Genomic DNA, 576,716 nt, shown 5'->3' on the forward strand with positions numbered 1-576,716 from the left:
CATGATGGACGCTCGCTTACTTGCTCGCTACAGTTGTTTTTCGCTGTCCACGGAATTTGCGTTAATTATTCCATAAAAGTGCTTATTTTTGAGCAAAACGCGGGAGATTTTTCATTCTGCATAACTAACAATTAACGTCGTATACTCTGTTTATTTTTGTTTGGGATTCCGAACGTGATGCTTACTTTGGAATTATAAGTTTTTGCAGAAGAAAATATTTGTTTGAATCGCAGGGGGGAAGCCCTTAACATCTGGCAAGTAGAACGAGAGGCGCACGCAGGAAAATTCTTCCCCGAAACGTGATTTCTAATATACAGTGGCTATTTGCATACCTTTATCTCCTCTTCCCCATACTTATACAAAGAGTCGATTTCTCGGGCCTGAAACTCTCCACAAAAGTTTCATAGGCGTTGAAAAGCATCTAAGAAACGTGTGAAGTTTTTAAAGCAGAAAACCTTCTCGAACTGAATAGATTCTCTTTTCAGGAAAATAGCTACGCGCATTCATAGAGTGAGTAAAAAGTTGAAAGTCTCTGCATACTCAAGAAATTTTCTTCGGTTATTCAAAGTATCAGTTTCGCCCTCGAAGTTAGAATCTGTATAATCAAACTTTCAATCGGTAAAACTCTTTCTTTTCAGGAAACTTCACTCGCAGATTTCATTAAAAGTAACTTGAAAATATTTTTCCTCAGAAATTTTGATTCTTAACCTTAGTTGGTTCTCTTTTTTTCTAGTATTTAATTGGACGATACTTTCTCCTTTTGGGAATGTTTTGCTTATTTAATTCAAGTGAAAACCTATTGAATATGTAATATTTATGTATTACACAAAAATTTTGTATTAAATTATAGCATTTTTAAATAATTTAAACGTTGATTAAACGCGAAAAAAAATGCCATAAATTGTTACATTCATAGTATAAAAAAATCAATTAAGTGGCTGAAACTAATTGATTTTTCGGTAAATTTCTTTCTTTTCAGGAAACTTCACTCGCTAACTAATTGATTCAATCGGTAAAATTCTTTCTTTTCAGGAAACTTCACTCGCAGATTTCATTAAAAGTAACTTGAAAATATTTTTCCTCAGAAATTTTGATTCTTAACCTTAGTTGGTTCTCTTTTTTTCTAGTATTTAATTGGACGATACTTTCTCCTTTTGGGAATGTTTTGCTTATTTAATTCAAGTGAAATCCTATTGAATATGTAATATTTATGCATTACACAAAAATTTTGTATTAAATTATAGCATTTTTAAATAATTTAAACGTTGATTAAACGCGAAAAAAAATGCCATAAATTGTTACATTCATAGTATAAAAAAATCAATTAAGTGGCTGAAACTAGGGCGATTTCTGTAATATACAGTTTATCTTAGAAAATTTTCTATCAAAGATTTATTACTTTATACTTTGTTGAAAGAAATGAATTTAATTCTTAATCGGAATGAAATTTATAAAAAAAGAAGACATTCATTTAAAAAATTCTATAAGTCATAAATTTCAGAAATTTTATCAAGTTTGTATTAATCAGAAAAAAAAAATTCTTTATGGTTTGTTGATTTCGTTAGTTAAAATTCTATTTCAAAACCTCGGATGATTTTTATTTTATTCTGCACAAAACTGAGGAATGTTCTAATGCTTTATTTATATGAATTGGAATGAAATAATTCCAAAAACTTTTACAAAGAAACGAATATCCATGCAATTCTCTAAAGTCGCCAGATAAATTTTAGAACGGCAAAGACGCAATTTCTACATTCAAAAGATAGTTCAACTACGAAGGATAGCTTCATAAATAGTTGCTCCCGAATTAAAAAAGGAACGCATTTGTTACTTTTTTTAATACTTTTTACTTAATAAATATAATGAAATAAATCCCTTCTACTTATTCTCACTTATAATGGCGTAACATTATCCTGATTCAATTCAGATACATAGATGTTAAATATGAAAAATCAACTACTGCATTAACAATTATTTTATAGCAAATATTTTTAATTATATTTTTGATACTAATTTCATATATATCATTCATACACTGGTATGTCATAAACTAAATTATGAACAAATTATGAAATTATGAACAAACATAAATCATAATTATGAACAAATTCAAAATAAATTCTTCTAAAAAATTATTTTATATTTGTTTGAGGAATATTTGAAACTTCAGTACAATTTAAATAATCCTCGTTGCATAAAAGTAAAAGTTTCTCAACTAATTATCAAATAATATTAGTAAAGAAAGCTATGATATTTTACAGCAGATTATATTAAAAATTTAATCGCCTTATAGATGTTTAAAAATTTCACAATTCAATATTGAAAAAATGTCGTTTGCGAGAAAAATTCGTTTTGGAGGCTGCAGATTTCGAAAAAATGAAGATTTAGAAAGAAAATTACTTAAAGAAGAGAGAGAAAAGAATTACTCCTCAACAACAAACAATAATAATAGAAAAAAACTGAAAGTTTTAGATTGTTACTTATCAATAAAATTAAAGGTTTAAACTAAATATTTTATAAAATTTATCATACGAATAAAGTGTAACTACATCCTTTTGTTTTGTGATACAAAATTTGATTTTTCCCACATTCAGAAATAATTCAATAAATTAAAAGAATTAATATTTTTTTTCTTATCAGAACTGTAGAAATTTTTTTTATTAATTATTTATAAATTTTTAATTAAAAATTGCCTTTTTATTCCAGTTTTTTTTTAAGAATAGTAAATGTTCTATTATTCAATTCAGAAATAATATTTTTGTATATAGTTATTTATGTTATTCCTGAAAAATCCAAAAGGGCAATAGAAATTTTTGAAATTTTAAAATTTTAAATTCACCGTTAAAAAGCTCTACAAAGATTTCAGATCAAAACGACTCTCCATATTATGCGTAAAATGATCATACATAACGATTTGAAGAATGGTAAAAACTGAAAGCAACCTTCAGAGGCAATCTAGAAGTTTCTCTAACTAAATCAAGTTTTATCTTTAGCCAGCCAATCATCAGCTTTCAAACCTTTTTCGCCAATAATGATGGAAAATAAGCATTCCGGTTTGCCACAATCAAACAGTTCCTTTCTTTAGCCCACGCTAATTTTAAAAAGACAACTTAATTCTTTTATTTAAAATCCTTTCCTGTAGCTACAAAAATTAATCAAAACATTTTCAATTCACACTTAAATTTTATTCTAAGCAGCTTCTGTAAGAACACTTAAAAATCTTTTTTTTTTTTTTTTTTGCAAAATTTTTGTGGTTTTCAAGTGATTGTGTTTTATCCTCAGGCTGAGGCAAAATCATAGGCTTTGGTAATGAAGTGAAATCTAAGTCATTCAAATAAAATAATTATTTTGAATTCTGCCTGTTTCACAGCTAATTTAAATGCAAAGGAAGATTGGTTTTTTTTTTAATCAAAATGATTCGTCTAAGTTAAGAATAAGAGTTATTAGATGCATTTCGAAGAAAACTTTAAATTATTCTTCATTTCTTGTATGAAGCAGTTAATTACAGTTCATTAAAATTTCTGAAAGTTTTTGAGATTTATTTATTTATTATATCACTTGGAAGCCATCTCCATCTTTGTTTCAATAATTCAGATCTTCACATTAAATAATTTTTTAAAAAATGATACGAATTGCCATACTTAAATTTCTAAACCTGCGACTGCTGAAATTCCTGGAATCTTCTGAAATAATTCTGCTTTTACTTCAATGTAGTTATTTTTATTGGTTATTATTCATTTGTAAGCTAGTTATAGTCACTAATTATTTTCTTGGACTAGTTCCCAAATATAGCTTAATAATAATTATTTTTCTCTTTATTCACGTGTCATTAGCATAAATTTGAAATACTTAAAATATTTTCTTCCATTGAAAATGAAATGTTTCTATGAAAAACCAAAAGAAATAATTAACTCTTTCCTTTACATTAAATTAAATTTTCTGAGAATCATTCAACTATTCCACAAAAACTTTGCAGGATTTTAGATTTATGTAATGAACAACTTAAAAGTCATTCATTTGAAGAAATAACTTACAAAAACCATCCAAGAAAGTTTATTTTGTACAAAACTTTGCAACAATTTCCGAAACTTTTCTATTAAACTACATAAAAGCCTCTTTCTTCGCCATTTAACATCGCAGACGATTTTTAAAAAAAGAAAAAACTCTGCTGGCAACAGTCTCAATAATACAAGATGCAGAAAGCTGTTACCACTAAATGTGAACGCAATCAAAGATTAATTTATTCCTATTACGTAAATATTTTAGTGTAATGTAGCGAAAGCATTTGCGGAACAATTAAGGGCCTTTAAAAAGCCCGCCGCCGAACGAACGATTAATTAATGTTTCGTCTGCAAGGAAACCGGGGAGTTTACGTTTCCGGTTAATTGTCGAATTAATTAATTAAGCCTCAATCTTAGGAGCCGCCGCGGTCCCCCCACGATAATAAAACCTTTTACCTCCGGGGTGGGGAGGAATCGCCGAATAAACGAATTAAGAGAACGCGAGGAAAGCTTCCGTAATCTGGCAACACAAATGAAACGAACGCTTTTAACGATTCTACTTCGTTTTAATCGTAACCGCAATTTTTGTTCGCTCGCTCAGAACGTAAATGGGGCAAATCGTTCGAGCGATCGGCAGCTTTTCGTTGAGCGACGCAGCTGAAATTAAAACAGAAGAGTTTTCTTTAATAGTGCTTTTCGCTCTCTAATTGTAACGCAATGGGCCGGGATTATTTTTGGCAAGAAAATGCATTAAAGAATCGAGGATTTCAGAAGTAAATTTCTTCCGAATATAATTTTCGGAGATTTCATTTCACAGGAAAAGGGAATATGACACTAATTAAAAACACACATTTTCTCGCGATCGTTAAAATTAATCGCTGAACAAAGCGATGGATCAGAGAGCACCGGATTTGCTGTCTGCACGTAAGAACACATTTCACCTTATGAAATAATTGAATTTTTAAGACACAAATCATGTCCATTTGCCGTTTTCTCACGCTTAATTACCTAGGTATCAGCCACTATAAGACACACAAATAATCTGTGGGAATTTTTTTTTAAATATTCCGTTTCTCCTTTACGACTGTGCGAATTGCAATGAAAAATGATTATTTTATAAATAATTGAAACTTTCATTTTATTAAAATGATTTATTATAAATAAGTTTCAATCAATAGTTAATAAATCAGGTAAAAGTTAATAATTCAGAAGCTTTTGTTTAAACTGTTAACCGTTTTGTATTTTTATTATGTAGCTAATTGGTACCCGGCGCGTTGCTGCCACAGAAGAAAAAAATTTACAATAGTTATCTTGCTTCTTTAAAAATGATAGAAAGAATGATACTTATTTTCTTGTCGACAATAAATTCATTCAATAAAATTGAATGATATATAAAGGAGAAGTATAAATAATATTTATTCTTTTTTTATACATTATTATAAGTATACTTTAGAGTAGACAATATTTTTGGTTTTTCAGTCTTCAGCAAAAACAAATAAATTTCGTGGCTGCCCGACATGTGAGCATCCAAAAATTGGCCATGTAAAAAACATGGATTTTTTAAATTCAAAGTCATAAGTTGACAAAGTTTTATCGCAACCGGATGAACAGTCCGGCAGTGCATAAAATAAGAACAAACAAAAATTCATTTTTATATATTAGATTAGATGGCATCTTTCTTTTTGGAAGCAGTGTCATCTTATAGGTTAAATTAAGAATGCATTGAACTCTTGAGGTACTAAATGGCTATGCATGATTTTTTGTGGAATTTTAGTGTTTTAAAAATGTTTTTAATTCACTTTATAAGATTTGAGAAGCGATAATTCGATGAACAGGCATGACGACTAAGGGGTTAATACACATCCTAGCAACCTAATCAATTCATGGCTCGAGAGACTAAACTTCAAATTTTTACTTAGTAAATCCATCTATCAATCTTACTCTATGGCCTCTTATTTGAGGATCAATAGCCATCAAGACAAAATTTACAAAAGTTCCAAAATCAGCAATTATTTGAATCATAAATGTCTCATTTTGTGTCAAATGTAAGGGCTCGTGTAAAGTATTAAAATCAAACCTGTTATGAACCATATCAAAAATGCTTTCACCTCATATTTGTAATGGATTTTTACAAGATCTCCCTGCTTATAATCCTATTATCAAACTACCCTGAAAAGCGACCGTTTTGGAACATTTATTCCTTCTTTTACCATCCATTAAGAGAAGACAATTAAGTTGCAAAACTTCTTTTAATTTTCTAAATTATTTCCAACACACTCAAAACGAACTACGTTGTACATATCGCGGTCATTCATCCCTCCTCCCAGTTATTATCAATTAATTATCAAAAGAAAGCTTTCCTTTTGGTATCGTGGCTTTTGGATAATTTTCTTTCAGGGATTTAAATTTAAAGATGTCTCATTTTCTCAAAATTTCTTGACTTTAATCAAATTTATCTTTATAAGGCACTGTCTCTCAGACAAAACTTCCTTCGTTCTCTTCTTAAGTAAAACACTACGATATATTTCAATTCCTCTAATTCCAATACTGTGGGGGCCGCGGTGGCCTGGTGGTTAGGTCTCAGTTCGGAACCGGAGGGTTTCAGGTTCGAGACTCGATTCCATCGAAGAACCGTCGTGTAAGGGGGTCTGTTGCACGTTAAATCCGTCATGACCAAACGTCCTCCTCCCGCTGGTGTGATGTGGTGTGGAGAGGGGGTGCCAGCTCAGGTGTCATCCTCGTCATCTGACCGTGGTTCAAAATGACGAGGTCCGTCCCAAAATAGCCCTAGTGTTGCTTCAAACGGCACGTTAATATAACTAAACCTAAACCGATACTGTGGAGCAAAATTCTCATTGAATCAGACGGTAACTGTGATTCCATCTTTCGTTTCCCATATTTTTAAGATGCATCATCTTTTATCAATTGGAACCCTTCATCAAGTTCGATAATGTATTTATATTTCGTAGAATTTGGCGCTTCTTCTTCTGAATTTTTGAATTTAACCAGCTAGTGTGGTCATCCCAAATCTCTAGAGTATAGTCTTTGAAGCAAGTATTATTCTATTTCCCACACCAGTATAAACTCGTGAAATTTGGGAAGACCACGAATTGATTTTTGGTATGAATGTACCTATGATCTTTGGCGACTTTTTGGGGGGTGATCAATTCTTGACATGCTGTTAATATGCAAATGCACGGAAATCTAATATATAGTCTGGATTTTTTCTCCCGATGTATCATAACCAAAAGTTGATATAGAATTATAATTTTAGTCACAAGATTTCATACCAAATTTCATTTATTTAAACCATTAAACTTTTGAGTTTTTGCATTTGCATTCAGGCGAAAATCCAGACTGATAGACGGTCAACATTTTTATAGATTTGGTTCAAATTTTGATGATGATATACATAGGTAGTGTCAAATTTTGTCATTACATATGTACACCCATCAAACTATGTGACAAATTTTCTTTATATAGCTATCTTCACTTTGTAGTCATCGTGTTTGTTTTTATTGTGACAAATTTTGTTTATATAGCTATCTTCACTTTGTAGTCATCGTGTTTGTTTTTATTGTGACAAATTTTCTTTATATAGCTATCTTCACTTTGTAGTCATCGTGTTTGTTTTTATTGTGACAAATTTTCTTTATATAGCTATCTTCACTTTGTAGTCATCGTGTTTGTTTTTATTGTGACAAATTTTCTTTATATAGCTATCTTCACTTTGTAGTCATCGTGTTTGTTTTTAATGTGACAAATTTTCTTTATATAGCTATCTTCACTTTGTAGTCATCGTGTTTGTTTTTATTGTGACAAATTTTCTTTATATAGCTATCTTCACTTTGTAGTCATCGTGTTTGTTTTTATTGTGACAAATTTTCTTTATATAGCTATCTTCACTTTGTAGTCATCGTGTTTGTTTTTATTGTGACAAATTTTCTTTATATAGCTATCTTCACTTTGTAGTCATCGTGTTTGTTTTTATTGTGACAAATTTTCTTTATATAGCTATCTTCACTTTGTAGTCATCGTGTTTGTTTTTATTGTGACAAATTTTCTTTATATAGCTATCTTCACTTTGTAGTCATCGTGTTTGTTTTTATTGTGACAAATTTTGTTTATATAGCTATCTTCACTTTGTAGTCATCGTGTTTGTTTTTATTGTGACAAATTTTCTTTATATAGCTATCTTCACTTTGTAGTCATCGTGTTTGTTTTTATTGTGACAAATTTTCTTTATATAGCTATCTTCACTTTGTAGTCATCGTGTTTGTTTTTATTATGCAACAAAAGGGCAGACAGAATGAATTTCTTTCAAAATTTAAAACAAATATCGTAATTCGGTGTTAAGTTCATTGACCAAATTTCAACTGTCTAGCTCAAAAAGGTTTTGAGTTATCGTTTTCACAGAAATAAACTTAATTCCAAAAATGTGTTTTTCTAAGCCAAGGAAGCTTCGTGCTTACAAATTCGCCAAATTCGAGTTCGAAGTTTCTGACGATTGCAATACTTTCGTTTTGTATATCTTGTAAGAGATAGATGAAAGAACTTATCTGAACATAATCGTTCTGTTTTTCCTGATAATTTAAACCCCACTTACTCTAATACAAGTCTTTTAATGAAAAACTTATCACTAATGAGAAGTATAGCATCGTCTAATGGCCAAAACCGCTTTCAAGCAACTGATGGAATTTGAATTAGTTGTGATATATAGGATTAGAATGCATTCCTGGAGAACTTTTAGAAGAAACCAGACCGCATTTCTTTCGCTTGCAAAGAAATCGAGAAAACACTTTCGGCCAGTCTAACAGAAGAAAATAAACTCATTGCCAAAACTTATATATATATATATATATATATATATATATATATATATATATATATATATATATATATATATATATATATATATTGTAATTTGGAACTTAGTGACCATTCTGTATTGAAATTATCCAAAAAATTCAAACTCGAGATTTTGAACGAATTTCTACTTTTCTAATGACTTTAAATTCGGAAAACACATTTTTAGGAATGTACACATACAGCTGTCATATGTGTTCATTCCCACCCTTCCACTTTTATATATTCCAAATTCGATAGCTGTGGGGGAAATGATCTGACCTGCAAGGCCCTGGCACACAAACACACATACATACGTTCATCTTTATTATTAGCAAAAATAGAGGTCCCAATATATTGATATCTTTCTCAGTAGGACGCTATCTTTTTTTTTTTTTTTTTTCATCGCTTGTTCTTATTTTACATATTTTCTCACCACATACTGAGAGTTGCAGTTGCAGTTGGGAAATATGTATAAAATATAAAACAACTAGTCACACTTTATTTTCAAGACAAGCATTCTATTTAAAGCACCATCTTGTAATTAAAAACTTCCTGCAAAATTTTAAAAATGCGCAAAAAATATATAGATTTTTTTTTTCTTTCAGATTCCATACATTTTTGAGACTATTATTACTTCATTAAAGAGAATTCTTCTCTTAAAAGCTGACATTTTTTTTGCTAAAAAAATTTATAATTTTTAATTGCAGATTTTTCTTACGTGTATAAAATAAAGTGTTTCTTACATTTGAGTCAAGAATTTAATTCTTTTTCAATTTTTTTTTGTTTGTTTTTAAACTTTTTAAAAAATATTAAATTTTATTAGTAAATTTTATTACTTTTCATTATTCTTTTATTCTTTTCTTGATATCATTTCTTTCATTATTATTCATTTCTTTCTTAAAAAAAAGATAAAGTCAGAAATAATTTTCGATATTACTTGAATAAGATTATTTATTTATTACTTTTGATTGTTCTTTTATTTTAATTTTGATGTTCCTTTTTCTTAATAAAAAGAAAATTAAGGACGAATTTAATTTCCATATTAGAAAAATTTTTAGTGTGCTAAAGTACAATCTAATAAAGCAGTGAAATCATTCGTATAAAATAATTTTTCTGGAAAATGAATAAAAGAATTTTTTTTTGTTTTTGTCTAGTTGCATCAAAAAAAAAATTCTAGTTTCTCAATTAAAGTTCTTTATTAACATTATATTGTAATAATGATAGGAACTTAATTCCACTGTTGCATAAGTTGATAACATAGTATCAAATCAATGCTAAATATAATAATGATTAATTTTTGAGCGAAATCATCAGTAAAAGTTAATTATTATATTAACGAAATTGTCTAATACAATAAATTAATAGAATGGAATGATATCCTTTGGAATAATTTCATGAATTTAAAAGGTAAAGATAAATATTTTTCTAAATTTTCCATATAAATAGTTCTTTGAAAGAAAAAAAAAAGAGAATGTACATTTAAAAATCGCTTAATACGCACTTCTCTTAACGAGTGATGTTTTGAATAATTGTCAAGGAGATACTCCGCCCTCACATGCCAAATTAGCTTGTATTAATCTGTGTTGAACGTTTGTTTGAAGAGAGCTCTTACATCTACTTGGAGAAAGTTTCAACCGGATAGCGTTGTCAAACGCGACTCCTAGAATCTTGAGTAACTGTAGAGCCTTAATCAACGAAATTTTGACTCTCGCGACGATTATAGGGCTGAGGTAGATAGTAATGATGTCGATAAGCTGGTCGACGAACATAACCAAAACTACCGAAGATCGTATACAACTACATTCTGTGTCACAGCAAAAAGTTGCGGAGGAAATCTTGAAGAAACAACAGATTTAACAAAGCAACAACCTTCCAATGAAATAAAAATGAAGAAGGAAGATGGAAAAGTATTGCATCGTATATTGAGAAGCAGATAAATTACATTATTATAATTTTTTGTAATGGAATGCATTGTCTTATTTAACATGGATTCCTATTTATGTTTTGCTTAACAAGAGTGCTTCGCATTACAAGTTTGATTCGGAGATGAATTATGCTCTTTAAGTCCCGAAATACCTTTTATGGCTATCTATCTGGGAATACACTGTGTATTCAATAACTTAAATATAACAAGATTTGCGGTCTTTATATCAAAATAAAATATATGGTATCAAATTCTGAACCATATCCATTTTTCTGTCCGTTTATATGCCTGGAATACCTTTATGAAGAACGCCATAAGACATAACATAACGCCATCCTTTGCCCCGGTGTCTATCTATAACACTAAGTTATTTAACCAGTTGGATGAGCACAAGATGGAATGAAGAAAAAAAAATTTAAAGAAAGAAAGAGATGACAAACCATCCAGAGATCTCCAGAGAGAATTCCATCGTTGTCAAATCCTACACAACTGTATTCCCTTTTTGGTGAGGTAATAACTAAATATAGGGAACAAGAATACTTAAACAAATGGTGATTATGGGTTGAACTTACGGAAAAATTAGATTAGAAAGCAATAAGACAGATTGACGTATATTTGATCAATAGATCACTTTTGATTCCTCAGTGTCAATATACTATTTTAATACTTACAGGAATTAACAGTCAGTTAATCGATCAGATTAATTAAATTACGAGTCAGGTTAAATAAATACGAGTGCTATCACAAAATAGTGAATCTGAGGAGGGGGAACGATTTTTAGATCCAGCAATATTTATAATGAGGAATTATAAATTAAAAACTAAAAAAAATAGCAAAAAATTTTATTTTTAATATCGGTAAATCATCTGCAGCAAGTAATTAAGGACAAACATGCTCAAAATTTCTGTGGAGGAAAGAGCTATTTTAGACAGTAAAATTACAGTTTTAAGGCAGTTTTTCAATATTTAATTGGTATTGACTTAACTTTTTTTAAAAAAAGATAATTCCATTGCCAGTTTAAAAGGCACTCACTCGTAAGTTCTAAAAAAAAAAAAAAAAAAAGATTTATAAAAGTGAGTTAAAGAAAATTTTTTTAAAGAAGAATTGTTTCTTTTATAATAATGGTAAATCACCTGGAATAAGTAATCAATAACAAGAAACTTCAAAAACTCTCCGGAGGAAATAGTCAGTTTTGTAAAACAAAATTATAGCTTTATTGCAGTTTTTCTTTACTTAATTGGTATTAAGAAAACCCTATTTTCTCGTCATCAGTTTAAAACTCATCCGGCAATTAAAAAAAAAAATACATATATATAGCATTTTAAAAATCTAAAAATCTTCAAAAATAATAATAATGATGATGATAGAAATAAAAAGGAAAAAGAAAATCCCTCCCTTCGAACTCGCAATCCTGTATCACACAAAAAATCGTGCTATGTCTACCAGACGATTAAGTAATAACCACGCATTCCCATATTATCACGACTGAGATTCGAGCGTAAAATAAACATCGGCAAATAAAGTTCTCGAACTGCAAATGGCAGAAAAAAGCGCCGGCCAATAGTATAAGAAACAAATAAATGAAAGATAAATGGGTAAGAGATGGCATCGGGGTCAAGGGGTGATCTGCAGGCCCGATAAGGGGCTGCTCGAGCTGTGGCCCGCCCTTCCAATTGCCCTGCTGCCCGCAATTATATCATTAGCTTCCACCCCCTAACCGAAGAGAAGAAGAAGTAAACAAAAGAAATTCAATTCGGCTTGGCGAGAAAAACTGAGAGAAAATGGCGTAAGTCGGCGTGATATTTTAATATCTGTCATCATGTTAAATGTTCATAAAAATGATTGTTTTAAAGGAATTAATTGATGTGACGTCACAAAGCGCATTCGATAAATATTAAATTTTTAACCGCGCAAGACTGATAGAATATAACACACAGAAAACTTTTTACCTTTTAGAATATATACAAAGATTAATTGTATAACATTCTAAACAGAAATTTTGCCGAATCACCAAGTTTTGAGGGGGGAAAATACATTTTCGGAATTACGTTTGCTTGTGAGAGCGATCATTTAAAACGCTTGATAGATGAAATTTGGTTTGTAATCTTTACATTAAATTTGTGAATTGTAAGCAAATTTTCAATGAAATCCATGCAAAATAGCTTTACAGTCATTCTGCGAGTGAGTGAACACGAAAATTATAAAACACAAGGAGCCTGATAGATGAAATTTGGTATACTTTTTGAGGTCTAAGATGTAGACATGTATCAAATTTTGAGCCAAATCTATCAAAGTTTAGATCGCTTACTAGTTTGTAGAATTTGGGTGCTTGCAAAATGAATAATACAAGAGTAATGACTTTTATAAATGAAATTTGGTAAACAACTTTTAAATCCATTTTAAATGCTGCTTCTTGTCAATTTTTTAACAAAGTCTGTTAAAGGGCAGATCACCTGTTGATATTACGTTAGAATGAATATAAATGGAATTAGCTAAAAAAAAGGCTTAAATAAAAGAAATTTGATATGCGGTTTTAAAATTAAAATTTTAATATTTTAATAATTCCATTTTGACAGAAGAAGAAAAAAAATACCCAAATTGTATACTCGGCCTTCTTGATACACTACGAACCACAAAATTCACATATATGGCACTCTGAAAATAAAAATCTGAGCACTCATGATCTTGCTTAGGATTCACATTTTTTAAGTGGGTGGAAAGGGAATAAATACCGCTATTTGAAGAGTATGCGAAAAAACTGGGGAGACCATTACGTATGCTACACTGTATTTCTGTTGTGCCGAAATGACTTAAATAAGGTCTAATAGTACAGAACAGATAATATGCAAGGAATTTTGTTTACTGACACAGCTCCAAAGAAACGACACTCCTTGGGGAAGGGGGGGGAGGCTCTTCTAATGACAGATGTAAGCCAGATTCTTTGCTAAGAGCGATCTTGGAATTTCCGAAAACGCGAAACAAAAACGTCTTGAACAAAACTAGTTACATTGAAATTTCGAAAGAGAGATCAAATGCCGGTAAGACTGGTCCTTTCTATCTTCCTGGCAGAAGCTTTGGGATTTTTAAATGAATTGGATACCGCAATTCGCGAGAAAAAAAATGGGTATAGAAGTGGCATTACAATAAAAGCGCCACAGTTACTATGAAATGTAGTTCAGTGATTTAAAAGCTAATAATTAAAATTTCAAAATATTTTAAAATTTAAAATAATTATTTAATATATTAATAATGCTTGACATTATAAGTATAATAATATAAAAGATTATTATGAAATTGTATTTAAGTTAGAAATATACTATTTTATCACATAGTTATGGCAAGTATATTATCGTATTTTGATCGAATATTTTATAGTACATCTTTATTGTCAGTATGTTGTCTTTGAGTGGTTGGTTACACTATCGTTACGATTGAAATTTAACCACAAAGCGAGAAACAAAAGCAAGATGTATAACAGGATCGGCACATTTGATACATACCTCGTGACCGTAAACTGACTCCTATGGAAATGCAAATGTTTTAAGAAGTTAAAGAAAATATGCAGGAAAAAAAATCATTTCACTTGAACAAATTCATCATTAGTAAAAAGATTATACAAGTTTTGCAATTCAAAGAAGTCTATGAAATGTATTTTAAAAATATAAGCGAGTTGTATGCTTACGAGATTTACTATTTTTATATATATTACCACAGTATATTTTAAACACCATTTACTGCATCCTGTGTAATAAAATCCGCTTTCCCATCTGTGAAGTTCACAGCATTAAACCATGTAACATTTATCTAGAACAGATACTATTAGGTTGATTCATGAAAGTGAAAACTCTATATCTCCACAATATATTTTAAACACTAATGATTGGTAATTCTATGACGGAATCACTTCCCATATCTATAAAGATCATATCATTAAATATTTTTTCTGAATATATATATAACTGAGCATATTTATAAAATAGAAAAGTAACTACAAAAAAATTCGCATTGTGAGATAAAGTATTTTTGTAAAATATAACAAAAAATTCTAATATATATGTTTTATTATAAATTGCTGCATGCTTCATTGAACTGCTTATTGTGCAATAAGATGTTTGTTGTTCAATGCATTATAAATGGTTCAAAGTGGCTTAGCAAACAACATAAACTTAAATCAGTTTATAGACCTGAACCCTAGATCCTAAAATTCATAATTAGGTCCAAATTACATATCTATACCTCATCAGCAATTTTCTTTAAAAAAAATAGCATATCAAAAAGATTACATTTCTAATGAAATGTAATCTTTCACTTTGCCGGAAGTTGAAAAGCAAAAATTGTTAATTGTCTAAATTTAAAATCTAGAAAAAAGCAGCTATACCTAAAGTATATATATGTAGCTTTATAAACAACAATCTGTGTTATTCAGCTGAAAAATTTCTCCAAATTAACAAAGATTATTTTAATATTAAATATTTTTAGAAAAAATATTCTCACAAAAACACACCACCATCACAACATGCTCCTTAATTATGAGGTTTGTCTTTAATTCTACATTTAAATTATGACTGATTTGAAATTATGACTAAATTATGACTGTTGCAAGTAAAGGCACACATTTATGTTTCTTATTAAATTAGTTATCATTAATACACATATAGATTACAAAATTCAGTTCTTTTGAAATAGGACGAAATAGTCATAATAATGAAACAAGTTAACCTCCCATTTTAAACATTTACATGATAGTTAATGTAAACAAAATGTATATATATATATATATATATATTATTAGTACTTTATTTCTTAATTTGAATATTGAACATATTAAATATTTGCACATTTGTACCTTTAATGCATTAGTACAAATAAATTCAATAAAAATGTGAAAATATTAGTACATATCGAAAATTTTACTTTCTTGTACCCCAGGATAAGAAATAGATTTAAAAAAGGAGAAATTTCGAAGTGTCTCTATGTTTTGGGGGAAGAGAGAAGAGTGCAAAAAGGTTTGTAAGTGCAATTCGGAATATGATAAGTCATTAGTATATCTTTAGGGTATTCTCTCCATAAAATAGTCAAGCACAGCAACCAACCGATTCCGGGAAATAGCCCTTCAAACTTTTGGCATATTTTATATTGTCAAAATTGCTTAGCAGCCCGATAACAAGGCTGATAACTCGCTGAAATCAGGGAAGTTAAGATTCGATTACAGATGTGGTGAGGATTTTTTCGGTTCTATTTTTTTAATGCTTCTTTTGATTACTTTACATTAAATTAATGACATAAAAAGCTTTTAATTAATATGTTAGTCACTTTATACAAAAATAATATATATTCATATGATACTTAAATAATAATTAAATGCTCTCCCATTGTTACTTCTCTAATCCAAAAAATGCGCTACATTTTTTAATCATAGTTATCTAAATTGACTGTTCTGTCCATGTGCACATGATAATGTCATAAAAAAATAGACTGAGCAATTGTGATCTTTACATTAATACTATGGATCATGTATGAAATTTTGAACATGAAATCTATCATTGGTTCTTTATGTGATCTATGCGGGAAATCTGAATAAAATTTTATTAAGAGTTAATGATAGTAAAATGGAAACTAAGAAGTTTTATTAAGTTATTAAATTTAGCTTTAAGTAATGAAGTTTTAGTCTAATATGTAATTATATGTATTAGCTTAATAAACAAAATAATTCATACGGAGAAATTCTTTTTATATGCAACGAATAAACAAGTTATTTAAAAGAAATTCTTTACCATGAAAATATTAATTTGTTGTCTGGACAACTTAACACCACGTCCTGCTTTTATTAGTGACAATCCTACCTGTAACTCTATGCATCAAATACGTATAGATAATTTTTATATATATATTGTCAGTGGAAGAGCGAAGAAAAATATCTTCGAAATGTTTGTCGTCAACCAAGTATTGATCTGCGTATTTTAAATATATATAAATAAAAATAATGATAATAAAAACGGCATAATTTTCTGGCTTACTCTCAAACAAATGTACTTGCTTATTTTCAATCATATGACAATGGCGAGCAATAGTTATAATAAAGCCTATTAAGGTGCTATCGTCGGTAATGAATTGCTGGAACACGGTTAATACAAAAGTATCAAGAAACTGAATATGTATATCGAATGCTTTTTTTGACCCATTGAAGCCAACATTTGATATAAAACTACTATTGTAATCACAAAATCATGCACCAAATTTCATATATTTAAGTCATTGCGTTTTTGAGTTATCGTAGGGCCGCGGTGGCCTGGTGGTAAGGTCTCGACTTCGGAACCAGAGGGTTTCAGGTTCGTGACCCGATTCCACCGAAGAACCGTCGTGTAAGGGGGTTTGTTGCACGTTAAATCAGTCATGACCAAACGTCCTGCCACTGATGTGGTGTGGTGTGGAGAGGGGACTGCCAGCTCAGGTGTCGTCCTCGTCATCTGACCGCGGTTCAAAACGACGAGGTCCGTCCCAAATAGCCCTAGTGTTACTTCAAACGGGAAGTTAATATAACCAAAACCAAATTTTGAGTTATCGTATTTACATGTTTGTGAAAATAGAGACCAAGAAATAGTCAACCCATTGATGGATTTGACTCCAAATTTGATATCTATTTACATTTTATATGTCAAATCAGCATGCTGAGTTTTTTTTCCATCTAGTGGGGTTTTTTTTTTTTTTTTTGTACTTTTGTGTTAATTTACATTTGGATGGCTGGACAGACAGACATCCTTTAAATGGATATCACTCAAAATTTGGTAGAAATCCACAAATTTGGAATATCTCTACGGATTTCGTACAATAAGAAACGGAACTGCACAGAATAATCGCGACTATTCCCGCAAAATCTTGAAATTATTGAGTTTGTTGAATCGATAAAACATATGTTATAAACTAAATAAATATTGATTGTTAATATGATTAATCGTATTATCAATAACAGTCGGTCAAGGCGATGTATTGATTTATCTCATTTGCCGGTTGTTCTTAATGATTACAGGCTATTATCAATAATATATATATGTAATGATAATTTAATCCAAATTAATTTCCGAGATTTTATCTTGATTTGGTCCATTGTGGCTTCATTCTGGAGTGTTCTCTTATTTCGTTATTCAATTCCACTTTCGGTTTAATTAATTCCTCTGTAAAAATAACGCACCATCAAGAAAAAGTGATATCTTCGGTTGCCCTTGAAAAGGTATTAAAGGTCTCCACGTGTATTGAATTGGCGCCTGGCCAGAAATCCTATGTTATATAAGACTAGTGGTCATTTGTTCGCCCCTTTTCGCTCTTCTTTCTTACTTCTGGTTTTGTGCCGCACTGCGCCTTTTTGTGTAAAAAATCATGCTTGCCACTCGGAATAGAATAAAACGGAATTAAAACTACAAAGTCTTGTCATTGCTTCGAACCTGCATTCTGCTTCAACCAAAAATATGTGAGATATATATATATATATATATATATATATATATATATATATAACAGAAATAGTATTTTACTTCTACTATTGTTGTGCATACTAACAAATAAAATTAGTAGATGTAACGTCCCAGTAAACATCTGTCTCTATTCTTTTTAATAAAAAAAAGTTGTATATTATATGTGTTTAAAGAAATATATACACAATATATCGGGATTATATAGGGATCAATATATAGGGATATTGGGTTGTATTGTGTATATAGGATAAATGCATTGGATATTGGTTGTATAGGAATATTGTGTTATATACCAATATATAGGAATATTGGACTGTGTAGATACTAAAGTATATATACAACCCAATATCCCTGCATCCGCGCCTATGGACTGTTAGAGGCTGGTTAAAGAACTTTTTTTGAAGAAGTTTTGCTCCAGAAATTTGGTTACATCAGCAAAAGCTTTTCTAAAACACAAACCAAATGCGCTTGAAATATAACAGATCCAAATTAACACACAATTTGATGACAATACGTTCTGTAATTAGAACGCCCAGGAAGGACCATGGGAGCATTCCGGTCAAGTTTTTCCTCCATCAAGTTACGCCACTTTCGCACAGAACCGGATCCTACCAGAGAAATCGCTATTGGATATCTCACATTCGCGTCTAAATGGATGGGGAGGCGAACTGGCCAAGATTAAGAGTTAGCGAGGTAAAAACCTACTTCTAATATCAGTTAAAGTCACCGTTTCACTAGCCAAAAAAATGAATAAATAAAAATAATCCAAAATAATAAGGATAAACAAGCTGTTTTGGAAAGCGTGGAATTGCTTGATTTCATGCATGGGTTGTTGGTTTTCTGTCGGTGAATTATGCCTATAGGTCGGGTAAGATAATGCTGGACTTTCCATTTAAAAGGATGAATTATCAGATGATTTTGGGTATTTTGTGGGGAGTTTTCAAATACACTTATTATAGAAGAAGGAGATGTGGATTTCTTTTTTGTTCGGCCGGTATCGTATGTTGATCTCTCTATCATGCCCTCTTTCGAGCAACGTGACTTGTGTAATCTGCGTAGATTTTTGGAAAGGAGTCCGTAATTTGAAAATGGCTTTGGAGCGGATGTTAAAATATAAGCAAAACGATTCCAAGGTGCTGATGAGATTAAACAAACCCCTTGCTTTTACTTTTAAATGCATTATTTCGCTTTTTGTTCGTTTGCTGAATTTTTTCTCTCGGACAGAATAGCACTGTATAATATAAAGTTTGGGTTTTCGTGTTAAATTGTTCGTATCTTACTGTTAAAAGTTTCATATAAGTTCTAAGGTGATAATGCTGAAATTTCAATGTCAGATGTCTGATTAGATTAGACAAGATATCGCAACTGTGAAGCTTCTTTTGAATTACGTCATACTCTGGTGTTACTAATGTCAGTATGTGTATGCATAAAGAATCTCATATTACAAGTGTCACTGTATGTATGTATAAAGAATCTCGTATTACAAGTTTCATTGTATGTATGTATAAAGAATCTCGAATTACAAGTTTTACTGTGTGTATGTATATAAAGAATCTCGTATTACAAGTGTCGCTGTATGTATATATGAAGAATCTCATATTACAAGTGTTACTATTGTGCATGACAAAAAGAAGGAAGAAAATGCATCGACAGGGGGGGACGGGGGGAGTTTTCGACATTTATAAATTGGTGTGCTTTTTTTGGAAAGAGGATGTGTGTTTGTATATGTGTACCTAGATTAGGCAAATGCGACATCTGTGAGATCTTATATCGAAGACAACTCGCTTTCATGTGATACACGTACACAGAGCCACGTTATCGTGTGTGTGTGTGTGTGTGTGCGTGTATGTTTGCATTTGAAGCGTCGAAAAAGTGGCATCGAGGGGGGAAAAAAGTAGCATTAAGGGAAATGAGGCTTGCGCTCGTGTATTGGGGGAAAAAGAAATTGGAAAGGGGGAGATGTTGTGTAGAGGGAAGAAAGGTGTGTATGTTGGAAAATTGCTGTTGATTTTCTTGCACTTTTATTTGCGCGCTCATGTCAGTCAGGTGACATTGACCTTTATGTTAGCTTACAACATATACACTGTTAGAAGAAACTGTACGGCTATTTAAGCAAACAAAGCAAACCTTGTTATTCATCGCAAATCAAAAATAACCGTTGAAAGTTTAAATTCAGTATAGTTATAAGTGTTCAATATGAGCCTCTCCAAAAACGCGAAGGATATCGAGGCGGTACGATATCATTTTAAGCTTTTTTCTATTTATCTTATGCGAAACTTTGAAAGGAGAAAAAGGAATATTCTTTAACTCATTTATTTCAATATTTTTTTAAGGCAGACGTTTACTCTATCATTACCAAATTAAAATTTCCCTTGGGGGCACCTCGTAATTGAGGATGGTGAACCTGCCTCGTAATTCGGCATGGTGGTTGATTCTCGTCATCCCTGTGGGTACACGAAAAAATGGGGGTCTGGATCCTCCCATCGATGACGAGAAGTTTTTCCTCACGGAAGAGTTGTACCATGGCCGGTGAAGGCCCTTAGGACTCAACCACAGTTCCCGCCAGTGTTGCTGTCGTGGTGGTCCAGTCATTCAGGTTTATCCGTGTGCTTTCGGTGTGTTGGAGAGTCAATCTATGACTTACAAACTTAAGATGTTTTTATATGCAGCTTTTCATTACTTTATTTACTATACCGAATGATTGTTATTAAGGCTAAAAGTTATTTTTTTAATATTATTAATAATTTTTAAAGGAGAATACAAAATTTAATTAGGCTTTGCGAATGGCAACTGGGAGATGATTAAGGAGAATGATTTATTTAATTAATTACGTGTAATCCAATATTAAACTAATTTTTCAGTCACAAAGAAGTGATTAAAAACAAAAACAAGAACTAAATACACATTAACAGATTATAATGTTCTATTAAGATATCACACTGCCATTATCCACGCTTACAAACAACTGCTATCTCGATACAGAGCATAAATTACGAAGTGGTCTTGAGCTGGGGGGTTAAACAGACTACCATGTCTAACATCCCTTATATACATATCACTACAAGAAGTACAATTAAATTAGGCCATCGTCTGACGAGCTGCCATTAACATTCGCAAATTACAGAAACCTTCGCTGGGAGATTAAGATACGTTGGGTAACACAATTTGGAAGAGCGGATGAATGAGAATGCTGAAATTTTAAAAGCTATTTTCCAACAAGTTTTGCTGCGTTAACGTGAGTAACGTTACAGAAGGGACGGCCGTTTTAATCTAGTTAGAGCGTTTGTTTTCCTGCGTTTAGTTTTGAAGGGAGTAATTGTTCGTGGACCGATTTACCTCCCAAAAGTGATTCCCCTACCATGCTTAAAATCAACACCGCACGCTTTAACTAATTCAATTGCAGGCAACAAATTAATGTGCCTTGTCTGAGGTAAATACAAATTTGCCCCCCGATAATGCTATTCAGACTTTTAAAACGTTCTTGCTTGAGATTGATTGCAAAAGACTTCATAGAACAACAAAGGAATCAATCTATCTCTACTAATAATAAAGGAGCATGTGTGTTTCTAAATGTATGGATTGATGTTATATAGATAGATCGTTTCGCTCTAGAACTATGAAATTATTCGAAGATTTACTCTGGAGGATGGGAATTTGGGGATTTTGGTTAATTAAAAATGAAACGATATTTTGGCGTTATTTCACTATTACTTTCGAAAATACTATGGTTCAAAAATGAATTTGAATTCAAAATTTTCAAAAATTAACATTTTAACGATGCAAATTTAACACTTTTTTGCATGATGACGGAAATTTCCATCATAATATTTAGTGAATAAAAAAGTGTTCTCAAAACAGGTGTAAATTGATTGTTGCTGACAACATTTTTCACGACTATTGCGTAATAAAAAATGTAGCTGTAAGAAAAAGAAAAAAAATTAAATATCACAATTATTATAGCAGGTTTGAACTTGTCATTCCATTGTTTGCTGTGGTTGAAAAAAAAACGTGCGATTTTTTAATAGCAGTTTTGTTTTTAATAGCAGTAAGAAATCATGAGACAAATTATTTAAAAAGCTCATGCATAATGAAAAGAACATCGAAAAGACTATAAAAATGAGCCGTTTTTAATTTATATCACAAATTAATGCTTAACCCGTTTTGACTCCCGTCACAGACGGGGTCAATATGACTCGGCGCTGTTCATTACCTCTGATTATCACGTGGTATTTTGACCTTGAATACAATCAGCTTCTCAGTACCTTCAAGTTGTTCTTTCAAAAGTATGTTGGCAAAAGTCTAAGTGTGAAACAGTTATAAATATTATTGTAATTCCGTAATATCTAAATGAAATAAATACTCGTTGAAAGACCGGCGTCCTGGCCTAGGGGTAGCGCGTCTTCCCCGTGATCAAGTCGTTCCGGATTCGAGTCCGGGTTCGGGAATGGTTGTTGTCTTCCTTGTGTTCTCTCTGTGAGGTGCGTGAATGAGCCTTCCCCCCTGTAAAAAGGGGTTGTGGAAGCGAGTGTGTGTGTGCTATCTTCATTTGAGCTAGAAGTCAGACTTCTGCCCTCGGGTGCTCAGGGGTCTTTAAACTCAGAAGCTACTGCACGAAAATTTGGCTTAAAATAGTCACACGACAAAAAAAAAAAAAAAAAAAAAAACCCTCATTGGAAAAATTGTTTAGGTTTGTTTTATAACATCTTTCCAATATTTAATAATATAACATTTCCAATGTTTATATTTTTAATATTTTTGGTAACTACATGATTTCCAGAAGGTTTTGTGTTTCCAAAACAAATTCCAATGCTGTTTGCAAAAGACAAAAAAGAAAAATAGCGATGGAGTCATTTTGACTCCCTGTCTCTGACCACGTGACGAAATTTATGTCTCCAGTTAAGGATTAAAAATAGTTTATTCGCGTACTCAGTTATAAAGTTATGCATAAGAAATCTAATTGAAATCAAACACATATTCCTTACGAACTCTCTAGTCTCTAAAGGCAGCTAGTATCAAATAAAATAACACAAACATATTTTCAGATATCTTCTTTGTAAATACTTCGTTCATTTTCAGCAAACACAAGGTGAACATCTTTTCATTTTATTGAACATCATACAGAATAATGCGTTATTATTTCGTTCTTTTTTTTCATTGTTGCGTTACACACTTCGCTTCGAAGGAAATAAAATTATACGTAATTACAGATTCCGATGAAAATGAATTCAAAATGAATGCTGGAGCAATGATGAATGCTCGCAATTTAACAATGAATACGAGTTTTTTCTAAGAGTTTAATCGTTTTTATAAATACGCCTTTTTACATTTAATTCTCCAAGAGAGAAGACGCACAAAGAGTTAAATAATGTTCTGAAAATTAGCGTAATACACACCGAGGGAAAAAAAATCATTAACTCACTACGGCGTTTCTTTTCGTTTCTTATAAGAAACCCTCATTTTTTTGTTTCGTTTTTCTTTTTTGTTCGTTTTATTCAATGAAGAGTTTCTTTTAGAAATTGCAGTTAATAAAACATGCATGATGTTATAAATTGGAATTGAAATTTCTAATTACTAAAACATTTCAAAAACTCGCAGTTTCATATTCATATTTTTTTTTTATTTACTTTGTTTTTTTCCTTCATATATAAGCAAGTTTTTAAGCACTTGTATTTGCGAAGCTTAGTTGAATAATTCAAAAATAAGAAAATTCAGGCTTCAATATCTCTACAAAAAAAAAAAAAAAAACTCGACGAATAATTAATTTTCTTCTATTTGAATTAAGATATTAAAGAATTAGAATATTTATACATTAAAAGATAATTTAATTATATATTAACTTTCTTTAAAAATGTCTATCATAAAGCGAAATGAAATTATAAATAGTTTATTTCATTCATTTGCAATGCAATTTTTCCACTCAAATTATGAAAGTAGCTAACTATAAGAAAAAAATGAATCACTTTTATGCTAAAAGCTGATTAAAATAGGCTAATTTACTTCTAATTTAATTCCAAAAAAAAAGTTATCCTTTATAGAAAAATTTATCTTCATGTTTCGCGCCATCTAAAAGAAAACTTTGGACATAACTTGTTTTTTAGGAGTATTTTTATTTATATATATATATATATATATATATATATATATATATAACTATTATGGTAATTTTGTGAGCCTTTTTTCTTTACAAGAGTCTTAAACATTATTGTATGTGTATTGTATATTTTACTAAAAATTTTTAATAATTATTTTTAATTAAATTTTTTTCTTATTTAACGCTCTATTTCCTTATTCATTTCCCACCTTGAGTACTGTGGAAAAGTTTTTTTTAGCGGAAATGCAGTAAAAAAATTTTTACGCCCCAAAAAACGTTGCTAATTTAAAAGGAATTAAAAAGCTATATTTATTTCAAATTCATCCACTGAAAATGCATGCTAGTCTCACCGTAATGTTTAAATATACAGTAATCTATACTTATAATAAAGCTCAATGTGTGTGTGTGTGTGTGTGTGTGTGTGTGTGTGTGTGTGTGTGTGTGTGTGTGTGTGTGTGTGTGTGTGTGTGTGTGTGTGTTGGCGCTCTACAGGCAAGGTCATTTGACATACAGCTATCAAATTTGGTATATGTATACCTTAGAGGTCGGGAATGTGCACCTGGGGTCACTTTTTTTGAAATTTTAATTATTAATTAAAAATTAACTTTCCCGCCAAAAAAATCTTCCATTTTCCCCACCGCCAACTTTTCCGCCAAAAAAATCTTCCATTTTCCCCACCGCCAAATGAGTAAGGCTTCATCATTTTTTTTCTCCCAACAGTAATGAGGCTAGGGTTAAATGTTTTTCGGCGGATTATTTCAAACGATTCTGTTTATTTTCTTAATGTTTTATGCATTTAAAATTAAACATTGTTAATTAATCCATGTTTCAGATTCATTCTGAAGTACTTTTGAATTAAAATAACACAGAATAAAGGAAATTAAAAATGTCTAATCTGCATAGCGTTACCCCAACTGGCGTAGAAAAATTCACGCATTTGCGTTATCGTAACTGGCGAAGAAAATTCACGCTTGCGCATTCTGTTCTGATTGTTGCCATGACAACCATTATCAACGGATGATTTAAATTATTTTTAGGTTAGTTGCATGCTTTTGTAAGTAAATTGTATTTATGTTAATTATATATTTTTTGTATATGCTTATAGTTTTAAGTACATTGTTTTTTAAGTAGTTTTTTAAAACCTGTTTTCAATGATTTAAATTATTTTTAGGTTAGTTGCATGCTTTAGTAATTAAATTGCATTTATGTTAGTTATATATTTTTTGTATATGCTTATAGTTTTAAGTACATCGTTTTTTAAGTAGTTTTTTAAAACCTGTTTTCGACCGATTATTTTAAACGATTCATTTTATATTTTGAGTGTTTGATGCATTTAAAATTAAACATTGTTAATCTGTTCCTGATGAATCTGAGAAAATTTTGTTGACAAATTCTTGAGATATTACATAAATTAAGAAAGCTATTCTTATTATAGTGCCCAGAAAGTTTAAACGCTCAGTGACTCTGTTATCAGTAATCATATTATAAAAAAATGCTTTGTTTCAGTAAAAATATATTATTATATTAATTGTAGATTAATTCTTTCCACTTTAATTTAAAGCATAAATTCTACGGGAGCTAACAGAAAATTAGAGAGATACATATTACGTTATGATTGAAGGCCTTTATAATATTATGAGTGAATTATATGACTATCAAAATTTGAAGTTTTAAAATATTTTGATGAAGAATCTATTAAAGTAAGAATTACGTAAAATATTTAATTATTAAAATTTAAACGCACATTAAGATTGGCGAACCAGCTGGTCGCTAAAGGCGGCTAGTTATTTATAAAGGTGTACAAATCTGTTACCGTTTAGAAAAAAAAATTTCTGTTTTTCAAATATTAAAGAAAAATTCAAATTATCGTCTGCAATGTAATAAAAATTTATACATTATCCAGAAAATTATAACACACACTTATTCTGTAATCTTTTATTAAAGAATCAAAGAAAACAAACCTCAAAGTTGCGACTGGATTTCGTGATATGTTCTAGGAATTTACGATACCCAAATTACAATCAAGCACTTTTATTCAACTAATAAAAATATTTTATATATGCTTATTTATGCTTATTTTCATACATTAGTAATAAGCTGACTTACTAATACTAACTAAGCTGACTAACTAATTTATAATTCTATTAATTAAATTAAATTAATTTCTATTATTTAAATTAATTTTAATTATTTAATATTTTAAAATTCTGTTAATTACATAATATTTTTAAATTTTTAATACTTTTAAATTCTATTAATTAAATTAAAGTTTGTTACCTCAAATTCAAATTCAATTACGTCTTTAACTTATCAATTACTAATTTAGCTAAAAAGTAATTTAAAAGTAATGAATTATTCACATTAATGTTTTTTTCTTCATAAAAATAAATATAAATCTTTTTATTATTTTCTGATTTTTTTCTTTAACATCAACCAATTTAATGAAAGACGAATTATCATTTAATTAATTAATTCTCAGAAATCTTTAAAAAATCCTCTTTCGTGGGTATTTAAAAACGCGAGTAATTGACTTTAAAAGCCAAAAAAGATGATCCCCTTAAAATTTGTTACGTCAAATTCAAATTCAATTACGTCTTAAACCTAAGAACATAACACCAACAGAAAAAAAAAATCATGTGTAAAAAAAGTATTGAGGGGAGCCAAAGAACCGCAACTAATGCTCCGACTTCTGTCACAATGCAAACAGCTGCTTTGCCGAGACCCTCTTCGGCAATTAAACAGTACGACAGTTAAAAAATGGCAAAAATCGCAGCTGAAGTTGTATTTTTTTCTCTCTTTCTCCTTCCCTTGTCGGCAGACGTGGATTGAGTCGACTAGGGAAACGGAAGTGGATATTTTTAATTACGTATCGCCACTAATGTGCTACTTGAAGCAATGAGTCCCACTTCAGGCATAATGAGGTGGGTAAAAAGATCTGTAAAAGTACTGTAAAGATGGGGAGAATAATACATGAAAAAAAAAATGGAAATGTGGAAAAATTTCCAGCGAAATTTTGATTCGTGCAAATTGAAGCAACTTCTTTTAGGTGTACATGTATATTTTTATCAGCCTGTTGTAAAATTTACGATAAGATAAGTTTTTTTAGTTTTATTCGCTAATTTTTTAAGAGTAGTCAACTTTATAATACATTACAGATATATTGTGCTGTGCTATGCACTGATAAACTAATCATATTTCATGCACTTCGGTCCCAAAACCGCCCCCTCCAAAAAAATGTTATTAAATCTAAAAAGGAAGTAGCCATTAAAGCAACAAATAATTATGACACACACACATCAAGATAAAACATTTATTGCCGACATCCAGCTTATAGAAGCATGAATTTCTTCTGTCGTCAATATATATATAAAATTTCGATAGAAATTTTTCCACATTTTCATTTTTTTTTCATGTATTATTCTCGACATCTTTACAGTACTTTTACAGATCTTTTTATCCACCTCATTATGCCTGAAGTGGCACTCATTGCTTGTAGTACATTAGTGGCGATACGTAATTAAAAATATCCACTTCCGTTTCCCTATATATATATATATATATATATATATATATATATATATATATATATATATATATATATATATATATATATATATATATATATATATATATATATATATATATATATATATATATATATATATATATATATATATATATATGTAATAAGTCCATATTAGCTTCATTTAAAATATTTTCTCTCAATTCCCACTTTGTATTTCATTTTATTTGTATTTGCTTTAGAAAACTGATGACTTAAGCATTTTTCTCACACACTGAGCAAAAAAGAGATAAAAATCCCTAGTGCTTATAACATTCTTTTAAAGATACCTAATATTCTCTTTCATAAATCGACGCGTGACAAAGAAATCCCTATCAAAATCTCATAGTAAAATCAATGAAGGAAAAAATTTATGTGTCTTTTGTTCTTGCGTCGTGATTTGGACTGATGCATTTCTTGTCCCTTTTTCTCTGAAATCAAGAACACACACACATACTTTGGCATGGCACTATAGCATTAGATTTTCATTGGAACCCCGATTGCTAGAAATAAGCACGAGACAGCATGCAAAAAGAGCAAGATTACATTATTACAGATTAGCTGTCTTTGGCGACCAAAGGATTTACTGGGAAAAACATTGTGTTTGCTTTCAATTAAATCTCTTAATTATAACTTGGTTATGATTAACGGACATTTTTTTCTTGATTTCTTCAAGAAAAAAATTTTAAGCAGCATCTTAAAATTGGCGAAATTGTTATAGTTGTTATAATTGTGGCCTCTGCTAAGATTTTATTTTTTAATATCTTTCGAAAATAAAGGGCATATAGTGGCAAACTGCCGTAGATGATGTACTTAGAGATATGAGTTTAAATATAAAAAAGAAAAATATCGAAATTGAATTAGGGAGACTCTATCGTGGTATATTTCTCATAGGGAATTCAGAGTGAATTGAAAGCTTCTTTTGAAAATGGGTGGTGCAGAGATACCAATGACTATTTATAACTTATCTAAGGGCCATAAGCTTACATGTGAAATAAAAATGTGAATCTGGACATTGTGTGTTTGTTATTCTTAATTATTTTAAATATGTAAAGATTGTTTCATTTTCACATTTTTTTCCTATATTCTATTATTTTATAAAATACGTTTACACTTTTATTTTATATTATAATATTATATTGCCATTTGGCTTTCATGGCACAGACTAAAACAAAGACTAAAACTACCCCTCTTTGTAATAAACAAAGAGGGGGGATGGAAAAAGAATGAGGGATTAAACATTATTTCTTTTACATTGACCATTAAAATCTAGAAAATACAGCGGATATTTGCATTTGTCTTTTCCGAAAAACATTAATTTTTTATACACTAAACGAAAGATGCAGCTGTGAACTTTCAGTAAAGAGATAGAAAAAGGCAGTTATAAACATTTTTTCATTTCTGTATAAAAGAAATTTTTTTCTTTGTATTTCTTTTTTTTTTTGGGGGGGGGAGGGGGCGGGTTTTTTCACTGACCAGGTTATATTAAACCGCAGATTGTGATACCAAATTAACACAATCATTTCACATTTTTTGATAAAAAAAGTTTTGTGCCAAAAAAAAAAAAAATTAAACTTGTTTTGGAGGGTTTCAAAACAAATAACCTTGATGTGATTTGTTTTGAAACTCAAATTAAAACTGAGAGAAATTTTGGCATTTATTCGAGATATTTTTCAAAAATATTATTAGCACACAAAAAAGATTTTTACCCTGTTTTGAAAATAAAAAAAATTTCGTTTAAAAGATGCCAATTTATTTGTCGTAAAAAAGTTAAATTACAACATTTAAAAAATAAATAAAAATAGCAACCGGGATGCAGTAAATTAAAGCGAAAAAGTATCTACTATAATAAAATAATTGGATATGCTTAATTTTTAATTCAAGTGCTTGTACAGTTAACCCCTTAATCGTCATACTCATGTTTCATACGTGCATCGAACCATTGCTCCCGAAATTTATAAATTGAAATTAAATAACTCAGACACCATAATACGGTTTTAAAAATTACATTTAATTCACAAACACCCCAAGTATTCTACAGATTCATTCTATGTCATCTAATAATTTGAAAAAAAACTAAAGCTTTAATGGGTTTGGTTTCTTAATGTAAATTACTTTCCTGATGAAAAACAAAGTAAACAAAAAAAATCATACGAGAATTAACAGCTTTAAAAATTAAAAGAAATCCTTGATTTTAGCGTTTTTTTATAACTATATTCCATAAACTAGAATAACAGCAAAATTATCATAATAAAAACATTGGAATACTATTGAATTTCTTAGTAATATATATTTACTTATTTTACAAAAAAAAAAAAAAAAAAAATCTGATAAAAAAATCAACCTATGGATAATCTATATCATGAAGAAAAAAAGAATCAGGAATGCGCACTTTCTCAGCCACCATGAGCAGTTCTGAATTCTATTAAACAAACAAAGAGGGGAAAAAATTACCATATAGACTCGCTCATTCTTTTAACGGCGACCGCTTTGGCGCCCTCCACACACCGCCAAACCGCCTCTAAATCTGGCCAACCTGCATCCACTGCCTCCTTTCCCCCCTTTTCCCAAGGGGGGAAGCGGACAAGAGAGCGAAGAGTAGAGAAACGGGGGTGGATGGAAGCCGCGGAGGGGGTGAGGGCAGAGAAACGAAAGCGAGGGAGAAGACATAATTAGAGAGGCAGACGATCTCCGTCACACACGCGGAACACAGCATAAGTATCGTCTGCAGAAATTCTTAGGGAGAGAAGAGAACAGTGAACTTCTTTGCGCCTCTTTCAGCGACAACAGGTGAGAGAGAAAACTTTTTCCTCCTCTCTTCTTCCGATTATCGTTTAGTTTGAATAATGCCGCCAATCGGAAGTGTTCGAAGGGCGTGCGCCGATCACGTGGTGCTTCGGCGAAAGGCAATCGAAGCGCGCGCCGTTCAATCGGAAAGATTCGGTCATCCGAAGTAGAGCGCGCGAAACGCTAAAGGAAAACGAATTGAGCCGAGAGGAATCGCTCGGTTGGGAAGTTAATAGCCGAATAATCGTTTGCACTCTTTAAATGGATTTGGGATTTTTTGTTTGTCTTTTATCGGAAGCAATACGTGCGATTACAATTATTTGTATTGTATAATATTAAGAGTAAGCATAGAATGCGGAGTTCCTTGACTGATTCTTTTTCGCAGATTAAGTCTATCTTCCCTCGATTTCTTGATTATTATTATATGCATTTGTTGCATAATTGTTTTTCTTTTTGTTGTTTATTTATTTTTTAATTCAAATACGCTTATACAAGAACAATATTATTTCTTATTTTATATCTTTTTTTTTTGTTTGTTTGAATTCTTAAAGAAAACGTATATCTTGCGTTGTTTCGAAATTAATTAAACATAACAATTTCTTCTGTCTGGAAGATTCTGATCTTGAAAAAAAATGATTTTTTTAAAGCAAAACAAATAGAAAGTTATATAAAAATTTTACCTGTTCTGGCCTTTATGCTAAGAAACATCCTATTTGAAGTTTATACAATTTTAATTATAAAATGACATAAACCACATAAAAAAATTTTCTTGCTTCTTCATATTTGAAATATGTTTTGAGAAGATAAAAATTTAAATGTTCATAATGATACACAGCAAACAATGATATTTTTATAATATTTTTTTCTTATTTTGATTTGAAAAATGCTGAATTTTAGTATTACACAGCTTTAATTCTCAATAAAATAAATTGTTTAGTTTGTGAAAAGAATTGTGGCGTTTCTTTGTTTTCATAATATTATTTAAGTAACAACTTTAGAAAAAAAAGACCCGCATAAACATATTTTATTTGGTATGCATTTAAAACATTATTAATTTAATTTCTAAACGAAATAATTTTTTATTCCCCCTTTTCTTTTTATAATAAAATCACTAAAATAAAATTTTTTACTAATATTAAGAAATAATTTGTATTTACCAGTTCATCAAATAATCTTATGTTGATAAATCATTTGAATTTTCTTCAAAATTTTAACATAAACATTACTCGAAATAAAGGTTATGCAACTTCACTTATATCGGCAGATAAAATAATCTAGTATAAAAACAATTCACATTTTATCATGAATTTAAAGTAGCTTGAGTCGCCCGCTTTAATATATGCAAAAAATAATTGAAAAGTAATTTTTTTAATTATAAAAGAAAATATTTTTCTATTATTTTTAGCTTTTTCTCAAAATATATATATATATATATATATATATATATATATATATATATATATATATATATTTGCATAATGCTATATGTAAATACCGAAATAGAATTTATAAATTTAAAATTCAAAATAGAGAAGCAAATACAACTTTTTAGCGATATAAAGTATGTTGATTCGACACGCTATGACATAACTTCTCTAATATAGAAAAATTAATACAAATAATTAGCCGTTTAAAAAATCAAAAGCGAAAATATACAAAGTTCTTTCTATTTCTATTGAATAAATTCTATTGAATATTGAATTGTATTCTAATAATAAAGGTTTTAATTACCAATTTAAAATAGGGATAAAATTATGAAATAAATTTAACTGTTTTGAAAATCATAAATATGAAGCTGCAGCTACTTTCTAGTTTTGTGATATATTTAGTTTCGACAAGAAATATTTCTGAATTTTATCAGTGAAATTCTTTTATAGAAGAAGATACATTCTTTTTCTAGATAAAAACAATGTGTACAACATGTGTCTGAATAAAAATGTGTAAATTATAGAAAACTGATAGGGTTTCAATTATAAATTTTGATTTATTTATTTTAAATAGCTTAAATATAGGTTTCTATTCCAAAAAATATTCTCTGACGTCTTTGGAATGCCGATAACAAATTCTTTATTTTTTTTTATTATAATAAATCATGACATATGTTAAAAATTTCATTAATTATTACGAAAAACTGCTTCCATGAAATGCTTATTCGAAAACATGCAAAAAAAAAAAAAAAGTACTGACGAGGGGGAAAAAATGAATTTTCACATACTTGTTCTTTCTTGGCAATATTTTTTATTTAAATATAATAAATATAATCATTTTTATTCTATTCGGTATGTTCAAAGTACATGCATATTTCAGAAAAATGTTTTCAAAAAAATATTCAAACCTTTTTTTGCTCATATCAACTCTTCGAAAATTCCATAAACAGATTTTTTTTTCTTTCTGTTTCAGTAGGATTAAAGAAAATAACAGGTTTTAATCATAATTCGAGTAATTTTTTGTGCACATTATTTATTAAAACGTAATAATTGATTCCATTAATTTAATTTAATGTTAAAAAAATTATCGTTTTCAAATTTTTTCAAAAAAAAATTTTTGTAGCATTTTTGTGAAGATAGGAAATAATAAAGAATGCAATAATGAAACAATCAAATTTCAGCCTTTTTTTTCTATTATTTCTTTCCAGAATCCAAATTAATATAACGCAATTCAATCAAATTATTAAAAAAAATTAAACAAGTTAATTACGTTGTTTACTTTATCATTTTTTTAATTTTCAGTTTTCTTGAAGTAAAATAGCAATATTTAAAGGCCCTGCTTTGTTAAAAAATTATGTAAAATATTAATAAAGATTTAGCAGAATATATTAGAAATTTAGTCCATATTTATGTTTTTGTTAACACTTCTCTATAGGAAAATTATAGAACATTTTTTTGTTTTACTATGTTTCCATGTTAATAAATTTAATGAAAAACGTGATGAAATGAAATTAATTATTAAAGAAAAAAGATAAATTACCACTTTGAATCATTAAAATGAAAGAAAAATATTTTAACTATCAATAAATATGCTGATGTAGTTATTTTTATATAAAAATTTGTATTATAGTTTTTTTGGAATTACAAGTTTTCTGAAACAGCTGCTTATATGAAAACAGCAGACGATTTTAACAGTTTTCTAGTTTATCATTTAACTATTAAGTTAAATTTAAAGTTAAAACTTAAAAAGTTTATTTAAAGTTAAAAACTTTTCAGCTTATTGCAGATGATGTGTTTTATGTTGTGAGATTAACAGAGAAAACTTTTAAAGTATTTTTAACGAAGAAACCACTCAAAATATGTATTCTTTGAATATGCCTAAGGTATCTATGAATATTTTTAACTAGTTACTGTATTTTTTATATTTTTTATCTGTCGACAAAAATTGCAAAAACTTAAATAAGAGGAACAATTAATAACTTAAAATTGATTAAAATGCAGTACTTATTATATAAATAATATTTTCTATAAGCGTAATAACTTTTATGCTAAAAAAGTTTCCATTATTAAATTCGAAATTACGAAAAAATAAATTATTTTATTTACTAACTATTAAACAATTCAAAATTATTTGAAAAAAAGATGAAAATGATAATGATATAAATTTGGAACATTATTCAAAATAGAACATTCTTATTTACCAAGGGACATCGAAATGACTATCAGGAAAAATATAGCTAGAGTTTTGTGTCAGTTATCTAATTGAAAAAAATAGACAAATTTCAAATAATTTTCAAAAACATTCCGATTATGTTATTCGTATTTAAAAATGAATTTCATATTTAGCGAACAGCTTTCTGAACTACAAATTTGTAATAATAATAATAGAAGTAAAATAAAATAAAAACGGGTCATAAAATAGAGTTAGTCATATGTTAATTAAAATTAAGTGGAAATAGCAAATATGGAAGTAATAAAAAAAAATTGAATTCTATTCAATTTAGTGTTAATGATCTCAAAAATAATATACGTAAAGCTACGAATATCGTTTGGTTGTTCTGAACGAATAATGACTGTACGATTTTCAAATGATTTCCAAAATGAACCAATTACTTGATTCGTATTTGCAAACTAAATTCTTACTTAGCAAACAGCCTACTTTCTAGAGAAAAATACACCTTATACAATGGAAATGGAAGAAATAGCGAGCCGTCCCAACTATAGGAATAAGTGCATTTTCCGTAATGTCCGCCTTACACGTAAGCAATGTTATTGCAGAGCAAAACTATCCATATTCACATAACGTTATTTCCCCGAATGTATTAAGGATAAAAAGGCTATTTGTTTTATCTGCACATAAAAGGCGAAAGTGTGTCTTCATGTTCCTAGTCAGTGGCAAAATAACGAGCGGAAACCTGGTAAACAAACCTCTTTATTTACCAGAGAAATGCTAGGAATGTTATTTCTGTTATTGTTTCCTTTTTTCACCCTTAGATTATTGCTGTTTGGTGATATTAATACGAGTTGAAATTTAACTTTTTTCTAGGTACGAGGTTTATTTTTAATAGGAACATGTAGAAAATGATTTCTGAAATAGGCTTTATAAATTGTTATCATGCAAAATTTATTAGGATTTTATTTCAAGAGAATACGTTGATTACGGTTTACAATGCAATAATGTATAATGACATATCTTAAATTTATTTTCTAATCAGGTCTTTTCCATAGGAAAAAAAAATGTGAAACTATCTTCATTCGAAAATGCTTATTGCTCTGTTAAATTTGGAAAGTAAATGTTAATAAATAATAAATTGAAAGAAAGTTTAATAACTAATCAATCGAAAGAGATTCTAATAAATAATGAATTAAAAAATAACCAATTTTAAAATAATTATGTAGCAATTTTTTTAAAAAGCGGTTTAGTCATGATATTTTTTAACATGACATTGGGGTAGGTGACGATGTGTATCAGATCTCCCAATTTCTGAAAAGAGTAGTATGCTCATTTGCTTCCATATGATTAGTGTCAAAGAAATAGTGCTACATCAAACTGAATTTGACAGAATTCTGACCTCATAATAAATGCTGGATTAGAATAGGTTTTTAATTATAAATTTTTCTTAAGTATTCAATGAATTATTGGTGCTTAAAATACAAATTAATTAATGTTACTTAATTTTTTTCCTTTTTGTGTAATTAAAGTATTTTATAAATATAAAAATAATAAGTTTTTTATCAATTTAATTTGTATTCTTATGCATGATAATATGAAAATCATGTACTTCCAAAGGACATAATTTTTCTTAGCTAACGGGCACCAAGTCTCGGGGTCCTGCCTTGTTTATATTCTTAAAAGTGCATTTCCAAGACTTCGCATTTTTATGTTTCTTGGTCATGTTTAATTACTATGCTCTGAATAAAATTATTACTTTGATTTTAACCTCCCTCAGTGTTGATAAAAAATAAAATTTATAATTCGATAAAAATTTATTGATATAAATTTATAATTATTTGTTATCAGAAAAATATAAATCAATTCGCAATTTTCAATTTACTCCTCAAAAGACTTTCATAATTCGATAAAAATTCATTGATATAAATTTATAATCATTTGTTATCAGAAAAATATAAACTAATTCGCAACTTTCAATTTATTCCTCGAAAGACTTTCAATTAATGTAAGCTTGAAAAGCGCCATCGGCTTAGCATTACACCAAAATGTTTAAACAAAATGATAATTATTTATTAAGCTAAGCATTTTTATGGACTATAATTGTTTATATAGTTACAAATAAAATATAATGTATAGATATTAATAACACTTATTATTTTAATTATTGAGTATATTTATTGAGTATATTATAAGTATATTTATTCATATAAAACATTTTACATAAAATTGTTTTAATGAAGACAGTATATCATATTATATATGAAAAAAAAATCTCCTTTTGGCAATGAAGAATTTTAGTTTTGCACGAGAAACACATATCTAAATTTCTTCATCCAGTCAAAAATTATAGATTATTTGAAAATTGAAATAAAGCATTTTTAATTTTATTGATTTACATTACTCAGGTAAATAAAAATTGCTATTTTTTCGCCATGTATAATTGATGCTTTCTTTCCCTTGTTGTTTTGTTATTATTTATGCAAGTTAATAAAACTGACTAATATTTTCTGCAAAAACAAATAGTAAATTTATTCTATCCAAAAATTTTGATAATAATTATTAGGCAGACTTCAGTATGTTTAAAACAAATGATGATAAATCTAAATATAAAATATTTCACAAAATCATCTTTATTTTTTTAAAATAAATAATAATATAAATCATTTAGTACTTATATATGTTCTTTCTTATTCTTTTTATCCCCATTTATTCATTCTATACATAAATATTCTTTAATAGTTAATCAAATTATCCTTTTTTTACGTACTACAATTTGCTTATTCTTTCATTAAAATTCATTGGACACTTTAAATAGGAACATTTTTATTGCATTTTCCGTTTAAAATGTTTTTATTAACATATATCAAATAAAGTTTTAGAATAAGATAAGGATACATTATGAATGCTGTTGATATTATAAATAATCTATTTTACAACTACTTAACTTCGGATAAATTTCTTCAGTTTCGTCTTTTTGACGAAGTAAAATACTGTTTTTTGATATTTTCATTGGAATATATTTTGCCATTTTTTTCTTCTATTCGATGACTTCAGTGGACAATCGTCGAATATGTAATTTAAGATAAAATAACACCCTGCAAAAACTGCAGATGAAATTAAGAATAATCTAATGTACTCTTTTATTTTACACTGATTTATGCACCCGATGCTATTTGACATTAAATCCTTTTCAAGTATAATATTTTTCACATAAAACCTACTTTAGTAAAAAAATATTACAGTATATAAAATCCGCTTTTCGTCTGAAACCTTTATCATCTTTTATCGTCTGCCTTTAATTAAAATTAGAATATCACTTGAGCCAGACGATTTTTAAAACCATCTACTGCCAATTTTCTGCATAAGTTTCAATATTTGTTACATTAGAACTGCAAATTTAGTTCGCAGATGCAAATTCAGAACTGCAGATTTAGTTCGCAAAAAGAAGAATGTCTGTCCTCATTTAAGTTTTTCAAAAGTTTGTTCTTAGTGGCTAAAATCACTACTTTAAGACAAATAAAAACTATTGCCAAAAAACTTATTAAAATAAAATAAAAATTTAAAAAATTGTGAATAGCAATAATAATAATTCAAAGTGTAAAAAAGACATTTTTTAAAATTAATTTCTAATTAATAGAATAATTTCAGATTATTTTTTGTCTGTTTCTAGTTTTAGAACGAGCAAAAATCCGAAACTTAGGCGTTTTCATCGAAATATATTTTACTGGTCTTTCTTTTGATATAAAGAATTTGGTTAAACAACTAATTGATTACTTGAGATAAAAAACAAAAACATGAATACTGGAAATGAGTTTTAAAATTATATAATTTATTACTTTATATTAGTGCAAGACTTTTAATTGAAATGTTAACGATTTTAAAACATAGTTAACTTATTGCTTTCTTTTAAACTTCTATTTGCTACAAGTTACAGATGATTTTATTAATATTAAGTAATTAAATTAACAGTTTCATAACAAATTTCAGTTTATATTTAAAATTTCCTTTTCTTTTTTGCTTATAAGATTTATTTAATAATAATCAAATTCCCAATTTTATATTAAAATAAAAGCTTATAATAAAAACCATAGACGACATCCACAATTATTTAATTTGTTATTATACATCAATTTACTATTCTTAAGCTGAATATAAAAGACTTGAATAATTATCTATATTTTCGCTTTATTTAAAACTTTTTTCCTTAATATAATCCCATTAAATATCAATATATGTTTATATTTTGGCAATCTGATTATTATTTTTTCTAATAATAATAAAATTTGCTGCAGTATGTCATATTTCAGTTTTCAAGACGATTTTTTGAAAGCCGTTTAAAAACGATAATCTGACATAATTTTATCGATATTTATTTAAATTTTTTTTTTTGTCTTTTGTTTATGAATTTGGTTCAGAATTATCAAATTTATCAATTTAAGTAAAACAGCAATTTTACATAAAAACTGTATACAAATTTAACAGCTTGTTACTATCAATCAATGCATTTCAAGCGACGTGCAGACGATATTAATAATCAATTATATTACATTATTTATCGTTGAATATCATTCTAAGTTGTACAAATAAAATGAAAACGATTTTAACCTCGATCGAAATACCACTTTAATTTAGGTTTCAGTTTGCATATTTACACATTATTTTTATTAGATCTTTTCTTTACTTCTAAATTTAGCAACATTTAGTACTAAGTTCACATAGCTTTAAACAACTTTATTTATTACATGTATTTTCGTTTTCTTTAAAGATTTTACTAACAATTATCAAATCATCTGTTTTATATCAAGCTCAAATGTAGAAATAAACTCTAGGCGATTTTTTCTAACATTCTGACCGAATAAAAATGTTAATCTTGGACATTTTGATTAGGATATATTTTACAACTTTTTCTTTCCTCCTTGAGATGCAATATATGATTTTCACGATCATAATCCTGGTGCCGTCTTCCCAGCAGGTCACGACGAGATGGTAATCAAAAGTGTATCATTATTTTTGTGGGCTGTCATTCCTTATCTGGCATCAGAACAACATATCCAACGGTACCTCCTTATATTACGGCAGCCCCACTCGCCCACTTAGACCCGTTATCTATCTACGATATAGGCTATATTTTCTGGACTTTTAGAATTCTTTTCTATTTTTTTGTAGTCGAAATTTCACGGTAAGCTTAGTTGCTGGCCGTAAACCTGTCTTCATTCTCCTGCCGGATGATGGTATCAATTGGTATACTCGAGTTTTTATGTAAAGCCCCGAGTGAAGAGAACGTTTTTTGGTTTATTTAGTTGAAATTTGCATATGTATATATTTGATGGACTTTTGAGTGTGCTTTTACGATTTGAAACGTCCGTAATGGTTAAGTTCTCGCTTCGAATGCAAATGCTAATCATCAGATCTCTCGTGTGAATTATGTGAAATATTAAAGTGTGGGAAGTAATGAAAGCTGTAAAAGATTTATAGTGTTAAAGGTTGCCATCATATTCAAACATAAGTCATTCAAAAATTTTACATAAATATGTATTAGAATAATTAAGATTGAACTTCTTTTTTTCGAAGAGAAAAATTGCTGAACAATTTCTTGTAATTACTTTATTGCAAACTAGAATTGTTCAACATTACGGTATCAATATTGTTGCGAAAAAAAAATCGTACGAAGCCATTTCCATTTCTGACCAAACGAAACTTATAACGTCACATTATAAGCTTTATGGTGACGAATGTCTTCATTTTAGAGATATATTATATTCTATTTTTAAGTTGTGAATTGCTTTCCGTGAATTACATAAAAAAATAAGAAATAATCTATAAATATATTTAATTAAATAAAAATAATTAAATTTAAATATACAAAAATAAAGTCATTATTTTTTTCTAAAGCAATCTGTGTTAAAAAAATGTCTTAACAATCAAATAAATTAATTTTTATATTTCAAGCTAATTTTATACTTATTTTAAATTAAAAATATAATAATTTCATATAATCATGATTTCAATTTAAAAACAGAACAATTAAACACTCAAGAACAGATATTTTTAAGAATTATGTTCATTTTTTAATCTAATATTATTTTATAGCTTAGAAAACAATTTCGTTTTTGAAGTTGCCATGGATATTTTAATCAAATTTTATCTGAAGACAAGCTAAAAATCACGTTTAAATTGAATGAAAGGGTTTTAATTAAATTTGAATGAATTATCAATATTTTTTTTATCAATTATATATTTATAATCAATATTTTATTTATCAAGACATTTATCAATATTTTATTGTGATTTATTATTTTTTTTTATTTAGACCATTTATTAGAATAACATAGTAGAACAAAAAAAATCTATAGATTTATGATTAATATCAAATTAATATTGAATGAAGCAACATCCAAGAAATAAAAAAACTTAATTGTTGAAGTTAAGACATAATTTTTTTATTCATCTTCAGTGAACTCCTTGAATCTAAGAATTCAGTATATTCCTATAATTAAATCTTACATCCTTTATATATATATATATCATTCTATCAAATCATTCAAAAATGTAGAATATATCTGATATACTTACAAATTATTTTGTCTTTTAAATTAGTGAGTATTTAGGCTTAGTTATAGATTTAAATGAATATTAAAACTTTAATTCGATGCCAAATTCAGATATGCTTTAGTGTGCGAAGCATTTATCAATTCGGATTACATTGAAAGTTGGGATACAAATTTGTAACAATGTTCAAAAGTCAATAGCAAGGATACAAAGTGTACAATGTTTTTGCCTATGGAACCGTCTATGTTTTATTTCGGCAATAAAAACAATTTGTACAATAAAGATTTATAACAGAGTCCGCAATTAAACATTGGCTATAATAGCCGCCCAGCAAAAATTACTGCTCAATATTCGCCAAGGGAATAAAATAAAAGCCAACTCAACTGGAATCAGAACCCTTCTGTGCCAAGATAGAATTATTTTCGCTTTTATCTTCGAAACAGCGCCCTTCAAGTGAAACATTCAATACAGTATGGAAGGCAAACCAGTAAAGCGTACCACACAAAAGCAAATATTCATCAACATAACTGTTGTACGTGTGTTCGGCCGCCCTGGCATTAAAGCCCCTGCTCAACCGCTAGCCCCTGGCTGTGCGAGAGAATTTTGATTTAAAATATGGTGCTTCGGGCAATAATGCACACTGGCTAATTCGCGGTTCGTGAAGCATTTGATTTGTTGGCGTTAGCTTTTGTAAGTTACTGTCTGTTCCCGGTAATTAGCTCTGCCTGTGACTTTTAGAATTGGGGAGGGTAGGAAGGGAGGGGGATTAGCAGCCCGGAATGGCTCTTCGTGGATGAAATGTTTCTTCTGATTACAATTTATGGAGGTTTCGGAATCGGATGGATGGATAGTCGACTTCTTTGCTGGTGGCTATCACTTTGGTGGGAAAGGATTTATGTATCCGAATATCCGTTAGTTCGGAAGGAAATGAGCAGTTCGGAGACTTTTTTTTTTTCAAGAATTGGTATCTTTTAATGATTTTGATTTCAATCTTATTTTTTATTTAAGGGATTCAACATGATATTTTGACCTGTCAAAAGGAGTTCAGAAATATAAAATGCTGTGGAACTTGTTTAGTTCGAAGCTAATTGCGATATAATTGTAATTCTTTTCTAAAATCGGAATGTAGAAAAGCTAAGTTTTTAAAGAAGCAGAACAAGAAAAATAATATCAATACAAATTTATTTATCACAAGAATTATCAAGACAAATTAAAAATTTATTTCAACAATGCAATATATATATATATATATATCAGTATAAATTTATTACACTAATACAAAAAATAAAAATAATACAAATTTATTACATCAATACAAAAAATAAAAAATATCAATACAAATTTATTACATCAATGCAAAAAATAAAAATATCAATACAAATTTATTACATCAGTACAAAAAAATAAACAATATCAATACAAATTTATTACATCAATACAAAAAATAAAAATATCAATACAAATTTATTTTTAATATTTAAGGATTTTAATAAATAATACATAATTCATACAACTAAAATAATTTATAAAATGTTAATAAGAAGAAACGAGAAAAAAATTCAATGTACCAATGAAATCATATTACAAAATTCGAATCGCCAAATTTCAACACCAAGTAAGTATTGTAGTATCTGGCAATTCATAGGAATAATATCTATTGATTTAAAGTAGACGTCGAAACTTATTTAAAATTTAAAATCAGTCTTCTATAATTAGCTGGTCCTTATTAAATGGAATATGAAATATGAATTAAGGAATACTAAAGTTTTACAGAAGATGGTGATGTAAACAGTTTTGTCGTATTTATTTTTTTAATACGATAGTTTTTCATCATTACTTTTAATGGATTCACGAGTGATATTCAGGACTTTCAAAGGAATATAGAATCTATGGAATATAACTAGCAGTCGGTAATAATAATAATTAATTTTAAAACTATTATTCAAATTTTGTTTTAAACGCGGAATTGGCCGTCTATTGCAGCAGTGATCTTCAAGTCAATCCGATATATTTCATTTCTCAGCTCTTTGTAATCGGGAAATGCACAAAAGTGTTCTCTTCGAATAGTCCTATATTATATTTCAATTCAAGAATACGATTTCAATATCAGTTTAAAAAAAATGGGACATATTGTCAGCAGAATACGCTCAATTTTTTTCTTTTGTGGTACATAAGTTATGCAGTTGCTATTCATTTTTTATTCATTTTCGTATACTGTGTATATTTCGTGTTCTGTATGTACATATACGTACATCTAATTCGTATTTGTATTCCTACATTGTGTTAATATTCTTGAAATCATTTAATTAATATTCCAAAGTACATCTATATTTCTTAATTTTTTTTTCTCTGAAGCATGTTTTCATTGAATTTTTAGTAAATCCATGGTGACATTTTTTCTCCAATATTCCCCAATATATAAATAATGTTAGAAGTCTAAATAGTTTTTATTATTGTATACTTATATACTTTCTAAATGCCATTGTTATTTTATTCATTTGTCATACCGCTATTTAGTTGTGCAAGTTTGTAAAACAAGAACCGTATCAAATGTTGTCTTTTGTCATCTGAGGATGATTCAAAATTACAAAATCCATTTCAAAATTGTTCCAGTGTCCCCTTCAAAATAAGGTACTAATTTCACTAAATTAACTAAAATGGATGTAGTTATGTGGTCTGTTTTATTATTGATTATAAATGTATAAATCTAATGTATAAAAATATAAAGAAGAGAACTAAAGTCTAAGCTAAATTTTGTTATCTCGTAAATAGTTTTTGAATGACTGATTTTGCTTCTTTTTTTTTTATAAATCTATTTTAAGAATGATCAAGAATTATATATAAGAACTAAACAATTGATGAAACAAATAATTTTAAAGACATTGATAGGTATTTTCAAAATATGTCCTTCAGCATTTCTTTTCCTGTAATAATATTTACATTTTGATCAATTTGGACGGGATTATTTTTGTTTTGTTTTTTTTAATTTGAGAAAGATAAATGATATATAATTTATATTACTGTGAATTGATACGAAATAAGAATTCTTCTTGCACCACTTGTTTTAAATGCGTTTTGTTTCTAATTTTGTGTCTTTGGACCCCTTTTTTGGGTATGGCCCACGAATATTCAATGGCATTGATGTCGGGGTACTGTGGTGGTGTGTGTAACTGCTATTTACAATGAAAAAGACACCATATTTTGAAGTTACGTGTATTCTGTTTGGGGTCGTTGTCTTACTGGAAAATGAAATTTCCATCTAAACCCAAATTTTTAGTACTTTCCTTTAGATTGCTGCGAAGTATATCCAAGTAAACCGTATCATTTATAATGCCATCTATAAAAATTAAATTTCCTACCCCGAATGAAGCCATGTAACCTCAAATCATCACGGAGTCACCATCATGTTTAACTGTAGGACGTAAATTTTTTGGATACAAAGCAGTATTAGGCTTTCTCCATACAGTAAGATGGTTGTCACTGCGAAAAATGTTGAGGTTTCTTTCATTACTAAATATAGATTTCTTCCAAAGGTTATTGGTCTTCAATTGATGAGTTTTTGTAAACTTCAAATGCTTTTTCTGAATTTGCAAGCTGGTGAACGGTTTCTCTCTAACAATGCTACTTTTATATCCAGCTTGTTTAATGGCATTTAGCACAGTTACAGCACTTACACTTCTGCCTATGATTTGAAAAGTTTCTGCAACAAGTTGGATGAACCATATGGTAGAAACAATCTAAAGGAAAGTGTTAAAAATTTGGGTTTAGATGGAAATTCCATTTTCCAGCAAGACAACGACCCCAAACAGAATGCACGTAACGTCAAAATATGATGTCTTTTTCATTGTAAACAACAGTTACACACACCACCACTGTATCCTGACATTAATGCCATTGAATATTCGTGGGGGATACTCGAAAAAATGGTTCAAAAATACAAAATTAGAAACAAAACCCATTTAAAACAAGTGTTGCAAGAAGAATGGGGTAAAATATCTTCAGATACCACCAAAAATGGGTCGAATCGGTACCATGACGTTTAGAGACCATTATAAGAGCCAAAAGACATGCAATTTAATAGTGACACTTTGTTTCTATGCGTGATATTGCAAAAATTTCATTGGTGTATTCTCAATTTTTTGAGGCAAAATTCTGCGTAAGTTTATTTAAAATGCTTCTGAAAATTTTCAATTTAGAAATTTTTCGTTGATTTTTCTTTATTTTTACTCTAAATTAAACCATTTGTTATGTGTAAAAATAAAAACAAGTTTACACTTCCCGTTAATGTGTTATTTATATTGAAAGTCGCATTTATCAAGTAAACGCAAGGTGTACTCTCAATTTTTTGAGCCACAGTATATTTTAAAGTTTCAAATCATCCAAATTATAGTAAAATAAAATTTTTCAATAAGGGAACAACATGCTCTATAATAAGATTAAGTAAATAAATATCATATTCTCTCTTTTTTTTTTTTCATTCATTCTTGACGGCCAAACGATTTATTTAAACAAATTCTGTGGAAAAATTTTATGAAAAGTAACTGGACTATTGTTTGAAAAATTATTTATTCTGTTATTCTTCTGTGAATGAAAACAAGCCACAGTGATTGAAAAAATAAACAGACGAATTTACTGTTCTAGATAAGCAAAATAGATTTCAATGTGATGCAGAGGTCAGAATTATTTTTCGACATATATGAGAAATTGAATGCATTAAACTGCATTAGTTATTCAGTGTGTCTTTAACCGTAACAGTTAAAATCCTTGACTGCTTTGAAGTTCATATTATCATTAGTGGATTTCAAAATTTTCCAATTTGCTTCAAAATTTTAAGAGTATTTTCTTATAATTCTTAATTATTTGAATAATAACAGGTGAAGTTTCATCTAAACTTATGATTAAATTCAAAGTCATATTACCATCGCCTTTTTAATGTTTATGGAAGCTTTTATTTTTCAGATATTATTTTCATTTCTTAATAAATCCATCAACGGTTTATTTATTTATTTATTTTTTGCCGAAAATATTAAAATTGAATTAAACTGCACAGAATTATTTTAATCACTTTGAACAACATAAATGATGCATTTTAAAAGCTGAACGAGTGTAGGTTTGTTTCAAAAATGTTTCTCAAAATAAATGCAGGTTCTTGAATATATTTTGTTTCTAATAGTCGAATTGAACCTTAAGTTCTTCCTTTTTGTGCTCAATGTCAATTTTCTATGAATTTCTTATTGATTATTTAAAATTTTATTTGTCTGCCATAACTTTCATTCCGTACTATGTACATCAAAAGTTTAATTTTATTACTTTTGTATAAAAATGCTAAAATTAAATACAATTGCGCTGAAGTTTTTTATCGAATTTCACTATTAAAGATAGAATATAAGGCGCACATTGAAAATTGGTTTGGTTTCAGTAATTTTCCTCCAAGCATAATGCGTATCCTTCAATATATTTTAGTACCCATTTGACGAATTCAACAAAACCTTATCCAAATCTATCTTTCTCGTCACTTTTCTCTAATAATACAAATTTTCATACATATGTCACATCTTTCATGAGATATTTGTTCTTTAATAAGCTAACCAAATACTTGATTCCATCATTTCGTTAACGATATCAACTATTGAAAGAAATTGCTATAAAATTTTAAACCAATTTTCATCATTATAGACAACACATGTTTTACCCAGAAAGTTAATGAGATGTTTATTGTTGTTCAAACAATTTGCTTCAAAACAGATGCCTATTCTTCAATGGTTTAGTTTCTAATGGCATTACGTCATAACTGGAGCTGATTTTGACAGTCATTTTCTCATTATGTACACTTAGATTCATCTGCCAAAACCTTTCACAGTTATTTATTCATTCATAAAAATCGTTTGCCTGGAAATTGTGTTGAGAAAATGAACAAATTTTATTTTATTTTTTGGCAGCAAACAGTAAAATATGATTACCGTCAAAAATTTCCGATTTATAATATTTAACTAGAATATGGAATTGTTTTGTCTATTTCTATATCTTGACCTTTAGTTGTGTTTCATATTGTTATCACAAACTTTCCAATTTAAGATTTCTAAGAAAATAATTTATTTTTTCTAGTGAGATAATAAATTTTAGAAGAAGTAATTAATGCTTGCATCTGTCAAATCGACCATTAATCATTACAAACACTGAAAAATGATTTTTTTTTATTCTTTGTTTAAAACTGAATGGATAGATTTATTCGAGATATTTTTAAATATATGTAGGCTCATATGCATATTTAAGCTAGAATAATCCAGTTATAAAAACTATACTAGTATGATTTTTATTTTTCTTGCCTTAACCATCATAAATCGGGCATATTTAAATTTTATTAATTCATAAATATATTTGGGGTATGATCGTAATGGGAAAAAAATATTAGATAGAGCGTTTTAGTGTTTTTCAAATTTATTTTTAGTTTTCAAGTTTATTTTTTTAAAAATTCCTCTGGCAACTCTGCGAAGCTATTTATTTGATCGCTATTTTTCTTTTCTTTAATTATTATTGATTAAATTTTGAATATTAACGATGATCAATACTTTGAGGTCATCTTATTCCTTCAAAACATAGAACTCACGAATAGCTACTGGCATTTTGAGATCCTGATTAAAAGCTTAAAAGCAAAAAATGTCAAAAATGGATGTTTTTGTCTATATGACATTCTATTTTCGCGGTCTGAAAATGCACTGAAAAAATCATTAAAATTAAAGAAAATTAAAATGATATACCTCAGGTTAGCGCGTCTAGTCTTATCTCAAATAAAATAAAAAATAAAAAGAGAGAAAAGAAGAAGAAGAAAAAAATATGGTTATTAGTACTATGAATGATTTTTAGATTATTGTTTTCGCATTTGATTAATCGCTTTCAAATTTAAAATTTCCAGAATATCTTTTTTTTCAGACATTATATTATGTAATTACTATTTTTTTCAATAAATTCATATTTACTCAGTTAAAACTAAGCACGAGAAGTAAATATAAAAAGACCCAAACTCACAATTTTGTGAGAGATAATTAATTTATTTCCATTTAAAATAATTCAAATAAAAAAAAATAATGCAAAAAAAACTGATTTAAAAAATTTCTAAAGATTAAAAATGTTTAAAATCATTTCAAGACTCATGAGAAAAAGACGAATAAGAATTTAAATAAAAATATCTTTGAATTTTGAAAGAATAACAGCACGTACAACTGCCATTTTCAAAGATAAGTTTGTTTATAAGGGATTAGGAGCAATCATGCGATTAAAAATCAACTACTCTTTTAAGGATAATAAGTTCACTGTTATAAATTTGACTAATTGTGCCATTTACCTGATGAAATTTGGTCAACTCTAATTATTTGAAGAATAGGTCTATTAAATTTAAAAAATTAACATTGAAAGAAATATAGCATTAAACTTGTGCAATATTTTGCAAAAAAAAAAAAAAAACTCTATATCTCAAAATGTGTATTTCAGAGATTCTTTTCCATTATAAAACTGTCCCAAATGTATCAATAAATCATATAACTTATTATAACTTCATAGGATTGTTTTTAGTTTCATCTGTCTCTGATATTTGACACTATGAAACGTAAAATTTCCTCAATTTCAGTTATTTTTTACGTTTATTATTCTTTTGACAGTTACAAATGACTTTTTAAGGAAAGCTTCATTGTGAAAAAGAAAAAGAAATGTTTTTATTTTTCTTTCAGAGACTTTCAAGTGTAATAAAAAAAATGCCTCTATAGGAGCTTACAAGTATAAATACGGTTTTATCGGAATCAGAAAATTTTACCTTACACACACCCACACACAAAAATAAAAAAAAGATAAAAAGGAAAAAGAAAATAAATACAAATAAAAACTAAACATTTTTATTCGACGAGCTCGGTTTGTTTAATCTAGGGATATATATATATATATATATAAAGTAATGATCTTTTGATTATAACTTTCGTTTACTACATGAAAAAAAAATCTATTTACAGGGGAAGAAGCTTCAAACTATTTATCGGGAATCAGTTTTATTTGGTACGGAAACTCCGACGACTGCTTAGCCGGGAGGAAAGATATCTTTCCGCTAGTTTTATTCGCCCTGTTAGGGTTAAGTAACAGAACCGAATCAATTTTCTTTTGATTTCCCATAGCGAAATTTCACATGGCATTTGAAACAAAAACGGAAAATCTATTACTTATATTCAATTTGAAAATCAAAATTGCTTATCATTTAGCTTTTGCAATAATAAAAATTATCGTAAAATCAAAGGGAAATAAGGAAAAACTAGAAATTATAAAACCACAGAGATATTTTTTATAGAATCTTCTTTTTTAATGTTTCGACAATCTCATTTATATTTAATTGGGTGCTGTTTTCTATGGTTGTCTGCTAAGGAATGAAGGTGTTTATTATTATTATTATTTCGTTTTAATTGACAATTTTATGAATTTTTATTTTCTTTTATTTCATCAGTTTTTTTATTGTATCTATTCATAAAGTTTTTTGATATACTAGGCAATATTTTTGATAAATGATAGATTATATTAGCTACTTTTTAAATTTTCTTATAGGATGCATCAATCCACTTAACATGTTATTAAATGTGCTCATACAATGCAAGTAAGATAAAATTAAAAATATGAAAGTGAAATTTAGTGTTAGATGACGCGGTATAGTTATTTTTTCATGCAGATATGATTTCATTTGATTTGACTCTGATAAATAAAGTAAAAGTAGGTTAAAAAAAATCTTAAAAATATCAGAAATTTATGACCAATAAATTTCTATATTTAAAAATAGTTTACTGTGAGAACCACGGATATTAAGTTATATAAAAGAGATTTAACTAAAATTAAAAACAACCAAAATACCAGCAAACCAATTGGCCGTTAAAGGCAATTAGTTCAGTTGCATTAATACAAAGATGAAGGAAATAAGATAGTAAAAGCATTTCTACTATTTTTTTAATATATTATTTTAGTTTCTATGAAGCATTGAAATTTAATTATCGGTCGAATTTTGCTTACTCTTATAACATATATTACTGTTAACAATTTTTATATATATTATCCAATATTCCCCTGGAATATCCACTTTTCTCGCCGTTAAACTAACAATATGGAATTCATTTATTTACAGTTTCCTCTTTTTATCTGATAATACCGAAAAATAGTCTTTAGTTAATCAGTCTCTGCTACAAAGTATTGCGTACAGAAATTGAAAAGTGTATATATTATGAAATAAAAAATGGAATTCTATTTTGAAATACCTACTAAAGAAAGCAATATTTTAAATTTTAATTTTAACGCTTCCAAAAGCACGCAACTGAATAGTTTGATGGAACAAGCTAATTAAATTGAATTCCATCCAATAATAAGAATAAAAATATTGTATATCAAATACAATTTTTAAAAATATTAAAATTAAAGTAAAATTATAAGGAAGCGAAATGTGTATCTCTAAAAAGATAACATTTTAAGATTTAAGATAGAGAAAAAAATCGTTTTTGTGGTATAATATTTCGGAAATGTTGTCACAAAACTTTAAAAACTTTGCTAAGTTTTTAATTTCTTTATGAACTTTAAAAAGTTGGCAATGATTCAACAATGCACTTGTGCTGAATTTCGTCAAGATTGTAGAAAGTAGATTTTTATAAACGATGTGCAAACAAACATTAATTTTTATATATACAGATGCTATGCTATTGAATAAGCCTAAACATCTTTACAACTGCATGAATTATTATTTGTATTCAGTGTTGTAAAAGTTTGTTTCTAAATCGTTTGGAACAGCTGATACCCTGTTCAATTGTTAGCCCCTGAAAAAAGAAGGAAAATAAGGAAGCATGGAAAAAATTATGATACAACTCGTAGTATTTTAGAAACTTTCCATCGTTTTGTCCGTTGAGCTATGCATTTCCTTAATTTTTTTCGTCTGTCAATATCAATTATCTCGCTTATCATTCTTTAAAAAATGGATGCATTTCAAAATGTTTTCACAATTCCTTGATTCTGAAATTAAACCTTAATTATAAGTTGAACAAAACTTCGAAAATTGTGTTAAAAACTTTGTCTTATACATAAACCTTATCAACTTGGATAAATATGTCGAATTTTCCCATCTTGGTCATTAACAATGGAAAAATAAAACATTAGTAACAACAATGAAAACGAATTAGGCTTTCACTTCAACAATCAAAACAATAGTTTTAAAATATGCTAAAAATATCTTTTAAATTATTTTAAAGTAGCAAAAAATTATTATACAGCAAAAAATTGGTATTTTTGAAAAGATGATTTTTTAATGTTAAGATCATGTAAAAATAAATTTTGTGCTATAATATGGCATTTATTCTCTTAAATAAATTGAGATAACAATAAATATTCCAAACAGGTGATACAGGTGATATGTTCTAATGACAGGACTAAGCAAATTGATGCATTCCTGAATTAAAATGTGTTTTGAGACTTCTTTTGTAAATTTTCTTCCTTCTTGAAAATTTTTCATTTCATAGTTTTCAAACCTTTATAAGAGATGTAAGAAGGGTTTTTTTGATTAGAAAGTTAAACAAATCCACATGTCAAAGGGTTAAAATTTTCATGGACGTTGATTGCAAAATTACGGAATTAAAACTTTCGAAACTTGGACGACCTGCTCCTATTTTACATTTTTTACAAGCATTCTGTGTTATGACTTTATTACGACAGTAGTATTTTGCTTTCATTTTGAGGTCAAAATATTGCATAGAGGTTTATTACACGCCAACTTTCCACAAGTGCTTGCCAATCCATGAGTGTTTGCTTTCAACGTTAATATCCACCTGAAGAAGCGAAAGGATTGCTCCATCCCTTTACCAAACGATTCTTCTTTTCAAAGTTCCTGTTTCGTTCACTCTTCAGCAAACAGTTCCAACCTTAGGAAGCTCCTAAATCTGGGTTTTACTACTGTCATAAGAAACCATCAAACAAAAGGCGGCATCGGTGTTTGAACAATACCACTAAAAACTCGCCTACAAAACACAGCAATAAATCTGGCAGAAAATCCTTTTATTGAACAACTATGCGTGAAATCGGTATATAGGGCCATAAGGCACATACACCCTCTAACCTCTTACAGGTGCTCGCAACCAGAACTCTTTTTTAGCACCACGGACACCCCGCAGAGAGGTGGCCCTTAACCACCGAGGCGGTGCCCCAAAATGGGCAGACGTTCGGTAAATAGATTTCGTTAGCAAGGCGAGAATTTTGAGGCTTTTTTTTAAATCTTTTGTTCGGATGATGCATCATAAAATGAGGCATGAGGCTGTGAAAGCAATGAGGAAACTGGCTGCTATCGTTCATGGTTTTGTTTTCACGCACAGCAATGGGGGGAATTCGAAATGGCAGCTTATATGTTTGTTGACAGGTTAAAGGCTGTTGCCACCAGGCGCGAACATTCTTAGAACCAGACTATCGTTTGGTAATTTTAACTGTCTTATTTTCTCAGCCAGTTGTCTTGCTTTTGGTTAGTTGGATGGAATAATTTTTCCGTAGGTGGGAGTTTAAGAGTCTCTAGCCTGAATGAGGATTAAAGGTGAAATTTATGAGTTTTTTAAGGTTAGAAAAAAAGGATAAAGAGACGAAGACGAGTCTGGAGTGTTGTCTCATATTCTTTATTATTAAGCTTAAAAGGATCCGGTTAAAAATTTTAAAAGATTGTGAGAAATTATAATTGGTAGACCACCGTGAGAGACAGGTGCATTATGCTTATGAAGAATATAAATTAAAAAATTTAAGTTTTTACATCTGTAGCTAAAAAGATTTTCGTCTCTGCTAAATCTAATTTATTCCTGAAAAGATCAAAATAAAGTTGATGTAGGAGACAGGAATTATACTAGAAGCCTTATTTAAGCAGTTACAGACTTGGGAGCTTGTAAATTAGTAAGTATTTTATTGCGCTTTATTAGTATTTTTATTTGCTGTCTTTTTTTTTTTTTTTTTTAAATCCAACAAAATAACATGACAGTTCTTAGTTACTAAATCATTTTTGGCAATCGGCTGATTCGTCCTGATATTGATTATATTTAATTTCATTTAAATATTTTATATATAACAACATTATATTCGTGATTTTGTCAAACTATCAAACATTAAAGCCTAGTTATTTTAATTGTTTTTCATATACTGTGTTCATTGTGTTAAATGTGTACGGAATGGTATCTTTCTAATGGATACCATTCCCATGACATCATAGCACTATTAAAAACGTAAGTGTTTGGTTCTTTTGTTTTCTAAATTTTGCGGTATTGGAAACTTCATTTTTTTATTTATCTCGTAAACTACACAGAAATTAAACAGTTTAATTAATAATAACAGTTAATAATTTAAATTAGTTTGCAAAACTAAGAACTGAAATTTATGCTGAATCTGAGAAATTTTTGTTGAATATTACATAAATTATGTAATATTCAATATATATTTGAGATATTACATAAATTATGAAAAATATTTTGTAGTTCACATAAGACTTAAATACCGAGCGATTCTGTTTGTAATACTCATATTCGATAATAATAATAATAAATAAATAACAATAAAGATGATAAATAAAATAAAACGCTTGGTTTTATTAAAAAATATCTTTATATTAATTGCAATTTCATCATTTCCACTTTAAATTAAAGTTGAAGTTTTACCAGAAATGACAACAAATTAGCAAAATATATATAGTAAATTGAACGAAACGATCTAAACAACAGTATAAGTTTGGTATGACTATCAAAATTTGAAGATTAAAAATGTTTTGTTTGAGAATCTATTAAGAGACCAGTTACTTAAAATATTTAATTGAAAATTGTAGTGAGCGGTAATACTGGCGAACCGGCTAGTCGCCAAAGGCGGCTAGTATTCTATAAAACAATGAAAATAACTTCAATTTCAGGGCAACAGTAATGTAATGTTAAACATGAGGCAAACATATATTTTTAAAAAATTCCAAAATTTAGAAAAAATTAGCGGGTTTATTAATTGGGTGTTATTAAAAAACATTTTTTTTTAAATTTCAAAACGGTGCAAAATTCATTTTTGTGTCATACTATTTTTGGAAGTTATCGCGGTAAAATGCTAAAATTCTGTTAATTTATTAAAATTAAAAAAAAATGGCCCTAAAGTTCACATTTCTGTCCTCTAATGTATGTATGTGCTAAATTTGGTAGCTGTAAGTCAAACAGCCTGATCTGTGGAGCACCAACGCACACTCGCATGTATGCCTAGATACATACGTACAATCATCTTTATTATTAATAGAGAAAAATGGAAACCAATTTTAACTCCAGTGGCGATTCATCCATCTAAAACATCAGTTGCTTTTCAGATTAAATATTTGAATGTTAATAAATAATTCTGCAGGCATAGCATTTCGTATTATTTTCAAAAATTAATATTTCTTTATAAATTATTTTGATTTCTATTTTTAGATTACATTAAGTGATTAAAAAATTATATCATTATTTAATATAATCTAAAAGTAGTATAGTTTTGTGTCATATCAATACATGGTTTTAATCACAGAGGAATATATATATATGTAATATTATTTGTTGTGAAGCATGATGCAGTTTGAAGACAATGAAGATACTTTTAATTTCGTGACGTCGTTTTATTTCATTTTGAAGAAGCAAGCATATGTACAAGCGACGAGCACACAGAACGACACAGAAAGGAATGAGGGAAGAGCTCTTGGACATTTTATCCCTGGTCTTATATAACCTATGATTTTGATAGGGAAAATACTTCTTTACAGTGCTAATGTATTATGAGATTTCGATAGGGATTTTCGTTATACGGGTGGACAAGGTAGGGGAAACACAGGGAGATTTTAAAAAGAATTTGCTTGATCAGCGGTATGTTATCTCTTCACGCGTAGTGTGGGAAAGTTAGATTTTAGCTGATTCAACAATTTAGCAAAGCTTCTCTTGAATTAATTAAGTAGAGACAGTGGAATTGGATCACGAAATAAGAGAATATTTTAGAATGAAGTTACTATGGGCTAAATTAAAATGAAGTTATGAAAATTAATTACAACACAACTCATAAATTTTAGATAACGCGTGTAGTTATGTGAGTCAGGTGACAATGACATCACGTGACATGCCTCACTTGATGAATTTTGTTAAGAACTTCATTTTATTTTGATTACATTTTTTTATTCTGTTTATTTAAAATCATTCCGGAAGAAGAAGTTTTACCATAAACAAAAGAATTAAAAAAAAGCCATCTTCTTTTACAATTTATTATATTTTATTGTCCAATTCGAATTTCATCTCCGGAAAATATTCAATAAGTCACTTTACCTACCTTTATTAACATATTTATGTGTTATAATCCAAAAAAATAATGCGAGGTAAATATACGACTGTTTTAAGCTTTAAGCTTTGTCTGCTGAAAAAATTCCCAGACAGGCTTCCTGCTGTGATGTTTTTCACTGTCTGTATGCATTGTTGAGCAGAAATTTAAATAACATACTATACATCAGGTTAAGATGTTTTCCCGCCCTTTTTAGCATTTCTAAATAACACCTGGGAGTCATTTATATTACACTAAAGCTGCGAATTGCTTAAAATAAATATAATTCTTAATGCGGTTATAGGCAAGATGCTATATATATTTATAATTGCGTCAAATAACATGTAAGATACAAAAATCGTTCTGGAGTAATTGTTTGGAACATGGTTACTTCTTAAACGTTTTCTCAGAAAGGAATTCTAAATATTTTGATTTTAATTAAAAAAATTATTGAAAATCTCAACAACATGGAAGTATGTCATTGCTCAAAAGCTAATTTTGTCTCACTTAAGAATTCAAAAATGAGTATTTTCAATTTTTATTACTTTGCTTCCACAGAATCTTTTGTCTCTAATTTTAAAATACAATACACTCCCGAATATCTGTTTCACGACTGTCCGGCTTCCGTACTATCCAGCCTAGTTTTCTTTTATCGTAATTAAATGAGGAAGGCAAGGCGTCTATTAAATAGGATATTAAGGACTTTTTCAAAACCTAAAAACGTTAAGTTTTGACTAGTACCTTATCTAGGGCTACCTTTTGAATATTTGTGTAATCATTTATCAGTGAAAAATAAAACCAGTTTGAGTCAATTTTCTTAAGAATTAGGCCTACGATTTACGTTCACGCTTTCTTTATGTTTCTGCATTTAAGTTGGACATTATAGAATTTATGTTAAAATGTGAACAGTTCGTATCCTTTAACTTACTTTTGCTCTAATAAATTCTTGAAACGTACAGTACAGTATATAAGCATATATAAACTACCCATACAGAGCCTTCCAAGTCGACACATTACCGACAACGGCTTCCATGATTCACCGGGCCGCGGCTGCGTTCACGTTTAGATAAATAGAGGACTTAGTACTCAGTAAGAAGTGAGATAATAAGTACTACAACAATGAGTTTAGAATAAAAATTTTATCTTCTGATATTAGTGGGCAAAGAAATGAATTCATATAACTCCGGCCTATCCGGCTTTTTGGTTATCTGGTCTGCACTTCTGCTACATTAGGCCGGATACTCGGGAGTGTACTGTATTTCAAGTATAGTTAATAACTATGTTTCCACCTATAAATAATTAGCTTAAAAATGCAATTTGAAGGTGTTATGAAAACCAAAATATGCATTAATAAATAGACTTTAACTGAAATTAAAGCCAAAAATAAAATTAATTAGTCAATATTTTTAGCGAACCATTTAATTGCAGCGGCAGCTAGTTTGTGATAAAAGGGAAATGAGAAAGTTTTCAATTCCATATTGATACGAAATCTTGGAAAAAATGGTTCTGAGCTCCAAGGAAAATATTAATCGAATCCTAATGAAGCGATTTCTATAGAATTAGCCGAATATTCCAAAAATCACTATAATTAAAGATAAAAGTCAGTAGAACTCATTAAAAAGGAAAGCTCAATTAAAACTGATACAGAAAAACTTGAATCTCATTGCACTTAGAGGTCGTGAACCACTACCTTAAATCGACCTCAAAAAATGACACCATTGAACGATGCGGCTACATTTCTGTTAGTTCCAGAAGACGAATAAGACGCTCAACAAGTGTCCTCTAATTTATAAGACAGCCAGAGGATTTTATGGACATTGTCGTGGGCAGGAAAGATGGGGGGGGAGGGGTATATTTTTTCCTAGAAACCGAGAAACACTAATGTCATCTTTAAAAAAAGAGACGTTTCTCTCTCTTTATAGACATTTTTAAATCACTTCACTTCGGAGAGTCGTCTTTTATCGCTCGATCAGACCGCTTGCTACCTTGTCACCCCCACCGAATATATTTATTGGGAACGCAGAACTGTGACGACTATCGTCTGTCCTGATTGGAATGTTACACGGATGATAATTCCTCGAGATATTTAAAGATATTTTATCAGCATTAATAAAATATCATTGAAGTAATAAAGTATCTTGCTTATCAGAGAGAAAAATCTTAACGAAAATCTAGAGAGGATAGCGAAAAAAAAAAAAATGGTTCTGAACTTCAAGGAAAATATTAATCGAATCCTAATGAAGCGATTATGATTATTCATGCGTACCGTGATACGATTTATTCTGGAATTTCCTGAAAGAATGTAACAATTAATAACGTTTGATTTATCATTTCTGAAGAAACAAAACTGTATGAGAATTTTAATAATAACAGTAAGAGAAGATGACATAAATAACAAGCAATTATTGAATTATCTAGGATTCAAGTTGAAGATTATTTTGTTGTTGTTGTTGTTGCAGAAATTACGGTTTTTAAATTCAGAATAATTTAATGAGAAATGTATAAAATTTTGAATTTGTTTCGAACAGAATATTCATTATGCATCATTGGCTTTTATTTCTTAATTCAAAATTAAAATAAACCTTTCTCCCTGACATAATTATTAATAATTTTTAGCATCGCTTGTGGTCTTTCACTTGGTATTAGATTTATAAAGTTTTATTTCCTTCAAAATATTCTTAAATAATGCAAAATTTTCTAACAAAATATAATTCTCAAAAAGAAACAGAATTCTAAACTTCCATTCTTCTATTTCATGTTGGATCATTTTGCTTTCTTTAGACTTTGAGTTTCTATTAAATGTATTTTCCCAGCATCATTCAGAAATATTTCTAAATAAGTGATTATTTTTAAAATCATTTTAAAACTTTATTAGTTTTGATTTTATTACTTTCGAGTTTTATTAGTTTCCAGTTTAATTAGTTTTTCTATTTTCTCATGATGGTTAAAATTTTCTTGGACAATTTTGTTCTAGTTTATTATATTACAAAATTCTGCAAAATTTTAATAACTGTTAAACTTGAATTTATTAATTTTATGGCTGAATGAGCTTAAAAAAATTATTTATACAGAAAGTTTTGGGGAAAAGATGGGTATTCTTCTAATGAAAGAATAAAAGTTATTTCATATTTTCTTGATATTTTAATTAACATTTGTTGCCTTAACCTGAACGAATTACAAATTAAGAGATAAACGATTTTTTATCATGGTAGCCTTAAATTAATTGTTTTAGATAAATAATTTAGAATTATATAAAAATATTTTTGTATAGTTAAAAAAAATTGTAAAAATACTGTTGTACATGCGCCAAATTAATTAATTTATTAGACTCCATAAATTATTTGAATACTTAATAAATTTCTCAATAATAATTATGTTTCTCAAGCACATAGAAACGCTATTTCAACTTAGTTTCAGAAAATTATGTTATACGTTCAATTGCTATAATCCTCTCATCTTCATAAGAATAAATAAAATATTTTTTAAAAAAAAGAAATTTATAAATAAACCAACAAACTTTTAAGCACAGAAATCTACTATTTGTTAATTATTATGGTAAATAAAAATTACTCAACAGCATTCTGAGGTGGATTTCTGTCATTTTGTAGACTATCCTCAGAATTCAGTTATCTATGTCTGAAATCTTCAATAAATTCCACAAAAAATAGGGAAATTTTTTTTTCTAAATGTAATGTAGTAATGAACATTAGAATCGCATATTTCAGTCACATATTAATATTATTAATCATATATTAATATTACTTTTCAACAACAATCGACGCTTTATTCCACTCGGATACACCGTAGTAAAACACAACCGAAGCGTGAAATGCACTTGCAGTAAACAGTAGGATACAATCAACAAATTGCTTTTAAACAACCATAGCAGCACTAAGCAGAGAGTACTCAATTACTCTCTCTCTCTCTCTCTCTCTCTCTTCCTCTCGATTTGAGTACCATTCATCATTATAATATGTAGGGTTTTTACAGCCTTCGTGACAAGACATCGAATGTTTTAGAACAAATTTCCGAACTCTTAAATCTTAATGGTGCTATCGCCAAAATTCTCGAATATGCTGGATAATTCATTTTGTCGAATTCATCTCCAAGCCGCCAAACTCGCTTCAAAGCCGAAAATCACTGACTCTGAATCTATTCGGCAACCATTAACATGTCTGTAAATCTTTCATATCAAAAGACTTATTAAATATTCCTAAATGTAAGCACATTGTTGTTTTTGAATTTTAGCTATGCAAGAATTCATAAATTTATGCATAGCTAAACACAAACCGCCGTCAATACGGTTTGTGTTTGGCTTCGTCATATAGTGAAGTAAACAGGAGCCTCTTCTCTTAGATGTTCTGGGTTTCATTTTTTGATACATATGTTCAATCTTGGTAGCAGGGCTAAAATGTTGGATTTTAGTTCCAAAGGATAATTACAGGATGTTCAATTTGCTAATAAATTTCATTCATGTGGCTTTTATATTTCTGATTTATGGCAATCATTTCTAATCGAAGAAACAGACTTGACGGAAATAATATAAAATTTAATAGATATCTATAATTCTGAAGATAAAGATATGTACCAAATTTCATTGATATAGTTTGTTGTATTTTTTTAGTTATCCTGTTTTCTTGAAAAAGTTTTAGAAGAATTTCAGTAAAAAATTTGACAGAGATCATATATCACATTCCATTTATTTAGTTATTCCTTTTTAATTTCTTTTATTTGTCTTGATTTGTTTCATTTTTGGATACTATGGAATCTTGGGGGGAAATATGGAATTTTGTAATTACTTTTCAATACCTTCAGCAGTACAATTTTTGAAATTCTGTGCTCACTTCTGTTGCCGATAGCAATAAACAACCTAGCACTCGGTAACAATAATAATAATTTATGGATTAATGTAATTGTTTGACTCTTTTCTAGTTTCACCATCATTAGAATTGACCTGAACATTTCTTTAACCCTTTCTAGGACCGTGAGAAGTATGCTTCCCACCAAATTTATCAATCTTTGTATGAAATTATGTAGGTTGGCATCAGTTCTAACACACTTTTTTAGAAAGACAGAAACTTAGACGCTTCAGTTCTTTATCTCAGACAAAATGATGTGTTTTGATTTGTTTCTTAATTATTAATTAACCAAATTAATTAATTAATCAAATTAAATTTATCTAATAAGCTAAATGAATCCCTTTTCTTATTCTAATTTCAAGTCTAAAAATATTTAAACATAATATGACTAGAAAAAAATGGCCATTTAAAGGGTTAAACAACAGTTATTAAATTGATTTCAACATCTCTTAATATTGTTAATAATGAGTTATAGATCAAAAATGAAAAGAGGAAAGATAATTAAAATAAAGAAAAAATATTTTTTAACGCTGTTTTTCCAAAAAGCATTTTTTTTATCAGTAATTAGCACTCGTAGAGAGACAGATCAACACCATTTCAAAAATCATTTTTTTTAAGAATTAGAAAAATCCAAATTGTTAAAATATATAAAAATCTCAACGTAAAATTTTTTGTCACTACGTTTTTATTTTATATTTTTTCTATCAAAAAATAAAGCGAAATGATTAAATGCCTTTTACCTGCAAATACTAATAACTAAAGAACTGTTGTTCCAACTGGATTAACCCGCTCTAACAATAATACTATAATAACAGTTGCTAATCACGTCTGCAGGAGTGGCAACAGGGTAAACCGATCATATTTCAGCATTTTGTGACTTTATGATATTCATTTCTTATCAGATTATGGTAGGCAAAAATACTGCAATTGACGCTGTTGCGTCGTGAAGTTTTTTTTTTTTTTTTTTTTTTTTTTTTTCACTTCTCCTTCCCCCTACAAGATTTTGCCTTACGGCGAAACACTTTTTTTTTTTTTTTTTTTTTTTGTAATGCGACTATCTATGAAAGATATGTTAAAATAAGAGAAAGTTATGGGATGATGCAAATATAAAATGTTTTCATGGGTTTGAAAAGAATGATTTTTAATCTATACTCATTTATCGTGTAGTAAAGTAAAGGATGGATTATTACATGTTGTGGTTTTATTTTGCTATTAATATTTGATATTCTTGCTTTTTAACATGATATTTATAGAATGGATGCGACCAGCAGATAGTCTTTTATTTTATATGCATGATGTTCACATTCAAAACATGATTTATTGAACATGATTTTATTTTATATGCATGATGTTCACATTTAAAACATGATTTATTGAACATGATTTTATTTTATATGCATGATGTTCACATTCAAAACATGATTTATTGAATATGATTTTATTTTATATGCATGATGTTCACATTCAAAACATGATTTATTGAACATGATTTTATTTTATATGCATGATGTTCACATTCAAAACATGATTTATTGAACATGATTTTATTTTATATGCATGATGTTCACATTCAAAGTAGACTGACTGTTGGCCGGATCGGATTATTAAATAGGAAAATAAACCTAGGGGTCTTGTAACGATATTTTGATATATTTTTTGCTATATTCTCTAAATATGTTAGTTTTATACTTTATTATATATATCTCTCTCCAATTTGCATGATTGTGATGCAAGTTTAAAATTTTCATATTAGAAATATTTTTGTAAAAATATTTTTAAAATTATATTTAATAATTATTTTTATAGTGTTTTTCCCCCTTCATAAAAGTTCCTTTTTGGCCCATTTTTCGGTGCTGTTCTCAAAATCAGTGCACTGAAAACGAAATGGGTAGCAATAGAGTCGGTTTCTAAAAAACGGGTCGTAATGTTTAAAAATTAAAAAGTTTCAACAATCTCTAATCTATTGCAATCAGTGACCCAACATTCCAACAGTAAAATTTCAAAATTATTACTTGGTTACCGTTATTCTATGAAGAAATATGAATAAACCACACTACACTATGTGTATGTGTACTGATATTTTTTAAATACAACTTAAATCTTAATTGATTTCATAATTTTTATTTTAATTTAGCCCGTATTAACTTCATTCTAAAAAGTTCTCTCATTTCCTGATCCAATTCTCACTTTTTATTTAATTATTTTTAACATGCGCTCTAAAAAACTGATGATTTATGCATCAGTTTCAACAATCTCTAATCTATTGCAATCAGTAACCCAACATTCCAACAGTAAAATTTCAAAATTATTACTTGGTTACCGTTATTCTATGAAGAAATATGAATAAACCACACTACACTATGTGTATGTGTACTGATATTTTTAAATACAATTTAAATCTTAATTGATTTCATAATTTTTATTTTAATTTAGCCCGTATTAACTTCATTCTAAAAAGTTATCTCCTTTCCTGATCTAATTCTCACTTTTTATTTAATTATTTTTAACATGCGCTCTAAAAAACTGATGATTTATGCATTTTCTCACGCTCCGAGTGAAGAGATAGAAATTCCTAACACTTTCACATGCTTTCAAAGATGCTTAAGATTCCTTTACCTCAATCAACACATCAAAGAAATCCCTATCAGAATCTAAACACTAAAATTACTGAAGGGTCAAATTTCACTCAATTTGCTTTTATATTATGATGTAGATTGACGCATCTCTTATCACCTTTTCTCTGTACATAATAAGACTCCCGTGATAAAATAAATCGAAACTGAAATTTCAAAGTTTGTTCTTTTTGGCCAAACATTTAAAAAAATTATGTTCACACGCACACACATACACACGCACGCGCACAGACACACGCACGTACATGCACAGACACACACGCACACACATATACAGACACACACACATACACAAACATATGCAGACATACACACACAGATATATATAAATTGAGTTTAAGAAAACTCTTTATTAAATAGCATGCATTTTGGAATAAATTTCGTATGGAAACTGCTTTCTTTGAAGTAATAGAAATATAGAGCAATGTATTTTTCTTGCCATAAATCTCATTTTTTGTTTTCAGTTTCTTTTTCGATTATAAATGAGTTACAGAATTAATATTGAAATGAGCGTCCCTATCATATTCTTCGTTGTTACTAAACAAATATAAAATATCGTGAACAAATTTTATTTCCAAATTCTGTCAACAGGATAGAAGACGACTGTGTGACATACGCATAAACCAACCAATACCATTCTTTCAATTGAACGAACAAAAAAGAAAATAAGGGCATAATTTCGATTTAGAAACGAAAATTACTTCCGTTTTCTGTTGACGCCCGGTAACCACTGGGCAACCACAACACACCCCATCAAACTCGAAACGGAACGATCAGAACATGTCATTTGGACCGAATGCCACCACCTACTCAGTATGCAAGTCTCGATGCCTGCTTGCAGTGGGAACTTTAACAGTTGTCGCAGCATCTATTCCTAATAAATCCTATCAACTTTAATCAAGTTCCCACAAAGATTAAAAAGAAAAAGAAAAAAGCAGTTCATAGAAAAAAAATCCAAGCGTTGGCACTAAAATAAAGAATGTTCTGACAACCCCCCAGTTCTGTAGGAAGAGAGGGGAAAAAAGAATTGCAAGATCCGGACCACGCGATCACCTCTTGCACGCAGTCCACTAAATTATAGAAAAGCACACGTGTCTCTGGTATTCCGATTATTATTATTATTATTATTGCTAAGATAGCAAGCTAATTATTGGAATGCCACCAGGTGGCGGCAGTCAAGGAGAAGGGGTTTGTCGTGGGATGTATAAGTAAGTTTCTTACTATTCTCCCCCGGCCTTAAATCACGTACGCAATTCGAATAGGCATCGAGGAATTCACGTAAGGCCAGCCACTGGTCACGCCAATGTAAAGTTTCTGATTGGTTGGAAACGAAGTGTCACCTCCTCTCCGTAACTCCTCGGAACAAGTAGGCAAGAGGCATTAATATAGATTTGGGGCACGTAATGGACTTCTTGGACAATAAAGAGTAATTTACTGTGATTCAGTGCAGATTTTTAGAGTTGGGTCAAAGGTTTAGATTGATGGCGAAGTGGTGCCGCTGCTTTATTTCAGCAGAAAATGGCCTGCACAGATAAGAATTGATGGAACCCAATGGAACTGTAAAACAAAAACTTGAATTGTTACTATCTGATTAAGGAATTTGCGTAGAGATTGGAGAAGGAGGGATCTCGCATGGCATTGTTCCAGAACAATTCTAAAAAAGTTGGGGTGGTGGAGATTGGGTGATTAACTTTTATAGTTTCTTCAGACATGCGAATCCATTAAAAATCTTTCATTCTTTTCTGTGAATTAGGTTTATTAAATTAGAGTTGAAGAAATACTCTGTATACAATAATGCTGACTTTGTTTCAAAATATTTTGGAAGGAATTTTGATATTTATTTATTTTAGCCCAATCTTTTATTATTTTAGAGAAATTTTGGAGATAAAAGATTTTCCCTTTTTCTGTCTGTTGCCACGACTAAGGAAAAATATAAAATAATCTTCAGATAAAAATCTTTATTGAAAGCATAAAAATATCTTTATAAATTAATGACATTGGAATACATTGTATTATTTTTAATGCTTACTCTCTTTGATAATATTAAGCATTTATCCAAATTTATGAATATATCATTTGTAAGAAATAATCTTTTTGAAATATTCATCATTTATCAAATTACTAAATTTAAATGACTATTTTGAAGGAATGCTATTGATTCTTCTTACAATAGAACACATTGCTGTATAGATGGAGAGATATACACGTTTCTGTATAGATCTAACCGGAGCTGTATAGATGGACAGACAGACAAAAGTTGCCCAAATCTGATCAAGTGATTTCTAGTTTAATAATATCATTTAGTTTCTAAAATTCAATTTAATAGTTGAATCATCTATTCATTAATTTGACTTCTATGATAAAAAAAATTAACTGTCTCTATATGATGTTATGTGATTATTATGTGACTTTTTCTTAAATAAAAAGTTTACTTTATAATTAATTATTACAAAATTAGCATATAAATAATGTATAATTTATATTTGTTAATTAAATTTCTGATTGACTTATTAGAGCTCAATGATCGTTAATTTGATAAATGCCCAATATTATCAAAATGAGTAATTCTAAAAGTAAGTCAGAATGTTCCTATATAATTCCACAAAAAAAAAAAAAATTATCGTCTGTATGTTATGTGATCTGGTAGCCTTTTTCTTAGATGAAAATTCGCATATAATTAATTATTACAAAATTAGTATATAAATAATGTATAATTTATATTTGTAAATCAAATTTCAGATTGAGTTATTAATGCTCAATGCTCGTTAATTGGAAAAATGCCCAATATTATCAAAATGAGTAATTCTAAAAGTAAATCAGAATGTTCCTATATAATTCCACAAAAAAAAAAAAAAAAAAAAAAAAATTATCGTCTGTATGTTATGGGATCTGGTAGCCTTCTTCTTAGATGAAAATTCACATATAATTTATTATTACAAAATTAGTATATAAATAATGTATAATTTATATTTGTTAATCACATTTCAGATTGACTTATTAACGTTCAATGATCGTTAATTTGATAAATGCTGAATATTATCAAAATAAGCAATTCTAAAAGTAAGTCAGAATGTTCCTATTTAATTCCACAAAAAAAAAAAAAAAAAAAAAAAAAAAAAAAGATCATCGTTTGTATGTTATGTGATCTGGTAGCCTTTTTCTTAGATGAAAATTCACATATAATTTATTATTACAAAATTAGTATATAAATAATGTATAATTTATATTTGTTAATCACATTTCAGATTGACTTATTAACGTTCAATGATCGTTAATTTGATAAATGCTCAATATTATCAAAATGAGTAATTCTAAAAGTAAGTCAGAATGTTCCTATATAATTCCACAAAAAAATTCATCGTCTGTATGTGATCTGGTAGCCTTTTTCTTAGATAAAAAGTCACATATAATTAATTATTACAAAATTAGCATATGAATAATGTATAATTATATTTGTAAATCAAATTTCAGATTGTCTTATTAACGCTCATTGCTCGTTAATTTGATAAATGCTCAATATTATCAAAATGAGTAATTCTAAAAGTTGATCAGAATGTTCCTATATAATTCCACAAAAAATTCATCGTGATCTGGTAGCCTTTTTCTTAGATAAAAAGTCACATATAATTAATTATTACAAAATTAGCATATAAATAATGTATAATTATATTTGTAAATCAAATTTCAGATTGAGTTATTAATGCTCAATGCTCGTTAATTTGATAAATGCTGAATACTATCAAAATCAGTTAGGCCTAAAAGTAAATCAGCCTGTTCCTGTTTAATTCCAGAAAAAAATCATTGTAAATATGTAATATGACCTGGTAGCCTTTTACTTAGATGAAAAATCACATTCATTATTACAGGATTAGCATATAAATAATGTATAATTTATGTTTGTAAATTCAATTTTGGATAAAGAAATTTTCGCAGATCAAGAAGGGATTAATACAAAACGTGAAACTGTAGTAACTCTCTGTCTTTCTGTTCAACAAACTGCTTGTATATTTATAACACATAATATCTTTCCTAACAAACAAACAAGAACTTAACTACATAAGTAATGTATTTTAGTTTTGTAGAAAATTCAATTTACACTTTCAAAAAAAGCATCGGTTAGTTTCAAAATAGATTGCAATTCAAATTTTTTCATCCATATTTATGAAATAATTATATAAGTCTGTAAATTAACTTAATTAAAGTCATTTTGCCTTTATATACATATATGAAACAAGTAATATGTTAAAAAAAAATTTAAAATCAATTCCTACTTAGGCAAAAAAAAAAAAATTTATTTTAGTTATTTATATTAATTGTAATTATTTAATAAAAAGTATGTATATACATATGACAGAATTACAATATTAAGTGGCAAATTTTTTAAAATTGAATTCCTACTTATTTTCTTATATTATTTATATATATCTTATATTATTTATGATTGGGTGTCGCGTCAGTAATTTCAGAGCTTGGCGACCGTTTGGCGACATGGCGACGGATTTGGTGATCAGAAATTACTGGATAAATTTAATTAATTAATATTTGGGAAAAAAACTGTATTAACATCAAGTGTCATCCATTACAAGTTTTAAAAAAATGTATTATAGTACCATCAACATTATAGTACCATAGAAATAAAAACACTTTATCGGAACGTTGCTGAGTACTATATCAGTGTATATATTATTCTGAAAGTGAGATACTCAGTATTCTAACCTCTTCGATTTCTCTACCATTTGGTTTATTTCTAAATTAGCTTTGCAATATTAAATTTTTTGGATTTTGGAACAAAATCCTTTTAGTCAATCCCTTCATTAGCTCTTACTCTGCATAAGGTACAAAGTTCTAAGTATATTACAAATACTTCGTATTGTATATATGACCTAAATTTGGAGGTTTCTATTAAAAACGCGCAGAAAAGAAAATACAAATTCTACGGAATAAATTCCCACATATCATAACAAATGGCAACATGATATGTAAAAAATAATGTGCATAACGACTTGAAAAATGATAAATTTGGAGATAAAATCTGAAATTTGCCTGGGCAGTTCTTTAAGCAAATTAAAAGTCCAAACGCAGCCCAAATCTAGTGGCTTGCAGCATAAACACGTTTAAAAAAATATAAATTGTACAGAATAAAATTATTCATTTCATGATATATGCTCACTGGTATGTGAGAATTAATGACATACAAAATGAACTACAAATGAATCAAATGTCGCACAAATGAATGATGAAACTGAAGATAGCAGCTGGAACTTGTCTAGGCAGTTCTTTGAGCAAATTAAAAATCCAACCGCAGCCCAAATCTAGCAGTTTCCACCAAAAACATACTTTAAAAGATATAAATTGTACCGAATAAAATTATCTATTTCATGATATATGCTTCCTAGTATGTGAGAAATGTTGTCATACATAATGTCTGGAAAATTTATGAAATGACGGACTACATCCAGAAAGTGTCCGGGAACTTATTCAAATAAATCACGATACATCCTAACTCAATTATAACTGTCAAACATTCTTCACCCATATTGAAGGAGAACATGTCCGTATACCATACATATATTTTTTATATATCACCCATGTTCATATCCATACACTATTTGGGTGTGATATATACCCATATGTCACAATCAAATAGTCCTTCTCTTTAAACCACTCTAATTTTTAAAATAATCAACCGACTTTTTTTTATTTGAAATTTTTGACCGCAATGTCCGTATACCATACATATATTTTTTATATATCACCCATGTTCATATCCATACACTATTTGGGTGTGATATATACCCATATGTCACAATCAAATAGTCCTTCTCTTTAAACCACTCTAATTTTTAAAATAATCAACCGACTTTTTTTTTATTTGAAATTTTTGACCGCAATGTCCGTATACCATACATATATTTTTTATATATCACCCATGTTCATATCCATACACTATTTGGATGTGATATATACCCATATGTCACAATCAAATAGTCTTTCTCTTTAAACCACTCTAGTTTTTAAAATAATCAACCGACTTTTTTTTTATTTGAAATTTTTGACCGCAATGTCCGTATACCATACATATATTTTTTATATATCACCCATGTTCATATCCATACACTATTTGGGTGTGATATATACCCATATGTCACAATCAAATAGTCCTTCTCTTTAAACCACTCTAATTTTTAAAATAATCAACCGACTTTTTTTTTATTTGAAATTTTTGACCGCAATGTCCGTATACCATACATATATTTTTTATATATCACCCATGTTCATATCCATACACTATTTGGGTGTGATATATACCCATATGTCACAATCAAATAGTCTTTCTCTTTAAACCACTCTAGTTTTTAAAATAATCAACCGACTTTTTTTTTATTTGAAATTTTTGACCGCAACCACACAACTAGTCAAACTTTATATAACTCACACATCAACCCATTCTGAATAGTGAAATGTAGCTATGTTTCAATAATTTAATAAGGTCACGTTTTCAGCTCAAGTTGAGGAAAGTTCATAGCGCGTAAATAATGCCATGGTTAATAATGCCGAAAATAGCATCGCTTTATAGGACTTTTCCATCTATATCTAAACAAGTTAATAATATCTACAATGAATTCACTTCATTTTCAATCAAATTCAAACTGCAGCCACACAAACCACAGAAAAAAATTACTTCTATATCATTCTTCTCGATTTCTTTTTCCATTTATATTGAATTTTAGGATTGTGAATATTTTATTTGTACATCTAAAGATGGAAATTTTTCTGAGTTGAAATATATCCTCTAATGATGTACAACTGAAATGATTTAAATCGCAATCATTATCTTATATGATGCAATACACTACATCCAATAAGAAATATTCCCTATTGCTTTTTCATTATGAATGGTGAAAACAACGATGATGTCGTGTCCGCGTTACCACGGAAAGGGGGTGCAGTAGCTTCTGAGGGTAAATACCCCTGAGCACCCGAGGGCAGAAGTCTGACTTCTAGCTCATATGAAGATGAAGCTCACACATTCGCTTGCACAACCCCTTTTTACATTCACACACCTCATAGATAGAACACAGATGAAGAACAACCATGCCCGAACCGGGATTCGAACCCGAGACGCCCAGATCCCGAGGATGATGCGCTACGCCTATGCAAGGACGCCGGTGGTGAAAACAATACTTCTATTTTAGGCATTACAGCCACATCCTCATATTCAAAACGAAATTAACTTCATCTAGTAAATTAAACATAATTTATTTTCTTGAATCAATTAAAAAGTCCAAAACCCCATTAATATACCATTATAAAACTACCAAAAACACAACACATAACATTAAAACTGATATTTAGACATTTATTTTTCGTAGTATTTGAATCATAGCATTTCGAAATCTATCTTTCCGAAAAGTCCTAATGATCAATTAAAAAAAATAAGAAATAAAATTATTACCAAATTCAAAAAAGAGGCAAGATCCCTTTAATAATAAATTCATTTCATTTACATTACGTTTTCTTTTTTAATCAGTACTAATTCCAATGTCGATTAATGGTCATTATTAGAGGAAAAGAAGCATTTAAATCTCTAAACTTGCATTTCATGCATTTCCAAAGTATCCATAAGATTTCCTTTAAAAATTTAAGAATTAAATATATTATTAGGAATTAAAGTAGTTCTTTCCTTTGATAAATAAATGTAATCCATTTACAATAAATTTTATTTATTTAATCAGATCAAATTCCGAGAAACTATTAATTGGAAAAAAATTGCCATTTAAAAGATTCATTTTCTAATGATATTGTAGTGTTCATTTATTCATCTTGGTATTGTAAATTTCATATTCATCTTCCTGCAAGTATGTGGAATATTTATAAAGTAAGATCCTTTGCAGTATATAAAAAAAAGTTAGTTCCATTAAGAAAACATTTAATTAAATTTTCTTAATTTTTATTAATTAATCCGTATACCAGAAGTCTATTAATATCTCCCCTTAAAATGGTGTTCAACTAGATGCCTTTCCTTTATTTTTGAATTGTATTTCAAATTCAAAATCCTAATTAGGTCTCAAAAGTTCTTATAAAAATTTAAGAATTAATTTAATAATTAATTCTGAAAAATATAGCTCTATGAATTAATTCTATTGACAGCAAATGCAACAAAATCCTCTTTTCTTAATTAATCCTAATTCTAAAATTCCATTAATTGTCACCATTTAAAGGTTTACATATTTATTGAAACATGTTAATAATGGTATTTCAGATTTAAAATCACTTAATTCTCCAACACTTCTCCAAAAAAAAAAAATAATCCAATTTTATTTAACGCAAGAAAGAGATCAGTTCTAAAAAAATCTCCTTGCATGAAAGGTCATTGAATGTTTTGAAATTTGCATAAACGAAGACAAACGATCATGAGCATCGAAGATGAGTCTAAAAGCTTATTCAACTGTTCTTTCTTCAATCCGAACGAAAAAAAAAAAAAAAAAGATGAAGACATTTGACGATAGGTCAGAAGGTCATAAAGTAACTGACATTAAAGCCCTGAACCAAAACTTAGACCTTCAATGCAACCAAGATTTGAATATCCCACGTAGCTAGCTAACTTTAAGAACAGCCTCGGGGGGTGTACTTGCCGCCTGCATTTAATTTGCGAAATTTCCCCCAAAAATCCGTGGTTCGTAGTGCGTTATGAATTTAAAAAAAGAGGGAGAAAAAAATGGCGGAGAAAATAAACTTTAATGAACCATTGAAAAAACCGGAATTTATATAAAACTGCGGTTATGATTCCTGTAACCTTACCCAAGCCATCCCAAAATGCTGTTTGGCTGCGAGGGAAAAAATGTCTTAAATAGCTGTTTCTGAGCGTCAATAGATAGTGTTTGTGGAACCGCATAGAATTTTCTAGGCGTCTTTCTTTTCGAATTTTTTTTTCGTTAGCGCAGTCTGCTTTGTTCGATCATAGTCAGCGCTCTGTAATAATGAGCTATTTGCGCAGTTTCTGAACAATGCTTCTACAAGATGGGGAATAATGTGACGGAATAGGCAGCAACCCCTTGTCCGCGCTTTGGTGTTGCGAGAGGTTAATTTGTTCTTCATACGGCCGGTTTGGTAGCTTTATAAAGCTTAGAAAGTTAAAGGAATAATAATAAAAAAAGTATTGCGCTCAAATAGTGTTTTTTTTAATCATTAAAAAGCTTTAGAATTCTTATCAAAAAAGGTCTTTTTTTAGTCATTGAAGTTAATTGCATATTTATGGCATCTTCAAACAGTTCTTCTATCTAAAATTGTTATTATTTTGAAAACAAACGATTAAGTTCATTACAGCCAAATATTGCATTATGAAAAAACATACACAAGCAAGGACCGATTCTCAATATGTTAGAAGAAAAATTGTTGTTAAGTGCTTGTTTTTCCACTTAATAGTAAATGGTATCTGCCTCTTTTTATTTAAGTAAAATCAAATTTAAAAAAATCTTTGTAAATCTATAATTTTAACACCTTTATTTTTCTTTTTTTTTTTTTTCATTTGAGTAAATGAATTTTTATATTTGTATTTTTAATTTAAAAATGATCGACTTTAATTAAAGCTGCTAACTTTTAACTGATCATTAAATCTAGCTTTTAAATTTATGCTTAACTATGTCAGTTATCTAAAAATAGAGGTAACGTATTTTCACTGTCATCATTAGTATTATTTAAATGGTGTTCTTAAATGTATTTTAATAATTTATGTAAGATATTAATAGTAAGAACAAAAATCTAGCGCCGCTTTTAAATATTTCTTTATCATTAAAAAAATACATTTTTCCAAATTATTTTTTCTATTTACCTGTCAATTTTCTGTCACTACAATGAAACTGTGTATGCCTACAATTTAAAATAAAAGTTGCTTTAAAATCGTTTGCGTTTGGCAAAGAAATTTATCGTTTGCACCTGGTTTCAAATATGATAGTAATTATGGAATTATATTCGCATGTAAAGTTGTTCTTAGAATATTATTAAGAATTATTCATATTCGCTTTCTTCGAAAAATTTTCTTATTCCTTCTCATTTGCGTTCTTTTACTTTCTTTCCTTTTTTTTTTTGTTGTTGTTTTTGTTTATTTACTTGCTTGCTACTCGAATAAAAATTTATTACATTTATTGCATTATGGCAACTTTTTCTTTTTGGCCGATTTATTTTTTGCGCTTAGTTCTGCAATTACTTTTACAGCTATCAAATTACAACATTTTTCATGAAATCCAGAAGATGATTTAACTATATTTCAATGTGCTAATTGTCAATTAACAACATAATCGTTATCGGATGTTGCACATTTAGATCATAGATGCTGAACAATGCAAAAACGAGTGTGTATTGTCATCGGTAAATGCTTGCGAAGTCTAATGACTGAAACTATTATTTATAGCTCGTTATAGCTACCTCATCAACTACGATAACGAATGCAAAAGTTAAAATGTTCTAGAAGTTGCAAAAAAAAAGAGCATTTTAGATTATTTTTTTTTTATAAAACTCTATCACAATTTCAGAACTGACTGAATCTCATTATCGAAAACAAAATGGTAACTAATGCAGCCCGCCGCAGAAACAAATTCAAATCAGTACAGATATTCTTCGACTTACTTCTGTGGAACTAAAAGAGAAAAAAGTAAGAAATAAAAAAAAAGAAATGCTTGTTCTTTTTCGAAGTAACAAACATTCGCTTTCGACTCGTTAATATATGCGAACGAATCTTACTTTAGCGAAGAAGCACTTAGAGTATTCGAAGTTCGGCTTTCTTCTTTTTTAAATCTTTTTTTTTTTCCGCCACCTTGTCTTTCTTTCAGTTTATGTCCAAACAAGAAACACCCACTAGAATAAATCACCATTTTTTGCCCCCAGGATAGAGAATGTCTTTATAATCGGTATTTGTGTTTTTGCAATTGCTAAAAGAAAACGTAACCATGATGTCGTGGCATGGGGGAAAACAAATTTCCGATGTGTACGTTATCAATACTCTTGTTGTGACTTTTTTTTTTCTGTTACTCATCGCTTTAGACACACATGCCATCAAAGATCCAGGCAGGTGTTCTTTTAACTGAAAAAGAAAACATTTCGCAGCTTCTCCCATTACTTGACTACTTTTTTCCCCTTTCCTATTCCCCTTACTTTTCCCCCTCTCATCTTTCTTTAAATTGCTCTCCCCCAAGAACCCCCTAGTTCCACCAGAGACAACACACACACTCTTCAATCATTAGCTGGCTAAATAAATCGCAGTTACGGGTATATCTCATTCGCCACGTCGTATTTGTGGCACTTTGGCAGCCTTTTTCTTTGTTCTTTTTAGTTCGAAATGCGATCGTCTGGTTGAAAATCAAGCCATTAGCTGTTGCCAATAGACGGAGGGGAAATAAATAAGTAAAAAGGCAAGGAGGAGAGATAACCTTGCGGGGACTCGATGACATCTACTTCTCTCTCTGGAATGGGAAAAAAATAAATAAATAAGTAAATACAAAAAAAAAAAAATGAAAAAGAAAGTAAGAAACAAAAGGAATGATGCTCAAAATACGATTCGAAGATAAAAGGAAGTAAAAAAATGCCATTTTAGGCAATCTTCGCAGATCGGAATTCGGAATGTTTTTGTACCGCTGGAAATTGCAACATCAACATATAATGATACAAGTTTTTGGAAGACAGAAAATGTTTGATGTCGTATTCCATGGGTCGCCATTACGATCAAAATTGCTTTTTTGCTTTCACCTTTCCAACTGAATAATAATCACCTAGTAAGGTGGCAACGACTATTTTTCTTTGTTTTGTTTTCCTTTCATCTATCGCTTTTGAATCTTGTAGTGAAAGTTTTTGTGGATAAACTGATTTTATTCAAATTACCTAGGGGAAAAAAACTATATATATATATATAGATAGATATATAATTCTTCCTGAAAGAAAGTATTGCTAAACGATTATTTAAAAAAAAAAACATTTAGTATCGTGGAAACAAAGCAGTCAAGTGCATCACGATGTTATTACTTTACAAACAAAATACTTGTGGCCTGGAGTTCTATAGATAATTAATTTATACATAATATTTTATAAATAATGTAATATTATTTTAATTAAAATTTAAGCATCTTTACGTATGCAAAGTTGGATTTGAAATCATCCATATATTTATTTCTATTGAACTTTGAAATGCTAATTTTGATTTAATTTTTTTATTTGTTCATTTTTTTCCATTTTGTATGTTATTGTCTCTAATGTGTTAATCATTTTCAGAGCTCTTATTTATTATCAAAAATCTGTGGTTCACACTTTTAACACCTTAGATCCAATTTTTTATATCAATTTTTTTATTGCATCTCTCTTTTATGAATCTTATAAAAATTTCCCCCTAACAATAGTTATTGATATTTTAATGAATTAAAAACGAAAACACTTTTCTTGTTATTTGTATGAATCTCCCTATTTTTAAGGGCGAGATTTCATTTTCATGTTTACAAAATGGACGCTTTCTTGATTTAATCTCATTAATTAGCATTTTTTTCAAAAATTTAGTCCTGCCCCCCCCCCTTCATGTATGAATAACTACATGAATACTTTAATCGATATAATGCTTATCATATGTAAAATTTTGGCTAATTTTTTTTTGCTTTCATTTCTTAATTGTTAATTTTGAGATTTAATCATTACTACATATCAGAAAAAATCTTCAGGATTCAATTTAGATTATTTCAATTATTATTTATTCATTTATAACGAGAGGAGATTACAGAAAGACCTAGAGGAAATGGACTGACGTTAAATTTTCAGCAACCTGTTGTGCGTTTCATATATTAGACATAAAGGGAGCATTCCTTTTAAAGTTGCACTTGGATGCATTTGCAGAAGAATTAGATGTCTTCTCTATTCCCAAGTCTTGACAGTTTTGAATTGACGATTCAGATAAATAGGATTTACGAAATAGACAAACGCAGAGACAAAAATCCAATGAAAGAAAAAAAGTTGCTCTGAAGTTAGCTTGGAATTTCTTAAGAAAAGGCAAAACCGAGATTATAAACTAGCGCTACTATCAAATAGAACGATGTTCAGGACAAAAGTTCAATGTTACGCTCGGATCTATCTGTTTTGACATTAGAAAAATATAAATGTATTAAAATGAAGAATTTTCCATTGGTGAAAATTATATGATTTTATATACGCTAGATATTAAATAGAATAGTATATATATTGAGAAATATTAACGAGAGCATAAATTAGTGTTTACCATAAATCTTTAATATAACCAGCAAAAAGAATATCTATTTCTTAATAATATATTATAACGTATTATGCTGCTTTGAAATTAAACTGTTTCTAAAAATGATAATCAGCCATTGCATTTTTCGGTTGGTTTTCCAGCAGTTTCAGATTCGAAATTTAGACAATTTATAAACCTGTTTTAGAGTGTTAAATTTTTTTATTTAATTTTAAAGTTAGTGACAGTTTTTATTATTAATATTACTATTGTGTAATGGTGCATTTTTTTCTTTTGTCGTATTGGGAATTCGTTTTGTATTTTCTTGTTTTTGGCTATCTAATTTATTTTATTGATAAAAATTTATTTCAGTTTCATATTTAATTGCTCAACAAACGAAAGGTTTTTTTTTTTTTTTTTTTTTTTTTAAGGATAATTTTTCTGAGAACCTTTTCTCTATAACATTTGTTCTTGTCTTAATTTTGAGTCGTTAACGTTTCATTTGATAGATTAATATATCTTAAAGCAACAACTAGATTAGATTTAATATATATAAAGCAACAGATGATGCAACAATTACAGGTAAAAAAATTTTTTATTTTTATTCATTTGATGGCATCTACATTATGACAGTACAGTATTAGTTTGTATCTACCAATTCCACAGTACACCATTATTCGGTTCAAGCTTTCTCTTTCAATACCAAAGTTTGCAACAACCACATTATTAAATTCTTCCAATGGCATAATTCAAGATAGAGTCCTTTGTTCACCGATCAACAGCCAATTTCTCTCATGGAATTTACGGTTATAGATTTTCACACTACTAGAATGCTGAAGTTGCTATGTGAGATCGTGAACTAAACCCACAAACTGAGGGAATCTACGGTATGTTTAAAGACCTTTGAGATCTTTTTTGCTGATGATCATTGAATAAGATTCAGAATGGAATAAAGTTAAAGAACATTTGGTGATTAAAACGTTAAAAGATGCGGAACAAAACAAAGATAATGGCGGTGCATATTCGACAACTACCATTATAATGCGAATCTTAAATATTTGTAAATATCAATGTCATTCTGGAAAAAAAAATAAGTTGATATTTGTCATTTTTCGTTTCTCTTCGAATTCAGATTAAAAGGCAATTTAAATATAAAACCAACTATACTGTTTTCCACTGAAATGCCCCTAAATGTTTACACATTCTGAAGTATTTATTCACTTTCATCTCTGTGAATAATAAAAATGAGTGCGTGTGTGGTTTGTGCTACTACAAGCCAGACCGTTTAACTTATTGTTACAAAATTTGGTACATATATATCCTTGGAGGGTAGGAATATGCAATTCGGAACTTTTTTTTAAATTTTAATTAATTAAAAATTAAGATGAGTTTTGACATTTTTCTCTGCGAAGACTTCCAAAAATATTATTTTGAAAAATTAAATTTTACACCGTTTCAAAATCTGAAAAATCTCTTAAGCAGATGAATCTTTTTAATGATTCTATTTTGGTTATGTAAATTTTTTCTGGATTTCCTGTTAATTGGACCCATATCTGTAATCAAAATTATAAAATTACATAGTAGCTTTCTTTTATCCCTTTGGCATTTTTTTCATATATATTTTTCCTCCTATTTTCTAACAACTGATTATATGGTTGATCTGAAATTCCAACTCTTTTAATTGTTCTATCAAATATTGAATAGCTTGATTTGCTTCCGTTGCTGAAAGCTAAAAAAAAAGGATTCTGTTTAATATTTGTATAATTTGCAAAACAAAAATAATAAAGATAACAATAAAAAAAAAAACTCACAGTATCGCGAAATTTAGAAAGTATATGAATTGATCATTTACGTCTTTAATAGCATTATGATCCATCCGATTGAAGTCCATTAGAAAGGTTAGTATACACAATGAACAGAACATACATAAGGCAATTAAATTAACACAGCTTTATTATCTGCCAGTTTTGCGGAATCATATGTATGAAGTTATACCTAAACGATTTAACTGAAATTAAATTACCAGAATTGTCAATGCATTGTATGTTCATTAAAGATGACTGGTTATATAATAAAGAGTTATATAATCAGTTATGTCCAAAATGTGATACAGATTTACAAGCTTGGTGTCAAGGCGTAGCAAATTTCATTCATCAAAGTCATTGCGTTTTTTAACAATCACGTTCTGTTATTGAACAACTATATAGATTGATAGCCAAATAATCACCCATTCATGTATTAATTAGATCCATATCTGAAATCGTAATATTCATAATTATAAAATTCCATAGTAAATTTCTTTTTTCATTTTTTTAAGTTTTGAGTTTCCATATTCACATAAGTAAGCTGGATTTTTTTTTTTTTTTTTGTTATTACTTATTTTTATTTTTTAAATTATCATTTCCACAGAAAGGGAGATAATTACATAATTCTATGTATGGTGTCTTCGGATTTGGCGAGAATGAAAAAGCAAAGATTCATCAAAATGTCAAGTCCAATTTTTTCATGATTACAATGCTTTTTTTTATCTATATTGCATCTACGAAAGAGTGAATGATGTATTTAAGAAGGCGTTACTGTTATTTATAACTTCAATAAAAGCAAAAAAAAAAAAAAAAAAAGGAACCAGTAGACAAGTAGAAAAAGCTCACGTTTACATCACTCCCTCTCTTTCTCCTTTTTTTTTAAATAGTTTACATCCTCTGCAACGTCGAATCCTGCCTTCATCAGATTGATGCACCCTTACCTCTTGACATCCTTGTTTTCACACCACACCACTAATTGCTCATACACCCCTGAAGCATTATCTACCCAAAAAAGAGCATCCTACTCCCCCCCCCTTTAGATTTCTTCCTCCCCTAGAGTGCTACGAGAGAGAGTAAGGAATAAATGCAACATGTTATGCGCTCGGCTGGAGTCATCCTTTCGCTTCATTGATTTCCGTCTTTCTGTTTCGACGGGGTGGCATGGGGGATGTAATAATGCCCCTTGATCCCCAACTTGTCTTCTGGATTCGCTTCCCCCAGGGTCTAGCCCTATCCTTACTTTCGCTTTCCCGCTTTTGAGGGTGAGGGTTGCAAGGTTTGGCTCGCATTCCTCCCTCAAACAAAAGTAACATAAATCCATGCATCTTAGGAGGATTATATTGCGAATTCTTTTTATTCGAGTTTGAATTATTTCAGATTTCGTATATTTTGAATATTATGTCTGTTTTTTATTAGTATGATAAAAAAAAAATAGACCATTGATTTTCTATTATAAATTTAGAGATCAAAACAAAAATCTTAAAAGCATAAGACGCAATTAAATAATTACTCAGTCAGAAATACACATAAAAAACAATGAATTAAATATAATTTTAAGCACATTCATAGTCTATTTGAAATTTGAATAATTGTAGAGGAATTCTTTTATAACCTTTATTTCCTTAATTCTTTTTATTTTCAATATGTTGGGATTTTATGCTTTTGCTTAGACATCCAACTTTTAATTATAAAATATTTTCGGGTTTTAAATAGGTATTAATAAAAGAATATTTTTAAAAATCATAAATCTTTTTATTATTTTTTTACATTTTAATCTTTAATTGTATTATTTATTCTTTATAATAATTTGATGAGCTTGTAATCGTTTTTATTTTTTTTGAAATTCACTACCAATAGAGTTTTTCCTATGGTATCAAAATTTAATTAAATAAAATTATAAATTCTAAAAATTTTTGAAATATCATATTATTATCAGGAACAAACACCCGCACAAAATTTAATTTTTCGTCTTTTCGTCCAATTAGGCGTCTTTAGCGATGAGCTGATGATCGTGTTATGAAAACCCTCATATGCTACTGCTCATTTCTTATTTCCAATTAAAAAATTACCGCAGATGTGCTCTTGAAGATCAAATTTCATACGCAAATCATACCTCTTCAGCGACGATTATGCATATTTTCACATTCATTTGAACTTTCCGTTTCATACTTATTTCTTTCATCTTGATTTTTTTTTTTTTTTTTTTTTTTTTTTTACATTCTTTTTCTCTGTCGGAATGAAGGTTTAAGTGAGACGGCGAGCTCTCTTCCAAGCATTTCTAAAAATATGTTGCTGCTTCTTTAATTAGTTAAACGAAGTGTTAAATTAAGTGCACTCTTAAACACATTCATTGAAGAAACTTTAAGTGTTCGTAGAGCGATTTATTTATATTTATTGCCATTCAATAATAATAAGAACAATTCTAGTGTCATGCACATTGGCGTTTTATGTATATAGATATTCTGGTATCCGTTCCACTCTTGCGCTGTATTAGACCGGATTGTTGGGATTAATTAGCTGTTTCAATTTATAAATTTTCGAAAAGGGAAAAAAAGATTTTTTAAAAGGATTTGTAGTTGCAATTTGAAGTACAGAAAGTATTTATCTTTGCCAGAAAAGTTTTTAAATCCGGATATGAAAAGATCTTAAATAAGAATTCATTTATTAATTTTAGCTTAAAAATCATTGGAATTGTTAATTTAAAATTCCATTATTAATTCCATATAAATATAATTAAAATTCCATAAAGTGAAATATGGATATGCAATGCACGACCTCAATTATAAGTCAGTTTCCAGAAATTAGTCTATGTAGAAATCGTACTTATTCAGAATAGAAAACAGAATAAACGCAAATAGTAAACGTGATTGTAACGAATGAATATAATTGGATATTTAATAAACGCCAATAATAAATCAAAAGCGATAAAAATTTATGCATCGATTAATACATATATTTTTAATAATAAAATTTATGCATCGAATATACGGAATGCGCGAATATGCACGAGTATGATAGAAATGAATGTATTCAAAAGATAAAAGCGGACGCACTTTAATAAATATGAATAATAATGAAAATTTAATAAATGAAAATACATATACGCATAATAAATAGAAATGATAATGCAAATAAAATAAATACGAATAATAATATGAATATAAAAAACGAATATATGCGATGGGTATATGAATGTATTAATACACGAATGATTATGTGGTTATAATGAAAATGAATATATGCGATTAATAAATACGAATGCATGAATAATGCGAATGTGATAAATATGAATCCATATGGATGCAATAAGCATGAATAATGCGAATGTAATAAATATGAATCCATATGGATGTAATAAGTATGAATAATGCGAACGTAATAAATATGAATCCATATGGATGCAATAAGCATGAATAATGCGAATGTAATAAATATGAATCCACATGGATGCAATAAGCATGAATAATGCGAACGTAATAAATATGAATCCACATGGATGCAATAAGCATGAATAATGCGAACGTAATAAATATGAATCCATATGGATGCAATAAGCATGAATAATGCGAATGTAATAAATATGAATCCATATGGATGTAATAAGCATGAATAATGCGGCAGATATTATAAAAACGAATTTATATCTGATCATTCATAAGTACAAATATAATTAGCATGCAAATATGTGATTAGTAAAAAAACAAATATAAAAATAGTAATGCAAATATAAGAAGCACGAATGCATACAGATATAATGAATGTGAACAATACTCAATATATATATATATATATATATGCGATCAATGAATGCAAATATATATTTTCCAATGCGAATAAAATAGTTTTAAAAAAAATAAGAATAAACGCGAATACAGGCACGGATTAATGATGCAAGTACTAAATTTCTTAGAAATATTTCATTTGCACATTTCACCTCTTTGACTGTTAAGCTTTAAAACAGTATAATTTTGAATATGTTTAAACATTGTATCTACGTTATACAAATACTGTTTATTAATATTACATGTAAGTAAGTTATATTTGCAATTATATTTATTATTAATGCAATATTAATAAATATAATGCAATTACATTTATTATTATTGTATTAATTTTTATAATTACTTTAATTGATATTTAAGACATTTTTTTTGGTTTAGAATTCTAATTTTACATCATATATTGCACATATACTGTCAAAATTAGTTAAGAATTTATTACACGAAAGAAAATATAACTGGCTTTTTCTTACCATAACTAGTTTTTATATTACTATTCGAATAAATAATAATTATTTTCCAAACATCTGGTGGATCAGGAAACTAAAAGAAAAAAAAAAGATTAATTTAAACCTAAACATTAAAATATAACAAAATATGAATAATAAAAATAAAATAAGTAGTTTAAAAAAAAGAAATTCGCATTACTGGCATTCTGATTCTCGCCGAATATGTCTAGCATTTAATCCGCCCCGAGTAAATAATAAAATAAAATTAAATTTTTCTCTGCAATTTTAAATCAATATTTATTTTTTTATATCTAATTTTTGTAGTTAAGTATAAAGATGCTACCAATAAAGAAATTATATATTCCTACACTGCATCAATTTGCATTTTGCTCCTCATCATTCGTTTTGTTTAAATTGGGTTATTCTGCTACAAATTCGATATGCAAAAATTCCCTTTTTTTTACTTTCTTACTTTTGTCTTAAAACTGTATTTTAATTACTGCTTTTTCTTCTCAGATCAAAGAAATGATGTTTGATTACTCAAAATTAATGCTAATATGACTTTTTTTTCCAAAAAATTGCCATTGTTTCAAATTAAAATAAAACAATGAAGAAAAAAATTAAGAAGAATGCATAAGATCTTTTCAATGAGCGTTAGCTCTTGCCGCTGTACAGATAATTATACGAAATGAATGCAAGAGTATTTTTGTTCTAGCTCTTCCCGTTCTATTTATTTAATTTAAAAGTGTCCGAAATGAAAATTAAAATTGAAAAGTTTGTCCTTTGCAGAAAAATTCCGAATTAAAGCTTTCTAATGCATATTATATTGCTTATTACATACTTTTTTGCACTTTTCATCAGAAAACAAAGCATTTTTTTTTATAATCTTTCATTAACAAGAAAAATTAAACTGGAGAGTTCAACGCATTTTAATACATTTTTCGCAATTGTTTTAAAGCACTGCTGTAATGAGTAGGATTATTCAAATAATTCGCTATCCTAGGCTGAAATTCCAAAGCGATACAGCTCTGGAAGTTTTACAAACAATAATTAAATATCAAGACTCTGGAAACAATCAAAAAAAATTATAAAATACAAATGTTTCTGTAATTAAAATTTGAACTTTCATACCTGCAACGCATCTAACTTAATTACTTTTAGTTTTAAGTCCAAAAACTATCCGAAAACCAAAAGGTGAATCTTTCCAAGAATATAAACATTTTCTTTTATATCAAAAGAGTTCTATAAATATTTTTTTAATCAAAAATACCAGTCCCTTTTTTTTTCCATTCGAATTTTAAACAAGGAATTAATCTCAAATATTAACAACAATGGCATCTGACTGCAACCATTGTCAAAACCTGGAAAAACGATATCCACTTCAGAAATTATATGACAGCAATTTAAATTCATGTTCTTCCAAAACGTAAAGAGATCCTTTTTAGAAATACACATTTATTTATTTAACATATTTCATGTTTATAAAGATGAACTTTTTGCTAACGATTTTTTATCCATTTTCCATTCACTCATTAATGTTGTCCAGTTAGTCCTGTGAATACTGTTTCGTTCAGGGGTGGCGAGGTGGTCGGCTGTGCACAAGAAATGTTTGCAGTTTTTTTTCATTTGTGTGTTCTCGAGGGAAATACACTATTTTAGTATTTTTATAACTTGATTATTTGCTTACAAATTTTTATGTCATACCATGCCACCAGCTGACCTTGATTCTGAGAAAAAAATTATCTTCAGATTTTATACTGTTATTAATAATGAATTTTAAATTGGAGCTATAAGGCTGAAAGTAAATAAATAAATATATCGTTTTTTGGTAATACTATTTAGGTTTTTTTTTTTAAAAAAAAAGCGTTTTTATTAAATTTATTTTATTTGTCATACTAATTCAAATTAATTTAAAGAGACATCGATAGAATTTTTTAAAATTATAATTGTAACTAAATTTAAAAGAGTTTGTAATTCTTAATTAATGTTTAGAAATTTCCTCTACTTTGACATTCGTTGTGGTTTAACGTTATTATACTTCGATTTTCAACTCTTATGCTTTTGTGATTTTGTTTGATAATTGGATAAGATATTTGATTTAAAAAAAATTTTCTCTACATTTTAAAAATCCATAAAAGAAAATTTTTTTATGACAAATTATTTTTATTATTAATAAACCTTTAATCCTTAACATAATTCACAATTAATAGTTATAAATATTAAAGGAATCATCCAATCAATTTTTTTAATTAAATTGAGAATAATATTTCGCCTCCAATATGGAATAAACTTTTAACAAATATTAATTAATTCGATGATAATTAACTCCGAAAATATTTAAATCATGTATATATATTCATTATAGAGAATATTCATTTATAAGGAATATTAGAACTCTGGTTTATCAGGAAGAGAATACAAATAGGATTGCAAAATTCTATTTTACAAACATAAAAGAAACTACGTTAAATAAAAACTTACGGGGGGGGGAAGAATTCAACTATTGCATTTGGCTTGCATATAGTTAATCACGTGAAATAGACTAGATTTGTATAAAATGTATCTTTTTTTCAAAATTATTATCATATTCACAAATAATATATATCTATATATATATTTTTTTATAATTATAATATTACTATTGTTTTAATTATGCGACTTTTACGGAAAAATTCAGACTCCGTACATGGTTTGTGTGTTGAAAAAGTCCAGCAAGCTCAGTTACAAATAATGGCGCTATATTCTGCTAGAAAATGTGAATTCATAGTACCAAAACAAAACAGGGACGTACACGGGAACAACATTTGTACTCTATAGCAGTAAAAGCAGTAAATTGGTAAAAAAAAATCGTAATAGTACAAAGTGCCCAACAAGGAATTTGCTGGAGTGACTTCGCTCAACTACTTATTTGAACTCAACTCAACTTCTTCTTCTGAGTTACTGATTCATTTATCAGTTTTTTTTATAGCTTCAGTGACAGGGCATCGAATGTTCAGGAGCAGACGTTGGAACTTGACCAATAAAGTAGCTATCGTCAAGTATCTCGAAAAATCTGGGTCCTTTATTTTTGCCACCAACGCGAAAATCATTGGTCTAGCATTCATTATCCGTTAGAGCTATTTGTAAAACTCTCGTCCTTTCCAGGAACTAACTGTACTCGGAAACAATATTACAAATTCATAAGAATATCTTTTAAAAATTGATAAAATTCTACGCAAAAACTGAAAAAAAAAATCTGATTATTTTCCTGTACGATACTATTTATCGCTTTGCTGTTTTATCCGGCCCTTAAGCCTATATTTAAATAGTACTATAAACTAGATTTAGTTTCATTTTTCCCAACAACATTATCGTTTATTTTGGACGTGAATGTTATTCCAGTCAAAAAGAAAGTTTTAATTTTTCTGATATTCGAATTAAGGAAATTCTACTTAATTAAATGCTTAAATTGTCAATATTTTTTTTATTTTATCTTACATTATTTACTTTATTATTATTATTTCATAAAATCCACGCTAGTTTAAACTTCAAAACTACATTTTTTTTTCTATTGATGGACATTAAAAAACTCCAGAAATAGAAATTTTATCCTTCGTAATATTTGAAGACTGATTAAATAAAATGAGAGGCATTGCAGTTCAGACACAAACGATAAATAGCAACAAGCTTTAATATATTTAATCTGAGTTAAATATTTCTTTTCTTCAATATTTGAAAACAAAACTTAATTGAATACCCACTTTTCACAGAATATTCTTCCTTTAGTGGATATTATTATTTGGACTGCCAACCTTGAAAATTACGATAGAAAGTTTTCAAGACTTTAAAATGAAGGAGAATTGTCCAGACACTATTGTTCGAAATCATTAGTTTCTAAGAAATGTTTTTTTAAAACAATGATTGGTTGAAAATTTGAAAAAGCATTCTCCGATCTGTTATCTAACAAGTACAATATTTAAATAAATTTAAAAAAAAAACATTATAAAAGTTGAAGTTTTTTTAAGTAACTAAGAAAAAACTCTGAGAATTCAAAATATAATGATTGAAAAAATTATTTCTCTGTGATGTATTAAAAATTCAAATTATAAAAGATCCATTAGAAATAAATTAAGCGTTTTTTAAAACCGTTTTCTATCGTTTCTAATAGTATAATTAGCTTGAATTATTTCATATTCTAATAGACGGAAGTTTAGAAATCGAATTTTCTTTCACTTTTTGAAGTGCTAAAAGTTTTACACTCTAATGTATTTTCATTTATCGAACAGTATTTTAATATCTTTAGAATTCATTTAGCTATTTATCAATTAATTAAATAAAATTTAGCAATAATTTAGGTGGCTCCCTCTGGTGGTGCACTTGAAGAAAAAAAATCAGATTTCAAAATATTAAAATATTATCCATAATAGTGATGAATTATAAATTAAAGACTAGACATTTTAATAATACTCGTTTTAATAATTAAATTTTAATAGAGTTAATAAAGATGTATTTTTAAAACGAGTTTTTAATGGATTTATTGTTAATTTATTTGATTATCAATTATTATTTATATTATCAATTAATTAAGTAAAATTTAGCAATAATTTAGGTGCCTCCATCTGGTGGTGAATTTGAAGGAAAAAAAAACAGATTTCAAAATATTAAAATATTATCCATAATAGTGATGAATTATAAATTAAAGACTAGATATTTTAATAATACTCGTTTTAATGATACAATTTTAATTTAGTTAATAAAGTTGTATTTTTATAACCAGTTCTTAATGAATTTATTGTTATTTTATTGGATCTGGCGTCATTATCTCTACTTTCGTTGTTTAAATTGTGAGAAAAATTTTCATATGCTTTAGTTATTTAATGCGACTGAATTAAACCACTAGTATAATTCAAGTAACGAATAAAAATGTAATTAATCGAAATAGATATCCTACATCTTTTATTTACTTAAGTTTATAAAGAATATCAGTCTAAAATAATTTCCTAGAAAAAAATCCATTATTATATAATTTCAGTATTCTAACCCCCCCCCCAACCTCCTTTTTCCCATATATAAACAGAAAAAAGCAAGTAATTATAGGGGGGGGGATTATCTCTAGAGTTTGATGAATCTCCACCTTTTCCCTTTTTTTTAGTTAAAAAAAAACCAACCTATTTCTGAAATTAAGCTAAATGAATAAAAACTGACATATGTTATTTTTTCAAAATTGTAAATTCATGACAAAGTTTGGGTAAATTCGACTGGAATTCTATTGGATTTATCATATTTTTCCTATCCGTAGAGTGACTGTATTTAACTAGTACAGTAACTAGGCATAGAATAATTGTATTTTCTATAATTATTTGCTACACGCATACGAAAGGCTTTAGTAACTCAAGCTTCATTTTTTTTACCACCACCTTGGCGATCACCGTCTGCTAGTTGGCGAGATAATACTTAAAAGCAACCCTGCGCTCGCGTGAGTGTCCAGCCGGGCATCCCGGGTCCATCGGGTGATTTCCCCCGGGTGAAATGTCCACTGCGGCCGCAGACAAGGCTCCTAACGGCCGTCCTGGGAAAGCAGCACCGACCGCAGTCCGGTGCTCGCCACTTCATAAACATCCCTGCCTTCCTTGGACTTTGGATAAGGCCCTTAAGAGTTTTATGGGGGACTAGTTTTTTTCCCCAACAGGATGCGAATCTTTCATCCGGATTAAGTATGGAAAAATCCATCAGAAGGTTCAGATTTTAAATAACAGGACGCCAAAAATCAGAATTACCTGTTAATAATGATATAAATAAATACTCTTATGGGGGGGGGCTAGTTTTTTTTTTTCCAACAGGATGCGAATCTTTCATCCGGATTAAGTATGGAAAAATCCATCAGAAGGTTCAGATTTTAAATAACAGGACGCCAAAAATCAGAATTGCCTGTTAATAATAAAATTAATAAATATTTTCTTTGGGGGGGGGATCAATGAAACAAAATAATATATACTGGTGTTCAAAATTAAAGGCACCAGTATATTTTTTCGCAGTTGTTCAAAATAATCACCAGTAATAATTTAAAAACTGATCTTATATACTTGAACGTGATTCTCCCGTAGATTCATTGTTTTCCGCTTTTTTTTTTCTCTTCTTCTTCTTCTTTTTTATTTCTCATATTTTTCTGTCTTTTTAACTGAAAAAAAAATTCTGAAAATTATCAGATATTAGGAGTTTTTTTGCAGCGGAAAAGAAAATGTCCTTTCTTGTTGCACATCGTACCACATTTCTTTCATGAAAATATTCAATTGCTGTTTTTGCCAATATTTAAATTCAGATTTTAAAAGGATGCTTTCTTTGGTTCGAAGTAAGAGTTTTCACTGCCGCTTTTATTTCGGACATTTATATTTTCTAATTTGCGTAGGTTATAATTTGTTTTAACTCATTCAATTAAATTAATGTTTTGAGACTTTATTGAGTAACAAGATAAAAAAATTTTAAAAAATATGCATTCCTCAATAATATTATTAAAGATTTATCTAGGTGAACAAAACTGGTCGCCAAAAGCGACTAGTTTGAAAAATTATTGGATTCTAGATATCAAAAGTTTATTCCAGACGCTTTTGGAAAGAATTTACAGACATAGTCTAATAAATGATGGTGGGATAGCGCAACATTTACAAAAAGCACTAAACAGAAACATATGCGATTAATTCGAAAAGGACGGTTACAGTTATGATTTACGTACCTTGCTACCATTTTCAATACTTGCGATTATTATTTTCTTTGAATTTGCGAATCTTTTTTTTATTTTTCTCTCAATTTCAAGAAAAATATACTGCTCAGCAACGGATTCTAAAACCCTCCGTGCTTTTGCGTATGCGTTGGATGGGTTTAATTCGTCAAAATAGGGGTGAAAGGAAAGATGAAGATGTTTACATTTACTATATAGCATCTAATAGGGAATCCAAGGTCAAAGGGAATACCGGAAATGCACTCATCGTTCCGCGTCTCACCCCTTAATGAGATGGAGTCGTCGAAATGTGGTCGTTTCAGAATCCGTTGACGAACAGTACACGATTCTATATTTTCTTATAGTTTTTCTTTATAAACTATATCCTTTAATGCTGATTTTCTATCTTTAATCTTAATAAAACAAGAAATGAAGGACAGAGAAAACAATATATACGTACCAAAAAAAAAAAAAAAAAAAACTATATTGTTGCTACATTCGAAATTCAGATCGAGTTTGAAATGGTTATCAAATCCCAACTTTGCAAGATATTTTCTGAACAATGGAATAAAATAATCCAGTTACTGTTTTTATTGCACAAATAGCAAGAAAATATGTTTTTCAAAACCAAGCAAAATTAATGGATAAACTAGAACTACAATAAATATTCATGCAATAAATTCTTAATAAGAGGGTATGAACGCATTCCATTGTAACATGTTTATCATTTATTTATTATTTGACCTATTTCATTGACTTGCGTGAGCGGCAAATCAATCCAGAATATTCACTTTTGGAATGTTCTAGACAGATTCTGGAGCATTTATTGCTGATAATATTCTGCACAGCAAAAGCATTCGAATCTTTTTTTTTCAACCATCGTTACTGTGTTTATATAATACACATTTTTTATTAAATTTGAAAGCGAAACAAATAAATAAATAGATAAAAATAAAAAAGTGTAATGGCTGATATTTGGAAAGTTCTGTTCTTTCAAAGGACGTCTTTATTCAGATACAGCATTCTGTAAGGTGATCAAGAATTGAACCTCAGTCCCAAGATAATGAAATGAAACTTACCAAGTAGATCTACATTCTGCTATTTTAGCTATTTATTTATTTTATTCGCAAACTACATTCCTTCAAAAGAATTAGTAATCGCAGTCCTACGTGGAAATTACCGGGAGTAGTATATCTTGTAAACGTCAATGAAAATACCATAAATAAATTATATCAGCAAGAAATTTCTGAGGTATTGGAAACGATTTTTAAAATAGGGCATTTTTTTTCCAATCATAAATATTTTGCCATCACAATTTTGCATTTTAAAAGTTTCGCTCTATTGTTTTCTATTATTATTATTAATAATATAATTCTAGTCGCCTATGGCGACCAGTTGGTTCGCCAGGGATATTCTTTATATTTAATTTCTGTTAAATTATTTAGATGTAATTTATGTTCATGATTCTTTCAAATTGGCAGGCATTAAGGTTGAGTTTTTGTAATTGTCTTACATGTGCTCTGTTCATTGTGTATATGAATTAATACTCTGATGGGGACCACTTCTTTGACGTTATAGCGCTATTAAAGACATTAATGTGTAGTTCATCTCTTTTCTATTACAGTACTTTAAGTTCACTCTTTTCAATTGCTTTTGTAAACTACACAGATATTAAACAGAATCCTTCTTCTTTAGCTTTCAATAATGAAAGTAAATCTCTGATTAAATATTTGAAGAAACAACGAAAACGGTTTGAATTTCAGAGCAACAATATACTCTATAGGTGGAAATTAAGGAAAAATAATTTTTTAAAAAATTACCAAAATTCAGAAAAATTTTGCTTGAATTTTAAATTAATATTATATGTATATATTTTCAATATTGAAATGCTGTATTTTTTTGGGAGGGTGTGTGGGTGTGTGTTTTGAAATTTTCATGGGAAAACATTCAAATTATTTTAAGTTTTAATTAATAACAATTATAATTAAAATTTCGGAAATTCAATCCAAAGTTACAATTTCACAGCTGTCAGTCAAATGCACTGACCTATAGTGTGCCAACACATAAACGTATTCATTTTTGCTACCAGTAGAAATTCTGCAGCTACTTCCAACACTGCTATTTGCAAAGAGTCCAACGTCTTATTATATTTATTAGTGTTTTATTATATTTAACCTGTTTATATTTATGTAAGTGTGTCATTTTAATTAATTAACTTTTCAGACTATCCATTCTTACTGTAACTTAAATAAAAGTGCGAATATATTGATTGTAAGGTCTTCTTTTGCTGCTTTTTGCAGTGTCTTCGTCGCTGCACTTCTTCGGAACTTGAGAACCGTTGCCCGTTTCTTCATTGTTGCCCAATTATTCATCTGAGGTCGAATGAGTTGGTTAGAAGAATAAACTGGTTATGGAAGCATTGGAATGTGATATTTTAACTAGGATGAAATCCATATATTGAGACACATGACTGTGATGGAGAACCTATGACTTCCAAAAACCAAATCGCTTGTGTCTGTGAATCATAAAAGAGAAAGGGAAACGATGTAGGAAGTACATTGTGGACTTGGGAGAAAGACAATTTATATATCGGCTTTGAATCTACTCATGGCGCAAAAATCACAAGATCTGTCCAAAAATTTTCCAGATGTAGCTTTAAAAAGAAACGTTAATATTGCTAACTAAGCAATCGTTTAATTTTTATGATATTTAGTGAATTAAAGGAATAATCTACAAATTAAATAAAAATTTATTATATTATGTTTAAAAAATGACAAATATACTTAAATTCTTACTTCTGTGGTACTCTGCAACTTGCCTAGTACAGTTCACTCATCCAATTCCTATTCTAAATGAAATAATATTCTTGTCAAGGTATTCAGATCGGATGCACGACCCCGCTTTATTTAAGCATCCTGGTAATCTGAAAGACGGTCACACGACAGCGTGGAGACAGGAATTAAGGTTGAATCCTAATAACCCTCATGGGCATAACTCTTCCCGTAGGAAGTACGTCCCCTCATAGATGTGGGGTTGATTAAACCCCACAGCCTTATTGTACCCAGCAAGCAGGCAGTAATCAATCACCTTACCGGAACTTTGTCATATTTAATGTGTCCCCCTCCTCTGTAAGTTCTATCAATAGAAAATTGCATGCTTGAGATCAAGATTCATATTTTTAAGTAATAACATTTCATCATTTCTTCTCATTCGATAAATATATGTGTCAGAACAGTTATACCGATTACAAATGGCTCTAATTTTTTGTCAACAATCGGTGGAAAGAAAGAAAAAAATATTGAACAAACTACAGGTGGAAGTTTGAAGCGTTGGTTGAATATGCAAAGGAGGCGCGAAAATGGAATGCAGTTATATTTTCAAAGATATAACTAGTCATATGGAGAAATGAGGGTGGCTATCAAACATGCATCAGTGGATGCGAAATTGTCGCTTCGTTAGGCGTGAAATGGATTGATTACCACTTAGATGTTGCGCATGAGATAAGTTGCTAAGAATAATTACTATATAAGCAAACAGAACTTTCATCTTTACTGGTTTCAAAACATTCTTCCGTAATGTTTTCAAGTGTTTTTTTCTTCAGTTCTATGATTTCAAGCAAGTTATGGCCATTTCTAATCTGTGCAGTTGTTTTGAATAATCCTGTACATTTATTATCATCCTAATTTTAAAATGAACACTAGCTCCTTCCAGCGAAATAAAGTATGGAATAGTGACTGAGCTTTGAACTTTTTTCTTTGTTTGTTGTTTAAACTTTGTTGTGAATTTTTTCCCATGGGGAATGTATATTGAAGTAGTTTTTTTAGGATTTATCTGGAAAATGTGAGATGAGGGACAGGCGAACATTCATAGCCTATGTAGGGCTTTCATATGAAATAGAAATTTGCGAAATCGGACCGTATTATCTTTTTAAAGTTATAGATTGTTATTTAGAGAGAGTACTAAATCAAAGCGAATTAATATACTTTATAGCGATACATATTTGCATCTTTTACATTTCTGTCTTTCTTAAATTAATTTTAAAGAAATTATGGATTAATTAGTGAAATAATAATAACATTTTAGATTCAAAAGAGAGCATTTTTAACTAAGAAACTCTAATAAGTCTCTAATTTGTTAAAATCTTTTTATTAATATGCTTTATTAACTCGTTTTGGATATACAATTAAATTCAAATTTAAGTTTTAATCATTTTTCCATATTTCCGATACCAATTTATGTATGTTTACTAAACTGCAATTCAAATCCATAATTGCATGAAAATCAATAAATGCCCTGTTCGAAGGTAAATTATTATGAATTATTTTTTGAAGGGAGTAAAATAGACCTCGAAAGTTGGTCAAATGAAACTCTCCCTAACGTAAGAAAATTTCTTAAACGTAATAGATTTTTTACCACAGTCTTATAAGACATTTAACCTTATAATTATGATTAAGTCAGTGCAATAATTTTTATTAATTAAATATATGTGAGGGGAAAAAAACCCTGTTCCGTATAAATTGTCGAAGACAGAATTTGCTTGCGCACGAAGTTTTTCAGAAAATATACCTTATATTAATAGGTTTTCTACCAAAGGATATAATTTGATAATAATGCAAAGTGATAAATATTTTAATAAATTTATTGAAGTTATTTGACTTTTTTAGGTTGTTTAAACATGATAATGTTTTTTTAAAAAAATTTTAGCATATTATCAAGCACTGGAAAAGAAGTATACATAAGAATGCTTTGATTTTGCTTGATTTTCTTTATTATGTGTATATAAGCATACCTGGAAAATTTTATATTGATACGATCATATTGAAAACCATTTTTTTTTTAATTCTAGGCACAAGCTCTGCAAATGTAGCATTGAGAAAAATGATTGTAAAGTAAACGTTTCTGAGTAAGAAGTCAACAGTGACCTTCACGTTTTTGATTATATCTTTTAAACGCATTAACATACACCAGGGGTGGACATTAAGTCGATCGCGATCGACCGGTGGATCACTAAGACATTTTGGGGTGACCGTCTTTACAGAGACCTAAGACGCACATACTAAAAGAAACATATTTATGGAACATTGTATCCTCTTTATCTTTTGAGGAAAACTAGGTTAACATGAATGACATAATTTTAAAAGCATGTTGTTCAGAACTTAAGAATAACTTTTGGAATCCAATGGACGTGTCCTAATTTTAAAAAGTTTCATATCATTCAACATCGTTCTTTCGTACTATCTACCTGTGTGAATCTGTATCTTCAACAATGAATATAATTAAGATATCGTTCACGTCTCACAGACCACCACTTAGAATCCAGTATAAGATTAGCAGTTGTAATTATATACCGAGGTTTTGGAGGACACTTACCGAAATCTTCTACTAACTATAACTATGAGAATTAAGTTTAGACGAAAATAATTTATTTTTTTAATTATTTTTAATTTATTGATATTCAATGCATTATTTGTTATTATTATATTTGTAGCAATTATTATTGTGTGTGTAGTTATGTAGGTAAGTACATATTCCGTATTTATTATTAAGTTTTAATAAATATTGTAGACTGGGTGGACCGCAATACCTTGAAAAATATTAGAAGTAGCTTGTACCCTGGAAAAGTCTGCCCACCCCTGACGTTCACATATGAGCAATACCCCCCCCCCCCCAAAAAAAAATGCTCAGAAGGGTTTCGGCTATCAAATGAAATCATAAAAGGTTTAATGGTCCTATAGACAATTAACGGCTTCTCGGGTTCAAGTCCTGGTTTGGGCATGGTTGTTCTCTACCCTATGTTCTATCTGTAACCGTGTTCCAACGACCTGTCCGCCTGCAGACGAGACACGCTTTTCCTTGTTTTCCCTCTCTTGAGGTTTCCTGGGTGCTTTGATGCCTGTCTAGTTTACCGACAAATCGTCAATAAACTAAAACAAACATCAAAGCACCCCAGAAAAGTGCAAGAGAGGGTCAAAGGGAGAACGCTTCGAATGTGTGTGTCATCTTCATATGAGCTAAAAGTTAGACTTCTGCCTTCGAATGCTCAGGGGTCCTTGCCCTCAGAACTGCACACTCGTTTAAATCGCTGACAGTTCGTCAGCGGGCTTATAAGGTACCATAAGAAACAATAACAATATACAATTAAAAATTAATAATACTCTTTGATCTGATTAAATGAAATTCATAATTTTTCTTAAGAATTCAAGTCATCTTTAAACCATCTGATCGTACCTAGAATCGCGTCCTTTCGTACACCGAATTGAAACACACGTGATAAATATGCTTTTATTCGGAAATATCTATCTCTGCGCATTAGCGAAGCAAATTAGAAAGTGCGGAAGTATTAGTAATCTGCGCCCTCAGGGTGGGAGTGCGGTTTCGAGTGCCTCCCAACCATTCGTTTCGAAATGGGGTAATTTTTGAAGGAACTTTTCCAACGTGGGCTTTGTTCCAATTAATCACTTTCCGATAACCCCAAATGGAAATATTCATACTCTCATAACGAATGTAAAGGAGTTCGTTATTGTGGTTGAAACAAGCTTTTCCGCGTTTGGACTTTCACTTTTAATCACGGGACAAAATATTACTGGGATCCAGAATGTGTGAGCTAAATTTGATTTGCTTGTATCGCCTGTTTGTGTCTGAACTTCAGATTTAAAATTAAAATCACTTGAAATACAGGAGAAGTGATTGCTTGAAAGAATTTATATGAAAATTACTAAGAGGTATATTTTTAGAATTACTTAAAGTGACCAGAGGTAATCGTTTGTAACTCTGAGGTACAGGATGAAAATATAAGGTGGTCGTAAAGCCTTTCCTCAATTGCAAAAAATTATGAAAGAACCATTGAATGTAATACTGTAAAACTTTTATTATGAAATATTTGTACTTTTATTATTTTTTTAGTACGACAGATATCGAAAACAAAGCAGAAATAGTGATTTTATATTCAATAGTATCAAAATGGCATTATAGTCTGTGTATTTTCTGTAGGCAGTTCAAGGTCACATTTTCTACCTCGTTACTGGTTGTCTGCCTCGCAACGCTGAGGTAGGTAACAGTGTCACTCTTTTTTACTTTTTTTTTTTTTTTTTTTTTTTTACACAGCTCTTAAGGTACTGCCAGATTAACATCCTTACTGAAACGTACTGGCGTGGGGGGAAAAAAAAGCTTGTCGAAACCATGGCAACGGAGAAAGAAAAAGAGTGAAGAGTAGGAAAAACGAGTGTCCTTGAAACGCTTACAGAAATTACACAGACTATAACAAAGAAAAATGATTACATATTCTTCGATTACATGAATTCAAACTGGTTCATGTCAGTTTGGGATTACATAAAGATCAAAGTAATTGTAACAAGAACAGTTGAAGTTATAGATTCACTCAAAGTTTGGATCACAGATGCGGTGTCTAGTGTGAAAACAAAATGCTGGACAATACTTGGCAAAAAAAAATATTGCCCTTATATTCTTTGAGCTATCAAGGGTACAGTATGGAGATACGTCAAAATTTCGATTTCGAATTTTTTTTGACGATTACTTTATTTTCTCTATACTATGTATACAAAGTAAAAAATGCTTCTTTGGTCCGTAGTAGGATTTTCATTGCTGCTTTTATTTCGTTTAATATGTAGTTTAAAATTTGCACACGTTATGTTTTGACTTATTCAATTAAATTCATGTTTTTGGATCTTATCGAGTAACAAGATTAAAAATTTTAAAAAGCATGCATTCCACAATAATATTAATAAAAAGCCAATAGTCTGAGCAAACAAGCTAGTCCCCAAAGGCGGCTATTTTGAAAAATTATTTCAAGAGTTTTTGCAAAAATGTCAGTTGAAGGTTTTGATTCACTCAAAATTAGGATCATATATGCCTATTGTGAGAGCCGAATATTAGGCAATGCTTGGCAGAAAATATCGCCTTGACATTCTTCGAGCTATCAAGGGTGCTCACCCTAAAAAAGCTATTGACTCAAGTCTTCTTACTTAATCTTTATGAACGTCATCATTATCGAATAAACTATATACCAAATTATGAAAGTTTTTTTATAATGATACTTTGTAATCGGGGAATAATTTTTATAATAATTCTTTGTAATACTGACTAAGAAAATAAAATTCTTTGCCCGCAACTGTGCGCTTTCTGGACGAACGACACATTTCAATAACAAGAAACATTTGGAAATGCTGACGATTCACACTGTATATAATCGCAGTGCTGTCATAATTGAGGAAGAAAATAAATGACATTTTCTGAATTCCCGACATCCAAATATGACTACTCTGTGAATGCAGGATTAACACCCATTTTTGAGAAACTCCCCCAAGTTTGGCAATCAGCTGGCTGGCTAGAAATCTTGGTTCTTTTTTCATTCCAATTCAATCTTTTGTACATAATATGATGAACATTATTCCACCCACAAAATATTTTTAAGCATTAAATTAGAAATAGATAACAAACCGAGTTTTTTTAATAGCCTCACACCTATTCAGTTTATTGAGTACATTAACCTTCGTAATGGATCAAGTTCCATTCATTGCAGTGCCATTAAAGACATAACTGTCCGAATAATAAATATACAGGGTGTTCATTAATTATTGTCGAGGTTTACGTACCTCATAACTTTCGAATAAAAAATATTACGCAAAAACCGATTACGTATTCGTAAATTACAACTCAAAGAATTTTATTAATGATATTAAAGTGTAAAGCTTGCACAATTTGCACCTTGTAAGCATTCAGCTGAAGGCGATTATGTATTTAAATTACAATTCAAAGAATTCTACTTGGCAACAATGCGATCTTAGCGCATTTGCTTTACAAAAGCTTGCACAATTTGCACTTTGTAGGCATTCAGCTAAAGGCGATTCTTTGAGTTGTACTTTACGTATTCATAATTCTCTGAGTTGTAATTTACGAATACATAATTCTTTGAGTTGTAATTTACGAATACATAATTATTTGAGTTGTAATTTACGAATACATAAAGTACAACTCAAAGAATCGCCTTCAGCTGAATGCCTACAAAGTGCAAATTGTGCAAGCTTTACATTTTAATATCATTAATAAAATTCTTTGAGTTGTAATTCACGAATACGTAATCGGTTTTATCGTAATATTTTTTATTCGAAAGTTATGAGGTATGGAAACCCCGACTATAATTAACGAACACCCTGTATATTCTAATTGCACATCTCCTTTCTTGATTTTGTAACTTCACTTTCCTCTTGCTCTTTTAAATTATGTGTGCACGCATAAATAATAAACAGAATATTTCTTCTTTAATTGCGAGAGGGAAAGAAAATCAAACAATTAAGTAGTTGATGGAGAAAAAAATGGTTTGAATTTCATTGATACAATGGATATATTGTTGAAAATAAAGTTAAGAAATATTTTTTAAGAGATATCAAAATTCTGAAAAAATTCCTAGACCGTTCAATCTGCTTCCATAACTAGGTAATTTTTAAAAATTTTAATGCGGTAAAAAAATTAGTTTTGTATAGTAATAGTTTTGGTAATTTTTGTGGGTAAACATCAAAATTTTGCTTGATTTTTAATTAATTAACAGTCTAATTAATATTTCACACAAATCGCTCCTAGGTGCATACCTTTCAAAGTATATATGTGCCAAATTTGATAGTTCGAGGCCAAATGATTTATTATGTAAAGAACCAACAAATACATATTTTCCTTTATTATAAATAGACAAAAATATGTATTCTCGTATATGTATGCTGCTTATGCTATCATGCATATGATGTATCTGCATGATCTAACGTTATTCTTGAATATTTTCTCTTTTATTATATGTATTTGGTTGATTCCAAATCCGATTTCTTTCCTTTTTTAACCAACCAACCACATGGAGTAAAGAAAATGAAGTGTTAATAGATACAGATCAGGGTTTTAGACCACAGTTCCCCCTTCCGCTATCTCATTATCCCCAAGAGATTACAGCTAGGGTGGTCGTTAAAAGAACCCAATGCGCAAGTGTAAACATATCTCATATAATAAATATGGCTGTTGAATTAAATGTTGCACGCATGCGAATTTCAAATTTGATAAAATTCCACAATAACATTACAGATTTAGTCTACGTTTTTTCTTCTTTTTTTCTCAAGATTAATGACTTGTTTCTATGGTAACTTTTCCCGTTACGCTTTGAAGTTGGATTACTTGACTTTATACACAAGCATCATGAAGAAAAATAAATTTTTTCCATATAATCTTGTTCAATTAGAATTTAATAAGATTTCCTAGCTTGATTAGTTCATTGGTATCTGAAAGCATCTATAATCTCAACTAATAAAAATTTACATCCATATATGGATCCTTGATTTAATCATAAATTGGAAATTCAATATCAATTTTCAAAATAGAAATAAATCTTCGCTCTGTTTGCATAAAGTTTGCAAAACTTGAAGGTTCTGGTCTCTAAAAGTGTTTGTGTTGGCACTTTACAGAATAGATCGTTTGTCCAAACCAAATTTGACAGTTTATGGCACAGATCTTTTGTCCAACCAAATTTGACAGTTTACAGGAAAGATCATTTGTTCAAACCAAATTTGGCACTTTACAGGGCAGATCTTTTGTCCAACCAAATTTGTCAGTTTACAGGACAGATTGTTGGAGGTAACAAATTTAGCACTTATTTGATTTGGAAGGTAGGAATATGTATCTTGGAACAACTTTTATTTAATTTTTAGAAACAAAAGTAATTTAATTAAAATGTTGATTAATTAAAAATCTATTAATTAATTTTGCTTGCGTTTTTTCGCAATATCTTACGAAATAGTACAAGCTGATTCTTGTGTTATGTTAAAAATAAGAAAAAATGTCGTTTTAATTATATTAAATTAGTTGCGCAAATTTCTTCTGAATCATCGATTCAATCAATTCTGAGTCATCGATTCAATAACATTGAAATTATTTCATCGATTAATCATCCGACATTCAATTGCGTGACTTCTTTTTCCATTACTTAAAGCTAAGGAAGAAAGATTTTGCTTATTATTTGTAGCATGACAGTTTACATGGGAAATCGGCAAGTAAAATTTCATTACCATAAAATACAACTTGCAGTTTAATAAAGTTTACCCTGCCATTTAAATTTGTAATAGCACTATGATGTCATGGGAATCGATTCCATTAAGAATATTCATGTATCCGATAAACATAACGTGTATAAGATTAAGATTAAGAAGTTTATCACAATTTGACAGCGTAAGAAGTTTAATTGTAATTTGATACTTAAAAATATTTCATTGAATTAATCATGCATATCAAATTTTTCATAAAAGATTTTTATTGAAATTAAACGCAATTAATATTCCTAGCGAACCAGCTGGTCACCTGTGGCGGCTAGTATTTTATATATGTCTAATATTTGCATTTCCGATTCCAAAACCTAGAAAATAAAATCTGTAAAATTTTATTCACATTTATTTGAAAAAAATCGAGCTAATCGAATATTTCACCAAGCAATGCAAAGTCAAGAAACTTTTGTACTCTTATCATAAATACAATAACTAACTAATCTGTTGCCAAACTTCTTATGTTCACAATAAAGCGGAAATACTAAAAAAATAAGGCACTTGGTGGGCAGCTATCAATTGGGCACTTTCACTCAAACGTCCTAAAAAAGGCTTCTGTAGTTTACCCAAAATTAACCAACCAGAAGTAGTTGCGGCAATCTAAAGCTGACATCTGATCTGCTTTCAGCATTATATATTTAGGTAGACATTCAAGGCTTAAAAAACAGCATTCCGACTGAGTATAGTTACTGAAATATTAGCACTAACAAATGCAACCAATTCAAGGAAACAACATGAAGATTCTTATATATATATATATATATATATATATATATATAGCGCCATCTATATATATATGTGTGTGTGTGTGTGTGTGTGTGTGTGTGTGTGTGTGTGTGTGTGTGTGTGTGTGTGTGTGTGTGTGTGTGTGTGTGTGTGTGTGTGTGTGTGTGTGTGTGTGTGTGTGTAAAGTTATTTTGGTTGAAGCAGAACGTTCGAAGACGTCGAAGAGACATGTTATATTTTTATATTAATTTTAATATTTCATTAAGGAAACAAACGATCACTAGTTTTATATAACATAGGATTTACGGCCACGTGCCGACGGAATACATATGTTGACCTTTGACAAGGGCAAGGAAGTATCATTTACATTTGATACGTAGTACTGATGGCGCATAAGTTTTACAGAGGAATTACATATATATATATATATATATATATATATATATATATATATATATATATATATATATATATATATAAATATATATATATATATATATATATATATATATGTATATATGTAATGATATTTTAAACTCTTAATTTAATCCAAATTTATTTCCAGAACTTTATCTTAATTTATAGTCCATCGTAACTTCATTCTAAAATATTTTCTTATTTCTTGTTCCAATTCCACTTTCGGTCTAATTAATCCCTTTGTAAAAATAATACGAAATCAGTATTACGTATCAAATGAAAGTGATATTTTCTGTATCCTTTAAAAGGTGGCAAAGGTCACACGTGTATTGAATTGGCGCCTGGCCAGAAATCCTATGTTATATAAGACTAGTGATCATTTGTTCGTCCCTTTTTTTGCCTTCTGTTTTTGTGCTGCGTTGTGCCTTTTTTGTAAATAATCATGTTTGCCTCCCGAGAGAGAATGAAACGGAATTAAAAATACCAAGTCTCTACACTGCTTCGAACCTGCATTCTACTTAAACGAAAAATACGTTATATATATATATATATATATATATATATATATATATATATATATATATATATATATATATATATATATATATATATATATATATATATATATATATATATATATATATATATATATATATATATATATATATATATACACACAAGAATTGAAGAATTGCTCATTTAAAGTTATAAGATATTCTAAAGTAAGTGTATTCCTCATAAAAATTTCTTTGACTGATAATATGTAAAACTTCGAGCCCAATAATCGAAAACGATCATTGATTAAAAAGGTATAAATTACTCTACTTTACATATAATACTTCTTACTATAAAAAAGACATTCAAATTCTTCATACTTGTATAAAATTTAAAAGTTGTCCGAAGTTCCAACTGCGATGAAAATATTTATTTCTATTTGTGTCTTGGCGACACTATTATTTTTATTCTCCGACTCTTTTTTTCCAGGAAAAAAAAAACAGCTTGTTTATGCTTCACCCAATTGTGTGACCTCTCACGCATAAAACAAACACCGCTCCGTCCTTCACAATTCCAGCCAAAAGTCAAACCCAACTGCTACACATTTTTCTTCTCGCACCCATATCATAAACCCCAGTCAAGAACCAAAATAATAATACCAGGGGAGACGAAGAAGGACCATTGCAACTTTTCCTGCACAGAACCAGAGTTCTTTAACAGAGCAGACAGCCGAGCACCGTAAATAAATAAAAATGCTGGATCACATTTCAAAGATCTTCCACCTCCTACCACCGCCGTCCCTGCCCCCCTCCCCAAGGGACTCATCGAGTGCAGGCCGGAATGAAGAGCTACAGTTGCCCGGTGGCCAAACAATAGGGAGTAAGGGTGGACCCCCGTGACCTCGCTGTGACCCCCACGGGATCCATTGACGTCTGAAGCGTTCCTCAGACTTAATGTTTCTCTATTTTTTTTGTTTTTTATATCTTCTTTTTTTGCCACATATACATACACACCAAGCCGTATATCTATATATCTATAAGGACCCACACACCTACATATAGGAAGCGAAAGTTAATTGAAGCTTTTGGCTTTGGAACACACCTTTGTGTTGTTTGAAGCGGGCATTCTTGTGGGTGCACGTCAGAGGTACATCTATCCTCTCCCCTCCCCCAACTCTTCCAAGGTGGTTAGCAAAGAAAAAAAAGTTCATCCCCCCCCCCACCTCAAAGAGCACGTGCCTCGATCAATCGTTTTAAAGTAATTTACGGGGTGTTTTCGTGATTCCTCTTGGGTTGCCACGCGGCTTTGAGGTAATAATTCCCTTAATTTAAAAACGCATTACTTGCGTTAGAGGTCCATTAAGTCGTCCGAGCCTTCTGCGGGTTTATAAGACGTCGCACTTGTGGGAGGCTTTTAAGAAATTTTTAGGTAACGTTTAAAATTGACTTAGGTTTTGTGTGTGTTTTTTATAGGGTGTATGTATCGTAAGAAATAAAGAAGGGGGGGGGGAGGAGAAGATTGGTTTTCGCTTGCCTTCGTTATAAATTGTTCTGATCTTTTATAAGGAAACATGCAAATTTAAAGGATGATGGGGCTCAGTTTTCGTTGCAAAAATACAGTACATCAATTATGGTTCTTTTTACTTTCCTGTATGCAATGAGAAAGTATTGTGATTGAGAAAAAATTCAAAATTTTTTACCTCTCCGAGTCCGAAAAACACAATTTTGCTATATTGCTTGTATATCTATCGGCCCACCCGTCCATCCGTCTGTCAGTGAACTCGGTGATTCTTCAAATTATAAATGTTTCGATAACTCTTTAAATTGTAACTCTTAAAAGCGCTTTAAATTATAAAATTTGATATATGATATTGCGAGGTAGTCGACTCTGCATGGCCGAATAGCAGTGGTCTCTTAATCAAGAGATCGTAAGTTCGAATCCCGCTAGAGACAATATGATTCACAGTCTGTGTAAATATTTAATTCCTTGATTTTATGTTTTCCTTTATTTCATGTTCCAGAAGATTCTGGACCTTTCTTTCGATTACCAGACAAGTGTTCTGGACTTTTCTTACTGTCTCCAGAAAAGTATTCTGGAACTTTCCCTGCTAGTATAAAAGCAGATCTGTCAATCGCTACGTTTTCAGTTCAGAGTTCAGTTAATAAATTGTTTTAGCTCTACTTCTTGTGTGTGTCATCGAGTTCCACACTAAAGAATCCATGTGACAATATTTCAAATGGTATTTATACCAAATACGCAGATTTCTGTGCAATTTTGAATAAAATCGATTCAGAAGGATTCTCCGTTACCTGAATATAAGTTAGCACAATAACTACAAAGCAGAGGAAAAAAGCTGCAAAATCAGGCAAAGATTTCAAATATATATATATATATATATATATATATATATATATTATTGCGTTTTATCTTTATTTTATTTCCTTTCTACAATTTCCTTTAATCTACGATTGTTTTATTTGAATATATTAATATGATTACATTATGTACAATAAAAGCTAGAATTTAAAGTTTCTTAAAAGAATTGTTCAGAGAAATTTTTAAATTAAATTTCATTAAATTTTATTAATTTTCATTAATTTTTTAATTGTGCTTTTGCTGATAAGGTGAAGCAAAGAAATCTGATACATTTTATTCTAAATACGGATAATATACTTGTTAATCGGGGAAGTTTGACCATTTTATACTTATAAAAGTAAAGAAGGTGATTTCTTAAATTCTTAGATCTAATTACATTTAAATATTTTAATAAGAATTACTCGCACTTAAATAAAAATTAAAATACTTCAAGTATTTAACCAAATCTGAAATATTATTTCCAGGGTATAAAATAACGGCACTAAGATATTTAATTAAATCGGGGTAATTTAACTCAAAATCAAGTTTTATATTTTTAAAAGTACTAATTTTTAAAAATATGATCTAATCATATTAAGGAATTATTTAATAAATACGCTGTAGTTTTTCATGTACTGTTAGCTTGAGTTATTACTGATTATAAAAAAAAATTAAAGTTTAATGAAGTCACTAAATTATAGCCACCCTGGTAGAGTTATTAAACAGACAAAATAATCTATTTCCTAGCGTCTATATAACTTCTGGGGTGGGGTGGGGGGTCTTGTTCCGATCCCTCGGGATCTTCATTGTAGTATTTTAAATTTAATTAATTTTGTATTTTAGTTTAGTTATAAAGGAGTGCAAACGATTTTGTTCAAATTAAGTATTGTTTATTTTTCGAACCAGTAATATTATTAATTAATTACAGTTTGCAAATTTTATATTAGGGGAAACTGAAATAAATAAAGGAACAATTGTAAAAAAATTTAAAAATTTTTCATATTTCAAAAAAAAAAAAAAAAATGGTGTGTTTTATAGTTTTTTTTTTTTTTTTAGAAAATTTAATCCTATTATTAATTATTATTTAGATCAGGGTTGTTGTTGTTTTTTATTCTTGTGTAAATTTTACCAGTTCATTTTTTTATGCCTGATGAACTGAAATTAATATTTTGGGATGTCAACTGGAGTAAATTTTTTTGCTATTTCACTTTGTCAAAATTTACTACTAAAAACTACTTAAATATAGAATATAAAAATTAAAATCGGTTAAAAAAATATTTGAAAAAAGGGGACCCAAAGTTTTTATTGTTTAAAAATGCCAAATGCTTGATCTGACCCTGTAACCATTTACTAATCAGTTATTTCAATAAATGAATTTGATAGATTCTGACTTCTCAATAAATATCAGCTCTGTTCTATAATCTCCCACCCCACTTCAAATTACAAAAACCTCAAGCATCCCCTGAATCATTGCCCCTACAATCGGTTGAACATTCCCTTTTATCTTTATACCTCATTTGCATGCCTCTGAAAAATCGGTTCCAAATGGACCCCGGTCCCGCGCCCTAATTCGCAACCGTGATTCGAACCAGATTCCTCGCATACTTCAGTGGGGGGCATGAGGGGGAGCAAGTCGAAGTACTAAATGGTGACAGAGCATCGCGTCCAATCACAGATGGCGTCGTTTACGTCCATGACGTCATCAGTCGCAAATGACGGCGCGCCCCAAGGATTTATGAGCTCATCTTTTAACTATACCATTATCGTTAGAGACAGTGCGCCACCAAATGACTTTCGTTATGACAACGCAGTCACAAAGAGCCGGGCTCGTATTAATTAAACGCCTTTATTGCTCATTATGAACATTTCGAAGGGGGGAAGAGATGAGATCGCTTTAAAAAGGGTTGCCCAAGCACTCTTGGAATAATTAAATCTCGAAGTTTTCGCTCCCCTCCCCCACGCGTCTTTCCTTACCTTGCATTCATCGAGAATGGGAGACTGACTGAAAAGCCCAGCCGATTCTGCAATTTGGAAAGCCGAATGTCACGAGAGGCAACTCTTGTGTCGCCTCGTGTATTTTGCTTGCCTCGAAAAGCACTTGTCTTAATGTCGGTTGCTCAATGGCAGGCTATCAAAATATCCGATTGCTCCGCAAAAGGTTGGAGCTGAGGTTTCGTTTGTTTTTGATAAGGAGATCTCAATAATAGTCATAAATGATGCATTACGGCTCTTAAATATTTGCCTTTCCTATTAGTTTTATTTAAAAACTAAATGCTTGCCTTACTAAAGAATGCTTTTTAGAATGGGAATAATAATAAAATTTCGTTTTTATCTGGTATTTTCAAGGAAAATTTCAATGTCCTCCATGTCATATCGAGGTTCCAGTTCCTAATGTTGGAAGTACCCTTAAGGAACATAAATAGAAGCCATTGTGTTTAAAAATTGTTAAGCATCTTCTTTTAGAAAATGGAGCCAAATTCAAACAATTTTGCATACTTTTCATTTAATAAAAAGAAAGAATACTGTTAAAGAATATTATTCAATTAATTTTTGCTCAATTTCAAAGTGCAAAAATTAATTAAAATTCAATTAAATAGAAATTAACCAAAATTTTCTGTTTTTCCACAATAGCCAGGTTAACAAATTATACCACAAGAAGTATTTTTATATCACTTTAAGATTCAAAATTTCACCATTAAGTTTTATTATTTTTAAAAAAATTACTGCTGAAATAGATGCAAATGGTTTTAAAATCTGGAAATTTCTAGATACTCCGTTGCTGAACTCTAAATATTACTTATTCTACTTTCATTTTGTCATATTTCTATTTTTTTAAATTATTTTTGCAACGTTTTTTTTTTTTTTTTTTTTTATTAGTTTTAAAAGAATTCTAAAGTTAATTGATCAGGTTAAAAAAATAATTCTGTTCATTTCTCTTGTCATTTTTATCTGTAACTCTTCGTAATTTAATGCTAAATTCGTAACATTTTACTTGAGAAGAGAAGAGAACTTTTCAGTAATGAAAAATTCGGAGTAGCAATAAAAAATAAAATTTAAAAAAAGTAGATTTAAAAAGGAAAAAAAAAAGTCCTAAGCTCAAATTCAAATGTAAGCAAAGAAAAGTACAGCTTTTACAAGCAAATAAAATAATTTTCGTTGTTGAAGAATAAGAATATATAAATAAAAAACAATTTCCAGAATCGATTAATAGAATTCTGAAAGAATTTTAAAACAAAAGCTTAAAAAGCAAACGATTTACATTTTTAATGAAAAATAATTATTCATTTTTGTGTTTTTAATATTGGAAATTAATTGTTTAATTAATTTTTCCAAAATGTTCGTTAAATCTTTTTTATATTTCAACATTTGCCAGCAAAATTTAAGTACTTATATAACAAATATTAATAAGTATTGAAGAAAATCAGTTATCGGCGATTTTTAAAAATCGTTTGGTTCAAGTATATAATAATTTTGAATAAAAGTATTTCAGACAATAAAAAGACTGCAGAATACTAAAAATAAAAAAATAAAAAAATTGCTGAATTAATTTTAAAGCATTAATTTAATTGTCTTTGTGTTATACAACCTTTTAAAGAATTCATTTCAGCTTTTACGCTCATATATGAATGACTAGGTATTTAATTACTTTCTGGTTTGCAAAGTGCTCAAGACTTGATGCATTGAGTTGTCATCAGAAGTCCCATCAAATCAGAAATTAGAATCAAACTGTAAGAAAAAAATTTTAATTTCTCTCTTGCTCTTTAAATATTAAATGTGTTAATAATCTTATATTCTTAAACACTTTCAACGAATTTCTTTTGCATTCATTAACAAAAACAATATTTTTTTTCTCGGAAAAATCTTTTGAATCTGATATTTGAATTTAACAATGGCTTTGCGATGGAGGTATAGAGGCCTTGGGCATTAATGTATTATGGGTGCCTTGGAGATAAAACATTAACGCGTTTATGCTCATTTTAAAAAGCAAATATGATCAGAGCCAGAAAAAAAATCCATGCCCTTAGCCCCATTTAGCGTTGCTAAGCCACTGATTACTACTGAGGGTTCTGATCGCTACATTCCTCACTACGCCACTACTCATATTGATTCTCGTGGAAATTCAAACTGGAAAATAAATTTAACAAATAAAGTCTTAAACCAACTTTCAAGATTTATAAAGATGTAAAAGGGTTAGCTGAGTAAATGCTAGCTTACTGTTTTTCTTAGATGTAAAAAAATAGTTTTATTGCATTTGACATATATCTGTTTATTCACATGCCAATATAAGACAATATAGACATACTGCATTTTCTAATCAAAACGTTGTTTAAACAGAATACAAATATAAATTATTCTTGGAATGTACTTCAAAATTTAGAAAAGGAGCGACGGAAATATAGAGTCCGAGGTCATCAGTGTTAAAAGGAAAATCATGAAGTCAAAATATCTTATTTATGTTAATTTTTAAAGACACGTTTGATAAGGGGCAAAAAAAAAAATATGTCATTTTACCATTCACTGTTGCTGAGCCACTAGGGGTGGTAGAAGGTTCTGATCACTACTTATATTCGGTACGCCACTTCTCATAATGGTCATCGGTGAAGTTTAAACTAGGATAGATTTACCAAATGAAGTCTTAACCTTTTATATCCCAATGATACTTAAAAAGTACAGTTTAAATCATGCCGAAATATTCATAATAAGATTATTTTTTCTGACGGTATTCAAAAAACAGCAAGACGCAGCTCCGACAAAACAAGTAGATATCAATTAAAGGCAGAAATTAAAAATATTTATTTATTTCCTGATATTTATCTTTCCTTTGTATTTTCCCTCATTTCTTTCTTAGTATTATTTGGCACCAGAATCTTTCTAATGATGCAAAAATAAAATAAAAAATTGAAGGTAAAATAAGTTGATTTATAAAGAGTTAAAGCAATATTAGCAGATAACTTAAGATATAAAAATATATTAGAAAATTTGCCAATAATTTTCGTGTCATTTATAATTTTTCTTGACTGTGAAAGGACAAATATATGTCTTCCAGCCACTTTACTCTATAAAAGTTGTTTTAATCCAATATAAGAGGCTTGTTACCAGATACTGTTAGTTTAAAAATAACCCTTATCTTGGCTGATATTTTTACATTACGTTGTATCGTGTTTAAAATCTAATAATTATGCTGTGTACACCATTTCGTTCCAAATCGTTAACACAACACAGAGTTCTTTGCTTTCCCAGTTAAACGTGGACAAACACCTGCCATACATCTTTGGTACAGCATGCCAACAAACTGGCTCTCCATCAAAATTAGAACACCCCAAAAAGGCTTGAATATTTAAAACCATCCTTAACTAAATTCTCATCAAAGTAATGATATGGCAAATGTTTATGCCCAAGCGAAAGATGTCCCCTCGACTTAAAACGCCAGCTCACGTACTGTCACTCAGTATCTGTATGACACATGCATTCCAAAATCCATCATACGCCATCGTATGGGCTATAGGCTAATGAGGTTTATTTAAAATTAATATTGGGAGCGCCAATTTAGATGATCGGGGCTCTGAGATAAAAACGCCCAATTGACCGCTGGCGAGCGACTTGCGCACTCGGGTCACGTGTCAAAACGTTGAAATGTCGCAGTCCGGTGTCTGTTCTCATGCATAATGGATGAGTGACTCGTCCGGCTGATCGGAGTCCGGTTGATTTATCCCTGTCGCGTGGGGAAAAATGGTTGGCGGGGGGAAATTTGAGCTGCAGCACCTGTTGGGAAGTTTTTAATCGTTTTCCTGTCACACTATGTACAGGTTTTAACCAAAAGGCAAACGACAGTTAATATCCCTTTTTTTATGTTGAATCTTATTATTTTTTTTTTGTCTCCTCCTTCTTACATATGATATATAAAGATAAAGTATCATAATCGGCAGAAAAAAAAAACTCTGTCTCGAGATTTTGACAAATTTTTATGCTTCAGACTTCTCTTACTCAGAAAACTCAAATATGCTTTAAGTGAGTAATATATTTGAGTTATTGTGAGAAAGTTATTTGAGAATTTTTAGAAAATGAGAAGAACGAAGGGCAGGCGACCCTAGATGATGTATCTCAGAATTGCGAGCTTTCATATAAGATAAAAATTGTAGCAATCAGTTTGTAATTTGGGACTGAGAATGGGTTCATAACTATTGAAAACTTGAATAAATCCCTTGAATACTCGAGTCTTATATTAGTCCCTGAATACTTAAAATTTATAATTATATTTTAAGTATATAATTACAAATGTTTATTTTATTTTTGTTGAATTCAAGATTAATTATATCAGAAAAGTCCAATTGTTAAAATCATGCAATTCAATGGTTTTTGCCTAACTTTCATGGCAACATGTTGCATTATATTAAGAAATATATATATATATATATATATATATATATATATATATATATATATATATATATATATATATATATATATATATATATATATATAAGTCAATTTACGTTACTTGAAACCTTGAACCTAATCTTGAAGCCTTGAAGCGGATAAAATTTTTTGTGTTACTTAGATTACGACAGCATATCCCGGATGTCTTTTATTTGGTCAACAGGATCGAAAACTTTATCGCATTTGCATACACGCGAATGAACAGATATACGACCAACCCTTTATTTCAGAATTTCAGATCCTTAACTTTAATTATAAAATGTAACCGTTCCAGCCCTTTGCATCTTGAGGTCCCCCCCCCCCATGTGCATGCGAGTGGACAGAATAAGCTTCCCTAAATTGGATATCGTCCAAAACTTAATAGAAATCTGATTTCTTGATATCAATATGGCATGCCAAATTTCATCTGTAATTGTGTTATAGGAAAACTGACAGACAAACAAATATGCTTATAAAATTAATATTTTCCAAACTAAAAAATAAAAAATAAAAAAGGAAAAAACTTTTTTTTTTCTTTGTATGATAAAATATTAAAAAATTAATGCTAGAAATTTTTTTTAAAATAAGTACTTTATTCTGGGGGGAAAAAACCCATGGAATATTTCAGATAATAGGATATCTTTCTAAATCACATCAAATATTAAAAAAATATGTATGTGACTTTTGTAGATCATTTTATTATTTCTGTGATCTCGAAATATGTCATTCATTCTACACAAGTATTAACATTCTGTCTTCTATAAACCATGTTGTATCACTCAAATTTATGCTCTGGTTAGAGATAATCATATGGATACCCGTATCCGCCCTTCCTCCTAAATCATTGGATTATCCCCCGTTATTAGATAACGCACTCCAATTAAAAGAAATTATCATTAGTTTAGGCAGGACGCTGCACGCCATAAGTCACTGTCACACAAAAAAGTAAAAGACCCGGCATTCGGAACAAACGATACACATTAGGGATTTTCCTCCAGCCCTTCTGGGGATATTTCCGCCACCGAAAAATCCAGATGACAAACATCACGACTGGCATGCGATGGTCAATTATCAGTCAAGTGCGCCCATTAACTTCCACCACTGACCATTATAATAACGGGGCCCTTTCCTTTATTTTTTTGCATTATTTCTGCTTCACATTCTTTTGTTGCTTTTCCACTGCTTCTGTTTTTCCTTTTGCTCTAATGAGAGTGTCACAGATCTTGTAATTCATTGGGTGTTCTCAATTTACTGGAGTCGCCGATAAAACATCATCAACAATTCAGGGGAGGGAGCATTAAAATGCATGAGGCTTGAGGGGGTGGATTTGCAGGGGTCGCGGGTGACAGGTGCTCCCGAATCGTGACAGGTGACACGGAAAGTGACCACCACCACGTTCCACTGGTCAGTTCTGGATGTTTTTTTCATTGATATCCCGACACCAGTCTTCAAACAATGTGCATGCAAAGTCTTATTGTAAAAGTCAACCGATGAAAAGGCTATATTTAATGTTAATGGGTCAGTGGAATAATTCAAAAAGCATAACTAGTTAGAAATGATAATATAATATAGGTTGTTAGTTTTTTTGTTGTAGTTAAATCACATAGGGTTAGGGTTTCCATACCCTAGTAATCATTTTTCACCCTCAATCAATACCTTCCTTGAATTTAAATATAGCCTCAAAAAACAAACAATATGTCTTGATGTCTGAATCTTTAATTTATAAAAATATCGTCATTAATTTTTTAAGATAATATTATTTATAGGCGCGATACTAATCCATAAATTAGGTTATGCAAAATAAATAATTAAAAAAAAATGTACAAAAAGCTCCCCATGGCAGATTTTTGACTTAATAGCTATCAAATTTGGCACATAGTTCTTTCTTCGATAGTAAATCCTAAATAAAAAAAAAAAAATTCAAATTTCTAATGGTTTTTTATTAAAAACTACTGGCAATGATCTCGACGAAACCTTTTTTTTTTTTTTTTTCAAATTCTTTAATAGGTGTAAATTATTTACATGCCGAATTAGTTCATTTGCCATTATTGGCGACTTATTTTTGCCAATTACTCTATGAGATGTAGTTAATATACAAAGATTGTTGTTGTTGTGTCTTATGTGTCTTACTTGCCACGGACAAGCCCGCTGTTGCGAAGACAGCGATTTAAGCCGAGGGGGAGTGTCTCTTGTTTTTATATTAGCGCCAACTAGGGCCAAGAGTATGACTTTGCTACTCACGCATCACTCATTCGCTTGCACAACCCCTTTTTACAGGTGGGCACATTCACACATCTCACAGATAGAACAACGGAAGAACAACCATGCCCAAACCGAGACACCCAGATCACGGGGAAGACGCGCTACCCCTATGCCAGGAAGCCAGCATACACAAAGATAAAAGAATTGAATGCATATTTTGGATGCCTTTTCCCCAAATGATTGAAATTGAAATTTGATATAGAAGTACAAATGAGTCACAAAATCCCATACCAAATATCGTAAATTTAAGTCTCTGTATTTTTGAGTTCATGCATTTCTACGGTTATGAAATTAGAGACCGATAAACTGCCTACTCCTGACGGATTTTGTTCTACATCGAAACATTTCTACATTTTAAATGTTATACGAAATTTTATTCTTTTAGCTCTCTGCATTATGTAGTTATTGAATTAATTTATATTCGGACAACTGGAACAGAAAGACATATTCTAAATGGATATCATTCAAAACTTGGTAGTTACTCGGTATAATACCATATACCAAATTTCATCCATCAAAGCATATTCAAAAGATCAAGTTCACAGACCGACAGACAAACGAAGTTCCAAAATTGTGCTTTTCGGACTCAGAGAGGTCTGAAATGGGGGGGGGGGGGGTCATCAAAATCTCAAGTTCGAATTTTTTGAATATAGTACTTTCTAGCTATATATTCCATATACGAGAAAGTAAAAATTAATCAAAATTGCAAAGTTTTTTTCTCTACTAATTAAGATCTTATTATTACACAAAAATGATTTTCACATCAATTTAAAAATTATAAATAAAATTTTTTTCAGTGATACAATTTTTTCCCCTGAGAATTTTCGATTTTATTTCCATAAATGTTTAAAAATATTTTTAAATATGTTTTATAACAATAATTTTCATTGGTTTAGTTTCTGCATTTATATTCAAGGATTTTGGAACGATATTAAATGTATATTTTGTGTGTGTGTGCGCGCGCGTTGTATTATTGTTATAGTTAAGAGTAAATTTTTAAAAAATAATATAAAGACATACAAATCAATATTAAAATCTTTTCATGCTCCAATGTTTCGGACTAGAAGGTCAAATTTCTTTCATTCCTGAAAGATATTTCACTTCATTTTTGATGTGAATTTTTAAAAATTTGGATTTGGATTATGTCTGTAAAGGAGAGATTTAAAAATAGTTTCATATCGTAATATAAATAAGAATAATTGTGGCTATGCTTTTATGTATATTCCACATCATCTCCTAAGCAATTAAATCAATTAATTCAATTAAATTTTGAACATTCTTTTTCGAAGATAAGACAGAAAATACTATTAGTACTAATACTAAATTATTTTTTGTGCCATCTTAAAATTAAAAATTTTATCAATTCAATGATAACAATTTTATTCCTGCACAATAATTTTGTTAAAAAAATCAGCTTATTAAAATAATTTTAATTTTAAACTACCACTTTTTTTATTTTATTTTAATTTATATCTTTTCCCTAGCTTTTCTTATGTTTCTAAATAGTGATTTAATATTATCTAAATCTCTGAAACGGAGGGAATCAAAGTAAAAATCACGTGATCAAATGATACGGATGTTCAATAGCAGCAGCGGCTTCGGACTATAAAGAATTAATAATCTTTTGCCCTTTTTCAACAGAAATTATGGAGGAAATTATTCCGAAAAAAAAGGTTAAACCAGCTTAAAATTAAAAATATTACCGTTTCAATAACATCAATTTCATTTTTGCGTTTTTATTTCAATTATTATTAATTCCTTAAAAAAATTTAAAGCATATGATTTTGAAATTATGAAATTTAAAGGTACTCTTATGCTGCTGAACGATAAGACTTTGAACTAATCAAATTCTATTTTGAAAAGAATTTTTTAAATTTTTTATTTCAATCCATATGTCGTGAAAAGGATTTTATTTGTTATAATGCTTTACAACAAAGTAGCTTTTACGCTAAAAATATTTCACATGAAAGGATTTTAATCTCGGGGAACTCCAGGTACATCAACTAGTATTTTATAAAAATCTTGTTTACATTCTATTAGTTTATTGTTTTGAAGATATAAATGATTTAATTTTATTTCTTTAAATGAAAATGAAAAGGAATTTCCCGAAAAAAGAAGACAATCTAAGAAGATTCGAGGCTGTCAATGAAATTCATGGCTCCCAATGAATTGACAGAAGTGAAAATTTAAAATCAATAAGGAGGAAATATTCTAACACTCAGACAGACATCTGTTTCAAATTTTAAATATAAATTCATATTCAGAATATTTTCATAACCCTGAAGTTCGTCTTCACAACATCACTTGGGGCCAAGACTCAAGAGTTTAGGAAGCTTTATCCTATAACATATCACCCTTTCAGTGATCTATCTCTAACTGGCTTATTGCAAGTCACAAAGCTCATCTTACCGTCCCCCTTCCCTATTGACGTTATTAGGGTGGCCGGAAATGCAGCCACGTCTATCAGTCCCCTCTCTCCCATAAGAGCAAGGTCATTACCAGAAGATCAATACTACAATCAGGGCAAATAACTGCACAAGAAACAATGAAGTTCTGAAACAACGATCTACCGTTTCATCTGTTCTGCACTACCCCCACCCCCCACCTCCACCCTCGTATTCAATGCAGGTAGACCCCCCCCCCCATCCCTTCTAATAAAATTAGCGGGAGTGTGAAAGAGGCAAAGCGTAATGCTTCCTTACGGTCCAATTATCGCATTTGCATTGACAGCGAATACTGACCAATGCAGATTTAACTCCTTCCCCCACCTGTAGTTAGGGGGCAAGTGACATGTGTCTCTGGAGACTGTTATCAAGAGCTGAAGGAAGATTCCTGTTCGGATTTATTAGGAGTTCGGTTTGCTTTATGGCTGATAGAAAATTTTAATCTTAGGAATGGAATGTTTTATGGCAAACAGAAAATTTAAATCTAAGGGTTGTACTTATTAAAAAGGGATTCAAAATTTTAAACTAAATATTGGAATGTTTTGTGTCAATTTGGAAGTTTTGACCCAGCGGTCTGTTCCTGCACAGATTTATTTGGAGTTCAGATTATTCCAATGTCTGAAGGATGATTTTGGGATCTGTTTTAGAATGTTGGATATTTTAATTCAAATAGCATTTCTATATAGGTTGTATTATGTTAATCTGAGCATTTTAATCCTGTAGTTTTTTATTATATGTAGAGAAAAATTTAAAACTTTAAAACACGAAATGGTAATTCATAAACAAAACTTTCCGGAGTTTTTGGGTTTGTTTGTTTTTTAAAAATTGATTGAAACCTTTAATTTATAAATATTTTTCTGCATAGATTTGTAAAATGTTTGAGTTGTTTTATAACGGATTGAAATTTTTAATGAAAAAGATATGCAAAAGCAAGCGATTTTTTTTATCACAGATTTTTTTTTTGATGAAAAGGCATTAAAATTAAATTTACACAGATAAGAAATTTGTATGTTCTAAAGAGTATGTTCAGAAGAGAGTATATGTGGTATTGTTGTATGTTCAGCAGAAAGTATATGTAGTACCTATTTCGTGTATAGAAAAACTGTAGGTGCATTAAACATAATGAAGGGGAAGGTCTTCTACCTTGGAACAGTTACTCTTTTTTTTTTTTTTTAACTTGGACAATCTGTATAATTGTACAATTCAACCTTGTAAGAAATTTTAAGTATTAAGAAGGCTTAAATCAGATAAGTGAAAACCAAATCTATACTATATCTATTTCTCGATCTATACTTTATTTCATAAACTATCATATAATTATTGTAAATATGTTTCATGCAGTTTTGAATGCTCTAGTTTAATTTACTATTTTTATGAGTTTTTTTTTTTTTACTTCAATTTTCTTTTCATTAATTTAATAGTAATGAGAGCACTTATTGCATCTTTCGCATTTAACATTTAAAGAAAATGTTTTTTTCCTTGAAAACTGGGTTTCTCCAATTTAATTAATTATTGATCGCAGATTAATTAGGAACAAATTTTTAATAACAGACAAAGTCAATCTGATGTGTTTGAATAACGCTTTTCATGCTAATCTGATTATTGTTAATTTTTTCTTTTCATTTCTATTCTATTCAACTTTCTGGTTCACTTATAAGAGGCGATTTATTTGAAGAATTGATTTTTAGTATCTACTTCCCGGTTCTAACAAGTACATGTTCTTATTTTAGAAAACTGTACATTATTCTGGCCTCTTTCCAACTGTAGTTCGAAATATGTACTGCCATGATTGATTGGCATTACTATACATAACTCTTAAACAAATGAAATAAATCTGCTTCCTTTCCTTGAAACAATGTGCAATGTTACACTGCATGATGAATAATTTTAAGTTCAGAAGTATTATTTTGAGCAGCCGCCAATCGACGGTAATAAAAATAATAAAAGCAAAAAAAAAAGGAAAAATAACAAAACCATTTTATTATAATTCTGTATTTTAATTTAACTTACGTCAAACTGTCAATCTTATAAAAAAAAATAAAACATGACAAATTTATTTAGAAGTTTATTTTTTGTTTATTATTTCCCAGCTGCGAAGGATTTATTTACAGGATGTCAGAGAGTGAGTGAGGTTACATCTGTCACTTCTCAAATCGCATAATTTTGTCTGTTTGTTATTCTGATATTGCTGATGGCCAGCGACTGCATCAATGTTTCGAGTTCTTATTTTTTTTTTTTACAAAACTTCGCTTCATATTGCAGTTGGTTCTTTCGTTATGATGATTAAATAAAATGTATACAGATAAATGATTTATTTTAACTTTGTTACAAGTCAAACAAATCTAATCCATCTCTTTTCTATTGAAAACAGGAATATATTCAATTTTATCATGTTTATTAGCATGGCAGAAATGTTGGAATGTTTAAGTTGGCATGCTATCTGTAAACTAGGCCATTTGATATCACAGAAGGAAAAAGTAATCATAATACTCTCCAAGCAAATATTTATGCCTAGAGCTTTAAAATTTTGCCTGTAATTATTTAGTGAATAGTAATATCCATTTAGGAACGTTGAATTTTAATTAGATTTTCAACTAATTGAGAATTTACGCCTTTGTGTCAATTACCTCGATGTCAACACTCCAAAGTATCGTTTTAAAATCTACTTTTTATATCTTTTTAAAATACAGAAAATAAATTTTAGTGATATAAATTTTATTTCTAAATAGTTTTTTTTTCTCCAATTTTAATAATTTCATCAAAATTTATTATGAAATTCTTGGTGGAATATATTTTTGCCATTTTTTCGCAATTAAAATACAATTTAATATTGTTTAATTGTATATATGGCTTTTGCAATAAAACTTTTAATTCAAAGAAATTAAATGAATAAATAAATTTGCATTCCAAGAATATCCAATCTTAAGATTTGATTGTGTACTTTTGTTTCAAAATTAGCAAATATGTCTCGTATTTTGTAAAAAATTATATAATTCTTATGAGCTTGTAAAAATAGCGACAGAATTATTTTATCAAAACACAAACGATAAGCTAAATAATAATATTTTATAGCATGGTAATGTATCATACAATGATGTTCCTGGTTAAAGGCTTGAATATCCATATTCTTTATCTATTGTTAACTTGTTTGCTTTTATGCAAGCAAATGTATGAAGTGAATAAATAACAATCCATCTTTTTAATTCAAGCACAAAGAGGTGATACCTCAATAAAAAAAAAAGAATATTCTTTTTTAATAATATTTAATTCGTTTTATGATAATCATAACTAATCGTATTTATCGCAAACCTAATTATCTTTTATGATAATTAATTTTTTTCATAGAAGAACGGAAATCTGATTGTTCATTCATTATTTATAATAAATTTAATAAAACGATTTTTTATACATTTTTATTAGATAAAAGCGTATTTTTTTCTGAAAAATTATCTTCAACTCCTTATTCTTTAATTTGTAATTTCTACATATTATTAAAAATTGGTGAGGATCAAGTTTATGATTAATTTTAAGTATAAATTGTCATTTTGTCACTAGCCATTGCCTATCTCAATTCTGAATAATTTTCTCTTAAAACCTATTTGTCATTTTTGTCGTACTATCAGAATCATCTAAATGGTGTTAACTAATAAATTTTGATTCAGATTTGAAATTGCTGATTTGTTCAATATGTTTTAGAGCTCCGTAAAATTATCATACTGATCAGAAAAAAACAGTCAATTTCCACATAGCAAACTCCACGTTGCCTGCACTTAAAATTGCCTTACAAAAATTACTCGACTATTCAAGGTAATACTGCATCCATCAAATGATTCATTTAATTCTCGCTATCTTCAATTCGATAATTTTATTGATTATTCTCTAAATCAGAAGTGTAGCACAAAGAGAAGGAGAGAAAAGTATTCATTTCGCCATTCTAAGGAGGCGCCAAGAAGACAAATGCATTTATGACACTTTTGAAAAACAACTGTAATCAAAAGGCCCAAAAATAACACCATACTCTAGGCGCCATCTATACTTTCTTAACCACTAATGATAACTGTGGAGGGAAAAAATTCAAATTAATCTGTTGTCATTGTTCTGGAATTTTGTTCTCATTTTTTTAAATTACTGCCTTTACGAAATAATAATCAATTTCTTCAAATCTATCCTACAAATTGCCGTAATTCTTTTGATTTAATCAAACTTCATAACCAGAAGTTTTGAAGAACAAAATTTGATTTTGCTTCTCCTGAAATTCCTTGAAAGGAAGTGCTTGCTTCTTCAGTATGCCACTGTTCCCCTCAATTAGTTAGGGTGATTCTCACCACCTTCAGCCCCAGCGACCCTCCATGCCATTACCGCGACCAACAACCACCCCAAATGACGAGTCTGCAAGTTGTGGAGGAATTGGTAACCTGATGATTAACATTTCCGAAGCGGAGTGAGCAAACAAACGCCGGGGTTCGAGACCGATTTCCGGACGGACGGGCCGGCCGATAATGATGTTCGGGAGTGACAAAAGTAGGGGAGAGGGAGGGGGGCTAGGGGAGCCAATTCGTTTTGACGAGTTCGTCCGTCCATACCACCCTCACACTTTGCGTGCGATTCCCTAAATGAAGAGGTGGGCGAATTCCGCGGGAAGTTGAGCATTAACCCTTTCTAGGGGATAATTGTGGCAATCAGTGATCGTTGTGTTGCCATTCTATGATGGGAAATGTTTCTACACCACCCCCACCTCCCTTCACTCCTGGCAGCCATGGATTAAATATCGGACAGCTCCGTTGTTTAACTCGGTGCGACAGCACTCATTAGTTTCGATGCTGGAAAATACCCATTTGCAAATGAATAGCCTCCGAGTTGCGTAAATCAATAGGCGACATCCCGGTGGAATTAACATTTAAAATACTTTAGTGATGAACGCGGGAATTTTCTGGAGCATTCTGCTTCTTTGTCACAGGTTTCCTCTTATTTGCTTTGTATTTTTAAAATATTGGGATTCCTTTAAAAACAATTGTAAAGACATTTTACATTAGCATTTAAAAAAAAAAAACAGAGATTATACTGATTATCAAAATCAGAGGCAGAACTATATTATTCGGTATTATCAGAGTTGGGTTAAGATCCGTTGGGGCCAATAACACATTGCATGTTTCGGATTCACAGTTCTCTCCTCCCAATTATCAACAGCAAACATTTGTTATATACTATTATTTAATCTTTTTACAGAAATTCAATTTCTATATAAACAAACTGAGATAGAAAAATATATAAATCACCTTCAAGAAAGTAAGTTTCAACCTCCCGCCTGTAATAAAATATTAGTTTAAATTCAAAAGTAATTTTTAAAAATATTTCAATAAAAATTTTGCCATGAGAGTTGACTGACGAGTCACTCGAGCAACTACGAAGCAAATTGAATCACAATTCATTGACAACAACTGAATTCGGGAACATGAAAAGTATTATTAATGTAATATTCTGAAATTTAAGTGATAGTTGATTATAATTTAAATAAATCGGATCTCACATCTCTTGAAATAATGCAGAAAAAAAAAATCGGAAATTCTCGCTGTCCGGCAAGATCGTTCTGGCCATGAAGATTCACGTTATATCGTCAGGTGAATGCCATAATTTTATAACTACAAACCATAGTTTCGGGAAAAATATAAATGATTGTTTTTTCTATAATGTGTACCTGTGTTATAGATCTATCTCAAGCTCTTAAACATAATTCAACAGTTTTGTAGTTACTTAATTGTAGTATTATGAAATATCATAATCATGATAATTATGATATTTTCTCTAATAAAGGTGTTCGTGTATTATTAACAGCAGACCATTGGCGATTAAGAGTTATGAAAGAGCCTATTAGTATGCGATCTTTGATGATTGATCGCTGGGATGCTATTAATATAAAAATATTATATACAGGGTGATCAAGAAATAACAGAAGGTGCTTGGAGCCCTGCAGTGTGTTATGTACTGGACGAAATATAACAAAATTTGGCCACCGTACACATTAAAGTATGAGGTTTCGATTTGTCAAAAAGACAAAAATAGTACAAGAAAACGCCGATAGGGGAAATCCTGACGCAGCAAGCGCATAATGTGGAGGAAAAGAATACATAACTGCCAAAGGAAACAGTAAATAACAACACATCAAATATCAATAAAAAATGTTTATTATAGCAACTTGTAAATTTGGCACAAGATGACCACCAGCTTGATATTCCAATAATTGCATGCGGTACACGAGGTTTTCGACGGTGGCTCGCAGCATATCGCCATTTATGCGTCTGATTTGTAAAGTTATTTGATCTTTTAGAGTAGGAATGTCAGGAACACGTCCTTGATACACAGCGCCTTTCAAGTAGTCCCACAACCAGAAATCGTCCTCGGCCTGAAATAACCTTTACGTGTTTGGCCAGGTTGTACACCAAGAATTCCTGTTGTTTAAAATCTTTCAACCATTCTTCGTAAGTTAGTTAGGTCATCGGTCCTCTATGTAACTGCTTAAACCGCCGGTATTCACGAAGAGCAGCACTGGCATTTTCATTCCGCTGGTAAAACAACTTGGCTAATAAAACACTTTAACGCAGTGACAAGACCATTGCAGAATCGCTTAAATTCCCGCAACAATTCCTTTTATCCACGATATCGTGTTCACAAAGTACCCGTATGTGCAAATTACATAATGAGGTTTAACCGTAGCATCAGAATTTTCCCTATCGGCGTTTTTTGGTACTAATTTTTTTCTTCTTGAAAAATCGAAACCGCATACTTTAATGTGTATGGTGGCCAAATTTTGTTATTTTTCCTCCAGTACATAATGCGCTACAGGGTTCTGAACACCTCCTGTTATTTCTTGACCACCCTGTATATAACTGAATATATATATAACTGTTTTCACAAAATTGCATACCAAATTTCATATATTTAAGGCAGTGCATCTTAGAGTCATCATATTTAAATGCTTTTGAGCATGCAAACCGACAGACAAACCTCTGATGGATTTGATTCCAAATTTGATACGTTACTTTAGATGTTAAATTAGCGTACTAAATTTTATCTGTTTAGCTCTCTTCATTTTGTAATAATCTTTTTTAACTTATATTCGAGGAACCGGGCTTTCTCTGAATGAGTTTCGTTTAAAATTTGATCAAAATCTACATATTTGGAATAGAGAAGATGTACCAAATTTCATTAGATTAGCTCAAGGTATTTTTGTATTATTATTTTCATGAATAGACTTGATTCTAAACATATGCTCAAACCTAATTCAAAATCTTTTCGAACTTTTTGACGATTATTATGTATTTTATTTGCATACTTCTTATATGAAAAAGTAAAGACACAGTGAGATATATTAGAATAAGGACTGAAACAAGAAAAGCTCATGATTTTTTTTTTGAAAGGATAACAGCATTTAAGTATTATGACTACTAATGGTTGTAATTTCATTAATTTTTTTTCACCGATTAGTTCATAGATCTTACAAAAATTCCAAAGAAAAATCTTTAGGTTTTTACAACAGCTATTATTGAACAGTTATATTTGTGACATCTCTTCAAATACTGAAATAAAATTGTTTTGAGAGGCACTGAAAATTCTAACAGATTCCTCAGGACAGTTCCTCGCTACAAGTTCAATAATTATTTCCAGTTCAATAATATATGGATTAAAAGGGCAAACTTACGAAATTAAAATAAAGCGTAACCACTCTGGAAAAATTCTTCATCCGCAGGACTAAATTTTATAGGTTTCTTCATCTACATGAAAGGGTATTGGTCAAATTCAAATCCATGCATTGTTGTAGTATCTTCTTCGCTTTCTATTAAAGATAAATATCTTTCTTGTTAAAGTTTAAACTAACGTTAAAACCATCAAGCAGTCTAACAAGTGCTTGTATTTACCTCAGACATTAAACAATGCAGCGTGTTGGATTACTATCCTAGCTATTTCATTTGAAAGCTTAATTTCATTATTATTACCTATCATTGTCGCCTCATAGTTTTGGAATCGATTAGCTTGGAAAGATCCCCTCCAATTATATTTAAATTTTTAAATGCCAAAATCATTTTTCACTTTATTTACATTTTATGAATTTTATGCAATGATTTTCTTTTGTCTCTCTTTTTTTTTAGTGTCACATTTTTCATTCTTTTAATGAGATTTGTTTGATGTAATGGAATTTTAAGATTTTGCATTTTGTTTTTAATTTTAAACACGTGTTCAACACAACAATACCAAATCTTGCCCTTATGTCATAAACACATTAATTAACTAGTATATTCATCTGATTTATTTATTAATTCACTTGAATTTTTGTTAGTTTATTTACTTGAGTTTTATGACATAAAAGAAAGTTTTTGACCATGCTGTCCGAAACACATGGTTAAATATTGTTAAAAAAATTTAACTAATTTTTATCAATATTTTATTCCCCAACAGTAAAGCTGGGATATTTCATATCTGCATAGGTCCGAATCAGTTGCCAATTTCAATAAACGAACTTCATTAAAATCTAACTGCATATTAAATCTGCAATGATTTGACCGATTACGCTATCAATACTTATCCACATCTGCACGCCTCAGCAAACCATCCTAATCTAATTTTGTTTGTAATTTTCTCAATTCGTTGAAGCTGTTCCGGCCCCAAATTGAATCAGGAATTGCCCTGGTCCACCAGTGCTGCGAGGGACGGAAATTAAATCCAATTGCAATGTTTCAGTTTCTGCTCTGAAGCATTATGACTGCTTAAACCATAATGCGCATTTAGAAAGCAATGATATCATTTCTCCCATTAAATTCATCACCATTAGGTTGCCCAACAAGAGTGACAGATGCTGTTCGCTGCTGGTCGGACACAACAAGCAATTACTACGAGGGAATTGCTGGCAATTATTTCAATTACTCCACTCGTCCCACACCTAAAGAGGTGTGTATCGTTAATTGAGAAAATAATTAATAATAGAATTTGTAATTTCATCGTTCGCTTTCCTTTTCATTAATCGTTTTGGTGGGGGCTAGGAAATGGAAGATTGGACTTTTAATGAAGGGTACGCTTTCTCGTTTCTTAACCCCTTTAACCTGTTGGAATTGGTGTTTCGTTTGCTCTGCTTGATGGATTTCTTGTCCATTATTGGAATGTTTGTTGCAGTTGCGGTTGCGGGTAATGATGGTATGCCGGCGTATTAATCTATCGCCTAATTGCGCGGTGGAGGGGTTGCCGCGACATGAATTCGGTTATTCCGAAACTGATGACGGCTTGGAAGGAGCCGGAATAGAAATGTTCGAAAGTGTTTAAATGAATAAGAGTAAAGGTTTCGATTTAAATATTTGCTATACACTAAATATTCAAGAGCTACTGCAAAAAATATAGAAGAAAAAAAGAAATTGGCCGATTCTTATATTAGCAATAATTAATCATCATATCATTTGTAAAGATGTTAAGTAACGCCGGCGTCCTGGCCTAGGGGTAGCTCGTCTTCCCCAAGAGCTAGGCGTCTCGGGTTCGAGTCCTGGTTCGGGCATGGTTGTACTTTCCCTGTGTTCTTTTGGTGAGGTGTGTGAAAGAGCCTCCCCCTCCTGTAAAAAGGGGTTGTGCAAGCGAGTGTATCAGTGACATCTTCATCCGGCGTCCTGGACTAGGAGTAGCTCAACTTCCCCGAAAGCTGGGCGTCCCGGTTCGTGCATGGTTGTTCTTTCCCTGTGTTCTATTTGTGAGGTGTGTGAAAGAGCCTCCCCTTGTAAAAAGGGGTTGTACAAGCGAGTGTATGAGTGTCATCTTCACATAAGCTAAGAGTCTGTCTTCGGTTGCTCAGGGATCTTTACCCTCAGAAGCTAATGCAGACCCCCCCCCCTTCCTTTGTACATGACATCATCAGATGTTAATACACAAACATATACCTTTTTTCAAATGATTCAGATATGTAGCTGCAGGTAATCCATGACAATTTAATATTTCAATAATCAGCAGTTATTCACCGAACTAATATAGTATTCTGTAAACTAAGAGCATCAACACTCATCTCTTTGCATCTGTATCTCTTTCTTAAAAATAAAATTCTTTAATCTACTGTTCTCTCAGAAAGGTAACTATGTTTTAACCAGTTTGGTCGGAAAATGGTCCTCTTTCCACAAAACTTCACAATCAATCAAGCAATCATGACAAAGTGAAAGGTAACACAAGAGATTCGTATTCCCGGTACATTCGAAATAGATTATTAATGGAAGATATGAATTACTTTTCGTTAATTGACTATTTTATGACGAAAGGTATTAATTTAAGTCTAAATAACTAATCACTCCAGTGATAAGATAATAAAAAAAAAAGACAGCGGAATGCAACATTTTCCTAATAATTCTAGTATCAATACAATATTGCCGCATTGAAACTAGGCAGTCGGTTCTCCATGGCCGAATGGTCATAGCACTGGTCTCTTATTCAAGCGATCGTAAGTTCGAATTCCGCTAGAGACGATGCGATTCGCAGTCTGTGTAAATATTTAATTCCTTGATTTTATGTTTTCCTTTATTTCATGTTCCAGAAGATTCTGGACAGCGGAATGTAACATTTTCCTAATAATTCTAGTATCAATACAATATTGCCGCATTGAAACTAGGCAGTCGGTTCTAAATGGCCGAATGGTCATAGCACTGGTCTCTTATTCAAGCGATCGTAAGTTCGAATTCCGCTAGAGACGATGCGATTCGCAGTCTGTGTAAATATTTAATTCCTTGATTTTATGTTTTCCTTTATTTCATGTTCCAGAAGATTCTGGACAGCGGAATGTAACATTTTCCTAATAATTCTAGTATCAATACAATATTGCCGCATTGAAACTAGGCAGTCGGTTCTCCATAGCCGAATGGTCATAGCACTGGTCTCTTATTCAAGCGATCGTAAGTTCGAATTCCGCTAGAGACGATGCGATTCGCAGTCTGTGTAAATATTTAATTCCTTGATTTTATGTTTTCCTTTATTTCATGTTCCAGAAGATTCTGGACAGCGGAATGTAACATTTTCCTAATAATTCTAGTATCAATACAATATTGCCGCATTGAAACTAGGCAGTCGGTTCTCCATGGCCGAATGGTCATAGCACTGGTCTCTTATTCAAGCGATCGTAAGTTCGAATTCCGCTAGAGACGATGCGATTCGCAGTCTGTGTAAATATTTAATTCCTTGATTTTATGTTTTCCTTTATTTCATGTTCCAGAAGATTCTGGACAGCGGAATGTAACATTTTCCTAATAATTCTAGTATCAATACAATATTGCCGCATTGAAACTAGGCAGTCGGTTCTCCATAGCCGAATGGTCATAGCACTGGTCTCTTATTCAAGCGATCGTAAGTTCGAATTCCGCTAGAGACGATGTGATTCGCAGTCTGTGTAAATATTTAATTCCTTGATTTTATGTTTTCCTTTATTTCATGTTCCAGAAGATTCTGGACAGCGGAATGTAACATTTTCCTAATAATTCTAGTATCAATACAATATTGCCGCATTGAAACTAGGCAGTCGGTTCTCCATAGCCGAATGGTCATAGCACTGGTCTCTTATTCAAGCGATCGTAAGTTCGAATTCCGCTAGAGACGATGCGATTCGCAGTCTGTGTAAATATTTAATTCCTTGATTTTATGTTTTCCTTTATTTCATGTTCCAGAAGATTCTGGACAGCGGAATGTAACATTTTCCTAATAATTCTAGTATCAATACAATATTGCCGCATTGAAACTAGGCAGTCGGTTCTCCATAGCCGAATGGTCATAGCACTGGTCTCTTATTCAAGCGATCGTAAGTTCGAATTCCGCTAGAGACGATGCGATTCGCAGTCTGTGTAAATATTTAATTCCTTGATTTTATGTTTTCCTTTATTTCATGTTCCAGAAGATTCTGGACAGCGGAATGTAACATTTTCCTAATAATTCTAGTATCAATACAATATTGCCGCATTGAAACTAGGCAGTCGGTTCTCCATAGCCGAATGGTCATAGCACTGGTCTCTTATTCAAGCGATCGTAAGTTCGAATTCCGCTAGAGACGATGCGATTCGCAGTCTGTGTAAATATTTAATTCCTTGATTTTATGTTTTCCTTTATTTCATGTTCCAGAAGATTCTGGACAGCGGAATGTAACATTTTCCTAATAATTCTAGTATCAATACAATATTGCCGCATTGAAACTAGGCAGTCGGTTCTCCATAGCCGAATGGTCATAGCACTGGTCTCTTATTCAAGCGATCGTAAGTTCGAATTCCGCTAGAGACGATGCGATTCGCAGTCTGTGTAAATATTTAATTCCTTGATTTTATGTTTTCCTTTATTTCATGTTCCAGAAGATTCTGGACAGCGGAATGTGACATTTTCCTAATAATTCTAGTATCAATACAATATTGCCGCATTGAAACTAGGCAGTCGGTTCTCCATGGCCGAATGGTCATAGCACTGGTCTCTTATTCAAGCGATCGTAAGTTCGAATTCCGCTAGAGACGATGCGATTCGCAGTCTGTGTAAATATTTAATTCCTTGATTTTATGTTTTCCTTTATTTCATGTTCCAGAAGATTCTGGACAGCGGAATGTAACATTTTCCTAATAATTCTAGTATCAATACAATATTGCCGCATTGAAACTAGGCAGTCGGTTCTCCATAGCCGAATGGTCATAGCACTGGTCTCTTATTCAAGCGATCGTAAGTTCGAATTCCGCTAGAGACGATGCGATTCGCAGTCTGTGTAAATATTTAATTCCTTGATTTTATGTTTTCCTTTATTTCATGTTCCAGAAGATTCTGGACAGCGGAATGTAACATTTTCCTAATAATTCTAGTATCAATACAATATTGCCGCATTGAAACTAGGCAGTCGGTTCTCCATAGCCGAATGGTCATAGCACTGGTCTCTTATTCAAGCGATCGTAAGTTCGAATTCCGCTAGAGACGATGCGATTCGCAGTCTGTGTAAATATTTAATTCCTTGATTTTATGTTTTCCTTTATTTCATGTTCCAGAAGATTCTGGACAGCGGAATGTAACATTTTCCTAATAATTCTAGTATCAATACAATATTGCCGCATTGAAACTAGGCAGTCGGTTCTCCATAGCCGAATGGTCATAGCACTGGTCTCTTATTCAAGCGATCGTAAGTTCGAATTCCGCTAGAGACGATGCGATTCGCAGTCTGTGTAAATATTTAATTCCTTGATTTTATGTTTTCCTTTATTTCATGTTCCAGAAGATTCTGGACAGCGGAATGTAACATTTTCCTAATAATTCTAGTATCAATACAATATTGCCGCATTGAAACTAGGCAGTCGGTTCTCCATAGCCGAATGGTCATAGCACTGGTCTCTTATTCAAGCGATCGTAAGTTCGAATTCCGCTAGAGACGATGCGATTCGCAGTCTGTGTAAATATTTAATTCCTTGATTTTATGTTTTCCTTTATTTCATGTTCCAGAAGATTCTGGACAGCGGAATGTAACATTTTCCTAATAATTCTAGTATCAATACAATATTGCCGCATTGAAACTAGGCAGTCGGTTCTCCATAGCCGAATGGTCATAGCACTGGTCTCTTATTCAAGCGATCGTAAGTTCGAATTCCGCTAGAGACGATGCGATTCGCAGTCTGTGTAAATATTTAATTCCTTGATTTTATGTTTTCCTTTATTTCATGTTCCAGAAGATTCTGGACAGCGGAATGTAACATTTTCCTAATAATTCTAGTATCAATACAATATTGCCGCATTGAAACTAGGCAGTCGGTTCTCCATGGCCGAATGGTCATAGCACTGGTCTCTTATTCAAGCGATCGTAAGTTCGAATTCCGCTAGAGACGATGCGATTCGCAGTCTGTGTAAATATTTAATTCACTGTTTTTATATTTTCCTTTATTTCATGTTCCAGAAGATTCTGGATATTAGTTTGCCAGACAAGTGTTCTGAACTTTTCTTATTGTCTCCAGAAAAGTATTCTGGAAAATCTAACAGATCTTCTGCTAGTATAAAAGCAGAAGATCTGTCAGTCACTGTGTTCTGAGTTCAGAGTTCAGTTAATAAATTGGTTTAGCTCTGCTTCTTGTGTGTGTCATTGAGTTCCACACTAAAGAACCTACGTGACAATATATCAATTCATCCAATGCCATATACCATTCAGTCCATCAATGCAATATGCAATCATTCCATAGGCAAAAATATTATAACTGTCTGATAAATCTTTTACTGCATATGACGGATCGCTTTCCTTCCATAGACTGCTGAGTATTCATTCAAAAATCATTACTAAATAAAAATGGTTCCATTTTTATTTTTATACTGCCAATAGCTAATCGCCATTTTATTTGTAAATCATTTTGTAAACAAGAAATATAAAATGCCTTTCATTATTTATTTGTTCTATGCTGAGAGGCATTGATTTGCCTCTAAATAATTATTAGCAGCCAAGAATAAAAATAGTGAGAGAGAAAAAATATAATACAAAATTGCGCTAATGATTTTATCACACTTAACATAGTATGTCAATTCATCATATCATTTCAAAATGAGATAAATAAATTTACTATCTAGTAAGTAATGGCTGATTTAAAGTAGCTGCAAATTAAAAAAAAAATATTTAAAATTTTTAGAAATTATAAAATTATTCATGAAATTCGTTAAAAATTATTTGTTAAATTTAAATATTTTTAAATATTTTAAATAAGTTTTCTTAAGTAATTAAGAAAATAGTCCGTTAATCCACCGTTTTTTTTAAAACTCACAATTTTTGATAAATGCAAAATTTTTCTGAATCGCAGATATCTTTTACACTGAGTTGTTTAAAAGAATCCGATAGCTTTTATGAATTTTGAATATTTATATGCGCATATATTGTTTAATATTTTATGCATGTGTATATATTGTTTAACATATTTAACAAGTAATTATGCTACGGTTATTATAAGGGGGGGGAAATAATTCGTTAAAACTGCATTCTCTGAATTTGATGTTAATTGATCGGAAATAACATGTAATCGTGTTCTTAAGATAGGAGATATTTTTAGGGTTTATGGTATGATAATTTGTGACTAATAAACTGCCAATTTTCGCCGTGAGTGATTTTTTTTTTAATATAGTGATGGGAACCTGAAAATGTAGTAGTTGATATTTTATGGGTTAAAAATTAAATCTTTTTCATATAGAAGTCATAAGTTTTTAAATATTCGAAAAATATTATGGGGAGAAAGAACATTTTTTATTAAATTTCAAACTGTGAGAAAGATAATGTTTTTATCACCTTGTAATTTTTTTAAGAAAGATCATTTTTTGCAGAAGTTATAAAGGGGGAAAAAAATGGTTAATTTGTATCCGTTGTATATTTTTTTTAGTATCGCAATTCTTATTAATAGGTATATTACTTCATAAATTTGAATGAATGATGAATGTTTAAAACTATTCTAAAATATCAAATATCCAACAGCTACTTGACACTTTATTTTTTTCATTATTTATTATCAAAAATTTTAAAAAGTGATTTGATATTGATGTAGTTGTGTTCGTCGCAGTAGCCTTATCGAAAAAAAAAGGGGAAAAGTATGTTTCTTTAATTAATATAGATATAGACCGACAAATTTTAGCAAAGTGTTATTTAAATTAAATTACGATCTTGATAATTCGTTCACAATAAATTATCGAGGCTCGAAATTGAGCTGATAAGATTTTATCTTCCTAATTATTTTCATGATAAATAAATTTGATTAAATCTCTTTCAAAAAAATTTAAAAAGAAGGGAGACAACAATTAGCATATTGATTGGATTTGAAATTACTTTCAGCCCCATTCTACCCTCCCCTTTTCCCTTCCAACAAGTTCATACGAATAAAATTTTAATCACGAAATACCTTTGATTTCCAAATTTGCCAGACAAATCTGCTTCATTCCATTCAACCCCCCCCCCAATTAACACCTTAAATTGATCTAATCATAACTTTAATTAATATTTACGTCCCCTCCTCTTCCCTTTTAAGCGATATCCATCCCCTCTTTTACTGGCAAGTACCCTTTAAAATGCGTTCCAGAATGCCCAGATAAATCACCAGATCACCCTTTCCAACCCCCCATCCCCTTTATGGCCTTAATGGAAAAATTCTATGATATATCCAAACATCCCTCGACTTGGATGCCTAGTTCCTGTGTCATGTGCATGTTGAGCTCCGTAAATCAGTTGTCGGACAAAGTCCACCCCCCTCTGACGGAAGGCACAACAAAGGCAGAGGCAAGGCACCTGGGATCTGTGCTTAGTGGAGCGTGATCTGCGTTTTTATCCGGATCTGCGGCTTTCATTCTTCGCGCGTAGCGCCAAAATAATGAAGCAGGTTCACAGCGGATCCCTTTCAATTACCATCTTCTTCTTCTTCTACTTCTTTATTTTTTGCACCCACCCGCTTTCTTTTTTTACTCTTCTTTCTATCGTATTATTATTATTATTATTATTATTCCTTCGAGTCGAGCGAGGAAGGATGGGGGGTGGGGGTGGATGGAGTATAATTTTATTCAAAAGCGGCGGCGGTGCCCGTTTTGCATATAAAAGGGCCAGAATTTTGTCGAAAACCTGTTACAACCAGACGTGTCACAAAGAAGAGACAAGTGGGCCGGCATAATAAATGCCCCCCGCATAAAAGCCCCCGACGATAAAAGTTTCATTGGGGCTGCGGAAGATTTTCTCTAAAATTTCCCCATTAACTTCGTTCTTCTAACCCACCCCCCTGTTCCTTTTGCAGCAGACGATAGAAATCCTTTCTCTCTCTCCGCCACCCTCTTTTCTCGCAAATACCAATTCTCAATTCTCATCACCGGGTATTGTCGTATCTTACAGCGAGCGCTATAACAATTGCTTCGCATTCTTTTCGGGCGGACTGCAGCAAATCCTTTTCAAGGTTGGCGAGTAATAGGCACGGGAAGACCCCGACGAGAGACAGCGGGCTAAGTCAGATTCAACTCCAAGACCGGACTGTGGTTCCAGTGCTCTTGTTCGCCCAGAGTTAAAATAAAGCTGATGATTCGTTCAATCTGTGGATTCAATCATTCATTGCTTCGATTGATGGATTGATTCATATTTACAGCATTCCAGTTAATGATAGGTAGTTTTTTTTCTCTAAAATTAAAAAAAAAATTCTTTATTGAATTTGTGGATTACAGCATTCAATCAATTTTCTGATTCATAATTAAACTTTTTTTCTAGAACTAAAAAAATGATCGGAGCTTTATTAATTTGATGGACGAACAATCATCCATTCATTCAATTAATTCATTGATTCAGAATCACAGCATTCTGGTTAATAATCGGTGATTCACTCAATCTATGGACCCAATCATTCATTGTTTCGATTGATTGATTGATTCACATTTATAGCATTCCGATTAATGATCAGGGTTTTCTTACGTTAGAATTTTTTAAAAAATGTTCTTTATTGAATCTGCGGACTAAATCATTCCAGTAAATATTGATATTTTCCTTCGTTGCAGTTCAAATAAGAAATGTATTCTATTCAATCTATGAGTGATATCAAACAATGATTTAATTGATTGATTCATTCACAATCAATCTTCATAATTGGACTCTCTTACTAGAACTTAAAAAAAAAAAAAAAAGATTTGGGGTCTTATTGAATCTGTGGACGAACATCATTCATTCATTCAATTAGTTGATTGATACAGAATCACAGTATTCCGGTTAATGATCGGTGTTTTCTTTCTCTAGAATTTAAAAAAAAAGATGGGTTCATTATTGAATTGGTGGGCTACATCATTTGAGTAAATACTGATATTTCTTTTTGCTGCATTTCAAATAAGAATGATATTTTATTCAATCTCTGAACAAATCATACATTGATATAATTGATTGATTCATTCACAATAAACTTTCTGATTCATAATTAGACTTTTTTTTTTTACTAGAAATATGAAAAAAAAGATTGATGCTTTATTAAATCGTTGGACGAACTTCATTCATTCATTCAGTTAATTGACTAATTCAGAATCACAGCATTCTGGTTAATAATCGGTGATGCTTTCAATCTGTGGACTCAATCATTCATCGTTTCAATTGATTGGTGGATTCACATTTACAGCATTCCAGTTAATGATCGGTTTTTTCTTTCGCTAGAATTTAAAAAAAAAGTTAGGTTCTTTATTGAATCTATGAATTACAACATTCAAGTAAATACTGATATTTCCCTTCGCTACAGTTAAATTTAAAAAATGTGTTTTATTCAATCTGTGAGCATACCATATATATTAATTTAATTGATTGATTCATTCACAATCAACTTTCTGATTCATAAATTGGACTTTTTCGCTAGAACTAAAAAAAATGTCTGTGCCTTCTTAAATCTGAGAACGAACATTATTTATTTATTCAATTAATTAATTAATTCAAAATCACAGCATTCTGGTTGATAATCGGTAATTTGCTCAATCTGTGGACTGAATCATTCATCGTATTAATTAATTGATTGATTTATATTTACAGCATTCCGATCAATTATCGTTGGCCTTTTTCACTAGAATTTTAAAAAAAAGTTCTTTATTGAATCTATGGATTACATCATTCGAGTAAATACTAATAGTTCCTTTCGCTACAGTTCAAATAAGAACGATATTTTATTCAATCTGTAGACATATCATACATTGATTTAATTGACCGATTCATTCACAATAAATTTTCTTATTCATTAATTGGACTTTTTTACTAGAATTTTTAAAAATAGGATCTTTATCGAATCTGTATACGAATTTTATTCATTCCTTCAGTAATTGATAGATTCAGAATCTCAGCCTTCCTGCTAATAATCAATCGGTGAAATCTTTCGTTAGATTTCAACAAAGTGCTTCGTTGTAACTGTTGGTTATATCATTCCAACAAATATCCAATGTTTCTTTTCGATGGAGTTCAGATTGATGCTTTAATAAATCTGAGAACATATTATTTTTTGATATAAATGGTTGATTGATTTATAATTCATTGTATTTCTCTTAACAACCGATGCTTACTTTCGAATAAACTCAAATCTTCATTCATTGATTCAACATGAATACTTCAAGAAAAATAATGTTGTAAAAAATCTAATTAAAAAATTATATTTTTGGAATTTTTAAAAATTTTATTTTATTTTTGAAAAATTTTATAATATTAAAAAATTTTTTGGGGGGAAGGGGGGGAGATTTAAAAAAATTGCAATTTTTTATTTGAGAAAAGAAAATTCCAGAAAAAAAATAAAATAACCTGTATGTCAAATTAATGAAGGATATAAACTAAAATAAATCAATTTATGCATTTATTTTGAAGATTTCAGTTAAAAAGTTTAAATTAAGAAAAAATTTATTCAAAAATTGCCAAGCGGCGTAATTTTAAAACCTTCTAGATCTTCAAATTTTTTGTACAACATTGTTTATATTCTTGACTCAAAAATAAGCGCATTTATTATAGAGTTGATTTCAAAGATAGGAGAAATGGCTAAATTCAATGACAGAAGTAGCCCTGATTTTCGGCAGTTAAAAAACTCAATTACAATTTTCATAAGAAAATTTTTCTTTAAATATTAAATTACAGAATAAAACGACCAGAAATAAAGCAAAAATAGCATTAATTAATTGCTGGGCTCATAATACTATTACCGTTTCACTTTGTATTTACTTTCAACTTTCTAAGATGCGATTTTTTTTTTAAATTTCTATAAACTGTCTAAGTAATGTTATATATGATTTGTCAAAATATTTTTATCTGAACTCTTCCTTTTTAAATATTTTAGCAAAACGAATTATAAACTTTCTTAAGGAATCGGAATTTAATATCATACTTGATCCAAGAGAATATCCGTTAATATTAGAAAATTAGTAAAGAAAATAATTTACATAAGATTTTTACTTGTGCTGCTATGTTTATATATTATTAATTGAAAAAAACGCATTTTATTTGATAATTCTTATGAAATAAAAACAAATGTAATAAATTGCACACAACTGAATTTTGGGTGAAACTTAGATCATTCTATCGTTGATCATAAAATTTATTGAAATAGTAAGCGAAGCGATGCTAATATTAAGAAGCAAAAGAATTATTTGTATAATCTTAAAAATAATACTAAATGTTTTTATTCATAAATCACTTAAACAGTGGTGTAGCGAATTAAATAGACCCGGCATAATATTTATTTTTCATCGCTCGAAGACTGATACCTTAACATCTATGCCCTATTCCATCTATTCTCCTTTTCCACCCCTCTACGCCACTGTTTCTAAGTCTGTAAATATTGCAATTATTAATAAATTTGGCGAAATCAAGCAAATATGTTGCCATAAACTTTTCAATTTTCAAATATTCATCTTATTTTTCAGAATATACAGCCACGTATTCAGACGCAATATGTGTTAGTTTAATTGAAAACTTTTAATTTAGAACATCATTATTTTACTGAAATTTGAATCTATATTGCATTTTTAAAATAATTAAATGGTTTCATATCTGTCTTTTTGACATTTCAAGAAAACTCTTGGAATCATGAGATCCATTTTTGTCTAATTATAATAATTGTGCCTGTAAAAGTCAGTCTTATGCAATGCTGTCGTGTTTTTGTGTTATTTATTTAACCGTTCTACTAAATTGTTATCCAAAAATCTATTTTAGTTAGAAAACCAGGACGAAAAAAAAAAAAGAAATACTTTATGTGTTCGAATTCACGTACACAAAGCTTTCAAAATTTTCAATGAAACTACATATGAGGCAGAAAATATTATTGTGTCAATTTAGATCATTTCTTGGTGCATAGAAAAAATTGGCTGAAACTAGTTTTGGGTCCTAATTTGTATAAACAGAGTTATATAAATTTAAACTCTCACCACAACGATGTTACAGATTTTGTGGCACTAAGAATTTTTTAGACTATATTAAAAATAGAAACCGGTATTTGAGATTTAACCAATCAGAACTTCTGTCCATTGAGACCATTAACTCACATCGAAAAATACCAATAAATTATTGTAAGTCAGTTGAAATTTAGTTTCATTATTTTTCTAATGAAATAAATTATGTGCCATATAATTCAAATATGCAAGGACAACATTTTTAAATTTTTATAACGACTTCAAAAATTAACTATAAGACCATATTTCTGAGATTTAACTAATCAGAACTTCAGTTCATTGAGACCATTAACTCACATCGAAAAATACCATTAAATTATTGTAAGTCAGTTGAAATTTAGTTTCATTATTTTTCTAATGAAATAAATTATGTGCCATATAATTCAAATATGCAAGGACAACATTTTTAAATTTTTATAACGACTTCAAAAATTAACTATAAGACCATATTTCTGAGATTTAACTAATCAGAACTTCAGTTCATTGAGACCATTAACTCACATCGAAAAATACCATTAAATTATTGTAAGTCAGTTGAAATTTAGTTTCATTATTTTTCTAATGAAATAAATTATGTGCCATATAATTCAAATATGCAAGGACAAAACAATTTTTAAATTTTTACCACGACTTCAAAAATTAACTATAAGACCATATTTCTGACATTTAACCAATCAGAACTTCAGTTCATTGAGACCATTAGGTCATATCTAAAAATGCCAGTTATTGTTAAGTCAATCGAAATTTAGACTCACTATTTTTCTAATGAAATAAATTATGTGCCGTATAATTCAAATGCACATGGACAACAATTTCTAAATTTTCACAACTCAATTTGACCATATTTAATCATACCGACTATGTTATACCTATTGCATTTTGAACAGTGCCGATAGTGTTAAAGAATCTTTTAGGAACCAAACCATGTGTCCATTGTTTAAAGTACCGAGGCTGAAATCACTTATTTCTTACGGACCACTTTTCCTCTGAAAGCCACCTCTCTCCGTCCGAAGGTTGAGCTGCTGATAGAGTTCCATGTTGTCTTCCATCTAAGTCTCCAACCCACCCCCTCCACCCCATTAGGGATAGGGATCACAGTAATCTGCATATAAGGCGAACGCTTAAAGGCAGCGATAAATATGAGGTTGAGGTTTTTAAAAATAGTCGCCCGTAATGAAAAACGGCGCAACGATTTTTAAATGTTCTTTCTCGCGTAATTGAATTTGGGGTTAAGTTTGTCGTGTTATATATATATCCACATATTTTCTTTTCACGATCGCAGTGCGTTTATCTTCGGGTTAAAATTTATTTGATGATATTGAAATAAACGAAAGAAAAAAAGAAAGAGGGAACCTTAGAAAATGAATTTCGCAAACTCTTCGCTCCATACATGGCAATAATTGGAGGGTTTCTCTCTTGCGGTTTTGCTTTTTATAGCTCGGATGAATTCGGATTTTAAATCGGTATTGGCTTTTGTGAAAGGAGTCCTGTCCCAGATGCTATTAAGGAAAAAATAAATACCCGGTGTTGATTTTGTAATGTATTCAAGGGCTGTGTGAAACCGTTTTGCTAGCGACTATTTATGGCGTTCTATTTTTTATTTATGGCAAATTATGTAGCATAATAAATAGATTAACAATAAAAAAATTTTTATTCAAAAATGATAAAAATACTTCTAAAGGAGTCAAATTACAGGGTGTTTTTTTTTAAATTTTAAGCGGTATTTACTTAATTTTACAAGAGAGTTCATATATTTATAAATGACTGCACATAAATGGTGTTTTAAATTTAGATTTTAAATTGATTTAAAAATTTATACAAGCTAAATAAGTTTTTGATTTTGAAAGGTTTTTCGTTTTAATAAATCAAGTAAGTTTATCCCATCTAAATGTCACATCTACACTGTTTTTTTACCTTAAATTATTTTTTATAAAAGTCGCATTGATAATTTTCTAATAAAAAGCCAGTACATAAAAAAAAAGCTAAAAATAAAACTTAACAAAATCTATTGATTTCAAGAATTATAATTCTGCAATTTTCTAGTTTTTTTCATTTCAAACACATTATCAAACAATTACAAATGAGGCTTACTGAATTCTACTTAATTATTCCATTTGTAAATAAATCGTTTGCTTTTTCAAAATTCATTATTTAACTAATAATTTTTCGCTCAGTTAATTTCAGTTTCCGAATTGATTCATAAACCGTCTGCGTTTTAACGGTTATTAGCAAAAATAATTATTTTTCATATAGTTTTTTTATAAACTTTTCAACAATAAATAAATAGTTTGCTTTTATAACATTCATTATTTAACGGATGAGTTTTCAACCAATAATTCCCTTTTCTTCAATAAATAAATTGTTTGCAGTGTTAATGTTTATTATTTATTTGAGCATTTTCCACCTACAACAAACTAATGGTTTTTTCCTTTGTTTTTAGGGGTGCCTAAGGGGATGAGAGCAGCAGACAGTAAGGGACCACCACCTCCTCCCTCACCTCCCCATTTTTCCCAACTCCAAATCAATGAATCAGCAGCAGGTAAGTAGAATTATAATTTTAAAAAATCGTTTGATTCCTCGAATAAAATTCTTTCGTTGTTTTTATTATTTTCATTTTTAGAGAATAAGAACAAAATAAATAACCTATCTGCTTCTATTTAAAAACTATGTTAATTAACATAATTTGACAATGTATAAAATTTGTATTCAATTTAAAATTTTGTTTTATTATAAATATATCTGATAGAAATTATCTAAATAGATTCGAAAGTCTAATGCATTTTGATTTTTATCATTGTTATAATAAATTTTATTTTGAAAATTTTAATTCGAAAATTACTAATAAGTTCATGGCATAAAAGAAGAGAAAGCATATTGCATTTTTTTTTTGCCTGGCTTTTTTATATCACTTTATTTATTTGGATGTTGAATTTCTCTGATTATATAAAAAAAAACTTATAAAAGGATTATTTAATATTATGCTATAAAATTTTCCTCGGTAAAATTTTTTTTCATAGTAAAAAAAAAAAAAAAATTACTACTGAAAATTTGTATTAATTTTTTTTTAAACTAACTGGCAGCGCAACTAATCCAAAAATAGTTATTTTATATTCAGTTGTTATCAAAAAGGCATCGGCGAAGAAAAAAGTTCAATGTATTGTTTGATTCTATGAATTAAAATTGGCCGTTGCTGATCAATGTCAGCATTGGAACTTAATTCAGAGCAAAATGTTGGCAACATGTTGGCAATGCTAATTATAAATTTGATACACTCAAATTTAGGACCACAGATATTGTGTTCGATGTAATAGCCGAAGCGCGCTACAATATTTGATGAGAATTGAAATACCGCCTTGATATTATTGAGGGTATCAAGGATTTTCACATTGAAATTTATTATAAGTAAGTGGTTTCTTTATTATTGCAATATTTAGAAATAATCACATGCCAAACTCTAATAACAATAATTTTTTTTAAAGCGAGGAAAGATTTTGTAACTTTGTATTTTTTATTCGGTTCAGAATCTTCTTTAGTTGATAGAGATAGAGGTTGGTTTTTCCAACACAATTCACACTCAACAACGACACAGAAATTTTCAAACAAATTTCTTTAAAATAAAGGTTATAGGTGGGGAGGATAGAAAAAAAAATGTAGCAACTTTTCTAATGTTTTATACCGGATTCTTTATAAAACACTTTAAAATATAGATATCCAAAAGTGATGAAAACAACGGAAATGGAATATCCATATGTCTGTCAGAGAGGGACAAGTTTTTCCATTTATAAGTGTTTTGAGTATAGGGTTTGTCGCAGTATAAATCATTGTATTAAAAGTGTGACAATTCTTTTTCATGGCAATATGAATTATTTCTTTTTAGTGCATTAACCTCATAAAGTTTTACTTTTACTGGAAGACCTATTAATTATATAAATTAAAAAAATGCATTGAATTAAAACTTTGATAAAACCATTCCAAACAAATATATTGCATTTTATTGTATTGAAATCACAAGCAGGAAATGCAGCCTCGATTAAACTTCCAGCAGTGTTAGTAGCTTTGTTTGTACATTTTTTCCCCTCCACTCCCGCGGGTTTCCCGTTTTTAAGGGGAGACCTCTTGCTGGTATCAGTCGAGTAATGAATCTAACTAGCGGTGGTGGTCTCTCCAGAAGTTTCTCTCATGCATTGTAATAAACTCGTCATGCCAGAGAATGCCTTACATGGCATTGGCGTGCATCAGTTACGAAATATTAACTTTTGGCGTGGATTTAGCATTTTTACTAAATGTATCGTGTCATCCTTGGCGAGTTATTTGGCGATTAATTCCTGGCATGCAGTTAATCATATCCGAAAATCGAATTTGTGTTTTAGATCCGTTTTTGTCAGCCGATTGAAACAAAGATTGGACACAAAACTGTGCTTGTTGTCACAGCATCTCAAACCAAATTTGATATATTTAAATCACTGCGTTTTTGAATTATCGCATTTTCATTTTTTCTGAAGGTACGACTGACAACCCGTAATTGGATTTGACTCAAAATTCGACAGGTGTCTATACTATAGATGTTAAATCTGTGTACAGAATCTTATCTATCTAGCTTCCTTCATTTTTGTAATTATCGCATTAATTTAAATTCGAACAGCCAGGCAGACGGACTTCCTCTGAATAGATTTTACACAAAATTTGATAAAAATCTGCGGATTTGGTGTTAAGACCGTTAACAGAATTTTAATCATCAAGCTCTGATTGTTTTTGAGTTAACTTTGTCACTGATAGACAGACGGACATTTTCTAAAAAAGTGTTTTTGGAACTCAGGGGGTCATCAAAATCTGGAATTTGAATTTTTTGACGATTACTATGCTTTTTTTATATTACGTATACAAAAAAAGTTTAAAAAAAAGTCATGAGATAGATAAATAGTCTGCAAGGTGGGTAGCAGAAGAGTTAATAGCTTCCAGAGATATAACCTATATTACAGACCGCTCCGCTATCTTCCAGTGTCCACTTCGAAAATTCCCACACAGCCCTTCTCTCCTCATCACAAAATATGCTGCCGTAGAACTTGGTAATGAATGCGTAATTACTTAAATAAGTTCTCAGCGCGGTTACGATTGAGGTAAATTCCAAACTACCTTCAAATGAGAGTTGTTACTAAGCCGGACGGATGGAATGTTTCGGTTGCATTCCCTGGCCGCCTTACCCAATAGCCGTTTTCGTTATATACCCACCTTCCCTTCTCATTAGACGTCTCACCCTCAAAACTAAGATATAACGTCCCTCTCCGCAAGTAACGCGGATGAAGTTTATGATATCTATCTGCGGAGTTTCTGGAAATATCGAATGAAGCTCTGGGAGTTGGGAAGTGTAGATTTTCCTTTAATTGGTTGGACTGTAACTGCTTTTGGTTTGCTGTGCCTTGGATATTTCTGGGAGAAGTTATTACATAATGTGGAATATGTGTTTTTGTTGTATCTTATACGTAGTTATGAAGGTATGCCACTACGTTTGGGATAAATTAAAAAAAAAAATGTTTGAAAATAGTTATTCTTATTTGTTTTTGTTTTTTTAGTATTCGCCGATTTTTTTGTAAAATTGCATTTGAAACTTAACTATGATAGATTTTTGAAGAATTTATATTATCATGGCACATGTAATGGAAATTTAAAGTTTATGAATAAGTTCGGAATAATTTTTTAGAGAAATGTCCAAAAATAGATATTTTATTGAATATTTGCATATAAAAGATTTAAAAAAATATCTATGAAGGCAAAATATACCAGTTAAGTGGCAGAGGTTCTTAAAAAAGCGAGAAAAAAGGACTTTTTTTGGTTAAAAAGAGATGTAAAGTAAAAATCTTTTAGTTTGAAGGTTTATCAAATTATTAGCTTAAGATGTTGCAGATAGCTTAAGAAATATATAATCTAGTTCCTGAACTAAAAGATAAACTGCATTTTTATTTATTCTTTAAATATTGGGGTTCAACCTATAAATAATGCGAGATTTTCGACTATTTTCACATTGTGAAGCACTAAAACCACTTTAAAATATATTTAAATAAATAGATTACTTATTCTCTAGTTCAGAGCAGCAGAACCTATTGAGCGATCATTATACCAAAATTGATTTAAAAAATGTGCATTAGATTTTAATAACTTATGAGGATTTTCGTCAGAAAATTCTAGAATTGTGAAAATAGTATTAAAGATGCAAAGCAGTATTAAAACGTATGCAAATGCAAATATAAAAATCAGAATGAATTGTCAAAAAATAGACTTAGAAGTAAAGTTCTAACGTTTTTAAAAAGAAACCGGTTCAAACATTAAATAAAAAAATATAATAATTTCGGGAAAAAATCGACTTTTTAACGGAGTCATCTATTTTAATGAAATAGATATGAGGATATAAGATAAGAGAATAAGATAAGATAAGAGAATAAGATAAAATAAGAGAATAAGATAAGATAAGATAAGAGAATAAGATAAAATAAGAGAATAAGATAAGATAAGATAACAGAATAAGATAAAATAAGAGAATAAGATGAGAGAATAAGATAAAATAAGAGAATAAGATAAGAGAAGAGAAGAGAATAAGATAAAATAAGAGAATAAGATGAGAGAATAAGATAAAATAAGAGAATAAGATAAGATAAGAGAAGAGAATAAGATAAAATAAGAGAATAAGAGAATGAGATAAGATGAGAATAAGATAAAATAAGAGAATAAGAGAATAAGATAAGATAAGATAAGAGAATAAGATAAAATAAGAGAATAAGATAGGATAAGAGAAGAGAATAAGATAAGATAAGAGAATATGAAATACGAGGATAACATTAATTTAGTGATGCTACTGTAATTCTCATAAAATTTCATATCGAGTTATGTTGAATCCCTCCGATTTGCAACTCCACCTTAAGTCCGAAGAAATCATTTTTAAAGTTATATCTGCTCTTGAAGATAATAGCACAAACCACATGCTAGAAGGAGGAAATCTGATACGTAGTCATTTCACCAAAATGATATATTTGCATTAAATTTTGGGCTAAGCGCATCGAAGTCAAGTCTATATTTCCACCCATGTGTATGGGAACACAATTATTCAAAAATATAAATGATGGATAAAATCTGACATATATATTTTATATCACCTTGGATAAGATATACATGAGAACTAAGACTAAAACTATTTTTGAATTGATTGTCCATCGGTGTATATATCCATTAGTATGAGAACATGACAAATCAAAATTGATCTATAATTTGATGATGTCGTGTCCGCATTACCACGGAAAAGGGTTGCAGCAGCTTCTGAGGATAAAGACCCCTGAGCACCCAAGGGCAGAAGTCAGCCATCTAACTCTCCGATCCGCCACGAAGGCACACAGATTTAAACCATAAAACTGAATGACCGTACCGCCGCAACAGCAACATTGGCGAGAACTGTGGTTGAGTCCTAAGGGCCATCACCGGCCACGGTACAACCCTCTCCGAAGGAAGTCCGTCCCGTCCTCTGCCCCGGGGGTTTACACACCCAAGGGCAGAAGTTTGACTTCTAGTTCATGTGAAGATGAAATCACACATTCGCTTGCACAGCCCCTTTTTACAGGGGGCACATTCGCACACCTCACAGATAGAACACAGATGAAGAACAACCATGCCTGAACCGGGATTCGAACCCGGGACGCCCAGATCACGGGGAAGATGCACTACCCTTATGCAAGGACGCCGGAGATCTATAATTTACTTTGGCAATTAAATTACTGATCTCTACCTTCTAATCTAGAGATGATCTAAATATGAATTAAATTCTACCTCTACAATTATCTTCTAAAATATCAATTAAAGAAGTCCAGTATGCATTATACGTTTTGTAGTTATCGAGTTAACTTGTACTTGGACAACAGAATGTACCAAATTTCACCCGTCTAGTTAAATGCATTATGGAGCTATCGTATTGACAGACAGATCGACATAATCCCAATAATGTATTTTTAGATTCAAGAATATCTGAAACATGGAGATTCCTTTTCGAATTTATCGACGAACACGATACTTTTTTGACTGTATATATATGAAATACTGCATATACTTTATAGACTGTATATACTTCATATACATGAAAGTAGCCAGTAGGAGTAAGTCAGCCATCTAACTCTCCGACCCGCGACAAAGGGCATACGGATTTAAACCATAAAACTGAATGACCGGACTGCCGCAACAGCAACACTGGTGAGAACTGGGGTTGAGTCCTAATGGCCATCACCGGTCACGGTACAACCCTCCTCGAAGGAAGTACGTCCCGTCATCGATGGGAGTAGTCAGATCCCCCACCTATTTGTGTACCCTCCAGGGTGGCGAGATCCAACCACCATGCCGGAAGCATCTCATCCTTTTTTCGAGGTGCCCCCCGGGGGTCAGCCAGTGGGAGTAATCTCCCCGAACCTTTCCCGCATAATCTCCTACAAAAGACTTAGCCCCCTTCCTCAGCATCAAACTATAACCGTGTGTAATACCGCAAATGCATTGCATGGCATTGGTGAAAAATAGCTACGAAATACAGATCTTTGGTACGAACTTAAATTTTAATTGAATCTATCGTCGAATATATATTCTGTGTACCTTTCTTCCGACAGAATAAAACCAAAATTTCATACGGAATTATCTTTCTAGTCATAACATACAGAATTTCATTGATTTAAGCTATTCCTTTTCTATTTTAAATCATTCGATTCTGAATTTTTCGGCGATTACAATACATTCATTCTGTATACTTCGTATGAAAGAAAGTAAAAATTATGTAATATGAATTTATTTTACAACGCTGATGAATATAAAACACTTATTACAATATTAAAAAGGGATGTAAAATAATATTAAAATGAAATAATATGTTAAGAATATAGTTGTAAAACCTTCGACGATTTTTTCAAGTGGTCGCATTGCTAACCCTGGCTCCTCGTTTCGATGACAACTGGCAGACTCTTACTACATTTTCTTCACACTCTTGAGAATGAATATACTGCATTACTACGCCATCGAGGGTGTATGGAAAAATTTTTGAGTACAATAAATAAGTATAGTACAGTTTTAATGCAGTAAAAGAGAAAATGAGAGAAAGAAAGAGTGGAGAAAAGTTATCTTTCACTTGCTATTCCCCGCTTTTGACAGTTTAAAAAGATAAAAATTATTGAAGTTTTATAATTATGATAATTTATATTATTACATCATAAGTAATTATGGGACTACAATAAGGATGAATTTTTTCCAAAATATAAAAATTTGAAAATAATTATATTTTTGAATATTTGTATAAAAAAAGATTGAAAAAACATCTATAAAACTAAATTATACCAATTAAGTTGCAAATTATCCCTTTAAAGGGCCATTTTTTTCTAATCATATTATGTTAAAATATTTTTAGGCTTGAAATTAAAATAAGAAAAGGGATTCATTTAACTTATTATATAAATTTAATTTGATTAATTAATGAATTTGGTTAATTAATAATAAAGTATCAAATCAAGACACATCATTTTGTGTAAAATAAAGAACTAAAGCATCTAAGTTTCTGTTTTTCTAAAAAAAATTGTCAGAACTGATGCCAACCTACATAAATTCATACAAAGATTGATAAATTTGGTGGGATGCATACTTCCCCCGGCCTTAGAAAGGGTTAAAAAAAATGGGGAAAAAAGGGCGTCTTTTAGATAAAAAGAGATATAAAGCAAAAATCTTCTAGTTTATCTAGAAGGTCTATCAAATGATTTTCTTAAAATTTTGCAGAAAACTTACGAAGCATATAATCTAGTACCTGAACTGCAAAATAAGCTGTATTTCTGTCAACTCTTTGAATAATGGGGTTCAAATGATAAATAACATGAAATTTCCTATTTTTCACGAAAATAGAAGCTCGAAAACAACTATAAAATATTTCTAAATTGATGACTTATTCCTTAGTTCAGGAACTACAGAACACACTGAAGAATTATTATACCAAATTTGAACAAAAATGTGCATTAGATTTTAATTTATGAGGTTTTTCGTAAGAAAATTCTATCAAAGATTAGAATTTGAGGAAATGGCATCTAAAGATGAAAAATAGCATTAAAATGTTTGTAAATGCAACTATAAAAGTCAGTGTAACTTCTAAAAAAATAGATTTACAAACAAAATTCTTACGGTTTTTATAAAGAAACCTGCTTAAACATTAAGAATATTAAATAAGTAATTTCATAATTTCGCCAAAAAAAATTAACTTTTCAATGTAATAACCTACTTTATAGAATAATCAGGAGAGATTTTCTTCAAAAGGGGATCAGATGCAAAAATCTTTATGGCCCAAAAATATTTTTATGAAGAGATAAAAAATAAAAAGGTCATAAATAAAAAGAAAAATGGGATTCAAAATAAACATTCAGCACATTTTAATGAAAAAATATTTATTTAAAAATGAGCAGAAATTGAATGTTTTTGAAGGACAGGATATATAACTCTTAAGGTCGGTGAATAAACAATGTAAAAAAATTATTCGTTAAATTAATGCATTATCGAATAAATTAATTGAGTAATTAGTTTTCAATATCATTTACATTAATAATTTGAATTTTAAAAATAAGAATATGATCAATTATCATTTTTCACGCTTGAGTTGTCCATAATCGATCGTAATAAAATTAGTATTATTTTTTTGCTTTTTTCGAGTCAGAAGATGCGTGAAAATTGAATATCATGCAAAAACTTCACACAATGGTGTGAAAAGAATTATCACTACTTCTAATTTATGCAAGTCACTTACTTGCAGAAGAACAAATATATGGCGAGAAAAAAAGAAATTTCGCCAAAGCAATCTTCATTTTCACACGTCACTCATCCACATATGCTTTAAAAAAAAGATAATAGATTTTCTATTCTTATCTCTAGCTCGAACCCATTTCTTACCTGGACTCACGCCTGTACAATAAAAGCGTGCATAACGGTAGTTAATATGCAATCACTCTAGCGCACAGAATAAAAAAGAAAATCAAAAACTGCAAAAAATATATGAATAAATTAAGTGCTAACTGAACCAAAAAACCAATATCTCTCACATTATTCGGAAAGATAATGGCGGAGCACAGCAATAGTTCAAATACGTGCAAAATTTCAATAATATATCTGAATGTGTGTTCGTTCCACTGTTGAACGGTCGCCATAATAATTAGAAAACAAAACACAGCGTAACAAGAGGCTCTAACGACCAATACACTCACTCGCGCCACAAATAATAAGAAAATAATCATCGGGCTCGCGGAGAAAAAGAGTTCTGGAGGGTGGGGCGGAGGGGTACATCGGAGCGTTTAATGCAAACACCTGATGGGTTCTTGATCCCAATCTTCATTCATCACTTTATGGGGATGCAGAAAGGAAAAAAAAAAGGTAAAAAAAGGGGGAGGAAGGAATAAAAAAAAAAGGGGAAGAAATAAAAATAATAATAAAAAAACTGAATTTGTTTAACGGTTCACGCTACCAATAAGCATAAACCTAATGAATTTTTTAAACAAAAACAGATAAAAAAAAAAAAGACGGGAAAGAAAAATAGGGGGAAGGAGGGATTTTTTTTCCCGTCTCCCCCTTCTTTCTCGTTTGGCCTTATTTCTTATTGCTTGCGTTTTTTTATACGGCTGGGCATGTAATTTGTTAATTCGAGACTTGCATGCTAAGATCTAATTTTCACTAGGTTCGTAGTCATCTGCAATGCTAAACTGTGCGAAAATTGCGGAAAATTTGGATTAGAAAGGGGGGGGGATATTACAGGTGAACTAAAGATTGCAGCGTTATGGACTTGGAGGATTATTTTTCAATTTGCATGGCTTTTTCTTCGCGTTTGTTGAGAAATCGGATTTCTCGTGAGCGAAATTTAAGCTAAGTTTGTATGTTTTTTCTTATATTTTTTTTAAGATGGGGGAAAAAAAGCCGTATTATCTCCAAGCGTCAAAAGTACTCTCATTAATATGTTAGGCTTCCACAGGTGTAAGTTGTTCCATACAAATTTTTAGTATAATCTTTAGTCGTTTGTTTAATATGTAGAGGTTGATTCTATTTTCAACATTCTTGGGTTAATGATTAAATATAATATGAAAGGAAAGTTTAGAAATACAGTACACTCCCGAGTACTCGGTTCGCGACTGTCCGGCCTAGTTTGCTTTCATTGTTTAAATGAGGAAAGCAAGGCGTCTTTTAAGTCAACTATTAAGGACTTTTTCAAAACTTAAAAGCTGTAAGTTTTGACTTATCTTAGGACTGGTTACATTTTCATGACAGTTTAATCATTTATCAGTGAAAAATAAAATCAGTTTGAGCCAATTTCCTTAAAAACTAAGCCTACGATTTACGTTAATGTTTTGTTTGTGTTTCCTGCATTTCCATAGTTGGGCATTACAGAATTTATGTTAAAATGTGAACAGTTTATATCCTTTAACTTACTTTTTCTCTAATAAATTCTTGAAGCGTGCATATATAAATTACTAGTACAGAGTCTTCTATTTTAACAACCAACAACTGCTTCTATGATTCATCCGGCCGCGGCTGTGTTCACATTGAGATAAATGGAGGGCTTAGTACTCAATATGAAGTGAGAAAATATGTATTATAAATGCGAATTTTGTAATAAAAGCTTTGTCTTCTGGTATTTGTCGGCAAAGAAATGAATTCATAGAATTCAGGTCTATCTGGCTTTTTTGTTATCAGGCCAGTCTTTCCACCACCTTAGGCCGGATACTCGAGAGTGTATAGTAACATTTATTTTCGTTTTTACCCTATGTTAAGTTGAATCATTTTTTACCCTACGTTAGGTGCAATCATTTTCCACCTTAAGGACTACGTTGAAAAGTCAAATTTTGGATAAAATATCGAATCAATTTTATTCATTGCAAACCCTATATTTTAAATGAAAGTTATAGTGAAGCCTAGCTTCGCGAGCATAATTAGTTCCTGACTTATGCGAAACACTGACTTATGCTAAAAAAATTTTCCGTATCCATGTAAAATAGAACAATGAATTCAAAATTTGGCGAAAACAGATATAACATTATCATTAAATGAATTTGTAGCGCGCATTACTATTGTCTTATTAAGGTGATGCCCAAAATGCATACTCGGTTTTTCTTCACTATGCTATGAAGCACAAAACGCTCATATGCGGGATTTTGAATTTAAAAATCCGAGCACTCGTGGCGTTCACATGCTTGTTCTAGGTTCACAATTATACGTTTAGGGGACTATAACACCTTTATTACGAAGTATTCGAGAAAACTTCAGAGAGCCATTCTCGCTAGTTTATTTGTTTGCCTATTTATTGTGTCTAATGCCTGTGTAGCAGTCATATGTATATAGAATATTATTTAAGCAGACGTTCTGTCTTAATAACTATTATAATGGCTAAACAAAGGTCGGGATTGCCAGGTTGGTAGGGCGTTGGATTCGCATCCCTAAAGTTGTGATTTCAAACCTCGCAGTTCGAAGATTCTCTGTGTGTGTGGTGACTGGCGCACGTATAAATCTGTCGTGGTCAGAAAGTCATACATAAATATATATGCTCTTGTTTATCTCATCATGTCCGTTTAGCCATTATGTTGTTGTGACTTAAGGCATTTTACAGGCCCGCTGACGTTTTAAGACGTTTCCGTATAAATTAAATAAATATGAAATGTGGTATAAAGAAAAATAAATGTATGTAAAAAGAAATGTAAAGCAATTCTGTAATGCAAATAAGACTTCAATGCTAATTAAAAAAAATGTTTAATTTTAGCACAAAATTTTTTGTTTTCAGTTCACATTTTAGAGGAGATGAACAAAAATGTAAAGAAATGCAGAGTGTAATGAACAGAACGGTATAAGACTTTGAGTTATATGACTATCAAATAGAATCACTATAGTATGAGTCATATACTATATAGTATGACTATATAGTATAAGTTATATGACTATCAAAATTTAAAATTATTTGCTGTGGAAACCATTAAGATTGTTACAAAAAAAATGTAATTGAAAATAATAGTGTCTAGCTATTATTCCCGGCGAAAACAACTAGTCGCTAATGGTGGCTAGTAGACAACAAAATGGCTTGCAGTAAGTACAATGGCAATATGATATTTAGCTAATTCATTGTCAACATATTATCATCTAAATAAACATTACTTTTTATTGCAAAAAAAATTAAACCTGACACTTTTACTTTTTTCACCCCTAAATGCTTTCAAAATCACGATCGAAGCATGCTACACTATTAGCGATTCAGCCTGAAAGTAAAAACCAGCGAGCTAATGATGTTTTTGCACTAAAAGCATAACTGCTATTTCACGAACCATGCTGTTCTTGGGGGCAGAAAATAGAGCTTTTATTCTTCTCGGAAACACTCGGCAATTATCGTTGCAGTTTCCCTTTTTTGATCGCACCAAATATCCTTGATTCAGGAGATTAGTGTTGCTATGTAAGCAACTAAATCATTTCTGATTTTTTTTTCAACTTTTTTTATCAAAATCGGCGGACGTTGAACTTTGATGCTGTTCTTTTTATTGTTGATCAGACTTTTGACGGTATTCAACTTATTGTAATGCTCAACCAAAAATTTTATTTCGCTTTTTACTTTATACGAAATACAAAGAAAGCATTGTAATCATTAAAAAAAAATCAAAATTCGTGGTTTTGGGGAATCTTGAATTCGATTTTAAACCTTTTCGAGTTCGAAAAGTTTTAGAACTTTGCGTGTTCAAAAAATACATTTTTGGCATTATATTTGATGGTTGGTTTATTAATTTGTGACAAAGATGACTCAAAAATGCTTTTAGCTTGACTGATGAAATTTGGTATATGATATTCACACCAAATTTGTAGATTTCTGTCAAACGCTGAGGTAAATCCATTCAGAGTAAGTTTGTCTGTCCGGCTGTCCGAATGTAAGATAAAATAATAGTTACAAAATAAAGAGAGCTAGTAGATAAAATTTAATGCACAAATTAACCATAATCGACATTGTCATATTTATTGATTCAATAAAACTGCTAAATTCAAGTCCAAGATTAATATTTCGTAACTATGAGTCGTTAATACTCAACAACATATTCGTGCCTATACTTATTTTCAATTTTATAGGAGATATCAAAGACATAAGACATTTATTTCAGAGTACGCGAGAAAGTTTTTGAGAGACTACTCCCACTGGTTTAGTGCAAAATTGCAATAAAAGAGTTTTCATGAATTAAATAATTTTACAATTTTGCTGTGACGTTTTTAAGTCTTATAATGAAGTTTTTGAAATGTGTAAGCTTATAAATATTCATCAATTTAAAATTTTCTATCACTCACCTTAATTTAAAATTTTTTCGATTGGTGTTATTTCTCCTGTTTATTTTTATTTATTACATTTTTTTAATTTCCTTTTCATTGTTTGCAAAATTGGATTTTGCAATATATATTTTTACTCATCGCTACATTCACAACATTTAAATCAAAATCTATTCATTCGGTATTTGACATTATGATTTTTATTTATTTTAGGCATTATTATTATTATTTTTTACCTGTTTTATGCGTAAAGTATTTTCTTATCATTGCTAAGCAAATTTTGGATTCTGAATTTTTTAAGTACACAAAAGGAGGTTCCGTAATTATTAATGAATAGAATTTGAAAATGCATTATAAAATAGTACACATATATAAATTAGATAATTGCAGGAAAAAATATTTTCAAATGTACAATTTCTTCATTTATTATAATATTATAGAAAAACTGATAATTTCTTCAATCTCACCTGGGCTTAAAATATATTTCAAACTGATACACTTTTATTTTCCCATATATGAAGTATAAAGAAAATATTGAAGTCGCCAAGAAATTCAAACTCAGGATTTCGAAGAATGTCCATGTTTCACACGTCCCGAGTTCGAAAACGTACGAGTTCTTATTTTCGGCCATTTTGTCCACCTGTCTATCTATTAAATCTGTGAACTGTTTTGAGCTAGAAGAACGAAATTGGGTATAGGGACTTTTGATCGGGTTTGTAGATTTCTTTCAAATTTTTAACGAAATCCACTGTAATATGGTAGCGTGGATTATTCCAAAGAAACAGGCCGATTTTTAAACCGCATTGGTTTATTTCTTTTTTGACACATAGGGACGATCACCACATTACACAACTTTACAAAGACTAACATTTAAACATGAAACATTTTAAATTTTAATAAACAATTCCTGCCGATGTTCCTTTTTCACGCACACCACATCATTCTGCTCCACGTTGCCACTCGGCACCAACTAAATTTAGTTTCTGTCGCCATCTCACTAAAGCGTCTAGTCCGTCAGTACTTTACACCACCCAGAGGAAGTCTGTCTGTCTATTTGTTCGAGTGCAAGTGGACTTAAGCGCAAAACGTAAAGAGCTAAAATGATAAAATTTAGTACATAGGTTTAGCATTTAAAATGTAGTTCCTTATCAGTTTTGAATAAAATCGGTCTAAGGATTGACCATTTGTTGATATGTGCTTTCGCTTGCATGTAACCACAATAACTTAGAACCGCAATCACTTAAATCAATGAAATTTAGTCTTTAGTGATCTTGTGCCTACAGTTGTAATTTAATATCAAACTTTGGTGTCAATCTGTCTGCAAAAAGACACCCAAAAAACATGCTCTCACGATAATTTCAGTAAAAATGTTTGATTTACACCAAAGATCTATATTTCGAGTCACTCAGACAAAACGGCGAACTATGTAGTATCGGTTTAAGTCACTCAATCTTAGTTTACTCTATGAGGTACTTTCTGAAAGTGGAAGATGTGATTATGAGATCGGACGGCAACAGAAGCGATTGGCTCTTAAAATGCTTTACAATATTATGAAAGATGTGGATGGTATTATGTTAATGATGTAAATGTCTCTAAATACAATTCTAATGTATTGAGAAAAATTTTATTTTATTTTAAAATCATTATTTTTTTTATTAACGTGGGCAATTCAAATGAAAACATTTAAACAAAAACCGTGAAAGATAGACCGCAAACCCTCCAATTAAGAACCGATTTCACTGAATTCCTAAAAAAAATCTAATAAATAAATAAAAAAGAAAGAATCTAACAAAATAATCTAAAATGTGATTAAGATTGGAAAAAAAAATGAAAGAAAAACTCACCAAATACCTCGCTTTCTTTTTCGTTCCTTTATTTATTTAACAATTATCAGCTTAATGTAAAAAGCGAAATGGAGACAATCAAAGGATTTTAATCTACGACTTCATTTTCAGTTGATTAAACAGCGATGAGGGGAAAAAGGTCATCTCAAAATCTTGGAGGAACAGAATTGTTAGAATTGAAAACATAAAAAAAAAAGGTCAATTTTTATGTGTTTTTTTTCTTTCTTTCTTTTCTTTTCGTCAAAAATGAGTAAAAGAGTAGGAATACCTGCTGCCTATGCTTATTTAGCTTTTGCGGTTTATTATCCTCTTTCAAGCGTAATCTTGCCATCTCACGCGCAATGAGAGCGGCCGAGTTTAAAAAACAAGCAGGAATCTTAAAGAATTTGCTGAAAATATTTCGAATTTTTATTCATTTTTTTTTCTGTGGCATCACTACATGAGGTAACCCATCTTAATGATTAAGTTGCTCCGACGGCAAGGAAATAAATAATCTTAAAATGAGGAATGAACCGGAAGGGATGCGTTTTTCTTAACTGTAACTGTGGGGAGTTATGAGCCTAGAGTTGGCAATGGGTCCCATTGGATTATTTATTTGTCCGTTCCCCCTCCCCCCTCCCCATTCGTAGTTCCTTTTCGTAAGAAGGCAATGAAAAATAATTTTTCTTCTTCTTTTTATTTGTGAGAAATTCTTTCGCATAAAAAAAATCAGAAATAAATATGTCATGATTGGTTCTGTAATTGGTTGGAATGTATAGTTTATGTTTCAATTACTTTTAATAATGGTTTCATGATACAAATTATTACCTTTCTTTAAAGGAATTTTACAGTCTCAAAAGGAGAAAAAAGATGAAATGGAATAAATGATATCAGGGCATTTTATTTATCAGAAAATAAAATAAATATTTATGATTGGTTCCATAATTTGCAAGAAGGCATAGTTTAAAATTTTAGATGCTTTTAACCCCTTAACTGTTTCATTTTCTTTACTATCTAATAAGATGACACCTTCTATTTTGGGAATATTTTCTTATTTTGATTCAAATAGAAATCCATTGCATACTTGACTTATCTATGTATTTGAAGTAATTTTAATATTGAATTATAATCATCATGAATGGCTTATTTTTTTGCTTGCAACTATCAAAATTCGATAAATCGATGCACGTATGGCACTCGGGCAAAACAGTTAAGTGGTTAATGATGGTTTCAAAGCATTATTATTATTATTTTTTTTGATTGAAAGAATTTTCTTCACAAAAATTATGATAAAATAAATTGGAATAAGTGTAATTAGGGTTGTTTACTTATCATTAAATAAAATATATATATTTGTGATTAGTCCTATAATTATTTTCAGTGCATATTTTCAAATTTTCAAAGTTGCTTATTGTAGCATCAAATGTAGCTCAGCACTTCTAAATAAGATCTTGACATTTAATAATTATTGTAATATTTGAATATTTAGTTTATTTAGACAGTTTAAACTTCTATTTTTATCTTACAATTTCTTAGCTACATAGAAATCATTCTACTGTCCAAGTTCTATTAAATTTGATCATTAAAAATTATTAGCGCTGTTTGATTTTAAAATTTTTTTTATTTCAAATTTAAAAAGTACTGCTCTGCACATGCTTTTAGCATTTTGTATACCTCTCAATTCTAATTTCCGGAATTTTAGATTGCATAGCGTTAAGCTGCTGCATCACATGAAAAATCACACATTTAAAAGAAATGCCGACTTTATTTCGGGAAAATTCCCTTTTCGAACTCGTAAAGAAGGTCGAATGAGTTTTTTTTGGCTGCGACCCTTCTTTCTAGTATTTTAGCTAGTAATACTTGTGAGTGCTATCAGTAGCCTAGCACTGATAGTACGTTAACAAGTTTTCTAGGTCAAGATTGCAAGAAACATTAAAATTATCTCAAAAACATAAAACCTTCGTTTGACAATGAAAAAATACAAAATAATTATCTCAAAAACGTAAAACTTTGACAATGAAAAAATACAAAATAATTATCTCAAAAACGTAAAACTTTGACAATGAAAAAAAAATTAAAATGTATATTACAGGAAATTTCTTTTTTGCTTATTTACCATGTAATATTTCATCATATTAAATATCTTACTGATGACGAGTCTTTGATTATGTTGATTATGTTATCAAATCCAGTTGTCTTTATCTGAAGGCAATTATTCAATACCATTTCATAATATTTAAGTGAATCAAACAAATTTAGTTTCAGTGCGATATTTAAAATTTAATAATTCGTTCAAAAATTAAAAAATTAAAAAAAAAATCAGTCGAATAACGTTCTGAGTTCTAACTTCAATTGTTCAATTAAAGCAGGATGTCTTGCAATTATAAATTCTCTATTATAAAACTTATTGACAATGTTTTTGCGTTTAATAAAGGTATTACTGCTCGATGTTTTTTTTTTTTTTTTTTTTTTTTTACTTTTTAATAAATGAAGAATATAAAGAAAAAAATATTATATTCGTTAAAAAACTACGACTTCGAGATTGCGACGAATCTTCACATTTTTGGCGTTATGTTGTAGTAGTTGGCGCCATCTGTAGTGAAAGCTTATAAGCCAGTTAACAGCGACGCTACACGAGCAATTGCTTTTGTATTGTGGTCATATTACTCGGCTGCGAACCACAAGGTCCCAGGCTCTATCCTCACTCAATTCAATTCGCCCCAATGTCTTTCTGCTTGTGAACACGATAAATGAAAACGTTTTGAGTTGAAAAGATAAAATTTGACGTGTGATTATTAAGCCAAATTTCATTCAAATTTTGTGCGAAATCCATTCACAATCAGTCTCACTATCTGCCCAAAAGCAAATGAATACAATAACTGCAAAATTTAAAGAAATAGCTAAATGAATTTTGGTGCACGATTTTGAGATCAAAAATATAAATTTGTATCAAATTTTGAGCCAAATCCCTCTAAAAGTTAACTTCTATCCTTCTGTTCATTCGCATGCATTTAAGCGCGTTAGTTCAGAAACCGAACAACTCAGATTTGGCATGCTGTTTAACTACTAAAATTACAGTTATGCGCCAAATTTTGTGCCAAGGACAACGAAAATTCAGATTTGGTTTTCTCCTTTTTACTACGAAATACAACACGCTCATGCACGAATCTGGCCGCTTGTGTCGTCTTCGACCATGACCAAGGTTCACAATTTTTATGCCTGAAGGATGAGGAATAGCATCTTTATTACGGAGTATGAGAGACATTTTCCGGAAATCCCTCCCACTGGTTGTTTAAAATTACAGAGTTGAAATTATTCACTTCGGAATTCCAGATGAAAATGCGTTTTGCTTATTATAACTCATTTATAAACCAATTAATAATAACCTTACAGATATTAATTGTCCAGGTTGGCATTAAATATATTGATAATTTTTCATTGCTTTATGTGAGATGAGTACTCAGTGCTTGTACTGAGATCTGCGAAACCGTTGACTGCTTGTAATGATAGCTCTTTGTGAGCTCGTAGTAATTAGAGCTTGTGAGCTTTGTAGTTCTTTAGCTTGTAGTGATAGACGGTGGACTCTATCAAACGTTTTTGGGAATTATTCAGTCTGGGTTATGAAATTTTTAATTTTTTATGCATAGATATTAAAATATAAATAATCAAGTTTCTTAAAAAACATTTTAAAATGAAATATATTATTTTTTTAAAATTTAAAAGATTAAATATTTAAAGATTATATATTTTTTAAAATTTCAAAATATTTTAGGTGACTTAATTTTTAATTTTTATATATTTTTTTCTCATTACACAATGTATATATATTAGGAACAAAATTATATACGATTTTGTAATTCCAATTAAATGCTAATTTTTTAGAAATATTTTTATGCATATTTACTGAATTTTTATTGGAATTTTATGTTTCCCTGAACTAAAATTGGCTTTTAATGAGTTAAAAAAAACTCGAAACATAAAATGCATACGCCGATTTCTTTAAATGTTTGACCGAAATCTTTATTATCAATTTCATTTAATTTCTTCAAAAATTAAGGCACTTGGAACAAGTGAAATATATTGAAATCTAATTACAATATCATTTTGAGAAAAGCTAATAACATGTACTTTTTTTCCATTTTACCTTTCAAATATTTATTTTACTAAACAATGCATTTTATAACACCGTTTTAGTTGATTATAAAAATACATTTTGGTAATCAAACGATTAAAATAAAATTGCACGTTTTCGTCCATTTTTGCTTATTTCAAAGTCCACTGTCCCCTTAAAGTGGGCACTTTTTGTAAAAAATTTATCATTTCTAATTGAATCTGCACAAAAAAAAAAAAAAAAAAAGAGTTGGCGTTGAAGACATTTTGTCTTAATACCAAGGAACATCCATTTCTCGTTGAAATATTTTTTTAGCTTGCAATTTCTTAAGGGCTTTTACTAATACTGAGTCCATATGAGAGAATTGTACATCAGAAGAAATCTGAGTGTGTGTTTTTAAGTCTCTCTGTATATATATAATCAAGAAAGACTGAGATTAGTAAACATCAATATTCTCCGATGACGTTCACACATGTTCAGTTCGGTTTCAAACTAAATATTGGGTTATATTCTTTACTTTCTAATCACTGCCGGTATATATCCACAACCACAGGTGAAACGAGAATACAAAAACCTGAACATTACAATTTAAGTTGTTGAAATATATAACATAGTATAAGATTAATCAGATAATCTTTGTGAAAGTTTATTATTAGTAGTACTTTTCTGTTTACTCATTTAGAATACACCGATATTTCAGGTTTTCAACAGTTATTTACATGTGTTGTTACTTACTCTTTATTTTTTATATATTTCGATATGTATCGTAATCTGTTTTAATAATAATAAATTATGATTTTAAAAAAAATGAATTTTTTTGTCTTAACAAAAACATTTTAAATTAAAATTCGCCATTAGTGCACATTTAGCGGAGTATGTGAGAAATAAGGATATACTAAATATTTTGGACACACACACACACCAAGCAATTTTGAGAATGCTGGCATTCACTGGAAAATATTAACATTTGACATATATCACTCTTTCTGTCACTTACGCAACGAATAAAAATACATTTGTATTCATATTTTACATATATTGTCTACTTACGACATCTGACTCATTTCGCGCTGAATTAATAATTTTGTATTCATTTGTATTCACTTTCAATAAAATATACAGCAAGCGGCAGTGAAATACTGCTGTGAAAACTTCTCGTGTTTCTGGAAAAGAAAAAGAAAAAAAAGTGTTTATAGTTGGGACATAATGAATGAATGATAAACGCACAAACAAGTCTTTCTTTCTTTTTTATTACCTTCACTGTTGATACTCACTAAAGCTCCCTAATAGAATTATAGCACGGAACAACGCAAGCTTTAATTTAGGAATGCTATGTTCCACCCATTATTTTTCAATATTTTTTCGTTTTGTATAATTAATATGTAGTATAAAAATCTGTTCATAAAAACAAAACATGCATTAAAGCGGGGTGGTCTCATTTAATTGCCTCGCCTTGAATCGATGGTCCAGGTATCAAACTCGGGATGAAGAAGAATCACTTTAACTTCTCACATTTTTCTTCCTTCTTCTTTTTCTTCTTCTTCTTGAAAAGTCGCAGAAAAACAAATGAGGCAAACTAATTAATTCGCAACTTCGTTAGCGTACCTACGAATAGAATAAAAAAAAATGGAAGAAAGAACAACTGCAAACCACCAACCAGCCCTCAACTCACTTCGCGTCCCGTAATTCTCATCGTCTGCTAATTGCCAGCACTTACCGTTGCCACAAAAGTCGCCGGAATTATTTTGGCGTCATTTCCCCCGATAGCAACGCTTTCCTACAAAACGAAAACCTTAAAGGTTAATAAATCATGCTGGCTCTGGCCCGATCCGCCACTTCATTAAATTTACATAATTAATTATGCGTAAAAATTAACGCTTTAATTCGTTCCGGGGAATCCCCGGACGATCCGATAGAGATCAATTAGTCATCGTGACTGATTGTCGCAGGTGACACTGAGTTCTTTGTTTACATCCCTTGCTACACGTGTTGTGCCTCTCCCACCCCCGTACCCCCTGAGTTGATGGATGGTTTATTGCTGCTTTATCACGAGGTGACGCCCAATAGGGACGCAACTTGTCTTCAACTCTGGAGGATCAGGTTGAAATCCTTCTTAGTGTTTTTTACTGCGCGTTTAACTTGCTTATTATTTCGTGCCATAATGAGGGAATGAACGGCCTTTCTTGAGATAAAGAACGCATTCTTTTTTCCTGCAGTCCCAGGGGGTTAGTTACTGTCTAGTTGGGAAGGAAAAAGATAGCCACTTATGGACGATGAAGGCGTTCGAAAGCAGAATATTTAAGTAAAATTTGAGAAGCGTGAAATATGATCGGAGTAAAGAACGAGAATGACAAAGTTTCGTTTGTGAGATGTTTCATAGATGTATGAAGAGACGGTGGGAAGAGTTTGAATCGAAGTGATCATTCAGAGGCGGTCAAAGGTGGCACTGGCAGCTTCAACTCTCTCAAAAAAAGGAATTATATGCAAAATATTCTGATGGCCAACGAGGCTGGATCGTAGAACTGCAAAAATGGATGCGAGACTAACGCTGGTCTTGTGGTACGGTTAAGGATTTTGAACACAATTCTAATTAAAAACCATCGTACATGTAGCTTATTGGACATTAAATCTGACATCGAATGTCAATTTTCTTCACACGGGTGCAGCAATCTTATATGTGAAAGAAGGAGGGAGAACTCAAAAGTTATCATCAAAAAGGCTTAGAACGTCCTACTACAGTAGACTCCCGATTATCCGCGCCTGCCGCACTAAGTTTTTTTTTTTTTTTTTTCTTCCAAGCAAAGAGAAAATGCTCCCAAAGCAAGAATCAAACACAAATGACTGATTTCTTCAAAAAGGTGTAGTTTTACAGTTATGCTTTTGTAATTACATAATACATTACAGTATTAAAACAGTACATATGTATTCATTTTTCTGTGTATCCTTGACGCCTCTCATAAGTACAAAGCACTTTTCTGTTTTCATTAACAAAATGCATTTTAGGTTAGTTTTGAGTGATATACTAAAATATTAGGCGTTAGTTAAACATTTCCTGCTGTTTATTTTACGTTTTATTGTACATAAAACGATTTTTTCAAAGTTGGAATGACTGTTTTCTCTTTTGCTATATCCGTTTTTAGCTTTTTTTCGGATTATCCGCGATTTTTGTTATCCACGGCGACCGCGCCACCCAATTCCACGGATAATCGGGAGTGTACTTTTTAAACCAAAGGTAAGCCTAGCTGTTCCGAACCAGTCAAAACGGAATTACTTTTGTGGACAGAGTGTTTTACAGATTGTTTTCAAGGCCAGCTAGGCTGGATGCGGGACTAAGATATATTTCGCCGTTAGCTCTAGGTTTCAAAACTCAACTCGACCCTAAGAAACATTTTGCATATGGCCTGATAGATGTCATATCTGCTGTTAAGAGTCAAATGTTTTCCCTATGTTGTGATATGAATGCTTGAAAAAGAAGCAAGGATCTGCTGAAGCATCGTCATCGTTCTCAACTTCGTTCAAATCTAAAGAACCATTCCTAAATAGCCACATACGCATTTGCTAACACGCTGTTATCGTTTTGCTTTAAAATGTGGCTTTAGTGCAATTAAATTAAACTAAACACCGATGCATATAAAAGAAAAATGTTGTCTTTAAGCGTAGTATATCGTATATTTTCAATGTGCATTTTCACTCAGAAAATCTGTCTTAGCAATAATCAGACGGGTTCTATTGAAAAACAGACAAAACTTCATAGAGCAAAGCGGGAAAATCGAAGCACGAGCTGATAATTCACAAGCACTTCGTTATTTTTTTACGCAAAAAATGGGGATGGTCGATTTGCTCTGCGCAGTTTGGCCTAGTCAAAGCGGATACATTTTATATTTGTAAATTTTCTGAAATATGAGTAACTGCTCATGTATAGTAAAACTGTAGGACTATAATGATAAAAAATGGCGAGGAATTCACTGATTGCATTTAAAAATCTATTGATATATTATTATTTATTGTTTTGTTCGATTTTAAGATGAATGAATAATTATTTAAATTAGAAAGAAAAGAGCCTAGCTTTTATCCTTCATGTAAATATTTCCTTCCGAATTTAATAGAACTTCTCAATTTTTTTTTTTTTTTTTTTTTAACTGTTGATCGAAGCGAGATAGAACAGATGTTTCATCACCCTTAAATGAATGGTAGTAAAATGACAAACAATGACCTTTATTTATTAAAAATAGAAAAATAAAAAAAAACAATTGAATAAAATATTTTGAAGATTGTAATAAAATGTTTTTATCAGAAAACGATTTTTTGAAAATATTAAAAAAAATGGAAAACGATTTTTTAATACGAATGAATAAAATGATGATTTATTTCTAATTAAAGACAAGTTGATACCATTAGAGACATAACATATCTTTATATTACAGGATCTGTTTCACATTTCTTTTCGCTGTTTTATTGGTATTTAATTTACTTATATTGAGATATATTAGTACTTTTATTTTCATTTATTTCGATATAATAAAGAGTTTAAATAAATTATACATCATTGAGGGCTACTTATTCATAATATGCCACTAAAAGTAATTAAAAAATGTAAACGGCCTTGTTGCATGAAGCAAAAATTATAAAACATCGCAGATGAAAGATTTAAAAAAAAAAATGAACTCTGGAGTATTTCAATAAAAGACAGCAATAGCATTCCATTTGCTCAGGGAAATTGATTTTTCCATTTATATTTCTTTTCATTAATATTGCAGATTATGTTTAGATAACTTTCACAATTCAGAGAATGCTCGCATCACAAATCAAGATATTCAAATCGTCTAATCGCTTTCCTTGTCCATGTATCGCTTTCGGCCAGTCTAACAAAAATGAAAATTCACTTCTAACAAAAAAAACTCTGATAGAACAACCCTTATGGCCTGTAAAAAAAAGTTTGACAAGCCTTAACAAAAACATGCATAAAACTCTACCGGCGAAGAAGCAGCATGATTCCACTTTTTGCCTCAACAAAACGATTCAACCCATATCTCCTTCATACAGAATACACTTGCAGACGTACGACAGAAAGGGCCAACGACTTTGATGAATGCGAGTAGGGCTTCTTTCTGATGACTCAATTTCTTCCACCCCCCACGCACGCGCCTTCAAACCCAGGGTGATGTATTAGGGGGCGTCACCTCCGAATGCCACAATCATAATCATCATCGTCGAACGCGCAGAAATATGGAAAATAAACAAATAAACATCGGTCACCTTTTGCTGCACGCGCTTGGTTCTAAATCGAATAGGAGGGTTCATGACTCTGGCGGGTGGACCATTAGCGGTAACAGCCGGATTTGACCTCCGACCCTGCTCTCCTCGCTCGCTCACCCCTCCAGCAGACTCCCGGTGAGAGTGAAACACGTTCTTTTGGGGGTGGACGCACGAAGCGATTGATAGATACGGAGACCAGGTTGATTATTAGTCCGTTTTCAACCACCGATTAATGGTTTTGATTCTGGGGATTGTTTCGCGGGGCGGGGCGAGGTGCTCTCTATTGTAGACTCTTTTCTTTTTCTTCTTTTTAATTCAGATTTTGTAGATCTTAAGGCCTCAGTCGTGGGGTACGGAAAGTGGAATAGCTCCAGTATCGGGTGCCGGACGCTCAGGTTTGATGGATGGTTTACTGCGTGATTTATTATCAGTGAATATGGGCCGCTCAGTTTGCTTTCGAAAGTTGTTTCATGTTTTTAAGCATATTTGAACAGTCTGTTTCGGATTGAAATATCGAGTGGCGTTTTATGGCTTTGTGTATGCTCCTGGTATTAAAAGTTGCTTAGAAATGGTATCTATTTGAGTGTTTTGATCTGCTATGGAAACAAATCTGGAAGAATTTCAAAAATGAATTCGGTTATTTCGCTTTTATATAATGCGTAAGTATTTTCATGTGATGATTCATTTCTTGATTTAAAATAATAATAATAATCTTGACTTGTAGATTTATTGTTTAAATAATTCTTAATCATCTCTTCGGTGTTTAATCTTAAAAGAAGAATTCTTAATAATCTCTCTCTCTCTCTCTCTCTCTATCCTTTTTAAAATTACTTACTTAAAGCAAGTGTCTTTAAAACATGACTGAAATCCTGCCTGTCTAAAAATTACACAGTTTCCAGATTCAAAACTGAATTTGATTTCTGTAAAGATTGCTCAATATATATTCAGAATTCCTTCGATAATTTTAAGACTTATTTCAGAATATTTTAAACTCAAAGCTGAACTAAAATTTATTATATTACCGAATATACTTTCAAAATGCTTTTGAATATCCGAAAAGATTATCCATTTATTATATTTGATTATTTGATTATCCATCACTTTTATTTAATATTTTTTATTCTCAAGGCTTGTCCCTCCTTTAGTTTTTTATTTTTAGTTCTCTGAATCTTATGTTAAATCATTGCAATAATGGGAGTCATCGTATATTAATTAAAAATGTACCCCTCCCTAAAAAAAAAAAAAAAAGAAGCTAGAGGCAATAGCAAACATTAGACATAATTATAACTTTTTTTTGACTATCCAATTCTGTTATTGGTATTTTATCTAAATGGAAATTCTAGTCAAAAAAATTATCTGGAAATAACTCTATCTTTAATTAAATATTCTATTAAAAATTATTCCTCTCTTCTGATCAGCTGGTTAGCTGGAAAAATTGGTTATATTTGATTTCAAATAAAAGTTAGATATTCGTTTAGATATAATTTCATATTCATGATTCCGCCAAATTTTCTGACTTTAATGCAATGTTAATTTAATTGTCTTAAATTTTATTTATTGTATACATTTATTATATACATGTCAAATAGATATAGGTATACCCTATAAATCGCAGGTATAATTCTATAAGTATAACTAACTATATAACTACCTAAATATTAAACAAGGTCCTTCTTCTTTAGCTTTCAGTTATCGAAAACATTCACGTGATTAAATAATTGATGAAACAATAAAAACAGCTTGAGCATCAGGACAATAATTTAATCTATTTTGAAATAAATATTTTAAAAAATTTCCAATGTTTGGGAAAAATCCGTACGTTTATCATATTGGTTATCATTAAAAAGTACGTTTTTTAAATTTTCAAATGATGTAACATTTATTTTTATACAATAATATTTTCGGATGCTACGGCAGTAAAACGTCAAACTTTCGCCCAATTTTCAATTAATTAAATTTATAATTACAGCTTCAAAAATATCGATCTGAGGTGTACATTCCCTCCTGCCAAAGTACATATATGTGCCATTTAGGTTGCACTTAAGTTATGTCTGTTCGGTAGTTCGCCAACAGACACACACTTACATTCTTTTATTAGACGAAGTAATAAATATAAATCTTTCTTAATTATTATCTGTAAAATGCATAAGATATTTAAAATAAGCATGATAATACAAGGAATATTAGAATAATTTCTTATTTTTTCATACATGTTATTGTTTTTTGTACAACATATTCATATTTAAATGCGTATTATTATTATTGATAATTTTTCTTATGTTTGATAATATAACAGTAAATATTGTCACTAAATATTAAGAGTTGATATTTTTTCCATGCGTGGAATTTTTTAAATCTGCTTATAGTATGAGCAAAAATGTCAAATGTAATTTTAATAACTAACATCAAGAATTAATCGTGAAGTTATATTCAGAATCATTCTTCACAAAATGCAATGCAGAATTCTACTTCTTTTTATCGTCAACTAATGAAATGTTACGTTCTGAAGCGTGACGATACGGACTGATATTCTTTTCGTCTCTATTTCTTCCTTTGTTTATTAGTTTAATTTAAACTTTTGACCTTTTATGAGTTTGTTTTGTAAACTTTTACAAAAAGCTTCTCGGAAAAAAAAATAGTGAAAATGCTTTCCATAAAAATCTTAAAAAAATTCGAGTTTTATTAATTTTTTATTTATATTAATTATAATATTAATTTATATTAATTTTTTTCTCCTTTTTTATATTAATTATTATTTTTAATTTATAACTCATTATTACAAAAATTATGGAATCTTAAAATTAATTTTTTTTTCTCGTGTTCATCAGTTGGAATACACTTTTATCATCCTTTCCCAAATAATCCCATGAATACAAAATCAAAATATTAATTGATTAACAGATAATTAAATTCTCAAAATATCAAAATTGCCATCAAAACAAAAAAATTGTGCAAAAATATGAAAGTCTAACATATCAGGAAAAGAGGATCGACTGCAAATTTTAATTTTTTAAAACATGAAACATACCAAGTTAAATAATAATGCATAAAAAGTGAAGTATTTAAATGTGATAAAAATAAATCAAAGATTTTGTTCTGACAATATATTGATGTAATTTATAACTTATTTATAAACAATGTTATGCAATTTATTTATAGATAAACATAGAAAAAAATGCCCAGAAATAATTAAAAACAAAGGGGGTTCTTGGTATCTTTCAACTATATCTTCTTGAAATACTATCTCAAAAGAAAAAAAAATATTTTATTTAAAACTGTAAAAGGTAACGTTTCCTATGAGACCAATTTCATTACCACATAATCGCTTTATTTAATTTTAATACTTTTTAAAATTTTAATTTGCTATATAATTTGTTACGATCTTTTTATTATTATGACGAAAGTCAAACTAGTTTCATTATTCCGTTAAACCAATCAATCGCACACTTTTTCTAGTATTAAAATTAAGATACAAAAAACTTCCTTTGGATATTAGCTTCGAAGTAGAATATTAGTCTCCGTTTCGCAATATATGCACTTTTCTTCTTCTTCTTTTCTTTTCTTTTCTTTCCCTCCCCCCCCCCCTTCTTCTTCGCACTTGCAGTAATTTATAGTAGCATGATAGTATTAAATTATCATTTTTCAATCGTTTCATTTTTTAATCGTTCAAATAAAATGGATAATTTTTAAATAAATGCATTTCATATTAATCGTTTAACAGCAAGAGAAGTTGGTCCCCCAAGGTGGTTAGTCTAACAATAGTTTTATATCATTTACTGAAAATGGGAAAATCTCATAACGATTGCATTGTGACATCAAATACTGTATGCATGGAGATATTATAAATAAATATGCATCAATATATAATCGTTTAATAAATCGCGCTTTTACCATTTAGTCTAAATGACATGGTCAAATTGATTAGTCGGCTATTATTGATTATAAGCGTATAAATGTTAATAACAACCGGTAATTGTTAATACTAACCGGACATCTTAATCAGCTAATACTAATAATAACAGATTAATCATATTGATAGTAATATATTAAATATCGTTGAGTATTTAATTTTAACTCCCCCCCCCCACAACAAAGGAATAAATGCTTTTAAAGGGGAGTGCTAAATGTCAAAATTTTGAACGTGTTTACTCAAAGAGATTGTGTGTGTGTGTATTCATGGTTAAAAGGAACAACAACAACAACAAAAAATCTGTTACTTAAAGAAGGAAAAAAAAAAAAAAAAATCAGCGAATGTATCTACAATTACTTACAATTTCTAGAAGATAGATTAGAAAAGTGTATCTATAAAGGAGGGGGGGGGGGACCTAAGTATTTTTTTAAATGAAATTACTTAGACAGCAGACATTGAGAACGTCACTTCAATATTCAGCAACAAGCCAAATTGCAATAACTGTAATTTTATTTTTTAATTATTCAAATAATTTTCTATTATCTCAATGATAAAATTAATAACCTAATTGCATTTAATTATCTGTAATAAATATGGTTAAAGTAATAAACTGATATACAGGTAGAGAAAAATACATGGTATGTATTCAATGACTAGACGGTACTCGAGACTTCCAGAACGTGCCACTCCGCCGCCAAGAAGCCGATTAATTGGCGATAAAAAAATCGCCGATATCTTCCTGGGACGGACGACGCCCTCTTCCTCTTGCGGGCCGCCCCATCACGCGTCCCGGCACCGCCCCTGGAATCTTACGTGCCTTCCTTTAACCCAATGAAACGTAGCGCCAAATACCTAAAGTTTGGTGGCGCGCCGTATTGGTTCTCATGATCTATGTCTTTGCGCCGAAGTCCGATCGAACGAGTTCGAATTGCGTCATGGTCGCGCACACACACACCCACGAAACCGATCGCGCAACAGGCGGCGACTGCTTGGCGGAATAATGGTGTAGTTTGGCGATCATTTCGCTTAAATTAGCCGGAAGTGAGTTTTTAATCGTTGTAAAAAAACTAAGTAGAAAGATCAGAGATTTTGTTTTTTGTTTCGGTACTTTGTATTGTGTTTTTAATAGACAGAATTAAGCTGGAATCCTTTTTATATTCATTCAGCCTTTTCAAAAATTAGACATCTTTTTTTTTGGGGGGGGGGGGAGATGAAATTAAGGTTTAAACGATCGCAAAAGCTTAAAAAAAATGCAGAAAAAATGCACGTTGCACCAAAACAAAAGACAGATTCTTCTAAATAGATGTTCTGAAGGGGAAAAAAAAATAATGGAACAGCGAATCTTGTTTTAAGTTTACCATTTCTATTGTTTGATGTCATATCGCAAAATTGGTTGCAATCATATTTTTAAATATAATTGATTCTAAATTCTTACTATTTAATTATCACTTTTAAATCTTGCTATCTTTTATAACTTGCCTATTACGTTTTACATTTTCTAGCCTTTTTAATTATAAATCAACTCTACTGCATTTATTTTTATTATTTTAGTAATTTTGCTAATCTAAAAACTGTACTAAAATAATAAAAAAATGCAGTAGAATTGATTTTGAATTAAAAAGTTAGGAAATGTAAAACGTAGTAGATAGGTAGGTTATAAATGTTCGAAATTTTTTTAAATGATACTTTATGGATAGTTTAAAATAGGAATTAGTTTTATTTCAGAGGGAAAAAAATTAGGAACAGAAAATTGACACCGAAAAAAAGAGTCAATTTCCTATTCTTGACTCTCTTTTTTTTTTTTTTTTTTTCTTCTTCTTCTTCTTTTTTTCTTTTCTGAAATGAAACAAATATCGATATTTACTAATCAATTTTAAAGTATCTGTTATTAAATACATGTGTATGCTCTGAAAATGAAAATTTAAATTATTAAACGTTCAGATTATATAAAAATTAATCCAAAAATATACATGATTTTGATCAAGTAGATTTCATTCTTTCACAATTCATTCTGTCCTGGTATTTTATTTCGTAATTCATATTAAGAAATTATAGTAATTAGCACTAACATCATAATTTATCATTTTTGTTATTACTTTTAATTTAATTATGTATATATATATATATATATATATATATATACATATATACATAATTATGCTTCCGTTATATATATATATATATATATATAACGGAAGCATAATATTTTTTAATCAGAAGGCAGTTTCGAAGACAGTGAAGAGACTTTCGATTTTTTATGTCCTTTTTATTTCATCCCAGGGAGACACGCATTATGTACAAGCAGAAGCGACGAGCACACACACAACACAGAACGACACAGAGCGAAAATGAGGGAAAGCTGATGAAGATTTTATCCCTGGTCTTATATAACATGCAATATTGACAGGGAAAATATTTCTACACAGTGCTTATATACAATGAGATTTCGATGTGAATTTTCTCTACACGCGCCGAACCGGGCAAGGGAAACAGAGGGATCTTTTTAAAAAGAATTTGTTTAGATCAGCAGTTTTTATCCTTTCACCGCTGACTAAAGCATTTTACAAAGCCTCTCTTGCATTAATTAAATAGAAAAAGTGGAATGGGATCAGGAAATAAGAGAATATTTTAGCATGAAGTTAATATGGGCTAAATTGAGCTAAAAATTAAGAAATTAATTAAGTTTATATATATATATATATATATACATTTGATACATTTACTTGACATCATCGTCATATGACTAACTGTTTGCTCATGTCCTCTAATATTCAATTAACTGCACTTCAATTTACACTATGCTGTTGAAAGGTCGCAACTTGTTTAACTGTATCAGAGAAAAGGCATTGCATGTGTCGAAAAAGGATTGACTTCCACTTTTTCCGCTTTTGAGACCTATCATAAATATGCAAGATTCACTATTGCATTTGTCTAAAAACATGATCATTGAATTTTTTTTTTCTCACCAAAATTGCAGATGTATTTCTAATTTATATCCGAACTAATCGGATAGTTTTTTGATACGTGTTTGAAAACTCGACTACTCAGAAACATGAGAAGCTGGATAAAGGGAATTTGGTCAGTGGTTTTGACACAAAAGTTGCAGATGTGTGTCATTGTTTGGATATGATTGATGAATGAAAAGAGGTCCAACATCTGTATTTTGGTTTCTTCATTTTACTTAGACTTTAAGTTGAAACTCAAACTACGTCACATTTTTTTATAAGAATGTCGATAGGAGACACTCCCATTGATGTTAATGCGCAATGAATGTTAATGCGCAATGAATGACAAATTAAAGGGATGCGGTGCAAAAATGTATCAATGAGCATTATTTGAAATCTTTTGAAATGCAAGATGTATTGCGATTAACTTATGTTTTATTTGGTCGTATTCACGTATTAACTCTGAAGTATTTATTCAAAGTAATTGAAAAAATATTTCTTTATGCAATTACTTAACTTACTTATTTTGTAAACTTATTGTTCTTCCTCGTTAATTATAAATAGATTTTGCATCATTAAAAGATGATGTAAATACATTTTACTTGAACTAGTGGATGTAAATTCCACGTAATCTTTCTTTTATACTCTCTAATAAATATATTACCGCCCTCTAAAAGGCATAAAATAGAACCAGGAGCATCATGAGTGCATATAATATCACATAAAAACGATCACATAAAGTGAGGACCGTAAGCCTCATGAGTGCTCAGATTTTTATTTTCAAGTGTCCTGCATATGAGTTTTCGTAGTAGAGTGAAGGAAACCGAGTATTTATTTTTAAACCGAATAAAACCAAAATTTGACAAAAAACTAATTTTTAGTAATAAAATCAGATACAAATTCTGACCTATTTAAAGCATTGTTTTTGCGGAGTCGCGTTTACATGCTTGTGAATGTACAGACAGACAGACATTCAACCTTTTGACGGATTAAATTCAAAACTGAAATAAGAATAGATCTACATTTTAAATGATAATTCTGTGTACCAAATTTTATCTATTTAATTCCATATATTTTGCAGCAATTCACTTTTATTCGAAAAGGCAAACAGATGCATCAATCCGATAAATTTTGTAATTTACAATTCATTTCATATAAGAAACCATCGGGAGTGGTCCCCAGAAAACTTTCTTGCATTCTCTCTAATAAACTTGTCATACCAGAGAGCTCTTTATATGATATTGGCATACAATAGTTACGAAATATTAACTTTAATGTGAATTTATCATTCTTACTGAATCTATCGTGTGATACTTGGCGAGTTATTTGGCGATTTATCCCTGGCAAGCGCTAATAATATCTAAAAATCGAATTTGTGTTTTAGACATGTTTTTCTCAACCGATTGAGATAAAAATTTGACTCAAAATTGCACTTGCAGTCACAAATTCTCATTCCTAATTTGATATATTTAAATCCTTGCGTTTTTGACTTATCGTGTTTATTTATTTCTGAAAGTACAGACAGACGGACATTCAACCCTATGTTGGATTTGACTCGAAATTTGACAAGTGTCTTCACTATAGATGTTAAATCTGTGTTGTTAATCTTATATTCGAACAGCTATACAGGCGGACTTCCTCTGAACAGATTTTAGTCAAAATGTGATAGAAATATGCAAATTTTGTGCAAAACTTATATACCAAATTTCATCCGTCTAGCTCAAAGCGTTTTTGAGTTATCTTTGTCACAGACAGACGAACATTTCATAAAAATCTGTTTTGAACTCAAGAAGGTCAAAAACGTAAAGATTCGTCAGAATCTCGAGTTTGAATTTTTTGACGATTACTACATTTCTCTATACTACGTTACAATTAAGTAAAAAAAAGGGGGGGGGGAGGACATCACACACGAATGCAAACCACGCAGCTAAAAGAAATGAAAAGTTACATTTGTCACGTGACATGCCAAATTAATTCATTTGAATTTTTATTTCATTTTTTTCAAAGCATTTTCTTTCATAATTTAAAAATGAAACATTTATAGAAACTTTTAGTTATTAATTAACTAAATATTTAACTATTCATGACTGGTCGGAGAAAGGAAAAAATAATAGTATTTAATATATATATAAATCATTGCAATGAATAAATTTAAACTTTGATTTGAACCTGAGATTAGTAGTAAATGACTACATTTCTAAGAATTTATCAAGAAACTGAAATAAACATTAAAAAAATTATCCATAATAAAAATGAAAGAACTACCTCTGTAAGTGGAAGATAAAGCTTTTTAATATTATGTTTAAAATATGCATATATATACCTAGGTAACGACATAAAAACGATATAAAAATAAACATGGTAGAAATATGCCGAAGGTTTTGTAAGGTCTACCGTAATTTAATCTTTTCATGCGCCGAATCAACTTCCCGTCAAATCTGTCACTTCTCTGTCAGTCCACGCCCCTTTTCAAACAAAAGATAGACATTTAAAAAGCAATTACTTGACCTTCTATCTTTTAAACTCATAGTATCAAAAACATGAAACTTTGTTTTTAATGCGAAGTCTGACATCTTTATTTTAGCTTTTGGGAAATAATGTTATTAAAAAGAGAGAGTCGATTTAGATTTTGTTACTGAAGCAGTGTTACTTTTCCTTTCAAGAATTTATGAGGCACAAATTAACTTCTTTAAATAAGAGGTGTTAAAATACAATTTTTTTTAATATTGGTATCATATTTCTATTATTTATTATAGTTTCCAAAGAAATTTTTTTAATGATATTCATTGAAATATCAAACACACGTTAATTCTTTTATTTCTCTAGTGTTGTCTTTGTCAATATTGTGATTTTTTTATACTTTCAATTGCTTAAAAAGTTGTTATAGCAAAGCAGTATTGCTATTTCGTTGTATTTAATTAAATTTATGTCTGTCTTTCGCTAGTGTTTCTTTGAAGTTTACCGGCACAACAATGCAATCGTAGTTTTTGTGTACAATGTATTTTTCATTTTAGAGCATTTCCTAAATACATTATTCTATTCGAAAAAGGAAAAAAAAAAAGTGGTTTATTTCAGAATTTTAATGTTTTATGATCTCGCTGAGGAAATTCTTTTGGGAATTAAAATTTTTAATTCGAAGAAAATATTTTGTTCCCTTTCAATCTCAAGCCAATATTTTAAAAAGAAATGCGTGGGTTAATTTAAATTACTAAATGAAAGCTCTCAAATGTTATACAATATTCTTTAGTTGGAAATAAATAAATAAATAATTTTAAATCAACGAAATTATTCAAAATTACATGGTAAACTAAATGGATTTTTAAAATATGAATTTCTAGGCATTTATTTCGTAGTGTGATAAAATTTTAAAAACGAACATAGAAATCAGTCAGAAAATTCACACTGAAATAATTGTTCTATATAAAAATATCCAAATTCTCGAAATATTTTAGCATTTTCAAATATTTTTAGGATTGCATATTTCTTGGTGGAAAAAATGATTTCAATTTCTGGAAAACACAATATCAAGTATGTGGATAAAAATGTAGAAAATGTTAGCATTATTCATTTTTTAAATTACAGATAAAATTAAATAACAGTGAATTGAATAAATTGAATTGAATAACATAAACATCAAGTATGTGGATAAAAATGTAGAAAATATTAGAATTATTCATTTTTTAAATTACAGATAAAATTAAATAACAGTGAATTGAATAAATCGAATTTAATAACATAAACATCAAGTATGTATTTAAAAATGTAGAAAATATTAGCATTATTCATTTTTTAAATTACAGATAAAATTAAATAACAGTGAATTGAATAAATCGAATTTAATAACATAAACATCAAGTATGTATTTAAAAATGTAGAAAATATTAGCATTATTCATTTTTTAAATTACAGATAAAATTAAATAACAGTGAATTGAATAAATCGAATTTAATAACATAAACATCAAGTATGTGGATGAAACTGTAGAAAATATTAGCATTATTCATTTTTTAAATTACAAATAAAATTAAATAACAGTGAATTGAATAAATCGAATTGAATAACATAAACAACAAGTATGTGGATAAAAATGTAGAAAATATTAGCATTATTCATTTTTTAAATTACAGATAAAATTAAATAACATTGAATTGAATAAATTGAATTTAATAACATAAACATCAAGTATGTGGATAAAACTGTAGAAAATATTAGCATTATTCATTCTTTAAATTACAGATAAAATTAAATAACAGTGAATTGAATGAATTGAATTTAATAACATAAACATCATGTGGATAAAAATGTCGGAAACATTAGCATTATTCAATTTTTTAAATTACAGGTAAAATTAAATAACGTTAAATTGAATAAATTGAAGTTAATAACATAAACATAAAGTATGTGGATAAAAATGTAGAAAATATTAGCATTATCCGTTTTTTAAATTACAGATAAAATTAAATTGAATATTTATTAACATATGTTAAAATATTAGCATAAATGTAGAAAATATTAGCATTATCCGTTTTTTAAATTACAGATAAAATTAAATTGAATATTTATTAACATATGTTATTAAATTCAAGTAAATAACACATTTTCAAGCATTGTATTAAAAATATATTTAAAAAATATTTTTTTAAAGGGGCTTAGTTGTGATTCAAAATTTAAAGTTTATTATTAAAGATAAATGATAACTTTTTTTTATTATAAAGATAGTTTTCTATTTTATTTTTTAAAGATAAATGTTTATATGTTTCTTTTATTCAAATCGACTGTTTTTTGCACGATTTTGATGAAATGTGGCATGTGAATCCTCCATGACAAAGAGAGGATTACGGATAATTCTTCTAAATTCAGAAATTAATTGAAATATGCTAATTGAAAATAAAGCGAGTTTTTGATGTTTTTTTCAGCTACATCTTTCAAAAAAATGGTTTCATCCTATCTTAAAACAGAAGAAACTATTATTATTTTTTAACTACATTAATTTCACAATTTTTTTTCTAACTTTTCTCTATTTTTTAAAAACTTTTTTGTAGAAAATTTTACATTTTTCATTATTGTAGTGGATGCTAAGCAATTTTTATTGTTTTATTGAATATGTAATTGCACGATCTTCTATTTTGTATACTTATAAAAAGATTCTCTCAAAATCTGCGCAGTTTCTATGTGGAAAAGAAAGTGAAGTTGCAGCACCACCAAAGAGACCGTGCAATTACGACACAGATTAATCGGTCAGTTAACGTTTGTAATGGCAATAGGACTATAAGTATTTGACTCCATTAGGAACGATCCATTAACGCATTAAATTGAACAAACATAAGACTTAAAATAAGACGGCTCTAATGTCTATCAACTTTAATGTTTAAAAATGCTTTTTTGAACGCATCATGAACAAAGTTTTACATTAGAGATTCAAAGAATTTTTTTTAAAAATCCTTATCTTGTTACACTGACGTGTTTGTGGATGATTAATGCTCATCGTTGATCAAGTTTTTAACGATAGCATTTATAAAACACTATCCTCATTCGACGACCAGTCCACAATGTTAATAATTAATCGAGTCAGTTAATCAATCCTGATGAAATGCTTCATTTCACGATTAAAGAAGGCAATATTTCACATTATATTTACTCAATAAGAATAGAATATTCTGATTTTGAAACTGGAGATATGAACTGGTAAAAAAAGTAAAAGAAAATGATCAATCCAGTTTTTGTGGCTGGGGCCTACATCAAAGTTTTATTTTGATTATCTCACGAAAATAAAGAACTTTAATGAATGGGAAAGTCCACCAGCACTATCTAAGGGCCAAGCGCTTTCATGAGAAACGATCATTGGCGAAATCGATGCAGTGTTAGATGCTCCGACTTTTCTTCACAGATACGATAAGATTTTTTTAAAAATTTTCTCAAAGATGGCCGATAGAGGTGATTAAGTGACCATTCATGACATATTTAAAAGTCATAAACTTTCATACAAAATAAAACTAGAAAAAATTGCTACACTGATTGTGGCCAGGTAATTCTTTTGATATTCCTTCCTATATAAAATATGCAATGATGTGATATTTCTTCAAATTCTTACAAAATTGGAAGATGGTGATGGTGGTGGGGATGGGGGCAAATGATCATTGATCTAGAGGTCTTGAGTTTTCGCATAAAACAAAATTGGACATCGGACTAATGACTTTATTTGGGAACTGATTATTTGATTTTGCAAATTATTTTAAATACATAAATGTAAATAAATCACTAAGAACAGCCCTTTTTACTAGTATACATGAAACTGTAAGATGGAGAAAAAGCAGATTACATATTTTAATAGCATCATCATAGTCATATCGATGCAAATAAACTATTCGATAGAAATAGGATCACTTGGTTGAAAAACATTTACAGAAACCAAACGACTCAATTTAGATGCTTGCTACTTAGACATAAGCTTCTTCTTAATCTTTATCACTATTATCAACACATTAAGCTCGATTGCATCCCGCAATTATCATGTCAAAACCATATACTAAATTTCAGTAGATTGTCACATTTTTGCGCATCTCATTTATATGCAAAAGAACTGGTAGATCAAAAACTCGTTTATAAATTTATTTCAAAAATTAATGCGAATTTACAATTTTAGTAATTTCTTCTGAAATGTGATGCTATTTTACAACTTGAGTTGAGCGTGTAATTTAAATTTATCCATTTAGCATCTTGCTTTTCTTAGTTTTCGTGTTCACATACATGAACGGGCACACAGACTTTCCATAGACGGATTTCGTAGAAAACTTGATACAGATCTTAAATTTAAATATTAAGGCCACATGAAAAATTTCCCTCATTTAGCTCTTTTTATTTTCGAGCCATCGTATTCACCAAGATAGACATAATATTAAGAAAGTGATTTTTCCGACTCGTGAAAATCTACGACGGGAAAATTAATTAAAATTCGGAAAAAAATATCCCCCTCCCCCACGACAACAGCAAGATTTACAATCCAAGAAAAAAATACCAAGGAAAAAAAAAAGTGACATCGGTTTCCTCGAAATTTTATCCCATCCTCTCTATTAAAAGATGCCGTCAAAAAGAAATTGTGGACAAATTTGTATTGAAATTTTGATTTGACTTAAGAACACGCCTAAGTTTTCTCAAGCAATAACTTACTAAATTTGATACTAAATTTAATACGGTTAAGACTTAAGATCTGATCAAGAAATACCATCTTCAACCCATAAAACCATCTGATCCCACTAGATCACCATTGCAATCCAAGGGGCTGTAGTTATCAGTAAAAAATTGTATAAAGCCAAAGAGTAAAACTTAAAACGGATGCTAAAATGTCTATTATTATCCACACGTGTTATGTCTAGAATTATTTATACACTTGAATGTCTAGAATTATCTATATCCCTTTTATTTCCACTGACAGCTTGGTCATTCTCCAGGTTGAAGGAATAACTGCCAGTGTAATTTAATAGGAAGTTTTCTAACATTGTTTATAACCTATAAGAATTTTCCTAATTTTCTATCAACAAATATATAAAGCAAAACGAGAGGGATTGGTCTCCCGTAAAATTTTTTGCATATTTTCTAATAAAAATGTTATCCTTATCCCACTATCCCAAATCAATTTGGGAATTCGGACGAAGCCGTTGATAAAACAAGAGGTCACAATTATTATTTTCAGAGTCTCGCGAATGAAAATTTTGTACCTTGAAGTATAGTAAATAATTTACTTGAAATATAATAAATAACCGTGCATTTTGTGTTCCTTTTTTTTCAGTCGATTGAAATCAAAATTTGAAACTGAAATACAATTTTAGTTACAAAACATTCCAGATTTCAATTTTAGTAACCAAATATGCCAAATTTCAATTTTAGCTACAAAACAAGGCAAATTTCGATTTTAGTAATAAAATATACCAAATTTCAATTTTAGTTACAAAACATGCCAGATTTCAGTTTTAGTAATCAAATATACCAAATTTCAATTTTGATTTACAAAACAGGCCAGATTTGAATTTTAGTAATCAAATATACCAAATTTCAATTTTAGTTACAAAACATGCCAGATTTCAATTTTAGTAACCAAATATACCTAATTTCAATTTTGATTTACAAAACATGCCAGATTTCAATTTTAGTAATCAAATATACCTAATTTCACTTTTGATTTACAAAACATGCCAGATTTCAATTTTAGTAACCAAATATACGAAATTTCAATTTTAGTTACAAAACATGCCAGATTTCAATTTTAGTAACCAAATATACCAAATTTCAATTTTAGTTACAAAAAATTCCTCATTTCAATTTTAGTGTTAAATTTCAAAATATACCAGGTTTCTTATATGTAAGTTGTTGCACCTTAGTTATCTTGTTTGCATATATGCAGAAATATAGATCTACAGACAATTAACCCGTTACAGATTAGGTTCAAAATTGAATAAAAATTTGCACCTTAGATGTTAATACTGTGTACCAAATTTTATCCATTTAGTTCAATATGTTTTGTAACTATCATGTTCACTAGCATAAATTTTCAGTAAACAGATACCATTGAAAATTTGATAGAAATTCATCACCTTGGTGGAAAAATTTCTTACCAAATTTCCTCCGCCTAGCTCAAAGCATTTTTGAGTTATCGCACAGACAGACAAACATAATTCTAAAAATGTGCGTTTCGGGATCAGAGACGTCTGAAACATACAGATTCGTCAAAATCTCAAGTTTGAATATTTTGATTACAATAATTTGATTTTATATTTTTCTTATATGAGAGAATAAAAATACTATTACTAATGAAAACATAGAATAAATCTGAATATCAGCCATTAAATTATTTTAAGATTCAAAACAGACGTAATTTAACACTTTAAGTCTCCACAATTGATATGAAAATCGTCAATTCGTATTTGAAAGGCGTTCTTCGATTCATCATAAGTCAACCAGAAAAGAAAAAGCAGCTTATTCTAGTTATAAAACAAATTAAAATTTTATAATCCGCATTGGCAACATCATCAGAATTATTCATCAAACGGAATTCAAAAAATAATGCAAGAAAACAAACACAAGCGGGCGAACCCTTGTATCTCAACGTTTTAGAGCCAAAAGCATTCCCAGCCCAAATCTTGCACCACTTTTTCCCGAACCGATCGAATTCCTGGCGTTACTAACGGACATGTCAAAGGGTTCTGATTAGCCGCTTCGTCAGCCAATCAAATCGGGAGAGCCATTTCCGAAGATCATCGAGAAACAAATGAAAAAATTTATCGTCTCATCTAAGACGCCGATCTTTTTCTTCGACAGCGATTTACGCTTCGCTGTTGCAGGGTTGCCGGAATATGGATACGCTCCAGTAGTTCCAGCGCTCACTCTTTATCATTCGAAGATCAACAGGCGTTAAATCTGTTCTTTAAAGTTGTGCGAAATTGTGTTGTTTAAATGAAGGTATTTTTTTTTAAATTTTTACTTTAGGAGAGTTAAAGTTAAGAGTTATTTAAACAATTTTTTAAATTTAATTTGGTTGTATTAATTGTATTTGATTTTGATTTTTCCATTCTCTATTCTTGTATTTTTATGTGAGCGATGACTAACTCAGAATTAGATATTCTGTTTCTGACAATGATTTTAAAAAGCATTTTCCTTAAAATTAAAATTTTAAAAATCATATCTAAAATATATGCTTTCAATCGAATTTCATGAAGTGAATTCATGCCGGTGTTTAAGTTCATTTGAGTGTCTATCACACACACACACACAGAACTTCTTAAAATTTTTAATCACTTAAAAGCAATGTTTTGAAAGAAAACAAAAATTATAAAAACTACTGTATTTTTTTTATCATGAGCGAACATGATCTTGTTTTCGCTTGAGGTTTTTGAAGCCTCAAAATGTGAAGGCAACAAATTGGCTATTTATCCCCCCCTCCCCCCTTTTTCATTTTTATTTTGGAGTCGGCTTTCACACAATTGCTTTTAAAATATCTATCGTCTGCTAATGTAGTTTTATTTTGGAGTCGGCTTCCACAGTATAGTTTTTCCATTATCTATCTTTTCTGCTAATGTAGTATTTCCCTTGGAAATCACAGTATTATTGCCTAAATCGAGCAACGTTTTTTTAAAAATAAACCAAACAAATTAAAATATTGTTTGTTTAATTGATAAAGATTATTGTTTCAGGAATAATTTCAACTAATTAAAATAGGGTTATTAGAAAATAATGCAGAAGAGTGTCACATTTGGCGATTTATCGCCAACTAAAGTTAGAACTTAATTTCCAAATTATACATTCTCTGAATTCTTACGAATTGTCTTAATTAATTTAAGTCATTAACCAGTTTAAACCGCTTTGAAACAATCATGTGACTATCAGATTACGCACGCGTCGACATTTAGAAAAATGATTGTTTTTTTCATTTCAAAATCGGTCGAGCTCCAAAACTTTGTTTGCCAGCAAGAAAAATTGAAAATGAAAGTTTAAAAAAATTATATATGTATATATATATATATGTATGTCAGGACTCTGATTTCAATTCTGATTAATTTACAAAGTTTTATCTTAATTTAGCCCATAAGGTCATTCTAAAATATTCTCTTATTTCCTGATCCGATTCCACTGTTTCTACTTAATAAATTCAAGAGAAGCTTTATAAAATTGCTGAATCGTCTAAACGCCGACACATTCACACGCTCCGTGTGAAGGGCTAGAAAAATGTCCAATAAACACATTCTTCTTTAAAAGATCGCTGTCTTTCCCTTACTTGTGATTGGCATGCGTCAGAAATCCCTATCAGAATCTTAATAATATATTTGTACTGTAAAAAAATATTTTCCTTATCAATATCTCTTGTTATATAAGACGAGGGATAATTTATTTCTCGCTTTTCCCGACTTCTCCTCTTGTAAACGCGCTGCGGCGGACATCTCTCTCTCTCTCTCTCTCTCTCTCTCTCTTTTTTTTTTTTTTTTTTTTTTTTTTTTTGAAAAAATAAGAAAATTGGCTAAGAAAATGCATTTATTTATTTATCTTTTCTTTCAAAATATAGTTAAAACTTTTTAGTTCGTCGTTCAATAGACCGCTGCTAACCGACGGTCTAACGCGAATAACTGTCTTTCGATCCTTGGCTCAAAATACATTTACTTATTTAATTTTTATCTGAAAGATATAATAATATAAGCATATTTTTAAGTGAAATTTAATTATAATTTTAGAATATTTTTATGTTTGTAATGCCAGACATTATTAATAAATTGTAAATTGTTTCAGAATTCTAGAATAATGCGAACTTTTATATAATTAAACAACACTTGATGATAATTTTAGCATTTTTATCGAAATAACACTTCTTGAATAACCATATAAAAGTAATAATTCTTTTTTACTACATTTTTTTAAAAATATAAGAGCATTTCTATTTTAATTACTTTTACTTTTTAAACTTTACTTTTTCCTTTATTTTACTTTTATTTTAAACTTTTACTTTTCACAAGTCGCAAAAAGTTGCTGAACAGTAAAGATTTTCTATTTCCAGAAGAACAAAAACTCTAACAGCAGATCCATTTTTTTTCCCTACTTGGAACACTTTTCCTGAGATCCATGTCACATGCTCCAAAATTTCGAAAATGACTATGGTTTGGAATCTTTAAAATATCTCTGAAGATTTTAAAAGTTCTCTTAAAATAAATGAAGATTTCAGGTTAAATATTACTGGATTTAAAAGATTGTAATTCTTTATAAAAGATCTTTATACCTACAATGTGATATCTCACATCCAGATATTTTTTCTTTTCTGAATTTTTATCACAGAATACAGAATACATATAACAATAAAATGTTATTTTTAATAGTAGATATACTACAATATCTGCTACTAGATGATATATTAGATATTAGTAGTTTTGCTATTATCAGTTCCGGCGTTGCTCGGGATACAAATTCTTTATGATTTCTGTACGATAATTTTAACGGAAAATGCACTTTTGTATAAAATATTGTAATATACAAAATACTTTTATTATCTGAAATCTTTAAAGTATGCTTTTAAGTAAAAGAATATCATTTGAACCAAACTATTTTTTAAAAAAAACATTTACAGTTAATTTTCTTTAAAAGTTAATAATATTTAGTTCATATAAGGTTCGTTCATATAATGTTCACGTATAAAAAAGGTTGTTTTCCTTTGAGCGCATAACTTACACGTTCTTTTAAGCGCACTTAAATCACCAAGGCCACTTTTAAGAACAATAAAGGCATTATCAAATGATTATTAAAATGAAGGAGACATTTTGAAAAATAGTGGTATATTAGTTCAAAGATTTAAAAAAGAGAAACTTTTTATTAATTTCTAATTAATTGGGAATTTAATTAATACTTTACTTTGAAAAGTTGGCAACAATCTTTCTCAAGTCTTATATAATAACTGTTCACAATTTGGATAAATTCGGCTCATTTTTAGATTTGAGCTTATAAAAGATTGGCCGTCTAAGGCAATATAATAAGTTTTTTTCAACATTGAAATGAATAAAAATGAATCTTCAAAATTCAATGAAAAAATAAGCAGACTTAAGAAACTTCATTGTATTATATTGTCTTCGTACGCCATTTTACATCTTAAAATATACTGCACCGTTTATTTCCAGATCTTTTAAAGATAATATTTCTTTTTTAATTTTAAATAGCGAAGTTTTACTTTTCGAATCCCTGTTGTAATATGACGTAGTTCTTGTAACTTCTTTTGACCTTGCAAAAAAATCGACTGTGCAAAAAAATACATAAATAAGATAAAATAAAATTAGTTTATTCATCCATCCTTAAAATAATATTCTTAATTCTTAAAAATAACATACAAAAGAAATTTATTTGAATTTTGCTGTGAAACCCTGATTAAAATTTTAATACGCACTGAAATATATGCGTTGGGCTCGATACTGAAACTTCTAGAGAAAACTAGTTAAAAATTTCATTCGTAAGTCAAGATTAGAAGAGATTTATTTCTATAGCACATTTTCTTGTTTGCTTTGAAATAGAGTTGCTTCCATATTGGAAAATAAGGATATTAAAAACGTTTTCAAAGTACTCAGTAACCGCGGAATATGGAAAAAATTATGACTGTGCTACTTTACATTTACGATGTTCTTTATAACTAAATAAACATAAAAGTTAAGCATTTAATTTCGGAATAAGAAAATTGTTTTGAAATATAGACAGTCTGCGTTGCTTGAATAATTTTGACAAGCAAAAATTTTGAAATGCAAATTTCTTTTCATTTGGTATCTTATACTAAAAGCTTTTCGACGAAATTCGTTTATTCTTCTTTTATAAGTATTCAAATTAAATAGTTCTCAGAAGGCTACAAAAAAAAAAAGTTTGCATCAAAATGTGACGGAAGCCATTTCCTTGAAGCAACAGACGGTAAAGGTATTCTTACTGGAAGTTCAGTTTCTCAAAAAAAAAAAAAAAAAAAAAAAATAGTGGAAGCATGAATTGCATTAATTAGAAATATAATTATACTTTTTGTTTCAAACAAATGCATAAAATAATACACATTGCCACTTTTTTTCCCTTTCAATTGAAACAATTAAAAAAGGACTATTTGACTGTTGATAGTTTAGGGTTAGTAAAAATGAATCGTTACACGTGAGAACAATGCGTTTTCATTGTTGAACAATATTTCAAAATTAATGAAAGTCTGGCGCCCATAGTTCGAAAATTTGAAAATTGGCACCTTAGATCGTGTGATTTAACACCACTGGATTTCTTTTTTGGCTCTTTGAAGTCAAAGGACTATGCCAACAAACTCACAAGCAGCACGCGTGTATTGAAGTAGGAAATTCAATGGTACATCAATGAAATTCAGCCACATTTATTTAAAATGGTCGGGGAAAATTTCGACGAAAGAGTGCGTATGTGCCAGCAAAGCCGTGGAATCCATTTGCTCTATGGGTTATTCCATACATAACCCTACCTGTGTACTTTAAGAATCAATAAAAATATAACAATTCAAAGAAGGAAAAAAACTGTGTTTTTTACTTAATTCAAATCTTGCGTTAACACGTTATTCTATCGTGCTGTGTACCATTTTTACTAACTCTAAACTATCAGCTGTCATATAGTTTTTTAATAGGGTTGCCAACATTTTACGAATGGTGGTAAATTTAAAATTTCCGTTAATTTTAGAACACCTATTATAAAACAAAACGCAACGGTAACATTCTTTTACAAATTGAAATAATTATTCATTTTTTCAACAATTTAATGCTTTATAAATTTAATTTTTGTCTATTTTATTTAGCTCATAAAATTTATTTAATGTAATTTAATGATTAGAACAGAATTATTCGAGATCATTCAGTTTATTAGAATAAGTCCAATTTTTTAGCTTTATTAACCATTTATAAGCTTTATTAACCAATTATAAGCCATTTATAAGCTTTATCAACCAATTATAAGCCATTTATAAGCTTTATTAACCAATTATAAGCCATTTTTAAATCCAACCAATTATTAATCAATTTTAAGTCCAATTTATAAACTTTATTAACCATTTTTGCAATATATAATATGTTTAGTTAATTTTACTAAAATTATTTATTAGTTTCTTCCTTTAAACATTTGTTGACGAATATTCATTTATGGACTTTAACACTATTAGAGTTAAACCTAAATCAAGACAAACAGTTACAAACTTTAGAATTCCCCTTATCGAATTTTCATAATCCATGCTTTTAATCATTCAATATTTTTAACAGAAAAATTTTAAATACGTTTTTTGACAGATAAATTGCCTTTTTCTTTCACATCATAACAGCAAACGATAACTCAGTTTTTTATTGAGAAAAAAAAATTGCCCCAAAAGTAAGCAAAACATAAAACAATAATGATAGAAACATCCGCTCTAAATGACGCAAATACATGTTTAGATTATCATTAGTTTGTGACGTCACATACGATTGACGCCACGTAATACATATGACGTCACGTAAACGATTCTGTCAAGAGCGAATCTCGTAGAGCATTTTGCGATTCAACTGTTTTCGTTAAGATGCAGAAAAAAAATTAAAAGCTGCATTTTTCCCAAAATTATTTATTGCTTCATAAAAGCTAATTATTTAAGTAATAGCTAGAAGTTTATTAAGTTTTGAATAGTAAAGCATCGTTTTTAACAATGAACCCGACATCTATAAAATGATTGCTACTTTTTGAATGGATATATGAATCTGATTCTAAATTCATTTCATTTTCAGCTGTTTCATTAAACAAGTTTTTACCAAATGAACTTCTAACATTCAATTTCATTTTTTTAAATCATTTTATCACACAGCAGGTATATATGTTTGAAAATATAGATGATGTAATATTTTATTTAATGCGTCATGTTAGGTAATGTACCATGTAAACCTCATACAGCCTCAAAAATGGAGTAATCAATATTAAATAATGGAAAGATATAATGAAAAATTCATAATGGAAATACATGTGTGAAAATTTTCATTCCAAAAAGTAAATTAAAGTACAATTATATCTGTATGGCAATACATGGGATGAATGGGTTGCAAATTAACCAAAATGGAGCATTTCACAGAAATATATGTTAAATATGCATTTTCACGAATTATGCTGTTTAAATACTTAAACAGAGAGAGAGAAAATAATCTCTCAATCAGTAAAAAGCAATTACTCCACAATAGAATATGACAATCTATATATGTTCGAAATAAATTAACTGCATTTATTACAAAAATTTATGTATTATTTCCCTTGCAATTTTTTTCCCACCGACTTTTACTTCATTAGATTGTGGACATTGAGAAAAAAATAATTTTTGGTGCCAAATAGAAATGAGTTTCACACATCGATGCGTTCCCATTCTGTTTGATTTTTATTTATTTTCGCAATCTACAAGAAAATCGTTTTCTTCGTGTGCTTTTGACAATACGTTCTCTTCATGGGTTATAACTGATTCAATTTCTAAATGTTATCTTATTCTTTAAATTCATCTCTTTTTTCGATTTTTTTAAGAATAATTTTGTTCTTCTAATATTTATCTTAGATTTTATATATGTGACTACATACATAAATTACGTATTTGGCTACATACTTAAGGTATATTCTTATATTGTCAATTATTATTATTATTTCAAAACCTTATAAAATACTTGTATCTTTGAATTTTTACGTGAAAAAAGACACTTTTGAAATAGCACGAAATTTTTAATTTTTCAGCATTATGAGGCATTAAAGCAATTGTAAAATATTCTTTCATGAACCGATTCCTTATTTTGTAGTTAAGAAATTGCAAAACAAATAACGAATTAATTATCCCTAATTTGAACAAACAATATATATTGAATTTTTTTATACATATTATGAGACTATTCGTGAGAAAATTTTATAAACATTAAACATAACATTAAAAAAAGCACATTATGTAACTGTAAACCATAATTATATATAAAGAATGAAAATAGAAATAAAGTTCAAATTATTTTATAAAAAAAACTGGTCGACTGCCAAAAATATTGAACATATATATATATATATGTTCGATATTTTTGCCAAAATAATCAATTCTTCAACGCAGTCACCTACTTTAAGTATATGTGCAATTCTTGGAAAGTGCATGTTAGCTAAAGTTTAGAATGTTAAGTTAAGTCACTTACAGAAAAAAAAATAATAATAATAAAAATAAATATTACTGCTTCAAAAACTCTCACTACGAAGATTTCTTTCTGATTCTTTAAGATTAGTAAACAAAACCAGATTAAAATAATTTTAAAAAACATTTAAGAAAAGTCTTTTAATGAACATTTTAATTAATTTATGATTGTGATCTAATAAATCACTTTAAAAAAATCTAGACTGCAAATTCAGGACCATGAAAAAAAAAAATCGTTTTTTTTTTATTGAGAAAGAGTCACGGAAATTTTCTTTTTCTGGAAATGGAATAACAGTGATAAAGGCATTTGCTTTAATCTTATAAATGTTTTGTGTTCTTTATTATCTAATTAGATGGCATTTTCCTTTTTGGAAATGTTTTGTCTTACTGATTCTATTAAAGATCTACAAAATACTTGAGATATTCGTGGATTGCGTGTAAGTTTTAAGTGGCATCATAGATTCTTTGAATGATTTGTTTTCAATTTATAAGTTTGAAAATGTCCGCTTGACGAAAGAAAATGATGATTAAAGGTTTATATAAATATACGAATTAGGAGATAAGAATTGATAAAAATAAACCTACATGTCATATTCTTCTTTTAGAAGAATGACAAAGTTTGTTGGCTACTGAATTAGCAAGAATCAATAATTTAGTATTTTATTGCATAGTCGATTACTATATTTCCGCGATATTGCGCATACGAGAAAGTGAAAAGGCTCTGACAAGTCCGTAATGAGTTTCAATTAAATGTAAATATTGCAGCGCATTTATCTGATGTTTTGAATATTCACGAATAATAATTTCTTAATCGTACTTGAGACAGAAATAACAATTTTAAGAAAATGAATGCGAAATTAGTCCTAAAAGGAGACATACCCAAAAAATGAAACATGGCAGAATATTAGTTTAATAAACTGCATTCCCCAGATTAGTTACAGTTAAAATCTCCAATTAGAATCTATGAGTAGCAAATGCAAGTTATTTCAGATTTGAAAAATATGTGTGTGTGTGTGTGTGTGTGTGTGTGTGTGCGTGTGTGTGTGCGTGCGTGCGTGCGTGCGTGTGCGTGTGTGCGTGCGTGCGTGTGTATGTGGTGGTTTAGACATTTCTCATTAATATTTTTTTCATTAAATTCTTCAGATTCAGATCAGGTCTTCCCAAACCTTTCTCGCATACCCTCTAATAAAGGTGTTATCCCAGAAAACGCCTTGAATGGCATTGGTGTGTAATAGTTCGAAATATTAATCTTTGGCGTGAATTCAGCATTTTCTCTAAATCCATAGTGTTGGCGAGTTTTTTGGCAATTAATCCTGGGAAAATCAAATTTGTGCTTTCGACACGTTTTCCCCAATCCAATTGAAACCAAAAATTTCACTAGAATTACGATTATAGTCTCAAAATCACATACTAAATTTCATAGATTTAGGTCACTGCATTTTTTTGTGTTATCGTGTTTATATGCCTCTGAAAGTACAGACCGATAGACTTCCAACCCCTTGTACACTATAGATGTTAAATCTCTGAACCAAATTTCATCCACCTAACTCTCTTCGTTTTGTAGTTATCGTGTCAATTTACATTCGAACATCCGGATAGATGGACTTCCTCTGAATAGAATTTGCTCAAATTTGATAGAAAACTGCACATTTGATATAAAGACCATATACCGAATTTCAACCGTTCTTATTCAAAGCGTTTTTTTGAGTTATCATTGTCACGGACAGACAGATGAACAATTTCCAAAAAATGTGTTTTGCAAAGTCAGTGAGGTCTAAAAGGTGGAAATTCATCAAATTCTCGAATTCATTTTTTAATCATAACTATACTTCCTTTGTACTATGTATAAGGACCTCGCTGGCCTGGTGGTAAAGTCTCGGCTCTTGATCCATAGGGTATCAGGTTCGAGATCCGTTTCTACCGAAGAACCGTCGTGTAAGGGAGTCTGTTGCACGTTAAATCCGTCAAGGCCAAACGTCCTCCCACTGGTGTGGCGTGGTGTGGAGAGGAGGATGCCAGCTCAGGTGTCGTCCTCGTCATCTGACCGCGGTTCAAAATGACGAGGTCTGCCCCAAAATAGCCCTAGTGTTGCTTAAAATGGGACGTTAATATAACTAACTGAAAGCTGTACTACGTATACGAGAAAATGAAAAGCAGCGACAGAGGTTTCTTTCAAAATTTCTCTTTTACTCTCTAATAAATGTGCTTGTGCATTATTCAAAAGCATTTGACGAATAATAGTTACAAAAGAGTCAATTAAAATGTGATCATTTTCCTCGATTAATTGCTGGTATGTAGTTAATACACACATACCAGGAAACTGAATCTCGTATTTTCGAATCTTTTTTTTCACAAAAAGTTAAAAATAAAAAAATAAAATGAAAATGAAAACTACGATCGCAAATTTCAAATTATCATGTGAGAACATTATTATCTTTTAAGTCATTATTTGTCTTAATTAATTTAAGTCATTAACCAGTTTAAACCGATTTGAAACAAGCACGAGACTTCTCTATCGGTCATTTTCACTATATATATATATATATACAAAGTTTTGGAGCTCGACCGATTTCGAGATGAAATAACAGCTATGATGTCATAGCTCTACTTCGACCTTTTAAAAACGCATCTGCTTTCAAAGAAGCATACATAATAATAATAATGCAATACTGGTAAAAGCAGGTAAAAAAAATATATGCGATTAAAATATGACGATGAAAATTGCCATTTATGCTTTATTCATAGCCTACGCGATTTCGAGCTTCAAAACCCCCTGACCAAAACAGCATCGTGTTCTCACATGATAATAAAAATTGTATATAGAACCACAATAAGACTTCGCGTTTTTGAATTAACGCGTTACGTGCTTGCGAAAGTACGGACTCATAGACAGCTAATCTCTCGATGAATTCGGTTTCAAATTTAATACACATCTGAATTTTAGATGTTCAAAATTTGTACACAATTTTATCTATCTAGTTTTCTTCTTTTTTCTGTTATCGCGTTAACTAATATTCGGAAGCCAGACAGACAGAATTTCTCTGAACGGACTTCATCCAAAACATGTTAGAAATTAGAAAAATTTGAAAAAGACCAGAAACCAAATTTAAATTGTCCAGCTCAAAGAGTTTTTAAATTATCGTGGGCATGGTTATCCAGCCAGTTATATTCCAAAAATGTGTTTTTTGATCCCAGAGAGTTTTGAAGCAAGGCATTCGTCATATTCTCGAATTCGAGTTTTTTGACGTTTACGATACTTTTTGTTTGTATATTTCGCAACCGAGAAACTAGAAAGCCTTTTAGAATAATTTTTACTACGTAGTTTTAATGAATGAATCTTCAGGTGTTTTTTTAAACGTATTCTTTAATTTGGGGACCACGGATAATTTTTAGGGAGGACATTACATAGTCAATTTTTTGTTTAGTCTCCAAAAAAAAAAAAAGATCAACATAAGAGCGAAATAAATATTGCTGAGCTTTTTGGATATATTGGATACAACAGGAACAATAATTGATGATTTTTTTACATAACAATCATTAAACAAACAAATGCGTAATATAAATATGTAAAATTATTAATATTATTAAAAAGCTGATATTTTCTGTAATTACAATGTTTGCATGTTACTGTAATTTAGAAAATCAAATACGCGTAATATCAAGACAAAAAACATATATATAACAACAAAAAAGGCATATATAAGGTAATCTTTATTTTTATTTGAATAAATGTAGAATTTTGTTCATGGTTAAATGAATGTAGAGAAATTATTTTTTAGATGCAAAGGTCGTTTGTTATACACACATAAATGTAAATATCTGTACAATAAAATAAAACGTCTTTGAAAATGAGGCTTAAAGTGAAGGACTGTGCTTTGTTTTTGGAGAAATAGGGAATTAGGATTTTATAGGGATATTTTTTTTTCTTCTTTTTTTTTATTAGGGATTTTTTTTTTTTACTTCGGTACTAGATTTTTTTTCCTTTTTTTTTTTTTTTTTTTCGAAAGGAATATAAAATTTCGTTCTAAATTTATATAATTTTTCTAGCAAAACTTTTAAACTTGATCGAAAGGCAAATCAAGCGCTTCTAAAAGAAAGAAAGGAAATCTCATGACGATATACTGTATTTTGTTCCCTGTAATCAGGGTGATATGGAACAAAGGGAAGGGAAGAGGGCGGTAAGGTACAAAAAGTACCGAAAAAAAAGTTGCCGGGTACTGAGTGCGAAAATATTTTTTCTATTTTACGTGAAAACAAATCGATACTTTTAAAATTAATGAAATTTATTTATGCATTATTGCACTCAAAATTTTGACATTTATCATTACATATCCCAAAATTCCTCACAAAGAGGGGAAGAGGGTAAAACTGAGAAAAAAAATCACTCACGCAGGCATCCAATCAAAACTAATAAAAAAAAAAGTCGGTGTGGATCACTGAGACAATCAATTCATTAAAAATCTGCTTGATTCCACAACCCCACCACACTACTACTGAAGGGGAAAGTGGTTCCCATTCAAGCTATGAACTAATGCTACCCATCATACACGAGTATCCTCCCCCTCCCTCGCCCCCCCCCCATTCGGACGTATGAAATGTCATTAGAACTTCCTGCAGGAAAGGGGTCGTCGGGTGGGGGGAGTGCTGCTAATAGTGGGTAGTGCGATTTCCTCCTTCATTCTGAAACGGATCGCATTTGTTTTGGCGCCTGCGAAGTTGCCTCACCGGCAGAGCATCTCCCCCTGCCATTCGCTGAACGGGTGGTCCTGACGCCCTCTCGCGGTCGTCGGTGTGGAGTTTCGCGGGGGATTCCGATCGGTGAGCAGCGTAACGTCTTGCGGAGTCGATCCACTTTTCTCTGTCGTGCTACAGGTGAGTACCGTCTTTCGGTTTCTTTTTCTCTGTAGAACCGGCTAAAGCCCCCGCTAACCGCAATGCTATCTCTCAAAGTTTCAATTCCGCACCTGTCAACTTAATGTTTTTATTGAAATCGCTGGTTCTTAACTTTTTGATATATGGCACATGATTTTGGAACTCAGTTTTAACCGCTTCTATCCATCAATAATCTCGATTTTTCTTATTTTCCTAAGTTATGAATTATCAAAATTAAAATCTTTTCTGTTTCAATTATGTACTTGTCTTTTCAATGCCTTTATTAAAAATCACTTGTTCTCGACATTTTGATATTTGACATTTGATTTTCAAAATCAGTTTCAATCGTTTTTATCCATCATTAATCTCGATTTATCTCCTTTCCCTATGAGTTCTGAATTATTAAAATCAAAATTACTTTCGATTTTCCGCATAAGGTAATTTAGCTCTCATATTGTTTATATTTGTTTTCTTAAAGGCAGTTCTAGATTCAATACATGCTTGAATTTTATGCCACTTTCTTTCTATCTTTCACTAGAAACTTATATCTAGAGATTAAGAACCTTTGAATTCATACACTCCGAGAACCCATTGCCATCAAGTGAAAAAAAGAAAACAACTTCTGTATTGTTTGAATTTGTATGAGACAATGCTTTGTTTAAGTCCATTGTACCTAATCTTCCACCATCCGAAACTCAGATGTCTATGCTAACATCATGTTATTGCATCAGAGATTTATGTTGAATTCCATTCTTTTATCAGATGAATTTGGATGATTAAAATCAAAATAATTGTGCATACATGTGATAAAAGGATCCTCGATATATGTGAATTAAAGTTTTGTGGAAATCTATAGATCTCTTTTTTTGCTCGGAGCCAATTTTCCAAATTACTTTAAATCTTTTTAATCAAAATCAATCTTTTTTTTAATTCTGTTTCTTTTACAGTGAGTTTTCAATGATTGAATCAAAATTCATTTTAGTTCCTACATGTAACAAAGAACACGACTTGAATGCATGCAGGTTCATGTTTATATAAATCAATGGTTCTTAATCTTATGGTACTTTTGGGTAGTATTTCAAATCTGTTTTATTCACACCCCTACATCAACAGTTTTTGTTGATCAATGGTTTTGTTTCCGCTTCTCTTCCGATAAGTTTTGATTGGTTGAAATCAAAATATATTTTATATTATATGGGGCTATGTGAAATGTTTTTTTGTAAATCAATGGCTCTTAACCTCTTGGTACTTCGACAAAAGTTTTCAATTAACTTTTAATCTCTTTTATTAATGACTTTTTTACTTTTTTGTTAAACTGATGATATTTGAAGGGCTTAAATCAATATAACTTTTGTATCACATAAGCGAACCATAATTCACATCATATAAGTATAAGTGTTCATAATTCCTAAGCTCTAGACACTTCAAACCAACTTTAATTAGAACTACCACCACATATACATATCAATACTTTTTGATGAGTGATGTTCTTTTTTTTCTTCTAATGACTATAAAACATAGCAATCTAAATACCTGTTGTGCTACTTATATATATGTGAGATAAAAGACATATGAATATAAGTGATATAAAATATGACTTTTATATATCTAGTATAAAGATCTACTTGAAACAAAAGTTTCTTCTTGTTTATATGTGAGATGTTGTTACCTATAAACCAATAGTTCTTTATCCTTTGACATTCGGATATCAGTTTCGAGATAATTTTTAATTCCACAGTTAATTATTGTTATTATTTATTTATTTTGATTATTGTTATTAGTATTTGGTTGTTGTTATTGAATTTCACTCCATTTCTGTTGACTTTTACACTGATTAATAACAATATTCCTTGTGTATGAGCCAGAAGGTAGAATGAACAAAACATGTGTTTGCCAAATATTGAGTTTCGCTTCTTATTGTACTAAAAACATAAAACAAATCTGAACGTTAAAATCCTGTTTTCCTCTCTTGGTCTTGAAAATGTGTCTTTGCTGCAGCACGTGGCAGATCAAAACAAAGCGTTCATGCGACATGTTTGTAAAAGTGTTCTTCATGGTTTCGATGCCGTTTCAGAGACAGAATAAAGAGAATTTTCCTTGATTTCCATTAGGAGAATTTCAAACTTTGTGGCTCGTATATATCACTACGTGAGTTCCAACTTAAAAGTGAGGACTGGTCGATGAATTTTGGTTTAAGAAAAAATCGATATTTCATAATTAAGGAGGAAATAAATTGACTTTATGTTGCATAAAGAGTTTGTTCCTTCAATAAAGATAATTCAGAATAGCTTTTGTGAATGAATGTAAAATAATTGATTACGTTACAGAGTACAGTACGAATAATTCATTGCATATATATATTTTTTCCTGAAAAAGAGATTCTTTTTTGTATCAATAGATTATATTTTACTTTTAGATTTCAATATTAGCTATTTTTTCCGATTTTTTTCTGTTCTTCTTTTCTGTTTTTTCCCCCTCCTAAATCTCATCCAATTATTTAGAACTCCTTCTTTTTTAAAACTAAGACACTGTACCTCACCCGTTAGATGCAGGGTTTTAAACATGAAATTTACAAGCTATTAAAATAATTCAACAAGAAATCTCTAATTTGTAATTCTGCAATTTCCACGTAATGCTTGTTGATCCGTTTATGAAAATGATATTGGTTGCTTTCAGAACATAAACTGTCAGCGCATTCCGTTCGTAAACTGCTGAAACGTTTGAAGCACTAATTATCTCTCTATTACTGAATTCACTTATTGTACATTGTACATCTGTACTTATTGTGCATTGTACATTGTTATTGTACATTTAGTGCAGATGTCTATGAATAAGCTCATAGATCCAACTGCTTTGGTTGCAAATTATCCTCTAACCGCTAATTTTTTTTAGAAAAACCATTTTGATGCAATGTTTGCAAATAAATTCAAATATTTGTAAAAGTAGTGAATTAGTGTTATAGTCAACTCGATCATAGCATGACATAAATTAAATCAACAATCAACATATAAGTCCTTGAAAATCATGGTATGCATCAAAATATGTACTAGCTTCAAATCAAAGGAAATCGCGGAATAAACAGTCAGAGGGATAGGCTCTATCGAAAAAGAAGCATATGTTCTGAATCTGATATAAAAAACTAAACGTGAACCAGCAGAAATGGTTTCTCTCAAACTCTCTCTTGCATGTTCCCTAATAAAGAAGCAATCCATCTCTCCCCAGACACATAAGATTGTGAACCGTTTGTAAGACCTCGGATGCCTTGTGTGGTATTAGCGAACAATAATTACTAAATATAGATCTTTGGTTGAATCTAGCATTTTTATGGACTCTAACATGTGTTCTTTGGCGATTAATCCCTGGCATATGGTTAATACACAAGTACCCAAAAAATGAAACCAAAAATTTGGCATAAAACTACAATTGTAGTTGCAAAATTATATATCAAATTTCATTTATTTAAATTCCTATGTTTTCAAGTTATAGTGCTTATAGATATATGAAAATACAAAATGACAGATTGTCAACTCCTTGAGGGATTCTGTTCAAAATTTGATATGGTGTATTTTGATGAGGAAAAATAGCATTCTGTACCAAAGTTTATCTGTCTGGTTTTTTATGTTTAATAGCTATCGTATTTACTTCATTTGACAGTTGGACAGACAGAATTTCTCTGAATGGAAACATGTGGAAAAGAAACGTGGAGATTCGTTAACAATTTCGAGCTTAAATTTTTTTGACGCTTCCCATATTTTCTCTTTGCATACTTCGAATACGAGAAAAGAAAACAGGAGCTTCTTATATTTTAACATCCATTACTAAATATAGGTGTATGGAGATGCTAATTTTCCTAAAACTTTTGTTGTGAAGTTTCCAATAAAAATTCTACAAAAAAAAAGTTGCACCAAAATTCTGAAATTTTCTTTAAACAACTTTAAACAACAACAGCAGTTGTAAAATGGCAGTTTGGTATATCTTACACAGGTGATGAGTTTACAAGTTCATTAGTAAGTAATAAACTATTTTCAGAAATCTACGCGACCTGATTGAAAATAAATTGCAGAGGGCATAAAAAAACTTCAAAAGAGATTCATTAAGCGATGAGCATTTACGAAAATATACAAATATAAAAATACAGAGATTTGCTACAGAATAACGATAAGCAATATTTATTTTTGTATCATTGAGATAACTTCAATCATTGTATCATTGAGAGAAATCATGGATCTTCGATCATTGTATCATTGAGATAACTTCAATCATTGAGAGAAATCATGGATCTTCGATCGTTGTATCATTGAGATAACTTCAATCATTGAGAGAAATCATGGGTCTTCGATCATTGTATCATTGAGATAACTTCAATCATTGAGAGAAATCATGGATCTTCGATCATTGTATCATTGAGATAACTTCAATCATTGAGAGAAATCATGGATTTTGGGTATGTAAATCATAATTTAAAAACTCATTCATATATTTATTTGATTAAATGAAATTCTTGTACAAACTTTATCTAATTAAAAAGTGCCAATGAAATATTGCTAGATGAGAAATTTAAATATAATAAACTGTAGTTGTGTTCATATATTTCAACCGGAAGCTTGGTGGTCATAAATAGTATTCCTGGTTTGTTTTACACTTGAAAATTTTCTCTTAAATTCCAATTTTGTAGAATCAAAATATCTTTTAACATTCTGTGTTAGATCAAATTTTGATCAACATGTCAGTAAAGTTCCAATAACAACTAAGTCTACAGTGAAACCAATTCAGTCAATTTTTTAAAGTAGTTCTGTTTATCAACTAATTATATTTACTTCTTGATTTGACTTGAGTTAGTGTAAGTGTTCATGTATGTGCTTGTGCGTATATTCAAAAGCTACTATTGTACATGCTGCTACAAGATGTATTTTTACTGCACGTTTGTTCTTGGGTTATAAAAAGTGAATTCACTCTGAAGATGATACTTTCATGATATTCGCTGATTTCAAAAACAAAATCAGATTTAAATACGGAAAGTTTTTCCAAAGAGCTTATGAAGTCATTAATAAAAAGTATGAAATGACCACACAATTTTTGTCTGTAGGATAATGGATATATCATCTATTGATATTTTGTGATAAGTGATATTTCAGAAAAGGGGTCAATGTCACGAGGCCAGATATATATAACAGCAATCACCCCTTAAACATTTTCGCCGATATGCAAGTTAGTACAGGAAAATTAAAATATCATATTTTTCAATCACTGTGGCTCATTATCTCGGCTACCAACTTTTTTTAATCCTCTTTAAATAATAATTTCAAGAAAAACCAACGAGGGAAAATCACATGATTTTACACTCATTCTGTATTAGAATAAACGGTTAAAGATGCATGAACTTCTGTGAATTTTTCAAAGCAAATTTTTGATAGTAGTTTACAGTTTTTTTACGAAGGAAGCTTGAAGTAATAGAGTTTTTCAGTAATGACATTTCTTGCTTTATTAATCATTGAAGACTAACTTTTTACTGTTTGCTTGTAACCTTCATTTCATGTTATTGTAAAATTGTGGATTTTTTTTTTCTGCAAAGAAGTGAATAAATTGTTTAATAGAATATTACCAAATTTCAGAACTAATAAATTATCCACTTGATGTTTAGTTAATCCTAATTAGATCGTCTGATTAGAAATGATGCCAAACCAATGAACGGAATCAGTCTTTATAACATCATATTCAGAGGATAAATTCAATTTAGTGTATCTTCTAAAGTCTAACTGATATCATCTTCAATTATACTATGATTACTGATGACTGCAAGTACAGTCGTTAACAAAAATAATGGGGTTCTGCAATTTTACTATTTATTATTGCATCTTTACAAAACTTGTGACGATGGAAATTACTCGAGGGAACAGATTTATTTCGATAACTAACTAGAACTTTTCCCATTACGAAAACCGAGTTTTCTTTAGGTAGATTCCTTTCGGAAGAATGGTTCTCATGACAAGAATTGCATGAGAACATTCATTCTCTTCAGTTCTTCACCGATCATGGTCCTTAGAACCCAAAACCAGCATTAGCTCAAATATATATACATATATATATATAACGCTTTGCATATGTGAAGAACAAGATAACTAAGTGTAATTTTGTTTAGATTTTAACATGCTTGTAATATGTTGTTAGAAATGTAAAATCTTCGGACGAGTTCGTAAATGGACCATCTACTTCAAAGGGTTGTGGAAATGGCTGGGTGGAAATTTTCCTTTCGCTATAACATTCTTAATATTAAAAATGCCCAAATAAATCCAATTAGTCAAATTAGCGTCCCATTAAGACGAACAACTTTTGTACAAGAAGATTTTCGATAACTGCAATATCTTAGAAGTAGAAGGTTAAAAAAATGATTTTCAATTCTTAATTTGGAATATTTTTAACATCAACAATTTAGGTTACCAGTTTTGAAAAAAAAAATGAAAAAAAGCTTGTACTTTTCCTTAATTTCATAGTTTGAAATTCCTTAAATGCACATGGAGTAAAGATTAAACGCTTGAATTAAACTAATGAAATAAAAAAAAAACCAGAAGGATTTAATGGCAACATTATGCAAAAACAATCAGCTTAAAAATTTCTAGAAACTGCGTGTTTTTAAGTTCTTTATATATATATATATATATATATATATATATGTTAAATAAACCTTATTGTCTGTGGAGTGAAAAAAATTTGAAAATCGTAAATTAGATGTTAAAGCATCAACTTTTGTCTTCTAGCTTGCCGAGAAGTATTTCTTTTTAATACTTCGATCTAGTATGTCTTTTCTATATGTGCATCAAATTCGCTGTAATTCTTGGGATATAATTAATTTTGTTCACTTAAATCTTCATTGAAAAGAGTCAACTCATTAAAGATCATATATTAAGTAAATCTCAGCACATAATTTTATAATTCCGATGTTTTATTATCATAAAAATATTAGTAGGTAGCAATTACTTTTTCTTCACAGTATATTCAAAAATTTATAAAAATGTATTATTTTTTATTAATACATTATATAGTGAAATTTTGTCCTTTTAAATTAATAAAAAAATGAGAAACGTACAACACATCTCGAGATTTCATCAAAAGTTTCTATAATTCATTTAGCTTTCGACTCATATTTTGTCCAAATGTTATGACTTTCAAAATTTTCATCAGACGCTTACAAAACATTTTGGGGGGATAACTTCACCACGAGCAATTAATTGAGCGGAAAAAGTCGAATTAAGAGTAATGCAAAAATTTCAAGATATTTATTAACTAACCCGTTATTCCCACTGTCGCATTATTTGCCCAGTTAATCAATGCGTCTATCTTAATATACTTGTTCCCTTGGGCCGTTTCCATCGCTCCTAGTTTTATGAAGATGCGATGGTAGCTAAGTTACGGAAATGTCTCATTATTTTTGCTGACGACTGTACAGGTGCCTCATTGTTTGATTGCAAATCCATGTACATGTACATTACTAGTGATTACTGTCTGTTGTGATTGCACATGCACTATACTGATGACTGCCGATGCAGGCACGTGAGCATTACTAACGAATACAGGTACTTGTACGTTATTGGAGATTGCAGGTACATGTGCATATTGTACATTACTGAAGATTGCAAGCACATGCACCTGTAGATTATTAGTGGTTACTGCTGGTTACAGTTATTTGTAATTGCTCTTTTCTATTTTCTGGATGCATGTACGTTATTGGTGATTACAGGTACAAGTGCGCATACATTACTAATGATTGCAATGTACCAAGCAAGTACATGTGCAAAAACATGATTACTGCTGGTTACAGTTACTTATAATTGCACCTCTTTTATTTTCTGGATGCGCAAAGTATTTCAAAATTAAATCATCCGGGCATACTTGTTGTACGTCATATGCTCATGGATTGCCACCACTGAGAAAAAAAGTTGACGATTTAAAAAGGGTCAAAAGTTAAATTTTATTTCAATATTAGATGATAAGAAATGCTGTTATTTAGAAATATACGAATGAGTAGTATTTATAATTAAAGACGTGGCATCTACAGGATCATAAAAACTTGATAATGAATTTTATCGTCTGCCAGATGTCAGCGTTTCTCTTCTCTTTTTAACAAATTTGTGCTTTTAGTCTGAATTTAATGAATTAACTTTTTGGAAGTCATCCTATTAATCGATTAATTTATATTTTCAGTGTAAAATTTCAAATACATATGAAGTTTATTTTAATGACTTTTTTTAAAATAAACAAAAATATTATAATTTAATTAATAATCGAAAAGTAATGTTAAATGATAAAATAAATTTATTTTTGAAATTTCCTTGATTTAACCTTTTGGTATAATTAAGATGTACTACAATTATAGTAGCTAAGCAATTAAAGAATTTTTAGATTGAAATTTAACCAAATAAAAAACTTACAGAAGTGACTATTATATCATGGATTACTTTTTCTATTGTATGGCAGAAAACTAATCATTTGTTCTTTAGTTTACTAATAAATTTTAAATTTTTATTTAACATTTATTTAGTTTTATTTTTCACTATTTATAAGCAATGCAGGGTTAATTATCTTAAGAAATGAAAATTATAACCGTATGCAAAGGGATTCATGGCACACGATAGTTTTGTACCTTTTTAGATCACATTGCTGTTATTCCTTCAATTTTCCCTGATACAAAATATAAAAATAAGGAAAATGACTTTAATATCAATTTGTATCGTCGAGGTTTTTAATTCAAAATAGGTGGATTTGAAGCTGTTGCCCTTGACAAACTTGTCTTTTCTCGCTTTCGAATATATAATTTTATAGCTTACCTTGTCGGAAATAGTTTGCTTCAACCATTCTTTTCCAGCTATTTTTTCCTCAATTCCACTCGACAAGTCGATTTTTATTATTGGCCATTGGAAATCCCAAATTCCTATCTTTGTCAATATGCCCTTCATTTTTTTTACTTTATTAAATATTAATCTATTAAATAAAAAATATTATTTTTCAGTAAATACTTTTCTAATGTATTTCAAAACATTACAATTAAGCATTTCATTCTCAGCCATTTTAAAATCCACCAAAGGCCAAACCGACGTGATAAATTTAAGTTAAATAAAGGGTGTGCCAAAATTAACACAAGAATTCAATTTGCCACCATTCGTGCAGTAAAGTGTTGACAACCCTATTAAAAAGCATTTGACAGCTGACAGCTTAGGGTTAGTAAAAGTGGAGCTTTAAATGACAGAATTGTTGAATAATATTTCAAAAATAATGAAGGTCTGACTGCCAAACTTCGAAACTTTGATAATTGGTCCCCTAGATCGTGTGATTTAACACCATTGGATTTTTTTACTGGGTTATTTGAACACAAAGGTCTATGCCAATAAGCCCACAAGCTCGCGTGCATTGAAGGAGGAAATTCAAAGCTGCATCAACGAAATTCAGCCACATTTATGCAAAATGGTCATGGAAAATTTCGACGAAAGAATGCGTATGTGCCAGCAAAGTCATGAAATCCATTTGTCCTATCTGTTGCTCCATACATAACCCTATCCTGTGTACTTTGCGATTAAATAAAAAAATATAACTATTTAAAGGGGGGGAAGCCGTGTTTTTTATATTTAATTCAAATCTTGCCCTAACACGTTATTCTATCATGTAACGCTAAATTTTCACTAAGCCTAAGCTGTCAGCTGTCAAACGGTTTTTAATAGAGTTTCTGGACGAATGGTGGCAAATTCACATCTTGCGCTAATTTTGGGACACCCTTTACTTTAGAAAACTCTCTATACAATTAGAAAACCAAAAGTAATTTGCAATTTTCTCTTCTTCTTCAATACAGGCAACTCTAACTGCTTTTTTATAACCTCAATATTAATATTTATACTTTTTTTCCCATCTTGCTCCGTGATATGGTAGTATAACTAAAAAAAAGATAAACTCCCTTTACATCGGATAAATGATTTATAATGTAGGATATATTTGTGATTAATGATATAAGAATAAAAGTTTGCAATTCTAACACGTGGTACCTTTTACAAGTTATCTTCGAACATACAAACAGCAACTGCACTTACCAAATTATATTGCATTAACTAGAATATAAAGAAAACCTTAAACAATTCTTGAAGATCGTGATTAAAAATATATAATCCTTCAAAAATTTTGCGTTTTACATTTCAAAAAAGCATCTGTACGGTTAAGCAAAATGTGAATAATAAACAACAATAATTTTCATAACTTAGTATTAATGAGAATTGCTTGAAATAGTTTACATGTTTGCAAGAAGATGGCAGCGTATGCGAAGATAACAGTCATAATGAAAACAATAGTCTCCCCTATAAAGGAGTGAATAAATTTTCAAGAAAATAAACATGCGGTTGACGAGAAGATGATGATAAATTACAAATATATCTCACGTAAAAATATGAGATGCTTAAAAAAGTTGATTCAAAATTAATAAAAGAAACAAAAACGCTTAAATTCTTTAACTGATGGATAAAAAAAATGAGTTCTTAATTGTATTTAATACTTATTTAACGCATCTATTGAGAAATATAGATTTAATAAAGTCAAAATAATCAGAAATATTCCTTCGCGATATTAATTCTGTGCATTTGCTTACTATGTGTATAGTCACTGATATTGAAATAATTTTTCTTATGTTTTATATATCATTTCCAAATTTCATCAATAAAATTCTTCTGGACATATCAAGTGGGGCAAAAGTAGCAGTTCATCCCAAAATATAAAATGCTGGTTTATGACTATTTCCTTTTGGTTTCACAGTTTTATATTTTTCAGATATGTTTTCTCCGAACAAAATTTTATCCAAAAATAAATAAATGAATAAAACTTCTCAGTGATCTTAAAACCCAAAGTGCTGTCTCTTTATTGATTCCAATTTGGTTGCTGTTCTAAGATATATTATTTCCATTTTTGAAAATTTATTTTCATTGATAACCATAGTAAAATGTACAGCAATGAAATAATTAATACTTTCATTAGGTAAATTGGCAGACCTCGATTCAAAGAATGCAATAATAAAGAAAATATAGAATTTTTGTTGTGAGAAGAAAAAAAAAATTGCTAATAAATTACCCTCATTTTGTGTACTTTATAGTACAATGGAAAGAAATGGAATTTACATTTATGAGAAATAACTATAACCGTTGGTGGATTTTGTGAAAAATCTGATGCAGATCAGCAATGATAGTGTTAACATTACAGGATTAAAAAAAAAAAAAAATAAAAACCATTTAAAAAGTCAAGCTATTTAAACATATTGCTAACGGTTAAAATCATCAAAGAAATTCCTTTCATAAAACAAATTTTTACTAAACTTAGTTCCATTTTTTTAAAAAATGGCTCACAATGATTATTATTACTATTATCCAAATTATTATTACTATTGTCCAAAAATTAATTATTGTATCAACTTCTTAAATAAAATCAAACTAATAGACGTTCTCAAAAAATTATGAAAACTTTATTCTAACATTAATGTAGTTTTTCCGATTTCTTCATACTAAATAAACATAAGAAATTGCAGACGATAAAAGTATTCTGTTTTATACAGACAAACGAAGCGTAATTTATAATTCAAAACAGACAGCAAAGAGATAATTTGCATTTGTTTTTAAAATAGATTTTAAAAAATTGTGTCTGAAATTTATCTCCAAGCTTAAGCGATATTACACTTTTTCTGTGTAAAATAAGGCTTAATTTTAATGTGCAGCGTTTGGAAATGAGTTCAAATATTCTTCTGATGAAGCGGCTAGTTATTTAATTTAAGATCTGTAAGAGATTAATTATTTCACTTTCTCGCTTAATTTATAGGAACTGATTGGTCAAACCCATTATAATTTTTATACTGATATTTAATTTAACTTTTATTTATTTTGCAGATATTTAAAAAAATTAAAAAATGCAATATTTTGAATTTAACTTAAAATTGAATCACTTTACAACTGCTTTTCAGAATTTTATAAAGTATTTAAGTTAGACTATTCTTAGTATCCTAATTAAACGGTTTATCACAAATCAAATTATTTTATACAAATTAGTAATTCCTTGTGAAAAATTTAGAAATATTCGAAACGCCAAAATAAACGCAGTATTCGAATTGCCAAAATAAACGAAATAATACAAAAAATAATGACAAACTACATTTTATATGAAAATAATTCGATTAAAAGCTGACTTATAATTTAAAATTAAGAATACGCTGATGATCTGGATTATTCTAAGCTTCACAGATTAATTTATCCTCGATATTTCAATTATTATCTTAAAAGAATCTCAACAATTTTTTATCATTCTTAATGAATGTTTAAGGTTCTATTAATGCATAAGCGAGAAGTTTCTTTTTAATTGCTCTCACGAATTTTATGCCATTTATCATATTTCGATATTAATTGAAGATATCCTTTTACCAAATATGGTGGATTACAATATTAAGGAAAACAGGGGAGGAAAGACAAGGGGTGAAAAACAATATTAAAAGCTTAAAAGTTTCTAAATTGCCTTTTTTTTTTTTTTTTTTTTTTTTCAAATTCTTCAATGACCGCATATAAAATTGCTAAATAATAATAAAAAAATTTTTTAGAAAAACACATTTGAGTAACAAAAAATGTATTCTTTAAAAAAAATGTTAAAATTTTCTACTCTTTATTGTTTAATTTAGAACTCATTATGATAATTATTATTAATCTTGGAATAAATTAAGTAGCAAGGATTTGGAATGCAAATTAAATTAAAATGAAACAAAAATTAAATTCTAGAAGATTGAAATAATGTATTGTTATAAACAATACATATGTGCATAGAATTTCAAAATTTTAGCAAATTAAGAAAAGAGTAAAATGCTGATTAAAAAATTTCATCTTGATACATTTGAAATGTGACAAGTTAAAATGTTTAAAAAAACCCGCTTAAACGTAAAATGTTGCAACAAAAGAATTATCTGAAAATTTTTTATTATACGTGGATTTTATGTCATAAATTTTTCATTTCAACTTTTGTATTCATATTTTCAGATGGAGATAAATTTTTGTATGAAAATAGAAATGCAAAATATTTATTTTTTAGAACTAAAAATGATTTGCGAGTAGGAAAAAAACCGTTAGCAGGACTTATTCTTACACTTAAAGTTCAAACAGATTATCAAAATTTGAAAATTTAGAATAAGAAATTGTTCATGTGTTGTATTTGCCTAGAATGAAGATCGTTTTGTTTTAATCAGATTTTTTTTCTGCTTAATGTTTCGATTTTTTAAAAAATAATGTTTCTCCATCATTTAAGAATTTTTAGCAGATATTTTAACTTTTTATTTTTTAGTGAAGTTAAAAACTCTGCAGAACTTCAAGAAGTATTCTTATCATTTCGTTGTAGAAAATAGTTACATTAAATTTTTAAAAATATTTTTTCATCTTCTATAAAAATTTTGTTTGTTGTCAAACGACTTTTAATTTATAAATTTCAAGTTATTGTACTTTACAAAATTTGAGCATTACTTTTTTTATATTTTCATGGAAAAAGATCTGTAAATTATTTACATTATTAAAATTGAAAAAACTACATTTTTGCTTATAAAAATACATATTTTAATTTATTGATGTTAATGTTTCTTTTATTAAAATCATTGTGCTATATTTTTTATTCTAAAAAGATTAAATGCATGGTACAAGTCTAAAAAGTTAATGGCAGTAAACAGAATAAATATTTGATATTAAATTAATTCATTGCCAGATGCAGGAAAAAAGAATTAATAATAAAATTATCTTTCAAGTTATCGCGTTCTGATTATAAATGCTTATTTAAAGATTTACTGACGAAAAAGCTACCTATTAGTATTTTTTTGTTTGTTTGTTTAATTTTCCAAACTGAAAAAGAAATATCTTCAAAAATATAAGCACTCAACTAACATAAACAATCTTCATAACTTCAGTGCGTAAAAACTTAAGAGAATTTAATGTTATTTTTGCTTTTATGTGGACTGGAATGTGTTTGACGAGGGAAAAGAAGTTGGAAGCGAGGAATTCTTAAAGTTGATGTAACAAATCAAACGGATAAAGAAATTTTTCTTTCGGTAGATTATAATAAACTATAATCAGTTTTAAAAATATGAAAAAATGGAAAAATAAAATAATCGTTTTATGTTATGAGCAAAAATTTTGTAAAATATCTCAATTTTATATATTTTTAATGATATATTATGCTAACAAATTCATTCCATTCATTTAAAATGGTAATATGGTAAAGATTAAAACAAACTGTATTGAATTTTTTCCATGAAAAAGAATTTCATTAATATGTGTGTGTGTGTGTGTGTGTGTGTGTGTAATTATGGTGTTTGGACTTAGATGGAATTTTTGAATATGTGAAATGCAGATTTAATGTCATTCTCAAATTTTGTTTTAAAACAAATATATCTCTTACAAATTAATTAAATGATTGTGTCACGAGTAACCATTCAATTGATTTCCTATTTTGTAAAAGTTGCAGATCATTTTTGAATAATGATAGATTAAATATTCCATAACTACAATAATATTTATACACATTAAAGAAAAATATGCAGAGCTTTTATATGAAAAAAATCCCAGAGAAGAGACCTAATGCAGATGCATGTAAAAATAAATATGGATCATGGGTGATGATTTTCCCAGACATCTTAAACTCATTTCCTTTAATATATATACATAAGTTTCAAAATAATTCTTGAAATGTATTTATATCAAAATGTCTAGTTCATTAATTCGGACTTGCAACTGCTAATAATACAGATAGATAAACAGATAAAAATAAATAAAACACCCTTAAAAAACTTTGAACATGTGCAAAATTTTCACGGTTTCTTTTCAGATTCTTTATCATTGCCATAGAAGTAGGGGGGTCGCGGTGGCCTGGTGGTAAGGTCTTTGCTTCGGAACCGGAGGGTTTCAGGTTCGAGACCCGATTCCACCGAAGAACCGTCGTGTAAGGGGGTCTGTTGCACGTTAAATCTGTCATGACCAAACGTCCTCCTGCTGATGTGGTGCGGTGTGGAGAAGGGGGTGCCAGCTCAGGTGTCGTCCTCGTCATCTGACCGTAGTTCAAAATTACGAGGTCCGTCCCAAAATAGCCCTAGTGTTGCTTCAAACGGGACGTTAATATAACTAAACTAAAGCCATAGAAGTAAGTCATAGGTCAATTTTTAATTTCTGGCATACTTTTGACTCTGACATACTTTCTGGTAAAAATCTTTTACGATTCAACACATTTCAAACCTCCATGAGCACTGAAGACACATTTCAGAAACATTTTGAACTAGACAGATGAAATTTGGCATATGCACTTTCTGTCAAATTTGTAGATTTCTATCAAATTTTGGACGGAATTCATTCAAAGAAAAGTTGTCCATTCAGCTATTCGAATACAATTTAACATAACTACCAAACAAAAAGAACTAGATAAATAAAATTTAGTGAACATATTAAACCTCTAATCTGCATTAAATTTGGAATCTCATAGTGTTTAACCATCTGTCAGTGTGTATTTTCGCATATTTGTAAACATGACAGCTCAAAAATGCAGTCAATTAAATAAATAGATAGATGTAATAACAATTGTAACTACTATTGCCGTTCTTCCTAAAATTTTGCTTTCAATCGGTCGGAAGAAAGACATCTAGTTAGTTTACTTTAGTTTACTTAAGTAAGTTAGTTACTTTAGTTTTTTAATGTCGTTTAACTACTTTAGTTTATTAATGTCCCGTTTTAAAGCAACATTAGGGCTATTTAGGGACGGAATTCGTAATTTTGAACCGCGTTCAAATGACGAGGACGACACCTGAATTGCCCACCACCCTCTCTCATCACACCACACCAGCGGGAGGAGGAAAAAAGACATCTAATATACTTATTCAATTTTCTGGCACTTGCGTATTAACATTAGACTAACGATTAATCGCCAAAGATGGTATGCTAATAGGCTCTTTCGTAACTATTGTTCGACAATGGCATGCTTTAATAACACACAAATATCGGTTTTCATCACTATATTACGAAGCACGAAGATCTCACTTGCGGGACTTTTAAAATAAATATCTGAACGCTCGTGGCTTTCAGAGCCTCGCCCAAAGTTCCCAGTTTTTTAGGAAAAATTAATAATATCTATATTAGAAATCATGTGAGAAATTTCCGCAGTAATAACTCCTTCTGGTTTAAATGTTAATCTCAATCAATTCAGAAGAAATTCATATCACTTTTAGTACATATATATAGCTTTTTAATACTATTCCTCGATTGCACGGAATGGATTAAACAACATATTGAAAAGTAAGAAGTAATGTTAAACAATTTTCTTTTAAGCCCTCTGTCTTTGCATACATTCTTCGAGACATCTAATGAAACTCTGAAAAGTTATTTTATTTTGATGTTTAAGGATATTTTAAAACTTTTCCTGTTGATGGAACAATTCTCATTGAAAGTAAATTATGTTTAATAATTACATTTTTAAAATTTCAGAATTCAAAAAGATAAATTTCGTGGAATTACGCAATAAAATATAAATTGAATTCATAATTTTTCTTCTTTACTAATGAAATATCTGAAAATATATATGCATAAATATCCAATTATATTTAGTTTTCTGGATTTTTGAAATGAACGTTGTTACCTTAGATTCATGTAAAATGCTACAAAAAAAATGCAGAATTTTTAAATTTCTATAAAAATTTATTTTTCAGGCCAGAATGGATGAACGGAAACGACGATATTTACTTCTAAACTTACTTTTGTTCAACACTTATATTGAAACTTGCATGCACAAACTTTTTTGTTTAATTTTCTTCCAAAAAAGATATGCTTTTAGTTAGTTCTTTCAACTATATCATTCTCTTTCTTGACCAGAAAATATGTTGAATATATGAATATCAATAACGTTTTCAGAATACTTATTTAGAATTTCTGCATTCCAAAGAGAAAATCTAAATATATTTATTTTTCCTGGTGTCACGCGAAGAGTCTTCAGTCACACACATACAAGAAAAAAAAGGAAGCATTTCTTGATTTTATTGCTCTTTAATTTATTCTAAATTTTACTTAGATAATTATTATGCAAAGTAAAGCAAAAAATGGCATCATTATAGACCTAAAAAAAATCTTTTAAAAGGAGTGAATATACATTTTTAAAACAATAAAAAAATCTTCTCAGCAAGCTGGAAGGCAAAGATAAATGCTTTATTATTTAAATTATTATTTTCAAATTCTTTTCAATTTGTTTTCCTTACATATTGAAACAATCACAGATAATTATTTTGCAGATGCCACAGTAGTATTTATTATAAAATAAATGTTATTAAAGTAACATATATAATAAAAATAGTATACAAACAGACTTGTTCATATTATTGAAAAGATTTGAAATTTTTAAGCAAAGGAGAAAAGATTGTTCCAGTTCGGCAAAAACTAGTAGTTTATTGTCTGCAGTTTAAACATATTTGAAGAAATGAACTATCGCTTGCAAATATTCTTTTTTCAATTTAATGTAAACAATGTTTTATGATAGAAAGTACGAATTTATATTTTGATTTTTTATTTATACTAAATAAAAAAAATCGTCTGCTTTTCTTAATTAATTTTGGAATTAAGATCTTATTTATTTCGCATTTAAATATTCAGTTATAACTCTTATTGGGATAAAAAAGGAAATTAATTTTTTTTTAAATAAAAAGGAATTTGAATTTTCATTTACATTAAGGCAAAAAAATCGTCTGCTTTTCTCAATTAATTTTGGAATTAAGATCGTATCTATTTCACATTTAAATATTCAGTTATAACTCTTATTGGGATAAAAAAGGAAATTTATCATCAATTTTTCCTAACATTCTTTAGTACTTGTGTGTTAACTCCATGCCATTAGTAAACTTTAAGCTAGACGCAAGTCATTGGTGAATATATTCGAGATTAGCATAACTTTTTGCTGATTAATCAATGGTTTGAATGAACATAGCATATTCAGAAATTTTTGGAGATTAATTCTGTAATGATTATTGCTGTTGTGATTAATATTATGATTGCCATGGTGATTATTGCTATTTAGTGATTAATGCGATTGATACAAATATCCATACTTTTGTTAAAGGCTATAAGAGTTTTTTTATTATATAGTTACCTTCAAGAATGCTGCAGGAAAGCTAAAAGACAATTAAATTAACAAAAGATCCAGAAAAATGAGATTCTTTAAAAACAGCATTTAAATAGTAATATTTATTGCAGAAATGATGAGACGAGAGTGAAGTGATCAATTGAAATTTATTGAGAAAATGCCAAATGATGCAGAAAATTATCCGTTTTATTATAAATATTCCAAAATACAATTTAAAATCTGAGCATCAATCAATTTTACGCTTTGGCAAGGTAACTGATTTACAGTTAGGAAATTGATTAACTAATATAAAAATCAATTTTAATGATAAATAATTTCTTTCGATTGTATTAATACACAGTATTAATTAAATCTTTTCGAACAATAGTTAATCATGAATAAAGAAAAATTAACTATTTCCCAAGACACAAATCTACAATCTACATATAACAATCGTTTGACAAATTTCAAGTACTAATGTTTGAGGTGATCAAGTCAGTAAGATTACTTTTATATACATCATCATGAAAAAATACCATTTTAGAAAATAATTTGGTTTATTTTAAATCGAGAAATAATACAAATCCATTCACACTCTTCTGTCAAAACATAGATTGTTATAAAATACATTCAAAAGAATTAAAACATGCACAGCTTTTGGAAATTTTTAAGCTGTTCATTTTTACATAACGCTGCTGATAAATCTTAATCCTCCTTTAGTTTTTATTAATTATCTTTATTCAGGCCATTAAACTTTAGCCCTTTAGTCTTTTATAAAGTAAAGGAAGAATTTTTATTTCAATTTATTTTTCAAAACTGGCAACATAAATTGTTGATGTTAAAAATAGTCAGAGTTGAAAATCACTTTTAATCCCTAACTTCTAAACAATTGCAGCTATCGAAAAGCTTTTAATATAAAAATTATTCGTCTTAATGAGATGCTAATTCGCTTCAATTTATTTATTTTCTTAAAAAAAGTTGTAGAGAAATAGAAATTTACACATACACATTTTGAAATATATTGTCTATATAGGATCTTATGGATGATCGGGGGAGATATGCAGAAATTTCCCTAATATTGGGTAATGAAAACCATTACAATAGATAATCTTTTTTTAAGGAATCTACCTAATAATATTTTTATCCTTGAGATATATATTTATAATCTTCCAATGAGATTTTGAATTTTATTTAGATGCAACGCTTGTAACTAGTTCCAAATATTTTTGTAAAAAAGGGAATGATTGTGTTTATGCAAACACTATTCTAGAATGGTCAAAAAAGGCATTTCCTAATTGAAAAAAAAACTATTATTATTTGGTAAATGGTTGTTTCGATATATTATAATACTACTTATATTTGTAAATTTTAATGTGAGCCTCCTTGGTAGTTTCAAGAATGTCAAGGCAATATGCAAATTCTCGCCAAGTACTGACCAACATTTCGGCTGTCACCGCAGATATATCATCTGCGATCATAACTTTGATTACAGATGTTATGTCTGGTGTGACACCCGAATAATTTCTTTTGTCTTAATGCTTTAAGACAAAAGAAACTATTCAGTTCATTTATTTTAAGTGAATTGAGAAGCTATTTATAAGTTGTCCTTAATATTTTAATTTATTCGAGCTTTTATTGCACAGTAACAAATTTTTGTGAATCACTAAAGTTATTTTGATTCTGATATTGATTTTAAAGCTTCCTTATATTAATTTTTAGTTCTTTAAAAAATCACTGAAAAACTGCAGCTAAGACTTTGATTTTCTAATTATAGAAAAAATCCTCTTGCCTGAAATACTCAGGATTCAACCAATTTTTTAGAATACCTAACAGACGTAAATAGTAAGCATTTTTATTAGCTATAACAGCTATAAAAACTCTACCTTGATTATTGAGAATTCTGATGATGGTTTGCTCCGACTTTTCATGCTGCTTCTTGTAATATTTTGAAACACACAAATATCAGGTAAAATTTCAATCAAATATTTCTCATGCATTTGAACAATGAAAGAAGTTCAGAAAATAAATTAATAATGCTAAGAGTAAGAATTAATTTTTGCAGAAACTTATTTAATTCTATGCAAGTATAGATTGATTATAAGTTTAAGTTTTTGTTTTGATTCTAAACAAAAAATTTTAATAACTATTTTTTTTTCCTTTAACACATCAATAACATCATGCTTTAAAAAAACTTTGATTTACTTCTCTTATTTGATTATATTTCAGAAAATTATTCATTCTAAAACTAAATTCAGAGCAATTTAAACGAATAATTTAAATATATTTCTCTAAAATAACCATTGACTCCATGATTATCGAATGATTTTTCTTCTTCCTTTGATGATTGAGGTTTCAAATTTGTTTCAATAATGATGGCAATACCATTCATCATTATTAATTTTCGACAGATAGAAGTAAACAGCATTAGATGTTATTTTCCACAAGTTTTTTTTATAATGCTCTTTGTTTGGAATTTTATTTTGTTTCACCGAGTGTAAAATTGGGTGTTTGCTTTGTTTATATTTTTATAAAAGGCTAGTAATTTTTTTTTCTTCAATTTTTTAGGTTTTAATTCCATTTTGCATTGTTTTCAATTAATAATTTATTTCAAGATCTTAATGATTAAAGAGAATAATGAATACATGAGCTAAAATTTCTCTTAATATTATTGAGCTATTAAATGACAAAGTCTGATACGGAGGACAAAAAATAAATTTGATACAAAATTTAATGCAAAAAATAAAAGGGTTTGACTCATAAAATAGAAAGAATTTGAAAACATTTCCTTTGTTGTTTTGTTTATCTTAATATCTTTAAATGTTTGTGATTATTTTCGTGATGAATTATTTGAAAAACGCTGTAATACTTTTGCATAAATTAGTTTGGAAAAACATCAATAAAACCAAAATATACCAAAAGTTTTTTTAAAAATTGGAAAAAATATGAGATGTCTTTGGTTAAAAAAGACGTATAACGCAAACAGTTTCTAGTCGAAGAGTTTATCAAATGATATTCTCAAAATCTTGCAGATAGATTAATTAATACATTTCATATTTTCTGAACTAAAAAAGGAACTCTCCTACAGTCTAATCTTAATATTGAGATTTGGATAATAGATAATGCGGAAATTCCATGATGATGATGATGTCGTGTCTGCGTTACCACGGAAAGGGGGTGCAGTAGCTTTTGAGGGTAAATACCTCTGAGCACCCGAGGTCTGAAGTCTGACTTCTAGCTCATATGAAGATGAAACTCACACATTCGCTTGCACAACAGTCACACACAACACAGATGAAGAACAAGCATGGCCGAAACGGGATTCGAACCCAGGACACCCAGATCACGGGGAAGATGCGCTACCCCTATGCAAGGACGCCGGTGGGAAATGTCCTTTTTTTTTTTTTTTTTTTTTTTTTTTGCATTGTGAATTATTAAAACAACTATAGAATGCTTCTGTATGAATAGATTGCTTATTCTCTTATTCAGGCACAGCAGAACATATTGAGAAATGCATATACCAAATTTGAATAAAAAAATGTGCATTAGCATTCATTTAATTTTAATTCGCGATGTTTTTAGTAAGAAAATTTTACCAAAATTTTGAACAACTCGCATTTACAAATGTAAAATACCATTAAGACAAAAGCAAATATAAAAATCAATGTTACTTCTCAAAGAATAAACTTAAAAACAATATTAAAACGTTATATGAAGAATGTTAGAAAGAAGAAATTAAGAATACTAAATAGGGAAATATTTGCCATTTTTTTCAAAAAATGGATTTCTAAAGATGGAATTTTTAATCGATTCTCCCCTCTTTTCCTGATATGCAAGTGTCTTGAAATTTTCTACATTTTGGCGTTTCTCGCTAACAATCAATACACTATTTTAGTATTTTCAGAAATAAATTATCAATTAATCTTTTGATATAATTTAATTGTTATAATATAAGTAAGGTCACTTAGTAGTGAATATAAAAAAAAATGATTTCATGATTCGATAACATTTATAATCATGAGTTATAATTTAAAGATTAAAAGGTGAAAAAAAATTAAATGTTTGAAGATCTATTTTTGAGAATATTAATTGAAGAGATTTTTAAAAATTATTTTTAATAAATTAATTTTGCATACATACAAGCATATACAGTGGCTCAAAAAATTGAGAGTATACCTTACTTTTACTTGATAAATCCGACTTTCAACATAAATAACGCATCACCGAGAAGGGCAAACATGTTTTTATTTTTACCCATAACAAATGGTTTAGTTTAGAGTAAAAATAAAGAAAAATCAACGAAAAACTTCTAAACTGAAAAGTTTCAGAAGCCTTTTAAATAAACATACTCAGATTTTTGCCTCAAAAAATTGAGAATACACCAATGAAATTTTTGCAATATCTTGCATAGAAACAAAGTGTCATTATTAAGTTGTATATCTTTTGGCTAAACGTTGTTTGTCTTTCTCTAAACGTCATGCTACCGATTCGACCCATTTTTGGCTGTATCTGAAGATATTTTTATCCCATTCTTCTCGTAACACTTGTTTTAAATGGATTTTGGTTCTAATTTTGTGTTTTTGAACCTCTTTTTCGCGTATGGTCCACGAATATTTTATGGCATTGATGTCGGGGTACTGTGGTACTGTGTGTAATTGCTGTTCACAATGAAAAAGACATCATATTTTAACGTTACGAGCATACTGTTTAGGGTCGTTGTCCTACTGGAAAATGAAATTTTTAGCACTTTCCTTTAGATTGCTGCGAAGTATATGCAAGTAAAACATATGGTTTATAATGCCATCGATAAGAATTAAATTTCCTAACCGGGATGAGGCCATGCAACCTCAAAACATAACGGAGTCACCACCATGTTTAACTTTATGATGTAAATATTTTGGATCCAAAGCAGTATTAGGCTTTCACCATACAGTATGATGGGTGTCACTGCCAGAAATTTGAGTTTTTCTTTTATTACTAAATATAACTTTCTTTCAAATGTTACTGATCTTCAATTGATGAGTTTTTGCGAACTTTAAATGCTTTATCTGTAATTGCAAGCTGATGAATGGATTCTCTCTAACAATGCGACTTTTATATCCAGCTTGTTTAATGGCTTTTCGAACAGTTTCAGCACTTGCACTTTTACCTATGATTTGAGAAGTTTCTATATCAAGTTGGAAGAACATATGGTTGCAGCAATCTAAAGGAAAGTGTTAAAAATTCGGGTTTAGATGGAAATTTCATTTTCCTGCAGGAAAACGACCCCAAACAGAATACACGTAACCTCAAAATATGGTGTCTTTTTCATTGTAAATAACAGTTACACACACCACCACAGTACCCCGACATCAATGCCATTAAATATTCGTGGACCATACTCGAAAAAGAGGTTCAAAAACACAAAATTAGAAACAAAATCCATTTAAAACAAGTGTTGCGAGAAGAATGGGATATAATATCTTCAGATACAGCCAAAAATGGGTCGAATCGGTACAATGACGTTTAAAAGCCATTATAAGAGCCAAAAGACATGCAAATTAATAATGACACTTTGTTTCTCTGCGAGATATTGCAAAAATTTTATTGGTGTATTCTCAATTTTTTGAGGCAAAAATCTGAGTATGTTTATTTAAAATGCTTCTAAAACTTTTCAATTAAGGAGTTTTTCGTTGATTTTACTTTATTTTTACTCTAAATTAAACCATTTGTTATGGGTAAAAATAAAAACATGTTTGCACTTCTCAGTAATGTGTTATCTATTTTGGAAGTCGGATTTATCAAGTAAAAATAAAGTGTACTCTCAATTGTTTGAGCCACTGTATATCTGCATAACTCAAAGATTTATTTTTGAAAATTTTTCCATGTATTAATTTTATTTTTACCAATAGATCATTAATTACTGAATTTTTTTAATAATACTGTCTTTATTTTTATTTATTTATTGATTGTAAAAGAAAATTGCTCCATGATTTTGTGGAAGTTTATTTATGTAGGTCTTTTTAAATTAATATATTTTGAAAATTAAGTTAATTTTGATAGAAACATAGTAATTATTCCATGTGATGCATCTCAAATTTTAGTTTAAGAAAATAAACATTGTTGGTGAATAAGGACTTGTTTTTTTACATAAAACTGAATGTAATCAAAAGCAAAAACTTATTTTTTCAAATAATTACTTCATTTTTACAAAGTACTCCAGAATAAATATTTGCCTTTTTCACTCGATAGATGTTCATATAGTAGCTAATGATTTTTAGCTTTTTATAATGTATAAACTCTACAGTCAATATTTAAAAAAATTATTGCCGATAATTTCAGAATTATAAATATTTCGATATTTGGTTTCCATATGGAATAAATAATTTGCTTTTGAAATATAACAAGAAGATTTTTCAGGCCATCCAACTAAAAATTCATGCAAATACAATTAAAGAAAGATTTCGCATAAAATGTTAACAAATATTGGTTTCGGTTTTCTTAAAATTTATCTTGTATCAAATATGAATTACAAAATTGATTTATTTTGGAAATTTTATTTATTTATATTTATATTTTTTTTTCTTGTTTGAAAATGGAAAATATCATAAAATTGAATAAATAAACAAAAATTTAAACCTAAAAAATAGTTTTAAATTTCTGAACTATTAACAGTCTTCAGAAATTAAAAGTAATTTATTTTAAAGGATTTTTAAATTTTAACAGTTAATTAAATTTCTAATTTCTGAATAGAAATCTACAATGCAAAACTTTATTCTAGTTTCAATAAATACTTCTAGAACATAAAAAAGAAAGAAAAAAAAATCTACAAACACTTTTTTTTTTAAGAAAAAGCATATTATTTGACATTTACAGAAGCTTCCAATACATATTTTTTTTCACCCACTTGACGAAATTGGTTTCAATAATTCAATTGACAGATTACTCACGAAAACGTAATTGCATCCTTAAGTTCCCATAATCGGCTAAAATGATTTGGAATTATAATTTTCTCCGGTCTTTTTCTGCGATTTTTTTTTCTGCTACTAGTCTTCAGTATTATTAGGAAATTAATTTTTTTACTAGGCCATAATTTCCGCCAGACGATTTCTTTTTCGTACTAGAGGAGAAAAAAGAATATTCTTGCAGATTACTGTATCGTCTGCTTCATTTGTTTATTTTATGTCTTGTATCGTTTGCTTGTTTTTCGTATCGCATCGCTTAGAGAAAAAAAATCCAATCTCGATTAAGAAATCTAAGGGCTATAATTATTTGTTCGCTGCGATCTTTGCTCTGTTGAAAAAAAGTTCTAGAGTCTTCCTGGACGAAGAAACTGACATAATCAATTTATCATTTCAATCAGAAGTTGCTGTACCTAAGCGTAATAATCGTTTACTTGTTTTTTAAACATATTTATTTTATTTAATTAATGAAGTAAAACGAAAATAAATTATTATCGTTAAATGGTTTGCAAATTAACAGTTTCACTATGTGTCAAAAATATATTTATTACTAAATGATTTTACAAGCTAAAGTGAGATAATTTGTTGGTAATTTATTAAATGAGATTATTTTATGTATCAGAACAAAAGTTTAAGCTTTTAGAGTATAATGTTGTTTTATTGTATTGTTTTATTTATTTCATTTACAGTGAATACTTATTTTTATTACTTGGATCATATCTGTATGATTGAATGCTCTAAACATCTGCTTTTTCGAAGTTTTTCATGGATAATCTTCGAAAAATTAAAACATCAATTTCCAACAGATTTCACATATTTTTTTAGTTTACATCTTTATTTTATACCCCCCCCCACCTACCCCCCCCCCAAATAAACTCACTTTCTTAAGGAAGTGAGGAAAGAAGAATAACTAAGAAAGAATTGTTTGAAAACAGCAATTTAATTTGCATTTTATTTAATGCCAGATTTTCATAAACTTATTTCGTCAAACAAGTTTTAAAGTTACTAAAACAAATATTACATTATGGTTAAATATAGCCACAATTTTTGAAAGTGAGAGGATGAATAAATTTTTCTAATTTTAATACTGTTTATTTACATTTACAATAAAATATGAATTAAATACATAATGAGTGAATTCTATTCCTTATTTTTTTTCTACAAAGTTTTAAACTCGAAAAAAAATATGTAAATTTTTAATTAGCTTTAAAACTTTTCTTTTCTAAAATTTTGTACAAGATTTTTTTTTTGTAGCAAAAATTTTAAAATTTCTTATTTTAAAAGTGAATTTTTGTATTAAATATAACAACATTCTTAATAGTATAAAATTTAATAGAAAACGAATATAAAATCGGAAGTTTAATGTGCATAATAAAAAATTATATGATTTGAATACAATGTACATTTGCGGATCAATACTTGTAAAGATTTAAATAAATTTTCCCTTAAACATAATTTTATAGAAAGAAATTATGTAAGTAAAAACAAGCTCAATACTATTACCATTTAAGTTTGGATTGCTAACTCTCTATGTTTGGATCTATACAGTTATCCTTACAACTTCAGAAATATAAAGAGAAATACTAATACTAATGCATAAAGTAGAAATTTTATTTTTTAAATATTTCTTTAATGTTCTATAACATTTCTAACTCTTTGTGAAACTAAGTTTATTGTTTACATTTGTAAATAATAATTTATCTTTCGTAGCTTTTGCTTCACTTTCATTATCTTACTTTTATAAAGGCATTGAACAGATGTTTCGCTAATGGGATTAATTCACGTTCATGTGATACCATTGAATGGATTGCACCAATTGAATTTGGAATCCATGATGTACGAGGGTTGCCTTTTAAGTTTTTACAAAAAGATGCTGGGAAAAAGAAATTTTTGGGGAACAAACTGTTTTATTGCTTTTCAAAATATTCGCCTTTAAGATTTATACACTTTTCCATCCGTTCAAACAGATTCTTGAAACAGTTTTTCCACTCTGAAGTTGATATCTCAGAAACATGGTTTTGGAAGGCATCAACAGCTAGCTTCTTGAGGTAATGAAAATCGCTGCCCACCCACTTTTTGTTTGACATAAGGGAACAAGAAAAAGTCGTTAGGCGACAATTCAGGAGAATATGGGCAATGAGACATTAATTCGATTTTTTTATCTTTCAAATAATCAATTGTTTCATGTGCTGTGTGGGAGCTGGCGTTGTCGTGATGAAAAATGATGCGGCGATTTTTGTTGTTTTTCCTGATTTCGTTGATGACTTTTGGCAAACAAATTTCTGTATACCATTTGGCTTTAACAGTTTTTCGATCTTTTAAAGGAATGGCTGCGGCATATCCTGTAAGGCCCAAGAAACAAGCAATCATTTTTTTTTTTGAAGTGCTTCGTGAGTGAGCAACTTTCGTAGGATTCGGTTCATTTTGAAACATCCAGACAATGGATTGTTGTATAGTTTCCGGTTCATACGAATATACCCAAGTTTCGTCACCTGTAACGATGTTGTATACGGATTTTGCTGTTCCAAATTTGAATTTTTTTTAGCATTTCCTTACACCAATTTGCACGAGCCTCTTTTTGAGCTTCTGTCAAATTGTGCAGAATCCATCTGGAACAAACCTTTTTAACAGCTAAATGTTCGTGCAAAATCGAATGTATTGCACTCTGTGACATGCCAAGGGATGCTTCTATCTCACGATACGTGACATGTTGATCTTCTTCAGTCAACTTGCGCACAGCATCGATGTTCTTTGGAATCACTACTGATTTTGAGACACGAGATTCATCACTGACGGACGCACGACCACGAAGAAATTCTGCAAACCAATTATAAACAGTCTTTTCTGCTAGGGCTTCTTTACCAAAATTTTCACGAAGCGATTCAATGCATTGTTGTTGATTGAGGCCTTTCTTAATATCATTAAAAAAAAATCATCCAACGGAAACCTTCACGAGTTATTTCCATTTTTTTCCCTCACTTGCTTCTTTTAAACCCTCAGTGTAAACAAACTACGCAGACGATTTCTAAGAAGACACCGATTCCAAGATAAAAAAAAAATGTGAATTTTACAAATATCCTGAAGACAAATTTCAGTAACGCATTCTATTGGTCGTTTGTAAAAACTTAAATTTCAAACCTGGTAATTTTACAAAAGGGGGAAAAAAAGTGAAGATAAATATTTGGAAACATGTTCATATACAGTTATCATGCGACTGTGATGTCACCAGAAACAAGCTCATTAAAAACGGCTTCTTTAAACACAGCGCATGAAATTAACACAATCAATTTTGAAACACATATAAACGGAAATATCATGCTAATCCAGATTATAAATCAACTTCCTGTAAGTAGTTTTGCATCTATTCAGAAAAAATAATAATAATAATTCTACAGAAACTTTTAGTTAAAGAGCTTTGAATCTTAATATTTTTTATAATAAAATATAAGCATTTCGAAATGCTTCTTCATCATCTTCTTGCTAATTCAAAACTTTTTAAAATTTCCAAGGAAATATAGCATTTACATCTCCAAATTAAATTCGTTATTGGAAAGAAAACATATCTTTCCTTTTCTAAAGAATTAATAATATTCTGTAGAATTCCTTGTGCTTGTAAAAAACAATTATTTCTATTAACTCATGTTTGTAAAGTCTTTTCAGACGACATTTCCCGCCAAAAAAAAATAGCCATTTTTAAACGAAATTTCCCTGATGAATTCAGCTAATAGGAAAGGTATTCTTTGCATTTTCATGAAACAATTTTTTTAAGTAATCCACCAATCACTGAAGAGACGCTATGTCAGGTCGAATGCATCAAAACTGTTTACATACCTAATTTAATTATTTTCACCATTTTCTTTCTGACAGATGGCATCACGAAAATAGCATTATAGGAAAAGAAGAAAACGCATTTAACCAAACACGATGCTGTATAATATGGCTAAAACAACGAAAAATAGTTTAACTGTACACTGAGTAAAGCATTTTTTTAATATCGAATAAGGCATTGAAGCGAGTTTTAACATTTAATAAAAATATATGACCCATTAAAGCAGAGTTAACAAGCTTATTGTAACGGTAGCTTTTTATAGTAAGTAACTGGATTACAGGTAAACACTTTTCGTTTGGATACGTTCACTCTTCAGAGAGTTTTCACCGTTTCATTTTACTTTTAAATATTAAAAATTTCACCTTGATATTTCTTTTTGGCAGTATTTAGTAATTATTTTATGTGTTTCACAAGAGAAAAATCACATTAAAGCATGCAATACTCCGCTGTGACCTTAAAAAGTGTTTAGATGAAATCAATAGAACACGCGTTGATGTTACTTTCTAAATTCTTAGAATCTCTTTTCAAAGCCTTAGTTCCGCATTCAAAGGAAAGCCGCCATTTTTTTAGCCAGTTAATGGATTTGAAAGTGTATTATGAATCCGAAAGTTTATTGTTAAAGAAACAGTTTATTTCGACCAAATTAGTTTATTCAACTCATTGTAGTTTTAGAAAATGAAATCCAACAATGTTTTAAGAAAAGAAATGACAAACATTAAACTGTTTTAGATTTTAGGAATTCTTTCAGATTTTTCGGATGTTGCGATTTAAATTACTTAGTTACAATTACAGTTGCTTTTATGTGTTCGTAGATTAACCCTACTTTTAAGCATTATTTTTCTAACGATATTTTTTTATGTTTTCTTTTTCGTCAAAAATTTAAAAATTGATATTTTAAACAATAAGAATCTGAAGCATCTAATTTTTCGGCTTAGAGTTGCTCTAAGCATTATTTCTTTTTCGTATCTGCGGTTAGGACTTTGTAGTATGTTTAATATTTATATTACTTACTTCGAAAACTTAAAATTCAAACTAAATAACTTTAGGCTAATTTTCATGATAAAAATATATGTAAAAATAATGTATAATAAATATATAAAATTTGTTTTTATAAAAAAAATGTATTCATTTTTTAATATATTTGAAACTTACCAGAAAAATGCAATAATAATTTAATTGCAGCTTTTAAAAGACTTTTTTTTTGTTCCTCGAGGTTATTGGTCTGCTTTAATTGGTAATGAGTTATTTTTACAGAAAATATTTAATGTATGCATTTCCTTTTCTTTCTCTTTATTTCAATTCCCGAATATCGGTAAAGATTTTTTTTCCAATTTTTACGTTTGCATTGTTGTTTTTTTTAAAGAAAAATTCTTATCAGTTAAATTCTTTAAGATGTTTTAACATATTGTGACGTCTCTAAAGAGCAATAATGGTCAACAAACCTTTTCGCACAATATTTTTTTTAATATGTAATTACTTGCACACATCACACACACATATATAAAGATATAAAGTGGTTTCAGCATTTAAATTTGTTAACAGGAGGCCATATTGCTTGAAACACATCACAGACACCGTTTACCACACAACACCATTTCAATTTAATAATCAAATTTAATTTCAAATTTTTTCAGTGGCTTGGAAATTCCTCACAGTTTGAATAACTTTTTTTTAGCATTCCATTTTGTGCGGAATCTAAAATGAAACTGCAAACAGAAATAATATAACCAAACACAAAAAATCAATATGTAACAACCTAACTTCATTATTTACTTCTTCAGTTTATCGATTTATAAAAATTGTTTTAAATGAGGAAAAAAAAAAAAAAAAATTCACTTCAAGAAATGAAATTAGTTCCCCTCTTCTTTTCAAGGAATTTGAATAGCGAGAATTTAGGGTTAACTGTTTCAACTACAATAGTCTACAAACTTTAAAACTAATAATATATGATAATAAATACATAGATGAAAATATACTTTCATTAAATTATCAATTTTGTCTAAAATAAATTGATTGCAGGTATTGTGCGGAAATCCTATTGCTTTTACATAGCTGTTTTACTTTTTCATCACTTCGAAGGCAAAATACACTTTACACTTTTATTTTTAATTATGTGTGTGTGTGTGTGCGCGCGCGTGTGTGTGTGTGCATGTGCGTGCGCGCGTGTGTGTGTGTGTGTGTGTAAAGTAAAAAATAGTAATAGTAATGTGTGACCATGTAAATATTAAAAGCTTTTAAATAATTTATTTGTATGCCAATTTATTATAAATTGAAATGAAACTTCAAGTAAATATGAAACTTCAAAAGAAGAAGAAGAAGAGAAAAATAATTTTTTCCGAAACCTACATTTTATTGTCTTTTATTAATTCGATATTATTTGATTCAATATAGCTTCTCAATATTATTTCCAAAAGAAATATAAATATAACAATGAATATAAAACATAAAATACGATTTTATGTTTTATATTTATTATGTTTAAAAACAGAAATATTAATGTATATATAATAATGTAATAAAATAATAAAAAATAATTTTAGACTTAATTTTTATCAAGATCTATTAATTCAAAAAATTATTATGAGATTAGAGTTCCTGTATTAAACTTTCTGGTTCATAATAAAAAAATTAATCAGCAAATTATTTTTTTTAAATTTATACTTAAATACTGAAAAGTAATTTTTAAACAAGACAAGCATAGAAACTATACAAATATACAAGGCAATGAAGAGCAGAATCAAAAATCAAATTGCAATTAAATATAAATATATTAAGATTTTTTTTTTTAATAATCGTCATTTTCGATGTTTAAACATTAGTAATATTATTCTTTTGATGAGAGAGATTTGCTGAGTTATTCCATAATTCCATTCAATGTGAAGAACGACTTTCAAATCAAATTTATAAACAGACCAAATTAAAACTTCACAGAATTTTTGTGCCGTTGCCATTATTTGCAGGTTCTGTGTTAGGGTATTTTCCTTGAGCGCAACATAAAACTTCTTCCCATTCCTTGAATTGAGCATAACATGTATCTGTTAAATGAGAATAGAAACATCTTTCTTAAAATATTCACTTATAAATAACAAGGTATGCCCAAAAATTATGTGCAATTTATAATAACAATAATTTAGTGACAGAAACAGTGAGTGAATTTTGATTTAAAAAAATGTGTATGAGAGAATGATTGTGCGAAATCAAGAAAATGATTAGAAAGTTTATTGCATTTTAAAAATTCTTATTATAATTTTCTTTGGAAATTTTATTTTCAGAAATTTAATTTAAAAATTACTTATTTTTTAGTATTCTTGTTGTTGTGATTTTTTTAAAAAAAAGATGCAGTGGATTTTCATTTAAGGTATATGTACACACTTGAAACTTCGAAAATCGTTCAAAATATCGAATATTTTTTATTGCTTAATAATGTTTTCTGATCCTTAACTTTCAAACGATACCAAGATGTTGTCAATATTTGAAATATTTCTCGAGTTATAATTATTTTTCTTGAGGTTCTTTCATTAAAATCTCTTGTTACGGTGTTTTTAAAACTCATTTTATGAAGAATGATATTTTTCCACTATGTTGCTTCATTCGAACAATCATAACTTAACACGAAATGAACCAAATACAGTTACTTATATATCAAAATAATCTGTATGAAATAGCGGATATTTTGTGCTTCAATCAAAGTTATATTTATAGAAATAAATTTTTAATAGCTGTTTAAAAGTTAAAATGACAGAAAAAAATCTCGCTTTTTCTCGTTGATGAAAAAAATTGTTTAAAAAAAAACTACACATTTTTATAACTTGCTTGAGGCAGACAACATGAAGACTAATATTAGGCATCATTTCCAATTAGAATTGTGTGTCTGTACAAATTAGAATTTAAGATATCATGTTTCAAAAAATAGGTTAATTAGCTCATTAAATATTATTTAATTAATTAATATATAGTGAATTATGGTTTTTTCTCACTGAAATGAGTTTAAACATATAATAATAACCTACTGTGAAAAAGCTGGATTTTTAAAGTTATAATTAAAAAAAAATCTTCAAGTGTGTACGTACACCTTAATTGACCAGAAAACGTAATTTTCTTTGTCTTGCAAACCCCCAGATCAACAACTATTTTTAAAAATACATTTCTACAAAAATTGAATCTCAACTTTCTAAGGATAAAATTTATAAATGTTAAAAAAAACTAGATGCATAAATTTTTTATAATTTTTTTTGTATTATATATACGTATATTTTATAACCATTGATAAGTAAACGATATTTGCTTTCAAATAATTTCAACTTCATTTAGAAAATTCGAGCTTTTTGGTATAAATTTTAATAGTAAGAATTAATTATTTTAATGGAATGATTTTGTTTTTAATTTCAGATAATCCCCAACATGCTTATATGAAAAGATATCAAGAAAGTCCAATGAGGTAAAAATTTCATAAAACTTCCGTAATTTTATAAAAATGCTAAATTGAAATTTTTTAATTAAATCTTATTTCAAGCAGGAAGCATATTTTTGATGTCAAATAAAGAGCTAATTTTGCTCCAATAAAATAATTATATGCCAGGGACAAAATATTCTTGAAATAAATTAATTTTTTTTTCAACTATAGGGTGGAATCTTCAACTATGTCAGATCCCTCCTGCGGCCTTCACGTGAGTATTTTATTTTTAAATAAATACTTTAGAATGTTTATTTAGAGTTTTCTTGGTGTTTGGATAAATTTTTAAACATTTTTATTTAACTTGATTTATGGCATGTTTATATAGTTGAAGTTTTTTAAGTTTATATAGTTTAAGTTTATATGTTTATATAGTTAGAGTTTCTACTTGATAGTGAGTTTGTGAATCAACTGATAATAAACATTAAATAAATAGGAAGTAATTAAAATGAAAAAGGAACTTTTCTTTTCGTATTTTTTGTGGTTTAAAAAGGTATGTCCAAAGCATTTCATTGCTTGATCAGACTTTGTACTTCTAATGGATCTATTATGTTATCCTTTAGTTTATCTCTAATGATAACCTTGCACTTTCTTTGAAATAATACGTACTGTATTTTCAAAAACCACTAAAAAAAAATTTCATACATTATTCAATTATTTCTTCTTACTCAATAGATTTCACGAGTTAATTTACAGTTTTAAAAGAATGTTTAAATTTAGACTTTGATAGTATTTGAATCAACAACTTTTAAATAATTTCGTCCAAAATTATATGCAGTGGCTCCCAAAATTTCAAGAATTTATTTTAATTGAATACATTTACAAAGCACAGATGCGATGTTCTTTATTTTTCTAAAATGATACTGTGCTCTGATTTTTGCTGGGTCACCAATGACTCTAAATCTAGTACTTGCTTCTTAAAATTTCGGCCAAAATAAAGTTTGTATAAAAGCTAAATTTTAAAGCCTTTGTTTATTGTAACAAATTAAATCTATATTAAATTAGTTTTAATAATAGATCCTAAATATCATTTAGATAATTAACAGCTTTGGTTCTTTTTATCGATATAAATGTGTGTAATTTTTTTAATTGTAATTTTTGCAAAAGGGTCCTTTAAATTTTGTGTCATCCGTAACTTTGTATTTGCTTTTAATCGAGACAAGATTAAATTATTAAACAAAGATTAGTATTTGAATTAATATATTTAATGATATCTCTTAATCAAGTTTAAGTCTTAGTTAATTTCCTAATTTTTATCTTAATTCAGCCCATATTAACTTCATTTTAAAATGTTCTCTTATCTCCTGATCCAATTCCCACTTTTTATTTAATTAATTCTGCACGCGCTCTGTAAAACTGCCGATTACAATATTTTCTCACACTCTGAAAGAAGAGATAAAAATCCCAAATGCTTACAACATTTTTTCAAAGCTAAGATTCCCTTTATGTACTTTCCCTACATGTGTCAAAGAAATCCCTATCAAAATCTCATAGTAAATCACTGAAAAGAAAAATTTCGGTCTCTTTTACTTCTGTGTCGCGATGTAGACTGTATATCTCTTACCGTTTTTTATGTGTATAAATTATGCCTCCCCTGATGAAATAAATCGACGTTAAAATACCAAAAGTTTCTTCTTTTCAGCCGCGAAACTGCTATTATATATATATATATATATATATATATATATATATATATATATATATATATATATATATATATATATATATATATATATATATATATATATATATATATATAATGATATCTCTATATCTAAATTAAATCCTGATTCATTTTCTAATTTTTTTCTTAATTTAGCCCATATTAACTTCATTCTAAAATGTTCTTTTATTTTTTAATCCAATTCCATCTTTTTTACTTAATTAATGCTACAGAAGCCCTGTAAAAGTGCTTAAATCAGCGGTTCTCACACTCCGAGTGAAGGGATGAAAGTTTGTTGATCTAAACAAATTCTTTGAAAAGATTCCTGTAACTCCCTTACCTAAATCGACACGTGTAAAGAAATCCCTTTCAGAATGTCATGGTATATATCACTGTGAAAATAATTCGGTCGCTCTTTTCTCTTTTCTCTCTTGTATTGTGATGTCGCTTCTTGCTTGTGCATAAATTATGCCTCTCGGGATGGAATAAAGCGAAGTTTTAAAACTAAAAAATTATGCATTTACCCCCACACACACGTGTATGTATATGTATATAAAATTTTAAGGCATATTTTAATATATTGTATGCTTGAAACTGTATTAAGCTCATTTCAAATAATAAGCCATGTATAAAACTCACACAAATGCCCCATGTTTCATAATCTTCCTACAATTCAACATGTCGCAAATTAGTCGATGAAATGCCATCAAAGTTCTTCCAACTAAAACAAAAAGTTTGAATATTGCAGACGACTTTCTGCCAAGAGGAGAAAAGCCCATCTGTCACAAAAAGAAGAAGAGAACGGGAGCACTTAAAAGTTGTTCGTAATTAACCTTTTCCTTTTTCCCATGAGGCTTAACACCAGCGACTGAATTGCCCTTTCCAAGACATCCACATGTCTGAAAGAATGTCCAGACTTCACGGAGTAAGAGTGAACAACAACAATAGAACACCACTGAAAAAAAAAGAAGAAGAAGACATAATAATAATAATAATAATCCGAAAAAAAGAAGAATCCTATTTCGCTCGGTCCATAACGAATTTGTTACAACAATCCTCCACTGAATATTCGAGGAGTTCGCCATTATTTTAATCGTGTACTTGCCTCGAGTATTTCAACCTTCAATTACGTAGAGTTACTTGAAAAGCCAATAGTAATGAGCCCAGGAATCCTAGAAGTGAAGTGAGTTAAGTTCATTATTTTCTATTTCCCTTGCTCGCCATTAGAATCGAATTCAAAACTTGGTAAGGTTCGAAAGCGGGAAGTTCTTTTGTAGTAATGGCTTTTCTAAATGATACTGCGAGGGGTCAGTTCGTAGCCATCTCGGAGGGCACGGTTGCAGCGTGAAATGGCCACTGACGACCTTTGACCACGAAATGACCATTCGGAAAGGCAGGGCTTATGCGAAAATGGTAGGGGGAAATTCCTGTTGTAATCGCGTTTTCGAATATTCTGGGTTAACTCTCTTTTCATGATCTAAAGGAACATGACTGTTGATGTGCTGTGAACAGCCCGCGCAATTTGTAATGACTTAGTGGCAATTTCTTAGGAAAGGTTTTTCTACACTTATAAAATAATTTTTTGACAATAGAAGTGAAATAATTATGAAAAAATAGACATCTTAAATAAAAATTTATATCTTGAAGAATTCATTTATTTTCACACTTCTATTAATAATAAAAATGATCGTGCGTGTGTGTATGTGTGTTGGTGCTCCTACAGGTCAGACCATTTGTCCTACAACTGCCAAATTCGATACATATATATCTTGGAAAATGGAAATGTGCGTTCGGAAGGATTCGTTTTAAAGTTTTAATTAAAATTTTAATTAATAAAAAATCAAGCTGCATTTTGGTGTTAATTTCACGATAATATATATATATATATATATTCTTTTTTAACAATATCATTCTTATAAATCTGCAAACTTTTCCTAAATTTTAGGAATTTTTAAAAGATAATATTTTTTGCCTAATTTCCAACAATATATTACACCGTTGGAGTGAAATTCAAATCATTGTCAACATTTTAATATTTAATCGATTGACTTTCTTTTGTTGTTGAAAGCTAAATACGAAGGATTCTGTTTAATATTTCTGTGCTTACATGACAAATAAACAAAAAAGAAGTTAACGATATTGAGAAATTTGAAGATAGATGAACCGGACATTTATATTTTTAATGGCTCTATGATATTAAGAGACTAGCCTCCATTAGAAAAAGTCATATATACAGTGAATATAAATAAGACATTGAAACTAACACGTCTTTGAAATAGTTTGGTGGAATCATGAACATGAAATTATTTATATGATTATCTAAATTATTTTATGAAATTATTTATATTATAAATAATTATTTATATTATATAAATAAATTATTTATAATAAATTTAAATTATCTATATGAAATCTAATTAATTATTTATAAAAATTAAATAAAATTATTTATATGAATTAAATAAAATTATTTATAAAAATTACTTATATGAATTAAATAAAATTATTTATAAAAATTACTTATATGAATTAAATAAAATTATTTATTAAAATTTATTATATGAAAAATTATTATATGAAAAAATTATTATTTATATGGAAAAAAAATTATTATAAATTAAAAAAATTATTATATGTTATCTAATAATTATTTATTAGATTAAAATTATTTATAAATAATTATGAAAATTATTTATATTATTAATTTGAAAAAAAAATATTTATATGAAACCAATATTCCCGATGAATTAATTAGTCGCTTAGAATGATTAATACATAATAATTTGAATATGCATTATGTTACACACTATGTAATAATGATGATTTTCTTTATTAATGTAAAAATTTTAAAATCACTAATGACTTAATATATTAGAATGTATAATAAATTGATGACTATTTCCTGTTATGAGTTTACATTTTCAGGAAAGTTTTTATTATTTTAACTGCAATTGAATTATTATACAAAAATTTATATCTTGGAAGTCAAGAATTTGACTGCTTTTGTAAAGTTCAGTTATATAGACTTGCATTATGTTTCGCGCAATGTAGTTACTATTCTTGACTGTTCCTTCAATTCGGATTATTTTTGCGGCTACATACGTGCATTTAAAAAAATTCTTCAAAATTTTCAAAATCATTCAAAGATATTTTAAATTTTTAAAATATTTTTTTAGTTTTATATATAATTTAAAGATTAACATGTAATATTTCTTCATCAATTTATAATTACTTCAATTACAAAAAAGAAAAAAAAAATGTTTTTGAAAATTATAAAATGAAAACCTTCCTCTTTCGGCGACCAGTTATTAGACTACGATATTAATCGCATTAATTTAGGAATATCAACAACTTTGAAAAATGCCATCTTATCATGCTAAATTAAAGAATTATTTAAATTTATATCTGTACAATAAACATAGAATATTCTGATTGGTTGGTTGTCATGACAATGTGGCAAAATAACTGACGAATAAAATAGGGGAAATTTGTATATTTGTTGAGGCTAGAGGCTCTATCAACATTTCATTAGGCAATGTCTTCGAGGGCTGCAGGTGATCAGCGAGAATTTATCCCATAGTCATAAGCTTTCATTGGCGAATAAAATAATTCATAAATAAAAATTGGCGAAATTGGAGCTGAGGGTCTAATTCTTTGGGTTTCCCACTTATTTTATAGATAATTTAGATGTATTTATTAATTTCATCTTTGTCTTTGTTTATATATATATATATATGTTACCGTTAAAGTATGAAATCCGTTATTTTATAGAATATCTAGTTATTCCATGAAATAACTGATCGTGTCCGTTAAAGGGTAAAACTCTCTTGTATTTCATGGTTTAACTAGTTATTTCATAGAATAACGATCTGCAGCCAGTTAAAGTGTAAAATAATCTATATCATATATCTCGCACGACAAATACATTTACCTTCCACCCCTACTGCATTTATGTTTTTGTTTGTTTGTTTTAGAAATAAAAAATGTTTTTGTTTTAGAAATAATGTTCTTTGTAATTCCAAGTGTCATTTTAGTAATCCTTGTTGTAACAAATGATTTTATGGTACTTTTCCATAAATACTATTTATACGCTGCATAAACTAGATAAATTGCTTCTTTTTCATTTTAATTGTCTATCATTAGTTGAATTTCATTTTAGATAAATTGTTTATTTTACACTTTAACTGTCTCTCATTAGTTAATTTATAGAATACCTAGTTATTTCATAGAATAACTAGTTAAAGTGTCAAATTAATAACATGTTACACACTTTAACGGACACGATCAGTTATTTAATGGAATAACTAGGTATTCTATGAAATAACTGCATTATATACTTTAACGGTAACATATATAAGTTTTGTGATACAAAAAAAAATAAGGGGGATTGTAACTTTCCTCTTTGGGATGAAATAAAATAAGAACAAAAGGGAATGTAAAAAAAATATATTGTTATTAAGAACTTGTAGGATAAAAAGTAATTTAATTTAAAAAGTTTAGAATATTCTATGCATGTTTCCCAAAGTTAAAGCTTGCTTTAAATTATATAGAATTTATTTGATCTTTTTCTTGATTAATACTGTAATTAACTTCTTAGTAGAACTATTATTGGAACAAGGAGTGTTTCTTTCCGACAAAAAGTTCTTAACTTTGTAGATTCTATTCTTTCTGCTTAGAAAAAACTATCCTATATTATTTAAAAAGACATATGGAGTCGGTAGGCATGTGCAGTAATTAAAAAAAGAAAGAAAAATATAGATAATATATTGGAGATATCTTTCCAGATATTGTGTAGTGCAATCTTGAAACATCACTGAAATCGTTCAATAAATATATAATGCATTAAACCACTTATTGGCCCACAATAATTAGACATTTTAAATATAAACAATAATTAAATGTATTCCAGTAATTTAAAAATGCAAATGTCATACTTGGTCATGAAATGATATGTTCCAATATTTAAAATGCATGACATATATATATATATATATATATATATATATATATATATATATATATAAATCTTTGTCATCTATATCTAATGCAATATGCGAAATTTCAAACATCCCAACTGTGATTCACTCCTGAACAAGATAAATTCCTCTTTATTCCCTCCTTAATTGACGCAATTGCGTGCACCACCCACGTGCTTTTACAACCGATTCCTCGCTCCAAATTGAACCGAAGCGAGAACGTCGCCGGGAGTAATTAAAAGCAATCGAGTCTCAGAGACGCCGCTGACCAATCATCATTCGGACAAAGAATTCATGCGTTTTCGTTCGCGTCTGAAGTTATTCTGTTCGGGCATCATTCTCTTCGGAACATACCACAAGAGAGGAGACCTCTCAAACAATAAACCTTCCGGCCTTCTTCCACTTTATGTGTCCCCGGACTATCCGGTAACCCCCCAGTCTACCCACCCCTTACTTTCTTCACAGGATGTCAGAGGAGTAGGGGGGGGGATGGACAGAACGACAAAGAGTGAACGAAACGAACGAAATGCGTAGTGGTGGGGAAGGGGTTGTCCTCCTCCCCCAACGCTCACTTCTTCCGAGCGATTCCTCTGCGTGCATGCATACCGAAATTAATGTTGGCCAAACCCGGTCATAATTATTGACGGAGTTGAGGCCGACATTCCGGTGCCAACAAACCGACTGAATTTTAAGGGGGGGGCAGAGTTGAGAGGAGCAGCAGCAACACACGGGGAAGACGAAGAGAAAAGGAAAGGGTGGGGGATGTACCAGAGAGGGAAGATCAGTGGTAGAGAAAGCTAAAGGATTAGCACGCGTAATAGCACAGTTGCAAAATGGAAGGAGAAGGGGGGGATCTTGCAAACAAAGACTCCGAGAGGGGGGTAAACCGCTGAAAGGAGTAATTGAAGTGTTCATTACGGTCACCAGAGGGCCTGAGCTGGGAGATAAGGCCCCACGTGACGTCATTGGCGGCGTTGGCGCAATTTTCTGCCTGGTTGGACGGAGCTTTACGCGCCGACGACGATCCTCTGTTCCAATTCCCCCCTCCCTTCCATCCTTCTTGGCCCGTATTTTTAAGCCAGCCTGTCACCGGTCGTGTCCAGATAACCAGTGTCGTTTGCGTAACAGGTAGTCTTCCCCCCACTCTCTTCAATAGCTTGGGTGATTTTTTTTCCCTCCCTTCTCTCCCCGGTTAGGTATCGTTTTATGATGTGAGTCCAATGGGTTTGTGGCCAATCGTTCGGAAAACGTCTCGTCGGCCGTTGTCACCGAATTTTACGATCGCGCCCACCGGTGAAAATACATTGTATCGCTCAAGAGGATTGAGAAAGGCTTCAGTTAAGCCTTATTGGCTATGGGTTGAAAAGTAGCTTATAAGCATTTGCATTCAGGGTACAAGTATTTTTAAATTGGAAAAAAAAAAAAAGTAGGAGATGATTTATGAAACTGCGAAACTAAAAAAAAACTTTCATGTGTAATCAGAGAATAATAAAATTATAAATTTGGTATATTATTTTTTTTTGAGTAACAATTTTGAATCACTTTTAAAAATGACATAAAGTAAAAACTATTGATTTCATGAATTATTACGTATTATATATATATATATATATATATATATATATATATATATATATATATATATATATATATATATATATATATATATATATATATATATATATACATCTTGGGGGAATATGTATCCAAATCTTGGGGGAGGGGGGAGTGCAAAATCAGCAACGTAGTTAAAGTGGCAAATGATCTCTCCGTCATTCTTAGGGGCCATCATGGCTTAAAAGCATCATTGAGTTTATGCTATTTTTTTTTTTTTAAATATCATGGAGCGGCGACAAAATAATGTCATGCCTGGGGCGCCACTTTATCCTTGTTACGCCATTAGATATCGAAAGAATAGTATAGTTAATATCGAAAGAATATTATTTTATTAATATAATAATATCCGAAATTCTACCAAAATAATGAAACAAAATGTAAATAGGTTTTTTCACTTGATTTTACAACATACTGCAGCCTATGTCTTTCTTACTATCAAACTTATTTTAGAATTCTTTACTTTTTAGGAACCTAGTCTATAAGAATTTCATGTACTAATTGGCCCATTCGCGAATACATTTCTGTCACAACTCAAAAGGGAATAAGTTAAGGTTTATTTGTCCCAGCAATGTTTGTGGCATTAAAAAGGAGTGCAGTGCCCTATTTCATCCGAAATCGCCTGTTAGACGACACTTTCTAATTTTAACTTGACTTTTGGGATTAGGATTAATTTGCCCTATAGTAGTTTTACTCGAATAATGGGGAACAAATAGGCGAAGTTTCATCCAAATCACCTCAGTCTTTCTGAAGGGATACTGGAATATATATGCATATTGAATTTCATAAGTATCATAGATTTGTTTTTACAATTTAGCTCAAGTATTTATTTCCTGCTTTTTTTAAAATTTTTGTTCTATATTATTTGTATGAGACATTCGAATTTATTACTTCTAAATTCAGTAATACATTCGAAGATCTTCGTTCCATCTGACGCGAATTTATTGTTATTGTAGTATTATCAGAGAACAAGACAGAGGCACACTATATAATTTGTGCAAATCATATCTTTTTATATGTGCATTCAGCGGATAAAAATAAAATGCTTTAAACCTCCATTAATTTTGATTAATAAGGGTTTTCCGTTTAAAATTTATATTAGATATAAACTTTATATTCATGAAAAAAAAAATAGTTATTTCTTCTAAAAATCAATAGCATTCGAATTTTTTTTTTTTTTTTTTTGTTATCATTGGAAAACCTGATGTTGTTTTGTCTTGAGGTTTTTGAAGCGATTTGAAGGCAACAAATTGTTGAAGCCTCAAAATGCATAGGCAACAGATTGACGATTTATCCCTTTTTTTTTTTTTTTTTTGGAGTCGGCTTTCACAGTATAGCTTTTGAAATATCTATCGTCTGCTAATGTAGTTTTATTTTGGAGTCGGCTTTCACAGTATGACTTTTCCATTATCTATCGTCTGCTAATGAAGTTTTATTTATACTTTTTTTAACTATACAGTTTTTATTACTCACTTATTCGCTTTCAAAAGCTTGAATTTCAGTTTTTATTGGCAGTTTTTTGAAATTTTCTCTTTGAAATTTTATTTATCTTTTACTTACACTTTTTAGTTGAAATTAAAGAGTAATTCATTTCATAAGTACATTTTTACAACTTTTTGTAACCCAGAGAATTTATTATTTTTTCTTTTTTATATAATGCAAGGGATTTTTTTTTTTTTCCTTTTTTAAAGGACGATGTGGATTAAAAACTGGGCATAGTAGTTCCGATTTAGAAAAAAAATGTAACATTCTTTAAAAAAAACATTCTTATTATTTTTATCATAATATTTAGTATTCATTTAACACTTTTTTGCTTAATGGCTTATTAAAATTTGTACAAAAAGTAAAAATTATTTTATCAGTGGTGAGGCACAAAATAAATTTGTTAAAAAAATAAATATTGTCGTTTTCCATTTTCTTAACAAACATTTTTTTTTCTCTTTCTTAATAAAACTATTTTGTACTGAGGCATTTATATTTTCTTTCATGTAGAGGATCATTAAATTCCTTAGGTATTATTTTTCTATGCAAAATTAAAATATAAAAAGCAAATTGTTGATTTCGAAGCATCTTAATTGTTAACAAAGGTAAATCAAATTGATTATTAAAAATAAAACATTTTAATTAATGATCATTAATAAAAAGGAAGTTATTGTAAATGAAATATTCTTAATCGTTGACAATTCAAATAAAGGCGTACATGAAATGTGAATATATTAATGTAATGATATTTTAAAATCTAATTTAAACTTAATTAATTTCCAAAGTTTTGCCTTGAATTAGCTCATCTTAACTTCATTCTAAAATATTCTCTTATTTCCTGATCCCATTCCACTTTTTCTTTTTAATTAATGCAATAAAAGCTCTGTGAAAATGCTTTAGTCAGCGGTTCCCACACTCAGAATGACGGGATAAAATACTCTTCAGCTAATCACATTCTTTTAAAAGATCCCTATGATTCCCTTACTTGTGATTGACACGTGTTAGAAATACCTATTAAAATCTCACAGTATATATATATTCACAGGGATAATATTTTCATCAGCTTTTCCTCATTTCAATCTTCGAAAAATAGTTTTTGTATTATCTTAAAATTAAAACAAATTATCTTTTTAATGATATCAATTTTATTTCCGTAGAATTTCCCCCTTAATTTTAATAATATTTTTAATTTAATTTCATACCTGCTATGATAGAATACAAGCAAATCCATCAAAACATTCAAACATGTGTTTTTGCCAATAATTAATTCCAAGGTATGGTTATCACTTCTGCTTTTATTTCTCAATATATACATTTTTTTTTTAATTTGTAGTAAATTGATGAAATTAAATTCATGTTTTTCAGTCGCATGAATTAACAAGGTGAAATGTTTTTAAAAATATTTCATTTCATAAATTATTTGACAGTCTATAGATTTGATAATCTGGGTGAACAAACTGGTCGTTAAAAGCGGCTAATTACTAATATCCCCTGAAAATAAAATTATTTTCTTGAAAACGTCATCAATATTTATCATTTTTCCCTAAGAAATAATAATTTTTTTTATAGAGAATGAAATAATTCATAACGAAATAAATAAGGAACAGAGTTTACAAATATTTTGATTTATTTTATTTTAAATTCAAATGATATTTTTCGTTAAAAATTTTAAATCTCTGTCATTATTTTCATATGCCTTTAAGGTAAAATCCTAGATGTGGCCACCTCTTGGCGACTTATTTGAAATCTCGCCAAGTTGACTACTAATTGAATATTTGTTATTATTATTTTTCAATTAAAAAACGACACTTGATATAATAAATAAATAAAATAGATAAATAAAAAATTAATATAATAAATAAATAATAATAAAAATAATAATAAATAATAATAAATAAAAAAATGAAATAAATATAATAAAAAATAAAATAAAATAAGAATAAATCCGTCTAGGTTGCCACATTGGCGACGTTATCGCCACTCGTTTTGCGAGAATTCAAAAAGACGCTAAGAGGTGGGATATGCTAGGATCCACCCACCTTTAATAATCAGGGAAAATGCTGCAATAACCATTACAGATAAATTTGAAAAAAGGTATTGAAACAGTATAAGTAGATAGAAAACTGAGGAAAATTATTAATTGAATTCCCATATTTTAGCTATCGTTTTCCCTGGAAATTTGGTGAGGTTTCATCCAAGTATCATTATCCGGAATAATTTTTAATTATGAATTACGAATGATCCTGAAATAATAATTGTTAACTGCGATTTCAGACATTAAAATAATCTCGAAATAATTTAAAACCAAGAAAATTAAAATCTATATGAAGGATCCGGCTTTGATAATTTATATATGGAGAGGAATTATTTTGAAGTTCACAAGTTTAATTCACCAAGAAAAAAGATTAAAAATTCAAAAACGTTTATTAAGTTTTCATGTTATAATCAACAATATCCTGGTAAATAAACCGAAGCTTCCTCTAAGAGTTATCACTCCTTTCATTTTTTACTAAAATTTTTAAATTTTTTCTAAATACAAACCATTTTTTGTGACTTTTTCTGAGTTATTTTTCTACAGCTTTTAATATAAATAAGAATAAATACAATAATCATGATTATAAGTATTTTTAAAGAATTTCAGAAAATTTCAAAAAACGCAAGTTCGATATAGAAGAAACATTAGTTTAGAATGCTTATTTTACTAAACTTTAATTTTTTTAAACCATTTTTTACTAAAGCTTTTAAATTTATTTTAAATACAAACCATCTTCTGTGACTTTTTTTTAGTTATTTTTCAACAGCTTTAAATATAAATAGAAATAAATACAATAATTATGACTATAAATATTTTAAAAGAATCTACGTCAGAAAACTTACAAAAATCACAATTTTGATATTGAAGAAAAATTATTTTACAGTCCCGATTAAGTTTTCTATATCATAATCAGCTATTACCTGGAAATTTTATTAACGCTTCATCCAAACATCGTGATAATCAATTATTTCTCATTAAAACTTAATCTGCTCTAAATACAAACCATCTCCCGTGACCTCAGTTATTCCTCTACATTTTTTAAAAACAAACAAGAACAAATACAATAATCTTGATTGTAAATATTCTACAACTTTTAAAAACAAACAGGAACCAGTACAATAATCGTGATTGTAATTTTTAAACAATTTTTAAAAAACAAACAGGAACCAGTACAATAATCGTGATTGTAACTTTTAAACAACTTTTAAAAAACAAACAGGAACCAGTACAATAATCGTGATTGTAACTTTTAAACAACTTTTAAAAAACAAACAGGAACCAGTACAATAATCGTGATTGTAACTTTTAAACAACTTTTAAAAAACAAACAGGAACCAGTACAATAACCGCGATTGTAAATATTTTGAAAGAATGTATTCAAGAAAAGTTACACAAAACACAAATCAATACGGAAGAAAAATTAGTTTAGAATGCTGATTAAGTTTTCCATATCATAATTAGCATCTTCCCGAAAAATTAACCGCAGTTTCATCCCTAATCATTTTTCATTAAGAATTATGAATTAACTTTAAATGGAAACTATCGCCTGTGACTTTAAACAACAAAGTAATCTCGAGGCAGCCTGTGGCCGGGTAAACGAAAAACGACGCGTACAAATGATTTGACACAGCGAATTCGTCACCATTACCCTCTCGAGAGAAAATTGTTTTTGCAAGTTCGCAAATTGAAGGGACTTTCACAGTGCAAAGCCTCTCCTATTTACTTATTTAGAGACCGTGCGTGTCACGTTTCGGAATGGGACTTAACTGTTCCAGTTGTCTCTATGGGGTTCTTATAAGGAAGGCAGGAAATTTCATTTTCTTTCGAAATAAGCAAGGGTGCCTCACGGTGTGTCAACTTTTAACGAGAATTCATGCCATTCCCCAGATTGAATGCATTTTTAGAATTTTCTCTTTGCCGGATGTGATATTTCATGCATGAAATTAACATGAATCGGGCAGCTTTTGGCTTTTGCTCTAGTGTTAGGAATCCGGAGGCTTCAGGAAGTGATCAGCGTATTTTTAAGAGCTCTGATTTCAATACTACAAAAGTAGATTCTTTTTTGTTATTGTTGTTTTTTCGCGTACAAATCATGGAAAAAAGAAAGTATTGTCGAGGGAAACACCCCCCCCCCTCGAACTCGAGATTTTGACGATTTTGCACTGTAAGATCTCACTTAGTCCGAAAATCACTTTTTTGGAATTATATCAGTCTGTCTGTCCGTTTTGTGACTACTATAACAGTTCTGTATCCAATTTTAATTTTAATTCGTCAGAAAAAAGCATCCGAAATTCATATTTTGTGTTCTGGCAACTGTGTATTTGGCTCAGTCGTAACTATTGGTCACGAGTCGCATGCGGTTAATAATATACAAATTCATTAGAAAATACAAGAAAATTTCGGAGAGATTACTCCTGCCAGTTTGTTTGTATGTTTAGACCTTAGTTTGTCATCTTACATGACATTTTAAACATCTTTGTATATTTTAATAGTTGATGAAATATCTTAACATTTTGAAAGATCCATGTATTTCAGGTTTAGCACCGTTGTAAAACGAGAACTATAAATCTTTTCTATTGAGAATCAATGATGTAGCAGTATTAATCGTAAATTTTTGATAAAAAAATGTAACAAAATATTGCTTTACAAGTACCGTATTCAACGGATATGGCACCGTGCGATTTTTTTTTATATTGCTACATTTGAAACTGTCTCATGATCATTATTTTGTGTCTATTGATATAATAAATGATAATTTGCTGTGAACCTTATGAAAATGATTTCAAAAATGTTTTTAGAGTAGAAAAAGGACTGCAATGCAGAAATGCATTGCAGTCAGTGGCGATTACTTCTTTGATCAATCATGACAACATTCCCAATACTTATCGGTTAATGTAATGCAATGATTTTTTTTTAATTCAAAGAAATAGCTAAATATATAGAGGAATGCAAAGTAAGTTTACAGTTCTTATTATCTAAACACAACAGCTTTATTAAATCACAATAATTACATCATTCAGTTTCTAAGTTAATGCAATCTTTTGAATGCTATAAGTATCAGTCTTCATTCATTATGCTATAAACCTGCAGTCCAGTTCTGCAGTTAAAATTTTTTACGTCCAATGATTGTTACATTTACTATTTCTTGATATGATCTTTTTATAAATGGAATCATTTCATAAACAACTTATGGCATTTTGAAAAATCGCATATAGGAATTTCAGCTTTATAGCTTTCGTATTCTCTAGTACGTATTGTGGATAAAATATTCCGAATTAAGTTATCTATATCCAATATTAAGTAATGTATTAAGAAAAAGAATCATTGTGATTGTATGCCTTAAATTCAAATTTCAAAGTTAGTGATAAAAATTTAAAATTTCTTTTATCACTTCTAAACATACTTTAAAGAATTAATCAAAGTTCATTAGACATATTTTTACAGAAATCTTGTTCTAAATTTTAATTGGTGACAATTATTGATTTTGATGAACAAGCACATTTAATTTTAAATACACACAACAAAAATATATTGTTATAAAAACGTATATAATATTTAAAATCAATGCTTTTAATTAGCTACAATATCTTTATTAACTCCGCAAGCTGTAATATTATTTTCAAATGACAAGGAATCTGTGACTCGTTTAATTGGCGCTTGTCATTCATTTATAAATGAACACTTATTATTAATATTTCTTCTACGTGTTCCTTTGAATGGAAAATCTGTTATTTAAATAAAAGATTAATAATGCAACTAGAATATTGATTATGAATGATTTGTCAATATAATAATAATAATAATTAGTTAGTTTATTAGTTAATATAAGAATGAAGAATACCAAATAGTTAATATAAAAATATTTAATAGTTAATATAAGAATGAAAGATACCAAATAACAGCAAAATTACATATTGATGAAAGTAATTGTTACTGTTGAAAAAATTAGTACTTTATGTGATGGATGTTCAATAGCGGTTTCAAAAGGCCTTGATTAGATGTCTAAATCACGTTTGTGAAAAAAACGATATAGAGAGACATTCGAAAAATATTGTGGATTTATTTAATTCTTGAGAACAATTTTTAGGAACAAGAACGAAATTAATATAATTAAACTTCCGTTTGTTTTTAATGCATTAGTATCTGAAAAAAAAAATCTCTGAAATAACTAAAAATCTTTAAAAAGAAAGAAGAAGAAAGAAGAAAATATAATATTTTTTTTATAAAAATGAAAAATGAATTTAGAAATTGTTTTAAATGTTCTGATTAAAATGTGTGCAATTCTTATATGAAAAGAAAAAAAATGTGATAAAAAAACTTTAAATAATTTTAATGAATAAAGTAAGCGCAATTAAAAATTCTAAATAATAAACTAATTGAGTCTAAATAATTGAAGTTGAAAACTCTGAAATAACTAAAAAAAATATCTTAATGAGCTTATAAAACTTGGTTTTGTCCGATTGCACCACGTAGTTATTTTTAATTCTGAAATAGCTTTAAAAGTTCTGATTATAATTCAAATCATACCCTTGTGAAAAGAAAAATAACTAATTAAAACTTATTTTGATGAATAAAATTATTATAATTAAAGCATTTATAATAATTTTAATGAATCCCAATGAATGCCATTTTTAATATTCTCCAGTTTGAATCCTGCAAAAGTTAGGGTTTCTCTTACTTTTTGAATTTCAACATCAAATTTTAAAAAAATCTTGATGACGCAATAGATCCCAACTACATTTGATTACAGCATTTTATTACTTCTCGTCCCCAAATGGTTTTAAAAAGTTTGAACAAAAGAAATTTCTCTCATTAACCATTCCGGTAGTTGTACAAGAAACTCATTAAAAGGCTGTCTTCAAATAGACCCACCACAAGGTACGACGTCCTTGGCAGTTCCCAATCCTTCTTTTTAATCTACTCATCCGCAGAACTGTTTGTTATCATCGCCGAGCTAATACCGGGCCCCAGATCGCTCTTGTTTTCCCATGCGAATTTGTTGGTTTAAGCCAGAAAGTAAGCAGATGTTCTGTTGGTCCAATTCGGAAGTTTTACCACGTACCTATTTTTCAGTCTCCACTTATTATCCCTATTCATGTTTGCGTACATTACTGTTGCCACTGATATATTATAAAAATCAGTAATTATGGTTATTAGAGAGAATATTTTAATATTGCATTAAATAGGGCTTAGCATTTGTTTAAAGTGGTATGGTTGAATTAATATTTTATAGGACAGTTCTGCTTTTGACGACCAAATTTAAGTGAAAAGAAAATGAGATAATAGGAACGCTTTAAACTGCCGAAAATTGGATTTTCTTGTCACATTTTTTCCCATTTGGTTTACGTAAATATTATGATGTCTAAATGTTTATGAACACGCCCAAAGTTGTTGAACTGAATAAATGATCACTGCCAATTTGTTTATTGTTTGCTGTTGAAACAAAAACAAAAAAAAGTATTCTATTTGCTACTTTTAGGTGTTGAATTCATAAATAACTGTAGTTACGTGATAATTCTATGCGCTAAATAAAAGAGAAAATGATTTCCATTTTTTTCCCCAAAGTGTATATTCGGTTGCAGTTTAAAACAAACGAACAAGCAAATTAAAATTGTATTCAATCAGATCCATTATTCCTTTCTAAAACTTTTTTTTGTTAATAGTTGATTTAGTAATATATTTATGTATTCAATTTTCTTTTACACACACGCATTGTCTATCAATATATGAAAAAAATTAAATAAAAAGGATTAAAAGTTTTTTTTGAAAATAGTTTTTTTTTTATTTTTTTTTCCGGAATAATCTTATGAATTTCTTCAAAGATTTATTACAGTAAAGGCAGAAAACTACGTTGAAAAGTCGATTTTTTGCGAAATTAGGATTTTTTTTAAATTTAATATTCTTAATGTTTGAACAGATTTCTTTATAAAATCTTTAGAATTTTGTTTCTAAATCTATTTCTTGGGAAGTTAAACTGTTTTTTTTATATATTTACATTTGTATATGTTTTAATGCTATTTTATATCTTTAGATGCTATTTTCTCGAATTCTAATCTTTGATCGAATTTTCTTACGAAAAACCTCATAAATTAAAATCTGATGCATATTTTTTTTTTCAAATTTAGTATAATAATTTTTCAATATGTTCTACATTTATTGAAGTAGAAAATAAGTAATCTATTCATTTAGAAATATTTTATCGTTATTTTAGTGATACACAATGCGAAAAAAATTGTGTTATTTATCAGTTGAACCAATATTTGAAGAATGGATAGAAGAAATACAACTTATTTTGAATTCAAGAACTAGATAATATATTTCTTATGCTATCTGCAGAATTTTAAGCAAATCATTTGATAAACCTTTAAACTAGATGATTAAAACTAGATGATTTTTATTTTATGCCGCTTTTTTATCCCTTTTTTTCCAATTTCTTTAAAAATAAAACTCTTACCACTTAACTGGTATAAATTGTTTTCATAGAAGTTTTTTTTTCAGTCTTTTTCATACAAATATCCAAAAATATATCTATTTTTCTAACATTTTTCAAAAAATTCATTCCAAATGTAATCATATATCTTAAATTTCAAATGCCATTTCACAGAAGAATTTTGGTGCTGTGATAATATATAATTGCTGATTCTAATAATTTACTTTATATATTTCTATTGTTATCTTCCATATAATAATAGATAATTGTGAAAATTTTAAAATCCGTTGAAGGATTCAAACTTCCAATGAATATATAATAAATAAAAGGTATTCATATCTCAATTTAAGCTATGATTTGCTCCAGAGTTCTGTTACTGTCATATCTCAAGGTATTCATATCTCAACTTTGGCTATGATCTGCTCCAGTTTTCTGTTACACTGTCCATCATAAAATTTCAGTAAAATATCAATTTTACAAATTATCAATAAACTTGGCTATTTATCAATAAACTTGTAAGTAAAAGTAAATTAAATAACAAATTATCAATAAACTTGGCTATTTATCAATAAATTTGTAAGTAAAAATAAATTCAGTAATTTCAGTAAAATATCAATTTTACAAATTATCAATAAACTTGGCTATTTATCAATAAACTTGGCTATTGTCAATTTTGGCTATGATCGGCTCCAGAGTTCTGTTACAAATTACCATAAAATTTCAGTAAAATATCAATTTTACAAATTATCAATAAACTTGGCTATTTATCAATAAACTTGGCTATTGTCAATTTTGGCTATGATCGGCTCCAGAGTTCTGTTACAAATTACCATAAAATTTCAGTAAAATATCAATTTTACAAATTATCAATTTTACTTGGCCACTGAGTTACAGTCAATAGCTTAAAATATTTCATCATCATTCAATTTCGTATTCAGAAATGCTGTAAATCTTTTTTTCAATTTTATTGATATCCTTTCCCCTTTCCATCATTTTTGTCATATATACTCGCCGATCTTCCGAAATTTTTCCATATTCTTTAATAAAAGAGTTATTCTCCTACCATATAAAATTGTGAACTTTGGGTAAGACTGCGAATATCCACCATGGCAATGGCGAGTAATAATTGCGCCAAATAGATTTTTGAATTACACCAAATAGATTTCAAATACAGAATTTTGGCGTGAATCTTGCATTTCTATTAAATATGTCGTACAATCTTTGTCCAATAATCCCTCACGTGCGATTAATATATAAGTTCCTGAAATTGAATATGTATTTTGTATACCTTTCTTCAAATCGATTGAAGCAAAAATTTGATATAAAGCTGCAACTGTAGTTACAAGATGACATACCAAATTTCACGTATTAAAGTCATTGTGTTTTTGAGTTACTGTGTTTACATGCATGCGAAAGTAAAGACCGACAGAAGGCAAACCCTTTGACGGATTTGGTTCAAAATTTGATAAAAATCTACATTTTAGATGCCAAACTTTTGTAAAGGAATTTTGATTATTTAGCTTTTGTAATTATTTTCAGATTTGGGATGTATTCGGGGAACTAGTCAGGCATACATATTTCCACTGAATAGATTTCGTTCAAAATTTGACAAAGATATATAGATTTTGAAAAAAGACCATATACTAAATTTTATTCATTTTGATCAAAGTATTTTTGAATTATCGATAAACTTATGTCCAAAAATATGCTTTTCTGATTTGGAGATCTGAATATGAAAGTTCTTCAAAATCGTGAATATTGAATTTTGTGATGCCGTCTCTTTTATTTACTTTGAAAAAAAAGAAAGAAAGTAAAGAAGTGTAAACTAACAGTTCAAAATAAATTTACTTTTCTTATTCTTAATCATTGAACTAACGTTGCGAAATCCCCCAAGGAATATGACATTGTCTATGAAATATCGAAACACGTTTAAAATTATTTCCGAAATTTTCTTCGCAAAACACTGCCAAAGAGTGGAACCTGTAATTAGAGTGGGATCATCGTTGCAGATATTACCAGAAAATCTCATTTCAAATTATGTATCAAACTTATCTAATGGACTCCAGAAGTTAGAATTTCTTGGCTAATTCTATGTATCGATTATTTCTATCCTTATTCTGTGCCTTATAAACAGAAAAAAGGACATAATAACAACATATTTTATTAATAGTTAGTTATTATTTCGGTCTTACTGAATACTTCTTAGTTTAGGACAAATTTTACTGTCTCTTCAATAACTAACAAGCGACATTGCACATATTCTGGCGCATCGTTGGACAGATTTAACTCATATAGCAATCCTGTGGAACAAATTCATTAACATTCGCCCATCAATATTGTCTTTTAAAATATTGTCGCCCCTCCCCAAAAAAATGTTTTTAATAAGTACCATCTGCAAATTTTTCTTCGATCACTGTAGCTTTTTTGATATACAGGGTGTTCATTAATTATTGTCGGGGTTTCCGTACCTCATAACTTTCGAATAAAAAATATTAAGCAAAAACCGATTACGTATTCGTCAATTACAACTCAAAGAATTTTATTAATGATATTAAAGTGTAAAGCTTGCACAATTTGCACTTTGTAGGCATTCAGCTGAAGGCGATTATGTATTCGTAAATTACAACTCAAAGAATTTTACGCGGCAACAATGCGAAGAGGTGGACCAATCCCATAGCCTCCGAGATCACCAGATATAACACCGCTGGATTTTTTATGGAGGTTTGTCAAGAACATTGTGTACAAGACCCCTGTCCCCTCTCTTGATGAACTGAAACGCAGAATTGTTACTGCGATCCAAAATGTTACCCCACAAATGCTGGAGAACACTTGGAGGGAAATCGAATTTCGTCTCGATGTGTTACGACCACGAAGGGCAGCCATGTGCAAATTCATTAATATTTTTAATAGCATTAATAAAATTCTTTGAGTTGTAATTTACGAATACGTAATCGGTTTTTGCGTAATATTTTTTATTCAAAAGTTATGAGGTACGGAAACCCCGACAATAATTAATGAACACCCTGTACATTAGCTGCAACATCTTGCTTTAATGTTTCAACGTTAGCGTCTGTAACAACTATTTCAAATGATACTCAAAGATAAATATATCTATTTAAAATTTACTTTAAATATAATATATTGTATGTAATCTTATTATCAGTGTCGAATAAAATATTATGTTTTTAACTATCAACCTCAAAATGTTTATTTTGTGCGAAAACTAAACGATTGCATGGCACGCATATCCCATAATAGAACTTCCCACTGTCTCATAGTTATTTAACAGTGATATCTGTTGTCGCCAAACCCGCCTTCCTGCTTAGAAAGCAACTCCCCGGGTTTCCCAAACAGAGTCCATCCTCTGGAGAATTGACTAGCATTATCATTCAGGGCCCATTTCCGTGAAAGCATGCCTGTGGCGTTTTCCATTATTAAGTCAAAATTATTTCCTTCAAAGATATTGGCGACGTTGGATCACATTTTCCATTGAACAAAGTCGAGTCTTATATGCGACTTGCAGATTGACCAGCAATGTCGCCGAAATTTTACAAAAGACGTTAAAGGCGTCCACAAAATGAGATAGGTGAGGCACAGGAAATTAATGCAGATAGACATAGGTCGTGTCAGCAGATGTGTGTGGTTATTTGCTCCCCGTGCACCGTGTTCGTTGAATATGCATTAATAACGCGATAACAGATTTTCTTGGAACAGTTACGGTTCTTTCTTTTGTTCGATGATTCTGCGCGATGCCCTGCTGTTTCGTGCAGGTGAATAGTGTTGAATGCCCCAGCTGTGGGCATTTGTATCATGATAATGTTTTGAAAGAATCTTCGATTTTATTCATAAGAGAATGGAAAATTATTGTAAAAGCTTTGGATTTATAAAATAATAGATCAGATTTTCGTCCTTGAGGAACAATCCTAATTAAAAAATTTTGATATTCTTTTTTCCAATCACAATGCAAAAATATAGTGTGTCGAATTAAAAGCATAGCAATCGAGGGATAAGGGGGAGGGAGGTCTATAGATGTCTTCGAAACCGCTATTAGGGGTTGCGCCGGAGACAAATCATTATTATGTTTATGCTACTTTTTGAAATCAAAAATTATAAAAGAGAAATTTAATAATGCATCCGGGACAGCATTTACTCTTTCATAATCAGTAATAACGATCGAGGACACAAAACCGGATCGTCCTGGCTCCACTTATATTTGTTACAAAACCATTGTGTAAAGGTTTCTGAATCACAAGCTGTTTTATACGTATTTAATATTAAAACATAAAAATTTTTTAATATGTATCATTATGAAAGCACTGTCTTCAATAGTAAAGGCATATCTTAGTCACTTTGTTTATTTTATTTCATTAGAATATATTTCCACCTTTGAAATTCTTGTTACTTTCAAATTGAAACGATTCGTTGATTTAATATTGTGACTGAAATTGCGTTTTTGGTAAATAATTGTTTTATTTTAACCCTTTCTCTACCGATCCGACCCAACCAGCATGCAGATTCTATACTGGCAGACTGCTTTCTATTTCAGATGAAGGTTATAGGAAGTAAAACGAGTTATTACCAAAGATGCCCTTGCTTTACATTCTGTACCTCTCATTTTAAACGGAAATCAGCCCGCTAGTATAGAATTTGCACGGCTTGTTGGATCAGGTCAGTAGTGAAAGGGTTAAAGAAACCTCTGAAATCATTTCATAGGATGCAATGGGCGATAATTTTATCTACACAAAACAGCTTTCAGCGTATTCAAACGCATAGATAGTAAAAAAATGGAGCATGCGTTTTTCCTAATTTCTCAACATTTCATTCTATCTCGATTGTGACTTTGAAATTTTTGCTACTTTCAAATTGACCATAACTAAAAATTTAATCAGTTCAGTCTATTCTCCTTTAATAATTATTGTGTTTAATTTAAACTTCATCGACTTTGAAATTTCTGTTTCATTACATGATGAAATATTCACTGGTGTTTTATTATGACTTTACAGACAGTTGACCGTTTCGGTTGATAATCATTTTATTATTCACTGAATATTTATCTTTAAGAGACAATAAAATAAGAAATCGCTGTCATCTTTGTCAGTAACTAATTCGAAAAAAAATAATTAAAAACAGAGATTTCTAAAATTTTACTCTGAACCAGTGGCTTAGTGACCGAGGGGTAAGGAGAGTATAAAGAACTCGGGTGCCAGTCTTAGTCGGTGCTATGGGAACAAAACATTAGAACATTTATGGCCCTACTCAAAGCAAAAGGGGGCGAAAAGAATCATGACACTGGCGCCGTTCACCCTAGCTACACCACTGAGTCAAACGAACACAAAGCAATATTTTTTAAGCTGTACATTTTGGTTCCCTCGTTTCAGTAATACAGTGATGCTGATTATAAATGACTCTGTAATGGAGTAAAACTTATTTATTGTGATAAATAAATGAATAAATAATCAAGTTGCCAATCAAGAAACGCACCGAACGGAGATAAAAAAAAACTTTTAATGAAAAGACAAATGAAGACATAAAATGTAGTAATTGTTTTTATTGCAGCATATTTATTACCTTGAGTCAATTGAATCAGTTCGCACTGATGTGATTGTTGTGATGTATAGAATGCACCGCAACAATTTAATTTTGGAATCTATTCGGCATCATGCAGAAAGAAAAATGGCATGAACATCATGATTTAGGACAAAGGCAAGGTGGTCATGTGCATCATGTGACCGTTTTCATGCCATTAATTTTTTATTGATCCTGAAACTTCTTTAAAAAGTGCTTCAAGATAAAAATTCGCAATAAGGCTTTGATGCTTTAAATATTCAAAAGATTCACGTTGAACTATTAGTACAAATTATAGTTATAATTCTTTAAAAACATTTAATAACCTTGATTTAACATATTTTTTAAATAAATGCTTCCGAACTAGTTACTTGGCTATATTTTCAATTAAATAAATTCTTGTTTTTTTTTTTTTGTTCTTGTTGTTGTAGATTTTAATGCTTTTTAAATGTTTGTCTTACTCTATAGTTTGTTTTTTTCTTCTTCTGCTTTATTAAATGCTATTTTTCATTTTGTAAGCACATTTTTATATGTTCCAATAGTTCAATGCATCTAATTAGTTAAAAAATGTAAATTTTTATGCAGAAAAAACAAAAAAAAAATTTACGTTAAAGATAGTATTATTAAAAAAAAACTTGTTGAATGAGCATTTTTTTTTTTTTTTTTTGTCATTTTGACGGCAAAAAAAACAAAATCTAGATTAAGTTTAACTGAAATATTAGAAATTTGATTTACTTGTTCCCGAAACCTCGAAAGTCACTGAGTTTCAAGAAAGTCTTCGAAACTCTCTGAGGTATAAGAGTTTAGAATAATAATTGTCCATTTGCGGGGCACCCTCCCTTCAAGACGAAGCATAATAGCAAAAAGGGAACTTCAAAACGTAAAAGAAAAGAAAAAAGAAAGTTGACAATTCAAAAAATTTAACTACAGTTATAAAAGCATTATCTTGCTGTAAAAATAACATGCCACTCTTAAAAAGAGCAGAAAACATAAAAGAAGGTTTCAAAATGCATTTTAACAATAAATATTCACAATTCTAAGATTTATCTTAAAAATAATTATTTCGACAATGTCATTAAAAGTGGTTAAAAAATATCTCAAAAATTGATTTTCAAATTTTGAAAACTGATGGTTTATAGACCAAAGCATATATTACCAGCTATTAAATTATAAATTACTTGATCTTTTTTTCATGTGATGACTATTTGATGTAAATAATATTTGTGAAATAAGTTAAGACACTCGTTAATTAGCATATAAATTAAATTGTGCAAGAGCATTAATCCGTTTTAAGCAACAATTTACAATTGTGCAAAACTCATTCATGCGAGAGCAGTCTAAAGCAGAAGATTACAGCCTATAAAATTTGTTCTCTACTTTATGTCCACACCTTCCAAATGGACGGGCACCCATAACTCTAACGAAATATGGCAAAACTTCAGCAACAGAAGATGCTAGGGCAGATTTGAATCCCCTCTCCTAAAATCCACTTAAATCTCTCCCCTTCCTTTTAAAGACGCCGGACGGACTTGACCTGCTCATCGGTGCTACAGAATTTAATTTATAGCTTCAGACAAACCTTTCTCACGCCCCACCGATTGCCAACTCTATTGATGAATCCTTGAGTGGGAGGCTGGACCGGGCAGGGCACGGAACCGAATTAAGACTTAACTCTGACGGGCAGCACGCCAGACATTCTGTCACTAATGTATCACCAAAGATTTTAATTCTGTTGTGGCCAAGAGGGTGGGGGGAAAGGATGGAACGAAAGATTCGTTTGTGCCAGAAGGAGCAAGGAGGGACGGAAGGGGGACGTTCGAGATGCAACGAACGTTTTAATGAGAGCAGAAATTTCTCCGGTATTCATTTGCAAGCGTATCCTCCTGGCCATCCAGAGAAAGAAGGGGATGCCTGGCAAAGGAACACGCTTCATTACATAAACAAACGACGTGAATCCGCGAAGCCGTGCGTGTTGAGAGAAATGGAGATGTAAAGGGTGGTGTAGCGGGGGTCACCCAGCCCAAAAAGGGAGGGAATTCCTATTGTGAAGGAGGGGGGCCCCGATCGTACTCTTTGGTAGCGTCGGCGTAATAATTTGCCATCATCTTGCGATGTAACCTTCCGCACGTATCTGCTGGATAAATGAAGTAATTTTGGCAATGGCGCTGCCCTAATTAGAGAGTGTATCATGTGGTGGTGGCAGCCAGCAACCCTTTATTGCCCAAATTAATGGGCAACCCTCGCCAGTTCTGGCATTGATGCGGTAGTTACAAGTGCTATTTCTTGATTAGACCCTGCTTAATGCCGGCTAATGCAATTAGTATTTTAGTTCAAGCGGAAAGCCAAACGCCCTTGCCTCTGCTTTACACACTTTGTACTTCTTCGCGCTTTTCGTTCTTCGAGATCTCGTGTTAGGTGGCGCTTTGCGATTATCTCTCTTTTCTCCCCCTGCAATTGCCGGAGAGACAGAGAAGGGTTAAAAGGGCCTCGCAAGCAGTGCTATCGCGATTGATGCCAGATCCTTGCCTCTTAATGTTAAGAGAAAAGATTCCAAACAAAAATAGCGTCCTCTTCTTCTTTTCCTACTCTTCATTTTTTTCCCCTTCCACCCATTGTTCCGTTCTTGTGCAGGCGATAACGCTCGTTCCCTCTTATCTCTGGCAAATGCGAGTTAATTAAAAAAGCCCTAAATTTCTGGAAATATTAAGTGTTATAACCGACGAGGAAAAATTTATACTTAACGGGAGAGAGAAAAGAAAACTTTTTACGAGTTTTTATTCCGTCCAACCTGAGCGAAACAGATGCGTAATGCATTAACGAAGCTAAATAAAATGCATTAACCGAAACCAGATAGGAGAAGGCAAAACACTTAATCAACAAGGCATGTGAATGCTGAGGTTTAATTTCCAGTTAAGTAGTATCAACCGAATGTAATTACAGCATCTGAGAACGCTGGTCGTTTTGTGCTGACTAGATAACATGGGGTAATAAAACTAAATTTAATACCACAGAAATAAATAGTTACAGTTTGCGAAAAGAATTTAAGGCTTTTAATTTGGAAGTCATTTTTCTTAACCTTTCACTCAGTCTGTAAAAATGAGAAGTTTATAATAAAGCACTTCTGGTTAGAGGTAGGTAAAAGAATCTTATAAATGAATCAAACAAATACTTAATAGCTCATAAACAAACAAAAAAAACTATTAATAAAACTATCTTCAAACACATTCAATTCCATTGACAATAGGTAAGCCGAAAATTAAAATTTTAATTATATCCAATCTGAATTTTTTAAAAAGGTGTTTCATTGCTTGCTTATGTTGCTATCTTAAAATAAAAATTTAATTCTAAACTTTTCAATTCAAATGCCGCCGTCCTGGCATAGGGTAGCGCGTCTTCCTCGTGTTCTGGGCGTCCTGGGTTCGAGTCCCGGTACGGGCATGGTTGTTCTTACTCCGTTCTGTCTGTGAGATGTGTGAATGTGCCCCCCTGAAAAAAGGGGCTGTGCAAGCGAATGAGATGTGTGAGTAGCTAAGACGTACTCTTGGCCCTAGTTGGCGCTACTAAAAACAAGAGACGCTCACTTGGCTTAAAATCGCTGACTTCGTCAGCGAGCTTGTCCATGGCAAGTGCCATTATAAACAGCAACAACAATCAATTCAAATGAAAAATTTATAAAAATTTTAAATCATATTAATCTGCGAAACATTATATTACAATGCTTTTCTTGAGTTCAGTCAAGCTTTAAGCAATTTGCATTAGCCTTTTATCAAAAAGGCGACGTATAGAAATTTGATAGTTGTAAAAAAATATTGAAAATCTTATAATTGGCAAAAAAAAATTATTTTCATATTTTGTTGTTACTTAAATTTCGTAAAATCAATTAATTAGATGAAAAATAATAATTCATTAGAACAAAATTTAATAATTAACTATCTGAAAAATCTTAATTTTCAATTAATGACTTAAAAACATAAAATGCCTTCCACAGTGATCAATGCGAAAAAATGTACGATTGCTTTAAATATGTTTGGCACTTGAAACAATAACTGTTTTGGTAATTTTAAAATATCCGTTATTCTTAAATTTGAATTATTTCTGTACCTTTGAAAACACTTAAAAATAGTCAATTTACACAATCATTTTGATAATATATGAACAGTTTTTAAAATCTTAATGGAAATTTATCTTACAAGATTCCAAATAAAACGTGTTCTTATCTGGCACTAATGAACATCTCTGCAAAATTTCAGGAAAAATGCATTTTTGATTTATGTGCAAACCAGCAAAAAAATAAATATAACTCGTGATATATTATAAAATTGAAGATATAAACCGCAATTTTATCTGCTTGTTCATATTTGGCAAGGACAAAAACAAATGAAGATTGTTTCATTTGGTTTGTTATAAATTAACTAAAAGTAGTGAAAAATAGGCTTTTTGCAACAATTTAAATTTTATAAGAATTGTGATTTTGCAATTAGTTAGGATTTCTTTAAATATCTCAAATAATGAAATAAAATTGATGAAGAATATGTGGAATATCATGTGCAATTCAAAATGTTTCGCCAAATAAAATGTTCATAAATTTTATTCAATAATTTACCCGAAATAATTTTCATAAAACGTTATATGGATGTTGAAATAAACTTTGTAAAGCCAAAGAAATATTAAAGCAAATAATGATAAGGAATCAATTAGATACCCTTTAAATTTTTGGAATCATAGAAATGATGCATACTTCCAAAGTTAAAATAATTTCCAAATTACTTTAAAGTTCCAGAAATCATCCCTTTTAAGACTCTCAAAGGCCAGCGATGCCCTAACTTTTCGAAGGTAAGGGATTTAATTCATTCCTTGATTCCATTCTTCTTGCGAGTTGCGTGGATTTTCACTGCTCAAAGTAGCCTGACAGAGAACAGGAATTAAGGAATTAATACTTGCAGTCCCTTTCCCCCATCATTTCTCAACGACACCCCCCCCCTCCCCCGTTCTTTCTATATACCACGTGTAAATATATACCTCCGCTGACAACTTCGAGTCTTTTGAGTGGTTAGATGAATTCGCGCATTGTGCGCGATTGCAAATGGCTGCCTTCCAACCTTTTGATTCCGAAAAGAGGACAGAGATTAAGCCTTTTAGCATAAATCACCTTTTATTAAAAGACCCGCTCGTATTGCAACTCCTGGCGTTAATTGTTCTCAGTGGCGCGAAAAATTTTAAACTACTTCCGATTTAATTAGTGGTTGGTGGAAGGCCGATGTTGTCGAGATGGCGAAAACTTTTGAAGTTCCTCTTCGCTGTTATCGCCAAAAGTCAGTTGCTTCTGCCGCGAAAATCACGTTTTAAGACTCGTCCGCTTTTAATAATGCTGCCGAGCACCTCCGGGTTATAGGTTAGTTACTTGTTGTTGCCAGGTTCGGCGAAAGATCTTTTGTGATTCGTAAAAGTTGCTGCTGCTAACTTAACCAGAAGAAAAGTTTCAACTGCCGAGCAGACCATTCCGGCCCATTTGGGGAAAAGCAGGTGAAATGTGATTTAAATGAATTATAAATACTAACTAAAAGATTAACAGATAGCATTTCCCAAAAGCTACAGAAGGAAAAATCTAAAGAAGTCGGTTTCGTAAATTATTGTGCGTTAATTTTTGAAGTTATCTTATTTATACAAATGAATTTTTGTTTGTTCATATTTTATGTGCTGCCGTACCAGTCATCCGATTGCGATAAAACTCTGCCAACTTATTGGTTGCAAATGCGCGAAGATTATAGGCATAGTTCAATTCTCATATCAAATATATAAAAATGAATTTTTGTTTGTTCCTATTTTATGCGCTACTGAACCATTCATCCGATTGCGATAAAACCTGGTCAACTTAGGCATAGTACAATTATTTTATCTAATATATTATTTTATTTAATAGATACAAAGGAATTTTTGTTTGTTCGTATTTTATGCTCTGCCGTACCATTGTGATAAAACTTTGCCAACTTATTGCTTTTAACTTAGTCCATGTTTTTCACATGGCCAGTTATCTGTTGGATGCTCACATATCAAATAGCCATGAAATTTATACGTTTTTGCTGAAGACAGAAAAACAAAAAAATATTGTCTGCTCTAAAGTATACTTGAATAATGTCAAAAAAATAGAATAAATATTATTTATACTTCTCCTTTATAGATCATTCAATTTCATTGAATGTGTAAAGCTTTATAAGCCAGATAACAGCTACGGGACACGAGTAGTTACTTTTGTCATATGGTCATGTTACTCGGCTACGAATCCAAAACATTGCGAGTTCGGTCCTCGCCTATCGCCAATAGCAACAAATGTATTCATTGTGAGCAAGGAAATAAGTTTTATTCTTTCTATCACACTTAATTAAACAAGCTAGCTATTTCTAATTTCAAACGATACTTCCAAAATTATTTCTTCTGTTGCAGCAACGCGCCTGGTACCAACTAATAATTCTAATAAAATAAACATATTAAGAGTTCCCAGTCCTGATCTATATTTCAATTCCAAAGGAATTTTTTATGTATTACAAATTTTAGCATGTTGCTAAATACTTACAGATTAAATGTATTTTTTTTTTTTTGTACAAAGTTTAGTAAGATGTTTTTTGTAATTCGTACTGATTTCAGTTTTGCTTTTATGCTTTTTTTATATTGAAAAAGATATAACATAATATAACAAAATTGCTTTTATCGTTACGAATTTATGCAACTTTACAATGGCAATATTAAAGGCGCAAGCAACATAGCACATACAATAATAAATAAAATGCAGTGTCACACAACAAAACTAAGATTTGATGTTTGTTTAAATGACTCATTCAACTATTCAGTTCTACTATTGCGAATTTGTATTTCATTAAACTTGTGATGTGCATTTGTTCTAGAGCGTGACTTTTGCTTAACACACTGGTATAAATGTTGTATAAAAGTCAACTTTTGCATTTGTGATTCCATGTTCTATTGTAAAAATAACTTGAAGTCATCTGTATCACTTGTTCTTCATGCTCATCTAAGGACTTTTGAATCACTCTGTACATTGTAACGCATACGCTAGGTGATCATGAGTACCTGTATAAGAAGTCATTGATGAATGAAATAGATTCTTGCTTCTTTTGAATTATAGTAATTTCTTAGAATTCAATTTCATTTATTCTGATGACAGCGCCCATCACCAGGGAGGAATTGAGTCGTGGCCGGTAAAGGCCCTCAGGACTCCATCCTTAGTTGCTGTTCTATAGCGACAACGATAATTCAATTAAACTAAGAATGTTAGGTAAGGCGGTAAACTCTTTCATGGTCACGGTCATGGATATCGTAATATATATCAAGAAGAATGTTTTAATAAAACCATGAAAATTCCTTCAGTGGAAATTTAATTATTATAATTTTTTAAGGTTGCCTAAAGGAGAAATCCTCCACGTTTGCACATGTTAATCTTTAAAGCCCTCTTGTCACCCGAAAACTAATTAGATGATTATAACGCTTTGCTGGTCACACTTGCCTGCAAAATTCCTTAAAAGACAACGCAATTACTTTGATTAGCAACTAAAATTAGTAGTTGCGACCTCAGCAAAAGTCTGTTTATATTGTTTGATTAAAGAAATTGTGTTATGAGTGTTTTAAGCCTAAAGTATACTGGCTAACCAAATATCTCCATAGCGGCATCAAGGCAGTTCTAAGGGTTAAAGATTTTTAATAGTTAATAAATAAATTAATTAATAATTATCCACTTATTATTCACAATTAATCGCCTTTAGTGACCAGTATGTTTTGGAAGATTACTGATATTATAGGCCGTTAAACCATTAATATGAAACGCAATTTTTAAAAATTTTATTTTGATATTTAAAATGACAGAAAAAAACATGAATTTAATTTAATCAGTCTACTACAAATCACTATGTTTGCAAATTAAAAAGTATGTATGTTATAAAATAAAAACGGAAGTAAAATTCTTTCTTTGGGCTTAATGTTCAAGAGATGCAAATTTTCTCTAACAGTGACAAGAATCACACGATTGAATACTTTGATGTATGAGTTCGAATTTCAATCATAAAATTAAAAACATTATTATAAATTGTGTATTGAATTAAATTTTGAAAATTTATTAAAAATAAAGAAAATAATTATATGGAAAGGAAACTGTTATCATTAAAAAGTCATCTTTTTAAATTTTAATTTGATGCAACTATAATTTCTTTTGTGAGATAATAATTTAAGGCGACATGAGCATCAATTTCCAAAGGCAAATCATAGCAATTGTCTATCTGGCTATAGTTAAACTTATTTTCGTGCTTGATTAAATTTCTTGATTAGTGCCTAGTTCTAACACCTTAATTTCTTTTACATGTTCTTTTCTTTGAGTGATTGGAAGTTTGGGGGACAAGACGAGTCCTTTCCCTAGAATTTCTAAAAATATTTTGCATTTCATTTTGCATTTTAGCTAAACGAAGTGTTAAATTAGATGCAGCTGTTTACATCGGGAGGGACATTCAATGAAGTAGTCAGAAATGTTCATGTGGGAATTTGTTTACCTTTGACTGTTGCCATTTAACAATAAGTAATAAAAGCGATTTCTCGCCATGAGAAAGATTGAAGAAAGAGAGAAATTGATCGGTGGTTTTTCATATTCTTCTGTGTGGGCTTTCTTCATTTTAATTTGTCATTAACTATAAGCAACAGTGAACGCTAAATCAATTAAACTCAACGCAATGGCCAATGGCGGATATAAATATTCCGAGCGCCAGTTTTGAATGGGGATGTAAAGACTAAATCTACTTTAAAGGAAGGATTAAAAATAAATACTTTGCCCCAGGCGCCCTTTAACCTGTCTCTATTCGCTATTAGCACCGTGGACTGTGAATTTATTTAAACTCTTAATTAGGCGCCACATTTTATTTTGGGCATTTACTGTTATTTCCATTCATATAAAAATGAAGAGGACATCTGCGATGCTCAAACTGTATCTCTGTCTCTTTTTTTTTTTTTTTCTTTTTTTAAATTCATTGTCATTTTAACTTAAATACAAATTTAAATATCAAAAGTTCTGTAATCTGATGCAATCCGACAGGCGATGGACACTAATTACTTATCTAATAATTTAGTTTTTCTTAAAATTATCCCTAACCTGCATGATCGATCAGATTTACGCCACCACTATTTTAAACTTTTTCATTTTTTTTTGTTAGAATTGAACAGAATTTAATTTTTTCTCATCCAATTCAATATTTGGAAAAATTTAGTGGTAGGTCAATTAATGATTTCTTTGAGCCATTATTTTTTTAATTTGAGGAAAGGAATAATCCTTAAAAAGAAATTTTAATTAAACGGTTAAAGATTTAACGAGTTAATCTTGATCTAAATATTCAATTAAATTTTTTAAATGATTTTATATGTTTTTTTTTTTTTAATTTCTTTATCTCGTTTTTCAAAACTTACGTTAAAAAATTAATGAATCTATCCAAGATCATTTGAAATTATTCTAACATATGTAAGAAATTAATTAATTAAATCCAAGTCAAAAATTCGGGAGAATCAACTTCCAACATTTTCTGTCTCGCTGATTGCTGCAAGTAAAAGCGGATAAAAATAGTCAAGTACAAAAGAAAGTATTCCATTATAAAAAAAAAAAAAAGTATGTCTAAAAGTATCGATTGTTAGAACTTTTTTGTAAACAAAAAAAAATTAATTTTTTTTTTTGCATGGATACGGAAGTTAAAAGACAAAAAAAAAAATCAGATTTTTTCTTCATTTATGTCGCTAAATAGGCAACTGAGTTCAACATAATGTTTATTACAATCAGATAGCGATGAAGATAAATTCTTTTAAGGGAAGAATATCAGGAGCGGAATATTAAGTCATTCTTAGAAGAAAAAAGCTATTAATGGACAAAATTTTAATGCTTAAATTTCACCTTTTAATATCATGAATCAAGAGAATATCCAAAACTTTGTGTTTCATCTGCTTTACAAGAGTGTTATTTTTCTTACTTCGCTACAAATACCAAATATCGTCTTTTTATTTTATTAGAATGACTTTTAACTATAGTAGAAAAAACATTGGATAAAAATGAATAGTTTGTAAGTTCGAAATATTAATCTCAGATTTTTTTTAAATAGTAAAATTATGTATATTTTTCATAGTGAAATATTACTTATATTACAAAAATAATTCATTATTTGTGATATTTGCTTATTTTAATTTTACAATAATACAATTCTCTTTTTCCGTAAAAGAGTTTTAAATTAATTTAAAGTAGATTCAAATTACGTATAGTGGATCTTTTAATTGTGATTTGGAAACTTTGATGTAATGACGTACTAGATTTCCGTGGCGTGTAGACAACCCATATAGCACACTTTGTTGCATAATATTATGCGATACTATATTTTTAATTATTCAACAATATTGTGTAACATTATATTATTTATTATTCACTAATATGTAGGATATTGTTGAATATGATACCATTAAGTAAAAATATTATGAATCTTGTTTGATATCAATACAGTATTGCACAAAATGCATGTCCAATATTGTATGACAGCATATTTTCCTGTGTAATATTGTACGAAATAGCAGCACAAATTTCTGTTGAATCTTTTGTAAATAAGAAGCAAAGATTATTAAGAAAAATCATCACAGTTTTAAACATCTCCATTCAATAATTATGTTAAATTAAATTTATTTTTATTATTCTTTAATTAATGCTTTATTAAACATTTTGTTTCTCGTGTAATTTTTCGCTTTGATAAAAAAATAATTAATAATAATGTCAGGAATGAGATCAGAATTATTTTATTTTGAAATCCGAAAAAGACAAAGGAAGAAAAAAGCCCTAGATGCCTTGACATAAAGGACCAACCAATTAGGAAAGTGTGATTGATTTGGCGTTCAACCACTTACTCTGACAAAAAACGGCCACCACGTGGAAGTGGCATGGCAAATTCCAATCACTCCGAGTTTGAAATCAATTGCTTTTTAATGTCTCACGCCGTCCCTGGCGACATCTGGCGACAGAAAACACAAGTCCCTTCCCCCCCCGTGTTGACTGAATTGGAGGTCCAGTCGGAACAATCTGTTTGGCTTTCTTGCGGCGGGAGGATTCCTCCTAATTCCCCGCTCTCCGATTTGCGTAACCGAAGGGTTGTTATCCATCCATCTTGGCGACAATAAGCCGACCTTTACCTGGTGTCCGGCGTCGCATAGACGCGGCGCGTCACGCTCCGCTTGTCGCGCGTCGCAGGCGTCATTAATTTCGCGTCGTGTGCCTTCCTGGACTCCCGCGCCCGAGATTACCATTAATCAAGCGCTTTCTGCTCCATTATAGGCAAATGGGTTTTAATTTGGCATTGTTTAGAGGCAGCCGAGGATCTTGTTGTTGGAGCAGTTCATGCGTTACAGATTTATGTACGCTTTTATACAGACCCGGCCATGAATATTCATTAAGAACCTTAATAACTCCCAGTAATAACTATTAACTCTCAAACTTTTCCAGCAGAAAAGAGAGAGAGGAAGGGAGGGGGCACTTCCCCTCCTACCCCCCTCTTGTGACTCCGCCGCTGCTAATGGTAATTAATTCCTTACTGCACGGCCACATTGTGCTCCGCTCTCTCGCTCCCTCTCTCTTCGCTCTCCAACCCTCCTCTTTCTATCTTGGCCGTATCTCCAGCCACCACTTTAGATTGCGCATCGCTACACACGGGAGGAATGTCGACCCCCCATCCCCAGCAAACTCTCGAACACCCCTTTTGCACTTGGGGGTGGCGGTGGAGGAGAAGACCAGTGTTTCACACTTACGCCCACCCCCACCCCCCGGCGCTGATGATGATGACGAAGGGTGATGATTGGAGGCGGAGATAACCGTTCGACTGCGGTCGGAGCGGTGGATGACCAGTGGCCGCTTTGCTTAATGTTGTGGTCATCTCTGGCTGACCGCTTCTCTCCTGCCCTTATCAGGAGAGTATTTGTAGGAGATGGCGCTTGTTTGTGGTTAATCTAGCAGGTGGTCATCGTGCATTGTGTCGCTCGGGCTGGACGTCGGTTAATCTTCGACTGGATTTACGGATAGTGCACCAGCCGAAGCGACATCATTCACCTACCCACCACACGCCTCTTTGACACCCGGGTGGGGGTGGGGGGGGGCTAGCCAAAGCCAGGGGGGGAGAGAACTATTATGTCCGAAATGCCCTATTGTGGTCGTGATTTGAAGCATTGCGTATCAACGGATATTAATATCAGACAATATCGGTAAATGGAAATTGATGAGCAAAGCTTAGTTTCCTATAAATTTCTGATAGCTCTTAATAAGGACTATAGAATTTGGCCAAATTAGATAAGTGAAACGAATTGAATCAAGCTGATAATGAAGGCCATTGTTGGTCATCTTTTGGTATCTCGAATCAAATTAATGTCACCAAGTCAAGTGGGATGCTTTTAGAAAACAGCCGCGTTTAACATTCGGTGTCTATTTAGAGAAGCAAAAAAATATGTCGTATCACATAATACTTAAATTTTAAAGAATGAAATTATAATTAAACAATTTTATATTTTATTCATTCCAATTATAATTAGTTTTTAAAATAATATAATAATTAAACAATTAATGATTTAATCGATACATTCCTTTTGTGTAACATATGATCACTTTATTTTATTTATTAAATATTTTATTCAAATTTGCGATAAACAAGTATAATATAATAAAATGAGATACTAAACTTCCTAGAAATCTTTAAAAAATTAGCATAGCAAAAAAATTGAACATTAAATAAAACTTACACATTTTGATAAGTCAAAACATGACTATTCATAATAAAAATAAATGAAACGCTTTTAATTATATTATCGATTATAATTTGACATTTAAAATCATACATTGAGAATTACAAATCCCGAAAGCGTATTATATACAATTTCAATAATAATTTTATTTATAGGGAAAATGTTATGATATTTTGAAATTAATTACTTATGGCAGACGCCTTTTGTGATAGATGTACCATAAATCCATAGCATTAATTTTGATTATATAATTATTGCATAAAAATTTCAATGACGGTAAAAAGTTGGCCTCTTAAAATATTGTTTTAGCTATAATTCAGATACATATATAAATTTTCCAATCTAACGCCGCCAGAACTTATAAATTGGAGCCTAGACTGGCCATATGATAATTACGAATTTGGCGTAAAATATTTATAATATTCATTATATGAAAAGAAAGACATTTATTTCATTATCAACATTAAAGAGTTTCTCTAAGAAAATAATACGTTACCTATTAAACAAACTAATAGAAAATGAAGAAAAATAAAAGTATATTTATATTTTATTATTCTGTTAAGATTTTTATTTGCAAATATAAATGAATAATATAAATTTAAAATATTTCATTCATTAATTATAATAAATATTTCATCGGGAATGCATAGCTTCTTAATTGAGAAATGCTTTAAGAATTATATTTAATTATTATTATTATTATTATTATTTATGTGAAAAAAGTTTAAAAATGAGAATCTCTGGTCTCTAATGTTAATAAGCAATTTAACTTTTCACAAAATTAATAAACTAGAAGTAAGGATAAAATTGTAGATTTTTTCATAGACGGATTTATCAATATAATTTTTGATTTTCAAGAAAAAAGAATTGTACTCTAAGCAAAATTTTAAATTTTATACATAAAGTTTTTATCAATTTTCTGTATGAGTTTCAGATTTTTAAATCTCATACTGATTTTAATTTAAATTTAATATTGACATGATTCTGGAAATTAATTAATTTTTTCAAATATTCTTTTATTAAAAAAAATGCTGTTTTATGATGTATGAAGTGATTTCACTATCATTAGTTTTTTTTTCTGTCTCAAAATATATGATTTCAAAATTTCGTTATTTTGCTTGTGGTAAACTATTTTAATGTAAAGCAATTTATTAAAAGTTAATTACATTAGGATAGACCTATATTCATTAGAGATAGATTATATTCATATTTAAACCCTATTATTATAAAATGATTTTTTTAGATAATTATAAAATCTAAATAAAAGAATCAAAGCTCTTTAAAAATTTGATAAAAAATTAGCAGCATTTTAAAACGTATCTTTATTAATGTACTAATCAGGAAATTTCTTTAAAATTATTTTCTTCCTTTTATTCTTAAAAGGCATTATTTCACCAAATCGTCACTTGGTGGCTGTACTTGTATGCAATTAAAATTTAATTTATATAATGATTAACTAAAAATTTAGCTTTGAAAATATTGAAAATGGATATTTTAATCGAGAATATACAAAAAAAATTTTTTAATTTCAAATAGCTAACATATTAAGAAGCAAGTAATACATAGATTGCAAAAATATAGCTTTAATATTATTAAATGAAAATGTTTAAAAAGTACAAAAATACTGTCCGTTAATACAATAGATATGTAGCAAAGATATATGCTATATTACTACTTTTTAATAAAGAAATTATATTTCCTCTATAAAATAAATAATAACAGGTATAAAGGTAACAGGTTGCATAACCAAAAAAAATCTATAAAATAAATAATAACGGGTATAAAGGTAACAGGTTGCATAACCAAAAAAAATGCCAAATAAAATGAAAAATATAAAATTTGTTATTTATTAATAATAAACATGCTTGCTTGCTTTATAATTATACGCATATCTTTTGGGCATCATATTTAAATGAGGGTATGAGAAAAGAAATTGACACTGAATGAATGAGAAATGTTGAAATGTTCGGGGTACCATCTATCTTATTTATATGAAACTGTTTCCGAATTTCCTTACACAATCCCATATACGATTTATCCCGTTTTCTCCCTAATATCTGCTTGAGATATCCAGCACAGAAATAAAACACAAATTTGCAAGAAAAAAACACCTATATTGGCAACACTGAAATTCTATCTAACCATTTATATATCTATAAGATCATTTAGAAAAAAAGAATACCAACCAAAACTGCCTTAAAATTATGAAATTGAGCATAAGAAAGAGGTTGAAATGTTTTATAGATATAGACTGTATTGATCTGAAATAATTGACTAAGGCGTAGTGTATTTGTCGTGTCTACTCACAATGAAAATATTAAGGAAATAGTTTTTTTTCTTTAAAATCAATTCAAAGATAAGACGTAAGAAATAAGTTATTAAGGAATTTTAAACTGTCATTATAACTTTAAAATGATTTGTGTCCAATTTTAATTATGTGAAAAAATTATATAATTAAGAAAATAAAATCTTTAAATCATGGGTAGGATAAAAAAAAAAGGTTAACCTTAACTCTTTTTTTATTATTCGACGTTTTCATTTTAATAGACCGTATAAATTTTATATAGATTTCTTTATTAAAGTAAAATAAACCATTGCCTATCCACTTTTTTGACTGCTTTATTTATTTAACTTTTAAATATCCAGTATCAATGCTAGACAATTATGACAACCCTACATATCTTATAATTCCATAATAAAAACTGTCGATAATTACATTTGATCCATTTTTTTAAACTTATTTGGATGAAATTAATAAATTGATACATTTTTTATTTATTTCTAATTTGCTATTTTTTTAATATTTGGATTTTCTTTGTTTTTAAATGATTCATATTTTGTTGGGTTGAATTATAAATATCAAAAAATAAATAACTATTTTTTATGACGATAATCACTCTCTGTTGTGAAAATTTTAATTAAATTTATTTCTTTACATACCAACCCTGATAAAATAACCCATGTCTATGTATAAATTTTCCTTTATACCTCCGGTCAACAAAGCGACAAAGCACCACCAATAATAACCCATTTAAATTCCAATAACAGCCTGGTTTAACAGTCGCCAAATGCCTTGGCGAAATATCCCACTGTTCAATAGCCGAGCAGTTCCTCCTTTTCATAAAGCAAGCAAATACTCGGGCATTTATCACTTGGGCGCAGACCATTTAGAGGGGGAAATAATCAGTCCTGCCACCCATAGCTCTGAGGTAGTTGATATGCAAATGAACCCTAATCCTTGTCCCTTGATTGTTTCATTAACTCCGGGATTGATTGAGCAGATAGATAGAAAAGAAAACTTACACCGCGCCTGAAAGGCTAAATGATTAATCGTAGAAAACGTTCAGCATTAACATTTTCTCAATAGAGCGAATCTAATTGATAGCGTCCTTGGATGGAAAAGTAATTGAAGCGGTTTGTCAACGAAGAAGGGATGAGAAAGGAAAAGGGCGATGTTGGACTGGTGGTGTGGAAGTGTATTGAGTGTGAAAGATGGTCAAGTGTTCAATGTCAGTTTCTTGATGGCTGTTTGATTTTACGAGTCTGGAGACAGAATCAATCACATTTTTTTTCTTTCTTATGAATCAAACTTCTTAATGTCCAACAAATTTTATGATTGCCATTGTTATATATATATATATATATATAAGAAATTATAATTTTCCCATAAATATCATATTGACAACAATCCAGTTTGTTTTAAACTTTTTAGTTGTTAAAAAAATTAAATAATTTTTAAAAACATTTAGTGGGAGTAGTAATTTTTACAAAGGTTTTAATGAAATACGTATGTAAACATGTTTTAGCAGATGCTTAGTTAAAAAGAAGAGACTTTTGAAATTTTAACTTCAATTTTTTTCATTCTGGGAGGCATAATTTGTGCATGAAATCAAACGATCATAAAACATGCGTTAGTCTACATAGCGACGCAAGAGCAAAAGAGAGAGAAATTTTTCCCTTCAGTGATTTTATTATGAGATTTTTGATAAGGATTTCTTTTTACATGTGTCTTCTTAAGAAAGAGAATCTTAGGTATCTTTAAAAGAATGTTGTAAGGGGTTTTATCCCTTGACTTGGAGCTTGAGAAAAGGCTGAAGTCAGCATTCTTGTAGCGCGAGTGTAGAATTAAATTTAAAAAATGGGATAAAAATTTGAAAACTAATTAAGATCTAATGTGTGTGTGTGTGTGTGTGTGTGTGTGTGTGTGTGTGTGTGTGTGTGTGTGTGTGTGTGTATGTATGTATGTATGTATTAAAGTCTCTCATATAATTAATTTATTAATTAAGAATGAATTTATAGTCTCAATAAATACGTAACCATTATTCAGTATTCTATTAGATCTTATTCTAGGAAAATTGGTTCGATTTTACGATAAATTTAGAAATTCCGGGGAAAAAGTTTGAGGAAACAAATGGGAGGAAAATTTTTCATGCTCAAAAATTTCCACAGCTATATTCTGGATCTTAATACTTTATTGGCATCAACATATTTATTAATTTTAAAATTTTCGGTTTTTATTTCATAACTGATTATTGTTTTTCATTAACTAATGGTTTTGGTTAACAATTATTTTTTCAATAGCTTTAAATTATGATTTTAACTTTGTAATTCATCTATCTTTGCTTTAAGTGGCCTATATAAAAATCAGTATAATTATAAATTGTTAAAAACTATCGATTAACTAAAGACACCAACGAAGTTACACTAGATTTATTCTGTATGCTGTTTTTTTTAATTTTAACATTAAAGAATTTTTTCTAATATAATTAGATTTTAAATTAATAATAAATCCTAATTATAATATTTTTCCCCCAAAATTTTCAACGCATACGCATTGCACAAAAGCCATTTTAATACAATTTAAAATGTTGAAAAAAAAAATTTCGATTATAAGAATTTTATTTCTGTACAATTTTTTCTCTAATTTTAATAAATTTTTTAAAAATTTAAAATTTAACAAGTTTTTAAATAATTTAAAATAATTTTTAATAAATATAAATTTAAAAAATAAATTTAGTGTATCTTACTGCAATATTTTTATTTGTATAATAAAATTATTCATTATTATTTGTATTAAAAAAATTATATTTATACATTTTTAAAACTGCTACAATAAAACTTCTAATTACCTATAAATTTTTAACGATTATTTTAGCGTATTTTACTGCAATATTTTTATTTGTTTTAATAATTGAAATTATACCCGTAAAAATTGCGATGATAGTAAAAAATATTTTTTTTTATTAATTATTGCTGTTATCGGAAAAGATTTTAAAAATTGAATTAAAAAAATTGACGAATCTATCCTAAAACATTTCGATATTTGATCGTTGCTTTGAATAATTGTATATTCGAATCTCCTCTAATTTTTTTTGTTCTGGAAACGCAGACATTTTTCGCGTGATATTAGAAAATTCGATTTTTATTTCAGTCATCCTTCCAATCATTAACCTTTACATTGCCTTTTCTTACATTTCTTTCTTCGTAGAAGACTCAAAAGGGTTAACAACTCACAAAAGAAACCTCTCCTTTTTTTTTTTTTTTCCAAGGAATCATATTTATTGCTCACGAAAACTCAGACACAATGCACGGCGGCCAAAACAAAATAGGAGAAACCTTTAAAAAAAACTTGAAAAAAGAAAAAATAGTTTATAAAAGAACATCATGGAAGAAAATAACTGCGACCGCAGCTGTGATCTCCGCTCTTTTATCTCTTCAATTCTTGGGCAAGTAGCGTGGGTGCCAAGAGAGCGAGCGAGCTACTCCACGTAGAAGAGAAGGATCCGTTTGCGATCTATTAAAAAGTTTGAAAGTATAAACATGAATCTCGAGGGTTTTGTTTGATCTGGCTTGAAGTGCTGATGCAGCCCTTTTACTTTTTGTTTCATTTCATTCTGCAAGCTTTTCACTTGTTTATGGGAAAGGATTGCAAAAAGGGATAACAATTCTCGTGGGAAACTCACTCAGATTTTGGTTGAAGTTGGAGTGCCTGATTTGAGTGAGGAGCATTGGTCCCATTCCGCATTCAGTGAGGTCTGTCTGTAGTTTCCGGTTTCGGCTGGTTTCCTAAGCGGACATCCGGATTTTATTAATCTGTTTACAAACAGAATGAGAATATTCAATATAACAATCAAAATAAACCAAATGGATTTTTTAAAGCAGCTGAATGTAAAATGGTGTGAATATTTATTTTAATTTATTATCATTAATTTTTCTTTCTTCTAAGAAAAATAAACAACAATAAATATTTCGATCGATTTAAAATTTAGTTATACTTTTTTTTTTAAATTCTTCCTTAGAGAATTTAGTTCACTCTGTTTCAAGAATTCTTAAACCATTCTCTGACTAAAAAAGGTACAATAGATTAACTTTTGAATTGCAAAATTATGCATTTGTTGATTTCTCTAATTTTAGAGCTTTAAAAATAATTTTAAAATTCATTTTCGTTTAAAATAATACACTGAAATTATCAAACAGTTATTCTTGACTCATTTTTTATTTTAAAGTAATGGTTTATTTTTAAAAATTTTATTTTCTACATTATATGTATAATATAGGTCCAAGAAAAAAAAGAAATTTATATATAGGAAGTCCAGAGCTTTAAAAAAAATCGCTTCTTAAAAGGATATAAAAATCCTAATTTATATAAATACTCATAGTTTAAAATTTCTTTTTTTATTTCAAAATGAAATTTATCATATTACATTTTCTTCAAAAAAATTGATTAAGGAAGCACAAATCATTTGCGCTTTATGATCTTTTTCTCCTTTGTAAAAACGTTAATTTTATATATGCCGTTAATTTTATATATGCCGTTTTCGTTCGTGAAATTTGAAGTGATTCCGTTTCCGCCGTAGCCATTTTTGCCTTTCTTCAATTAACTAACAACTCAATAATCGAATTATAAAATTATTTACTGACTAATATTTTTGCCACAAGAAAAATGTCTTGATTAAGGTATTTTTTATTAAAAAAATAGTTTTTATTGATGAAATTGAATTAAAAAATTGTCTTAGTATTATATTTATTTTTTTTATTCTGCGTTGTTAAATTTAAATTGTGTTTATTTATAGAGTTTTTACAGAAAAAATTGCAAGAATAATATATTCTCTTTTTTCACGTTTTTTGCCTTGGAAGGTTTATTCAAAAGACTTGATTATTTTATTAAAATTTCATTTTTTCTTCCCATTATTCGAGTTTATTTGAAACCGATTTTAATTCGTTTCTCCCACATAGTTGAATTTTTAGTTATTCTTTTATATATATATATATATATATATATATATATATATATATAACATTCCTTTCAGCAATGCAAGCAAGATAAACGGCTCTTAATCCCGCACATTTTGGTACATAACTTATGCACATATGAATAGGATATAAAGGCTTTTCAAATTTACAGAATTATCTGGTAATACACCTAAATGGAGTAGACATAAATTATTTCTGTGTAATACGGCAAAATAGATGCAGTTTTTTCAAATAAAAGTATTCTTTAAAAAAAATCTATTAGATACTTAAGTATTATGTATCTATTAGATATTATTCTGTATTCGACAAAATTAAACAATTCTTTCATACTTAAGCTAAAAACAATAAAAGAAGCAGCAAAAGAACAAGCCTACAATACATTTGAAAGCAAAAAGTAATGTTTGATTTTAATAAATAAAGAATATATATAAGAATATAAAAAATATAATATAATAAAGTAAAACAAAAGTAATAATAAAAAATATGTTTTACTTACATCCTATTTCCAATTTTTTTAAAAAGAGAAAATGGACTCTTTCTAAATTTTTAATGATTTTTTTAATTCTTGCCTTTTCTAGGAGCGAGGGAAGATACTTAAGTACTATTAAAAGTATCTTCCCTTATATATATATATATATATATATATATATATATATATATATATATATATATATATATATATAAGTTATTGAAAATAAAATCACCAATTTGCTTTTTTCTCTATTTAGGAATTTTTATTGATTATTAAAGCACACACCCATTGATTATTAAGAAAGAGTCCCGTCCCGTGTAAAATAAACAGTATCACAGAAATATATAAACTAACTCGAAAAATCTAAGCCTTATCAAATGCTTTAAAATTGAATTAACATATAAATCTAATCAAAACTATTTTTAAAAATAAACTTATATTAACATGAAAATTGATTTTTTTTTATTTTAACGATTTTCTATTAAACCTTGAATTTTTGTTTAAATATTATATTACTCATGAAATAATTTTTTCTCAAATTCGCTATTAGGTTGTATCACTCAAAAGAAATATAAATTTAATTAATTGATTGAAGATGATATGGTAATTAAGCTTTGAATATATTATTGTCATCCAGAATACACCTATAAAATTTCGAAATTCTAGTTCATCAAAAAAAAATAACAGAGAAAGAAGCATTTCAATGAAGAATGACAGAAGTCACAAGTGGAAATCACATAAATCTTTTTTTTTATATATATGTACATATGTACACATTCAGGAGCGAGTAAACGAATTAAATAAAGCTTTACAGACATGAAACAACTTATGTTAAATAAAAGTGTTTTTAAAAAATCCAAACATTATTTTTGATATAATATATTAGTTATGAACTTTTCAATTGTTTTAAATTAATATGATACTTTGAGCAACTGAAGGGCTTCCTTCTTTTTCAAGAAGGGATGTGATTGCTATGACTTAATTTGAGCCTGAATTAATTACTAGAGCTTTCACATAGAATTATAAATCCTTGTAAGAAGCGATTATATTTCTTCTTCCAATTGCATTGTCAATTGAAATCACTCCAGCAGATTATATTTCATTTTCTTTTCTGAGTATTAAAGAAAAAGAAAAAGAAAAATTTATAACGAAAGCAGCTCTTTCTGAATTTTTTCAAAAAAATATTGCTATAATAACAAACTTTTGCTTTCATTTCCATATTTACTCAAAACACACCCGTCATAGTAAATATTTAATCCTTTTCCTTTCCTTATCTTTCAAAAAAAAAAAACATCTTCATAATACTAATTTACCAAAAAAAATTTAAATATCTTTTTAGTATGGCAACTCCTCTCAAGAGCAGTCACTTCACCGATCATAAAAACCGCCTTAACTCAAACATCCAAAACACAAATTCCCCCTAAACACATGAAGGGAAATTCAATCAATTAGTCTAAAAAATAGGCTTCAGAACTCTCCCCACAGTCGAGGGCAGTAAAATTTCCTATATCTATGTAAATTAGCCTCCCAACCCCCGAGAACTCAGTGTATAATATTGATATAAACCGTGCCCATTTTCATGGAGCCACCACTCGGTCCGTAGAATCCTTCTTCTGGTAGAACAGTAGGCGAAAAAAATATTCATACAGGAATATTTCTCGAACGATTTCATGTAAACGGAAGCTATTTATTGCTGGCTGTTCCGGTTTTCTATGGATATTGTAATGGAAATGTTTCCGTTTTGATAAAAACTTAGATCTTCGATCCTTATTGCCAATACCCCATGCTTGGCTGTATGGAAATAGCGAGATCCCTAAATCCTATAGGGTTCTATCGGATTTTCCACACTGAGAACGTTATTGAATCCCTTCCGAAACCATTATGCGATAGTGGAAGTTGTAGTGGTTGTTATAGAGCACGGAGGAATAAATTCGGAAGAGTTGAGGAGAAAGAAAAAGTATGGATTTTCAATTTTATGTGCCATTGGTTCTTTGGAAACTATTTCGGGGAACAAGTGAATCTGGATCTTTTGTAAAGTAAGACATCTAAAAGTAATAGTTTGTTCATCTTAGATAAATTCGTATATTCTGTTGCCATAATGTTCTAGTTATTTAAGATAACAATCTAAATATTGAGCTTGTATATATTTATGCTGGGTGATTTTGAAATAGGAAGAGTTAAATGTAAAATATAATTCAATTATGTATAGTAGTCTAAAACTGAGTTGATTATTTCGAATGAATACAATATGAAATAGTTGAAAAGATTAAATTGTGCCAAATATTATAACATTAACTACCTTTGGAGGCAATTGTTTCGCTAGATTAATTATTGCCAAAAATTTCAATTAAATATCTTGCGCAATTACGTTTTAATGATTTCGCAGCAAAATATTTTTACACTCCCAATAATGACAGATGCATAAATAACTTGTACTGTTATAGGAGCTTTTGTTCATTGTGCTATGCATTTTCCTGATTTTTTTGTCAATATCTTTATACAAGCAATTAATCCCATTTGGGGGGGAGCCTCAAAATGGAGTATGAGAAGCTTCCGGTTGAGTGATTGGTTCTCACCACCCTGGTGAGGAGAGAAAAAGGTGGGGTTGACTATCTCCTACCGATGACGGGATGTACTTCCCAAGGGAAGGGTTGTACCGTGGTCGACCACAGTTCCTCCCAGTGTTACTGTCGCTAAGGTCATTCAATTTTATCCGAGTGCCTCAGGCTGAGTCGGAGTAGTCAATTTGTGATTGTGATTATATATGCATTTATATCACAGGGAAAAGCAGCAATATTTAAAAAAGAGCGCAATTAAAAAAAAATTCCTCATTCCATGATTTTGAAATTAAACTTTAATTATAATGTTACGAATCTACGATGCGGCTTCCCAGCATAGTGGGTTCCATAGGAGGTCCCAGAACTTGGCGATTATTTGGCGACTTGGCGACGAATTTGGCGACTTTGGCGCCAAAATAGATTATACCCGAAACATCGAGAATTTTCCCGACCGTCCAGTAGGAACAGAGACACGCCTCGAACGTTCCCGATTGGTTGAGAGGCTTCTAGCCCCGCCTCCTAAGACCTATAAAAGGAAGCACCCGCAGCTGCCGGGCAGTGGTGAATTGGGTCGTGGACCAGTGGAGTCGAAGAGTAGTCGGAAGCGACGGTGAAGAACTCGTCTTCCAGGGACTAGGGGAGCAGCGACGAAGTAGAGCTGCTGTGTATACTGTTGTATGCTGCTGTGTATAATGTTGTATGCTGCACGTCTCGGCTGAAGATAATTTTGTGCTGTATATAGTTGTCGTCTTTTGTGCTGTCCTGTGGGCCTTAGTGTAAATAAACGTCGTTGTTTTATTTTCTACTGCCGCCTGGTGATTGAGCTTTCTCCACACCATATAACTCCCACTATCCAAACGAACCCCGGAAATTTCGTAACAATAAGAATAATAAAATTTTTAAAATTTTATTGATTGAAACTGCATTGGATTGACTAAAACTAATTTGTACCGAAACCTACTCAACATGGGAAAATAAGCTGAATCTTCATATTTTGTTTATCAACAATTGAAAAAGACACAGGATGAAATATTGGTGGCAACACTGTAAAAGTTTTGAGCTTCAACTTCAAAAATGAAATGTATTGTTGTAAAATACAATTAAGATATTTTTTAATTATTTAAAAGTTGAAAAATTATACGGCAAAAAATTGATATCATTATAAAGATAATTTTTTTTTAATTTTAAAATCCTGTAAAACACTTTTTTAAGTTGCAATGTTTTCAAAAAAATATTGTGAAAAAAAAAAGGCAAATTTTGGCTCAATTTTTAATTAATAAAAACTCAATTAAATTTTCAAAAAATATTCCACCGAGATACACAGTTCTATCCTTCAAAGTATATATAAACCATGTTTTAAAACAAGGTCAAATCGTCTGGTCTGTAGAACGCCAACATACAAACTCGGACACAAAATGCATTAATCTCTATCAGTAATAGAGTTAGCGATGAAGTAGCGATAAAAAGTAGGAGGACCTAAATTGCAGAAATTAACATAAATAATTGAATTTATGTTATAGTTTTTCAGAAAAAAAGAATATTCATTCTAATTAAATTTAGTGTCAAGATTTCTAATATTCTACTTATACAGATTTCTAGACATATCTTATTGCTCGATTACGAACGACATTTGGCTCACAGTCCACTGTTTATATAAAGTATGTTATTCTCAATGAAAAATTAGTGAAAATAATGCCGAAATTGCCCTGATTTTTAGTCCAGTAAATTTTATTTGGTTGCCAAAATGCAAAATATTAAATTCTCTAAAATTATAGGTTGCTTTGGCGAGTTGCCTTAGGGCAAAATAAATCAACTAGAAACAAATAAGAAAGAAGCAATGAGATCAACTTTGAAAACAGAATTTTTTGTATTTGTAACTGCTTTGGAATCGAATTACTTGAAAATTGCAAAAACGCCATCGGATTTTTATTAGATATTCCGGAATAAATGTTATTTAATTCTTTTCACTGCTATTCGATGGTGAGAACTGAGATATTCTAAAAATATTTGTTGTTAGTATAAACAAAGGAAGGGAAGAATAAATTTGTTAAGTTATTAGGAAAATGCTACTTATTTTAAATATATTAAACTAAATTTAATATTTTATTAATTATTAAATTAAACTATATATATATACGTAGAATATTAGAAATATATTAAACTAAATTATATATTATTAAACAAAGGAAGGGAAGAATAAATTGTTAAGTTATTAGGAAAATGCTACTTATTTTAAATACATTAAACTAAATTTAATATTTTAGAGCAACACAACAGTTATATCGGGATAAGTTTCATAACTGAGAACCGTGGTTATTTAATGAGAGGAGTGAACATTCCTTGGTACTCGCAAGGTAACGCAATATTCAGTAATCAAAAATTAAACCTGTTTCGGACCATAAGAAAATAATTTGGGTAAGTTTTTCCGTAAAATTCCTCAATTTTGGAACATCTCCAAAGAATGACCGCGCGGCTCTATGCACTATAAAACTTAGAATGAGGAGTTGCCCAGAGATATTTTATATTGTTTTTAGTTCAGAGACATAATCTTTCAAAATGGCGATGTAATTACCTTGTATAATCTATATCGATAGAATATAAAAGAATTAAGTTGCTTTTTTCACTTTGTGGTAGATCTTATTTATTTATTTGTAATCACTGACAACCAAACAGACAACGTAAAGCACTGTTACAAATGGTAAGAAATTCGAACAAATATAAAATATATATATATATATATATATAATAAAACTTTGAATCAGTACTGAATAACACAAAAAATACAAAAACAACGACAGAAATACAAAAAGCAGAGCAAATGCCAAAATATTAATTACCAATTCCGGCAATATTATCAAATTAAAATACAGAAATGGCAAGAATAAACAAAGATTAAAAATTTTAAAAATAAAACGTCTTTACAGTATTTATGACTATTCAAAACACAAGTTTTTAAATTTAAAATTTCTTAAAAAGAAATCAAGTTCTCCCAAAACGTTAGAAGAATCAAAGCTATATTTTTCCGAGAAACCCTCTTCACTCAGAGATTTATAGCAGATGCAGCAAAAAATCCTACAAATTTCTTACAGTTTCACCAGATTACACTTAATAATTAACTAAAATTTTTAACCAATTATCTGTAGGTCAGTTTAAATGAAATTCTCAAGCATAAATGCAATTAAAAGCTTGGTGGGCCACATTGATCTTTTGAACCACATATAGAATTTTGTGACTCGGTTAATTTGAAACGATATAAACTTGAAACAATTGGATCATGGCCTATTAAAAAAACATCTTTATCACTACAAACAATAAAGGAAATTATGTGTCTGTGTGCGTGTTCTCTGTCTCTTCTGACCAAACCGTTTGACCTAAAGCTTCCGCACCTAGCACGTGTGTATTTTGGATGTCAGGAATGTACACTTTTAAACTTTTTTACGTTTTAATCAATCAAAATTTAAGTGTAAATTTAACGTTTATTATTTTTTACACCATTTTAAAATAAAAAAAATATTTTCTCAATGATGTTAGTTTTATTTGCCTTACATTTTTTTAGTCTAGATTCAAAAAAAGTTTTAATGATGTTTTTAAGTATATTGTATATATTCCTTATTGTAAGTGAAACCCAATTGATTTTATGTTGCTACTACTGTTTCACTCTGGGGTTTTTTTTCCATTGATGATACCCATATATGCAGATTTGGCCTATTTTTCCATAATGGCTAGACTTCTGTTACAAGCATTTCTTTAAATAAAATTTTTGATTACTTTGACAATTACAACTAACATTTAGCTTCAAAAGTAAGCAATAAAGATTTTGTTTTAAAAAAGCTTTCGGGCATTTATAAGCATTTATACTCAGTCCATTTTGCCGGCGTACTGGCATAGGGGTAGCGCGTCTTCCCCGTAATGTGGGCGTCCTGGTTTCCAGTCCCGGTTCGGGCATGGTCGTTCTTCATCTGTTCTATCTGCGAGATGTGTGAATGTGCCCACCTGTAAAAAGGGGTTGTGCAAGCGAATGTGATGCGTGAGTAGCTAAGACGCACTGTTGGCCCTAGTTGGCGCTACTTAAAACAAGAGACGCTCCCTTGGCTTAAAATGGCTGACTTAGTCAAGTGCCATTAGAAACAACAACTCTGGCCATTTTATTTTGGCGTTTTCTTTCTTATTCTATTAAGTTGAATATATCTTTATAAAATCATGGAACTTTTCATTGAAGAATCCTCTTACATCTTGCGTAAATCATGAAAAATGTTTTGTCGTACACACGAAACTTTAATGTTGAATCCTTCTTTTCTGGCCTTATATTTTTTATTATCATGCTTCGATTCAATAAACAAATCGATTAGTTGTGGATTAATTGAACTGATTAAAGTTTAATCGCTTCTCTTTTAAAACCAAACTTCAAATTTCAGGTGAAATAATTAAAAATTGAAAGAGGCGTATAGCATAAAGAGCATAACCGTAGAAGGTTCTAAAATAAAAACCAGCGGAAGTGGTCTCCCGAAAACTTTCTCGCATCCACTCTAATAAACATATCATGCCAGAGACCGCTTTACATGGCATTGGCATGTAATAGTTATGAAATATTATCTTTTGGCGTGAATTTAGCATTTCTATTAAACTATCGTGTCATCCTTGGCGAGTTATTTGGCGATTAATTCCTGGCATACGGTTAATAGTATTAAAAAATCGAATTTGTGTTTTAGACACATTTTTCTCAACTGAATGAAACAAAAATATGACATTGCATTACACTTGTAGTCACAAAATCCCATGCTGTGTTTGATATATTGAAGTCATTGCGTTTTTGAATGATCGCGTTTACATGTTACTGAAAGTACAGACCGACAGACAGTCAACTCTTAAATGGATTTGTCTCAAAATATGACAGGTGTCTACATTATAAATATTAAATCTGTTAGCCGAATCTTATCTATCTAGCTCTCTCCGGTTTGTAATTCTCGTGTTAACTTATATTCGAACAGCTGGACAGATGGACTTCCTCTGAGCATATTTTACTCAACATTTGATAAAAAGCTGCAAATTTAGTGAAAAGACCGTATGCCAAATTTCATTCTTTTAGTTCAAAGCGTTTTTCAGTTATCTTTGTCACAGACAGATAAACATTTTCGAAAAATGTGTTTTTCGAACGCTGGGAAGTATAAAACGTGGTGAATTCGTCAAAATATCGAATTCCAGTCTTTTGAAGATTACAATACTTTCACTATACTACATATACGAGAAAAAAAAAAAAACATTGATCAATCCATTTCTTGAGGCAGGGGACAACGGCAAAGATTTATTTTGAGGGCCTCCAAAAAATAAAGGACTTTAATGAGAATTTGGTACAAAGTATCAAATTTCGTATCAATCGTATATCAAATTTCAACCGACTAGTTCAACGAGTTTTTGAGTTATCTTTGTCACATACAGACAATCAGACGGACATTTTCTAAAAATCTGTTTTTCGAACTCAGGGGAGGTCTAAAACGTGGAGATTTGTCGAAACGTGGGGTTCCAATTCTTTGACGATTGCTATTTTTTTTCCATACAACTTATACGAGAAAGTAATAAATAACATGGCAATTGAAGAAAATCATTAAAACCAAGTTACGTGAAATTGATACAATTACTATGTAGCCAAAATTCCCGTGAATCAAAAGCGGTATAACATAACAATAATTTATTTTTTGAGTAGTCATTCCATTATGGACGGATACATTTCACAAATAAAAACCACTCTTCACTCTACAAGCCATCCCTAATAACACCGCCAGTCCATTGGGTTGATTTTCATGCATATAGGGCACACATATCTACTCCAACTTTCCATAACTTTTCCCGATTATGGACCTACTTCCATTATGTGACGTTATCTCTAGAAAAGTTCTCTCTCATTAGGGTTAATGAAGCACGCTGAACTCAATGTTGTTAATTTACATTAATCGCCTGCATCTTGCCAACGCCCCCCGATCAGCAAATCATATGAAAATGCACCTCCAATTGATCCCCGAAGTCCTATTCGAAAAATATTTATCCCCTTTGCTCTATACGCGGCACACGCAATAAGCGCCTGCTTCGGACGATTACAGTTCTCCGCAGGGCTCATTGTTAGATGTAGCGGGGCATATTTTTGATTATCAAAATTTTCCACGTCCTATGGCGTTCGAGATATGTTGGGTATTTGAGCAAACATAACAAGGGAGGAAGCGAATAAAGACTATCACATTTTACTTTTGATGCCTTTTGTTATGAAAAGATTCGTTTTGCATCGGTACCGGTGCTTGGAGACTTTGGGGTTGTGAATGCAGTGAAAGCATGCGCATGAATTCAACTCTGGAAGGATTAATAACGAATAAAATGATCTGAGAGAAGCTTCATATTCCATGCATTTGGTTTTCTGATGTTATCATTTCATTACGTTTCTTAATCTTTTCATACTTGCATACCCTTGACCTATAATCAATGCTCCACCTCTTTATGTTTAACTAGCTTTTACCCGCGACTTCGTACGCGTGGAAATAGATGGAATTTATAGCATCAATGGCTTTACCTTTTGTTACTCCTGCGCATGCGTGAATTTTCAACGCCAATTGGGGCAACACAAATGTGTGAATTTTCTACGCCAATTGGGATAATGCAATATAGATTATAAATTTTTAATTTCCTTTATTTTATTTTATTTTAATTCAAAAGTACTTCAGAATGAATCCGAAAGATCGATTCATTAATGATGTTTAATTTTAAATATATAGAACACTAAGAAAATAAACAGAATCGTTTGAAATAATAGTCAAAATCATGTTAAGCCTAATCTTATTGGCGTGGGGGAAAAAAACACTGAAGCTTTACTCATTTGTCGATTTTTGGCGGGAAAGTTAGTTTTTAATGAATAAACAATTAACCACTCCATTAAACGGAATAAATAGTAGCCTATGTCCTATTCCAAATTATAATCTATCTCTCAGCTAAATTTCATTCAATTCTGTTCAGCCGTTCTGGCGTGATTGACTAACAAACATTCATCCAAACTTTCACATTTATAATAGTAGTATAGATTACTATTATCTACTTATAGGTACAGGTGTAAAGTTGTAATATAGAGAAATTTTTATTATTTTCTCGTATACGTCATACAGAAAGTGCTCAAGTATTCGTCTTTCTCGTCATAGAGGAAATAGTGTAACCTTTAAAAAATTCGAAATCGAGATTTTGACGAGTCTCTACGTTTCAGATCTTCCTGAGTTCGAAAAATACAGTTTTAGCATTATGTCTGTCTATATGTCTTCAGTGAACACGATAACTCAAAAACTGCTTTGATCTAGACAGGTGAAATTTAGTATATGGAATTATGACTAAATGTGTAGATTTCTATCAAATTTTGAGCGAAATCCATTCGAAGGAGGTTTGTCGCTTCGAGTGCAAGTGAACTCGATAAAGAGCTAAGTAGATAAAATTTGGTGCACAGATTTAGCAACTAATATATATTTATCAAATTATTATCTTTATTTTCAAGAAAGATTTTCTAAGAGTTTTTTTCAAATTTTCATTATTATCCAAAAAAAATATATCTATTTAGCTCCTTTATGATGTCATTACAATTTTGAATAATTATTAATTGGTTGCGATATTCAATAAATAAAAAATGCTTATTCAAAATATCTTTACACAATTTCACCGCCTTAATTCAAAATACTAACATAAAAAATTTAACAACTAACAAGGATATGATGTGATCAATATAAGGTTGTCTGTTTAATCAAATGCTGTTTTTTTTCATTGTTATTTCTTACCAAAACTAAGATTCGTTTACAAAATTGATACTATTTATCTTCATTGTAACATAAAGAGATAGGAAATAAATTCCATCTTCATTTGTAATATCAGTAATATTAAAGATAAGCTATCATAAGTAACAACATTTTATGGAGGAGCTAAAAGAAATCCTAGAGCATATTATATTACTCGCTATATTTTATTTACTTATTTGTTACCTACAACAGCGGTATTTTATTCATCTGAAAATGCTGAAGGAATAATGCAAATATTATAAAAATATCAAATTCAGCAGAATTAGACTTGTGATACCTTACTTTTAAGATACAAATGTATCGTATACAATAACTTAGTTACTACAGATATCTAACACACACACGTTACCTTTACAATACATCAACTTTGTGTCAAAAAATGGTAAATAATTTACTGCACATATATAGCTGAATAATTATTTTTGACAGGACATCTTCAAATACAAAATTTTAAAAAAATCTTATTGCTTATTTGGAATTCTTTATTAAATAAATGAATATCATAAATGTACTGCATTTATTGATTATTTATTTTGAAATAAAGGAATATCGTATAGATTTAAAACTGCGCTTACATATGTTTCTAATTGATTAAGATAAAAATACTCATTTTCATATGAATGAGATATATATTTTAAGTATTTATTAAGAAAAATTCGAGTTTCGGGTATTTAAGGTAATTGAATGTTCCAAATTCTCAAACTATCTGAAAAGGAAAAATAGCTGTGCTACAAGAGATAGATAGGGAACAAAATGAACTGGGTTGTTAGACATTTAAAAAAATTAAAGATTATTAAATCTTTGAAAATAAACATAATGAATTACGCCAAATAATATCTAAGTTCTAATTGCTAATTTCCATAAATGTTTTAGAATAGCTATCGCTTAATATATTCATTTCGGGGCTTGATAACATTTCGGAATTTTTATAACATTAACCAACTGATAACAATAACCAAATTGGATAAAATCAACTATATTTTAATAGCATCAAGGGAAAAGAGGAAAAACACTTATCTCGGAGCTATATGTTTTTAAAAATTTTTTTTAAATCCCTTAAGTGTTGCTTATCTACAATTATATCTTAACAGTTCATTTATATATTGTTCGTATTAGCTATTTGAATGATGCACGTCTTGTCTCAAATTTTCAAATGCTTCACTTATTTCATTCGATGTCATCGGAATCATCAAAGTTTATTTCTTGTTGATTACAAAAAGCTTCACGATTTTTCAGAATATTACGAAGAATGGACTATGATATTTGCATTTGTGCGGCAATGATACAATAACTCTTTTTTGGTGAACTTTTATTCCTATAAAGAATTTATCCACTTTGCTTTCATAATTCAAACGAAAGCAACACTGTCTTATAATTATTCAACAGATTTCAAGTCAGATCCAGCAAAAGAATTGTCCATTTAAACTGACTCAGACTGCTCTAGTCCAGATAAACGAATGTGAACCCAATCCAGTAGGAAAAATGATTCCTATATGTTGCATACAAATGGTACGAGAAATTCCACGATTTTGAAACCAAATTCATCAAGGAGTTGCTCATTTGTCAGTCCGTACTTTCACAAAAATGTAAAGACAATGACTCAAAAACCCAATGACTTGAATATATGAAATTTGTTATGGGATTTTGTGCCTATAATTGTAGTTCTGCGTCAAATTTTAATTTTATTGAGTCTAAAAAAAAAGACGCCTAGAATGGACATTCGGTTTTCTGGAACTTGGATATTAAATGCATCTTAGCGATTAATCGTCAAAGATTGCACTCTAATAGGCTCTTTCGTAACTATAATTCTCCAATGACATACTGTTAATAAAAACAAATACATTTATAAGTGTACGTAAGGAAATTTCAAGAAGATCATTTCCACTGGTTCAGAAATATATTTTCAGTTTTCTTCCCAAATATTTAAAGTGACAAAAAAACGACAATCATAAAAATTTTGAGCGTGTTAAAAATATTATATATATTTTTAATCATTGTAACTATTCGCATGCGCTAAGGGAAAAAAAAATATTACCTTTATTTTTAGAAATTTATAATAGCCATAAGTACATAATTGCATCACTAACATATAAATTCATATCATGTACTGATTATTTAAATAGAAAAAATCAGAGAAAAGTAGCTCGTCAAACAAACTGGCAGTATTCTATAAATAGATTTTGTTTATTTTGAAGATAAGGTAAAAAATTATTTACTTTTCCAATAATTGATTCCAAATTTATTAACTGAAAACATTGACATTAAGAAATCAAAGAAACCAACATTAAAAGTGAAAGTCAAAACTCTGAAATAATCAAATCATATTCATGTAAAAGTTTTTCACTCATTTTGAATGACTAATTTAATTCACTAATTTTGAAAACAATTTGAAATAATTGTTTATTTTACGTTTATGTAGATTCTAATTCGATTTCTCAATAAATTTACTTGATGCGCCGAATGTACATAATTAATTATTCGATTGAATCGCACATTTTTCATGAAATTCTGGAGATAAGAAGTCACTATAAATTATTAAAAAGCTTTCAAATAATGACAAAATTTGAAACAGTCCGAAATAATTAATTATTTATAAACTCTGCAAACATGAATTGCTTAGACTGAAATTCGTAATAAATATTGAAAAATCAAATAAAGAAAAGGATTATAAGTTTATGCTTTGCAGCGTTGCATCCACTTCTGAGTCTGTTTTACTAAATTTTAAATTCGTAATCAACGGCATAGTTTCTGCTCTTGGAAAAAAGTTAAGGTTTTGACTTTCTTAAAAACTATAGGAATATTCAGCACTGTATATTTAATTTAGTGAATTTCTTATAAATATTTTGTAAAATATTTAGAGCAGCATATCCTCCCGTTTTCTACCCATGATCGGAATGAAATATATCACTCTTTTATATAATTGGGATTCCATGGCAAAAGGTCTAACCGAAGAAAAGTATTTAACATTAAAATGTGATATATTTTGTTTAAATCTTTTTTATATGTGTAAACGGCGGAAATGTATTAATTAAAATGGTCAGAGTGATTAGCTTTTATGCAATATTTAAAATTAATGGGGTTTTTTTTCTCCTGAATGTATCAACCTATCTCTTTAGTCCCAAAAAAGATAAATGCAATATAAACGTTTTCCTAAACATATTAAAAGTGAATTCCAATAAGTAATTTCCATATCGCTTCTAAAATCCTAAATAAATGCTTTCAGAAGCGATACAGTAATTATTTCAGCATGAATAATGCTTATAGAATAGCTTATTATATCAAAATTGCGATGCACGTGTTGTGAAATACACATTTAAGATATCGTTCAAAACTTTCAACAGAATCACACAAATTTGACAAGTAATTTCTTTTGGACAATAGGTCGTCAATAAGAAATATTCTTTCAAAATCTTAATTATTTTTTTGAATAAAAATCGATCAAAATGTTAATATAACATCAAAACTTATTACTACACTGAAACCATTTTTACACCACTTTTAAAAAAAATGATAATAATAAAAGATTTCTAAGAGTATCGATCTTTTTTTCATTCAAAATGTAACTAGAAATTTGTTATCAAGCCCTTATACCAAATTTCATCAGCCTAGCTCATAGCATTTTTAAGTTTTCGTGCTCGCAAACAGACAGACGGAGCGATAGACATAATTTCAAAAATGTGTTTTTCACACTCATGGAAGTTCTGATACCTGTCGTCAGAGTTTCTAGGTCAAATTTCTGGACGATTGCAATATTTATATTTGTTTTCTAAATGCGACAAAGTAAGAAATGGGCCAATTTTTCAGTGATATCAGTTTTATTTTTTAAAAGTTTTCGCTAATTTTAATAAATTAAAAATATTTTCAATGTAATTTACAACAATACTTTACATTGTTTTAATAACTGTATTTATGCGCATGCGCTGCGATATGATGCTTTGGATTAAAGTTCTGAATATCTTTTAATTTTTTTAGAGCATATATCATTTGCAAAATATCAATATATAAAATGTTATGCACTAATCTTGCATACACTAAATACATAAATTTTACAATTGTGTTATTAAATGTATCGATATAGTAACAGTACTCTGTCCAGGAAAACGTGTGTCATGAGTTATTTAATAATCCCTTTTTTCTGCCTCCCGTCAGAGGGCAGCACTAGGAGAGGAGTGCCTGAATGATGAGTGTGAAGATGAAGAGCAGATGAAAGATCGCATCGGACGTCGAGAGGAGGAGGAGCGAATGACGCAATCGCCAGATACTCTCATAGGCTCCATCAATCTGCACATGGAACTTGCTACCAAGAAAAGAGAGGTATGTGCTGCCATCTCTTAAGTAAACTCTGAACGTTTTGTACTTGATGAATTTCTTGAAAAATAACGCTCTTTGTTAATTATGTTATGTTAAAATATATTTTTTATGTCCTATGTTAAAGAATATAAATCTATTCTAGCCATTTTTTGTAAAAACAAGAGTTGATACAGTATTAATTATTGTTGAAAAAAGCTGAAAAATAATAGATAGCATCAATTAAGCTATCCTGCTTTTTCTACGTTTATTTTAAAATACCTTCTTACTTACTTACAGGAACTTTAAATCTGAATGCTTTTATATATCCGCTCCTGTTGCAATTTTATTTTTCATAGAATCCTTCATATCTTTAGAAAAAAAAAACGGAAGAAAAGTTTCTGATAAGGATTAAATTATGTGTCAATCATCGAATCATTTTTTTTTTTTCCAACAGCAAATAACGTGGTGAAATGGAATCAGCAATATTTATGTAAAAGTGTTTGGCATTAACACATGTTTGTCAAAACAATTTTCTTTCTAGACAGAAAAAGATAAAATTTGTAAACATTCTTTTATTTTGGGCAAATCTATACTTGTATTTTTTTTCTCCTCAATTTCTCTTAATTTTTTTTAAAAAAAATTATTTAATATTTTAAAGATAATTAATCTTTTTTAACTCGCCACTATTTCATCACAAAATACGTATCTCATTATTATTATAACAATTTTTCTGACAATTTCTTTATTATTGAAACAAAGTGAAAGTGAATATATTTTTCATTAATTTTAGTGGATAATACGAGCGTTTTTCGAAAAAGAAAATAATGATAACTTTTTCGATGTGAAACAATATGGCATTTCACTTTATTTTTAAAATTATCATCTTTTTGTTGAATTTTCATGATTTTCAAAACTGAGCTGACAACATGATTAAACCTCATTTTTATGAATCAGCTATGTAAATTGTAGCAATTTTAGTGCATCTCAAAAAACAAATAAAATTTATTACATATCAGACCTTTAATTACAACATGTACATTTAAATTATTATTATTTTTTTAAATTAAAATGATCGAAAATTATTATATAATCAAAATTCCAGAACCGGTATCCTAAATAAGAGAAAATCTCAAAATTTCTCTCTTAAATTGGATGAAATATTATGCATTTTAATTCTATTTATCAACAAAAAACAAAATATTTATTCCAATGAAATATTGAATTAAGAATTAACTACCGACTGCGGGGAGACAATTGAAAATGACTTGGTAAATATTATTGCTCGCAATAATTTTATTTAATAACATTGATTTTCTTTGTTAATGAATACCTCTTTTTATGCAGAATTGAAAGATTTCATTTCCACTGCTTTTTATATTTTAAGCAAGAAATAATATTCTAATTTTAAAGATCTTCTCGAAAAAATTCTTTAATATAATAATCTTTTCGGATTTCGGATGTGTAAAATATAGAATAATTTAATAAGTTTCGACCTTTATTCCCTCTGGTATTTATATCGTTTAAAAATTCAATCAAAATAAAATTCAATTTCTTCGATTACACATGTAAGTTTTAAGGTATCTAATATAGTCAATAATATGATCACTCACTCAGGTGCTTCTTAGCTCAGAAAGATATTTTTCATAAATTTCAAAAACGAAGTTAGGAAACGAAGAGAAGGATTTGTTTTTAATTGCATCTATTTTAATTAATTTCATTTTATTTAATTGCATCTGTACAATTAACAATATATACTAGGAAGAAAAATACATTTTTTAAAACTATTTGAATACTAAAATAAAAGCAAAAATGTTTCTACTCATTCCATTTCCATTACTTTCTTTTTTTTTCTAATAAACATAAAATAGTGTCATATTTTTAATAATATGTTCATATCTTAAGAATCTTTAAAAATATTAATTGCAGTTATTTTTAATGAAATATTATTATGCTATTTTCTGCTTTTTAAAAAAGAGGAACATTGAATAATTAACAAAATTAGATGATTTCTATTATAGGTATCTCATTTGGTTGACGAAATGCAAAGGCTTCAATCAAGTATCAACAATCTTAAAGAAATTAGTACTTCAAAAGTGAGTAAGATTTGTTTCTATATTCAATCATTTGTATAAGATACATTTCAGGATTATCAAATTCATGACTGGTGCAATAAAGTAAAATATATTTGTCAAAAATAAATATAAAATTAAATATACTAATAATTAAATATATAAAACAAAAACCCAAACACATGTCCGATTTCGTAAATTTTTATTTCATTTGAAAGCTTATGACGTTTAGATAGTCATTAACGATCACTGTTAGATATTGTTGTTACAATTAATTATAATTATTGTTTGATTTTATTATTCATAGGTTATTCTTTGAATGGCAACATTGTATTACTTTTTACTGTATAGCAGCGTTGTTTGAATCCTATAAAATGATGTATTCTTTTTTCAATGCGTAAATAAAACGTCCTCAGAATTAGACGAAAATCTCAAGATTATATTGCGGTTATTTTGATTTATTTAATCTAGCTCAAAACAACGATTTAGTTTATAGGATGATGGCATCATCAAGGATATATTAAGCATTACGTAACAATCTGCTCTGCCTCTCTTCGCCTTCTTTTTTTTCTCAAGATATCACAAAATATAACCTTAACACAATCCCCAGCCCCACCAACTGAACTGATTTTACCAATGTTATTCTCCAAATAATTTTGTATGCATAACTAACCACCCACTTTATATCTATTTGTAAGTATAATTTAAAATTGTATTTTCATTTGGTGTTGATAAGGTTTAGTTTAACAAACTTGGTTGATGCTATTGAATTATTTAGTGTTATTAATATAGTGGGTGAGCATCTGGTCGTTGAAGGCATCTGGATAGCTATGATAAGATATGAGATGGATTTTTATCACAACTTGGTGTGTAAACTATATTTTCACTATTTGTTTCCTGCCAATTTAAACTAAAACATGGAAAAAAGGGACTGTTGACTGTTTTGCTCAATTTTTGCTCTACGCTCACTAATCGTTAGCTTTTAACTTGCAATTCCTATGTTTCATAAAATGATTGTACCTGTAAAAATTTTGTTATTTCTCTTAATCAAATATTCAATAAAATGTTTGTTCTTTTCAAATAGTTCGCATCAAAGGTTCGATGAAGTATATATTTATTTTTACAGATAGCTCAACTTCAGGACGCAGTGACAGAAAAAGACAGAGTCATCAAAGACTTAGCGGAAAAGCTGCTTAGGCAACAAGACTATTCTGACCTAAAGCGAGAACTTAGGTAATTACTTAGGATTCACTTAGGTTCTTAGAATAAGGAAATTACTTAGGATTCACTTCAAATCAAGGTTCACAGAGATTTGAAATGTTGAATATCAATCAATCAATATTATCTTCTTTAACGCTTACACTTACTTAAGGAGTGAAGAACATTCATGCGGGATATATTGCGATAACATAAAAATAACTAGATAATTATTTATGATGGAAAAATAAGTAATTTAAAAAGAAAGATTCAAATGCTTCAAAATTACTTCAGAATTTTTTTATTTGCTCATCAAATAATAATAATAATCGTAAAAGAATTTTTTCTAGGAATCGGTGCTAAAAATCGTGATAAATACCTGCTTTCAATAAGAAATGATGAAATAGAAGCAAATACAAAATAATCTTATTCATAAAAAGATTATTATAATATTTTAATTCATTTATTTTTATTCAAATATGCGTATATGTTTATATAAATATGCTTATATGCTTGCCTATATATATATATATATATATATATATATATATATATATATATATATATATATATATATATATATATATATATATATATATATATATATATATATATATATATATATATATATATATATATATATATATATACAGGGTGTTTCTAAATTCACAGAATAGGGACTACTACTATGTCTCTTTTATAGCAAATTATTTAATTTACTATTTAAATAACAAGAATGGATATATCTGTCAAAAGGTGGAACACAAAATTAATTATATGCAAATTTAATAATAATATAATACACAGCATAATAATTTTATCAAATCAAATCTAACAATAATAATACGATACACAATCTAATAATCTAATCATTCTTACTTAGCTTCCTACGGTTATTGTATGTTTAATAAAAACATAATATAAACAATACGCTTTTGAACTAAACAAAGGGTTCATTAAATGATGAAGACTCAAATTTTTACACAATGGGCATATTTCATTGCATAAAAATCGCAAATACTGATGTACTATAAGTAAATGGTGAATAAAAAAAATAGAAACTAGATATCTAAAATCTAAGATAAATAACAATTCAGCTCTAAATGTCAGCTTTCGATTAGAAATACCATTGGAATTTCTAACTTTTCGATTTTTGATTACATCAAAACACATTTTTGATAACATTGTGCTATAACATAGAGAGGGCTAAAGTCTGACTTTAAAAATCTGTTTAAAAATTATATCATTCATCTTGATCTGTTAAATGTAAATCTGAAGGGGGGGGGAGATAATTCACAAAAAAGTACGACTTTAAAACATGTTTTAAACATCAGATAAAACAGTAAAAATTAATCCTTTTTAAAGAAATTAATTGGAATTTTTATGACCCACGTCGTTTAAAGCGATACAGGAAATGTGAAAATAGTAAATGCGCTGATATTTAAAATGTAAACATTTTATTAGAATATGGAGTACAAATATAAGATATTCGCATACGTGCATCAAGGGGTGAATTCTCAATCCTCAATAGTAAATGCTTATGCATGAATAAAGTGTGGCCAGTTCTTAATCAAGTATAAATTGTCCCTATTAACACAAAATGATCAAAATCATAGTTACAATATCTTCACAATATTCATATTTGTTATTTGAATATTATTTCACAATATTCAATTAACAATATCTTCACAATATTCAAATAACGATATCTTCACAATATTCAAATAACAACATCTGCACATTGTTCAAATAACAGTATCTTCACAATATTCATCGTCGGGATATTATAAAATTATCTTGTGATAATATGACGTCGAGCTTTCAATTACGCGGATTAGGCAGATAATGAATAGCATTCGAAAACTGGCATTGTTAAGATTTATAAGCTCTCATATTTCTCATTTTCTTCCATTATTTTTATGAAGCATGGAAAAAGATTTTTTGAAATGACACATACTTCTTTACTGCCCTATTTCAGACTATTGAAAGCTCTCGATATGGGAGGGTGGCAGTCGTGGGGGACAGAGCAGATGGAAAGCGCATCTCCGACGAATGACAAAACTCCGTCAGAGCCACCTGACACGAATGGAGCAAGAATGACACCTCCTTCAGGTAAGAGGATAAAAAAGCCTTTTATTGTTTGTTCATTTGTTTTTTAAATTTCACATCCATGATATCGAAATATTCAGTTACATAAATATTTTTCAATTTTTATTGATTGGATCAGGTTCTTAAAATTGCTCAAAAAGTTAAACAAATTTTTACCCTTTCATTGCTCTTATGCTCCGAATCATACATTTCTTCCATAGTTATATAAATCTATTTGTTTAAGTGTATTTTTAGCAGAAAAAGCCATTTTAAAATTAATTTTAAATTTAAATTTACAGTAAAATTAATTAATTTATTAAACTGTAAATGGTTAAATTTTCTTGATTAAAAATGTTCTTACTTGGTTCCAAAAATATAAAATGTAAATTATTTTATGTTTATTTCTTTCTTTATAAATCAGTTATCAAATGATTCAAATTTTGTTTCAAAATATTTATCATTTGCAGTGCAAGGTTAACAGAAAAAAATTATCAAACATTTTATTATATTCTTCCTTGCTTAATATATCAATATCAATCATTTTAGCTCATTTTTTGTAAAATCTTTGAATATAAAAAAAATTATGTGAAAACTAGGAAGTGACGCGTGTGAATACTTAATTTCTGATTAAACCGTAAAATATTTTTATATGTGCATTACAATACCATGATTAGGGATGTATATTATAATTCTTATTTTTATAATTTAAATTTCTTTCATTCCTAGACATATATTAAAAACATTTGTTCAAGTTATCAAATTTTGCGTTTTTAAGTTTTTTTTTAAGACAATGAAAAAAATATATGTATACATTTTTCCAATTTGTTTGATAATACTTTAAATCTCTTAACTCTAATTTATGCCGACTTTTTTTTTTATCTTATCTAAATTCTTATTGAATTAACGAGGTTTTCCCTTTAAAATAAAATAAAAAGTATTCAAAAAATAAATTTAAATATCTTCTAAACCTAAATCTTATGGACGTTGCCATAAGGGCAAAATATTTACTCTATATTTTACATTATTCCATTTTATTATTTAATGCGTAATCAAGTTAAATTCTTATAACAAAATATAAATGAAATTTAAAGACTCATTTGCGTATTATTATATACCCAATCAATTATGGATATAAATCTTCCCAATGCAGTTTTTCACCAAAATAAATCAAAATTTCAGATTTTTATCTTTAGTAATTGTTATAACTTATTGTGAGTTATCTTAAACAGTTTAAAATTAAATAATAAATATTTAGCATCAATTTAAAATTTGGATAACTTTTTATTTTCCAAATAAAAACCAATGGAAAATTTTTATTTTCCAATACAATTTTCCAAATAGTCTACTTAAAAATAACTGCAATTTCTCTCTATATGTAATTTCAGAATATCTCATGTGTTCAACTTTATACATTTTACATGTTCATAGAATTTTATTCTCTGACTTAAGCATATTATCGAGCCCTGTACCAAAATTCTACAAGTAATAATTGTTCAAACCAATCATTTCTTTTTGAAAAGCTTTAATTTTGAATTATTCCTATATATTTTGATTTTATTTTAAACTAGTCGACTTTAGAGACTAACGAATTGGCTGAAAATACTGGTTATGTTTATTTCAATTAAATCTTTTCCGCATAACTAGATGCTCATGACTTTGACAACAAAATATTTTTATGGATCAAATTGTGATAAGAATTAAATTAATAGCCTTATTAATTATGTTTGTATTACATATTATTATTTTAATAACCTTATACTTATTATGTTTATTTTGTGTATGAAATTTTCTAATGGATTCAAGTCCCATGACGTCAAAGTTCCATTAAACATGTAATAGACTAGGTTATCTATCTTCTAATTGCATAATTTCTGTAATTTTTTTATTCGTCATATGAGTTTATAGGCAGGATAAATAAACAAAATTTTCTTCCTCAGCTTCCAACAATGAAAAAAATATTACGCGATTAAATACTTACAAAACGAAGAAAATCATTTATTTTTCATTGCGTCAGTAAAATGTATTCTTAGAAATAACGCAAAAAATATATTTATAAAATTGTCAAATTTTTTTAAAAAAAATTACTTGTTAACTAAATTGATATAATCAAAAAGATGATTTTTAGAATTTTTGTATAGTGCAAAAATTATTTGTGGATCGTAATATATCCTAAAATTATTGACGAATTGCTTGTTTTTAATTGATTAAGACTTCAAAAAATTCAATCGTAGAGGTACATTTTAACTTCCCAAAATATATATATGCCAAATTTGGTATCTTTTTGTTTTAGCAGTTTGGCTTATATAGTGACAATAGCCTCGTATTCGCTTTTATTCTTAGTAGAAATAAATATAAAGAAAAATTAAAATGAAATCTACGATCGCATCTTATTTTTAAGTCATTATTTGTCAATTAATTTGAGTCATTAACCAGTTTAAACCGGATTGGAACAATCACGAGACTTCTCTATCGGTCTCTCTATTCCCCTCTCTCTCTCTCTCTCTCTCTCTCTCTCTCTCTCTATATATATATATATATATATATATATATATATATATATATATATATATATATATATATATATATATATATAAACGGAATGAGGGAAAAAGCTCTTGGACATTTTATCCCTGGTCTTATATAACCTATGATTTTGATAGGGAAAATACTTCTTTACAATGCTAATGTATTGTGAGATTTCGATAGAGATTTTCGTTATACAGGTGGACAAGGTAGGGGAAACACAGTGAGATTTTAAAAAAGAATTTGCTTGATCAGCGGTATGTTATCTCTTCAAGCGTAGTGTGGGAAAGTTAGATTTTAGCTGATTCAACAATTTAACAAAGCTTCTCTTAAATGAATTAAGTAGAGACAGGGGAATTGGATAAAGAAATAAGAGAATATTTTAGAGTGAAGTTACTATATATATATATATATATATATATATATATATATATATAATTTTTTGAATTTTTACTTTTATTTTCAATTTTTCTAGCTGGCAAACAAAATTTTGGAGCTCGACCGATTTTGAGATGAAATAACAGCTATGATGTCAATCATAGTGTTACGTCAACATTTTAAAAACGCATCTGCTGTCAAAGAAGAATACATAACAATAAAGCAATACTGGTAAAAGCAGGTCAGACTTTTATAAACGCATATGCTTTGAAAGAAGCATACATAATTATAATGCAATACAGGTAAAAGCAAGTAAAAAAAAAAAAATATATGCGATTAAAAGATGATGATGGAAATTGTCATTTATGCTTTATTCATTGCCTACGCGATTTCGAGCTTCAATATTCATTGCCCACGTGATTTCGAGTTTCAAAACCTCCTAGCCAAAACAACATCATGCTCTCACATGATAACGAATCTAATTATGTATTTATCATTTGGTGCAGATGAACAAAATGATGCCTCTACTGCAAACCAAATCAATCTACTATTAATGAAATAATCACTTGATTCACTTTATCGCTTTTGGTTCCTTTTCATTTCAGAGGACGAAAGTGCCGGCGGACCTGAAGAACCGTCATCAGCATCCACTCCTCCCTCTGCTTCCTCAGTAGATCCCATCGATTCTGCGTCCACTGAACAACTTCAGAGGTACCTCCGAATCAACGTGGACCGCTTCTGTGGAGAGTCCCTCAACACCCTCACTATAGCCCGATGTGTCCGTGAACTTCTCAGTGTCAATAACATTGGGCAGAGGCTCTTCGCCAAATTGGTCCTTGGACTGTCACAAGGTAACTAAGGGCATTCAGATCAAACAAATCTTTACATTTTGCTTTTATTAATTTCTGGTATGCATAGTTTATAAAAAATAACTATCAAAAAATTTGAACTCCAGATTTTGATGAATCGCCAAGTTTTAAATCTCCCTGCGTCTGGATAACACATTTTGGAAGTTATAATTCTCTGTTTGTCTGTGAATATGATAACTCTAAGACACATTGATTTAGACGGATTTGAAATTTAATATCCGGTTCTGACATCATAAGTAAATTTCTATCAAATTTTGAACAAAATTCATCCACAGAAAATTTGTCTGTCTTCCCGAGATCAAATGAACCTAATAATTTCAAAACACAAGTAGATAGATCAGTAAAATTTAGCTTCTGAAGTTTACATCTTTGACCATATCAGTAACAGGCTTGACTACCTGTCGGTCTGTTCAGTCACGTGCATCTAAACGCAATAACTCAAAAAAAATGTATCAATTTAGATAAATAGAATTTGTTCAAGAATTGTAATATTGATAAGGATCATGAAATTATAATTCTGTGTCAGCCGGTTGGAAAAGGCGTTGAAAATATTCCATTTTCTTTATTAAACAACGAAACACAAAAGGCAAAACTGAAAATTTAAGTCTGAGCATTTCTAGCGTTCGCAGTCTACTATAAGTTCCACGAAAAAGAATAGGTTTATTAGGGAATATGAAAGAAACTTTCGAAAAGAATACTCCCGCCGACCTTGTACGAAATAAACATCGAGAAAGTATTGTGACCGTAAAAAAAACTTTTACCTTCAAATTTTGATAAATCTTCATTCTCGGTATTTAATAAATTTTCAGGATTGCTCATAATAATAGTAAATACACCCACATAGTATCAAAGTTGTTATGCAGCTGTTCATTAAGGAACGGTTACCAAAGAGAGAGAGATTCTTTCAGTTTTGTTGTCAAAAAACGTAATGACTTCCTTTTCTTTCAGGTACCGTATCGGAATTGCTGTCGAAACCCAAGCCGTGGGATAAGCTAACGGAGAAAGGAAGAGATTCCTACAGAAAAATGCATGCCTGGGCCTGCGATCAGCATTGCGTTATGTTGCTCAAATCGATGCTTCCAAAGAAAGGTCAGAACTGATGCCATTACTAATTATTAATATGCATTTACTAACAGCAATCTATTCCATAGTATTTCTTTCTCTAATTGGATTTCTCATGTCCTGTTACTGTTTGACCTTGCATTTTAACTGTATATTAGATATTTACTTTCAGTCATACTTTTTATATGCATAATCATATGAAACTCAAATATTTGTAAATTTTATTTTATAATACCAATCTATGATTGGCAAAGCAAGGGCCCTAAAACTTCCTTTTGTGTTTTTTTATGTGTCTTAAAACCTCTAAAACTTACTATTGCAATTATTGTTACAAGTTTATGCTTTTCTTCTCTTAGATATAGGCATACATATGCTTTGTTTAAGAATGTTTGTGTTTTATTACAGTAGAGATCTTCTGTACCAAACTCCTATCTTGATTCTCCAAACTGCTATTCAAATTGTTAGATCTCAAATCATGAAAAAACGCGTAGTCTGAGCAAAACCGTTAGAGTTCTTATTATAACATTCCATACAATACTGAATACATAATCTAACGAAGAATTCTATACATATTCTAAACTTATAACCAAGGTTTTTTCCTTTTCTAATTTTAGAAATCAAGATTACATTTGATTTTCAAACTTTAAGGTTGATATTCTCTTCAGCAAGAAAGCTCTTTAACTTTTTTAATTAAATAATGGTGAAAATCATTGATTTTAAAGTCCAGTTAAGCACTGAAGATTCACATTTCATTGGATCAACCGTAATTTTATTTTCTTGATGCCCTTTATCAAAGTTATATAAGAGATAAAACAAAAGAAAAAGTTATATATTTGTAGAATATATAACTTTTCATCTCTCTTTTGCATCATAAGAATTATTTTTACACCTTTTATCCTAGACACATTAAAGTAAATTAATTATATTAATTAATACATTTTAATAAGTATTTTAATTAATAGATTGATATATTTTGATACCCATCCTGATTTAGTGGCAGAGTTTTGGCTTCAAGAATTAAAAGGCAGCAAGTTCATCATCAGTTCCACCAACGATCTGCAGAATAAATCCATCTTCAAATGCTCTTTTGACCAAAGTTTGAAACAACAACCTTCGCCGCAGTTTAGTGTTCGTGTAACGTCAACAATAAAACACTAACTGAATTAATTTAATTTAGCTAAATTTCAAAAAATTCACAACTAAAATCAATATTCGATCTCCCCCATCATTGCTTTCTGAAATTAAGTTGAAGCCTTTGGTTTTTCGTATTTTTTTCTTAATTTTTGACAATTTTTAAATATTTCCGCAATAAATTTTTTATAATTTTTTTGATAGGCACGAGGATTTTTATTTCTAAATGCTTTTCCGGTAATAGTCGTGTTTACAATTATAAATAAGTTTATTTTTAAAGAATAATTTATTTTTAAGATTACATAAACATTATTTCAGGTCGCGAGGGTTCTTCTAAACCTGAAACAGAGGATAGAAACGCGCCACCGAATCCAGAAACCACCTGTCCAACATCGTCCGGCATAGAAGATAATAACAATAACACACCTGAAGTGTCCATTGCCTCCCATCCGCATACAGCCCACAAGGACCTGAGACACCATATGCATCATATGGGACACCATCCAATGTATGCCGATGTTATGAATGGTTCCAAAGCCTTTTGCCACTATGGGCCTGAATTTCCACCTGTTATGCTAGCCCATATTTATCAGGAGGAATTGCTAAAACTTATAGGTAAGATCAAAAAGTATATTTGTGAGTTGTAACATTAACTGTCTGAAAATGATAAGCTGTCTAGTTAATTTTCATAAGTTGTGTTATCCTTACATGTTTACCCATCTAACGCGTAAGGGTAACAGAATAATGAATAAAGGTAGTTTAGCCATATCTATGCTATTAGCTACGGCTAGTAGCTAATAGCCATAGTTGTGACATTAGCCGTCCTTACATGTTTAACATGCATTGCAATTCTAATTCCAGGAAAAAGAATGAAGGAAGGACAGCCAGAAGAACAAGTGAAACAAGCTCAAGACGAGATTCGTCAAGCCTTGGCGATATATCACCGCGAATTGACACTTCTGGCTGCCCAAGGTTCTCACCACCCTGATCCGTCTTGCCATGCGTGTCCGATGCATCGGAGACAGGATTGTGGAATTCCATTTTGCAGAGACCAGCCTGCTTGCTGTCTGCCACATCCCCAACAGCAGAACCCACACGATGTGAGTGAAAACTACACACATTTCCCCATTTATTAAATATTAGCCACTTATTTTTTAACTCGATATCCATGGTTGATCGAGTCATCTAGTCTAGAATTTTCTGGCTAAGCTAAAGATTATTAAATGATAGTTCCAATAATTGATTCATGAACAAGTACGTTAATATCTATGTATAGATGTCAATATAAGTATAATATTTTCTCCAGTTTTCGATCATTTTAAATTTATTTTGCGAAGAAATGTACCTTTTTGCAAAACAGGAGAATAGATATTTAAAATTTTTTTAAAAAATTAATTCTGTAGGAAAGTAATAAATAAAATCTTCTGTCCAATATTTCCTTTTATTACAACAAAAAAAAATTCCTCTTGGCAAGCGGGAAGGCAAAAATAAATTCCTTTACATCTAAGTTACTATCCTATTAAATATAAATTGTTGATGTCAGAAACAGTCTTGAAAACCAATTATCAGCCTCTAATTTCTAAAATATTGCAGCTATCGGAAAACTTTAAATACAAAAGTGGGTCGTCTTAATGAAGCGCTAATTTGGCTAACTAGATTTATTTTTATATCTTCAATATTAAGAAAGTTATAGTGAAATGAAAATTTCAACCACCCCCTTTGAGCTAGATGGGTCATTTACGAACTCGTCCGAGATTTTTACATTTTAAACAACGTATTCCAAGCCAGATAAAATCTAAAAAAAATTACTCTAGTAATTTTGTTCACAAGATAACATGGACAGAGCGTTATACGTATATACCATTGCAATAGGTAGTCTTCCTATAGGAATCTACCTAAAGTCTAACTTCCTGATTCTTGTGAATGAATTAGAGAATGATTGGCTTTTATTGGAGCAAAAACTAAACTTAGCTAGTTACCGACAAGAGCAATGTATTAAAATGTGATTGGTTTTTATTTATGGAAATACTTCTGAAAATGAATAGATAACAAAAATTTAATTGATAAGAACTAAAATGGGGTAATTAATAACTATGGTTGTAGACAATAAGTATTGAAGTTGGATTATAACTTTTTGTTTACATTGCATCGAATTATCAAAAAAAAAAAATCTCCTAACTTATTAATAACTGAGGTGTTGTGAATAAGCTACCAGTTTTTGTTTTATCTTCGTCATTTGATCTAATTTCTAAATTACATTAGTCCGCAAGCAGCCTCAATCCGGAAGAACAGTAGAAAATTTCAAACAAATCATACCAAAGCTTAGCCATTTCTAATTCGATTTATTATCTCAAATTTATCTTTATTTTGTTACAGCATGGTGGCTTCTTCCCTTCGGATGCCATGAAGGTGCTTTCTCCATATTCAGGGGCTTCTCCACTCATTCCATTGCCCCCTGAAGGACAACAAACATCCAATTCAGAAGAATCCTCGCCTCTCCAGAGGATGCAGTCGATTACTAATTCCTTATTGAATCAGGCAGCCACGCCGAGTTTCAACACTTTGCCACAACGCCCAATGAAAGCTGTTTTGCCACCAATCACGCAGCAGCAATTTGACCACTACAACAACTTGAATACCGAAGAAATAGTAAAGAGAGTAAGTAGTTAAGCATAATTTAGATTTCACTTATCTCAGTACGATAGCATTTAAGAATAATATCGTTTGATATACAAACTAAAAGCTGCTAGCTCTTTAATACAATAAAAAAGTAAATAAATAAATAACTGGAGGTCAAGTATTTTATTAATATTGAGAATATGATAGAGATTTCAACGTTTTTTCAAATTTATGTGAAAATTTTAAATGATTCTTAGGGTCTTAAATGTGAAGGTAATTATAAATGGATTATCTTAATAAAACCTCTGAAGAAGAAATTTTTGAAGAGTATTGAGTCAATTTAACGGAAAATGCAGCTTGCCCGAAATAACAACAAAGACTTGATATAACAAAGCATTCAGGTTCTAACGCTTTAAAGTCTCTTAGTGAGAATTAATGGCTTGAATCGGCATTAAAGTAAGGAATATCCCAATCAGATACGCAATTCAAAGAGGCTGGCATGCAAAAAATACGATAGCTTCTATGATTTTAATCAGTTATTCACTTTTTATAATATCAATGACACAATACAAATTAATCTTCACAGAAAATGGACTGTTTACATACATTTAAAAATAATTATATTCTTCAATGATATACTGTTCAATAATTATATTCTTCAATAATTATACTCTTAATATTCAATAATTCTCCAATAATTATACTCTTAATATTCAATAGTTCTTCAATAATTATATAAGTTCTTAATAATATGTTCTTAATATATGTTATATAAGTTCTTAATAATATGTTCTTAATATATGTTATATAAGTTCTTAATAATATGTTCTTAATATATGGTATATAAGTTCTTAATAATATGTTCTTAATATATGGTATATAAGTTCTTAATATATGTTATATAAGTTCTTAATAATATGTTCTTAATATATGTTATATAAGTTCTTAATAATATATGTTATGAACATTCTGTTTCTTATTTAACGCTTCAATAATTATATAAGTTCTTAATATTCATTAATTCTTCAATAATTATATAAGTTCAATAATTATATTCTTCAATAATTATATTCTTCAATAATTATATTCTTCAATAATTCAATAATTATATTCTTCAATAATTCAATAATTATATTCTTCAATAATTATATTCTTCAATAATTATATTCTTCAATAATTATATTCTTCAATAATTATATTCTTCAATAATTCAATAATTATATACTTCAATAATTATATTCTTCAACAATTCAATAATTATATACTTCAATAATTATATTCTTCAATGATATACTGTTGTACATGCAAGCATTTAATGATTATAGTTGTTTTCTTATATTCTTTATACAATGGATCTTTTCAGTAAAAATTTAAATGACGTAACAAGATGGTTACAAAATTTTTCCCTGATTCTAAAAGTTATTGCAAAAAAAAAACTATAATAATTTGGTTTTGATGTTTTGAAAAGATGGTTATTAAGTTTTTTGTAAAACCACTTATGTCAGTTAATTTCGATGTGAACACTCTTGGTAGCTAGAGGAATGTCAAGATGGTATTCCAAGTCAAGTATTGTCCAACATTTCGGCTGTCATACTAGATGTGATTCTAACTACAAATATATCAGTATTTCCAACTGATGTTACAAATATTCTATCTTTTGTTTAAATCCACAAATGTCAATGAACAGCATTGTTCGGTTGAAATTCATGGAACCGAAGAACACACATTGGATATTCCTTTCTTCTTTGGCGCCGTTTTGGCTACAAGAGAATGTAAAATCACTCACTGTTTTTGCATAAGCTGTGCTATCTATTTAAATAAAACATTTAAGAATACAACTATTTTATAATGAAAATTTTGCACTCTCATTTTCAATGGCTCTTTTGTTATAGTTTTTTTAATCAGAAATAGACTTTATGATCATACTGTATAAAAGATAACTATAATAGGAATTATGAATTTAACAAAGACTAAGAAAAGTATTTAAAATATTAATTTGGAATATTAAAGGCAAGAAACTCAGTTTTTCTTAATTTGCTCTTGTAGGTGAAAGAACAGTTATCCCAATACTCCATCAGCCAGCGGTTGTTTGGGGAAAGTGTCTTGGGACTGTCGCAAGGCTCCGTCTCCGACCTGTTGGCACGGCCCAAGCCCTGGCACATGCTGACACAGAAAGGTCGGGAGCCCTTCATCCGCATGAAAATGTTCCTGGAGGACGAGAACGCAGTCCACAAGTTGGTGGCCTCACAGTACAAAATAGCGCCGGAGAGACTGATGAGGATGGGCGGATATGGAGGAGTGCCAGTACCACCAGGTAACATTTTAATATCTTAAATTGAACGTTTCCAACGATATTTCTGGAAAGTAAAATGTGCCTTCTTTTTGTAAATTTATTCAGTTAGGACTTTAAATGTAGAGAGTGAGAGAAATGAATTTTTGATTGCATGTCTTTCATATAAAATTTTTGGGTTCCTTTTTTATACAACTGAAAATACTGTTTCACAAAAATTATTTTTACACAATCAAAAAAAATTATCTTTTTAATAATACCAGTTCCTTCCCATACAATATTTTCTTCTGACTTTATTTCTTTGAATTTAATTTTAATGCGCAATCTATAATGATGTTTTAATAATTGGGATGAACCTCAACTAATTTCATTGTTCCATTAAATAATTCAGTTATATGTTTTTTGCTAATGGTAAAATTAAGATTTAAAAAATTTTTTGCCTCTAACTCTGAAGTAGGATTTACTCTTGTAAATGCCTTTTTAATTTATATGTCTAATTTGTAGTAGACTATAATACATAATTTGTAATAGACTGTAATACATAATTTGTATTGGACTGTAATACATAATACAGTTTTTAATTTATACGTCTAATTTGTAGTGGACTGTAATACATAATGCACTTTTTAATTTATACGTCTAATTTGTAGTAGACCATTATACATAAGGCACTTTTTAATTTATTCGTCTAAATTGTAATAGACTGTAAAACACAATTTGTAGTGAACTCTAATACATAATTTGTAGTGGACTGTAATACGTAATTTGTAGTGGGCTGTAATACATAATGCATTTTTTAATTTATACGTCTAATTTGAAGTAGACTGTTATACATAAAACACTTTTTAATTTATACGTCTAATTTGTAGTGGACTGTAATACATAATGCACTTTTTAATTTATGCATCTAATTTGTAGTAGACTGTTATACATAAGGCACTTTTTTTATTCGTCTAAATTGTAATAGACTGTAATACGTAATTTGTAGTAAACTGTAATACGTAATTTGTAGTAAACTGTAATACGTAATTTGTAGTAAACTGTAATACGTAATTTGTAGTGGACTGTAATACATAATTTGTAGTGGACTGTAATACATAATGCGCTTTTTAATTTATACGTCTAATTTGTAGTGGACTGTAATACATGATGCACTTTTTAATTTATACATCTAATTTGTAGTAGACCATTATACATAAGGCACTTTTTAATTTATTCGTCTAAATTGTAATAGACTGTAATACATAATTTGTAGTAGAGTGTAATACGTAATTTACCGCATGATTCCCTTAAATTTCTATTTTTCAGTCTTATCAAATAAAAAAAAAAACTTTAACATCAATGCATTCTATATTAAATAATTTAAAAACCAGGAAAGCCAATATTCCCAGTAAACAATCTGGTCACCAAAGGCAGCTAGGGTTTTAAAAAATACTGTTTTCTAAAAGTTTTCGTCATAACACTTCCCGTAAGGACTCTTTATAACGAAACATGTTTTGTTGTAAAGGTAACATGCTGCCAAATATTTTTATTTTAAATTTAAATTTTTAAAATTATACATTTAAGATAGTGCTAATTTTTTATAGTTATATTTATTAAGTATCTTACTTAAGTATATTTGCAAAAAGATTGTTAATCACGTGATTATGCGAAACTCAAATCATAGAGATATTTTAAATATATATTAGAAGTTCCTTTAGTAATCTTTTGTTAATTTTCCATGCATTGCGTATTGTGGGTCATAATTTATCAAATTTAAATCATACATTAAATATATTTTAAATTATACATATTTAATTAATTTTTTTAAATACATGTTTTAAAATACATTAATTAAACATCTAACAAATTTTTTAACTTATTTTTCAATTTACTATTTCTATGCTCTTTTTTTTAAAACTATTTTAACTAAATAATAAGTACAAAAATGAATTCATGAATATAAAATAGAAACAAAATAGTTTCACTTAAAATGTTTGTTCGTTATTTTGGCTGAGAGATTAGCAATTATTTTGAAAAATTATACAGTCCAAATAATCCAAAATAGCTAAAAAACTTTCAAACTTTTATATTAAAAAAAAAAAATACTATCTATTAGCAAAGTGTTTATTCAAAGTTGCTTAACTTACTTAAGTGTTTTGCTTTACTAAATCTTGAACTTCTTTTATTTCACTAATTCTTTATTTCACTACCAATTTTGATCTACTTTCATTCATATTTTCAGAATTTTGACAAATTAAAAACATATTTCTTATAAAATCTATTCTTCTTTCAGCAGGACCAAACCGATTCAGCCCCGTCAGTTCATCCGAACCAACGTACCCAAGTCATCAACAAACCCCGTCGAAACCCTCTCACCCGTCTTCTCCACAACCTCCATCAACCCCAGAAAGTCCCTCAGCCCCCCTCACAGCACACAGTCCCTCCGGAAGCGCAGCCCTACCTTCCAGTGCTAACCTGAAAGGGGCGGGGCCGCCCGGCCGGAGGGGCAACCGGTGCTTGGCCCCTTACGTGCAACCCTCCGTCTATGAGATGGCAGCAGTTACAACGGATCTAGACACTCAGATAATTACAGCAAGGATCAAGGAGACTCTTACTGTACATAATATCGGACAAAAAGTAATTCGATTACCTGATAATTGTTTTAATTAATTAAATTTCTAGTTTTATTATTTTTTTTAATTCATTATATTTCACAGCAGATGCGAGATTTAAATTTCTCTAGTATGCAGTGATGTGTCGGCTTTGTCAATAATCCGACTAGAAACGATTGACAAAATCCGAAACCGACAAAAACCGAACCGTTTCCATGTGAATCAGTGTAGATGCAAGTAATTCGTTATAAATATTTTAGAAAGTATTCAAAAACAGAAGTTGGAAATTAAATTTTGTGTGAAAGTTCATAGCATACGCACATACAGTGTCTCACAAAAGTGATGGGACACTTGTGTTTTACAAAAGGAAACTGTAATAAAATAAATAAATAAACATGTACAAAATTTTTTCGGTGTGTTTTATATTTAAAGTTAGTAACAATTATTACATAACATACATTTTGTCAAAATATTAAAATATTAATTTAATAAAAATACAATTGTTTTGAACGGAGCAAAAAATGGCTCACATAAGTGATGGGACACTTACTTTTCCATCAAATATTTATCCAAAAATTTTACTTTTTAAAAGGTTTTAATATTTTGTTGGATTTCCTTTTACTTTTTAAACATGATTTAATCTTCTTGGGATGGATTCGACTCATTTTTTTGTGATTTCTGGAGTGATTTTACCCCATTCTTCTTGAAGCACCGATTTTAATTGTTGTTTTGAAGAAATGGTGTGTTTGCGAATTCTTGATTCCAATTCTTGCCAAATATTCTCTATGGGATTTAAGTCTGGAGATTATGGTGGTGTTTTTATTAATTCAGGACAGTTACACAGCAGCCAGAGTCTAACGTTCAAAGCAGTGTGCTTGGGGTCACTGTCCTGGTAGAATTTAAAATCGTTATGAAGGTTCAATTTTCGTGCTGAAGATTTCAAATTTTGCTTTAAAATGTCAATATACTTGTACTGATCCATTATACTGTCAATAAAAACAAGATTACCAACTGCAGCGGACGACATACACCCCATACCATAACTCCTCCTCCACCATATTTTACTGTTGGCACCAAGTTCTGTTTGCGAAATTCTTCCCTGGGTTTTCTCCACACCAAGATTCTACCGTCAGAACCAAATATATTAAATTTACTCACATCAGCAAATATAACTTTATTCCAGTAATCAGAATTCTTATTTATGTTGGATTTTGCAAAAGCTAGTCAGAGTTTTCTATTCATTTCACTTACGAAGAATTTTTTCCTGGCTATTCTACCGTGATATCCAGCAGATCGAATTACCCTTCTAATAGTCTCAGGATTAACAATTATTCCATATAATGCTTGTAAATCAGCAGCAACTTTAGGAGCACTCTTTCTTGGATTTTTTTTTTTTTTTTTTTTAATATTTCGAACGCTGATTCGCTTTATTCCATTGGATAGCTTTGATGGTCGGCCAGGTCTTCTTTTATCCTGAATAATATGATTCTTTTTATATCGTTTAATGATATTGAAAATTGTTGAATGACTCAAGTTAACTGTTTCAGCAATTTTTCTAATAGATTTTCCACGCTCAATATGCAAATTAATAACTAATTTTCGAATTTCAGGCGAAGTTTCTTTTCGTTTAGTATTCATGGCTGCACAGAGCTAAAAAACACAAAAATTCCGAAGCAAACTGGAGAGAAATACTGCAGACGATTTTATAAATTATTGCCAATTGCTTTTGAGTAAAAATAAAATCACGAAAAATATTTTTATTGCTTATTTCAGACGATTTTTGTTGCATATCTAATGGTGTCCCATCACTTATGTGAGCTATTTTTTGCTCCGTTCTAAACAATTGTATTTTTATTAAATTAATATTTTAATATTTTGACAAAATGTATGTTATGTAATAATTGTTACTAAATTTAAGTATGAAACACACCCACAAAATTTGTACATGTTTTTTTTAATTTATTTTATTACAGTTTCCTTTTGTAAAGCACAAGTGTCCCATCACTTTTGTGAGACACTGTATATAATAAAATTGCACATAAATAATGTTGTATAGCATAATATTGTAAGAGACCGATATGAGGCAAATGTCGATATTTTCTTTACGAATGTCAGCATTCACATGATATATATCAACTTTCATTAAAGAATACTGATATACTTTCTTCTTTTCTTCTTTCGTTTTAGCCGCTAAAATATAATTTTCGATTCGAAAAAAAGGCATCAAAATCACAGTCACACTCAAACAATTACTTTTCCCGTTTTTTGAGATATTTTCCCCCTTTTTCTTCTTCCCGAAATTGATTAGTATAATTGAGTTGCAGATCGTAAGGATTCTACTGCATTAGCTAAATATTTTAGAAGGAAGGTAATGTGTACTGTTAAACTATTGTAAGACCTAAGCATTATTACTTCCATTAGCATTTTGTCCTACGTAACGCAGCGAAACCCCAAATGTAGAGCTAACTAATGATTTAAGGCATAAGCTATATTGCAAATCAATTCTAACTTCCTGGAGAGGGGGTGGAGGAGGAATTCATTTTTATTCTTTCTGTGAAAATAGCATCCTTTTATCTTTTAATTTGAGAATTATTTACTTTTAAAGCTGATTCGGTTGTCTTAATCATTTTGTATTTTAAATTCAGAATTAAAAATAAAAACTTTTTTTTTTCCATTTTTCACTATTCATACCAAAATTCCTTTTTTTTTTTTTTAATTTTAAAAAAATAATCAGATAAAATTTTGAAAAATTGATTGCTATGGCACCTGAACAGATCACACTTTATGGCTCCTAAAACATCTTAGAAATTCTGTTTGCACAGTTATTCACAGATTTTTATAGAGTTATTTTTATTTTATAGCTCTTATTTTTATATATCTGTGTCTAGAGAATAATATGTACTTTTTCAAACAATTTAATGAGGTCTCAAAAAGGAAAAAAATACAGTAGTTATTTAACGTTAGCTCATGAGTAATATCTAGTTAAAATTTAGTTCTGTTTTTTTAATAATGGGTAATTTCAATCATACTTAACAAATGTAACGATGAAAAACAGATCTATTTCTTTTAAAATAATTTTTCTTCGAAAAGATCATTTTATTAATCATTTTATAAATATTTCATCCTATCAAGAAATATAACCGACAAGTTTCTTAAAAATAAGCTAGGATATTGCACGATTTCACTAAAAATGTTCGACATTCTCCTTGGGCATTTTTTACTAATAAGAAGTATTCTGCACATTTTATGGTAAAGAATCTTTATCACGTACATTCAAAACTTATAAAATTCAGTATAGATCTCTTATTAACCATATTTCAAGTTCAAATAAAGTATATCTAAAGGAAAAGACTTGTTTATTTTTATGTTCCGGCAATAAATCGCCAAAAAATGCAAACCATCGCAAGCTGAATAATAAGCAACTCGGCTTTGGTGATCTTGCAATCGTCAATTAAACCCAATATTTTGCCAATTAAACTGCCAATAATCGTCAATTAAACCCGATATTTTGATATAATCTTAAAATTGACAAGTAAACCATCAATGTAATCACATTGAGAAATCCTGGCATCCTTTTATGTTCCAGCAATAAATCGCCAAAAAAATAAAAAATAAAAAAATGCAAACCATCGCAAGCTTAATAATAAGCAACTCGGCTTTGGCGATCTTGCAATCGTCAATTAAACCCAATATTTTGCCAATTAAACTGTCAATAATCGTCAATTAAACCCACTATTTTGATATAATCTTAAAATTGTCAAGAAAACACATCAATGTAATCACATTGAAAAATCCTGGCATCTTACGTATAATAGATTTTGGCAGTCTTGGCATAATCTGGAAATCGCCAAGTAAATCCATTGTCCCATTCCTGTAGTTACTTGAAAATTGCTCAATACACCCGGGAACTGAAAAAAATAAACTAAACTAGTCCGAGATATATCTATGGATATATGTGCGTTTGTGTCATTTTATTAATGTTTTTTTTTTTAATTCTGCAGCTGTTTGGTGAAGCTGTACTCGGCTTATCTCAAGGATCTGTGAGTGAGCTCCTGTCCAAGCCAAAACCTTGGCACATGCTTAGCATCAAAGGTCGTGAGCCCTTCATTCGAATGCAACTCTGGCTGAATGACCCAAGCAACGTCGAAAAACTGCAGGCCATCAAGACAGAAAGACGAGAAGGTACATTATAATAACATTACTTTGAAACAGACTAAAGTTATCAAATAGGCAGCTACCAAAAGTCTCCAATAAATTTGGGAGGGTAAAAAGCTTTCAAGAATTCTTTTTCCGATATTTTAAGGGTTATATAATTCTTTCCTTACACTTGATTTAGAAAAAGCCATGTATTTGACCTTATTAAAAATTAAAATCAAATTAAATTTCAGAATATTATTCTTAGGATTCCTCCTCTGTAGATTTTTAAATTCACCTACAGACCAGCATGGTCCAATTTTTGCAACTGGGTTACTAATTCACAACTAAACAGTTGTGTCAATATTTGCATTAGAATATTAGATTCTTTTTTTTTAATGTGTGATTTTTTTTCATTTTGTTTAAAATTACTTCTAAATTTAAGTTTAAAATATTTTCTTTATATGAGAAATACCGAAACCTACCAATACCTTGAATGCAATCTACAATTAAAATGTCTTGGCAATTCAGTATATCAAAATATTTCTTACTTAAAACTTGCTTGTTCGGAGATTAATGTCAAACAGCGGAAATTGTCTTCCCGAAACTTTGTCGCAAACGCTCCAAGAAAGGTCTTTCCTCTGCTTAAAACTGTAAACCTTAAATAAAACCACGGATTTTTTTTTCCTTCGGTGAACGACAGTTATGAAATACAGTTCTTTACACTAAATCTTAATTTATACTGAATCTCAAGAATATGTATTTTAGACGTCTTATTACTGGCCGAGTGAAACAAAACTACAATTGTAGTCACAAGATAATAAGCCGAATTTCATTGATTTAAATCACTGCATTTATGTGGTATTGTATTTTCCTACATGTGAAAGTACAGACCAATAGAAAGTCACTCATTCAATGAATTTGGTTCAAAATTTTATAAATACTTATAATTTAGATGCTAAATCTGTGCATCAAATTTAATCTACCAAGCTCTTTATGTTTTAGAGTTATCGAATTTGTAATTGAACAACCAGACAAAATTCGTGCGAATGGATTTCTTTCAAAATTTGATAGAAATCTACATATATGATCGTAATTCCATGTACCAAATTTCAGCCGTATAGCTCAAAGCATTTTTGAATGATCCTGTTAACAGACAGACATAAAACCAAAAATGTGGGAGGTCTAAAATAGGAAGATTAGTCAAAATTTCGATTTCAAATTTTTTGATGCTTACAATACTTTCTCTATACTTCTCATGCGAAAAAGTAATAAAAAAAATATATAGTTTTTGAAGTTGGGATAGGAAAGTACTACGTTAAAGGAAAGTAACTGCGTTTTTAAATTATGGCGTTTACATATTTCTGAAAGTACAAACTGACCGACAGTCAACCCCTTTTCGAATTTGGCTCAAAATATGACAGGTGTATACACTATAGGTGCTAAATATATAAATTTAATCCATCCAGCTCTGTTCGTTTTATAATTATAGTGCTAACTTATTTCCGAACAGCCGTAAAGATGGACTTCCTCTGAAAAGTTTTTAGTTAAAATTTGATAGAAATCCTACAAATTTGATAAGACCGTGTACCAAATTTCAACCGTCTAGCTCAAAGCCTTTTTGAGTTATCATTGTCACAGACAGACACACGGACATTTTCCAAAACGTGTTTTTAGAGCTTGGGGAAGTCTAAAACGTGGAGATTCGTCAAATTTTCGATTTCGAATTTTTCGACGATTAATATACTTTCTTTATACTATGTATACGAGAAAGTAAAAAGTTATATAATTTTAGAATTTAAGAGAAATATCTTCGTGCTGTCATATTTCAAATCATAATCTGTTATTTGAGAAAGATTTAAATAAAATAATATTTAAAAGAGAAAAAAATAGTTAAGTAGACAAAATACATAATAAAAATGTTTATTTTTTTATAAACATTTTACACGTTTCAAATTTCACCTTCCAAAGACCTTAGTAATAGCTTCTTAAGTATTCTAATTTTCTTGTCTCAAAATAAAATCGCTTGATTTTAAATAACAGAAACTTGCGAAACTATATTTTCAATTTTTCTTTCATACTCATTTGTAAGAATTTCGATTACTTTTATCATTTATTCGAAATACTCATATTTTTATTAGAGAAGTCTTGAATGAAATCTATAAATGAAAAAAAAAAGACTCAAAACTGGCGAATTTTTTGATGTTTTAAAACATTCTATTTATAGACAGCGTACAAGGTCATATTACGAGTCCGCATTGTAACAACATTCAATTCATTTTCTTGTGTATTCAGCTGCAATGGATCAATCGCCTCATGATCTCAAGTGTATGGTTTCAGCCTGCTAAATCAAACATTACAAACTGTTTCATATTTGAAGATCTTATTGAGAACTTGTTAATCTAGAGGCATTTTATCGGCATTTGATATATTCTGACTTTTATAGTCATATATGGAATTAAAATTCATGCTTTCTTACTAAATAATAAAATTTCCAATAAACCTATTGATTCAACATTATTTACGGTATTTTGTTTGATTTTAAATATTTGATAATAAAATTTACTTTCACTTGTACATATGTATTTGAAAATGTGACTTAATTTTCTGTTGTAAATTCTATGGCTTTAAGTTTTTATTGACGTTATGTTATTTTAAAACTGAAACTTTTCCCTTCTTTAGCTTAGAAAATCTGCATTATCTTCTAACTTTTCTATTACAGTTATTTAATATTTCGTAATAACAAATACAAATTAGATTATTTTTATTATAAGTTCGTAGTTTCAGCCATACAAATTTAAATAGGTAAAGACTAAATAAATTGTTTCATATTGTGTTTAAAAATAGCTAATTTTGAAAAAAAAATACCTTATTTCTATATTAATGCAAAAAATAAAATGGCCTTCTTATATATAAAAGTAAATTCGTGTACGTTAATAATAATTACACAAATGTTATTTTATTATTTATCATTTAAAATTTCAAATTCTTAAGTGGCATCCTAAATTTATATATATATATATATATATATACGAAAGTAAAAATGGGGTAATTTAAATTAATAAATGGAATCCCAAATATTAAAATATTTAAAATTGTTCGTTTCAATAAAGTATTAATAGTAATGATGAAATGAATATTAAAATTGGAAAATTATTGAAATAAATCGTTTGCATTCTTCCAAGCAAAAATCGCATAATATATATAAATTTTCTGAAAAAAGCAAAATGTATATTAGCTGTAATATAAATTTTATTATTCTGAGAGCTTGGGTAATTATTTTTAAACACAATTAAAGTATTCACCAGTATTGATTTTGGATAATTACTTTTTTATGTGTAAAGTATTTGCCAGAATTGATCAATAATGCTGTTTTCAAAGAATATCAGTATTATAAAAATGATGTATATATGCTTTTTTGTATACCGAAGTATATAAAGAGAGAGTATTGTAATTGTTCAAAGATTCAAGTTCGACGATTTGACGAAATTCGATGTTTCAGATTTCCCTAAGTCCGAAAAACACATTTTTGGAATTACATCTGTTTGTCTATATGTCACGATAGCTCAAATATGCTTTCAGCTAAACAAATGATACATGCTATATAGTCTTTGCAAGAAATTTTTAAATTTCTATAAAACTTAGGATGAAATCTATTCAGAAGTAATCTCAAAATACAAGTTAACACAATAGAAATGAAATTAATTAGACAAATACAATTTGGATATGCAGATTTAGCACCTAAAGTAGAGATTGTTATTAAATTTTGGGCCAAAAATAATCAAGGGGCTAACCATCGGGTTTGTCTGTTCTTTCTCATGTAAGTAAATGCGTTGGCTTCAAAATGTAGAGATTTAATAAAAGAAATTTGATATGTGATCTTGTGACTACAATTGTAATTTTTTGTTCAGTTTTAGGTTCAGGAAAAAAAAAACATCCAAAATATAAATCTGGTTTTCTGGTAATTGTGTATTAAACACATCCCAATGATTAATTGCGAAAAAAATCGTCTAATCGGATTTTCTTTACTATATTACGAAGCACTCATCTATCTTTATATGGGACACTAAATTAAAAATTTGAGAATTAATGGCCCGGCCAAACGTCCATCATTTTATGTTGATGTGAGGAGGGAATAACATTTTATTACTGCATGCGATATAATTTCGGGAAGACCATCCCTGTTGACTTTGTATTACAAATAATATCAATGGATTGAATCCATTTGAAAGATTAAAAACTTTAAATATTTCATAAATCAAATTTTTAATTATGCTCTTGATTACATGTCTAAATGATATTTAATTTCTGTCATTTTTACTTTGCCCTAATATCTTTTTTTTTTTTAGATCTTTCATTAAATTGGCTTTTTTATCATCATCCTTGATAAATTTAATTTATAAATATTTTTCTCTTATTGTAGGAATACTTTCTTTATGTGTATCAAGGTGGGTTTACACTCAGCCAGCTACAATCTATCCAGTAAGACCAGGTATGCGCAGAAACTGTATTGCAGCAAGCACTTGTCCCATCGAGACAAGAACTTGTTATTGTCTACTCTCTCAACACATGCAGTCTTCCTTCTGCGCATGCGTCACTTACTGGAATCTTATAACTGGCTGAGTGTAAACCCAGCTTTACAATAAGTGTGCAAAACCCTTCTTCCCTCATCTGGCATCATTATCACGCTATCAATTTAGAAAACCTTGCGTTTATTTGCAATGTTTTGTGAGAAAACTATTCTTCATCGGGCATTTATTTCATACTATTTTTTCTCTGCAAATTTATTGAAAAATTATTGATATTTTATCAGAACTCTATAAAATCGATCAGAAGTCTATAAAATAAATATTAAAAAGAATAGAAATAATAAAGATCCTGGTGTATTTTTCTATAGCCTTTTTTATGTCATGCGCATTATCGGAAGTGCTTAAAAGGTCAGTTGGATCATAAAATAAATCACCAAATGTACATAAATTCATTTTTAAAAACCGCCAAATGAATTCCGCGATGAAATTTAATAGTTTCACTGAGAACATATGCAGTATTTTTTGCAGTAATATTGATATACATTCTATTAAATGCAATATTTTTCATTTTAGCTAATAAAAGGCGCAGAAACGCTTTGGATGCCGATGGGCCATCTCCACTTTTACCCTGTGGAGACCAACAACAACAGTTTCCTTTGGATCCAATATTCTTATACCCCTCTTCCGCCAAGAAGCCCCGAATCCTGTTTTCTGAGGAACAAAAGGAAGCGCTGAAACTCGCCTACAACTTGGACCCTTATCCTAGCACAGCCGTCATGGAATTTCTCTCTTCTGAACTGGGACTTTCAGTTCGCACCATCACAAACTGGTTCCACAATCACCGCATGAGACTGAAGCAGCAAAATCAAGAACCTGATCCTCCACCTTATCCACCCCCAGAAAATGCCACGTCTTTCGATCCAATACGCTTCAGGCTCCTGCTTGGACAACGTCTGGCAGAGATGTGCAAGAATCAGCAAGGGTCAGCGAATCAAATGCTTCCTTATTTCTCAGAAGCTCAGAGGGCAATGTGTCCTTTACCAGGATTGGCTGGAGTTCCACTGCCTGTTAGCAAGCCGGATGTGGATAATACTCTGGATTTAAGTGTATCCAGTCACCAGTATCCACAGAAAGAAGATAAACCTGACAAGGAAGAGGACAGTGATAGGAGATCTACAGAATCCGCCCCAACCAGAGCATCTTCGTCGTCTTCCTCTCAATTAACCCACGCCGCGGCAATAGATTTAACACCATCAGCTGATAAACCCAATGCAGCATTTAATTCCAGGATGTCTCCTTTGGGATTTCCGCGTGTTCCAAGCACGAAAGCATCTTTGGACCTTAGCTTTTCGACATTCCAGAAATTATCTGGTCACGATGTTCCATCAAGTACAGCACCCCATAATTTATCTTTAGATTTAGCATTAAGGAATACAACACCAGATATTGAAGCGATTCTACGAGGAGCCTCAACAAGAATGGATCTTCATTCCAGAGGTTCTGCCATGGATTCTCCAGTAGACTTACGAGAAGAAAAGCGTCCAAATATTTCTGCATCATCCACTAGTGGTAGTAGTAACCGTCGGAAGGCCGCTGCACCACAGTGGGTGGATCCTGGACTGGATTTATCCCCTGATAGTGATCTGGTCGGTTTTGAAGATGATGACGACGACGAAGATACAAATGAAATCCTGGATGCATCATCTGCGGGAATCAGCCAAGTTATAAACGGTGTTTGTGTTAGACAAACAGACTTTTCAGCTCGATCAGTGGGTATTGATTCTGTTATGCGCGTTGATTCCAACGAAATGTCATTCTGCAATGCCAACAAGAAAGAAGATGAAAATGCTAAACTCGAGAGAGAACAAAATATAAGGAGATTAGAAAGAGCCATAACTGAGCACGATGAAGGATGGGATGATATAAGTGATGATGATGAAATATGTCCTAAATCTTAAGGATACAGTGTGGCTTAAAGCAAGCCCGTCTGAACTGTTTTAAACAGGTCTTCTGGAATCCACTGAAGACCGAACAAAGAATGTTGATTTTTCTGGCAACCAGGAACTAAAAAATTGCAGTTAACATCAAGTGACAAGTATGACTTCAAGTTTACATAAAAGTAACTACAAAGAACATATTGGGACTTCATTATTGTCTTAGAAACAATTTGAAGTTCAAAACTGTCTTGAAGGTAACCGAGAATCATAAGAAGTTGTTTTGCAGTGAATAACAATAAAAAAAACTCATTGAGTTTTCCCATTGCCATTCATCACAATACATTTATTGAAGTAGATGAGTGAATTCCAGAGACTCAAAGTCTCATTTTTGCATCTGTAAAAAGTATTTATACATCTTTGTTTTGCGTTTCATATGCTGAAATCAGTAGAATCATCTATGTAGCGCGCTATTGACTATGGCTGATCCATTTCTTTTTAAAGAAAAATCAGAACATTTCGTTCCTCTCTAAACCAAGCGAAATGGCAAGTTCCTGCCAAGCTACGTCGAAGTTGCTGGTTTTCGATCAAAACATTTATGATCTTAATTGTGCTTGAGATTAAAAGCAGATTCTTTTTTTAAAAATACTGTTAAACATTTCGATCAATCCTATCACAAATGAAGACCATCATTTAGACAATGTAAATACACTACATAAACATTTTTTGTGCATCAATTCTTGCTTCCAGTGTCTTCAAAAAATCAGTTGAAAGACCATTTTGTTGTTCCGAACCTTTGTGAGACCCGTAAGCGCGGCATTAGCTGTGATAACCGTCAAGCCTTTTTACCCGATTGTGAAGTTTCTCTCGCATATTATTAAATTTTGTTTTTGTAATACCACCCAATTGGTTAAGCGTCTGTAGAAGAACCTGTAGACAATGTGTAATCAGTTAGTTCTAGAATTTTGAAATGCGCGGGTTCTTTTCATTAGCAGTGACTCAGTCAATAGTTATTTGAACAGTACTGAGAAGGCACATTAATTTATTTCAAAGCTGATTTTTTTTTTCATTACTTTCTCTTATCAAGACCAAGCTTTCAAATCAAGCAGCTGTTAAATCAAAAATTGTAATCTAAATTAAAGCATGTTGGCTTCAAAAATGTCTACTCAAGCTATTAGGCTTACTTTAAAGAAGAATAAAAGAGTATTCTGTAAAAACACAATTTTAATTAAATAGGATACTTGAAATTTCTCTGGAATGCTACTCTATTTTTATCGTTAAAAGAACAAGACACTGTAAAAGAGGTTAAGAACAATCATCTCTTAAAAATTATGAAGAAGTTTGGGCTAATTTAAGTATACATCTTTTTTGTTTCTTTTACTTTCCTGATGAAACGTAGAATGAAAGATTTGTTGTGTTTTCATGTTGATTATTTTACCTATATTTATTACTTATTACGATATACAGTGCAATATTAAAATGTTATTAAAGTGGTTTGATTGTTTAAAAGTTGTTATTAGCTTTTTGGCACAAAATTGACACTGCTTACTTTTATTCTTTTTTTAAATAATATCTGAAATTGTAGTTTTCAAGAAAAAGGCAATATAAATTTTGTTTATTGTATCTAGGAAATTTTGAATAAACAAAGATTAAATAAAAACATTTTCTGTATTTGAATGCAGGAGAACAGTTTGATCCCTGTCTTATGCATTCAAACAACCTTTCTATTCAGTATATCATTTCAATAAATACATTTTTATCTCCAAAAATTTTAATTTAAAAATGTTACACTCTTTGAAATTCTCTAAATGAATTCAGTTGAAAATGATTACATCAAGATATTAATTTTTAAGTATGTCATTATCGGCATAATACAGCTCTGGCTTCTAAATTTATTTATTCTTTACAGCAAGTAGCAATTTAGAATTTTAGTACTGAACAAACTATTTTATGTGTAACTATATATTTTTTTAATAATCCTGTGAGTAATCATATGTTTTAAAATAACATAAGTATATATATATATATATATATATATATATATATATATATATATATATATATATATATATATATATATATATATATATTACCTTAACATTCGAAATTCACATGGTTACTAAATATTTAAAAAAAGGAAAACATTTAGATTATTAATTATTAGGAATATTATAGTCTCGGATATACAGGTACATGATTATTCCATATATCATCCCAGACAAATTTATTCTGTTCACACTACACTGGATGGCTTTCTTACTGGTGTGGAATACACGCATTTGAAACTATAATTAATGTTCGAGAAGAATTTAGTTTTTATTACCAATAGTCTGTATTATATGTGTTCTTTCTGGCATTTTACCAAATCCAGATTATTGGGATGGTTAACCTGCTGTGCAGGCTTGTGTCAACCCATTACCTTTTATTGAGCAATTAGCAATTATTAAGATGCAGTGGTTTGCAGGAAGAATTACACCTGTCCAAATAAAGGATGCTATAAGACAATGAACAAACGTTAAGTAAAGCAACGATCACACGAGGCCAACTATTGCAGGCAAATAGAAGGTCACGCCCCAGGCAATAGAAGGTCAGGAACATCAAGTGATTGTAATGGGGCAATGGCAAATAGACAACCATTTTCCATTGTCCCATTGGGGTCACATGATGTTTATGGGGTAGGCGTGACCTTCTATTGCGCACAATAGTCGTGAAAGCTGCTTAACCCTTTCAAGGGCCATGGGAAGTATGCTTCCCACCAAATTTATCAATGTTCAAATTAAATTATATAGATTGCGACAAGTTCTGACGCATTTTTCAGTAAGACAGAAGCTTAGATGTTTCAGTGCCTTATCTCATACAAAATGCTATGTTTTGATTTGTTGCTTAGTTATTAATTAACCAAATTAATTAATTAATCAAATTAAATTTATCTAATAAGTTAAATAAATCACTTTTCTTAACCCAGTCTCTATCATAAAAATATTTTAATATATCATGACTAGAAAAATATAGCCTTTTAAAGAGTTAAGAGTTCAGCTAGTACCAATCAATCCAGTAAAATCACGCATGTGTGGAGATTATACAGCAAGCAGCAAGTATTTATTTGCCTCGATGAGATAAGCAATTACTGTTGTCCACTCATTCAGCGCATGTGCGATCTTCTTTCCGAGCCGCCTGCCGATATTACTTGAATCCTATAACGGGCTTAATATAAATCCACTTTTAAGATCACTCAGTTAACCGATTAATCTGTTATACTTCAGTGAAACTTATATATAGGCTCATAACCTTTTATTGAAACAATTAATAGTTATTTAGATGTAGCGGTTTACAGAAACAAATTACACTATCCAAATAATGAATGGAGAAAAACAAAGTTATTTATCAAATCATTTTATTTGCAGAAAAAAATAAACACTTACTTAAAAATTGAAACACGCATTTAGATGATTACATATTCAACGCATCCTAATAGCAGCAAATCAACTAGAATAATGAGGAGTTTGGATCCAAACTGTTACCCCATGTAACAACTCCCATCTGTTCACAATCTGAGCTCTTTGGTGATTGGATTAAATTCGATTGCCTAACTGCCAAGACTCGCAACAATCTCTTCAATCGATCTGATTGTGACTGTCAACTACCTCGCTGACACTGGCTGTCACTTCAACTTATTTACACACAGCAAATACTGGCAATTTACATCCAGTACAAACTGATATAGTAACATAAAAACTGCGATTATCAGTCTAATACGATTCCGACTATACAGTAAGAATTAGTTAACCCTTTCTAGGGCCCTGGGAAGTATGCTTCCCTCCAAATTTTTCAATCTTTATATGAAATTATGTAGGTTGGCATAAGTTCTGACAAATTTTTTTTAGTAAGTCAGAAACTTAGATGTTTCAGTTCTTTATCTCAGACAAAATGATGCGTCTTGTTTTGTTACTTAATTATTAATTAACCAAATTAATTAATTAATCAAATTAAATGTATCTAATAAGCAAAATAAATCACTTTTCTTATTCTAATTTCAAGCCTAAAAATATTTTAACATAATATGACTAGAAAAAAATGGCCCTTTAAAGGGTTAAATGAAAGATTAGTTTAGAAGTGAATTCATTTATTTACACTTCTTCATGTGAAAGGAAGAATGTATCGAAACTTTCAGCAAATGCGGAAATCAAAAAAATATGACTTTGGAAATTAAAGTAAGTTATTTCATAACTTATTCGAAAACTGCCATATTGCCTATGAAATAAAAATTCACATTTCAAACGTAAAATGTTTTTTTATGGATACCTGTGTTTATCATAAGGTGTGTAAGAACATGTTTTACATCTCTGACTGATGTTGTAGCTGTTCGCAGCTTTATAGACTATCATCATGAATTATCAGTGTTTATTCATGATGATCCACTCTAATTGATTATAATATCATGCTAATGATAATATCATGATGATTCATTTCTAAATGCGTTAATAAATGTCAGTTTTTAAATGCTAATACTCTTGATCAACATCCACTTTAGAATAAACGGTGAATAATTTAAATATTACTAATTTCCAGATTCACTCAGAGCAGAATTAAACCATCTAAAGTCTCAAGGGCAATGCAGATCTTGGGACCTCTTTTCCCCACCTAACTTCCGGTATTTTTTATTGATTTTTTAATCTATATATAAGTAGTTTTAAATAACATATTTCGACAAACTGAAATAGCAAAATGCTTAATCGCATATAAGCTTCAAAAAAATTGGTTTTAATAAACAATATATAAAAAATGTGTAAGCGAAATTTAAAAATAGTGTTATGTAAGATATTTAAAAAAAAAAAAAAGTAAAATTTTCCTTAATACAATCTAAATAATATTTAATTATAGGATAGGATTTTTTTTTAAATTTATGAAACGCGATATATTTTTTTAAAGATTTATGAAACACCATATTATAAAACGGTGTCAAACGTTGATAATTTATAGTTAGTGATATTTACATATTAACGCCACCGCAGCTACAGATTTGGGTGTTTTTAAGTGCCGCCAATTACTTTCAAAATTCAACGCCACCGCAGATACAGATAGAGCTCTTTATTGGCGCATTAGCGCAAAAACCGCCAAATCTGTAGCTGCGGTGGCATTAATACGTAAGTACCTAGTTAGTCTATTCGATTGCATGTAAACGAGATAATACCAAAACGCTACGATTTAGATAAATAAAATTTGATATGTGGTTTTGTCGCCAAAATTGTAGATCTAAGTCAAGTTTCGGATCTGATTGGTGGAAAAAAAGGCAATCTAAATGCGTATTCATATTTCTCCATTATAATGCAAAGCATAAAACTCGCCATACTTAATCACTACACGTGGGAGTACGTTAGTGGGATACAAATATTTAAGGACAATCACGATCTTCCAGGGTGCCTTCCCCCTCCCTACATTATTCCAACTCCGTTATATATTAACGTGATGTAGAGGAGGATCGAAAAAAAAAAATAACGGTGCAAAAAGGTTTACATTTATGAGAAACATATGGCCGCTGGTTTAATATCACTTTTTAGAGCGAGAGTTGAGGGAAAAGAAAGGTTTGAAAGTAATTTTGTTGTTTTTCAGTAAACATATAAAATAACAAAAATGTAAAAAATTATGAAGCAACATTTTTACTTTCTCATATGGGAAAAATACGAAGAATAAAGGATTGTACCAAAAAATTCTAACTAAAAAATTTGATGAATCTATTCATTTCAGACCTCTAAGTTCAAAAGACCCATTTTTAGAATAATATCTGTCTGCCCGTGAATACGATAACTCAAAAATGCTTTGAGCTAAACGGATGAAATTTGGTATATGGTCTTGACACCAAATTTCACGATTTTTATCAAATTTTGAACGAAATCTATTCAGAAGAACGTCTGTCTGGCTATCCGAAAATAAATTAACATGATAATTACAAACCAAAGAGAGATAGGTACCTAAAATTTGATTGATAGATTTAACATATGAAGTGTAGATCCGTAGCAGATATAGAATCAAATCCGCAAAGGGGTTGGTCGCTTGTTGGTCTATTCTTTCACAAGCATGTAAACACCATAACTCAAAAAAATAATGACTTACATATATGAATATATGGCATGTAATCTTATGACTTCATTTGTAGTTTGGTGTCAATTTCTTTTTCATTTGGCTGAAAAGAAGACATTTAAAATGCCCATTCGGTTTTCTGATACTTGTGTGTTAACCGCATTCCAGCGATTAATCGCCAAATATGACAAGGTAATAGACTATTTAGTTATTATTTCGTGTCCAATAGCACGTGGTTTGATAATACACAAGTGCATTTATTAAAATGTATGCAAAAAAGTTTCAGAGAGACAACTCCCACTGGCTATTCAGATGATTATCTCTTCGCAGTGCTTAATTTTACAAGCCAGAATTCCATAATTATAATAAAGTTCGTGCCATTTACCAGAAACTTTTATCAGATATCTGAGAATATACCTCTCCACATTATGCATAAGTGAACCGTTGTTTCAATTATCTTAAATACAAGAAACTTTCTTTTAGAGTTAAAAAAAAAAAAAAAAAGAGTTTTTTCAAACAAAAAAAAAATTATGGATGTACTATGCTCTCCATTTGATCGAAAACTTTCACATAAAATGACTAAAAATTTTTTCAAAACTTTTTACGAATAATTAATTGGCACCTCGATTAACAAAAATAATAGCGAAAAATCTTCAAAAAAAAAAAAGGTAGGTTATAATTCCACCATTTTCTTACTGTGCACAGTTGAAATCTACATAATTTATGGGGGAGAGGAGACACAGCCTTGACACGATTCTTAATTTATCATATTCGTTTGACCTGAAATCATCTTTCCAAAGAGTAGTTTTCCAGTTATTCAGCGCTTAAAATCAACTGTAAGTAAAGAAAATTTCAGTGAAATAGCGCCGCATTGATTTTACACGCACCACTGTTTCCAAAAGGCATTTAATCATTTTAACATATTTACTTAACTGAATTTCATACTGAAAACTTTTATCATTATATTACAATAGCTTTTGCATACAGTTAAACATTTCCAAATCGGCCATGGACTTTTTTTTAAAAAATTATTTTATTCCAGGTTTCGGTCTGAAGAGGTTCGGTTATTTAAAAAAACTCTTTCATAAAAATTTTTTAATTATTTCACATCCACCAATATTTAAGAAGTTTATTCTCATTCTGGCTAAGAGAGGACTCAGTATCTTATAAATGCGATTTTAACAAGTGTTCCTTGTACTTACTTATTCGGAGAAGAATATATTCGTATTACATTTATTTAATAGAAAACGTCAGTCGCATTAAAGTGCAATATACAAAATACAAAAGTTAGCATTAAAAACTTAAAAATACAATTTACATTCAAATTATTATTTATACAATAAAAAATAATATTACTACATTCAAAATAAAACTGATTTTGCGACCAAAACTGATTTGCAACTGATATTTATAGAATTAAAAAATTATATTAGTACATTCGAAATAAAACTGATTTTCGACTTATATAAATCATTATTATTTATAGAATAAAAAAATTATATTACTACATTCGAAATAAAATTGATTTGCAATCAAAACTGATTTGCGACTGATATTAATCATTATCATTTATACACTAAAAAATATTACTACATTCGAAATAAAACTGATTTGCGACATGTGCAATTTCAAATGTCAGCATACACAACGGGTTTCAGAGTCCTAGTTATTTGTTTCCTGAGGTAAGCAAATTTGTAAAATTCTCAAATTGCTTATTGTCAGCGTCTAAAGGGCCTTGAATGCGACTAATGTGAAATTGACCTTTTTTTTCACTGAAAAAAAATACAATTTTCTGTTATATAATTTTTAAGAACTGAAATGCGTCTTCCACAGTTAATATGAAAATAACGTAACTATTAAAAGCCTTAACCTTTAATATTACTTTAAATCAAAACCTTTACCTTTATTTTACCTATTTATTATTACCTCCTTATTATTAGAAATTAATTCATCAATATTAATAGTCCTTATTTCTTTCTTTTACTAAAGTCCAAGTTGGCTGGTAATTTCACAAAAACTTTCATGGTCTGCTTTATTGATTTTTCGCACTTTGGCGCTCTTGGCACCTTGACCTCTTTGGCATAATAAATTCAAAAATCCAGGTTAACATATTTAAGTATGTGTCATATTCATTTGTATTAGGATTAAATAAGCTGAAAGAATAGTTTATGAAAGTTCGAACAGCAAAATAAATTCTTGCGTCAAATAGACAAAACAATTACAAATTCCAAAGATTCCAGCTACAGGCACCCTTTGCTTTTCCCCGCGGCTCTCTCTCTCTCTTCTAACTACTCCACCCCCCCCCCTCTACCCTCAATTTGCCAGTCCACTTTTAACTTCCACTCACATACTCAAAATAAACAAATTTTCTTTCTTTTTGAGTAGTCTTGGTATAGAATCTTATCGTAATTAAAAGCAAATACCCTTTGGAAGTTTTTGAAGAAAATAATCCAACTAAGTTACATTTGATTGTCACTATGAATTTATAAAAAGTAATCACATAAATATTTTATTACTTTTTTTTTTTCGTATTTTATTATTTCAAACTATTTTTCCTACGATTTAAGTTATTATATAAATAAATCGGTATAGATCAAGGATGGAAAAACTTTTTATGAATAAAAAAGTTATAACAATAAAATAAATAATAATAAAAAAAAATTTAATGGAACTACAGTGTCTCACAAAAGTGATGGGACACTTGTGCTTTACAAAAGGAAACTGTAACAAAATAAATAAAAAAAAACATGTACAAATTTTGTGTGTGTGTGTTTCCTATTTAAATATAGTAACAATTATTACATAACATACATTTTGTCAAAATATTAAAATATTAATTTAATAAAAATACAATTGTTTAGAACGGAGCAAAAAATAGCTCACATAAGTGATGGGACACCATTAGATATGAAACAAAAATCGTCTGAAATAAGCAATAAAAATATTTTTGGTGGTTTTATTTTTACTCAAAAGCAATTGGCAATAATTTATAAAGTCGTCTGCAGTATTTCTCTCCAGTTTGTTTTGGAATTTTTGTGTTTTTTAGCTCTGTGCAGCCATGAATGCTAAACGAAAAGAAACTTCGCCTGAAATTCGAAAATTTGCATATTGAGCGTGTAAAATCTATTAGAAAAACTGCTGAAACAGTTAACTTGAGTCATTCAACAATTTTCAATATCATTAAACGATATAAAAAGAATCATATTATTCAGGATAAAAGAAGACCTGGCCGACCATCAAAGCTATCCAATGGAATAAAGCGAATCAGCGTTCGAAATATTGAAAAAAAAAATCCAAGAAAGAGTGCTCCTAAAGTTGCTGCTGATTTACAAGCATTATATGGAATAATTGTTAATCCTGAGACTATTAAAAGGGTAATTCGATCTGCTGGATATCACGGTAGAATAGCCAGGAAAAAATTCTTCGTAAGTGAAAAGAATAGAAAACTCAGATTAGCTTTCGCAAAATCAACATAAATAAGAATTCTGATTACTGGAATAAAGTTATATTTGCTGATGAGAGTAAATTTAATATATTTGGTTCTGACGGTAGAATCTTGGTGTGGAGAAAACCCAGGGAAGAATTTCGCAAACAGAACTTGGTGCCAACAGTAAAATATGGTGGAGGAGGAGTTATGGTATGCGGGGTATGTCGTCCGCTGCAGTTGGTAATCTTGTTTTTATTGACAGTATAATGGATCAGTACAAGTATATTGACATTTTAAAGCAAAATTTGAAATCTTCAGCACGAAAATTGAACCTTCATAACGATTTTAAATTCTACCAGGACAGTGACCCCAAGCACACTGCTTTGAACGTTAGACTCTGGCTGCTGTGTAACTGTCCTGAATTAATAAAAACACCACCATAATCTCCAGACTTAAATCCCATAGAGAATATTTGGCAAGAATTGGAATCAAGAATTCGCAAACACACCATTTCTTCAAAACAACAATTAAAATCGGTGCTTCAAGAAGAATGGGATAAAATCACTCCAGAAATCACAAAAAAATGAGTCGAATCCATCCCAAGAAGATTAAATCATGTTTTAAAAGTAAAACATTCCAACAAAATATTAAAACCTTTTAAAAAGTAAAATTTTTGGATAAATATTTGATGGAAAAGTAAGTGTCCCATCACTTATGTGAGCCATTTTTTGCTCCGTTCTAAACAATTGTATTTTTATTAAATTGATATTTTAATATTTTGACAAAATGTATGTTATGTAATAATTGTTACTAACTTTAAATATGAAACACGCCCAAAAATTTTTTGTACATGTTTATTTATTTATTTTATTACAGTTTCCTTTTGTAAAGCACAAGTGTCCTTTCACTTTTGTGAGACACTGTATATAATCTTAACCAGTTAAGTGCTTTCGACATGTATACATGTCTAAATTTTCATTTTGGCGACGTCAATGATAATTTTTTTATCTAATAAAAATAAAATCATACTCCCTTTACTATGATTTTTTACAAAATTTACAATGCAAACAATTATATTGCATCCGGCTTGTATATGCAACATCGCTTCACTTTAAAAAGAACGATAAAGATAAATCCCTCTGGAAAGAACGATAAAGATAACGATAAATATAAAATAAAAATCATTCTGGCTGTATGTGTATATATACGTAAATATAATTTTGCAAATGCGTGGCCGAAAAGAAGAAACTTTTGAAATTTTAACTTCGATTTATTTCACCTCGGGAGTCATAATTTGTAAAAGAGAGAAGTAATGATAAAAAGATGTCTCTTTACATCGCTGTACAAGAGCAAAGTGTGCGACATTTTTCCTTTCAGTTTTTTTACTGGAGATTTTGATAGGGATTTCTTTGCCACGTATCGATTTAGGTAACAGAATCTAATGACTTGGTGAACTTGATTTAGTTGCCACTAGTCTCATGGAACCGGCAACTATAATATAAAAATAAAATCAAAGAAAAGATTTATAGAAAAAGAGTGCCTATTCTTATTTTATATTTTTCAGTTACATTTTTGTAATTTGCATTGATTTATTAGTTCTATTTATATCACTTTTAAATATATATATTTTATTTTAAATCTTTTTTATGATTCATTTTTTATCTTAATATGCTCCTGTAAATTGCGTCGACAATAATTTATTGTTTATGTTCAAGATAAATCACGAGTGTCTTTTTATCTGTACCTGACAGTCGTCCTTTTTAAAGATGAAACAATGCTGGTGATGAAAATTAAGAGAATCAGTGCAATTTATTAAATTTTGAACTATTTGTTGGCAGTATTTTTTTCTCTTAAATGGCTGTGCAATCGTATGAAATTTTATAAAAGCCAATAAATTAATCTTTTTCAAAGACTCGGAAACATATACAAAATTACTTAATTTTGAATGCCAAAATAGGCAATAGTAATATATTGTTACGAATCTGTAATGCTGCTTCCCAGCATAGTTGGTTCCATCATCAGAAAGACCTTTTTACAGTCATCTGTATTAGACGGAGTCCGGGTGTCGCGTCGGAGGTCCATGAGCTGGGCGACAAACTTGGCGACCATTGTCGACTTGGCGACGAATTTGACGACTTTGGCAGCAAAATAGATTATACCCGAAACATCGAGAATTTTCCCGATCCATCTATTAGGAACCGAGATACGCCTCGAAAGTTCCTGATTGATTGAGAGGCTTCTAGCCCCGCCTCCTGAGACCTATAAAAGGAGGCCGTCTGTGCTGCCAGAGTAGAGTAGTCGGAATCGACGGTGAAGAACTGGTCTTCCAGGAATTAGCAGAGCAGCGACGGAGTCAAGCTAGTGCTGAACTAAGCTGTGCGCTACTGTCTGCTGTAGAGTCTTGTTGTGTGCTGCTGTTTGCACGTCTCGCGGCTAAAGATAATTGTCTTCTCTGCGCTGTATATAGTTGTCGTCTTTGTACTGTCCTGTCCTGTCTTCGTGTAAATAAACGTCGGTTTTTTTTTTTTTTCTACTGCTGACTGAGCGTTCTCCACACCATATAACTTCTACTATCCAAACGAAGCCGGAAATTTCGTAATAATATAATAGCTATTTACCATCGCAGGCAAGAAATTTGCTTGATATTCTCTGAATTCACAACTTAATATGATACATTTCATTTACCCTGTGGTCAGAGATGCGCTTACTTCTTCCTTATTTCGTTCATTTTTTTTATTTCAATACTTGTTAAATGATGCATGATATTGTTAAGGAAAAATTTAAATTTTTTCGGGAGTTCTGTGGTGAAAAAGTCCCAATAGCAAATAAGGATACTTTATTCTACTCAAAAATACAAATACACAGTAGTAAAACACAGCCAAAGCATACACAAAGACAAAACTTGCAGTAATTAATAACACACAAACAACAAATAGCTATTAAACAACCGTAACAGTACAAAGCGCTCAGAGAAAACTCTCTGGAAAGTCAATTTAATTTAGCCCATATTAATTTCATTCTAAGATATTCTCTTATTTCCTGATCCCATTCCACTTTTTCGATTTAATTAATTCAAGATAAGCTTTGTAAAAGTGCTTTCGCCAGCGGTTCACACGCTCTGTGTGAATGAATAGAAAAATGCCCAGCAAGCAAATTCTTTTAAAAGATCCCTGTGTTTCCCTTATCAGAATCGACATGTATGAGAAATCCCAATCAGAATCTTAATAATATATAAGCACTGTGGGAAAAATATTTTCTCTATAAAAAAAAAAAAACAAAAAAAACCTATAATTCGTCAATCCTCCTTTTCTTTGAAACTTTATGCCAGGGAAAACTAAACTTTAAAATGTATTGGAACCGTAATAGTAATATGTAAACTAACTATGTTTAAATTTATATAATTTGTATTATCCAAACTAACATTAATTTCTTAATATTATTCAACTTTTAATTTAGTTATTGAATTTATGTAGAACATTAATCTCTTAGAACAATAAATCTCTTGCTACAAACAATTAGGAATTAAATGAGGAGAAACATAGAAGAAACCGCGGGCAAGACAATGTATTACTATTTGAACTAAATTTTAATGCATTAGCAAAATCAATATGCCTTGTACATTTTGCAGCAAATTAAATTAATTATTTAGGTTCTTAAATCTATATGTTAAAACAGTTAAATAGAATGATTTAAAAAAAAAAATATGAGATTTAATTTATTCATCATTTGGATCAAAACTGAAATTAATTTCAATTACAAAAGTTTCATTTTGCATAGTTAATTATAAAATGCATTTAGATTACATTATAAATGAATAACAAATAAATTGCCAGAAATGCTTCATCCTAACTAAGTAAGATTACCATCTTAACAAATAATATTTAAAAAAAAAATTTACTTCAATTCCTACTTAGGTTAAAAAAAGAAAAATTTTATTTTAGTTACTTTTTGTTAAATAATTATCAAAAATGTATTGATTTTCGCAAGAATTGAACTCGCATTCTTCACCTTCACGTGAAAAATACTGAAATCCTTGCATTTTATCGATAGAACTACTGCCGGTAGATTTCAATTTGCATTACAAACTGCATAACTCTATTTAAAGTATTAAAAATTAATTAAAGTTAATAATTAATGAGCTATATTTGAAAAAACTGTATTAACATCAAGTGTCATCCACTACAAGTTTTAAAAAATGTATTTGAACTTAAATGGATGAATAAAAAGTATTTTATTAACGATTGAAAATTTGAACAAGGTATATAAATATATATGAGGAGGAGTGTGAACTAACAGAAGGAATTGAAAAAATGCATATATCTACTAAATAAAAAAAAGTCATAGCTTATTTCTAAATCGTTCATTTACATATATATATTAAAATTACATAGAGAGAGAAAGAATATCTAACATTCTAATGCTATAAAATCTCTTTCATCTTCTTAAGAGTGATGTATAATCCTTGAATAAAAACAAGCATCTCATGTATAATGATCTTAATCAACAGAAGAATAAAAAATAATTTAGAAACTTGACGCATCAATGAAGCTTGAATTAAATCTCAACAATGAAAACTATAATTGCAAATAATATCTAAAAAAATTATTAAAGTTACAAAACAATTACTCACTAATTTTATATAATTGAAAGGATAGTTTTTTGCTATTTTACGATAGCATAATTTTTTTGCTCCATAATATTCTCAGAAGTTATAACTAAAAAAACTGTAAAAGTTCATTTACTTCTTAATTAATTAAAATTCCTTTTAAAGGTTCCGAAAAATTCGTGGTGTGCATTCTGAGTATCCAAAGTATATATGCGCCAAATTTGGAAATTTTAAGTTTAGATGCTTTCCCTGCCATAAACGCCAACAACCAGATAGACAACAGAGACAATATTCTCTTTTAAATTTAGAAAATATGTTGACAAAACGGATATGAAAATGAATGATTCTTTGATCGATAAAGCTTATATCACAAAAATACTAAAAAGAAAAAGAAAAAAAAATTCATTATAATATTTTGGAAATTTTGAATAAAATTTGCTAAACTTGCTCAGAAAATTTTATTCATTATAATTTAAACCCTATAAAAAGAGCTTAAATAAGAATTTTGAATAGATGTAACTGTCAAATATTTATACATTAAAAATATGGATTTCACTGATCTTTTTAAAAAAATTTAGATAAAATGCATTCAATGCACTTAATTAAATTTAAAACACACACACGCACATTGGGGGATAGTAATGAAATAAACAAAATATACATTAGTTTCTTTATCCATAGGAATTTTATACATTGATAACTTTTGGACTGATTTATTTTACACAATGAAACAAGTAAAAGTTTTTCATGCTCTTTGAAGGTAGAAATAATACTTTATTCCTGCAGGTATGAATATGGAAGGTTAGCTTCACCGACCTACCTATCATAAGAAAGTTCTTACCCTAATGATGTGTCAAGTTCTCTTTTTTAAAATCAAGTATACTTTCACTTTCTTCCATTAAGTCCGAATCTTTGAAAAATATCTTAGCTTTTCAGGGACAGAATTTTAGTTAATAGATACCTATTTGTTATTTTGTTTTGAGAAACTTGAATTCATTCTCAAGTTTAAAAGGAAATGCATTCTTAGTTCTTTCTCAATTAAAGGGAATCGCGTTTTTAAGAAATCGAAAAACAGAAGTAAAAGAAAAAGATATTTACATCCTATAGTCAGCAAGTTGTGCCCCTTAATAACACCTTAGCACACATGCTCTGCATGTTCCATCCTATCCCACTGGTTTAATGTTTTATTTTATCATGACTCTGAGTAATAAGATTCATCTTAACGGTATAAAATGAATCTTTTGAATGGAACGACAATCGATACATTCAAAATCAAAATAACATAAATATAAATAGTTATTTAACTAGCTCTAGTGTGACAGTACATCTGTCGTTTCATTGATATTTACTAAAACTTTGTTTTAAATGGAATTATAAAAATAGTTAAGATTTATTACTTTTTTACTTTGACTCTTTTACTATATCGTATACTAAACCTTGATCATTGTTGGTGTACTTCTTAAAGAAATGAAAGAATATCCAATAACCATGATAGATAAAATTTCTCCCAAAATTAGTGGGACAAATGCTACAAAATAATATTTATAAATGTTGATATGTTTTATATACGACATAAATTTATCAGTGTTTTTCTTTAATATTGCATCAGCTTCCGATTCCATTTCATCAGCCGGTTCATGTTATGTATTTTTAAACTGTCACCGTGTGGGACACGTTCTCTCCTTGGATATCGGATCAAAACACGTTTAACATCAGCAACTGGAATCGTGTCAACTGTCTTTTTCGCTGAAGTGTTTTTTCAATAATTAGGAAGCAGATTACTTCGGAATCAGCTCAATCTTTTTTCAACATGCATTCGCTGCAAAACGTCAAAATAAACTGCAGTCGATCTGTGTCATCTGCACCCATTCTTATTTTAGCTGAACTAACGAAAGACACTGGATCAATCAAAATTGAATGGGGAAATACAACAGCTTTAGAAATAATTCCGAAGCAAGGATCGGCTATAAGTTTTACTTCAGTTTACTCCATCTGCCGATTTTTGGCCCGCACTACTGCACCGGCTCTTTATGGAAATAACATACTGGAAAAAACTGAAGTAGATCATTGGTTAGAATTCTGTAGTAGAAAATATACTGTTCCAGAATTCAAAGAGAGCCTGACGAAGCTTGACTCTACTTTATCTATGGTAACTTTTTTAGTTGGAGATGCTCTTACACTTGCTGATATATGTGTATGGTCCTTACTTTATAAGGGCTTACCAGCTGGGTGCATATTGCCTCAAAATGTAAAGAGATGGTTTACTTTCTTATCCAGTCAGCCAGCATTTCTTTCTGCCTCCCAAATGTTTCCTCAAGAAAATCCAACTTCAGATAAAAATGAATCCTCCACCAAAGTGAAAATGGAAGATAAAGGTAAATTTATTGAATTACCTGGTGCTGAGATGGGAAAAGTAGTTGTCAGATTTCCACCAGAAGCTAGTGGATATTTGCATATAGGGCATGCCAAAGCTGCTCTTCTTAACGCTCATTACCAAACAACTTTTCAAGGCAAATTGGTTATGAGATTTGATGACACTAATCCAGAGAAAGAAAAAGAAGATTTCGAGAAAGTCATTCTTGAAGATGTGGCTATGCTTCAAATAAAACCAGATATTTTCTCATATACATCTGACCACTTTGATTTCATTGAAAAGAAGCTGGAGGAACTGTTAAAATCTGGTATTGCTTATGTTGATGATACTGACCCTGAAACTATGAAAAATGAACGAGAACAAAGAATAGAATCCCGTAATAGAAATAATGACGTGGAGAAAAACTGGAAAATGTGGCAAGAAATGAAAAAAGGTACTGATTATGGAAAAACTTGCTGTGTTCGAGCGAAAATTGATATGTCATCCGATAATGGCTGTCTTCGAGATCCAACCCTATATCGCTGCAAGGCTATGCCGCACCCACGCACTGGAAATAAATACAAAGTCTATCCTACATATGACTTTGCTTGTCCAATTGTTGATAGCATTGAAGGTGTTACTCATGCTTTGAGGACAACTGAGTATCATGATAGAGATGCTCAATTTGAGTGGGTATTAGATGCTTTGAAATTGAGGAAACCATATGTGTGGGAATACTCCAGGCTGAATATGACACACACTGTTCTCTCAAAAAGAAAATTAACTTGGTTTGTGGATCAAGGCTTTGTAGATGGCTGGGAGGATCCAAGGATGCCTACCGTACGAGGAGTTCTTAGAAGAGGAATGACTGTTGAAGGCTTAAAGCAATTCATCGTAGCGCAAGGGTCATCACGATCTGTAGTTGTCATGGAATGGGATAAAATTTGGGCATTCAACAAAAAGATTATAGACCCAATTGCTCCAAGATATAATGCTGTTGAAAGAGATAATTGTGTTCCTGTTATTGTTGAAGGAGCTACTAATCAAGTTCTTGAAGTTGCCAAGCATCCAAAGAATCCTGATCTTGGAACAAAAACTATTAATGTTGGACCTAGGTTACTTGTAGATGATTTTGATGCCAAAGCTATGAAGGTGGGAGAAAATGTTACATTCATTAATTGGGGAAATCTTCTTATCACCAATATTTCCAAGAAACCGAATGGTGAGATTGAATGTGTGAATGCAAAACTTAATTTGGATAATAAAGATTTCAAGAAAACATTGAAAGTCACATGGGTTGTTGATTCTCCAGATTCACCACTCACACCATGTATGTGTGTGTATTATGACCATCTCATTACAAAAGCTGTTCTGGGAAAAGATGATGATTTCAAGAAGTTCCTGAACAAGAACACTAAAGTTGTTGTCAACATGAAAGGTGATGCTGATTTAACAACTTTGAAGAAAGGTGATATAATCCAAATCCAAAGGAAAGGATTCTTCATCTGTGATGAGCCATATGATCCATCTACTATGAGGTACACTAGTTGTGCTGGTTCTGTAGTTCTTTTCTACATACCTGATGGTTCCAAAGACACAAGTGGCTTACCTTGTGCAGTAAGAAAGGCTTTTACCCATGAAGAAAGTGTTAAAGAAAAAATCACAAGTTTAAAAGGAAAAGATTTTGAGAGGTCTCCTCAAGAAGAAAGTAAAAGCATTTGTTCGCCTGTAGGTGATGTATCAATGTCTTATACAGAAACTGATTCTGGATCTCAAAATTTGTTTGAAGCTGCTATGAATTTAGATAATAAAATTAAAGATCAAGGTAATCTCATTAGAAAATTAAAAAGTGAAAAGGCTGAAAAGAGTGTAATTGATACCAATGTTAAATTGTTGTTGCAGTTGAAAGGAGAATTTAAACAATGTACTGGAAAAGATTGGGCCCCTGGTATTAAAGTAGATGAAATTGTTCAGAAACAAAGTACTGCTGTTAGTGTTAAAAAAGAGAGTTGTCCACAGAACAATCCAGGCGATGCTGTCGGTATTCATAACAGTATAAAGGCTCAGGGAGATCTTATAAGAAAATTGAAATCTGAAAAAGCAGATAAGAAACTAATTGATGAAAATGTCCAGCAGTTACTGAAGTTAAAAGGTGAATTTAAAAAGATTACAGGATTAGACTGGAAACCTGATATAAAATTACCATCTGCTGAAAATAAAACCACTGAAACTAAAAGTTCAAGCAATCAGTTGGATTCAGTTCTAGATCAACAAATTAGGGCACAAGGAGATGTTGTTAGAAAATTGAAATCAGAAAAGGCTGAAAAAAGTGCAGTTGATGGAGAGGTGCAAAAATTGCTGAAATTAAAGGCCGAATTTAAAAATGCTATTGGTGTTGATTGGAAGCCAGATTTCAAACCTCAAGCAGTTAAAACAGAAGCAAGTAATCTGAAGGATACTAGCTGTAATGATCCCTCTTTTGAGCTTGATCTTCAAATTAAAGATCTTGGAAGTTTGATTCGAAAACTTAAAGCTGATAAAGCAGATAAAAGTGTTATTGATGAAAATGTAAAAAAACTATTGAAGCTGAAAGATGATTACAAAAATGCTGCTGGCAAAGATTGGAAGCCAGATAATCAAGCAAATGAAACTGTAAATAATCCTGGTAAGAAATCATCTGATAATCCAAAGAAACAAGCTACTAAAAACAAACCTGCTCAAAAAACTGAAAAGGCTGCTTCCGAAAATCCTGAAAGTGGTGTAAAAAAAATTACAAGACTTGGTTTAGAAGTGAAGAAGGAAGAAAATCTGGCTGAATGGTACTCTCAAGTTTTGACCAAAGGTGAAATGATAGAATATTATGATGTCAGTGGATGTTATATCCTACGTCCTTGGGCATATAGTATTTGGGAAGCTATTCAAAAATTCTTTGATTCTAAGATCAAAGAATTAGGAGTTACCAATTGTTACTTCCCGATGTTTGTATCTTCAAATGCTTTAGAAAAAGAAAAAACTCACATTGCTGATTTTGCCCCAGAAGTTGCTTGGGTTACCAAATCTGGATCTTCAGATTTAGAAAAACCAATTGCTATAAGACCAACTAGTGAAACTGTTATGTATCCTTCTTATGCAAAATGGATTCGCTCCCACCGAGATCTTCCTTTGCGATTGAACCAATGGTGCAGTGTTGTCCGATGGGAATTCAGAAATCCTCAGCCCTTCATTCGTACTAGAGAATTTCTATGGCAAGAAGGCCATACTGCATTTGCTGTTAAAGAAGAAGCAGAAAATGAAGTTTACTCAATATTAGAATTTTACTCTCAAGTATATGAGAATTTACTTGCCATTCCAGTTATTCGAGGTAGGAAAACAGAAAAGGAAAAATTTGCTGGTGCTGATTTTACCACCACTACTGAGCTTTATGTTCCTGCTAGTGGTCGTGGATTGCAAGGTGCAACATCTCATCACTTAGGACAAAATTTCTCTAAAATGTTTGAAATTGTATATGAAGATCCTGAAACTAATGAAAAGCAGTTTGTCTATCAAAATTCATGGGGGTTGAGTACCCGTACTATTGGAGCAATGGTTATGATACATGCAGATAACACTGGCCTTGTTCTGCCACCACGAGTAGCTGCTTACCAAGTAGTAATTGTTCCATGTGGAATAACAGCATCAATGAAAGAATCAGAAAAAGATGCCCTCCTGGTGAAATGTAGTGAATTCGAAAGTGTTTTGAAGAAAGCAGGTGTTGCTGTGAAAGGTGATTATCGTGATAATTATTCACCTGGATGGAAGTTTAACGATTGGGAACTTAAAGGTGTACCCATAAGAGTTGAACTTGGTCCTAAAGATATGAAGAAAAATCAGTTTGTTGCTGTGAGACGTGACACAGGTGAAAAGGTTACCTTGGGGATTGACACGGCTCCTAATTCAATCCTTGAACTTCTTGATAACATCCATTCTAATTTGTTTAACAAGGCTAAAAAGGCAATGGATGAGCATCTTGCTGTATCTTATGATTGGTCTGATTTCTGCAATAAACTTAATCAGAAGTTTATTCTCATGTCCCCTTTCTGTACAGAAATTGAATGTGAAGAGCAAATTAAGAAAGAAAGTGCCAAATTGTCAGAAGAAGTTCTTGAACCAGGAGCACCAGCTATGGGTGCAAAGAGCTTGTGCATACCCTTCCAACAGCCAGCTGAGATCTTACCTGATACAAAATGCATTAACCCCAGTTGCAAGAGGAAGCCAAAAAATTTCACTCTCTTTGGTAGAAGTTATTAACAAATTTCATGATATAAGATTCATGTTTTTAATCATTGATGATAAATATTAATGCCATAATAAAAAATGATTTGCCTAAAATCAATGAATTTAGTAATGATATGTTTTATTTAATTATTTTTCTGTCAAAGAGCTGTAACAAATGCAGTTTTTATAAAGACTATTATTCAAAACATGAGTAATTATGATTGAATCTGTTTTCTGTTATGGTTTTGTTTGACAACTATGTTTTCCACCTTTTTTACAAGTCGTTTTACTTTATACTTCCATATAATATGTAAGGAATGTTAGTGTATTTTCTGACAATTTTGTGGAATGTGTTTAATACTTTCTTGAAACTTCCTAGATTTTTATATTTTATCTTATTTATAAACTGTTATTTAAGCAATCTTATTTATATTAAACTAAATTATTGTTTTAATTCTTCAAATAAATTGCCTAAAAATTTGTAAGACATATAATAAAAAGATTTTTCTATAGTGAGATTTTTTTCTTTCGTAAATAGTTAAAAAGTAATTCTTGATATGCATTTATCTATGTGATGTTTCATAATTCAGATTAATTATCTGAACAGAAAGTTGAAGACACCATCTTTTGCTTACAAAAGTTATTATAATGCTTTTTCTGATAACAATCTTTTGATTTTTTTGAAAAATAGCAATGAAGATGAAATTAATGAGAAATACTCTCAATTCACTAAAAATATAATTAAATATATAATTAATTTAAAATATTCTTTTTCAAATATTTATCATAGAAAAATAATAAAGGCTTCTAAATAATAATTATTATACTTAATAATTTTCGAATAGAATTGAGTTGCTTCATTTGAAACAATACAGAATTTTTATATTAAATGTGTAATAAAAAATTTAGTAAAAGGTATTTTCAATATTAATTTTTCTAAGAAAGTTTAGGAATATAATAATTATTTTATAAATTAAGCTTTTTTATAGATTGAAAAAGCTATATGGTATTCATAAATTCTCCAATGCAAGCTTAATTATATAAATTAATAACATAGTCTTTATTATATATTAATATGTAAGGGCAAAATAGTAAGATTTTTTATTTATCTACAATTCAGTTGAAGTGTTAATTAAAGTTGTAATAATACTATTAACAGAAAATTATTTTAGCTTGAAGTTTAATTTTTATCCAAAATAAGGATACTTTTCAAAGGTAAATTAAAAAATTAGAATTATTTTCCTCTTAAATATTTTATGATGCAGCATCAATATTTTTTCTTGAGAGTATATAAATATTGTAAAATATGTTGAGTAATGTGTTAGAATTTCAGCAAAGCATAATCAAAATTTTATTAAAATGTTTTTTTTTAATTTTATTTCCTGATGCCTTGCATACTACAATTTAATAAAATATCTATGCTCCTCTTTTAAAGATGAGATAAATTCTCTTCCTTTCCTTAAATCTGCTGTAGTAGCTTATATTCTGAAAGAGGTTGTTATACTTAAGAGAAATTTGTCTGATGGCTATTAAGGGAAATTGTGTAAGGAAATGGGTTTGCCTCCTAGCTGAGCTTGAATGTTCAGGATGAGTTACTATACTGAAAAGCATGTGCCTTAGATACTTATTCAATAACACTTAATGAAGAAACGTGAAAATTTCATAGAAACATTTATACAAATGCCATAATTGGCTATATATTTTGCATTTCGATATTAAAATGATAGCTTTTGTAGTATATTTAATATTTTGAGCTATAGAACTAATAGTCTATTCATATTCACTTTATATAAATCAAATGTATTGGACCATTTTTTTTAATATGAAGTATATTTTGTTGAAGGAAGAAATGATGTGATTTCACAATTATTGTTTTTAGTTGACTGAGATATTTTAATCATTTATTGTTTTTTCCCTTATTTTGAAAGCGTGAATTATTATTATTTTGTTATGCCAATCAGTTCTAAATAATAAATTATTTACTTCCTAATACTGTTGGTCAAATATTTATAATTAAAAGTTTTCCTCAAAAAATAATATGAATTTTGTCATATTCTATTTCAATTTTGTGAAGACTCAGTTTTATCTGTCTATCTATCTATATGTATATATATAAGGCTTTGAAATTTTATATTTAATCATCACAACTAGTCATAAAATACTATCATTTTAGCAAACATAGTCACAATATGAATATATTTATTCATTTCCATATTATAATCTACTTATTTAACTGTGAAGTAGTATGACTTATCATCAACTATAATGGCTTCTTAGAGAAATTTTAAGTTAGATAGTAGTATTTAATTGTGTAATAACATCACATCTTAACTGTAGATGGCAGTTTAAATTCTAGACTAAAGATATTTGTTTCCATATTTAAAATCCACCTATTACAAACATGCATTACTTTTAACTAAAAATCAAGTGTCTTGCATATAATTTTTTTCTTTCATTCATCTAGTTAGCGTATGATAGAAAGGCTTTTCTTCTACAAACTACCATTAGAATAGATAATATAGGGGTACTTTTTAGAATATGTTGCCTTGTGTAAGAGACGAAAATTCTTGCTCCATATATATACGCCTTGAATGAAATGGAAAACAGGAGAAACTTAGGGTGGGGGTTCATATAAGCACTTTGAATTTTACAACTGCTAAATTCCTTAAGACTATGCAGGGGTGTTTGTGCTCCGGGGAAACCCCGGAATTCCGGGGATTTTGAACTTCGATCCCCGGAATTTCCGGGGATCGTCGTTCAAAAGGAAGTAGGAATAATAATGAATTATTTATTTTGATCTTTGTAATTTTGTTTGCTTTTAAAGCAGAAAACGCAAGGTCAGTGTGTGTGGTGAAAACTTTTTCTTTCTTTCTCCAAAGGCAGTAATAATGCGTGAAAAGGGGGAAAAAACTTCTTTTTTGTTCTTTCCTTATTGCGAGTTATGACTCATTCCCCCGGTTCTCGGACATTCTCTTCTGGATTCTTTTCGGCAAGTAGGCGCGGCAGAAAAAAAAGGGAGAGACTTCGTTCGACCAGATGTGCGATAACGTGACTCTGGGTTCAAAGGTCTTATCTCTCCTGGCGTGGCGCCAATAAGTAGAGAAGGGGGGATTTTTCGCCGTATTAGCTATTTGTCATTGATCGCTTCGCAACTTTTTTTTCTCCGCTGTGTAAAATTTTCGTTTCATTTATTGATGCACGTGTAAATTTTTCGTTTCGCTTATTGAAATATTTTTTTATTTATGTACGCAAGAGAATTTCATTTAGAAATTTCAGCATATGAAACAGAAATTACCCCTTAAAAATTCATATCTAATTAGTTTTACAGCATTAGATCCAGAGCTAAGAGGTAAAACCAGTACAATATTAGCTTTTGAAAAATTATCATCTTTTATGTCCCATATTTTTAGTGATAATGAAAAGTCAAAAGTAGAAGCTGAAATAAGGTTATACCAGAGTGATATTGATATCACCAAAGAAATGCTCTACACATCTGATGAAAGTGGAAATCAAGTCAAGTGTACAATTGATAAATATTGGTCTAAAGTTTTTAATTTAAAAGATGATTTCACAAATGATTATAAGTATCCTACATTGGCTAAATTGGTCAAAGCCTGCCTTAGCTGCTTCCATGGCCCATTAGTGGAAAGTGCATTCAACTTAATGGATACACTTGTCACTGACTATAGAACCTCTCTTAAGATTGATTCCCTAGATGCAGTGCAGACTATTAAATATGATTTAATGGCTTCTAAAGAAACCTCATGTGAAAAATATGGCTCAAAAAATCCAATGACTGATCCAATTCACAAAGATCTCTTACTGAATATGAACAGAAGTTGGAAAACATATCAAGAGGACTTAAAAACATGTATTTCAGATGAGTCACCTATAAAAGTCTCTGAAAAACCTTCTACATTAGCAGAAAAGCAAACTGCTTCTACCTCTGCATGTGCAGTTCTCGAGGAAATTTCTTCAACTGTAAATAAAGGAAAATAAAAGTCAACCTTCCTGCAATTATGAAGTTCACCACAAAAGAAAGACAAGCCCACAAACATCAGAAAATAAAAAAAAAGCAGCAGAAATTAGATAATTTTTTTAAAAGAATTAATTCAGGTAATTTAAAATATTTGCATAAAATGTAGTAGTTTATATGTTTGAAAATTTATGGTTATTAATTTTGCAAAAAAAGTAATTCATTGAACTTTTATAATTAGGTCATTCAATACTTCATAATTGTAATTTTTCATCCCCCCCCCCTTCTCGAAACTCCAAAATGCCGGTAGTAAGTCCGTAAAAGTTTCAGGGGATTTTTTGGGGTCCCACAAACACCCCTGGACTATGGTTAGAACATCAATTATGAAACAAAGGATTTCCCCATAATATTGGTTCCAGGAAAGTATCTTTTATTTCTGATTCACTTCTAGGATGAAAATTCTTAATTCTATTTATTACCTATTGATTTTTATTGTTGAAAAAAACTTCTAATAAATAATTTCTAATAAAAAGCATAAGTCAATTCTCTAGTATAATAATATTTCTCATAAACTTTTTTGAGAGTTCTTCCCCCCCCCCTTCTCTTGTTTCCACTGCCATAATTTATTGCATGTGGGGGGAAAAAAAGTAAGGCTGGAACTATGATGTATAAAATCTCTTTAAAATGAGATTTGTTAAAATTCAAAAACAATTCATTTATTAATTGTTTTTTTAAATTTTGATCAAATCACGATACAAACCTTTTTTTATTTTTAATTCAAAATTTTGCAAAATGAATTCAAATTTACATCGTTTGCCTTCAAATAGAGCTTTCATTTACTTAAGCTATTCTGTTTTATGAATATTATATGCCATTTCTAGTGTTTTAACAATGTAACTTAATTATAAATCCGAATAACCTAATTTAATAAATCTTATGCATTTTTAAAAGTGGCATTTCTCTTGTTAATTGTATTTTAAGTGTAAATTTAAATCTTTCGCAAATTCTTCCTGGAATTAAATAAATATATCGCTTACATTGTTGAAATCTGTTTTGCCTATTATGATATGTGATAAGGATAGAAATTTAATTTTTCGTTTTCTTGTTGGAAAATTATGCTTAAGATATTTCCTAAAAATTGAATACATATGAAAGAAAAATTTATATGACAAAAAATAGGAATCATTGAAAAGATAATTTGAATATCATTGAAAAAAAAATTTTTTTTTTAATGATATAAAATTTATGGTTATATTGTAGTATTATCTGAAATTGTAGAGTAAAACACGAAAATTTCTCTTTATTTTTATTTAAATTTCAAAAAAATTGCTCCGAAGTCCACATTTCTACAGTACAACATATGTATATGGCCAACACCAACATTTTTCTCATAAGTAACCAGCAGGAGTAGTTTCTCTAAAACTTTCTTGCTTACTCTCTAATAAAAGTATGATGCCGTGCATGGCACTAACCAACAATAGTTACAAAATATTAATCTTTGGCATGAATTAAGCATTTTTACTGAATATATCGAGTAATCCTGGCGAATTTCATATAGCTGGTACGGTCTGAAAATTGAATTTGTGTGTTAAAAGCGGTTTCTGCAATCAACTGATACATAAACTTGACGCAAAATTATACTTGTAGTCTCAAAATCCTATACCAAATTTGATATATTTAAGTCATTGCATTTTTGAGTTATTGAGCTTATATGTTTCTGAAAGGACAGACTGACAAAAGCTCAACCCCTGATTGGATCTGGCTCAAAATTTAATAGGTGTCTACATTATAATTATTAAATATGTGCATTGAATTAATTTTATCTGTCTGGCTCTCTTCTCTTTGTAGTTGCTGTGTTAACATTTTTTCGGACAGTAGACTTTCTCTGAACGGATTTTGCTCAAAATTTGATAGAAATCTAAAAATTTGGTGTGAATAATAGTTTACTAAATTTCATCCAATTAGCTCAAAGCGTTTTTTGAGCGCTTTGCCTGTCACAGACAGGCAGACGGACATTTTCCAAAAATGTCTGTTTCAAATCCAAGGAGGTCTAAAACCTGAAGATTCGTCAAAATCTCAAGTTCGAATTCATTGACGATTACAATACTTTCTCTATACTTTGTGTATGAGAAAGTAAAACGGCGACAAAAATATATATTCAGTTTTCTTGTAATGACCACATGCCATTGTTGAATCATCAAAGATCGCAATGTAGATTCAATATATAAAAATGTTAGATTCACGCCAAAGACCGATATTTCTAATTATTGTTCACCAATGCCATTCAATCAATATGCAAATATCGTTTGCCTTTACTGTAATACGTAGCACAAAACTCTAATATGTGGAACTCCCGAAAAATCAAAATCTAAGCAGCCGTGGCGTTTACAGTCTTACTCTATATCCATAATTTTATGCAGAGAAGAATGGATACCATGTTAGAGAACATTCGAGAAAGTTTCGAGAGACCACTGATGTATGTGTGTGTGTATTTTAATATATTATAGCGATTATTATCTATATTTAATACATTTTTTTCATAGATTATTACTTTTGGAGAATGGGACTTTGTTTTACTGGCAGATGTATTAAGAAACACTTACCATGTAGAGCAATGGTTTACTATATATATATATATATATATATTCTCCTCTTTTTCATGTAAATTTCATTTATGCAAATAACCATATAACTGGAAAAAAAAAAACCCCTCTTAACAATTTTTTCTCCTCTTCCTTCTCTGCTCTTTCCCCTTTTTACTCTCTTTTTTTTAATGCTTACCAACCAGATGATGTCAGCCAATGACGAGTTGCGATATGAAAACGATCATTCGTCACCGATTTTGAATTTAAATATATTTGTTTACTGCTTGGGTAAATAGTTACCGTTCAAAAATATTTTATTCATTATAGTTCGCACACAAGTATATATTTTCAGAAGAGGAGCTTTGTTGGCCGTATTGGCAACGATTCTGATTTTCAAATTTCTAAAATTAAAGTTTTTTTAACATCATATAGTCATATGTCAACTATTTGTACATTTTTTTTCTTTTTCAGATATTCGTGTGCAAATTTTAAAAAAATGTGTACCACAAGATATGATCGTGCTATAACTGTTTTCTCTCCAGATGGACATTTGTTTCAAGTTGATTATGCTATGGAAGCTGTAAAACAAGGCGCAACTACCATAGGAGTGTGTGGCAAATCTATAGTTGTCCTTGCTGTAGAGAAGAGATCAGTAGCAAAGTTGCAAGAAGAAAGAACTACGAGAAAAATATTCATGTTAGATGATCATATCGTTATGGCATTTGCTGGGCTAACAGCTGATGCCCGCATTTTGATTGATAAAGCCAGAGTTGAATGCCAAAGCTATAAATTAACTGTGGAAGATCCTGTATCTGTAGAATACATTGCAAGGCATGTTGCTTTAATCAAGCAGCGCTACACACAGAGTAATGGTCGAAGACCATTCGGAATCTCAGCTCTAATTGCTGGTTTTGATTATGATGGTACTTCTCATCTTTTCCAAACAGATCCATCTGGTGCTTACCACAAATGGATAGCAAATTCGATAGGCCAAAATGCGAAAACTGTTCGAGAATATCTCGAAAAGAATCAATCTGAAGAGATACTTGCCGATGATATAGCAACAATCAAACTTTCTATTAAAGCTTTGTTAGAAGTTGCTAAAGGAAAAAATTTAGAAGTTGCTGTTCTAGGGCAGGGTCAGTCTTTAAGAATGCTGGATGCAGATGAAATTAAAGGATATATTACAATTATAGAAGAAGAGAAAGAAGAAGCCGAAAAGAAAAAGCAAAAGAAATAATATATTCTAAATGTTTGAATTGCCTTCTATTTGTTATTGCCAAGAAATTCATTTAGACTGGTTTCTTAAGATCTAAGAACGGTTTCTTAATGGAAGGGTACGATTAGGGTGCGATTTCTTGTCAAGCCGAGTAAAATTGTGCCCACTGTAAAAAAAAAAAAAAAAAAAAAAAAAAAAAAAACACCCTCGCTAAAAGATTATTATTTCGAAAGACCAAGTTAAATGGTAAGGGGCACATGTTAGAGTTTCAACAAAAAATGTCAAAATTACTACATTCGACAAAAAAGCAGGACAAGAAAAAAAAAAGATTCATCTTGCCCATTCCTTATATTCAAGTCTAAATGTCTATTTTAATTGGTGTCTCATGCCATCATAATATCTGTACTATGCCTCATTTATGTTGTCATAAAATTGCAAGATATGCAATATTTTTCAAGCTGCAAAGTTCTTCTATATTTGAAATATTTGAATGAAAATGTACTTTATGATTATAATTACAGACAGTTTTAAAAATAGGTTTGTCTTTGAGAAAAGTGAAGAATCGCTCAATACTTTCAAAATCGCCAACCTGAAGTGTTCTCTTGCAGAGCTATGAAACCAGCTTTGATACCCCAAATGGCGTTGTATAAAGCGCCAAAAAGGCTTGCTAACAAATAAGCGACTCTTCGCATTAACCTTGTATTTTTTTTTTTTTTTATTTTTTTTTTAACACATGACTTCATAGACAAGAAAGATAATTGTGATAAATTTAAGAAAAAAAAATCTTTTTCCGCTTGAGTGAATATATATATTCGTGCATCATTTATTTGTGTGATAATAGTCTCGTTAAAGATACTTACTATAAAAAAAAACTATTAAACTAACATTGCAATAATAAACTCAAGCATTTTAAACAGAGAAAATATGAATAATCTTAATTTATTAATACAATAAAATACCAATAAACAGGAATGGAGGCAAATTAAATAGATAATACCTTGGAAAAGGATGAAAGTTCCGATAAACTAAGCTTCAAATCCCTTTTGTGAATTTTCATTAAAAGATGCACTTATAATGGAGAAATATATATACATATTAAATATTGCAATGAATCTGTAATATTACCTCCGTATGCAGTTACTTTTCTGGTAAAAAATATACCCATAGCTCTAACAAATGCTGAATGGATAACAATTAAATAAGCCAAGCCTTGGCTATAAACTTGGCAACTTTCCAACAAAATTGAAGGACCAAACATTTCAAGAATTTTGGTGATGGCTCCATTAAAGCTACAGTTCCAAAGTTTGTTCAAGAATATTCGATGCTTTGTCGTGGGAGCTATAAAAAGTGGAGTCAGTAGAGTTAGTGAGCAGACCAGTTGAGTTGAGCTCAAGCAGCTTATATTGCTACGGTTGTTTAATAGCAATTTGCTGCTTATGTATTGTTGATTTCTGAGACTGCTGTTTGCGTACCCTTCATTTGTGTTTGTGTGCAGAATAAAGCATCGTTTCCTTTGCTGAGAAAATTGGATTTTTCGTCGTACATCAATCGCAGGAGGTGTGTTTTTTTTCGGTAGCAATATATAAACCAAAAAATCTTTGATTAAAATTTTTTATTTTTTTTAGATTGATAAAAAATTATTTTTATTGTTTTCTTATTTTTATATCAGTTTTATTTACATTTTATTAGTTTTTATTTTGATATTAATCATGATTTTTACTAGCTATTAATTCATAACATGAAATTAAAAATATCATATTCCTTGATTTAAGGAATCTAAATACTTTATATTTTTCAACATGCTTCATGCATGATCACTTGTAATCTATTTGTACATCTCTGAAAGAGGCAGAAAAATATTTGAAAAAATTTCATTTTAGCAAACCAATATTAGTTTTGACAAAGAACTGATTAGGGTTCAAATTCTTATTTATAAATTAACACCCATGACAACGGTTTTAATTATTTTTCCAAGTTTTTTCTTGAAAAACATTTTAAGAAACGCATTATACCTGAACTAGTTCCGTTCATCGAAATATTTAAACTTAAATTTCCTTTCTCAGATATAGCATTTTGTTTTTAAGATAAATTATTTTTCCAAATGAAAATTATTTCAAAGATGCCTTTCAAAAGTTATAGGTATTACAATTACATTTTGTAAATAAAAAAAAATAATACTTTCATATAAATCTATCGTTTGTTTCAAAATCGTGTGAGTAGCATTTTTCAACAATTGTATTTTGATAAGCGGTAGTATGCAGAAAGATGAGCATTTATTACGCCTTCTAATTCCACGAAAAATATGAGTCACCCTATTGGTGAATGTAAATATCTCCACCTTTCATATTTCCTCTAATCTCAACCATTTTTTGATGAAATAAATGCCTCCTGATGCAAAAGTGCAGCTAGTTTCTGAATCAGATAACAAACAGTCCTTTTGAAAACGAAACTAGATGTAATGTTAGAATTTGTATTATTATATGTATTTCTCCACTGAAATTTTAAACTCTAAAAGAAATTCTATTCAGAAATTATAGATTGCTGAATGTTTATTTTATAAAGGAGAAGTTATCTTTGCCCTATCGAAACATTCAAATAATTCGAATATTCGTTCTTGTGACACAACATAAACGGAAACGGAAAGAAAATTCCTAATGACTATCACCACTCTTGGGGTAATTTTTCCAAAGATCGTCAACGGAGAGGAAGTAATTCGACCGAATACCATTTTTTAAAAATCTGTTTATTATTAGAATCCACTTATTTCTCATCCCTTCGCCAAAAGAAATTTATTACTGAATAGCATTTACTTTTTTTGAACAAACAAGTTTATTTATAGAAATTAAGGTAAATTAATGTTGAAGATGGAAGGGTCGCAAGCACAGAATCAGATTGATATGAGAATGGTAGCTCCGTCATATTCTGTATCTGTAATAAATAATCGCAGTGGCATTTTCTGATGTAATTCTTTCTTTGATCCTGTTTCAATGTATTATCAACATATTAAAAAAATTCTGGCGCTCGAAAGAAAGTGTAAAATCCTATGAACCTGTCTCAGATGAAATTTATGAAATCAATTATCAAATTATCAGATGAAAAGTGTTTGGAAATGACGATTCACCATAGAAGTGTATCATCCACCGTGCCAGTTAATGACACAAAGAGAAGACAAAGGGTCGTACTTGAGCTTCAAATTTTTAGGACAACTCTTTAATTTTCAAGCACATCTAAAATATTTAGTAAGTTTATTAAGTAATTCAGCAAATAAACGAAGTATCTATAATTTAAAAAACAGAAATTCAAAAATTTCTATTAGTGAAAAGTATTCTAGAAATTATTTGTGGCAATATCTAGCGTGTTGATTTATTTATTTGCAAAACGCTTTATCGTCGTAAGAATTTAAGGTTGCAGAAATGCAATAACGATTAGGTATGAAGATATGGGGGATAGTTCGCCTTCTCCTTCAGGTAATATTTTATTTATTCAGTAATATGGTATTGTTTACTATGTATATATGAATTTATTTCTTTATAATGGATTATTACATATTTTATTTTCCATATTTCGCAGATGAATCTTCGAGTGTGTGTGCTGGATGTCTGAATATTATTGATGATGATGAATTTTTGGAAGCTTTGAATAAGGAATGGCATGTTGATTGCTTCAGGTGTGTGTTATTGTTATTTTGATTTTACCCGTTTAATCTCGGAAGTGAATTTTAAAATTTGGTTTCTATTATTGTATGGGTTTCTTAGACGAGAGAATGATTTGCTCTTGTATAATTCAGAAATATTTCATCGTGTGTTCTAAACCTGAAAAATAAAAATTATTTTTCTTATATCATTAGTAATTTATAAATTTACCAGTTCTATCTTATTAATGTGCATTAGTTGCTAAAACATTAGCAGTTATTAAAGTTATGGCAAGCACATTCTTAAATAAAACGAAACACATTTTTATTTACCTAAAAAGCAATACTTTCAATAATCATTAAATATAATACTGCTATTAAATTTTAAATTATATGAACATTATATGTGTACTGCATTATATGTGCTGTGTGTTTATATTTTCTTACCTCCATTGGGGAAATATTAATTTTTTTTTATCTGTACCATTTTTATTTCTTAACTTTATCTCTAATATGATAATGTTCATAAAAAGATTATTGATTTCCTTGAGGAAACTAATGTTTGAATATAAATTATGAATATAAATATCGCACTAATGTGTGAATATAAATTCAAATGATAAGTAGTTAATTTTTTTTATTCAAATGCAGACTAATTTTGGATTTTATTTAGACATAATTTTTCTTTAGAAATGGTTGGGAGTAAATGAAGTAATTCAATTTGTGTATTTTGATTACTATTTTGTAATTTTTTGTATTATATATTTTTTAAAAGTGTAATACCTACTTTCAAAAGAAATGATATTTTAGCACATTGATATTAACATGGAAAATGTGTGTATAATTTTATTTAAAATTATTTTTGTTATAGATGTTCAGTTTGTGATATCTTACTTTCCAACTGGTATTTTGAAAAAGATGGTTTATTGTTTTGTAAAGATGATTACTGCTCCAATTATGGGGAATCTTGCCAAGATTGTAATGCTGTCATCACAGGTCCTGTTATGGTATGTTGTAGGAAAATTTGTTTCTTTGATATTCACTGAATAGATATATGGAGGCATTTAATTCAAATATTTTTGTTCATTTTTTTTAAAGTATAAGTTACAGCATAGAAGTTTATAGATTTAGAACATTTTTTTGATTATCTAGCACTTAACGGCAGTTTTTTCAAATTCAGCCTTGAAATAAAATTTGTAATTATCAACTACAGTGGTTATCATATATGGATTTTAATTAACAAATTAGTCTTTTTAATTGTCATGTGTGTTTTTCTTCCATTTTATGAAATTTCTTTTTTTATATTAATATAATTTTTTTATTCAAATATTATTTTTAGCGAAAATTGTAAAAATGTTATATTTGATAAATTGTATAGCTAGTTCCAGGGCCTTAATTGTAATCTAAACTAGCAAGTTTTTCCTTTGTTATAATAACTATTTAAAATTTTATGATTGGAAATCACCATAAATATAATTAATGATTAAGGTCGTATGTCACAGTACAGATATTTTACAGCTTCTTACTGCTTTAATTTTTAGAATGAATAAATAAATACATTTTCTTTTTATATGTATCTTTGTTAATAGAGTTAATATTTTTTAGGTTGCTGGCGACCATAAATTTCATCCTGAGTGTTTTAAATGTACAAATTGTGGAGGGTTTATTGGTGATGGTGATTCTTATGTTTTGGTGGAAAGGTCCAAGCTGTTTTGGTAAATATATTCTTGTTTATGCATAAATATTGATGGATTCTGACTCATCATACAAAATCAGTTTTTAAATTTTTAATTATTCACTTGTTGATTGAACATATATATATATATTCCTTCTTTATAGTGGTGGGTGCTATAAGCGTCACATGCAGCCTATTGCTGAGCAATTTAGACGCAAGCCTCATAGCATCCAACTTGTCGAAATCCCAGTTAATGAAAAAGGCTGTGAAAGGAAGATCAAATTGTCTACCAATAATCCAAAATGCTCAACAATCAGTGGGGTTCGATTAGGAGTTCATGTTGTTGAGTGAGTTTGTTTTTATAAAAATAATTTGATTATGAGTAATTTTAATAAAGGGTAAATCTTATTTTCTGTTAACAAATACAGTTTCTCTTATACACTGCAAAAAATATATTTTTGTTGTTATATATAAATAAACAAAAAATAATTAAAACATTTTGTGTTTATTTTCATTGTAATTAACAATATTAATTAGATTAGTATTGATATTACAATTGCTTCTTTCATTTATGTTGTATTGCTGAATTTGTTTTAAAGATTTTTTTTTTAAATTTATATAGTGTACATAATATAAATAGATGGTGGGACCAAATTAAAAAAAAAAAAAAAAATTCTCTTTTTTCTAATTGTAGCAGTTTTATTTTATCAATTTCTTTTTGTTTCCTTTCAAAACATAATTAAAATGAATCAATTTCAAAAAATGAATATGCATTGAAAAAAAATTTGAAATTTTATATAATGTTTTCTTAGATTTTTTTTTTTTTTCTTTTTTTTTCTCCCAATTCCATGTTTCTTAAGCTCAATGCAAAGTGTAAACAAAAGAAAAAAGCTTACTTTTTCCTTTGTTTCCTTAGTTAGTGAAAGAAACATTGTTCTTTCACTAAAAGTTAAATAATTTTGAAGATAGTTTTCTATATTAATGATAGTCCATGACTTTGAATCATCTTAATTTTTATTTCCATTTGGCCAGTATCTTACAACAGCAGTTTTCTATATAACTATTAAGTACATGTAATTAAATTTTAGGATGTTTTTGTAGCAATTGCATGACAGACATAGAAAAGGTTAAACAAGAATTTGGCTTATTCAAAACAGGCTTTAATCAGATTTTTCAACTAAAGTTTACAAAAGTAATTTAATAATTAATTAAATAAAGTAAAATTTTCACTTGAATTGATGCATTTCATACTGATGAGGTAGAAAAACTATATAGAATTATATTATGTATTACTAATTAATGATTCAATTATTTGCTGTATTCTACATATTTGTTGACTTGATTGGAAGGAAAAAAGAATTTTTAAATGTAATTTTTTTTATCAGTTGCATCAGAATTATTAATAGATATGTTTTCAGTTGTCTTTCTTCTTATATATATAATAGATTTTTTTTTAAATGTAATTTATTACAAAAAAAATTTTGTGAACATTTTGTTTTTTAACACCTCATATTTTTTTTATATGTCATATTTGAAATATTTCATAATTTTTAAAATTCAATATAATGTTAGAATTAAGAATACAAAGATATATTTACAATTTTTAAAATATTTTGTAGAGATTTTGTAAATAGGCTTTGATGTATATAGATTTGCCTGATTTAAGATTCTTAATATTATTGTAAACTTGTTCTTTGCAATTCAGTCAGTTCAATATAAAAACTGCTATTATAGCTTATAACAACCTTTTTATTGGTTGAATTGAGAAATAGGTATAAATATGCATATAAACAAACAAATGCCTCATATATTATAAAAAAAAAATCAAAAGCTGATTATTATTATAGCAAAATCTTATGCAAATTGTGTTGCATATCTGATTAGACTTTTGTAATGTCCAATTTTCTGGAATCTTGGTGTCAAAGTTTTCAATGTTAAAATGAGTATGTTCTTCCTACATAAATAGAACACTTTAAATATTTTTTTGAAACTAAACATTAATTGAGATTTTAATTTATTATGTTATTGATGTGGCATGAACATCTTATGGTTGGCAAGATATCTTTACTATTGAGTTGCAATTTCCATGTGTAAATTCCATTTAATGTATGTTTTTTTTTTATTGTGTTAGTATCGATATGAGCCCAGATCTTATGTCCATTCATGTTGGAGATCGTATTTTAGAAGTGAATGGAGTACCTGTTAAAAATCAAGCCTTAGATGAGGTATGTTATTTTGCTAATAAAATTACTACAATGGTACTTTAAAAAAAATTATCCTGATTTATTTCTTATGACTCTGTTAAAATTTTGTAGATAAAATTTAATATATAGCAGCTTTTACTTTCATGCTAATTAATTTGATTTCAGTTTTCAAATTTGTATTACGGTTAATTAAAAATTAGTTAGGCTAAGTTTAGTATATATTCTTTTTTGCAAATTCAGCTTTTATAAATTTATAATTCTGTGTTTCTATTATTGTAAAAAATTATAACATTAGAATCATACTACATACTACTAATGTCATTTTTAAAAAAATGTGTGATAAATTTTGAAAGTGAGACATTTTTACATGTTTTTATTCTGCATATTAATAATTTTTGATGGGATTTGAATTATGAAATATTTCAGATATTCTTAATATCAGTGAGTTATTTTATATTGAAAATATTTCAACTATATATTTAAATAATTAGAACTTCATTCAATAGTCAAATATAAGAGGGAAATGTTACTGATCTTAAAAATGTTTTCTTCAGAATGCTCAAATTCTAATATTGTATGTAAATAATTTCAGTTATGTCCAGTATAATAAAAATTCATACTGATTTTTTTTTATTTTTTTTGAAATATCTCCATTGCTCACAGATAAGAATATGCAAATAGATGGAGAAATTTTCAATATAAATCTATATTTGTTGATAAAAAAATATGGCATGTTTTTAGTATGAAATCGTGGAATTTAGTTTTATGCATCATTTTACATGCATTTTATAAAGAAGAATTTTTTGCTTAGCTTTCAAATCAGAAAGTTATTTAATTATTATTTAAATGCAGTGCTTGTAAGTAGGTTAAAATGCAACTAAGTAAATATCATGTGTAGGTAATGCTGCACTATTTTTATACAATTTAATAATATATGCTGAATCCTTTGAATTATAAAAAAACAGAGGATGCAGTAGAGAGTAGACAAACTTCCAGCTCACTGAAATGACAGTATATGAAATTTTAGAATATTCTTTTTATGTAGAATTTTATTTGTACAGAAAGTACTATTTCTTTTGCAGAATTTTACCATTTTCATGTAGAATTTTACTCATTATGATAAATAAACACAATGGTATCAAAATTTATATATTTATTTATTTCTCTTAGATTGAAGAACTCATTAAAACTGCTAACAAGCCTTTACAACTGACTATTGAGCATGATCCTAATGTTGCACCTAAATATCAAGCCATTCCATTTTCACATCAGCAAGTCTCAAAGGAACGATTGTATAAAAAAAGAGATGGTAGATCACGTCAACTAAAACGTGGCAAAGGGAGCAAAGAGAGGTCATCTTCATTGCCACGATTTTTAGCATGGTAAAAATTGGCATTTACAATTTTTTTAAAAAATCACCTAATCTCTGTTATTTGTTTTGAAATCCTTTTTATGTTTTCAAAGCAATATTTTATATAAATTGTTTTCTTCTATTGAGTATCATTTTCCAACATTTTTGAAGTACATTAAAACTTCTTTAAGCAGACCTCCTCCCCTCTGCATTTATTCTCACCTAGGAAAATCTGCTCAATACTTTGGTTTAGAGCATTAATTAGCCTTGCAGGAAGAAAAAAAAAGGGAACACAAAACACTCCAACAAAAAGGAGGCTAGAAAGTAATAACAATGCACAGTAAAATATATAAAATAAATAATAAATTTTAAAATGCTTAAAATTTAACAGAATGAAAAGAATTAAAAAATATATAGAAATATAATAAGTACACCAAATATAATAATACTCAAATATAATTAATAATATATTATAATTGTATAGAACAAATGTTTGCGAATAAAATGAAACCCTGCAAAATATAAATGGATTGTCATTGATTTCATTTATATTTCTTTCCTCTGACTAGAGATGTAGACTTCAGTGATATGGAAGAACCTTTTCTGAGTATTTAATATAATAATTTGTTGCTCCATTAATTAATTAAGCAAAGTATTGAATTAAATGCAACTGTAAACATTGTTTGTTTACATTTGAATGTTGCCTTTCAACAATAAGATGATGGCAATATTCAAATGAAGTAATGAGATGAATGAAGTAATAAGATGATTTCTTTGCCATGCATATTAGCGTATTATATGTTATGATTTAGTCTCCCCAATTTGAAGAAAAGCCACAGTAAAAAATTATTGAAGAAGCCACATGTTATAAGCCACAGTAAAGAATTTTTCATTAAATATCTGAAACTGCCAAATTATATAGAAAATGTATTATATTTGTTGTATTTCAAATCTGATAATGAATTTCATGATCTCTTAAAGCTGTATCTGAAATTTGTACTGTTTATGTTTTGATGTAGACCTTTTAATATTCTTGAAATTTTTATCATACAATTTTTAATTATTTCACCTTTTGCTTATATATATATATATATATAAACATTTTTGACAAATTATGTAATAAATATATAATTTTTTTTCAAAGTTGAAAATTGAATCTTTTCATTAAAAATTTGAAAAGTTCTTGTTGAATTAATTGAATTTCTTTTATAGTGATTCATCAGCTTCAAATAAAAATTCCTATGACTTGAGTCGTACAAAATCCTTCCGTGTTGAACCGAAAAATCATCGTATTTTTCGTGCCTCAGATCTAGTCCAAGGAAAACTCTTAGGAAAAGGGTTTTTTGGCCAAGTTTTTCAAGTAAGTTATTCTAAAATTAAAGCATTTTTTAGATGTTTTTATTTTGATATTATATACTTAAGCTAACCAAATCTTTAATCATGTCATGTAATAGATGTTCTAGTTAAATGATATATTAAGCATTTGTGATATAAAATTTACATAAACATTGCTCATTAGTCATTTCATTTGTCTTTGTAAATAATAAATATTTAATCTATTGTATATATTTTTGGATTGGATTTACTTTTTCAAATACCTTCTTGTTAAATTTGATATACTAAGCATGTACAAAGATCTGGAATTTTAGAGTTACTGATTTTATAATAAATTTTTTTATAACAGCGATATAGAAAATCAGGCAAATCTTTGAAATATCTTTTCATGCTTCATTTTTCATTGCCTTTAATTTATATCTCATGCCCTCACCCTATTATTGTTGACTGTAGCATATTTAGTTTTGGTTAATTAAATGTTTTATTTACATTTTCTGTATTAAAGATATGATTAAATCTAATTAAGCTTTTTTTCTGTGTAATTTATAATCATTACGTTCATTTTTTCAATAAACTATAACTTTTATATGAATTCAATTTGAAGCAAAGCATACTTATTGTTTAGAAAAAGTATTTAATATGTTGTTGAATGCTCCCCCCCCCCCTTATCTTAATAATTTTTCTTTCAGTTTTTTCAATTTATATTTTATTACGCATTACTAAATGAAGAAAAATAACTTTTCATTATGATATTAAGGCTTGGTAATTTTAAAGATGATAATATGATGTTATGATATATAATTGATTATTTTGAAGCCAATTGGAAAGTAAATAAATGAAACAGAGGGGAATAAAATATCAAAATAAATTAATAGAATTATGTAAGTAATGCTTAAGTTATTGAACTCCTTCAGCAATTACGAAAAACAATTTCTAATTTGTTATTTATAGGGTTTAGGTACATTATATTAACACATTTTGCAACTTTTTTTTTTTTTCTTTTTTTTGTGAACAAACCAAGTTAATCTATTCTGTTGTTATAATGGAACACCATATAATTTTAAAGTACTTTTTCTATATATTTATTCTGAATATTGTCATAATGCAGTGTTCATGATTCTGTTGTTAACAGAATAACAAAATATAAAAAATTAAAAGAAGTAATGCAAGCTATCTCATATGTTAAAATATTCTTGAACATTTTCTGCATTCTATAAATATGAGCAAATTTCTTTTAAAAAAATCTATTTTAGGTATAAAAAAAAAGTGCTTTCTGAAAATTGTTCTAAGGGAATCCTTCCCTTCAGTTTCCATTTACTTTTCTTTTCTCAACAAATTGAATAATTTAAACAAAAGGTATGTCTTTTCTTCCACCATGGATTTTCATTAAAGCAACTTACCATTCAAGTGACTAATTCACACAGCATATTCATGTGAAATAAATATTATTTCTAAATAAAAATCTTAGAACAATGTATATATGAGGAAGTTTTGATTTTTGCATTGATTACTATGTTATATACATATTGTTATGTTTTTAACATCCTAATTTACACCTGTATGTAGCTGGTAACACAAGCAGATTGTTTTGTGAATGAGAGGTCACATACTATAGTAAATTTGAGAGTGAAAGAGTGATAATAATTAGTGATGGCTGATTCCTTTTTAAAGCAATATAATGTGTAAATCTTTGTAAATAATAATTGTACATATTGTATGTAAAGTTTTTATATTAGTCATGAAAAGCATTTATATAATGAATGTTGGTTCAATTTAAAACTTCCAAATTGAAGAATGGATCTTTAATGTATATATACATGCATGTGTGGGTTGCCGTGCATATTTGTACTTAAAAAAATTCTTTGCATTTCTCTAAGGAACCTAAATCTCCTGTCTGGTTATTACCTATAAATATAATATATACAAGCCTGTAAATTTTGTTTCAACATTTATGTAGTAAATAAATAAATAAAAATATGTTATTAAAAATATATTCAAATATATGTTAAATAAATATATTCAGGTCACTCACCGAGAAACAGGGGAAGTGATGGTGATGAAAGAACTTTATCGTGTGGATGAAGAAGCTCAAAAGAATTTCTTAAAAGAAGTTGCTGTACTCCGTTCTTTGTGCCATGAAAATGTTCTTCATTTCATAGGAGTTTTGTACAAAGATAAGAAATTACACCTAGTCACAGAATACATCAGTGGGGGTACTCTTAAGGAAATTATCCATGATTTGACTCAAACCTTGCCATGGTCTCAACGAGTCAGCTTTGCTAGGGACATAGCGTCTGGAATGGTAAGGTGATATATGTTGATGTAGATTAGGTATTTTCTATGTCATGTTGCTTAAAATTAGGTTGTGCTATTTATAATTTCTTAAAAAGCAAATAATAAAAAAAAAAATTAAGAAATATATTTCTATTATGAGTACACATTTTTTGTACTTCATTCACTCATTTTGATAACTGTCATATATATATATATATATATTATCCTTAAAAGTTATAATCGATCAATTCTTGTGAATGTATGAAAGATATTTTATTACAGAAATAAATGGAATATTAGTGAAAATAGGAATCTTTTACCCTTAAAAAAATAAGGTTAAAAGAAAATTAATGACAATAATATTTTATTAACAACCTTAATGAATTCTTTCATTTATGTTGATTTTGAAATTGTTTTTATGATAATTTATATTAATATTTAAATGCACTCTGATAAATTTTCTGTTTGTTCTTTTAAAAGCACCTATATTTTAATGAATTCCTTCATTTTTGTTATGTATGAAATTATTCTCATAATAATTTATATTAATTTCTCACTCTCACAATTTTTGTTTGTTTTTGAAGGCGTATTTGCATACAATGAATATTATTCATCGGGATTTAAATTCAAACAACTGTCTTATAAAAGAAGTAAGTAACATTAATTTTTTTTAACATTTGTATATTAAGTATTATATATGTATGTATTGTAACACATTAACATTTTGTATATTCTTCGTGGTAATAATGTAAATATATCTTTGTATTCCAAATGTGAAATAATAAACATTTGTGTTTATCAATAAAAAATATATAGTTCTGAAATGGCTGAACTCTATATATTAATTTACTCTTTATACTAATTTTTTTATTGCATTATTTATTTTTGTTGTATTTTTTTGCTGTTATGCAATTAAAATAATGAAATAAATATGTATGTAAAAATTACACCAATTAAACTGTTGATGGTATTTTAGGATAAGACTGCAGTTGTTGCTGATTTCGGGCTGGCCCGTATCATCTCCGATCAAAGTATTCATCATTCTTCTCGGCGTTATGGGAAGCGAAGCACTCCTAAGAAATATGAGAGGAAAAAGAGGTATACTGTTGTTGGTAACCCTTATTGGATGGCTCCAGAAATGATGAAAGGAAAGAAATATGATGAAAAAGTTGATATATTTTCTTTCGGGATTGTACTTTGTGAGGTACGTGTCTCAAAAGGGATTAATTCCATCAATTCATTATGTAAAAAATTTCTTTAAAAAGACAATTTTTTAAAAAATATTTTAAAATAGTTTCCTGTACTTACATGTAGTTGCCATTCAATTGAAAATATTATGTAGTTTGTTTGATTTGGTTTCTTCTGAATGCCAAATTCAAACCAGATATTTTTTTTACATAAAAAATCCTGTAAAATTATATATTTCTGGTTTCTTTAAGTAATTGATTAAAAAAAACTATCCAATTTAGGTCTAAACTATAACAAATTGTAATTCATCAGGTTTTAGATTAATGAAAATTTTCAATCGAAATTGAGATGCTATTTTCTTTTTCACTCATTTTTTAATAGCATTTTATACATGTGCATGTTCCATTTTCAAAATAATCTTTTCCTTTTACATTTTTTAGAAATCTAACATTAGACTTTTTCTTCACATAGTGCAATTTTAAAAATTAATTAAAAGAAATAGATTATAATTATTTAAATATTTTTGTCTGCATGGATTTTTAGATATGTTTTGATTTTATTATTTCAGATTTTGATAATTTTATATATTTTTGTATAATTTTGTGATTTAATTTGATGAAATAAATATATTAATTATTCGACCATGATCTAAAATTACTGATATTCTTAAAATGTTATCAAGAGAAACATAGTTTTTTTAGGGGAAGGGGGTATTAAAAAATGTTTTAAACTTTAAATAATCCTTTTATTTTCAGATTATTGGGCGAGTCTTGGCTGATCCAGATTATCTGCCAAGAAGTCCTGACTTTGGACTTAATACTGTAGTTTTTAAGGAAAAGTTCTGTGCTAATTGTCCTGAGGCATTTTACAATATTGCCTTCCTTTGCTGTGATTTAGACCCTGAAAAACGGTTTGTTCATTTACCTGTGTATTACTGAAGTATAATTATTAAGTATTACTTGGAAAGTTAAAGTTTTAAATTTGTGCATTTTAGCATCTTTTTTCTATTAATGATTTTTAATTCTTACTTTAATGATTAACTTACTGAATAATTAATATTTTTTCAATTTTTTTACTAAATGTATTTAAGTTTTTTTTAAATGTGCAGATTTGTATATTATTTCTCCTCTAAAATATTAAATAAATTTGAAAGTTTTTGAAAAGAGCAGAGACCTTTAAAGGCTTGTTTTCGCATGGTAATATTCGATTTCAAATCGTTTCAAGAGGTCAAACCAATCTTTTTTCTTTTTTTATACTCAGTTTAAGTATTTGATATTTATTTATACATTGTTCTAAATGAATCTTCATTTATGATTATCATATTGCAAGTTAATATAAAAAGCTTATCAAATTAAAATTATTTTTTAATTGATTTTTTATATTAAACTAATTGGAATGTTAAAACTTGATAAGAAAGTAGAATTTATGAATTTTATTGAAAGAAATCAAAGACTGTTACTAGAAATGTTTTTTTTTTAATTTTTTCAGTTTACTCTTGGTATATTTAAATTATGTATGCATGAATTGATACACATTTAGAAATGATTATTAAATGTTTTGAAGTCTAATTTACTTTTTAAGAGTAGAGTAAGGGTAATAATTAAAAAATGAGCCTTAAATTTACATTTTTTATAATTATATTTTCATTTTAAATATTTTATTCCAAGAATGTTTTATATTTTCAAATTTCTTTTCATTTTACTTATGATGTTGATAAGTAAATTTTATTATATCTTTTTTTTTTCAAATTGTTTTAATAGTTTTATAACTATTCCTGGGCAAATTGTTAGTTTAATTAATGAAAAGAATTTTTAACTTATTTTTCAAAAAGGGTTTTTATTATCAATATTAGATTTATATATTTGCTATAAAAAGCATTTTATATAATGAGTGATAATGATTGCCTTAAAATGATTTCTATTATTTCTATGTAAAAGTACATTTAAAATACATTGTAAAAATACAACAAAAATGTGTCTGATGCTAGTTTTAACAAATAACATATATTTTTTAAAATTTCCATTTTACTGTGATGTTGTTTTTTTATTTTTTATTATTGAATATCCTTAATGACATATGTTTATGGAAACTTACAGTTAATTTTAACATTTCTCCTTTTTTTAATGGAATCTCAGTGATATTTTCTTAAACTAAATTCTTCTATTCTTGTCTATTTTTTCTATTTTAGTTGTTTATCATAGAAAATATTTTTTAACTCATCCCATTTAAAGAAACAAACAAAAAAGAGTATAATGATAATTGTCTATCCAAGATATATCATAAAAATTACATTCAGCATGATTTTTTTTTTTTTTTTTTTTGCTATAATAAATTAATATTTTTACATAGGCCTCCTTTTGAGCAGTTGGAGCCATGGCTACAGGGCATGGTTATTCACTTCGCTGTGGGAGCTCCTTTGCCAGAAGAAATGGTGAATGAAATCATCAATTACCGCCAGCGCAGTCCACCTTCGTCCTCTTCTGAATCAACTCCAGAAATGCTGGTCCATAGTACTACCTGCCCAAGTCTTCATGCTGCAAGTAAGCAGGATGATCCTACTTTTGATTCCTGTGATACTATTACTTATAGGATGTAAGTAAAATGCAGCATTAACTTAATACAAAAGTAAGTACTCTAATTTTTAAACTTTTTTTTTCATTCTAAGCTGCTTTGTTAATGAATGTGCAATTTTGTAATCGATTTTTCATTAGAACCTGTGATTATACACTATTTTATTATTTTAGAACTTAATTATTTATTAATAATGAATTAAATTTTAATTCTGTATCATTTAAGCCATTTGGTTGGAAGTTTGAGAAATTCCAACCAAATTGATTTTACCAATAAAAAGTGGAAAATATTTAATACTACCATCCAAAATACTGCTGCTAAAAAAAGTTTTCTTGTAAAGTTACAGTTACAGAAGTGGATTTTTTGAAAATTATTTTTAATTAACTATCTGTCCTTTGGATGTAGTTTGAGATTGAAGTAAAACCAAAGAATAAAGAAAAAATATTTTAAAATACATATCATTAGTCAGATATTATTAGTTAGCCTTAAATGTGTGTTCATTATTTCTTAATGATTTAATTCAGCATTGCCTGGAATGAAAGAAAAAACTTTATTTCCTTATAACAGCGTTTCTCAACCTTTCAGTATTTGCGGCCCAGTTTTCAATCATAATTTTCATCGCGCCCCCTCCCCCCCGCTTACAATAAAATGTATACAACAAAAATGCATATTGAGTATATTTCATTCTGTTTTTAAATTATTTTTAACAATGCCAAAACAAGAGTAAAAGCGAATCAACATTGGCAAGAAACCACATTTGGCATTTTGCCAAGTGGATGGTGAACAGATGAAGCGAATGAAAGAGGGGAAAATTTAAATATTATATTTGAATGGAAAGCCAAACAGGGAGATAAAGTTAAAAGAATATGAAAGTAGAAAAATTTGTTAGTGAAAGTTAACTTAGACGGGGTGAGCTAAATTTAGAAAATGGGAATACATTTTTTCGAATAATAAAAGAAGTAAAACAGAAGCATGACTAAACAAAAGTGAAAAAATAAGCAAAGTTTGTGGAAGGGAATCCACACAACCGATGCCGTCTCGAGCAGGCGCAGAGCAAATGTTTTCACATAGAAAGAAGGAAAATGTTCGATAATGCAAGTTTCAATTCTTGCCAGTCTCATTCGAGTCGATCCTTCTATTGCTATCGAATCTATCGTGAATGTGTATGTTATATGCTTTCGTGTTAATTACATTATTAAATATTCACGGTAGTAGATTTATGCAGACTCATGGATAAATTTTTATGCGGAAGTAAGCGAGAATTAGACGACAGTCAAGCACCAACAAATACACAGACGAGCGTGGTTCCGAAAATAAAAACAAGAAAATATTATCAAGAATATTTAAATTTTGGGTTTATCAGTACTGAAGTAAATGAAGAAAGGCCAATGTATATAATTTACTCAAAAATGTTGGCCGCAGACAGCATGAAACCTAATAAACTTAAATGACGACATTTGGAAACGCTTCATAGTGAGTACAACAACCCCAGATAATTCTTTGAATTAAAATTAAAATCATATAAAAAGCAAAAATTACTTTTTTAAGAAACTTTGTGAATAAAAGAGCTTTAATTGCATCTTACAAAATTTCATATAAAATTGTCAGTAAAAACTCTCACACCATTGGTGAAGAGCTTATTTTGCCAGCAGCAATTGAGATTGCAGAAACTATATTTGGCGATAATTTTTCAAAACAATTGCAAGTCCACACCTCTTTCAAATAATACTGTTGCTCGTCAAATTGCTGATATAACTGAAGATGTACAGTGTCAGCTTTTCTCGAAGTTGCGTGACAAATTGTTTTCAGTACAGCTTGATGAAGCAACAGATAGTAATAAAGATGCTCATTTAATTGCCACGTTCGAATTTATGGTAATATGTCAGTAGTGGAACTACTTTTCTGCAAATCAATAGAACTCAAAACAACAGCGCTCACATTATTTGCTATTTTAAATGATTTTATAAATGTGGCAAACATATAATGGAAAAATTGCTTCGGAATATGCACTGATAGTGCTCGTTCAATGTCCGGTAGATTCAAGGTATACAAGCACTTGTAAAACAAAAATCGAATCAGTGGGTCTGGATACATTGTATAATCCACAGAGAAACTTTGGTTTCGAACGAAATAAGTCCTGGTCTGAATATTGTGTTAAGTACAGTTGTAAACGTAGTAAATTATATAAAAATGAAACCCCTAAAATCGAGAATCTTTTCCGCATTTTGTAAAGACATGGATTCAGTGCATTCAGCGTTACTATTTTATTGCGAGGCAAGATGGTTATCGCGTGGGATATTTTTGCAACGTGTTTATGAATTAAGAGAAGAATTCGTCATTTTCCTAGAAAAAGGAAACAGACAGGAGGCCGAGAATTTTCGAGATGGTTTATTTGTGATGAAATTGAACTACTGGGTCGACATATTCGATAAATTAAATAACTTGAATCTTCAACTCCAAGGAGCAAATAGACATATATTGGATACGAGTGATAAAGTTAATGCTTTTTGTAGAAAATTGGAATTGTGGAACAGAAATTTAAAGTAAAAAAACCTAACAATGTTTGCAACTTGTGGATGATTGTACTAAAACTTACAAGGCTGAAGAAGAACATGCAAAAGTTGTTTTTGTAACCATTGAAAATCATTTAGCCATGCTGGCAAAGAATTTTAAAATGTATTTTCTTGTTGGCGACAAACTGATAGCAAGTTACGAGTGGGTTAGGGATTCATTTCATAAGATTCCCGAAGGACTCTCAATTGATGAGGAAGAAAATTCATAGACTTCACTACAAGTGCCGAAACTAAAAGACAATTTAGTAATAAATCACTATTTGAATTTTGGGCAGGAGTAGAGGATGATTTTTCTGCACTAAAAACAAAGGCATTTCGCATTCTATTACCATTTTCAACATCCTACCTTTGTGAAACTGGATTTTATGCTGCGACTTCTTTGAAGACAAATTACAGATCTCGACTAAATATAGAAACAGAACTGAGATTGACTATTTCTAATATTAAGCCTTCCTTCGGAAAGTTTTGCTCTGAAAGACAGGCCCAAGGAAGTCACTAATAATTATTAAATTTGTTTTTAATTTAATATGTTTTAATTAAGTAAATTTTGATTTAGTAAGTTGTTTTACTTTAACAAGATATTAAATATGTCGAAATATATTTTGTTTTCTATGCGTATGTGTGCTTTCCTCTCTCTGAATTGATCAATTTTTTTGAATAATATTTTATCTTGGACCCCCCTCTAGTGCTCGTGCCCCTCTAGGGGGCGCGCCCCAAAGGTTGAGAATCGCTGCCTTATAAAATTTATTTTAAACAAAAATCATTAATTTAAACATGAAGCTGATAGTAATATCTATGAAGCACTTAATGAAAGATGGTTTGATATGATTGGTGCCGTAATTTTGGGCATAGAGGTTACAGATTCAAAATCGATTCCATTCAAATATCTACCATGATGATGGGCTTGGTGCATCTTATATCCATCAGGCTATAACATTGTTCTTGTGATCTTATATGAAGTGTTTAGAAGAGGGAACTATCTGGGCAGGTTTAAAAGTTGCAAAGTATTATTTATATAATATTAGATCTCACAAAAAAAAATGGCAATATTGCAAAAATAAAATTATACTTATCAAAAACCAGTAAACTTTCAAGTTATTGTAGTTAATTCCTATATCTATAACTATTCTCTCATCTTTTAATTCTGACAAGTTAGTTATTTCCCGCAAGCTATACAAATTCATTTAGAAAAATAAAATTTAAAACAAACAAACATAAGTTTGAGATTAGTTAATGTTTATGCTGTTTAATATTTGTGATATGTTTTGGTTGAAAAAGTTTTTGAGTTTTCATCATGTTGTTATCCAGATGGGTAATTGTTTGGATGTATACTTAATATGAATTGAGAAATTAATGTATATATATTCAACTTAATTTTCATAAATGTGTGTGTAAAACATTGTTTGAAGACACAGATGAACAATTCTTTAACAATTTTTATTCATTAGAATGAAATAGTCCTACTTTCAATTGTTATCAAGGTTTCTTTTTAAAAGCCTTGATAAGCATGGTACAGCATACTGAAGCAGAAATTAGAAAATATTCTAAACTTATATAGCTTTATATAGGAATTTGCAAATACAGCATTTTGGTTCTAGTAGTAAAATAATAGCCTATACAAATTAGAAGTTAAAGTTACAATGAAATGGATTTTGGATGAGTAGGATATTATTTTTTAAATGTAAATTATATATATATATATGTAAGTGTTACTGTTTCATACAGAGTGTCTGAATTAAAGGTATTCAGAAGTATTTGTTTACATTAAGTGAACAACAGCACTTTAAAAATAAATAAAAATAATGTCCTTTTAAGTTTTTATTATTTAAATCTTTTGCCATAGTTGAGAAATTTACATTCTTGACTGTCGCTTTGAGTTGTATTTTATGCAACTATCAATGAATGAATATTTTTTGATTGCCCAGATTTCTAAACATACTGCAGTTGGGCTTTAGCTTGATGCTTTAATGAAATGATATGACAACTTCAAAAAATTGGCAATTTGGAGGATTTCAAACATTATATCATACTGAATACCCAAGTAGAAAATTTATTGTTTGGATACTTGCATAACGGTGATGTTGTTGTCTATATTGGGCTTTTTTAAGCTGCAAAACCACTTGAATAGTTTTGCAGAATGTAGGTAAAATTCATAATAGTAATTGAAATTTATAATTAAGAATGGCTTTCTTTTTATATTATTACTTTTTGACATCTTTTATTCAATTTCTCATTATATTTTTGTAGTGACAAATTTACTAATTACTATGAATTTACTGTTTACTAATTAATAATTTTTTCTCTCTTTTGAAGTGCACTCCTTGAAGTTCAGCAAATGTTGAGCTCAGAGTGAAGCTGTTGGCTTTCTTTGTTATATTTACATTGAATCTCGCTGTATAAATGTATAAAACTTCTGTAGTGTAGTTTTTATTAGAACAGAAGTAGCTATTTTTTATCACTGGTTTGTAAAGAATGCATTGTTTTGTATGCAGTGTTTGATATTTTGAAAATGAAAGAGATTTGTAGTGTTTTGATTTACATTTCTCAATTGCTTTATCTATATAGTGTTAACAGACATTCCGTGTATTTTTTTTTTTTTTAATCATTAACCAAGTGCAATGTGATATAAACTTTTTGTTTCATTTTTTTTCTATTAAAATAATACTCTTAGAAGAGTAAAATAGTGTTTGTTTCATGTTTTTAAGAATATCTTATTTTATGTTAATTATATACTTGTTTTTGAAAAACTGTTTTGAAACCAAGTTTACTTATAAATAGAACTTGTAATAATAATTGAATGAAATTTAATAATTTATTACATTTTGGAATTATACTTATTTGAACTCTTATTAGTATCTTCCAAATTACAATTATAAGAATTTAAATACTGGAAACTGTTCAGTTTTAAATTGATTTTAAATTTTGTTCTCTCTACATCAATGGTTATTTAGAGTAGAGGAAGAAAACTGCCTGATTTTATTTTGAAAGCAAAATAGTGTGCCTTCATAACAGTCAGTCCATAAACATTATTACCATCCACATCTACTTTTTAGAATAGTACAGATAAAATGAAAGTAGATAAAGAAAATTCTGTTTGAAAAATGCAAAATGATAATAAATAATTATTTGTTATATAGATTGAAAGCAAAAAATGAGTTTGTGTGCTTTTGCTCAATAATGGTACAACTGTAAATTTCCTAAGATTTCAAGTTTTAGAATTTTTGATCAGTTAGATAATATCTATCTCTTTCAGCCATAGAAGTTTAGATTTACATAATGTCTATATGCTAAATATTTTACTTTTTACTAATGTATATTAGAAAGTTGCTTCTAAAATGTAAATTTTGTTTGCATTAGTTTAAAGTTTTGTTAAGCAGCTAGTGTGTTTTGTTAACTTAGTTCTAAGTTTCAAAATTTATTTTTTGAATAAAAAAAGAAAAAGGAGAAAAAAAAAGTTGATGTTATTTTTAAAACACAAAGCAAAAAAAATAGCACATTATGCTGACCCAAAAGTATGAAGTTTGAGTCCTAAAGAATGTTCTAAATTTAATTCTGTTTATTAAATGAGAAAAATTATCTCGTATGTCTGAATTAATTAGTTAGGACTTGTTATTTTAAATGTCAAAAAGCTTTACTGTATATTATAAAATTATAAGTAAAGATTAATATTAGTTTTAAACTTGAAAATTTTTATTTGTTTTGTAAAAAGTTATTATTCTTTTGCTAGTTTTATTTCTAATCAGTGGCCATATTTTATTATTCAAATAATTTGTTAAATTGTTTGTTATATGAGCTTGCCTTTTTATTTAAAATTTTATTGCTGTAAAAAAAATGTGTGTAAACTTTATTTTATTCCATTTGATGTTTTATTTTGTTATATTTTATGTATTTTTGAATCATTCGATGGAATTTTTTTCCCAAAAGCTCTAAAATTGATATATATTTAAATTGATTATTGTTGTAATTGTAAACAAATAAGTCGATAATGAAATTCATTTACTTTCCATTTAAAATAGACTCTGCAACAAAATTATTCTCATTTATATTTATTAATGTAATTGTTTAAACTATTCTAGTAAAAAGAAAAATAAAAAAATATTTTAACATTTTTTAGATTTTTGTCAACTTGATGTAAGATTTAAATTATTTTTAAATACAAAAATGTAATTTGTTTTTATGTTTGCTTTAAATTTGATAATATTACTATTATTATTATTTTTTTAACTGAAAAATTTGATTTTCAAAACTGAATAAGACTGATATTTGTTCTTAATTTTTTGATTAGTTAGTGCATCCAATTAAAGGATGCCCATTTAAAATCAACTAGTCTATCATACTTAAAATAAATTGCATGGACCTATAAATTGCATTTAACGATTTCTGTGCTTATCTAGATTTTAATTTTAAGATTAGTTGAATATTTTAATATGTTCTTGTTGCATATATACTACTTGTTTACTATTGAATATATTTGTGGGAAGTTACTTAATGGAACTAAAATCAAAGATGGCTCAGTATGGTTTAGTACAAATCATAAAGATTCCTATTAGAAGTTGATCAAAAATTATATATAAAGCATTTTAAAAAATAAAACCGTTAAAACATTTTTAAAGAATATGTTCATATGTGTCTATAAAATACATCTGTTTAATTAGTCAATAAAGACTTTTCTTCATTAAAAAAAGTCTTTTAGAGTTGCCAAATATATCAGTAATGCCAAACATAATTCTAGTTTAGTACCATATTAGGATTTGGATAAATGAATTTTACTTTGTGTAATGTCATTTTAAGAATTTGAAGTTATTACCAAGTTAAAATTCTAAGTGATGTGTTTATACTCATTGGTTATTCTAGGTGATATGTTTTATACATAATATATATATAACATTTAAGAAGTGCATTTTCAAGTAGACCTAGTATATTTCCATTCAATACAGATCTGATTTTCCTTTAAAGTGCACTTAAGATCTTCAATGTAAATTTTTGTTTCAATTTTATTTTAAAGCATTTATTTTTTTTATTCTGTTATTTGTTAATAGATTTTGTGTATATGTTATTTTTTATTATTATTTTCTCTTCAGTGCTATGTGATTTCAGTTATTGAACTAAAAATCTTTCATTTGCTTTGTTTATTAGGACTTGCACTCAAATTCATCATTTTACAAATCAGACTCGGTCTGTTTGAATATGGTCTATTCTTTTGAACCATCATTAAATTATATTGCAGAATAATAGAAAGAATTTATTAGATGTACTCAAAATTTGAATAGTAGTTATAAAAATTGCTTTATGAATAGTGAATAGTCTAGTAAATTAAGAAATTTTCTATTGTAAATAATCACTATATTGTTCCTGTCTTCAATAACTTCACACACACAAAAAGTAAATCAAAAACTGTTAATGTTAGATTAGAAATTTATTAGAATACACTGTAACTATAATGAAGAGAGGAAGAGTTATAATATTTGCGATTATGCATACTGATCTGTTTTATTTTTTCTAAAAATTTATCAAATGTATCTTAAGCTTTTAAGAAGATTAATAACTTTAAATATTTTTTATTAAAAGCAAACTTTTGATTTTTAAAACTTTCATGCAAAAATTTGCTTATGAAATCAATTTTTAGAAGATTAAAAAAAAAATTAGAACTTTAAGGAAACATTGAAAATATAATTGATTTGTAGAATACTGAATTTGGTGTGCAAAAACCTGTATTACATTGTGTATATACATTTCAAATTGCTACAACTAAATATGTTGCAAAATTTAAATCTATTTTATGTATGTTAACTCTGTTGATGATAGTTTTGTTAATAATTAGTTTTACTTTTTAACTGTTTGGTGCTGATATAAAATACATCTTTAAAAAAGTGTCAGTTAGTATTTGTTGATATTTTTTATTATATTTGTTTTAACATTTATTAAATAGTAGATTAGCTTTTAATATTGTTTTTTTTTAAATCCTGCTGGTAAAAATCAAAATATTTTTATTAATGTTTTAGTTATTATTTTTATTCTTGTTAATGTTGTAATCTGAATTCTCTTTTAATCAATGCAAATACTTGTCTTCATTATTGATTATTTTATAAAAAGGGGTTTTTGTTAACAGAAACTAATAAACATCGATATTTAAATGTATTGTGTTTTTTTTTTTAAATCGTTATTTTATTCATTTGTATTTTAAGTGTCTTTTTTGGAACTGTAAATTAATCAAAATATTTAACTGGTCTCAACATTTATTAATTTTGGATGCTGGTAATTATAGAAATCTGCTGAAATCATATGACGATGAAAAAAGAAGTAAGAAAAATGATTTCAATTATATGCAGATACATTAAAATGGGAAGAAAAATTAAACTTATTTATTTCCAACTTTGAGATAACTTGTGATCGTTAAATTTCCTTCTGAAAATATTACCACAAAAATAATTGTATTAAATTAATTAAAGCTATTTTTATTCATTTTTAAAATCTAAAAAAAAAAACAACTTTTAAATCTTGCTTTTTTTTACCGTTTGAATTTTGTATTTTTAAATTAATTTAATTTTAAATTACTTAATAAATAAAAAATAATAGTTTTAACGTACGTTGCAAAAATATTTCGTTGTTTTGAATGAAACTCAAACTGTTTTCATTGTTTCTACCAATATTTCAACCCCCCCCCCCATTATTGGTGACCAAAAGAAGATTCATTTTATCTTTCCTTACTAAATAGGTTTCTGTTTAAAGCAAGCTTTTAATAAATTTTTTGAATACTGTAGAAGGTACAACTAATTTTTAATTTCAGAGGTTAACATTGATTTTACACTTTTAAAATGTTTTATAGTCATATATTTTTAAACGATTTTGTATTATCCCTCTTTTAACTTTACATTTTGGGGATTTGTGGTAACACTCTGAATTTTTATTATTGATTCAGAAAAAAATTCCTATTGAATATCTTCTGATATATTCATCAAATCATGAACTATATTATGATTTTGTAGTATATACAGAACATTAACATTGGATGATTCTTTATTCCACTCATTCCCCTCCCCCCTTTCACGAGTTTTTTTTTTTTTTTTTTGTTTTTTTTCTTTTTAAGAGAAGTATAGCACAATGCGTATGGTACCAGATTGTCAAATTCGGATCATACAAACCGTATAATCCGAATTCGACAATTCGGTTTGTGACAATTAAATTTGAAGAATGTCAAAAATCTGATTCGATTGTTGTCCATTAACTTTGTCTATAATTGCCTGATAAGATTGGCAGATTAACCGATATGGCGACAAGTGAATCAGATGTTGTGTTTTAACGACTTCTAATCGTCAATTAAGAAATCAACGTATGAGAATTTGTATGAACTGTTACTTTCATCAGTTGTTTTGATCCCTTATCGGTGGAATTGTTTTTGAAAATAAGAGTAACAGAATTTATACAAGACTGGTGTATTAGGATAATGCATGAGTGTCTTTCAACCTTGCTTTCCTCAATTTCAAATTTTCTGAGCAATTAAAACATAAAAAAGACATTTTATTTGCCTTGTTTTTTGTAGCAATAAATATTCAAGATTTTATTATATTTTACTTTTTATTAACAATTCTTTTCCTAGTTAATAGTTAAAACTTATCTTGTAAAAACATCTTCTGTCATCATTCTTTTGCAATATATATTTATCTAATTCAGAAGAAGTAACATAGGGAAAGGGAAGTGTTATTATAATGTTAATAATTACCACATTATTAACATTATTATAGTCAATGTTAATGTGGTAATAAGGTTGAATAATTAAAGATAATTTTAAGTTACTTCAGTTTTTATGTTTTAAAATTCTAACTGAAACTATTTTAGTATCTTATAATTTAATTTTATCACTATAAAGTTAATTTTTAATCTAAGCTTTTTTCTTCTGCTGTTTTTCAAACGGCAAACTTACGAGAAAATATTTGATAATAACTGGAATGTTTAAGAGTTTTGTATGAATTTTACAGTTCATAAATATTTCGTATTGTGTGCTAGAATTCTTACTTTCAAAGGAAGTATAGTTTTGTTAATTTGAAGAACTGGTAAACACATAATTTTAGTTAAAAAAAATTCTTTGCAATTAAAAATATCTGAAAAGGTATTCTCCTAAAAATTATTTTTAATTAAAAAAATTTGGTATTAATAATTTTTATTGAGGAATAATTATTTTAAATTATTTAATAACGGAAATTTCAATAGTTTATACTTTGGTGAACAAATCAAACTAGTTTCCCTTTATACAGCATTTACTTAACGAATTAAATTATCACGAATTAGTAATCAAATTTAATAATAAATTAATAATTATTTTCTTTTTTTCATTCATTGTTTTATTTTGTTATAAAATTTAGATAATAAAGTGAAGAACTATTTCCAATATATCAATGTTGTATATTTTATTTGAGATTATGTTATTAATTCTTCATTGTTCGATTGTGCACTTTTTAATTCATCGATACCAACTAAACAATTATTAAAAAAAATTAATCACTAAAATTAAATTTCCTATTAAATACTGAATGACCTTGTTTAAATAGGAGATTCATTACTGTGCATTATTTTGTGGGTTATTACAAATTTTGCTTCCCCCCCCAATCCCCATCTCTGTTGGAAATGTCTTGCCGATGGAAAATTTCTGCAATCACAATATTACAAAACTTAAATAATTAAATGAATAAAATTTGGTGCTCTTATTTAAGTGTAATTAAAAAAAAAAAATTTTTGAGTAAAATTGTTGTGTTGAAAGGTTGACCGTCTGTCTTTTATACTCCCCTCCCCCCATGCATGTAAATGCATTAATTCAAGAATAAAGAGCTTAGATAAATGATATTTAGTGTATAGCTGTAGTATCTCAAGTATGAATATTTATAAAATTTTGAACCAAATCTGTTTGAAAGTTGATAGTCTATTGATCTGTCCATTCTCTTGCGTGTAAATGCGATATTTCAAACACACAAATAAATTAAATTTGGCATGTAATCTTGTAAATTGTAGTTTTGTGTCTATTTTTTTTTTCTTTTCAATCGGTTAAAAATAAAGAACTCAAAATGCATATTCGATTTTATGCACTATACTACGAAGAATAAAGCGCTCATGGTCAAGATTTTGAAAATTAAAACCTGTATATTCGTGATATTGAAATCCTCGATAAAGGTGCGTACTTGTCCATTTGTAAAATTTATGTTATGCATTATTGGACTCTTTAGAAACGAAATTAATCCATGTGATATTTCGGTTACAGCACAATGTTCAATATTTTGAGTGCCACACAAAATCGTATTAATATTCTAGTAATATTATAGAATATCTTGTAATAACAAGGAACGTTCTGTCTCAGCGTTCTCTGTCTCTGTCTGTAACGTTCTGTCTCAAACTCATTTTCAATCTCTTCTTATTCTTCCACCTACAAAATAATCGATTTCAAAAATAAATTGGCAGAACCTATAGGCGTGTTTCATGTGTCAAAGAATAAATTTAATTTGGTTCTTGACTCGCTTATAAGTACTCATGATGGAAAATGGTAGAACCTATAGTTGTGCTCATGTGTCTAAGAATAAATTTAATCTGGCTCTGAACTCGCTTATAAGTTCTTTTGATGAAAATTATAATAATTGTAAAACTTTTGAGGCTTATTCAAGGTTAGTGAAGTATAACTATTTAAAGATCAGTAGTGATAAAACCAGTGTTGCCTTCAACCATGATTTTGCGAATAACAAACTGAAACGAATAGATTGTTTATTTTCATTTTAGGAGATGGAAAACTCGCGGGAATTTAAGAGATTTGAACAATTACAAATTTAATTTGAAATTCACATATTATTTTTTTTTTTTAGGATGTTCCATATTTTTTCAAAGCAGTTTTTTTGCAACAATTCTTTTTATTTATCTATATATATTTAATTTGATGTTAGCAGGAATATATTTATATATATGTGTGTATGGAAATAATAAAGAGGAAATGTTCAGATGGTTATGGTTTGACCATTTTCAGAAAAAGAAAGAAAAAAATTTAAATGTTATTATAAACTAGAAAAGACTATTAATAAGCAAAATGGAAGAAAATATCGAGTTTAAAATAATAGGAAATATTGGAGAATTGAGTTTATCACAAAGAGATATGAGTTCTTTGAAAATAGATTTCCGTTGTCTTTCAGATTCTGAATATGAATTATTCTTTTCTATTTTGGATAGTTTCAGGATTATACTTGCAAAATTCTCCTTAAATCGTTCTTCTGTTTTAGAAAATAAAGATAATGATCAGGATTGTTTCAGGGACTTGAATGCCTTAAAACTCTCTTTGTGGGTTGGTATTTCAAAAGTTTTCTAATTTTTTCTAAAAATGCATTGTGAATGTAATGAAAATTTGAACTTATTTATTGAAGTTATTCAGTTAATTTTATTGGCAAAGATTTAGTTCAGGAACGATTTCAGAGTTTGTATAACTTTTACAAGCTATACAGTTTGTATAGCTTTTATTTGGAATAATCTGTGCACATTAATTGGATTTCATTTATCTATTTGTAAAATAACCAGTTTTAATTATATAAATTCTTTTAAGTTTATACTATAATATTGCTATATTATATAGCACTATTTCATACTTTTGCTGGATAATTTATTTTGCTTGTAAAAAGTTATAAATTTAAATTTCTGGCAAACCAAGGTATCAAAAATAAAAGTTTTATTACATTTTTCCTAAACAATTCTCTTTCAGAAATTATAACTCTGTTGTTGTCTATTCAGTAAATTTTATAGCGATTTTTCAAATTGTATGAAGCATATTATTGATCTTTCAAATTATATCTGATAATCATCGGCAAGATTAGTATATTTAAGCATAAAATTATTATTTTTCCATTTACTGGGATTTTTTTTTTTAGAAAATAGTAAGATATCTAAAGGTTTGAAAATAAAAATTTTATTTATAATATTTTAGCTATACCTATACTACAAAGGTAAAATGAAGATAAAAATGTGCACATTTAAATTATACCTAAAGAATAAATAAGTATCAGACTTGTAGTCTGAATTTTTATATGAGAGAAGTATACAATTAAAAAAATAAATCAGTAATTTTTTGAATTGTATTTCAGTAATAGAAAGTATTATGACAAGTTAAATTAAAATAAATTTTTAGTAATTTAATAAATTTTTGGAGGAAAGATTTTCATGACTTTTTAAATGCTGTTAAGAATGTTTTTAATAATTTGTTTGTATCTTATTAAAAAAAATGAAGCATATAAAAACAACATGCACCAATTCCATAATTGTTGCTAAATATAGATATTGTTACAAAATTTTTCTTCTACAACAAATACCGCTAATCAATTGCAATAGCGCAGCACATTTAATTGCTATAGTTCAGCAGCTTGCTTGCTGTCTAATCCTCCAGTTTCTTTACCTGTCGGCGACTCCGACCACTCTCACACACACAACTTCCATCGATACACACACTTCTGATGATACATACGACTTCTTTGTAGCTTCTGAGTGCCCGTCTTTTATAGTTCCGGGAGGCGGGGCTAGAATCTTCTGACCAATCAGGGCGTATCTGAGTGTATCTCTGTTATTACTGGATGGATCATGAAACTTCTCGAACTTTCTGGTATTATCCATTTAGTCGCCAAATTCAACGCCAAGTCGCCAAATGGTCGCCAAGCTCAGCACGTCGTGCCGGATAGCAAAATTACAGATTTGTAACAATATTGTTTTTAAAACGGAAAACATATTTCCTTTTAAAAGCAGAGTGGACGAAAGAGTTTTAGTGCAACAAATAGCAGCACTTTCTTAATAGTGCATTTCCAGTATTTTTAAAATTTTACATCAGTTTGATGATAGTTGTAGCTTAGTCCAATCTGACATTCAACATTGATTAATATAATAATTAAATAAGTAGAAAAAAATTGATCAGAGAGGTTCGTTATTGTCGTTGGTTATAATTTTGTCAGATTGTTTTCTCTTAGTCCAAGCTAGTTATACAAAATATTTCTTGCACCACTTTTTTAAGGTCATATATTATTATAAAATTGAAATAACATTTTTACTTAATATTTTTAAGCCATATGTTATTCATATATGTTTTGTAATATTATTTAAAAGTAAAAATGCACATTAAATTTTTTTTTTATCTGTCTTGCTTTTGATTATATTTTTTTCACACATGCATTATCGTTCCAAAAATATATATTTAGTATAATTTTTTAACTATTTAGAAAAAAATTTAATCACCTTTTCCATCCCTTCAATTATAGTTATTTTTAAACATTTAGATATAAAACCTTGTGAAATAAAACATATCATTTTATAAATTTTATTTCAAATGAATTATTCACAAGTTTAATTTTTAAAATATTATTTCACTTACTGTGTAAAAAGAGCATTTTGAAGAAAATTGACACTTATATAAGTAATATCATAGTTATAATTTCATTTACAACGGGGAAAAAACTTGATAAATATTGGAATAATTTTTTTAAAGGCCTTTCTCTTATACTGATTTTGTAGGAATGAAAATTTTATAAAATCGCATTGAACATTCTTAGAATGCAGTCTTGTTAATTCAGTATATTAAGAGTTTTATATAATTATATCTGAAATATTCAAACAATATTTTTGATATTTCTCTAATTTAACAAAAATAATTGTTTTATTTTTACAGAAAACTATTAATCTATCTTTAAACATCAATCACTTTGCTGTTTCAACCCAAAGTTTATGGACATTAGGAGAAAATTTCTATGTAGATATAAGCTCATATTTAAAGTGAGTAATAGTAATTGTTTTGCATTATTTCAAAATTTGTTTGAAAAAGTTATTGAATTACCTTATTCAAAAAGTAATTTCACTAATTATTTTATGATTATTTTAAAACAATGTTAAATTGAATTTCTGCAATATAGATTTTAAAATCATAATATTAGATATGTTACTGAATAATTTTATGTTATACATTTTTTTCATTGTGATTTTTCTTTTTTTTTCTTGAATTTTGTTTATTACCTTTTTCTATGATGAACAAATTTTTCTATATGTGAGCAGATTAAAATTTACATGTGAAAATCACATATTTCCTTGTTTTCCAGAAATTAATATGTCACAAATGGTACTTTATTATTCAGGTTTTAAAATGTTGCCAATATTGTAATGGTTATAATTTCAAACTTAACTTTAAAAAAAGGATTTACGGCATTATAACTTTTACCTAACCAGATGTATATTTGGTATTTGTATATTAACCGCATGCCAGCAATTAATTGTAAAAAAAAAAAAAAAATGCCAATAATTGTATGTTAATAGGTCCTTTTATGTTCACCAATAGCATGCTGTTGATACATAAGTATTGTATCTTTTTTTTCAGATATAGTTGTGTTTTATGGTAACTAAATATGTTTTTTTTATTGATGTTTATTTATTTCTAAATTATTAAACAATTTTCAAATAAATATTGAGATACTTCTATATTAATTACATTTCCATTTCTTTTTTAGATCTATTCTTCAAGTACAAGAATCAGATCTGCAGACTGAAGAAGATCTTATGGATGTGGATTTTGGTGATGAATACCATTTAGAGGAATTTGAAACATTCATAGAGATAATTTCATTCCAAGAATACAAACCTCTCATTGAGAAATTTTTCCTTAACTGTCCTTTATTTGATGATAGTATTATAATTTGCTCTAAAGATACAATTTCTATGACGTGGCAAATGGATTTGGTTATACCTTCTCATAATTTACCTTTTGGTACTAAACATTCCAAAGTATTTCATTTAATTAATTTTCCTGTCACTTACAATGAGCTATTCTCATCTGAGAATTTATTTGCTGTAGGTAACTATAGATTTTGAAATATATCATGCATATAATATAAATAATGTAAGTGTATGTATGTAAACATGTAAAATGTACCATTGAGAATTTGCAAAATAACTATGTATTTTTGATCAAATTTTTATATGGGTGAAATCTCTGAATTACTTCCTCCATCTAACTGTCTGATTTATCATTTTCCCCCTTGTTCAAAATTAGCTGTCCAATATTTTAATATTCAAGGGAATTATTTATTTATTTTAACATATATGAAAATGAACAAAAACTATAGTTATTGGTCTTATATTGCTGTGGGTTATATGAGCAATATAAGACCAATAACATATGCATCAGCATATTTAACTAAGCATAATACTTGAATATGCTGATGATATAAAGCAATTTATTTTAACATCAAGTTGAAATTTCAAAATATTGCTGTGGGAATTTGATATTGTTTTTTTTGCACAAACTATTTTTTTTTTTATGATATTGACCAAACAGTAATGATACTTTTCACTAATTTAGTCTACGCTAAGACTTCCTGTTTTTTTAATTCTTTACAAAAGTATCATAAATCGTTTTGTATCTATAAATTAGCTTATTTGGGAAAGCATAATTGAATATGCATCCTAATTTGCTATTTTCATTTAAGAAATATAGCAGTATATAAAAGCCAATTTAGCCAAGTACTTAACTCACGATTCCTAGTTTGACTTTTATCTTTTTGCTGGAGGAACAAATCAGATAATAAAGTTAAATTCACAGAGCTCAATCCGTTCTTTGTACTGCAATATTTAATTTAACTACTTCAAGATTTTATACTAGATTTCTTTTAAATGTTATTTGAATTTTGCTATTTGAAATTTAATTGCATCCAAAGTTTGATTCAGAGAGTAGAATTTATTGTAATATGTAAAAATTCTGTAGCTGCAAATTTATGGATTTAATTATTTTTATCATATTAATTCTCATCTGTTGTTGAACTTTTGTTATAATTACAATTTGCATTTACTATTGCTTGAAATTTAATTTAAAATTTATCTCAATTTTTGGAAATATAAATTTTCCAAGTAATGATTTGTATGCTTATGTTGTATTTTTGAATGAAATATCAATAGAAAATTGATTTATTATACAAACATTTCTGGCATTTAATACAGGACATATATTTAACGTATTGAGATGAAGTGATGTGTAAAATAATATCATCTCATAAAATTTCTAATACATCTGCATTCAAATATTATAATTTTAGGCACATAGTATTTACTGCAAATATATAACTAATTTAATATAAAAATTTTTCTATTAGATTTTTTTTTTTACCAAAAGAATTGACTAATTGAAGCAGATTTTTGGCACCCTGTTAATGAGTTCCAAGTTCAAAATCTAATTATGCAAAAGATATACTATACATTAAAGTTAAATAAATGCCTTTTCACTTATATAGTGGAAGTTTTAAGGGAAAAGGATCTGACTCAGATACTATTCTTGTTATCTGACCATGTTGCTAAAGTAAGAAGATCATCCCAAAATATCTGTCTTGTTGTTTCAAAATGGGATGTAATTATATCTAAACCAATTTTAACAAAATAAGTGTATATTCTGTATTATATTTTGATTTTTTAAAATTTTTTTTATTTTCATACCATTTCTTCTTTTAATAAATGTATTGTTTGATAGGGAAATGGTTTAAAAAATAATTAAATTAAACATTTTACAAGAATGTTATAATATACAATTCCTCTTGGATACAAGAACTAATCTTTCAATCGGGTTTTTTAAATTTTCATTATTTCTGTATAGAACTTATATCATTATAAAAATTTCTTTCCAGATTTAAAAAAAAAATCTTCATCAACTAAATGTTTTTTAAAAATAAATCTACTTATTATTATTTTTTCCCTCCATTCAGCAGACTTTTAATGGGTTTTTTCTATTGCTTATTGTTATCTATATATATTATAAATCTTTTCCAGAAGATATTATTTTTGTTTTTTTGCAGATAATAGCTCAAAACCTGTGCTCACTTTTGTATATGATAAAGAATTAAGTAGGCAAAGAACTAATGTACTTCACACAGATCTTTTCAAAAAATTGATTGGTACAACTTCATCATCTTCAAACTGTATTTATTTTATTGGTCATCCTGAAGGTAAATTGTTGTATTGTTTGTGTACAGTGTCCTCTAAGGAGCAAATTGTTCATACAGATAGCACACCAGAGATGATATATGATATAAAACAACCCATTAAAGGTATTCATTTTCAAAGAGACCCAAATGACGTAAAAGGTAAAAAAATAATAAAAATTCAAATAAATTTGTATATATTTGTAATTGAGTGTTGCATCTTTTATAATAAAATAATTTATTAAGCTGATTATAACATAATAAATTATTCAATAGATTTTTGACTATGATATATAACTTTTATTTAAGTTTATAGTAACTGTTATCATATTTAACTTTTGATTCAAAGTATCATATTCTGCTTGTGTGCGAATCACCAAGTTGTATATGTGTGTTAATTACTGTAACAAACTTAAAAATTGTTAGTTTTGTGGCATTAAAGTTGCTGCATTTGTTAAATTTGGTACATATTTTTTTGTTGTTGTTGTTGTTGAAATAGCAAACAAATATATTTAAATTTATGCTTTGTTGTTGAAAAATGTGTTTTATAGATTTTAAGCAATTTTATGTAGCTTGATGTGTTTCCTGTTTGTGAAGAACAAACCTTGTATTTAATTTTTTCTTCATTTCTTGATGTGCTAGAAAGTTGTATACTTTTGTATTTTTTTTTTTTTTTTTTTGCATTGTTTTAAAATATTTAGTATTTACTTAGTATTTCTTACGTACTGTTTATCCATAAATTCCATCATATTTTTACTTCATATCTTTTGTATCACTTAGTAGTGAATTTATTTTTAAAAAAAATCTATTTCAAGATTCCATGATGTTTATAAAATAAATTAAAAACTAGAATTTAACTAAAAAGTAATTATTTTACATTTTTGTGCACTGATAAAATAGATTTTTTTTTTTAAATATCTGTTTTTACTAAATTTATTTTCCCCTAAAACATTGCATTTGTATTTTATATTAAGGTAAGAAGCATGTCTAGAAATTTCAATGAAACAGTTTTTTCTTCATTAATACTTGCTTGAATTATTTATTTTAAAATAATCTAATGAAAGTTTTGTTCTTCATTTCAGGAAATGGTTTTTTGTTAATTATTGGAAAACTAGGGAAGCTAGTATTTATAACAGCAGAAAAAATCTTCCAGAACTCAACTATTTTTAAAATTAAAAATGAATCAATATATATCATAACTTTATACCTGCCATCATCAGTTCACACATATATTTTATTCAAGCAGAGCATAATTTTTATTTCAAATAAATCTGAATTATGGGTATCTGAGTTGTCTAAGCAAGAAAGTAGTGTCCCTCCAAAAAAACAGGTATTAAAGTTATCCAGAAATAAAATTGCTATGCAGGGTGTTATGAAAATAGTTCTGATAAATGAATTACAAGGTAAAGTATATTTATGTATAAAATACTAATATATATTATGATTTAATTTATTTTATTAAAAATTTGATATGTTACCAATTTAAACTCACTATTCTTTAATTAATTTTGTTGTTGCAAAATAATAAAAAAATATTTCCTAAGTTTATTGAAATCAATTTTTCTAAATTTTTCTATAAATTATTATTATGAATTTATTATAATTTAAATTTAGTAAAATGATTAATATCTTATTAATCACAATCTAGCAAACAGATAATTTTTTTTTATTTTATCATTATATATTGAGGTCAAGTACAGTAAGCTGTTAAAAGACATTTAGAAATATGGAAAATAATCTTTATATAATATTAGCACATAATGGGCATCAAATAATATTATTGCAGTTAATTTTATCATTCAATTTATATCATCATATTCAACATGTCGAATGTATTGGAATAAATTTGATTATAGAAGACAGTGAAATATTATTTCTTAAAGTCAATACTTTTAAGAAATATTTTCTGATATTTTCTTGTAATAATTTAATCAAACAAAAAAGGGTGGGAAAAAAAAACACCTGTGTCTGTAGAAACAATATCAATTTGGTTTCTTGTGAATGTAATGCTCTTATTTACAAAAGTTAACTTTTTACTCTTAGACTGAAAAATATATTATTTCTGTATAAATGAGCAGATAGTATTATAAATAAATTATTGTTTTAACCATACACTCATTCTCTAGAGTCACCTTTTATCAGATGACACAATCCTGGTGATTAGTCAACAAATGATGTTGACAATGATCAAGACAAACAATTGAATGAAAAATGCATAAAGATAGTTTTAAGAAAGAAACGATTGGAAAAAACTCAGCTGTTAAATTCTTTAAATATATCATGTGCAATCCTCAGTAAACGAACGTCGTTTTTGAGGTTTTTTGTTAGACCGTAACAATATTTTAAATTATAATGTGAAAGTTTCCCTAGGGCCTTAAAAGGGACCTAAATATCAAAACCTTTTAAACATAATTTTTATTTTAGTAATTCTCTCTATTCTGAAGTCTTAATATTACCTTTTATTGAACTCCCAGCACGAAAATTTATGAAAAGTTAAAATTGATTGAAGTGCAGTGAAAATTGGAAATTCCAAGGCAATTGCTAACCATTATATAATTTGCTGAATATGCAGAAAATAGTGAATCGTTTAGTAATAAAGTAGGGGGAAGGCGCGTTCATTGTGCTCCAGGATGATTGCTCGAAGGTCATGATGCAAAACAGCTGATGTTAAATGAATGCTTATTGGTTAGCAAGGGAAAAGATGTGTTTGGAGTCACTGAAATGAAATGTGTTCATCAAATCTCACTTAAATATATGCACCTCGGAATTAGACAATTTCCAAATTCCAACTTCCTCCAAATTTTTCAAAGCTTTTGAAATATGATCTATAATTTTTATATTTGAATATTTAAAAAAAGATACAAAAATAGCGAAATTTTGAAAAATAATTCTTTTAATATTTTCTCATGGGCAAGTTGATATAGGAAGAAGGGGTGCTTCTTGTAATAAGGGAATCGAAATTGAAAAATTAAATGAGCATTTTGTATAGCCCCACAAAATATAATTGACTATTTGAAATACTCTGAAAAATCAAATAGCATTGAAGTCTTGAAGGAACTTGATCTTTTTAATAAAATTTCTTGTGATTTTATCATTTTACTCTGTTGGATACATCTCATATGGGCATTTTAGGCAACGAGGAGGCAGACAAGGCTGCCAAATTGATGAATATTCGAATCACTACCATTATCCCCATGACCGACTTAAAAAAGCATTAAGATGCCTCTTTATTCCAAATGGCAGATGCAGTAGGACCTTGAGACTGACTAAAAAATTCATGCTGTCGAACCTATTGTGCAATTTTGGCCATCATTAGCATCCAAACAATGCATATGTATATGTAATATGTTTGTTTAAACCTTACACAAACGAAATTGAGCATCATGTTCTTAATTATAATTAATTATTATAATTATTATATTCTTTAGTATCTAAAAGGCTTAAATGAGTTATTAAAAAGTTTCTGCACCTCTCAAAGAAGAGAGGTGAAATGGGAGTAAAATATTTTAGATTTTTGAACCATAATATTTAATTTCAGTTATTATTAATTTTTATAATTATTACACTGTCAACTATTTCAAACTTAACAAGACACATTTTGTACCAGTTCATAATACAATTTCCTAAAGTCATTTCTGAAAGTTTTAAAGGATTTTATTATGACTTGGATTATTAAGTTTTAAGTTGATCTAAATGTACCAAAGAGTCATATTCTAAACAGATATAACATTATATGAACCAAAAAAAACATATATGTTAATTGTATTTGAATGTATTTTATTTCTCTACTAATTTAATTAAATAAAAAAAACACTTTCTTTTTAAAGATGTATTTTAAGTTTTATTTAACTTTTAAAAGCTTTTATTTTATTATGTTTTTACATTAAAATTTTTATTCCATGTCTTAGGTCTTTTCTTATTAGTAACAAGGTCTGGCCAATTATACATATGTGAATATTGTGAACATAAAATTGATCTAAATTTACCTATATCGCTACAATCGCTGATGAATGTAATTATGCACCAAAGTTCAGTTTTGCATCAATTAAATGCACTGTCAAAAATGCACCAAGATTTCTTTGCAGCTGTCTCAAAATTTGCTTCCCTCAAATTTAATGGTAAGATGACACATTTCTTTTTCAATTGTATATTTACATATTGAAATCATAATAATTTTTGATTTTATTGTTTTTTTTCTTTGTAAAATATGGATTGAATTTTCATATTATCAAAACCATTTTTAATTTTTAAAATTCAGAGTGAGAATTTTGTTTGTATAATCAGAGATTTCAAAAAGTTCTGCAAGTATATGAATGTTTTCAGAAATGAACTTAACTCTTTTAGCATATTAAATTTCTTTGAATTTAATTGTAAGAAGTTAAGGATGAAGGAATGATATTTGATTTAAATTAATAAGTATTATTTAGTTACAAATGGGAATTTTTAATTGTTGATTTTAAAAGAATTTCTTTAGTGAATTTGAATCGTATTTTCAAAGAGAGGGAGAACTGCACATATTAATTCGTATATATTTTAGATTTGAGCCACAGCTTATGGATAAATTTAAGAAAGTATTAATAAATGTGATTAGTATACTTTTGCTTGCCAAAACATATAGTTTCAGGTATAGAAATAAGCATATAGGTTCAGGATAATTATCCCATAATAGTTTTTTCATTGTTGTTTGGAAATGTTGACAATGAAATAACTGATTCTATATTTTTGAAATATTTAAAGCGAGTTTCTTATTTACAGTTTCTATATAAATTTATTACTGTTTTATCAATTTTATATCATTTAAAGTTGCAGAATTGACAACAAAAGATAACTTTAAAATTTCCAATAATTTTTTATTTTTCTAATAAATTATAAGTTGAAAAACCCAATTCAATAATACAGTTTTTTTTTTATTCAATGGATAATTTAAAAGCATAACTGATAGTTAATTTTATATGCAGAACACATTTTATCTTATTTTATTCCATTTTAAATGCGTTTAACTTTTTTTTCTTTTAAAAAAATTTAAAATGTTCATGATTTTTTTGAGTGGCTGATATATATATTTTTGTTCATAAACATTATTTTATGCATTAAATTTTCAAGAGAAACGTACTTATAAATATTCTCAGTGTTATAATTTTTATAGCAGGTCTTGTATGTAAAATTTTAAATAAACTAATTATACATTTGTTATATATTTAATTAATCTTAACAAATGAAGATGAATTGGTTAAATAATTGTTTAGTCCTACACGATTTTTAAAATGCTAAATAATCCATAAAATAGTTATGTTTCTTTGAATAGCTACATTCTTCAATTTGTCAAGTGAATCTCTGTCTACTCTACTAAGATCTAAGAATATTTATTTTTTATGTATAGGTGTTGAGAAATTGAAAGTTACTTGTTCAATAACAGAAATAGATGAACCACCCAAAAAATATGTCATCAGCATAAATATAGCAAGCACTGAAAAGTTTGATTCCAGATTTTGGTTTGTTACAGCATATCTTTACAATTTTTATCAAAAAGATTCGATTGTGATTTCAAAAACATTACAATTTGAAACAGGTAATATACTTTATAATTTATATAACATTACATTATTTTTAAGTATTTAGTTAACATACTAATCTATGTATTTATAAATTATTTGTATGTAAATGCGTTTTTTGTTCGTAGGAGTTGCGAATGTTGCCAAAATTGAATGTTGGTACTAATCCATTAACAAAATTACTTATCAAAATATAGATGTTTGTGGTACAATAAAACAAATACTATACAACTTTAGCAACTATTATATGAAAATGAAAACAATACTGAAAAAAACTTGTATTAGTAAACTTGAACTGAGTTCTTTAATAAAATATAATAATGAATTCTTGTCATAATATTCATAGATTTATAAGCATTACTGATTTGTTAATGTCTTTCTATGTGACATGTGCATAATAAAACTAATATATATTTTTTATATTGTGATTATTTATATTCATTTTAGAAAAATATTTTAATTTATTATATATTTGAATAAAAAAAGTTCAGATAATAATTCTGGGAAATTCTTCAATTTGATGCTCTTTTCCTAATGCAATTCTTCCTTTCACAATTCTTGTGTATTTGTGAACCAAATTTTAATTGCACTTGTAGATTGTGTATAAATAATAGCAAAATACATTATTTCCTAATTTATATCTATGTAATTTTTTTATATTGATTTAAATTGCTTGTTTTTTTGTTCTTTTATCCATGCCTTCATCTTATTTTGCCCCCTTTAATTTGAGATATAAGAAGGCTCAATTCTCGGGGAAAAAAAAACCTGAGGAAAAAAGTGAGTTTTAAAAAAAGTGACTTTAGGTAGGGTTAATTTTATTGCATTTAAAGTATCTATCCATAGTAATCCCCAAATTGTTTTATTAAATTATTAAATATTGTGTTCCATTAATTATCATTTGAATGCTTAAAAGAATTATTTCATTTCTTGAAAATTTGTACTCATATGTAATAAAACTGTTTTTTGTTATTTTTAATTTTCAGATCAGATAATCACCATAGAAGTACAGGAATCACTTTTATGCTCACCACATGGTTCTGCATTTCCTTTATATTTAGAAGTTGGATTGCTTATAACCTTACCTGAAACTTTTAGATCAGAAGAAAGTTTTAAATTTATTGTTGCAGTATTACCTCTTTATATAAAAATAGAGACTTTAATATTAAATGAGTTGTATCTGTTACAATCGAAGACAGATTCTCAGCAAAATAGAAGTCAACAAGATCTACAAAGCTCTAAAAATGCTTTGACAGAAATTTGTTCAAGAAATCTGAAGAAACCTATAGCTCATGCACTACACATCTGCCATAAGGCCTTAACAAACTATCCTCAAGATTTTTCTTTTTGCTTGTTTCCTGTTAATTCAAAGCAAGCAACAATAGAGACATCAGAAGGTGAGTAATTTTTATTCTTGGTGGTGTTCTCGATACAAATTTGATGATATCGTTTTGAATGAAAGCAACATTTATATAAATTTTAAACTTCTATATGAATGATGCTTAAAAGCATTGTTTCAGTCATGGTGATATCTTCGTAATATGCCTATTTTTTTCTGATGGTATTCAAAAGAACGCAAATGGCATAGCTACGAATTAGAACAGTAGATATCAGCTAAATGCAGAAATTAAAAATCTGAATGAAATTTTTTTAAAATTTCCTCTTTTTGTTGTTTTTTTCTGAATCAACCCTTATCTGATGATGCAAAAATAAAATTTAATCAGCAGGAGTGGTCTCTCTAAAACTTTCTCGCATACTCACAAATAAACTTGTTATGCCAGAGTATACTTTGCAGGGGGTATTGGCATGCAATAGTTACGAAATGTTAATTTTTGGCGTCAATTTAGTACTATCTATCGTTTAGTACGAATCTATCGTGACATCCTTGGCGAATTATCTGTCAATTAATTTCTGGCATGCATTAGCAGTAGCTAAAAATCAAATTTATGTTTTAGATGCGTTTTTCTTAACCGATTGAAGTAAAAATTCGACACAAAACTGCACTTGTAGCCACAAAATCCCATACTGAATTTGATATATATAAGTTTAAATTATCGCGTTTACCTGTTTCTGTGTCATGTAATTGGACCGACAGAGAGTCAATTCGTAATTGTATTAGGCTCAAAATTTGTCAGGTGTCTATACTATAGATGTTAAGTCTGTGTACCGAATTGTATCTATCTCTCTTCATTTTATAATTATCGTGTTTACTTAAATTCAAACACTTGGACAGACGGACTACCTCGGAACAGGTTTTACTCACATTTTGATAGAAATCAGCAGATTTTGTGTAAATACCGTATACCCAATTTCATCCGTCTAGCTCAAAGCGTTTTTGAATTATCGTTGACACAGACAGATGGATATTTTTCATAAATGTGTTTTCAAACTCAAGGAGGTCTAAAAAGTTTAAATTCATCAGTCTCGAGTTCGAATTTTTTGACGATTACTATACTTTTTCTGTACTGCGTATACGAGAAAGTAAAAATTGGTATTAAAAGAAAGAGTTTATCTTTTTATACAGTTGAAATTATATTTATTAAATGTTCAAAGATTATTTCCATTTGAATTGATATTACTGTACAGAGATAAAATGAGTGCCCACTCTAATTTTGGCGCAATAATCAGTTTTCAAATTATTAGAGAGAGACATAATATGTCTTTTTAATAATTAAGGAATTAATAAAAGCATTTTTTTTACCTGGTAATATATTATATTACCAGGTAAAAAAATGCTTTTAAATGAAGCAAAAAATTGCTTAATAAATGTGCATCTAAAAAAAATTGCAGAGTTTGAATTTTTTAGTAAGGAATCTGAAAGTAAGTTGCTGACGAAAAATAATACCACATAAGATTCTGAATGAGAGTTTTGGATCTCCGAACTACAAAGTTCGGATTCGTTCATTGGACTAACCACAAAATACAGTAAGAAAAATTGGAGAGAGATTTGAACTTCCAAAACATTGTAGCAAGATCATGTTTTAGGATTGACTAGTCTATCTATTTTATTTTTAAAATTTAAGCTTAATTATATAAGAGCAATATGTGTACTAAACACAGTTAGAAAAACAGTGAAAAATGCAGCAAATGATTGTTACAACAAAATGCTCTGAAATAACAGAGGGGAAGATGCTACCTTCTCGTTGATAAATTACATGCTGAATCTAGTATTTCAGGGTGGACAGCCGACCTGGAAAGGCCATGAATTCCAAGAAATCGGGAAAAGTCAGAGAAATATGTTCTGAAACTGGATTAAAAAAACTTTGGTAATGATTACCGTAGTCGATAATTACCTAATCTTTTTTCATAAGTAGCATGGAACATCGTTGACAACCAGTTATTTACCAAAGTCAGAAAAAAAGCCATCGGCATTTCTGCGCACAGGCCTGACGATGAGATATGTAAATTTAAATTTTTGAGGAATCAGAATTTTCTTTTATGTAGGATAGTCAGCGCCATAAGGGCCTTCAATTCTGAAGTACAAGCACCTAATTTATGATGGATGACTTCTGCTGATTGATTTTGAAACCATTTCGTTCATTACATGCCTTTATTCTATGTTATACACTTTTATCATGTTTTAAAAATTCAATTCTTTCACCACTTTTTCTTACATAATTTACGATATTATCATGATAATTCCATATTATAATTTGTTGATTCATTCATCGTTCAAGGTTTAATTGCTATTCAGGCTCGGACTAGCATTCATACTCTTAGTCGAAATCATTTAGAAACAATGAAGTTGGTTATATTAACATTCTGATTTGCATTGAAGAAAAAAATTAATCCCTCTAATTAAGTTATTGCTTAGATAATAATTTCCTCGAAAATTTTTTTTTTAAAACGTCAAGCCGTGAAATATATGTAGTATGAGCCCCTATGCTACTCCCTCTACCTCGCCGACAGATGGCAGTAGTGTTCCAACTAGAAGTATAAGCGAGGCAAACGGCAGAAGAAAGACACTTGGTGCGAGAGTGTGTGAGCTTCGAAGTTCGATAACAGCCATGCTATGTTCGCCTGAACTGCAACCAACCCTATACTTTTGTTCTTTTGCTTAATGTTCGTGTAGTCCTGTGTTCGTTTATTAAAATATGGAAAAGACAAACGTGTAGTCTTCTTTCGATTGAGGACACGATCCTACATATATAATAATGGCATAATTATCGAAAATAGTTTTGCTTGTGCGTTGTATGGAAAATGCAGCGGAACTTAGGTGCAACTCGCAGTAATGCTATGATTTTCAGCTCTAATGGGCCTATTATAGTTAATTTAAAAAACATTTTAATGTACGAAGTATACAAAGAAAAAGGTATTGTAATCGCCCAAAAAATTTATATTTGGACGATTAATATATAAAAATATATTTTTGGAATTATATTGATCTGTCTGTGAACGTATAACCTCAAACAACACTTTAAGCTAGATGGATTAAATTTTACAAATGGTCTACCAAATTTGGCCTATGTCAAGTCGATCGTATTACAAGTTGCGAAAGTATATTACGCTCGTGTTAATAATATTAAAAGTTATTTTAAACTACATGTAAAATATTACCCAGGATTATAATCTACATCTAGTTTATTGTAAATAAATGTTATATACTATAATTTATTTTTCCATTTCTCGTTGAACTTTTTATTGAATTACGGAGTATAGGCATAATGCATATTGTTACAAAATTTTTCTATACAGCAAAATACCGTCGATCAATCGTAATGCATTTAATCTCTAATAGTTCAGCAACTTGCTTGCTTGCTAATCCTCTAGTCTTTTACTCGTCGGCGACTCCGACTCCTCTCACTCACGTCTTCTGACGATCCACACGACGACTTCCGATACACACGACACGACGACTTCGTAGCTTCTGAGTGCCCGTCTTTTATAGTTCCGGGAGGCGGGGCTAGAGTCTTCAGACCAATCAGGGCGTCTCTGGATGTATCTCCGTTCCTACTGGATGGATCATGAAACTTCTCGAACTTTCTGGTATTATCCATTTAGTCGCCAAATTCAACGCCAAGTCGCCAAATTTGTCGCTAAGCTCCGAGGTTATTGACGCGGCACCCACTCAACATGCACAGGACAGATCGTACAATTGTCTTACTTACGATGACACTATTCGGGCCGGGTAGCAAAATTACAGATTTGTAACAATATATATATACATATTCTTGAAGTAATTTCTGTGTATGCTTTGCTTTTCTGAGTATTAGGAAATAATACAAATCATTTGTTAAATTATGGGATCTTCAAAGTATCGTACATATGCTATTGCTAACGTTTTCTTCCTTTTATATAATTTTTTATTCTGCCTATCTTTAAAAAGCTTCCTACATTAAGTAAAACTCTTCTAAAATTAAAATTTGCTACTTGATATGTAATACAAATGATATGTTATATTTCTCATTTTCTCAAAATAATATAAAAAAGTAACATTTTTCTGATATGATTTTATATATTGATCATTTCGGAAACCCAAGACTATCACTTTTTGATGAATGAATAATATTAGCGCGTTTTCATATTTCTTTGTTTAGATCTTTTTGTTGTATCAGATGCGTTTTCTGCATTTTTTACCCTCTCCTTGTTATTTTGATCTATATTGTTTTAGTTCGAAATGTGTATTTATTCTTAATTCGGCTAATTCATTTTTGCGATTTATCCATGGTTGTTACTTTTTCCTGTTCCACTGATAGTCAAAATTTACTATACTGCTATATAGAAAAATATCCTCATCCCTATTTATGTAAAATCAACGCCTTCTGGCCTATGAGTGTGGAGGTTTTCCTCACCTGAAACTAATAAAAATTTACAGTATTCACTCATTCCATCTTTTTTAATATTTTAATGGAAATTTTTTTATAGAACAAAGAAAAATGTAATGTTCAGAACTAATTTTCTTCCTTTCTTTGTATAATATAAATTAGTTAATCGTTCTGCCCATGTATAGATGTTTTTTTTTTACTATGTTTGGAGAGCTAAAAGTTAATGCAATTTTGCTATCACTGAATAATTTGTTATTTTGATGCAATACCACCTCCTTTAAGTTTAAAAATTCATACTATTACTGCAGTATTTTCTTGTAATTGTTTTTATCTTGCATGATAACTTTTCTGTTATTATTATATGGTATTATTCAGTCTTGATTTGGCTGTTAGCAAGCAATATAAATACAAAAGATTAAATTAAAAGGAAATAGATTTCATTCTTAATATGCATTAATTATGTATTGTTAATTAATATGCTTGTGATCATCAGGTCTGAGAAAAGCTCATTTGGACAAGCACATATCTGCTTGTATATTGTATATGTTAATTATTATGTTTACAAAAATTATGTTGATTTGAAACCTAATGATTGAAAATGATTTTTTTGTAAGAAAAACACTACTTTTTGCATACTTTCAAGAATGTACTGTCCAATACACAAGAGAAGGGGGGGGGGATCATTCTGCAGATTTTAGGTACTTCCAAAGACCAGGGAGATTTAAAAAATAAAACTAGGCAATAACAGGGAAAATCAAACATGCTGGTCACCCTGTATTTGTAAGTCCAACAAACAACTATGTACTGTTTTGAATGATTTTATTGCTCATGCATATCACAATTTATAGATAATATACCAATCTATAAACATCGTGTTAAAAAAATTTCTGAAATTGGTGAGGTGGAAATACTTTTGATTTAGCAAGTGGAATTAAATTACTTGAAATGATTATAACACTGTCATGGGTCCTTTTACAACTAAAAATCAACAAATAGAATGCTTTTTAAATGATAATGAAAATAGTTTTATAACCTGGTTTAAAATCATTACTATTTGATCTCACATTTAAAATTTTTCTCATTCTAAATGCAAAATAACCAGTTCTAAATTTTGAATTAGAAGTTGTCCACAGAATGGTGAAAATCAAATGCAGATCCATTTAATTAGCAGGGGTGTTTGTGGGACCCCAAAAAATCCCCTGAAACTTTTACGGACTTACTACCGGCATTTTGGAGTTTCGAGAAGGGGGGGGGGGAGAAATGAAAAATTACAATTATGAAATATTGAATGACCTAATTATAAAAGTTCAATGAATTACTTTTTTTGCAAAATTAATAACCATAAATTTTCAAACATATAAACTACTACATTTTATGCAAATATTTTAAATTACCTGAATTAATTCTTTAAAAAAAATTATCTAATTTCTGCTGCTTTTTTTTATTTTCTGATGTTTGTGGGCTTGTCTTTCTTTTGTGGTGAACTTCATAATTGCAGGAAGATTGACTTTTATTTTCCTCATTTACAGTTGAAGAAATTTCCTCGAGAACTGCACATGCAGAGGTAGAAGCAGTTTGCTTTTCTGCTAATGTAGAAGGTTTTTCAGAGACTTTTATAGGTGACTCATCTGAAATACATGTTTTTAAGTCCTCTTGATATGTTTTCCAACTTCTGTTCATATTCAGTAAGAGATCTTTGTGAATTGGATCAGTCATTGGATTTTTTGAGCCATATTTTTCACATGAGGTTTCTTTAGAAGCCATTAAATCATATTTAATAGTCTGCACTGCATCTAGGGAATCAATCTTAAGAGAGGTTCTATAGTCAGTGACAAGTGTATCCATTAAGTGGAATGCACTTTCCACTAATGGGCCATGGAAGCAGCTAAGACAGGCTTTGACAAATTTAGCCAATGTAGGATACTTATAATCATTTGTGAAATCAGCTTTTAAATTAAAAACTTTAGACCAATATTTATCAATTGTACACTTGACTTGATTTCCACTTTCATCAGATGTGTAGAGCATTTCTTTGGTGATATCGATATCAATATCACTCTGGTATAACCTTATTTCAGCTTCTACTTTTGACTTTTCATTATCACTAAAAATATGGGACATGATAATTTTTCAAAAGCTAATATTGTACTGGTTTTACATCTTAGCTCTGGATCGAATGCTGTAAAACTAATTAGATATGAATTTTTAAGGGGTAATTTCTGTTTCATATGCTGAAATTTCAAAGTGAAATTCTCTTGCGTACATAAATAAAAAAAATATTTCAATAAGAGAAACGAAAAATTTACACGTGCATCAATAAATGAAACGAAAATTTTACACAGCGGTGAAAAAAAAGTTGCGAAGCGATCAATGACAAATAGCTAATACGGCGAAAAATCCCCCTTCTCTACTTATTGGCGCCACGCCAGGAGAGATAAGACCTTTGAACCCAGAGTCACGTGATCGCACATCTGGTCGCGAAGTCTCTCCCTTTTTTTTCTGCCGCGCCTACTTGCCGAAAAGAATCCAGAAGAGAATGTCCGAGAAACGGGGGAATGAGTCATAACTCGCAATAAGGAAAGAACAAAAAAGAAGTTTTTCCCCCTTTTCACGCATTATCACTGCCTTTGGAGAAAGAAAGGAAAAGTTTTCACCACACACGCTGACCTTGCGTTTTCTGCTTTCAAAGCAAACAAAATCGCCCAGATCAAAATAAATAATTCATTATTATTCCTACTTCCTTTTGAACGACGATCCCCGGAATTTCCGGGGATCGAAGTTCAAAATCCCCGGAATTCCGGGGTTTCCCCGGAGCACAAACACCCCTGAATTAGTTTCAAGATCATATTGACTTTCATTTAAGTTTTTTATTATATTCGATAAATTCTTTATTTTTAGAATTTCTTTCGATGGATGATATTATTCAAATTTTAAAAAAGAGAAACAAGTTGCCAGATGCTCCTGAACTTCATTCTTTAACATGCAGAAACCAACAAATGTCTTTACAAGTGTCTGAGAACAGCGAAGCTACATGGATCACTTTGCGTTCAAAATCATTTTTCCTGTTAGTTGGATTACGCATGGCAATCATGGAGTTGTTATTATATATGCAGGTATTTTTGTAACATTTTTTTTATATATTAAGAGATATTTTGTAAAAAAACATGTTTATCACAAATTAAACATTTATAAGCTGTAAAGTTATTTTGAGTTTACACCAATTTTGTATTCATTAAAGTAACTTTAAAATCACTTAAAATTATTATACAAAGCATAGCATGAGCAGTAGCTTTTTCCCAATTTTCAAAAAATGTTTTCAAGTTACTTAGTTTTTGTAAACTACCATTGAAATGTTTACAAGATGAACTCAGCTATAAAATGCACAAGAATTCTACTCATCTAAAAGAACTTTTTCAACTGAAATACATATATACTATGCATTATACAGAACTGTCTAAAGTTTTTAAAAATACAGTTGAATTAAAACATTAATTTTTTTTTAACATTAATCAATATTTTGAATAAATATTTATTTTATGTATATTTCTAGTTGCAGAATTCATCCATTAAATATGGTTCTAAATGTGTGAGCATTTCAGCAAAAGTAAACAAAGAATGTGAAGTAAGAATACATGCCAATATTCTTAAATAACTGCATCTAATTGTTCAATTAATTTGCTTTTTGAATATATTTATTTTTATATTATAACTATATAAAAAACCTTTAATTAATATTATCTAAAAAAGGATAAAATGGTGCATTTTTTTCATATAATTTATAGAATGTAATGATTAGAAAAGTAGTGTGATTTTTCTCAATTTTTGTTTCAAATTAGCTTTTGTAATTATATATTTTATTCTCTGTGGAATTGTGATAAAATCCTTCATCTTATTAAAAGATACAAATTTAATTGATTAAAAAGTTATATTATAATAATGCATTTCAACATTTGAAGCTTTTTTTTAATTGTATTTATGTCTTAACTCATCATATGATTTTATTTCCATGTTTAGAAATTAAGTAAAGAACTTCTGAGTATGTATGGCCAAGATGTAGAGACCGAAGGTTTCATGGAAAAAATTATTAATATGTATTGCCAGTTGAGGAAAATATCTAGGCAGTTACCTTTCAGTTAGTTTTCCACTTCAGAGATTGCAATTCACTGTTGATTGAATACTATTTTTTACAATTAAGTATATTGTAAAATATAAAGGTTGAGTTGATGAAATACACAATGAAGAAAGAGATTTGCAAGATTTTAGAAAAAGGAATTATATAAAACTGACAAAATATATGAATTTTGATTTATATACAGATGTATTGCCAGTTGATTTATTTTAAATGACTACTTGGTAGCTAAAATCAGACAAATGATTGTAGAGAATTAAATTATTACTTTTGATAATGAATAAATAGTTATATTTATAAGAGTGAAATAATGTGATTTTTTTTTCTAAACAAGGTCAAATAAACCTGATAGAATCCACCAAAATATAAAGTATATTTTCAAACACTTATAGAATGATATTCAAATGCAGAATTCTCTTGTATCAATTGAAACTGTAATGCATCAAAATCACTTCTATTAAAATTTTTTCAACATATGACAAATGAAAATATATATAGTATGCTGCATTATTTAATTTTAATTTTCTTTTTCATAGATTATTGTTAACACAATGAATATATAAAGTAGTTAAAATATTTAATAACTAAACAATTTATTTTGCACATTTCTTATATACAAAAATTTATTGTAAATGCTATATAAATAGACTTTATTCTTTCCATTAGATCTTTTTCAATAATGTTTTTTTAGCAGCATGATGGATATTGCTGTCCAGTTTAACTGGAAAAAAAAATGAGAATAGTTTATTAAAAAGCTATAAAAATACTGATAAATAATTTTTATACTAATTATACTTAATTTTTTAATCTCTTACTAGCCTTAAATATTACATTAAAAAAAGAACAGACTGCCAATATAAAGTATTCTTATAAGTTGCATGGATCCAATAAGATTTGCTGTAATATGGATAACAATTTTAATAGCATGTCAAAGAACATAAAGCTGAAAATGATTTATTTAAAAATGGCTAAATAGTAAAGAAACTATGGAATATTTTCATCAAATCTATAATATTTCAGTTTTAATGAAAGATAAATTATTATGTCATGGAAATATCTACATTTATTTTTAGTGAAATGCATTCTTTTAAAGATAAAAGATTTTCAATTTCTCATATCATTGAAAAAAAAAAGAAAAAAAAATTATTATTATAATTAAAACAAACACTAATAGTTTCCTACATAGAACAATAATTTCTAATAGAAAAAATAATGCAAAGTGATAAATTAATAAAGATTTAATTATATATCTAATTTAATTAAATATGTTAGAACTTACATATTTTATGCTTTCCTTTCATTGGGAATTTTATGCTCAATTCCTTTGCATTTTCACAGATAAATACATATGGTGATGCAATTTCTCCATCAGGGTACTAAAAAAGGATAATTTTATATTATCAATAAGCTAAGAAATAATTTACATCATCAGTTTTTTTTTGTCCTGAATTATAGTTAATTATATACAAGCATCAAAAGTGCTTTATCAATAGAAAACTGAAACTAATTTCTAAAAGTTAAATTATGTATTTTAAGATCCATGCAAATTTATATAAATGTTTTGTAAATTCATATTGCACTATTCTTGTGTAGTTAAGTGAAGAAAGGTAAATGCCTTTGGAAACTAATAGAACATTCTTACAATTTTAATTAAACAACAATCATGTCATAAGTTTCTTCATGTATTCCATTGTTTAATAACAGAAACAAAGTTGCATACCATATTTCAAATATAGATATTTATAACAGGATTCATATATATTTATTTATAGGATATTTATAACAGGATTCATATATATTTATTTATAGGATATTTATAACAGGTCTGATGAGGCAAAAATAAAAATTTACACTAAGTAACACAAAAGGAAACATTTTATTATGAAATGTTATAAGCTAGTCAACAGAAAAAGAATTTTACTTGAATTTTATATTCATCCTGTGGTAAGCAGTCAACTAGATCAACACATCCCAACAAACAGCCATGGGGGTAAGTTTTAGGAAATTCACAATTACCTATAGGAATGATAATAAATAAAAATTATATAACATTTAATAGTTATTGATAGTAGGAGTAGAACAAATTTGACAACATTAGTGTTTAAGAATCCAAATAAAGATGGGAAAAGATTTTTTAATGTAATTAAATATTTACAACCATAAATATTTCATTTCTTTAAATATTTACACAATATTCATAAAATCTTAATTATCTATATGACTACCTACATTTTGTAATTAAATAAAAATTTTGTTTCAAATTATTTAGAGATTTAAAAACTAAAATTTTATTCACCACGAATGTGTCGATACATATTTTCCAATTCTTCAATGTCTTGTTTAGTAGGAACTTTTCCAGCTGAATGAATCCATAAACGTCCTCGATAACTTGTATACCACACTCTGCCTTCATGCCTACAACATTTAAATAAATATATAAGCCCATATCTCAACATAATTCAATTACTTAAAATTCTCGTCATTTTTTAAAATTCATTTTTGATGAATAAATAAAATATTAAAACTTATAAAAATTAAAATAATTCAATTGTACCCTTTTCAGCTTTAAATCAACAAATTTATCAATATGCAATTATTTATCAAATATAATGGAATGCCACAGCATACTATTATATAAAAATTGCTTTAAAAATTAATAACTAAATGATAAGAAAATATTAGGAAAAAAAATTTGTAATTTTATTATGTTTGATATAAAAGTTTTAAGAATATCTAACGAGTTTGTGATTTTTATTTTTAAAATTAATTGCTAGTAATAACAACTCTCAATATAGAAGATTTTATATTCAAAAGTAGATTATTAGTAACAAATGGGTTAAAACTGCTATTAATTTTGGAAGATAATTTTTGGAGATTTCAGGCAAAGTTGTTTCTTTTCGTGAATTTTATTGTATAATTCATCCTTCTTTCAAATGAACAAAACAAATGTAGGGAATTTAGCCCACTGGGCTTTATTTGCATAAGTCTTAGAACTTACATACTCAAGGTTCTCATATATGTGATTTCTCTAAACAAGAATTGTAAAGCAACATCATTCATATTTGAATAGCTATTTATATACCCTGAAGCTATATCTTGAAATTTAAGTAGTGATATGTACAATGTTTATGTAACAATTCATATAGCAATAAATTAAACATATATATTTTTTATTATTTAATTTTCATCAGTAAAAAAATTATACAAATTAATAATATTTTAAACTAAATAAATAATTCTTTAAAAAATAAATATTTCAAGAATTATGTGGGGATTGCATATTGATCACAAAAGAATCTCACTGTGATTATTTTGCATTGAATTAGAATGATATGTATTAATAATTCTTTATGGTTATATTTATAAATTACTTACAACTTTATATATTACAGTAATAATAAACTTTCAAATTTATTTCTTTCATTTACAATTTTAATACTGTTTTGATAGAAAAGTATGAAAATCATTCGATTTTTTAAAATTAATGTTGGGATTAAGAACTTATCTGTTGTGTTTTTGAATATTTTATTTATAATTATTGATTGGAGTAAAGGGGTGTCATCAGTTTTTTTAATAAAAATATATTTTAGTCCTTGTGTATTTACAGTTTGTTCTTGATAAACTTTAGACTTCATTGTGATCATAGTCAATGGATTAACATAAATTTGGAGATTAATTGCTATTATGAATTTAATACTAATACCCTAGATGCTAATAATAAAAGCTATGCTTTTTTTTTTTTTTTTTTTTTTTTTTTAATGCAGTAACTCTCGGTAACATGGCAGACATTAAACCAGAGGACCACCAAATAAACAAAAATTCTAGAATAATGAATGCATTTAGATAACAAAACATATTTATTGCAAAAAAATATGCAGAGTTTTATAAAAAAAAATGCATTCTTCATATAATGAATATTGCAAAATACAATTCCAAATTTGAACAACAACCTATTTTAGACTTTGGCAAAATAATTGACATACTAAATTGGGTGATTACTATAATAGTCAATTTCATAAGAATTTTCTTTGGATAGCAAAAGTATGAACAAATCTGGCAGTATTTCATCACATTTAAAAAAGAAATTTAATACCCAAGAAACAAAACTCGATAAATTTCTAATGGTTAATAAGATCCTGTAATCAATGAGTGCATAAGTGAATTTTTGCTTTTGTGTATATTTTTATGAACAAAATAGAATTTTAGAAAATAGGAAGGAAATATACAAGAGAATGAGATACGTGATGGCATAAGGTCCCAAACTGTAACTTTAACAAATGTTAAAGTTAACTTTTAAACAAACTGGAAATTACTTTTATTTATTGTAGTTCAGAAATTTCACTCCATACATAAAACTGCTCTACTCCTCTATTTTGTTCATTCCAACTAAATCATCTTAAAAAATAGCAATAATTTTCGATTCAGGTTAAGCATTCATAAGCTGTTGCCAAATGATGATTAATAAATTTGGAATGATTTTGCATCCACACAAGCATTTTATCTATACAGATAAAGCTGGGAGTATTCAATGATAGTAAAATAACTTGTTAAATTCCTTATCAAACATTTACCCTTTTATTCCAGCAACTAATAAAGAAGCATATGGTTGATGAAGACTTAAACAGTATCCGTCATCTGACATTTCTTGAAGATCTTTATCTTGTATTCTAATATTTAACCGTTTATTTTCTTCTTTAACAGAGCATTGCATGTAGCCATTAGAGTTACTGTCATCTTGATACTAAAAGATAAAAATGTCATGATATCATGATATAGTTGTGTGCATATTATATTGTGCAGCATATGTAGTTATGTGCATATTATATATGTGCACACATATATAATTAAAATCCTTTCACCATCACAAAATTATTTAATCTTACAATTTATCTTTCATATATTTTCAAATGCAGCAGATGGATAAGTTAACAAGTCGATAAGAGAGCAAAATTCTGTTTCAAAAGGCAATTTTATGCCGAGACAACAAGCATATATAAAAGATATTAAACATCTTGCAGAATTAATACAAGAAATGATGCTACAGGTAAGATTTATAGAGCTCTGTCTTATTGGTAATTAATGGTCTGTTTGCAGGATTCTCTAGAAACATCTTCTAACAGAAAAAATACATTAAGTTTTAAAAATATTATAACTATATTGAAGAACATCTTGTTTTACTAGAAAGAGTTGAACAGGTGAAAAGCATTGCAAGGTGCAGCAGCAAATTCTAAAGCTGAATTTTTTACAGTTAAAACAGTATTTGATTTCTTTTTGGTGAAATTTTGAAGTACTTCTCTGAACTTCTGAGGTGGCAGTTGTTTTATTTTAGAAATCTGTTGCATTGAAGTTTGATATACTTATTTTAAAGTATATAGATTATAAGAGAAACTTTAGAAACATTAGAAAGAAATGTAATGTGTACTCATCAGTAAACTATTTCAAGCAAAAAGAGACAGCTGGTAATATAATTTAGGTTTTATCAGTTCAAAAGGAAATTCCCCTGCTTGGAAGATGAAATTAAATACTAGTTAGATCAACAATTTATTTGGCAGTCATGAAAAATCAATCTAAAACAGTTACAGTTATAACTATAAGATTTTAAAATTCATAGTTGAAAAGATTTTATTTTGAAGATATGGATAAAATAAATTTATAATACAAACATATAAACTAATACTAATGTGGTTTAAAAAGAGTGGTGAATCAGAAAATATGCTCTATATAAATCAAAAAAGATACATTATAGATAAATATAATGAGAAATTCCATGATTTAAAAATTATTTTTCCAGGTCTTCACAATAAATAAATAAAACTTTTGCAAAAATTTAAGTCTACAAGTAGATTATATTCGTTAATCGCTCACTGATTTAAGAATTCCCATTCCTCAATTAAGGGGGAAAAACATTGATAAACAATAATTATTCATATTTTGAATATATTCTTATGCCCAACATTCATATATAATATCTTTATTGTTTATAATAAATATATTTAACAAAGATACTTCGAAAACAAATTTTAAAAATATTTTAAGATTTTATTTAAATTTAGGACAGTGTTAAATCAGAGTGTTAGGATAGAGTCAAACTTTAGATGCCATATCTGGTAAAAGAACTGAAGAAATTAATACCATTTTAAGTTTCAATAAAAAAATGTATACTTGCAACAAAAACATTCGCATATTATTACAGAAAATATTAATTCCCTGAAATGACACAGACCTCTCAAAAATACAGTTATTAAAAATTTGTCAATTTCAAATTTAATGACAAGGAGTAACCTGTAATATCATACAGGGTTGGCACTAAAATCTAGAAAAAAAAATTTCCAGTGCATATAATGCAATATAAAAGAGAAAATGTGTAAAAAAGCATGGAAAGGAAGCAATAACTTAACATTATGCAAAATAACAGTATAATAAAAGAAAATTTGCATTTGCTCTGCTGCTTTGCATTTGTCGGATTTCTTTTCTTAGAACTTTTTTCTGCTTTTCAAAAGCTTTATAGTATCTCATATGTATCAATTCTGCATACTGAAGGAAATCTTTTGGAATCAGAACATTAAAAACACCTTCATAAATATTTATGACATTATACACAATTTATAGGCCATTTAAAATATTCTTCTTTCAGATTTTTCAATAAGCATATTCTTGTTGATACTAAATCCATTTCGCACAGCTAGATGACAACACAAGAATTATTTTTACAACTTCTCTCAAACAGGAAATTTTTTGTACTTCAAAATATTACAATAGAAATAATCTAAACATTTTTTTTAACATTAAATGAATTAAGATGTTCTTTGTATTAACTGTTTAATTTTTCTAGAAAAATTTCAAACTGTTTTTTGCATATTATGAATGTGCTGAGTTTTGAATAAAGAAGTTGAAGCAAATAAACCATTATTATGATGCATTAGTCTTCAATAAATGTGGATTTAAACAAGATGTAGCTTTTATAACTGTAAAGTTTTTTTGGACATGAGTACAAATATACTTTTTTTGTATACTTCATAAATATGAAATACTTGGGTAAAAAAAATTTTTTTTTCAGCTTTAGTAGCTCTACTAGTAATCAAGTAATTTGCAGTCACTATTCCAATATTGGCATTTTATATCAGTCTTAGATTTTTAGAATCATCAAGCTTTATCAAAAATAAGCTGTTTCCTCAAAACACATTACAAATGTTATTTAAAAATTTCTTAAGATTATTGAAAAAAATTGGAGCTAATCTGTAATAAATAATGTACAACATTTTTGTATGACCTGAAGTACATTTTTCAGTTATTTCACAATCAGTGAACATATGCAAAAATATTTCTGATATATCACTGAATACAGTAAAAGATGCAAGTGATGCAATAAGTTTTAATGCCCATAAAAGTTCAGCTTTAAATTATTTTTTATGAACTAAAATGTTCAAAATCGGCTTGCTTTCAAATTTGATATGTTTGGATTTGACAGGTCATCTCCTGCATTCCTTTTAGTCCAATATCATTATGACTTTTATGAACTGGCATGTAATTTTATATATTTTCCACTCTTGATATGACTAGAAAGTGTTTATTTTCCCATATTACTTAAGCTTATTATCTTCTTACAAAATGAGCAGTATGCAGCAAACAGATTTTGCAGAGCTTCTCTAATCCATTCAGCAAACTCAGGATTCATAATTTTATCTGCCCATTCTTTATTAAATAAGGATTACTGTTTTAAAGAAATCTTTTAATCTACTATGAATAAGCTCACTTCTTAAGTAATAAACACACCATTCAATAAACTCTTGTGTGAGGGATTAAGCATCACTGTGATGCTTCTGCAGAATGAATGTTGCTATTCCTGCTAGAGAAATTTATTCTATTCTCTCTAAGTTATAGCAGTCTTGCATATACTCAGTAATCCAAGAATCTCATGGAAAGAAAACAACTGTCTCTCAAATTCTAATTAGATTGATTTATATATAAAAAAAGGGAGCGAGTTTCCACAATTACATTGTTATGTTTTTGGAGTTATATGTACAATCTTTATCTTACAATATGCAATGCTCAGAAATTAAAAATTTCTAGATTTAAAAAAAAAAAAGCATTTCGAGACACTAAATTTTCTGCTCTTAAACTTTGCAGAATTTTTCAAATTTCTTTGTTTTTTTTAGAGGATTTTTAAATTCCCTGTATTTTTCTGGTTCCCCTGGTGCCATGGCAAACTTGTCATATCCATATCTCTTAAGACAGATAATGAACAGCCAGTGAACCCAACTCTTGCTTACTAAGACTAAATAAATATCATGAGATACATACTAAACCATAAGCAACACTGTAATATAATTCTATTCTGTATAGTACTTCTTCTAAATGTATAGATTTTGGTATGATCCATATATCTAAAATAATTACAAGAATTTTTTTTGATTTTCTAATACATAAAGTAAAGAGAAAAAAATCCTGTGAAAATTATACTTACAACCAGACGTAAATCAGAAGGTATATCAAATGTTGAAGCGTCTTGGCATTCAAATATGCTAGTATCCGATTTAAGTAAATCATCGACATCAATGTTAAAATTGGGCTTTTCTTCAACAATTTTTCTTCCAGCAAAGTCAAAGGTAAAATTTTTTTTCTGCCGATTGTACATTATTTCATCTAATTCTTCTTTTTTCTTTTTCAAAATTTTTCTTTCTTTTTCATCCAGCCATTTTGAGTCAATTTGAAAATAATCATTTTCATCATCAATTACTTTTGTCCTCTTTTCTCTGAAAATATCATAAAACAAAAATTTATATTTTCATGAAGACATACAACATAATGACTGTTTTCTTTTTGCTTATAACAAAATGGATGCAATCTTAAAATAAAAAACAACTCAGTTTCTACAGACAAAATAGAAAATATTTATTAATATAAAAAATTCTTCATTGAATGTGGTAATGGTGTTTCAGTGCTTTAACAATTCAGATAAATGTGTGTGTATAAAATTTTTTTAAAGCATAAATTAATAATAATTATGCAAATGAATAATAATTAGTTATAGCATCATAAACTTTACATTTTTTATAATGCTGTATTGAAGCAAATATAAATGAGCTGAAGTCTGAAATTTTCATCATACTCTTCAGCTTCACAGAAAATTATTTCTTTCATTCAGAAGTGTTTTTAAAAAAATTATTTTGTACTTAGAAACACATTTCCTCTTCAATTAATAAACTACCTTTTTCAATTTGAATTAATTATTAATTTTAATTTCATTGTTTGTGAATATTATGTATAGAGAAGATGCTACTACAAGAAAATAAAGTTTGGTGTGAGAGAGAGAACTGCAAAATGGGGAATGAGACAAGAATTCATCAAGGTGAGCTTGTTTTTTGACATGGACAGCTAGCTATATGTTGCATTATTATGATACCAGAATCCAGACCTTGTTAAAATTTAAATTAGAAAATCCACAAAACAAGAATTGTTGAATGATAATAAATATCTTGTAATGACAAAATTTACAAAGAATGTTGTTTACAATAAGGTTTTTTAATTCATTTAAGTTTTTACAGTAGACTTTTAATATATATTTAGAACAAAAGTGTAATTCAAATAATACATATATATACTATTTCCCAAGTATTCTGCGAATGTGCACAATATTTTCTATTGCAACTTTTGGCAATTATTTTGTGATATTATTAACAGGATAAAAATCCAAACCAATCTAATCATTTTCTTTAAACTGGTATGTACATTTCATCACTCATTATGGTTTCACTGTTAAATACACCTTAAAAAAGCTTAAATAATTAATAAAGAAGAAAAAACAAATACATACACAGTACGATCATATTCTAGAAGTTTATCTCTGTGTTCAAGAGCAGACTTAAGCTTTTCATCATTGGAAATTGAATTTTCTTTTCTATTATCTAGCTCAGATTTTTGATTCATAAATTTTTGGTATAATTTCACACCAGTCTTTGATTGTCGAATAATTGCTTCCTGTTCCTTTGGAGTACAAACCTTAAATAAATAAAAATTAAATTCAATAATAAATCAGCAGTTAATTTTAGGAAAGAAACCTAACCTCTAGCCAGAACTGACTTGATAAAATTGATCATCTATCTGAATCTCAATAGAGTTATTCACAAAAACAAAGCAAATGGAAAGGTTAGTTCTTATTATATCTCAGAAATGTTTGACAATTACCTGTTGAATAAAGGATGTTTTTAAAAAAGTTTTTTTTTTTTCCCCTTCTATTCATATCAGGCAATTGATTTTGGACATTTTTAAAACAATTTAATATGGTAAATATTATTGAAATAATCAATTACATTATGTAACATTGATCACTATTATCAGTGATGGATAGGATCTGAAAATAATAGCTGTCAGACGGCAATGGAGGCCATGGACTCTTATTTGTATATATAATTAAAACTGATAAGTTAACATAATTTATTCCCAATCTAAAACATATGTTAGATATATTACTATTTACTACAGATAAAAATTATACAAATTTATAAAAACACACAATAATATCTCATATAAATGCAAGTTTATGATTAAATTTTAAATAATTTTAAGTGAATATGTAGCATATTAACATGTGGGAACTATACTGTTTTATGAATTTTTGCTTCCAAATTTAAAATGAACCATCTTTTACTTTCAATATTTATAACAGATACTTCTCATTGTCATAAGATTAAAAGTTTCAAAACAGAGAAAGTACTGAACTGTTTGTAATATATTTAATAAGTATTTGAATTCTCCAGAGGATTGAGCAAATCTATCAATCTTTTCACAACCAAACCATCTAATAAGTCTCTTTGATTTGAAGGCAATATATGGTACTTCATGTTTTCCTCAGACAATGAAAATATAGAATGCAGATGACTTTAAAAAGTTCATAAAAAGTGTTATATGCTTTAATATGCTTTATAATGGAGCTTATTTGATGCTAAAATCTTTAAAACATAAACAGTACAAAATGCTGCAACTTTTACAGTTATTACAATTAGGATACATTAGTATTAAGTAATAACATCAAAGTCAAAGACAAAAGAAATCAGATCCAATTTTACTTCATACATATTGATTTGAGGGGGGGGGGGACTTCATTATGCCCACTAATGCTTCATTTTTGAGGTCTTTCTCTACAACAGTTCTGAAATTTCGTGAATCCAAGTTTCTAAGACTCACTACCAGCATTTTTACTTCAATGAATTGATAAGATTATGAAAGAAATTTTATTTTTTGCAATAAATCAACAAGTTAAGGGAGTTAAAACACTGCAATGAACTGATATACTATTTTTAAAAATGTGCACTCAAGGATTTAATGTCTCATTCTTTCTAAGAATATTTGATTCTGAGTAGAATTTTCTTCCATAAGGTTAATAAAAATTTCCATCTTCAGCAAAATTCGCTTCATCAATGATGAAAATTATTAAAACTATTTGATTTTATATTTCTAAACTTACATTTTTTTTGTATATGGTTTTAGTGGCAATGTATGGAAGCAAAATGAATAATAAAATATTTTATCCATCAAAAGTGTACATGCCATATTAATGTATCTGATTGCATCACTTTTTATTTACTTATTTTTACTAAGCAAGTGTTCAAGTCAAGAAAGTGCTTTGGAATATATCTAGTAATTTGTACTAGTATGGTTTAATAATTTGCAATAATATTGATATTTTTAAAAAGATATTATATATATATATTGAAATTACAGGTGGTGTAAAAAATATCTTCGTAAAAAAAATAAAAAAATAAAATTAAAATGTCAGAAAAAAGAAGGGGGGGGGCTCACTTGATTTTGTTTATTTTTAATTCACACAAATTTTAATTTTGGTCTTTAAGAAACACATCAAATTTCTTCAAGGCCGAATGAAAACCATGGATTTGTATAAGAGACCAATATTCATCTTTATACATACAGATATTAATTAAAATTTGGTGTAGAATAGCTGCATTTTATTTTTTTTACATAATAAAATCTTACATGAAACAACAATATATTACTTTTATGTTGTAAGCAACTTTTTTCTAAAAACAAAATCAACCATATGTGTAAATGTTTTTTTTTCTTCTTTTTTTTTCTTTCTTTCTGTTTCTACAAGATTGACCATCGAGTCTAAAATATCAAACTTGGTCTGAACATAATAGGAAAGATGAGACTTTGGAAAGATTTAAAAAAAAAAAAAAAAACTTTAATTGAAATTTTAATAATTAAAAAAAGCATAATTAAGTAAGAGCTTCCAAAAATATTTTCACATAAAAATAATTTTTACATCTTAAATTTCAAATAAGCATATATATATTTTAAATGGCTTTTTTTAACACAAATATTTAATGGCTTTTAGCTGTCCTGCTAGCCAGAATTTATGTCTGCAAAATTTAAAAAAAAAATATTTTTATGTATAATTTTTAATAATACTTTGCAATATCATAATAAATAATCAAATCGATTCATTTTGTCATCAAATCATCAATAAATATCTACCATAGATCATCTGTTAAAAACAAGAATGAAAAATTAATTTCAATTTTTATAATATGAAACCTTTTGTTATTAATAAAATGTGGCCAATTTTCATCGTTTCACCATCTTTTTTTCTCTTTTCTTTCACTACAAAAAATTCACCTTTTAGATAGTTTAGCAATGTTATTTTGATAGATTGTTTTAAACCATGCTCTTAATTTACATTCCACCTTATATCAAGATAATCTTGTTTAGAGATTATCTTATTCATTTATTTCTTAATAGCCACCTTTAATGACCAGTTGCTGAATTGGCCAGAATTGATGATTGCTAAAATTTTAAATTTTGATACATGAATCCTATACATGTATCCTATATATGCTAAATGTACAACATGAATCCTATATATGCTAGTGAATCTTGTTCTGTTTATTGTACTGTGCATCTCCCTAACTTTCTATGACTTTATTAAAAATTGGAAACTGAAATCATTAAACTTTAATGCAAAAACTTACCTACAAAAGTTATTTTAAAATAAGCACATTTCAAAAAGTTTCAAAAATCATTTAATAAAGTAAACTTAACAGTATGTATAAGCATTTCAAAAAGCTTTTTAAAAGTATACTTAATACAAAAACCTACTTATCATGGGAAAATAAAACCTATCCTCATAACTTATCAACAATTGGAGAAAAATTCTAGATGAAATATTTATACTGACAATAAAAACAATTTTAACCTGTTTACAACAATAAAAAATATTATATTTTTAAAAATATTTTAAAAAATTGATTTGGAATAAACAAATGAAAAGCAGTTAAATTGGTATAACTAAAAAGTTAGTTTTTTAAAATTTGAATTTCCAGTTGACATTACAATTTTTTTATTAGACTTTCAGCAAATATGGGAGAAAAACATCAAAATCTCATTTAATGTTTAATTTAAGTGCACATTTCCACTGTCCAAAGTATATCTGTACCGAATTTTGTAGCTCTGGTTCTAATGCAGAGGTTTCCATCCTTTTCTAAATGCGAATCACAGCATTAGACCAAGATTAGATTTTTAATACCCTATTTACAAGAAAAACAAACAAACATTCCAACAATTTTTTTCCATAATAGTTAATCACATCAAATATTATTATCTCTGAACTCACTGCTCCCTTCCCCTATTAAAAATTCTGGCACCCAATTGGAAGTGTACTATTCCAGTTGAGAACCTATGGTCTAATGCCTATGGCTATTGCTCTATGGTCTATGCCCTGTAAAGCAATACCCTGTATGCCCGTATACAAATTCATCTTTATCATTCACAAATACAACATTAATTTTAATAATTAGGTTATGTAGTTATAATTTAAACTTGCTTAAATAGAACCGAAACAACTGTCATTGAATGTCATGATTTTTTTAAAGTGATTTATCCCTTAAATGGGGAGGTGAAATTTTAGGACTTAACTGGGGAAGTGAGGTCTTCGAGACTGCATTTCATTTAACTCAAATTTTTTAATGAATGTACGAGTATGAAAAACTGCCAATATATTTTGCAGATATTTTTCTTGATATATAGATATGTTTTATAAATTTTTTAAAACATATTTTCATTGAAAAAAATAAATACGCTAGAACATATTTTCTTCTCAAATTACATGTTACAATAAATAATATTCTTGAAAAAACATATTACTTTTTAAATCATATTTATTTTTACCATATATGAAGATATATAGAAGAATATATAAAGTAAAGTTCAAAAATGATATAAACAATAAAAAAATTGACAATGGGTAAAATTTACCCTTTTTTTTTATCGGCTTGTGCGACATTCATCATAGCACGGTTTTCTACTGCATTTTAAACATACAGGTTAAAAACTAGTATAAAAATCAACCTATAAATTCTGTATATATATCTCTTGGTATACTAATATATTTTATAAATTTTTCACAATACATTATCACTAGAAAAATTGTGTTTGAACAAACAGATCAGTTGAATGCGAACTTTCATCGAAAAACTCTTCTGTACAATTATCCTTATTACTAAAATCACTTTCTGCTTATTACTGGGTTTGTTTATTACTGGGACACTAACAAGGAGGAGTGGTCTTAGAGACCACACCCAAAGAAATAACTGAATTATTTTAAAAAGCATTAATTATTCAAATATTCTATTCACTGAATACAATTCTTCCATTACATTAGAATATTATTCAAGATCATAGCTTTCAATTTATAGGCTAGTGGAAAATATAGAAATACTTTTACAATAAGTATTTTGAATTAGAAACAGGAACATATAAGTTAATTTTCTTCCAGGAATTAGAAAATAAGATCTATGGATTTTTCTTGACCACTCAAGAGTTTATTCTGAATAAATATTAATGGACCATCATGTGTAATATGACTGCAAATAACAACATTATAAAGTGATTAAAGGTGAGACAATTCAATTAAATGAGTGGAAGGATAAAATCCAAATTGTCTACAGTTCCAACAGTTGTATTAGTATAAGCAAAGGTGAAAATTTTATACTATGCTAAAAGGAAAGGTAAATTTTGTAATCATCATGATGAACACTAGTAGCTGAGGATATGAAATTAACCTACAACTCAGAAAATTGATTTTTTAATAACAAAATATTACCTAAATTAATTGAAATTACTAATAGTCCATAGCAGATATTTTCATAAAAGAGCAACAAATTTATTTATACAGAAAAAGGTATTTGGTGATTTCCACGTCAAATGAATTTAATAATATTGAGAATGGTGATAAATGTAATGTCAGGTATCAGTGTCAATTTATGGTGAACAAAAAAATTTAATAAAAATTAAAAAATAAAATTTAATTAATAAATATATATAAAGCCTTTATACTGTAAGTATAATTATATTGAAGAATTTAACTGAATTACAGTTTTAAATTAGATTTGAAAATTATATCACAATTCACTTAAATTAATAATAATTGTACAAGTCTACAATTGAACACTAAATAAAAGACCGATTAAAGAAAGTTCTAAAGATTTTTTTCAGTGCTCCTGGTCTGTAATTACGCTATATAATATTCTTGCATCATTTCTATTTACTTTTTTCTTCCAGCAAATTTATTCTATACCTGACAAAATATTTCAAAAGAATTGCTGCACATAAGACATTTAGTTTTATCAATATTTTTACCTATGCATTACTATATCACTTCTAAAGAATCAAATTTATAATAGAAAGCGAAATTTGTATTTTGACTCCAAAAATAAAATATTTATTTCCAGAAATTCTACTAACCACACTTCCACAGGTAAAACATAAACCAGAACCTTCTTGCTCGCACACAATACGTCCACAATCTAAGCAATTATTAATCAGAGCATGCTTTGTTGCTTCACATGTACATGGCCTCCTACCAGGTAATAAAATCTTTTCTTTTGCTATATCAGCAGAGCTTAGAGGAAGAAACTTTGTTCCATGCTTTCCACTTTTCCTCATGCTGCACTATAAATGAAAAAAAGAAGTTAAAAACTGTCATAAAACTGGAAAAATCATAATTGTTAAATCTGATCAGAATATAGGAAATTATATTTAAATAAAAATTAAATTACATTAAGTAAGATAATACCAATGGAATTTGAAGCAAGCAGCTAAATCATATTTGATACATTCAGTGAAGAATGATGAAAACTCGTATATGAGAAAATAATAGTTCCATAATTCTTTGGAAAAAATTATTACGCTGGATAGTTATTAAACTTCAGAGTTTTGAACATTATGTTTGAATAATTATATAATAATTTACTTGCCTATAATTAATAAAGAATTAATTTAGCGATAAGAATTTTTTAATGCATTATCGATACATAAAATTCTTTTCGAATGGTACTTATTTATCAATAATGATTTTAAATATATTTACAGGAGATGATTTTAAATATATTTACATGAAATGATTTTAAATATATTTACATGAGATGATTTTAAATATATTTAAATTTGATGATTTTAAAATATACTTCTTCATAAAATACAATTCCTTAAACTTATTAAATTAACAATGTTTCGCAAATTACTATCTACTAAAATTGTTTACTTACGGTATCTGACTTATGAAATACTTCTTTAAGAATTATGATTTTATTTTCGAAGTTTTAGCTGCAGACCAGTTATTATCTTGATTTTACTTTCTATCATTGCGTATTAAAAACCATCCTGGAAGTTACATTTTTAAAAAGTCTTCTAAATTACATAAAAGAAATGATCTATGGGCTGAATGTTCTATTATTGATAAAATTTATTTGATCTTATATACCATGCGCTTTTTTTTTTTTTTAATTGCAAATGTAGGTGAGCATGTATTCATTATAAAAAGTATACAAACCTGGTTATTATAAATAAAAATGAAAATATTACTATAAAATTCAACTTTTTAGAATTTGCCACCTCTAATTCTTAACACTTGCGCATGTTTCGCTTTCAGTTTTCATAAATATTAGGCAGCAGAAGTAAATTTTTTGAGTTTTGATTAGCACCTTCATTGGTCTGCTCAGAAAAAATAATGGATAAATAAGTCATCATAAATCGGAGTTAATATTTGATACAATTATTTTTTTTTTTATTATAATGATATTTAATACATTTAGTCCATTCCTTGCCCATTCAGTAGAACTGACAAATCCGGCACTTCATGTGATAATAGCACTAGTGCGACATAAGCTCAATGAAGGACAGATTCCGATTTAATTGCTGACCTTTTTGCTAATAATTCAACTTTTCAAACAATAACGACTATTTTAAGCATAAAATACTAAAAAATGATCAGAATGAATTTTTTTTAAAGCAGGCTTTGAAGTTATACTATTTATGAAATAAATTTTTATTAATTTTGGTTATAAAGAAGAATTCTATATGATTTGTAATGTTAATTAGAAGATTTCAAGAATTTTCAAAGCAGTATCTGGCATAAATTATCCCGAATTTATAAAAAAGTCGAAACTTAAAAGTTAACGGTTATCAACATTTATTTTTCAAAATGAAAGTAGTCTTTGTTTTCTCATCTCCACTCTTCGCGGCTATTTCTTGAGCTGAATTATAGGATAGAATAATGGATGTTCCTATAATAATGATACTTTTGTCAAATTTCGATTTGAACTATTAAGAAAGCCTGGAATAATTCCTGAGTGCTGACCTCTAATTTAGAGATGCAGCATTCGCAGAGGATGACTTTTTTAACATAGGATTTCTACAAGATGAAGGAGATGGTTGGGGGTTGTTGTGTATGCTCTGACGAGCGTGGTTGGCCCGAAAATCCTCTTGTTTATTGTGATGGTCAAGGTTGTAATGTTGCAGTGCATCAAGGTAGGTTTTAAATTCAATTTAATCTTTATTATATAAATCTTGAGATAGAATTCTGTCTTCTTTAAAAAACATTCGCTTTAATATAATTTGGAAATGAAATTATTCAGCGAAACTTATAAAAAGGAAATGTAAACACGCTTGTCAAAAGGACTCATTCTTAAACATTATATTTAATCTGAGTTAATTGGTATTAAAAAAAAAGATTTTATGTGTAATACTGAAGATTTTTCTTTTTGTCTTCGTATTATGTATACTTAATTGTGGGAATTTAATATCCTGCTTCTTCCGAGATATTCTGTCATTAATAATAAATTATATTAAAGCTTTTTAAAAAAAAACAATTTGGTTCGAAGTAAAAGATATTTCTTTTTCTCTTCTACATGTGTTAAATTTGTAGAAGATTTAAAATTTTAGAAAATATACAAGTTCCTCTTTTTTAAAAAATTTAAATCATATTAAATCTCTATGCATTGCACTATTCTTTTTTTCGAACAAGCCAATGGAATAATTTTCTTATTTCACAATACCTTTTCGGGTTGGAAAGGGATTTTTTTACCTTTCTACTATTCAAAAATCTAACATCATTTTATGTCAAATAATAAAATTGTATGGCATTTATAAATTGGTTCTTAAAAACACACTATGACACCAAATAAAAGGAAATAGTTAAGTTTTATATTACATTTTGATAATTTTATGTGTACATACTTTAGATAATGTGCATGAGTTTAAATTTGAATATTGTTAATTTGAGTATGTATTTAATGAATATGTAAAACTGCATTTCTTGTTGGATTTTTTGCCATTATATTTTTACCATACTCAGTGATAAAAAGAAATAGAAAATGTATTGAAATAAGTTTGATTTTGAGATTTTGATTAATTTTAATAGCTTCAACTTCTCGAATGAAACTCGTATTTAGAATTAGCTTATTTATAAATGGATGTAATAAGTCAAAAATACCATGAACTCGATGTATGATATCTCTTTACAATTCTAATACCTAAGTTGCAGATTTGTGTGAAATTTTGAATAAAATCCAACAACATGTAAAGGTTCTTTTTCTCAAATTTGATTTGGTTGACTTTACAATATTACAAAACTATGAATAAGGTCAAGAATTGAAAAAAAGTATTTTTTTTATATTTCTTCCAATTCATTTTGAATTCGAACTTTGTATAAATCCGAATTATTTATTTTCATTAGCATTCCACCCTATAAAGTATTTACTATATTTTTTATGTGCATTTTATTATGTATGCAATTAATAATTTCTTTTAAGTTGCAGAAATGAAATTGAAAGTATTTGGAAGATATGTTATCATCAAAAACTGTTCTAAAAATTATTTGATATCTATTCTTAAAATTCTTATACTTCCAATCTCATGGTGGCATGTTGCAATTTGGAAATTATTGCAATGTTGATAATTTTTTTTTTAGATTGTCAGTTTTTTTTCATTATAAATTTGGAAATGTCATTTTCATATATTAAAAAAAATTCATGAATCTTGGCCTGTGGGATTTGGGGATATATTTCTTGTTTAGAAACAATCGTAAATTCTTGATTTGAAAGAAAGAAACCATTAGAGTTGAATTTGATAAGGTTATAGTTGATTATGACCATCATTTGATTATTTTACTGCTGATAATTTTTTTATTAACATTGTATAGAAGAATTTTAATTGTAAACTGGGATTAAGTCTTTATAAACAACAACATTTGAAAAGTGGGATCAGATTTACTGTACGGTCACCTTTGGCTCGATTTTTTTAGATTGGCGATAAATCTTTCTATATGGCAACCCCCATCCGACCGACAACTAATTATAATAAGGTGAAAAGTGGTGATGGATGATTTACAGCAATTGTGCATTTAGATAGTATACTGACATGTCAGATTAATGGAAATGGCATTTAGGAAAGGGCTCTTGATTAGTAGTACAGACTGATTCATTTCTTATAGGCATAGAATGTGTCCACATATGTAATTGTCAGTCAAATCATGAAATTCTGAAGAATTGAACAGGCACCATGTAAAAAAATGGTGTTGCTCTTTTTGTCAATAATAGTCATCCTAATTTTTTTAAGAACTATAATCATCAGGGTAAAAATTGAAGAAATTATTCAAAATAATGGAGGGGTTATTATATGTGCAATTGCATTCAGAGCTGGGACTCAGTTATGATATAATACAGCATGTCGTTTTTGATTTATTGCAATATTCCTAGGTTTGTGTCTGCTGGGTATTGCAAGCATTATTCGAGAAGCAGAAAGCTGTATGTAAGATGTGCAGTTGTGTTTGTTTAGCAGTACCATTTTAACTGTCGCACTTCATTTAGCGAGTACTATTTTGACAGCCTGTATATTGCTACTAGGAGGCTAACTTTTTTTCATTGTTTTGTTTCCACAACCAAATGAGTTACTATGTAGTGGAAGTGAATTAATCACTAACAAAAAAAGTTTGTTTTTGTCAGTAAAGTTATGGCACCCTTATTCTGAGATTATGCGTTTTTAGCCTACAAGAGTATCTGGAACCTACCTATGCTATATTGCGGGTCATTATTGTGTCACTTTGAGAAGATTAATAAAGTCATTGTATAAGAAAACACCTTGTCATGTTGAATAATGTATCTTCCTCCTGCTTAATAATGCCAACTCCACACTGCTTACACAATTCAAGAATTACTGCAAAAGTTAAAATGAGAAGTCTGGAGTTGCTCCTTATCACCCAGATTTGACATCCGGTGACTATTTGCTTTTTTCCGAAATTGAAGACTCTTTTGTCTGGAACGAAGTTTTCTTGACGGTGATGTGAAAACAGTTTCCAAAAACTGACTCTGTGGGTTGCTTCTACATTCAGATAAATGCTTAATTAGATTTGATGATTATGTGGAAAACTGATTGGCAAGTACGCATCTTCAATTCATTTTTGTATTTTCTGTCTATTGTTAGTAGATAATTTTTTATTACTGTTGTAACGGGTTTTTTTTTGTATCTCTCCTTATATTAGTTGGATTTTATGTCTACTTTATATATGATTTAAAAAGTAAATCATAAGCAATATATGTGAATTTTTTCAAATTCTGTCTCGATTAAATAGATTATTATTATTTTTTAATAGATTGGCAATGATAATTAAATTTGTAAGCATTCTGTTTTAAGTACAATTTTCTTTTTGTATTTAATATTTTTTAAAGAAGAGTTTACTCTTCGTAAAAAAAAAAACGATTTTTTTGATCAGTCAGAATACAGTAATATGATCTTTAGTTATTTATTACTTTTTGTTATTTTAAATAGTAATTGGATGTTTTATAGTAAAATAGAAAGTACAATATTAAAAAGTTATCAATGCTTTAAAAAGTCTTATAGAAAATGGATAAATTTCTTATTTCCAGATCCGACAAAATTGCCAATTCTTACACATTTCAAAATGATGCATTTTAACAGATATTAATTACTGATGGATTTGATGAAGCCAGAGTACACTGATTATAGTGATTAAAAATGAGGTGTTCAGAATTTTTAAAAAAAAAAAATCATTAAGCATATAAAATACAACAGACTTAATCTGAAAGCAAAGGTATAAGCTCACGCCTTTTATATTGTAGAAAAATTTGCATAATATAATGCCGGGTTTATGCTCGGCCAATTATAAGACAGCAACTAGGCAGCGCATGCATAGAAAGGCTGGAAAATGCTGCTCGGTAGATTGTAAGTAATTGTCCCGATGGGACAACTGCAAGCCGCTGTATTGTATTTAATTTTTGCTGTGCATACGTTTGTAAAATTTGGCAATTTTTTTAGCATTAAAATTTTTAAAGTTATCATAGATTAATTCCGACATTTTGTGCTCTTTGTTCTTTCTGGCGCATGTTTTTTTTTCTTTCATTTTATTTGCCATTTTTTTTCTATAGTTTTCCAAATTTAGGTATGTTGGCCTTTTTTTTTTTATTTTACCATGATTTTTTGTGTAAATATCCTACATTTTAATGATACACAGTGGAAAAGAAAAATTCTGGGATGCTAAAACAGCAATTTATAGCCAAACATGAAATGCCTGGATCTATCTTATGAAATCATGGCAAACATAAATCAGTCCCTTTCTATGCATGTGCTGCCTACTTGCCGTGTAAACCCAGCATAAGAATAAACAGATTCAAATATGCAGAAATGTTCTTACTTTCAGAAAGTTCTTATTACTTGCAACTGATGAGATATTAGTAAAGATTCAGTGTCCATCTTGCTGCAATTCAAAACAGCATGTCACTACGTGGACATTTTTTATCCACAGGATAAGATTTAGTGTCTATCTTGCTTAAATTCAAAATAGCATGCCACTAGGTGAATGTTTTTAGTTGGAATTGGAAATTTCAGCTTTTGAATTTAACTGTGAGAGTTTAAATATAAAATATGAAGATACAAAAATAAAATTCTATTTAACAAATACAAGTATAATATTATTGTGGAAAGTTTAAAATCACTGACAATTTTGTATTTATTCTGTCTTTTATAAATTTTTAGTCCACTATTGTGATTTTTTCGTATGACTACTTGGCTTCTGATCCAGATGTTTCAAGATACAAAACCTGATATACTAAAGATCTGTGTACTTATTTTTACATCCCCTACAATAAATTGCAAAAAAAAGTGCTAATTATCTCAAATTATCTTTGCAAAATTTTGTCATCTTATGTATAGTTGAGCTTGGTGAAATTTGAAAATTGCCAAGTATTATCTAGCACAATCTGAAAAATAGCAAAATAAAAGCCATAAAAATAGGCAAGTACTAAAGTCTCTCATATATAGGGATCTGGTATAAGTTAAATTGGATTCTAAGGCCCAAACGTGTAACACAATTATGAAGTCCATGTCTCGTATAGCTTAAGTGTATTTTTAATTGAAAGAATGTATGTAGTGATATACATTGTTACTTGAAATATATGTGGTATAATATAGTCTTTCAGAAACTTACATTTTGCTAAGTTTTTGAAAGACTAAATGATAAAATACTATGTTTTTATTTATTTATAATTAATGGTGCTTGATGTGATCATGATTAATGTTATCTTTTGTTTTATATTATCAAAAATTTCTGACCCTGAGGCAAAATATTTAAATGTATGCAAAAATATTTAGTTAGCATAATTATCATATCATTTTTTTTAATTATGAATTTTGAAGTAGGAAATTGACTGAAACTTTATTTCAAATCGGTACTCGTTGATGTTTGTGAAATTTCTTGCTTCACTTGTAAGCAATTATAGGATATGATTTTTCCTGTTATCACCATATAGCATGCGAATTATTGTGGAATGGAGAGTCTTTCAGTTTATCTGCTTTAAAAGTGGTTCTTTCAATTATAGGTGTAGATTTCATATTCTTTTACATGAATTAAATTCATCTAGATTGATTTAAAGTAACAACCATACTGTGATTTTTAAAGATGAGCAACCATAAACCACTGTTGCTAGAATTGGAATTATGAATGCAAAATGGTTAAAATAAAACTGTTTGTGTGTTAAAAGCAAAACTGAAATTCTCAGCAGCTATGAGAGTTTATCTAAAAAAAAGTCGATGCAACGTTGTGACATCTTTTTTCACATCTTTTACCTGGTAAGATTTTGAAAAATCATGAACATTTATTGAAATGAGGAAACAGAAATACCTATCATAAGCAAAACATATGCAGCAAAGGTGAATAAGCATGATTTTACAAATGTATGAGATAAGTCTTAACTTTACAAATGTATTTAAAATGTGACACTGCAGTCAAAAGCCACTAATGTGCCAGAAAGCGGAAGATATGGCAGCAAAAATAGACCAAAAAGAATTTGTTGCTGCTGATTTTTTGAAAAATTTCAAATACTAAAAAAATTTTTAATATTTGAGATGAATTCAAATTATGCCTAAGTACCTTTTATGTGTTGTTAATGAAGAATGTGTAAATTGGTCCGATCAACGTATAACAAAAATGCAACAGGATGAATTTGTTGCACCAAAAATATATATCGAACATGGTAGAAGCAGTATAAAGCACTGCATTACAAATTTGACAATCATTTTCTTTAATATGTTGTTTTGGAGCTATCCCTTGAAAGACTTATTAGATTGATTTTTATGTATTATACTGAAATGTTATTAATTGCGGTGTATAGTTATGTTAGTCAATCAAGTAAAATTTTATATGTTGAGATTTTAGCTTGGAAGCCATAGTTTTCAATGACCATGATTTCTTTTACGGTGTGCTTTTTGAATGACCCCATCCATATGAAAATTATTATTTGTTGTATAATATGACCAAATTTTAGTTTTTACTAATGGGAAAAAAACTAGTTCTGGTAATTAAAATTAAAAAAAAAAAGTATTTTAAAACTTTTATTCTTCAGAGTGTAGACATTATAATTTTATAATAATTTTTCCTTTTTTTTTTTTATCATGCGGGAGCATAATGTTTTGGTTAGGGGGTTTTGAAGCTCGAAATCACGTAGGCAATGAATGTTGAAGCTCGAAATCGCATAGGCAATGAATAAAGCATAATGGTGATTTTCATCATCATCTTTTAATCACATATTTTTTTTACCTGCTTTCATCGGTATTGCATTATTATTACGTATTTTATTTGACAGCAGATGCATTTTAAAAAGGTTGATGTAGAACTATGACATCATAGTTGTTATTTCATCTTAAAATCGGTCGAGTTCGAAAACTGTTTGCCGACTAGAAAAATTGAAAATGAAAGTTTAAAAAAATTAAACTTATATATATAGAGAGAGGGGGGAGGGATAGAGACTGATAGAGAAGTCTTGTGATTGTTTCAAACCAGTTTAAACTGGTTAATGACTTCAATTAATTAAGACAAATAAAGACTTAAAAATAATAATGTTCTCACATGATAATTTAAAATTTTTGATCGTAGATTTCATTAAAAAAATTTTTACATTTTTTTTTCTTTATTTTTATACCTTTTATAGAATCGAGCCTCCCAATCTTCCCTTTACACATAAAAGCTTGGCCTGATTGAGAGAGCTGTACGCAACATAAAACATTGAAATTAAGAACATGAAATTTGGAACGTCCCACTAAGAATGAATATTTTGAAATTTTAAAAGTTTAATTAAAAATAAAATCAGAATTTTAACTCTTTGTTGCCATAGCATCATTGCACCAAAATTTTTTTACATTATTTAAAAAAAAAAAAAAAAAAACACTTTTCTGTTATGCCAATTTTGTTTGAACAAATGCATCCCCCCCTTCAGTTTTCATAATTTTTGAAAAATTAGTTTTGGAGATAATTTATAACAATGTTTTTACTATAATAAAATTCAAAACAATATTGTCGATTCTTTAATTCATTGAGTCACATTATTTTACCTCTGTTAAAATCACGATAAAAGAAAAAAAAAAAAATGCTTCACTTTAATTCATTGAATATTTTTATTTTATTTTTATATTCAAAACTTTTATTTTTCAAGGTCTGGATTCTATTATTCAATAACTATTATTGCTTTTTTTTTTTTAATATAACTGTTATAAAAATGTTGTTCCAGATGAAATCTCTCTTTACATATAAAATTTTGTCCAGATTGACAGAGTAACAAGCAGCATAAACCTTTGAAGTTAGGAGCATGAAATTTAGGAATTTATTTTTGGGATATTAGAGGCTAACTAAACACAGATTTTTTCCAAGATTTTAATTAAAAAAATGCATGTTTTCACCATAACATCAAAGCATATTATCAACCAAAAATTATTTTAATGCTATTTTAAAGGCTTGAAAAGCAGACTACAAAAATTTTGATTAAATCAAAGCATTTTTTTTCTTTTGTTTTAATAGTTTGTGAAAAATTGGTTTTTGACATAATTTGTAACAATGATTTTTATTATGATAAAATTCAAAACAGTGTCATTGCTTCTTCAGATTGTCACATGATGTTATTTTAACACTGTTAAGGTTATGACAAAATATAAAAAAGTACTTTCTTGGCTTTTATTTAGACAAAAAAATTTTAAAAGCAGCTCATTGAATAATGTTTTTTATTTGAGTTTTGTTAAATTTTGAAGCGATGTGATTAATTGTCTTTTGCTCACTTAAAAAATGCTTTAACTAAGATTTTTTTATTTTAATTTTGCTTCTAATTACAGAACTGACTCTTTTTTAATTTCTTGAATTTGTTTCTGTCATTTATTGAAACTAGAAGTTGCTAAGGCATTATCATTTTTCACAAAATATATAATCATATTTTTCAAAATCGAAAGTTACATTATTTTATATATCGGTTAAAAAACAATTTTTTTAAAAAAATTTGGAATGCAAAAACGTTTTTAAGAATGTTTTTACTAAATTTCAGAAGTATGAAGCTATGAGATAATTTTTTTATAGTCTGGCCTTTTTTGAATGCTGTTTTAATATTAAAAAAAAATGCTTTATAGAACTTTAACTAAAATTTTTAAATATAGCAAGTTAATTCAAGAGGAAATTTACACTTTCCATCTCAGCTATGTTTAATCTTATTAGTTGTTATATATATAAAAATTTAGTACAAACATACTAGATTTTTATATACATAACAGCAAATAAGGTTCAACATAGTATTTGGCCATGTTATGCTTCTGCATCAATATTGACATTTACAGAAATGATATATTCATCTAATAAACTGGTAGTTAATTTTAAGAAATACTAGTAAAAAAAAATTATTGTTAATTTATAAAAGTTAACTTAAAGTTTAACTTTTTGATATTGATACTTCTTCAGTTTTGTACTCTTTTTTTTTTTTTTTTTTTGTCAGAAACCAAAAAGACAATTTATTTTACAACAAAAGATGCATAAATTCAGAAATAAATATTAAAATTTAAGGAATACACATTTGAAATTAATTTTAAAAAATTTCAATAAAAATCACGCATTATTATAGAATAAAATATATCGTATGCTTAGAAAAAATATTCAGGTTTACATATGTGTACACACACAAAGATGCTTAATTTTTTTTGGCTAAGGTGCTTAAAAAGTACTTAATTTTTGCTGCAGTTTCACTTCACACCCTGGATAAGTGTCCCCCCCTCCCTTTTTTCCCCTTGATGTGTTTAAAATACAAATTTTCTGTTCATTTATTATTACCAGTTAGTTAATGTTATCAATATTCTTAGGTCCCAAAGTGATCACATTAAGCAGCAGCTATTGTATAAATATTTACTCTATTTATTTGGTTATACTACATAATACAGATGTGAAATTAAATATATATTCTTTTTTTAGCTTGCTATGGCATCGTTCAAGTTCCTACTGGTCCTTGGTTTTGTAGAAAATGTGAATCTCAAGAAAGAAGTGCAAGAGTAGTAAGTATTTCTGATTTCATTAATTAAAAAAAAATGAGATTGTTAGCATTAATATATTATTGCTATACACATGGTTTATTGAACACTTTGAAATATAAAAGAATTTATAACCGTCATTACTAAATAATATAGATATTTAATTTTAAAGAGCTATTATTTTTTTTCTTAAGGGCTTTATTTTAATTCTGGTATTTGATGTCATTTCTAATTGAAACTATTTTTAAGGTGCCCGCCAGATTCGAGAAGCTACTACAATAATTATGAAAAAACACGGCAATTAACAAAATGGTCCCCAAAAAGTCAAGAAATAGTTATGTAGGTTATGGAATTTTGATTATTAGTAAGATGAACTGCGGAATATATTTTTAAAAATAAGCCATTTATGGTTTCATTTTGATTTTGAAATTTTTTATTCTTGAACATGAATACATATTTCTTATTTTTATCCAAGAAATTATTATTTTAATTACAGAATACATTTTACATCAGTTGGTATTTTAAACTCAAAAGAAGTGAAGCTATTACGGCTTGTTAAATATTTCTAGGGAATGTGTTTTAGCTTCATTTTTACGAAGTGAAAAATTTGTTTTTGCAAATATAAATATGCATTATAAATATTTTATAATTTTTTCTTTTATATTTTATTTAATTTTTTTGTGAATGTTGCATGGTAAGTTCATATATTTTGATTTGCCATTCATTATATTGTTTCATGTATTAAAATATTAATAATTCTATTATCAAATATTCACGTTTAAATTAATATTTATTACATATCTATGACAATTATAATTAACAAAATTATCTTTTGTTTTTTCAAATATTATGCATTAATGAAATCTTAATAAATATCATTAAATGAATTTAAGTACATAAAAGTAAGAGTATTTCATTATCTTGAGTGTAATAAAAAAGATGCCATATATTATTTGAAGTTTGATGAAATAAGTTCAAATTTAAGATTGGCTTAATCATTTTAAATTAAATAGGATAAAAAAAGTAACTAATTGCTATTTTATTTATACTTAAATATGAATGATTTTATATAATTATTATTATTGCAGGTAATAAAATCTGTAATAAAATTTGATTTCCATTTTTAAAAAAAATTTATAACTGATTTTAAATATTCTGTGCACTCCTTGAAAGACCTCTTATATTTAGACTTAATTTATGTAATTCTGTTTATATCTTACCATTTTATTTATATAATTCTGTTACCACTTACATAGCTTATTTTCAACTTCCATCAGTATAAGTTTGAGCTGCATTTTTCTTGCATAATGAAAAATGCAAAAACAATGAAAAAAGTTCAAGATTGAAGTTTGATTTATGCTAGTTCATTATTCTTGATAGAATTAGTCATTCTTTAAGTATATTAATATAAAATATACATTTCTTTTCTCTAAAAGTATAATGTATGTTTCAGCGCTGTGAACTTTGCCCTTCAAAAGATGGAGCTTTAAAAAGAACTGATGGCGGAGGTAAAATAATTCCTTATTACGATCAAAATTTTTTATGTTATTGAAATCGGAATGCCATATTTTAAAGATATATATGCTTACATCTTCCTTTTGATCTCTAAGCTGCAAGATTATATATGTGTATATATATATATTTGTAATAAACTTTTTTTTTCTTCTTAGTATGTCAATTTTATATATATATATGTGTGTTGGGGAAAAAAAAATAATTTTCTGTTATCATCAGCTATTGAAAATCCTACAACGTGATGAGCATAGTATTTTTCAGTTGGTCATAATTAACGATCATTGACATTCCATTTAAACATGTATAGTTTAGATGGTAAAATTTTTTTTGATTATGTAAAATTAATCTTCATATAGCAATATATATATAAATTTTGAAATTCAGTTACTGTTCAAGCAGATTTATACTTTTATCTTCAAGAATATGTAATAAAAGTATAATATAAATAAAATGGTGGTTGGAATGTGCATTTCATGCTCACAATGTTTTATCAATCTTTTCTTATTGTAAGTACATTCTAAATGTTGTCGTATTAAATATGCATATATCTTTCTTGAATGTTTTTCTTTTATAAAATTCAGCTGTTTATATTTTGTTTTGTTATTTAGAAAGTTCTTTTTATCAGTTGCTCATAACTTTCTTTATTAGGTTGGGCTCATGTTGTCTGTGCTCTTTACATACCAGAAGTTAGGTTTGGAAATGTAACAACAATGGAACCAATCATTTTGCAATTGGTTCCCCAAGAAAGATATAATAAGGTAATTTAAATTTGTATTATGCAATTGTATTATTGTAATTTGCAATAACATGATTACATTAGTTAATAACTACATTAGGAGCAAGGCTTCTTGACTATTTTTTCACCTGCATCTATTACTTGCAATGATTCCTCTGTTTTTGATATAGTTTTAAGGAAACATGTCACATAAAATTAGTTTAGTTGGTAATTTCTTGCAAAAATTGATAAAAATTCCTGTTTTGCCAATCAGTTTCACAGATGCATTTATACTTGCTTTAAGATTTCATAGTTGGAAGAAGTCCTGCGCTAGTCTTGTTTGTGCAAATGTCAGTGTAAAGGTGGAACAAATGAGAGTGATTTCCCTGAAACTTTCTCGCATACTCTCTAATAAAGATGTTATCCCCTATCCCATGGATCTTGGGTAAGACAGAAAATGTCTTGTTTGGCATTGGCATTCAGTAGTTATGAAATTCTAATCTTTGTTGTGAATTTACTAGTTTTATTTAATCTGTGTGATCCTTAGTAATCTTTTTAGTGATTAATCCCTGACATATGATTAATAGTATCTGAAAATCAAGTTTGTGTTTCGATGCATTTTTTTCATCTCTTTGAAACCAAATTTTGATATAGAACTACATTTATAGTTACAAAATCTATTTTCATATTTTTGCATTTTTGAATTATCGCCTTTATATGTTTCTGTGAGAACAGATCAAGATATGGTCAATCCCAAATTGGATTTGGCTCATGTCTACATTGTAGATCTGTATTCAGATGTTACCCTTCTAGCTCTCTTCATTTTCTAGTTGTCGAGTTATATTTGAACAGCCGGACTGACATATTTCCTCTGAATGGATTTTGCTCAGAATTTGATAAAAATCTACAAATTTGGTGTGAAGACCATATACCAAATTTCATATGTCTAGTTTAAAGCATTTTTGAGTAAACCTTGTCACAGATAGATAGACATTTTCCAAAAATGTCTAACTTGGGGAGATCTAAAACATGGAATTTCATCAAAATCTCATGTTTGAATTTTTTGACTATTACAATATTTTCTATAAGAGAAAGTAAAAAATGGAGAAAACCTTTTTAATCAATAAGTCTCCAGTACATATGAATATCATCAGCTTTCACTTATTGAAATGGTTTGCTATTTTATGTTAACAAGATTTATTTAGCTTAGTCAAATATAATAGTTTAGTTATTTTAATAAATACAGCCAAGTTGTTTTAATCTTTCACTGTTTTTGAGGGCAAGTATAATGAAAATTGTCTTAATGATATAAGTAATATTCTTTCTTGATGTAAATCCCGGATCACTTTTTGCTTTTATAATTTTTTTGGATTCTGAATATTAATCATTTCATCATTGTTGTTCACTCTGAGTTTTTTTCTCTTTTCTTTTCCTGTTTTAGAATAAAAAAAAAGATTCTAAATTGAATTCTCTTTTAGTTATATTTGGAATTTCTATATCTTGTGCAAATAATGGTTTTAATTAGATTTCATTAAAAAAAAAAAAAAAGACGGCTCAAAAAATGTAATTTTGAAAAATATGATGAGTAGAATAGCTTTTCATCAGTTAATTTGATCATTGAGAATTTAGTATTATAAATTATATCAATAAGAGCTCTTGATAGGAAGATAAAGGATGTAACTGCATCCATTCACAGAAATGTTCTTCGATTTTAAAATCAGATATTTCAAATGTATTAGTTAAGTAGCTTTTATTATTTTACATTAAATTTTCTTTGTGCTTTTGTTTTAAGTGTTAATTAAGTTAAAATGAATTTCATATAGACATGTTGCATTTGTGAAGAGCAAGGCAAGGAATCTAAAGCTAGTGTAGGCGCTTGTATGCAGTGTAATAAATCTGGGTGTAAACAGTATTTTCATGTTACATGGTAAGTTTTCTTAAACAGAAATAACTCAAATCTAATTTAGTTATATTATTATAGCTATTTTTGTTATAACACACATTTGAATATTTTCTAATAGTATTATTGGTGTTGAATTATGCTACTTTATTATCATTAATGTGAGAATATAGCAATTATGATTTTTTTTTTTTTTTCTAAAGTCACATTGGAATTTTCTTTTTGCATTATTTACACTAAATTTGGTTGGGAAATGTTTCGCTGATCCTAGGTTTTCCTGAACTATTTTCGACTTTTGAACTATATTCGAATCTTACATATTCCATTTCAGTTATATTTAATTTTTTTTTCAGTGCAATCTGCAAAAATATAATTTATTGAAGATCTCATCATTTATCTTTTTTGTGTATTAGTTAATAACAATTGATACCTCGTTATAAAAATTTTCATTTGAAACATTTTAAGAATTTATTTATGTAAAGAAAAATTTCTATTAAAAGAAAATGGATATTAAATTAAGCAAATGTTTCTTTTGAGGCATCAAGAAGCTAAAGCTCCGTATATTACTATCAAATAGTTGAGTTTGACAGAAGAGAAAGTTGAGAGTTGACAGAAAAAAGAAAGAAAACACTTAAACGGCATCAAACTTTGTATGGGAGGGGGTGAGTGTAGAGAGATTCAGTTGTCCATGTTTTTAAGGTGGTCTGGTGCTATTGCAGCTCTGACATCTCTAAATTTAAAGAGAGAAAAAATGTAGCTTTTAAATCTAATTTAAAACATTCTTCAGTTATCTCCTGAAAAGAGGGCTGTCAAATGACTAGCTCTGATTTGGTTTTCTATTGTTTTTTGATTCATTTTCTGCCTTTTTTACATTTTTGTTATTATTGTTTTTCTATTTATCATTTATAATTGAACTCTCCGTGATAAAGTAAGCACAGAGCATCAAACTGTCAAAGTGGGAAAATTAGCAAGTGAGGTTAAAAAAAAAAAAATTGGAGTGCCGTAACCCTTATTGATGAGATGTTATTGAAAATTTCTTTAATTGCCTTATTTTCTTGTTTATTTTATTAATTTTAATATAATGTGAAAATTTTATTTAATTCTAATTTATAAAATTGTAATTAATAAATTGTGTAATTAAATAATGTTTTTCTTTCCATGAAGTATAAAATTTCTAGAAAATGAATAACTGAAATAAATTATTGTTGATAATATTATAACTATTTTTTCTTTTTAATAAAAAAAAATCTAGTGCTCAAGCAGCTGGCTTATTGTGTGAAGAAGCTGGCAATTATACTGATAATGTGAAATATTGTGGATATTGCTATTACCATTATCAAAAGTTGGTAAGTAACCAGCAATCTAGCTGTAAAAATAAAGAGGTAAGCAAGATCCTATTTTTTTTATTATTTTTTAAGTTTATAAATTATTCTTATTTTTAAGTAAAAAGAGGGAACATTACATTGAATAGCCAATTGTAACAGCTAACCTTACTTTTGCTAAATTACTTTGATAGAAATGAAAAGTTTTAAAGAAATTTGATGAAAACAAGGCAGTGACAACCACTTATATATGATATGATGTGACTGACAGTCACATTAAGAATGCTGCTGAAATTTTCCCTATCTTCTGTCCACAATCCTTTAAACTGATAATATATTTTTGATAAAAACTCTTCAAGCAGTCCTGTAATAAGCCATTACCATTCATTTTTGATTCATTACCATTTGTTTGTGATTCTTACATTGTAATGTTAATAGAATCCATGTGTGTATGTATGTATTTTTCAAAAACAATATTACAAGGAAAGTTTATAACTTAATATATATAAGAATTAAAAAAAATTATTACTTAAAAATTTTATTTCTTAAATTTAAAAGAAGTATATGAATTTGTATGAATGCATTACCATTGATATGATGTATATGAATTTAAAACAGTATTTTAGATATGGCATTTTGATTGCTTAATTGCCCCAAAATGACAAACAATTTTAAGGAGATGACCTTTAAAATGAACATTATTTTTAAAATACTTTTACTTTGATTTAAAATAAGTTACAGGGTTCCCAAAGCCTTTGAAAACTGCATGATTTTTTTTTCAAGGCTTTGGAAACATGATTTTTTTTTCAAGGCTTTGGAAACATGATTTTTTTTCTTTGGTTGTTGAAAAATAAACAAAATGTACAGCCACTATTTTTTGAAGACTAGAGGAAACCATTTGATACTTTGCTTTAAAAATACCAATAGGTAAATGGGTTTTGGAAATGCTGTCAGTCTCCAATTTTCTCTCTGTGTAATTTGGTATGGAGACAGAATCGAGCAGAATTGCCACATAATGCCAGAGAATCTTCAACTAATCCAACAACCACAAATAATATTCTTATATCATCCATTATGCCTTCAGAATATTTAGTAGATAATGGACTGAAATAATTTTTGAAATGTATGAAAAGTTACTATTTATAAAACTCTGACAAAGATATTTATTTTATTATAAAATATATCTCCCAGATTGCAAAATCTTGAAAAGTTCTCCTATGAGCCAACAAAATGCTCTTGTTTTCATTTAATCTGAGCTGGCACCCCCTTCTCCTAACTTGCATGTCACACTTGTGAGATGGCATTTCATCCTGACAAGTCTTAGTTTTTTTTTCTCTTCTGTGAAAGTAGGAACCCTGAACCATAAAATATCTAAACATTTAATTATATTTCTGATATCCAATCATTTAATTATGTATGTAAACTCGTTTTATGTCATTTTTGAAGTTATTTTGTTTTAAATATTATAAGCAGAAAAAGTTCACATTTTTTAAAATTCATTTCTTTCAGAAAAAGGACAGCCATATAAAGATAATACCAGCCTTTAAACCAATCCCGGCTGATAATGCTACTCCAGAACCCAGTCCAGAGAAGATAACATCAGCTCATCTCAAAGAAAAAACAACACGTTCTAAAGCAGACAGAAAAGGTAGACAAGCAGTCTATACTAATAATTCTGTAAGTGCTAATAATACAGAAACTTCATCACCAAATCTCGCAACAAACATTGAACAGGAGTTTTTAAGTGATAGTAGTACAAGTACTATTAGCAACAGTAGTCTGAACAATGGCATAACTGTGAACAATTCAGACAGTAGAAATAGTGATATTAAAACAAAAAAGAATGATTTGCATGCCAACAGTAACAGTTCTATAGGCAGCAAATTTAATTCAAATTTTAAAGATTCGAATGCGACACCGTCTGGAAGTCCAGTACATAATAATGAGAAACCTAAGAAAAAATCCAAGGATTCTGGTGCCACATCATCTAAAAAAAATGTACAAGAATCTAAGGATTTGCAAGATATAAGTACAAAAAGTGCTGCACCAACATTCAGCAGCATGTATGAAAATTTCATTAGCAAAGACCTTGACTCTAATCAAAACTCTAAAAACGATAAGAAAAGGTCTTCCGATTTTCCTGAAGAGCCTGAAAAGAAAAAGTCTAAACATTCCAGGTAAGTGAATGACACCTGAATTTTGTATTTTAAAATTTTTAGATAGGCTTTAAGGAAACTGTATATTTATTCTAATTTCCTGTATGAGCTATACTATGTAGTCTTTTGGTTGTTTTTATATGTACTGTTAGGAATAAATGCAAAATGCTAAATTAAAAGTAATAAGTAGACATAATTATGAAAAATGGTTTGGACATAAATTTTATCCAAAGTTTACTGTTATTCTGAGAGTGCCTCCAATTTTTGGTAAATGTTAATGTTTGTACTATGCTGCAAACACGTTAATAATATTCCAGTCATTATTAAGATATGGTAAGTTTTGTCTAGTCTTCTCAATTAAAATAGTATACATGATTTTTGTAAGAGTGTTTAGAAAAACAGAAATAAAATTTATATAAAAAGTGTATTTTATTAATATTATTTCCATGCTAAATACAATGGAAATAATTTAATTTTTTTATATAATTTGTTCATTAAAATCTTTAGACAGTTACAAATCCAAATTTAATATTTACATTATAATAAAATTGGAATTTTAAGGAATCTCTGAAGTAGTAGCTGCATTTAAGACTTAAAATACCTATGTAAGTGTAATTTTATTGCTTTAGCTAATTATTAGGGAATTAATTTAGTTTAACTAAATTAACATTATGTTTTGCAGTCACCTGAGCTATTTTGCTATAGGTTTCATAAAATAGACTTGTATCAGTTTGATAAAGGTTAGATATGAACTTGCTATACCATACTTAATGGAATAATATTTAAAGAAAATTGCATTGAAAGATGAGCACATTAATAAATATTGCATATGTGTAGAGCTTTTTACCTTAGAATCTTTCTGTCCATGTTGGTTGCGGGAAATGTAGAAACAAGGGAGTCTGGGTTGATTCTTCTGTATTCTCATAAAAAGTTACTTTTTAAAATTTTATGGTCCACATCTGCGAATATAATTTTAAAGGGAACCAACTGTTGTTAAAGATAGCTTGGAACTAAGTAAATATCAAAATATAGTATCTTTTGCAGTTTGATTGTAGTATAAGGTTTACATTTAAGTGAATAAATGATAACAAGAAAAGTAAAGGTGAAGGATAATTTTCTTACTTTTTTTATGTCGGAACTTCTATTGTAGGAAAGAGGGGAAAAAAATTACTGAAGGCTTTTATTGAAAGCAAATTGTTGAAAAATTCATTGATCAATGCAAATTGAATGCTCAGTCTTCACTGTGTTTTGGAAGCTCAAATTTTTCCATTGATATCATTCAAAAATATTGCAAATTGAAACATTGTATTGAAATTTTTCAAAATGTTTGGCCAGATTTGTTTACTTTGTTCATTAATTAATTGCGGAAATATTTTCATACTTGCATTTTTATTTGGTGTTTTGAAGTATCTTTTATAATTAAAAAGGGTTTGTATGTGAAATGAGTTTAAAAATTCTTAAAATGAAGATTTGAAAATGACCACACCAGCTATATTTCATCTCTCAGCATACTTGAATGTAATGTAAAATTTAAATCAACTGCTTTTTATTCTCTACATGATGATTTAAAATATATAACAGCTCTCAAAAAGATGTTTAATTGCTTTTATAACTTAAACCATGCTTAAAAACTATATTTTGTTAGCAGCCAGATTACTAAAATTACGTCATTCAATGCAAATTTGCCATTATTATGTATGAAAATCTTTCCACCTGTGAAATCAGTTTTTTCATATGCCTTAAAAATTTGAAAAAAAAAAAAAAAATCATATCGTTATTTTGTATGTTTAATGATCTAGTTATTCCTTTTGATATCTAGCAGATATAAAATTTGATTATTCAATTGTAAATATGTTTGACTAGAGTTTTTATAATTTTTGAATAATTTTATTGACTTTCTTTTTCATAGTATTCCTAAGGAACTGGTAACTTTTAAGAAGGAAGTTATTAATCAAAGCAGGTTAAATTTTAATTGTATTTGTTTTTATTTGCAAAATGATTTATTTTGCCTTTTTAAAATTATTTTTTCCCTTTTGGCAGCACTTCTTGTTTGATATTGTTGTCAAACTGTTGTTTGAATCTATCTTATAATGAAGTTGCAATTATGTTTTAAAAAAGAATTAATAATATTTTCCCATCATTAATCAAATTATTTTATCCCCTTTAAATTAATTAAGTATGCACAAAAAATATATCAATTTTCTAGTAATTTTTTTTTCTTGAATGATACATTTTAGTTTTAGCATTATATTAAATGTTTTTTTACCCTTTTTATTTAAGAAATTGTAAGTTTTATCTGTCAAAAATCCTCTTGTAATTTTTTAAAAACTATTTAGAATATAAAATTTTGAAAATTAAAAAAAAATAAATTTTTTTTTTTGATGTTTAATGTAGCTATGTCTGTAATGAACAATATTTATTCATTTTGAATATTTTTTTCATCTGCATTTTGACTGGTTTCTTCGAAATTCAGAAATCTTTCATAAATTTTATTAATATTGGAAGGCAAATGCTGGAATATACATTTCCATTTTAAATATATTGTTGTAAGTAATTTGTCCATAATATTTATGGTAATTTTCATTCACCATGCTGATGCTTCTCTTTATTTTTTGCTGCTAGATTTGTAGTAGTGACATAATTATAATTTAAATAATTAAATTAATAATAATCGTAATAATTTAAAATTAATTATTACGATGATAATAGTACAATAATATGCTTATGCATTGAATATCTAATGCATGATAATAATGCCTTTTTTTTTTTTTTTTTTTTTTGCATGTTGAATTTCAAAGTAATTTTGTACTTTATTTTATTTGTATGTGCCCTTACATTACTGTGTATTACTTACCTTATATCCTCTTTATAATGCAATCCTTTATTATTATTATTTCAAAGTTTAACTCCTATATTAAATTGTTGATAATGCGTTAAGTTAGGTGAAATTGTTAAACTTGCATGCATACTTGTAATTATATAAATATAGAATTAAAAATTTTATCTTAAAATAAACACATCTACTTTACATGTCTTTTTTTGTTTCTCGTTTCTGTTTGTGAAATATATATTAATATGTAATTTTAAGCCTCTTTACTTTATATAAAGAGATAATTAAAATTAATGTTTTCAATTTTACTTATGAATAATAAACTTGTAAATGATTTCAAGATTAAAAATTTGTATTTTTTTTTATTTCACATAATTTTCATGTACCAGTTAATTGAAATTTTTGTGTAAACTGTATATAATGTTTTAATTTTTAACAGGAGCAAATCAAAATTAAAGAGCATCATTGAATCAGTAATACCACCAGAAAAGTCAAATCCTCAGATACCTATTGTTAGAATAAAAAGAAAATTTAACCATGATAGATCTTGCAGTTCTCATTCTGTGGAAGAAGTGTAAGTACCTTGAATTGATTTTTAAATAATGACAAGTTTTTACTATAACTAATCCTTATTTATTTGTATCTAAAGCAGTAATTTGTAATTATTATATGTTTTCTAAATATTTTTAAAAAATGTTTTTTTGCTATCTTTTTAAGTTGTGGCGCAGATAACAATTTGAAGTTTATGATATAAAAAAATAACCCTGCGTGCCTTGATATAGTTATTGCTAACAAATTATTGATCCAATCATGTATGATCAACTTAATAAGTTCTAGTTCATGTCAATTTTTAAAACTCTTCATTCAAAAATTTAAAATGTTTTCAAGTGAATGAAATGCAAATGATATGTGACAGTGAATGATCAATTTGTATGTATTGTGCGTGGTAATTTAAGCACATTTTCTGTTTATAATTTTATAAATAAAAGTTGCTAGAGCTTCAGTATTTTGCTATGTGTTTTATAAATTCATAAAGAGTAATATAGGAAATTACTTTTAGATATTGAATTTAATTTGCAGAATTTCAGTTGCTACTAAATGCATTAAGAATATTCAGGATTTTGCTGGTTGTGATGATAATCTATGTACTGGGTGGATAATCTATGACAGAATTTAAGTAAGCATTGAGAAAAAAATTCAGATAGCTTAAAAAGAGTTTTAAGAGTTCAGAAAGAAATAAGAAGTCTCAAAATTTTGTAAAGAATAAACTTTTAAAACTTTTTAAATTCATCTAAATCATGACTGGTTGTTTTAAACCTAGAAATTTTTTAAAATTAAATCTCTAATAAATGATTTCAATCGCTATAGGCAGGCATTTATTACTTGAGCGATTATCTTTAAATTAGTATCCTATGTCTATTATTATTTGTCATAATAAATGGAATTTTAAAAAGTTTTATTTCTTTATAAAAGCATAAGTTTTTGTTTAGAGAAGAGTATTTCTTATAATATGTTAAAAAAGTTTTGTAGTAATATTTCGTCAGTTTCTTTTGTTTAAATTTTTGTTAAAACATATATTATTAGTTGTATATAATCATACTATTTTTATATATTTATGCTACAGCATGTAATTGTGGTACTTATGCTGAGAGCGTTTAATTGTCAAACTGTTTTAAAATTTGGATCAAAGATTATAATAACTTTTACTGTTTAACATAATTTAACTAACTGCAAAGAAAAGTTTTAAAGTTTTGTATAATTCTTATGCAATTTTAGAAGTAAAGTATTTTGATCAAATTCCTAATGTTTTTTCCATATAAGAATGTACTGTTTTAATAGTTTTTTAAGGCATTTATTCTATTTTTAAAAAAATTGGTTTCATAATATAATATTATTTCATATAAGTGTTTTTAATAATATATATTGTACACATACAGTGGTTTTGAGTAGAGAAACAGTCGGAGAACTAATATAATTAGTAGCCATAAATCAGGGAAATATTGCAAATTTAGTTGGAGAAGGATTTTTTCTATAACCACCTTGATGTATATCATTATCATGTATTATGTAATTTCTTTGTATATATTTTAGATCTGTTGATGCTCCAAAAGATTATGAAACAATCATTGACAAAATAGATCCAGAATCTGTTCCAGAACCAGTTAAACCAACAGAAGGAGAAATTATACTGAACTCAAATCCTAGTCCTCCTATCAGGAATCCTCCCGGTGAAAAAAATGAAAGTCTTCCACTTTTAAACGATGCAGAAATTAAAAGTGAGTGCTGATGGAAATGTTCTTCTTGGATGAGGGGGGGGGGGTTATATAAGCATTATTTTTTAAAAAACAGAATGCAGTTTTAAAGACAGAAAGACTCGTTAAAGTTTTAAAGTTCGCTTTATTTTCTCTCCTGGAAGGCAGCAGACATGGTTATGTACAAGCGGTGCGGACAAGCACGTCCGCTTACAGTCAAGAAGTGTTGTAAAAAGAGGGAGAAACAAATTATCCCTGTCTTAAATACTGTAATGGTTTAATAGGGATTTCCATGGCATGTCAATCAAAAAGCAAAGGAAACAGGGATCTTTTAGAAGAATTTGTCAAGTCAGTGGGATTTTGTTCCTTCACGCAGAGCAGGTAAAAGTGTTAGCGTTTAGCCGATTCAGCAATCTTATAAAGCTTCTCTTAAATTAATTAAGTGAAGGAAGCGGAATTGGATCAGGAAATAAGAGAATGAAATTACTATGGGCTAAATTAAGATGAAGCCTTGGAAATAATATAAAATATATTTGGTAACCAAAAAAAAATATATTTGTATTTGGAAACAAGTATTTTGACACAGTAATGAGGGTAGCTTAATGATTGTCAGAGGTGTAACAATTTGCCCTGAGGCATTTATTACATTAATTTAATTATCATGTGTAATTATGAAGTATGTAAAAATCTTGCTCTGTTCCTTTTTTCCATTCACAAGGTCTGTATGCATATTAAAACAACAAGCAATCTGACACAATAAATACCAGAGTATAGTTTAATTACAATCAGAGGTGTAACACATTTCCTCTGAGGTACTCACTAAATTTCTCTGTCATTTTTCATTGTTTTTATTTATTCTTAATTTAAAAACCTTCCAGTTAGATTAAATTTATTTGGGGAAATCATTTTCTTGATTTTAATAACATGTAGATAAATTTCAAATTCAATAAATTATAATATTATGAATAAATTTTAAATAATGGATATGAAAAAAAAATAAAAACATAATATTTTAAATATTTATATGAAAATACCATTTGCAATTTTATTGTAAATGGAAAATTCAATTTAAAATAAAATCAAAGGTACAAGATATAAATCTTGACTTTCACTCGTTGAATCAGTTGACGGATGCTTTTTTTTTAAACACTGATATATAGCCACGAAATGTTTACATTTTATGTGCCTAGTATGTGAAAGTTGATTTTCGGTGTAGTGTTAAATTATTTGCCGGTAGGTCTCTTGCAAGGTTACTTTTATTTATTAGCATTTTTAATATAAATGTTCAAAAGGCTTAAATCTGTTTTAATTATGCTTGTACTTTTGCACTGTATTATGTGGCACATTTATTTATTTTATCTGTTATACTAAATACAATCCGAGATTTTTCTCCTTTATTCTGTAATTCCTTTTTTTTTTTTTTTTTTAAACTAAATGAAAATTATTTTGACTTTTCCAAAAGTGTCCTGTATAGTTCAATCAAATAATAGTTATCAAACTGATACAGATTTTTTAATGTATTAAAATGTTATTTTTCTGCAATTTCTAAAATGAAATATTAAATTATTTTGAATTGATTAGTATTCTTCTATTTTTACAGCTGAGGAGCCTTCATTTTATGATATTCCTCGTACTAGTTATGTGATCCCTATTCCTGATACTGTAAATCTGATGGATAAATTGAGTAAACAGATGCCAGATTCACCAACTGTAGCAGAAGATAAGTATGTTTCATTTTATGTAAATATGTTTTTTTATTACATATAATTTCAACTGGAAAATTATTTTCATTTTTAATTTATATTCATACTTTTGTTTGTTAATGCAAATGATGATTCCTATTTGCATAAGAGTTCCTTGGAATTTTGGTAATCTAGTTAATGGCATGTTCATTAGGGTTAATAGATTTTTAAAATGAGAGTTAAATCAATTTTTAAAATTGTAGACAAATCATATTTTTAACATTGTAGACAAATCATATTTTTAACATTATTGATTTTAAAATCTTTTTATAGTAATATTTAAAATATCTCTAAAAATTATTTTCATTGGAACATTGTTAACTTGCATTTCCTGGGCAAAATTCAGTATTTTCATTAACAAGTCCTTTTAAGTTTTTATCAATCTTTCATCTGAATGCTTTCTTAACTCATTGACTGACGATTATCTTGATGAATCATTGCTTTTTTAGATGTACAGATTTAAAGTTATTGAGAATATAAACCACGCACTTCTATTTAGAGAAGTTAAATAGTAGTGTTGAATAAGAAATATTCCTTATGCAAGGTATTTATTGATGAATTGTGTAATTTGATAAAGACATAATATACTTTACTTTAGCATTTTGAAATATTTGCTACTCATGAAACAAACGAAATTGTTATTGTATGTCTAATTCTCTCCCCCCCCCTCAAATGTTGGCATTTTGGGTACTGATAGTCTTATTTCATTTTCATTACTTCAAATTTATATATAAGCTACATATTCCTGACCCCCTTAGGTTATTTATAAATTTAATTTTTTTAATGTATTATTAAAATTTTAAAGTAATAGTTGTTGTTAAAGTAATAGTTTATTTTCTAGTATGCAACAACCAGCACCGACTACTTTGGAAGAGCTCCTAGAAAAGCAGTGGGTTGAAACCTCAAATTTTTTAATTTCACAAGGTCAGCATTTTGATGGTAAGTTATTTTATTTTCCCACAGTTGATTATTCCAATACATATTTTTTCATTAATTAATAATATATATGTTGAATTTCATAATTTGTATTATAATTAATGTAGTAGCACTATAATTTTTTGAATATTTTTATTTATTGTTGTCTAAGAAAGATATCTCAAATATTACTTAGGTCATTTTTAATTGCAAAATTTTCCCTAATAATTAAATAGAAATTCAGAATCAAAACATTATTTTTCAGTTATGCAGACAATTTCAAAGTACAGACTTTCTGAAAGTGGCTTCTTATATGAAAACTTATTTTCATGATCTGTACACTTATTATTGTCTTGTCATAATATATGTAGATAAAAGAAAAGAAGCATAGGCTTATTTCACTGTCAAAATAAAATATGTTGATAATACTGTGGTTAGTTAAAATGATTTTTCTTTCGTAATAGTTGTATATTGTATATGTTGAAAATTCTATCCCTTTCAAATATTGTGTAAATTTATATTAACATTCCAAATAAAAAATAATAATAAATCCAAATTTATATGTTTATTTACATTGAAAAATGCTTTTTTGTTTTCTGAATTTATATCTGCCTGAACATAAGTTTCAATCATTAAGGCAATGAATTTCCATCAACAAACAAATCTACAAAAAATAATTTATATTTTTTTATAATTTTTAAATAAAATTCTAGGTCAATTTGGACTGATTGTTTAAAATTATATTTAGAAATTAAGCATTGTGATATTGTTGTCCGTTTAATTTCTGATTCTGCCAGGATTTGGAAATGATAATTTTAAATAGCAATAATGGAAAGAATACAGAATTAAATTAGTAGGATAGACGAAAAAAAGAATTTTTAATATAATTGTATTTTTATGGTGGTAAAAATTCAACTATTGATTAAATTTCAGAAAATAGGACCACTGAAATTTAGAATTGTAGGGGAACCTTATATTTTTCTTGTTTTGTAAATTACATGATTTTAATATATTTTATTTCATTCCAGTTGCATCTATGATATCTTGCCTACACGAACTACGAAATGAGAATAACCGTTTGGAGAAACAGATTTCAGATCTAGTTTCTCGTCGAGATTCTCTACTTTCTATAAATGCACGTCTCAAAGTGCTTCCTGGATCAGCTGAGAACTCTATGAGTAATAACATGCATTATTCCCCTTTGTCTCTTCTAAATGCCAAACCAATTTCTCCTGAAAGGCATATTTCAGCTGCAACTGCCAACTTTACAGGTTATACCTTGTTTGATAATGCCTTGGTTCATAGTGCTCAGGTAAATGGAGAGTTTATATATTATGTTTCTTTGGTATACATTGATATTCATTTTCATTTAAAGTAATTTGTATATTTTGGTATATATATTATAATATCTATATCTGAAAAAAGTTTTTTAAAACTGTTTTTTTTCCCATTATTTTGTAGAATAATTTATATCTAAATCTTAATTATGTAATCTTAATCTCCTTATTTGTCATGTCATTTATCAACATTTGTAATAATTTTTTTAACAAATTGAATCTGTCTATATAGTTATATTATAAATACATCTTTTTCTAAAGAATTTTGGAAACTGTATGTTTATTTATTACAAATAAGAATTCTAATAATTCACTACAGTTTATTTTTTTTCGGGTGAATTAGGATAGTCACATAATGTTAAAAGCCTAGAATTATTAATTTTATTTCATTGTGTTACTAATGTGACCATATCTAATTGGTTACTTGTTCCATACCATGTAGTAAAGCATGGTATTTAAAGTCAACATTATTCGTTCTGAATCCTTTATTTTTAATGTTTTTTTATTGCTAGATTTGTGTATATTTATAGATTGAAAGTTTCATATCAATTATTATATTTAGTTGAAATTAGATATTGCCATATATAGTATTCTTTTCTGTTTGGGGTGACATAAATTGTAATCAATGCTGTATTTAAGTGAATGCTCTTGCGAGATACAATATTTTTATAGATTCCATTTATACCAAATTAGAGTGGGAAGAATATGTGAGAATTCTGAAGGCAAAAATATTTCTGGCATGGTTTTCTTTTTTTTATTTCAATATATTTGCCTATGTTTCTTTGGTTATATAATAAATCAAATTAATACTTTGTTTTCTATATAGTGGAATAATGCATTCTCAAATCCACTTGATCCTACTAGAAGGGTACGTATAATCAACAATTTTTTCCTTTACCTATATCCTTTGATTTCATTTCCCAATTTTCCTAATTTCTGAATTTGTAATTTTAGGATTTTATTAGTCATAAAAGTCCCATGACTGGCCATAGTCCTATTGCAACTGTTGGAACAAGCAGTTTACCTCTAACTCCAAGCCCCATCCCTTGTAGTCCAATTTCAAAGAATGAGGTGTATCCTCATGTGAGTTGATTTGCATTTGTAATAATACATATATAATATTGTATCTTTTTGTGTATAGTATATGTATATTCATTTTAGTGTAATTATGCTCCAATACATAGAAAAAAAATATAGTTCATTATCTTGTTATATGCATATAATTGCATTCTCAAGAAGCTATTCTTATAAATCTTTAATAAATCAAATTTAGATATTGTACTGTACAAGTACAATATCTAAATCTATATCTAGTACCTATATATTACCAATGAAATTATTTTCAAATGCATTTTGAGTTTGTCTACTTTTTGTAAAGTGGCCATACATCATCATCTGAAAACGAGTGCATCCCTTCTAGTAGTGAAGGTGAGAAGTGATAAATTTTACTGTAAAAAGATTACAGCATAAAAAAAATAAATGCAAAAATATAGCTTCCACTGATTAAGTACGAAATGACTCGCTTCCTACAGAAGTAACCGAATCAGAAGTTTAACATTATTATCAGAAAGACATATTTAAAGTTTATATTAATTGTCATTACCAACATAAAATAGTTCTAAAACATTGTTTTTAGTTTTTCCAATTAATAGGCATCCAATAAAATGTATTGCTTTTTTTTTTAAATGCATTTTAGGCGAGGAAAAAATGAGGCTAAATTTATGTTTCATTTTTTAAAAAATCTATATTAGTTCTCAAAACAATCTTAAATTCAAAGTTCCTCCACAAGAGCCATTTTGCTATTGATAGACATTATTTCCCCCATATTAACTTTCTTCATTTGAATGTAATTATGCTCTGATAAAATATTGACATCCATCCTATAGGTTAGTGATTTTAAATGTTTATAAATAATTTTTCCTTTTATGTTTCTTATATTTACTATCTGCACTTTTATGTCCATGGGATCAGTTTCTTTTAAATTAAAAAAATGAATTAATCATTTTCAGTAACTTTAATATTTGTATTTTATTGCTTAGTTAAAAAATTGTTTTTCCTTTCTGATTTATTATGTATTTTTAATTGTTAAAAGTTCACAGAAACTTATAAGAATTTCAGATGTTTCATTGAATTAATATTTTATTAACCTACAATAATACAACTGTATTCTAGTGAAAAAGTTTTGTAACTTTTGTTAGTTATGCCTTATTTGCAGATGCCTTACTTTTCATGAACTAATCTTGTTTTAATTTACTTCTCCAGTTATCTGCTTTCAGTCACGAATCTAGTCCTCTCAGCCATATTCCCAATGTAACTAATACTACATCTCAATCATCCCATTTATATGGACCATCAGTTGCCATCTCAGATTCATTGCTCATAAATGAAACAAGTTCATATAACACTCTAAACTGCCCAAATGGCTCAAATGATGCTCAGGTTTGTTTAATATTTGTAATCTTTTCTGTGTTATAAAAGAAAATGGAATAAATAATAATTTTTCTCATTGAATACAAAAAAGTTTTAATTTTCTGAATTATTTGAAATTTGTGTGTTATTTTTTGGTTTCATTGGAAGGTAAAGCAAAGGTTGATGTTAAGATAATCAAAAACTTTTTAAAGCCTTTTAAAAAAAAGCCTTTAAAAAATCCATTTTTTTGGAAAAAGTTGATAGTAAAAATAAGTTTTAATAAAATAAAAATAAAGTTTATTTACAGAGGATGGAAGCAAAATTTTTAAAAAATGAGTGCTATTAACTTACTTATAGTTTGTCTTCATAATTTCATTCTGAACAGCATGCAGATTTGAAATGCTACTTGATGATAGCTCTATTATTAAAATTATTTTGGTAATATCTCAGGTATTTGTCTCTTGACAAACACAATTATTGAATAGGATTTTGCAAATGAAATTTAATTAATGAAAACTGAAGAAAAAAAAATGTTTACAATACATATTGATATAAATATTTGCAATACATATTTAGGGCTAGAAAATTTTCAAAATTGTATGGCACGAATTATGAAATTACATCACACAATTCCTTAAGACATTAAAATAATTTCCATCATAAATGAAATGATGGAAGAAAAATTATGGTTAAATGGTTTGTCATAAAAAATACCTCTAAATGTTTGAGCATATGTTTCTTTCTTCCTTCTGTGATTTTCGAACTTTAAAGCAGTTATGAGCTTTTTGAAAGCTTTTCTTTTTACATACATATTTTCCCAATTTTTTTGGTTTACAACATCACAAGGTTTCATTGCAATATTTTCTTATTGTTGTCAGATTATAATTATTCAAGTTTTTTTTCTGTAATATGCAAATTTCATATAGAATGTTTTATACTGATTTATTCTAATAATGGGATAATAAGATGGTGAATAAAACTAATTCATATTGAAGGATTTTAAAATTGTTTTTTAATAATTACATTAATTTTTGTATTTTTTCATAATATCTGTTATATTATATATTTGACTTGACTATCAATTATACTTGAAATGCTGTGAATGAGTATTCCAGATTATGAAAGTATTCAAATCAAATGTTTTATTATAATCAGAGACAATTTAGTAGACAATTCATAAAAAATATAAAGACATTATTATCAGCAAAAAATATTTTTCAGGTTTTAAATGGGGAAAAAAAAAACAGCAACAAAAAGTCTTAAATTTAGTTAAGATATCTAGATTATTAACTGGTTTGAAAATTGAATTTCTTTTTATCTGTTGTTATAAACTTTATCATACCCAGAATTATTTAAATGGACCAAATGATATGCCACATAAATCTTTAAAGCATTTTAACACTGAGTTGCTATGAGCAGATGATTCATAAGATTTATCTATCGATTTTTTTTTTCAACAATGATATAATATTGAGAATGAAAAAAATAATAATAAGGGTTTATTTTAGCCCGGATAAATTAATTATATTTCTGGATTTTTTTTAGTGCATTATAATTAGAAAAAATATGAAGATTCACTTATTCATTCATTCAGTATCCATGAATATCTTGTCTTTACTTTACAAAACCATTTGCACTCAGTTTATGAAATTTAACTGTTTGAAATTTCAATGCTGTGCCTATTTTTTTATAAATATTTTTATTATTAAATAATGTACTGGAATTTGTGATTTAAGTTAATACATTGACATATAGTTTGAATATTTTTAGGTTTTTATATTTGAATTATTTTCAGATTTATTTTTTCTGTAATATTTAAATTTTATTGTAATTTCTCTATTCATTTTTAGGATGAACAACCTACTACTGCTGTGTATCAAACTATCTCACCGCCATTCAGTAATCCTGAGACTGATTCGCCAAATAATACATCACTTCATTCAGTTTGTAGCAACATTGTTTTTCATCCAAATTTTGAAAACGCCCTGCAAAATAACAGTAGGTTGGAAGATGAAAGATGACTAGAACTGAATGATCCATAATCATGATCATTGTCATCAGCATTGGCTTTAATAGGTCCTTACTTCAAATTTGAGGGCATTTTTCTTGTTTAATAAGATCTTGTATAGATATGTTTTATAGTTTTTAACTTCATTTTTACTGTATATAATATGTAATCAACTGTGGATTGAAAGCTAAGAAAAAGTTATTTGATGTAAATATCAAACATTTTATTAGTTTAGATTTTTTTTTTTTTTTTTTTTTTTTTTTTTTGATATTTTAAATATTGCAGATTTATGTATTTTCAAGTAGATTTTCCCACCAATTTAAATTTCTTTCTGGTAACATAATCTCAATTGTTTATAATTTTTTTAATAAAGTATTTTTCTACCATTATTACTAAACAGAATCAAATATTTCTCAATATATCTCATTTCCTTTATGAGGTGTTAAAATATAGAACATAGGGTTACATTTATAATGGAATATAGCCATGTGTAAATAATATGCTTTAATTAAATTACAAATAGAATTGTGCAGAAGCTATTAAGGATCAATGTTTTTTTAATTCTGAATTCATAAATTATCCTTTTTCTCCTTAGTTTTAACAAAAAAATTATGACATTAAAATTTAGTCATAAAAAACCATGCATATGTTATAATCATAAAAAAGATGACATGCAGTTTTATCATTTCTTTTCATGGGATTTTTTTATTATCAGTTAAACAAATGATAATTTCTAATTGAATTAGAATTTCTTCATATGGATTGGATAATTTTTAATTGTATACAGTAATTCTTAAGGAAATCAGTTAAGATAAAAAGGATTTTCATATTTGATATTTTGTGAAATCCAACTTTTTACTGCATCTGAGGAAATATAAGTTTTTATTAAAAAATTTCAATGCTTTGAACCCAGATGGAATGATTCTTTTGGGAAATAATTCTCATTTATTTGATAAACTTTCAAATTCATTCCTTTCTGTTTCAAAACATTAATGATGAAAAATGTGGTCCATTGTAGAAGTACCCCCTCCCCAGCCTCAACCAAACTACTTAGAAAAATCTGAATATGCTACATTAATAAAAAATTGTTTGTATAGTAGTTTAAAATAACATTTTTGTAAACTTGTTGATCCATAGCTTTGCCAGTCAAATTATTGGTTTATCAAGGCTCTAGTGTATATTTTTGATTAATTATCAGCAATTAATGTAATCCTCGTGTATTAATTTCTTCTTTTCTATAATTCTTCATAGTTGAATCAAGTCATTAATTTAAGATTGTTTGTCCTAAAAGTGGTTTAAAAATTGGTTTTTGTATTTTGATCTTAAATTTTTTTATTAGAAGTTATGTAAATAAATTATATTTTAATAATGATGGTTAAGTAACTTGAAATTATTTTAACTTTTCTCTGATGCCATAAATGAGACAATTTTAATCCCATTTATTGATGCTAATTTTTTATTGAATTTATTAATTTAATCTAAATGCACAGAATTAAAAAAATCAAAGACTAAGAACTTTTGTAATCAAAATCATTGATATTAGTATTAGATCAAATACATGCTCGTAAATATCTGGAAATTCGAGTAGCCTTACTTAACCAGTTAACTGCAAAATTTTCAGAAGTTCCTTTCAGGGCTTGTTTAAGGTTAAATGTTCCTATTATGAATTTACAAAGTAATATAATGAAATCTTGTACTTTTGTTTAAAAAAATTATTGTTTATTGATGAGAAATTACTAAAAATTTTGAAATAATAAAAACTTATCAGAAAAAAGAAAGTATTTAAATAATTCATTAATAACTCATGATAGTTTTACTGGCTATATTAAACAAATAGATTTTTAATACTATTACCATTTATAAAAGTGATAATAATTTTTTAAGATGCAAAATTATTATTATAGCTATTGTTATAATATAGCTGTAATAATAATTAAGCATCTCAACCAAACATACTAAAACAAAATTTTTATTGAAACACTAAAACAAAAATTATTGAATGTACTCTTCAGAAACAGTTAACTGGTTAAATCTTGTGCAGAATCAAAACAATAAAACTTTAAGGATTAAGAGCTTTGTAAATAACATCAAAATGTGCTGCATTTTGCAAATAGGTGATTAGAATTGCAGCTGTTCATTTAAATTGTTAGACTTCTTTTAAATTCGGCTTAGTTCAAGATGAGAGCTAAATTTTATTTACTAAAAAATAAAAAAACGTCTGTGAATTTCAAATTTCTGTACATCGAATAAATGCATGTTAACCTCGGGATATATTTTAAAACGTGCAAAACAATTGAGTGTAAATGGTTTCATTCTTGTATATAGCTTCTGATGATTTAAGGACCTGTAAAGCCATGTTTATTTAAAGGATTTATATCATGAATAAAATCCTTTGAAACTTTCATGAACATTTTACACCCCTGCCAAAGTGGGTTTACCTGGTGAAAGATTATGATTGTATAAATCTAATGTAGATATTAGATTAGTATTGTAAGAAGTATTGTTAACTTTTGGTTTTATCTCTTTTAAAGAAGTTTTAATCTTTATTCCTGACGTAATTTAAAAAAACATTTTATGCTCTTAAAAAAAGACTTGCTTATTGTTAGGATTTTCAATATGTACTTTTTAATTTACAAAGAAATTGTAAAGAATTCCGATAATGTAAATAGATATTCAAGCTTTTAAAATTGTTTGTTTGAAAAGATATTTTTAATAAAATATTAAAGCTAAAATTGTTATGCTGTTCTAAAAAACTTTGAGGCTGACTTGTAAATTAACTGTTTGTTAAAAAAAATTGATTTAAGTTTTAATTACTTGCATTATACATTTAGTGAAAATACATTGTTTTCTATTAGTAAAATTACCTATATTCCTTTTTTTTAATTAAGTATTTGAATGCCATTAATTTCTAATGTTTTTAACCTAACAATTTTTTTTTGAAACAAATGGAACTGTCATAAGTCAATATTTGTTTAAATATTATAAATTCAAAATTTTGTAAAATATATCTGTTCCTAATATGAAACAATTTTCAGTTCTTAGTGTATGAGTTAATATTAATTAGGGAAAAAAATTATCCTTTAAAACCTCCTTGAAATAGTTGCTCATTATTATACCACAAATGAAATATTTAGCTGATATAATATTGAAATTGTGACAGTATTGGAATTTATTTGCTTATTTAATGTGAAACATACTATAAGAAATAATTATTAATAAAAATATTCCCAAGTCTTAATGATGATGATGTCAATGCATGCTCATATGATATATGTAAAATGTGTGTCACCAGTGCTATCTTAGTATTGATTATGTATCTTGCATTTAATACTTGATTTCAAAATAATTTTTTCTTTAATATAGCAATTAAATATTTCTTATAATTTGAATGTCTTTTTAGACTATATGATTTTGTTTCTTACATTAGAATATTTTTTTAATTTAAACTTCTCAGTAAATAATTTATTAATAAATCAGTTTGCTAAATATTATTCTGATTCGATTTTTTTTTTGTAGCCATTGCTCTTATTATTAACATTATTAAAATAAAGTATGTATTTGCATTATGTATTTAATTACTAAACATACTTATTGATGTATTGGTAAATCTTCATGTCTAGAATAAGATAGTATGGTACTAATTTTGAAATTTCCTGTGAATTTCCACAGTTTATGCTTCATATAATTTTTTAAGTGTAAAATTTGTAAAACTTTTTAATATTATGATAATCTTTTTATTTTGCATTATAAATACATACTCTGATCGATAGCATACTGTTTCTTTTTAGAAACCGTTTTTAAGTATGCATGCATCAAAGAATAGTGTGAGAAATTAGGTGTGCAGAATGTAGTCAAATGTGAGCTGTCATGAACAGTTATGTTTGCCATGTGAGTGCGACACCATTTGTATGGTTTTCTTTATATCTATTTTTTTTTTAAAAGCTTAAATTTAATGTCAACAATCATGTAATAAAGGTGAAGCAGAACTAGTAAGCAATAATACATTTTCCTATTAATACCTATTGTCTGCTACCACTACTGCCAAATAATTACATATAATGTATTTAAAAGTAGATGTTATTGTTTTATCTTTCGACTCTCTGGAAAGTATTTCTCTTTTTTAATTTCAATAAGTGATCAGATATTTAACTTAATGAATTCGATACATTTATTGTTATTATTAAAGAATTTCTCTATTGGCAATGCAGTTTTTTTTCTAGCTTAATATTTCATTGAAATTCAGATAAATATTTTAATCTGAGTTTTTAGAATGTTTAATAATCCATTAATTCAATTGATATTTGTGAATGTTTTCTCTGATTCCCAGTAATTTTAGAATAAAGCTTTTATTATTATTATTATTCATTTTCCATCCTGTACTTATTTAATGGTAAATTCTACTTAGTATTTTCTTAAAGTTAAGAATTGATTCTATGGAAGATATGTATGAACAATGAAATAGGTAAGGAAAACATTTTTTTAGAACATTAGTGCTGTGAGAAAATTTTTTTAACTGTATTTTACATAATTAGCTGAATTTCTATTAGAAATTTGTCATTCAGAATAACTCTGAGATAAATAGAATAAGCTGAGTTCCTTTTGCTTAATAATTCTTGAGATTCAGTGTGAAAGCATTTACATAAACTTTTGTAATAGAAGTTGTTCTATTTTATAGATCGCATCATTTTATATTTGTTTAGAAACAGTTAAGAGGTGAAATTTTTTCACTTGAAAGTAAACACTGCCTAGTATTTCTTTTGGAATTTCTGCTACAAATAAAAAGTTAATGAAACAATTAACATTTGCTCATTGAAGCAATTTCGAGGTGTTCATTTACAGGTATATGCCTTATACAATTTATATGTTTTCTTTTTTATCTTTTCTATACCATGACAAACTCACTGCCAGTTTTGTATAAAAACTAAAACTAGATGTTTCATTTTATTATTTAATATTTTTGCAGTTCACTTTTTACATACTGATTAATGTTATTTACTTCAATATTTGTTGAACAGTCATCATGTACAGTGCTAATATTTTTTACGAGTTTGATGTTTTTAATTTTTTTTTGTATTCAAATTCCATTTTTTGAATACTTTGTCAGTGACTTGTAATAAGCTTATTTTTTTTTAGTTGTTAATCATTATAATTTTAACACTTTTTTTTTTGCAGTTATTTTCACTATCTAGTTAAAAGCACCAAAAAGCTGAAATAACTGAGTTTCTGTGTATTACAATCATATAAGTTGATCTCGAATAAAACAAATCCCATTTTCAAAAAGTTTAAGTTGATTGGAAAACGAAAATTACTATTCGTATAAACAACTTTCAGAAATGTGTGTTTTGTTTAATAAGAATAGGAAAATGAAACTAAATCCTGCACATTCATTGGTGGCTTGTCTATAGGAACACTGTAGATCTATAGTACTGCTGTAGTTATTTCAAAAATTTATTTGAATAACATTTGTTTATATTTTCAAGTGAGTCTTTGTTGATCTTATTTTGTTAAAAATAAAAATAATTTTTTAAATCTCATTTAATAAATACAATTTGGTCGTAAAAACCTATTGTCACAACATGAAATCTTGTTTTATATTGGCTTTTAGGCCTCTCACTCCTAACCTGGCTGTGGATCTTTTATACTGGTAGGTAAATTTCTGTTTTAAATGATGGGTACAGAATGTAAAATGATGACATTATAACTTCCTTTGCATCCTGAAAGCAGCAGAAACTGGAAACAGAAAAGAAACTGGTTCACCAATATAGAACTTGCACAGCTAGGTTAATAGTGAGAGGCTAAGACTATTTTCTGTTGTAGCTTGTGAAGGAGTCCCAAAATTAATGCAGGATTTTGAATTTCCCACTATTCGTGCATTAAAGTGTTGGCAACCCTTTTAAAAAAAACTATGACAGCTGATAGTTAGGGATAGTTAAAATAGAGCATTAGACGATAGAACAATGTATTAACACAGGATTTGAATTAAATAAAACAGACCTTTACCTTTTTTTTACACTAAAACTTTTTTCCCTTCAAATTGTTTTATTTTCATTGAATCATAAAGTACAAAGCATAGGGTTTGTATGTAATAACACATAGGTTAAATGGCCTTTATGACTTTGCTGGCACATATACACACTCTTTTGTCTAAATTCTCCATTACCATTTTGCATAAATGTGTTTGAATATACAGCATTGAATTTCCTCCTTTTATGTAAACATGCTTGTTGGCATAGAATTTTGACTTCAAATAATACCGTAAAAAGAAATCCAGTGGTGTTAAATCACACGATCTAGGGAGCCGATTCACAAATTTTCTTACAGTGGCTGCCAGACTTTCATTATTTTTTTAAATATTGTTCAAAACAATGACAACACATTCTATTGTGTAACACTCTATTTTCATTAATCCTAAACTATCAGCTGTCAGATGTTTTTTTTTTTTAATTATTATAATACAGTTGCCAACATTTTACTGCAAAAATGATGGCAAATTTAAATTTTGCATTAATTTTGGGGCACCCTTTATAATGCACAATCAGAAAAATGTATAAATAAGAAGAAAAATTGTGTTATTGGGACTGCAAAGCTAAATAGTCTATTTATAAGGAAATTAAAACCTCAGCATTCTTCCACTACCTTTCTATATTTCTTCCCTTCATTGTTTTCTGTGATTTTAATCATTTTACAATAATATTCTAACAAACCTATTATGCCATGAAAATTTCTTTTCCTTTGTTGTCATAAATCAATTGTTTAAAAGCTCTTCCAAAAAAAGTTTAAACTTTTTAAGGAATTCTCCCCAATCCTCAGGATTGTAGTTGTGATTCCAGCTCCTTTTGCTTGAAATTATGCATTTTTGCTTGTAATAGGAAATTTGATGTACATTAATTACTAAAAGAAATTTAAATTATTTGTAATTACAGAAATTGATAGTATTCATTTTTCATCATTTACTAAAAAAATAAATAATCCATTTCTAAAATGAAAATTTTTTGGTAGCAAAGAAATACTTGAATATTAGAAAAAAGTTTGAAATTAAAATATTTCAGTCCAAGATGTTTAATGATTTTATAATATGACCCTTCAATTGTTTTATTTGTCATAATTTCTCCCTTTCAATTTACAATCAAAACTGTATGACTCAAACTGTCTTTTTTGTTGTTGTTGTTTTAGAATTTTTCGCTGATTAACATGTAAACAATCCAAATTTGCGAGCTGTTTCGAAATTTATCCAGATTTTGCATCTAGATGAGCGCTTTACATATATAAATTTTGGAATATTGTCTTTTTTTATTAACCAAACAAACGAAACAGTCGTTAAGCCCTACTCATTTAATACTCTAAAAATACAGAAATTTTATAATCTGAAATTAAATGATTTTTGGTTTATAGAAACTAAAGAGAGAAAAAAAAATTATAGCATTACTCATTATCTACTTGACAAGCCACCATTGTGTAAACATAATGTATTGTAGGATTTTTGTACATAATACTCCATTTCACTTTATTTTTAATGAAATGGTGTTCTCATGTTTAGTGATATTTGAAGCTAGTTTTGGAGACAAGAATTTATTCATAGAAGATGTCATGTCTTTCCTAGTCGTTTATTGCTCAATTTATTTTCCTTCAGGGTATTTATAGCAGTGATTTTGCTATTATTCAAGTCTAATCCTTTTTTTAATAATTTATGTGAACAAATTGATGATGGTTTCTTTGTTTGAGGTAAAAATTGCTTACCCTTTATAATATCACAGAATTCAGTTTAAAAAAATTGTAGATACATCAACACACTGAAAAAAATTTCAAACATTTGTTTGATTTTAGTGACATTCAACCTGAGGATTCTGTAGGCTGGTTTAGGTTTTGTGATAGTTCGCTGAATATCCATATATAGGTCTGATTTGCATTAATATTTTCCTTGTTGGTAGTACTGGTGCTATATCAAAAGGTCTTCAAGCCCTCTTTCTTGTTTTCTCATACGTAGCAGTCAAATTGCTGTAATTTGGATTTCTTTCTTCTGTGGGAAGCTAATACTTCATAAATTGTTTTATTCTTTCTTAAATTAATTCCCCTTGTTGATTGCTTATGAGGGTAGACAAGACTAGCAACTCCATAGGTGGTTGGTAAAAATTATCAATATTTCTGACATGCTGAAGAAGTTACAAGATTTTTTGTAGTCATCCACCAAAATTCTAATTTTTTTTAAAAAGTATTTTAAGTGATATTTTTTGCTCATAATTTAAAAAAGATTAAATCTATCTTTGTTTTTTTTATGGAATTTGACTTAAGTATTATTTTGTTAATCATAATTTAAAATTACAATGACCATTCTTTATTGAACAATGGTCTAGTCATAAGGTCTCAGCTTTGGGGCCAGAAGGTTCCATGTTTGAAATCAATTCTACTGAAAGTCTGTCTGTTACGATGACTCAGTGCATGTTAAACTTGACATCTGACACAAAAATATCTTTCCATTGATTTGGAAAGATATTTGGTCGTCATCTCAGGTGTTCTTAGCATCGAACTAAAGTTTAAAATTACGAGACCCATTCAAAAATAGCCCGAACGTTGCTTCCATTGGAGCATTAATGCAACCAAACTTATTGGACTGGATATTAATTTTCTGAACACTTTCCAATGTGTAAATTTTTATGTTACTGTAAGAAGTAATGAAACAAGATTCAAACAGCATCCGAATTTTTTTATTATTTAAAAGTTATTTGACTATTATTGATTTGGAAATAAATTTCATTTTATCTAAAGATTTTATCTGATTTTTTTTAAAATTCTAAATATTGATCACTCTGGAATAATTTTAATAGTGAGTCCCCAGGATCAACTTATATTTTGTAATATGACATTGAAAATAATTATTAAGGTTTCATATAATTTATTATAGACTTCAATGTATGTATTTATTTTCGTTGTAAATAGTTTCAAATGCTATGTTTTGCTAGTTGACTGTTAAAGAAAATTGTGGATTTTTTTCTTTAAAAAAAAATCCAAACTGTTTTACCTCAAGTTGTAAATCTCACGATGTCTAAATTATGTTGAGGCATGTAGATTGTCTTGTGTAAATAAAGTTTTATTGTTAATCTTTTTATGCAGTTGTTTATTGCTAAATTCATTATTAAATAATGAGATTATTTTTATAAGTAATAAACGAGCTTTAAATTACAAAAAATCACAATCAATCATAAAATATGTGATAAATGGAAGAATGTGATTTATTGCAACAAAATTTGGAACATAGACATTAATTACTATGAAAGAAAGTACATATTTTGAAGAGATGTATTATTAGTTAAGAAACAAATTATAATGCATCATGATTTGGGCTTTTTTGATGTTTCTTGGGAACGTCTTTCTAATATAAATTATTGCCACCATTCACTGCTATTAAGTTTCACAATGATGTGACATAATAAGTTCTCGCAATAAATATTGTTATTCTAAAAGCATGATTTTCAGCATCTGGGTGGGAGGGTGAAGTTGTGGAATGTCTCTTGCTATATCAAACATGTTCTATAGGATTGAGATGTGGAGACTGCAGGCCAGTCCATACGGTGAATATTTTCTTCAAGAAAATTAACTATGTGAGAACTTGCATTTGGTTCCAGAAAAGGAAGTATTCCAGAAAAATTAACCCCACAGGCCGTAAAAAATCTCATTCCCATACTACCTTCATCTACGATGCGCAGTCATAATAACTGTCTAGACAAAGGTTCCTCTGTATGGAAATAGCTGCTTTTTACATTGGAAGAATAAGAGCAAGTTAAGGTTCTGATATATAATGGGTCTGGTGGTATGGTCTGAACTTGGGTACCAGAAGTTTTCAGGTTCGAGAGCAGATTCCACCGAAGAACCTTTGTATAAGTGGGTCCAAACGCCCTCCTGCTGGTGTGATGTGGAAGCTTGAAGAAGTAAGTGCCGAATCAGCGCATCAAAGATATTCCTCTGTCTAGAACCACAATAAAAGAAAGAAACTTAAAACTGGCCGAAAATGTATCAAATCAACAATAACAAAACAAAAAAATGACATGAACTCCGTTCCTTTTATATCGCTATGTCTTGACGAAAGGACTGACGTTACTAAATCTGCACGTTTAGCTGTTTTCGTTCGATATTCTGTAGGAATTATCATTTAGGAAGAATTTATTCTGATAACATCGTTGCTAACAACTACAAAGAGCACATATATTTATTCGGTTCGCTTGCTGAGGAAGAAATTGATTTGAAAAAATTTGTTTCAGTAACAACTGATGGTGCTCCAAATATGGTTGGCAAAAAAAGTGGTTTCATTAGTCTATTTCAAACAGACGTACGTAGAATACAAACAATGTCCTAAGTAGGACATTCGATTCTTGAATTCCACTGCATTATTCACTACAAAGCCTTGTGTGCTAAAAGTGATTTAACATCTCTTGTTATTGTAATGGCATTAGTGACAAATATAGTCAAGCATATATCATCGCAGGCTTTAAATAAGCGAAAATTTGATGCTTTGTTGGATGAAGTCAACTCGGTGTATAATAGCTCACTAATGTATAAGAATGTTAGCTGGTTGAACCATGGGAACGTTCTTCAAAGACTTGTTGACTGCTTGGAAGAAATCAGACTGTTTCTGCAAAATGAGGGGGAAATTGATCAATATGTTATGTGGGTTTCAAAATTGGTGCTTTTTATAGACATGTGCCAATATTTCAATGAATTAAACGTAAAGCTTCAAGCAACAAATAAAACAACGCCATGATGGATCTCATTTGCGCTTTTGATGCTAAACTACATGTTTTCAGAAACGATATTATTACAAGAAACTACAAGTACTTCCCAAACTTGAAAACAACAACAACAAAGATTTAGATGTACATGAGAAACCAGACGAAGAAAAAGTTATTGAAGAATTTATTTCTGTAATTGATTCTTCAATCAAGGAATTTTCATCGAGATTTTCACAGTTCAAAGAATTATTGGAAATACTCAAGTTTATTATGTACCCTGATGTGACTTCATTTGATAAACTGAACTTGTCCCAATTCGATTGGTTGGAAATTGAAGAATTTGAAATGCAACTGATTGAATTGCAGTCTAGTTCAATATAGATTCAAAAATTTATTGAAACAAGGAAAAGTTTGTAATTGATTGAAACAGAAAGATTAGCAAGCCAAAAAAGTAAAACTGCCAGCAACAAAATTTTGGAACAAGGGAATACGATTCCAGACACATTTAACTGTTTGAAGAAGTTGGCTCATGCTATTTTAACCATATTTTCATCTATCTATGTCTGCGATTCATTATTTACAGAGGAATAACATTAAAGACTCGCTTAGAAACCGTTTGGCAGAAGATTCCAACTCAGCATGCATTCTGCTAAAAGTAACATTGTACAACCTTAATATAAATTATTTGTCATCTAATCTGCAGCAACAAAAGTCACGCTAATGTTACTTTAGTTTGAATTATACTTACAACTAAAACATTTACTACTATGTAATGCTAAATGTATTTTTTCGTAGTATATAAAGAGCTTTTGGTTGGCAGATTAGCAAACCTATTATCTTTCGCCTTTATTATGCGCTATGATTGGACATCTGCTCCCTCGGTTTTGAACATTTCGCAAACCACGACGCAAGACCGTTATTCAAGATTTTTGAAAATTGCGCCAAGCAGGGGGTTAAACTCCGGTCGTACTAAATTGCCAACCTCGCAAATGACTGTATATCAATGCCTAGCCCTAAATATTTCTGAATGTGTGCTATAAAAAAAATGTTTGGTACTTTTCCGTTAGCCTTGTGCAAATGTCGCCAATTGTGAACCAAACGCGAGCCAAGTCGCCAAGCGAAACTAATGACAAACATAAGAAATTTGGCGGAATTCTATATTATTTGACGATTTTCTGCTTGCCCCCCCCCCCCCCCCCCGGCTAACGGAAAAGTACAATTCTTTTGTAGTTATTTTTGATGGTTTCTAAATACCTTTTTGATCCCGCATGACATTACCATATGTCATATCGGGTGGAGGCTAGACTTAAGTCAAAAACTAATTTTTCCTCTTAGATGTTATGCCACGGGCAACGATATTCGGGTACTGCTAGTTCTGTATAAATTAAGCTTTATTTTTGAATTCATAATCATTTAGATGATTGTACTCTTTTCAAGAACCATCAAAACTTTTGACAGTAAAATCGCATTTAATATCATATATATATATATGAATGTAATATCTATTAATCTAATTTAAATCCAATTAATTTCTTAATTTAACCCATATTAACTTTATTCTAAAATGTTCCCTTATTTCCCGATCCAATTCCCTCTGTTTATTTAATTAATTCTTCATGGGCTCTACAAAACTGATGGTTTCAGGATTTTCTCGCTCTATGAGTGAAGGGATACAAATCCTTACAACATTCTTTTAAAGATACCCAAGATTTCCCATCTTAAATCAACACTTGCCAAAAAAATCCCTATCAAAATGTCATAGTAAAATCACAGAAGTAAAAAATTTGTCACTTTTGCTTTTGTGTCACGATGTAGACCGACACAGCGATTTTCTCTTTACAAATTATGACTTCATGACAAAATAAATCAAAGTTCTGCAAGATTGTGTTACATTATATATATATATATCCATTTTAAAAGGATTGTAAGAAGTTGAAACTAGCCCATTTTTAAATGATCTTGTTTCATTTCAGGTATGTTGAAAAGTTTGTATTACTGAAGACTGCCCAAAAGCTATATTAATTTGCCTCATTATTTAAATATATGTTCAAGAGATATCTGAAATCTTGTTAATATATATTCTGTAATGTATAATCTGAACTGTATTGCTGCTCTTTCAGCATTAGAAAAGTATTTTTATTCTCTTAAGTAATAAATTTTTTCGCATAAAACACACATGTTGAAGAAAATCTATGATATTAATGTCACACAACTATGAAAATCGACTTATATACCGAGAGTTAGTCCTCTTGAGTTTTAATAAAATAAATTAATTTTTCTGACAGGTGATTAGTATGTACCTAAATACACTCCCAGGAAACGGTATACAAAGAGCTGTTTTTGTAAAAGTCATGTCAGATAAGAAAGATCACAGAATTTTTAAAAGAGCAAAACAATTTATTGAATATACAATTAGTATATATCTTAAGTGTACATAGATCGCTCAAAATTATATACCACATTCTCTTTGAACGATCTACTTCTTTTCATTGAGGAAATTTACATACAAAACAAGAGGGGGAAATTTTATAACGATACTGATATTCATTCACAAACAAGGAAAAGAAAAAGTTAAGAGTGCATTTAACCACAGTTAATTGGCATATTACAACAAGAAAATAAAATAAAAAGGAGACAATTTAGTGGCAAAACAGGAATTTTTCATACTGGCTTTTTTTGCTTCATCTATGTATTTCTTAGAAAAAAATGTTCATCTCTTCTACTTAGTACCACATTATTGCAAACTACAGTCAGAGCATCAGAGTTTGCTTATCATGACAGATGGAGATGACAATATCTTGTTAGGATAAGCACTCAACAGTCCTCGATATTAAAAAAGATGTCAAACAGAAGGACTAATGCTAAAGTTGCATGTTACAAAAAAAGTCCTAAATCATATGCAATCATCCGATTTCAACCATCTTCTTTTGGAGGAGTAAACCAACCTAAAAAAAAAAAAAAAAAAAAAAAAAAAAAAAAAAAACTATATTTTAAATTATGTTCTTAAAGTTAATCAGACATGATATTCAAAATTAATAGAAAACATATCTAATAATTAAAAAATTCAAAAGCAGCATACATAAAAATGATATTACATTTTGTAGATATAACTTTTTTTTTTAGGGAAAACAAAAGTGAAGCTCTAAATGAAATAAACGAACACAAATCATTTGATATCTGCAAATAATGGAAAACATAAAAAGTTTTTCAATGCTCTTGGAACTATACACTTATTATAAGTGAGCAGATATTTTTATTATGGGGGGGGGGTCTGCCATAAAACTATACCCTCCATAAAGATATTCAAGTTTTTTTTTTCTTTTTTTTTTTCAGTAAACTTGCTTTATTTTCCCATGCATAATATATATATTAGTTATTCTAAAAGAAATTTCAATGTATCACTTTGAAATGCCAAATATTAGCTTAAAAAGTTGTTTAAATGTTTTTTTTTAAATTAAATACTTCTATTAAAATACTTTTTTTATGAAATCTTGTAATTACATTAACAATATTTTTTAAATGCTAACTTTTTAAAGAATTACATAGAAACTGCACATCCACAAAAAGGCTTTTTAACTATAGAAAAGTGCATATAATAATTTAAAAATATCCAAACTAAAAATATCAGTTTCCAAAATTTTTATATAAACAATTACATTTTACAACATATGTCAAACTGTAAAAAAGGAGAAAAGAGATTTTATATGCATGTAAAAAGTAAATAAAAATAGAAGTGTAACTTTAATTTACAACTAAGCAAAAAATGACTTACCATTCTTTTCATGGATTTGTACTAAAGATTTAAAGGATTGCTGTGCTCTCGCTAAACTGTACTGACTCTGTAAATAGGCCACAATTAAATAAGGAATCAAAGTAAGTAAAATTAATTTTAAAAAGTCATGATCTTTTAAAAACTTTAAACCTAAACAAGTCCTAATAATAATAATAAAAATTTATCCTTTGGTGAAACAGCAATATTTAAAATGAGATAGAAAATAACTAATAGTTACACAAATAATTTATATCAACAATTTATAATATCAAAATGAATAGTTTTCAGATACTAAATAAAAATAAGTCAATACAAAAAGATTACCTTATTTCCACCAAATTGAATACGAGCTTTGCCCTTAACCAAAGTTGCAGCAATTTGAAGAATAATAGCTTCGACAGTGTAGGCACTACTCCAACCCTGAAGAATTTTTTAAATATATATAATTAAAATTAAATTAAGATTGTTTTTTTAAAATCAAAGATGGGATTTAAAAAAAACTCAAAAATAAATTTCATCAGAAAGAGTGAGAAGAAAATCCAAATCCCTTATTGAAAATGAACTCATTAAACTTAATTGCACTAATAGAAAATCTCAAGCAAAAAAATTAAGCCAGAAAAATCACCTGTTTAGTGAGCAATTCCATACAAATAGCACCACCTCCAAGGACATAACCTCCAGTTATCATTGGGTGGACAACTCGAATAAAAGGAGGTTCAAAGGGATATGATTCCTGCAATAAATATATACAAACATGCATGAAAAATAATTAAGAACAACAATTCTTGTTATCCAGATTATTCTTTTTACCAAGTAAATGAAAATATTTTTGAAAAAATATAATTTTAAGTTTATGGATGTAGTTGTTTTGCAATTCTAAATTTTCTGATTGACATTATTTATTGATAAGAAACAGCTAAAATATATTCTTTAATTTGATCAAATTTAATTCTATCCACAATGATAGGCATCAAACATCTGTTCAATGAAATTACAGAGGACGCTCGAGGCATCGACAATCGTAAAATTTTCTTCCCTTTTTAATAAATGTGATTGACTGAATACTCAAGACATATCCCACCCCCCTGTACTGTTACAGACATTTTCCTAAATGAGTATGAAGGACATTGTAATTTCTGATGAGATCTCTTAAAGGAAGTCGAAGCATACATAAGTTTATAAGCCATCAGCTAAGTAGAGTTTTCTTTTGCATTTAAATTCCTTAAGAACATGGGCTATCTCTGGTGTTTTTGAAGGGGATGGGATTATTCTTTTAAAATATTTGAAAGAGATACTTAGGCATTCCAGTATGGTAAGGTGCCTGAACTTGAATGATTTTAAGAATGAAAGGATTAATGTTAAACAAGAATGATTGACAAACAGAATGAATCAAGACTATTTATACATCAGACCTTGAATAAAACCACATTTCAAAACATCAATCTCTGATCTAAAGGAAAATACTATAACTCATTTTTAGAGGAAAGAAAAATAACACAAGATAGCTTCTTATTTAAAATTATCTTGGAATGGATTTTATAAAAAATACCATCCAATCCATCTTTAACCAGATATTAGCCAAAATGATGATGCAAATTTACCACTGTTCATAAAATATCATGCAAGTAAAATCGGAAATTGGGAGAAATTAAAGTCACACAAAACTATTATTATCATTAATTTTCTTTACACAACAGGGTCATGATTTTAAGTGGGGGTTTTCATAGTAATAAGGAAGAAAAAAATTGCATAACATGCACTTTTGTTAGAATAATTGTACTGTAGAATAATGTAAAATGATTTAAATTGTAGGATCATCTTTAAAAGATTATATTTAATCAACCATATAAAAAAAATTTGAAATTATCTGTCATTAGAAATAGATTTCATGACAAGATGTTAACAAACTTATAGCTTTAATTTAAAACCTTCCATATTCAATTAACCTGATAATATTTGTGAAATCTGATGGTATATTTAACTTGAACCAAACATCCATGGGATTTTAGCATCAGTTCTGAAATGCGAAAACCATTAAGCTTTAAACCACTAACTGCTAAGTTAACCATTTTTTTTTCACTAAGTTCACTTTGGTCCTATTGCGTTAAATACATCAAGTTAAGAAAAGAGTAATCAGAATTTCAATAAATACTAAAGTACTGTATTTTCCACCTGATATAAAAATGTACCCTTAAAATCAAGGAAAATTTCATTGGAGGAGGAGGAGGAGGGAATAAATTGGTTTGGTCTTAATAACTGAAATAATTCTGCACACATATTTTGTATAGGAAAATTCAAATGGTTTAAAATTATGATATTACCGGATTAAAGATTACTAAAATAAAAGACAATGAAATTTTATAAAATAAGTTACCTTGAATAGCATATTTAACAAAATGCAATCTTTCCCTTCTTTGTCTTTCAATAATGTTAAATCATTATGAAGAGGGCTATCTGGGTCCACCTTTAGTAGTTTTACATTCCATTCATAAAGGCTGTCATTCACAAGCTCCACTGTGAATACACCTTAATGAAAAAAACAAAATGAATTAAAATGTTGTAGAGAAAAACAATTATTGTTTCAATAAATTTCAGTTTAACTCACCAATAAAACTATATATTTGGGATCTTTTTCCAGCATTTTGAAATTCTTAACTATATAATTTTATCTTATGCTATGGTTCTTACAAATTTTCTAAACCCTCAGTACGACTGCATTTTAACAAAAAAACAAACTTTAAAGATTTTTTTTTTTTTTTGCATTATTTGATGTCATTAATTAACTAATTAATGTTCAGTCATTTGTCATGTTAAACAATCCCTGCATTCGATAGAAAACATTTTTTCATGATTGATTAAAAGAAGAATGAAGCAAAAATTTTTCACATTTTTATTTAAGCTTTGGAAATGAAATTTAATTAGTCTACATTCCTATTTTGAAGTTTACATTCAGAATAAACCTTGCTACTCTAATTTTTAATAATTAAACCAACTTCAAAACATTTTCTTACAATGTATAGATTTTTATTGCATCAGAATCATTAATGACCATATAGTGAAATTTATAACGAAAAATGTTTCAAAATATGAGGAAGAAAAACCTCAATAACAGGTATTTTTCTTACAAACAAAAAACAAACAGAATTGAAATTTAATAAAAATACACAAATTTTTTTTCCAAAACTTAATACATACATCATAACCTAGGCTTACTACTTTCTTCAGCTTTCAAAATAAGCTACTTCACAAAAATCAAGATGTAGGCAGATTCACTTTTAATGCAAAGCATTCCTTAAAAGTGATGGAAACTGGCAAAAAATTCAATTATTAATACAGAAAAAAAAAAAAAGTCTAATCATTATATTTAAATATTACAAATCATATTTTATGTTATGAGATGCATTTAAATCTGATATTAACTGTTAGCAAGTTATATAATCAATTTTAAACTTCCTCAAACTTAACTGCAAGAACACGAAAAATATATTAAAGAGTTAGAAAAGACTTGTACTAAATTAAGCATTTTAAAAATAAATAATATTATTAAAAAAAGTTTCTAATAAATTACTTTAGAATGTGATGAGGATATAAAATGGAAACAATTATAAATTCCTTTTTCATTCTCTAAAACTGAAGGATTACTCAACTGAAAGACAACAAAAGCTAGCAGCAGGTTAGATAAGAATAACCATATCAAGTTAAAGGTAAGTTTCAAAAATCCACATAATTAACAAACGATATAATATGCAATTTTATGCATTTAGTGCTAGGAACAGTTTGAAGAAATTAAAAGATTCATTAAAAATAATATAGGTATATTACAAATGCCATTAGCTATTAATATCTATAATTTCTTAGTTTTTAATTCCTAAATACATTAAGCATTTTTAATAATATTTGGGTAATTTTCTAATCTGGTATAAAGAAATATTTTGTAACTTTCTTCAGTACTTTGATAATATATAAAATTTGCCACATTAAATGATGCAAACTAAAATTTAAAAAAAAAAAAAATTAATATTATCTCCTTGGATGCTAAGAATTCAAATTAAAAGAAATTTTCAGAAGATATAAATTGACTCTGAATTGAATTTAAAAATTTTTCATTGTCATATATATAAGACCTTTTCTGATTTGATGCAATATTCAAAGAACCAAAACTACATAAATACATTATATTATTATATTATATCAATTATAAAGACATTATAGGCGAGTTTAAAATGATATTTAAGATAGAACAGGCATATTTCAGAATGAAATTTTAATATGTAAACTCTGGAACTTTTATACCTTTCTTAAAACTTTCCGAACGATAGACTTCCCGTAGTTCTTTCATTAAACGATCTGTTGCTTGTACAGATCCAGAAACAGATCCCCTGAGGTAGTCCTGGCGTTGGTTTTGGCGTAGCCTCTCAAGAGTGGCTGTGTGTTCACTGCTGATCCCTTCGTCTTTACCTTTTTCAGGACTAAAAATAAACAAGATTTTACAGCAAAACATTTTATAAATGAGTTGATACATAAATACTTAATTTTTCAATTTCATGGAATCCTTTGATAGCTATTCAATTGAAAGAAAAATTATATTATACTGAATAAAAATTATATTATACTAAAACAAATTATATATATATATATATATATATATATATATATATATATATACTGAAAAATATTATATTATACTGAATAGAAGAAAATGGCTAAATCATGAATTTCAAGGCACATTCTTAGGTTATTTTATAAGGAGTTTCATTTCAAAATTAATTAAAATTATTTCCGATTTTAAAACAAATGATACAATAAAAAGGAAATGCAGTTGGAAATCTATACTAAGCCTATTTATTTCATTAATTAATTTTCATATTCCAAATCAATTTTTCTTCTGTTCCTTTAATTATTTATCATGAAGGGGAAAAATTATCTACCTAGTATCTTCTTCCATTTCAATGTGAATATCCTCTTCTGTCTCTTCATCATCTTCAGAGTTACTTTCTAGCTCATCTTCAGATATCTATACAGATAAAAATGAACAAGTTACTCTAAATGGTGTCGTAATTAACATGATTATGTTTTTATCAGGAGCACAGGGTAAGCAAAAATTTAATACAGCAAAAATTGATTCAAAATTAGTTCCAACAATAAAACACATTAAACTAAATATTAGAAAAAAGTTCCCAAATTAAAAATCAAGCATTAACAAACAAATCTTCACCAAAACTCTCAACAATAAAATTTAATAAAAATGACAGAACAACCAATGTTTACAACTTACTGAAATTTAACCCTCTTGGTAGACTCTATGGGATAATAGAAGCTAAGAGCTTTAAATTTTAACTTAAGTTCAGCTTCAAAATACATAAATATTTTCATTGTTCATGTTTCTCAAAAGTTTCTATAATTTGATTAAATGGTAAAATGCATCATTTATTGAAGGAAAAGATATTAGAATTTTAATTAGGAGCCTCTCTATGTTAAGAAAAGAGATTAACAAAACATATAGAATGGAAGGCTGAACTGTCCTGTCAAAGATTAGATCTCTGTATACAGGAAGAGGGTAGAAATTCCTGTTTAAAATGAATTAATAATATTAAAAAGAATTAATTGATGTATTGCCAGCATGCATTAAAATCATATAAGAAAGAGTAGAATTACCTGCTATTATCCCAAAATTTCCAATATATTGTCTTCTTGATATTTCATTTGGAACATTCGATTCATACACTTACACTTTTTGGCATTCAAATTTTTTTTAAAAATGCACCTATCTGTTAATTCTAGTATTTGCAATTCTATCAAAATATTTCTAACGATAGATTGTGTTGCAGCACTGAAAAGTTTTTCCTTGCTGAAAGTGTTTCAAAAGACAGAAAGATATTAAGACAATCTTTAAAGAAACAAAACTATATTGAAAAAACCCTGCACATTTTCATAGCAAAATTTAAATGACTCAGGCGCTCAAATATAAAATAAATAATGAAAACTACTGTGGCCGAAATAAAGTTAATATCACTTCATATCTTACTAAAAATTGATTATATCAGTTTGAACTTTTCCATTAATTTAGTAAAAAATTCCTGAATTTTGAGCTCAAGATTGAAAGATTCCACTGTGATTAAATGTAGGAATGTCCTAAATGATATCTTCAAGCTTTTATATAAATGTCTTTATTCCAGAAATATGAATAGACTTTTTAAAAAAGTTTGTTTAAGAATGATCAAGGTATACACCCCTCTATAAAATGACAAAAACATTAATTGGTGAGGCGTCCTCATTAAGATGTAAAATTTTCACCTTTCAGTGAAAAAATATTTTAAATTAAGTCTCTAAAAAAAATAAAGAGTAGAAGATACAGATTTTAAAAATTAATAGGCATCCCCCCCCCCAAAAAAATATATTGCATTAAATATTACTTATATTATTTGCTGAAAAAGTGTAAATGTCTAGCATGATTTTAGTGCGTTTATATTTCTAAAAGCCTTTTTTCCTATTTCTCATAATATTTTTAATGAAAAGACAACTTGTAACATTATTTATTAATTTTTAATTTTTATAAATTATTAATTATAATTTTTTTTTTAAAATTCGGCTTGAAAAATTAAGATTTCTAATAGAAAATATTTTTTCCAGTTCCAAAATGTGGTAGTTTTTTGGAAAACGAATTCGGATCAGAGTTTAGATTAGGGCTACATAATGTTAATACAACAAAAAAGCTGGGGTGTGAAGAATGGGGGAATGGAAGTGGCCAGTGTAAGTAAGATAAGATAACCAGACTGTTAAGGACCCAGTCTCCCCACTGCAGTAATTGTACCCCCGCGGCCGGGAAGGAAGAGGAGAGAAAAATGCTGGTTTCTTTTTCGAACATTCTTGCCTGTGAAATTGATATTTTTTAAAGAAGCTATACTCAGAATAATTAGCCACTGGGAGGGTTAAGAATGAGATGATTGGTTTCCTTGCAGTGGGGTTTTCCCTATCCATACTGTTTATCAACACGCCAATCAAAAAGAACAATAATTGTACTAACAGAAAAAAAAAAAATTATTTACAAATACAAAATGAATTCTCTGCATAAGAAAATTTTTTCAATGAAATTAAAATTGCATTGATTTTTTTGATCCAACAACTAGAGTAAAAAAATCATTAGAATGTTGACACAATGCTTAACTCATAATATAGAGAAAAAAGTGGAAAATTGGTCCTTATCAATTGTTTTCTTTATTGTATAAAAAGAAAATGTTTTAGAGGTATAAATTTTTTAAAAAAAAAAAGCATGAAGGAATTTTGTAAATTTCTGTGGCAAACAGTTTCATGTACATCAAACCGTATAAAAAAATGCTGCCTTTCTTGTTTTTAAAAATGTTTTCTATGTTCCTTGAAAATGTTCATATGTTCCTATAATGCATCAAATAAATTAATTTCTTGCAATTAATATTATTTTAAAATTATAGAGCATTTTTAATGTAGGGGAATATAGCAATATGTGCTCATGATGTTTAAAAATAAACAAAGAAATATATTTTAAGGAAATAAAAGCAATAGTGCCCGATACTTCATAATTCAACAAATAGAACTCCAAGAAGGAAAAAAACAATTACTGTAAAATACTTATTTAATTTAAATAAATTGTTTTGGAATTATAATAATGGGTCAATAGTTTATAACCAGTTTTGAATATGAATACCCAAAATTCATACTTTCACTCTCGTAACATGTGGAATGAACGATTTGATATTCGAAGGATAAAAGGGGACGGGATAGCCCCATATATATCTTTTTTATTTATTTATTTTTTATTTAAAGAGACCCATTAAAGCATAAAATCATAACAATAGTAGGAGCTGGACTTTAGCTAGTCGGTCTTTTCTCATAGTACACAAAACTATTTCACTAATTATGTCGATAACTTGTTCTGAAAATAAAAAGCAAACAAAAACTTTCGGGGATAATATTATATATTAATACATACATGCAATAAATTAAATATAGTGATTAATCTTCCACTTTCAAAGTCTCTTTTAGACAATCAGCAAAAATTTGATTTTCATCAGTTGCCAACAATGTTTCATTCTACTTATGAAAAAATACCAGCAAATTATCTTTTTTTCATAAAAATTACCAATTTATAAAAATATTTCTGGTTATATAATAAATTTCCCTGAGTTTTCCCTGACTCCCGATCGGATGGCCAACCTGATTAAGCATTTCATAGTCCAAAAAGTCAATAATCTAAGCAAACAAGTTGGTCACCAAAAATGGCTATTAAATCTTAAGAATGGATTACATTAACTTATTTTTTTTTCCTATTTTAACTATTTTAAAATAATTAAAACAAAACAATCTAGAAATAAACATACAGAAACAGGAGCAACAACAGTGGATTGTAAATGATTTAACTCCATAGGTTCTTGAAGATTATGCAGCCTACAAAGTTCACGAAGCAAAAGCTTTACTTGTTGGAGAACCTAGAAATTGAAAACTGGAAATCAGTTTGTATAAAAATAATTATTATAAATATTTCAGGAAAATTGTAAATATTCAAAATAAAAGTCGCAAATTAAATGTTTTTTTATTCTGTTTAATGCAAAGTATTTTTATTATTTTTTTAATTAAATAAACACCGCACCAGATTATCTCTTCCAGAGGTATTTGTTAGAATTTGGACAGCACTGGTAATACATGGATCTTCAGTTTCAGCAAACCACACAGGAGGTGTAGATGGATAAGTTTCCTGAAGAAAAATAATATATAAATAAACATTAATAAAATTTTTTTTCACAAACCACTGAGATATTTATAAAATATTTAAAAAAACATATCTATTTTTAATAGTATATCTGACCAGTGGACATTCAATAAATAATTGTCATTTATTTCAATAACTATTAATCTAAAATAACTCCAGAACTAATGTACATAAAAAAGGAAAATTCCAAACAAAAGAAAGTTTTAAATCAAAATCTATAAGGGATGAAATAATCTCAATATAAACAAAAGTAACTATAGTTGTGTACTTCCCACATCTCCTTATTAAGAGAAGAGAAAAAGCACAGTAAACTTTTCAAAGTGCAAAACTAAATTAAATACACAATTAATTAAAAATTTAAAAAAAAATACCTACATTTACATTATCATACATATCATATTTTTTTCAAAATTTAAAAAGTGATTGAAGTGATGTAAATGATTTAGGAAGATGAAGAGTTAAGAAATTTATAGATAATGTAATGGTGAGATTTTTATTTATTCACTATCATTTTCTTGATAAATCAGTTTTACCTTTAAAAATATTTTTGATAACATTTCTTATCTTCTTAAAAGAGTTCTAAACTTCATTTATTTATGTTTAACAGTTACTGCCATTAAAAATGCCATTATTTTTACCTCTGCTTTTTTAAACTAATAAGTAAGCATTATTTAGTTGAGAGGAGTATAAAATTTTGAATAATAAAAAATTAAAAAAAAAAGATTTAAAAAATTCAAACAAATGAAAAAAAAAAAAAAAAAACATTCACCAACAAAGGCAGCAGCTTCATGGATATGAGGAATCATGGCAAAACACTGCAAACAGCTGAATTATTGTCTCAAAACGTTTACTAAATTTTTTCTTCAACTTCAGTAAGTATAAAAAAATTATAAAACAAATATTAATAACTAATTAATTAATCAAGGAAAATTAACTACTGGTAGTTTATAAAAATTACATGGTTCAATTCATATTCTCACTTTAATTAAATAATATTTTTCAGGCAATAAAAAGAATTTGTATAAAAAATAGCATTCACATTACAAATATTAGATATGAACATAATTAAAAATGACACCAGATGTATCCATTTTTACATGTCTATATATAAAAAAAGAAAAGATGGAACAGGCATTCAAATTGAGGGATGATAATTACTTGGTTGAAAAAAGCTTAGTTTCCAAATTCTTAATTCATCTAAGCAGTTTACAGATTGGAAACTCAATTAAATGGAATACAATTTGCAAAACAAGGCAAAAGGGACTTTCAGATTTGAAAGTCATACTTCATCTGTGCTTTAAAAATACATATAAAGCCTAAATAATAATATAAAAAATATATAAATATAATAAAAAAATTTATAAAATATATAAAAATATATGTAATAAATATATATAAGAGCTATAAAGATATATATAAGAAGATACAGATTGGTAGACAGATGGGCTTTGTTTTCGAATCTGCATTACCCAACAGATATCATTAATAGTAATAAATTAATATATGATATTATTTTTAAAAATTCTATGAAGACAGAAAATTATATGATATTCAATATCTTTAATACTACATGTAAGTAAAAATATAGAGATTATCTACACTAAATTTTAGATATTAAATTTCCCTTTTAAGATTTTGGATCAGCACAAACTTAACTATTAAATAGCAACACATAAGTGCAGTTTCAGAAAATAAAGCTCAGCAAACAATTTCATATTTATTGTAACATTTTTCAAAGAAATAATCCATAATTTAAAAGGCAACAAATTAAATTTATCAAGTTAATAATGGTAGATTTGCCACCTGGATCTTACACAAATACATTTTTTTTACAATACAATGTTTATTAATGTTAAATGACTCGAAGGTTTAAAATATGAAACAATATAAAACTATTTTGTAAGTTATTGTAATTGCCTTTAATAATAACAAGAAGGTTATGCTATATATATGCAACAACACTTGCCAATCCACCAGGAGGATTGCATAGTGATTCTTCATGGTCATATATGTAAACTCCTGTCTTTTTGCCTCCTACAATGAGGACATGGTATATCCAAGGATCATTATTATTTAAAAAAAAAAAAAAAAAAAAAAGGAAGATAAAAATAACCAGCTTGATTAATTTACTTGCGATAATTTAAATCAACACAGAATAAAATTTGTTAATTTTGAAAAATATCTAATTTTTTCAAAATATTTACACAGCAAATTTAAAAGTTCCCTTGTTCCTTGTCTAGTCCTTGATGAGTATAATGATGAAAATTATGTTAGGGCTATTCAAAAAATTAATACATATTAATGAAGGATTTTCGGTGTGGACATATTAGCAGAATTATCACAAAGAAAGTTTTATGGATTAATAAAAATCCTAAATTGATTTCGTAGAAGCTTTCATCTTAATAGAGATTAAAATTTGTTGATCTGAAAAAGGTTTTTTTTCAAATAATGAAAGCATTTGAAAAGATGAACTCAGTAAGAAAATTATAGAACAGAAGAAGAATGGTAAATACAAAACATTATGGAATTTTAAGATTAACATCATGCTTGCAGTTTATATTGATCTCTTCAAGAATTCTTTAAACTAAAATGATCTTTAATAGCATTTTAAAATCAAAGCAGCCAAAATAAGAATGTACACCATATATCCAGCTATCTTTTAAAGTACTGGACTGAGTAAAAAGATTTTCACCAAGGAGCTACAACTAAGTGCCAACTGGTTATTAGCCGCCTTTCCACAAATGTGCTTTTGCATTTGAAAGCTGGAAACTGGACAACACAATTGTGTAATTTATTTGTTAAAATCTTAAATTCCAATGGGGAAGGGCACCTTATATAAGGATGAAAAAGCTTCTGGTGGTTTTTGCAACCCGAGTGGGCACAGAAATGGTAGGGTCAGCTACCTCCTTCTGATGATGGGGCATGCTTCCCATGGGAAGGGTTTGGTACTGTGGTTCTGGTGTTGTAACCTCATATGAGAAAAAAAATTTACTTAAAATGGAGCTATCATGCTAACATATCAGATTGATTATGTACTATCAGTTCGGTTATAAACTCAGTATGACTGAATGTCACCAAAAGAATATGCGCCAGTTTAGACAGTAATGATTAAGATATAATTGGTTTCAGACATTTAAAGTCAGTTATTTTTACACTGAAGATGGAACATGCTCTGACAGCTCTTTTGAAATTGTCTGTGCGTAGTCAAAATAAATTATTGATTTCAAAGTTAACGATATAATAGTTAAAGTTCTGAAATGCATCTAACGTTTAAGTTCAATCACTGGGCACCACAAAAATTAACAAATGAAGATAAGTCTAAGAGAACAGCAGCTCTTTTAAACCAGCTCAGAGATCAAAGAAAAAAGAAAATTCAGAACAGAACTGTGAAGAAAAATGGGTGTACTACAGTACAAGCTGTAAAAGAGGTGATTAGCACCTGGAGAATTGAGACTAGGCCCAAACTGATAAGTTGATCCTTCTCAGTATCTGATGGAATTATGCCGGAATTATCTATAAACAGTACCTAAAAAGTGGATGAACTATTAACAGTGCAATATACAGCAAAATGCTAATTAAAGATCACAATATTATTTGCAAAAAAATGAAGAACTGAGTTCAGAATGAAAGTGATCCTTCTTCATCAAGATAAGGCCCGGTCGCATGTTAGCAAGGCTGCTTGCTTTACAACCTGGATTGGGATTTAATGCAACATCTACCACACATCCAAATTTGACCACTTTGAATTTATATTTATTTTCACATTTGCAGCTGCATCTTGATGGCACATTCTTCAATTCAAATGCTGAGGCCATAAATGAAGCCAATTTCTTTCTGAATTCATGCATGAACCAGTCCTTAACAGAAGAGATTGAAAAGCTGCCAAAGCATTAGCAGATGTTTATAGATTTTAGTTGAGATACTATCCACATTACAACATTTTTATAGGTATTTATCATTCGAAAATAAGAATTTTTTTGACAAAAATCTTTTTATTCAATCTGATACATGTGTTTGCAGAATCTCTTCATAAACACACCTGTACAAGTATATTTAACTTTCATCAAATTATTTCTACTTTTCAAGAAAACTTTTTTTCAATTTATTCATTTGCATGTTAAATTTGTTTTCTTTTATTGTTTTAATATTTAATAACACAGATAAGATTGAAATCAAACTTAATGAAAAAAGATCCAAACAAAAGAATTAGCATTTACTAATATTGGGAAAATGAAACTGCACGATCCATCAGCAGCTGTAAATATTGCCAAATCTATAGCAAATGAATACAACAAAAATATGACTATTAACATCCACTTCCACAGATAAAGATGAATATTTTATTTTATACAGAGGAATGATATTTAGGGACCGGAAGGAAGGACCACAAAGACAACCAAGAAAGAATAATATCCAACATAGATTCAAAAGTATTCCCCATTTTTTTTTTTTCAGAGATGATTAAAAAATGCAATAAAAAATAAAGATTTCTAAAAAGCCAAATATTTAAAGGAAAACATATTACAGTCTTGATTGATTTGAAGTAGGAAAAAAGCTATATTGTGACACTTGACTTATTAATTCATGTTTTTGTATTTCTATGAAAGACTATTGCAGGGGTGTTTGTGGGACCCCAAAAAATCCCCTGAAACTTTTACGGACTTACTACCGACATTTTGGAGTTTCGAGAAGGGGGGGGGGAGAAATGAAAAATTACAATTATGAAGTATTGAATGACCTAATTATAAAAGTTCAATGAATTACTTTTTTTGCAAAATTAAGACCTTTGAACCCAGGTCACGTGATCACACATCTGGTCGAACGAAGTCTCTCCCTTTTTTTCTGCCGCGCCTACTTGCCGAAAAGAATCCAGAAGAGAATGTCCGAGAACCGGGGGAATGAGTCATAACTCGCAATAAGGAAAGAACAAAAAAGAAGTTTTTCCCCCCTTTTCACGCATTATCACTGCCTTTGGAGAAAGAAAGGAAAAGTTTTCACCACACACACTGACCTTGCGTTTTCTGCTTTCAAAGCAAACAAAATTACCCAGATCAAAATAAATAATTCATTATTATTCCTACTTCCTTTTGAACGACGATCCCCGGAATTTCCGGGGTTTCCCCGGAGCACAAACACCCCTGCTATTGTTTATCTATTAGACTTCCATAACTCTAACAGAGGTGTTTATTAAAAAAAAAAAATCCAACAATATGAAATTTTTATGCCATGTCCTGTTTTCGAAAAAAAAAAAAAAAATTGAAGTTATTAGGCAAATTAAATATTTTTTTTTAGTTAAACAATTTTATTTTATTTACTCAAAAAAAAATAGCTATTTAAATAAAAATTATACTTAAAACTGTATATAATTGAAGATTTAATATAAAAAGAAAAATTTCAATGGATATCCATCTATATTTTCATACAGTTGCCTTGATGTACAAGATATATGAAAAGTTTTAATAATATAAAACAAAATATAATTTGCAATTAAAGTATTTACCTTCAATCTTTATGAAAATTAAACTAGGCATACAGAATAAAATTTCAATAATTCTTGAACTGCAATTACAAATTACACATGTAGTAAAAATCAGACCTTTTCATCTTACATGTTTTCTTTTAAAGTTAATATAGTAGGCGTACTAAATATTTCACATATATTATACAGAACTGTGTCACACATAAATATTTTATATGTTTTTTTCATTAGCACCATTATCAACTTTACAGGCACAGTTTCACAAAATTTTAGTCTGTTAAATGAAAAATTTGCTGCATTTCGCATTAATTGCCCCAAGCAAGGAATTGGTTAACAGAAATAAATGGTCATTAATTCTTTTTTTCTTCCCTAATTTGATTTTAATGGCTTCCAAAAATTACAAAATTGTTATATTATGATTAAAATAAGTTAAGAAGGCCCTTGTAGCAACAATACATTGAAATATATAGGAAAAAGTTTATTATTTAACTGCATAATCCCCCCCCCATTAATGAGAAATAATGTCCTCTCAGTTATAAAGTTTCTTTATTTTCCCCAAGCAGAATAATTCAATAAAACTACATATTTGTCATTGTTATAAGAAAGACAAATCAAGAAAAACATGCAAGTAAATTAAAAATGATAAAATCTTCTCTAAAAAAAGAAGCAAATTTATAAAAACATTGAGATCTAGATAAAATAAGTTAACTTTTTATTCATGGAATTCTGAGAGAAGTTGAGGAAATATAAATAGAATTAAGACTTGTGTTTTAAATATAATTTTTTAACACAGAAAATACTTTATTAATATTTAAAATAAAATTTTATTCAGATGAATAAGTTATTACAAAATATATTAGGATGATCGCAGAACTATCTCAATAAATAAACTGTTCAACTCGAGTAGCTATTATTATACAGTCAAGCTAACCTCACTTGGAATGCTAAACAAATAATTTTGTTCATCAGTAATTTTCAATAAAATATAATATGCAATACACTTTTATCTCTAATCAATGAGATCTTCAAAAATGTATTTTATCTAACCATTTTAAAATATATTTCATACTGATATACATTCATTATTCAATATCATTTCAAACTTGAATATTTTTTAAAAATAAAGATGATACTTAAAAATTACTTTTGGCCTAATTAACATAGTAAATATATTGAGAGCATTAACTAAATTTTATGCTCAGATATGAATGTGAATATCTAGGAAAAATCAGTACCATTATTTTATTTTAATATATTATTTCCAAAACAAAAGATCTGTCAATAAAATCATTAGTTATTATTTTTCCCTATAGAAATATTCAGCTATATTTAATATCTCATGATTAAAATAAGTTTTTAAATAATATATATTATTCAATATTACAAAATTTAAACCTTTATTGATATTTGGTGAATAAATAACTTAATAAAGCTTTATTGTAATTACAAATCACATTAAATGCATAAGAAAGTAAAAACACTCTTAAACTTCAAATTAAATTTAAAAAATTCTTCAAAATAATATACATTTGCAAAAGAATACAATTATTAGGCAGAATTTTTTTTTTTTTTGCTAGTTGTTATTTGGTCTTTATCGCCAAGCAATCATGACACATTACATATAAGGGATTAGCATAATCTAAAAATCTCTAAGTATACTCAAGATCACAAAAATAAAGAAGTATTTAAAATTCTTTATAGAAAAATGAAAAATATTTTTTTTTCTGACTCTCTCTCAAGAAGTAATAACAATAATAAAAGAATATTTCATGAATACAACATAATGAATGTCAACAACACCAATGATACAAAAGCTCTCAAGTTTATTGACACAATTTCTTCAAAGTTTATTGAAGATATTTTATTAAATCAACCTATTATAGCACATTTACTAAGGCTGAATCCTAATTTTCAAAATCTTTTAAATTATGATGATAGTTGAAATCTTTCAACAAAATTTCTGGTGAGATTTTCTATGAAAATTTATTGCATTTTTTAATCCTAAGTTCAATTAAATTTAACAAATTAATAAAATATTTTATTACAATGAAAAAAAATCATTTTTTTTTCTTAACATGCTACTCAAAGGAACACTACGTATATGGATTTTAAAATTTACTGCTTAATTATTTATATAGGAATATTGAAAAGTTACAATCTTTTCTAAAAATGGATTAAGGTAACGTTGCCTTGATTTCACACTGCTTTACCCACATAATGTTTTTCAAGTTATAGAATAATAAATTATAAGAAATTTGTTATACTAGCTTTTGTATGAGAGAAAATATTGAATCTAATGAAATTATGAATTTAGATAATAAAAGTATGTTCATTTTCTAAGATATCTACATCCATATTTAATTTTAATAATATGATTTAATAATAATATTCATGAACTATAATATCACTAATGATTTGATTAATTATATTTTTTTATTGCCAATCATAATCCCTCACCATTAAGTCAGTAATCTCTTGGTTAAGAAACAATCTCAAATCTGAGAGCATTCAAATTTAAAATATTTATTCTACATCTTTTAATAAAGAAAATTTTAGTACCCAAATAGAATTCTTCGATTACATAATTCCTTACAGGAGAATTTAAAATCTAAGGGAATATGTCAAATAATTTTATCTTAAATATTTATAATGAATTAATAAGTAAAATTTTTAAAGCTATCAGAATAAGCAATTTTTACATTTGGAGATTAAAAAGAATTCACTAATGAGAGTGTTTATTAGGAATTTCTTAACATTTTGATTTTGGCATTAGTAATATTTGGCAATTTTACTTTGTGATAATAAAATTTAATATAAACAGATACTTTCAAGTACAGATGAAATCATGACATATAAAAAAATGTTAAAATATAGAAAATTTTTTATAATATATATCAAATAATAAAGCATCAATACTATTGATAAATTTGGAATACAATGACAGTATTTGAAATTTCTACTTTTACCTAAAAATAACATGACAGATAATAGAATTAGTATAAAATAACCTATTTATGGAAATTTTAATACATGGCCACTAATAGTAAAAATAGAAGTAAAATACATTTGATTTATATCATTTTTTATTTCCTTTTATTTAGAAGAATTTTTTCAACAATAGAAAAAATAACATCAGTGAACCCAAAAAGACTCCATTTAGTTAAAAAATATTTTTAAAGGAAAACTATGCAGTATTCAAAAAATGACAAAATAACTCTTTGAATATGCAATCTATTACAAATTATCTTAAACAGACAATTAATATATTAGATTCCATATAAATCGATATTCTTTTCACTTATGTGGTTATACATGTAAATATACTGTTATATACATATGTTAAAGAATAATACAGATTTGCTTGATTTGACAGTTTTCTAAGATGTACATTCTATTTTTTTGGTCAATGTATAATAAAATTTCAAAGGGCTGTGTATAAATACTAATATTGAAAAAAATTTGCTATCATACTGGTTTGTATATAATGATTATCTTATTATTTTAAGTGATTTTTTACATTTATTTTCCTTGTTTATTCATCCATAAATAAAGACCTTGATAACTTACAGTACAATGGAATTTAATAAATCAAAAAGAAAAATTTGACCTTTAAATTCTATAAAACATATGTCAACTCTATTCAATAAAAATATAGCTTACATACTGTAGAAATACAGGCTAAGGAAAGTTAGCTACAGCTAAACTAGTTTCTTTAATAGGCAGAATACACATAATGTTTTATTTTCAATGTCAAATAAACAAAATAATGATATTAAAAAAACGCTGAAAGTCGCAGAAAACATCCTTATAATTAAGGAGTGGTATTTACAAAATCTTGATGCTCACATTTAAGGAGAAAAAAAAAAAAAAAAACTAACATGTCTAGAATTAATTATTTCTGTAGATGAAAATATGTAAAATAAAACACAATCCCAAGGTTATCAAACAAATTTTAAAAAAAAGTTTCAGTTCGCCAATTGAATAGGAAACCCTTAGATTCGAAAAAGAAACCAAAACAAATGGCTAGCAGAAAACAAAGGTTACACTGCATAACTTGATCGATATCTAAAACGAATAATAAAAAGAATCTATTTCGACACTTTTATAAAACTACTTATGTAAATCGCAATAACAGTATTGTACATATTTTTTTTTCTTTGGATAATCCGGAAACGATTTAAATAAAATTGTACGGAAGTAATTTTATTTCTTGCAAATAGGAAAATGTGTACCATATTAGGCTAAAACCAAGAGAAAGTGAAACGCTGACCCGATTTTGTAGGTGGGGTATTTAGAAAAGGGTCAAGGAAAAAAAAAAGCAGTGGTTAAATTCGAGACGCATTAACTAGATTATTTCGCACGTAATCTAAAGAGGATGTTAAAACATCGAGATTACAAAACATATATAATTACGCAATATAGTAATATATTAAAATACTGAATTATAAATTCTACACGATGGCTTTTATTAAATAATTTCAAGAATGCTTAGCATGAAAATTTATGAACAATATTGCACAATAGATTTATGAGTGGATTACTTACTGTCAGGTTAGCGTGAATTTCATACTTTTTTCCATTGCGACTTATAAATCTACAAGTTAATTCGTCAACTGACGCAGCTGTGACTTGAAACATTTCGTGTCCTTTTGGGAAAAGGCTCTCTAAAGTTTTAATATCTTGTTTCAAATTATTCAGACACGCCATACCTCACACTAATAAAAACATTAATCGCTATTAAATGTCAATTTAGGTTGCAATCTTAGTAATTCTCTAAAGCACCACCCAAAGTCTACGACACGAACAAGACGGAATGCATACATAATGCGCGCATATTATCGATAAAATTGTGCGTCGTGTCAAATAGATTTAGAATAATACATAAAAACTTGCACACATCAAACAACAATCATCACTGTGTCCACATACAATATGGCGGCATACATAACATTTTAGACTGAGCATGCGCCAAATCGTCGTTTAGTAAACAATAAAACTTTTCTTCTTAGCAACAACTGAGATTCTTAAGACTTTTTCTATTTTCCTTACACGTTTCAAAGGCAATTTTAACACAAAAAAAATTGTTAGTTTTGCATGAACTCAATAACAGTTATTTTCAGTAATAATCACGAAAAGTTTTTTCTTTTCTTTTGCTGATTAATTTGTGATAGTTTATCACACAAAAACGTAATTTCTGCAACCGCACGGATTGAGTTTGTTTATTAACAAATTCTTTCAATTTCGTGTCTGCTTTGTTTACACTGGAAAACTATTAATCTTAAGCATTTAAAATATCAAATCATTGTATAATATTTAATTTATTATTAAAATTTGTACTAATTTCGATAAAATCATTTGAAAAATGACTGACGAAACATCAATTGATTCAATTGAAAGAAGGATTTCGAAATTAGAACAAGAAGTGTATGATACTGCAACTTCTGATTCGGAAAATAAAGTAAAGAAACTTCATATTATTTTGAAATATAATTTATTTTAATATTTTCGGGAAACTCTGCTCTTTTTAAATCATTAATCCTTCGATTTAATTAATCAGCTGTTGAAATGCTTGTGTAATATAATGCTTGTATTGTATATTTATTTTATTCACTTATGCGCCCACTATTACAGCCTTTCCTCAGCAGTAGGCAGCGAACTATTTTAAGGAATTCATATATTTAAAGATAGATCTTTTATTACTTTTTTCTGTTCGCGTTCCAATTTTCATTGAGAAAAGTTGTTGACACTGCGATTTCGTGTGCTGAAATATTTCACCGCCTTTATATAAAATTCGTGAAGCAAGATATAAAACAGACAGTGCTTTATTTATTGATAAAAAATGAATAATTTACTAATGTTATTTGATGAATTATAAAGAAAATTCATAAGGTGATTTTCTTGGTTTTCTTAAAAATAAATAAAAATACCCATTGTAGCAAAATTATTTATTTCAAAGTTTTCACTTCTTCTAAATTACATCATCTGATCTGATTTGGTATCAACCCCATAGTTTAAAAAATTCTATAACCTTTTTTACCCCATTTAAACATTATAGCATTTAAAAACCATATAATGAAGAGAATTCATTGTTAAATTATAATTTTTACCTTTTAAATATATTCTTGTGCTAAATAGACTAAGTTTTATTCCTTAGTTTAAGTGGGTTTCCCTTAATAATTTCTTTAATATCTGTAAAAAGATGATTTTTTACATTGCATATTAGGAACTCTTTAGAAAGTCATGACAGTATCAGATTTGAATACCTCGTTGTGAAAATTTTTATAATATTGAATCACACTGTAATGATTTCAATAATATTAAAAATCTCCTTTTTACTGTAAATTATATATACATTTTTATGAAATATACTAGATTTTTAATATAATATACTAATATTATGTTGTTAAATTCACTTTTTTAAAACTTATAAATAAACATACATAAGTTATTTTTGTTTTCTTGCAGAGCATTGAAACTCTAATGAACATTCATAACAGGCTTCAATCTGCTGTAACTGGAAGAGAAAAAATAACAACATTGTTTTCGAAGTGTAAGGTCATTTCTGTATACAAACCATATATTAATAAAACTCTTTAATTTAAGTCAATGATAATTCAAGTTAGTCATAGATAGAAAAATTATTAAAGCTTTTAATACCAATGAATAAGATCATATGCATTTCTAAACATCATAGAGCTAGCTATAAGAGGACTGGGGTGAAATTAAATAACTTTTGTGTTAAATGTAAAATTTTATCACACAAAACATTAGTGTAAGATACACACTTGAGGAAGCTAGTCATTTTTATTCGTATATGACCATTAGGGTGGAATAAAAATAGACTTAATTTTTTTGTTTTTGTTTTAAATTTTACTTTTTTAATAGTATGGAAAAGTTGCCTTTTAGGTCCAAAAACAATATTTAAAAATTTGGTTGCAATTTTTGCTCTTTTGTATCCTTCTCTTGTGTTTGAACTACAGACATTTTGAGCTGATTCAATCACCAGTCTCACAGCTCTTTCCACCTCCGGCATGCGACAGTAAGCCAGGGAAAGTGGATAACTGAGGCCCCTATACTATTTGGTTCAGTTTCAGATGCCTTCTGTATAAAGTTTTAACTTAATATTAAACTGCACAGACACTTGATAGTTTTATTGCTTCTTGTCTGTTTGATGGAACTGGTTGGTTTGCCACTTTTTGCAAAGAACATTGTTGTTCTTCAGTATTGTCATTGTCGCTAGTAATCATTTCTGATGCACTAATATTTTTTGCCCATTCTTGATTAAACTTAACTATTCTCTGTAGTTCTTTACTCTTTCTTGCTTCTTTCTTCCTCAAAGTGCTTGTGTTAGCAATATCAATATTACCTATAACCATTTTCCTGTTAGAGCGTTGATCATTTAAAACCTTTAATTCCATAAGTGGCACTTTTTTTCTTTTATACAAGTCAGCAATATCAAATGCACATCTGGCTTCTTTTCTAAATTCTGTGAGGTTGGAATCAAACTTATCTGAACATTTTCTGCTTTTAGACTTTAATAAATTCCTGTATTTAGCATAATAAGCTTTTATCAAATGTGGAATTCTTTTACTAGAAGCAATGGGAATAGAAGCACTTGACCATATCTATTCTATTATGGGAACTAAAGTGTCACATATTTCGCTTACAGAAGGATCCTTTTCTGAAGCAATTTTGAGATTATGTCTAATATAACAGTAACACTAGGTTCATAAGTAATATGTTCAACTTCAAGAAAATCACTAAATTTCCCAAAAATAGAACATGCTGATATTTGTCTTGTCTTCACTAATTTAGACTGAGCCATCTCTACTCACAGCAAAGCACACAAGCGTAAACTAATAGATCAGTTACATTAATCATTTATACAATAGATGGAGTGGAAATGCCAACTCAACTGAACTCGCCAAAGCTACTGATTTGAAACCACCTCTGTCCTTGTCACTGGACGCAGACAAATCTCCGCTTTACCTTAGTAACAACTGCTCCGGCGACAACTCAGTGCCATGTCAGTGCAATAGGAAAATTGTTTTTACACTTTTATTCATATGACAATGCCTAATGAAAGCTTTTTATTTCATAATCGGGGCACGAAAAAATCCTTAAAAAAAATTGTAAAAAGTGTGTTTTTATGAAGCTTTAACAGCCTTGTGGCACCTCAAGACCTACTCCAGTATTATTCATATTTATAATTTATTTTATTTACGCCAAAAGGCAACTTTTCCGTGCTATTACAAATTAAAAATCAAAATTTTATTTTTTCATTCCACCCTAATGCCCATTATTTTTAAAAACATGTGACTCATATTCAGGATTATTTAACTGTGTATTGTTTGCCAATGGATTTCTAAAACCCTCTGTGTTTTTGTGCATGCCTTAGGATGGGTTTATATTCAGTAAAATTGGGGTGAGAGGAAAGGAGGAGATGTTTGCATTTAACAGCAAAGTGAATTCTGGAAATGGTGCCCATCCTTTCCTGTGTCAACCCTTAGTAAGATAGAATTGCTGAAAAGTGGTTGTTGCAAAATACTGAAATGAATAATATAATCATGTACCCAGCATTCTACTCCATACTGCCAACTTGAGCTGTCATTGGTTATGCTTTTATTTAATATGTAGCAATTTAAAGTGCTCATTAAAATCTTAATTTTATTGCACTGGTTGGTTATAACAGTGGTCAACAGTGAATTGACATGTTTTTATAAGATTACAAGGCAGTTACTGTTTGATTCACACATACTGAAGATATTTCTTATTATATATTAGTTACCTTTGGTAATCAATTGATATTTCTCTTAACCTCAGCAAAATATTTTTAAGTATTAAATTATTCTAAATGATGAAATTGTGTTATTTAGTTGTTCTATATCTCACTTATTTATTGTGTGCTTGTGTATACCCATTCTGGTAATTGCATATCATTAAAAAGTAACTATCAGAATCATCTATCTTGTAATAAATGTCTTTTTTTCTCGGAACTGTAACGTCATTTTCTTATTCCTGTTGTAAAATTCTTAAATAATAAGCATAATCTTTCTTTGTTAGCCTTTGATAATGTATAAAATATATACTCTTAAATATTAAATGAAGATTCATACATGTTGATAACAAATTGAATTTCATAGCAATAATGCATTGTTAAAAGTAATGTTAATTTTTTTAATTGCAAATATTTAAGAAAGAATTGTATCATACGTAAATAGGTACTTTAAACAGGTTAATTCTTTTTATCTTAACATGATATAAAATTGTAGAAAAATGGTGCTTAATTTTTTATTGACAATTCTGATTAAAATTTTTAAAAACATTTTGAGGTGTATATACCCACTCTCCATAATATATCTATCAAAATCTTATAGCTATAGTTCCAATGTTCTGCCTTTTAGAGTACTAATACACACACATATATATACAAATACACTCATACATTTCCTTATTTCTTACCTAGAGATAGACATCAATATATTTATTTTAAATTGGTTAATTTTTAATTAATTTTTCTCTTTCATATTTATATTTTATAGATTTATAATGAAATATTTTTTATGCATGTATGGAATTGTTCAAGTGAAGATGTTTTAAGTTTTTGTTAACTTTTTTTGCAAATTAATGTTTATAAATTGAAACTTTAAATGAATATAACAGATATTATTAGAAGATACTGCCATTAATTTTATAGAAAATTCTTATTTCCAATTTATTTTTAAGACATATTATTATTAATTATGCAGTTGATAACCAACTACTTATTCTTGTCTATTCATTCTTTATCCTATCAAGAAGCATTTGTCTATATCATCTACTTTTGGGAATATAATTCATTTTTTAAATACAAAATAATTGTGTATTCATTTTTCTTTATAATCATTTAATTAAAATATTGGAATTGGATAAATAATTATTTTTCATAATTTTCTATTTATATTTCAGTGGATGATCTTCAAAAATATCTAGATCCTAGCTTCAAAGAACACATGACACTTACAGAAACAGCCAAATTGAATTTAATTCTTCTTGGTAATTTGCATAATTTACTTATTTATATTATAGCAAAATTTTGTGAGTTGATTATCACTAGATTTTCCTATTTCTAGATATAAATTTTTGCCAAATAAGTGATACTTTGTTTTGAAAATTTATTTAATCATGCTTATGATGCTATCTATAGTAAGTACTATATGTGTATTTTATAGATCATAGTTTATATATATATATATATATATATATATATATATATATATATATATATATATATATATATATATATATATATATATATATATATATATATATTAATTTTGGTTTATTAAGTGATATAAAAAATTATGTCAATTTTTCTTTGACTAAGAATTTTGAGCATTAAATTTTAAATAGCAAATTGTTGACTATATTTAAACGTTGTGCAGATAATAATTGCCTTCGTATTACATTTCTAAATGTAGGGTGATGTAATTATTTCAGCCTTTTTGTAAGATTTTGATTAAAACTTCAAAAGATAAAATGTTTATTGATTTTTTTTCCATGTCTACAAAAATTATTATTAATTTCAATATTCTTATAAATGAACTAAAACTCATGATGAATTGAGTGAATTTTCAGATTCTATGTTCTCACAAACAAAATATGTGTATTACATTTACAAAATTTTATAATATACATGTATCTAAAAATAAATTTATGAAAATTTCAAAATTTATTGTTGTTTAGTGACTTTCTTACTTAAAAATGAGATCAAGGTTCATATAAAAAACTTTTTTAAAAAATCTTTTGTACATTTTATATTAATTTCAATTTATTGATTATATTTTATTCTATAAACTAAATATTATTTATATTTCATACTTTATTTTTTGAAATTATTGGTGTAGCATTAACTTGAAGTATGAAGTATAAATAATTTCTATATCTGTATTATTTAGATGAAGATAGAATAAGAAGTGCTGTTGATTCTCTGCAAACAGTGAAAGATTTGATTCAATACTTAGACAGTGAACATATCAGAGGTAAATTCTTTGTGCTTAATCTTAAATAATATCAAATCTATTATCTTTCATTAGAATTTCTTGTATATAATAGTAGGCAATAAGTGTACATTGATATTCTTTTTCCTGTATTAATTTCTTAAATACATAAAATCCATTTCAAATAATGAAAAATTTAAGAATTATGTATATAAGCATTGAATGCTTGAATTCATGACAATAAAAATTGGGGAGGGGGAAAGCATATATTTGTAATTATTTGAAGTATTTTATGTATATTATTGAATTATTTGTATAGTAAATAATTATTAAATCTAAAATTAATGAAGTTATTGAATGCATACCTGTTTAAAAAGTAAGTATTAACATAAGTAAAACCAGTAGATGTTAGAATTTTTTAGTTTTTAACCCTTTTGGATAGATGCTCATGGAAAGAAGTACTCACATTGGACAGATTTTGGGGAATGTCAACTGCCTGTACAGGCTGGAGCATACTTATGATGCTGGAAGACTACTAAACATTATATATTGTAAAAATATGCATAATAATTCATAAAAATTACCCTTTACATAGAAATGATACAATTTTTAAGTATCTGACAATCTGACAGTAGATACCTTATTTTCAATCATGATTAAAAATTTACTTAAATACTTGATTTTTAATATTAAAAGAATGAAAAAAATATTGTGTATTTTATTATGATCAATAGTGCTTTACCAGATTATTGATGCAAAATATAAAAATATAAGAAAAAATAAATATTTGCAATTAATGTTTTATAAATTGTAATAATTAATGCTTCAAAGCTGTATGAAATATCTCAAAACACAGATCAGTGTAGAAACTGACATTACACGATTTATATTCTTAGGCAGTGTTTCATTTTTTAAATCTGGCTTCGAGCAAACTATGCAGTTTTTAATTGTCTAGTTTTCCATAAAATAATTAATATTTTTTTGCTGCTGTCATTGGAAAAATTCATTGATCAATCATTCATAAATTTATTTATCCTCTTTCCAATGGAAACATGAAAGGTCTTGTAGCTATTACTGCGCAAATGAAACTGAGAAGGAATAAATTCTTTGTTTGAATAACATCCTATCCCAAATGAGAGTATAAATTATAACAGTCCCTTCAAAATGCATATCTGTTTCTCTTTACATTGGCAAACACTTGTTTCTGTTTACATTTCCAAAAATCTAAGGATTGACAGACACTTGCCCAACCGAAATTTGACCTCAGTGGGAAAAGTACTAATGTATGGAAACTAATCTTTCGGGAAAAAAAGCTTTGGATTAATTAAACTATCTAATAGAAATCATTTCATTCCAAATGCCCAATGCACCCATGCATCAGTAGGTCTTTGAAAATATTTCTGCAGATATTTTTGAATATTTCCAACATAAACTCATTTATGTGTCTTTCATCCTGAAGGGGTTAAATAATTTAGTTGCTATAAATTTAATGATTTTCATACAAACAAATGCAATTATTAATTTAAAAGTATATTCACTTTATTCTTTGATGTACCTTTAAAAGTGTGAAATTTACTTCGTCTACCTTTTGAAGAAGTTGAAAAATTTTTAAGTAATAATTATACCACTGATACTGAAGACAGTTTTTTTTAAATTCTGATACTAAGATTACTAATTAAAAAGATGTATATTTGTAACTGTCTGTAATATTTAAATTTACTTGAAATATAATTGCATTAAAGGTATGTCATGTTAATTGTCATATTTTCGTAAGTTACTTTCCATTTAAAAGTTGGTAAAATTTCTTTTTTTATCTCCATTTTGGAAGATTTTAAATGAGAGTTAGCAGATTTCTACCAATAAAATACATATATAAACTTTTGCTTACTTTTTTTGTAGTTTTTGTTTCAGATTTTTTTGGAAATATTCAGAGAGAAGAGTTCCTAACAATTTAAGAAATTATTCAAATTATAGATATGCATGAAATAATTTTTAAAAGCTCTGAGATTTTAAAACTTATGTACTTTGCAAAAAAGAATAAAAAGGGATAGAGAATGCCATATATTGATATAAATTTCTATCAGCATTTTCAATTATAAGTAGTAGTATGGTAAGGAAATCTAAGGGCTTTTTTTAAATATTTGTTATAATTAATTTTCATTAAAAAAAAGACTTTAAATAGCAAATGTGTTTTTTTTTTAAATATGAGAAAAATGTGATGATAAAAATCAAAATTTAAAATTGACTTGAATGCCAATAAGACCATTATTGTGATTTAATCTGAAATCACTTTGAAATGAAATACTGTTGCATTAGCGTATACTATCAAAAGTAATTTCATTTTTAATTTCATAGCTGTCCCTTCACTGACTCCTAAGCTTTATGAAGTTAGCCAAACACAACTAAAACTTCAGGTGAGAGCAGTATTTTTTGCTATTATATAAACTGTATTATTTTATTTGAATTTTTAAAATTAAACACTTGATTTTTTTTAATCAAATATAGTCCAATTCCAATTTTCTTGTTAATTTTTCATTGTTGTGATTTAAAAATAAAAGATATGTTTTTCAATTTTCACTAAATTCAGGAAAAGAGAAAATGTAGAAATAAACGATTTTATGTGATAGTCAATGAACATTCATAAAATAAAATTTTCTATGTTGGTAGAAAGGCATTTAATTTACTCTTTTACCAAATTAAATCAAGGCAATCTACAAAATTTTGCAGATATTTATTATAAATTATGTTACTATTGCAAAACATAATTCAAAATTGGGCAGTAATTTATTGCTTATGGGAAGATTTATTAATTTATTTACTGTCTTGTAAATTAGTTGTAATTATTATTCTAATATTTGTTATTTTAGGAAGTATTACAGAAAAATAGATAATTGATACTGGCATGCAATGATTTCTTCTTTTTAAAACTCCTTGCTATTACTGGAAAGATTGATTGGCAAAATGCCAGATTATGAAAAACCATCATATATACTGCTTGCTAATTTTCATGTACTTTTGCAGTTGCCATTCAAATACTTTTACTTTTTGTTCAATGATTAAGCCAATTTTGTTTCTAGTATACCTCATATGTTGAGTTTAATTTTAAAACAGTATTTAGATGCAAAGTAAATTCCTTATTTTACTCTTTGCATTAAAATCGTGTTCTAAATTTTAAAATTGCTTTTTTAAATATCCTCTTGAGATTAAAAGTAAAATAATACAACAAATAAAGAATAAAATATAAATTAAATTATGAGTAATGTATTATCATACATGTGATAATTTATTTGTCACTTAAATTGTAGTTTTGCTTATCATTCTAATATCAATATTTTTTTAGGAAGATGCTGCTGAACTTACTTCAGAAACAAGACAGTTGATTGCAAATTATGATAACTTGGTAATATTTTACTCTGTTAAAATGTTTTTTTAGTGAGATTTTTTTTATTAGTTACATTATTTTAAATTTCTTTCAAATAATTATTCTAATTGATGATAAACCATAAAAATTTTTAATTCCTTTTTTTAAAAAATGACAGAAATTAGATCAAATTCATAACTGTTAATTAGAATATTTCAAATGAAACTGTTCTGAATTATGATTAATTCATTATTTTACATTTGAAATTAATTTATCAATTTCAGATTAGTTTATAAATTAATATTGTTTAATGTTTTGCAGATAATGTCTCTTTCAAAACAATTTATTCTCTGGGATTCTATGTTGAATGAAATAGAAAAAGGAAAAATACAGAAAAAGAAAATCCCTTCATCTTGAAAAACATTGTAAGTATATTCCTGTTTCATATTGACTATGAATGAATAATTGTATTTTTATAATAAAGCTTCAGCTTGTATTAATTTACTGTAAAAATGTCAAAATCTTGTCCTGATGAGTTTATAAATAAAAGTTCAATGTAAATAAGAATAACCTTATGAACAATTTTTTTTATTGCAAAATGTTTAATCCTTAGTAAAAACTTTACATTAAAATTAGTCTCTGTATTCTTTATGGAATTTATCTGTGCATATTTACTTTTTAACTTTTGCATACTATTTTTATCTGCATCCTGTCTCTTTTAATTGTATTTCCTACTAAAATATTTTGATTTTCATAACTGTTTTAAATGAAACTATTATTTTTTATATTAATTTCTGAAAACCTGTACATTAATTAATTTTTCTATTACAGTGTATGTTAATTGTAAGGTCCATATTTAATATTTCCATTTTATTATGTCAGTTTGGAAATATACTTTGCAGAAGTAAAAGTTAAGACTTTTTTTTTTTCTTTTAGTAAAGTAATCCTGCTCACTTAAGTATTTCAATGTTAGATTAATCTACAAAAAAAAAAAAAAAAATGCAAACTAATATTATTTTATTATTGTTAGGTTGTTTCTAAACATGTTATCACTTGAAATATATATATAATTTTTCCTTTTTTTTATGGCAGTAACTTTATTTATTTTGACCTCTTTTTTAATATTATATTCTTTAAAAAGATAAACTTGATAGCATGGAACCATACCGCTTTGCCAAAAGATGGCATATTTTATGTTTGTTTAAGTTTTAGGATTACTCTCTGTCGGACTTTGCCAACACTCAAGGCAGAATTTGTTTTAACTTTGATTATGCTAATTGAAAAAAGAAATGTTCGCTTTTAGTGCAAAAAAAAATTTTTAAAAAAATGTGGAAATAATTTTTTTTTTTTTTTTTATTTACATTTAAGTATGTATTTTCTGCATTATCAATTCCAAAAAAATGGGTACTTGGGAATTACCAATTTAAATAAAATCTTGATGAATATGTAAAAAATATATTTGGTTGAAATTTTATGCAAATAAGCAATAATTTGAATTTATTATATTAAAAATTCTTTTATATTGTTTATTATCTTGAGATTTAAAAAATGCATGAAATATCTAAATAATTAATAAAAAATTGTAATATTTATAACCCATTCTTAATCATATATTTTGAGTTTTATTTTGCAGTGTAAAGTTATGTATACATGCAATGGAAATATAAACAAATAAAAAAAAAATCTGATTAATAAGTAATGTCAAAAGAAGTGATGTTCAAGAAGTTATGATGTGAAATTAACAAAAAAACTATAAAACAAAATGTTCTGAATAAATTGGATTGAATGAGACTCTGTTACAGCATAAAAATATTTTTTGTTTTGCAAGATCTAATCTTGTTTTACATAATCGCAAACAAAAGGAGAAAGGGGATTTTAAATTTTTATATTTACTTTGAAAAAATATTTTTATTAAAAAGAATAATAAATATATGTATGTATTTAAATAAAATTGTCTGCCCTGTATAGTAAGATCAAGTAAGGATTGTTTTACTGGGTGGATTGTTACACAGTTAGTAAGTTATATAATCAAGTTTAATTTTTCTTGGAGTATAGATTGATGTAATGCTCACTATACAAATATAAAATGTTTGAAAAGATGGTTGCAAGTATTTAAAGAGTTATCAATATTTCTTAAGATAGCATTAATAGCATCCTAACTTGCATGAAATTTGCCGGAAGTCTTTGCGGAGAATGAAGATGCTGGCTGAACTTATGCTTTAACTTAATGGTATTAACTTCATGCTTCAAACATTGATTTGGTTTAATTGGATGATTCTCAATTAAATGTATCAAAAGATTTTTTTTTTTTTTCTTTTTTTTTTTTTTTACAGTAGTGTTGAAGTTTTAATGGATATAATGATCAAAACCATCTACTAAAAAGTGTCAAGAGTACAAAAAAAAAAAAAAAAAATCATGTAGACTTTTTTACATAAAAGCTGTAATGTATCAAAATAATATATGTCAGTACTTTCTCTATTAATTACATAATATTACTACATTTTCTGCAAAGGAATGTTTACTTTTACTTTTCTAATTTGCTGAGGGCAGAGAAATATGGAAAATACCTATCATGAAATGTTAAGATGGTGCAAGTGTCTAATGTCTTTTTTTTTTTTTTAAATATTCAACTATTGAATTTATGATAAAATAGAATAAAAAGAAGCAATTTAATGTCTAAACATTATTTTGTACTTTATTTATCTATTTCTATTGCTGTAGTGCAGCAAATAAAAATCTTTACTTTTTTTAACTGTAAAGAGACTTTTCAAGTTTGGTCTCAATACCATTTAAAAGAATTAACTCTGCTAAATTTAATAAAAATTACATATCATTTACAGAGTAAGTAAATTTTTAAAAAATATCAAATTCTTTTAATTGATGCTTGAGAAACTAAAACATTTTTGTAGGAAGTGCACAAATATGTGACAAAAAAGTCAGTATTTTGGAGAAATTCATTTTTGTGATTCCATACTTGCTTGCTTCGCAAAATGTTTATGACATTTCATTTCTGTAAGAAAAATGAGTTATTTTTAGAAGTGGGGTAATAACCAATTAATTTTATATAGGTATTTTCAAGATCCAGTTCTCTCAAGACAGAATACTGCTTTACTCACATCTTTGCAAGTCTCATGACCAATAAAAATTTGGTAATCTGTTTCAGATAATTTTATTCTATGATTTGTATTTGTTAATTTTGAGTTTTTAAACTGTTATATTTTTTTTAAGAATAGAAACTACTCAGAATTGCTATTGCTAAAAATATGGTGATATTTTCTTATGTATCTTATATATTATTTATTAATTATGTGAAATAAAATAATTAGTTTTAAAAAATTTTCTGTTGGGAAAAACTTCTAATAAAATCTCTAATGTTGTCAGTGAAAATGTTGTCATTTCTGCACCTTTATCTTTTAATTTTTATTACACTTGGAGCAACTGTATTCTATAAATTATACCAAAAAGTGCTTCACATTGAAGTACACCAAGTTCTAGAAGTTACAAGTTAAATTTTGCTAGTATGGTTGTGGTTTTATTTTTACAAAATTCAAAAATGATGAAAGTATGATACACTCAAATGTATGTTGAATGAACTCAAAACATTGTTTAACTTTTTAAAAAGATGAATATTAATATTTTCCAAATGAAAAAATATGATGTTTTGATAGCCCATCCTATTGTCAACAAGGAGTTTTCACTTTTTATTTGGTGCTAGTTAATAATAATAATTAAAAAAAAGCATATGTTATGAAATACTAATAACAAGGCATGACAAGACACAAAATCAATCTTTGTTAGGTGTTAACATTTTAAAATCAACACTTATATATTCAAATATGTTATCCTTGGCTGTGTGAAATTAATAGTTTTTTTTTTCTCAATAAGATGATGAATATATTTTTGTTAGTTTATGTGTTAAGGGAAAATACATTTTGTTAAATAACTCAATTTAAAGTCAGAAAACCAATAATTTTTTTAATGTTTAAATTGTACACTTTTATTAATTTCAGTTTAATTGAAGGTAATACCACTTAAAGACTTAGCTAACTATAGAAACAAGAGGTGCTCCCCCTCAGGCTTAAATCGTCTGTCTTCGAACAGTGGGCTTGCCCATGGCAAGTGCCATAAGAAACAACAACCAAGAGTTAGCTTATTTATAATGAAAATGTGGAGGTAATTTATGAAGTAGAAAAATTTAAATTATTCAGTTTGCCGATTCTTCACCAGAGAAGTATAAAAAAATATAATTACTTAAAATATATTTTATCTGCTATGCAGATTCAATAACAAATAATAACAGTTACATAAATATCTGTTTTGACCAACATAAAAAAATAAAACCAACATTTAAAATATATTATTTTATTAAGAGGGAAATCTATACAGAATTTTTATAAAAATGATTGGCAACCAACAAAATATACAGTGGATGTTTTTCCACCAGTTTATTTTAATTGATAACAAAAATCTAAATTTACATGTTACAATGCCATTTTGCTATGTAAACATTCATTTAGATGGAAGAAGATATGTAAAATCAACAGGTTCTACAAAAAAATAAAAGGTAGAATAAAAGACATATTTTAAAATTTAAAAAAATGTCATTTCAGAATTTCTTTATAGGAAAGAATATAAGATTTACAAACAGCAATATTTTGACTAGGTAAAAATAACAATTTTTACTCTCAACAATTATAAATGCTTTGAAAATATTTTAATAATACTTGTTTTATTAACATTGCATTTAGACTCGTGATTGAAAACCAAATTTATAATTTAGCAGATATACAAAAATATGAATTATTGTACTTAGTACATATCAATATCTTTTTTTTTTTTTCTCTTTAAAATATGTTTAGATGAATATGTCCATCTAGAATGCAAAACACACAGAAAAATAAATATTTTTAAAATTAAAACAATTACAGTAATAAATCAGCATTAGAACTTTCAATAAACTAAATTTAGATACATATTGCAGCAGTCATTTCAGATAAGAATGCAACATATATAAACTTATATAAATAAAAAAAAATCACAATGTCAACAAAAGATAAAATATATTTAAAAAGTATAATACATACTACAATGAAATAATAAATTTATATAAAAAAGGGAGGAGAATTTACTGATTTTATATCTCCTCAACTCAATAATGATTACAATTTTTCATAAGTAATAATGTCATCTAATTCTTTTACATTGCAATTGACAGTAACTAAATTATCTATTCATTTAGTTCAACTTCATTTTAGTTCAAATTTCAGTAGATACTATAAATGAGTTATAGATTTGTTTTTCAAAATTTAAGTTATGTATACAGATTAACTAACTGTTCTAAATCCATTTTAAAAAATTGATTTTCTTTTACTGATTTTAGTGTTCTAGAATCCATTGATGAGTAACATTTGTATCAAAATTAAGTACTAACTTAAGCAAACTGTAAACTTGTGACCAAACATATGGCAAATATGATATGAAAAGTAAAAATGCATTAATGAAAATACTTAAAGCAAATATAGGCTGGTTTAATGCACATTAAGATTATTTTATATCCATATGCATTAAACATTTCATAACCAAAATAAAAGGACACCTGAAGCATTTGCATTACAAGCAAAAATATGTAACAAAATGCACAGTATTATATTAAAAAAATCTAGGTTATAAAAATGTGAAATAATTTTTAAAAAGATTTTTTTTCATCCTCTTTGAAAAAGTAAAAGTAAAAAAAAAAAAAAAAAAAAAAGTATGAAAATTATTCTAATTTTGTAATTTATAAAAAAAAAAGCACCTATGATCACTAGATATTTCTTATTTTTCTCAGTGTACTATCATTATTTAAACAATCCTTTTTTCTTTCCAGAACTTTTCTTAGAATCATCATTATCAGCCTCTTCTTTTTTCCCTTTGTCTTTCTTTTTCTTTTCTTTCTTAGCTTTCTTGTCTTTCTTTTTTCCACTGCTTTTTTCTTTTATTTCTGCTGTAATTGGTAAGTCACCTGTTAGAGAAGTAATGAGAAAAAGAAAAACTAAGGACCCATCAACCAAGCAAAGAACCAAAAGAAAAGCCACTAAACTGCATGCAAAAAAAGCAATAAATCATATAAATAAAAAATAAATGCTGAAGAACAAAAACAACAAGACACACAAAAAATATTAATTATATTTTTGTTAAATAATATTTTTAAATAAGCCAATAATTATTTTCATTTCTGTTCTATTTCATTTTTTTTGCATTTATCCCCTTTTTAAAAATTTATTCATATATTTTATCTTATGCAAATTAGATTATGGTCTCATTTTGAAAATAAATGAAGGCTATAAGTCCTTTTAAATCTTAATTACATAACAATTGTAGCATCTTAACATCATATCACTCCAAATTTCTGCATCTCATCAACAATAGTAAGTTTAATCAATAATAGCAGATTTAACATGCATCAGCATCCCTCCTTTCCATACACAATGGATCTTTGGTAGAAACAGAATTCCAATCAAAATTTTGCATCAAAAGATGTTCCTACTCTACTTCACTTATGTACAACTTTATACCTAAATATTGAGGAGCTATATATCCTATGCTTAAAATTTTATATAGATTCTTCAATAATTTCTTTAAAAATATTTATTTATTATATATATAAATATATATATGTGAATAATCATTTTAAAAATTAATGAGTTTAAGACACTATCACCATCCACTGGCCTAGAATACTACAAGAAAAATATATTTTAAAACTATAATAATAGCACATTACTTTGTATCTAACTTATATATACTAAATTGTTAGTTTACAATTCATCATTTAAGTACCATTATTGCTGTTAAAGTGAAAAAAAAATTTACAAACTCTTAATGAATTTAAACACATGAACCTTTTCTTTGGGTCTAATTTTAAGTGCAAACTGAAAAACGGGAATCAGTTTTTAACATGCAGTATAATAGGGAAATAGGATCAAAGATCATATATCTAGTTATAAAATTTCAAATCTGTAAAATCATGTTTAAGTTAAATTAGTCCAAAATTTTATATTTTCTGATCCAAGATATACATAAAGGAACAAACAATTTTATTTGCAATTATATAAATTATTTCTTAATTTAAGGATAACTTTATAATCCAAAAGTAGAGAATCTGCATTTGGTATCCTAAGCAAAAAACAAAGGAAGAGGATGGTTTAGGTGATATAAGTGACTTTATATAATAATTCGTGTAGACATTTTTTTTTCTTTATAATGAATTCAATATAGAAGTAACATATTCTCTAAATCATAAATAACTTATCTTCAATTAAAAAACTTAAAACTAAACCATAGCTATTTAGGAGCTTAATTAAGCAAAATGAATTTTTAATAATGATTTGTAAATAATGTTAAACAAATATCCCATAACAATATATAACTTCTAGCTTTAAAATTCTATAAATTAAAATTCTACTTCATATTTTCCCCTTGAAATGATTTCTTGTTTTCTTTGAGATAAAAAGTTTAAGGCGAATATTTTGTCTTGGTAGTATAAAATATCTAGAGACAATATCAGTCTTTCAAAGGAAAAATATTCTTTCCAATCATTATTTTATGCAAATCATCTTTCCACAATATAAAATATTAGAAAATAGTTATAGTTTCGTTGATTATTTTTGTAGCAATGGTGCAAACGAAGCCATAAATTTGTTCTGCTTTAATATTACAGCAAAATTAAAAAAAAAAAAAAAACTCTTATTTGTGCTCTTATCTTAAACAACAATTTAAAAAAACATTTCAAAGCTTCTATCAAATTTATTTTACATAATAATAATCAATTAATCAAATATACATATTTTGAATTATGTGCCAAAGAGAAGAAAAGTTTGCTTTCTTTCTCTTTTCAATTTAAAAAAAAAAAAAAAAACTGCAACTGAGGAAGCAAATTTTGAATTTAGTGTTAGTTGCATCTTAGATGCCCAATAAAGTAAATGTAAAGTTACTAAAAGGTGTTACTAGTTAGTAGCCATGCACATGCAAGACAATCACAAGAAGTTCATAAATACCATTTTTTATTTCTATTTGCTCTTGCACACTAGCATCCTCTTCTAGTTCTCTGTAAAAAAAATTATAATCATGATAAATTATAAATTAGATAAGATGATACGATTCCAAAGGTTCAATAAATATTGATTTTAAATAAAATATGCAAAAGATGTTCGATAGTTAAAAAATAGAAATATATATATTATTAAAAATTATAATTTTCAGATAAATAATAGTTTCACAACTATAAATTGATAAACAGATTGCACATAGTTTTAATCCATGCAATTTTTTTTATTCAAAAATTTTTGGTTCTAACTAATCTTATTGTTTGGTTACAGAAATTAGCCAAGGACTCATGATAAAAGACAACTTCTTTAGTTAAAGTGATCTGGAATATTAAAGATTTACCTGAAGTGGAAGTCTGAACTCTTATATAAAGGGGTAAATTCCCATATAAAGGAAAATATGGGGGTAAATGAGTTTTTTTTTCTAGAATAACTTTTAAGGAAAACTGACCCATATTTATGCTTTAGAAGAAAACCCCAAAATATTTTCAATAGCCAACCCAAAGGTAAGAAGCAATTCATTGCTAAAGCATACACTGAGTTTATCAAATTTTGAGTAATGCCAGTTAAAGATAAAAATCAAAAACCAAAACCTGCTCTCTCCAATTGACATTTCTCAGTCATGCATTATCTTAAACTAACAGTCTTGGTCTTGATTCTTAACAGATAAAAGAAATAAAAATTCTAACAGAAATATTTCATCTTAAGAACCACATGGAGCCTGCCAACCATTAAATGTATAGATCCAATTCATTTAGTATTAACTAAGAAACATTTAAAAGAAAATAAGTTAAATACTATAATTAATTTATAAAAAATGCATTAAAATTTAAAAATTATTCAAATGAATAATCAATAATAAATATGAACAAAAGGTTATTTTTTTAATGGATACAGAGAATAAATACATCATACGAAAAGTAATATTTTTTGAACATCATTAGAAAATGCTTGGGGAATTTATGTATATCATTAACAGAAAGTGTATTTGCAAAAAGTATCTATCATTTATAGCAATTACTTTTTTAGAAAGCACAAAAATGATTCCATTTAATAAAAGGCCTGTAATTCTTGTACTGAAAGCATATAAACAATATATGAATTTGTTAAACATGAAATATTCAGGAATAATTTGTTATGACCCTCTCTAAAATAAGATATCTTTTAGCAAAGTATTCCAACTGCAGAATATATAAAAGCAAAATATATATATAAAAAACATTGAAAAAGATTTCAAATCTCAAAATAAAAACCTTCTCCTATCCATTTCTATACTGTCGATGATAGAACTACGTTGGTCAACAATGTCTTTCAATTCTAATATGAGCTCTTCCTCTCTGGTTCTGTCTTCTTCCGTTTTTTCTGAATCTAGACAAAAATAAGACATTATTGTAGAACTGAGGATTAATATCATTTTAATGATTATTTTATTTATACTATAATAAAATTATAGAGACAAGAAAATAAGCAAAGGCAACAAAAATAATAAAATAAGGCTCTATTTGTAAATAGATAAAATAACTAATTTTTATAGATCTTCAAAGGCATAGGTCTCTTCTCAATACAAAATCCAGATAATATGTACTATTATTAAAGATAATTACCAAATATTGTGGTTAAAAAAATATAAAGCAAAAGATGTTTGAAGAAAATCAGATGTTCAAATAAATTATGGCAAAATTTAAAAAAAAGAAAAAAAGAAAGGAAGGGATAAAAAAAAAAGGAAAGAAAATTACTGCAATAAAAAAAAAAAAGAAAATTAAACTTAAAACTGCACATTTTTCTGTTTGACAACCAAAATGAAAATAAATCTTCTATCATTACATGGTGACATTAATTTCCTTTGAAAGAAAAATCTTGGATGTTATTTTTTTAAGAAACTTTTCTAATTTTATTTGAGTCCCTTAGTTTCATATAAAACTTTGTAAACTTTGAAAATAAAAATAAAACCAAATAATAATTAATTCAAAGATTATAGAAATATAAATTTAACCTGGAAATTCAATTTTGTTTTCAAAAAGTGCATTTTAGATTACAGAAGAAAACAATTAATACTCTTTTGTAATGCATCTAGAAAGGTATACAAAGAACAAAATTTACCTGTAAAATATAATTAAGAATTTGGATTAAATTTTATAAAAGTACATCAATACAAATTTTAAAACTTTTCAGTAATTGTTAATTAACTTGGAAATAAATTTTATACAATTTTTTTTCTTAACATGAAGATGTACTAGAAAATCTACATTACTCAAACAATACCATATTTAGTGAAAGGTTAACAAAATGAATCAAATTCAAATGAATTAATTTTATGGTATAATTTAAAAATTTATTTTGCTTCACTTTTAAAAAAAATTCGGACCTTTAATTTTTTAAAAAATAGTAATACTCTCAATAACTTAGCTGTTGATTATCAGCAATATTTGGTAATGATCCTGATCCAAAGATAACAGATGGTTTTATTTATCAACAGCATAAACATTTTCTATGCAATAACAAAATACAATTACCTGATTGAATGTTACAATACAGTTGTAATAATAAATTATATAATTCTTTACTAATTTTTTTTATTTATCTTTTAAAATGAAGAGTTAAATAATTATGTTTAATTTTGTGCAGATTAATTAAGTTACTCATCAAAGCTGTGATTAAATTAGACTGCAATAATTAGGATTTTTCTTACCAGGTTTCATAAGCAACTGACGTATTTGCATCTCTATTTCAGCTTGCTGCTCTTCTAAACGTTGTGAACGTTTTCTAGAAGAAAAAAAAAGTTTCAGAATGTTATACACATATTGTTTTAATTTACAGAAAATATTCAGAATAGAATGATTTAAATTGCTGTACTTTAAAGAAAGAATAAACACAGAATTATTTAAAATGTAAAGAAAACTCATGTTTAAGAATTCCAATAAGAAATGCAATATAAAATAATGCATATATTAAAAATCTATAGCTTATTTTGATTAAATTCCTAGGTATGATTTCTCTCTCTCTCTAAAATGATATCCTTCTTCTAAAATCACATACAATAAAAAATCTGATGCACTAATTCATTGAATTGAACAAGAAAACAATTATAATTGTTTTAATTTGTTTAGCATCTAAAAAATAAATTTTAAAAACATAATTCAATCTTTCATTTAAATAATATTGCATTACTAATACACAGATTAAAACAACACCTATTTACTATTTTAAGAAATAAAATATTGAAACTTTATCGCACTTTAAAATTTTATATATTGATTATCATTAGCTTCACCAAGTATTCCCATTAGTTTTCAAGACCCTTTCACCTTCACAAAATCAATTTCAATTTTATATTAAAAAATTATGCCTAAAATTTTGAAAATATGAAGTATTAAATGTCAAAATTACTATGAAAGAGTATATCAATTTATTGTAATTTCTGAGGTGATTTGCATTTCAAAACAAAGCTAAGTTGTCAATAAAGTACGAAGAATAAAATTTTTCTGATTCAATTTATCTGAATCTTATAATAACTTAACGAATCACTAACAATAAATTTTTAGAAAAACAAAAATAACAGAATAAAGATAAAGGGGAGTGAGATGCTACATTAGCACTATCTAATCATAGATGGTCTTGAAATTTTTCTCATGAATGGTATAAATACAGCAGATTCCACCTCCACCTCCCCCTAAAAATTGTATAACAAAAATATAACTAAACTAACCTGCAAAGTTTTAAATTACTCTGCAGACAAGTTAACTCTTATTTCATTATATTCGCAATAGATAATTTAACTTTTAATAAGTAAATACGAGAAAAAAGTAGCCCAATGTATGGCTGAAAAAATGGTAATCAACTTCTAACAATTTAAGAGGGGAACACTTGCTTCTACTCAAAATCTACTGCAAGACAATAAGAGAGACTTTTTCATAATTCATAATTTAAAGATTATATATCATAAAATAGTTATGTCCTGTTACTATTACAGACATATAAATTGATATAGTGCAGACATTATTGAAGAGGAATGTGCACTTACATGTACATTAATTCAGCTTGCCTTCGGAAAAGAGCATTCTTCTGATTAACTAGATCAAACAATTGCATGATGTACTCTTCTTCCTCAACAGTAGGTTCTTCATCTAAAAAAAATAAGCGTAAGATTATTTTTTAGTTTTGTTTGATGCTATTTAAAAAAGGAATAGCACTGAATTTATTAATTATAAATTGATGGGATCATTATAATTGATGACCATTATTTTATATAATAATAAACATTCACCTTTGTCTCTGTCCCTGATAAGAAGTTCAATTTCACGACCTTGTCTTTCGCATTCTTTTTGTTTCTCTTCAATTTCTTTCATTTCTCGTATGATCTCTTTCAGAGGAATTTTTTTGTTCTGAAAGCAAGCAAAAAGTATAAAATAGCAACCATAAATAGCTTTATATTTGAAATCTTATTTAAATTTTTTAAAGGAAGTTAAAATAACTAAAATGTAAAATACTAAATATATATATTCTTGACACAATTAATTATATTTACTATTCACAATTTTCTACTGAAAAAACATGATATAATATGAAATAAAAGAGGTTATTTGAAGTTTCAGTGGCAGCATGCAGAAACCATCAATAACTGAATCAGAATATAAAAATAAAAGATTAGGAATGATTAAATAGGATGATAAGAGATGATTAAATAAGAAGAAAGAAACTTTACTAATAATATAAGATTTAATAATAGCTAAAAAGTAAGGAAAAGCTGCAGCAGAATCATATATGAGCAAATTAGCATGCATAAACAAAATATAAAATAAATGGATTAATTAGAAGGAACTGAAGATGAAAAAGAGGAAAACAGAATTAGTATAATTCATTATTATTATCATTAAATATACAGTTCATATTAAAATTGATAAAAGCATTTTAAAAATCATGCTTAAAAAAATTATCATCCACTAAAAATATTCTGCTTTTAATTTGCCATTGTTGGAAGTAATTCATTAAACAAAAATTATTGTGTTCTCAAATGAATAAATTATTAATATTTAATAAGAATATTATTATTTAGGAAATCTATTTTATAACTTCCAGAATTTTCATAATACAAATGAAGAATATAAGGAGTATCATAAGTGGTTTATTTGGTATTATAAATATCGAATCAAGAAAATTCTCCAGTTCCTTTCAGAATAGTTTCTTGCTACAACTTTTTACAAAATTTTAAACAACAAATAAGAATGGAAGTAGCCTTACTATAAATACTTAAGTATTTTAAATGTATATTTGTTAACATATATGGAACTCCAGAAGGAGTAAGAATGTGTCACTGATATATTTACCATATTAACTACTTAATATGGAGAAATAATTAAATTTAGTAATATAGTAAAGATCATTAAATTTAAAAATGTTGCATATCAAAGGAGAAACAGGGAAAAGTATCAATTACGTTTTTAAATGATGATTGATTGGATTTTATAGTATGAGAATTAAATTTGATAATGCTATTTCAAATACTCAGTAACTGTGAATTATTCAATCAACCAACCTATCACACAAAAGCTTGTTTGAATAGCACACATTTTTTATTAGTTGAAACAAAAAATATTGATCATAGTGGTTTGATGTTAAAATTTATTACATAGCGACATCATAATATACTTGTTTTGAATTTAATACAGCACTAATTTTAAATGAATACAAATTTCTAATCAAATGTAAAATATACTATTTACATATATGAAAAGAATGAATACTATGCAAGGCAAGCCAAAATAAAAACAATTTTAATCAAATTTAATTCTATTATAAAAAAATTAATTTGACTATGATTTTAAATCTATTAATATTAGAATGAAAAACTGTAATGCTTTAAATGATTTTATAGCCATAACTTTTTCCTTTTTCTTATTTGATTTATCATAATTCAAATTTTAGCAGCTTTTCCTCCATTCCCAAAATACTGCCCATTGACATTTAAAAAAATACCACTTGATTCATCGTTCATTTCAAATTCCATTTTTTGACAATTTAAAATGATGTTTATATGGGCAACTAGCAACTCCAGAAGACTATATAAAAACAACATATCAGCTAATTCAATTTTAAAGAAATAAAAAGTTATCTCTCAATGTAGAGAATAAATGAAATACCCAGCACCTGAAAATTAGAATTAGTTAGTCCCGCTATATTAATCAACCAGTTTGAAATATGCAAGGTCTACTTTAAGATAGATATTTTAATTCTGAGCTTTGATCGATGATGACTTTAGCTTAGATGAGGTTAATTACTAAAGTTGTAGTCCTGTACTAACATTTATACCATATCAATGGGAATATATCTGCCCTCTGATAGCTTTAAAGCATACCAGACATGCCTCTTTTCTGAAATTAAATCTCAAACCCATGACCCTTTTGCCAGATGCAAAGATTCTACTAACATGCCATTATGGCCCATTGAAAAGCAGAGAATTGGAATAAAAGGTCATAACTATATTTTAAGAAACTTAAGCACTGATAATTATATTATTTGATTTCATAACTGTCAGCTTCATTCAGAGGAGTTAGAAAGAAGTAAATCGGGAAAACTCTTTGGAAAAACTACAAAGATCCTCATGCAGAATACTTACATACTTTATGCAATAATGCTATGAATTATTTTTTAGTTTTATGCAGTTTCCTAGGAATGCAAAAAAAAGAAAAAAATTCAGTAACTTGGAACTGTAGTTTAATATAAAATTAAATAATGCAAATGTATATCTTACATCTTTTCTCTTAGGTATTGGCACTGGTGGGGCTGGTCGTTTTTTCTTTTTGGCTAGATTAGCATCGGCTGAAGCAGTAGACGTCTTCAACTTCATATTATCGGCATCCTTCATTTGCTTTGAATTGGCAATGTCATCTGGCTGAGAATTCTTATTAGCTAGCACCGGAGGAGGAGGAGGGGCAGGTTTGTTCTTCCTCAATTTTGGAGAAGGAGTTTGTAGGCTTATTCTACTCCCTGAAGGCGAAGATTTCAAAGAGTTGAATGAAACATCTGCTTCAGAATCCTGAGAATCATTTGGAAATATGTCAGTTACCATAGGAGGTTTTGGGGCTTTCCGTTTTTTTGTTGTACCTTTCAAAGAGCCAGTTGGTGAAGATGTCCATACACTCTGAAATGGAGAAGCAGTCTTAACAGGAGCTGTTTTAGGAGTAACTGGTTTGGATTGAGGAGTAACTACTTCAGCATTATTGTCTTCCTCGTCTGATGCAAATGGATTTTTAGATTCATCATAATCATCAGCTGAAACAACTTTAATTTTAACATTAGCTCCTTCTTCTCCATCATCATCACCAAATGGATTCAAGTCATCAGGATATTCTTCTTCCTCTTCCTCGGCTCCAAAAGGATTTAAATCATCTGGATATTCTTTCTCAGATTTAGGAGGTTCAATCACTTTTGGTTTAACAACTTTCGTAATTGCAGACTTAGTTTCAATTTTCGGCACCTCCACATTAGATTTCGGAGGTGTATCTACAGAACTAATAGATAATGATTTTTCATTCACGGTATCTGAAGGTTTGACAGAAGAATTTTTATTATCAGTTGGTTCTGCAGTTTTTAGAGGGCTTAATCTTTTAATTTCAAGACTGTGCCGGACGCTGGGAACAGGAACATCATTGAATTGTCTTTTAAGCAGGTTATTTTCACTTTTTATATTGCTACCCAGAGTGGATGATAGCTGGAAATTAGAATTTTTCGCTTTTAAAGAGGTAATGGATGAACTCTTATTTTCTTCTGTCATGCTCTTAATACTGCCTGAAGTAACATTAGCATCTTCATTAGCTGCCATACTGCTTGTGCTGTAGGATTCTAAAGAACTTCTTCTGCCAGTACTGCTCAATCTAGAAATGTTAGAATCGGACAAATCAGTTTCAGAGGTACTGTTAGGCTCATTATGTTTGTCTTTTGACAAAAGATTGCTTGCACTTCCCGGACGGGGTAAAGTTCGTGAATAAGTAGATCTAATCTGAGGAATTTCAACATTACCAATCCTTGGTGAGTCTGGACTAGTGATGGGTGTTTGGGGTAAGCTCAATGATTCTTTTTTGGGAGTACTACTAGCTGTCGGAATTCCCAATTTAAGAGGTTGCAGGCTGGTTTGAAAAATATCTCTGGAAGCTTTAAAAGGACTCTTATATTCACCTATCTGAAATGACTTACTAGGTGAAATCTTGCTTAGACTTTCTTCTTTGGGTAATGTTTCTAAATTTAAAGAATGTCTGAAAGTTGAATTAGGCACTTTACTAAGAACTGAAACAGACGCAGAGTTATCACAGTTTAATTTATCACTTTGTGATTCTGAAAATTTATCTAGATGTGAACCAGTAGTTCTGGAGGTTTCTGGCATCTCTTTAGAATTAGAAGAAATGACATCACTAGATAAAGATCTACTTCCGTTTGGTTTTATTCTATCTACAGCTATTTTAGGTTGAGCAGTACTTTCAATCAATTCTACTTTATTTGTGATTTCTTTAGATTGAGTAGCATTTTCAGTAAGTTCTCTACTAGTTGTAACCTCTGTGGATTTATTAGCACTAGATGAATTAAAAGACAATATGGCACTAGTTCTAAGGGATTTACCAGGAGTAGCAGAATCACTAGCAGGAGCAGAGGATGATGGCGTTAATGTACTACTGTTGGAAAGTTCAGGAGTTTTGGAGAAGGACCCAAATTTTGAATTTCGATTTGATTCGAAGACACTAATTTTATCTTTCACTGAAAAAAAAAATTAATGAAGAAAATGATTTGATAAATAAATAAATGATTCTAAATTTAAAAAAAATGCAAAAAGGTTACCTGTAATATTTAAAGATATTTTTAACAAATAAATGCATATTGCCAGAAAAACTTATGATTTGCCACTCAATGTATATAATTAAGGTCTTAATACCAATTTATTCACTTATTTTCCAAAATGGTGGTGTTATTTAGTGTAAAAAATTATTTTGAGAAACAATTGTTTTTAATCCCTTAAAGCATTAATATGAATTAAGCAGTATGACTGAAAATAAATAAATACAAAATATTCAGTTAATAAAGATTACAAAAAAAAATTAATCATATACAAAGAAATATTGGAAATGCATTTCCAAAACTCTTTTATGCATTCTCAATTAGTATTTTGTAAACAAAAAACTAAAAAAAACATTATAATCAACAACAATAGATTTTATTAATATTTTTAAATTTTCTCTTCAAATAAACATTTGTAACTCCCCATCTCCCAATGAAACTGATGTTTCTAAATACTTGTTCTGCCCTTTTAAGTAACCATTTTTGATTAAATGCCTTTAAACTTACAAGTACAGAAAAAATGTATTAATAAATTAATTTACTAACATATTTTTTGAAAAAAAAATCACGATTTTTTTATATATACATATAGAATGGAAATGGAATAAAATTATTAAGAAATATATCTGAAAACAATTTTTTTTAATTATAAAATAAAAAAAAAGTTGTCAATAAAAGCAAATTTAATTTTTAGAAAAAAGAAACACTTTTACAAAACAAAAATACTTAAAAAATTTTCAATTGCTAATAATTAATTCTTTTATAGTCAAAATAAATAAATTCTGAAATATATGAAAACTATTTCAAAACTATGAAATTGACAATAAAAAAGTTTTTAAAAAATGTCTGAACAGAAAAAAAATACCTAATGTTTCACAGTATTTATTTTAATCATTTAATTTTTAATTATGAAAACAGAATGTCATGATATATTTTTATGTTTGGTATGTTTCTGGGAATAATTGTATGCCATGCTTTTTTGTTATAATTGAATTTATAAAGTTAAAGAAAATATTAAAAGACATACAATTTATATGTTTGAAATTGTATATGAAAAGAGAACAATGCAGACTTAATGCCAAGGAGGACTAAAATTTTTTTTAAACAGTTTTTAAAAACAAAATGCAACTTTAATTTTAAAATGCTAAAAAAAAACATTATTGATGCTTTAAATGGTGTAAACTCTTGGAAAATCAGAAAAGCAATTAAAAATGCATATATATATTTATACTGATGACAAATAATTATTAAGTAAAGATATTTTATCTAACTTATTATTTTCAATGCAAATAGCATACTCTTCTCGAAACATTTCAAAATGAAAATCCTTACCTGAAATTCCACTGTCTACAGAATCATCTTTCACAGATTGTGAACTTGTATTTTCTGCTGATGAAGCACCATTTTTTAATATTGGACTGATTTTTCTTAATTCAGGAGATTTAGGAGATAAACTATTTTGCAAGAAATTGGTTCGGGCACTATTGACAGCTTCAGAAATAAGAGGCTTAGTTGAAACATCTCTCCGCAAAATGGGACTTGGTTGTTTAGAAGATACATTACTAAGACTGCCATTTTTATCTTCAGAAGAATCATATGAAGCATCCTGAGTATCCATACTGTCTGAATTTTCTTCAGGTAAACAAACAGCACATTCATATAGTCCATCAGTATCACTTTCTACATACGCACCAGGGTTCAAGAGAGCATTGCATTTGCTACATCTAAAGCAATCTCTGTGATACAATTTATTGTCGACAATGAGTCTTTCAAGAATAAATACACGATGCTTACAAACATGACATACTTCATGTTTAATGGTTAATAGTCTAGGCTGTACAACAGCAACCTGTAAAAAAATGAAAAAGAAAATGAATTGATAATGTTTTAAACTTAATTCACCCATATTTACTTTTAAAAAATTTAATCTTAATTAAAAAGTAGCAATAATGTGATACAAGAAAATAAGTATTTTATATAATTACAATGTGCATGACTATAAATCCAGTAATTAAAACAATGAAAAGTATTGTTGTAAAGTATATTTTAACATTTATTCAAATAAGAGAAAAAAAATGTACTAGAAAAAAATTGATATTACTGAATAGCAATTTCTTGAATTTTCAAATGACCTGATCTAAAAAATTAGTTTTGTATGCAATAATGCATTCTATAAATACAGAAGAAAAATATTTCAGAAGAATAATATTCAATACAGAAGAATAATATAAAATTTCAATTAATTTTTAATTAAAAATTTAATTAATAAAAGTTTAAAAAACACTTTCTAATTCAGCATGAAGACGAAGAATTCCTAAGAAGTAAGTATATTCCAAACTTGGAAGCTTTTTTTCTAATGGTGAGCCCTATAGAGTACTTTAAACAATTTTTTTGTATTACACACACTAATTTAGAGATAGTATATCAGTCTTAAAATTTTATAATGTTAATAATAATAATAAAAAAAGCATCATATAAATTTAACAAAATTTTACACATCTTCTACATCATGTGGAAATAGTAGCAACATGAAAAAATAATATCCAATTTTATGGGAAATATTTATATATGTTAAAATCACACAGCATATAAAAAATTGGATAGCATAACTACATAACAAACTTAAAAAAACAAACACACCAATTAAAAAAAATTTAAACAGCAGGTAAATCTTGAATCTCCTGAAATAATAAATTATATTAGATCCTAATTTATGGAACATTGTGAAAAGCATAGTCAAACATGTTTGTCTTCAAACTGGCACCATATCCAAACCAAAAATTGGTTTAAAATGAATAAAAAGAGGTGTTATACTTAAAATGTTTTCAATACTTCACTGAATGTAATACTTCACAATGTAAAAAAAAAAAAAAAAAAAAAAAAAAAAAAGAACTGGACTGATAAAAAGATAGTGAAGTTTAGGTTTTGGTTTAAGCTTATCTTCGCAAAAACCACAAACTAAGGAAGATAATTTTTAAAATTTATTTTGGTGTCAGAGTAAGATAAAATTCCACTATTTAAAAACTAAACAGAATGCCTTTCAAATACATGAAAAGAGATTAAATCAAGTATTTTATCCAGAAAAGTAACAGTCAGTAAACTGAAAAATGTTTTTAGTGCAACACCTTTTATTAAAAAAACAAACTATCAATGTCTCTCTAGAGGAATATTAACATTCCAATCATGAAAAACATAAACCAAAAATATTTGATCAGCATGCAAACTTCATAAAAGTATTGTATTATTGCTGATTTGAAACAGAAGCCCAGTGAGTACTGTTTAGTCCTTAAATGATGATCTAGACAGTTTCAAACAACCAACTTATTTTTTATTTAATGGGGAAGAAAATCGGTCTAGGATATTTGGCTACATTTGATGGCATGTATGAAATGAAAAACAAATACAGTGTCCATAACCGATTATAGAGAAATGGTTTCTGTTCCAATGTCTAATAATAGATGGAGCCGATAACAATAAAGAGAAAGACTACATGAATCTTTTCAAAACTTACACTTGAAGTTCCCATTGACAAATATTATTAACATATGATAAAAAGTATTTTATTAGCAAATTCAGCTGCTTCATCGAAAATATTGGTTATACTTAATTTGAGTTAAATCACTTAGATGTAATTTCAAGTCTACAATTCAGTAAAACTGGCAGAAAAAAAATTTATTTTAATACTCTTATATATTCTTTACATTGCACACATGAACCCTTTTAATGGAGACCAATCCAATAATATAGTATTATTAAAAATGTATATGGTTCATCTATCTTCTAAATTTCAGAATACTGTGACTTAACTTTTTTTTTTCATAAATTGCACAGATAATTGTTAGAATTCTTTTTTCTTCAGTTTTCAATAAGAGAAGAAAACCCCATATTTAATTATTAGAAAATTATTTGATTTTTCAAGGTAACAATGTAATCTATTGTTGAAAATTAGGCAAAAGAAAATATTTAAAAAAATAATTCCCAAATTCAGGAAAAATTTGCATGACTATTAAATTGGTATTGTTAAAAGGAAAATTTTCTTTTTAAAATTTTGAAATGGTGCAAAATTGATTTCTATGCAATAATATTTTTAGAAGTTATCATGAGAAATAAGTTATTTTTAATTAATTAAATTTTTAAAAATATTGCTAAAAAGTAAGCTCTATCCTCCAAGGTATATATGTGTGCTAAATTTGATGCTGCAAGTCAAACAGTTTGGCTTATCGAGTGTCAACACAAACATTCATCCTTATTGTCACGAGAGATATAATTCATATATTTTATAATATAAAAATTAGAAATGCAAATAAAAGCAAACAAAATTCCAAAGCTAAAAATGTTTTCTTTTTTACAAAAGATAAGATTATTATTCAAAAGATTATATTGATAAATTTGTTGCTTTAAATAATGGGAGAAATATAGCTACTCAGAGTATGGAGTGTCCAATATGTGCCTCATTCTCCCAAATAACTTTGGTATAATGGGAATTTATGCAATCAACGAAAATAAATGTAAAATCTTACATTCATTACTCCATTTTCCACATCTACAAACACAAATAAGTGTTACTGCAATTCTTAATTTCTACTGATAATGAAAGAGAATGTGTATATGTTGGTGCTTTATAGGGCAAACCGTTTAACCTGCAGCTACCAAATTTCATCAAATATACATTGGATGTGGAAATGTGTCCTTCAGAAATTTTTTAAAAAATTTAATTAAATATTTAACTGAATTTTGGTGTTTTTCCATAATAAATTAAAAACTATTGTTGCACAAAAAATAAATTTTATATTGTTTCAAAATTTTAAAACTGTCTTTTAAATCATACTAATTTAATAGTCATACACATTTTTCTTAAATTTTGACTTTTTTTTTAAACCTAATTTTCAACAAACTCTTACTCTGAAATTCAGACTATTTCATCGCTTCAATGAAAATTTAAGAACAACATTTGAAGAAAGTGGATTGGACAGCACTATGACATCACGGGACTTGACTCAGAAAGGTTCATATGCATAATAAATAGAGAATATGTAAAGCAATTAAAATAGCACAGCTTTAATGCTCCAACTATTTGGCAGAATTAAGGACATAAAGTTATATCTAGGGATTGCAATACTGGTATACCAGGATACTGAATACCGGTATTTTGAGCCATTTGTACAATTTTGTAATACCGGGATTCACAAGTTTAAATACTGTTTTTTCGATATTTACTAGAAATTTTTTGAATTGTCTCCACTATATGTTAAGGGATCGCCAACATAGCAAATTAGTATACGTTTTTGTTTTTATGTCTCCTAACGGGCAAAATTAATTAGACTGTGAATATAAAGTTGCATCCTACAATCAAGAGAAGTGATAAAATACTGTTTGACAATGGATTGTAAAACCCTCCTCACTTTTGTGCATGTGTTAAGATGGATTTAATTCAACAAAATAGAGGTGAGAGGAAAGATGAAAGGAGGAGATGTTTACATTTAACAATGAAGATTCGCAGTTTCATGAGATGTAAACATTACAGATAATTAGTAATACAGAAGGAAAAAGCACAGTAAAATATTTCGAAGCAATTTTTATTCAATATACGGGACATAAACATTAAATTATGAAGAATAAATGAAAAATTTCTGTTCTTAAAATTTGGTAATTACTTTTTTTACAAAATAATAATGATCCTTTTTATATTAAAATGTTTTTTTTATATGTTATAAAATTTTATCAAGAAAATTTTAATTCCCCATTTTCTGCTTCTTGCTCACAATATTTAATGATATTATGTAAAATTTTCTTCGTACCATTCCTGAAAGCTTTTTTATCACTTTTGGCCACACATATCAATACGAAATTTTGAGTTAAAATAAAATGCTGCCAGAAATAACATAATATTCACATACACGTGAAAAAAAATTGAACTAAAAAGTATCTAATGGGGGAAATCCAAGGTCAAAAATATATACTAACTGAAAATAAAACAGAATATATGTTAATATTAGATTCTAAAATACGTTGGAACAGATTACTCCTAATGATGGAATGATTTTTGAAACTGAGAAATCCAATAAAAAAAGCAACAATCAACTTAAACCTGCAAATTAGTTTTTCTGAGAGTGAATTCGACTTAATATCCAGAGCTGTATCAGCACTACTTCCAATAAAACTGGCTGCTGAGACATTATGTCGGAGAGATTTTAATTTATTAACAGCTAATGTAACAATAAATTTCATGTTGCAGTCACAGAAAAAACAGCACATATCACTATCTGAAGAATTATATATTACATTGAAAAATCGCACAGAAGAAAGGCATACCGAAATAGAATATGTCTTATAGTATTTACATAATTATAATGATTTTAAAAATGAAAATGAAAAAGAAGAAAAGAGACTAAGCAGTTTTCAAATCTGATTAAGTTTATAGTAAATTTTCTTAAAATTTTTTACCCACAAACCTATCCACATTCAGAAGAATTCTGTACAGTTATCGAAGATTATGATGACACTAATGTCGATAGTGAAAAGCAATTGTCTCTTGAACAAAAATTAGAATTAGCGATAAATAAAATTAAAAAAAAATTCAACAAACCAAAATACAATACAGAAATCAGCTATATCCAAAACCATCCGGCGAGGAATCGATTTATTTGAAGATGAGGGATTTAGAGGTAAATACTTGGAAAAAGTATATTGCACATTGCTAACAGTACCACCAACTAGCGTAGATGCTGAAAGAGCATTTTCGACAGCTGGCAATTTTTGCACAAAATTACTTTTTAGGCTTAATGACAGTAAAATTGATGCATTATGTTTTTTAAGATCACATTTCAAAAATTTGTAATAGTACCACAGACTGAATAGTGATATTTACACTTTGTGATTTAAATAAATAAGATGTTCCTTTACTTTTTTTAGATTTTTTATATACTGTTATAAGTTACAAATTATTTTTTGTAATATTTACACTCTCTAATAAAATTGGCAAATAAAACAAAGACACACCTGTGTGTGTGTGTGTGTGTGTGTGTTTTCCTCGAAAATTTCTACTACCGGTATTAAGATCTAAGAAATACCGGTATTGAACTTTTGGTCTGATATTTCAATCCCTAGTTATATCTAAATGATTTAACTGAAATTAAATATAACCAATAATCCTGGCAAACCAGTTGTCACTAAAGGTGACTAGTACAAAAATATGATTGTAATAAAAAGGCAGCAATTGAAATAGGAATTCAACAAAATGAAACTATAATCAATTGAAGAAATATGCTGTACTTTAAGATTTTAGGAAACAAGTAATCAAGAATAATAACATTAAAAATTTTTATAGAATCAGCATACATAATAGATATCTGTGTTTGAGAATAAATTTGTATAAAGTGTTAACAATTCCAATGCTATTGAACATATATGTATACAACAGCATTTTAGGATTTGCAACTATTAGTAAACAAAAAGATATTAGTAACACATAAATTCTAAAAATGATTTTTAAAAAAGACATAAATCTTTCTGTTGTAAATGACCATCATATAAAGATTCTGAAAGAGACAAGAACATGATACTTTCTATTTTTGCATAATAGTCTTGCATGGAGTTATACATTCGTTCAGATTATCATATGGATATTTTACAGAATATTGTTAAGGAAGTTTAAGGAGTATCAGCCTCAAATGAGAAATGTATGAAAGTTGATATTGAAGCTTATTTATGTGATTATCCAAAGTTCTAACAAAAAGCAATAATCTTATGGTAAGATCTGCAAATAACAAAAACATAATTTTTTTTCAGCAGTGTGAACTTTTTTTTTTCCTTTTTTACTAAAAGGAGAAAGCTATTTTGGAATATAAAATGATCGCATCATGCTTATTATATGAATAAAATAATGATGAAAAAACTGGAAAGTTAGACATAAATTAACTGCTTACTTTGGATGCAGGACCTGATGAATTACTTTGAGGTCTTTTAATGCCTGGTTTTAAAGTTTTAACTGCAAGAAAAAAAAATTATATCAGAATGAATTTTCTAAAAGTTTAATCGTTTATTTATTAACAATAAAACTGTATATTCAGTTATAGATAAGATGTTATAAGTAACATGAAAACATTTAATTCTTAATTGAAAAATAGAATTTTTAAAAAATATTTCACTAGCAACATTACTGATGTGTTCCCTTAATTATAAATATTAATAAATAATTCTCATTTAAATTATACTTTTCTATTAACTCATAAAGGAAAAAAATCAGAAAACCTTTTCATGAATATTTTGAAATATATATATAAGAAATGTTATACAAGATTTTCCAAGATACATCACAGAAGCTTTAAGCACAAGAGACATTATATCAAACCAATTTGATATCATCAGTGATTTGCTTTCTATATTTACTATCTATTAACGTATTTTCTTTTCACAATCATATTAAAAAGAATTTAAAAGTTTCTTAGAGATATGGATAGATACTAAATATATTGAAGAGCATATATATAGCAATATATTTGCACATATTCAAATGCATATGAGTAACATAATTTTAATAACAGTGACAGCATAACTGATGGGTAACAACATAATTTTAATACCAACAATATTAAAAAAGCAAAAAAGTATCTCACCTTTATTTTGATTTTCAAAATAATTATACAATTGAGATAAATACGTTATTATGCATAGTCTATCAGGTTTCTCCAATTTAACCATATCTTCAGCATCTAAAAGAGCTTGTATACCCAACTGCCTTTCAGCAGTGCTAAAGGCCTAAAAGAACAAATAAAAGACTAAATGATACACAAGTTTGTAAGTTTTAAAAAAGCGATAAAATTAAAATAAGTTGTTCAGAATTAAAAAGAGAAAATTTTCAACCTTTTTTCCTGTTAGCTTAGTGGCAGAGAAGCAATTACAAATAACATATTGATTGAAATTTTATAAGGCACAAAAGACATTCTAACCAACACAAGATATTTACTTTAAAGATTCTAGTTCTTTCCTTATATCTAATTATCAAAGGGGAAACAGACAAGGAATTCATAATAAAGAGGTCTAACATAATTTAATAAAACAAGATTAACAAATTCAATGCTGGCAATAAAATAAAATTTCATATTTTGGAGTATCTCCCAACAAGTCTGCCAGCTCTGGATCAGCAATGTTAAAATGCTTCATTTTTAACTAGCTAAAACTGATACATTCAATCAAAATATCAAATTGGTTTACATGTCATGACATTGGTGGTGGATCAGCCTTCAGTAGGTGATTATGGGTAAAGTATGAACCAATTTTACTGAGATTGAGAACCAATTGAGATTTGTTTGCTGAATTCTTTTAATTGATGGTTGTATATAATATAATTTATTAACAGTCTGGTTATCCCATACTGTTTACTATTTCTTTTAAAGATAAAATTTTATATTCTGATAAGCATTGTACAAAAGGCACAAAATATATTTTCAAAACAAAAGCTACTCTTTCATTTCGAATTATACTTACATGCCCTTAAAATAAGGCTTTTTATTATTATTATAACTACTGATTTTTAAAGAAAAAGAATCAATACACACAATAATTAATTTACTTAATATTTAAAATACTTCAAAATGATTTATTTATTATCTATTTTTTAAAATTTTATTTGATATCAATTTAAAAGCTATCAGAAATTATTTTTATGTCATATAAGTATACTGCCATATTGGTTTATTTACCTATATAAGAAAAATAATTCACATCTTTATTTGGTTCATTTAAATTTATTGGCTATGTAAAGCATTATAAAAGTCAGAAAATTATTTTGAGCCAGCAAGCCAGCATTTAAATGAAGCAAGAAATCTAGCCAAATATCTTGTGAAAAAAAAATCATGGGAGGGGGGGGGGGGCATGCAATACCAGGAAACAGATTTCTTTCTTTTTCTTTTCTTTCATTCCCCCCCCCCCCCGCCCCACTAAATGCTTCAACTGTTCGCAGATTTTACAACCCTATGCAAAAGTCTGACTCACTAAGCAAGCAATTATTCTGAAATAATTTGATTAATAAGAAATGATCTCTCAAAGTGTGTAGGGCATTTTTAAAATTAGTACAGGGTTATCAAGAAATAAGCTACCCACTTCAGAGGGTTTTAAAATATGTTCTAATGATCCAAATGAGATAAAATTTCACCTACAGATTGAGATAATGTGCTTTACATTTATTAAATAAAAAAAAATTAATACAAAAATTCACAGTTAGTTGGCATTATAATACATGTAAAACCATTTAATATAGTTTATAATTGTTAAATAAAGTAAAATGAAAATTGCTCAATATGTCCTCCTTCATTTTAAACAATATGCTCTAATCAGAGTACCATAGTTTCTATAGATGAGCATACGTAATAGATATCTGTATATAATCTATTCCATATTTTCTAATAATGAGTTTACCGAATATTAAGAATATGGAGCCGAATATAGTCAGATCTAGTATAGATGATGGCCTTTGACGGTAGATATTGTCCTTCAAACAATCCCACAGGCAAAAGTCGCAAGGGGTAAAGTCCGGCCAGCGAGAAGGCCATGTTATTGGGAAAAGACGGCTGATAACTCCTGCTTCTGTGAAATGCTGTATTAACAATCGCTTTACACGACGATCAGTATGAGGTGGTGCACCATCCTGCATGAAAATGATATCCACGGTGTAGAAGAGTAGGGATTACAAAATCCCTCAGCATATCATAATACCGATGTCCTGAGACGGAACAGATTTGGATTCCATTTGAAGTTATCTCTTCACAGAAATACGGTCCAATGATAAATGTAGCTGTAAAACCACATCATACTGTCACTTTTTCAGGATGCGAGGGTTGTTCCTTGATAACGCGAGGGTTTTCCTTTGCCCAAATTCGACAGTTGTGGGTGTTCACTTGCCTATTGAGGCAAAAGTGGGCCTCATCACTTCACAGAATGTTCCATGATCAAGTTGTATTAACCACATTCGAGCAAAGAACTGAAGTACAACAGTTTTACGGATCTCTAAGTCCCCGTCCTGCAACAGGTGCACAGACTTGATTTTATATGGATAAAAATGCAAAATCTGTAGTGCGATTTTTCGTACAGTTGAATACGGCATATCCAGAACACGGGAAACAATTGGCAAACTCACATTATTATGCGGCGACTGACTGCTGGCTACAATGAGCGCGGTCGCAACATTTTCGATGCTAAAAGACGTTTTTTTTTTTTTTTTTTTTTTTTTTTCCCCTTTGTCCTCTATTTGGTAGAATGCCAAGTTGCCCAGTTTTTTCAAATTTCTTCATCATGTTGCATAGGTACCTGGAGACATTGGACCTCTTTGTATCTGCTTCATACGACGAAATTCCTTTAGAGCTGCAACAGAGTTTTGTTAGTTCTGGAAGAACACCCGTAGCGCTTTTTCTTGCAACGTAGGCATGACGAATAGAGAAGAAACTAATATTCGTGCAGAATCTGCCTTCTTTTTATCCAAAGAAAAATGGTAATAGACATGCTCTGTAACGTATATCATGTTTCACATTTTCAATATATGCAAATAAATACCATTTGTGTTACTATTGGTGAATTTTTGTACTAACTTTTTTTAAATTAATAAATGTAAAGCGCATCATCTGAATAATCTATAGTTCAAATTTTATCTTATTTGGACCAATAGAATGCATTTCAGAGCCTTTTGAATTGGGTAACTTATTTCTGGCTAACCCTGTATTTGAAACCTTGAAATGTTAAAAAAAATTTTTACAAACATATTTATAAGATAAGATATGCGAGTCAGATACTTGGGATTTGGAAATACAAAATAGAAATAACTGGTTCAATCATTTAAAGATATAAAAATTAAAAAAAAATCTCAAATTTACACAAGATGGGTAATAAACTCATTTGTTTAAATGACACACAAAAAAAAATCCTAAGATAATACTAAATAACGTGACATATTTTAGATTTAAAGAATGAGAATTTTATGAAGTATAGAACATTAATAATTGTAACTGATCATTTAGCTCACTGGTCAACTTTTCTAAAAGAATAAAACAAGTTGTTGCAAATTAAGTAAGTACAGACATTTTTCCTTAGAACTGAAATTTTTAAAGATAGATTATTTTACCCCAAAAGCTGGAACTTATTTAATGGTTTGGCTCCTCAAAAAATTTTATTTATTTTGCTTATAGAGACATTTCAGGCTGAATGAAAAAATAATAATTAAGTAGAAAAATTCGGGACTAACCCAGAATGTCTGACATTTTCATGATAGACTTACACATTATAAATTGAATATGGAAGAAAACTTTTTAAAAAAATCACTCACCAGATTATTGTTTTCAAAGACATTTTCTTTGGAAAGAGATTCAAAATCACTGCAAATAATATTCAAATTTTAGACAGACATATAATATATGCAACAGTAATACAGAATTTAAACAAAGTTTAAAGCATAAAAAGTATTGAATCTATATTGATGAAATTATTAAAACAGACATCAATTTTGCTAAACTGAAAACCTATTTCCTTGAGTAATAGTTTAATAAATAATCAGAAGCATCTAACAAATTCCATACAATAGTCATGTTGGAAGTTATGACATTAAAAATACTATACACATTTTGAAGTAAAAGATACAAAATATAAAATCCTCACATTAAAGCAGCAAATTTTACATTTACAATTTTTAACTGCCGCAATTTCATTTATTCCTTAATTTTTCAAGAGATAAATATTAATTATATTTCAGAGATATTTATATAAATATCTCTTTATATAAATATTATATGAGAAATAAATAATATTTATATTTATATAAATATTATTTTTTAATAATATAATTTAAAAGGTTCCCTATACAATATTTATATTTTGCATTATATAAACAGATGGTACATCCACATTTATTATTTCCACCCTTACATTAACAAAAAACAATGCTAATTATAAAGACAACATAACCAAAATTTTCTTGCTTAAATTGAAAATTAACGATTTTTTTTTTTTTTTTTTTGTCATATTGGTTTGTATCACTTTTTGCATTTTTCATTAAATTCAAGAAATAATTGTAAATTTAACTGAATTTAGTCTATTACTGCTTTGCATTTGACACAATTAGCACATTAAAGAAGCAAAATCAGTCATAACATAAAAAAAACAACGCAAGATCAGCTTTAAATTCTAATCAAGACTTCAGAAATCTAATAAAAACAGACTTCTATAATGAAACGCACCCTTTTTTTCTTTTTTTTTGCGACTATTTCAACAAAATAAAAGTATGGGGTTTTTCTCTTATCCCTCTTAGAAACAAATATGGTTAAAATTATTATATTATTGAAACAAAGTAGAAAAAAAACATACATGAGATCTGGTCTGTAATGGTGAATAATGGCACAAAACGCCAAGCCATCCCTGAATGATGATGACAAATTATTGACATCAACATCTTTGTAGCCTTTAGTGACTCTTTTTGCCCAATTTTCAAGGCCTTTAATCAAACCTTTGGCCTGATTGTCCATCATCTTGTGGCCTTGTGCTTACCTATAGAAAATCAAATAAAATTTTAGAATAATTTTTTAAAATTCTATTTTGATTATGAAAATATCTTATAAATAAATATGAATGCATATAAATTAGAATTGTTTTTAATTATACATATTGCTAAATATGGCCCTCTGAAGTGATTAACTTTATATTTTGAGCAACTAAAGACTCATCATTTCTGATATGCATTTTTAATTAAAGAAAATTAAATACCCAGAATTAATTAATATGCATTAAATTTTAAAAACAAATTTTGATATATAAATAATATTATCCACATTTATTTAAAATAAATGATAATAAAAATAGTCATCAAATTTACTACTATCCAAATCGAAGCAATTGAAACACAAGATTTTTCGCTGAAAATAATTTCTATATTGTTTTGAGATTATTACAAAATTTATATAAAGATCGTTGTAGTTCTGAACTGTTTTCAACTGACATCTGAGTTATCAAAGCATTCTCCAAACTTTCACGTCATGCTACTGAGAGGGATTTTGATCAGGTTTCGAACCTGCAATCCTTTGTATCTTAAATTCTACCTCCCGATTACAGAAATTTCTTTTTCTCCCCCGATTTCTTCAGAGAAATGCTAACTAATGAAATAATTTTTCATTCCAAATATTCAAATAATTTGCATTAAGGAACCATCAATATATTTAGAATTCAATCAAAAATATGTGAAGATCATGTTTAGAATAACTGACTTCATGAAATAAATTTACCGATTTTATTTTTTTTGCAAACAGTAATAAAATGAATTCTTAAATCCATATATAATTTAAATGCAGGCACAAGAATGTACCGACAAACGATAGTTTAAAAACTTTCAAATTGAGTATTGTTTATTGCATTCATAATCCAGAAGAAAATGGAAATCACGCAATTTTACTAGTAGTTGTTTTAAATCCTTATCTTGACAGGGAAGAAAATTCAATATCCGAATCCGTGGATTTTGAAATTTTGTCGTTAGTTATTTCAAAACAGGGAGCAATAAAGGAAAACGTGGAAATGCTTTAATCGAAGAGATAAAAAGAGTTGAAAATAATATTTTCATATTTTGTTACAACAATTTGAATTAAAAATCAAGGTTCAGAAATATTTTAAGTCGTTTTAAAATGTGCTTTTTAAAAGAAATTCTTTATAAATAAAATTTCTATTAAAAAATACAGATAGAAATATGCAAATATTGACCTGCATTTTTTTCATGTAATTTTATAAAAACAGTTTTAATTTTCAATTTTTTAAACACTGATTCAAAACACACAATAGCAATAAATGTTTAAAAGCTCAAAATAATGCCAAACGATTTTTTAAATCATCATTTTGCAATAAAGCTATATAATATAAAATAAAAGCATAACTAATTATCAAAATGAATTTGACTTTTAATCTTAAGATATTTACAATTCTCTAATAGATTGAGAAAAAAAAATCATAATTGAGAATTCCACTACAGTTAAATTAAGCAAAAAGAAAAGAATAAATTACCGATTTCACGATTTTTTAAAACGATTTTTTTTCAATGATGCGTGCAAAGAAACATTCCACAGTAGTCCTATTACATTCGTTTATATATCTTTATATCGATAGATATCTTTGAATTATTGAATACAAAAACTTAGTCTTGGAAATTAAAATATTTTCAAACTTATCTCAAATAATTTTCAACAAATGATGCAGAAAATTAAAAACTACACAGGCAGCAAATGCATTGGGGAAAAAAGATTTTCAACACAGCAATGATGTTAAAATATAGAAACAATGGTCAAAACTAGAAAAAACACCACAACAAGAATCATCATAATCGGATAAGATAGATAACAGGAGATAAAAGCAACCTATTCACAATCACGAATAGAAATCGAATGTTTCAAAAATTTTATGATAAAAAATTAATAAACGGCATACAAATTAGAATGTTGTTAGACAGTGATTCCTTTCATCGAATAAAGATAAATCTATCAAAATTCAATTATGTGCAGAGTTATGCATTTTTTTTTCTTTCAATTTTCATATTTACGATCCAATACATAACACTTTAACTATTATAATAACAATTAAATACCGAAGCAGTTGCATTAGACGTTAAATAACAGCAAAGATTATGCAAAGATTAAAGAAAATAATTATACTAAGCGGGAAAAGTAGGACAGTCATATTTTATAAATTATGCTCTGTATTTTGTTCCTACATATCTTTACGTTCTTTTTTTTTTTTTAACGTTTTTCCTTTTATTTTAAATGAGTACATTTTATCTACCACTAATAAAAATTAAACAGCACGTAACATGGTGTGAAAATATTTGAGCCTTTATCCGTCTATTTAATTTTTAAAATGTAGTCTTAATTATATTGAAAACAACCACAAAATGAACAGAAAAAAATGCATTAATTATGACTGAATGGCGCATGTGTACTGATGTAGAAATAAAAGCAATGACAAGAATTCATTTAAAATATACTTCTAGATATTTTTTTAATTATTAAAATTGGAGAAAAATTGCACGAAATCAGAATTGGTATCATTTAAAAACTTATTTTCTGAAATTTAAAATGGTGCAAAGATCATTTTTGTGAAGTAATATGTTTTGAGATTATTGAAGAAAATGTCAAAAATTTCTAATCAATTTTAATTAAAATTTTGAAAATTCTTTTTTGGAGAGCATCTATTATTTTTAAAAAAAGTGATTACTTTCCAAATTCGATAGCTCTAGGTTCACCAGGCTACCACATAGAGCGTTTTAAACAACATTTTCATTACGCTGGTCGCAATTTACAGGATGCAAGCTTATTAACATTATCTTGTTTACATAATTCATAGAAAATAATTGGGATAGAATGATTACACACTTTGGGAATAGAATGTAATTTTATTGAAAAACTGGGCTTTAGGCTACTTGAGAAAGAAAATAAAATAAATTATAAGGCAATAAGCAAAAGATTATTATAATTATAAATATATTATCTTCAAATCAATTTGTTATTATGATTAGAAGTTCCCAATTATTAAAAAAAATTTTGAGTAATTCAGAATAAACTGGAGTAATTATGAACGTCGCTAGAACTAAAATTGGTTAGTTAATAAATTAATTTGAAAAATAAGGTATAGTTTAATGAAGCCTAAATAATACAATTATGCACTCACATAAATTTTAGACTGATTTTCCTTCTCATCAGAACATTCTAAATTGAAGAAAACGACAATCTCGAAAATTCGTTCAAAATTACCTCAACTGATCACATTACTGTAATATACATTTGATATTAATCAAAATTTAGTTATGAGCCGGACGAAAGGACACAGTTCAAGTGATGGATGGACCAAATTTAATCAGTAACATGCGTGAAAAAGTTAAAGTACTCAAAAGCAGGATGTTCACTCATTTTTTTAGGGTTCAACGACCATCTAGTTTTTATCCAATTATTTCATTTCCCAACAAAAAACAATAAAAATGAGAAAATAACGAATTATCCACTAAAAAGTGTAGTGAATAGAAGGCAGGGGGTAGTTTCGTTTTTCAGAAAATTTCTATCTAAATGCAACGTACGATTTTAAAATTTCAGCACCTTTTCAATGATATAATAGTAATAATAAAATCAGAAAAATACACGAAAAAGTGAATCATAATGTAATTTTCTAGGTACAAAAATTGGTATTTATATCAAATAGGAAAAGATGGAGACCAGTCTTGAAATGCATTTTTAAGACAGAGGGAGTGATCCCTAAAAATTTATTGCTTACTTCCTAATAAAGGTGTTATTCCCACCCCCTGCTCACATAAAAAGTGAAAATCTTGGACTTGACCATGAACCCCCGGAATTTTTATTTTTAGAGTTACACAGATGAATGTTTAATAAAGAAATACATGTATTTAGGACGTCTTTTTTCTGACCAATTGAAATTAAAATTTGACATCGAATTACAATTTTAGTAACAAAATCACATGCCAGTTTTTTTTTTTTTTTTTTTAACCTTGTGTATATACAAGCAAATGTACAAACCGACATACCATTGACTTGCGGATGGATTTAAAAATTTTATATGGATTTCATACTTATGTTCATTTGCGACATCACAGATAGACATGCCTTTTGAAAATGGATTTCGTCCAAAATTTGGCAGGACTATGCCAATTTGGTGTAAAGATGGCATACTTAATTCTATCCGTCTCATGTGAACATGATTACTTAAAGCTATTTAGAGTTGTTTGTTCACAGAAAAACAAATAGATTTCCCCAAAAATTTATCGCATATTCTCTAATAAAGGTGTTATTCCTCAGGAAACGAATCTGTAAGTCGCAACAGGTAGCGAAGAAAACGGGGATTTCCCGTTTTTATGGTATGAATTAATGAGTATAATTTACTGTTTCTTTTTAAAGAAAAATTCAAACCAGTTCGACGGGGGAAAATTAGCATATGTTTTTTGCAATCATTGTGCGAGCTTTTTTCGTCCAGGAAAGCACTAAATTATTAATAGTAAAACATGAAAATAAGTCTATTAATGCTTCTTATGAGATATCCTAGTGACCACTTTAGGCGAGCAACTATATGACGGAGAGTTTTGTTTGTGTTCAATTTCGATTAAAATTTTTAAAAGAAGTCCCCAATTAATGCATAATATAGACTTGAAACAAAAAAGAAATATGTCAAACATAACAATGAGTAATAAAACAAGTAAGATTAACTTAACAATCCAATGAATAAATTTATACAAAAAAGTGCTTGAGGCATTAATCTATACTTATAATAAAGCTCAATGTGTGTGTGTGTGTGTGTGTGTGTGTGTATGTGTGTGTGTGTGTGTGTGTGTGTGTGTGTGTGTGTGTGTGTGTGTGTGTGTGTGTGTGTTGGCGCTCTACAGGCCAGACCATTCAACCTACAGCTCCCAAATTTTGCGAAATTTTGGCGTGTTTCTGCTATAACTTCCGAAAATATTACCGCACAAAAAAGATTTTTACATGAAGTTAAAGATCAAAAATTTATCTTTTAAATGATACCAATGTTTTAACCTTAAAGTTAAATTTCTATTTTTAATGAATTTTTAAATAAATATTAACTATATTTTTCAACATTTTTTTTCGTACAAAATAAAAATAAAATTTTAGCTGCACGAGCACGTTCCGCATTCATGGGGGAAAAATTAGCTTTTTTCAAAGTGTTGCCATCACATTGATTAAACCTCAAATCAAAAATAAATTAAATCTCTTTGGAAATGAAATCTGCAAAAATATAATTTTCAGCACTTGTCTGTAGGAAATGAAACAAATATGAAATATTATTTTTTATAAAAAATAAATTGAAGAAAAATTATTTTATGTTCTTTTACACTATCTATATTATTAATCCAATAAATCAGTTTTATTTTAAGGCAAGTTTTGTTTAATATGAACAGGATATCCATTCAAATCAGGGCCACGCAGCTAATTTGTAAACCTTTAGTAAGACACAGATCTGCTAAAATGGTCTAAATGGAAAATGATTATTTTATGTAACTTGATTCAATAAATGATCTAATAAATAACGAATTTTTGATTTTACATAAAGCTTCTGCTGTGAAAATCACGAATAACAAAATGTTCTTGAAACACTAATATTTTAAATAAAAAGAGTTAGTTTAAGCGATTGATTTAGTTGATTGGAAATTAACTCATTTATGAAAATTTGAATATCACTATTCAATAAAAAAAAAGGATAATTTTAGATTTTCCATCGATCGTTTCAAAGAAAATACGCCAATCAGCGCACACGTTTCTCAAGATTAATTGGCCTAAGATTATGAAAATGTTGAGTTTTTCTAAATTTTTAACATTCAAAACTTTATAAATAAGTCTTAGTTGATCGTGGAAAACAGAAACATTCATTCATTTATTTAAAATTTGGTGTGTCCAGAATATTTCTCAGAATATGATACCTTACTGCATTAAATTTAGACCTCATAATTTTTGAAATATATTTATAGGCCGGAACAAAATATTATTGATTTCATTTCAATCCTTTTGAAAACAAAACTAAAAACTGAATTTTATGCTGAATCTGAGAAATTTTTGTTGAATTATTGTTTGAGATATTACATAAATTATGAAAAATATTTTGTAGTTCACATAAGACTTAAATACCGAGCGATTCTGTTTGCAATACTCATATTCAATAATAATAATAATAATAATAAATAACAATAAAGATGATAAATAAAATAAAACGCTCGGTTTTATTAAAAAATATCTTTATATTAATTGCAATTTCATCATTTCCACTTTAAATTAAAGTTGAAGTTTTACCCGAAATGACAACAAATTAGCAAAATATAAATAGTAAATTGAACGAAACGATCTAAACAACAGTATAAGTTTGGTATGACTATCAAAATTTGAAGATTAAAAATGTTTTGTTTGAGAATCTATTAAGAGACCAGTTACTTAAAATATTTAATTGAAAATTGTAGCGAGCGGTAATAATGGCGAACCGGCTGGTCGCCAAAGGCGGCTAGTATTTACATAAAAGAAAATTAATTGATTTCAAGAATGATAAAATTTCGACTCCAAATTAATCCATCTCGACATTGTATGTGGTTTTTTGAGATAATGTAACTTTGTTACCTGAATTTTCATGCAAACTGGCCAGATAATAAAGAGAAATTTTCAGCACTTGAAAAAACTGCATTAGTAGTCATAAATTCCTATACCAAATTTGATATATTTAGGCAATTGCATTTTAGAATGATCGCTTTAATGTTTCTGAAAGTACAAATCAACAGACGGTGAACCCTTCACGGGATTTGGCTTAAAATTGAACAGGTATCTACATTGTAAATGATAAATTTGTGTACCTAATCTTATCTATCTAGCACTCTTCGTTTTGTAGTTATAGTGTTAATTTATATTCCAACAGCGGGATAGACGAACTTCCTCTCAACAGATTTCATACAAAATTTGATAGAAATCTGCAAATTTAGTATAAAGACCGTAAACCAAATTTCAACCATCTAGCTCAAAGCACTTTTGAGTTATCTTTATCACAGACAGACAGATATTTTCCAAAAATGTGTTTTTCGAACCCAGGGAGGTATAAAACATGGAGATTCGTCAAAGTCTCGAATCCGGATTTCTTGACGATTACTATATGTAATCGTATACGAGAAAATAAAAATGTCACTGAAGTAAAATTTGGTGTTTACAGATGCCTAAATGTAACGAATTTCATTGGAACCTGATCAATGGGGGGTGTGATCTTAAAGTGTTGATCTTCTCTTAAAATTTCATAATCAATAAAATTTACATTTTTTAAAAACATTTATTTGGCAACTGGAAAAATGAAGTTTTAAATCGCCTGCCTGCGGCCCCTTCTCAGATTAGCGATACGACAAAGGGATGTCTGTCTGCAAGTATGCAATTATGAAAACCAAAAAATGCTAAGAGCCAGATAAATGGCATTGTCTATCATTAGAAATAATGTGAATTATATTTATGACTAATGCTCCCACGGATGAACCATCTATAAGTCTGTATGCTCACGGATATGTGAACGCGTTAATTCAAAATCGCAGTTTTTTGTGCCGCTTGTTGATCAAAATCGAAAATCTGTATTAAAATTTGGCGCTTGGTTGATTGATAGACATCTAAAATTCATACTCAATTCTTGAAATACGAAACAAGGTCTATCAAATTATTATAAGCAGAAATCCGGTGAAAATGAAACTTGCGCCTCCTCATTCAAGTTCTTCATCCCCTTACATTCAGGAGATACAGATTTTTACGAGGGAACCGAAATGTGGTGCTAGAGCACGTGTCAAAGAAGGAATGCTACCGCTAGATCCCATTAATCATTTTCTCCGATCTAACTTTTTTTTTTCTTTTTGTTAATCGGTATAAATAACTGAATCGATGGAAAAAAAATTCTCCCCCGAATTTTTACTAACATCTGCAGATATTCATGCTTATCTTAATGGGGGCCGGGGAGTCGTTTCGTAAATGTTGTCACATGCATTTGATATTTATTTTATTTCAATTGAATTCATTATTTTTTAATTAAGATTTGAAAAATTACGGACCAATAAATGTTAGAAAAAAACTTTTTTTTAATAAGAGCAGACAAACGAATTTAACCCTTATCGTGGCAAGATTGCTTTTTTGAAGAAAAGCAAAAAAAAAGTATATAGGTAGCTTTTTATGTATATAGTATGTATATATGTATATTTTATGTATATATGTATATTTTTATGTATATATGTATGTAAATGTATATAGGCAGTATATTTTTATAAAGTTGTATGTATGGTATACTATACAAAATGAACATAAGGGTCAATGAATAAGAATCATACAATTTGAGAAGAGATAACTTTTGTGAAGGAATGTTGGAAACACAATTATTAACACTATATTTGCGATAGCATAAGTTTTTCAAAATACTAATTTATTTTAAATCTTTAACCAACGAATTTACTTTCAAATTAAAAGGAGAAATTCCTAATTAGGACATTCTTCTATTTGAAACATTCATTGATATTTCAATCCCTATAACAACATAAAGAGCATCTTTTTTTTCCTTTCAAATTACTCAATTCTTTCATTTAATTGCAAATTTAAATATCAAAAATTCAATAATTCGAAGTACGCGTTAGACACGTCATTGTAAGGAAATTTTGTCCTGATAGACAAGCGCCGAGTTTTGGGCGTAATCTGGAAACGAATTTTTCATCACACGTACAATAACTCAAACGTGATAGCTCAAAACCGCAACAACTTAGATAAATAAAATTTTGTATTTAAAAATTTTATAATAAAATTTAGAGCTAATCGGTAGAAAGAAAAGGTCACAAAACACAAAATGCTATATGTTGCGTCACAACACACGGAAGTTTGGTGGGAAGAGTGAATTGCTCTTGCGGACTTGCCGTGACCTTGATCAGTTTGTTTCTTCCTTCCCCACACTTCTGGTACGTTCCCTTCTGGTGCGTTCTAGGGATGCTGACTTTCATCAGGAAAGACAAAGAGAAAGTAAATATGTGAGACATTCGAAGGTAGAAAGCTCCCACTGGTGAAATTACATTTGTTTGTGAACAAGAAGATTAAAAAGTCAGATAAGTAAACAAAAATGAATGAAGGATTATATCTGATACGCGATCTCAACACCAAAATTTAAAATACTTAAGAGATTTTGGACGAAATCTAATGGCGGAAAGTTTATCCAAATTCATGTGAGGTGCTTTGGTTTGGTTTGGTTATATTAACGTCCCGTTTGAAGCAACACTAGGGCTATTTTGGAACGGACCTCGTCATTTTGAACCGCGGTCAAATGACGAGGACGACACCTGAGCTGGCACACCCCTCTCCACACCACACCACACCAGCGGGAGGACGTTTGGTCATGACGGATTTAACGTGCAACAGACCCCCTTACACGACGGTTCTTCGGTGGAATCGGATCACGAACCTGAAACCCTCCGGTTCCGAAGCCGAGACCTTACCACCAGGCCCCCGCGGCCCTCATGTAAGGTGCTAAAATGCAAGATGATAATTCCAATTTAGTGTCTAGATTTGCCGCCAGAATTTTAACCCCGTATTAAAATTTGAATTAAATACAAAATCCATAAATAATGCATAATAATTATCGACGTGGGACAAAAAAAGTGCTAGTAACTAAAAATCAGAAATTAAATGGATCAATATTAGTAAATCAAAATTAGCAAATCCATCAAAGTTGTAGATTTGTAATTTTGAATTGAATTCGTCAACGGATGAACCATCTGCCAGTATGTTTATAAAAGCATTTACTAAAAACACCATATAAGCGATAAATAAAAATTTCACATCTGATTTTGATATCAATATAGTAAATTTATATCTTATTTTAGATTCAATCGGTCAAAGAAAAAAATAGAGTCAAAATGTATAATTAATTATCTTCACGGAACAACGAAGCTAACCACAAAATGCGTAGTATTGAGTAAGTAAACTGATAAAAGGACACTCTTTCTGGTTCTTTTCCCTTTTTTTATCGGTATTTCGTACGTTAAAACAATGAAGAAAACGTGAAGTACAATATTTTTCATAACTTCCAGGTATTTATCATAACAAAGGATCATTTCTCGAAAGTAGAAAATACAAAGGACCACAAAACCTTTGCCAAAGACAAAAAGTCCGCAAACTACCAATCATGTCGTAGTTATGGGGAATCTTAAAAGGCATGATTCAATTACTCTGGAAAAAGTTGAACCGGAATGAAAATATTTCAAAACGTCTCCACGCCTGGTCAAAACTATTATTTTCAATATCAATAACAAAACTTCTAAAAATCACAATTCTTCAAAGCCGAATTCTTGACCTAAAAGTCTGCGCACCGCTTCATGGAATGAACATAAAGACGGGGAACAACCAGACACACTTGCAGAAGAGAGGAAACCAGTTCCAGACGACCTTTTTTTTTCATTGTGCTAATTTTTATTCAATTGGTGCTGGGGATTTCACTTACACCCTCCATAGGTGTGCGTCAGGTGTGCACAGGCTATTGTTACATTTCCACGTGAGTAAAATCCTGAAATGTATATGCGCTCTTGTCAACAATGGTTGATAGACTAGATAAACATATTGACATCGAAAACTGTGTTAGATATCGAATGACGCTAAGCGGAACAAAATTTCCGCTACATGGATATTATCACTAAATTTGATGATTCCTGTTTTACAGCAAGATAAAGGTAATTTGTTCCCCCTCAAAATATGCATTTAACTTCCGTGTATTAAAAAAAAATTTTTATATTGGAAATATTAGAAATTGAATGGATTTGGTAGGCTTTATAGGTGCAAAATGAAGACTTTAGCGGTGCAGTGAAAATGATTGTGCAGCGCCAAATATATCGTGTGCAATAAAATCTTATTGAAAAAATTCTATCAGGCATCATAAATCTCTAACTTGTATAGTTTACGAGAGGGAGGGAAATAATATAGAAAGAATACCGATTTAAAACATGGTAAAAAAATCAATCAGATAAAAATTTACGTCGTAGTTATTCCCACTATGGCTAAGCATCTGGGGAAAATTAACGACCGTCATTATGTCATCAAGCGGCGGGGAACTAACGGAATCCTAATGGCCATCAATGACCACGGCACAACCCTACAATCAATGACCACGGCACAACGTTTACAGTAATTTGAAGCTTAATTTAATAACTAAGTTCAAAATATTTAAAAATTAAGATTAAGAGTAAGTATTTTACTTCCATTCTTATTTACGTTTATAGTTTTACATAACTGCGGCTGAGGAGAGAGAGGGGAAAAAAAAAAAAAAAAACACTGACAGAATAATGAGAAAATATATTTAGATAGTAGAAAACACAACACTCAAATGATTCTTTTCAAACAGCCAATATATAAATGCAACGGAAGTTTATATGAAAACATAGCAAAAATAGGTACGGTTTATATCTCGTCTTGCAGCAAATGTTTGTTTATTTTATGAGATTGAGTAAAGTATATCACGAATGAGAAGTATGCGATATTAGAAGCCTTTTTGAATCAGTCTTCTTCAGTAAAGGTCAAACCTAGCCGTGTCGTAGTTTATCAACCTGAGTACAAAATGTGACTTCAGAAAAACAGGAAATTTAGCAAAAGGGCATTGTAACTCTGAAAATAAGCGAAATGTCCTTCTAGTGAGTGCTTTTATCAGTTAAAACGCTAACGTAAGTGGCGCAGAAATTGGCCTTATTTACTGTCGAACGGCAACAAAAAACGACAAACGAATCATCGTAAGAATTTCAGACTGATTCATTGAACATTTTTACAGCAACATTTAATTCGACATTTCCTTTAGTTAATTAATGGAGTTGCAAAATATCATTAGAAGTGCTTGGAAGATTCACTCATGTCACTAGAAACCTATTCATTCAAAGAAGATGTAAAATAACAAGAATACATAAGTGAGAGTCAAAGTTGAATCATGCGCGAAAATAGATTTCACTCTCGCCGAAAGGATAATTGCTGTGACTTGCGGATAAAAATTGATGTTCATATCTTCCCAAAAGATTATTTCACAAAAGTGATTTTTACATTTTTTTGGGGGGGGGGCGGTTAAGGTACCTTTTTAATGATGTCAATTTCATTTCTGCATATTTTTCTTTATTTTTAATTTTAAAAAATTTAATTTGATACGCAATTTGAAAATGTATTTTAATGTTATGATGAAATTCAAACTCACCCATCAAAATATTCAAAAACGGGCTTTTGCCAATCATTAATTCCTAAATAGAATTTTCACTTCTTTTACTTTATGATACTTAATTAAAAACTTTTTAATTAATACGATAGAATTTGTAGTAGATTGATTCAACTGTATTCCTGTTTTTCAGTCGCATCAATTAACCAGGAGAAATTATTTTTAAAAAAATGCATTCCATGTCAGTCTTTTAACAGTCTAAACAGCCAATAGTCTGAAAGAACAATGTGGTCACTCAAAGGCGGGTAGCCTTTAGCAATTTCCATGCATTAAAGAATCATTAGCTTTGAACAGAGAAATAATAAATAAATCAGAAAATTTAAATTAAATGAGTGCCTTTTACCCTATCACTTGCCAATCTAAATTTTGGCGGGCATGCTATATGACTAGAAAACAACGTCACTTCATGATTTCACAGCCAAACGATAAATGTGTTCTAAATCAAACAGCAAAGATAGCGTATACTATACTGAAGAGTGACATAATGTACATTAGCAGGAAATGAACAGCTAACAGTGAACAATGGACATTGATAAAGGATCCTTATTAAATTGCCACGGTGAATTTTGTGAGTACAAATTCCCTCACCTGTTTACGATAATGCACAGTTATTTGGACAACCATCAAAATGATTTCATTTTTCGAACACAAGGTTTCAAACAGGATCAGCTGCTTCATCATCAAAATTTGAAATACCTGTCTAGCAACGATTATTAAATTACAAACGCATTTGCATTTCGCAACTACCGATTAATATCAACACAATTATTACACTATTTTATCGACTAATAACAACACAATTACTGCACTACTTTATCGATTAATATAAACACAACTACTGCACTACTTTATCTATTAATATAAACACAACTACTGCACTACTTTATCGATTAATATAAACACAATTACTGCATTACTTTGTCGATTAATAGCAACACAATCACTGCACTACTTTATCGATTAATATAAACACAATCAATATTTAAATCGAACCTGATGGTCGCAAAAAGCAGTTAGTAAATAATAATAATAATTTATAATTACACAATACAGATAATTTATAATAACACAAAGCAGAAAATCACAATTAAATAAATGGCATTTTCAGAGAGATATAAAAAATATTAGCGTTAGGAGAGCAAGAGTTGGGAACACTTGAGTTCTTTTCTGATATATTATCAACCTTTTTTTTTTTTAAAAAAAAAAAAAACAAGGTTTAGCTCATTCGCGTTTAATATCCAAACCGAGATCAAAGACAGTACCTGTGTCATTAATTTTCACATACAAAGATAACATTTTCAATAAACAAACTTCATATTTTATCGATCTAAAAAGGATCATTATAAGCGATAAAAGCCGTGTGCTAGTTTGACGTATAATTAGTAACAGACGGAAGGATGAGGGGTAGGAAGGGAAGCAAATAGGGGAAACAACCTACTTCATTTATTATATAAAAGAGTTTCAATCACCACTTCACTTCAATGATTACGCACAAACCGCTCTTAAAAACGGTTTTTGTTTCACCACTCAGTTAAATGGCTGTTTCTTTCGCCAGCTGCAATTTTTAAATAATTGTAGGATATATTAATTAAGCTTTCATTGTGCAATAATTATTTTTTAAATTTAGGGCATCGAACGCTGACAATAAGTGGATGCAATCATGCGATGGGAAATCAACTCCAAAGTATGCATTTTGAGATAAATCTATTTTCGCAAAACACAGAAACAATTTTCATTGCTGCATTTTTAAGTACTCAAGGACCAAATTATTTTTTAATGTCACATTTACTTACATAAAGTGGAATTAATTAACTCGGGTTGTATCCTTAAGTAATTAATTTCTCGTTTACGAAGAATTAAAAAAAAAAAGCAATATAGAAGGATATAAAGAAAAGTGAGCATTGTAATAATCAAAAAAAATTAACCAAGGCTGAAAAACATACCTTGAAATTTATACTTGTTTGTCTGTAAATATTACTCAAAAACGTTGGAACTTATAGAAATAACAGAGCGATAAAATTCGGCATGTTGTCTTAACATTACATTATTAGACTTTTAACAAAATTCGGATGAAATCGATAGAAGAGAAATTCATATGCCTGCCTGACTGTATGTCCGTATGAACATTACTCACAAATGCAAAGAGCTGTATGGATAAAACTTGGGGGGGGGGGTATACAGATTTATCATCAGAACTGTAAATGAGTACGAAATTTTACAATCGGTCAAAAGGTGTGTGTATCGGGGTGGGGGGCTTTTGGCTGGTCTACAAATCCTTGTGTATATGATAACTCAAAAATTACAACTACTTCGATAAATAAAATTTGGTACGTGGGTTTTGAGCCAAATTTGTCGATTTGTGCCATATTTTAGATTAAATCAATCAAAAAGGTGCAACCAAAATGAGTATTCAGTTTTCTTAGTTATATTGCAAAACATAAAACGCGCCATACTGCATCACTACATAAAAAAATGACCCCCCCCCTTTAACATCAGAAAGCGTAATGGAATCATTCACATTGCGGGCATCCATAAATTGTGAGGGTTCATCGCCTCCCTCTTTACACGAGTCTACCCCCACTGTTCAGGAGAACGGGAAGAAATGTGCTAAAACATTCAATTACGTTAGAAGGCCAAAAGAAATCCCTTCCTCTAGTTCCAAATTATTTGCTGCATTTATAAGTAATATGCGATAAAATATCAATTTTATATCTCAGACTAGTTTATTATACACTAAGTTTCTACAGAGATTACAAAATTCATAAAATAAGACAGTTGATCCCTTTTTGCATAAAAGCATTCGAATTCCTCAATGGAAACTTTATTCTACTTTGACCCTTTAATAGAAAAACGGAGTTAATTTTGAAAGAGCGTATTTTATGAATATAGAAACTACAAAAGGAAAATATTTATTTATAAGCTTTTTTTTATATTATAAATTCGATTTAGAGAAACTGAAATTCAAATAAAAATTTATCCTAAAGATTCAAATTAATAATATTTTATTATTCCAAGCTATAAACTTGATGAGGGAATACTCATAAACCAGTAATCTTACTTTTTTTTGGGGGGGGGCAATTAGTTAACAGAAAATTATGCCGCCGATTCATGAAGTGTAGAATCATTCTTTATTATTTCGTGTATATATGTAATATGAATTATACAGATTGAAAAACAATACGCTCAAGGTCAATGCATAGATAACAAAAAAAAAAAAAAAAAAAAAAAAGGACTGCTTCCCCCCCCCCGCAATTATGGTTGCTTTCAATCAAGAAATAAAATTGAATTTAAACATAAATATATTACTAATCAAATATTCTAGAAGACGGAAAGGTTTTCTATAAGAATATTCTAGTGTCATATAATATAAAATCATCTTTTATTAGCTATAATATAGATTTCAATAATCAACAAAACAGACTTAATAAAATGGCAGTATTAAACTTTTTATAAAATTAAATTTTTCTTAATAATATTTAAAATTTAAGAGTGTTTTCTGTTTGTTAAAGCTGTCTAATTGATGTAAACGAACAGTGATATATTCAGAACAATTATTCAGCGACAATTTGTTTCTACACAGTCCAGTCATATTAATGTGACCACCGCCTACTTTTGACGTCACAGTTAAATAACCAATCTCAGAAGGCACGTGTTATCAGCAAATTTGGTGGATATATAAAGTGTGTTGTAAGTATTCTGTAATAAGTATTGTAAGTATTCGGAAAATATTTCAGTTCTTACAGTCATGAAGAAACGCAGCGATTTATCAGACGTTCGGAAAGGATGATCATTGGCTTTCGGGCCAAGGGTGGAAGCATTTCCAAAACGGCTAATTTTGTAAACTGTTCACGGGCCGCAGTGGTAAAAGTATACCATGCATGGGAAAATGGCACTATCCAAAATCAACGGCAAGACAAATGTGGTGCACCACGGGCCATAGATGGCAGAGGTGAACGACGGCTGTGAAGATGCATTCGGGCGAACAGACGCGCAGTCGTTGAGCAACTGACCGCCTAGATAAATCAAGGAGCTACCAACAGTGTCTCCACAAGGACGGTTCAGCGACCGTTGCTGCATATGGGCCTTCACAGCAGACGCCTGGTTAATGCACCTATGCTGACTGCTGTTCATCGGCGACGAAGGCCAGAATTTGCACGCCAGTACCGAAACTGGACTTCCACACTAAGTGGAAACAGGTGGCTTTTTCCGATTGATCACGTTTTATGCTCCATCGGACAGATGGACATTTGCGTATACGGCTGAAATGTAATGTCAGAAAGGAAACAGCAACAATTGCCGGAAGGGTCCAAACTGGAGGAGGAAGCATTATGGTCTGGGAAATGTTTTCGTGGTATTCTCTGGGTGCATTTATCATTGTAGAAGGCACCATGGATTAACACAAGTATGCATCTATCCTTGCGGATCATTTTCACCCCTACATGCGAATTGTTTTTCCTCGGGATGATGGCATCTACCAGAAGGACAATGCAACGTTCATAAAGCTCGCAGTGTACCTGTGTGGTTCGAAGAGCTACGGTATGAGTTTACCGTACTCCCTTGATCAGCAAATTCCCCGGACTTGACACAAATCGAGAATCTGTGGGACGATCTCGATCGGGTTGTTTGCACCATGGATCCTCACAAGCGTAACCTTGAGCAGTTGGTCATGACACTGGAATTAGCATGGTTCAACATCCCAGTGAACACCTCCAGGAACCTAACTGACTCATCCTGCACGTCTCGCAGCTGTCCGTTCTATGAAGGGAGTTATTCTGGATATTTGATGCTTTGTTGGATGAAGTCAACTCGGTGTATAATAGCTCACTAATGTATAATAATGTTTGCTGGTTGAGCCGTTGGAACGTATTTCAAAGGTGTGTTGACTGCTTGAAAGAAACCAGACTGTTTCTGCAAAATGAGGGGAAATTGAACAATACCTATAGTTGTTGGATATTATGTGGCGTTCAAAAATTGATGTTTTTTACAGACACATGCCAACATTTCAATCAATTGAACGTAAAACTTCAAGGCACAAATAAAAAAATTGTCATCATGATGGATCTCATTCACACTTTTGTCTCTAAACTGTGTGTTTTCAGAAACGATATTATTACAAGAAAACTACAAACTTGAAAAAAAAAATATCACATCCCAAACTTGAAAAAAATATCAATAATATATATCATATTTTGATGTATATGAGAAACCAGACAAAGAAAAAGTTATTGAAGAATTTATTTGCGTTATTGATTTTTCAATCAAGGAATTTTCAGCGAGATTTTCTCAGTTCAAAGAACTATCGGAAGTTTATTATGTACCCCGATATAATTTCATTTGATAAACTGAATTTATCCCAAGTCGATTGGTTGAAAATTGAATAATTTGAAATGCAACTGATTGATTTCCAGTCTAGTTCAATATAGATTCAAAAATTTATTGGAACAAGGAAAAAGTTGGAATGGATTGAAACAGAAAGATTAGCAAGCCAAATAAGTAAAAATGCCAGGAACAAAATTTTGAAAACATGGAATTCGATTCCAGGCACATTTAACTGTTTGAAGAAGCTGGTTCATGCTATTTTAACTATATTTTCATCTACTTATACCTGCGAGTCATTATTTACAAAGATGAATAACATTAAAGACTCGCTTAGAAACCGTTTGGCAGATGACCCCCAATTCAGCATGCATTCTGCTAAAAATAACACCTTACAATACTAATATAAGATATTTGTCATCTAATCTGCAACAACAGAAGTCTCAATAATATTATTTTAATTTGAATTACACATAACTAAGCTATTTACTACTAGACAGTGCAAAATGTATTTTTTCATAATAAAGAAAAAGTTTTGAGTTGTTAGTATTTAATTTTATTATTTCCCCAATAATCACAAGTCAAAATTATTTGGCGGCACATATATAGCTCATTGAACATTTCTTTAGAAAAAAATAGCACGTTGATCCATAAAGGTTCGCCACCCCTGTTCCAGATATTGAACAACTACTTCATGTACAAAATCGGTAAGAACCATTGTTCTTTCTTTTTTTTTTAATCATGCTTTTGAAAATGAATAAGAGAGATAATGTGATAAACGTGATAAATTTGAAATGCGTGAAGTAAGTTCTTTGGGTGGAAATGTTAGAAAATAATGATTTTTTGTTGTAATTTTATATTAAAATAATACTTTTTAACTCTTCTTATTGAGAAATCTCTTCTAATTAATCCTATTTTCCACTGACAAATTTCTACACGACACCAAGTAATATTGACATCAAAATAATAATATCAATCTATTATATAAAAAATTACTTTAACATTGCGCTTTATTCGCTTTGTGATTGGTTAACGGCGAGTCACCTGACCCATGGCATTTGAGATTTTGCTAGCATTATTTGAAATATTTAATGAAAATTATTATTACGTCATAGTACGCATTTATACAGCACTTGATATTAAAATAGTGACAAAAAAATAAAAGCTTTAATTAAAACTAAATTAATAGAAAATGAGTTTAAAACAATATGTTTTATTAATTTTACTTTTAGACAACTGACAATTGTTCATTTGTAGCACCACTGATGAATAGCTTTCTCTGGTTTGTTTACCTTTTTCGTCTCTTGGCTAGCAATCATCTGAGTATACTTAAGCAACACACGTATTAACAATGCATTGCTTTTTTTTTTTTTTTAATAGAATGAAGCTTTCAGCGATATCAGATGGGAAAAAAAGAAGAAAAAAATGCGAAGAAAGATCGAGCGAGAATCTGGCAATTTGAAAAGAAAAGCTGATCGTCAAGCTTCTAATTTGGCGGCAAAATGCGAAAAATTGATTCAATATTTAGATATTGGAGATATAAACAAAGAATATTCTCATTATGGAGCTCTGAGTTTTGAATCGGAAATAGGCCGATCGAAAATAGTATGTTCTCGTTATAGAAAGATTACGCTTCCACCATTGTACGAATGGCCAGTGGAGTTTTACTTGCTAAATGAAACTGACGAACATCGCGTACAGTATCGGACAATATCGGGGTTGGCAAGCGAAAGCGAGGTGAGGTGAGATATAACCCCCGATAGGTCTATCGAGGGTTCTGGGAGAGAACGAAGTCTCCTAGTTAATGATAATAAAATAACGGAAAAAATTTCGCTATTTAGAAAACTTGTTTAATTATCTTTGATTAATAATTGTTACAAATTACTATGTCAAAAAAGAAGACAGTATTATAAGCATTTTTACCTTCTATTGTGTATTCTCATACTTTTTCGTTGTAAAGTACTTTTGCAAATAATATCGTCAAATTAAAATATGTGGAACTCTCATTAGTTCCTTAACGAACAAAAATAATAAGCCATCTGCGAGTGAGACCCTAGAATAATATTAAATTTTAGCGAAAAGTTTATATTAACAGTCTTTAGGACCCAAAAAATCTTCAATTAAACTTTAAAATGTACTAAGAGACCCAGTTTTGGTCACGGTTTATAGATTCGATTTACTTAGATTAATGCCACTATTTAAAGTTACATTATAGTTTATTCTGTGATGAATCTCATAATTTTGACTGATAACAAAGACAACACCTTGACCAATTTAATCTACAACAGCGGAAGAAGATATGGTCACGAGGAATTTAATGTGCGCCAAGCTCCTTCCAACGGTGATCAGATTTCTAATGTACGACTCTCTGGCCTTGAAAAGTACCGATCTTAACATAACATTAACTTTTCATCGCGGTCCCAAGTGATTACAAAAGGCTTCATTTTAATTCAAGATTTATACATCACGAAAATTTACATTAACCCTTTCTAGGGCAGTGGGAAGTATGCTTCCCACCAAATTTATCAAACTTTGTATGAAATTATGTAGGTTGGCATAAGTTCTGAAATTTTTTTAGTAAATCAGAAACTTAGATACTTCAGTTCTTTATCTCAGACAAAATGATGCGTCTTGATTTATTACTTAATTATTAATTAACCAAATTAATTAATTAATCAAATTAAATTTATCTAATAAGCTTAATGAATCCCTTTTCTTATTCTAATTTCAAGCCTAAAAATATTTTTAAATAATATGACTAGAAAAAAATGGCCCTTTAAAGGGTGAAAAGAATTCCTTAAAATGTAAAATATAATTTGTTTCTTAACAAAGTAATTTAATTTTTTAAAAAACTGAAAAAGGTTAGCACTGTTAACTGCAAAGGTTAGTAGTTTTAGAAGTTACTCTAAAAAAATGCGAGCATTATCACAAGAACTTCCGTAATATTTTAACAATATTGCTCAAATAAAGAATGCAGTCAGGAAATCCGTCATTGCACAATATATATATATATATATGTGTTATAAATACGGAAATAGATTTAAATATCGATAATCGCTTTTTTCAACAAAATTCATGCTTGTTTATTTCTTTCATCTAAATGCTAATGCAACAAACACTACAGGACAATTTAGCAGATCCCAACAAGTATAGTTCTCAGTTGTTCAATAAGATGTGTAGTAAGTACAAATGGCATATTTTAAATCGAATTTGTAAAATTACAAATATCATGTTCACTATGGCAGTCAAAATTCTGAACTTAATTCCGGATAATTTTAACTTTATTCTGTTGCGGAAGGAAGACAGCAACAATAGCTCATCACTTACATCAGAGGAAGATGATCAAAATCAGCATTAATTTCTCTTTTGTTCCTCCCTCCATGAATCATAAATAATGAACAGAAATGGTGATTTATAATTATCATTTTCTTATGAACCATATAATTATTGGGTACTATTTTACACGTGTTACTTCCGCTTTGACGAACAACGAAAATTTATAGTTCTAAGATCATACAGAATGAAAGAGAAATATTCACAATTTCCATACAAGATAAGCATTTCCAATTTATTTGATTAAATTCAGCAAATCTACCAGGTAGAATAGATCTCTCCTTTATAATTTTCACAATTAATAAATTGTTCTTAGACTCTCAAAATAAAATTTAAGTATAATGGTGTAAGACAGCAGTACAGACACAATCTTGAATAAAACAACAATGAACTTCTTATTTAATTTATTTTAAAATCCCATTTTAAAAACATAAGATGGACCTCATTATTCTGAACAGTAATCAGATAACGAGGATGGCTTACTCCTCTATAAAATTTTTCAGCACACTCTCTTAAAAACGAAAATATATTTCTAACTGAAATTAAATTAAATATGCAACACAATTTAATTTTGAAATGCATAAGGCATTATGAAGATAAATCAATGGGAATGGACTCTTCGAAATTTCATCGCATATTCTTAAATAAAAGTATCCTCTCTCCCTGCGTATAAAAACTGTGGACCTTGAACAAAGCCGTGAATTGGCAGAATATTAATTTTAGAACAAGAAAATCAGTTTTAGTAGCAAGTTTTCATACTAATTTTTTTGTTTGTTTGTTTGTTTGTTTATGAGCTATTGCATTTAAATGATAGACCGACAGATAACCAATTTGATGCAAGATTAATTTTAAATTTTTACAAGAATTTGTACTTTAGGTGACAATACTTAGACGATCTAATAAATTTTAAGTTTAAAATTACTTTGCTGACTAAGCCATTCAGAGTAAGCCAAATAAACCCAAGTAAGCCGAATAATAAAACAAATCTTTATTACATGTAAAGATGCGATTGTGACATCAAAAAAATTGGCTCCATTATTTACATTGTTGGTTCGTTATTATCACTGCATAAATAACGAGTGACCCTCAACTTTCTCGTACACATAAAACAGTACAAGACATTCTTTTCCGCTCTTTTTAAATAAAAGTCATTTTTACCTCAACGTATCATGGCGGTAGGAAAGGGAAGAGAGACAGCGAACCCTCTACGGTTATGACAAATGTACAAGAGCGTAGAAATAGAACTTCCCATTCTATTTCTACGCGTTTAACTAAATATTTAACGTGAGTGTTATTTCTGAGTGCCATAACTAATTATTATATTAATTCGTAGTATCATAAGTCCAAATATGAATTTTAGACATCTTACTATTTTTGATTGGGTTTAAATTTTAATACAGATTTACAATTTTGGTCTAAAAAGAAATACCAAATTTCATTTATTTATCTTTGCATTTATGTGTAACCATGTACATTCACATAAGAATACACAGGCAGATAGATGATCATCCCTTTGACGAATTTGGTCCTTTTTTCTTTTTTTTTAATTTTTCCCTATTTTAATAAACTTTGTATTCAATAATTTTTCATGTATTGTATTTTTTTCCTTCTAGCTTTCTGCGGTTTTGAGTAATCATATTCAAATATAGATGGAAAGTTTTCAGCAGATTTCGCCCATATTTTGATAGAAATCTACAGATTTAGATGTAAGAAGCCACATACCAAATTTTATTCCTCCAGCTTAACACTAGTTTACCATGAATTGGCATATACCTATTTCTACCTTAGGGGTCAAAATTGTTTATTTATTAAAAAAAAGTGTTTATTTTCTAATCTAGGTCTTCAAAACCATCTATTCTTCTACCTTCATCTTCTACCAAAACATTGACTCACATGTCTTCTTACTAACATCCTATAATAGATTCTATCTGACTGACTTTCGGCTTCTTGCTTCTTAAATAAACACATTTTACAAACACATACTTATTTCTATATTTACACCTATATCTATGTGCATCCCTATCAAGCCGTTGCATATTTAAATATAAATGTATATATTCTCAATATTTATTTGAATGGTCAAAATGCCTCTTTCGGTAAAAGTAGGTATATAACACACATTTCTCCGAAACTAAAAAAAGAAAAGGATAAGATTTGCGATTATGTGTCTTATAAATGTAAGTAAAAATTAATTAAAATATTCTCATAAAATACGGCAATAATTTTCTTGAAGAAAATGAACGAAAAGTTTTTTCAGTGGTATCAAAATGACCTCTCGGTAAACCTAGTTAATAAGTTTAATAATAAGTTATGCTCATAGGCAGACAAATACTCTCTATTATTTGGTATTCTCTATTTAAGTAATTATTTTAATTTAAAAAGTCATTCTCAGCATATTTGGTTTGTTACTAATTAACCCTTTCTAGGCCGTGGGAAGTATGCTTCCCACCAAATTTATCAATCTGTGTATGAAATTATGTAGGTTGGCATTAGTTCTGACACATTTTTTTAGTAAGTCAGAAACTTAGATGCTTCAGTTCTTTATCTCAGACAAAATGATGTGTCTTGATTTGTTACTTAATTATTAATTAACCAAATTAATTAATGAATCAAATTAAATTTATCTAATAAGCTAAGTGAATCCCTTTTCTTATTCTAATTTCAAGTCTAAAAATATTTTAACATAATATGACTAGAAAAAAATGGCGCCTTAAAGGGTTAACCCATTTCAGCCGAATGAAAAATGAAAGATAACTGAATCTAGGTGCTTCCAAAGAAAAACCTCAATTGTTGACATTGGACTAACAGGTAAACAAACACAAAATGCGTAGGTTTTTTTTTTGTTGTTGTTGTTGTTTTTACTTAGTATTAAAAACACAGTACATTTTCAATATTTTTAATTTTTTTCAATATCATCGTTTCTAAAATGGTGTGAGGAAATTAATGCAATTAAAATGTAGAAAAACATTATATACGTATATAATATTTAATTACGAATGATTACAATTAAACAAATTAATTTGTTTAATAATTATTATTATTAATTATATTAAACAAATTAAATTAATTTGTCTATTTAAAATTTCAACAAAACTTTCAACGTATAATGAAAAATTCACTTTGGACAGATGGCCAAGCCATGCGAAATTAGGGTGGTTTTCAATGTGTTAAAAAAACCAAAAAATCGGTTTGAGATGTATGGTTACCAATGATTTTATTCATCGACAACCTGCATGGATCTGATTTTTGAAGTTCTGTCTAAATCGACTGCGTTTTCATTTCTATCTAAAATGAGAGTGATAAGCAACGTTTGATTAAATGAAATGGAAATAAAAACGGCGACAAAGAATCGTATTTTATTCAGCAGAATATAAATAGAGACGATGAAATCACCAAATCCTAATAATGAGATGCAAGGTAACTTGTGTACAATCTAATCTCTGAACGACTAATTTGATAAACCGATGAAATCAACTTAGTTACATAATTCACCAGTTATCATCAAAAAATGTACAAGAACAAGCAGTATTTTGAAATTTCAACTATATGATCTCATATTTCGTAGAACCAATGCTCACAGAACAAAAGATGCTGATTCTTGTAAAAGTCTAGGGAGAAATAAAAATAATGCTTAGGAAAGAGAGAAGTAATTATTAAAAAAATCTATGTATCTTATTAATTAAATTCTGATTGAAATTAATTTTTTTACAACAGACAAAGATTGAAGAACTTTAATTCGATAATTTCGATTAAGAAATTGAACCATTTCGCATGTAATGAAAAACAGAAATTCGGGAAGGGGAGAAAGTACTGTCTTGTTTTAAAAGATACTTTAAAATTTCGTCTTTACGTGATCCAAAGATTATAAATAATTTACTATAAGCATATACATACAAATAAATAAATGGGGAAAAAAATCGTTTTTCGTTTAATACATCAACAGAGAATTGATATCACAGTGTTCATATTTTTCATGAAAAAATAAATGTTAATGAACTAGATAAATCAATATTTATCTTATCTATTTTTTTCATATATTAGATAAAATATTTTTTTAAAAAAATTTCGTCATAAAATTTATTAACGAAAAACATAAGACTGTTAGAATCTTTTTATAAAAAAATTAACGTCAACATTTTACTTTTTAAAAATGGTCTCATCATTACAATGATAAGTTGGATATAGTTATAAGAAAGTAGCCTTTGCTGATTAGCTAATTCCACGGGAATATTAGTTGTATTTATATAAAATAAACTCGCATATGAATAACTAGATCTTGTTTATTTTAAATCAATTATCTTAAGTTTCAAATTATGATAGAGACGTTGTTTTAATAGTCTTACATGTTTTCTGTTTATTATGTTCATAAACCTTCCTAAAGGAATAAATTTCCTTGATATCAATTAACTAATAGGAACATAATTAACCAGGTCATTGCTATATTTCACAGGGCCGTAACTTTATTATTCTTCATTGTAAACTGATCAAATAATTAACAGAATTCTTTTTCTTTCACTTTCCATGACGAAAGAAAACCACATGATTAAATAGTAAATGATAAATAAAAAAAAAGGGTTTGAATTGCATTGCAATAACAAAATATTATTAGAAATTATGCAAAAAAAAAAAAAAAAAAAAATCAAAATTCACACGAAAAAAGTTGCTCGGTAATTAAATTGGTCTTATTAAAATAGCAACTTCTTGAATTTTAAAATAGTATAAAAAGTCAATTTTGTTCAAAAAATATTTTCAATAACTACAGCAAGAAAAATCACAATCCCTCTTAATTAATTCAGCATTTAAATAGGAAAAAACTGCCGAAATGCAAATTTTCACCTTCCACAGTTTATTTGGTGTTTTTCAATCAAATTGTCTGACTTTTAGTGGGTCAAAAGTTATTCCTCAGTTCTTCTTTAAATTACTAGACAAAGAAGTAGAACAAAAATATTTGCGCTATTCATTAACAGGTAAATACAGAGCAACACCATAATATTTTCTTTAACATTTTTTTCCAAAAATATCAAATAGTTTATTGAATAAAAATTTTAATTTCTGAACAGTCCTCTTCATAAAACCATTTGAGTTTTATTTCTTCCTTTGGAAAGTTACACTGATATTTATATTTGCATAATATAAGTTTTAATGCTATATTATATCTTTTAAATCTATTTTTTCAAATTATAAATTTTGGTAGAATTTCCTTCCCATAATCCCCATATATAAAAATCAGATTTTTTCTTTTGTTCGACTTTCATAAAATAATTTCTCAATATGTAATGCTTGTATTGCTTATTTTCTAATTCCTGAATTAGAAAATAAGTAATATGATCATTTAAAAATAATGTGTAGTTTTTTTTAATGCTTCACAATACCAAAAAAACGAGAAAAAAAAATGCTGTTATTCACTAATTGAACTAATATTTAAAGACTGGATAAAATACAGTTTATTTATTAGTTTAAAAACTACGTAATCTATTTCTTAAGTTGTCTGCAAGATTTTGAACAAATCATTTGATAAACTTCTAATGCTGGAAGCTTTTGTTTTATATTTCTTTCCAAGCAATAATAATAATAAAATAATAATAATAATAAATTTCGTATTTAATTTCTATATTTCTAAGTTTTCTTTTTTTTAAACCAATTTTATGCGAAAATTCAAAAATACAACTACTTTAAAATGTTTTTCAAAAAAAAAAAAAAAATTATCTCGAACGAAACCACATACCTTAAATAAATATGTAATGTATTCCCTGAAAAAAGATTTTAATCCGCATTCCACTGATATCGTCTAAGTAATATTTACAGACTTCTTAAGAAACACAAAAAGCCTCAACCGCAAAAGTCTTCAGGACACAATTTCACTACTGTATTCAATCATTTCGCCCTTACACTACGGATTTCCTTATCTCACTTGCAGGCTCCATCGAGCTTCTAATCAATGAAATTTTATATTAAAACGACAAAATCGTGATAAAAGAAAGCATTATCTCATCAGGAAAAAAACGATAACAAAGGAAAAAAAATCCTTCATTTCAATTGTTCCGTGCGCTTATTAAGCTGAAATAAGAAATTGGCAACCTCTCCACCCGATAATACTGAATATAACAATTATTTCTTTTATCTCTACTTTTCAACTACTTCCTAATAAAAGTGGTGCCATCTTCAACCCGCTTAGAAATTGTGGACCTTGAAAGGCCTACAAGGTCTTGAACGCTACGAAGGCTCATACTTTTATTTCCAGTCCCCCCACACACACACGAGCATTTTGTGATAAGAAATTAAGGGAAAGAAAACAAGGTATTATTTTTGGACAACATTCTGTCGACCGAATAACATCAAAATTTGATATAGAATCCAATGTTTACTTTCTCGTAAACGTAGTACAGAAAATATAGTAATCGTCAAAAATTTAAACTCGAGATTTTGATGAACCTCCACATTTTAGACCTCCCTGAAATCGAAAAACATATTTTTGGAAAATGTTCGTCTATCTATGACAAAGATAAGCAAATAAATAAAACTCTTTAAGTAGACGGTTGAAATTTAGTATACGGTCTTTACAAAAAATTTGCTGATTTCTGTCAAACTTTGAGTAAAATCTATTCAGAGAAAGTCCGTCTGTATCGCTATTCGAATATCAGTTAACACAATAATTAAACAAAAGAAGAGAGCTATATATATAAGATTCAGTACACAGATTTAACATCTATAAAGTAGGCACCAGTCATATTTTGAGCCAGAACTAACAACAGGTTGACTGTCGATCAATATGTACTTTCAGAAACATGTAAACGCGATAGTTGAAAATCGCAATTACTTAAATGTATCAAATTTTGATACGGGATTTTGCGACTACAAGTGCAGTTTTGTGTCTAATTTTTGCTTCAATCGATTGAGAAAAACGTTTCGAAAATTAAAAATTTGATTTTCGCATACTATTAACGGCATACCAGGGATTAATCGCCAAATAACTCGCCAAGGATAACAAATTCGGTAAAAACGCTAAATTCACGTCAAAGCGTTCTCTGACATGACAAGTTCATTAGAGAGTATGCGAGAAAGTACTGAGGAAACCATTACCACTGGTTAACTAATATTTCATTGTGTAATTTTAAAAATCTCGAATATGCATCTCTCCCTGACCGAATGAAAGTGAAATTTGACTTCATGATCACACCCAAATTTCATATATTTAAGTAAGTGCGTTTTTTAATTTCGACAAGGATGACTTGACTTCTTATTGACTAGGCAAGGATTATATGGTATAAAATTTGCTTAAAAACTGTATTTTAGATGCTGAAACTGTGAACCAAATTCATTTAAGATGTAAGGCTTTTGAATTATTGCGTATATATGCATACCAATACACAGACCGATAGACGGACAAACCGTTGACAGGTTTGATTCAAATTTTGATACGGATCTATACTGAGCTGTTAAAATTGCGTACCAAATTTCATTCATCTAGCTTTTTATATTTCGTAGTTATCAAATTCATATGTACTCGGACAAAAGAAAAAAAAACTTCATATGAATGAATTTCTTCCAAACTTTCACCTAAATCAAAAAAATGGATGTTAAAACTACATACTAAATTTCATCACTCTAGTTTAATGTGTTTTTGAATTATCGTGTTCACAAAACAGGTTTTTCGAGCCTGGGGAAGTTTGAAACGTGGAATCTCAACAAAATGAATTAAATAGTTTTGACTTATACATACATTTTGTTCTAAGAGAAATTAAAAACAAAATTTTACAGCTTGTCTATCTAAAAAGCAACACAGCAGTGAAAAACAAATTCAATCACACCATGCTTGGAGGGGAAGGAATAGAAAACCTTTCTGCTAAAATCGCAGTCGGGATACACCCTCTCTGAATCACACAACAGAACATGTGAATTCCATCATCCAAATATGGAAATTTCATTTTTTGCGATTCGTAAATCTCTTTGGCTGTTTATTACAAAATCATGTTTGTTCTGAAATGGATTCGGCTCAATGCCGACGAACTGAAATAGAGATGCTCACTGTTTTTAAATAAATAATGTAAAAATCATGGAAATTTCTGTCTCTATTTTTTTTATTTGAGAATTCATGTAACAAAATAATATTTAAAGGCTGACATATTATCTACATTTATTTATTTTCATGATCTCTGGAGGTTTTGGGATAAAATCAAATAGCTCCATTACACGTAAAATGCTAAAATAATAAATAGTATTCCCTGTTACATTTGGCGACTTTCAGATTAAAAAAAAAGATCGCCAAAGTTGAGTCGCCAATCGCAAAGCTGGTGAGAGTTTGCATTTTTTGGCGTTATATCGAGAGGGCTGTTAGAGTAAAAAAATATCATTATTTGCAAATGGCAACATGCATGATGAAAAATTCGCTCAAAACGCTCTGCAGATCATATTTTTGAACTTGTATCTACCAAATTGGGCACATATTTCGTAGGTACTGGAATTTAAGGTTGAAGCATTGGGGGTGGGGGGGGCAGCCTTTCCCACTTGGAAATAGAGGGACTTGGAATAGAGGACCACTGATGACATATCTAAGAATCATGACCTTTCACATGAATACAAATTGTCGAAATCGGTACAGTGGTTTGAACGGGAGAATTAGTTCTTCAGCTATCTAAATTACTTTAAATATCTTGATTTTTTTTAATGGACACTACTCATAGATTAGATGGAACACTTAGGAAAAACAGTCACTTTAACTAAACACAGTGCATTCATCTCAGTCATACTTAAGGATGCAAGCAATCTTTAAATGGAATCTTGTGAATTCAATGATTTTTACATTCTACAGAAATTCATTGAATTGAGCGTATATACAGATTGTAGGTTTTTTCACAATCCAGAAAAAATAGAAATATGTTAAAAAAAACCTACAAACAAGAGATAATCTGCAAACAGGCCCAATACCTCCACAACTCACAGATAGAAATAGAAAACTATGAAATGCTTTCAAGCCAAAATGTCATTCACCTAAAAAATCGCATTTTAAATCAGTTTTGCAGAAATCACATTAATTCAGTCTTTAAAAAATATACAAGAAGAAAAACATAAAAATTAAAGCAATATTTTCTAAGTAATCCGCTTAGAAACATTACATCCAAATTTACATTACTCAGTCAAGTCATATGGCATAAAATTTGTACAAGTTCCTAATCTTTCCTTACAACGACAAATTATTTTTTCGGTCACGCTTATTAAGATGCCATCTGATAACAATCTGAATAATAACGCAATAAATCTTTCGCAAACAAAACGTTTCAGCAAAAAGTTGGCAGCTATCCATACGTTAATTAGCTCGCACGTTCCTGGGAAAGAGATATTACTAATTTCTTGAAAGACGATGAAGTACCAGGAAAAATAAAATAAATGATGAAGCTGAAGAGATATTGATACGAATAATTTTGTAGGTGTGGAAATGGATCCTCAAAGAATGCATTTTGCCTAACTTGAAATCCTGAAATTAACGATTTCTTTTAAGAAAGAGAAATGCAGTTAACAAGTTCGCGAACACTTAGCTTACCAAAAGGTAAGCTAGGTGTCCTAGTAAAATTCTCTAAATTTGTTGTTTTTATTTTTTATGTTATTTGCTGGGACACTTAAGCTGCTAGAAAAGCATTTCAAGTACAAAAATTTGCGGAATAAGCCGCTTTGCATTTCAGTTTATCTCATACTTGGTTGGCATACAACGCTTTATCTCTGCATATAGAACGGTATACGCCACTTTGTTTACGAACGTATTAAAAAATAATTCTACTATCGGCATTTTACACAAAAGTGTATACTACTACGATCCTATATATTTTTTAAATTGTAAAAAGTTGAGTATAAGAAGCCCACAGATGCAAAGAAGATTTCGAAAGTGTGGCGTACGTTGTTGATGGACTAATAGCTAAACAGTCACCATAATTTGAATTAACTACTCAAAGGCAATTCGAGTGAGACACTTTGCGTTATTTTAAACTGTGGTCAAACGATGAATATGACGTCTGAGCCCCCAGCCTTTTTTCGAAACTTCCAAGTATCAGCGAGAAAAAGTTTGATATCACCAGACTGAACATCCAGTAGATACGGCATATGTTTATGGAAATCTGAAATCAAATCATTGCTTCCGGATTATGAATCCGAACTAATACGCACCAACCGATATGGTACATCTATATTAAATCGTTAAAACCATTAGAATTGTTTGGTTATCACTGATCTGATATAGTACTGGAAACTGTCCATCATTTTAAAGGCAGTTATTAATTATGTCGCTACTTACACACTCGCAAATATAACGGTTTATCATTCTGGCAACGTTATCTTTTTGATCGGTAAAATTAGGATGAAAAGAGGACTTGTAGATTATAATGATTGAAACATTTGTAATTTTTTGAAATCAGGATAAAAAGAAAACTTAGGATTACAAAGTCCATCATTTATTACAAAATGAAAACTCCTTAAAAACTTCTCGTTTATAATTTTTTGGAGCATTTTTTTTTTTAATTTTTAGCCTGGTTTGGAACGGATCTGAATTTTAATTTTGATATATCTAGTATAATCAGCATACGTCAAAATTTATACATAAATTCTGATTCCGATAATTCTGGATATTGCCAGTGTATATTTCCGATTTAACTGTGACAAAATAAACATAAAAACGCGAGCCCATTCTTTTCTAGGCTTTGTAAAACGATGTCAAATTATTAAATTACAAATAAATAGAAATACAGAACAATAATTTCAATTTATATTACAAAGCTTATAAAAAAAATGAAATTTTGAGGGGTTTTGTACAATTATTAAAAATTTTATTTAATTTAAAAATTCTGCCATCAAATTACAAGGCGAAATATTTACAAATGCCGAATTGACCAAACACATAACAGTTTAGTCCAAACACTATAAAACATCGAGTCGATTCCATTTATATCCCCCCTTAAAAAATATGAAATTATACCAACGTATATTTTGAAATTGCGGCAAAAACTGAACAAAACACAGTAACGAACAGATTAGATATTTAACTTTTAATCTTCTATCGAATTTGTAAAATCAATAAAAAAAATTTCTTAAAATGACTGATAACCTAACCTATGTTAGCGTTATAGTGTTATGAAAATCTACTTATTTTTCCAATATATATGACTGCCGGCATCCTGGCATAGGGATAGCGCGTCTTCCCCATGATCTGGGCGTCCTGGGTTCGAGTCCCGGTTCGGGCATGGTTGTTCTTCATCTGTTCTATCTGTGAGATGTGTGAATGTGCTCCCCTGTCAAAAGGGACTGTGCAAGCGAAAGTGATGTGTGAGTAGTTAAGATGTACTCTTGGCCCTAGTTGGCGCTACTAAAAAACAAAAGACGCACCCTCGGCTTAAAATCGCTGATTTCGTCAGCAAGCTTGTCCATGGCAAGTGCCATTAGAAAAAACAACATATATATGACTCTTTCTTCTGTCCGTATACCCCAATACAGTACAGTTATTGGACATTTAAATCATAAAATTCTAACAGGCATGACACCAAGTAGTCTACAGTGAAACCATATACATTTTCGCAACAATATTTCTAATATAGATTGCACTGCATTTGTCATCATAAGGTATGAGGGGATGTAATTATATTCAAATAAGTAGCAGGAGGGGGGGGGATATGTCAAGATAGACGTCAATCTTAGAGAGTGCCATGAAGACGAAAAATTGGTGCATTTATGTAACTTTTTATTTAAATAAAAATTGTGACGAAAGGGCGAAAAATTATATCATGCCCTGGGTGCCATTTAAGCTTGAAATACCAATGATGACCAAGTACTACAAAATATAGTACTACTAGTACCATTTTTTCCCTCCTATGCCACTAATTTTAAATAACCGGCACAAAATGTGTTAATTTAGAACATGCCGAAGAATTCTTAGTTACATTATTTAAACTCACTATTAATTTTTAAAATTATTTGTCTGATCTTCATTATACTCATTTAAATAATATTGCATAGCAGCTGCTTAAAAACAAATTTCGGACAGGAAAATGAAAACGATATTGATTCATTTCTAAATATATAATTGCGAGAAAGAAACAAAAGTGGAGGAGGAGGAGTACAAGCCTTAGTAAAGAAAAACCAGTATAAATTTATTTTTTATTTGTTTTAAAGACCAATAAAGTCAAACTTGTAGAGGAAGTTTATAACGGTAAATAGATTACTTATTCTACACCGCTAGCTAAAACAGGTTTAAGATAAATCCTGCAACTTTTCAAGATAGTCCACTATTCTGTGGGCCTTTGAACTAAGTTCTAAACACTTATGGAACATTTAAAAGATCGTCACGTAATCTAGATTCACGACTGACCCAGTGAAATATATTTATAAACTTAATACCTTTGGCATGTACGAACATCACTGCATTCCATCGTAGCAGTACCATGATGATTGATTACACATACAAAATGGTTTTGACATGAATAACCATTAAAAAAATCATAAATTTCATTACGTAAAAACAATATAATTCAATGAAGAACAAGAAAAACAAATTCGAATAGAAGATCTGGTAATGCTCGCGAAATTACAAAATGTGAATATTGATTCAAATAACTTTCACATCAATCACTATAAATGTCAAGATTTTAATCTGAATTTTTCAAAAGTGTAATTTTTTTTTTCAAATAAATCAAACCGAAAAAAAAAAGGGGGGAAATGATGACATTCCGAGGAAAGTAAGGGATTAACAAATTATTCAAATGAGAAGATATTCTTAAATAATTATCACCACTAATTAATTATATCGGGCATTCATAATTTAGGAACTGAAATCATTGGTCCACTAATAACAACATCAACATCAATAGTTTTAGTAGCATCAAACTTAGTTCCTTATGATGCTTTTTTTTTTTTTGTCCTTGATCAATTTATGAAATTATTTACAACTTTTTCTAGAAATGTCAATAGTTTACGTCGTGCTATCATAGGTTCAGGACTTTAATATATCAAAAGTAAACTCCAAATAACAAGAGATAAAGTACTAACTATATATAGGAAATTCCGCCAAAACTCAGTCATAGACAGAGAAAAATTATCTGTGCACAATCCAATCGCCATGGTCTGGTACTATTCTTCTTGCTACAACAAATTCCATATTCTAGCCCCCCCACCCCCCCCACACACACACCGATTTTACAACTGTGTCACATTTTAGACTATAAATTATCATTTGCAAAAAGAAGGGGGGGGAGGCTGTGTTGTAGTAGGTTGATGAAGAGATAGAGTTGTAATACATGAGCATTTAAAAAGTGATTTTTATTTATTTATTTATTTTTTTGTACAGAGGTTTATAACTTGGAATAAAAAATATATTCTAATGTAATAATTTTGAAATTCATTTTAACTGTTTATATATAGATTGTTTAGACAAAGAATCAATAAACAATTCCAGTTTTCCATTATTGGCTTAGGAAAGATTATTATACAGAAAAGAATTTTGAATTGTACAAATAAATAAAAAAAAAATCCTTAAAGATTATAGACTTTTTTCCTTAAAGACTTTTTTTTACAATGAAGAAGAGACAACACTTTAATAAATAAAATGCTTGCAAAAATTTTATAATCATTCTGAATAAAAACCAATATTTATTAGGGACAAGTATTCGACTCTAATTAGAAGTTTGGCTGTAAAATAAACAATTGTTTAATATCAAACAAGTAGGACTCAAAATGGTAAATTTTGATAAAAGATCATCACAAAAATAAATAAGTTTAAACAGATTTGTCAATATTTAAAGTATTTAAATTTAAATGATAAATTTTTTGGGTGAACATTGATGAAAAAAAAAAACAGCAGCATCAGTCATCCTTTATCAATATTATAATTTATAACTAAGAAATTGTTCCTTATTAATTGTAATATATTTAAAAATTAGGAACCTGAAGAAGTTCTTTTGCGATATAGTAAAGCAGTTGCAGTTATTTTAATTTACTGTGAAGAATACAAATATTCAATTTCTTGAACTCTACAAATACGGCTTTTCAGTCACTAATGGCCACTTCAATCTATATTTGCATTTCTATTAATTGGGAAACATTTAGATTACATCACCTTTATAAAACAGGATAAGTGGAAAGTTAGTACATATGCAACTTTCTGACATAACTTTTCTTATTTTTGAACTTTAAGACCAGATAGAAATTGTAAAGCAAATTAAATAACTTCACTGAATAATAATTTTACAAAGTAAGAATACTGGTGATGAAAAATATTTATAATTTTTTTTAAATCTCATAGAAGCATGCCATTCTATGCCCATATCAGAAAAAATAAATTAATAATTGATTCTGAAAAACTCAAATGTTTCTTTAACACCAAAAATTCACAAAATTGAAATAGATGGCATTGTTTATCAAGCAATGATTCATAAAAGTAATAACATTAATAATAATTAAATAATTATGTTTTCACAGACTGTTTGGTTCAAAATTTTTTTAAAAAATTGTTTAACATAATTCATAAATAAAAAATAATTAGTATGAAAATAAATTTCATACTAATTAAGTCTGATCCCTAAAATATAGATTTCTGATGTAATATGAAAGTATATAAAGTAAAATTCAAACTTACTCATAAGTAATTTCTTTACTAGGAATTCATAAAACATTCAATAAACACATAAAGATTAAAGATTAATTTTATCTCCAATTAATTTTAAATTAATTTAATAAATACCATTATATTTTTAAATTAAATATTTTATATCCAAATTAAACCATTAAGGATAAAAAAAGTAGTTAATAGTTGAAAGATTGCAATTTCTCATTAATAAATTTAAATTATAAACTTTTATTTTATTTCCAAATGCAAAGCAATTGCTTTAAAGAAATGTGTTTTAATTTCTAATACGTTAACTTTATATTATCTCTATCCCAACCCTTATTCACGAAACTTTTAAACTTCCCAATAAAAATAATGATTCACGAATCAATAAGTCAATTATAAAAAATATTTGGTTATCAAGTCGTGCAATTTTTAAAAATTATTTAGCAGAAGGGGAAAAAAAAAAAGAAAGAAAGAAAGAAAGAGAGAATAAAGCTTAAAAATACAAAAACTAAGAAATGAAATGATAAAACATATATAAAAAGACAACTAATAATTTATTTAACATAAATACTCTATTACATTTTACACAAATCCAATTTTAACACTTTTATCAAATAAATTGATAATTTTTATATGATATTAGGACATGAAAAAAATATTAAATAATCATTAGGTCTATAACTGATAATGTCTTAAAATAAGTAATTATTAATAATAAAAATAAATTTAACATATGAAACACTTTTTATAAAAGCTCAGCTTCTCGAGTGTTTAAAAAATTTTTAATAGTAACATCACATTTATTGCAATATCAACTTATCACATATAACTTATTAATTTTATATTGTGATTCATTTTATTCACATACAAATATGAGGGAACCCACAAGACCATCATGAGTACTTATGCTTAAAGTAAGAAATGGATAAATTACATTTTTTAAAATTAATGGAGGAAGTTGATTAAGAAATAACATAACGATATCCAATAAATTAATTACTTAGATGAAGGAGAATTATTGATGTTTAATACAAGCTTTAAAAAATTCTAAAACTAAACAAGTATTCTCAATAATAATTTTAATAACACAATAATAAGCAAACATTTAATAGTATCACTATAATAGTAGTAAAGTAGTTCCAATAAATTTTCACAAAATAATTCTGAAACATTTCAATTCTTAACTTAAAAAAGCTCTAGAAACTATATATACCATTTATTATATATACCATTATATATTATATAAGCGAAATATTATTTTATATAAATTTTTAATTTCTTAAAATATTTTTTATGTGTTTTGAGAGTTTTGTTGACTTTTACAGCAAACAATTGGAATATATCATTTTTTGTTTAATAAATAAAAAGTAATGAGAAATTTGTTTTACATCACACATTGCGCCTAATTACATCTTTTTAAATAGCTAAACACACATATTTTAATTGTAGAAAAGAAATGCTGTTAAATATAAAAAAAATTTGAACTGTTTAAATCATTCAGAAAACTTAAATTAAGAGAGAAAAATGAGTAAATGCGTATTTACAAGTGAATAAAATAATATAACATCACTTTTTTAGTGACAGATAAGATTTTTTTTTTTTTTCCTGATGATTGTAACAATGTGAAATAGATAAAATACTATCTTTTGAACTGGCTATGATTAAGGACATGCTTTGTTTACATAACCAATGTCATACTGGAGAAATATAAGAACTTTTACAGCAAAAGATAATATGGCATTCTAATGAATATCATACAAATATTTTTTGATAACTTACAACTTTTTTCTAGAATTTATCTAAATATTTTTTTACCACTTATGAAAAACAAATTTCCATTAAGAAAATTTAAAATATCGGCATGCACAGAAAACATATTCTTAAAAGATTGCGGCACAATTAAAACAAATATTAAGAAAGAAAGAATAATCTTCGAAACGACAACTTACCTAGTCACGTCAAATGACATGTCAAAATTCCACGATGAGATTTTGATTAGTTTTATACACAAATGAAATAGTTTAAAAAGAATTCATTAAAAATCTTCTAAACCTTGATTATACAGATTCTGGTGAGCTAAACGATTCTGTGTTGAAAATCTGTAATAAGCAAGATGGAATAAGCAAAAACACACTTCAGAAAAAAGATTTAAAACTTCTCATAATAAAATCATTCAGAAAAATTCAGCCGTGCCAAAACACTTGGCAATCACATTTAAAAGGACGTTACGAGCATATGTTAAAGGAGATACAACACGATCTACTGTGGAGCATTAATGTAATCGACTGCCACAGTTGCAATTTTTACCGCTAGAGGCGCTACTTTTCAAATTTCTGTTTTGATGTGGAGAGTTTCTGTGTCGTTTGCTAAGTTGTTGAACAACATTGCTCTATTGAAATGAGATTAGTATAATACTACAAAAGATGAAAACAAAATGAGATTGGTGTAATACTACAAGAAATGAAAACAAAATTTAAATTCATTTCAGATTTTTGAAAATAAATTGTGCAAATGAAAAAGCTCATGTTCTATTAAACAGCAAATATTTATTTATTATTTCATATGGTTATATATTATTTCATATAATATGGTATTTATTATGGAAAAATGTCTTCTAAAGAAGAACTTATCATTTGTCAATATAAGTTCCGATAAATCTTCTACGTATAGATCGCATTTTAGAATAAATAAATAAAATGAAATAAGACCTCTTTTTGATAAGAAAAGAACGGAAGAATCTGAGATTGTAACGTGCTCTCGACTCTTTACATGGTGGATAGCTAGATGCTGAAATTGAGTCTCAAATCTACAATTTTAAGATCACACCATCTACTTTTTAAATAGTAAAAGAAAATAAATTAAAGATATTCGCTCATGAAATTTCATTCGACCACAAGCTAAAAGCTTTGAACCTAAATTGAAACCCAATTATTTTTTTTTAAATACCCGAATTTTTTGTTATATTAAACTCTATAATTAAAACTTATGAAAGGTATTAAGGAATAAATCTCGTAGTTTTTAAAAGTTTTGGTGGCGTCCATTCTATCATCTGAAGTTCCATGTCATACTAAAGGGGGGATATTTTCTTGGTGGATTATGTGCACAAGACCTGCTTTCTCCTTAAATCGTCATTCGGATAAGAAAACCACTATGACTGGCTATTAAATAGAAGAGAATTTTTTTAAGGGAGCATTTGATAACTCCTGCTAATTTAACACATATCTGATTTTAACAATTTACCATCATGAGATTACAATTTATTTTCAATGAAATTGAACTTCAAACATGCGATTCTTTTGTTTTGATGTCGTTTTTCTGTAAATGGGCTTTCACTTCCCACTTAAACAGAAAATATTTGATCAAAATTTGATATTTTCACACGACCTAATTAATACAATTTTTTCAAAAAATACTAAAGATATTTACATTTCCTCAGTATTTTAATTTCATTATGATTTCTGGTCCTTTCTAATTACTCACATTTTAATCAAAATAAATATGCAGGATTAAAATGCAAACATCGCTAATTTATTTCATAAAATGTTGATTAATAATTCATGTTACTAATAAGCTTTGCAATTTATATCCTCCAACCTACAAATTATTTGAAAATTTTTTTTAAAGAAAAAAAAGTGAAAGCACACTAAATCATCGGTACAAATAAAAAAGCATATAAATGGAAAGCATCAATTTCGATTATTACAAACAAAATAATACAAATGAATTTAATATTACTAATTTAAAAATTAAGATTTTATTAATGTATTACAATATAGTTTTGAAAACAATAAATAAATTTTAAAATTAAATATTTGTATTAAAAATTGAAAAAATCCTAACTTTATTGCAAATCTTGAGTAATACATTATTTATTTTATGTGATTTAGGCATATGCATATAGGTGATTAAAAATTAACCATCCTCTGACGTACAGCCTGAGTAAAAACTTTAAGGCCAGTAAAAATTTTTGAGAAAATGGAAACATATAAACTGAGGAATTAAAATACCATTTGATTGATAATTATTGAGCTTAAATAAAAGTAAAAAAAGTAGAAAAATTAATTTGCAAATATTTTATTATTAGAAAATATTACAGAACACACAGATGAATATTTGAGCCTGAGTAAAAACTTTAAGGCCAACAGAGAAAATAACATATAAGAAAAAAATTACAAATTCTTAGAAGGTTGCGTAAGAGCCATTTCTTCGAATTACTTCAAATATTCCTGTTTTCATGGATGAAACGAGTTTTTGACAAAGGGTGGGGTCGGTTTTATACCATTCAACTTCGATAGTTGATTTCAGCTCTGTTGTTGATGTAAAATGTCTCCAATTTGCATAAACTTTTCTTGCTAAGATTGGGTTGAGGTCAGGTCATCTAGCTGGCCATTTCACAGTTTCAACATTGTTGACTTGGAACCAATTTTTTGTGCTGTTACTCGAATGGATCGATTCATTGTCTTGCTGATATTTCCAATTTTCTCCAGCAAGACATTCAGCATTTGGCAAAAGATGATTTGTTAGGACATTTTGGTATCCTTGTGAATTCATTCTACCTCTAACGAATGCAATTGAGCCCACACCATTGTAAGCAAAACAGCCCAAGTCATGACAGACCCTCCACCTAATTGGCGCTTGGAGAATATTTCTTTTTCATTTCTTATATCATGCCAATAGAAATTCCAGCCATCTGGTCCATCCAAATTACATTTTTTTTCGTTAGAAAAAATAATTTCTAACCATTGGTTGTCCCAGGGCATGACTTTCTGGTCAAAGTTCAAACGCTCTATTTTGTGTCCCTGCAGTAACTGAGGCTTAGTCAATTTTGCTGTATAAGTGAACCTTCCAGACCTTCTAATTCTGTTATAAATCGTTTTTTGACAAACTTTTAAACCTGTCGTCGGAATCAGTTTCCTGGTTGAGTACTTTCCAGTAGATGCAAGTTGGCAAACTCTTCTTTCATCACGTGAGGACAAAGCTTTAGGTCTTCCCCCAGTATTCTTTTTACCATAATTGTCTTTCAATTTTAAAAAAATTGTTGACTACAGTCTTTGATCTTCCTATCTTTATCGCAATAGCACGACTACTCCTTCCTGTTGAAGACAAAGCTTCGATCTGTCCTCTTTCACGATCAGTTAACTTCTTACCCTTCCCCATCTTCACAAAGATAACCAATGCTTTGAAGAAACGTATGACAAATATGAAAATTGCAGCGTTGTCACAAGCTAGTAGTTGCAATGGTAATTACACGATTATATTATATTTATTTTTAAAAAATGACTGGTGGCCTTAAAGTTTTTACTCAGGCAGAAATACTAACTTTGTAAATAACAACCTGTTTCTCATAATTATGTATTTACAAATTATGTTTATGGCATTTATTTCTTATCAATAAACTTTGATAATTAATATTATTTGAATCCCTTTTATTTCATTTTACATTTTCTCAAAATTTTTTACTGGCCTTAAAGTTTTTACTCAGGCTGTATCTTTGAATATCCATTTATAATTAGTAGCATTATAAATGGATATTGTTCATTAAATCATATTTCACAAATGATTTAGCAAGCAAAATAAGATTGCAATTTATGAAAGGAATTCTTCGTTATCACAACTTACTTTAGCTATTGTAATTTATCTTCTATTAAATCACCAATTGCGAAAATTTCCCAATTTTTAATATCGTATACTCTTCAGAAGTAGTTTCTACTTTCCGGAAATTTCAATGTTCTTCATCCCAGATCACAGTTCCATCATCGTCGCCATCTTTTCAGCTTCACAATCGTTCATTTTTTGAAACAGTAAACTCTCCTTTAATCTATGGTGCCCCACCTCCCACCTTTTCTGAAATAATTTTTTGTTATTTCAGATTTGAACTTGATTCCATGTTAGAGAGATAATATTAATGATCTGATGTATATTTATCTTTCTAGGTATATTATTTGTTATGATGCTTTAAAGATTATCTTGTTCATTTTCTGCAATGTACTTTTAAATGGTTTTTTTTTTTTTTTTTTTTTTTTTTTTTTGTCCACGTGTGTGCTTGCGTGCGTGTGTGTAAAGTATACTTTGAAAAAAAAACAGTTCTGGAGTTTTTTAATGATTTTTATACCTCATAATTTTAAAGAAATAGTCCTAATTTTTACTTATTATTAAGATTCTCGGTCCAAGTCATGGCGAGTACGACGCAGCGTATCGAATAAAAAGAAAGAGAGCAAGAAAATTGGATCACATATAAGAAATTGAGAGAGCATGAGAAAATATTCTGAACTTGTATACAGTTTTTAAAGGAATTTGTAGGCTTGGCATTTTGGTTACGAGGGACAGATAATAACGTGCGTAACTTAGAAAGAGTTACAGTGAAGGAGGGGATTTTGAGTGATAAAGAAATTATATTTTGAACATAGATTATATATTATATGTGTGTGTGTGTAATGATATATTTAAATCCTAATTAATTTCTAAATTTTTATTTTTATTTAGCGCATATTAATTTCATTCTAAAATGTTCTCTTATTCCCTAATCCAATTCCACCTTTTTTTATTTAATTAATGCTACACGCACTCTGTAAAACTGTGGAATCTCACGCTAATAGTAAAGGGATAAAAATCCTTAATGTTTACAACATTCTTTTACAGATACCTATATTTCCCTTTCCTGCGTTTACACGTGTCAAAGAAATCACTATCAGAATCTCATAATACAAAATAACTGAGGAAAATTTATGCTCTCTTTTGTTCTTTTCTTGTGTCATGAACTGACGTATTTCGTCGCTTCTTTCTTCGTGCGCAAATTACTTCTCCCGGGATGGAATAAATCTAGTTTAAAAATTCAAAAATGTCTTCTCTTCTCTGCCATAAACCTACTAAAAAATTATGCTTTATATATGCATGTGTGTGTGTGTGTTTTGCCTGGCACTACTACATCCACTTTGGTGTGAGTGCAATATTTTATACTAAGTCTATCGTGTTATCTTTGATTTTTTTTTCGATTAATCTCTTGCATGCGAAAAATATTAACGTACTCGACAATCGAATTTTTATTTTGGACACATTTTTTCCAAACGATTTAAAAGAAAATTTAACATTGAACCACAATTACAATCATAAGATCATATATCAAATTTCATTTATTTAGTCATTGGCTTTATATGCATGCTGATGTCGGAACGATAGAAAATCAAATCTGTGACAGTTCTAGTTTAAAATTCGTAAGCCTCTATATTTTTGATACTATACCATGAACCAAATATACATAATTTGCTTTTTTCGTTTTTGTATTTTTACATTTACCTGCATGGAAAAGAACCGACCGTCAGACGGCTAATCTCTTGACAAATTTGTAACAAAACTGATACTGATCTACATTTTAGATGTTAAACCTTAAAACCATACTTTATCTGTCTAGCTCTTTATGCTTTGTTGGAATCGAGTTCACTAGTACCAGGACGTTGGAGAGACAAAATTTACGAGGAATTTAGTTGGTTTTGTTAAAAAGTAATCTAAAAACTCGCATGTACAGAAATTATTACATAAAAAGAATTTCATTTTTACTCCTTTCCTTTTAATGTAAATATATTTTTTTCCCAATACCATTCATATGTTGATTAAAGTTCTTACTCCCCTCCTCCTCCTTCTTCATTTTGGTGATTATTTGTTACTGTGACCGTAATTAATCAGAAATTTTCTGTAGTACAGCTATTTAAAACTAATGGGAATGGTCTCCCCTAAACTTTCTCGCATATTCACTGATAAACTTGTCATGCCAGAGAACGCTTTATATGACATTGGTGCAAAATAGTTATAAAATATTAACTTTTGGCGAGAATTTAACATTTTTACTGCATCTATCATATTCGTTGGCGAGTTATTTAGTGTTTTATCCCTGACATTCAATAATAGCATCCAAAAATTGAATTTGGTTTTAAACACATTTTACACATCTTATTGATAAAACAAATGCGCTTGTAATCCCAAAATCCGGTAGTAAATTTGATATATTTAAGTTACTGCGTCTTTGAGTTATCATGTTAATGTGTTTTTGAAAGTACAGACCGACAGACAGTCTATCCGCAGTTGGATTGGGCTAAAATTGTGACAAGTGTCTACTGTATAGATGTTAAATATGTGAAATGAGTTTTATTTATTTAGTTCTCTTCGTCTTTTAATCACCGTGTTTACTTATATTCGAACAGACGGACAGATGATGTTTCTTTGAACAGATTTTACTCAAAATTTGATAGAAATTTGCAATTTGGTATTAAGACCGTGTACCAAATTTCAACCACCTTGCTCAATGCATTTTAGTTATTTTCGTCACAGACAGAGAGACGGGTAGTTTTCAAAAATGTGTTTTTCGAACTCAAGAAGGTCTGAAACGTGGGGATTCGTCAAAATTTCGAATTTGAAATGTTTGACGATTACAATATTTTCTCTATATTACATATGCGAGAAAGTAAAAATCAATATATTCTTTAAAAACTCATTACTCTTTGCAGTAAATAGTGGGAAAGAGGATTGCAAAAATTTTCTCGGTATTTAATTTAATGTTTCTGTTGAATGGAATCATATTAGGAGAAAATTTGTTGGATTTTTCTTCTTTTTATTTATTTGTATTTCCGTTTAGAATCTTAATGCAGAAACAAATTGTATCCAGGAACTTTTATCTGATTGTAATACAATGCACTTTTTATTTTCACCAGAAATATATAGTGCTGTCTTAGATCTGCGTATATATTAATTTTCTAACCAAAGCATCCTCTGAATAATCCGTTTACTTAATTTGAAATTTAGCGATCGTCATGACCAATATTCGAATTAGAGCGTTAAGATGTGCAATTACTTCCGGAAGAAATTTTGGAAAATATCATATTTTTATTTATTTATTTTAGATAAAATAAGTTAAAAAAATATATAAAAACAAAACTCAGTGGCACGACAGCCCATGTGGGCCAAGGCCTGCAGTGCCCATATCTGCTTTCTTGACCGAGGGCCCTGAGGTGCAAAGCATATGTCTCAGTTAAGTGGTCAGGCTAGATTGGGTTGAACCCCCAGTGTTTAATTCCCAAGCATGTTTGGTCCTCAGTTTATCGACCCACTCAAGAGATAAAAGGCTGACTCGACCTTACCGAGCCCAAGGACCGAACCTTGGACCTGTGCGTTGGGAAAGCGAGGCGCTATTACTACTCCACCGGGTTTCCATTAAACTAATAATACATATATTAAAATAATAATATATATAATATATATAAGAAACAAAAATGTATCAAAAGTGTTCCGAAAATTGGAAGAAACATGAATTTATATCTCTTTTGGCCAAAAAGAGATGTAAAGCTAAAATCTTCTAGTTTATAAATTCTAGTTTATAAAATAATTTATTCAAAAATTTGCAAATATTTTGAACGAAGAAATAAGTTTTCTTACTTCTAGTTGAACTGTATTGCTATCCAGTTTTGCAGTACAGAGATTCGGTTGACAAAGAAGATGTAAATTTCAATCTTTTTTATTTGCATTTGTGAAATATTAAAGCAATCATAAAATCGTTGAACAGATTGCTTATTCTGTAATCTAGAAGTCACAGACTATTTTGAAAAGTTATTATACGCATTTTGAATGCAATTTAAATTTGGTTTTCTTTTCTTTTTTTCTTTTTCTTTCATAGAACAATTTTGCCAAAATTTAGAATTTCATTAATTGGCATTTAAAGTTGTAAAATAACATTGAAATGTGGATTATCCAAATCCAGAAATCAATGTAACTCTCTAAATAACTAACTTAAAAGAAAATTCAAATGGCTTTCTAAAGAGCGCTGTTGAGAAAAATCAAGAATATTGAACAAGAAAAATATTCAATATTTTCACCAAAAATTGACTTTTCAGCACAGTCTTCTTAATAAAATCACTAATAATGAACTAACGGGCATAATAATACAAATTAACAAATAATTGTTTTGTTACTTTTGAATATGCAATTTTCAGATTTTTGTGTGTATGATACAGCCCAGCTTTTGTTTCATAACTTATGCTTAGTTTTGGATCATGATTTCTATTAATAATATGCCTGCTGACATCCTTTAAGTCAGAATGATTGACTTACAGCTAAAAATCTGTTAAATAAATACCTTGGAAGTTGAAAGTGTACACAGCGGAATTTATTAAAAATTAAATTGAATTTTAATGGGTGTTTTTTCGAAAAAATTTCCAAAACGAATATTGAAGGAAAAAAAAAATTTAAGCAATTTCAAAATTTAAAAAAAAAAAAAAATTATTTTTTAATCATTTCAGTATAGTCTTGTAGATTGTTCCTGAATTTTGATATTTTTTCGAAATATCTTTTTTTCCCCCTAATAGACCGCATTATTGCCTTGAAGTTCAATTCGTTTTCATTGTCTCATCAAATATTGAATCGTGTGATTTTCTTTCATTGTTGAAAGCTAAAGAAGAAAATTCTGTTTAATATCTGTGTAGTTTGCAAGACAAAATAAAACCACCGGAAGTAATATCTCCAAACCTTTCTTGCATACTCTCTAATAAAAGTGTTACCCCAGAGAACGCCTTATACGGTATTGGCGTGCCATAGTTACAAAATATTAACCTTTGGCGCGTTTGTAGCATTTTTATTGGCTCTATCGCGAGATCATTGGCGAATATTTTTGGCGATTAATCCCCGGCGTGCAGGCAATAGTATCCAAAAAAGTTTTGAGTTTTAGACTCGTTTTCTCCCAACCGATTAACAAAAATTTGACACAAAACTACAAACCAAATTTGATATATTTAAGTCGTTGCATCTTTCAGTTATCGCGTTTACATACTTCTAAAAGTATCGAATGACAGATGGATTAGGACGGATTCAATAGGAGATATCAACTCCTATTGAATTTGGCTCAAAATTTGATAGATGTCTACATTATTGACGTGGGCCAGGATAGCCTGGTTGGTAGGGCATTGGATTCGCATCCCTTGGGTTGCGAGTTCGAACCCCGCTGGCCAAAGACTCCCCACGTGTGTGGTGGCTGGTGGTGGACAGTGGGGGTACTGGTTCATAGGTGATTGTTCTCTGCTTCAGATCTAAATTACGATCAGTGAATGAAATGCATGAATGAAGTCCGCCCAGTAAAAAGGGTTGGGACATGTGTGTAGCTAAGTCGTTCTCTTGGCCCTAGATGACGCTACTGAAAAAACGAGAGATGTACCCTTGACTTTAAACCACAAATGACATCTTAAAGTCAGTGGGCTTGTTTAGGAGAAGAGCCATTAGAAGCAACAATACATTTTTGATGTTAAATCGGTTCACCGAATTTTGTCCATCTGAATCACTTCACTTTGTATTTATCGTGTCGTATTTTGTATGTCCGAACAGTCGGGTAGATAGACTTCCTTATGAGTAGCTTTGCACCAAATGTGATAGAAGTCTATAAATTTCGTGTAAAAGCCGTATACCAAATTATCCCTCTCTCTCAAAGCGTGCTTGAGTTATCTTCGTCACAAGAGAGATGTCTGAATTATGTTAGACAGACAGGTAGATATTTTCCAAAAACTTGTATCTCAAATTCAGAGAGGCCTAAAATGTGGAGATTCGTCGGAATTTTGAGTTCGAATTTTGGGAAAATTGCAATACTTTCTCTATACTTCGTATACGAGAAAGTAAAAATGCAGCTACAATAACCTTATAAATTAGAAGACATATAAAATGGATATGTACGTTTTTAATAGCGCTATAAAACTGATCTCCATTAGGAAAGTTCATGCTTATAATAAATAGAAAATATATAAGGCTAATAAATTAACATGATTTTGATTCTGATTTTTAGACGGAATCATGGAAATGAAATTACACTTAACGAACATTCAATTAGCCAATATTCCCGTCGAATCAGCTTGTCACCAAGGCAGCTAGTAATAAATATTTTCATATACAAATTATTTGCTCTTAGTAGATTTGATATACTTATTAAAATCTGAATATTTTACAAGAAATCTCAAGCAAGAAATTGAAAACGAATACTTTGGAATAAAAATACTCTTTATGTAGAGAACAGAAAGAAATTAACTTTTCTTTCCTTTGAAGACTTTTACAAATTTTTGAATGTACGGACATCAGGACATTCAGTAGCTCAATTGAAAAATGAATTTATAAATTCATTTTTCAACTGAGAAAATGAATTTATAATTTGAAAAGGAAAAACACAAATGTTGTTAACGATCATAATTAATCCATGAGTACCGAAATAATACTAATAAGTAAAGATGACAATTAAAAAAAAGTCGAAAATGCAATTAGAAGCTTTAAATGAAATAGCAAATGGCATTACAAGTTAGTCAAGAATCTCCAACAGGAATCTCATTGAATTAGGAGTCAGGAATCTTATTGAATGCTGCCAGATTTACAAATACCATCAAAATCCGTACACATTCGATTATATATTTACTGATTGTATTCTGGATAATTACTGAAGAAATTACAACTATGCGTTTGAAATATCTAAACATTTCCGATATTTGAATTAGGAGTCCTATTATTAAGAAAAACGACAAATATAGTTCAATGATGTGTGTTTTGGTAACAAAATGTATATCCCTCCCTTTGCCTAAATATGAAACAATGAATAACTTTCTAATTTCACTATATATTGTATGTTAACCGCATGCCATTGGCAAACATTAAATAAAGAAAAGTCTATTACGATGCAGTTTTTGGTAATTTTTTGGCGATTAAGCACTGGCATAAGGCTAATACATAACTATCTTTCGTAATTTTCACTTCCTAGTAAACGCTAAATTAATGCAAGAAAAATAAATAGCTTTAAGAACTAAAGGATATTAATTTGCAATAATGAGAAAGATAAACAAAATGATAGTTTTCTAAAGAGAGGCAACGTTATACGCAAATCAAGTGTTTCTCGACTTTTTTGAAAATATGTACATACAAAGACAACAACAAAAAAAAAAGAATTTAAAAAATAGTAAATTACAAGATTTTAATAAATATAAGCGTCTTTCTGAGATTCTTATCGATGTTATTTTCGAGATTTTTCTTTCGATTTTTTGCCTTTCTTAGATTTTTTGGGATCAGTGGCTTTTTCTTTTTTCTTGTCTTTGTTTGTTTCCTTTTCTAACTTTTTTTTAAGTTTCTTTTTCGCTCTTATTAGATACAAACATCCGAAAACAATTATAAATATTATACCAGCAGAAAACCCAACAACATAAGGTAATAATCTCATCACTAAAGGTGGTGGATTAATAACTTGAACTCGAATGACATTAGTTACCCATTCTCTGGCTCTGCTTCTAGATTGACTATTGATTTCAACGATCTTGCACATCCATACACCAGAGTCGGAATAATCACTTGATTCGAAATACAGTTCATTCTCATCTTTGGAGTCTTTAAATTCCCGAATAAAAGTTGAATTATGAAACCATTTTTGTACTAGCTTTGTTGAGAAAACTCGGCTAAGGATAATACCATTGCAAAATAGGCTAAAAGAACTACCAACTTCTACAAACATATCCGGTTTATCATTTTGAACTGTTACAGTAGACAAAGACACTGTGACTAAGGATTTTGGCGTTAAACGAAGGACGCAAGTGAATACTCCACTATCTTCCGGCATTGCACCTTTGATCTGTAGATCTTGATTTTCATTAACAATTTTCCTCTTGTACCCCGAGTAAATTTCATCACCATTCATCAGCCAAGTTACCTTTGAATTTGGATACAGTTTGTCTATGGTATTTTTCAACGATCCTTTGCAAGGGATTGTTATACTTTCACCTTTCTGTAGCTGGAATTAAGAAGAATTTTAAAGGATTAATACAAAGAAATTAATTGTGCTAAAGCAGATTTGAATAAAAAATATTATGTCACCTCATATGTATGACGAATGAAATTATTTTCAAATATTTCGAAGATTTATTTAACTGTAGTAACTTACATACTAAACAGCTTAGGCATCTTTTAACCTCCTGAAAAAGGATTGTTTTCGGGCACGTAATAGGACAGTGACTAAGGAATTAGTTCTAAATACGACCAGTACCGATACTTATGTATTAACCAAAGCTATTGGTAAACTCGCTTAACTCTTATGCAATCGATGAATTTTAGACTCAACCGCATGTCGTTATTGAATAATGTCAATAGACTTACATCTTTGACAATTAACTGCTGACATATAGCTAGTATACTAGTGTCCTAATTTCGGATTTACATATAATCTACAAAACTAAAGCTTAGGATACACACTTTCGAGAGAGGGAGATAGGCAAAAAATTGTGCGATTGAACTATGGTTTAACTCGTACTTTGATTATTATTTCGAATATAAGAAAATTTGTTCGAAAACAGGAACATCAATTGTATTTCACTTGAAAATTGTTTTCTTTTGTTTTTAAACACATATTCTTTCTCTCGGCGATGCGAAGAACTAAATATAAAAGTTGTTTTCCTATTGAGTTCTACCCTTAATAATCATTCAAAGGATTTAACACTTATTGGCAAAGGAATCATGTGTACTTGGAAATTCTGATGGATGGACATCAAATGTTTCCGGATATCTGCCAAGGTTTTTTCATTGTCCTCCTCTTGAGATTTGGGACATGGCTGGGTATTGCAGCGTCCTTTCTCTTCTTCGGGTCCTTTGCATATGTCCGGATCAAAGCAGATGCGGCTCCTGGTTCCATGACCACCCCCACATGAGGCAGAGCATTCCCAAGGCATCCAGTTCGACCAACCTTTGGTACTCAAGGCTCTGCTTTCGATAGAATGGTAATGTTCAAGCTGGAAGTCTAAGATATAATTACATGAGATGATTACATTAATTGCCAATATATAGAATTTTTTAAAAAAAGTTGTTTTGATGAATCCCTCCTTTTCAGAACTCTCTGAATTTAAAAAAATAATTTTGGAACTTTGCTTACCAACTGATCTGTGATGTGATTTTAAGGATATATGTTGATGTTACTGTTTGTATACTCAATAACACAAAAGTTGAATGAGTTAGACAAAATACACTCGGCTTAAGATGTTTATAGCAAAATTGAAGATTTGTATCAAAAAGATTCCCTTCGAAGAGTTTAACTATCAGTCGATCTGTATGCAGATACGATAATTCAAAACGATTGTTTATTTATCCTCAGGATTAAATCGATAAAAACTGCAAAACGCCGCCAACTTGTCGATTGGCAAATCAGAGTTGGCGATCTTGATGCAATTTGAAAATCACTAAATAAACCCATTATCTTGGCGAAATCTGAAAATCGCCAAGTAAACATGGCAATACAATCATTTTGGCATCTTATGTATATATAAAGAAGCTGTTGATCTTGGCTTAAAGTAAAAATTGCAAAGCAAACCATTATATTGGTATTTTTAGAGTAATTTGCAAATTGCCAAGCAAACCCGAGAACAATAAAAGTAGCTTCAAAATTGCAACGAATTAGGTGGATGAAATTCGAAATGTAAACTTTACACCGAAATCGTAGATTTTTATCACATTTGAGAAGAAATCAATCATCGCAAAAATAGATTGTTTCAACATATATTATTATGTTTTCTTTTTTAATATACGAAACTAAACAGAAAACTCATCATATAGTATAAGTGTGCGAGGAAGTTGAAGAAAGATTATTTCTGCTTATTGTACTTAGAATAACATGATTAATTGAGTCGAACTATTTTATAAATCAAAAAAGAAGTTTGCAGTATTATCGCAAATTTTCTAAACAAACAAAAAAGAAAAAGAAAAAAAAAACGTTTTTAATATATGATATTTGATTGTTATTTTAATCTCATTATTAACAGAACTTCAAATAAAGCATTACTCTTTAATTTATTGGTTTTCTTTGGGAGTTAAATTATTTCTCTTAGTTACTTATTTTTAATTAGCCGCTTTTGATAAACAACTAGTAGCATTACTGCAATAATTAAAAAAGTATATATGTTTTCTTTTTATGAAAATGGTAACTAGCCATTATTGCAAAAACACTTCGTCTTAAATGACCCTGTTTTGTTTATTTTCGAAGCATATTTTTAGTGAAGGAAATCTAGTAATTATAATTGATGATGATGTCGCGTCCGCGTTACCACGGAAAGGGGGTGCAGTAGCTTCTGAGGATAAAGACCCCTGAGCACCCAAGAGCAGAATTCTGACTTCTAGCTCATATGAAGATGAAACTTACACACATTCGCTTGCACAACCCCTTTTTACGGTGGGAGGGCACATTCACACACCTCACAGATCGAACACAGATGAACAACCATGCCCGAACCGGGACTCGAACCCAGGACGCCCAGATCACCGGGAAGACGCGTTACCCTTATGCCAGGACGCCGGCAGTAATTATAATTTTAAAAAAAATCAATGCATGAGTGCCCAGTTTCAACCACTATTCCTATTTCGCTATTTTTGTTTCATAAGAAAGCTTGCGACCTCTATATATCTCACTAAGCTCCACTGCCTTCTATCAAACTCTGTTTTTAAGAAAATTCGAAAAAGGGAGAACATACGAAAATCTTGCAACAAATTCGCCATCTGAAACCGTGAAACTGATTTTAAAATGTTTTATTTCATAAGTTCATTGTCCTCAGATACATCATAAAGCGACGTTTGTTTTACACATATACACACACCCTACCGCCATTTTCAGGAGATATTGAAAAAATAAATCCTTATGTATTCTGAATGAGGAAATCCTCTGACAGACTTCATCAGCCCAAACCACAGAAATAGTTTTCAAAAGATTTCATTTCATGTGAGAACTCATGATTCCTAAACAAGTCATCAGTATTCGTTTGACTTTCTCTTCCTTCCATATTCGGAAGAAATTGGAAAAGAAAAATTCACTATATATTTTCTAAAGGTAAATCTAGAGAGAATACGCAAATACCAATCACTGAAACGATTTTAAAAATTTTATTCATATGATTGCTCAATGAATGGTCGTCTGCTCCCTTCTCGATTTGGTGAGATCTTGCACAATACAATTTTGGCATAGTCCTCAATCTCAACAACTGGAAAGGTTTTTGGCTATTTTCATCGTCAGTTTGATAATTTCGCCTCTGTGAAATACAGCTAACCAATCAGAACACTCTATCATTATTGTGCAACTTTTATATTACTATAGCTTTTCTTTTATTTTAATTTGGTTGACATGATTAATTTGGTTGATATGATTAAACACATTCTATTAGCCAAGCAACTCCCGCTAACTATATTAATAACATTGATATATTCATATTTCGAATCTTTTCAAAATAAAAGAGATAATAAGATTATCTAATAATAATAAGAGAGATTTTAAATTATGATAGCATATTAAGCCCTTTTAATGATTAGCTACACTTGCAAAATATCCAAATCGGTCCAGTTATTGAGTTTGGATTCTTTGTCTCAGTTTTATTTTGCTATATCTCTCAAAAATGGATGTAGACTCTTTATGATCGAAGAGTCACGAGTTTTAGTAAGAAATTGAAATCGTCAAATATTTTATTCAATTCCTAATATTAACTCTCTCTCTATATATATATATATATCTTGTTCAAATTTTCAATGGTTAATAAAATACTTTATATTCATCCACTCAAGTTCAAATACATTTTTTTAAACTTGTAGTGGATGACCCTTGATGTTAATACAGTTTTTTTCAAATATTAATTAAATAATTAAATTTGTCCAGTAATTTCTATTTGATCGCCAAGCTCTATTTTGCCACTTAATATTGTAATTCTGTCATATGTATATACATATTTATATTCATTGTAATTATTTAATAAAAAGTAACTAAATAAAAAAAATTGTTGACCTAATTAGGAATTGACTTAAATTTTTTTTTTATATATATATTACTTGTTTTCTGACTGTTACTGGCAACTCGGTCAAAGATTTTCAAAACCGAAAACGGACGGTGAAGTCATGTTTTTGAAATTTCTCTGGATAGCGTTGAGAGAGGAGCAAACTGATTTGATATGAAATTCATGTAAACATATATAAAACGTTAATTTAATATGAATTTTTTTAAAAAAAAATGCGAAATCAAAAACCTTATACACAATATCGATTTTGACATTTTTTTCCCCATCCACTCAAGTCAAAATCGATATTGTGTATATGGTTTATGATTGCGCATTTTTTTTTTTTTTTTTTTAAGATGGTGAGCAAAGGCGGATAGTATATTTTTAAAAAATATCTTTTTCCATTGATGAATTTCATTTGAAATTTGACATAGATCTACCGAAAAGTGTAGTAAAATATCTTATTCCAGATAGCTACAATTTTAGATTTAATCAATTCAAATAAATATATTTAAGTTTATTTGATGTTAGCAAATTTGTGCCAAAGTCATAAAGTTTTGATCTGAATTATAAGATTTAAATAAATTCAAATTAAGTATTTACTTATCATCATAATAGAATCAAAAACTGATTCAAATTTTGCCATATATTAATTAATATAATTAATGTATATGTTTCTTAAACTTTTATTTAAAATTTTCGTCGATTCCTTATAATAGCATCATAAAAATAATAAATTTTATTGTAGTATAAAATACATACCTGCATCTTTACACTGGATTATTTCAGTAAGCCAAATGACAAAGCTAATTATAATAAATGCTATTTTAAAAAATAGAAATGAAGGCATTTAGAAAACGAGTTTCATTTTTTCTTCAGAACTTTCTTTACCTTATTCAATAAGCATTAATTTAATTTCAAAAAGCCGATTGTTGAAACAAACGAACAATGAATTGAAACGCGAATGCTTTTTTATTATGTGTGAATAGAAATTTTCTTTGTTGAGAGTTTAATTGTTATTAACGTAAAAGTTTACAAAAAATATTCCATCTCTGTCTTAAATATTAAAAGAGGATGTATTTTTATGAATTTTTCTGTAAGTGTGTGTTGGCATTCTACAAGAAATTGTGTGATCTAGAACTACCAACTGAGACGCAGATAAACTTTGAAATTTGGAGGGTAAAAATGTGTACATAAGAATCACTTTTTAAAATTTAATTAATCAAAAATTAAGCGAGATTTCACAACTTTTACGCGCTATTATCCATAAATATGGTTACAAAAATTGAGTTTTATATCATTTTAAACTTTAAAAATTTACCTTTTTAATGATGCCAATTTAACTGTAGTGTATTTTTTTAAAAAAAAATGTTTTTCATTTAATTTTTAACAATAAATGGAATAAAATGATGAAATTAAACGATAGACTACGGCCAATCTATATTTTTTTAAAAATTAAAACATAACTATTGCATTCTTTATAAAATTTGTTATGCAACAAAATACTCTTGTGAGGCAAAATGCACCGAGGCACACTTATCACTAACGAAACTAAAATTCAGTAAACAGATGATTGATTCTTTATTGTAAAATTTCGCCCAATTTATATCAAATATTTCAACTGACATTTATACTGATTTCATGTTTAGTTTTACAAGATTGTTTGAGTCTATAACATTTTTTTCTTTTCTTGTTGTAGTATTTATTGTTCATAGAAATAATTTAAAAATTTTATGCACATGATTATATTTATTTTAGAATAAATCTAAAGCTTCTATATTCTTCTTTATGCTATGTTAATTATGTTTGAACCAAACCTTGTTAAAAAATGCATGCGGCAGTAAGAAGTATTGAAAATGATTCGATTCTAACAGCTGGTTGAATCTTTCACCTTTGGATTAATAAGGAAAGAAAAAATTTGGAAAAAATTTTCACTGTTATTTTTGAATCACCCATTAAAAAAAGATATACTTTAAAGCGAATCGCTATCAGATAAATACGCACTTTTCAGTGACGTAGAGATGGATAGTGGAGGCAAGATATAATTTTTTGTCCCCTTCATGGTATTTTTATAATCTTGTATACGTAGTATAGAGATAGTCGTCATCAAAAAATTCGAATTCGAGATTTTGACGAATCTCCATGTTTTAGATCTCCCTGAATTTGTAAAAAGTCCGTCTGTATGTGACAAAGATAACTCAAAAACGTTGAATGAAATTTGGTATACGTTCTTTTCCACCAAATTTGTAAATTTCTACCAACTTTGAGCAAAATTCGCTCACAGGAAGTATGTGTTCGAATATAATTTACCATGATGACTACGAAACGAAGGTAGCTAAATAAATAAAATTCGAAACACAGGATTAACATCTATAGTGTAAACAGCTTTCAAATTTTGAGCCAAATACAACAAGGCATTAACCGTCCATCGGTCTGTACTTTCAGAAACATCTAAACGTGATAAATCAAAAATAATGTTGTGACTGAAAAATATCAAATTTGGTATGGGATTTTGTGACTACAATTGTAGTTTTATGTCATTTTTCTTCTTCTTCTCAATCTGTTTGAAAAACGCGTCTAAAACACAAATTCGATTTTCGGATATTATTAATTACACTCCAGGGATAAATCGCCAAATAACTCGCCAATGATAAAACGATACATTCCGTAAAAATGCTTACTTCACGCCAAAGATTAATATTTCGTAACTATTGCACGTCAATGCCATGCAAGGCGTTCTCTAGGATAACATCTTTATTATAGAGTATGCGAGAATGTATTGGAGAGATCACTCCAGCTGGTTATTTTAGAAAATGATGTAAATGCTCTAATGTTTTGTCTAGATGGCATCCCAGGTATCCATACAGTCTCCTTCCTTCTTAGTAGACCTATCTTTACGTCACTGGCATTTTCAGAAGTATAACTAAAAAATAACTGGCTGTTAAGACGGTTAAAAGTATTTTCATAAAAGTACAGATACAAAAATAATACACAGCAACAAAAACAGATTTATTTTTTAAATAAAAAATAACTTTATTATTTCTTATAAGCAGGTAGTTTTGTTAGAAAGTTTGTTCTCCAATTTTTAAAGAAAATATCACAAAAATAGGCTTGTGCTCCGGAAACTCATCACGAAAATGCGATCTTCTTTCAGCTGGTAGTTAAATCATTAAAATTATAAGTCAATCCAGTGGGATACAGAGAACTATCTTTAAAACCTGTAACAAATAAAATATATTAATATTATAAGTAATAATGTTACAAAGAAATAAGCAACCGTCTTAAAGATAGCAAATTTCCCTTAAAAAAAGATAAGAATTGCTCGGAATAACAACCCATATTAGTAATAAATATTAAATGCAAAATAAGGAACCAAAAAGAAAGAAAAAAAAAAAAAAAAAAAAGAATCTGGTCTGAAGACTTTTTCAAGAGTAACCCTCAGGCAGGGATTCAAACAAGGGATTTTGTCTGTGGGAGCCTAATTTTCGTCCAAAATATTAACCTATCATGAGCCAAAAATCACACAAATTAAGTTTTGGAAATAAGAATTAGTATCCTAAAATCAAAGACAATAAATTACACATTAATAATAAGCAATATATTATTTCAAAAATTTAAATCTAAGCAAGACCACAGCAAAATTTGAATCAAACCAAACTATAAAAAGATCATTTTACATTGGATCATTACAAGGACATTTACATTTACTTTCTGACAAGAGAAACAAATTAAGTAACCTTGCGCATTAAAGGGAAATAATATGAAAACTGCAGTTTTCCCTTGCTAAAAAGGAAGAATGATTCGTTATTGAAACGTTTTCTCTTTGAATTAATGTCCGAAAAGTAAAAAAAAAAAAAAAAAAAAAAAAAAATGGCAATCATGAAAAAAAAATAAAAAAAAAATCACTCAAATATTGTAACTAACTGATTATTAAAAAATTTATTTGCTCTAAAGCACTGCAAAGCTCAATAGTACCCACTTGTATAACAAGCCTTCTTATTGTGCTTCATGCTTCTTATTCATTGGTTGTTCCTATCATAAGACTTATCCATCAAATCTATATAGCATGTTATCAGAGTATCTAGCACAAAAGTACTGAATTCGCATCCTCAACATTAGAAGAGCAAGGATTAAAATTGTTCAGAACCCCCCCCTCCCCCCATTTAAGTTTACTCACATCAGGTGTATTAGTTTTATCACAAAAACCCTTCTAAAGAGCTTTTTCTTTGTGTAGTGGTACATTACATATCAAGGACGCACATCACAATTAAAATGGATTTTTAATACCTCATGAATGCAACAAGTGGCATATACAAAGTGGTGAATCTTCCATAAGGCAGCTACCAAGTGTTGCACACAGAACAAAAACTAACTTTAAAACTTTATTTTTCTTTAATTACAAAATAATTAAGTTTGTAAAAAGTAGATGAAAATAATGTGAATGATAAAATATTAGAATAATATTAATATTTAATAAGATATTAATTGTCAGGCTCCAATTTGTACAATTATGTTCATTTAATTATTAGAATATTTATACAGATGAACATTAGCTTCAATATAATACTTTGTACAATCTTGAATGCTGAGCCATCTGTAGTCATGATCTTTCTTATAATGAAATCTGTGTGTTGGCGTTCAACAGGTTCATTTGTCGTAGAGCGATTAAACTTGGCACATACTTGTATATTTTTGGAGGACAGAAATGTTCAACTCAGAGGGATTTCTTTAAAAATTCTTCTTAGAATTTAAATCAACAACGAAGCAAAATTTTTGCAAAACTTCAAAATTAAGAACAATTCTGAAAATAATATAGTACAAGAATTATTTTTACATCACATTAAAATTAAAACAATTATCTTTTCAATGATATTTATTTTACCATATAAATCTTTTTTATATTAACAGATTTTTTTTAAAAAAAAGTTTTAAGTGTATTTTCTAACAAGACAGAGATAATAATATATAAGAGTTAACATATAAAAATTCTGATAAATATTAAAGGTATCATGAACGATAATACAAAAACGCAAGAATTGTATAAGAACACTAAATATGAAGTTGCATATTATATATATATTCGCTTTTACAATTCAAATTACTATCAATATTAAATACAAAAAATAATGAAACGTCGCAAAATAAACTTTTGCTCTTAACACAAATAAATATTGGCACAGCAGATTTCCGGAAAACAAGCGATAATTTACTCAATTCTGAGAAAAAATATATGAAAGTTCTAAATTTATATATAAAATACTATTAATATGAGGCAAAATTTTATATTGTTTTAGGTTAGAAATTAGGTTAAAAGGATACAAATAACACAATATAACCATTTTTAAAAATTTATAGGAACTGACAGAAAATAAGAGAAATGCATAATAAAATGAATAAAGGCTTCTGAAAATAGTATGAATTATAAATCTATCAAAATTAGAACCTTAAAAATATTTTGCTCATGAAGCTATTAAAGTTAAGTAACATTAAGTATTTAATTGAAAATTTTAGACCATTATTAACGGCGAACCAGCTGGTGGTCGGCAAAGACGGTTAGTAGATAAATAAAAGGAAACGTGCATTCGTAAAGTTAATGAAATAAAAATATTAACCATTTAAAAATAAAAGTGTGAGAAGTAAATCAAAAACACAAATGTCTAAATAAATATTTGAAATTTAAAATGTGATCTTATGACTATGATTGCAACTCTGTGTCAAATTTGGATTTTTCTGATGTTTGTATATCAACCGAATTTCAGCGATTAATTGCCAAAAATCACATGCTAATGGGATCTTTCGTAATTACTGTTCGCCAATGGCATGCGGTTAGTAATACACAAAGGAATTTATTAGAAAATATGCTAAAATGTTGCAGAAGGTCACTCCCACTATTTTGTTGTAATCTGAATATACATTATTTGAATATAATCAAACAATTTGTTCACATTTCAAGTCTACCAATAAATGGCAAGGTTGAGTGCATTGCATATAGCTAGCACTAACTAAACAGTAAAAAAATTAAAAATAACATGTTTCATCGCATTTGTTTGAATTGATGACATATTCGTTTTTATAGCAAAATATCACATGCAGTGAACAATGAATAAAGAATAACATTAATCATTCTGAGAAAAAATTAATTCATTTCATTTATTTAGAAAATATTCACAAACTGGATGCAAGGATCTTCTGAAATAATGCAATGACAGAAGGAAAAAGAAAACATTGACAGCATTGATTATTTAATGTTTAAATTAATTAAATGTTTTTTCAAGTTTTATCTTCCAATCTCTACTATTAATAAAAATGAATGTACATATTTGTTGGCACTCTACAAGCCATACCGTTTGGTATAAAACAACCAAATTTGCAAGAAATATACCTTAGAATGTGTATCTATAGTCCCACCCTTTTTTTTCTGGAGTCCATCCCATTTACCTGACATCCATTCTTGCACAATTGCCGACATAAAAAATTATCAAGGGAACCAACGGTTAGAGCACCAAAAGAATTACGAGAACTGCAAAGAATTCCATTGCAGCTGACTTTTAAAGTAAGAATGCAGACAATTTCGTAAAATAAGGATTCAGATGATTTTTTAAAGCACATACTGACAATTAAAAAATGCTAAAGAATAAGTATTTTCTGTTCGTATTCACAGTAAAAGTAAAATTGCAATGTCTTATTAGTTGTAAAAAACTTTTAATTATAATAAAGAACAAAATTAAAATCTTTAATCGATATTTTTTTTATTATTTCCAATTTAACATTTTTCATAAAATAGTTGGAGTTTATGTACAACTCAATCGCTGTAAAAAGTAATAAACAAAACAGCATTAGGGTTGCTAGAAGAGCGTTCCGTTGGGTTGCCATATTGGCGATAAACTCGGGGGACCCACTAATCTTCACTTCAACCAATGAGAAAAATGCCAGGATGAAAAATAGTAACAATAAAAATGATCTTCAATAACAAAACATATTATTGTAGTTAGTTCTGCCATATATATTTTTTAAAAAATTGATTAAAATAGAAAAAAAGTATAAGACTGATATTATTTAAAAAAAAAAATTTTTTTAATTTAAAACAAAAAAATTTTCCTTTTGCACTGCAGTAATTTAGGAAATTACCATAATTTTTAATAAAAAATAATTTAAAAAAAATTTTCAACTTACATGTGCCCTCTAAAATATATACATACTAAGTTTAGTAGCTATTTGACAGTTACCAGTTTTTTTCTGACTAGTAGAGTGTGACCACACACATTTTCATCTTTATCATTCAGGGGTGTTTGTGGGACCCCAAAAAATCCCCTGAAACTTTTACGGACTTACTACCGGCATTTTGGAGTTTCGAGAAGGGGGGGGGAGAGAAATGAAAAATTACAATTATGAAGTATTGAATGACCTAATTATAAAAGTTCAATGAATTACTTTTTTTGCAAAATTAATAACCATAAATTTTCAAACATATAAACTACTACATTTTATGCAAATATTTTAAATTACCTGAATTAATTCTTTTAAAAAAAATTATCTTATTTCTGCTGCATTTTTTTTTTTTTTTTTTTTTGATGTTTCTGGGCTTGTCTTTCTTTTGTGGTGAACTTCATAATTGCAGGAAGGTTGACTTTTATTTTCCTCATTTACAGTTGAAGAAATTTCCTCGAGAACTGCACATGCAGAGGTAGAAGCAGTTTGCTTTTCTGCTAATGTAGAAGGTTTTTCAGAGACTTTTATAGGTGACTCATCTGAAATACATGTTTTTAAGTCCTCTTGATATGTTTTCCAACTTCTGTTCATATTCAGCAAGAGATCTTTGTGAATTGGATCAGTCATTGGATTTTTTGAGCCATATTTTTCACATGAGGTTTCTTTAGAAGCCATTAAATCATATTTAATAGTCTGCACTGCGTCTAGGGAATCAATCTTAAGAGAGGTTCTATAGTCAGTGACAAGTGTATCCATTAAGTTGAATGCACTTTCCACTAATGGGCCATGGAAGCAGCTAAGGCAGGTTTTGACCAATTTAGCCAATGTAGGATACTTATAATCATTTGTGAAATCATCTTTTAAATTAAAAACTTTAGACCAATATTTATCAATTGTACACTTGACTTGATTTCCACTTTCATCAGATGTGTAGAGCATTTCTTTGGTGATATCAATATCACTCTGGTATAACCTTATTTCAGCTTCTACTTTTGACTTTTCATTATCACTAAAAATATGGGACATAAAAGATGATAATTTATCAAAAGCTAATATTGTACTGGTTTTACCTCTTAGCTCTGGATCTAATACTGTAAAACTAATTAGATATGAATTTTTAAGGGGTAATTTCTGTTTCATATGCTGAAATTTCTAAATGAAATTCTCTTGCGTACATAAATAAAAAAATATTTCAATAAGCGAAACGAAAAATTTACACGTGCATCAATAAATGAAACGAAAATTTTACACAGCGGAGAAAAAAAAGTTGCGAAGCGATCAATGACAAATAGCTAATACGGCGAAAAATCCCCCTTCTCTACTTATTGGCGCCACGCCAGGAGAGATAAGACCTTTGAACCCAGAGTCACGTTATCGCACATCTGGTCGAACGAAGTCTCCCCCTTTTTTTTCTGCCACGCCTACTTGCCGAAAAGAATCCAGAAGAGAATGTCCGAGAACCGGGGGAATGAGTCATAACTCGCAATAAGGAAAGAACAAAAAAGAAGTTTTTCCCCCCTTTTCACGCATTATCACTGCCTTTGGAGAAAGAAAGGAAAAGTTTTCACCACACACAAGGACCTTGCGTTTTCTGCTTTAAAAGCAAACAAAATTACCCAGATCAAAATAAATAATTCATTATTATTCCTACTTCCTTTTGAACGACGATCCCCAGAAATTCCGGGGATCGAAGTTCAAAATCCCCGGAATTCTGGGGTTTCCCCGGAGCACAAACACTCCTGATCATTAGTAGAGATCATAGCAAACATAAAAATAGACTTACTGGAAAGCAATAGTAAATACATGACAGGCTTAGCATTGATTTATGTTTAACCAGTATTGTCAATCCAATAATAAACAAGAGCAGAAAGAAGACTGTGCATACGCTGAAAAAGTGGACAACAGCAAACAAGTATTTGCTGCTGTGCAGTTTTTTTGTATGTGTTATCTAAATGAATCGACAATAGTGGTTAAATGAAAATCTTCTTTTCCAAAAAACCAGTATTAACAAAAAAGCAAACACATGAGTAGACTATAAGAGTAAAATCTATGCAAGTATACATACATAAACACAAAAATAATCTGTAGCTAGTCTTAGAAGAAAAAATCCCTATTTTGAATTTGGTTAGTGCTTTTTGAAACAATGTCCATACATAAAAAAAAAGTTTTTATAATCTTAGTAGTTTATAATATATATACATATATATATACAAAGAAAAGATGCCAGAATTTTTATAATTAAATTTTTTATATCTAGTAAAATTCGTCATCTTTCAAAAATAATAACTACACCAAAACAGCTAAATACAAAAAAAACAAAAAAAAAAAACATATATAAAGATCATAAAGATGCGTAATTACTTACCAGCTCCATCTTGAGAATTTTTCTTTATATAGGATGATATTACAAAACTTGACACATCATCATCCGACAAATAGGACAGAATTCGTATATGTATGTCTGAATTAAGAATAATTTCATCTGCTTGACCTTCCCGCTTCACATACATTAACATTTTCATAAACTTCTTTCTTAAATAGGATTTTCTTACTAATGCTCTAAGGATATCTGCATAAATTGAGAAGCGGTTATTTGCCACAAAAGGCAATAATGCTTCAAGTTCCCTTTCTTTAGGCATATAACCTCTTAAGCATTTCTGTAGCAATGTTGCAACAGTTTTACATTTACTAATGTCATATAGGCTCATGTATCTAATTTCCGCACAGCACATCAATGCAAAATCATAAAATTCTTCATAGCTAGTGACACAATGATAATCATTAGTTAACAACATCTGAATTTTTATTATTGTTTTCACACATATGTGATATTCTGGTCCTCCTCTCAAACAAATGTTCATTATTCGCCTGAAAGAAGCTTCAGGATTAATTTCTAAATCGTCAAAAGAAGCACAATGCAAAAGAAGTAAATTTACAACATCCAAATCTGGATAAATTCTTTCCAAACAAATGTGAAGTGCTGTTTTATTAGCAACATTACGCATTCCAGGATTTGCTCCATACTCAAGTAACTCTTTTATAACATCAAAATATTTACCATCAACGGCAAACATCAAAGCTGTCTTTTTATTTATATCATATATATTAACATTTGCTCCATGTTGCAATAATGTCCTGACACTCCACAGATCTCCAATCATTGAAGCAATCATCAGAGCTGTCCACCCTCGCTGGCACTGAAAATTAAGGTCGATTCCTTTTTTGATAAGAAGTGCAGTTGTTTGATGGCATCGATTATACAATGAAACCGTCAGAGGTGTAGATCCATGCTTGTTCACTACATTTACATCAGCGCCTAAGCGAATTAATTCGATAACTAACTTTATGTTCTTTGGAGATCTCAATATGGCTAAATGAATAGGTCTATTTCCAGAAGAATTGGTTGTATTAGGATCTGCCCCTTTCATCAGCAACTCTTGAATAATATAAAAATTTTCACTAGTAATACGCTGATCTAATGCCGAAAGTAAATCATCATTCAAGTCCATATTTATAAATACGTGCTCAG

The 576,716-nt window shown here is 28.7% G+C and overlaps 11 protein-coding genes across 20 annotated transcripts in view; 7 read left to right on the plus strand and 4 right to left on the minus strand.

Annotated features, from left to right (window-relative positions):
- The first annotated feature begins 30,592 nt into the window (after positions 1-30,592).
- Positions 30,593-313,910, plus strand: LOC129976599 (homeobox protein cut-like). 3 transcript variants are annotated; one of them, XM_056090238.1, is made up of 17 exons: positions 30,593-30,685; positions 138,148-138,246; positions 223,885-223,933; positions 224,120-224,162; positions 282,759-282,923; positions 284,918-284,992; positions 286,095-286,201; positions 288,144-288,277; positions 291,760-292,005; positions 292,972-293,112; positions 294,535-294,831; positions 295,078-295,316; positions 296,593-296,874; positions 298,882-299,149; positions 301,401-301,744; positions 305,721-305,901; positions 310,956-313,910. In XM_056090238.1, exons 2-17 carry the CDS (start codon positions 138,162-138,164, stop codon positions 312,338-312,340), a joined length of 4,041 nt encoding a protein of 1,346 aa, XP_055946213.1. In that variant the 5' UTR covers positions 30,593-30,685; positions 138,148-138,161; the 3' UTR covers positions 312,341-313,910. The 3 variants fall into 3 exon arrangements, with proteins under 3 accessions (XP_055946213.1, XP_055946215.1, XP_055946216.1); XM_056090240.1 differs by having other exon boundaries at positions 301,404-301,744; XM_056090241.1 differs by lacking the exons at positions 30,593-30,685; positions 138,148-138,246 and adding an exon at positions 190,479-190,602.
- Positions 313,911-328,098: 14,188 nt separating this feature from the next.
- LOC129974910 (bifunctional glutamate/proline--tRNA ligase-like) lies at positions 328,099-333,461 on the plus strand. Its single transcript, XM_056087696.1, has one exon. The coding sequence runs from the start codon at positions 328,238-328,240 to the stop codon at positions 333,065-333,067; it is 4,830 nt and encodes a 1,609-aa protein (XP_055943671.1). The 5' UTR covers positions 328,099-328,237; the 3' UTR covers positions 333,068-333,461.
- A 6,630-nt stretch (positions 333,462-340,091) lies between these two features.
- Positions 340,092-340,835, plus strand: LOC129976214 (proteasome subunit alpha type-7-like). Its single transcript, XM_056089665.1, has one exon. The coding sequence runs from the start codon at positions 340,092-340,094 to the stop codon at positions 340,833-340,835; it is 744 nt and encodes a 247-aa protein (XP_055945640.1).
- Positions 340,836-344,166: 3,331 nt separating this feature from the next.
- Positions 344,167-365,660, plus strand: LOC129975658 (LIM domain kinase 1-like). The gene is made up of 14 exons (XM_056088764.1): positions 344,167-344,281; positions 344,385-344,481; positions 345,317-345,452; positions 346,051-346,160; positions 346,285-346,467; positions 348,252-348,345; positions 349,495-349,706; positions 350,888-351,035; positions 353,034-353,312; positions 353,869-353,934; positions 354,261-354,488; positions 355,228-355,382; positions 356,822-357,097; positions 361,930-365,660. The coding sequence occupies exons 1-13, from the start codon at positions 344,254-344,256 to the stop codon at positions 357,066-357,068; spliced, it is 1,983 nt and encodes a 660-aa protein (XP_055944739.1). The 5' UTR covers positions 344,167-344,253; the 3' UTR covers positions 357,069-357,097; positions 361,930-365,660.
- Positions 365,661-369,387: 3,727 nt separating this feature from the next.
- Positions 369,388-391,260, plus strand: LOC129975057 (uncharacterized). The gene is made up of 11 exons (XM_056087935.1): positions 369,388-369,928; positions 372,284-372,387; positions 373,113-373,456; positions 375,444-375,731; positions 376,652-376,972; positions 379,478-379,687; positions 380,950-381,138; positions 382,105-382,515; positions 389,782-389,996; positions 390,434-390,505; positions 390,898-391,260. Exons 1-11 carry the CDS (start codon positions 369,677-369,679, stop codon positions 391,018-391,020), a joined length of 2,529 nt encoding a protein of 842 aa, XP_055943910.1. The 5' UTR covers positions 369,388-369,676; the 3' UTR covers positions 391,021-391,260.
- Positions 391,261-391,592: 332 nt separating this feature from the next.
- On the minus strand, positions 391,593-408,135 carry LOC129975058 (activating signal cointegrator 1-like). Of its 3 annotated transcripts, none has more exons than XM_056087938.1 (9): positions 408,112-408,135; positions 406,769-406,975; positions 400,827-401,011; positions 399,477-399,765; positions 395,584-395,753; positions 393,309-393,427; positions 392,934-393,028; positions 392,292-392,388; positions 391,593-391,733 (listed from the first exon to the last, which is right to left on the minus strand). In XM_056087938.1, the coding sequence occupies exons 2-9, from the start codon at positions 406,967-406,969 to the stop codon at positions 391,675-391,677; spliced, it is 1,215 nt and encodes a 404-aa protein (XP_055943913.1). In that variant the 5' UTR covers positions 406,970-406,975; positions 408,112-408,135; the 3' UTR covers positions 391,593-391,674. The 3 variants fall into 3 exon arrangements, with proteins under 3 accessions (XP_055943913.1, XP_055943911.1, XP_055943912.1); XM_056087936.1 differs by lacking the exon at positions 408,112-408,135 and adding an exon at positions 407,856-408,096; XM_056087937.1 differs by lacking the exon at positions 408,112-408,135 and adding an exon at positions 407,572-407,760.
- Positions 408,136-408,558: 423 nt separating this feature from the next.
- On the plus strand, positions 408,559-439,421 carry LOC129975056 (protein AF-10-like). Of its 3 annotated transcripts, XM_056087934.1 has the most exons (17): positions 408,777-408,832; positions 418,092-418,171; positions 418,397-418,486; positions 419,601-419,655; positions 420,311-420,420; positions 422,201-422,304; positions 423,530-423,659; positions 425,109-425,776; positions 429,025-429,159; positions 430,677-430,861; positions 432,438-432,561; positions 433,421-433,518; positions 434,523-434,806; positions 435,658-435,699; positions 435,786-435,914; positions 437,094-437,270; positions 439,091-439,421. In XM_056087934.1, the coding sequence occupies exons 3-17, from the start codon at positions 418,457-418,459 to the stop codon at positions 439,259-439,261; spliced, it is 2,442 nt and encodes an 813-aa protein (XP_055943909.1). In that variant the 5' UTR covers positions 408,777-408,832; positions 418,092-418,171; positions 418,397-418,456; the 3' UTR covers positions 439,262-439,421. The 3 variants fall into 3 exon arrangements, with proteins under 3 accessions (XP_055943907.1, XP_055943908.1, XP_055943909.1); XM_056087932.1 differs by lacking the exon at positions 418,397-418,486 and having other exon boundaries at positions 408,559-408,832; XM_056087933.1 differs by lacking the exon at positions 418,397-418,486 and having other exon boundaries at positions 408,559-408,832; positions 423,530-423,623.
- Positions 439,422-452,372: 12,951 nt separating this feature from the next.
- LOC129975059 (ubiquitin-conjugating enzyme E2 Q1-like) lies at positions 452,373-472,914 on the minus strand. Its single transcript, XM_056087939.1, has 10 exons — positions 472,509-472,914; positions 462,365-462,469; positions 462,096-462,203; positions 458,670-458,755; positions 458,035-458,210; positions 456,116-456,267; positions 454,367-454,474; positions 454,066-454,161; positions 453,742-453,808; positions 452,373-452,914 (listed from the first exon to the last, which is right to left on the minus strand). Exons 1-10 carry the CDS (start codon positions 472,668-472,670, stop codon positions 452,883-452,885), a joined length of 1,092 nt encoding a protein of 363 aa, XP_055943914.1. The 5' UTR covers positions 472,671-472,914; the 3' UTR covers positions 452,373-452,882.
- A 215-nt stretch (positions 472,915-473,129) lies between these two features.
- Positions 473,130-485,649, plus strand: LOC129975060 (dynactin subunit 3-like). The gene is made up of 8 exons (XM_056087940.1): positions 473,130-473,421; positions 474,429-474,513; positions 477,912-477,998; positions 478,901-478,984; positions 481,298-481,356; positions 482,283-482,342; positions 482,625-482,728; positions 485,372-485,649. The coding sequence occupies exons 1-7, from the start codon at positions 473,326-473,328 to the stop codon at positions 482,718-482,720; spliced, it is 567 nt and encodes a 188-aa protein (XP_055943915.1). The 5' UTR covers positions 473,130-473,325; the 3' UTR covers positions 482,721-482,728; positions 485,372-485,649.
- A 1,019-nt stretch (positions 485,650-486,668) lies between these two features.
- LOC129975600 (MICAL-like protein 1) lies at positions 486,669-550,424 on the minus strand. 4 transcript variants are annotated; one of them, XM_056088669.1, is made up of 13 exons: positions 550,142-550,424; positions 512,558-512,737; positions 511,524-511,572; positions 507,826-507,967; positions 507,136-507,197; positions 500,543-501,059; positions 497,136-499,132; positions 494,652-494,769; positions 494,409-494,511; positions 493,077-493,150; positions 491,641-491,755; positions 490,340-490,389; positions 486,669-488,286 (listed from the first exon to the last, which is right to left on the minus strand). In XM_056088669.1, the coding sequence occupies exons 2-13, from the start codon at positions 512,716-512,718 to the stop codon at positions 488,141-488,143; spliced, it is 3,534 nt and encodes a 1,177-aa protein (XP_055944644.1). In that variant the 5' UTR covers positions 512,719-512,737; positions 550,142-550,424; the 3' UTR covers positions 486,669-488,140. The 4 variants fall into 4 exon arrangements, with proteins under 4 accessions (XP_055944644.1, XP_055944641.1, XP_055944642.1 ...); XM_056088666.1 differs by having other exon boundaries at positions 486,669-488,304; XM_056088667.1 differs by lacking the exon at positions 550,142-550,424 and adding an exon at positions 539,334-539,479 and having other exon boundaries at positions 486,669-488,304.
- An 18,573-nt stretch (positions 550,425-568,997) lies between these two features.
- The window catches only part of LOC129976504 (serine/threonine-protein kinase TNNI3K-like), a 7,946-nt gene continuing 227 nt past the window's right edge, over positions 568,998-576,716 (minus strand). Inside the window, exons 1-2 of the mRNA XM_056090111.1 lie at positions 575,553-576,716; positions 568,998-569,196 (exon numbers count right to left, since the gene is read on the minus strand). The exon at positions 575,553-576,716 is cut by the window's right edge and continues 227 nt beyond it. Of these exons, the coding sequence (XP_055946086.1) occupies positions 569,129-569,196; positions 575,553-576,716 (1,232 nt within the window). The 3' untranslated portion in view covers positions 568,998-569,128. The remainder of the gene's footprint in view (positions 569,197-575,552) is intronic.

The sequence above is a fragment of the Argiope bruennichi genome, chromosome 7 (genome assembly GCF_947563725.1).
Source record: "Argiope bruennichi chromosome 7, qqArgBrue1.1, whole genome shotgun sequence".
Classification (NCBI taxonomy): domain Eukaryota; kingdom Metazoa; phylum Arthropoda; class Arachnida; order Araneae; family Araneidae; genus Argiope; species Argiope bruennichi.

Excerpts from the sequence above, each read along its gene's own strand:
- LOC129976599 (XM_056090238.1), top strand. The coding sequence starts at position 138,162 with ATGAGAGCAGCAGACAGTAAGGGACCACCACCTCCTCCCTCACCTCCC. Across the intron at positions 138,247-223,884 it reads AATCAATGAATCAGCAGCAG|ATAATCCCCAACATGCTTAT; the intron begins GTAAGTAGAATT and ends TTTTAATTTCAG. Across the intron at positions 294,832-295,077 it reads GGAATTGCTAAAACTTATAG|GAAAAAGAATGAAGGAAGGA; the intron begins GTAAGATCAAAA and ends TTCTAATTCCAG.
- LOC129974910 (XM_056087696.1), top strand. The coding sequence starts at position 328,238 with ATGCATTCGCTGCAAAACGTCAAAATAAACTGCAGTCGATCTGTGTCA.
- LOC129976214 (XM_056089665.1), top strand. The coding sequence starts at position 340,092 with ATGTGTACCACAAGATATGATCGTGCTATAACTGTTTTCTCTCCAGAT.
- LOC129975658 (XM_056088764.1), top strand. The coding sequence starts at position 344,254 with ATGGGGGATAGTTCGCCTTCTCCTTCAG. Across the intron at positions 353,313-353,868 it reads GGGACATAGCGTCTGGAATG|GCGTATTTGCATACAATGAA; the intron begins GTAAGGTGATAT and ends TTGTTTTTGAAG. Across the intron at positions 353,935-354,260 it reads ACAACTGTCTTATAAAAGAA|GATAAGACTGCAGTTGTTGC; the intron begins GTAAGTAACATT and ends ATGGTATTTTAG.
- LOC129975057 (XM_056087935.1), top strand. The coding sequence starts at position 369,677 with ATGGAAGAAAATATCGAGTTTAAAATAATAGGAAATATTGGAGAATTG. Across the intron at positions 379,688-380,949 it reads TGCTTCCCTCAAATTTAATG|GTGTTGAGAAATTGAAAGTT; the intron begins GTAAGATGACAC and ends TTTTATGTATAG. Across the intron at positions 389,997-390,433 it reads AGTTGTTATTATATATGCAG|TTGCAGAATTCATCCATTAA; the intron begins GTATTTTTGTAA and ends GTATATTTCTAG.
- LOC129975058 (XM_056087938.1), bottom strand. The coding sequence starts at position 406,969 with ATGAGGAAAAGTGGAAAGCATGGAACAAAGTTTCTTCCTCTAAGCTCT. Across the intron at positions 395,754-399,476 it reads CTTCTGATTTACGTCTGGTT|TATCAAGATGACAGTAACTC; the intron begins GTAAGTATAATT and ends TTTATCTTTTAG. Across the intron at positions 392,389-392,933 it reads AGGATGAATATAAAATTCAA|TACCCTGATGGAGAAATTGC; the intron begins GTAAAATTCTTT and ends ATCCTTTTTTAG.
- LOC129975056 (XM_056087932.1), top strand. The coding sequence starts at position 408,724 with ATGAAGGAGATGGTTGGGGGTTGTTGTGTATGCTCTGACGAGCGTGGT. Across the intron at positions 422,305-423,529 it reads CAGTATTTTCATGTTACATG|TGCTCAAGCAGCTGGCTTAT; the intron begins GTAAGTTTTCTT and ends AAAAAAATCTAG. Across the intron at positions 435,915-437,093 it reads AGAATGAGGTGTATCCTCAT|TTATCTGCTTTCAGTCACGA; the intron begins GTGAGTTGATTT and ends TTACTTCTCCAG.
- LOC129975059 (XM_056087939.1), bottom strand. The coding sequence starts at position 472,670 with ATGGCGTGTCTGAATAATTTGAAACAAGATATTAAAACTTTAGAGAGC. Across the intron at positions 462,470-472,508 it reads AAATTCACGCTAACCTGACA|GAAACTTATCCATCTACACC; the intron begins GTAAGTAATCCA and ends ATTTTTCTTCAG. Across the intron at positions 462,204-462,364 it reads CCTCTGGAAGAGATAATCTG|GTTCTCCAACAAGTAAAGCT; the intron begins GTGCGGTGTTTA and ends TTCAATTTCTAG.
- LOC129975060 (XM_056087940.1), top strand. The coding sequence starts at position 473,326 with ATGACTGACGAAACATCAATTGATTCAATTGAAAGAAGGATTTCGAAA. Across the intron at positions 477,999-478,900 it reads ATTGAATTTAATTCTTCTTG|ATGAAGATAGAATAAGAAGT; the intron begins GTAATTTGCATA and ends TGTATTATTTAG. Across the intron at positions 478,985-481,297 it reads AGACAGTGAACATATCAGAG|CTGTCCCTTCACTGACTCCT; the intron begins GTAAATTCTTTG and ends TTAATTTCATAG.
- LOC129975600 (XM_056088666.1), bottom strand. The coding sequence starts at position 512,718 with ATGATGGACAATCAGGCCAAAGGTTTGATTAAAGGCCTTGAAAATTGG. Across the intron at positions 507,198-507,825 it reads TTTTGAAAATCAAAATAAAG|TTAAAACTTTAAAACCAGGC; the intron begins GTGAGATACTTT and ends TTTTTCTTGCAG. Across the intron at positions 501,060-507,135 it reads CATCAGGTCCTGCATCCAAA|GTTGCTGTTGTACAGCCTAG; the intron begins GTAAGCAGTTAA and ends ATTTTTTTACAG.